The sequence below is a fragment of the Pinus tabuliformis genome, chromosome 1_1 (assembly GCF_031772625.1).
Source record: "Pinus tabuliformis cultivar Carrire ecotype Pingquan chromosome 1_1, CPIR1, whole genome shotgun sequence".
Lineage (NCBI taxonomy): Eukaryota > Viridiplantae > Streptophyta > Pinopsida > Pinales > Pinaceae > Pinus > Pinus tabuliformis.
The window spans coordinates 69,997,693-70,574,408 of record NC_142297.1 but is presented as its reverse complement, the minus strand read 5'-3'; the positions used below and the strand labels follow the sequence as shown (position 1 = coordinate 70,574,408).

The 576,716-nt window shown below is 38.6% G+C and overlaps 2 pseudogenes; one reads left to right on the top strand and one right to left on the bottom strand.

The window, feature by feature from the left end:
* Positions 1 to 231,582: 231,582 nt before the first annotated feature.
* LOC149211623 (putative 2' cyclic ADP-D-ribose synthase BdTIR pseudogene) lies at positions 231,583 to 231,948 on the bottom strand (annotated as a pseudogene).
* A 119,873-nt stretch (positions 231,949 to 351,821) lies between these two features.
* LOC149211622 (hydroxycinnamoyltransferase-like) lies at positions 351,822 to 370,753 on the top strand (annotated as a pseudogene).
* The last annotated feature ends 205,963 nt before the right edge of the window (positions 370,754 to 576,716 follow it).

Here is a 576,716-nt window from a genome sequence, read left to right as displayed (position 1 = left end):
ACAAGCATGTAGGAGAAACTAAAATAGTTTTATTGATATAACAAGAAGATCCAGGAGGAGTTACAACCGATGATTCCTGATCCAGCATCAACCTCCCAGCAAAGAAGCCCCTCTTCACCTCCAACAAAGCATAAATCACCCAATACTCTGATATCTATCTCAAAACCAACAACAACTCTTTGCAATGTACAAAATTCCAGCCTCTGGATCTCTGGGATGAGGGATCCATATATAGATGTATGCAAGGAGGATGAGTCAGCTTATGATTTGATTAGTGTCTTCTCTCTGTCAGTTCTTGGTTCCACTTGGAGACTGAAAGCCTCTTACTCATCCTTGGTCGAATTCTGTGAGGCAAGTGTCATAGGAAAAGATTCTGGAAGCTTCCATTGTCTTTCCACCTCGCGGAATGGCACTGCCATTTGTCATTTCCCGCTCAACGCACCCTGGTAGTGCATTTAGGTGCGTTGCAACGCACCTAGCTAGTGTATTTAGGTGCTATGCAACGCAGCTAGCCAGTGGAGCAGCTGAAATGATCCTGATTTGACTGATTCTGAGCAGTTTCTGGTGGAGAACTTCTGGGAGAAGCTGTAATTTGTTGACCTTGTTCCTTTAGGGGTTGGAACAACACTTTTAGGGACTTAGGAGCCCTTGGTTTATGGACATTTCATGCTTGGTGCTGCAAGGCACAAAAATGTCTATAATAGTTGCCCCCTAAAGTATGAGGCCGTTAATCGGGTGAAATGCTTTATTATGAGGATCCGAAGTTCTTTCAATGCTGGGAGGAGACCTGTAATAAGATACAATACAATACATTATCTTCATACTGTTTTTCATGATCTAGCTGAGGCGGGCATTCCCATGCTCAGCTTTATAAATTCATTTTCATGTACATAGGATAGACAATTGTCTAAGTGTAGACTGATGATTCTGATAGAGCCATCATCCTTTTGGTAGGATGATTATCTGTGCTGCAATGCTGTACATTGAATGCCTTTATTTTCCTGAATATATATCGTAGCCTGGATGGATGAAACTAGATCCAGGGTCTTCAATCTCGTCTGATCTTCACTCGAAGTACAAGTCGATCCATGTGAGAAATGTTCTGAAGTCGAACATGGAAAGACATCGCTTGATTACCAGTCAATGATGTAAACTGTTAACAAGCACGAGAGGAATCACCGATAATGATAATGACCCTCAAGGTACTACAGTGTAATTCACATGGTGTGAATAAAGGACTTGGCGTCGAACACCACGCAAAATCTTTCGGTCGAAGGCCATTGATGTAAACCTGTCACCGGAAGTGAGAAACTTGCCATTAAGGCATGCAAGCTTCAAAGTACTGAATGGGGTGTTCCTAGACCAACTTCTTGGATAATGAGCTGATGTCGACAAGAAGTGATCCGTCAAAGGAGGGCCTTAATGAATCCCACATCAATGACACTGAAGGGAGCAAATGATTTTGATGGAGGTGAAACGATCTGATGATATACGGTTCAGGATGGAGGTCATGAAAGTATGGAGCATAATGTATGGTAGTGGGTGGGACACAGGTGACTTCTCTGGATGACTTCTCTTGAACATGTCGGCGACACTTATGTGATGGATTGGTAGCATTAACCCCAAATGTGGATGGTATGGCGTGACCATGGTGATGTGACCGGTGAATGAAACAACCCAACCCGACTCGGACACGGAGTGGAAGTGTCATGTTCAAGAGCGACTTGCTACCAATAAAGATTCTTTGAGTTTTCTTCCCAATTTTTCCCCTGTCATTGCTGACCAGTACCTCTTTATTTTTGTCAAGCTTGAGGAGGATAACATATGCTTGTTCTATAATTTTCCCTTCGAGCAAACCCATCGCTATGTTTTAACGAGCCTAGCGATAGTGAAACTCGTTCTCGTCTAAAGACAAGTTTGTCGCTATTAATCTTTTTAACGAGTTTAACAGCAAAGATAACTCGGTCCTTTTCATTTTTAGAGAGTCTGGAAAGGTACGTAAAGGTAACTCCAAAATTCCTTTTTCGTCATCTAATCCCTTAAGTCCGAAAAACTATAAAACAATACAGAAGGGATGAATTTTTGATAGTTTTAACGAGCCGAACAAAACAAGCACTCGATCTTTTTGTGCAATAATCCCTCAGGTCCAAAAAGATTAAAATCTAGAGGAGGGATAGCACTTCCTGTCCCTTTAACGAGCTGGAAGGCCAAGGACTCGGCAATCTTTTCATATTTTACAAGTCAGTTGAAAAGAGCTTAAAGAAGACTCGTCTTTTGAGGAACGAGTGATAAAAAAGGGTAGCAGCTGATTCCAGGTAAGGTTTGGAATTTTCCAATCACGACAGTGTCACAAGGATGGCTAGTGAAATCACTCTTCGCAGCTGTTCCTCAAAATGGGTAAACAATCAAATGGAGCTGAATGATCGGCCAATGTAAAAGTGGAGGTGATGGTGCAAACATGACCAAGGCTTTAATGGCTGAAGTACTACATTCACGGTGGTTATTTACCGGGGAATAGTTCATTTTTTAACGAGCTTAAACGCGGGTGGAAACATTTGCTCGGTCCGGGTTTATTTTTTAACGAGCTTGAACCTCGCGGTAAACACTGCTCGATTGGATGGTCTTGTTCTGATTTTACCATAAATAGCTTTGTTCTTTCAAAGATCGTACTGTATTTTCAACTGCTTCATCAAACTAGTCAGAAATGAACAATATTTGCTTGAAAAATGAGTTAAAACGCTAATATTTTACTTTGAACTACGTAAAAGTAATTAAAAAGTGTTTTTTACCTCTCATTTTACCATTTCATTTGAACTTGGTTTGTTGGAGCTTTGGAGGTGCTTTTCCCCCTTGATTTTCACCAGTTGATTTCGGGATATTCTGTTGACGATTCTCGGCACCGTCTGGACCAGTTAGGAGCTAAACCTGAGCTCTTTCATTTCATGGTTTCCATTTTGCATTTTGAGCTTGATTCCTAGCTTTTTTGAGCCCCTGGGGTTTGAGGAACTCGTTCTGCCATCAACGCACCCTTAGTGTATCGAAACCTGCGCTAAATGTTGGGCTATCTAAAGGCTATCTGGCATTCAATGCACCTAGAACATTGCTGCAGCTGCGTTGGGCGCAGAAAGGGAATTTGATGCACAATTTTTGATAGAATTTTTGCCTGTTTCTCACCAAAATCAGGACCTAACTCCTCTCTTGTTTGTTTTTCAGAGGTCTTTGGAGTAAGATGACCCTTACATGGTGAGAACGTGAGCATGAAGAAGAGGACATGGTTGCCCTACATGATCCAGTTACAGTGAACGCGCTGCGGAATTGTGGCTTGTTGAAGTTCTTCCGCATTTCTAGCATGAGACAGCAGATCAACTTACTGCAGTATTTGCTCGATGCTTGGGATCCTACCAATCAGGTTTTTCAGATCAGGGGCAAATCTATCCCCTTGACTGCAGTAGACATTTACTTCTTGACCGGCTTGTCGAGGCGGGGTGCCCCCATCTCTTTGTCAGGTTCGGCCCGAGGAGGCGATTCTGTGAGAGATTATGTCTGCCCGTACTGTAGAGAAGGATCTCAGCCGAGTAAAGACGGCAAGATCATCATCTGTGATGTCACTGACAGGTCCCTTAGGACTATTCTGTTTACTTTTGGTAGGATGGCCGGTAGTGCGTCTCTTCATGTAGCCAATCTATCTTATATGCAGCATGCCTTGGAATGCCTCCAACCGAAGGTGTTCAACTAGTGTGACGCAGTACTTCTTGTGATGAAAGAATAGTTGACCAAGATAAAGAACGGGAGGCTGAAGAACTTTGGGTATGGTTCTAATTTGACCGCCTTTGCCTTGGAGAAGATACCACTGATGCAGCCGCAGTACATTGCACTCGACTTACCTTCTCCTACTGAACCACGTATGCAGAGATGGGTTGACCATATGTCTAGGCATGCTGGCCAGTCTCAGATTTCATTTTCTGATACCTTCTTCAGGTGGTTTGATCATCAGGAGATGGTTTATTCTGAGTATCCATATGCTGGCATGGACTTCCGTGGTGATCCAAATTTAGTACTGCCGGATGGCGAGCAGTGGGGCGCCATTGGTAAAATCTTTGACCATATTGTTGTTTATCGTTTTGTAATGTTCTTGTGCTATATTCTATCAAGACTTTAATCAAACTCATGTGTACATGCAGATGTTGGTCCTGTTCGTCCAGTAGTTCGCCTGAGAGTACCAGCTGCTGCCCCAGCAGGAGAGGCCGTCGGAAGAGCTGTTCTTCGTGACCTCGATGTGGCCGAGACTCTCACAGCTTTGCAGGAGCAGGTTGAGGGCCTCACTCTCGGTATTCCAGATGTGAGGACCGATGAGCTACCTTTGCGGTTACAGCGGCATACTACTGGTGTGCCCAGACGATGGACTCGTCTCTTATGCATGATCGCACAGGCTGTGACTTGCTATCACGAGCATCATTAGACTAGGGTGCCCCCTAGCATTTTGAGTTTTTGGGTCATTTGGCCGATTTTTTCTTAGTTACAGAACATTATGTGTAAACCATAAACAGTTATATATATTTTTGATTTTCGGAGTTTTATTTTGGTTGAGCTACATGATCCACATGCGAAACATTGATGACGCGTTTCTTTTTATAAATGTTGCAAATGTCTATCTAACACATAGTTTGCTAATGAGTCAGTTAATGTGTTTAAGTTTCTGGAAATATGTTTATATTGAATAAGATCAAATTGTCTTTCCAAAATCTTAACCCTTAGGAACATGCGATAAATAGCTGGGTTTCGGACGGAATATATATCATTGAGTTGTAGTATTACGAGTTGTGAGTCTAGCCTGACGATTAGTCAGCGTATACCATGAGTGATGGCATCAGAGAGAAGTTCTATCAACGCGCTATACTCAGCGATGTTAGTCGTTGATCGACCAATACATACACCTCTGAAACTTACTAACTCGCCGCTTGGATCAAAAATGGCCCAGGCTGCGGAGGACAGGTTCTGCGAACTACGACTCGCTCCGTCGGCATATCCAACACATGGCTCCAATAGGTTTGACATCTGCAATAAATGTAAAAAGTGGATTACTCGACCAAAACAAACACTTTAGCGAAAACAAAAACATAACAAAAGCATGCTGGTTACCATTACGCATAGTAACGCTTGAGATACAACCCATTACGGGGTTGTGCCAGTGGAATTCCGTCATAATCCATTAACTCGTAGGCTCCTTTCACTAACACTCGTTTAACAATATAGGGGCCCATCCATAAAGACTTAAATTTACCTGCTCCCAATTTATCGGATTCTTGGTCGTAAAGCAAGACCAAGTCACCTTCCGAGAAGACACGGGGTTTGACATTTTTGTCGAACTGCGCCTTGACTCATTTCTTATGGGCTTCGTTAGCCAAAGCGGCGTCACGATGGGTTTCATCCAATAGGATTAATTCCAAGAAATGAGCCTCTTCTTCTGAAGTTTCGGGGAGGAGATCAATTGCGAGTTTGAGAGACAAGATTTCACACTGGATTGGTAAGACTGCTTCCAGGCCATATACCAGTTGGAAGGGTGTGAACCCCGTTGCATTCCTTACCGATGTTCGGTAAGCCCACAAGGCTGAGTACAGGATTAGGTGCCATCTTCTTTTGTGAACTCCGATCATCCTTTGCAGCATGCGTTTCAGGACCTTGTTGGTCGCTTCAACTTGTCCGTTGGCTTGCGGATAATACGGAGTAGAGCTGTCGTGAGACAACCCTAGTTTGGCAGCTAATTCGACCATCCTGTGATTGCGAAAATGCGATCCATGATTTGTGACTATAGCCTGTGGTACGCCGAATCTGGCGACTACATGATTGAAAAAGAAGAGGGCAACTGTTTCACCAGTATTATCTAATGTAGGCATCGCCTCGGCCCATTTGGTAAAATAGTCAACTGCGACTATGATATACCCATGCCCCCCAGTCGAGGTGGGGTTACATGTCATGAAATCGATGCCCCATTTGGCGAATGGCCCAACAACAACTATTGGCTGTAGAGGTGCGGGTGGTCTTCTGGTTTTGCTATCAAAAATTTGACAAGCATGGCAACTTTTGACTGCGGTTATGCAATCTTTGAACATTGTTGGCCAAAAGTATCCTGCTCGTAAAATTCTTTGTGCCGTAGCATATCTAGATTGATGCCCCCCACACGCGCCTGAATGACACTCATTCAGGGTTTTTTCGGCCTCCTCATGGGTGAGGCACCTTCTCAGAACTGTATCGATACCACGACGGTAAAGTGTATCACCGACGATCATGTAGTCTTTTGCTTGGTATCGAATACGTTTTTGTTCAGAGTGGTAGGTGTTTGGCCTAAATTTTTGGGTTTGGAGATAAATGATTATATCTCCATACCACTCATTGCTTGTAGATATCAGAAATAAACTCTCATCCACGATTGATTCTTCGGATGTTTCATCATTGGACGATGATGGGAGATCGCATAATAATTCTGCGAAAACTAGAGCTTTCTTTGACTTGGATTTTACAAATTCCAGATCAAACTCTTGTAGGATTGCTATCCATTTTGAGTATTTGCCCCCCAGTAACTGTCGCGACAATATATAAGTCATGGGGTTGCAATCTGACAGAATGGTAGTTTTCCGAAAGAGGACATAGTGTCGAAATCTCTGTATCGCTTGAACAGCTGCAAGTGCTAGCTTTTCAACGTAAGAATATTTGCTTTCTGTATCATTTAAGTTTTTACCAACATAAATATTCTCTACAACATCTGTTTTGGTCGAGATATTTATGGCTATAGTCTCTTTAATGTTGGATAAGTTTCGCTCGGAATCCACCGTATTTACAGTATTTGACAAAAAATCAAAGACTGAAGGATGATAAAGGTCATTTTGAGTATCTTCTTCACAATCCGGAAGAAGGGAACGATGGTGGGAATCATTCCATGGTGCTCCTTCAATTACCATAGATTGGACAATTCCTTCGTTGGTGACATGCACTCGCGACCAAGGATCTAAAGGAGTACCATATTCTCTAGACCTATCTATCCAAACGCTTGATGAGCGTTGATTTGGGTTTGCCTCCCATGCTAGAAACATTGATTGCTATAATATTTCTGTTGGGCTTGGGGGCAAAACCACTGCATGATCCATGTCGATATCATTTTCTGAGATCTTTGTAGAAGATATCATGTTGCAGGTTCCTATCGATGCTACTTCCACCAGATCGATTGGAGGTGGAAGAGCGAAAGTTCCCATTAGTATAGGATCTTTCAGTAGGCCTACTCCGATATTTTGAAGTGAATGGGGGCTTCCATGGATCATGGGAATGCTTCCCGTAACTTGAGAACCATTGGGGAGGAAGTTTTGCTGATCGACGATTGTAATCCCTCCTTGAAAGGGAAATGCAATCTTTCCAAAATAGGTCGACACAACAGCTGCCATGGCGTAAACCCATGGTCTTCCTAGTAGAATGTTGTAATCAAGATTCCCATCGATGACTTCAACATCTATTTCTACCGTTTTTCCCCCTAGTTCAACTTTCAAGTTATTTAGGATACCATATGGGGTATATTTCCTTCCGTCGAATGCTTTTAATGTCGTCGAAGATCGCGACAAAGTTGGAGATCCTAAAGTTTTTCAGCAACTCATCGACATAATGCATGTAGATGCCCCCTCATCAATAATTGTTCGATGAACAATTTTGTTGAGGGCTTTCACTTGAATAAGGAAAGCTAGTTGAGCTGGTAACTGAGGATCGTATCCTTTATGATCGAAGGATACAAGATTGGAATCCTTTGGGTCAATCCCACCAATGGCTGATAATAAAGCCTGCCTTTGGGATGGACAATTTTGTAGTACTTCAAGAGTCGACATAGCGGATGGCGATTGGGCCAAATCTTCGACTATGTTATAATGCTGTGCCGCTTTAGTGCGGGGATTAAATGCCGATTTGTGTACTACTCCCTTTGGCGGTTTTATCGTTAATTCAGGAATGGTGGGTGGCACAACTTCTGTCGAAGTTGTTGTCGAACTACTTGGTTAATCTTTATCCTTGTTGTTCGACAGCTGTGGATTCCCATAATCTTTGTTCCTTGTCGATATCAAAGCATCATTTCGCTGTTTTGAAATCGACAACATTAGCACTTGAGATGGGGAAGCATTTCCACTTTCAACCAGATTTGTTCCTGGATTTGGAAACGGATAAGTTAACACTACGGAGGTTTTTGAATTCTTGAAGAATTTTTTAAGCTCTGCTCTGTGTGGACAATCTAAAGTCCGATGATCCTCATCGCATATCATGCATGGATATTTTTGTTTCCTATTTCCAGGAGGGTTTGAAGAAGATTTTTCAGGTGATGATTCCTCCTGTTTCTTCTTCTTCCCTTTGCCCTTCTTCTTGCTTCCTGGTTGTTTGGTTTCTTTGCCTTTATCTGTCGATACGACATTTACTTCCGAAGCAAGAAGTTCGTCTTTTGCATTTTGACCTGAAATCTTATGGGCCTTTTTGGATGTAGCCTTTGTCGATTTCGTGTCTGTTGCGCCAATCACGCCATCGCCGGCATGAGAGTCATTGTTTGATTTGGGAGGAGGAGGAATTGAGAATTCCAGTCTAGGGGCGTAAGGTATTTTGTCGTAGAGCATGCCAGACTGAGTGTAGATCAAGTCCAGATATTGTGCACGAGCGATAACTTGCTCTTCTGTTACGACTCCCCCCTTTGCCACATCTTCTGTGATGGAAGGTAGTAATGACTTGATAAACCATTCAGCTAATAGTTGATCGGGGACGTACGTTTTTACCATCCTACGACGACGTCGCCACTCATGTATATGATCAGATATGTGAGTGGCCGTTGTCTGTTTGAAGTTGGTAAGAAGTTCTGTTCCCGTTTCGTACCTTATTGGTAATTGAAAATGGGTTAAAAAGGTTGTGGCTAAGGTACTGAAGTTGTCGAACGAAGCTCTAGGCAATTCAATGTACCATTTTGCCGCTAGACCCGTTAACGTCCTCTAAAAGAGGCGAAGTCTTATCGAATCATCATTTAGGGTGTTTGATGAACACCATATATGAAAGGTCATCACGTGATTCGATGGATCTTCACCCGGATTTCCATTAAATTTAGGAATATCTGATGGAAGTTTATGTGGAATCGCTGGCCACCAAGGGGCATAAGCAATTGGATCGTTTGTTAACTGATTTAAATCAGGTAACTCTAAGGTTGCCACAAAGGGTAACTGCTGATTCAGGTTAGGTGAAGCATACCCAGGATAAGATGGGATTGCCTGAGCAGTTGGTCTTTGCATACCAGCATAATGCATTTGATGCTGGTATGACTAGTAAGGTTGGTGGACATGACCATTGTAAAATGGTTGATTTTGACCGTTTTGAATGTACGGCTATCCACTGTTCGCAAAGATTTGCTACTCAGAACCTTGGTATACTTGTTGGAATTGTGGTTGTTGGTATTGCACCAGCCATGGTTGTGAAGCCATGTGTTGTTGCGCTATACTAACCATTGGACCAAGGTGAGGGGTAATTGTACCCGTCTGGACCTGTGTCGCCCCACTAGTCGGCGATTGTGGTTGAGTCGCAGGGTCAAGGGGCTGTTGCATTACCACCTGAGAAATCTGAGGTTGGCATACAACAGGTAGCGTTTGAACTTGTGACACCGTCACAATAGCTGGTGTAGTCGGGATATTCGACATAGGTACACATTGTTGCATCGAATACACAACTCTTGGTTGTTGAGGTAGTATAGGTACCCAACCACTTGAGGTAATTCCGGTGTAACCTGAATGTTTTTGTGAATTCTCGTATGGATATCCTCTCGAAGGGGGTAATGAAAGGGCATACTGCCCCCCATACGGTGGTAATCCGGAACTCAAGGGGATTGTTTGCCCTTGGGGACTGGACTGCCCAAATTGACCTCCAAATGGATCAATTTGTTGAGACTCAACATAAGAGTTTCCGGATATTATTCCGGATGAACAAATAGGAACGGACCATACTGTCGTAATAGCCCCTGAGTGGGCTCCTTCTAGCGGCTAAGAGCTAGTTGGGACAGCTGGTATGCCGACGAACATTGTCGGAGTGATAGCAGGAAGTTCTGCTGTCGCTGTGTCGGATGACACAGTCCTAGATGTTGACGGTTGTTCAGACATTTGTAGTCTATCCAAAAGATTACCTAGAGATTCTACAGGAGCTTCCGCTGGTGGTAGACTAACTTCTGATGAAGAAGGATATAGAGTGATCCTGACTCCAAAGTGCGTTGGAGTACTTGTTTGAGGATCTTCTACAATTTCTTCAATAGCAATCAGACCAAGTGGAAGGGGAAGACCGTCAGGTCCGTAAAATATTTCTAGTGCCGAAGAAGGTATGGAATTGACAGCGACAGATGTTTGAAGAGCAAGACTCTCCGAACCGGTTGTAGATGGAACTAGTTCAGTAACACAAGTGTTTACTCACAGACTAGGATCAGTATCACTGTCCCTCTGTGGCTATTGAACTTATTCTGTAGAGGCAGGGATTCCAGAAATGTTTGGAGTAACCGGAGTCTCTGATGTCATTGGAACACTTGTTCTAACTTTAATAGGAGATTTGGAACCGGTTAAACGAGTTCGCTTTGTCCGTACTGGTTTCGATTCCGGAGACAAAGACGGTTGACTCGTAAGCCTCCGCGAATGACGGGGTTTCAATTGACTTTCTTCCACGATTGCGGATTACTTGATCAACTAAAATAAAAAGGGGAATTATGTTTCTGAATTAAATGAATTTTAGACGCTTTTGACACAACTTTTTTTTTCAGTTTTTAAGAGTCGAGAAAAAACAAAAGATGACTCTAGTCTCCTTCGATTTTTAATGAGCCTGAAGTGACAAGTGCTCAGATGGACCTTTTCCGTTAAAGAGTCTGAAAAGGAACGAAAGGGACTGCTCTGGAGATCTAGGTAGAGGGAGTACCAAACCAATCGCAAAACTGCAGAATACTTTTTATGGTATGGCAGTCAATCTTCCTGAATGCTGTGTTCAGTGCATTGCGATCGATATGGCGACAGACACGGCTTCCTATGGATAAAGGATTTAAGCCTATAGGGGTCTCCCAATATATACTCGACGGTACGTGGGAGCACAAGTCCGTACTGGCACTTATCGTCTCAAAGTGGAGGAATCACCCAACCATCAGTGAGGACAACAGTTACCAGGCTTTACGACGCCGGAATATGTCTCTAGCCTAGACCTCTAAATGTTGTGCGTTAAGTTCCAAAGCATTGTTAGATTCATTGAATTTATTTTAAGTTGATCTTTCTTATGAAGTTTTCCTTTTGGGTTCACCACGAGATGTAGATGTAATTCCTAAAATGCAATCTAAAGATGATAAGCAAACTTTTATCTCTTTTCAGCAATGAAAATCCTAGCTACTAGGGGAAAAGAAAGACACAATCTTTTCACAAAGAGCAAAGATCACACTGTAAATGCACTTTCCTAAATCAAGCCAAACAGACTGTCAATATGCAAATGCACATGTGCATGTATTTGTTTTCGACTTTCTTAATATTGATGCTAAAAAGAAATTTGATGTACAAATCTCAATTTGCTTTCAAGCGACAAACACAAACAAGCTTCTTTTTGAAATCAAAAGATAAAGACGATTACGACGCTTTATGATTTTGAAATAAATACTTGTTTTTGACACTAGAAAATCACAAATTCAGTCCAAAGGTAAAAGTAAAAGTATAGTCAACTATCAACAGCAATCAAATTTTCTCCTATGATCGAAATCGACACTTGCGACAGATCTAAATCAAAGGACGACAGTACGACTATTCTACTTTTGCAATGGAAAACTGTAAATGACGCAACAAACACACAAAAACATCTACAGTTCTTTTGTACAAAGGAGGCGGAATTACAGCAAGGAAAAGGGGTTTTTAAACAGACACATATACTGATCACAGGCTGCAAAAATCAGAGACAAAACTGGAAAGAATGAATCACAAGAACCTCAGCTGCACAGGGCTAGTCTGATCAACGCACCTGTAACACAGAGAAACTGGATTGCAGCGCAGGTTTCCCTCATGGGAACTGCGCTGAAATGCAGGAACTCTTCACAGTACCTGCGCTGGGGCAGAAACGAGAATTCTATCCGGGTTCTGGGTCACGGTTTATAGTTTAGTCTTTGGTTTTTGGCCGAGTAAAAGCAATCAGTAATGCACAATCAGAGGGTAGATCTAAGGAGGGTCTAAGAGCTATCACAAAGGGCAATCAGATCATTTGTGGATCAGCTGTTCAAATCATAAACAGATCCAATGAATGGATTGAAGTAGCAGATGTCTACTTTGCATTTGTTATGGCAAATGCAGTTCGAATACTACTTATAAGTTTATGAAACAAACAACAAAAAGATACACAAACAAACTAATTAGACAATCTTCCCTAGTGGAGTCGCCATTTTGTTACTGGGAAAAGTGTCTATTTAGAACGAATCTATCCCACTAAGGTGTGACAGTTACCTTAGAAACAAACAGAGAAAACTACTTTTGTATTTCCTTTATGAATTAAAGATAGAGGGGGATAGAAAGAACCGACATGTGTCTTGCGCTAATCCTTTGATCCAATCCCTCTCTTCTTTAACAGCTTCCAGCTACCTGCTTCCTTACTTGCCCAGCTTCACCAAGTTCCTGTAAGATCACAGAAGAAGAAAACTACACAAAGCCATGGATCTATATTCATAAAAAGCTTAGGATCAGATTTAAGCTAAACATACAAATGTAACAAGCATCAATGATACACAAGCATGTAGGAGAAACTCAAATAGTTTTATTGATATAACAAGAAGATCCAGGAGGAGTTACAACTGATGATTCCTGATCCAGCATCAACCTCCCAGCAAAGAAGCCCCTCTTCACCTCCAACAAAGCATAAATCACCCAATACTCTAATATCTATCTCAAAACCAACAACGATTCTTTGCAATGTACAAAATTCCAGCCTCTGGATCTCTGGGATGAGGGATCCATATATAGATGTATGCAAGGAGGATGAATCAGCTTATGATTTGATTAGTGTCTTCTCTCTGTCAGTTCTTGGTTCCACTTGGAGACTGAAAGCCTCTTACTCATCCTTGGTCGAACTCAGTGAGGCAAGTGTCATTGGAGAAGATTCTGGAAGCTTCCATTGTCTTTCCACCTCACGGAATGGCACTGCCATTTGTCATTTCCCGCTCAACGCACCCTGATAGTGCATTTAGGTGCGTTGCAACGCACCCAGCTAGTGTATTTAGGTGCTATGCAACGCAGCTAGCCAGTGGAGTAGCTGAAATGATCCTGATTTGACTGATTCTGAGCAATTTCTGGTGGAGAACTTCTGGGAGAAGCTGTAATTTGTTGACCTTGTTCCTTTAGGGGTTGGAACAACACTTTTAGGGACTTAGGAGCCCTTGGTTTATGGACATTTCATGCTTGGTTCTGCAAGGCACAAAAATGTCTATAACAAGGTCACCTCATGATGACTTCAATGCATCCTAGTCTTCAATATTCTTTCCAAGATTAGCTTCTCTATGCTACCCAAAGAATTCTCCAAGGGTTTCTTCAGATGGCTCCAAAACAACTTCTTCAAGGTGACTTCAACAAGTTTATAGATTTGCTCAAGATATATGGTGGAGTATGTTTCTTAAAAAGTATATAGCCCAAAACTTCCTCAAAGGCTGCTTCAAGTACAGCTCAAAAATATTCCCAAAGAAGATTCAAAATGTCTCTAATGGATGCTTCAAGGAACCCTTCAAAGTCAACTCCAAGGATTGTCTTCTCTCTAGCTTTGGTAGGTTATGCACAACAAAGCTACTCTAATAAGAACTTCAACAACTACTTCAAGGTCTGTCTTCAAGATGGTTGCTTCAAGATTGCCTTTGATGGTGTTTTAACACAACTGGTCTTCTTCTCCAAGTCTTGTACAAATATCAGTGTCTTTAACTTCTCCAATGTAATCTTCAGATCATAAATGCTTCAAGAGAAGTTTTCCAAACAACCTCTTAAAATGTCGATATTGTACTTTGTGTCTTTCAACAATGCTAATATTGTGCTTCTACAATACTTTTGCAGAGAAAGATTAGGATCACAACGTTGTTCCAAAAGTAATCATAAAGATTTGAAATGACTACAATGGGTCCTGATATTTAGTAACAAGTTCCAGCTTTGAGGCAAAGATTAAAACTCTGGGGCCATTGTTGATTGTCCACACGTTAAGCTACAGGTCTGAGGTAAAGTTTGTTCTTGAGGTCTGAAGCCTGAAGTAGGAGGAATCTATTGTTCCGAGCCTCTGCAATTGTGACTGTCCCAAGTAGAACCACGATCTGAAGTGGAAGAAAGACAGTTTGTGCTTCCTTCTGCTATGTCCGAGCTTCTGAGCATAAGTCTCCTCCACAGGTAGACTACTCACATACCACAGGTCAAAGTCTTGTCCACAGGTCCGAGATATTATAAGAGACTTGTCCTGGCTGTAATATTGTAGTTCTCTTGCTTAACTGAGCCCTCCAACAAATCTGAGCACTGGCCCTTCAAAGGTGTATTCGAGCTATATGTCTGTCCCACTAGTCCGAAGTATGATCTTCCACAAAACTGTAGGTCTGAGGTTCTTCAACACTGGTGTTGGAATTCTCTGTCATGGGTTACTATCAAATTCCTTGTTCGATCTCAGATATACCCCAAATATTTCTTCAAAAATACTTCTCAATGTTGGAATTCTTTGTCACGGGTTTGTTGTAGTACTGTTTAGCCCAACAAATCAACCATAGAAAATAAAATAAAAAATTGTCCAAACAATAATGTCTTCTTTGTCCTCCTCGGCCTTCTGTGCTTCTAATCCGAGTTCTGTTCTCCTTCTCTAAAATGATCATCGAAATTGATTATTATCACAGGTCGGCTCAATGACTAGATTAATATTCCTAACTTAGAAAATTAATAACTCCCAAATTATTTGGAGTTTTGGGCCAAGTAATAACTCATTGGAAAGCTAAAAATATTCTCTAAAGGATGGTGAAGGTCACATAGAGAAATTCTGCCTCTAAGGTAGTAAAAAATGTTTTTTAATGTCACTGGTCATTTATTGGTGCAGAATTGGAGGTAGGATCATTTGACTTCTTCAACATGTCCTTGCCTTCTTCATCACAGGGTCACCATATCATAAATGACATGTCTTCAAACATATGCTACATCATGTATCTTTCCATTATTAATCACTAGAGGTAAGGTCATCAAGGATTATGGCTTCACATTATCAGAGGTTTTTAATGTCATCATGTGTTTTTTAATCAAGATCATTGGAGGTAGGACATGTCATCATGTGTATGTCACATAAGTCATCAAGAGATTCTAGATCATCAAGGTGTCTTGACATATTTATCAAACATGAGTTATAGTCATCCTTTGGCATGTAAAGAATATTTTCCAATGCAAAATTGAGATCAATGACAACCTAGATTAACATAGCAACCATGTACTATACTTCTGGTGAACTAAGTGTAATTGATCTTTGCCTCCTGTTGTACCAAGAAATTTTTGTTGACCCAATACTGAAGATTCCCCCTGATGTGATCTTCATATTGGATAGAATCCTAGCCCAATTTTCATCTGTGAAGCCTTGAAGCTTCACTCCCTTTGTCCATCTGTACTAAAGAACAAACTAAGTGGTGCCTTTGAGGTATCTCAACACATGTTTGGTTGTCTTCCAATATAGTTTGGTAGGCTTTACCATAGCTTGACTAACCTGTTTAGCTGCATAACACATGTTTATTCATGTGTTCACCAAATACATAAGTGAACCCTTAAGTTGTCTATAAATAGTAGCCTCCACTACTTCACTTGAAGTAGCATCCTCCTTCCTCCAGTTACCAACTAAAGGATTCTCCATGGGTTTGCCACTCTCCCTGTGGAACTTTTTCAATATCTCATTGACATAATTTCCCTGAGAGACAAACAATCCCTCATCTCCTTACCATACTTCCATACCAAGAAAGTAATGCATGAGCCCCAAGTCCTCATTTCGAAATCTATTGCAAGATCCTCTTTGGAAGACTTTATTAGCTTCTCATAACCTGTCAGAATAAAATCATCGACATATAATACAATAATCAACAATTTACCTTCAACCATAATATGGTAAAGGTTCACATCTACTTCACTTTTGGTGAAGCCTATCTTAGTGAAATAACTATCAATCCTGGTGTACCAAGCACGAGGTTCTTGTTTTAGTCCATACAATGCTCGCCTGAGTCTACGCACATGTGAATCTCTGTTGAAGGTCTCAAATCCTTCCAGCTGCTCAATATACACCTCTTTCATCAATCATTTCATTGAGGAATGTTGTATTTACATCCATCTAATGTATCTTCCATCCCACCTGCGTTGACAGTGCTAGAATAGATCTGATTGATAAGTACCTTTCTACAGGAGGAAAAGTATCATCATAATCAATTCCCTCCACCTGAGAGAACCCTCTTGCCAAAAATATGGCCTTGTGTTTCTCCACACTACCATCTACTGCTTTCCTTACCTTGTAAATCCATCTAGAACTCACCATTGACTTGTTTATAGGTATTGGGACCACTTCCCAAACATTGTTTCTGATAATGGAGTCATACTCCTCAACCATGGCATCAACCCATACTAGTTGATGCACTTATTCCTCGAATGAGAATGGCTCAATATCTACACTCTCACTCATTAGAACTATGTAGTCAATGTACCTCTCTAGTGACCTCCTCTACCTGTGCTGTGATGTGGGTGCCCCCACATTCTATCTAACATCATGCAATAACCTGTCAACTTATCTGGTGTGATTTCTCCCATCTCTGGAAGTCTCCACATGAGTGGGTGTTTCCACTCTCTGCTCCTCTACATGTGGCTACTCCACATGATCATGAGGTTCCACCTTTGAAGCTAAAATCTCCTCAAATGCATGTAGTTTAAGTTGCATATCAAGGGAACATCTCACGGCCTTCTCTTCATCGAACTTCACTTATGTGCTAACCGCTGTCATCCTGTTGGTTGGAAGGTACACCTGATAGTTGTGAGTTGTGTCAGTGTACCCCAAAAATATGCCCAACTTAGTTCTTTGCTCTAGATTTTTCCATGCATCTTTGGTAACATGGAAGTAGACTGATGAACCAAAGATCCTGAAGTGTGCCACATCTGGTTTCTTTCCTAAAAAAGCCTCTTTTGGTGCATTGATCATCTCGAGAACTTGACGAGGGCTTCTATTCTACAAATAAAAATCTGTGTTTCATTCTTTAGCCCACAAGTGTAATGGCAGGCCTTGATCATGCAACATCGCCCGTGCTGCTCCCACAATACTTATGTTCTTCCTTTCAGCCACCCCGTTTTGTTGTGGTTTATGAGGTTCTATCGTCGAATGCCTTTTGTAGCACAAAAGTTCTTGAATTCATTCGACACATACTCTCAATCGTTATCACTTCTAAGATTCCCCACTATCTAGGTACTACACACTACCCATCACCGATGTTACCATGCAAGCAATGAGTGTGAAATCCAATTCGAAATGTGAAGCAAGAGCTTCACCTTCCTCTCCTCTCGAGGGCATCTTACTAGCCTTCTTTTGTGGACACTTTAAGGCATAGTGTCCCAACTCGTGGTAGTGAAATAATTTGACTTTCGACATGTCCTTCTTCCTTCCGCCCTGATAAGAATCAAATTTGGAATGGGATGAATTTCCTTTCCCTTTCTTTGCCTTACCATTTGAGGCACAATTCTCCTCATCATCATGCTTAGATGAGGAGCCATCTCTAGTGTTCACTGAATCTCTTCTTGTACCAAGTTGGACCATAATCATTCCCACTCTGGTAGCTTATTCCTCCCATTGAATGAGTCTTGGTAGTTGTGCCAACTCTTGGGGAGTCCTATAAGTGCTAGGATCACTAGATCATCTTATGCAATAGTAACCCTGAAACTTACAAGCTCATCCCAACATTGGGTGAACTTGGTCAAGTATTGCAGAATTGAGTCTCCCTTCTCCATCTTGATCTTTTTGAGCTTGTCTTTCAGTGCCATCTTCCTATGGTCACTGTTGTTTTGAAACAGGCCCATCAAGTCCTTCCACATAGCATATGGAGTTTCCTTGCCATGGAGATATGAGACAATATGATCTCGAACTTCTTCTAGGATAATTCTTCTCGCCTTTTCCACACACTTTCTCCATTCTTCCATATCATGTGCATCAATTGTTGGAGGCTTAGGAATATCATTATCTATGAATTCCATACGACTGTTGTCTTCCAACACTGGCTCCATCCTATCCTTCCAAGCTATGTAATTTTAGTTTCCCTCCAAGGCATACTCAAGTTTCAAACCATAGAATGACATCCTGCTGACTCTGAAGTATGAAACTACAAATTCGATTTCACCTGCACAACAAACTCGTATTCTCCTCTTCTAAAGTTAATTAAGCTCTAATACCATGTAGATTTTTTACTTGTAGATTCAAACTGCTTATGTAATATGCTATAACAAAAGACTTGAATCTACTCTACTCATTAATGGAAACAAAAATTGATCGATGAAAACACTAAGTAGAAAAGGAATAATTTCAATCGCACATAACACAATAATTTTTCTGGGTAAAGCAAATGCTCAAAACCCCGACCATCTATATTGCATTAACCAGAAGATCTAAGAAGAAAATACAATTCTTGTTCAACCCAAACAATCTCTGTACAAGTACAATCTATCTCGCTTCTTCACAAACCAACTCAAGCCAATACTTAGTCAAATTTGTTGCCTGCCAAGGCCCTACTTCCTTGCGCAATCCCTAAGCGAATTAGTCCATATTTAATTGGGAAAATCCCTCACCACAACTACGCAATCCATCATACGCCTTCTACTGATTAGATGCACCATCTGCACAACTCGGAAAATTATACAACTGATAGTACATTGCCCCTGAACTCTAATCTTAACTCGGTCTTTCTCAGAATTGACATGCATGAGTTATTTATGAGTGAATTGTCAGTTAATTCGCTGAGCACTGAAGTTGCCCCCCACTACTAGACCTCCTAATAGTTCCTCCAAAAGTTGGAACTAGTTTAATTGACTTTAACTTAGTTAGACTGAATTAATTAATTACAACTCAAAAGAACTCAATCTGGACTCCTAAAATTTAGGAATCACTGTGCATGACTCTGGATAGACTTCCAACTCAAAATTACTGAGCAAAATTAGTTAACTGTTACAAGTTGCTATGAGAATAGAATTTTAACTTAAATCCCAATTTAATTCAAGGACAAATTAAATTAGGATTTTCTTATTGCTATTTTTAACAGCTCGTACATATGGCTTGCAAAAGTTTTCATTATGTCCAGACCATGATGAATAATAAGCACATCATGGTTGGAATTAGTAGCAATGGAGGTGGAGCATTCAACCATTGCTGATTGGAAAATAGAAATGGAGGTGATGGGAAGGATGCTCGATGATACCGAATGAGGTTTAAAGGAGGAAATCAACTAGAAGTTTGGGACCAAAAAAAATTCTTGGGAATAATTGAAATGAAAAATGATATGCTTTACAGAGGATTTATAGATATTTAATTCTTGAGTGATCTGTTTTCCCAAATCTACGTGTGTCATGCTTAAGAGCGTTTTCAGAGGCATCAAGATGTAATATTCCTCCTTTTTCTTGATATGGTCAAAATGGACAGAATCTACCCATGGTATTTTCCATGCTATTTTCCCATGGTATTTGCCTTCATTTTTCAAGGGAAAGTAGTAAAATAAGGTTTCTAGAGAGTCCATAAAGCCTATAAAAGGGAATAGGAGCTAGGCATTTGGGGCATCTTGAGTTTATCTATCTTATTTTGTTTTTCTCAAGAACTTGGCATGGCCAGTTCCAGTTTGATCCTAGGCATGAAAACCTCGTGTGTGTGATTTGTCTAGTGAATCCATCTAGGGTCCACAATTGTGCTTCAGTGTCATTTTTTTATTTGATGAGTAGTCGTTCATGCGATTGCAGGGGCTTCGATGTAATTGTATGGGCATGTACTATTTTCTTCACTTAATATTGTAAATAAAAAATGCTGCATTTTCAGATCCCCTTGTGTTCAGTGATTTTTATTGCAAGAATTTTTAATTTGAACACTCAGGTGTGCCAAATCTATTGAAAATTTAACCATTTGAGATCTTACAGTGGTATCAAAGATGTCCATCCTGCCAGCCTGAGGGTTTTATGCAGGGAACTTCAGTGGGATTTATTCTCACCCTAGCCATTATTTCCATCTTCGGCGGTATTTGATATCACCCTAGTTGGTCTAGAAATTTTCTGTTCGAAGACCAGATCTATATCTGTAGAAGGTTTTAGTTAAAAAAATAAAATTAAAAACATTTTTTCCTTGGGTTTCGTATTTATGATTTTTTGGGTTTCTCTACAGATTTTCATAACAAGTACCTAGGTTAAGAATATTATAATCGCGTTGGGGAAGACCAAGGATTAAACTATTGGAAGGCCGAAAACCTGTGCAGAGGGATATCCAATGAGACTCAAGAATACCCTAGTATTGGTTAACATGTGGATGCAATCAAACTTTCCTACACTATGTCAATCCCAACCACAACAAGGGTATCAACATAACAACAATGAAGAGCACACTCCTTGAAGAGCTGCGTAGCTAGTACATAACACATAATCACTTAACAAAATCCATGGATGAGAGACTGTGTCGGTGCACTAAGATGATTTTTAAAAGCAACCTTAATACCTACATTAATTATCAAACCAGGGTAAGTCTGTTTATTTCAAGAGTGTTTAGCATTGTCTATGCAAGTGAATTTAGAGGCTAATTCAGAATGAAATGATTTCGAATCGTTGCAATAATTAATATCTAATTCTCAAAGTTCAATCCAAAACAAATATGAAGGCAAACCTTAAAGCATTTTCAAATCTATTTTAATCTATTGTGCGGAGAACTGAATCTGAATGCAAGTATGCTAAAGGAATCACTCTTAGCATATTTACTAACTAGCATTGATAATAATTCATTCAGCAAGAAGGAAAACTACAACAAATAAACAACAAGCAACTATTCAAGCTTTTAATTGAAAGCAATCAACTGTGAACTCAAGATCTCTGATAACACTACTTCAGAAGGAACACCAATCAAATACTTAAACTAATCTGATAAATTCATCAAATACTAATACACATATGTAAACATAGCGAGGTCTAGAATCTACTTTGAACGGTAAAGGTAAATCATAAAAATCAATACTCACAACAATCAGAATAATTCTAGTTTCATGAAATAACAGGAATAAACAATTGCAAGAGTAAAAATAAATAAGTATGGCACAAGAAAAGTAGTAAATCCCCTAGCGACTGGGCCCAGAGTCTCTAGAATTCACTGCCGAAAGACACTCAAAATGCGATTACAAGTAAAACACGATCTTTCTCATTAAATTCAATAATAAATATACAACATCACCATAGTGAGAATACTCTATGTCAAAAATGAAAGTTACAATCTCCAAATTCCTAGCTAGCCTGTTCTATTTTGCCTATCAACTTTATATAATCTATGAGAGACAAACAGATAGGAGCAAATCCTCGGGATCAGGAGATCCTGAGGATTTTGCAACCGACAATCAGATTTTATTACAAAATAAACTTGATTCCCCTATTCTTCTGCTAGCCTTCATGAGCGAGACATTGTCCTTTTTCTTTTCTTGGTCATTGTTGTTCCATTGTTTGAACATCAATCATCCAATTCATACTATTGCATATAAAAATAACGAAAGTTAGCTTTCATGCCCAAAATTACACAATTCGTTAATGATTGATTTTATCCATCTTCTACAATCGTTTCTTCTAAATTCTTTTCTAAAATGAATATAATCATATAAAAATGAATGATTAATTAAGCTAATATGAGGATAAAACATACCTTTTCTATGGCCCAACAGACTACACGTTGGGCACAATTATACTTGTGTCTCTCCCAACAGCTCCACAGGGTAGCGACTCTACTCAAGGAAATTTTAGATCGCATGTAACAATAGTATTTATACATGCCAACTCCATAGGTGGCTCAACACACACTTCTCACAACAAATGGTTTCCATGTTTGCAATTCGCATAGATCAGGAAGCATGATCGTCAACTAAAGATACCAAGTGCTCAACCATAGTAATCGACCACCATACACAATCCACACAATGCTCGATCACCTACATATGGTGTTTCAGAATGCTAGCTCCTCATGAAGAGGGTTCTAATGCTATCCGTTGTGGACAATTATTAATAATCTGGTGTAAATTACTCTGCAACTCTGATCTCTAAATAAATCTCTCCAGCGAAAATGAATTAGTTTCACACACATGTAGGAATACATAAAACAAGCACACATAAAATGGATACTACTGTCCATGTCCATTTCCCTCAGTCTGGGAGGGGATAAGGCCCAGGCCCATACGGGCTCTGATACCAATTTGAGAAACTAGTTTGCACACCAAAACTTACCCTATATTCTATTAAGCACCACATACATATACAATAAGTATTAATTTAAGATAGAAATTCTATCTTAACCATACAATCACTTAGTTGAGTAAATCTCTCAACCAAACACTAAACTAGGAATCATCTAAACAACTCCTAAAGAACAAGAACAAGCACCTTTACTTAGAAGCCAAGACAAGCAGGAATTATATTTTCCAAGTATTTTTCAGTCGACCATGAATCAATCAAAATCTAAAGAGTTCTTATCCTCCTTTTGATTTATAATAAATCAATATAAAATCAAATAGTTTTCACCGTCGTTTCAATTTTCAAAACCCACCATGATATAAAAATGCATTTTCTTTTCTTTGCATTCACAAAGTAGGCATGTAATGATGTAAATGGTAAATAACCAATTTTAAAAAATGTAAGTGTTCACTTTCTTATAAGACATTGTGAGAGAAGCAAGAAGTCACCATTGTCATAGAAAAATGGCATTATATTCATAGTCGAAATCTATTATCAAAAATAATTTGTGACTTTGCATGTATCATATTCATGTTCCTTATTAGTCGGTAGGCATATATATATCAACTCCCGGTGGATGGATGTTTTTTGAATTTTTAAACCGACGGCCATGATTTATGGTCTAGAGAATATGCTTAGTTTGAAAATCTCATCTGGGAGGAGTCTAACGAGTTGACATTTCACCCCTCGAGTTACGCGTCAACTTGTCACTGATGAGATGATATGGAAAACTCTCCACCCATAGACGGACTCATGGGCCCCATCTCGGTAACAAACATTTCTCTCTTCAATAGCTTCGTCTTTGTCCTCGCCGTTACCATTACCGTCCACAGTTTCGTCTCGCCTCTACAACAACTCCCTTGGACAGACGTTAAACCTACCACAAGCTGGTGAATTAATAGAGGAAGGATGGAATGGAGGGAGGAATTTGAAATTCAAATTGGAAACTTGGTGAGTTAAGGTGGCGTGATAGTAAGCATGCTGAATTTTTGACTCCTTATACGAGTCAACAATTTCACGTATCCTTCCCTTCTGGCGACATAGATGTGTTCAAACACCAAGAAGGGAGTATGTGCCTCGACTTCAAAAGTAAATATGCTCATTTCCATTCTACATTTGTCTTCTTTCGAAAGGGTTTCCTCATTTGTTGAGATGAGTGCATCATTTCTATTTGTAGGTATCCATACATTTGTTCCTGTGAGACATTTGTGGGAAGAAACCAAACACATGAGAGGCATGTCCAATTGTGGGACATTTTCAGAGGAAGAAATCAACTGTCCAATTACAAGACATTTGCAGGAACCTATAAGACGTAGCGAGAGGTGTGTCCAATTGTGAGACATTTGCGGGAACCTATCAGACATAGCGAGAGGCTTGTCGACTCACTGAAGGAATCTATTCAAAATGAACAAGGTGTGAATACAAGGGTGTTTGATATATGGAATTCAGAAAATAAAAGGCAAGAAAGACTCACCAGACAATTTCGAAATCCCCGATTAATTCATTTATGGGTTTGGATTCATGTAGTAGGCGAGACATCATGTCGTAGTTAATGAGGGTGCAAAAGGAACGTTGGAGACAGTGACAGTGATAGAGTTGTTGGAGACAGAATGGAGTTGGAGACAAATAGTTCAATGTTGACGGAGACAGAGAAAATTATGTTGAGGAGATGGGACCCATGGGTGTTGACAGGGGGCAAGAGCTATTTCCAACCCCATAACATATTTATGACGCCTGACATGTTCGGGAGATAGCCCTTTATAACGCGCAGCTTTTTCTTTTTTTCTATAATTATCCGGACCCGGCGTTGGAAATAGCTATCTCCGGCGCATGTCAGAGTGTCATAAATATGTTATAGGATTGGAAATAGGACTCGCCGTTGACAGGGTATATGTGTCTGCTGGAGGGGTCTCGCCAGCAATGAGTGGGTGCGAAACACGGAGGGTGTTTCATCGACCTATTAGACTACTCAATTGGAGGTGAACTAATTAAAAAAGTGTAGCACAAAGAAAGTTTGATGTGTTGGAGATTAGTTAAACTACCAAAATATTTTGGTAGCCTCTCCAAAACCTCATAGCGAGATAGGTCGATGTGCTAGAGAGTAGTTAAATTACCAAAAGATTCTGACACCCTCTTGAAAGCGGAGGAATGTGACAATTGAATGTGGTAGAGATTGGTTAAATTACCAAAAAATTCTAGATGTCTCTCTAAAGTTATGCAAGAAACATCGATGTGTTGGAGTTTGATTAAATTAGTAAAGCACTCCGGTAGTGCCTTTAATTTTTACCATCTCGCTAACACCAAAACCTTCAACGATTGCAGATGACAAAATTATTCTAGAAATTTTGTGATAGGAACCATTTCCTTTTCTGAACGAATTACAATCCATTCCATGTGCTTCAGTTACCTATATACTTTGGAATATCCAATAGGGGAGCTTCAATTTCCAACTCTCCCAACTGTAATGCTGGCTGCAAAATGTTCAGATAAGTATAAAAGTGTTATCCTTGTCTTCAAAAGGAACCTTTTGAACTTATTGGATACCCTATGATACAATATCCCTAGTAAATAATGATCTAGGTGGATATTGGTGGCCACCCACCTATCCCACTAAGACCACCAGTCAATTTCATTTGTTTCCTTGTTTATTTCAACATTTACTATTTTTAGTAGTTTTTTGGGTCCTGAACTTCTGGAGCATTTTTGACCCCCTAAACAATGTTTTTTGAGGTCCGCTGCAGGCCCATAGCCATAGGCAAGGTCTTGCTGAAAAACCTATAGTACTGAAAGAGACCTTTCCAACTAGGTATCGTAGGCGCCAAACTGACATAATATGACCAAGTTATCACCTCGGGAAGTTGGTTGCCCAACTAACGCCAACGAGGCCCACAAACTCTTGGCATTAAACCTCCTCGGGTTAGGGTTTTGGTTGTTTAGGGTTTTCTCATGTTTTTCAATAATAAATAGGCCCTTGAGCCTCATTGTAACATAGTTTAGATGCATGTAGCCGACACATCTCTTCTCAGAGATAAGCTACCATCACTCGATCTAGTCTTATTTCCATTCTGTTTGTAAGCATATTTCAGTATTTGATATTAAATGAAATTTTATTTCTGAAGCATCTCTGTATTGATCGTTATATCTGTAGTTTGTTTCATTCCTGTTTAAATTCGAATCAGTGGTATCAGAGCAGTCTTCTCTTTCTCTGTTTTTCTTTGCATGTCCCCAACGAGGTCGGAATATAATGAGTTAGGGCTTAAACTGGTCGAACCTTTGCAAGACCAACCTCGCAAATCTTGACGGCCTCCCATGGCGGAAGAAAAGAAAGACGAGGGGGAAGGAGATCCTTTCAAAATCTTGCTCGAAGAAACCCTCGAGCGACAGAGGAATGCGATGATGGACAACTTTTCCCAGATCCTTTAGCGACTACCCAAAGGCAATGTATATACTTCCAACAGCTACTTTGGAAGTGCCACACCCTTTAAGGTACAAGTTAACTTTGACATTCCCATATTTGAGGGTCACATAGATGCAGATGCTGTAGATAAATGGTTAAATTTGCTAGAAGAATATTTTTCTGTTCATGATTTTTCTAGCAAGGAAAATATTACTTTTACTCTTCTCAAAGCTACCCCACACGTCAAGGACTGATGGGAAACCTACTGTGAGAAGAAGGATGAAAGTACGCCCTCACTATTTTTGACTGCACCCACTTTGGATTCATTCTAGGATGCCATCAAGGAGAAGTACTACCCTGTTGGGATCTATGAGGATCAATACATAAAGTGGACCACGTTGCGACAGGGAAGGGACCAAGATGTGTTGGAGTTTACCAATGTTTTTCATACCTTTCACACAAAGTTAGTATCAAGGATTCTGAGAAACATTTGGTACTCAAATAAAATGACTGCCTACACAGATACATCTCGGATGAGATGGATTTCCTAGACATCTCCTCGCTCAGTACAACGTATTGTTATGCTGTCAAGATTGAGTAGAAGTTTAAACAGAAAAAAGTGAGACTTTGGATTTTCTAATCCGAAGTAAGGGAAATATTCCCCCAAACTGCAGAGCAAAGGGAAAATCCAAGGCAGGGCAACCCAAGATAACCTCTGAAGTCACAAGCAAAGAACAACACCACAAAGACAAAGAAGGACACAGGAAATTGGTGTGAGTTCCATAAGAGCTCCACTCACAACACAAGTGAGTGTCAGGCCAAGCAGTCATCGATGGCTGAGATGAAGGCTTCCAAGTCATACTCATGTTCCCACTCTGACTCAGAACCAGACAAGGGGAATGATAAGGTGAAGCATTTCATTGATGCGGATCCCAGTGTCACTGTGGCCACCACCAAAATCTAGAATATCAAGCTTGAAGATCCAGAAGAGGGGAACATCTATTCCACTCACAGATGTGGGTGAAGGGTTCTCTATTGCAGTTCCTTGTCGGTAGCAAGAGCCAAAAGAATCTCATTTCAACAAAGGTCGTGAAGTAGTTGGGCCTACCAACTAAAACACATCCACAACCGTACACCATCGACCGGCTTCACCAAGGATGAGATCTCTGTGTCAGCAAACAGTGTTGCCTTCCCTACAACATCAAACCCTTTACGGATGAGGTACTGTGTAATGTTGCTCCTCTTGAAGTTTGTGATGTATTATTAGGAAAACCATACTTATGGAAGCAACATGTTGTATATGAGTCTCAACCTATTTCTGTTATTATTTATTTGGGTAGTAAGTTATACAAGATATTGGAGGTAGCCAAACCTACCACCATCTCTTTTATCTCTGCTAAGCGATGCAATAAGGTTATCTCCCAGACGGGGAATTTTTGTTTTCTTTTTGATTTTCTCTCAAAGTAAGGGGAAGATCGTGGCCACATCCATGGACCCTGGGAAGGGATCCTCAAAGCAGCAGAATAAGGTGGATATGGTCATGGAAGAATATAAGGACATCTTCTCTTCACCCACAGGGGTACCCTTGCATTGTCAGGTTAAGCATTCGATCGATTTGACTCTTGGAGAACCTCTACCCAACAGACTGATATATCACCACTCCATTCTTGAAAATGAAGAGATCAAGTGGTAGAACCAGGAGTTGCTGTAAAATGGGCACATCCGATCAAATTCCTCGCCTTGTGGGAGCTCGATTGTGCTAGTACAGAAGAAGGAAAGAACCTAGAGGCTCTACATTGATTATCGGGAATTAAACAAAATCACTGTGAGGAATAGGTGTCTAATCCCATGGATTGATGACCTGATGAACTCAAGGGGGCCAAGTATTTCAGCAACATTGATCTAAAGTATGGTTATCACCATGTTCTAATAGATCCCACGAATGTATGGATGACCACCTTTAAATCCAAGGAATGCCTTTTCGAATGGTTGGTTATGCCCTCCGGGTTGACAAATGCCCCCATTATTTTTATGAGGGTAACGATGCCATCTTATGACCTTTCACCAACTCGTTCGTGGTGGTTTATCTAGACGACATCCTCATCTTCAACAAGAGTTAGGAAGAACACTTGCAACACATTCGATAGGTCCTTCAAACCCTTCGAAAGCACAAATTGTGTGCCAACTTAGAGAAATACACCTTTGGCATGAGTTAGGTCCAATACTTGGGTTACATCATAGATGAGCATGTGGACCCAACCAAGATCCAACTCATTTGGGATTGGCTAGCCCCGACCACTCTAATGGAGCTTCGCAATTTTTTGGGCCTTGCAAATTTTTATCAGAGGTTCATGTTGTGATTCTCCCATATCACTTGGCCTTTGAGTCAGATTACTAAGGGTGGGGCGAAAGCAAAGTTTTCCTAGTGTAAGTCCCAACAGATGGCATTTGTTGAGTTGAAGTGTCACCTTTCCTCTGCACCGGTACTCACACTTCTAGACTTGCAACATCCATTTGAAATCAAGACAAACACCTCAAATTATGTTATTGGTGCAGTCCTCACCCAACACGGGTATCCAGTGGCCTATCATAGTGAGACACTTTCTGATACAATTCAGAATTACCCCACCTATGATAAGGAAATGTATTCCATCATGCATTCTTGCTGATAGTGGAGGAAATACATTTTGGGGAAGGAGACGGTCATCCACACTGATCACCGACCTCTTCAGTTTATACAGACATAAGGGAAGTTGCCGAACAATCGCCATCAAAAGTGGTCTACATATCTGCAACAATTCCACTTGAACATTAATACAAAAAGGGCAAAACCAATCATGTTGCAAACTACCTCAGCCACCCCTTAGTTGCACCACTGACTACTATTCTCAACTCTTATGATCATGAGACCTTTGGATGGCTGCAACTATACAAAAATGATCTAGATTTCACCTCCACATACCAGATGCTAGTAGATGGAAAGAAATTTCCTGATTTCCACCTCCAGGATGCATTATTATGCTACCTGGGCCACATTTGTGTTCCTTCAAGCGAGCATGCCAAACTGACTTGGGAGGTGCACTACAGTCAGATCGCAGGAAACTTTTGGGTGGAGAAAACTATGGTTATACTACAAAAGTACTCATATTGGCCCAAACTCCAACTAGATGTTGGGAAATATATCATATCCTGCACTGCCTACGCCATCGCCAACCCATCCATCAAGAAGTAAGGCCTGTACGCTCCTCTACCTACTCCCAGCCAGCCGTGGGAATCCATTTCGATGGACTATATGTCTGGCCTCCCTTCTACCAAGCATGGTAATGACTATGTATTTGTGGTCATGGACAAATTTTCTAACATGGCTATATTGGCGATTTGCAAGAAGAATATCACAGCTGAGGACATTTCTAAACTCTTATTTGAATGAGTATGGGTACATTTTGGGATGCCATAGACCATTATATCAGATCGAACACCAAGCTCACCAAGTCGACTGCCTTCCATCCTGAGACTGATGGCTAGACAGAGGTTGTTAATAGGATGATAGTTCACATACTCCGCATGTACAACTCCAAGCATCCTCGAACCTAGGATGAGATTCTTCTATATGTGCAAGATAGTTATAATAGAGCTTTCCATAGCTTGACTCGTCGCAATCCCTTTCAAGTGGGTCTAAGATTTCAACCATTGTTTCTGATTGATGTTGCCATGCCTCAAGCGACTACACAAACAAAAGCCACACATGTATTGTCTGAGGCTGATAAAGTGACCAGATTTATTAAATGCATCCAACACAATCGCCAGTAGGTTCACGACATCTTGGAGAAGTCAAATGCCAAGTACAAGCAACGACATGATCAACATTGGGTGCCACACAAGTTTTAGGTGGGCGACAAATTTTGGTTGCATTTGCAAAAAGAACGTCTTACCGAAGCCCATCGAAAGCTCAGACCACTCCAATATGGTCCTTACACCATTACCAAGGATGTGGGAGACAATGATTTTGAGCTTAACATTCCCCCATTCCTTGGTCTTCACCTAGTGTTCAATGTGGACTGCCTTCGACCATACTCCCCACCATTGCTAGACACATCAGACATTGCAGAACAACTCACACCTACAGAGTTAAACCCAGGCTGCATGGAATAGGCCACAACTAATCAGATTATGGACACATAGGTCAAGAAAAATCACCAACAATAGATCCAACTATATCGGGTTGTCAAATCTCGCCAACTCCTGCACCAAGGCAAGTGGCTCACCAGGGACCAAGTTCAATAGAAATTTCCTCACCTCATGGAGGCTCTGCACGCAATGGGGACCTTTGCTTCCTAAGGGGGGGGGGAATGATCCAGGTGGATAATGGTGGCCACCCACCTATCCCACCTAGACCACTAGTCAGTTTCATTTGTTTCCTTGTTTATCTCAACATTTACTATTTTTAGCAGTTTTTTGGGTCCTGAACTTCTAGAGCAGTTTTGGCCCCCTAAACAAAGTTTTTTGAGGTCTGTTGCAGGGTTGTAGCCATAGGTAGGGGCTTGTTGCAAAATCTATAGTACTTGAAGATACCTTTCCAACAAGGTATCGTACATGCCAAATGGAGATAATATGACCAAGTTATGACCCCGGGAAGTTGGCTGCCTAATTAACCCCAACAGGGCCCACAAACTCTTGGCGTTACATCTCCTGAGGTTAAGATTTTCTCATGTTTTTCAATAATAAATACGCCCTTGAGCCTGATTGTAACACGGTTCAGAGGCATGTAGCCAACATATCTCTTCTCAGAGATAAGCTACCATCGCTTGAGCTAATCTTATTTCCATTCTGTTTGTAAGCATATTTTAGTATTTGATATTAATGAAATGAAGTGTTATTTCTATTGCATCTCTATATTTATGGTTATATTTGTAGTTTGTTGCATTCCTGCTTAAATTCAAATCAAATAAACACAAATTTTAATTCAAAAAATCTTAATTTACCTGCAATTCCTTTTCCCACAATGTTTCTAATTTATTCCCTTGAACTTGTAGAACTCTTAAATTTTTCATTGAAATTGAGGAACGTAAGGAAGAGCAGGGACTGTAGTTCTAGCGCAGCCATATGAGATTTGGAGAATGCACCTTTTTCAAAAAAATTTCCATGGAGGCTTTCTAAGAATCATGATCATTTTCTTTTATCATGGATGAGGTTATTCACTAGCTACATCCTTCCTACATGAATATCTTGAGCAATTTCTATATCATGCTCCTATATTCTAGAAGATGCTACTAACCATGCATTCTATCCTATTTCTATATGCTCTTATGATACTCAAAAATATGAAAGAAGACTTAAGTAAAGAAGTTGACTTAGTCATAGTAGAGATTTGGAGGATCTTCCTTTTTCTACTTCTTGTCCTCTACTTTCACTTCTTGAGTCATGTGAGCTTCTTCTATTTTTCACTTGTTGTTGTCCTTCTTAAGCTTGGGACAATCCCCTTTGTAGTCTCCATATTCTTGACAGCCAAAGCATTGGACTTTGGACATATCTCTGTTGCTTGTTCTTCGTGGACAAAATTTGCCAAATTTTCCCTTTCTTTTGGCCAAGGTAGCAAATGCTTGTTCCTTTGATCCCACATCATCCTTGGCTTTGAGTCTAGTCTCCTTTATTCTGCATAGAGACCAAAGTTCACTTAGTGGGGTAGCTTCCTTCTTGGCATATATACTTGATGTGAAGTTGCCCCAAACCTCAGGTAGTGCATTGAGTACTACCGTTGTTATTTCTTTTTCAGACATGAATTCTCCTAGTTCTTGAAGTTGATCTCTCATCTTAGAGATATTCATGTAGTAGGGAGCTATTCCTTCCTTTTATATATTCATCTTATACAAATCATTACGAAGTGATATCACTTCTCTAGCTATGCTTACTGAGAATAGATCTACTAATTTATCATAGATTTCTTTTGATGTTTCAAATTTGGAAACATAAGGAATGAGAGAGTCCTTGATGGATTCTATTAGAATCCTTTGAGATCTTGTCTCATCCTTATTGTATTTTGCTAAGGCTTGTGTTTGTTCCTTAGCAGGGATAGTAATATTCCCTTTGATGTGGTCTAGAAGTTCATTCTCCTTGAGAAGTAAATCAATCCTCTTTTTCCATGCAAGGAAGTTAGTAGTCCCAACCAATTTATTGCTTTCCTTGCAAAAAGACATTGAGATATGTTTAGAAGCGGGCATATACATACTTGCTTGATTTTGTTTGTGATGTAGTAGTCTTGTTTTCTTCTTGAAGACTTGATGGCTTGCCTTCTCGGATCTTGATGATCTTTAAATTCTCTTCTGCAAATAGACTTGCTAGATGATGAGATATGCTTGGAGAGTGGGGCTTGACTTGTAGTGTGTTTTCCTTTGTAGATGATGTAACTTGGTGTAGGCCCTTCTTTGGATGGATCTTCTTATAGGTGCCTTTATATGAAAGGGTTTTCTTCTTGCTTGTAGTCTTTCTTGATGGATAGAAGATGGTAGGCCTTCTTGTCCTTAATGTATTTGAGACTTCTTGAATTTGATGCTTCAACCTTCTGAGTATTCTTGAGATGTCCTTCCTTGATGTGTCACCTTATGAGTGTTCTTGAGATGCCCTTTCCTTGATGTGTCACCTTAGCTCTGATACCATGTTGAATAAGCTAGGGTAATTAGTTATGATAGGATTCTTCTAGCAATGATAACAATTTGTGAAGCACTTTTCCTTTTATTGTTAGCTTGATCTTCTTCTTATTATTAGTGTATGTTCTTTAACTTCATCAAAATGTTACCACAAACATAAGAAACAAGAACACAAGATATTGGCTCTCTACCAGGGTAAAAACTCTCTCTTAGAGAGGAAAACCCTTTCTCAAATTTCTCTTATTGAAGCTTCTCTTGATCAATGCCAAACCCTAGACCCTTAAAAAGATTATCCTCCAAGCATAAGTCAAGTCCTTCCTTATTCTGACACTTCGTTCTTCTTTCAACAACTGATGATAGACCTTGTTATGCTAGCTCTAGAAGAGATATTTTTCCTTGATCCTTAGTGGATTCTTTCACATATGAGGATACCTTTCTCTCTTGCCCAATCGAGATCTTTCTTGAGATATAGTTGCAAACTTGCTATGATAGTAGTGCAGCCCTATTTCTTCTTATGTGTGAGGGGATTCCTTGTGAGATTGACCTCTTCCTTCATCGCTTGAGTGAGAGGTCTTATAGGCCTAATTATCTAGCCCAAATATTGAAGTATGTATGGCTGTGATAGAGGGCTACTATGACAACAGAGAGACCCTCTCTTTCTCGCACGTGTGACTATAATAGGCCCTAGAAAAAACTTCCAAGGCTCGATGTTTCTTCCTCCTCCTTCATTGCACTAGAGGCTCATTTTCTTCGCTTCCCCTTCACCCTTATCTTGTCTTCCTTCTCGCTGATGTCAGAGGTGATTGTGTCTTGTCGTTGGAGTGGAAAACATCTATATATAGAGGTATGTCCCTCCTTTAGGCTGACTTGAGGCCGACTAGTGGACTTGAGGTTGACTTCATTTTTCTACTTCAAATTTGCTTCTTTGGTGATATCGTTACTAGGAGAGGACTCGTGAATTTGCTTGGAGGAGTATCTTTGACTCTAATACATAAATATACATGGTGTAACATGCCCTTAAGGGTCTTCAACATTTCTTTTGACTCTTTAACTTTCTTATAGCACTTTGACATGTGCTAGACCTATTCAATGAGCCAAAAACTCATTATAAATAACAAAAATAATATTGATTTTCTTTTATAAATACAAATATCAAAATTACATTTATGAAACACAACCTCGTTACACTTTCTTCCGCAAATCCCAACCACAACCCGGGCACCGTCATAACACCATTGAAGAGCACACTCTTTGAAGAGCTGCATAGTCATTACATAACGTAGAGACTGCACGTGGGGTCTGAAGTCTGAGGATTCTTATAGTTAATTGAAGTCCTCGGATGGGAGGAGTTGTCAAATCGAAGCACCAAGACTGCAACGATCACGTTGCAAGGTCAGGCGGCCATTTGCAGCGATGCATTGGGTCGCTCCACTTATTGTCTGCGCAAGGGAGCCATACAAAGAGGCCGTGGAATTTTGCTGAGAGCACATTACCTAGTCGGAAAAGCCATCATCGGTGGATGCTACTTCACAGGCTCATTGGATTGCATAAGGTAAAAGGAGCCGGTGGTAGAGGCCAAGAGGTCATTTAATTATTTCTGTTGCTACCCGGATATCTTTATTGTTGATTGTGTGTCCATTAAGTTATGAAAATGGATTGGGGCATCAAGCGAAGATCAGGCTTGGAGGACGACATGCCACACATCTGTGCATAAATTTGCAGATCGGTGACAAGGTCGACCTCACACTTATTTCGGGCCCAAAAGGGGATACGCCTGCGTGGATCAGCTACGCGGAAGTTGGGAAAGCCTATACAGTGTCACGTAGATTGAGAGGCCAAGGGAACAGAGCTGCAAGGCTATGGAACCTTGCCGAGGGCGCATCATTGATGACATTTGCAAAGTCCACGTAATTAAAATATAAATCAAGGGCTGACCATTATATTGTTGGTTGATTAGGTGATTAATGGATTTTACAGTGGAAGTGAAGGGTCATTGATGTGGAGCAGCGGAAAGTGGTTATTGGAGGTCGAGGAGGGATTTAGGTAGATCCCTGTCAAATTGTGTAATCTTTAAGGGGGAGCTAAATTGTATATGGAGGCCAAATTTTTATTCACCTGGCCGAATTATTTTCTTTGACGAGGACTGGTATATGGGCACAATTATTTGTGGCTTATTGCTGGGGCATGAGATTAAGAGATTGAAACAATTCAATAAGAGAATTGGTTCTCTTCCCGACTCTGAAAGTTGAATTTTGTTGACAACAAGGATCGATTTCTATGAGCATTGGTTCCTAGGATGAATTTTAAAAATTGGCAGGGGAAAAATGCGTAATCTTGAGGCAATTCTATTCTCTTAGAATACCCAAGCCGAGTACTTGAAATTGAGAAGGTTGAGAGCCTCAACATTTATGAGCATAGTCATGATTGTTTGTGCATGTTAAGAGCATAATTTTTAAAGGGGACCCAGAGTATTCTTTCCAAAAGACGAGTTTATCATGCATAAGGGCCAAATATCCCTTGTATCAGAAGGCCAAATTTTTGGAGGTTTATCAATTGTATTGGGTTATACAATTAGTCTACAAGGAAAAGTTTATGCAAATAATTTTCAATAAATTGCATAGGTGACTAGTCAAGGGTTTTTAGATCTTTGGCAGAACAAAGGTAGCAGAGGTTGTGGGAATTTCTATGTCCAAGATTGACAACATTTTTATCACTGGGTGACTGGCCAGATACTATAGGAGGATTGTGGGTTTTGAAGCTGGGTGTATTGGCAGTGATCTGGGTTGTATTTTGCTAGAAAGGTGTGTGTTGAACCTATATACATCATTTATGTTTTCTATGGAGTGGCTTGCATATTTCACTAGCTATCTATCTATCTATATATATATAAGAAGAAGAATAGAGGGGTGAATTTGGATTTTTTTTGAGAGATATAAGTGTTTTAAGTATTGATATAATTAAAGAAAAAAGAAAAAAAGAGAAGAAGAAAAGAAGAAGGGGCTTTAATTTCTTAATTAGATGTTTGAAGAATTCATATTCCTCTGCTTTGGTATGTGAGAAGATGGGTCGTCTTGAAGAGACCTTAGAAAACACCCAGAAACTTCTTGATGAACTAGTGAGAATATATGGTCATTTACGCAACAATACCTCCTTAGACCAAAATAATGGTCAAAAAAGCAAAAATTTCTTGAAAAGAGTCTATGCCATTCTGCAGCAGAAGCGCCCATGGGAATTGAAGGAAGGATAGGGAAGATAGTCTAAGCTCTTTACACTAAGATCAGATTTGCAACAAACCAAGTCAGTCATAGACCTTCATAAGTTAGAGGAATTAGACACGTGTTTATCCAAGGTGGGGCAACCAAAATGGAAGAAACTCAGTTGGGCTCTCAAGCCATCCATGCTTGTGCTAATACAACCCAAATTTTGGGAACATCCTTGTGAAGAGGTCAAGATCATAGTTGCTTCTTGTCTCAACAAGATCATAACTTTAACATCGCCACTATTCCCTTACAATAATGATATAATGAGGGAGATATTGCAGCTAGTAGAAGCCCTTCAAGGGTTGAACAACATCATGCTTCCTACCCTTCAGAAGCGGTGCAAAATCTTGGAACTCATGGTAGAGTTCAGCTTTGTCACATTCATGTTTAGTCTGGAATGTGATGAATTAATATTTTAGGTGTTCCAAAACTTCTGCACCAACATTACATCAGCTCATCTAGACTGTGTCAAAACAAGCATACAAAAGATTTTGTCTATGTTCTTAGAAGGAGATGCTCACATTTGCAAGATACTAAAATCTAAACTATTAACCATTTGGAGAAAGGAACTAGTTGTATCACCAACAACCTATGATCTAGTCAAAAGGTTGGTCATGCAAAACATAAATTTTCTTTAGAGGAGTGCTAACTAAGAAGGAGCTAATGAGGATTGATGAAGGGAGCAAGAACAAAGGAAATAAAACTTGTAGCAAGAATGACCTAAGAAAAATAGGACTATGCTTTATCTGCAAGGGACCTTGCATACTTAACCATTCATGTCCAGGTGATAGGAAGGAGGCAAAAACGAAAAAACAAGAGAAGTTTCCTTCAGATCATGGGGAGTTAGTAGGGTCTATTGATTTTCAATATGGTGAGCAACAATGTCATATTATTCAGGGAAACTTGCGGTATGACAAACATTCAGAAGTGCATGAGGAAATCCTACCTAAGGGAGTTGATGAGGTAGAATCCTATGCAACTAAGTCCATAGGTCTCTAGGAGGATGTCCATAAAGGATATGAGTAGTCAAGTATAGGTAGTAGTCCACCAATGCATCTATGTTCGACAACAGGAGAGGATGAACAACAAATTGTCGTCACAGGTGGGGGAGACCAGGTAGGCTTGGGTGAGGAGCTAGCAATAGTGAATCGACATGATGAGCGTGATCATGAGGGGGAGCATAACAAACATATTGTGCATGATGAACCATTCCTAGAGACTTGACCAAAGGCTCAATTTAGAGTTGTGATAGTTGGGAATCTAGTGAAAACAGATATAAAGACATTTAGTAGGGAACCATAATTTCCAGTAGAGGACTTTCGAGAAAAGATCAAGAATTTCAAGAAAAATCTTATGATGTCAAAGGAGAGAGTGTGGATAACTCGAGAGAATTTCTTACACAAGATCATAATAATTGAGGAGCTCATAGGGGTATGTGCCAATTCAACAAACAAACTATCTAGTGTAGAGGAATGTCTCAAGTCCCTCACAAGACAACAAGAGGAGGACAATTGGGAGTTCTAGAGTAGCCCTCTACAGGAGTACATAGATAGGGTTTGTGACACTACCAACCCACCTTTATACATTAGGGCGAGCAGGGAAGTGTTCTCGTTAGGATATTCCGACACATAGGAAATAGTTAAGTTCAACTTGGTCTGGTATAGAGTTAGGTAAAGTGTGTTTCTTTACCATTGTACATTTTGTAACTTACAATCCGACGGTCACGATATGTAGTGATCTGACGGTTCACTCTCTCCTCGGTATTACCGACACTTGATCCGTGGCTTGACACCCGATTGGTCCATGAGTTCTATTTAAAGCGCATGGAGGGTCATTGTTCGGGTAATCCGTCTATGAGAGAAAGCTTATGTAAATTTTCATTCTTTGATTAATAAATTGCCTGAAGTGGCCACGTTGGCTCAGGCCGTGGACTATTTCCCTCTTTGAGGGTTTTAACCATGTCAAAAATACTGGTGTATTGATTTGAGATCTGGTTGTGAGCGGTGTCCTTTTGGTGTTCTTTCTGAGGAACTTACTCTGTAAATTCCTACATGGTATCAGAGCTATTTGAGGGCCGCGTCCGTTGGTGATCCAAATCTGAAGCCGGTAGAACTGCATGCGGCTGTCGTTTCCTAGATCTACTATTTCTGACTGCTTTCGGGCCGAGAGGACTGCTCTGTTGTGTTCGGAGCATCTGTTCCAGTGAGGAACCCCTTTCGTTTCATGCGAAAAGGTTTCCGGTAGCCCTATCTGCGTCATTTTTAAGATCTGGAGGTATACAATGTTTATCTGCAGTTTACTGTTATTTTCTCTTTGGTTATTTCGGTTTCTGTTTATTTAGATTTTTTTTATTACCGGATCTATACCTTTCATTTCTGCGTATGCTCTTTGCCCTGCGACTCTGTGCGATCTGGGCAAATCAGAAACAGAAAGGAAGTTTTTTTCTCATGCGTATGCTCTTTTCCCTGCACCTTAGTGTGATCTTGGAAAATCAGAAACATTGAGAAAAATATTTAGTTTCCGGCTAAAGCTAACTTTGAGCCGTAAGGTTCATTTTTCTTTGCATATTCGTGTTGGGTTTTGTGTTTTTGTTTTGTAGGAAAAAAGAGCTTTCTCAAGGCAAGCACGCAACCCAAGGCCCCCCCTCTCTCTCTCTCTCTCTCTCAAATTTTTTGTATAGCTCAATTGGTTCAAAGCTATTTTAAGAGAGTAGAGGTCTTGGGTTCAAATCCCATTTTGTGGGGGCGTTTTTTTTCATTCCCGCACATTCGCGCACTTTGCCGGCAACTTCAACAAATTTTTTTTAAAAAGCCATAACTTCTTCATCCGGAAGCCTTTTTCAGAGCTGTTTTTTTAAAACAGCCTAATTTTTCGAGATCTATCCATTGGAACACTTACTTTCAGCATCTTCAGCTTCAGTTTTTTAAAAAAATGGAAAGTCCATGCCAAGTCATTCTTGACAGCACTAACTACTTCCAATGGATAGCCTACATGGAAGATTTACTTAGAAGTAAAGGTCTCTACAGAATAGCCACAGGCCAAGAGAAGAAACCAAAAGATGAAGACAAGGCTGCAAAATGGGAAAATAGACAAGATCAAGCACGTGGTTTGATAGGGATGTCTATTTCTCCTGATCTTAGATTCCATATTGCAGAACTTGATACTCCTCATGAAGCATTGGAACAAATCACTAAAGTTTTTGGGATTAAAAATGAAATTAGAGCCCATCAACTTGAAAATGAGTTGCTTACATTGGATCCTAATAATTTTTCTTGCATTGAAGATTTCTTGTCCAAATTCAAGACCCTTAGATATCTCTTGGAAGGTGTTAAGGTTAAGAAAGAAGATAGTAACCTTATTTATTCCATCCTTACTAAGTTGGGACCAGCCTACTCTGTATTTGTTTCCACCTTCCATTCTACAAGGGAAGCTTTCATTTGTCAAGGAAAAGACTACAAGCCCCCTTCCTTTGACTCTTTTTGTGATTCTTTAATAAGAGAACAAGAAAAACTCTTACACCTTGGTCTTCTTAATCTTGGAAACTCTTCCAAGAAAGCGTTAGCCGCCCAGCAGCAACCAAATTCAAAGAATCCTAAAAAGTCATATCCTAAAAGGAATGGTCCTAAACCAAACAAGGGTCCTAAGCAAACTCAGCCTCAAAATGAAAGATCATTTCAGTCAAATGATAAGACCAATAAAAACAAATGGAAGAAGACTGATAGACATTGTAACTTTTGTAATCGAGATGGGCACTTAGAATCTAAATGCTTTAAGAAGATGGAAGCCTTGGAAGCAGCAATGAAGAAGAATAACATCCATGTGGAGCATTCTTCAACTTCAACTTCAACTTCATCTTCAGGAATGGCACTTTCTGCATGTCGTTGTCAATCATCTCAGTCTGGTTATGCATTAAATGTATCTTCTTCTTCTCATTCTCATGAGTGGCTCATTGATTCTGGAGCCTCTTATCACATGGCCAAAAACAAAGCCATGTTTTCTTCTTTAAATGATTGTAACACCAAAAATATATATGTTGGTGATGATAGATCTCTTAATGTTGTAGGGACTGGAACTGTTCATCTAGACAATGGTCAGTTTAATGATGTATTATGTGTTCCAACCTTATCCTGCAACCTTCTATCTGTATATCAGATAACTCATTCAGGTGAAGGTAAAATTGTTGAATTTTCACCTCATGATGTTGTAATCAAGGATCTAAGAGATCCTAAACAGATTCTAGCTACTGGTATTGCTGATGATTCCACAAGGTTGTATAAGTTTCACAACTTTGGGTCATCAAATCTTCCCTCAGTATTTGTTGCTCATAATGATGAAGTGAGCAAACTTTGGCATGAGCGATTTGGTCACTTAAACTATCGCTCCCTTCAGCATCTATGTAAAGAAAATATGGTGACAGGTCTTCCTATGGTATCTTGCAGAGATGGTGTTTGTTCCGGATGTGTACTCGGAAAACATCATCGGGACAGTTTTGAAAAACGTGCCTCTTGGCACGCCTCAGCCCCTTTACAGCTTGTGCACAGTGATTTATGTGGTCCACTTCCTGTTGCTTCATTCTCTGGCTGCAAGTATTTCTTAACTTTCATTGATGATTTCTCCAGACGCACTTGGGTATACTTCTTAAAACTCAAGAGCGAAGTATTTAACACATTTTTGGCCTTCAAAGCCTTTGTTGAAAAACAATCTGGACATCAAATTCTTAAGCTAAGAACTGATAATGGTGGAGAATATGTTAAAAACACATTCATCAACTTTTGCACCGAAAATGGAATTCAAATGCAACATACTGTTCCATACACTCCACAACAAAATGGTGTAGCTGAAAGGAAAAATCGCACCTTAAAGGAAATGGCTAATTGTATGCTGCAATCTAAAGGACTCAGTCTTAGTTTTTGGGCCGAAGCAATTAATTGTGCAAATTATATAATCAATCGCACTCCTACTAAGGTTCTAAAGAATATCACTCCAGAAGAAGCTTGGAGTTCCATTAAACCAGATGTAAGTCACTTTCGTGTTTTTGGAAGTGAAGCATGGGCCCATATTCCAGATGAAAAGCATAAAGCTTTAGAACCTAAGAGTGAGAAATGTACTTTTGTTGGATATTCTGAAGATGTAAAAGGTTATAGACTTATTCCATTTAAGTCCAAAAATGTTATCATTAGAAGAGATGTAAAATTTGATGAAAATAAATCGGCCTGCGAGCCTAGTCCGGCGGATGTGCCACCTCTTCCTATCTCTTCTACTTTTGAAAACATTTCTTCTTCAGATGATGAAAGTGAGGATGACAATCCTCCCCCACCTTCTCAGGATCCTCAACTTCCAAGATGGGTCCGTGCTACTCGGGATGCAGCAGGTGATCTTGCCGGTGATCCTACAGATCAGCGACGTACACGTTCTCAGTTTGAAAGAGCCTCTTCTTTACTGGCTCAAGCTCCAGTAAATCATGATCCTGACACTTTTGCAGAAGCTTCAGGCCATCCACATTGGGAAGCAGCTATGAATGAAGAATATCATTCATTGTTGGAAATGATACATGGGATCTTGTTCCTCTACCAAAGGGACGCAAACTTGTTAGATGTAAATGGGTTTACAGAACCAAGTATGGACCAGATGGGAAAGTTGATAAACATAAAGCTCGTCTTGTTGCTAAGGGCTTTTCACAGGTTGAAGGCATTGACTACACTGAAACCTTCTCCCCTGTTGCCAAAATGAACTCTATCCGCCTTGTTCTTTCCCTTGCTGCCTCTTTAAAATGGGAAGTCCATCAGATGGATGTTAAATCTGCCTTCTTGCATGGGGACTTGCATGAAGAAATCTATATGGAACAACCCATTGGCTTCATACAAACAGACTCCAGCCTTGTATGTCGACTTAAGAAATCCCTTTATGGTCTCAAGCAAGCTCCTCGGGCTTGGTATGCCAAAATGGATAGCTTTCTTTTAGAATCTGGCTTTTCTAGGTGTTATTCTGACAATACTGTCTACACCAAGAAAGTGGGCAACTCTCTTATCATCCTTGTTCTTTATGTTGATGATCTTATTCTTACTGGTAGTGATCCCAACCTTATAAACCATGTGAAGTCCAGCCTTAAAAAGAAATTTGAAATGACAGACTTAGGACACTTACACTATTTTCTCGGTCTTCAAGTCTTGCAATCCAAGGAGGGTATTTCCCTTTCCCAGTCCAAGTATGCTTGTGATATTCTTCGTCATTTTCACATGGAAGACTGTAAGCCAGCCCCTTCTCCCTTTCAGTCTGGAGTCAAACTTTCAGTCTCTTGTACTTCTCCTGAAGTTGATGCTACCTTATACCGTCAACTTGTAGGAAAACTCTTGTATTTAACCCATACTCGTCCTGACCTTTCCTTTGCTGTTGGCCTTGTTGCTCGTTTTATGCAAAACCCCCGTGAAAGTCATTGGAAAGCAGCTAAAAGAATACTTCGTTATGTTCGAGGTACAGTACAGTTTGGGATTCATTACAGTGCCAAAGCAGCTCCTCTATTAGTTGGTTTCACTGATTCTGATTGGGCTGGTGACCCTGATGATCGGAAGTCTACTGCCGGTTATGTCTTCACTCTTGGTTCAGGACCTATTACATGGGCTTGTAAGAAACAGGCTGCCATTTCTCTTTCGTCAGCAGAAGCAGAGTATCGTGGTGCCGTGGAAGCTAGTAAGGAAGCCTTGTGGCTTCGTCAGATCCTATCAGAGTTTGGCTTTGAGCAGCAGCATCCAACCACACTTTGGTGTGATAATCAAAGTGCCATTCAGCTATGCAAAGATCCAGTCCAGCATCAGCGCAGCAAACACATTGAACTACACATGCACTTCATCAGAAAGCTCATTCATGACCATGTTCTTGAAGTGCAATATTGTTCAACAGATGATCAGGTTGCAGACATCTTCACAAAGGCTCTCACAGAGGCGAAGTTCACTAAACTTCGATATATGCTTGGAGTTCAGGAAGTTGTCACTAAGGGGGGATAGGCTCTAGTGCCTCCTTCCTTCTCCTATTGTGTCATATTTGTAAATCCTTCAATCCTATCCCAAGTTGTTCTTAAGGGGGGATGTTAGGATATTCCGACACATAGGAAATAGTTAAGTTCAACTTGGTCTAGTATAGAGTTAGGTAAAGTGTGTTTCTTTACCGTTGTACATTTTGTAACTTACAATCCGACGGTCACGATATGTAGTGATCCGACGGTTCACTCTCTCCTCGGTATTACCGACACTTGATCCGTGGCTTGACACCCGATTGGTCCATGAGTTCTATTTAAAGCGCATGGAGGGTCATTGTTCGGGTAATCCGTCTATGAGAGAAAGCTTATGTAAATTTTCATTCTTTGATTAATAAATTGCCTGAAGTGGCCACGTTGGCTCAGGCCGTGGACTATTTCCCTCTTTGAGGGTTTTAACCACGTCAAAAATACTGGTGTATTGATTTGAGATCTGGTTGTGAGCGGTGTCCTTTTGGTGTTCTTTCTGAGGAACTTACCCTGTAAATTCCTACAGTTCTCCTAATGGATCATGTTGGGTGACCAAGTGGAGCAACATGAGTTGGGCATTAAACAACATCAACAAAGTATATTTATTCCATATGCAGGTATTCATCTTTCCCATGTGATGGATTGGCGAGAGATTATGAGTTGGTACTCTATTGATGTGATGATTTTTAGGAGGATACTCATAGCCAAGGGTATATCACAACATGGGCCCTTAGCTATATACAATGATGGAGCGCTGAGGTGGTATCATAACCTACAGGTCCCAAGACTTGGGTAGCATTGGGATCCAGGTGGATCTATTAATGGCATGATTGGTCAGAGGATTGTTTGGGATCGAGGTATCGAAGGATCCATTCATGTCTACTTAACAGGGAAGCATAGGGTAGCACAATGGTTTGTATGAGATCTTCATATCAGTATACAAATGTGTTAGCTATGGATTGCTCGAGGGCAAGCAATCTTGGGGCAAGAGGATTTGTAATATTCCATTTTTTTATGTGGTCAAAATGGACAAAATCTACCAATGGTATTTAATGTGGTATTTTCCCATGATATCTGCCCATGGTATTTGTCTTCATTTTTTGAGTTAAAATTATAAAATAAGGTTTCTAGAGAGTCTATCAAGCCTATAAAAGAGAATAGAAGCTAGGCATTTAGGGCATCCTGAGTTTATCTATCTCATTGTATTTTTCTCGGGAACTTGGCGTGGCTAGTTCCAGTTTGATCCCAAGGAAAAAAATATTGTGGGTGTGATTTATCTGGTAGATCCATCCAAGGTCTAGGATTATGCTTCAGTGCTCGTAATTTTATTTAGTTGATGAACAATGATTCATGCCATTGTAGAAGCTCCAATGTTATTGTATGGGCATGCCTTTTTTTAGTTAATAATATCAATAAATAAAACTACGTTTTCAAATCCTTTGTGTTCAATATTTTTTATTCCAAGCATTTTTAATTCAAACAGTCAAGTGTGCGAGATATATTGAAAATTTAACCGTTTGGGATCTTACACAAAAAGACCGTGATACATGTGTGAATGAGCTGAATGAAATATGGTGTACAACTTTGACACCGTCGAGGGAAATGAGAAAATGTAAAGATGGAGCGTTTCAACGCATTTTTATGGGCATTAAGACGATCGTTATCTTTATTATTTATTAAAAACTATTCACCTTTTAAATCTACATTTATATTATATATTTAATAAATAATTTATTTATTAAAATAAAAAGTTTGAGCATTTCAATGCATTTTTAAGGGCATCAAGATGACCATCATCTCTTTAAATACTGTTTACTAAAAACTATTCACTTTTGAAATCTACATCTATATTATATATTTAATAAACAATTTATTTATCAAAATAAAAAGATTAAGCGTTTCAACGCATTTTTACGAGCATCAAGATGATCTTCATCTCTTTAAATATTATTTATTAAAAACTATTCACTTTTGGAATCTACATTTATATTATATATTTAATAAATATTTTTTTTGAGAAGATTCTTCGACGAAAATCACATTGGGATTCTTTTGTCGACGCGTTTCGAACTAACCAATGTGGTTCATCGTCAGGACAAGTTGAATGAATAGATCTCGCTAAACATATTAAATAGACAGAGCAGAACATCCAACGGCTATATTTCTTGACCAGGTAACGACTATATTGACAATAGCTAGATTTGACCAGGAGACGATTAGTTTGGACTAGATTAGGGGTATAAACTTTATTTAATTAAATAAGTTAATTCAGTTATTTATATTCTTATTAAAATAAAAGTAAATGGACCATTTTATAATTATAAGTATATATTAAAATAAGTAAATTATAAAATAAATAAATTAAAATTGTTAGTTATCAAAGTTATTATATATAAATATTAAAGTAATTAATAGTTAGTTAAAAAGTTATAAAAAATAGAGTAAAATATAAATAGTTAGTCATATTTTTTTTAAAACTTATATTTCCCTTTTAACTTATATTTTAAGAAAAATATAACTAACTATTTATATTTTGCTCTATTTTTTATAACTTTTTAACTAACTATTAATTACTTTAATATTTATATATAATAACTTTGATAACTAACAATTTTAATTAACTTGTTTATAATTTACTTATTTTAATATATATTTATAATTATAAAATGGTCCATTTACTTTTATTTTAATAAGAATATAAATAACTGAATTAACTTATTTAATTAAATAAAGTTTATACCCCTAATCTAGTCCAAACTAACCGTCTCCAGGTCAAATCTAGCCGTTGTCAATATAGCTGTTACCTGGTCAAAAAATATAGCCGTTGGATGTTCTGCTCTTTCTATTTAATATGCAAAGCGAGATCTGTTCATTCAACTTGTCCTGACGATGACCCACACTGGTTGATTCGAAACGCATCCATAAAAGCATCCGAATGTGATTTTCGCCGAAGAATCTTCTCAAACTTGATATGTATCACAGAAGCCTAGATTCAATAAATACTTTTTTTATCAATATAAAAAGATTGAGCATTTCAACGCATTTTTACAGGCATCAAGATGATCGTCATCTCTTTGTGAATGGGGTGAAGTGAATATGGTGTACAACTTGACACCATCCATGTAAATGAGAGAAGTTGTACACCAATCAGGCCCTACACCACTAGATGTTTATGTTGCCACAAAATATGAAGTGAGACTCGCACAGTCCCATTCTATCACATTTAAGGGATGTGATGCTCTCCTTTTTTCAAGGAAAGAAAAAGGACGTGATACTCTACCACATCGATAAAACGGAAGCCAACAAAATGTGGGGACATTTGAAAGCAATGGAAGAGTGTGGGATGCCCACCCACCACAAATCCTTGAAAAAGGACATGATACTCTACCACGTCGATAAAGTAGAAGCCAACAAAATGTGGGGACATTTGAAAGTCACAAAAGAGTTTGTGTGGTGCCCACCCACCACAAACTTTTCCATTGCCATTACGTTTTCAATATTGATTTTTCGGCGCCTTTCTACTTCAAGCCTTTACATGGTAATAATTTTACACAATTGTAAAAAAATAAAATGTTTTACTATGTACTTTATAACTGTGTTTCTAAGATGTGTTTATAATTTAAGTTTTTTTTTTTTTTAAATGAGATTTTGATATATTGTTATTTATTTAAAATGTGTTTTTGAATGGAAAAAAAATAGATTTATCTTCTTAATTTTTTTGACATAGTCTAATAGTGTAAACTATACAACTCAAACTTTTAATTTTAACAAATCCCTATTAAATTTCAAACAAAATTACCAGAAAATATACGAATAAAAATCCAAAACATAATCATTTAAAACATCACATAACAATATTGGAAAAATAGAACAATCCGCAAACTATTGATTAGGGTTTCTAACCTCATGACCTGCCCTGCAACTTTCTAAACACTATGAGCAACCTCCCCACTAGTTGTAGGTCTTAAGCTACCTCCTTTGGAACTGAACGATCATATGAGCACCCATGGAGGGAGGGGTGTGAACCCCTCATATAAGAATATAGTCATAGGGAAAGCCAACCAAGATTGATCAAATGGAAGTGTTATATGGGCCATGATGGATATCAAGACCCAACTAACAACACTCTGCGAGGAGTTCAATGGAAAGACGAATTCAAGAGTATAGGTGAGAATGTTCTCACTTCCTAAAGAATTTTAGGTCCTGAAATCCCTAAAGTCATTGGTAATGCGATAAGATCCTTTGTAAAAATATCGGAAGTCACTATAAAATGGTGATATATAGCTTACATCTATATTTATGTTTACATGAATATATCCCAGCCTTTGCCCAACTCCATTGAAATCTCATATTAGGATGAAGTGTGGAAGTATGAGTTGAATAAACTCCTTAAATACAAGATTATCTTTCTTGTTAGGCATTCAAAATGGTTTTCAAACTTAGTACCTTTCAGGAAGAAAAGTGGCGACATTTGCATCTGTATAGACTTTAGAAATCTCAACAAAGCTTGTCAGAAGGACAATTTCCCATTACCAACTATGGAACAAATACTGCAATTAGTAGCTGGTTCAGAACTAATGTCTTTTCTTGATGGATTTTCAGGATATAACCAAATCCTGGTTCATCCAGATGATAGATTAAATACTACATTCAGGACTAAATGGGGAACCTATGCCTACCAGAAAATTCCTTTTGGTTTAATTAATGCAGGGGAAACTTTCCAAAGAGCTATGGATATAGCCTTCAAAGGTATGATAAACAAAATTGTTGTCATTTATTTGGATGATATAATTGTTTATTCCAAGAAGAGAAATAACCATTTACATGACTTGAAGCAGATCTTTGAATTTTGAAAAAGTACAAAATTTCATTAAATCCAAAGAAGTCTTATTTTTCTCTAAATGAAGGTAAGCTTCTAGGGTTTATTGTATCCAAAAAGGGCATTTGTATTGATCCAGACAGAGTAAAATAAATTTCTGAAATTTCTTTACCCCATAATAAAAAATCTATGTAGTATTTTCTAGGTCAGATAAATTTTGTTAAGAGATTTGTCCCTGACTTTTCCCAAATTGTTTTTCCATTACAAACCATGATTAAAAAAAAAATCAATCTTTAAGTAGGGACATAACAAAAATCAATATTTTGATTTAATCAAGAAAGCCATTATGAATGCTCCCTCTTTAACAAAACCAAATTTTTCTAATCATTTCATCTTGTATACATTCGCTTCTAAAACATATTATGCTGATGTTTTAGAGCAAGTTAATGATCAACAAATCAAAGCACCCATCTCTTTATTTAGTTCTAATTTTTAAGGTGCTGAACTAAATTATTCAAAGGTGGAAAATCAAGCTTTTGTTGTTTTCAAGTCTATAAAGCACTTAAGGCCTTTTCTCCTAAAAACCCATACTAAAATCATTAGGGGATTTTTGAGGTTTAAAATGGGCCTCATAATAAAAATTTACAACCAAAATAAACTTTATAAGAACCAACAGGATTAAAGATGATGATGTCAACCATGGGGGATGATTCACCATTTTTGGAGTAAAAAAGTACAAAGATTAAAAAATAATAAAATAATAAAACTACTTTTTTCAACTCATATTTTCAACTTATCTCCCTAAGCTTTTACTCAAATTTCGAGTGGGAGTACTCATTGGATGCAAAATTTAATTCCTCATTCAATGAGTACCTGTTTTTCATACTTTTGATGGACCCTACTACATGAAAAAATGAGAAATACATGAAAAAATGTGATTACAATCACATTTTTAATGTATTTCTCATTTTTCGTGTAGCAAGTCCATCGAAAGTATCCAACATGGGTACTCCTTGGATGAGGAATCAAATTATGCATCAAACAAGTGTTTCCGCTCGAAATTTGAGTAAACCCATACAGAGATAAGTTGAAAATACGAGTTGAAAAAATAGTTTTATCTTTTTTCTCTCTAAAATTTAATGATGTAAACTAATCTTATTTTATTATTTTCACTATTATTTTATAATTGCTTAGGAGGCCCATTTTCAACTTCAAAAATACCCTAATGAATAGTCTCATTCTCAATAGTGAGACAATTACTTATGCAAAGGGAAGTAGGAGAAAAAAGGGAAAATTGGGTAACAACTCTGCAAGAATATGATATTGACATTAAACCAACAAAAATTCTCAAGGGACAAGTTTTTTACAGATTTCTTACAGGAGCTTCCAACCTACCAGCAGATGAGGACTTAGGTAGTATTGTACACATATTTGAGGTAAGCCTAAATCATTTAGAGTCCCAATATGTTGATCTCATTTTCTATTTGAAAAATGGATATGCTCCTCCTGAAATCAATCACAAAAGGAAAATGGATTTAAGATTAAAAGAAAATCAATATGAAATCATTGAGGATGTGTTATTCAGAGAAATTATGATTCTGTATTATTAAGATTCCTTGGAAAATTTGAAGCACAAAAGGTTTTGCAACAACTCCATGATGGACTAGCTAGTGGACATTTTAAAAGAGATACTATTGCACATAAGATCCTACATGTTGGGTACTATTGGCCAACCTTGTTCAAGTATACCCATGAATACGTGAGGAAATGCAAAATATGTCAAAGGCTACAGGAAGGCAATATAAACATGCCTTACCTTTGCAACCTTTTGAACAATGGGGATTGGATATCATAGGTGAGATTGTTCCTCATTCTTCAAAGCAACATAAGTATATCCTTACAACTACAGACTATTTTACTAAGTGGGTGGAAGCAATTCCACTAAAGGTAGCCAATTCTGATGCTATCATTGAATTCATTGATCAATTCATTATTACTAGATTTGGCTTACCAACTGCACTTATGTTTGATAATGCATCTTACTTTTTAGGAAATAATATGACTGAATTTTCTCTTAAGAGGGGTTTTAAACTTAAGTACTCTACTAACTACTACCCTCAAGGAAATGGTGTAGCATAATCAACCAACAAGAACCTCATAAGGACTATTAAATGAACTGTTGATCAGAGCCAAAATATGTTAAGAAACCAGCTCGCAAAAGATAGAAAAGATAGATCAACGCCTTAGAATTCAGCCTCTTCAAGGGGGCAACCTCCTTTACATTACATAAATGAACAATTCTTGGATGATACAAAGGAAAAGGCCTCCTTTCTATATATAGGAGTCTAAGGGGTCATAATATAATCAGAGCCGACATAACAATAATAATGTAAGGGCACAATAATAACAATAGTGGGCTTCTATGGGGCACAATAGTAACAATATGGGCACTACATGGATACATCAATATAATAAGGGGGTTGTACTAATAACAATAAGGGGTTACACTAGTAGTATGGGGGCCTAACAAAATAATTGGCATAAATCTTTGACATTTTCTCTATGGGCAGATCAAATAACCCAGAAGGCCTCAATAGGCACTTCTCCATTCAATCTAGTATATGGGAAAGAAGCTATCATCCCTTCAAATCTAGCCCTTTCCTCATTATCCCTAGTCCAATTTATTGAAGAAACACCTTCTTCTTCTGTTGGCTTGGTGGGTCCTGACCCAGGTTCAAAGTTAAGTTTTCCAAACAAATCCATACACCATTGCCCCTTTCGGCAACATTCCGCAGAGCACGGACTAAAGTCTCACCCGAAGTAATATGGGGGGATGTTGGAACCAAGTTTCCGCACCCAGAGATTAGTGTAATTGAGTTTTGTGCCATAACTCTACCTTTGCACAAATCAATAAGCCTTTTAGGGCTTATCGATGTACTTCACTTAATCTAACCCTAGACCTTCGCGAAGGTCTACGACTGTCCTTCATGGACCTTAAATAGGTCAATCAACCCTTTACTCGCCTCTGTGATTACTCCCAGTTATGTAATTGCCTAGATCGGCTTAAGTACTTGATAACTTTAACATGCAACAATAGATTCTTCGCGTAAACAATTAAATCATAAACCCATCATTCAACATAATATAATCGCACATATTCATAACAAAAGTGAATATGAAAAACACAGATATTTACAGAATAACTTCTTTATTGATACTTCAGTATTTCTTATAGACTCGATACTACCCTGCACACTCAGCTACAGGGGTCCGTGCCCTCAGCTGCAGACTCTACCTAGGCCTCTATGCACTTAGTTGCAAAGCCTCTCTTCTACTCTAAGACTATTTCTTCTTCACTCTTACAGACCCGTTACATTCATCTTTCCATGATTCTCTTATGTACTGAACTTGTCTTAAACTCTCTAAGACTCTTCTTTTCATACAATCTCGTGGTCTTCGGACCAAGGTAGATCTACTAAATATGACAAAACTTATATAAACAAAGGGTAAAACTCTTTACGACACTTTACCATCTACGTGCTCTATGACCACAAATTGTGGAGACTTTACATTTTTACATACAAAACTTCGGATTTCTGCCCCAAAACTTGGGCTTTTGTCCCAAAATTGACCCTAGCGGACCCTGTCCCAACAGGCCCCCAACACAAATATCGTGACTCGCCTTGAGTCACTTTGCGGGTGCAAAGATATTATTACGAATACCTCCCAAATCCACTTGGGCCACTGCTACCTCGACTACACTCTGAATAGCGGCCTGCTTGATCTGCTCAACCAACTTCTCAGTTGCTAGTCCTACGCTATCTGCCTAGATTTTTTGCTGTGTTTGTTATAGGCTAGCCAACTTTTCCTCAATGGTGGTGGAGATAACATAGGTCTCATCCAACCAAGGCCCCAATTTGGCCTTGAGGACTTCCTCTTTCCCCTGCGCTGCTTCCACCTGTTCCAGCAACTGTTTTGCCTCCTGCAGCTTAGCCAACCTTTGTGTTATAGCGACGGTGCACGTCGTCGCTCGTGCTTCATCATACCTCTTCTGCAATTCACTGGATTCTTTATTCAACATCTACAAGTTAGGATATTCCTATAGAGCCATGAAAACCTCCATGGATTGATCGATGAGCGCTATTGGGAACGAGTCCCCTAGGGTCAATTTTGGGGTTAAAAGCCCAAGTTTTGGGGCTAAAGGCCCAAGTTTTGTATAAAGAATGTAAAGTATCCACATTTTGTGGTTGTGGAGTGTGAAGATGTAAAGAGTCATCAAGGGTTTCTGCCCTTAGTTTATGTAACTTGTGTCGATGATATGATATCCACCCTTGGTCTGCGTACCATGGGATTATATAAAAAGGGAAGTCTTAGAAGAGTCTAAGGCATTTCTTGGTAGTTTTTAGTCATAGATGAATGTAATGGGTCTGTGAGAGCTAAGAGAGAAGATTCTTAGCGTAGGGAAGAGGCTCTACAACTGTGTTCGTAGAGGCCTAGGGTAAAAGTCCGTAGCTGAGTGCGCGGACCCCTGTAGCTGTGTGCGCAGGGTAGTCAGAGTATGTAAAGGATATTTGAACATCAATAAAGAGAAATATTTTGAAAATATATGTGTATGAGTTATTTTACTTCTGTTATGAATGTATGTGATTATGTTATGTTGAATATTGGGTTTATGATTTGATAATGTATTGATGCGCAAAGTTATGTGTTTTACCTTGTTATATGAATGCAAGTAAGAATATCCGTTTACGCGAAGGTAATCATAATTCATGTTGAATTCATCCAATACCTGAGTTAATCTGGGTAAATACAAAAGTAAGAGTAACTACAAGGGCACGTAAGTTTCTGAATCACCTATTTAGGGTACGCGAAGGACGATCACAGACCTTCGCGAGGGTCTCGAAGCCGAATAAGAGAAGTATATCGATAAGCCCTTTAGGGCTTATCGATCTGTGCGAAGGAAGTGTTAAGGTATAAAACGACATCACTACCATCTATGGGTGCAAAAACTTGGTTCTTGCATCCCCCCATACTGCTTCGGGTGAGAACTCAGTCCACACTCCCTAGATTGATGCCAACAGGGCCAGTAGTGTAGGGATTTTCTTGAATAATTAATGTTGAAACTGGGTCAGGGCCCATCAAACAAACAAGTGCGGTGGAATCTACCACTGCGACATCAACTACAGCAACCCCATCCTTTATAGAAACTTCGCGCTGTTCTAGAACCTCTGGTGGAGTTGAAGGTTGGGACTTCAACTCGAGCTCGGTGATCTTTCGGTTCAGTTCAAACTGAAACTTAACTACTTTTGATTTCGCCTTGCACACACCTGCAGCCAGCTTCCAAATCTTAGCCTCCAATGATGCTTCTTTTGAGATGTGCAGTTTTGAAATTTTTATACACGCTTCGGCGACTACAGCTGCAATACGCTCGTTCTGCTCCTGAACTGTTTTCCATGCATCCATCACCATTGTCTTCTGCACAAACATTTTTTCATTGTTGACCTTCTGCTCACTGATCAAGTTTAGTGTGCACTGCTCTCTAGCCTTAAGTTCTACAATCAAACCTTCTTTTAGAGTGTGAAGGAATTCGCCAGGGAGCATGGCCAAGTTTAACCCAACATTATTTAAAGCACTAACAGTGGCCTTGTCAGTGTCTTACTCAGTGCCCAGAGCTCCATTCGGCAGTGCGACTTCCCTGAGATCCAAATCGAACCAACTCGTCTCCTTGAGTGGTTCCCATAGTCCAACTTGTGGTTATCGCACTGCTTTTCCCTGTACCCACCTGCGTTCTTGATGTCTGGATCTACAGCTCACGTAGGTCCTTCTGTATGGTACCCAATAGCTGCTTCTATTGCTTCTCAAAACTCTGTAGTAGATTGATGGTGGTATCCCTGACCTTATCCCCTATGTCATCCAAATCACCTTTTGTCAAGGTGATGGGGTTGAGCGACGACTTAGAGGCTTTACTCTTTCTGTGTTGTCCCTCCTTTTCCTATTCCCTTAATCGCTTTACACGGAATGGAGTGCTCTCCTGCTCGCTGCTGCTCTACTCCGACTGCTCTTCTTCCTCCATTTGGGGTGAAGGAGATCGCTAACTTCTGTCAGACTTGCGCTCTTCTTACTCTGTGGCCTCACACTCTGGTTTTGCGCGTGCCTTGTCCTCTGCTTCCTTCTTATGCTTTTCATCCAACTGCTGAACTTTTAATCAAGTTGCCTCCTTTTTCTTCTTGTATGCAGACTTTCTAGTCCTGCCAGCCAAGTCTGATGGTACACACCAAGCTGCTGGCCAACGTTTGAAAACTTCTACGATGGTGCCATCCATCACCAAGTATGGTAAATCATACCATTTCTATTCTGGATCCTTTTGCACCCATATGTAAACATGGTGGAAATCTTCTTTAAACTTTGTGTATCCAGATAACTGCTCAAATACGGTTGGTGAAAACCGCGACTTCCTATTGATGGCTGCGCGGATGATCGACTCCATGAGCACCCAAAATATTTTACTTTCCTGGATCTGTGTAGCATCCTTGGTAGCCCATAAAGATGAAAATTTTACCGCTTCAGGCAAATCAGTCTCAATTGGAGGAAATTGGGTATCCTCCGAAAATTCCCATACGACCAACACAATCGAAGGCAACAACCATGCGTAGTGAAACATCTTGTTGTGATCCTGTGCCTCCCTCTAGTTTGCGAGGAACTTGCAGCACAGGTAGCATGCCCAGTTGAATTGCACACCCTCCACACACTAGGTCGTTAATGATACCATTGGTGTTGTCACCTCGTATGTGCGACACTTCCTCATAACTTTTCCAACCAAGATTTGGGTGGTCACCTTTACCACAGGGTCGGTAATGCTATAAATTGAATATCCACATGGGTTCTTGACAAGTTTGAACTTGTCCTTCATCCTCTCGGCAAGGTTGTGCTCGCCCGTCTTTCCGCCAAATGCCTTGGCCAGATTCATGCTTGAGTGAGGGAGCAATGTGATCCTATGGATAGCATGTCAGTGATAGGAATTGGATCACCTAGCCACAAACACCCATCGTGCACCGAGAACAACAATTTCTTGATGACTGTCAAGTTTATGGGGGCGTGGTGGTAATGCGGTACCCAGAGAAGATTCAACAATGCTGCCTTATTCACGCCGCGAATCCATTCCATCGGATCTAGCGCGGTGACACCATATTCCTTGTAGAACACCGTTGTCATGAAAGTATCGGTAGCCAGGTGGGGAAATCACTCAGTGTCCCCCAAGTCCCAATCTTGAACCAGCACCAAGAGCAGACCTTCAAATGTGATATTCTTTGGCAGTAGGGGTGTATTCAGGAGAAACTGTCCCTCATCAAGGTCCTTCGGGACCTTCACCTTTCCCTGGCGTGAGGGGATCTATTCTGGTAATTTAGAAATTGGGTCTAACCCCTCAATATCAATGTCCTTCGTGCCTCCTCGTTCTCCAGGTCGACGAATTTTCCCTTCTCCTTGGCACTCAACTTTTCTTTTCGCTGAGCCTGGGTGGCTGCATACTTCCACGGTGACTTGCGCACTGGGATTGGTTTCTTCTGTTTATCCTTTTTAGGTCTCGGGACCTCCCTCACCGGTGTAGGATTCGGCCTAGGCGACCTTGTGGTCGTAGGCACTGTTGTTGGGACCTCTACACTTACAACTGCAGGGGCCTCTCCCTTAAAGGCAATAGCTCCTTCGGACGCAACGGGCTCAACTGGTGCAAACATGATGTTGTTAAGGAGCTGCTGGGTTTCCTTGGCCAATCTTTCAAAAACAGAACTACCAAGTAAATCCTCAAAGACCTTAAGGTTCATGGGCAACAGACTACACAAGCCAAAAATTCTCAAAATGCAAAGTGTTTCTCGTTAGGTGGCTATGTGTAATTTATAGGCAAATTTGAATTCAAATTTGACCATTCCCCCCAAATCTTCTCATAAATGCTAGATTGGTTGCTGATTTTCAAAGATTTCACTCTTAAATTCAGCCTTAAATGCCCCCCCCACTCCTCTTAACTATTTTCTCACTATCAAATCATGAATAATGACACTTACAGTCACTTTTTGGCTACGCTACACGATATCTCCTTCCATAGTGCAGCTCCCTTCGCACTTATGTCGCTGTTGTGACATTCTTTCGTATCACGCAACTCTATAACCCGGGCAGTGTAGTTTATTGTCCCGAACCTCCTTGCAGCTGCGTGGAGCGCTAAGACTGTGGTACCGTCATATAGTCATTTGGCCGGATCTCCAGTGTATGGCTTCAATCAACTTCCATTTACCTTTCCCGGAAATGGATCTCCATTCAATTTCACACGCTGGACTGCGCCACCATCGGTGATCCAGGTGGATGTTGGTGGCCACCCACCTATCCCATTTGGACCCCCACAACTGTCTCTTTCAGCTTTTTCAGTTTCCTAAATTGTAGCACAGTTTACTATTTTTAGCAGTTTTTCGGGTCCTGAACTTCCGAAGCCATTTTAAGGCCCTAAACGACGTTTTTTTGGGAATCTGGGGCAACAAGGGTCCATGGGCCGATGTTGCCTCCCAAAGTGGTAGTACTCGGATAGATATTTCTAACGAGCTATCGTACGCGTCAAACGGAGATCGTTTTCCAAAGTTACGACTCCGGGAAATTGATGTACCAATTTACCCAAACGGGGCCCACAATTTGGCGTTTCATCTTCTAGGGCTAGGTTTCGGGATGTGAAGGGTTTTCCGTTGTTTCTCAACAATAAATAGGCCTTCGAGCCTCATTGTAACACAGTTTTTAGAACAGTTCAGAGGCATGTAGCCGCCACATCTCTTCTCAGAGATAAGCTACCATCGCCCTAGCTGATTTATTTCTATTTCTGTTTGTAAGCATATTTCAGTATTTTCCATTAATGAAGTATTATTTCCGCTGCATCTCTGTATTTATGGTTATCACATCTCTGTATTTATGGTTATCTCTGTAATCTATTGCGTTCCTGTTTAAATCCGGATCAGTGGTATCAGAGCGGTCTGCTTTTTCTCTGTTTTTCTTTGCATGTCCCCAACGAGGTCGGGCTATAAGGAGTTAGGGCTTGAACTGGTCGAACCTTTGCAAGACCAACCTTGAAAATCCTGACGGCCTCCCATGGCGGATGAGAAGAAAGGCGAGGGGGCAGGAGATCCTATCAAAATCTTGCTCGAAGAAGCGCTCGAGCGGCAAAGGAACGCGATGATGGATAGCTTTGCGCAGATCCTTCAGCGGCTACCCAGAGGCGACGCATCGGCTTCCAACAGCGACTCTGGAAGTGCCACACCCTTCAAGGTACAAGTTAATTTTGAAATCCCCATCTTCGAGGGTCAAATAGACGCAGATGCCGTAGATAAATGGTTAAATCTGCTAGATGGGTAATTTTCTGTTCACGAATTTTCAAGTTGGGAAAAGATTGTTTTCGCTCTTCTCAAAGCAGCCCCCCATGTCAAGGACTGGTGGGAAACCTACTGCGAGCACAAGGATGAAAGTATAGGCTCACTATTTTCAGCCGCACCCACTTGGAATGACTTCCGGGATGCCATCAAGGAGCAATACTACCCTGTCGGAAGCTATGAGGACAAATACATCAAATGGACCACAGTGCGGCAGGGACGAGACCAAAATGTGCTGGAGTTCACAAACATTTTTCATACCCTTCGCACACAGTTGGGTATCAAAGATTCTGAGCTGCATCTGGTACTCAAATACCGCGGCTGCCTACACAGATACATCCAGGAAGAGATGGGGTTCTTGAACATCCCCTCACTCGGCACAACATACCGATACGCTGTCAAAATCGAGCAAAAGTTCAAACAGAAGAAGCGAGACTTTGGATCTGCAAATCCAAAGCCCAAAGGACAAAGCCAAGGCGGGGTGACCCAAGACAACCCGTCGAAGCCGCAAGAAAAGAACAACACCACGAAGCCGAAGAAGGACACAGGAAAGTGGTGCGAGTTCCACAAGAGTCCCACTCATAACACAAGTGAGTGTCGGACCAAGCAGTCGCTGGTGGCCGAGTTGAAGGCTTCTGAATCAGATGCATGTTCCGATCCTGAGCCAGAACCCGACAAGGGGAATGGCAAAGGGAAGCAGATCATTGATGTGGATCCCAGCGCCATTGTTGCCACCACCAAGATCCAGAAAGATGAGACCGAAAATCCAGAGGAAGGGGAGTGTCTTTTCCACTCACAGATGTGGGTGAAGGGTTCGCCGCTACAATTCATTGTCGACAGTGGCAGCCAAAAGAACCTCATTTCAGCAGAGGTCGTGAAGCGGTTGGGCCTACCGACTACACCACACCCGCAACCGTTCAGTATCGGGTGGCTTCACGAAGGACGAGATCTAAAAGTTCGCCAGCAGTGCCGCCTTCCGTACAGCATCAAGCCCTTCACAGATGAGGTATTGTGTGATGTTACACCTCTGGATGTTTGTGATGTATTATTAGGCTAGCCATACTTGTGGAGGCGACATGCTGTGTATGAATCCAGGCCTCGTGCTGTCATTATTTCTTTAAATAATTCATTATACAGGATACCGGAGGTAGCCCCACCTACCGCCACATCTTTGATCACTACCAAGAAAGGCAGCAAGCTCATATCACAGACCAGGAAATTCATCTGTCTGGTTCACTCCCAAAGTAAGGGGAAGATCGTTGCTACATCCATGACCCCTGCAAAGGGTTCCTCTACGCAGCAGCAGCAGCAAAGGAATACGGTCATGACAGAACACAAGAACAACTTCTCCTCACCCACAGGGGTACCACACAAGCTTCAAGTGGGCAACAAAATCTGGTTGCATCTGTAGAGAGAACGCCTTACCAGAACCCATCAGAAACTCAGACCACTCCGACATGGTCCTTACAGCAGTACCAAGGCTATGGGGAACAATGCTTTGGAGCACATCATTCCTCCATTCCTTCGCTTGCACCAAATGTTCAATGTGGACCATCGTCGACCATGCTTCCCACCATCACTGGACACATCAGAGATTGCAGGACAAGTTCAGCAGATGGAGGAACTCAACGCAATGGGGACCATTGCTTCCTAAGGGGGGAGGAATGATCCAGGTGGATGTTGGTGGCCACCCACCTATCCCATTTGGACCCCCACAACTGTCTCTTTCAGTTTTTTCAGTTTCCTAAATTGTAGCACAGTTTACTATTTTTAGCATTTTTTCGGGTCTTGAACTTCCGGAGCCGTTTTGAGGCCCTAAACGACGTTTTTTTGGGAATCTGGGGCAACATGGGTCCAAGGACTGATGTTGCCTCCCAAAGTGGTAGTACTCGGATAGATCTTTCTAACGAGCTATCGTACGTGTCAAACGGAGATCGTTTGCCAAAGTTACGACCCCGGGAAATTGATGTACCAATTTACCCAAACGGGGCCCACAATTTGGCGTTTCATCTTCTAGGGCTAGGTTTCGGGATGTGAAGGGTTTTCCGTTGTTTCTCAACAATAAATAGGCCTTCGAGCCTCATTGTAACACAATTTTTAGAACAATTCAGAGGCATGTAGCCGCCACATCTCTTCTCAGAGATAAGCTACCATCGCCCTAGCTGATTTATTTCTATTTCTGTTTGTAAGCATATTTCAGTATTTTCCATTAATGAAGTATTATTTCCGCTGCATCTCTGTATTTATGGTTATCGCATCTCTGTATTTATGGTTATCTCTGTAATCTATTGCGTTCCTGTTTAAATCCGGATCAATCGATAATCTCCTCGATAACATATGGCCCAGCCAATTCAACTGAGATTTCCCTGGAAACTTATAAAAATTGTTTTCATATAATAAAACCAAATCGTTTAACTTGAAGGTGTGCATTTTGAAGTGCCGATCATGCCATGCCTTTTCACACTCCTTTTGGACTTGCTTATGGAATCCAGGAAAAAATCTATCCTACTCGAGCTCTGTTAGCTGCGCGAGCCTCTCTTCTAAGGCTCTGAGGTCTGCCATTCCTATGAACACCGCTATGCGTAGACTAGGAACAATATATTCCATAGGCATCACAACCTTTATGCCATAGACCAGCCTAAAAGGCATCTACCCAGTTAGCTTCTTACAAGTAGTTCTATAAGCCGATAACACCGCAGGTACACGCACGTCCCAATCATTCATCTGCGCATTAAAAGCTTTCGTTAGCACATTCTTAAGTCCGACAGGCATTACATTGTACTGAAAACTCCCCACCCCAACCTTGTTCAAAGATACCCATTAATACTTGAGGAAATGCAAAATATGTCAAACTGCTACTGGAAAACATCAAAAACATGCCTTACCTCTGCAACCAGTCAACATTGAACAACCTTTTGAACAATGGGGATTGGATATCATAGGTGAGATTGTTCCTCATTCTTCAAAGAAACATAAGTATATCCTTACAACTACATACTATTTTACTAAGTGGGTGGAAGCAATTCCACTAAAGGTAGCCAATTCTGATGCTATCATTGAATTCATTGATTAATTCATTATTACTAGATTTGGCTTACAAATTGCACTTATGTTTGATAATTCATCTTACTTTTCAGGAAATAATATGACTGAATTTGCTCTTAAGAGGGGTTTTAAACTTAAGTACTCTACTAACTACTACCCTCAAGGAAATGGTTTAGCAAAATCAACCAACAAGAACCTCATAAGGATTATTAAAAGAACTATTGATCAGAGCCAAAATAATTGGCATAAATCTTTGACATTTTCTCTATGGGAAGATCAAATAACCCAGAAGGCCTCAATAGGCACTTCTCCATTCAATCTAGTATATGGGAAAGAATCTATCATCCCTTCAAATATATCCCTTCCCTCATTAGCCCTAGTCTAATTTATTGAAGAAACACCTTCTTCTTTACAACTAAGGCAATCTCAAATTCTTAAACTAGAAGAAGAAAGGGAGAAAGTCAAATTTACACATACTCGCCATCAACATCTAGTCAAATATTCGTTTGATGCAAGTTTTGTTTCGACAAAATATTTTCAAATTAGAGATCTCGTTCTTAAATGGGACAAGGCACACGAGAAAAAAGGAAAGCATACTGGATTCCAAAAAATGTGGCTTGGACCATTTCACATTGCTAAACAAGTAGGTCCATCAACATTCATATTGCAAGATTTATCAGGAAAGAGAGAGTCTCTTCTTGTCAATGGGCTTATTTTGAAAAAAAATATTTTCTTAGAAGATTACATATTCTACTATAACATTAATGCATTTACTTTTTGTGTTTTCTTAGAAAAATAATGTTAAATAACATCACTTTTGGCTTCACAAATAAAATATCTTCAAATATTTTTGATCTTTCGCTTTGAAAGTAGGAATACTTAAGGAAATGATCACGACATTTGAAAATTAGCTAAGTATCATAAAAATCTAAAATTTTATTTTCCATTGAAGTTGTAAATTCTTTGAAAACCTCAACTTTATAAAATCCTTTTATTCTATTATCAGTCAAGAAAGGTTATCTTTAACAAAGTAAAGACTATTTACAACTAAGCATCTCCAACTCTAAAATTGTCATCCAAAACTCTTAAGGAGTCAATGATTCTCCCCATCCATTAACTTTACTATTTTTAGAGTGTAATTAAAAAATATATTAACCTTAAAAGGTAAGGGGTCTCATCACGAGCCTACTTACCATGTTCATAGGGAAATAATAGGCTGACATTACAAACACTGAATACCAAAACAGGGTAATGGATTATGATTATTTTAATCTTAAGACAAGGGATCTCATCACGAGCCGACTTGTTCAGTTCAGTTACAATAAGTGAATGGCATTGTCACTTTCTAGTGACCAAACCAAGAAAATGGCTTTAAGGTAATAAAAAAATTGTTAAAAGAAAATTAAAAAAAAGAAAAAGAAAAATAAAGTATATACACATACTTTTGAAATTATCTCTAAAGACTACACTCTTATATGGATGGGATTTTGAATCATTGATGGTTAAAAGGTAACCCTGTCAAGGCTATGAATGTCTGCTGGAAGTAGTGGCTCTACCTGTGATAAATGAGTATATTAAAAACACTAAGTTGTAAAAGCCCCCTACTTTATCTTTACAACTAATTAAGGACTGATATAGACAACAAGGATTTTCATCTATAAGAGGATATAAAAATAATTATAATTAAGTGAGTTTTTTTATGTTCAGAGTAATGTTACTTATCTAAATATTTCAAAATTAGTCCTCATTTCCTCAATTATTTTTACTTAGAAAAGTTTTATAAATTTCACTATTATCAGAGATAATTGGTTCTTCCAGTGAATCACCAATTGTTGTGTTGTGCAACAACCCCCCATTTATTTTACATAAATGACTTAGGAGATTATTGTATAAATAAATGAGGACCCTTAAAAAATTAAAAAACATAGGAATATAGTTTAATTTAGGGATTTTGTTAAAAATAAATTTGATTTTTAATAAACAAATCCTCATTAAGGCTTGAATGACTTGAATAAGGCTTACCTTAAAGAAAACCTGACAATATCACATGTCGCAAAGTTTCAAAGAAAAAAAGTTTTATTTACCCTTTCGAAACTTGTGATTGTGATAAAAGATAGCCCCCAGGAACCAAAACTATCTATTCCTTAAAAAGCTTAAGTATTGATGAAATTCCTTCACGATGGAAATTCCCCGCATCACAATATTATAACAAAAGTGATATATCATAAGATCGAGGAACTATTGCGAAATGTGATAAGCTACCGGACCCGACAAAACAATAAAACACACTCTTTAAAAATATTGCGTCCAGATAAATCGCAAGAGTATAAACATGCTCCCTGCTTGTATCATTCCTAATTCTTTGATTGCAATAAATATATTTCTTAAAGAATGCGCCTAAGGAAAATCATGAATCTAAAAACAAAATCCACACTTAATAATAAACCCATGGGCCCACTACAATGCCACGTCACTTCTCGCAATTTCGCAAATTTCTCAAAAATATTTCACCCATATCCATTCTCCGCTACCCTTGAAACCTCCAATTGCGATATTGCGATATTTCGACTATTGCAATCACACATCTCTCATATGTAATAAACTGATACAGCGATATCGCTTCGCATATTGGTGGTGTACTTGAAGATAAGTTTTAGTTACCATTTGAAAATATTTTGCGATGCGATAAATTAATGAATAATAAACAACCACGCGAAGCCATGATCTTAGTTACTAAAGGATTGTTGCGGGTGAGAACACCCTAGGGTAGTGGGTTGAAAACCCCAATAGAGCGGAGGGAAAACAACAACAAGAAATGTTTAGACAAACAATCTAAATTCTTATTCTACTAAATTGGGAAGAAGTGTCCATACCCGAAGGTCCTATGTTTGGGTAGATCCTGCAAGGTGCAAACCCTCTGCTTCTCTTGATGCCTTTGAAACCTATAAATTATTCAAACGAAGCATATACAACAGTAGAAACGTAAATTACAAGAAAGGTGGAAAACTACAACCTGAGTCTTCCTCTAGCTCCAAGTGGAACCATCCTCCGGATCCATCCTTAGCAATCTTTCTCCATCATCATACACAAGGATATCTCAATAAGGATGAAGGATATCTCAAAAGAGGAAACAAGGGTTTCCTAAAGCTTTGGGGAGTGCAGGAGGCACAAGGATTTTGTCAGACTCGATCAGGGATAAATCAACTATAATATCAATATCTCATTTCTTCTCTTCTAAGGTCTTCCCATGGAGGTTTATTTATACTTCTCCAAATTAGATTTTTTAGTGGGGAAACAGTTGGACCACAGCCTATAGGAGGTGAGTAATAGGTAAAACCCATGAACAATGCCTGAAATTAGGGAAATTTATTATTTTTAAGTGTTTTAACACATGTACGCGGGTTGGGTATATGCTTACCCGCGTGTACACGCTTTTATCACAGGGAAGAGTAGTGTATATGAAATAAAACACTATTTTTTAGATTTTGGAACAAGTCTTTACGGAAGGGTTGCCATAGGCCATAACCAGAGAATCAGATCTACCAAGAGTGGTAAATGGTGCTATAACAAATTCCCCCTAGTATATGAGGTCAGAAGGGGTACATGATGGACGAAATGTATTAAGTGTATAGAATGAATCATGCCGAGACCGAGGAGGAGTTCACCAGAATTCAATCTACCAAGCCAGTGAAAGAGATCAGAAAGAAACTCTTGTTTTAGGCGGGCATATCCATGCTCAAAGATAGTAAAGCATGTCTGCATGTCAAGTACAAAAGAGGATCCAATATGCATACAAGTATAAAGGAATTGAAGGTACATAATGGATCATTCGATCATAACCAAGAAAGTACATGTATGAATATCACATATAAAGAGTTGATCAATGATGTTGAAGTATTAAGCTGATCACTGAAGTCATAAAACTGATCCAAATAGTTCCAAGTCAAATGGTGGAATAAATGGTACTATGCTGCAAGTCGAGTGCCAACATATAGGATGTCGTTGTAAGGAACTGCAACATATAAGGTGGATGGTGTCAACTAGCATAAACAGGAGAAACTCACAAGTGAACCAAGAAATGCTGATGCGAACCCGAGGTCTTCATTGACTATTGTGGTACATTTCTACACAATGGGAATAAATGATCTGAAGTCGACCATGTGAGTGTTGAGATTTTCTGTTTTATTTAATTTGGCAAAAATCTCATGTAGGTGACAACAATAGGATTTGTTGTTATATTAGCTCCATTATTCTTGAGGAGGAGTTAATGCATCCTATATTTGTTGTGAGAGAATTTATGATTCAGTTTTATACTCCAGCTATAAGAAATGTAAGCCCGTAGAGGATAAGTGTGTAGAAAATAGGGTGAGCTGAGAGTATGTGTGAGGAATTAAATTGTTGTAATCTCCTGTTGAATAATAAGATTTTCCGATGCCTCTGTTTGGTGGATGTCGCCCAGATTGGTTGGGTGAACCACGTTAAATCTTTGTGTTATTTTTATGATTTTGTATGTGCTGTGTATGCCTTTTACATTTCCACTACGCATTGTTTGCTCCAACAATTGGTATCGGAGCAAACAATGCACAACGGAAATGTAAAAGGCATACACAGCACATACAAAATCATAAAAATAACACAAAGATTTAACGTGGTTCACCCAACCAATCTGGGCTACATCCACCAAACAGAGGCATCGGCAAATCTTATTATTCAACAGGAGATTACAACAATTTAATTCCTCACACATACTCTCAGCTCACCCTATTTTCTACACACTTATCCTCTACGGGCTTACATTTCTTATAGCTGGAGTATAAAACTGAATCATAAATTCTCTCACAACAAATATAGGATGCATTAACTCCTCCTCAAGAATAATGGAGCTAATATAGCAACAAATCCTATTGTTGTCACCTACATGAGATTTTTGCCAAATTAAATAGAACAGAAAATCTCAACAATCTCCACCTTGATAACAATTAGCCTGATACCCTGTTCATTTATTATTTTTATCTTTTCTGCAAGCCAAAAGAAGCTAGACACCAACGTAGCTTCTCTAACAAAACTGGTTTCGTGAACATGTCTGCACAGTTTTCCTTTGTATGCACTTTTTCAAGAGAGACACCCCTTTCAGTGATAACCTGTCTTACAAAATGGTACTTGATAGGTATATGCTTTGATTTACTATGATAGGCTGGATTCTTACCCAAATTCATTGCACTTTGACTATCACAAAATAACTTGATGTTGTCCTGTAACCTACCAAACTCACCAAACAAACCTTTCAACCAAACCGCTTCTTTGCAAGCATGTGAAGTAGCTGTGTATTCTGCTTCAGTAGTGGATAAAGCAACAATGTTCTGTAGCTTTGACATCCAACTAATAGCTCCACCTGCAAGAGTAAAGACATATCCTGAAGTTGACCTTCTCTTATCCAAATCACCTGCAAAATCGGAATCAACATATCTGCAAACAAATTCACTACTCCTGTTATAAGTGATACAATAATCACTTATGCCTCTCAAATACCAAAGCACCCATTTCACTGCTGACCAGTGTTCTTTTCCTGGATTTGCCATATACCTGCTGACAACCCCAACTGCATGTGGAATATCTGGTCGAGTACAAACCATCGCATACATTAAACAACCTACTATATTGGCATATGGAATTCGAGACATTCATTCCTTTTCTTCATTTGTATTAGGACATAAACTAGAAGAAAGCTTAAAATGGGAAGTTAAAGGGACTGAAACAGGCTTCACATTGTTCATACCAAACCTCAAGAGTATTTTCTCAATATACTTCTGTTGTGATAGCCACAACTTACCATTGCTCCTGTCTCTGAAAATCTCCATGCCCAAAATTTGTCTTGCTGCTCCTAGATCTTTCATATCAAATGTCCTAGCCATCTGAGCCTTTAACCTGTTGATCTCTATTATGCTTTTGCTTGCTAAAAGCATATCATCAACATACAACACTAAGATAATGAACATGCCATTACTTAATTTCTTAAAGTAAACACAATGATCATATTCACTTCTTATATAATTTTGACTCATCATGAAAGAATCAAATTTCTTGTACCATTGTCGAGGCGACTGCTTCAGACCATACAATGATTTCTTGAGCCTGCAGACAAATTTCTTGTTGCGATTTTGAACAAACCCTTCTGGTTGTTCCATGTAAATCTCCTCATCTAAATCTCCATGTAAAAATGTAGTTTTAACATCTAGTTGTTGTAATTCTAAATCAAGTAAAGCAACTAGTGCTAATACAATTCGAATTGAAACAATTTTTACAATTGGTGAAAATATCTCATGAAAATCAATGCCTACTTTATGAGAGAAACCTTTTGCGACCAGCCTTGCTTTTTACCTGTCCTCTGTATCATCAACACCCCTTTTCAATTTGTAAACCCATTTACATCCCACAGTTTTTCTGTCTTTAGGAAGTTATACCAGATCCCATGTGCCATTCTTGTCTAATGCCATCATCTCATCCTTCATAACTTCTTTCCACTTTCCACTTTTAGAACCTTCTACAGCTTCCTGATAGCGCAAAGGTTCATCATCGTTAGCGGTTAAAGCAACTGAAGTAACATAATCATCATACCTTTTAGGAGGACTGTTACACAATAATTTTTCACCATTTGTCACCGTCCCTGTTACCCCTCTCCCGCACTTTGGAGGACTCATTCCGGGACCTGTGAGAAGTGACATAACTTGAAAACACTTGCATTATGTTCCCCTAAGTATGGACTTCATATGCCCTGAAGACATCTCCTGCAGAATATCCTTAAAAAGTTCCCTTTTTCCATTAGCGCGGATCCACAGTGTATTACTCGCGCCAATGGGGGAAATCCTCCAAAGAGGGCGCGCCAGTTGGCGCTCTGTCTCAGAGCTATACCCGCGCCAACCGAGTTTGGGAAAGCTTTTTAACAAACGCACGCGCGAAGGTTTTTTCCTTTCAACTCATGAAGCTTTTTAAGGATAATGCCAATCCCATGGATGTCGTGATTAATCTTATCTCCCTTTCCTCTATCCATAATAGCTTTTTGAGGATAAACCCAATCCCATAGATGGTGTGATTGATCTTATCTCCTTCTCCTCCATCTATAAAAGCTTGTTCTGTTGCCTTTGACAAGCTAGTTCGAGCATAGGGAGAATTATACTTTCAGAAGTCTAAGAGATTGCTGTAAGAGTCTTCTTTGCATTCATAATCAAAGAGAGAGAGGCTTGTTCCCAATCCCGACAAGCTTTGCAAGGCATATGTAGCTGATCACCCAGCCAAAGGAGGATTTGACGTCAGAACTATGGTTGTATTCTTCTTTGTTGTTTATCAATAATAGATGACTATCATTATGGTTCCACTCTTGTTGTTCATTGTAATGATGTTTGAGTTATATCTTTTCTGACCGATATATAATTGCATCTATTGGATTTTATGCTTGTATTTGTGTCGTTCTTTGCATGTGCAGGTGTCCATTCATGGAGATCGTGAGGATCGTGACCGGCCGGAGCAAAGGAACGAGAGTGTCGACTCTTCTACAACACTAGCGTTGGAATCCAAGTAGGCTCTCATTATTTACCTTTAATTTGTAATTAGGAACCTGCGTGGTAGCATTGTTTGATTGTTGCTAGACCCATTCTGGGCTAGTGGGGATCACCTCTGTCCGCAGAGGGGATTTACCTCTCCAACAATTGGGCGACTCCGTTGGGGATACTATTTGTTGTTTGATTTGTAAACTTTGGACGGACCCTGAAGTACGGCCAGATAGCCTTCGAAACGCTATTGCTCTGCATTAGCGAAGTAGATCAACGCTACTTCAGTCAATCTCCAGTTTGGTTTATGAACTAAACAACTCGGAGTTTGTCTTGTCTCTTTGGTTTCTCTTGTTTTGATTGCTTAGATAGCTTTTTGGGTTGGATCCTCTGTTGTCTCTTGCTTCTTGGTCTGTCTGGGTACTGCTGGCTAGTCTTGGATTGCTTGTTTTTTATTTTAGCATAGAAAACTTGATTGGCGCTCTTTTTTGCATGATAGTCGTGCCAATTGGCACCACTTGTACAACCCGCGCCAATCCTCAATTGGCACTACTTTTAGCCTGAAAGTCGCACCAGCCCAGGGAAACTTTTAGAGTTTGCTTGTTTCGAGCCTTCCAAGCTTGGTTTTTGTGTCTGGATACTATCTTTCAATCACTTGAATGTGTTAGAGTCTTGTTTGATTGGTTTTTGGCCTTTACCCTTTGGGTGTTTGCTTTTTTCTATCGATTTCACATTTTAGCCCTAAGGCATCTAGTGGCTTTGTGCAATCGAGCCTTCCTTAGGAGTTTTGGTTTTCTTTTGGTCCAGTCAACTTTTTGGTTACTCTCTTGCACTTGTTCAGTGATTGTCAAAACTTTTTATTGTGTTCTTCGAGCAATTTACCTCTTTTTCGTTTGGATTTCGCTTGGCTTCGTTTGGGCTTAGATTACATAGCTCATTGAGGTCTTTGTGATTTTTCTTGGTTTGAAAGATTGTCTTGGTGTTTCAGGGACTTGATTGTGTTTTCATTGAGTGAAATTTGTTTCTTTTACTCTTTGTTATTATCTCTCAAAATTTGTTTAGTGCATTTTGCCATCGAAAAGAAAATGAATAATCTCTTTTGCGTTGCAGTAGTTAATGGAAATTAGAGCTTTTCATTGTTATTAGCGATTAGTGACTTTAAAGAAAAGTTTCGTTTATTGCCATTAGCTGCATTAGAGTCATTGTTGATTGTTTTATGATCATTTTGTTTGATTGAAAGATCTCAACTCTCTCGTAGCTAGCGTTCATCGATTGAAATGATATATTTTGGCATATAGCTTGCATTTAGGAAATTGTGAGAGATTACATATGGTAGGACCTGGAAACTGAAACCTAATCAAAGATCAACAGTAAAATGAACTGAATGAATCTAAAAACGCATTGGAACTTAACGCATACATCTAGAGGTCTAGGCTAGAGACGTGTTCCGACGTCGTTAAACCTAGTCATTGTTGTTTCACATTAAGGTTGGGTGATTCCTCCTTTTGTGACTCAATAGTGTTCTAGCATGGATTTGTGCTCCCACATACCGTCGAGTATATGAGGAGACCCCACTAGGTTATCATCCTTTATCCACAGGAAGCCATGTCTGCCGCCTTACAAGCCGTAACGCACTGAACACAACATTCGGGAAGATTGACTGTCGTACGGAAAGTCCTTGGTTTTCATAAGATTGCCAAGGTGTATATGTAGTTTTACAGATTTTTTTGGTAAACCCTTTGCCTAGTTCTCCAGAGTAGTCACTTTTGATCCTTTTCGGACTCCTTAAAAGAAAAGGCTCGGCTGAGCATTTTGTCACTTCGGGCTCATTAAACATTCGAAGGCGACTAGAGTCACCTTTTCGTCCTTTTCTCGACTCTTAAAACATGAAAAGGTCAAGTTCGGTTCCTTTGTATTAAAATTTATTCGGTCACAATTCACATTTACCTGGTTAGATCTTGTTTGCGTTAGCTTGAGTAGGCTTCTTTTTCGATGGCAACCTTTCCGGGGTTCACCAACCTGGGGATCCCCACTGACGGAAACCATGGTCATTTCGCTCCTTTTGGGAATTTTGGTGCTCCTTACATGGCAACGTTGTCCCTCCCAGGGTTAATAGTTGGGTTGCCTGTTTGGTTGTTCCCAACCTCTTTGGTCCCTGCCGTCTCAACTTCTGGTCAATCAGTCCCTCCACCTGAACAACATCATGTTGATTCTAAGGTGGACCTCTCCCCTTCTTCGCCTGTTTCTACGTCCTCATCTTCTACTTCGCCTGGTGAAAGTCTAGATTCGAGTAACCAGGTGGCTAAGAAGAAGAAGAAGAAGACGAAGAAGAAGAAGTCTCCTAAGGGAGAGGCTAAAAGTGCAACTACTCCCTCGAGTACACCTCCAACCAGGCCACCTTCTGCTCCTCCGCGGAAGGTCAAATTTCCTTGTAGATTATGCAAGGAGGACCATCTTCTTCGCGATTGTCCTAACATTCCCAAGGTCTTAGAAGTATGGTGTCATGATCCGGCCCGCCCCTCATCATCCTCTGGAGCTCACAGTGATGCTACCCTATCAGCTGGAAATGGTAAGGGAAAAGGGAAGATTTGAATCCCCTGTAGACTCTGTGAAGGCAATCATCCCCTTCACCTTTGTCCACTCATGGATAAGGCCTCTGTTGTCTTGGAAAGTCTCACAGCTCCTTCACCCCAACTACCCGTTGGCTATCAACGTCTCTCTGCAGCCGCAGATCGTTCCCCTGCTGACAAAGAGATCGACCAAGATTCCTCTCTTGTCCAGCCTCCTCTTCCTGAACCTGGCTCTGTCAAGCTTGTTCCAGACCAACCATTGATCAGAAAGAGTGTCGACTCGAGTTCACCACCCGTCGACCACTCTGTTTCGGAAGAGAATCATTCCCATGTTCTTCTCGTCTCCTCAGATTCTCCTGCGTCCGGAAATGATTCTCCTATCCCAGCTGCTCCCGAGAGTCTTGCTTCGGTCCCTTTAGAGCAGGGGGGCAATCATACGATTCCCCCACCAAGTAGTTCAGTCGTTTCCTTCGACTGGAGTCGTTTGATTACCTCCCGCCTTCCATCCCATGTGCCTTTCTGGGTCACGGTACACGCCTATAATAAGGCGATACCTGGCACTGTTTTGGATGAGGGTGCATCTGTTAGTCTTATGCCTGCCACTACTTGACAATCTTTGGGTTCCCCACAACTTGTGCCAGTCGCACCGAATTTGACGGCCTTTGATGGAGGAACTAGTCAACCATTAGGGATCCTTCCAAAGTTTTGTATTACTTTGGGAGGCAAAAATGTCTATATAGACGTATCGGTTACCCAAGGTGCTTTAGATTTCAGTCTTCTCCTTGGCCGTGACTATGTATATGCCATGGGGGCCCTGATCTCTTCACTTTTCCGTGTGGTTTGCTTTCCACACGATGGAAGAATCATGACTATAGATCAATTATCATTCGTTCGTCCCCGGGTGCCTCCTGCGCAGTTGTCGTCCCCTCCTGGTTTTCATCCACCAGTTGCATCTGCCCCATCACAGATCAACTACGTGGCCACTTATCCCGTGCCTGTATCCAGTGATGCCGCCGTCGTGCATAGTGTCCTGGGGGCATTGGGTCCTGACTTCTGAGATGTTACCCTTCCACCCGGAGTGGCACTCTTGGAAGCCCCGACTTCCTGTTCATTCTAATGAAGTTCGGGCCGAGCATAGTTCTTGATCTTGTGTCAAGCTCATTAAAAAATGAAATAAGGGTTATGAGGATAGTTCTTTTCCTAGGTCAACTTCATTAAAAAATGAAACATATCCTCCTTTCCAAATCGAGTCTTTGATTAAGATCTCGTAAAATGCAAGTCAAGTCTTTCATAGATCTCGAGAGTGAACCTTCATTCCATCCACTTTGTTGAATGCAATGAAGCTTGGGGGGCATGTACCTCGATTTGTGTTATTATGCTGGGGGCATGTGAACTTATAACAAGCAGAGTTCTCCATGGTTCAAGCTTGTGTAAAAATGAACCCATACCCGAATCCAAGCAGAGTTCTCCATGGTTCAAGCTTGTGTAAAAATGAACCCATACCCATTTTACATCTCGTGATTGCCGTTATTTCGCTAAATTCTGTTAGATGAGCCTTGGTTGTTTCATTCCATTGCTACCATCTCTTTGGCTGATCATATGCTTTCACTTGGTTGTTTATCCTTTCCTGAGGAACCGCAGCGATGAGTGGTTTTATTAGCCAGCCTCTTGACCATTATATGTTTTGAGCAATTCCACCATTTCCGGAACCAGTTGCTACCCTTTATACCACTCGTTCCTCCAGGATGAGTCTCCTTTTAAGCTCTTTTTTGACTCGTAAAAAATGAAAAGATTTCCGAGTATTTTTCCCTTTTTGACTCGTTAAAGAGAATAAAAATGGAGGTCTGCTTTCAGCTCTTTTCCGACCGTTTAAAGACGAAAAGATTACCGAGTTATTCCTCTTGACTCGCTAAACGTAAATAAGGGGTGGTCGTCTTTAAACTCTTTTCCGACCGTGTAAAAACGAAAAGATTGTCGGGTCCTTGTTGTTTCAGGCTCGTTAATGGTTATGAAACGACATGATTTCGGTCGCTTTTCTACTTTTTCAGGTCGAAGTCACTAAACATGAAAAGTACTCCTCGATCGTAATGGTCAGGCAGTTCTTTCGAGCATTGTTTTATACTTTTTCGGGCTCGAGAGACACAACTTTATGAAAAAGGACACCCTTGGAGTTTTCTTTTCTGCTGTCTTTTCAAACTCTCTAAACATGAAAAGACGCCGAGTTCTTCCTCTGTCAGACTCGTTAAAACCTGATGACATTGGATTCCGTCGAAATGACGCCTCACAAGCATATGCTATCCCCGTCAAGCTTGTTAATAAAAATAACTGGGGTACTCGCCAGAAATGGTGGGGGAAAATGGAACCATAATTATTGTCATGTCGGCAGTATGTCGCTCTTGAACATGGCACTTTATTTGCATTCGTGTCTGGGTGGGGACATCTCATCTCGTTTTTCACTTGCCTCCGTGGGTTTGGGTGATCCTGTTTGACCTCTCATCTGCTCATTGCCTCGTCACCATGACCTTTGATCCATTGCTGTCAAATACTGCCAAGTCCACTGTCATGCCGCCAATATGTTCAAGAGAAGTTGACCTCTGCAGAATAACAACCTCCCTCTGATAGCTCACATAATTTTGATTCACCACAACATTCTTCCTCTGTCTCGTGTCGATGATGTGGGAAACACTATGGCCCACCTTCGATCAAGGTCACTTCGTGTCGACTTCAGCTCATTATCCAGGAAGCTGATCTAGAGACTCCCTTCCGGTGCCTTGGAGCCTGCATGCCTCAATGGTATGTTCTTCATGTTCGACGTGAGGTTTTCATCATTGGCCTCCAATCGAATGATTCTACGGGTGTTCGATGCCAGCTCACTAATTCGCACGCCATAGATTGTACCTATAGTACCTTGAGGGCCATTGTCATTATTGGTGGTACCTCTCGTGTCTGTTAACAGTTTTCATTATTGACTAGTAATCAGACGATGTTCATGCATGTTCGACTTCAACTCATGTATTCGCATGCTTGAACTTGTACTTTTGTTCGGGTCGAGATGGAGTGCAAGACCCTGGATTTTGTCTGTTGGAATCTAGGCTGCGATTTTGTGGATTATTGTGATTATTACATGACTCATTCACTAGATGGCTGCGACCATGCCTGAGTCTATTCATCGATCCTCACCGGATGGCTGCGCCCATACCTTGGATCTAGATTATTATGTACTCTGTTATGGACGGCTGCGCCCATATCACATATATCATATACTTGAGATATCAGTTGTACCTCTCTATGCAGATTCTCTGGCGGCAGCATTTTCAGTTGCATGTGTTCTTGTAAAGCATTTCACCCCTCTCTCTCTCGGGCCTCATGCTTTAGGGGGCATCTGTTACACAGTAATTTGTCACCATTTGTCACTGTCCCTGTTACCCCTCTCCCGCACTTTGGAGGACTCATTCCGGGACCTGTGAGAAGTGACATAACTTGAAAACACTTGCATTATGTTCCCCTAAGTATGGACTTCATATGCCCTAAAGACATCTCCTGCAGAATATCCTTAAAAAGTTCCCTTTTTCCATTAGCGCAGATCCACAGTGTATTACTCGCGCCAATGGGAGAAATCCTCCAAAGAGGGCGCGCCAGTTGGCGCTCTGTCTCAGAGCTATACCCACGCCAACAAAGTTTGGGAAAGCTTTTTAACAAACGCACGTGCGAAGGTTTTTTCCTTTCGACTCATGAAGCTTTTTAAGGATAATGCCAATCCCATGGATGTCGTGATTAATCTTATCTCCCTTTCCTCTATCCATAATAGCTTTTTGAGGATAAACCCAATCCCATAGATGGTGTGATTGATCTTATCTCATTCTCCTCCATCTATAAAAGCTTGTTCTGTTGCCTTTGACAAGCTAGTTCGAGCATAGGGAGAATTATACTTTCAGAAGTCTAAGAGATTGCTGTAAGAGTCTTCTTTGCATTCATAATCAAAGAGAGAGAGGCTTGTTCCCAATCCCGACAAGCTTTGCAAGGCATATGTAGCTGATCACCTAGCCAAAGGAGGATTTGACGTCATAACTATGGTTGTATTCTTCTTTGTTGTTTATCAATAAGAGATGACTATCACTATGGTTCCACTCTTGTTGTTCATTGTAATGATGTTTGAGTTATATCTTTTCTGACCGATATATAATTGCATCTATTGGATTTTATGCTTGTATTTGGGTCGTTCTTTGCATGTGCAGGTGTCCATTCATGGAGATCGTGAGGATCGTGACCGGCCGGAGCAAAGGAACGGGAGTGTCGACTCTTCTACAACACTAGCGTTGGAATCCAAGTAGGCTCTCATCATTTACCTTTAATTTGTAATTAGGAACCTGCATGGTAGCATTGGTTGATTGTTGCTAGACCCATTCTGGGCTAGTGGGGATCGCCTCTATTCGCAGAGGGGATTTACCTCTCCAACAAGGACGTTTGATTCTCATGGACCTCCTTAAAGATGTTTCTGGTACTTCCACAATTCGTTGATTATTATCTGTAGGAACTTCTTCATGATCTGCATCTAAAACATGTTCATGATCTATATCTGAATCTTGTTCATGATCTGCATCTGAAACTTGTTCATGACTTACATCTGAACCACGTTCATCTTGAATATCATCAGTATTTGAACTGGTTTCAAACTGAATGTGTTGAAGCTTAGATACATTATCATGTTTCAATTTATCATCTACATCTGGATTTTCAAGTGAGGATTCATTAAATTTAACATCTCTGTTAATGATGATCTTGTGAGTAGTAGGATCCCACAATCTGTATCCCTTAGTCCCATCACCATATCCAACAAAGATATATCTTTTTGATTTAGGATCTAATTTAGAACGCTGATGTTTTGGAACTAGAGCATATGCATCACAACCAAAAACTTTTAGTTTAGAATAATCACAAGGATGACCTTTCCATACCTCTTGAGGAATTTTGCATCCTATTGTAGTTGATGGTGATCGATTTATCAAATAGCAAGCTGTAGAAACCGCTTCTGTCCACAATTCCTTCTGCAAATTGGCGTTACTAAGCATACTTCTTGCTCTCTCTAAAAGAGTCCTGTTCATGCGTTCAACAACTCCATTTTGCTGAGGAGTATATACAGTGGTTTTATGTCTTTTGATCCCAACGTCCTTGCAATAATTATCAAATTCCTTTGAATTAAACTCACCACCATTGTCAGTTCTTAAACACTTAATGGTTCTTCCAGTGATGTTTTCAACTAATGCTCTAAATTGTTTGAAAACTGTAAACACATCAGACTTCTTCTTTAACATGTAGACCCACACTTTTCTAGAGAAATCATCAATAAATGATACAAAATATGACGATCCTCCATATGAGGTTGTAGAAGATGGACCCCAAACATCAGAATGGATATAATCAAGGATTCCCTTACTAGTATGTTTTCACTAGAAGGAAGGCATTAAGGCATCCTTCATCAATCTAGTGCGAGTGTAACCCATTGGCCAATAATGTGGAAGGAATCAGATAAATAAAGATGTAGTAACCCAACTGAATCATGTTTCCAACATACACAAGATGTAGCTAGCACACGATAGAAACCCTCTAAACCAACCAATAATGAAAGCTGACACAAAGGCGAGGAATCCACCAATAGGTTCAAATGGAAACCAAGGTACTACATGAATCCCAATGTGTGATAATGGAAGTTGATGTCGAACACAAGGGAAACCACTGACTCATATCCCATGATACTGATCGATGCTAAGCACAAGGTGACCTATTAATAATGAAAATAGGGTCAGGGTGCGGCTCTAATCTTCCCTCAGAGTAATTTTTTGTAGCTGATAAGAGCAAGACCTGCCAGAAATAAGTCAATGGAGACCTTCTGAAACTAGCATAAGCAAAGGACCAACATAGCTGATGTGATAACAAACATGACTCTAACAACTGGGAATGGCTGATTGAAAAATAGGTCAAGAGGCACTGCAGAGAGGCCGACTCAGGTTTACTTCCCTTGAAAAGAATCATGACTCAACTATGACTACATGGCAGCATATGATAACTTTGTATAAGTTTGTCATGAAGGAGGCATAAGAAAACTCTCCATATGATTGGAAAAGATAACCAATTGGAGGAGTACTAACTCAAATAACAACACTAAAGCTCTCCTAAGTCAAACTAAAGCCTATCCCAATGGAGGAAAGACTTATTTTTTGAGTGCTTTGTTCAAGCATGACACAACTGACTCTAGTTGCCATCAAACATGGAAATAATGTCCCGTTCCCGCTCTTTTTTGGGATATATAATTTTTTTGTCTTTTTAATTTATATGAAGCCTGAAAAAGAATAAAATAATTCTATAGTACAGTGGAAAGAATGAGTGTCAAAAAAGTAGATGATCTAGTTCCTGGGAGGGGAACATTCCTATGCTTAATGCAAGGTGACAAAACTAGTCAATGACACTCAAAGGAATGTTCTTTCCACTAGTAAAAGGGTATGTCAAGTTGTAGAGGCGAAGTGATTACAAGTTTGATTTCACAGAAGACATGGTCAAAAGGTGGCTTAAACACGACTCCAAGTGAAGCCGGGTCAAGGCCAAAAGGTGCAAATGGTCAACATGCAATGCAGCAGTACAACTCAACACAAAGGAGCCTCTAGGGTAAGCCAAAAAATAGAAAAGAAGAAAGGGAACGAGTCTCCAATGCACAAGTCATGGCGGGACTAAAGAGGACTCCCGAGCCTAAGAAAAAAAGTTCAGCATGGGTGCCAAGTGACAACAAGGTACTATCTAGGGTGCCCATGATAAGGTAGGCTCTACCACACAAGTTATGACACTTCTAAGCAATGAGAAGGTTCCACATCATATCTTGGTGGGGTCAATCCTAAGGCCAAAATGGGAAAGGAAACTGATAAATGCACAATGTAGGTGAAAAACCTAACCTATATGCCAGTTTCGAGAACCAATACCTGTTAGAGCGGATCAACCATAAAAATGTCCAAAGGAGAAATCTTCCAAGTTCTGTAGACATAAATAGGAACACTAGACAAGAAGTTAATACATCCCATATATAAACTTCAGATAAAATCTTGTGTTATAGAATACAAAACTTGAAAATGTGTACCTTATATATATAATATGGTATAGGGAACTGTTGGAGCCTAGATTTGCCTCAGGCTGAAAAGACAAGGTTCTAGGTCCACATCAAACCATGCTCAGCCTCGTAGCTAGCCCTACGAGGACAGGAGAGGGCTCTCTCTGGGTCAGTCTCGGCAAAAGGTAATCGATGAGGCTCGAGACGACTAAATTTGCAACTGATCTTAGGCTAGGTATTAAGTGCAAGGATTTGATTTGGTTTTTGGTAATTTTTGTTGAAAAAATGGGAAAGGCAAATTGGGCTCGGGGATGAGGCATAGTTTCTACAGAGTTCCGATTGCGGCAAGGAAGGCAATTGCTTTGATTCTTTAAAGTGAGTGAATGGATAGATCAGACTGGTGAGGAGCTAAGGAGAGCAAGAGAGTCTCAAGAATTCTCCTTAAACAGATGAAAACATGAAAATTTAAACAAATTCAAAGGCAGAGCATAGCAGTTATGGATTCTACCTTAATCACTCATTTGTTCAAATTCAGAAGAAGAAGTAGGAAAATGATACACATAACACTAATGAACTTACAATTACTCAGAGAAGCACACCATCAAAACATAAAGCCACATGAATCCCAAACAGTGCTGCAAAACCCTGGTCTTTCCTTTGCCAAAAATGCAGAAATGAATGTACAATAGAGTGCCCAACTTTTCCCCAGAGTCCAACCCTGAAAATGACTTAGAAATTACATGATATAGCCAGCCCAACCCATTCCCTTGCCTCTAGGGGTCTAGCTCATCATTCTAGGAGCTGTTTCAACCAATTCTAAACAAAGCACTAAAATCTAGGCAATCAAAACAACTTGCCTCTATAAGGTAGGAAACTGATTCATTCATTAAATTTTCACTTTTAGTGAATGAATCTTCTAGAACAAGTAAATAAGTGCAAAAATTACATCATGTTTATCCAATTACATCAAGATAGATAAAAAATAACATCACAAAGCAAACTAGTCAAACTGGTCGAATTTCTGAGCTGGAAGGTGAAAAATTTGGCAAAAAACCTCTGTGCACCGCGCCAATTTCTCTGTGCATCGCGCCACTTTGAGACTGAGTTTGAGGCACTTTATGAAGTCCAAATTGAGCCCAAGTGTGTTTTTTGGAAATCCCTGCCTGTCTACTTTCCAACCCAAGTGGAATTTCTAAATTTGGTGCCCATTTGCCCCTCCAAAATCTCAATCTCCCAAGACTGCTTTCTATGTGTGAAATTAGGGGTAGAGAGGTCATTTTTAGGGTGTTTTTGACCTCCTGAGGACTCAAAACTTGCCCAAACTTCTTGTCCATGCACCATCAGTCATGATTTTTCATGAAAAATCCAAAAATATATATTTTTTTTCATTTGGAGATCCCTAGAAAAAGCGCGTGCCAGGTGGCGCGACGCACAGGGAGAAAAACCCTGTTTTTTGTACAAAAATTTGCAAAAATACCAAAAATGCCCCAAATTTCTTGAAATTTAAGCTGGAGCTTCTTCATCAAGTGTTATGCTGGGCTAAAGAGGCTTCGGCCAATATCTGAAGACGATCGAGCTCCCTTTTCCTCTTTTGCTTCTTTATTGCCTTTCTCAATTTTGCCTTTAAATTCCTTATTCAGGCCTTGCAGACCTTGTTTCGTGCCATGGTTCACCAATGTTTGGTATATCGGTTGCTAATGAGATAGATTCAGGTGTAAGTGTGAAGGTGACACTGGCTAAGATAGCTTGATCTCCATGTAAGTGCAGCACGAATAGACGAGCCAGCTCATGATGAAATTGAACACTAGCCACCTTTTGACAAAACTCAAAGCATGACTGATGTTGAAAAGACAACATGGCAAGAGGACAGGGCTGCAATTCTGTAAGGGTGGTCAGTTCTTCCTTAACATGTCTGCCACTTTATTGAGGCCTCCGGGGTGCCTGTTCTTCCAAGGGTGATTCACTCGAGGTTTCTACTTCATAGTTCGATGAATGCTCAAATGCCATGACTGCTGTTTTTCAAACTGCCTTGAAGATGAAGATGTTGCTGTATATGAACTGTGCTTGGACTGGTCTTTAATGATGTATGAAACTGCTATGTTGTAATGCAATATAGTTGGATTCTGCCACCAAGGGGAAAAAATGCAACAAGGGAATGTTAGGAAGGGGAAAACAGTAAGGGATTAGGGAATATTAGAATAAATTTAATTAGGGAAAGGAGGAGGGTTTGAGGGGTTTTATGTACAGGGTTGGGAGATTTTTATAAGGGCTAGGGTTTTGGGGTTTTGGGATTTGAATGTAGCAAAGAAAATGTAGGATTGATGAGCTTAGTGGGGGGGTAGGAAATGATGAAAGAAGGGAGAAATGGGGAAGGAAGAGAGTCCTTGGTGACAAATCAAAGATTTAAGAACCCACAGCAATCTTCCTTTGAAGGCACTTTAGAGGGAGGGTTTGGATTTTTGTTTCAACCATTATCACCCATAGACCACCATCACTTATCACAAAATTTGATGCAACATCAAGAAGAAGGCTCTACCTGGAAAATCCACGCAAGGAATGAGCAACATGGAGAAATTTCAAGCAAATTTGGGCCATGGACTATATGCACCACGCCAAGAACCCACTGCATGGTGTGCTCCTAGTGCGCCTCACCCGTTCAAAATAACACTGGACAATTTCTCCCAGTGCGCCGTGCCACCTGTTCTGTGCGCCGCGCCGGCTAGTTGCAAACAATTTCACCCCAAAACACGCACTTGCTCACCCAATTCACTTTGAAATGCTTCTCTTTGACCTTGGCATGCAGAATGACATTGATCTTCATGGCAAAACCTTTATAAAGACATTGATTTGATTTTTGGTTCTTCAAAACCCATTTTTGTAATGTTTTGAAATTGGCACTTTTTCACAATTAATACAACTCTGTCTTTTTGTTTCCCCCTTGTTTTTGGTTTGAATGATGAATTTCTTGGTAATTTTTTGCAGGGATAGTTGTCATGGAATTTGGCAAAGGAGACCAGGGCTGCGCCTGAAGAAATCAATAGCTGAAGAACATTTGAAAATATTACAAAAATGAAATGTCGACTTTTCTTCAAAACAGAGTTTTGAAGAAGAGTCATAATCCATCCATATGATGATAAAAATCTTTGAAATAACAACTTATTAAGAACCTCCCTCTGGCCTGTTGGCTTTATTAGACCTTGTTGAAGACCAAATTGACTAACCCTAGACCTAATGACTAAAATGACTGTTATGATCTAGAAACTGAAACAGGACTGCAAATAACTTTTAAAACTTGATTTTGATGGACAGACCTGAGCCAGCAGTGCAAAGCATGAGGGGTAGTGAATGACAAAGTCCTTCCGTCATATTTATGGCATGCTCCTAGCGGAATGCAACTGATCCAGCAAGATGGGACACCTAAAAATGAAATGCAAAAAAGAGTTTTGATCTCTAACGGAGGGATGACCAGACCGACTCTAACATCGGCTCCAATGGGGAGGGTAGCTCCTTGGGGGTGCCAAGAACTATAGATCTTTGGAAGAGCAGACAAGTGCCTTCATCCATTGGGTAATGGAGTCAAAAACTCAAGCTGAAATGCATGACTGGAAACTGATGACTTGACGATACAAACTGACTCTCACTCAACTAAAAACTGACTCGATACTTAAACACAATTGAAAAACTGGAAATGATGCTCAAAATAAAGCTTATTCATCAAAACCTACTCTAATTGTTCTTTTCATCAACCGATCAAGTGAAATGAAACAACCAATGCAACCAAGTAAGTATTCCGTTTGTTGTTTGAATTCTCCGCAAGTACTCACTTATGAACAACAAGAGAGAACTACTGAAAGGGAACTCCCATGACAACTTGGAAACAGATCCGTTGAATGCTATGAATTCTCTATCCGCCTCCAAAAACACTGCATAAGGATCTTGAAATTCATGGACACTGGGACTTAGCTCATCCAATGGATTATGTCTTTTCTCTTCATACCATGAATGCAAACTTTGATCTGAGCTTTGTGACGAAACTCCTGCTGAAAATGACAAAGAAACCAGTTGCCGGGTCAAGTTTATATCAGTACACGTTTTAGGCTCACATGTAGTCAATGGAGAAAGACTTTGACTGCAAACCTCATCCAAAACATTAGCTATTGGATCATGAAAAACTTGAAAAGACTGCTGCAACCCATTTTCTATTGGTTCCAATGTGATTACATGATTTCCTACATGCTGCTCATTCTTTACTGAAGATGTACTATGCAATTTTCCCTTCAAAAATTGAAATGATTCGAAACAAAATGGTATGGAATCATCTTGCATCATCTGAGCATATGTTCCAACTTCCAAGTCTTTATTTGCAACTTGAAAATCAAAGGCATTCGGGGGCTGCAAATCTAGATATGAAAAGTCTTGAACAAGGTTTTCATTGCCCTCATGATGGTCCAAATCAAGACTTGTTGATAGCTGATTTCTGATTACATGGAAGTTGTCTTTGATGAACTGACATGAATCAAAACAAAAGGGCAAAGATCCTTCACTTACTTCAAAATTTGCTGCACTTTCCTCGTCATTGTCATAGCTGATATGCATCGGTTGATCACTGTATTCGAGCTGCTGAAAGTGAACCTCTTCCTCCCACAAACTAGCTGCTGATTTGTCTGCAAGATTAGCTTCTGTTTGGAGAACATAATCATCGTCATACTAATCAAACTGAGGAAAATCATCACTATAAAAGACATCATCAAGCATACCTGTCATATCAACAGATCTCTCTTCTCCAAGATGATCTATAAGATAATCATTATTAGATCTATAACAATTGGGATAAGAAAGAAGATGTTTTGGATCAACAGCTTGTTCTTCTTCAATCAGCGAGCCATGGGCTTGAACATCATAATCATTCCTTGCAGTGATCCTTTGCATCATCTCTTCCACTACACTTTCCAACATGTCAAGCTTTACCTCTAGAGATGTCGATTCCTCCGGATCTATATTTTTCGTCTCTTCTTCTTTCAACCTTGCCCTTCGGATCAGTAGATGAGCCTCTACATTAACTGCACTGTTTTGTATCTCTTCAAGTGTTGCAATATTTCTTTCCCTCAGCTGAAACTCCATTTCCGGATCAAAGGCACCCGGATAGTGCAAGAGAGCAGATCTAGGAGGAGGTCTTATATCAACCGGCATTGAATAATAAACTTGATTAAATCTGGCAGAAAATTGTTGTACTGTCTCCCCTGGCAGTCTTTTCAGCTGGTTATACTCTTCTAAAATAAGGAAAAGGTTCTGTTCGATCATCCACCTGTCGAGAAAAACTTTTACGAATTTCCAGAAATCTGAGATGCTTGCGTCAGGCAGGGTTTTAAACCAACTCTTGACTTTGCCTTGCAAAGAAAGAGCAAAAAGCCTAATACTGAAATCTTCTTCATCAACTTCAAAAAGATCAAGAAAAGTCTCAACATTCTGCACATGTTGCTTAGCGTTGGCATTCTTACATTCATCATCAAACCTCGGCAAGTATAGATCATATTTTTTGGGGAAAGCATGAAGAACAGAAGGTAAAACAAAAGTTTTATACCTATCTGGGACTATAAAAGGTGTAGGAGTATATACAAGAGCTACAGGATCAATTTTGTTTTCTTTAGGTTCATCACTCTGAAGAGGGTCATCACAAGATTCAGAAGAAGGGTCTTGATCAAGCTCAAAGGCATGCAAATCTTTGGTATTTACCATCTTCAAAGGGAAAGAATCAACTACAGGCCGAGGATCTCTTCTCAAATACAGTATACTTTGCAAAGCATTCTTGACATTCTCGGGAAAAGAGAAGAAATAATTTATAACAAAGAACAAAATGTCTTGGATGAAATTCCAACTTGAATACCTGATCTGTCCATATTGTCCTTTCATGTTTCTGTTGGTCAGGATCATCCTCCAGTGGAGTCTTTGGATCTGATCTCGAAAATGATTTGGAATCGCCAGGTGAATGATTTCAGCCTTTCCAGTGTCTGATCGTTGTCCACCATCAACAATCAAATCTGAACTTGATACATGTACTAGGGCAATTAACAAGTTAGATGTCACGTTTACAAGCTAGACTGGAGATTGACTGAAGCAGCGTTTATCTACTTCCGCTAATGCAAATCAAAAGCGTTTCGAAGGCTACCTGGCATAACTTCAAGCTTCGTTTGTAGCTATAAAACAAATGACATCAACAAGCAAACCATTTTCGTCCCCAGTATGGTCACCACTATGTTAGAGCCTAGATTTGCCTCAGGCTGAAAAGACAAGGTTCTAGGTCCACATCAAACCACGCTTAGCCTCGTAGCTAGCCCTACGAGGACAGGAGAGGGCTCTCTCCGGGTCAGTCTCGGCAAAAGGTAATCGATGAGGCTCGAGATGACTAAATTTGCAACTGATCTTAGGCTAGGTATTAAGTGCAAGGATTTGATTTGGTTTTTGGTAATTTTTGTTGAAAAAATGGGAAAGGCAAATTGGGCTCGGGGATGAGGCACAGTTTCTGCAGAGTTCCGATTGGGGCAAGGAAGGCAATCACTTTGATGCTTTAAAGTGAGTGAATGGATAGATCAGACTGGTGAGGAGCTAAGGAGAGCAAGAGAGTCTCAAGAATTCTCCTTAAATAGATGAAAACATGAAAATTTAAACAAATTCAAAGGCAGAGCATAGCAGTTATGGATTCTACCTTAATCACTCATTTGTTCAAATTAAGAAGAAGAAGCAGGAAAATGATACACATAACACTAATGAACTTATAATTACTCAGAGAAGCACACCATCAAAACATAAAGCCACATGAATCCCAAACAGTGCTACAAAACCCTGGTCTTTCCTTTGCCAAAAATGCAGAAATGAATGTACAATAGAGTGCCCAACTTTTCCCCAGATTCCAACCTTGCAAATGACTTAGAAATTACGTGATATAGCTAGCCCAACCCATTCCCTTGCCTCTAGGGGTCGATCTCATCAGTATAGGAGCTGTTTCAACCAATTCTAAACAAAGAACTAAAATCTAGGCAATCAAAACAACTTGCCTCTATAAGGTAGGAAACTGATTCATTCATTAAATTTTCACTTTTTAGTGAATGAATCCTCTAGAACAAGTAAATAAGTGCCAAAATTACATCATGTTTATCCAATTAAATCAAGATAGATCAAAAATAACGTCACAAAGAAAACTAGTCAAACTGACCGAATTTCTGAGCTGGAAGGTGAAAAATTTGGCAAAAAACCTCTGTGCGCCGCGTCAATTTCTCTGTGCATCGCGCCACTTTGATACTACGTTTGAGCCACTTTCTAAAGTCCAAATTGAGCCCAAGTGTTCTTGTTGGAAAGCCCTACCTGTCTACTTTCCAACCCAAGTGGAATTTCTGAATTTGGTGCCCATTTGCCCCTCCAAAACCTCAATCTCCAAAGACTGCTTCCTGTGTGTGAAATTAGGGGCAGAGAGGTCATTTTTAGGGTGTTTTTGACCTCCTGAGGACTCAAAACTTGCCCAAACTTCTTGAACATGCACCAGAAGTCATTATTTTTCATGATAAATCCAAAAATATAACTTTTTTTTGCATTTGGAGCTCCCTAGAAAAAGCGTGCGCCAGGTGGCGCAGCGCACAGGGAGAAAAACCCTGTTTTTTTGTACAAAAATTTGCAAAAATAGAAAAAATGCCCCAAATTTCTTGAAATTTAAGCTAGAGCTTCTTCATCAAGTGTTATGCTAGGCTAAAGAGGCTTCGGCCAATATCTGAAGACAATCGAGCTCCCTTTGCCTCTTTTGCTTCTTTATTGCCTTTCTCAATTTTGCCTTTAAATTCCTTATTCGGGCCTTGCAGACCTTGTTTCGTGCCATGGTTCACCAATGTTCGGTATACCGGTTGCTAATGAGACAGATTCTGGTGTAAGTGTGAAGGTGACATCGGCTAAGATAGCTTGATCTCCATGTAAGTGCAGCACGAATAGACGAGCCAGCTCATGATGAAATTGAACACTAGCCACCTTTTGACAAAACTCAAAGCATGATTGATGCTGAAAACACAACATGGCAAGAGGACAGGCCTGCAATTCTGTAAGGGTGATCGGTTCTTCCCTAACATGTCTGCCACTTTTATGAGGCCTCCGGGGTGCCTGTTCTTCCAAGGGTGAGTCACTTTGGGTTTCTACTTCATAGTCCGATGAATGCTCAGATGCCATGACTGTTGTTTTTCAAACTGCCTTGAAGATGAAGATGCTGCTGTATATGAACTGTGCTTGGACTGGTCTTTAATGATGTATGAAACTACTGTGTTGTAATGCAATATAGTTGGATTCTGCCACCAAGGGGAAAAAAAAGAATGCAACAAGGGAATGTTAGGAAGGGGAAAACAGTAAGGGATTAGGGAATATTAGAATAAATTTTATTAGGGAAAGGAGGAGGGTTTGAGGGGTTTTATGTATAGGGTTGGGAGATTTTTATAAGGGCTAGGGTTTTGGGGTTTTGGGATTTGAATGTAGGAAAGAAAATGTAGGATTGATGAGCTTAGTGGGGGGGTAGGAAATGATGAAACAAGGGAGAAATGGGGAAGGAGGAGAGTCCTTGGTGACAAATCAAAGATTTAAGAACCCACAACAATCTTCCTTTGAAGGCACTTTAGAGGGAGGGTTTGGATTTTTGTTTCAACCGTTATCACCCATAAACCACCATCACTTATCACAAAATTTGATGCAACATCAAGAAGAAGGCTCTACCTGGAAAATCCACGCAAGGAATGAGCAACTTGGAGAAATTTCAAGCAAATTCGGGCTGTGGACTGTATGTGCCACGCCAAGAACCCAGTGCACCGCGTGCTCCCAGTGCGCCGCGCCCATTCAGAATAACACTGGACAATTTCTCCCAGTGCGCCGCGCCACCTGTTCTATGCGCCGCGCCGGCTAGTTGCAAGCAATTTCACCCCAAAACACGCACTTGCTCACCCAATTCACTTTGAAATGCTTCTCTTTGACCTTGGCATGTAGAATGACATTGATCTTCATGGAAAAACCTTTATAAAGACATTGATTTGATTTTTGGTTCTTCAAAACCCATTTTTGTAATGTTTTGAAATTGGCACTTTTTCACAATTAATACAACTCTGTCTTTTTGTTTCCCCCTTGTTTTTGGTTTGAATGATGAATTTCTTGGTAATTTTTTGCAGGGATAGTTGTCATGGAATTTGGCAAAGGAGACCAGGGCTGCGCCTGAAGAAATCAATAGCTGAAGAACATTTGAAAATATTACAAAAACGAAATGTCGACTTTTCTTCAAAACAGAGTTTTGAAGAAGAGTCATAATCCATCCATATGATGATAAAAATCTTTGAAATAACAACTTATTAAGAACCTCCCTCTGGCCTGCTGGCTTTATTAGACCTTGTTGAAGACCAAATTGACTAACCCTAGACCTAATGACTAAAATGACTGTTATGATCTAGAAACTGAAACAGGACTGCAAATAACTTTTAAAACTTGATTTTGATGGACAGACCTGAGCCAGCAGTGCAAAGCATGAGGGGTAGTGAATGACAAAGTCCTTCCGTCAGATTTATGGCATGCTCCTAGCGGAATGCAACTGATCCAGCAAGATGGGACACCTAAAAATGAAATGCAAAAAAGAGTTTTGATCTCTGACGGAGGGATGACCAGACCGACTCTAACAGGAACCACGCAACCTTGCGGCTTATGCATAATAGTTCTTCTGGACAAACCCCTCATGGGGCTTAGGCCAAGGACTCCTTTGGTAGTTAACACTCATGGATTCAAAAAGTTCCTCTTATGAAGGCAAATCAAACTCCAAGAAATCATGAGAAATAAAAGGATCAAAAGAGGGAATTAAGGGGTCCCATGTCCCCATAGGAGGAATCACTCAGTCAAATGCCGGGACCAAGTCCCAAGAAGGAAAATAATAGTTCAAAGGATCCTTCTCAGAAGCAATTGAACATTGAGGATTCAATGCCACATAATTCACCCATGGTGGGGTAGAGTCTACTTGAACACTTGGAACAAACCAAGGGGTATTCTGTAGTAAATTTGAATTAGGTTTGTGATGATCAGGTGCAAGCTGATCAATAGTGACAATATTTACGTTATGAGGAAAACACATCACTCAAAAGAGTGAAGACACCACAACATTCATAGCATAGACATAATCACGCCCAAGTAGCATATTAAAGTCTAAAGGGTGATCAACCACCATCATATCAATAAAAACAGTCTTCCCACCTAAAGTAATAGGCAATTGAGGAAGAACACCCATAGATTCACCAAGTCTTCTATCATAGGCTAACAATTGACTATCAGATGCCAACAACTTTGGAGAACCCAAATCTTTCCAAGTTAAGGAGGATATAATACTTTCCGAGGATCCTTCATCCACAATACATCGATAGATGTTCGTGGAATCAACTCTAACCTTTATTTGGAAAGGTGCAGTGGAAGGAAGACAAGACTCGACAAGATTATCCCAATCAAAGGAGATACTCCTAGAACTTGGAGGAGGTACATTCGAAGAAACCAGAATGCCTCCTATACCGGAAGACTCTGTACTAGAAATAAAAAAGACTTTGTTGTTAGGCACTTCACCCCCCAAAAGAGGAGTGGAATTGGCCAAAGATTGCACTGGCTTGACCACTTTATCAACCAATGGTTGATGAGACTGTTGAGAAGCCATAACAGATTCAGGAGTAGAATAATCTTCAAACTCGAACCATATCCTTTTTACCTTTGGAATACCAGAGCACAAATGAGTAATATTGTCTCCCTTGCATATCTTACAAGGGAACTTAGGTTTAAAACTTATACGCTTAGGTTTCTGATCAACATTCATTCCGCCAACATGACTAGCAGTGGTTTGCGGAGAGTCCCCAACATGACTTGCAGAGGTCAGTGACTCTTTCCCAAGAGAGATAGGACTTGTGCCCCCAACCCTACTCACAGAAGCAGGTGAGTCAACAAAAATATGACTCATAGAGGTAGGTGACCCATTGCTAGTATGACTCGTAGTGACTAGATTTATGCCCCTAGCATGACTTGTAACTGTTGGGCATGGAATCCCCCCCGCAACATGTTTTGGGGCTTAAAGCCCAAGTTTTGAATAATATTATTGTAAAAACTCCACGAATTGCAGGCGTAGAGCGTGAATTGTATGTTAGAGTCATAGGGTTGTCCGCCCTAAGTTTTGAATGTAGTTTCGGCCTACCCATGGTCCGCGGACCATGGGATTGTATAAATAGAGCGAGGCTCTAAGTTGTGAAGAAGTTAAGAAGTCAAGTAGAATTAACAAATGGATGGAGTAGAACATATAACGAGCATAGAGTAAGAGTCTAGTGTCTTGGGCCGTAGTAGTAGGAAGAGGCTCTGTAGCTGAGTGCGCAGAGGCCTAGTAGAGTCCGCAGCTAAGTGCGTGGATCCCTATAGCTGAGTGCGCAGGCCAGAGTCGAGTCTGTAACCAAGGAAGAAAGAATAATAAAGAGAAGTTTACCTGAATTATATGTATCTGTTCTTATGTTATTACATGTTTGATATCAATTGCACTTATATTGTTTATTTACTACGCGTTGTTGTATGAATGGTGAATATTGGTAAATATAAATGAAAGCATACAGATGAGCTAAGTTAATCAATTAATATTGGGATAATAGTAAAGGACTTGGGTAATAACACTATTCGGCCCCCGAATAGGGTTGCATGAAGGCAACATCACTGGCTGCGAAGTATTGATAAGGGCACGTAGCGACGTGCGCGTAGGGTCAAAACCGCAAAACACTAGAAAACATCAGACATCTCTAGGGTGCAGAAAACTTGTTCTAGCACCCTCCCATACTACTTCGGGTGACACCTCAATTCGCGCTTCGCTGACTGTTGCCAAAAGGGCCAATAATACCAGGATTTGTTTGGCTAAATCATCTCTGAACCTAAGTCAAGACCCAACAAGCCAACAAATGGTTCTGTTTCCAGGACCCGGATCTGCAAAAGGGATGTCTGATGTCATGTCGTTGGAATCCGACGAAGAAGGAAATTGAAGGGTGGTTCGACAGAAAGATTCACGAGTTCGCGGCGTAGGGAAATAGGAATCCACGAGTATCAAAGGAACAGTGGTTAGAGTGCTATTTATATACAGAAATCCATGAAATTTTCTTTACATCCTTTCCCTCTGAGTTGTATGAGTGGATCGTGAAGCTAGCAGACAGTCGAGGAAGGTGTAGGCTCGACAAACCGATTGTGTGGACTCCAGAATTAGTGTGCAGACTAGAAGCATCAAAATATAAGATTGCGTGCGTTGTGGACCATTGGCTCGATCAAATTATAGGGGGGTTTATCACCGAGTTCATGGTAGATACGACCATCAGCTATAGCGAGGCGGAACAATGCTTCCTCAAGGGACCGTGAGGTAAGTACATTAAATCGTTGAACACTTGGATTAAAATGTTATTGTGTGAAGAGCGGGTTATGGGAATAAATTAATGTTTGGGACTACGCGAAGTGGGAAGATCTATAGAAACAAAGATAGCAAAGAGATAGAAAACAATCCCTTGATTTTGCCATAGTGGGAAAGTGAAGAAGAGCTAGCGGAAGTTTCTCCGAGAAGCGCGATTAGTCTGATAAGATAGCGAATTCCGCACATACCACCCCCACCTACACCACCACCAGTCTCACCACCGTCACCTCCATGTCCGCCCACACAACCTCCGCCACCACTGTAGTTCAATATGGTGAGCGCGATGAAATTGTCGGTATTCAGAGGAGTAGGGAACGAAAATCCGGACCAATTTTGGTTCATGGTAAGGGCCGTATGTGAAGCACAAGGAGTTGTGGGTGATAATATAAAGAAGGCAACATTGGTAAGCACGTTGCAAGATCACACACTAACGTGGTACATTAAGCACTCTAATGACCACCCAAACACGAGGATCACAGATATCCAGGTTGCACTGAATAGAGAATTTAGCAGGCCAAAGTCAGAGACACAATCAATTATTGGGTTTAAGGAAATCATGATGCTTCCAGGCGAGACCCCATGAGATATGGATCAGAGACTAAAGAGTATGATTCGCGAAGCCAACGTGACCTTGATGGATGGACAACACCACGCATGGTTTGTCGCATCACTAACGTTGCATTTGAGGACGGCGCTGTCGTAGCAGAAGTTATCCACGCAGGCCGAGGCTTTGGAGAATACAATGAGACTGCATGAGACTCCAATACAAGATCCTGGCCTGGGAGTTCAACAAATCCATGCGCAACTGCAAAGTTTGTGTCTGGAAATGCAGAGTTTGAAACAAGATAGGATAACTCACCCGGAAGCGTGCGAGGAGGTATGGTGCATAAAATGCAAAGGCTAGGGGCATGAAAAGGACCATTGTCCAGTTTTCGCAAATTACTTGGCGGGAGGAGGGTGATGCCCTTAAGACCAGAGACGCAAGCAGGATCGAGTGGGGCACCCGCATTATGGTGTGCGATTTGTTAGATAGGAGGAAAACACACTACAGATAACTATCACCTAATACAGAAGTATATGCAAATGTCCCAAAAATTATTTTGTAATTTCTGCAAATCGGTAGGCCATGATGAGTGCACCTACAGAAGTTATGAGCTGAAGATGGATCGGACCCCTGCCTACAGAGTGCAGACCGAATCACGAGCCCTCGATCCAAATGCAAGGATGACGCGCACTAGATTTCAGGGGCGCGTAGGAGGTTGAGGAGGAATGGGACTAGGAAGGGGTCACGGATAGCTGATTTGTTACAACTGCAGAGGGCCAGGGCATTGTGCCCGTGATTGTACAAATACTACGAAAGCATCATGTTTATATTGTACTCAATTTGGTCATGAGACGGAGGACTGCCCTACACCGATAGTGAGGCTACGCGATAAAGGGACACTCCAGCCTCCCCGAACTTAGAATTTGCAAATGATGAGGTCTGAGATGTGCGAAGAGGACCCGAATGTAAACAAAGTGCTCCGAAGCGGTATCACGACAGGAGATGAAAAAGGTAAGAAACCTGAAGAAAGTGTGTGGGTTCGCAAGGCTCCTACAAAGGAACCTGAATTTGATTTGCAACATGCAAAAGAGATATTCATGGAAGCTAGGAAGAGCTTCACAGAGACCTCCACTTCAGGTAGTAAGAATCAACTAGAGCTAGAGATGGATCCTTCAATGCACACTACCTTTTTAGAGACATGTATGAAACTGTTGCGCGACAACAAAGCTATGAAAGGGCTGCAGGAGCATATCAATAGGTGCGCTAGGCCGGGCAAATTGCCCATAGTTTGGAAACTTGGAAAGCATGCATTGCGAACATGAAGGGAAATGAGATTGACTGCGCAAATTGGGGAATATGAAATGGATCAAGTAATTCGGGATCTAGGCTTGGACGCAAACGTTTTTCCAAAGAAAACATGGGAACATATGGGTAGGCCTGCGTTGCAATGGTCCCCTATTCAATTGTGAATGGCAAACCAATAGGACATCCTACCGCTAGAAAGACTGCAGGGAATCACTGTAGACATCGAAGGTGCAAGCGCGCTTGTAGATTTCGAAGTGATAGAGATTATAAAAGACATCAATCCCTATCCCACACTACTAGGAATAGATTGGGCCACTGATATCAACGGAGTCATAAATGTGAAGAAGCGCAAAATGATTTTTGAAAAAAAGTCACCATACGTAGTGGTACCATTAGACCCTGCGGAAGGAGCACGCTACATGGAGCCAGTGCACGACAATGAGAGCAACAACAAGCTAGACTGTATCTACAAGATAACCGCTCAGGAACGGGATTGGGTGAATCCTACAGTGGATGGCAGAATTTCGTGGGAGCACGAAAGCTCTTGCACATCAGATACGGATGAGGAAACAAAACGATGGCAGAACCAGTTACACGAGGTAACCACACTCAATTGCAACATGATGGTAATATCAATGCATTGCGTGACAACCGAGGCAAGAAATCTGCCTACGTATGATGGGCTAACAGCGGTGGATGAATTCCTGAACAAATTTGAAAGCATGGTGCTAGAATAGTAGTAGCTCGATGCTCTGAAATGGGCACTGCGTGTGATGCCCACAAGATGGTGGGGAACGCATCAAAGAAGCTTTGAGGAGTGGCCTGGATGCAGAGGGATGATGCGCCTACGATTTGGGAAACCACAGATGCAGCTAGAAAACAAGTATGATGGACGCGATGGTCCACGTACACACCTCGCGAAATGGACCAAGGTCTACGGGGAAGAGCCACAACCTGAATGGGTGCATTTGTTCTGTCATACTCCAGATGTTATCCCCATGAATTGGTATATTGAGACAAAGGTTCGCCATAGCACGAGCTAATGGGATATATTGCACGAAGGATTCCTTCTAACCTTCACATTTCAATATCGTTGGTCAGATACTGTTGATGATGCGCTACAAGCAGTAAAAGAAGTTATCTTCAAAATACCCCAAGAACCAATGGAAGTGCTTCAGCCAAAATGGGCGACACAGCTGAGCTGTGCGCTGGAGTGTTATAATGTAAATGTTGAGGAGGATGATGAAGACCCATGAAATATTAACATTCCAGAAATGGAAGGCTGTCGTGAGGTTCGAGGACCATCAATTGAGGATCCCGACATCACTGCGCTGCTGAAAACAAAGTAGGTAAACATTGGAACAGAGGCAAAGCCAAAGTACGCAATGATTGGAGACTATGGGGATGATGCCATAGTGGATAAGGTTGTTGAGTTACTTCACGAATACCAGGACTTGTTCCCGACCAAAAGAACGGACTTAAAAGGGATGATGAAGATCACCTTGAAACATGATGCAAAGCTGGTTAAGCAACGACCTTACCGCTTGAATCCAAAATATAAGGAAAAGGTCCGCGACGAATTAGACAAAATGCCTGCAGCCAGAATTATTGAACCAGCGGAAGAATCTGACAAGGTGAGTCCTATGGTGGTGCAGGAGAAAAAGCAGAGGGGCGAAATAAGAATATGAGTGGACCTCAGGAAACTGAACGACGCTTGTGTACACGATCCATTCTCGACATTGTTTACAGATGAAGTATTGGAAAATGTTGGCGGCCAGGAAGCATACTTGTTCATGGATGGGTTCTCAGCGTACCATCAAATCAAGATTGCGTCGGAAGATAGGAGCAAAATGACCTTCGCAATAGAATGGGGCTACTTTCAATACACTGTTATGCCGTTTGGATTAAAGAACGCGACAACCATTTTTTTGTGCATCGTTGTTGTTTCGTTCAAAGAATATATCCACAAGTTCTTAGAGGTCTATATGGATGATTGGACTATCTTTGGATTAGTTAAGCACCATGTAGCAAGCTTACACTTTATGCTGGATACTTGCCATTGACACCAGATTGCGCTGAACCTTAAGAAGTGCACATTCCTCGTTCCCTTTGGAAACCTGCTGGGACATGTGGTCTGCAAACAAGGATTGATGGTGGACCCTACGAAGATTGTCGTGATTCTAAATTTGGAAGCACCATGAAGTGTTAAACAACTACGCTCTACCTTGGGACACACAGAGTACTACAGAAAATTTATCAAAAGCTATGCCCAAATCACCGTGTCGATGGAAATGTTATTGAAAAAGGATGTTACATTTTACTGGAATGATGATTGCATGAAAAGTTTGGACGTCCTAAAGTGGAAATTGGCCTCCACTCCAATCCTGGTCTTCCCAAAATGGAATGTGGAGTTTCATGTCCATTTTGATGTGTCGTGTATCGCGTTGGGAGCAGTTCTCACACAAGAGGGTGGGGAAGGCTTGGATTACCCTATCGTGCTTGCAAGTCAGTGGTTTTCCAAAGCCGAGAACAACTAGTGCGAGGGGTTGGAGATGGTGTACGCACTCCAAAAATTCCGACACTATTTACTCGGAGGACATTTCAAAATGCATACCGACCATTCCGGGTTGAAATACCTAGTGAATAAGCCTGTGTTGGGGGGCGCATATGCAACTGGCTCTTATTGTTCTAGGAATATGATTTTGAGGTCATAGTAAATCCAGGACGCTTGAACGTGGGACTAGATCATTTGTCGCGCATTAAGACAAGCGAGGAACCCACTAATCTGGAAGAAGGATTACCAGACACACTTCACTTTACAGTGTGCGTTGCGGACAAGCACTTCGAAGATATAATCCATTTTTTGACAATAGGAACTGCACCAAAGGAATACTCCGTCCAACAGAAGAAGGAATTGGTGGTGCGCACGACGGATTTTTCAGTCATCACGAGGCACCTATACAAAATGGGAAATGATGAGATATTGCGAAGATACGTATATGAATTTGAAAAGAATCAGGTCCTCGCGGAAGCACATGGGGGCGCTGCAGGAGGACACTATGTAGGATGGGAAACTGCACAAAAGATTTTCTGCGCAGGGTTGTGGTGGCCAACTCTGCACTAGGATTCAAAAGCGCATTGTAAGGCATGCGATATATGTCAAAGGACTGGAAAACCATCGTGGAGGGATGAGATGCCATTAAATCCACAAATGACACTGTAGCCATTTGAGAAATGGGCAATCGAATTTGTGGGACCGATCAAACCTCAGGGAAGGACGGGTGCACACTACATCATCACTGTGATGGAGTACTTGACACAATGGGTGGAAGCGAAGCCTGTCAAAGATTGCACGACCGCTACGACTGTGAAGTTTTTGTTCGAAAACATGTTGACTCGGTTTGGCTGTCCAAAAATCTTAATGAGTGATCGTAGAACACATTTCCTGAATGAAACCATCAACACGCTCATCGAAGAGTTCTAGGTGTTTCATTAGAAGAGTACACCATATCATCCACAAGCCAATGGGACTGTAGAAGCTTTCAACAAAATATTGGAGACTGCGCTAACCAAAGTGTGTAATGCGCAACGAAACGCTTGGGATCTGCGCGTACCTATCGTGCTATGGGCTTATAGGAAAATGTGCAAGAAACTGACGGGAAAGACACCTTTCCAGTTAGTTTGTGGTGTAGAAGCTGTCATGCTGATTGAATATATCATACCTAGCCTATGAATAGCAGCGCTCACTGGGATGATGGATCGTGAAGCTTTGGAAGAAAGGCTCGTGCAATTAGAAGAACTTGAAGAAGAACGATTTTTGGTTGGATGTCATCAGCAGGTACAAAAGCAGCGTGAAAAAACTTGCCACGACCGCGATATCAAATTGTGGACCTTCAAAGTAAATGACTTAGTGTTGTTTTACGACAGTAAGTTTGAAAAATTTCCAGGAAAATTCAGAATCCACTGGCTGGGGCCATACATGGTTAAGGAAGTCACAGACGGAGGTGCAGTATAACTAGTCAAGCTGAATGGAGAACCCTTCCCAGGCAAAGTAAATAGCAGTCGCTTGAAACCCTACACGGGTGGGCCGGCTATCTAACTAGCTAGCCAAAGCATAGTATTCGTGAACCAAGAAGCTGGACAAGGGCACATGATTATAAACATACGCAGCAGATGCCGGTATACATGTACGAAAACAATTCGGCAACGAAGGGCTCAGAAGAGAGAATGCAACCGGTACAACGAGTAGCAACTCAATGCGTTGTAGACATCATGACCATTTGGGACCCGTTGAAGGGACTCCGTGCCAAGATCGCTGCGCTGACCGAGTGACTTGAGGGTGAGTCATGATGTTTTTCTTGGGGGCTTGTTGGGCATGGAATCCCCCCTACAGCATGTTTTGGGGCATTGTTGAAGGCTCGAAAAATCAGGACTCCAACAACGGGGACAGCCACCCGGTCCGGATCTTAGTGCAACTCCTTTTCCGATTGGAATAGTGGCTTTGACTGGGGATGATGGGACCAGTTTCCCAATCTACTTATGATGTTTGCACTAACGGGATGATGTTTGTCTTTTTGGGGTTTTATGGGGTGACTACTTCTTCTAAATCTAATCTATGTTCTAACTATCATATGCAATCTATCATAATCAAAGAAAACATCTAGCTTTAAACTATCCCGGGAGTAATGTTTACATATGTGATCTAAAATTATTTCTAAAAGCGATTGATAATAAAGTTAATTCAATTACAATAAGAAGAGAATCCATTTAAAAATGATTGTTTCATATAAAAAGTTAGCCAAAACAATATGAGAAATGTATCGCATAAAAAGTCATTCACATATTCAACATAAACAGTAAGTCATCACCATACAAAAGTGCAATAATGATAACTAAACATTTAAACTTTCATACATAAATAACTGAAAATGATTTATTGCTTGACACATAAGTAAAAAAGCATTAAGATATAAAAGTACCATTTGTAATACGTCCTACTCATGAGCTGCAACAATATCGATCTATCTTCAAATCACTTAACATCCACTAAGAGACTTACAAAAGTGCAATTTCAGTAGCAGATGTCAAAATAAATCTCGTTCCATTAATTTTATCAAAACCTCCTTAGTGGGGGGCAAGATGCATGTTTTGAAGAATGTTTTTGATAAAAATCTGGACCCCTCTCTAAATGCATGAGAGGGGTTTAAATACTACTCTATGAAATCTAAAAATAAATATTACAAAAATAGATGAGGAGGTTTAAACGACCTGCCTCATTTTAAGCAAAAATAAACTATATCTATGACTAATCCTGCATCTGATTCTTTAGATCACAAATATCCAACATCAGTTTTAAGAGTGTTAGTTGGCCGACTTCAACTTTCCACTGTCCTGCAAATATGACATTTGTGAGAGCTGGCACTATCTTCTTGACAGAAGTCATCAGGCACTTCAGGGTCATCCATTGGCTATGTCGTTTCACCAGGTACTACCAGTATGCTTCCCAGTTCAATCTCTTTACTTGTTTAATCGCCTTTGCCCTTTCCTTCGCTGCTTGTTTCCATACCAGTTGAAGCTGTTGTGCTTTTGGAAAAAATCCAGGGGTAGTTTCTGCTACCAAATTTGCCTTGTGTATATTTTCATTTACGCATTTGATGACACTGTTCGTTGCTGCCACTGCATCCTCCATCGCCTGCTCTGCCTCCCTTAGCCGAGAATCCCATTTCGCAAATAAAATATCTTTGTGCGATTCATCAATTTTGGGCATGTCTTCTCTTTTCCCTTCTTCAGATTTCTGCCAGTTCAAGAAGTCTGAGACTTTCTTGAAAATTGAATCATATTCAAGTCGTAATTCTATGACTTGATTTGTAATATTATCACTCATTTCACAATGGGAATTCCATTATGAAATCTTCTAGCATCGTAGTTCTTTCTGTTGCAAGAGATGGGAATTGAGACCAAGTGCCTCTATGACAAACTCCCCAATTTTGGGATCATCTTTATGTAGTTCTATTATTCCTTGTAACTGTTCTTCTTTACTAGCTAAACTTCTTTGATGTGCCAATTGCATGTTGGGTTGTGTTATATTCTTTCCACGACTAGCCCTCGTAGTTAACCAGGGGGTTAGAGGTGGGGCGGAGATCCCCCTTCGTTGCGCCGATTGTGTTCCAGGGGGGGTGGGTCACAAGGGATTTGAGGCATACCCATAACCACACTTTATGGGGTCCGGGGCAGCACACCAAAAATTTTTGGTTTTGGAACCTATGTTAGGTTGGGCGGACCCACCTATGGTTTTGTGCATGATTTCCGCACATGTTTTTTGGACGCGATGGTTTTCAGTCCATGGTTTTGGACGCGATGGTTTTTCGGTCCATGGTATTGGATGTTTCGAAATGTATAAATATGTATTATGACATTGAAAGGAATATAATGAAAAATCACGCTGGTAGTCCCGGTTTTGGGATCTAGGGGAAAAATCTCTTTGTATATGTGTTTTATGTGTTATGCTCTCGCATTGTTTATTTTCTGTGTTTTAGGATTCGTATGCAGGTAATTTCTATACAGGGTTAAAACCTACATTTGCTATCAGAGTTGTTTTGGCTTCAAGGGGACGCCTTTGTTGCTGAGGGGTTTCGCTCGGGCCTATGGTAAACCCTGTTCAGTGGGAGATCTGCGAGATCGATTCTGGTGGTGAAAGAAGATGGCAGGCAGTGGAAAGATAGAGATCGAGAAATTTAATGGTCAGAGTTTTGAGTTGTGGAAATTTAAGATGGAGGATCTGTTGGTGGATAAAGATCAATGGATCGTGGTAGATCCAGGTACTAAACCAACGGGAGTGTCTGATGAAGAATGGAAGAAGTTGGATCGGAAGGCAAAGAGTACAATACGATTGTGTGTCTCATATTCAATATTCTTGAATGTATCAGGGGAAGCTATGACGAAGGCTTTGTGGGATAAGTTAGGGACTTTGTACCGATCTAAGTCTCTAGTGAATAAATTATTCCTGCTGAAAAAGTTGTACATGAGGATGAAAGATGGAGACTCAACGACAGAGCATCTAAATGCATTTAATACTGTGTTAAGTCAGTTAGCATCTGTTGATATTAAAATTTCAGATGAAGATAAGTGCATCAGTTTGTTGTGTTCTCTACCAGATTCGTGGGATAGTGTGGTTATTGCAATAGGTAGCAAAGCAATTGCCTTAAATTTTGATGAAATAGTCTCATCCTTGCTGACATAAGAGATGAGATGGAAAATATGGAGAGCCAAAATGGTGATGCCTTGTCTGTACGAGGGCGGACCCAAAACAGAAACAAAAATATGTCATCAAGTGGGAGATCTAAATCTCCAGGAAAACTTGTAAAGGTGGTGTGATGGAAATGCGGAAAGGAAGGGCACTACAAAAGAGACTGTAAATCTAAATCTCCTGACAAAGGAAAGGGATCTGATGATGCTCCTTCTACAGAGGTGAAAACCACCTCAGATGAAGGTGGGGACGTGTACTTGGCTTCTTCAATTACACATGTAGATCATGAGGCATGGTTGATTGACTCATGTGCATCCTTTCACTTCACTCCTCATAGAGAGTGGTTCTGCGAGTATGAGAATTATGATGGTGGTGATGTCTTCTTGGGGGATGACAGGAAGGTTAGAATCATTGGTCGTGGAAAAGTAAAGTTGAAGCTACAAGGTGAAAGGGTTAGAACACTTCCAGATGTTTTGCATATTCTTTCATTAGCTAGAAATATGATTTCTGTTAGCAAGCTGGATGATGCAGGTGTAAAAACAGTGTTCGAGAAGGATACTTGCAAGATGGTTCGGGGAGCACTAGTATTGATGCAGGGAGTTCGGATTGGAAATCTGTACAAGCTACAAGGTAGCATTGTTATTGATGGGTGCAATAGTTCTGTGGTTCCTGAAAGTGGAGCAGAAAATCTAGTGGTCTCTGGAGAGAAGACCATTCTGTGGCATCAAAGGCTTGGACATATTGGAGAGAAGGGCCTTCAAATACTTCATGGTAAAGGTATGGTAGAAGGTATGAGTAATATCTCTCTGGATTTTGATTTTTGGGGTTTTGCCTTTGTTGGTCTCCTAATACAAACGGAAATTCTATCCCTAAGTTTTAAGAATACTTTTAGAGGGCAAGTATGGATGTAGATTTAAGACAAGGTTTTATGTCTCTTATGATAACTTCCAGAACTTAGCACTTCAAAAGATCTCAAAACATGCTAGTGATAAAATTAGTACTTGAATAGGAATGTAAATGTGCAGCTACTTAAATCAAACAAAAGATGAATTACTGATCATGAAATCACTATCTCTGTTGCTCATCTAAATACATAAATAAATCTAAACTATTACACTCAAACAAACCAAAAATTGAAAACTAATGAAAGCAAGATCAATTTACTTCACTTATAATCTGATAGCTTGCCAAGTAGCTTTTCGGGGTTAAGCCATGGCACCGGAGATAACGTCAAATAACATGAAGAATTGATATCTGAATTACCTACTTGCAGATTAATGAAAGTAAAGTCAAATCACTTCACTTATAATCCGATAGCTCACCAAGTAGCTTTTTGGGGTTAAGCCATGGCTCCGGAGATAATGTCAAATAACATGAAGAACTTGATATCTAAACTACTTACTTGCAGAATGAAAGTAAAATCAAACCACTTCACTTATAATCCGATAGCTCGCCAAGTAGCTTTTCGGGGTTAAGCCATGGCTCCGGAGATAACGTCAAATAACATGAAGAATTTGATATCTAAACTACCTACTTGTAGAATGAAAGTAAAATCAAATCACTTCACTTATAATTCGGTAGCTTGCCAAGTAGCTTTTCGAGGTTAAGCCATGGCTCCGGAGATAACGTCAAATAACATGAAGAATTTGATATCTAAATTAGCTAACAACAACAAATAAATAAGACTGAAATCAAAGCATAACTAAAATTGAAAAGCTTAAAAACAAAGTTCAGTAGAGAGGCCAATTTCATGTCACTATTTGATGCAAAAATTATATGAAAAAGCTCGAGCATGACCTATCCTGAAACACACTAATCAGTGTTAGCAAAAGTATGCAATGCTAGAAAATCATGTATAGGAATGAAAGATTAACACCATAAATGAATTATGAAACATATACAGTTATACAAGCTATGAAATATATACAATGGAAATAAGAAAACGATGCATGAAAACTTTACAGAAATGAAAAACAAAACCTCAGCCAGCAGGGGCCCTCTGCACAGCCTTGGTTAATATGCTGTCAACCCAAAATTATGCTTACACAGTCATAAAAATAGAGTTTTATATTGCAAAACAGAGGAAACATCTTCTTGTTACAACAACAGGGATAACTCTATAGCAACAGCATAAAGACTAACAACAAGATTAACTATTTGCGTTTATAAACGTGTTATTTATAGAGGAAATTGTATAACTGTTTCTCTGTGAGGAATCTTCAGTAGAGGACACGTAAAAAGACAAAACCCGTGAGCTCGGCGTCTTGGTTGCCATGATCATTCAATCTACAAAAGGTGGATGTTGGATTTGCGTTGTGGAGATGGTCTGCAGCTGTCAACAGGGATCCATGGATCTAGGAACGGTCTCGGACCTTTCATGTGATGAAAACAGAGACCTATTTGCTATAGGACTCCTTGTTTGACAGTCCTTTGACCAAGGCTTTCCTTTATGAATTCACCTGAATAGATAGGACCTTGTCCATGTCTAGATCATTCCTGAACTACCCATGTGCCTCGTTTTACTTGCCAACACCTGTAACCTCTAGAGCAATAAAAATAGTTGCGGAACCGTGAGTCAGCTGCAAAAAGTGGCTACATTATGTAGCTGATGAACAAAATCTAAGTCAAATAGAAAACACAAAAATATAGTTAGAAAACCACTTAAATGCACTCCTAGAATCAATATGCAATGATCTTTGATAGCTTATGAGGCACTGGTGTGGGAAAAAGGTCTAGGAAAGTATGTAGAAGAGAGGTAGTTTTAGGGCTCAACATACCCCCACTGTGAAGGTGTTGCATGTCCTCATGCAACCAAAACTGTGACCATCCTCCCTTATGTTCATTTGTTCTGAGACCTCTGCTAATACATCTAGCCTTCTTTTCTTCTTCCTTGGTATCACTGTCATCCTGGGCTTCCTCATTAGGCATGTGTATTTGAGGTTGATAAGGGCTCTACTAAACCTCTTGTTCTTTTCCTTCAATTTCCTATTTTTCTTGTGCCACAATCCAAGATGCAACATGGTGTTGTCATGGATAATTTTATCCAAACCGCTCTGTTCTTTCAATGTTTCATTTTCCCTTTTGATGTGTCTATTTAGGACTTCTAGTTCAAAAACTTCCTGTTTTAGTGATTGGATTAAAACTTCCTGGGCTGTATTAGGCTGAGTAGATGAAGTGCCTTGGTCTATTGTAGTTTTCTCCAATGATTCAATAAAATCATACATTTCTTGCTGAGTTGGATATATTTTAGGTGTAGCCTTTCTTGGACTGATCTCAAAATCTGGTTGAGAAAAAGGAGAATGTTGTGGGCTATGGTTAGGAGGGATTGCTGGTGATTGTTCTGGTGTTTCCCCTCCTAAGTCTATGAAGTGGGCCCCTTTAGTTTGCACTTTCTTCAATTTACCTTTAAGTCTGGAGCTCCTCCTTAGATTCTGTGAGCTGGTGTCTCCTTTTTCCACACTTTGTTTTTCTTTCCCTTTTTCCTTTGCTTTAGCTGATTGTTCTTTAAGGTGGATTAGTCTTTCAGAAAGTATCTGATCCTATCCTGAGGAATGTTCTAGGGTTTGATAGACATCTTCAACATTTCTTTTCCCCTTTAGTTTCACTTGCTTCCTAACCTCAGTCAAAGTTTCAGACAACTTTTCTTCCTTACTAGTTTCTTTAGCTATGCTAGTAGGAGTATCCTGAATGTTTACACTTGTTTTTCTTCTCCTACTTTTCCTTGCTGAGCTACCTTCAGGTGTTTCAGGTGGGTCTTGAAAGACGTTTCTAATCAAGCATTGTTCCCATGTGTCCTTTCTTTCCTTCAATTTTTTTCAATCAAAATTTTAACAAGGTCGTGATGGTAAAGGTGAGGCTCTACGTCATCCAGATTCTTTTGTACAGTTGTGGACATCTTTTTCAGGCTACTCAACAAGAAATAAGGCAAATTGATGGTTTGATTTTCCAGAAAATTCATTAGTAACCTGATGTGGTACATGTACATGGACCCAAACCTTCCTTCACATGTAATAAACTTCTGAATTATCAATAATAAACTAGTCCACTTTTCCTCTAGAGCAGAAACAGGGATTCCACGTTTGAAAACGGTTATATCCATACCTGGGTTACACAAAATAATCCTCCAGGCCCTCTCATCAAAGTCTTTGTTTTTGAACCACCGTTCTCCCTCCTGTGGGAGCTCCGTTGCTGCTGCAATGGATGCCTCTGTGACTGAAAATTTGAGATCTCCAACCTCAACTTCCATGCCGTTAAAAGACCTTGCAAATGTCTTCGTGACTTCTTTATTGTGACCTCTGAATTTCTGGATAAATTGCAACCACCGTGCTTTCCTTAATATGCTTTTTAACTGTGGATAACCCTCCATGAATTTAGGCCCATTCGGCTCTGTTCTTACCAGAAGGCCCATTCCTTCCTCCTGCTTTGAAAATACCTCTGTAAGTGATGGATTGACGGAGGTGGAACGGTTGTGTGAGCGGAAGATGGAGGAGGATCAGTAGTTACAAAAACGGAAAGAATACAGAGTATGTAATGAAAATGAGTTCACGGAGCGGAGGCTTGTATAAACAGACCAGTACTGCCAATCGTAAACTCAATGGGCGGGTATGGAAATAGAGTGAGTCTTGGCAGAATTTTGAATTAAAAGGCTGCAGAGTGGACGTTAGCGAATTCATAAATGACTGCGGAGTTGTGCGGCAGAGGAGAGCCATGGTCAAATAGGATTACGTCTTCATAATTAACCAATTCAACAGGTGGAATGCAGACGTACAATTAAGTACGAGTTAGATTCGGAAGTAGATCATGAGGCCATTGGAAATTGATGCGGAGTTCGTGGTGGAATTATGCAAAGGTCATGGAGGAGTTATGGAAGCTATCAATTCGAATCATTACACATAATGGAGCTGGTGGTTTCACAACTATACAGATTATGTGTTTTAAAATGCTATTTGAAATTAATTTTGCTCATACCTTAGAATCTTACCACTTCCGTTTGTTGACCTTTGATTGGCTGCTTCTTGTTGGTGCTTTAGGTGCTAACATCTTCAAAATATCTTCCTCTTCCATACTTGCATCTAGTTTTCATCATTATTTGGCTAACATCTGACTGTCACTACAGAGTAACAAAGTATTAGCTGCGGAATCAACAATCAGCTGCGGAATCAGTATTCAGCTGCGGAAACTGACATAGTGAACATATGACTTGGTGGAGTGAATGGAGATGGATGGAAATGAATGATGACTGAATGAATGATATATGAAAACTGGACATGAAAGGAATTTTATTGGCGAAATGTGATGGCGAAATGGAATGAAATGAAGTGAAGTGAAATGACATGAAATGGAACAACTATGAATGAAATGAGAGGGATTTTTTTTTTGGAAAATATAGGGCATCAGAAGTTTCTGATTTTCGCCCTGTATTTTCTGTATAAGATTGCCAATCAGCGATTAGTTTTCAGGCTTATACAATTTATTTTTTTCATAAGAAATAATGAAAAGAACAAAGAATAGGCTGGTGGAGAAGAAGGATTCTTCTTCACCAGCCTTATTGCAGAATTATCTTGAAAGATTTTGACAAATTCCTCCTTTGAGAGTGGCTTATGATAGATCTTCAATCTGTGACCATTCAAAATGAGAGGAGTTTGATATTCATCAATGGTTTTGATTCTTACCGCTCCATTGCTAAAAACTTTTTCAATCCCATATGGCCTAAGCCAATGAGTTTGAAATTTACCTTTGAGATCTTTGAACTTGGAATCAAATAGCAATTCCCAATCTCCTTCTTGAAACTTTTTCTCCTTCATGTACTTGTCATGCCACTTAGCTCTTTGATATTGAACTAGATCAGTTCTTAGGATTGCTTCTTGTCTAATCTCATCTAGTTCATTCAACTGCTCCATTCTATGCTTTTGAGCTTTTGATAGATCCATTCCCAATTGAACTGCCATCTTGAAGGTCCTAACTTGGAACTCAATAGGGAGCAAAACTTCTTTCACATAAACGAGTTCATAGGGAGAATGTTCTGTTGTGTTCCTCCATGTAGTTCTATAGGCCCATAAGGCTTCAAAAAGCCTTTCTGTCCAATCTCTTCTGTGTAGATGAACAGTCTTGGTAATGATTCCTTCAATTACTTTATTCATGGACTCTACTTGACCATTTTCTTGTGGATGGTAAGGAGTAGATTTTTTGTGTTTGACCTTGTATTTTTCCATCAGCTTCTCCACCACTTTGGATGTGAATTGACCTCCCTGATCTGTCACAATTTCTCTTGGAACACCAAAGTGAGTAAAAATATCCTCATAAAGAAAATTAACAACTGAATGCTCAGTGGCAGAAAATAATGCTTTGGCTTCTACCCATTTAGTGACATAATCAGTATATACTAATATATACTTTTTCTGTTTAGATGGTTGATTAATAGGTCCAATAAAGTCTAAAGCCCATTTTTCAAAGGGTTCAATGAGTACCTGTGGTCGTAATGGCATCTCATTTGAGAGAGTAGGTTTCCCTACTCTTTGGCAGTTGTCACACCTTTTGACATATTGTTTTGCACCTTTGAAGAGGGACAGCCAATAATATCCTAAAGAAAGGATTTTATAGGTTGTCCTTTTGTCAGCAAAGTGTCCACCGCACAGTTCATCATGAAATGTTTTGAGAATATTAGGCATTTCATCTTCCCTGACACATCTTCTGATCACAGGATCTGGCCCTGTTTTAAACAATTCATCATAAATCCATGAATATTTTGAACTCTCCTGAATAATCTTTCTTTTTTCACTAGGAAATAAATGCGGAGGTAGTTTCCCTGTAACCAAATAGTTAGCTATATCTGCATACTAAGGAGTCTTAGTAGTTACTGTAAATAAATATTCATCAAGAAACTTGTCCTCTACAGGAGAATCTTCTTTAGTATTCTGAATCCTAGACAAGAAATCAGCTATTGTGTTTTGTTTCCCTGGTCTATCTAACACAGTGATATTGAATTCCTGTAAAAGTAGGAGCCACCTTGTAACTCTACCATTAGTAATGGGTTTTTTCATTAGATATCTAATTACAGAATGATCAGTATGAATAAAGGTTTCATAGCTTGTTATATAATGTCTGAACTTATTTATTGCATGAACAACAACTAAGAACTCTTTTTCAGTCACAGTATAATTCAACTCAATGGGAGTTAAATTTTTACTGGTATAGTAAATGGCATAAGGAACTAAATATTTTTGTCCCAACACAGCCCCTAGAGTTGTATTTGAAGCATTTGTAGAAATATGGAAAGGAAGTTTCCAATTTGGTCCTTTCAACATAGGCGCTTCAGATATTCTTGTTTTCAAAGCTTCAAATGATGATTGGCAATCAGGACTTCATTTGAATTCACAATCTTTTGTAAGTAGTTTAAAGAGTGGAGATGTTATTTTGGTGAAGTTTTCTATAAATCTTAATATCCAGTAAATCCCAGAAAACTTTTGACATCTTTTTGACAATTTGGAATAGGTAACTTGGAGATGACTTCAACTTTTGATCTATCAACTTTAATCCCATCCCCTGAAATATGATGTCCTAAAACAATACCTTCAATAAACATCATAAAGAATTTTTGATGGCTTAATGAAAGGTTTGTTTCTTTACATCTTATAAGGATTTTTTCCAAATTTTCTAATGCCTCTTCAAATGAATTACCATAAATTGTAAAATCATCCATATATAGCTCTACACAATCATGGATTAGATCAGAAAAAATTCCTAGTACTACTCTTTGGAATGTTGCAGGTACATTACATAATCCAAAAGGAAGCACGCGATAAGCAAAAGTTCCCCATGGACAGGTAAATGTGGTCTTATCCTGATCCTCAGGTGCTACCTGAATTTGATTATAACCACTAAAACCATCCAGAAATGAAAAGTACTTTTTGCCTGCTAATGTATCTAATACTTGATCGATAAAGGTCAAAGGAAAGTGATCCTTCAAAGTTTCTTTATTCAATTCCCTGTAATCAATGCACACCATCCATTTACCATTCTTTTTGGGTACTATAACCAAGGGAGAAACCCATCGGCTATCTGAAATTGGGTAAATGAAGTTTACATTGAGTAGTTTTTGGAGCTCTTCTTTCACAATCTCCCTAAGATTTGGATTCATCCTTCTCTGAGGTTGTCTGATTGGTCTACTGTTTTCCTCGATATAGATATGATGGATGCAAGTCTTAGGGTCAATACCTTTCATATCAATATACTCCCATGCAAATGCAACAGAATGTTTTTGCAAGATTCTGGTTAGCTCTTCCTGTTGTAACTTTTCCAAATTTTTGTTGATATTCAATGTTTTACCTGGAAAAATTTCAACTGTAGAACTACCAAACTCTTCCATAGAGTAAAGAGACATTTGCCTTGATGACAAATATTCAATATCAGAATCTAACTGAAATTGTGTGTGGTCATATTCTGAGGATGCTTCAAAATTTTCTAATGTGTTGAAAATTTGACTATCTTCACTAACTTCAGAGATAGTAAAGACAGGTTGTATAATATCTTCATCATTGACCCATTCATTGTCTCCTACTTCTGTAATTGCTTTTAATGGAAGATACAAATTGAATTTCTTTGTTGAACTACCATAAAAAATGTACATATCCCCAGATCTACAACTAATGAAAGCATCAGCTGTGGCTAGCCAAGGTATTCCTAAGATGAGTGGGTTCCCTCCTAGATTACTCTTGGGAGTCAAAATCATGAAATCTACTGGATATTCCGAAGAATCTAAGGAGAATGAAATATCTTCTAATACACCATTTGGTTTGATTGTTGATCTATCTGCAAGTTGCAGTAAGGTGGGTGTAAAAAGAAGATTGGGAAGTTTAAGTTGTTCCATAGTCTGTCTACTCATAATGTTTATAGCAGCCCCTAAGTCAATCAAAGTATTTGGAATTTCTATCCCATTATGTGTGTCTTGACAATTGGACTACTTGGGTCCACATATTTCTGCATGGTAATCTTTCCCATCATGATATCTACAATTTTTCCTACCAGGTGGATTCTTTTTGTATCTCTTGGTTTCCTACCTGGTCTTTTGAAACTCAACTCCTTTATTGTTATTGCTAGAATAGGAAACTCTCTAATGGCTTGTAGCAAGGGAATCTTGATATAGACATTCTTTAATTCATCTAGGAAATCATAGTCAGGCAACAAGATTTTTTTTTCAACCCCTTTGTCAATCTGTAATCTTTCAGGGAAAGGAGGTGTGGATGAAGATGCAGGTTTCCCAACTATAGGAGTTGTGGGGCTTGACTCTTTTTGTTTTTATTTTTGAATGATTGGGTTTTGAATGGATGCTTCCTCAGAACCTTTATTGACTTTAAGAGAATCCTCCTCATAGGCATCTTTCTCTTGAACATCTATAGAAGGTTTTTCCTTTTCTAAAACTCTACCAGATCTGAGTTGAACATCATTAAGAGGAACAATCATACAGGTAGGAAATTGTTGTCCTTCTACCATGTAAGCATTCTGAGGATTTTTGTTGTTGGGATTTGATAATGGCTGGGCTGGTAGTTGATTTTGCTTTTGTTGAAATGGAAATAAGAGTTGAGAATTTGGATTTTGTTGAGAAGGTTGTTGTTGTGGAAATGGCAATGAAAGTTGTGGGTTTTGATTTGGAAGTTGTGGATTTTTTTATTTTGAAAAGATGGAGGATATTGATAAAATTGAGCAAATCTCCCATAAGGATTTTGTAACCCTTGTGCCCATGATTGGTACAGATTTTGAGGTTGGGGCCAAGGTTGTTGCCAAGAATTCCCATTTGGTGGGAGTTGAAATTTCATAGGATTGTTAAATCCTTGATTTTGTTGCCCTTGCCAAGGTCTTCGTGAAACAAAACAAAGGGATTCTACTGAATTTGGATCTTCCTGAAAGACAGCTTTGAGCCCAGGAATTGAAGGAAAATCCTTGGTCTCATGACTTTCTGAGCAAATCATAGATGTTTCTACAATTTTTGCATCCAAAGGGCATTCCCTTAGAGCATGTTTCTTTCTACATTTTGGGCAAAAGATGGCTAAGGCATCAGCTTCTGCTTTCTGCTTGTTTTGAATTTTAAGGGTGTCTAGCTGTTCACTAAGGCTCCCTAGAATATCAGTTTTGAACTCATCAAGAATATTGCCAATCTCTGCCCTACTTACTGATCCAGTTGTAGATTTGTTTGCTCTAATAAGAGAAGGATCTCTAGGCCCTTTTCCAGTTTTAGATTTTCCCCTTGAGAGATGGACACATAGTTCTGCTATGTCATGTAGTGGAAGTTGAGAAATGTCTCCCTTCCCCATCATGTTTAAAATATCTATCCATTCATCTCTAATGGATTTCAATAGAAGGGCTTTCAAGGTTTCCTCATCTAAATTACTCATTTTTTCTCTCTTTAAGTTGTATTGAAATCTTTCAAGTAAATCCTCCAAGTTCTCATCTTATTTTTGCATCATTTTGAATACCTCATCCTTATGATTAGTGGGCATAAAATAAACCAGATATCTATCCAAAAATGTCTGCCTCATTTCATTCCAAGTTCTAATAGATTGAGTGACTAATTCCATGAACCATATCAAAACAGCTCCTTTCAATGTTGAAGGAAACAGTTTGTGTTTTTGAGAGTCTTCCATATAGTCATAGGTTCGGCACAAGACTTCAAACTCAAATAGAAATGTTTCAGGGTCCTCACTTCACAACCCATAAAAGTTTGGGAGGATAGATGGTGAAATGTTTTTCATTGTTGTATGGGTTTCCTCATCGGCTATAGGGAATCCAAATGAGTTATCTCCTTCCCTATTTCCCCCATTATTACCTCTACCTCCTCCATTGTTTCCTCTACCACCACCTCCATTATTTCCTCTACCTCTACCACTACCCCCTCTTTCAAATAGAGAATATTCCCCATCTAGTACTTCTTCTGCCATGATAGTTTCCTCAGGGTCTTCTGGTTCTTCTATTAATGGCCGATGAGAGAGAGTCTCTTCCTTTCCTTCTTCTCCAGGCGATTCTACTTCTTCAACTGCAATATGTTCCCTTATAGAAGTGAAGAAAGGTTCTTCTCCTAAATCAGATTTAGTAGATAGTGTGGGAGAATCTTCTAATTCAGTTTCTGCCCCTTGAATTCCAGGAATTCTAAGACTGGGAGTATGAGTCAGGCATGGAGGTGTATCTTGTCCATGCCTTGAAGTAGCTGGAGTTGTGAAAATCGAACTTTTGACCCTAGCTATAAACCTTCCCCTAGAATCTCTTGCTCTATGCATGTCATTTTTATTTTTATTTTTTATTTTTAATGATTTTTTTTAGTCGAGCTAATAATTCTCTTTCTGATATTCCAGATCACACTAGGTGCAAGAAGAGAGCATACTCAAGAAATTATTGAACTAATAACTCTCTTTTCTGATCCTCCAGATCACACTAGGTGCAAGAGGAGAGCATAATTCAAGAAGTTATCAATTTTTCCCTCTTTTTTTTTATGTAAGAGATTGGCTACCTAGTTACACTTCCCTGGCAACGGCGCCAAATTTTTTAGTCAAATTAGTATGTCCTAAATTGCTACATTAATTATCAATCCGGGAGTCGTAAACTGATGAAGTTTGGCGCACTATATGTGCAAGACGACCTATTTCTTACTTTTTTATTATTTTCAATTTTATTTTGTTTTTGGGGTTTCGCCTTTGTTGGTCTCCTAATACAAACGGAAATTCTATCCCGAAGTTTTAAGAATACTTTTAGAGGGCAAGTATGGATGTAGATTTAAGACAAATTTTTATGCCTCTTATGATAACTTCCAGAACTTAGCACTTCAAAAGATCTCAAAACATGCTAGTGATAAAATCAGTACTTGAACAGGAATGTAAATGTGCAGCTACTTAAATCAAACAAAAGATGAAATTCTGATCATGAAATCACTATCTCTGCTGCTCATTTAAATACAGAAATAAAATCTAAACTATTGCACTCAAAAAAACCAAAAATTGCAGACTAATGAAAGCAAGATCAATTTACTTCACTTATAATTCGATAGCTCGCCAAGTAGCTTTTCGGGGTTAAGCCATGGCACCGAAGATAACGTCAAATAACATGAAGAATTGATATCTGAATTACCTACTTGCAGATTAATGAAAATAAAATCAGTCACTTCACTTATAATCCGATAGCTAGCCAAGTAGCTTTTTGGGGTTAAGCCATGGCTCCGGAGATAACGTTAAATAACATGAAGAACTTGATATCTAAACTACCTACTCGCATAATGAAAGTAAAATCAAACCACTTCACTTATAATCCGATAGCTCGCCAAGTAGCTTTTCGGGGTTAAGCCATGGCTCCGGAGATAACGTCAAATAACATGAAGAATTTGATATCTAAACTACCTACTTGTAGAATGAAAGTAAAATCAAATCACTTCACTTATAATCCGATATCTCACCAAGTAGCTTTTCAGGGTTAAGCCATGGCTTCAGAGATAACGTCAAATAACATGAAGAATTTGATATCTAAACTAGTTAACAAAAACAAATAAATAAAACTGAAATCAAAGCATAACTAAAATTGAAAAGCTTAAAAACAAGTTCAGCAGAGAAGCCAATCTCATGTCACTATTTGATGCAAAAATTATATGAAAAAGCCCGAGCATGACCTATCCTGAAACTCATTGATCAGTGTTAGAAAAAGTATGCAATGTTGGAAAATCATGTACATGAATGAAAGATTAACGCCATAAATGAATTATGAAACATATACAGTTAAACTAGCTATGAAATATATACAATGGAAATAAGAAAATGATGCATGAAAACTTTACAGAAATGAAAAACAAAACCTCAGCCAGCAGAGACCCTCTGCACAGCCTTGGTTAATATGTTGTCAACCCAAAATTACGCTTACACAGTCATAAAAACAGAATTTTATATTGCAAAACAGAGGAAATGTCTTCTTGTTACAACAGCAGGGCTATCGCTACAACAACAGCATAAAGACTAACAGCAAGACTAACTAATTGTGTTTGCAAACGCGTTATTTATAGAGGAAATTGTATAACTATTTCTCTGTGAGGAATCTTCAGCAGAGGACATGTAAAAAGACAAAACCCGTGCGCTCAGCATCTTGGTCTCCATGATCATTCAATCTACAAAAGGTGGATGTTGGATTTGCATCGTGGAGACGGTCTGCAACTATCAAGAGGGATCCACGGATCTAGGAACGGTCTCGGACCTTTCACGTGCTGAAAACAAAGACCTATTTGCTGTAGGACTCCTTGTTTGATTGTCCTTTGACAAAGGCTTTCTTTTACGAATTTGACTGAACAGATAGGACCTTGTCCATGTCTATATCACTCCCGAACTACCCACGTGCCTCGTCTTACTTGTCGAAACCTGTAACCTATATATCAATAAAAATAGCTGCGGAATCGCGAGTCAGCTGCGGAAAGTGGCTGCAATCCGCAACTAATGAACAAAATCTAAGTCAAATAGAAAACACAAAAATATAGTTAGAAAACCACTTAAATGGACTCCTAGAATCAATATGTAATGATATTTGATAGCTTATGAGGCGCTGGTGTGGGAAAAAGGTCTAGGAAATTATGTAGAAGACAGGTAGTTTTAGGGCTCAACACCCAATTACAAGGAAGGTTGTGTATCGCTGAGATGTGGTGTTCAGAGAGGTGAACTATGTTATTAAACATGAAGTCCAACCAAAGGAATCTGAGAAGATAGAGTTTGAGCTAAAGGAGGAAGAATCAGACTCTACAGCAGAGGAGTAATCAGAAGATGAAAAGCCACAAACTTTCGGTGTGAGAAGATCAGTTCGAGAAAGAAGGCAGCCGGAAAGGTATAGTCCATCTGCTTTTTGTTCAAATTTTGCTTTATTTATTACTGATGATGATCCCAGAACTGTGAAAGAAGTAGTAGATTTAGAGGATGGAAAACTCTAGAAAGAGGCCATGGTTTATGAAATGGCATCTTTGCACAAAAATGAGGCTTGGGATCTGGTGGAGTTGCTGGCTGGAAGGAAACCCATTGGCAGCAAATGGGTGTTCAAGAAGAAGACAAATGCAGAAGAAAGGTGGAGAAATACAAAGCTCGATTGGTAGAAAAAGGTTATTCCCAGGTGTCAGGAATTGATTTTGGTGATATTTTTTCTCCTGTTGCCAAGGTAACTTCTATTAGATTACTTTTATCTGTTGCTTCTGATTTTGATTTTGAGGTAGAACAAATGGATGTGAAGACAACATTTCTTCACGGGGATCTGGAAGAGGAGATCTACATGAAGCAACCTGAAGGCTTTGTAGTGAAGGCTAGGAAAGAACTGGTATGCAAGTTAAAGAAGTCTCTGTATGGGTTAAAACAATCATCAAGGATGTGGTATCAGGAATTTGATACATTTATACGGGGACTTGGCTTCACCAGAAGCAAAGCAGATCATTGTGTGTATTTTAAATTAATTGGTGATCATGTTATTTATCTGGTCTTGTATGTGGATGATATGTTTCTGGTTGGAAATAACAAAGAAATTATCCACGATTTGAAGACCCAATTGTCCTCCAAATTCGACTTGAATGATCTTGGTGCTGCAAACTATATTTTGGGCATGGAAATTAGAAGAGATCGAGAAAAGAGGAAGCTCTGGTTAAACCAGAGGAAGTATGTCGAGACAATACTACAGAGGTTTAATATGCAGAATAATAAATCGATGAAGGTTCCTATTCCTATAGGTGTGAGGTTATTGGCTGAACAGTGTCCCAAGACACAGGAAGAGGAAGAAGACATGTCCCGTGTTCCATATGCAAGTGTAGTCGGTAGCCTGATGTATGCAATGGTCTATACTAAACTAGACATTGCACATGCAGTGGGAGTATTGAGCAGGTTTATGTCAAAACCAGGGAAGGAGCACTAGACAACAGTGAAGCGATTTTTCAAGTATTTGCGTGGCACTAGTGATTATGGTTTGTGCTACCAAGGAAGACCAAGATTGGATAGAGTGTTGGATACTCGTGGCTTTGTTGATGCAGACTGGGCTGGAGATCTGGATTAGAGAAGATCTACAAGTGGGTATGTGTTTAACCTATTTGGAGGTGCAGTCAGTTGGATGAGTAAGAAACAATATACAGTCGCACTATCAACTACAGAGGCAGAATACATGGCAGCCACTCATGCAAGCGAGGAAGCAGTTTGGTTGTAGAGATTTTGTTCAAATATGGGGTTAATACAGGGAGCTATAAGGATAGACTGTGACAACCAAAGTGCAATTTTCTTGGCAAATAACCCTGCATATCATTCAAAGACAAAGCACATTAATGTTCAGTATCACTTTGTGAGGGATATGATAGAAGACAAAAAGGTGTTGTTGGTAAAGGTGGACACTTTGAAGAATACTGCAGATGCATTGACAAAATCTGTAAGCTCTGAGAAGTTCTCTTGGTGTAGAGAGGCAATGGGCATTTTAGGGCTGGAAAAATGACTAAACTCTTTTATGGCCCTCGGTGGAAAGAAAATAACAAGCGGGAGAATGTTGGGTTGTGTTATATTCTTTCCACGACTAGCCCACGTAGTTAACTGGGGGGTTAGAGGGGGGGCGGAGCCCCCCCTTCGTTGCATCGATTGTGTACTGGGGAGGTCATAGGGGGTTTGAGGCGTACCTATAACCCCAATTTATGGGATCCAAGGCAGCGCCCCTGAAAATTTTGGTTTTGGAACTTATGTTAGGTTGGGCAGACCCACCTATGGTTTTGTGCAAGATTTTTGCACATGTTTTTTGGACGTGATGGTTTTCAATCCATGGTTTTGGATGCGATGGTTTTTCGGTCCATGGTATTGGATGCTTCGGCATGTATAAATATGTATTATAACATTGAAAGGAATATAATGAAAAATCAAGCTGGTAGTCCCGGTTTTGGGATCCAGGGGAAAAATCTCTGTGTATATGTGTTTTATGTGTTATGCTCTCGCATTGTTTATTTTCCGTGTTTTAGAATTCGTATACAGGTAATTTCCATACAGGGTTAAAACCTACACTGCATCTGCTGAAAGTCTTGTTGAATTTTTTCCAACTGTGTTTCTGCTTGTTGATTGATGTTGACTTGCTGTAACTATTGTTCCAAAAACAAAATCCTATCTTATTTTTCTTTAAGTAGCAATTGAACCTTTGATGCCTTATCAATAGTTGCTGAAGCATATGCACTTACGACCTGTGAGAGCTTGGTGAGATTTGCCGATTGATCTGTAGAGGGGTCTTTCCAAATAACATCCAAAGGTTCATCCTCGAGAGCGAGCATAGAATCTAATTTTCTTTTCTTTCTTTTCCTTCTGATGGTAGCTTTATGTTGAGGGCTGAATACATCTAGAGGAAGAATTTCCTCTATTCTTAGTATAATCTCAGATGAGGGAGCAATGGGAATGTGCTCCATTTCCTGAGTGTTGACAGCGCTTTCTATTACCATTTCCTTGGTCATCACTTTTGGATTTGTTGGTGGCGCTGCGCTTTGTTCTTCTGTGTTAAGTATCTTATTAAAATTTTCCCATTCCCCTTCTAGATCAATTACTAGCAGCTTTGTTTGCTTTGTAAGGGGAGTTGAGGCCTCAACTTGTTTTACTAACGAAATCTGCTGATCAGACTCTCCTGTAGACTGAGTTGTGTCTTTTATTAACTCCTGATTCTTACTTTGTTCATTCTCAGATTGATTGTTAGGCTTTTCTGCTGATTCTTTTTCAGAACTTGTTTTGGACTTTTGTTCTGAATCGTCACTTATGCTAACGCTGGGAGTAGGATCTCTTATTGGTTCAATGAGTAATTGGTCCAATGGGACCTTAGATAACCTCTGTTTTCTGTAATTCTCAAAAGTTTGCAAACCTTCTTGGTCAAAAAGAATTTGTATTGTATGTTGAACCTCTTTGAAGGTGTTTTTCTGCAGGAAAACATCATCAAAGGGATCTTTTTTCATGAGTAAAAACTCTTATTTTAACCATTGTGCTAAAATCACTTACAACACCAAAGGGATCATATTTCCTTCCCGGGAACTTGGGTAGTTGTAAAGATAATATATTATTAACTTCTTTGAAAGCATGACCTAAGTCATGCAATGCAAATGCTCTGCATACTACAGGAAATTGGGGCCAAATGGCCTTCTTGGAATCTTTTAGTATTTTGCTCATTCCTCCCTCACTGCATGTCTGATAAGCTATTTCCCTAGCCATTAGTTTTTCTGGGATGTAAAAAGGTAGCACATGGGGTGAAGTAATGCTGCCGAACACTTTGATATGTGTGAAAAATTCTTGCCCAAACCATCTCGCCACGGGGAGAATATCTACCTCAGCTTCTTGGGAAAACCTTGGGGCATATTTGTTGTAGATCTTTTTATGGATCGAGAGTATAACTACGTGGAAAATTTTGAAGAAATGTGGCACAAAATTTGATTCCAACATGCCTTTGTGATAAATTTTAATGGGAAGTGGATTCTGAACCATCCACTTCCATCCCATGACGGGAAATTTGGAAACAACACAAATAGCGTGCATAACATAGGCGCTCATAAAAAATAGAGGGTAAACCCTCGAAGCAATGCTTCTTTTTCTTCTGTATTCGAAAATTGCAGTGGCTAAATTATCTCACAGAATTTGGGCCCAATTCATTATTGTGGCATTGATAGTCGCATCCACTAGTGGTAACCATTATGATGAAAATTTGTTGCTGTCTGGTTTACCAAACAGTCTACATAACATAGCAACAGCAAAACAGTAAGGGGAACAAAGAGAACCAATGGTGTACATACCATTTTTATCTTTTTTTAGTCTTTCCTCATTGTTTGACCAGTGCTTCATGCATTCTGCCAAGTCTCCATTCTCCTTGGTGAAATTCTCGACAAATTGCTTGTTGTAGATGGCTTGGGGTTCTATTAAGTGGTACATAAGCCTTAGACTATCTGGAGTAAATGACCCCATACCTCCTGGCTTGCCATCTTGAATTATCTATCAGATATGTCTGCGTCATCTATAATCCATTTCACCATGTCAGTGTAGGGGAGTATCTTTGGCCTTGCAGCAATGCGGTGTAGAAATGAGCATGCAAGTTCAGTTAGGGATGCATCAGAAGAGCCGCATCCATTCATTGTAACTGTTACTTCCATAATTCTCGGTTGCTCCTCTTCCAACAACTAATACATATTTTCCCATGTAGATGTCCCTGCATCCCGATTACAGGTAGTGTCTGTGAACAATGGGTTCATTTCCGACTTCTTAGACACGGGAGTCTTGCCTTTCTTCACCATTTCTTTGTGTGTTACGCTCCGTGTGTTCTTCCTGAAATTTGCAAGAAGAGAGAAAAATATGATAAAAATGATAGTGAATGCATAAATAATCAATATAAGGACGAAAATAAGGTGACGGAAAGTCTTTAATTCTAAATCACATCAAAAGATATCAACTTGCGTCAAATGGTCCTTTACACTGATCCTAGTCGTTCTTCTAATAAATGACCACTAATGAACCATTATGCTTAACTTTAATGTTCATAACTTTGCATTGAAAGTCAGAAAGTACTCTCCTAGAACCCTAAGCCCTTTGAGTTGCGATAAAATCGATTTTGCGATTTGCTTCGCAATATCACAAATCGCTATATCGCAAAATTTGTTTTTGTTAAAAGCCATCGCCACATGAGTTGTTGCGATATGTGATTTGCGAGATGCTATCGCATTTCGCGATATTTGCTTATGTTTCATCAAGTAGCGTTGCGATATTGAAACTGCAATGCGATAAGGTTATAAGATTTTATGATCTCACATTTTTGCAGATCGCAATTTCAAGGGGTAAGTTTTATAAGGGAGGTCCACCTTAATTGTTTTGCGACGCGAGAATAATCTTCTTTAAAGCGAATCTTTTAAAGGTTTACCTTAATGTTCATGACTTTCTGTTATAAAGTTATTCTAAATCTTTTTGATCATGTAGTGCTTTTTATAAGAAACTTATGGTTTGTGGAGTTTTATGCGCTTAAAGTGTGAAATGGTAAATTTCCATGTTTTAGCAAGTTCCACTTTGACATCTTATTTTATTCTAAAAACAAGAAAGGGATGATTAAATACTAAGATTTGATTTTTTGGAAGGGTCCCCATTTATTAATTTTATTACTAACACTAATAAATGGGGGGTTGTTGACAAGCACAACAATTGGCGATTCACTTGGAATAACCAGTTATCTCTGAGGGTTTTTTGAATTTTCTAAAACTTCCAAAATGGATATGGTTTTGAAAATGAAACTTCATTATATGAAATATAAGGTAAATAGTGCTATTTATTAATAACATCATCTTGTTCTAATTATCTTTATTCTGATTATCCTCTTCCCAGAGTTAGTCATTTTACTCACATCAGTCATTACATGGTTATAAAGATACAAATAAAGACATCTCTTTAGATCAGTTTTGGTGTACTTCTTTGTCGTAGGTAGAGCCTCTACTGCCAGCAGATGTTCATAGCCTTGACAGGGTTACATGTTACCCAGGAATGATCCAATGTCCCTCTTAAGAAGAATGCAATTTTCAAAGATAAATCCTCATATACACTTATTGCTTTTTCTTTTCTTATTTCTCTTTTAATTCTTAAAGAACAATGTCTTGGTTTGGTGGCTAAAATTGACAGTGCCATTCACTTGATTTATAACTTAATCTGAACAAGCTGGCTCTTGATGAGACCTCTTGTCTTTCAATTGAAACAATATCCAGCCATCACCCTTTTTTGATATGCAGTATGACAATGTCAGTTAGTTATAATCTTTATGATCATGATAAGCCGACTCTCAATGAGACCTCTTATTCTTTAAGTTTAAAGTGTATAATTGGATTACTCCTTGAATCTTGCAAATTCCTTGAGTGGGGGGGAAGTCATTGGTTCCTTAAGAATTCTCCTGGACAACAATTGTAGAGTTTAAAAATAGCTTTTCCACAAAGAATCTTTGTTTTGTTATTGATACCTTTTGTGACTGATGTAAGGAAAACTTCTTCCTAAGGTTGATTCTAACCAAAACTTAGATAGTTGAAACAAAAGAACAGGCAAAAATTTTCGAAATAATAACACTTACCCATCTGTTTCATAAATGGAGATTAATTTTCATAACCACTCCCACTTATACAAGCGAAAAACAAAATTAAAATGAGACACTATTCTTTTCGTGAAACCAAAAGTGAACATTCTCAACCCGTTTTATTATCAAAATAAAACTTAACTAAAAACTATAATCTATAGAAAATAGAAGATATCATCTTCTATGGAAAATATTTCTTTAGGATCTGTCCATTAACAGGTAAAGATTCCCTTTTCCCTGCTAAATCTTGTAACATGAACGTTGATGCACCAATGATTTCGACAATCTGGAATGGTCCAAGCCACATTAGTTGGAATTTAGTATTCTTGCCTTTCTCTTCATGGGCTTTATCAAATTTTAATACTAAGTCTCCAACTTGAAAATCTTTTCTAGACACTGAGTTTGAATCAAAAGAAGCTTTCACTAATTGTTGATGATGCAAGTGGGTAATTTTGGCCTTTTCTCGTTCCTCTTCAAGTTTAAGAATCTGTAATTGTCTTAACTGCAAGGATGAAGAATGGGTTTCTTCAATGAATTGAACTAAGGTTAGAGAAGGAATAGCTAGATTTTTTGGTAAGACCACTTCTTTCCCATAAACTAAATTAAAAGGAGAAGTGCCAATGGAGGTTTTCTTAGTTATTCGATCTACCCAGAGAGCATACACTAAAGACTTATGTCAGTTCCTTTGATTTTGACCAATAGTCTGTTTAATGATTCTAATAAGGTTTTTGTTTGTTGATTCTGTGAACCCATTTCCTTTTGGATAATAATTAGCAGAATATTTGAGTTTAAAACCTCTTTTGCATTACCTGAGAAATATGATGCATTATCAAACATTAAAGCAGAACGTAAGCCAAACCTGGTGATTATGAATTGATCTATAAATTCGATGATACTCTCAGAGTTGGCTGTCTTGAGTGAAACTACTTCTACCCATTTGGTAAAGTAGTCGGTAGTTGTAAGGATGTATTTATGATGTTTAGAAGATTGAGGAACGATCTCACCTGTTATAACTAATCCCCATTGTTCAAATGGTTGATAAATGTTCATGGCTGTAATGGCAACGATGGTTTCTTCTGTCTTCCAGCAGTAGTTTGATAAATCTGACATCTCCTTACATAGCCATCTGCATCTTTAAATAGAGTTGGCCAGTAGTAGCCAGCACGCAGGATTTTGTGTGCTATTGCATCTCTTGCATAGTGTCCGCCTGCTAGCCCATCATGAAGTTCCTGCAATACTTTTTCTGCGTCAAATTTCTCAAGGCATCTAAGGAGAACAGAATCATAATTCATTCTAAAAAGTACATCATCGACAATTTGATATTGTTTAGCTTTTAGCCTCAGGGCCCATTTCTTTGCGTGATTCAAACGTGGAAGGGCATATCCCTTTTTTAAGTAGAACATGATATCCGCATACCTTGATTCAGAGTTGTTTAGGCTTACCTCATACACTTGTACTTCACTATTTGGAGATTGCGTTTCTAATATGTGCGATTCTCCTGCCAACATCCTGCAAAAACCTTTACCTTTTACAATATTTGTTGGTTTAATTTCTGTTGGCATTATGATTCAAGTGTTGTCCTTGATGGCAACTCACTCAGTGGATGGTACAGGTGCTCAGAGGTTAGTACAGGTGATGGCAACTTAATCAGAAGACAGATCTCAGTACAGCATGCCAAGGAAGCTCATACACGTTGTTTCGTTAAGCCCAAGTCGCGTGTACACGCTAGTTCGATTCAGAAAAAGCGCGTGTATGTGGAAAGGTTCCTTTGGTTCATGGTGGTTAGTCCTTGGAAGTTGTGCCTATGATTTCGGACCATTATGTCTCGACGGGCGTGTCGATCCCTAGTTTTAAAGTTGATGGTATTGTGTTACTATGGTTTTGGCTCTTGGTATTGAGAAAGGCCTAAGGCTATATAAGGAGAAGAAGATCATTAGGCAAAATCATCTTTCGACAAGGCATGAATATCTAAGAAAGAAAGAGATCTGATATGCAGGTTCTGAGTTGCATGATCTAAGCCAAGGAGAGATCACATCGGTTAATGGAAGACTAGATCTAAGGATAGATCGGGATCTAATGGTTTGAAATGCACTATCATGATATGGTTGATTATGCGTATTTCTAGATCTGCATATTGTCGCAATGTTACGTTCTGAGTCTAACTAATGTCTGGTACAGCTGCAAATTGAGAAAGTTTATTTTTAGATCTGTACGCAGGTTGGCTTCGGTAAAAGAGCGTGTATACGCGGGTTCTGCTCATTAAAGTAGCGTATATCTTTTGAAGCTTGATTTGGGTTTACAGTGGGGTCTGACTGTTATTGCAGAGTTCTGTAGTCTGCTCTGTGTTCTGGTAACTGGTGATTGACAGGGTTCAGTGGTTCAGTGATTCAAAGTTTGGTTGTTTTATGCTTCAATGATCTGTTGTGGAAATTGAATGAATTGTGGTCTTCAGATTGTAATGTTGTGCTTCAGGAATATCCAAGTCTGAAAATGTATGAAAAGTGATACCTGGAAGAAGGAAGATTGTAGGTCAGCACCTACGTACTAGTATCTTGGCTAGTACAAGAGCAAAGGGGGTTGGAGCTCCCTTCCAAGGAAGTTTGGAGAACGAGAGAAGGTTGAAGCCTTCTGCAGGTTGTAGCCTGCGTACTGGTATAAGGCTGCACCAGTACAAAAGATTGTAAACTGAAGTTTCATATTAAGAAAGATAGAGACAACTTGCAGCAGGTGGTTTTCACCCACATTGGGTTTCCACCTTATATCTTGGTGTTCATGTGTGTGGCTTTTTATCTGTTCTGTTATACTGCACATGTTTACTGTTAATATGATGAATAATGTCCTGATGCACTTAATTGAAGAATAAGCTAACTAAATTGTGAGTTTTCTGCTTATACGTTGTTTTACTTCGTCACAGTAGCGTGTACACGCTGGTTCACTTAACTGAAGTAGCGTATATATTTCTGGGCATTTGAAAAGTTTGATTAATCTGATAATACTGATTCACCCCCCCTCTCAGTATTATTTCCAACAATTGGTATCAGAGCAGGTCCTTCAGAGAAGCTTGATCGCTTGAAGGAAGATCATTCATCATGAGCAACTACGAGAAAGAAGCATCAATCAGGCCACCGGTTTTTGATGGAACAAATTTCAATTATTGGAAGGTAAGAGTTACTGCATATCTTCAATCTCTTGGTACAGAAGTTTGGGACATTGTAGAAACAGGCTATGCTTTTCCTTCAGCTACTCCTACAGATCCAGCTGAGAAAAAGGCATATGAAACAAATGCAAAAGCAGTCAGTACTCTATTAGGAAGTATATCTCAAACAGAATTCATGAAGGTCATGCACTTCAAATCAGCAAAAGAAATATGGGACAAAATGATCACTAGCTATGAAGGAGATGAACAGGTAAAGCAAGCTAAACTTCAAACACTCAGGATTCAATATGAGACTCTCAAGATGTATAATGATGAAAGTGTGGCTAATTATTTTCTTCGGGTAGATGAGATTGTTAATTGTATGAAAAATTTGGGTGAAGAAATAAGAGAAACTATAGTAGTTCAAAAGATTCTAAGATCTTTATCCCCCAAGTTTGAATCTAAAGTATCTGCAATAGAAGAAAAAGAAAATCTCCGTGTTCTCACTATGTCTCAGCTACATGGAATTCTAACCGCTTATGAAATGAGAAAGGGAGGTCCATCTGACAGAAGGGAAGCTGCTTTTAAGGCATCAAGAAAAGAAGATTACTATGAAGCAAGCCATGTTCCAGAAGAAGAGGAAGAAGAATCAAATTTTGTCAGAAATCTTCAAAGGGGTTCTGGAAGGTTCAGAGGTAAGCTACCTTTCAAATGCTTTGCTTGTGGGAAAGTAGGTCATTATGCTGCAAAATGTCCTTATAAGGATAAAGGAAAAGAACCTGCTAGATGGAACAAGAAACAAAGTGCAAATAGGAAAAGCTACTACACCCATGAAGATAGTGATGGCTTATCAAACAGTGATGAAGATGAACAAGGTAATAAATATAAGCTGTTAATGGCATTTGAAGATGATGATTATGAGGATGCTATAGATGTGGATAATCTCTATAATGAAATCACTAGACTCAAGAGAGGCATAGAAGAAAAGAATGTGATCATTGATACTTTGCAATTTCAGATTGATGAAAAGGAAAAACATCTTGAAAAACTAGAAGGTGAAATTGTTGGTCTCAGAAAAGAAATTGAGAAAACAAAAGCTATTAATCTTAAATTTGTCAAAGGATCTGAAACTTTGGATGAGATTATCAGTGTGCAGCGGTCTCCTCTAAACAAGACAGGTTTGGGCTATAATGGAGAAACCTCTCAAGCATCCACCTCAAAAAGTTATCTTGATGCAGCAAGAGGAAATGAGCGGAAGAACAATGAAGATAATCAGGTAAAGCAGGGACGAGTTACAAACAGAAACTATCAGGGACAATCCTCCTTAAGGATGAACAAAAGCTACAACCAACCACAGGTAAAATCTTCTCAGTTTGGCTCAAGAATAGATGAAAATAGAAATTACAATCAGTTGGCTGGTAGATTCAATAACCGCAGAAGCTTCTTCAATGGACAATGCTTTTCTTGCCACAACTTTGGTCACAGAGCAGCTCAATGTGTTGCATATAAAACAATCATGACTAGGGAAGCTCAAAAACAAAGAAGTATGACAGGGATTACAAAAAGGACCTATAACAACTTTTCGGTGCTTGAAAATGAAGTTGAATGTTCTATTTGCAATAATTTTGGTCATAAAGACTCTGAATGCAGGAGCAGGTTTCAGGAGAAAAAGGAACAAGCCACAAGCACCAAAACATGGAGAATAAAGGAACCTCAAACAGAAAGATGTGGGATAGCATTTTATGCAGAAGGACAGGAAAATCTATGGTACATTGACAGTGGATGTTCGAAACATATGACAGGTGATAAAGAAAAACTTGAATCTTATTCTACTTTAGAAAAGGGAAAGAAAGTTTCTTTTGGAAATGATACTCCTGCAACTATAAAAGGAAAAGGTATTGCTCCTTTGAAAGAAAAGGTCAAGGCTGGAAATGTTTTGTATGTTGATGGATTGAAGCATAATCTTCTAAGTGTCAGCCAGATGTGTGATCAAAAAACAGAGGTTATTTTCAGATCGAATGGATGTCTTGTTCGTGATCTTGATACAGGTAAAACAGTTCTCAAAGGCAAAAGAACTCCAAATAATCTGTACATATTTGAAGAAGGACAACAACAATGCTATCTTAGCAAGGATGAAGAGCACTGGTTATGGCATCGAAGGTTGGGACATCTAAGCTTCTCACAAATAAGGAAAGCATGCAAATATCAGGCAGTTCGCGATCTTCCAGATATCAAAATTCCAGACAACACCATATGCAAATCTTGTCAGTTTGGAAAGCAGACCAGAACTAACTTTCCAGAGAAGGAAGGATCAGCTAGCTTGCCTCTTGAGCTAGTCCATACAGATGTATGTGGTCCATTTAGGAAAAGGACACCTCGAGGAGAAGAATATCTGATATTATTCATTGATGATTTCTCAAGGTTTGTTTGGTTAGGGCTTATGAAGCACAAAGATGAAGCATTCGAAAAATTCAAATCCTTCAAAGCATTGGCTGAAAATGAATCAGGACACAAAATCAAGTGCCTCAGATCTGACAGAGGTGGGGAGTTCACATCAAATGAATTTTTTGATTTCTGCGATGAACATGGGATAAGAAGAGAATTCTCTACAGCTAGAACTCCTCAGCAAAATGGGGTTGTGGAAAGAATGAACAGAACTATCCAACAAATGGCTCGTGCTATGCTCGATGAATCAGGTACTCCTGCAACCTTCTGGGGAGAAGCCGCACATGCTGCTGTTATCATTCTTAACAAAACAAATGTCCGAGTAAACAGCACTCAAACACCTCATGAGCTTTGGAGTGGTAAAACTCCTTCCGTGAAGCATTTCAAAATCTTTGGGAGCAAATGTTATATTAAGAATACTGATGAGCAACTTGGCAAACTTGAACCTAGAGCAGATGAGGGCATTCTTCTTGGTTATTCTCCACATAGCAAAGCATACAAGTGCTACAATAAAAGACTTGGCAGAATTGTTGACAGTATTGATATAGTGGTTGATGAGAAGGGATATATTCCTAGGCAAGTTCATCATGAAGAAGATGAAGGTTACTCTCAAAGGCGAAATGATGAAGAAGAAGAACCTCAAGAAGAAGAAGAATCTCAAGAAGAACCAGAGGAGCAGACAAGAATAGAAGAGAAGACTCCATCCAGATATGTCCAAAAGAATCATCCAGAAACTCAGATTGTGGGGCAGAAAGAAGCAGGAGTACAAACAAGAAGGACACTTGCAGAAGCTTCAAGCTACTTGGCTCTACTCTCCTCCATTGAACCACAAAATGTGAAAGAAGCATGCAAAGATGAATGTTGGGTCAAAGCAATGGATGAAGAACTTGAGCAAATCGAAAGGAACAACACTTGGGAATTAGTTCCTAGACCAAAAGATAAGAATGTAATAGGAACAAAATGGGTCTTCAAGAATAAGTTAAATGAAAATGGAGAAGTAATTAGAAACAAGGCCAGACTTGTTTGTAAAGGGTATGCACAGCAAGAAGGAATAGATTTTGAAGAGACCTTTGCTCCTGTGGCAAGACTAGAGGCCATCCGAATGTTCCTTGCTCTCTCAAGCTTTCAAAACTTCAAGGTATTTCAAATGGACGTGAAATCAGCCTTCCTGAATGGAGACTTAGAAGAAGAAGTATATATTGAGCAGCCAGATGGGTTCATTCTTGGGAATGATCCAAACCTTGTATGCAGATTGAAAAAGGCTCTCTATGGGCTCAAACAAGCTCCAAGGGCTTGGTACTATCGGTTGGACAAATATCTTCACCAACAAGGCTTTTCAAAAGGATCAGCAGATAGCAATCTCTATATAAAAGTTGAAAATAACAAATTGCTAATTCTTGTTGTTTATGTAGATGATATTATTTTTGGCAGCAATGAAGAGACTATGAGTCAAAACTTTGCCTTGGTTATGCAGAAAGAATTCGAAATGTCACTTCTTGGAGAATTGACATATTTTCTTGGATTGCAAATCCAACAAAATGAAGGAGGTATCTTCTTGTCTCAAACCAAATACCTCAAGCAGATCTTGAAGAAGTATGGCATGGAAGAGTCAAAACCAGTATGTACACCCATGGTTACAGGATGCAGCCTCAGTGCAAATGATGAATCAGCAGCAGTCCACCAACCCACTTATAGATCCATGATTGGGAGTTTGCTTTATTTGACAGGTACTCGACCAGATATTACACATGCAGTAGGAATGGTTGGAAGATTTCAAGCCAACCCAAAGGAAACTCATCTTCAGGCAGTCAAAAGAATCTTCAAATATCTTCAAGGGACCCAAAACTATGGCTTATGGTATCCTAGAAATACAGATCTCACTCTTCATGCTTACACAGATGCAGATTGGGCTGGAAGTGTGGATGATAGGAAAAGCACAAGTGGAGGTGCTTTCTTCATGGGTTCCAGATTAGTATCTTGGTTCAGCAAGAAACAAAGTTCGATTGCCTTATCTACAGCTGAAGCAGAATATGTGGCTGCAGCATCTTGTTGCACACAACTTCTTTGGATGATGCAGACCTTGCAGGACTTTCAAATCACTTGCACTCCACCTGTCTCTATCTTATGTGATAATACAAGTGCAATCAGCATTTCAAAGAATCCAGTCATGCACTCAAAGACCAAGCACATACCAATCAAGTACCATTTTCTTCGGGAACAAGTGCTTGAGCAGAAGGTCAAGTTGGAGTATGTTCCTTCTAAGGAGCAAGTTGCTGATATTCTCACAAAACCACTGCCCAGGGAAACTTTTGAATATCTCAGACAAAAGCTGGGAGTAGTTAATGCTTCATCCTGTTGTTGAAATTTGTTTGTTCTACAGAAAAGTTGGTATACGCAGGTTACGGAAGGGATATGAGCGTATACACGCGGATTCATGCTGGGTAAGTCGCGTGTATGCTGGACGCTTGTTGCAGACAGAATATCCGCGTACATACGCTGTTTTATACAGGATAAAACGCGTATATGAAGTTCTGAACAGCAAGGGAAAACTCTGAAGTTCTGAACAGCAATAGGAATGTCAGAATTATTCAGGCACAGTTTCAGGGAGTGCAACAGGCACAGGTTCAGGGGGAGCAGCTCAAAAGTCTCATAAAGCATTGTTGGCATTCAGATGTTTTTGGTTGTTGGTTTCAGGAGAAGGAGCTCAGAAAGAAATTCTAGTTGCTGATCTAACAAGATGTTTATCAGATGCTGCTGATGTCTTTCCTAAGTCTTGGTCTAGATCTGTTGTCTCTATGTCATGTATCTCTCTTGTCTCTTTTATGGTGTCAAGGTCATGTAACGGCCTTTGTTGGTTTCCCCACTATGCCTGGGATGAATGCTGTCATATAATTGGTTGTTTCTGATATGTTATGGTTGTATGTATTGAGTCCTTTGGTGATAGAAAGGTCCCATATGGTGGATAAGTCTTGGTTCTTGTTGAAGAACATCTTTTGCAGATCTGGCCTACTGTCAGGGGGAGCACGAGTCAGCACAGCCAAGCAGAGGTATCAGCATGTCCTCAGGGGGAGCATAGCCCTTTGCCCTTGATGTCAAAGGGGGAGAGTGACTTGGTGTGGTGGTTGCCATCAAGTTCAAAGGGGGAGATTGTTGGCATTATGATTCAAGTGTTGTCCTTGATGGCAACTCACTCAGTGGATGGTACAGGTGCTCAGAGGTTAGTACAGGTGATGGCAACTTAATCAGAAGACAGATCTCAGTACAGCATGCCAAGGAAGCTCATACACGCTGTTTCGTTAAGCCCAAGTCGCGTGTACACGCTAGTTCGATTCAGAAAAAGCGCGTGTATGTGGAAAGGTTCCTTTGGTTCATGGTGGTTAGTCCTTGGAAGTTGTGCCTATGATTTCGGACCATTATGTCTCGACGGGCGTGTCGATCCCTAGTTTTAAAGTTGATGGTATTGTGTTACTATGGTTTTGGCTCTTGGTATTGAGAAAGGCCTAAGGCTATATAAGGAGAAGAAGATCATTAGGCAAAATCATCTTTCGACAAGGCATGAATATCTAAGAAAGAAAGAGATCTGATATGCAGGTTCTGAGTTGCATGATCTAAGCCAAGGAGAGATCACATCGGTTAATGGAAGACTAGATCTAAGGATAGATCGGGATCTAATGGTTTGAAATGCACTATCATGATATGGTTGATTATGCGTATTTCTAGATCTGCATATTGTCGCAATGTTACGTTCTGAGTCTAACTAATGTCTGGTACAGCTGCAAATTGAGAAAGTTTATTTTTAGATCTGTACGCAGGTTGGCTTCGGTAAAAGAGCGTGTATACGCGGGTTCTGCTCATTAAAGTAGCGTATATCTTTTGAAGCTTGATTTGGGTTTACAGTGGGGTCTGACTGTTATTGCAGAGTTCTGTAGTCTGCTCTGTGTTCTGGTAACTGGTGATTGACAGGGTTCAGTGGTTCAGTGATTCAAAGTTTGGTTGTTTTATGCTTCAATGATCTGTTGTGGAAATTGAATGAATTGTGGTCTTCAGATTGTAATGTTGTGCTTCAGGAATATCCAAGTCTGAAAATGTATGAAAAGTGATACCTGGAAGAAGGAAGATTGTAGGTCAGCACCTACGTACTAGTATCTTGGCTAGTACAAGAGCAAAGGGGGTTGGAGCTCCCTTCCAAGGAAGTTTGGAGAACGAGAGAAGGTTGAAGCCTTCTGCAGGTTGTAGCCTGCGTACTGGTATAAGGCTGCACCAGTACAAAAGATTGTAAACTGAAGTTTCATATTAAGAAAGATAGAGACAACTTACAGCAGGTGGTTTTCACCCACATTGGGTTTCCACCTTATATCTTGGTGTTCATGTGTGTGGCTTTTTATCTGTTCTGTTATACTGCACATGTTTACTGTTAATATGATGAATAATGTCCTAATGCACTTAATTGAAGAATAAGCTAACTAAATTGTGAGTTTTCTGCTTATACGCTGTTTTACTTTGTCACAGTAGCGTGTACACGCTGGTTCACTTAACTGAAGTAGCGTATATATTTCTGGGCATTTGAAAAGTTTGATTAATCTGATAATACTGATTCACCCCCCCTCTCAGTATTATTTCCAACAATTTCAGCGTCATATTCTTGCAGGGCTGTGACCCAATTTTCCCTCTTTTCGCCCACATCTTTTTGTACCAAAATATTTCTTACCGCTGGAAATGGTACTATTATTTTGGTGTGAGTCTTGAGAAGGAAGGGTCTAAAGTGTTTGATTGCTTTGAAAACAACATAAGCCTGTTTCTCAACATCGGAGTAATTTAATTCAGCTCCTTGTAAGTTTGAACTGAAGAAGACAATTGGGACTTCAGCTTTATCTTGATTCGCTTGTGTGAGTATGACAGCATACGATTTTTCAGATGCAAATGTATATAGAGTGAAAGGATCATAAAAGTTTGGAGTCACTAGAGATGGGGCATTTATAATTGCTTGCTTTATCAAGTTAAATGCTTCATGTTCTGCATGACCCCATTTGAAGAGAGAGTTTCTTTTTTATCATGGCTTGGAGAGGTGACACAATTCTTGAGAAGTCAGGGACAAATCTTTTAATAAAATTGATCTGACTAAGAAAAGACTGCATTGCTTTTTTGTTATGAGGTAAAGATATCTCAAAAATTTCCTTAATCCTATCTGGGTCAATATGGATTCCGAATTTAGACACTATGAATCCAAGAAGTTTTCCTTCCCTTAACGCAAAAAAAGATTTTTTGGGATTAAGTGAGATTCCATATTTTTGACAACGTTGAAAGATTTGTTTTAAGTCTCTGAGATGATTACTGTGTTTTTTAGAATATATTGTTATGTCATATAAGTAAATCACCACTATCTTGTTTACTAATTCTTTAAACGCAATGTCCATGGCTCTTTGAAACATGGCACCAACATTGATTAGCCCAAATGGAATCTTTTGATAAGCATAAGTGCCCCATTTCATTCTAAATGTAGTTTTCAATTGATCATCTGAGTGGACCAAGATTTGATTATACCCTGAAAAGCCACCTAAAATGGACATTAATCTAGACCCTACAACTGATTGTAATATCTGTTCCATGGGAGGCAACGGAAAATTATCCTTTTGGCAAGCTTTATTGAGGTTGTGAAAGTCTATATAAGTCCGAATATCACTGTTTTTCTTTCTAACTGGGACGCGATTGGAGACCCATATGGAATGCCTAACAGGAAAAATAATCTTGGCTTTTAGTAACTTGTTCAATTCAGATTTAATCTGGCTTTCCAAATTAGGATGGATTTTCCTCAATTTCTGTTGAATAGGCTTTTCATTGGAAATCATAGGAATTGTATGCTGGATAATAGAAGTGTCATAGGTTTTAAGATCATCATAATTCCAAGCGAAGACACTCTTGTATTGCTTCAATAATCGATAAAAAGCTGATTTTTCCTCGAGTGATAGGCCAAGACCTAGGTTGATGTTCTGTGGTTTCATGTCCATCCCCAGATTTACTAATTCATATCTCAGAGTTGAACTCTGGAGTTTTGAATTGGTGGATCATTTAAATCTATCCTTTAAGTCATATAGGTCCTCTAATTTGACTATGCTTTTTGGTATAGCGTTATTATTGTTTTCTTGTTCCAGTTGTCTGTCATGTTGGTCTTCATCAATTATCTAATTATTCTAAGAGCCTTCTGAAGTTCGAAAACTCACAATATCAAGGTCATTGCTGAAAACTCTCCAATTGGTAATGTTATCAGGAATAGAGGGTCTAAAGATCAATTCAATCAAGAATCTATCTGGGTTGTAGTCCTCTGATAAAATGAGCTTGGAAGCTACATTAGTAAGGAGATCAACACTAGCGTCTTGGAGTCTTGGAATGGATGAAATATTAAATGTTGTAAAGTGTGAGGTCAGGTCTTGTACTAAAAATTGAGAGTGTTTCAAGTGTCCCGACAGACAATGTATAGTATTTCTTACCTGTTTAACAATCTCAGAATCTCCAAATACTTGCAAGTATTTGATATTAAGCCCAATTGCTTTGTATAACCCTTGAACTAATTATTCATATTCAGCAGTGTTGTTTGTGTAATCGAATTCGAGTCTACATGTTAACATGGTTTTTTTCTCCTTTTGGGCTAACTAATATACAACCTACTCTTGCTCCATCATTAGATTTAGAACCATCAAAAAATAATTTCTGAAACAAAGTTTTATTTACAAGTTTATCTACAAAATTGATTCATCTAGAAGTGTCTGTTTGAGAGAAATTTTCTATCTGAGATAAAATGGAATTTTCCAAAAAAGGTGAAGTATAAGCGTTGAAATTCCCTATGAACGAATCAATAGAATAGTTTTTGATTATGTTGTTACTATATCCTACAGGCTCGTTTTCTCCTTCTAACTCTGTCACTATATACTTTTGATGTCTTTCTCATTCAACCTTGATCTGATTAGGTTTGCCGTTGTAGGGGAGCCACATATGAGACTAGTCAGTGGCAAAGTAACTGTGAAGCTTTTCTAACCAATCCCTGCTAAGGATCAGTCCATAAAATTCAGGGATGTATGCAACAAGTATATTAATAACTTGACATAGCTTTGGGTTTGACGAAAGTCTTATGGTCACTTGATTAAGTTCATCGATGACCTCGATTTGAGACCGATCTAGCTGTACTATTCGTACTGCAGATTTATGAGGTTAGACATTTAACTTTGTGTAAACTGTCTTAGGCAAAATGTTAGATGAGGCACCAGAATCCACTAGACAGTTATGCAAATTTTTATTGAAAACTTCCAAAGTAAGGATAAATGGTGGAGTGTGGGATTTTGACCTTCCCCCAATCAGAGAAATGTCAGTTGGATCGACTTTATTTGAAATTCCAGTCGGAGGTCTTCCCATTTCATTAGTAGCTTGTGAAATTACAGCGGCAAGGAGAGGCGTAGTAGGTACTGCATTTAGCTCTTTCAAGAGCAATTTCTGTTGATGCTTTAACTTGCTGAGCTCATGAAGAGTAATGTTTTCTCTAGTTTTCTTCATATCTTCAACAATGTTATATTCCATTTCATCTGAGATGATAAGCGTTTTGGATGAAGGTGTTGAATCAGATTGGACTAGGTTTGTCTGAGTAGACTTTGGTGAGGATTTCTTACCTACGATTTTATCCTTGGGAGTCGGACTTGGGTTTTTTTGTTTAGCACTGGATTGTGGAGGATCAAGTTGATTTCTACTTCTAGTGGCAATAGGTAATGCATCTTGATCTTCCTCATCTAGAAGAATGAAGTCCCACATTCCTTGTAGTTCTACGACTTCATCATCATCAGTTTGTTCCTCATTTGAAATTTCTTCCTCTTCTCCTTCTGATTCTGTGTTTGTTATAGCACTTGGAGGTTTAGGATCAGTTGGAGGATTCCTTTTAAAGGGTTTAAAAGGTTTCTTGGAAGAGGTTTCTGCTACTTGTTTCTTTATATCAACCATTTCGTTAGACATGGTCTTTAAAACTTTCTGTAACCCTTCCAGGTCAAATGGGTCCTTCGGTTGTTTTTTCTTAGGATCATCTCTAAAAGACACTTTTTTAGACTTTCTTTCATCTACAACGTTTTTCTTTTCTACGACTAGGATACACTTTTCTACAACTATTGCCTCTTTCATGTTTTCTGCTAACGTCGGCTTGGCAGCTCTATCTACAAAGATAGCCGAATTTGAAGGTAAAGCAGAAATATACCATTCATTTTGGACTTCATCGCTAGGTTTAGACGTTGTTGGTATTTTGTTCAACAATTTACTGAAGCGACAGTCGAAGTCCTTAATTGTTTCCTTTGGTTTGGCTTTTAAATTGGAGATGTCATTTATTAAGGTTTTTGTTGACCTATCATCTCCAAATTTTGTTAAAAACTGATCTTGAAATGTATCCCAGTTATTAATGGAGCCTGCTGGTAAAGAAAAATACCAGGATCCTGTTGCTCCTTGTAAAGTATAGGGGAATAATTGTACAACTGCGTCATCTTCTGTTACTCCATTCAAGTTAATAGATAGCATAAAATTATTTATATGTTCCTCAGCTAGTTGGCCATTGTCAGGATTGAATTTGGGCAACCATTTCTTAGGATGAGCTGGTAATTGAGATAAAGGTGCAGGCATTCTTACAGCCCCTGGATTGGCCCATGGCCTTGGTGGTGGATTTCTTGCCATCGTTGGAGTATGAGTAGGAGGAGGTGTGGCAGTAGATGAAGACGATTGGGTAGAGGAAGATGTTACTCCTGTGCCTGTATGAACCACGATCTGGAGTTGAGGGATGGATGAATGACCTTATGATGATATAGATGGGATGGTAGATGAAAATGATGATAGAACCTCATTCTAAGATTCTGCTGGTGTTTTCCTATCTTTCTTACGACTCGGTAAAGGAAACTCAACTGGTGGGATTCCCAGCTTTTTGCTTTGTGCTCTAGTCAGTCGTTGAAATGGGGTAAGATGAGAAGTGACACTACCTTGGGATAAGTCAAAATCTTCTTGAGATATAGAAATCTCCTGTAACTTATGAATTAAAGATTGCAACTCAGGGGGATCTGAAGAAGTTGAGGGTGATGGTGAGGGAGTTTTACTCTTAGAATGGCATGAAGATGTAGATTTACTTGCCATTCACAGCCAGGGCCTCCTAGCGCCAAATATGTTGAAGGCTCGAAAAATCAGGGCTCCAACAAGGGGGATAACCACCCGGTCCAGACCTTAGTGTAGCTCCCTTTCCATTTGGAATAGTGGCTCTGACTGGGGATGATGGGACCAATTTCCCAATCTATTTATGATGTTTTCACTAACGGGATGATGTTTGTCTTTTTGGAGTTTTATGGGGTGAATGCTTATTCTAAATCTAATCTATATTCTAACTATCATATGCAATCTATCATAATCAAAGAAAACATCTATCTTTAAACTATCCCGGGAGTAATGTTTACATATGCGATCTAAAATGATTTCTAAAAGTGATTGATAATGAAGATCATTCAATCACAATAAGAAGAGAATCCATTTAAAAATGATTGTTTCGTATAAAAAGTTAGCCGAAACAATATGAGAAATATATCGCATAAAAATTCATTCACATATTCAACATAAAGAGTAAGTCGTCACCATACAAAAGTGAAATAATGATAACTAAACATTTAAACTTTCATACATAAATAACTGAAAATGATTTATTGCTTGACAGATAAGTAAAAAAGCATTAAGAGATAAAATTACCATTTGTAATACGTCCTACTCATGAGCTGCAACAATATCGATCTATCTTCAAATCACTTAACATCCACTAAGAGTACAAAAGTGCAATTTCAGTAGCAGATGTCATACTCAAATAGAAAATAAATCTCTTTCCATTAATTTTATCAAAACCTCCTCAGTGGGTGGCAAGATGCACGTTCTGAAGAATGTTTCTGATAAAACTTTGGACCCCTCTCTAAATGCATGAGAGGGGTTTAAATACTACTCTATGAAATATGAAAATAAATATTACAAAAATAGATGAGGAGGTTTAAACGACCTGCCTTATTTTAAGAAAAAAAATAAACAAAAACAAAAATAAACTATATCTATCACTAATCATGCATCTGATTCGTTAGATCGCAAATATCCAACATCGGTTTTAAGAGTGTCGGTTCGCCAACTTCAACTTTCAACTATCCTGCAAATACGACATTGGTGAGAGCTGGCACTATCTTCTCGGCAGAAGTCATCAGGCACTTCAGGGTCATCCATTGGCTATGTGGTTTCACCAGGTACTGCCAGTATGCTTCCCAGTTCAATCTGTTTACCTGTTTAATTGCCTTTGCCCTTTCCTTTGCTGCTTGTTTCCATGCCGCTTGAAGCTGTTGTGCTTTTGGAAGAAAGCCAGGGGTAATTTCTGCTACCAAATTTTCCTCGTGTAGATTTTCATTTATGCATTTGATGACACTGTTCGTTGCATCCTCTATTGCCTGCTCTGCCTCCCTTAGCCGAGAATCCCATTTCGCAAATAAAATCTTTTTGTGCGATTCATCAATTTTGGGCATGTCTTCTCTTTTCCCTTCTTCGGATTTCTGCCAATTCAAGAAGTTCGAGACTTTCTTAAAAATTGAATCATATTCAAGTCATAATTCTATGACTTGATTTATAATATTATCCCTCATTTCGCAATGGGAATTCCATTGCAAAATATTCTGGCATAGTAGTTCTTTCTGTTGCAAGAGTTGGGAATTGAGACCAAGTGCCTCTATGACAAACTCCCCAATTTTGGGATCATCTTTATGCAGTTCTATTATACCTTGTAACTGTTCTTCTTTACTAGCTAAACTACTTTGATGTGCCAATTGCATTTGCTGAAATTCTTCCTGAAGTTTTGCCAACTGTGTTTCCGCTTGTTGATTGATGCTGATTTACTATAACTTTTGTTCCAAAAACAAAATCCTATCTTATTTTTCTTTAAGTAGCAATTGAACCTCTGCTACCTTATCAATAATTGCTAAAGCGTATGCACCTACGACCTGTGAGAGCTTGGTGAGATTTGTCGATTGATCTGTAGAGGGGTCTTTCCAAAGAATATCTGGAGGTTCATCCTCGGGAGCGAGCACAAAATCTAATTTTCTTTTCTTTCTTTGCCTTTTGATGACAAATTTATGTTGAGGGCTATAAAATACATCTAGAGGAGGAATTTCCTCTATTCTTAGTACAATCTCAGATGAGGGAACAATGGGAATGTGCTCTGTTTCCTGAGTGTTGACAGCCATTTCTATTACCATTTCCATGGTCGTCTCTTTTGGATTTGTTGGTGGCTCTATGCTTTGTTCCTCTGTGTTAAGTATCTTATTAGAACTTTCCCATTCCCCTTCTAGACCAATTACTAGCGGCTTTGTTTGCTTTGTAAGGGGAGTTGAGGCCTCAACTTGTTTTACTAACAAAGTCTGTTGATCAGACGCTCCTGTAGACTGAGTTGTGTCTTTTATTGACTCCTCATTCTTACTGTGTTCATTCTCAGATTGATTGCCAGGATTTTCTGCCTATTCTTTTTCAGAACTTGTTTTGGACTTTTCTTTTGAATCGTCACTTATGCTAACACTGGGAGTAGGATCTCTTATTAGTTCGATGAGTAATTGGTCGAATGGGACCTTAGATAACCTCTATTTTCTGTAATTCTCAAAAGTTTGGAGACCTTCTTGGTAAAAAAGAATTCATGTTGTATGTCGAACCTCTTTGAAGGTGTTTTTCTGCAGGAAAACATCATCAAAGAGATCTTTTTCATGAGTAAAACCTCTTATTTTAACCAGTGTTAAAATCACTTACAACACCAAAGGGATCATATTGCCTTCCCGGGAACTTGGGTAATTGTAAAGATAATACATTATTAAATTCTTTGAAAGCATGACCTAAGTCATGCAATGCAAATGCTTCGCATATTACAGAAAATTGGGGCCAAATGGCCTTCTTGGAATCTTTCAGTATTTTTCTCATTCCTCCCTCACCGCACGTTTGATAGGCTATCTCCCTACCATCAGTTTGTCCGGGACATAAAAAGGTAGCACATGGGATGAAGCAATGTTGTCGAACACTCTGGTATACGTGAACAATTCTTTCCCAAACCATCTCGTCACAAGGTGAATATCTACCTTAGCTTCTTGGGAAAACCTTGGGGCATATTTGATGTAGATCTTTTTATGGATCGGGAGTATAACTCCATGACAAATTTTGAAGAAATGTGGCACAAAATTTGATTCCCACATGCCTTTGTGATAAATTTGAATGGGAAGTGGATTATGAACCATCCACTTCCATCCCATAATAGGAAATTTGGAAACAAAACAAATAGCATCCATAACATAGGCACTCATAAAAAATGGAGGGTAAACCATCAAAGCAATGATTTTTTTCTTCTGTATTCTAAAATTGCAATGGCTAAATTATCTGACAGGATTTGGGCCCAATTCATTATTGTGGCATTGATATCCGCATCCACCAGTGGTAAAAATTCTGATGAAAATTTGTTGCTGTCTGGTTTACCAAATAGTCTACATAACATAGCAGCGGAAAAACAGTAAGGGGAACAAAGAGAACCAGTGAAGTACATACCATTTTTATCTTTTTTGAGTCTTTCCTCATTGTTTGACTACTGCTTCGTGCATTCTGCCAAGTCTTCATTCTCCCTGGCAAAATTCTCGACAAATTTCTTGTTGTAGATGGCCTGGGGTTCTGGTAAGTGATACATAAGCCTCAGATTGTCTGGAGTAAATGACCCCATGACCTCCTGGCTTGGCATCTTGAATTCTAAGTCAGATATGTCTGCGTCATCTATAATCCATTTCACCATGTTGGTGTAGGGGAGTATCTTTGGCCTTGTAGAAATGAGCATGCAAGTTCAGTTAGGGATGCATCAGAAGAGCCACATCCATCCGCTGTAACTGTTACTTCCATAATTCTCGGTTGCTCCTCTTCCAACAACTGATACATATTTTCCCACGTAGATGTCCCTGCATCCCGATTACAGGTAGTGTCTATGAACAATGGGGTCATTTCTGACTTCTCAGACACGGGAGCCTTGCCTTTCTTCACCATTTCTTCGTGTGTTATGCTCTGTGTGTTCTTCCTGAAAGTTGCAAGCAGAGAGAAAAATATGATAAAAATGATAGTGAATGCAGAAATAATCAATAGAAGGACGAAAATAAGGTGACGGAAGGTCTTTAATTCTGAATCACATCAAAAGATATCAACTTGCGTCAAATGGTCCTTTACACTGATCCTAATCATTCTTCTAATAAATGACCACTAATGAACAATTATGCTTAACTTAAATGTTCATAACTTTTCATTGAAAGTCAGAAAGTACTCTCCTAGAACCATGAGCCCTTTGAGTTGCGATAAAAGCAATTTTGCGATTTGCTTTGCAATATCGCAAAATTTGTTTTTGTTAAAAACCACCGCCACATGAGTTATTGCGATATGCGATTTGCGAGATGTTATCGCATTTCATAATATTTGCTTATGTTTCATCAAGTAGCATCGTAATATTGAAACTGCGATGCGATAAGGTTATAAGATTTTATGATCTCGCATTTTCGTTGATCACAATTTCAAGGCGTATGTTTTATAAGGGAGGTCCGCCCTAATTGTTTTGTGATGCGAGAAGAGTCTTCTTTAAAGAAGATATTTTAAAGGTTTACCTTAATGTTCATGAATTTATGTTATAAAGTTATTCTAAGGATTTTGATCATGTAGTGCTTTTTATAAGAAACTTATGGTTTGTGGAGTTTTATGCACTTAAAGTGTGAAAAGGTAAATTTCCATGTTTTAGCAAGTTCCACTTTGACATCTTATTTTATTCTAAAAACAAGAAAGGGATGATTAAATGCTAAGATTTGATTTTTTTGGAAGGGTCCCCATTTATTAATGTTATTACTAACACTAATAAATGGGTGGTTGTTGACAAGCACAACAGGCTCAAAGCCCAAGTTTTGAATAATATTATTGTAAAAACTCCACGAATTGCGGGCACGGAGTGCGAATTGTATGTTAGAGTCATAGGGTTGTCTGCCCTAAGTTTTGAATGTAGTGTCGGCCTACCCATGGTCCATGGACCATGGGATTGTATAAATAGAGCGAGGCTATAAGTTGTAAAGAAGTTAAGAAGTCAAGTAGAATTAACAAATGGATGGAGTAGAACAGATAGCGAGCACACAGCAAGAGTCTAGTGTGTTGGGTCATAGTAGTAGGAAGAGGCTCTGTAGTTGAGTGTGCAGAGGCCCAATAGAGTCCATAGCTGAGTGCACGGACCCCTGTAGCTAAGTGCGCAGGGCGGACTCGAGTCAGTAACCAAGGAAGAAAGAATAATAAAGAGAAGTTTACCTGAATCCTATGTATCTGTTCTTATGTTATTACATGTTTGATATCAATTGCACTTATATTGTTTATTTACTGTGCGCTGTTGTATGAATGGTGAATATTGGTAAACATAAATGAAAGCATATAGATGAGCTAAGTTAATCAACTAATATTAGGATACTAGTAAAGGACTTGGGTAATAACACTATTCAGCCCCCAAGTAGGGTTGTGCGAAGGCAACATCACCGACTGCGAAGTGCGCATAGCGACGTGCACACAGGGTCAAAACCGTGGACCACTAGAAAACATCAAACATCTCTAGGGTGCAGAAACCTAGTTCTAGCACCCTCCCATACTACTTCCGGTGAGACCTCAGTCCGCGCTCCGCGGACTGTTGCCGAAAGGGCTAGTAGTACCAGGATTTTTTTGGATAAATCATCTATGAACCTGGGTCAGGCCCCAACAAGCCAACAACAGTGGCTGAAAGCTCATCTCCAACATAACCAGCAGAGGTTGATGATGATTCATTGCTAGTATGACTTGCAGTGACTAAACTTATACCCCCAACATGACTTGTAGCGACTGAAGGCTCATTTCCAACTTGACTTGTAGAGGTTGGTGATGAATTGCTAGTATGACTTGCAATGACTAGACGTATGCCCCCAACATGACTTGCAGTGACCGAAGGCTCATCTCCAACATGACTTGCAGAGGTTGGTGATGAATGCATAGAATTATTCTTCTTGTTCGTCTTCCTCTTTCTCTTCTTCTTAGATCTCATATTACAAGAGGGAGAAGAAAGAGGAATCCCAAATTTCTCTTTGAAAGAAGATGAACAATTAACACCCATTTGAAGCCCTTGAAATAAAGCATTCATCTGAGAAGCTTCAAGAACATTAGGAATATTTGGAGTGGACCACAGCCAAACTGGTAGCCAAACATTCAATCCAGGAATATTCAAAGTGGCGATCAAGGGGGTACCAATGTGTCCAAAGAAAGGAAAAACACAAGGATCCCCTTTTAGAAGGGTACCTTGGTTGGTCTCCATAGGAATATTGGCCATACCAAACTTATTCGCAGATCATTCCTTTGCAGGAATGTATTTACAAGGAAGAGAGATGCACAATCAAAACCTTTTCCCTCAAGGAGGCAAATCCTCAATTTTCAAAAGAAAGATCAAAAGGCCCTTCAAGATCGGTGGAGTGGTAGGTTAGTCACTCAAAATCTAAGGTCCAAAAGTGACAAAAAAAATCCACCTAAATCCAACTAAACCCAAAGAGAAAAGAGCACTCGACTATAAAGTCCCTAAAGATGCAACCAATCAAGAAACTTCCAAGTATTTCCACTCCGGGTGATGAGGAACGGACACCAAAATACAAGAAAGTGAAGTAAAGGACCTTCCAAAGATAGTTTGGGATAATAACGACCCAAGCCTACTAGCGAAGGTAATAGAAACAATTACGCTGACCTCTAGACAAAAGCCTTTGTCGGTGCAAGCACCCAAGCTTCGCAAGGGTACCCTTTAGAAGTACTAATGAATGTGATGCAGCGTCTGCCTCAGGTGCCACAGGATTCCCCTCTGTAGCCACCTATGTTATCCATAGGAAAGGCAACTACGGGTACCAATTCATATAAAAATCCGGGTGGAACAGATGTGAGGCGGGATCCAACAAGTAGGAGAGGGGGGATCTCTCTTCCTTGTCTTCACTCTCCCTCGTGCTTGACTCCGAGTCACGGAGCTTTCTTGATCTTTCTAATGACAATGGGTTTCACTCATTATTCAACTTCTATGTTTGATAATTTGAGAGATCTTGGAGAGTTAACTCTCCACTCACCTATTCCAAGGCCCTAAAGAACTTAAACTTGTTGGTGTTTGTTAATGACAAATTTAAAAAGTTCTCATTCTTTTTATTAAAGAGCTTGATTTTAGAGGGTTATTATTTAAGTCATGGGTAAAATGAAAGTAAAACTTATGATGTTTTGACGCAAAAGAATCCAATAGAAACTTAACTATATTAAAATGTAGTTATTTTCTTCAATGAAAAGGAATTTCTATAGAGTTGTACGAATAAAATTGTACAAGCAAATTTTTATTTTTCAAAAATCACACTCCACACACACAAAAGCTACAAAAAGACTAAAATGTCTCCAATGCAAACTATCTTAATGCAAACTATAATGATAGTGCATGGATTCTCATACAAAAAGCAAAAGTGTTTCTTTATAAGATCAATAAACCAACTTGACAATAAAGAGGGAAAAAAAATAAAAAACAAATTTCCCTCAAAACCAAGCAAAACAAATTGACAAAAAGATCACAATTGCTCAAAAACAAAACCAAAAGCCAAAAGCTTGGAAAAAAAGAAAAGAAAAAGAAATGTTTTTGTCTTTTTCTTTTAAGGAAACTAAAGCAACTCTTGAGGTCACAAAAAGAACTACCAAATTCCAAAGATCAAGAAGCAAGCATAAGGAGTCCTTATACCTTGCAAGTTATAAAATTCATTAATAAATGAAACTTGAAACAAGAAAGACTACAAACTCACACAAACTGATCCAAACAACAGTAAAATACTTCAGCAGACCGACAAAATGTCAAGAAAGAAAAACTTTCAAAATTGCCAAAGAGACACTAAAAAAGCACGAAATGCAACAAGCCAATCAAAAGGGAAAGAAAAGCAAGGAAACTTGAAATTTGGGTTACAAACGAAATCAAAATCAATTTCTTGTTATGGAAAACTAGAACATCCAAGAACTTCAAACGAAAGCCTTGAACCCAAGACACAAACCAAAATCTTCCTCAACAAGAAATTGTAGGACAACTAGGCTTTTCAGCGAGAAGGATATTTGAAAAAGAAAACTTGCAGGAGAACATAGTTCTTCAGATAGTGGATGACCATAAAACAACATAATTCACTAGGCAATGGACCTAATTGGGCAAAAATATTTGAAAAAACAATTCAAAAATTTGTATACGCGAATGTGTAAAGACACAGAGGCATGCACACGCGTTTCTAACACAAGAAACTCGCATATACGCGAGTCTGTTTGAGGAAAATTGCATGTATACATGATTGTAATCCAAGAAAAAATCATATACGGGGCTCAATTAAGAAAAAACAAAAATCAAGGCTTGATCCAAAAGATCAGACTTGATGCCTAGGAAGCTAATGAGTCAAACAACACTGTAAAAGCAAGCAATCAAGAAAACAAACCATGATAGAGAACAAACAACCCAAACTTGGAATAACAAGAATATTATCCCCAACAAAGTCGCCAATTTTGTTGCGGGTGGGAACACCCTGGGGTCTTGGGTTGAAAACCCCAACAAAGCAGAGGGCAAACAACAACAAGAAATGCTCAGACAAACAATCTAGATGCTTATTCTATTGAACTGGGAAGAAGTGTCCTTACCCAAAGGTCCTACATTTGGGTGGATCCCGCAAGGTGAAAACCCTCTGCTTCGCCTGATGCCATTGAAACCTGCAAATTATTCAAATGAAGCATATACAATAGTAGAAACGTAATGCATATTCATGATATATACGTTAGATCATATAAATGAATGAACATTACGAATCAATATAAGATTCATAAACAAATCACAATATAGATTAATGCATAAACACATTTAATATTAGGAACAAAACAACATTTCTTTATTGACGTAAGTTACAAGAAAGGTGGAAAACTACAACCTGAGTCTTCCTCTAGCTCCAAGCAGAACTGTCCTATGGATCCATCCTTTCCCGGCCTCAGCAATATTCCTCCATCATCATACACAAGGACATCTCAAGAAGGATGAAGGATATCTCAAAAGAGGAAACAAGGGTTTCCTAAAGCTTTGGGGAATGCAAGAGGCACGGGGATTTCGCTAGACTCGATCTGGGATAAATCAACTATAATATCAATATCTCATTTCTTCTCCTCTAAGGCCTTCCCATGGAGGTTTATTTATACTTCTCCAAATTAGCTTTTCCAGTTGGGAAACAATTGGGCCACAGGCTATAAGAGGTGAGTATCAGGTAAAACCCGTTAACTCCACCTGAAATTAAGGAAATTTATTATTTTTAAGTATTTTAACACATGTACACGGGTTGGGTATATGCTGACCCATGTGTACATGCTTTTTAGATTTTGGACCAAGCTTGGAAGGAAGGGTTTCCCTAGGCCATAACTAGAGCATCAGATCTACTAAGAGTGGTAAATGGTGTTATAACAAGGATTCTAATGATATTTATGATTTCAAAGCCCAACAAGAGTTTATGGCCTGTTTGGATTGATTCGTATTTAAAATTCCCTTTCCGTCATTTCAAAGCCTTATGTATTTGTATGCTTCCGTGTTTAACTCTTATTGCTCTTCATTCCTCTGTATTATCAATTGGTAGGTTTTGCCTGAGAAAAATTGCGTAACATGATGACTAAGTCAAAGAAAGGAAAGAAACCCATCGAAGCCACATAATATTCTACATCTGATGTAACATAAATGCCCCCACTATTCTCAGACATGACATGCACTATCGACAACGGTACTTCCTCATGGGAAACCATGTACTAGTTGTTGGAGAGCAAGGGTCCAAGGATAATTCAAAGTAAAGCAACAACAAACGCTACTACCTCTTCTGAAGCCTCCCACTTTGAAGCTGCAAGTTCTTTCCTCCATAGAATTGCTGCTAGACCCAAGATTTTACCTTACACCGATATGGTAAAATGGATAATAGACAATATTAACATTGCCGACAAGGCATTCCAGACTTCAAGGCAAATGGTTATTGGGTCCTTCACAGCAGAAGACTTGAAGAGCATGTATCATATACCAGATCCACAGAAGGTGTATGATAAATCCTTCCTCAAGCATTTCACAACCGAGAATGAGGAACCATCAGACCCAATTAAGTAATGGAGGTCCAATTCAAACAAGCACAAATATGAGAAATTGGGTATGTATTCTATATCATCTCTCGCTTCTCCCTACTCTTATATCGTAGCTATGATGTGTAGATTGTTTGGATATGCCAATACCACCAAGTTCTTTGTTGAGTGGGTTCCCCTAATTGATGCAGCAGTAAATTCTTTTATAATGGATTGGGGCACTATCTTGTCTAACAACCTTGCCTTACAAATTCGGGAATATAGACAACACTGATATGTCACCTCTAGAATAGTCCCACCATTTTTTATGAGTGCCTACATTATGGATGTAGTCTGTTTCACTACCAGTTTCCCAACTATGGGGTGGAAATGGACTATTCAAGATCCTACCCCCATTCATATATATCACAAAATCCTGTGGGAATCCAATTTCCAAACCCATTTCTACAAAATCTGCCAAGGAGTTATGCTACCCATCCACCAAGTTGTTTTTGACAAGAGGGCCCCAAGGTTATCTGATGAGGCCAAGATTGATTTGATACCAATAAGTAGGTGGTTTGAGGAAGAATTTTTTACTTATGTCTGAGTCTTTGGAGCATACCACCTCCCCATGTTCTGCCATGGTATTTACCAGATAAAATGATTGCTAGATAAATTGCTTACCAAACTATAGGGGATGGGATAACTGTTGTGTTGAGGGGCCCTGACCCAGTTTCAATGTTAGCCAGCCAAACAAATCCCTACACCACTGGCCCTTTTGGCGTCAGCTCACAGAGCGTGGACCGAAGTCTCACCCTAAGCAATATGGGGCGATGCAAGAACCAAATTTTCGCACCTCGAGATGGTCATGATGTCGATCTATACTTCCTGATCCTACCTCTGTGAAGTTCGATAAGCCTTTAGGGCCTATCAATGTTCCTTCTCTTATGTTCCTCAATACCTCTGCGAAGGTACATGACTGATCTTCGCGCAACCCTAACCAGAGGTCCAGGCACTTACGCACCTCTATGACTACATTATTATATGAGTTCCCAAGTTATGTTAAGTGTTTACCTACTCTACCATTCATTTACATTTATCTTCACGTAAACCTGTATTCTTTCTTGCGTTCAATTAATAGATACAATCAAATACATTCATGCATCAAATAATAATTATAATGCAAACCCAGATCATAACATAATATAATCAAATGCATTAAACAGAGACAAAATACATAGTGATTGCAGAATACTTCTCTTTATTGATATCTCAAGTTCAGTACAGACTTTATCCACCCTGCGCACACAACTGCAGGGGTCCACGCACTCGGTTGCAGAGTTCCACCTTAGGCCTCTGCACACTCAATTGCAGAGCCTCTACCTATGCTAAGACTCGAGAACACTTAGAACTTATTACCCAAAACTCTGACTCTATTCCTTCTTCTTCTTCTAACTTCCTAGAGCTTATTTACTTAGCTCCTTTTTATACAATCCCATGGTCTACGGACCATGGGTAGATCTTTACAGCTGACATGACACTTTACAAAACAAGGGTGGACAACCCTTTAATACTCTTGACATATTCACGTTTCGCAACCACAAAATGTGGAGAATTTGTTAGAAAATTATATATTACAGAGCAATGGAACACATAGAATATAATAGAAATATAAACACAGAAAACATATAAAACCAGAGAGACAAAGATATATGTGGTTCACCCAGTTTGAGCTATGTCCACCCCGAATAGCCAGTCCTTCCCTTTTATTATCCAGCAGAATGAAGAGACACAACCTACAGTAGATCTGCTATAATATCCTCTGTTTTCTCTCACAGTCTCGCCTCTCTGTTTCTCGCTCGGAGAATACACATCTACTACACAGCCTCAATACAATTCCCTCATACAAAAAGAGGGGTTGCCTTCTAGGCTAAAAAAACCCTAAACTAAACATAAGTTCTACCGTCAGATCATCGGCCTAATGAACGGCCTAGATTGACTAGAAATTACTATATTTTTACAAGACAAGTCCCCCCCGCACCCCCCGCGTGGAGGGGTGTACAAACTTCCTGGGGTATACATCCGGCTGAAACAAAGACCTCTAAATAATCATGCTCCACACCCAACAATCTCCCACTTGGAGAATGATTGTAGCAACTCCACCGCTACTTCATTTGCTAGACAATGACTCCTCTTTGGACTTGGTTGTTTCTCATCTTCATCGTCATCCTTGAAGAACAATTGAAACTGAGCATATTCTCAGTTTCTCCCTAGTTACAACTTTTGTTAGCATATTTGTAGGATTCTAGCTAGTGTATATCTTTTCCAGCTTCAACTCTCCATCTTCCAACATTGATCATATGAAATGGTACTTGAGCTGTATGTGTTTTGTCCTGGAATGAAATGCTGAGTTCTTTGCGAGATGAATGGCACTTTGGCTAATCACTTTATAATGTGCCCATATCATGCTTTTTACCCAATTCACCTATAAAACTTTGTAACCAAATCATTTCTTTACTAGCCTCTGTAGCAACAACATACTCTGCTTTTGTTGTTGAAAATGCAATAACACTTTGGATTTTTGAAACCCAACTGACAGTTGTTCCACCTATAGTAAATACATATCCTGTAGTGCTCCTCCTGTTATCTCTGTCACCTACCATATCTGCATCAACATATCCCTGTAGAGAAATGTTTGAACCACCAAAGCATAATGCTTGATTTGTGGTACCTTTCAAATATCTGAGAATCCATTTCACTACCATCCAATGTTCCTTTCCTGGATTGTTCATGTATGTGCTTACAACTCCCACTGCATGTGCAATATTAGGCCTTTTGCAGATCATTGCATACATTAAGCTTCCAATTGCTGATGCATATGGAACTTTAGACATATAATCCATGTCTTCTTGGGTCTTTGGGCACATTTCCTTACTAAGTTTGAAATGTCTAGCAAAAGGTGTACTAACTGGTTTTGCATTGTGCATATTAAATCTTTTCAACACCTTTTGTATGTACTCATTCTGAGACAATGTTAATTTGCGATTTTTCCTGTCTCTAGTTATTCTCATACCAAGGATTTGTTTTGCAGCTCCCAAATCCTTCATTGCAAATGAATTTGCCAATTTTCTTTTGAGAACATTTATTTCCTGCATGTTAAACCCTGCAACAAGCATGTCATCCACATACAATAACAATATAATATAGCTGCCATCATTTTGCTTTTTCAGATAAAAATAATGATGAGTGACATCTAGTATAAACTTGTTCAGACATAAAATTGTCAAATTTTAGATACCACTTCCTTGGAGCCTGTTTTAAGTCATACAATCTCTTCTTCAACCTGCACACTAGTTTCTCCTTCCCTTTCACCTCATATCCTTGTGGCTGCTGCATATATATCTCTTCCTACAGATCCCCATGGAGAAAGGTTGTCCTTACATCTAACTGCTTAAGATGCAAATCTTCAACTGCCAGTAGACTTAAAATAGTTCTGATTGAAGTCATTTTAACAACAGGAGAAAATATTTTTTCAAAATCAATACCTTTCTTCTATGCAAACCCTTTCACCACAAGTCTAGCTTTGTACCTTTTTTTTTCCTCCATCTTCTTCTTTCAGCTTGTAAACCCATTTATTCTGCAATTTAGTTTTACCTGCAGGCAACCTGACTAAGTCCCAAGTCTGGTTATGCATTAAGAAGTCCATCTCTTCTTCCATGGCTAGCTCCCACTTCTTCCCGCTTTCAACCTACATTGCTTCTTCATAACATTCGGGTTCACCAGAATCAGTCAACAATAAATAATATAATGAAGGAGAGTGTCGTTCAGGGGGTATACTTATCCTGGTAGATCTTCTAACACCACTCTCAGGTGTTTGGGATGCCTGTTGCTGTTGTGGTGGTTGTTGTTGTTGTGGTTGTTGATTATTATTATTTTTAGGCACCTTTACTTTTTCGGTGATCTCATCAAGAACTATGTATTCCTTGTTTTATTTTTCCTGTTTCTTTTCCTGCAACTGATTCTTATACAATACCTTTTCATTGAATATTACATCTATGCTCCTAATGATTTTGTGATTTTCATAATCATATAAGCGATAACCAAAATCATTAACACCATATCCAATAAAAGTACATTTCTTTGATTTTGCCTCAAGCTTTGCTCTATTTTCTTTATTAATATGGACAAAGGCCTCACAACCAAAAGGCTTTAAAAAAGAGTGGTTTAACTTTTTACCTGTCCATGCTTCCTCTGGAACACCACCATCCAAGGAACTTGAAGGCCCACTGTTTATTAGATAAATAGTAGTATCTACAGCATCTGCCCAAAATTGTAAAGGCAATCCTTCATGCAATCTCATGCACCTTGCATGCTCCATGATTATTCTGTTCATCCTTTCTGACACACCATTTTCTTGTGGTGTTCTTGGAACTGTCTTCTCTCTGCTAATTCCATGCTCTGAACAGTACCTATCAAACTCTGTGTTGCAATATTCACCTCCATTGTCTCAACCAAAGCTTTCCATTTCTTGAAAGTATCAAATACATTAGATTTATTTTTAATACAATAAATCCAAGTTTTTCTGGTTGCATCATAAATAAAAGTAACATAATAACGAGAGCCACCGAGAGATGATACCTGAGCAGGTCCCCATACATCTGTATGCACAAGCTCTAATTTTTCGCTCTTCTTTTCTTTCCCAACTCTAAAAAATCTGACTCTCTTCTGTTTTCCATAAATGCAATTCTCACAGAAGTCCAAATCAACATTCTTCAAACCTGGCAACAAATTCCTTAAGTGAAGAATCTTCATCCCCTTCTCACTCATGTGTCCGAGCCTATGATGCCATAACGCTGCATCTGCTCCTTTGGAAGTTAAAGCATTAATAGAGTTAGAAATACCATTACATAAATACAATGTACCAACCTTTTCACCTTTTCCTATTACCAAGGCTCCTTTGGTGACCTTCCAAGCTTTATTTGTGAAAGTTGTCACACAACCTTCACCATCTAGCTACCCTGTTGAAATCAGGTTTTTCTTCAGATCTGGAACATGCCTTACCTCCTTTAATAGCCATTGGTTTCCATTCTGCTGTTTTACAAGAACCTTACCCATTCCAACAATTTTACAGGGTTTATCATCACCCAAACGGACTTGTCCAAAATCTCCTTGAACATAGTCATGAAAATATTTCTTATCATGTGTGGCATGGAATGAGGCCCCTGAATCTACCACCCAGGAATCAATAATATTTTCGAAAGAAAGAATTAAAGCATCTTGTAACACCTCACCTGTCACATTTGCTTCATGATTGTTTTCTTGTTGTGCATCTCCTTCTTTTCCCTTCCGAGATATACAGTCTTTCTTTAGGTGTCCTTTCTTTCCGCATTTCTAGCACACTATCCCTAATCTGGACTTGGATCTGCCTTTCCTTGATTTACTGCGATATCCTGAGCTCTTTCCTCTTTCCATTTTTCTTCCCCTAGACTTTGCACTTAAACCATTACCTGATGTCTCACCAGAGCTTTTCCATCACATTTCCTCACTAAGGATAGCACCAACAACATCATCAAAATTTAAAGTACTAGATCCAGAAACAGAGTTACTAATGGCCATTACTAAACCATTCCAACTTTCTGGCAATGAGCATAAGAATTGCAGAGCTCTTACTTCATCTTCAAAGTTTACCCCTACAGAACTTAACTGACTTGTAACTGTATTAAAATCATTTAAATGGTCTGCAACAGATCCACCTTCCGACATCTTCATATTAAATAACCGTTTCATAAGAAATGCCTTGTTTGAGGCCGAGGGTTTTTCATGTAGTTTCGCCAACGCCTAAATCAAACCCTCTACCATTGTTTCCTTCGAAATGTTGAAGGCGACCGATGCTGCGAGGCACAACCGTATTGTTCCGAGTGCCTTTCTATCAAGAAGGTTCCATTCTTTATCTGTCATAGCCGTCAGCTTCTTTATTTTTCTGCTCAATGGTAGGTACAGATCTTTCTGATACTGATAATCTTCCATCTGCACCTTCCACAGCAAGAAGTTTTGGCCATTAAATTTCTCGACCCTAAACTTACCATCTTCTGCCATTGCTCCCACTCGAACTAAGAACCCTTCTCTCCTGCGAGTTTGTCAGCCAAATAGATCTTCGGCTCTGATACCAGTTGTTAGAAAATTATATATTACAGAGCAATGAAACACATAGAATATAGCAGAAATATAAACACAGAAAATGCATAAAACTAGAGAGACACAGATATACATGGTTCACCCAGTTTGGGCTACGTCCACCTCGAATAGCCAGTCATTCCCTTTTATTATCCATCAAAATGAAGAGACACAACCTACAGCAGATCTGCTGTAATATCCTCTATTTTCTCTCACAGTCTCGCCTCTCTGTTTCTCGCTCAGAGAATACACATCTACTACATAGCCTCAATACAATGCCCTTATACAAAGAGAGGGGTTGCCTTCTAGGGTAAAAAAAAAACCCTAAACTAAACATAAGTTCTACCGTCAGATCATCCGCCTAATGAACGGCCCTGCACCCCTCCCCCCCACCACACCCCGCACCCCCCCCCCCCGCGTGGAGGGGTGTACAAACTTCCTGGGGTATACATTCAACTGAAACAAAGACCTCTAAATAATCATGCTCCACACCCAACAAAATTTACATCTTTATTACAAAATTTGGGCTTTCTGCCCCAAAACACGGGCTTTTAGCCCCAAAACTGAATCTTGGGGGAACCCATTCCAAACAAGCCCCCAACACAAACATGGTGACTCGCCCTTGAGTCACTCTGTGGGCACGGAGATCTTGGCGCGAAGACCTCCTAGCTCAACCTGTATGACTGCTACCTCGGCGATGCACTGTGCAGCCGCCTGCTTTATCTCCTCGACCAATTGTTCTGTCGTTGGACCTGCACTGTCAGCCTAAAGCTTCTGCTGAGTCTCCTAAAGACTAGCCAACTTTCCTTCAATGGAGGTCGTGATCAAGTAGGCCTCGTCCAACCAAGGCTTCAAGCACACCTTCAACACTGCCTCTTTGTGCTGAGCTACATCTACCTGCTCCTTCAATGTGTTGGCCTCCTGCAACTTCATGAGTCTTTGTGTGATGGCGACAGTGCACGTTGTCCTTTTTACCTCGTCGTAGCGCTGCTATAGCTCTCTCACCTCTGTCTCCAACCTCGGCATGTGAGGGTCTTCTTATAGGCTGGTTAGTACTTTGAACCCTAAAAGAATCTAAAAATTATCTTTGGACTTCCTTTCCCCTCCAATGCAGTGTTGATGCATTACACAATTTCAAGCATTCTGCACTTGAAATCGATCACATTACATGTTTAAAACTTGCTACCATTCCTAGCAAACCATTTGACCCCAATAAGGTCACACTCAATGGGGAACCCACTCTGATCTGGATTTAAATAGGAATGAAACAAATTATAGAGATAAACATAAATACAGAGATGCAACAAAAAGAATACTTCATTTCATTAATGTAAAATACTGAAATATGCTTACAAACAGAAATGGAAATAAACTAGCTCAGGCGATGATAGCTTATCTCTGAGAAGAGATGTGGAAGCTACATGCCTCTGAACTGTGTTACAATGAGGCTCAAGGGTTTTTTTATTATTGAACAATAAGAGAAAACCCTAAACAACCAAAACCCTAACTTGAGGAGATGTAACACCAAGATTATATGGGCCCTGTTGGGGTTAGTTGGGCAACCAACTTCTCGGGGTCGTGACTTGGTCATATTATCTCCATTTGACGCACATGATACACTGTTGGAAATATATCTTCAAGGAATACGATAGAAAAAAAATGACTTTTGAAAAGTTGTTGGCCTCAAAACTTCTTTTAGGGCCTCAAAACGGCTCCACAAGTTTAGGACCCGAAAAACTGCTAAATATAGTAAACTATGCTACAATTAAGGAAACTGAAAAAATGAAAGAAAAAATAGTGGTGGTCCAAGTGGGGTTGGTGGGTGGCCACCAATATCCACCTGAATCATTCCTCCCCCCTTAGGAAGCAATGGTCCACATTGCTTTGAGTGCCTCCATGAGATGGGGAAAATTCTGTTGAACTTGGTCCCTGGTGAGTTATTCTACAATCTCTGATGTGTCCAGCAATGGTGGGAAGCATGGTCGAGGGTCATCCACATTGAACAATCGATGCAAGCCAAGGAATGGGGGAATTTTGTGCTCCAAAGCATTGTTTCCCACATCTTTGTTAATGGTGTAAGCACCATATTGGAGTGGTTTGAGCTTCAGATGGGCTTTAGTAAGGCATTCTTTCTGCAAATGCAACCAAACTTGTTCACCCACCTGAAACTTGTGTGACACCTAATGTTGATCATGTCACGTCTTATACTTGGCATTTTCCATAACAGAGCGATGATATATCGTCCCCTTGGGTAGAGGTGCTCTGGGAGTCAGATCAAACGAATGCTTGACCTGACAGTGTAACGTTGCCCCTATCAGTGAGGATAAGATTTTCCTATATCCTTTCATGATCATATCCCCCTGCTTCTGCTACGTGGAGGAACCCTTCCCGAGGGTCATGGATGTGGCTATGATATTCCCCTTACTTTGAGAGCGAACCAAAAAAAATTAAATTAAATTTCCTTGTCTAGGAAATAATCTTACTTCCTTTCTTAGCAGAGATCAAAGAACTGCCGGTAGGTGGGGCTACCTCTGGTATCCTGTATAATGTATTACACAAAGAAATAATAATAGCACAATGCCTTGACTCATACACAGCATGTCATTTCCACAAGTATGGTTGGTGTAACAATACATCACAAACATCAAGAGGTGCAACATCACAAAATACCTCATCTGTGAAGGGTTTGATGCTATAGGGAAGGCGACATTGCTGGTAGACTTGAAGATCTCGTCCTTGGTGAAGCCACCCAATGTTGTATGGTTGCAGGTGTGGTATGGTTGGTAGTCCCAACCGCTTCAAACCTCTTTTGAAATGAGGTTCTTTTGGCTCCCACTGTCAATAATGAATTGTAGCGATGAACCTTTCACCCACATTTGTGAGTGGAAAAGACGCTCCCCCTCCTTTGGATCTTTGGGCTCATTTTTCTGGATCTTAGTAGTGGAAATAGTAGCATTGGGCTTTGCATCAATGGTTTTCTTCCCTCTATCATTCCTCTTGTCGGGTTCGGACTCAAGGTCAGAAAATTCATCTGATTCTGAAGCCTTCAACTCAACCACCAGCGACTGCTTGGCCCGACACTCACTTGTGCTATGAGTGGGGATCTTGTGGAACTCACACCACTTTCCTATGTCCTTCTCTGACTTCATGGTGTTGTCCTTTTCTTGCGGCTTCGATGGGTTGTCTTGGGTCACCCCGCCTTAGCTTTGTCCTTTGTTCTTTGGATTTACAGATCCTAAGTCTCACTTCTTTTGTTTAAACTTCTACTCGATCTTGATAGTGTATCGGTATGTCGTGCTGAGCGAGGTGATGTCCAAGAACTCCATCTCGTCCTAGATGTACTTGTGTAGGAAACCGTAGTATTTGAGTACCAAATTCTGCTCAGAATCCTTGATACCCAACTTTGTGCGAAGGGTATGAAAAATATTGGTAAACTCTAGCACGTATTGGTCCCTTCCCTGCCGCAGCATGGTCCAATTTATGTATTTATCCTTATAGCTTCCGACAGGGTAGTACTACTCCTTGATGGCATCCCCGAATGGATTCCAAGTGGGTGCGGCTAAAAATAGTGAGGCTGTACTTTCATCTTTCTGCTCATAGTCGGTTTCCCACTAGTCCTTAACATGGGGGTCTGCTTTGAGAAGAGCGAAAGTAATCTTTTCCCAGCTAGAAAAATCATGAACAAAAAAAATACCCTTCTAGCAAATTTAACAATTTATCTACGACATCTTCATCTGTCTGACCCCTGAATATGGGGATTTCAAATTTAACTTGTACCTTAAAGGATGTGGCATTTCCAGAGTAGCTATTAGATGTGTCGCCCCTAGGTAGCCACTGAAGGATCTAAGAAAAGTTATCCATCATCGCGTTCCTTTGTCACTCGAGGGATTCTTCGAGTAAGATTTTGATAGGATCTCATGCCCCCTCATCTTTCTTTTCATCCGCCATGGGAGGCCGTCGAGATGTGTGAGGCTAATCTTGCAAAGGTTCGACCAGTTCAAGCCCTAACTCGTTATATCCCGACACGTTGGGGACATGCAAAGAAATAACAAAGAAAGAGCAGACCGCTCTAATAAATTGATCCAGATTTAAACAGGAACACAACAAAATACATATATAACCATAAATACAAAGATGCAGCAGAAATAATACTTCATTTCATTAATGTAAAATACTGAAATATGCTTACAAACAAAAATGGAAACAAACTAGCTCGGGCGTTGGTAGCTTATCTCTGAGAAGACATGTGGTGGCTACATGCCTCTGAACTGTGTTACAATGAGGCTCAAGGGCCTTTTTATTATTGAAAAATAAGAGCAACCTCTAAACAACCAAAAACCTAACCCGAGGAGATGTAACACCAAGAGTTTATGGGCCTCATTGGAGTTAGTTGGGTAGCCAACTTTTTGGGGTCGTGACTTGGTCATATTATCTCTGTTTGAAGTGCATGATACCCTGTTGGAAAGATATCTCTGAGGATTGCGACGAAAAAATAACTTATCAAAAGTCATTGGCATCAAAACGGCTCCACAATTTTAGGACTTGAAAAACTGTTAAAAATAGTAAATTGTGCTATAATTAAGGAAACTGGAAAACTGAAAGAAAAAATGGTGGTGGTCCAAGTGGAATTGGCGGGTGGTCACCAATATCCGCCTGGCTCACACTCAATAGAGAACTTGGTGGTATCGACATATCCAAATAATCTACACATCATAGTTGCGATATAAGAGTAGGGAGCAGCAAGAGATGATATAGAATACATACCCAATTTCTCATATTTGTGTTGTTTGAATTGGACCTCCATTGCTTAATTGGGTATGATGGTTCCTCATTCTCAATTGAAAAATTCTCGAGGAAGGGTTTATCATACACCTTTTTTGGATCTGGTATATGACACATGATCTTCAAGTCTTCTATTGTGAAGGACCCAATAACCGTTTTCCTTGAAGTCTGGAATGTCAGGTCGGCAATGTTAATATCGTCTATTATCCAGTTTACCATATCGGGGCAAGGTAAAATATTGAGTCTAGCAGCAAAATTGTGGAGGAAAGAACTTGCATCTTCAAATTGGGAGGCTTTGTAAGATGTAGTAGCATATGTTGTTGCTTTACTTTGAATTATCCTTGGACCCTCACTCTCCAACAACTGGTACATGGTTTCCCATGAGGAAGTACCGTTGTCGATAGTGCATGTCGTGTCTGAGAATAGTGGGGGCATTTTTGTTACATCAGATGTAGAATATTGTGTGGCTTCATTGGGTTTCTTTCCTTTCTTCGACTTAGTCATCCTGTTACACTTTTTTTTCTTGGACAAAACCTACAAATTCAAAATACAAAGGAATGAAGAGAAATAGGAGTTAAACACGGAAGTATACAAACACATAAGGCTTTGAAATGATGGAAATGGAATTTTAAATGTGAATCAATCCAAATTGTTGGCTTGTAGGGACCTGACCCAGGTTTGGAGTTAATTAACCAAACATATTCGGGGGCAACAGTTCATGGAGCACAAACTGAGATCTCACCCGAAGTAGTATGGGGGGGTGCTGGAACCAGGTATCCGCATCCTTGAGATGTCTAAGGGTTTGATTTGGTCCAATTGTTAGTTCCTGCACACAAATTACTTCGCGCACTTTCCTGGCCTTCGCGGCCCGATATATTCACCTTCGTGCAGCCCTAACCAGGGGTTGTGGGATTCCACACTGCTGGAGCAGCACTCTGCGCTATTTCGCTAAGTCACACCTAAGATATTACTTATCTTCTTACACTAGTCAATTATCTTTGCATAACTGGATGCCCTATGTTATAATTACTTATTCAACACATTCATATGACTTTGCACAGTAAATAAACAGTAAAAGTGCAATTCATACCCAATAACAAATAAACAGGAAAAGATACATAGAATTATGATTTAATTTCTCTTTTATTAATTCCTTCCACGGTTACAGACTCGACCTACCCTGCACACTTAGTTGCAGGGGTCCGCACACTCAATTGCAAACTACTAGGCCTCTGCGCACTCAACTACAGAGCCTTCTCCTACTCTACGACCCAAAACCATGATCTACACTTGACTCAATGCCTCCTATCTCTTAGACTCATCATTCCTCTATCTTTCTATCTATTTCTCCTCTTATAACTTAGAGCCTCACTCTATTTATACAATTCCATGGTCTGTGGACCATGGGTAGATCTTATAAACTGACATTACATTACAAAAACAAGGGCGGACAACCCTGTGACTCTATTATGACTTCGCTCTCCGCGCCCACAAATCGCAAATTCTTTACAATGGACTTGGTCAAAACTTTGGCTTTAAGCCCCAAAACATGCCTTGGGGGATCCTGCACCCAACAGGCCCCTAACACAAACATCGTGACTCGCCCTCGAGTCACTCAATCGATGCAGTGATCTTCACGCGAAGTCCCTATAACTCTGCTCAAATAACTGCAAGGTTGGCGACACACTGAGTGACTGCCTATTGAATCTCCTGTACACGTTGTTCTGAGACCACGGAGTCGAAACTACTTCCCTAGATCTGTGTCTGTGTCCCCTTTATTTGCATGAGCTTGCCTTCAATTGTTGTTGTAATGATGAAGGCCTCATCGATCTAAGGCTGAACACGCACCTTGAATACTACTTCTCTATGTCATGTTGCATCCTCTTGCTCTTTCAGTGCTTTGGCCTGTTGCATTTGCACGAGCCTCTGAGTAAGGACCACTGTCTACGCGGTCCCTTTGATGCTGTCATACTTTTGTTGGAGCTCACACGCCTATGTCTCTAAGCGCTGGATATTAGGGTCCTCCTGCAGAATGGTGAGGACCTTGGAGGACTCTTCCAACATTCTAGTGCAGTGCCTTACTGCACTTCTGATCTCTTCCATCCCTATTATAATAGCATTAGCGCGCTGTTCTCTGACTTCTGGAGGGGTGCACGGCTGCACCTTCAACCGCAGCTCTACTATCTGAAGGTTCAGCTCTAGCTAAACCTTAGTCATTTCCCCTCGCGCTTCATGCACCCCTACCGCTAATCGGTGGATGTGCGCCTCTACTAGTGCATTTGCTGGGATGGCCAGCTCGGGGACCATCTTATAGGCTTCTTCCAGTACCTGTACCATCTGTCAGTTTTGTGACACGACCTCGTCACGCTGCAAGATCAATTGTTCCATGTTGATCTTCTGCTCACTCATTACCTACAACGCGCGGCTCTCCCTAGCCTGTAGTTCTACAATAATCCCATCCTACAGAACATATAGTGTTTCCCACGGGAGTGCAACCATATTGATCCCTATCCCTTTGAGTGCACTAACTGTAGGCCTGTCGGTCTCATTTGTCGTAACCATTTCCCCTTCTAGAAGCACTATTGTGTTGGTTGTCCGAGCACATAGCATTTGCTCGGCAGCAACTATCCATACTGCGCGGTTGGTTGAAAGAGTACCAACCTGAGGAGTGCACACCTACAACTCCTAAATCTATGCTCAGAGGGCCCCCAACACAATATTATTCTCCTCCGCGAAGCTATGGAGGGCCTCAGTGGTGACATCGCGCACTGCTTCACTTATGTCGTGCAAATCACCCTCAATAAGAGTGATCAGTTATAATTTCTGAGTTTAGACTTCTGTGATCCATATTAATAATAACAAATTCTTTTGGAAACAATCACATAGGAGAAATTTTGTCGACACATTTCGAACCCTTTCTTGGCTCAGAAACTAGGTGTTCTCAACACCTTAGCCACCAGGGCTTTACGAGTTTCTGATGATAATCATATCGATGATGAAAAGACCCACCTCCTTAAGGTCTTTAAAAAGAATGGTTATAGCAAATCCCAGGGTCTGAGAGCTTTCCATAATGCGGAAAGAGGTCCTAAGAAGAGGATTAATCCCAAAGATGGAACTTATGGGGTTCATCTTTCTTTTATTCAGGGGACCACGGACAGAATCACAAAAATCCTGAAGAAACATAATATTCCTTCTTCCTTCATACCCCTTCGCACTATTCAAAGTTCTCTTCGATCAAGGATCTTGTTGACCCCAAAGATGTGAAGGGAGTTTATATTATTCCTTGTTCATGTGGGACTCCTTACATTGGAGAGACTGGTTGATCAATAAATCATAGGATTTGTGAACATGTTGCAGACATCAAGCATGGGAGGTTGTGCTCCTCAGCCTTGGCAAAACATGCTGAAAAGACCAATCATCACATTTGTATAGAAGAGGCTGAAGTCATAGCTAGGGTTGACCATTTTCATCATCATAAGTTCAGAGAGGCCTTGGAAATTGAAAAAAGGCCCATTAACCTTAACAGAGACGATGGTTGGATCATCAGCAAGTGTTGGATCTCTGCCCTGATCTCTTAAAAATATATATATAGATTTATTATTATTATTATTATTATTTTCTATCTATCTATCTATATATATATATATATATATATATATATATATATATATAGATATCTATATCTATATATATATATATATATATATATATATTAAATTAAATAATATCTTTATTATAATAATGAAATTAAATAATATCAATATTATAATTTTATTTAATAAAATCCCACAAAAATAATAATAATAATAATAATTAATTAATTTATTATTATTATTATTTACACAATTATTATTTGTTTTTTATTTATTTATTTATTTTATATTTTTTTAACTTAAATTGATTTATTCAAAAAATAAAATAAATAAATAATAACAATAATGATAAAATAATAATAATAATAATAATAATAATATTAATAATTATTATAATTCTTTTTAACTAAAAAATAGAAATTTAAAAATAAAATAGAAATTTAAATATATTTTCAAACTAGCCGTTTTTTCTAATGGCTAGTTAGTTGCCCTCTTCATCTATTTATTTCACTACCTAGATTTGATTCATCATCTTGTCCTGAAGATGAACCACACTGAATGGTTCGAAACGCGTTGACAAAATTTCTCCTATGTGATTGTTTTCGAAAGAATTTGTTATTAAGAGTGATGGGGTCGATCAACAACTTGGATGCTTTTACCTTTTTGCGTGGCCCCGTCCGCTCACACAGGCGTTGGTGTTTTAGTAGTGTTGACGCTATTTGTGGGTCCGCGCCACCCTGTTCTTCCTCTGTTTCCATTTCCTTCTCCTGCTCATGGGAAGTTGACTTCTGGCCCTTGCACGTCTGCTCTGTTGCCTTTTGTGCTACTGTTGTTGCAGCCTTTCTTTGTTCTACTGCTACCTACGCAGCATCCCGTGCCTCTTGTGCTTTTGTTGTTGCTGCTTCTTGTTTTCTCTTTTCTTGTAACTGTGCCATGCGCAGTTTGGCCTCCTCTTTCTTCTTCTGTGCGGTAGACTTCTCCACCGCAACGAGGATTGGGGCATGCCACTCCAGTGGCCATGTTTCCATTATATCAAAAATTGCATCATCTGTGTCTATGAAGGGTAGCTTGTTCCATTTCTTGGTCGGGTCCTTGCGCACTTTAATATATATGCTGTGGAAGTCTGCTTTAAATTCTGTAAAACTTTGCAAACTATTGTAAACAGTGGGTGATAATCACGGCTTGCGGTGAATCCCCATTCTGATTTTCATCTCCATGAACACCCAGAATATCTTGTTGTCGCAGATCTGGTTCACATTCTTCGTGGCCCAAAGTGAAGCATACTTCGCAGCCTCCAGAAGATCCCTGTCAATTGTGGGGAATTGGCTGTCCTCTGGAAATTCCCCTGCCACCAGCACTATGGACAGTAGAAGCCATGCATAGTGGAACGTTTTTCTTTTTTCCTGGGTCTCGCGTCAATTTTCCAGGAACTCCTTGCATAAGAATTCAGACCAATTAAGCTAGACCCCCTCCGCGCACTGTTCAGCCAGTTCCACCACCGGCGTGGGTACCTTGTCTGCGTGGAACTTCCGCATGACCTTCCCCACTAGTATATGGGTCACCACTTTAACTGCTTTGTTGTTGATGTTGGATATGGTGTAGTCCCTTTTCTTCTTCTCCAACTTGTATTTCTTCTTCATGACCTTTGCAATGGTCAAATCGCTACTCTTCCCCTCTGAGATGTCTGTGGTGTCCTCTCCTTCTCATAAGAGCAGGGCAATACAGTGGATTAAGTGGTCCATGATGGGGATGGGCTCCTCCAGCCACAAACACCCATCATGTACCAGGCAAAGCAGCTGCCTGATGATGAATATTTCTACTAGGGTGTGGTGGAATTGTGGCACCCAGAGCAAGATTAATAACCCTGCCTTTTCAACTCCACATATGTTGGGTAGCGGAGGTCCCGCGTAACGGTTTTGGGGCAGAAATCCCGAAAAGTAGGATTAAATTATTGTAAAAACTCCAAAGTATGCGGAGCGCGAATTATAATAGGATTGAGTCAAAGGGTAGTCCGCCCGAAAATAATGTAAAGAAATATAAATAGAGTCGGCCCGTGCAGGGATCACGGGCCAAGGAAGGGTATAAATAGAGCGCGGCTCTATGAGGGAAAAGCAGTTCTTTTTGGAATATGAAATGTAATGGGTTTTTGAAGAAGATAGTCTGAAAGCATCTGTAAGTCCAAGTCAAGGGTTAGGGTAGTAGATAGAGGCTTTGCAGCTGTGTGCACAGAGGCCTGGAAAGTCCGCAGCTGGGTGCGCAGACCCCTGCAGCTGAGTGCGCAGGGTAGATCTGGATGTATTGGTGGGAAATAATAATAAAGATAAGTTGCTTCTGTAATTCTGTGTTATCGTGCATCTGAATTTATGATTTATCTTTCTATATCTATTTAAATGCGAATGTGATGAATGTATGTGAATCTGGGTTCATTTTAAGTATGCGAATGATTAAACTTGTTAAATGTTTGTTTAAAGACCCCGCTAAAAAGATCTGATACATTAATTAGATTAGATCAGTAATCAACATAGTGGAAGTTACTCCGGGTCCGGATCTGTGCGACTGCAAAGCAGCGCGAAGCAGTAGAAAGGTGCACGAGTCCCCTAACCACATCTTAATAGCCCAAGGGTGCGGAAACCTGGTTCCAGCACCCTCCCCTGCTACCTCGGGTGAGACCTCAGTCCGCGCTCCGTGAGCTGTTGCCGAAAGGGCCGGTATCTACGGTATTCGTTTGGCTAAATAACTCTTTTGAACCTGGGTCAGGCCCATATAAGCCAACAAATGGTTCCGTTGCCGGGACTAGGATCTGCCTAAGGGGTGTCTGGTGTGGAACGCGGGGACTCTATAGAAAATAATGTTGAAAAATCAAAAGGATCAGGGACGGTAGTAGAGCAAGGGTAACTATGGCGAACACAATTCAGTTACCAGTGTTCAAAGGAGTAGGAGGCGAAGACCCAGAACAATTTTGGTTTGTGCTAACATTAGTATGGAACGTGCAGCAAGTTGCAGATGATAACATCAAGAAAGCCATCTTAGTCAGCGCACTGCAGGACCGAGCACTAACATGGTACATGAAGTATTCAAGCATCAACCCAACGACGGGGATAGTGGACATCCATACTGAATTAAAAAAGGAGTTTAGCCGGCCAAAGTCAGAAGCGTAGTCAGTTGTAGGATTCAAAGAGATCACGATGATGCCTGGTGAGACCCCGTGGGATTTGGATCAGAGGTTGAAAAGCACCATTCGCGAGGCCAACATGACCCTGACGGATGCACAACACCACGCTTGGTTCGTCGCATCATTAACGCCATATCTAAAGTCGGCTTTGTCACAACAGAAGATCTCAACCTAAGTGGAAGCGTTGGAGGCAGCAATGTGGCTGCATGAAACCTTGGTTCAGGACCCAGGGTTGGAAGTTCAGCAAATCCAAGCACAGGTCCAAAATTTGTGTTTTGAAATATAGAAGTTAAAACAATAGCAGACACCGCGTTCAGAAGTTCGGGAGGAAGTATGGTGTATAAAGTGCAGGAGCCAGGGACACGATAAAGATCATTGTCCAGTCTCAATGAATTTTGTGGTCATGGGGGGACCGACACCATTGTGACCAGAGGCACAGGCAGGGCAGAGTGCGATCACCCCGCTTTTAGTGTGCAACCAGACCCCCCAGCAGCTCTTTTGCAACTTTTGTAGATCAGTGGGTCACGAAGAAAGAGATTTTCGTAGCTATCAAATGTTGATGGATCAGGCACCTACCTATAGAATGCAAACTGAGGTGCGAGGTCAAGATCCAACCGCGGCGATTGTGCGCGGTGGGTTCCTAGGACGGGGTCGAGGACGGGGCGAAACGGGACAAGGAAAGGGTCACGGGAACCTAATCTGTTACAACTGTGGAGGACCAGGACATTACGTGCGAGATTGTACCAATCCAACCTGAATATCATGTCCTTATTGTGAGCAATTCGATCATGAGCTGCTAGATTGCCCCATGTTGATAGCACAGATTTGTGAAAAGAAGGCAGCGCCTCCTACAACAACGCAAAACGTGTAGATGATGAGATCCGAACCACACAACAATGAACCCACAGTAAACATGGTATTGCGAAGCGGCGTAGCCACAAGAGAGGTCAATGGGGAGACCAATATGGAAGCTAGGGAAAGCTTCACGGGCATCTCTACCTGAGGTAGTAGGGATCGATTTGAGCCAGCTAGGGATCCCTCGATGTTGACTACCTTTTTGGAGACATGCATAAAATTTCTTCATGACAATAGGGCAGTTAAAGGGTTATAGGAAGTGATTAATAGATGCGCACGGTGGGGTGAACCTCGTGCAGTCCAGAAATTAGGAAGACACGCATCGTGGACGGGTTGAGAGATGCGGTTAACGACGCAAATTGGCCACTATGAGATGGATCAGGTCATTCTGGACCTAGGTTCGGATGCAAACATCTTGCCTAAACAGAATTGGGAGTGCATGGGTAAGCCTACCAACAGAAAATCTTGCCCATGGGAAGGCTGCAAGGAATTACAGTAGATATTGATGGCGCAAGTACCCGAATGGACTTTGAAGTTATTGAAATCGTGGATGAAAATAGCCCGTACCTTGCGTTGCTAGGGATAGACTGGGCCACTGACATGAATGGGGTTATTAACCTCAAACAGAGGAAGATGATATTTGAGAAGAAGTCGCTCCACATAGTCGTTCCACTAGATCCCACAGAAGGACCACACTACATAGAACCTGTGCGCAACAAAGAAAGGGACGATGCATTGGATTGTATCTACAAAATTGCTACACATAGGCCAAAGGAGGAGCAAAGACTTTCGTGGGGCTACGCCGACTCATGCTCCAGTGATTCAGATGAAGAGGACGAGCGATGGCGAAAAAAGGTGAATGTGGTAACCACATTACACTGTAATGCGCGACGAAATGACTGGGACTTGCACATCCCTGCTGTGTTATGTGCATACCAAACTACGTGTAAGAAGTTGACAAGCCAAACACCATTTTGCTTAGTCTATCGCAAGGAGGCTGTTATGCCTATGGAATATATTGTGCCTAGTCGACGGATCGCAGCAATCACAGGTATGGCAGACCGCGGGGCATTGGAAGAAAGGCTCGCACAACTAGAAGAATTGGAGGAGGAACGGTTTCTGGCTGGATTCCATCAGCAAGTACAGGTGCACACCTTCAAGGAGAATGATCTAGTATTTCTTTATGACAGTAAATTCGAAAAATTCCCAGGTAAACTCCACATGCACTGGTTGGGACCCTATGTCGTCAAAGAAGTTACCGATGGGGGCGTGGTTCAGTTGGCTAAACTCAATGGAGACCGCTTCCCAAGAAGAGTAATTGGAAGTCGCCTAAAGCTCAACACGGGCAGGCCGACCTCCTAACTAGCCGAAAAGAACATAGTCTCACCACTCCACCCAGTTGAAAGAGAGTGTGACCCGATAAAGTAGCCTGGGGGATAGATGTGCGAGTACCACGGTGCGCGTACATTTTACCAAACACAAGGGTCGCGGTTGCATGAGAAGGCTCACGCGGATGCGCTGATAAAAGGAATGATGACCGTTGATATCACTATTCATGACAAGATGTCTACATTATGGCAAAAGGGAGCGGGCGGCGGGCAATTAAGAGAAATAGTACGAACTAGATATGGAATGAGCTGCCACGGGTTTACATGAGAAGTTTACACAAACTGGAACAGGTGGCAATCAGTGCATTTGAAATTCGCATGGCTTATAAATCATCGAGGGGAATCCACTGGGTGGCCTACACTTCGAAAACACAGATGGAACTATTCATTATTACTACACAAGGCATGCGCTCGAAGGTAGTAATCTGGCTGATGAAGAAGCAAGACTCTCTAAGGAGTATGGGGGTGACAGCTGTGGGCATCCTGCAAACTGCAACATCACCAGTAGGGGATATATCGAAAAGGGAGGAACATGAAGTAGAATTGGTCCGGATGTCGTCGCCTCGCCCAGGGACAGGCCAGTGCACTACAAAAAAACAATGGAAGGATGGACGGATGACAACCATGGGTAGATATGCAGTTAATAAGTCATCTCTGATGTCCCTCAAAGAATGGGATCTTGCAAACAGCAGCCAGGGTCTTGAAAAATGGCAACACAAGCTACAGCAGATGGTGCAAAGAGAAGATATGAAGGTCAGAAGTGGTTGCGGTGGTACCAGGAGGTCCCGTATGTGGCTCCCCCACTTGTGTTAAAATCCTATGAGGCGATGTTCTGTGTTAACCAAGTAGAGCAGAATGAGAATCATCGGTTGCAAGACATGGTAGAAACACTGAAGCAGGAGCCGGACGAAGTGTTGCAGGAGACAATGAAGGAGCAGTAGGACAACGAGTGCCACTCAAAGGGAGGCGAACCGCGAAGCCAAGGCAGAGCATCTAGCCATGCCGGCGAGTGACTCAGGATGAGTCACGATGATTGTGTTGGGGGACTGTTGGGTAGCGGAGGTCCCGCATAACGGTTTTGGGGTAGAAAGCCCAAAAAGTAGGATTAAATTATTGTAAAAACTTCGAAGTATGTGGAGTGCGGCTTATGATAGGATTGAGTCAAAGGGTAGTCCGTCCGAAAATAATGTAAAGAAATATAAATAGAGTCGGCCTGTGCAGGGATCGTGGGCCAACGAAGGGTCTAAATAAGAGTGCGTCTCTATGAGGGAAAAGCAGTTCTTTTTGGAATATGAAATGTAATGGGTTTTTGAAGAAGATAGTCTGAAAGCGTCTGTAAGTCCGAGTTGAGGGTTAGGGTAGTAGATAGAGGCTCTGTAGCTATGTGCGCAGAGGCCTGGAAAGTCCGCAGCTGGGTGCACGGACCCCTGTAGCTGAGTGCGCAGGGTAGATCTGGATGTATTGGTGGGAAATAATAATAAAGATAAGTTGCTTCTATAATTCTGTGTTATTGTGCATCTAACTTTATGATTTACCTTTCTATATCTGTTTAAATGCGAATGTGATGAATGTATGCGAATCTGGGTTCATTTTAAGTACGTGAATGATTAAACTTGTTAAATGTTTGCTTAAAGACCTTGCTAAAAAGATCTGATACATTAATTAGATTAGATTAGTAATCAACACAGTGGAAGTTACTCCGGGTCCGGATCTACGCGACTGTAGAGCAGCACGAAGCAGTAGAAAGGTGCGTGAGTCCCCTAAACCACATCTTGATAGCCCAAGGGTGCGGAATCCTGGTTCCAGCACCCTCCCCTACTACCTAGAGTGAGACCTCAATCCGCACTCCTCAAGCTGTTGCCGAAAGGGCCGGTAGCTGCGGGATTTGTTTGGCTAAATAACTCTTCCGAACCCAGGTCAGGCCCATATAAGCCAACAACGTAACCACTTTCGCGGCTCCAACTCGATAACCTCCGCTGCGATGTTTTGCTTGGGCTTCATGAGTTGCGCAGTCTCTAGATGAGGGAATTTCTCGTGGTCATCGATATCCCAATCTTCAAATTTCAAGTTTGGCACCCGTCCCAGGTGTGTGCCCTCAAAGATAATGTCGTTCGGGAGGAGCGGAGTCTGGAGAGAGCTCTTGCTGGCATCGAGGTCCTTAGGTACTTTTTCCTTCCCCTTTCGCGGAGGGATATACGCGGGCATCTTGGTTGGAGCATGCACAGCCTCGGTTTCTACTACCATACCCTCATCCTCGTCTTCTTCAATTATGAGGTCCTTCAGGTCTTCCTCCTCCTTTTCGGTTTCCAAGTTAATTGCTTACCCCTTCTCCTCTATTGTTAATCTAGTGTGCAGCAGGTTTCGCGGGGACATATGCACCAGAATCATCGTCTATTTGTCCTTCTTCGACCTCGGTGTGTGCAGGGATTTAGGGATTTCTGCCACAATCCCGACGCCTTCATGGGCATCTCCCACAGTCAGGGCCTGTGCGCCCTCTTCGACGGTCATCTCTGCAAGTTCTTCGGCTTATCTAGATGCTACCATCTTTCTCATCCAGAAGTCTCTCAATCGCTCAATCAAGGGCTCAATCCACGCTCTGTACAGGGCACATAGGTCTCAACTCAGGATACGCGGGGCATACGGCGGCTCAATTCGCAAATGACCAAGTGTTGTTTGTTGGGCAATCTTTTGTAATTTATAATGCCTTTTGAATTTGAATTTGACCGCTCCCCCCAAATCCAATTCATTAATGCTCTCTTGGCGGCAGATTTTCCCATATCTTTCCCATAAAGCACATCTTAAATGGTTGCCGCCCGCTCCATTTGGCCTCAAGTTGAGCATCACACCGTGAATAGTGACTCCAACAGTCACTTTCTGGCCAACCCGTGTGGCAGCGCAACCCCCTTGCGTAGTCACGGACCTTGTGACACTTTACTCTTGTGTGCGGCTCCATCATCGTGTAGCTTCCAGGCAGAGTAGTTTATAGTCGCACCTCTTTTCAACTGCCTAGGGTGCTAAGACTGTTCTTCCCACAGCTAGTCAGGTGCCATGCCTCCTGTATATGGCTCGCTCTGATCACCATCTGTTTTTTCTGGAAAAAATTCACCTTTGATCTATAATACCTGTATCGCACCTTTTTCCCTTTGCATTGCGCCATTGTTTGGGATCCCTTTAGTAATATGTGGTATAATCCAAGGCATTAAACTGATTAATTTTCGGCGATAATTTCCCAATTTATCAATGTGATTGCGCACCCTGTTTTATCACCCTAGTCCTATTATCGAGAAAATCGTCCTTTATATCGTCCTTAAGCTTCTTGACTTCTGCTTCCACTAGAGCACTTTTCTCCCTTAACCACACCCTTTCTTTCATGACTTCACAGAGCCTAATATCATTCTGCTGAATATATTTCTCAGGTTCCGAGCGTTCTTCTTCAAATTCTTCTAATTGCGTGGTCCCTCCTTTCAGGGTGTCGCGACCCTTCATATCCCATGGTGCTACTATGTGCGGACTAGGCCTGCGGTACTCCATTGGGAGTAGAGCGTTGATTCCACAGACCAACCTAGAAGGCGTCTTTCCTATCAGTTTCTTGCACATCACCCTATAAACCCATAGGACTACCGGTACGCACAGGTCCCAATCACTTTCCTGCATGCTACATACCTTGTTCAATGCTTCGCACACTTCACTAAATGCTTCCATATGGATAACCTTTTGTGCGATCATCTTCTGTTCAATCTAAGGCTTCAATTTGAGGAGCTTTTTACACTTCAGATTCTCCAACACTCGCTCATGGACCGTTTTCCTCAATGCTAAGTTCATGTGCGTTCATGTAGGTTGGTTTTCATATGCTTGTACCCCTCTGGACAGATGCGTGCGCGGACCATCCTACTCATTGTATTTATCTGTGAATTGCACTCAAGGCTTTCCAAACCGCGTGCACATCATCCATCTGCATGCACGTCAGTCTTCAAAACCTCCTTGGTGTGTACGCCACCATCTCGCGAGCATAGCACATAGTACCAATTTAAAAGCCTCGAAGCATTGCTGTTCCGGTAGCTCCCTTTTGAATCTGTTCAGGAAGTCATCTACTTCGCTTAACCTGTCATATGTAGGCAAATCCCTTACCTCTATTGATACGCAACGTAGCGATCTCGTCATCATGTTACAGTTCAGCGTGGTTACCTCGTGTAACCGGTTCTGCCATCATTTTATCTCCTCATCAAAACCCGAAGTATAGGAGATTTCATGCTCCCATGAAATTCGTCCATTCACGGTGGGATTTACTCTGTCTTGCTCTCACACAGTTACCTTGTAGTTGCAATCTAAATCGTCGCCACTTTCATAGTCATGCACTAGCTCAGTGTAGCGTGATCCTTCTATGGGGTCCAAAGGTACAACTACACATAGAGACTTTTTCTCAAAAATCATCTTGCACTTCTTCAAGTTTATCACGTCATTCATGTCAGTGGCCCAATCTATCCCTAATAGCACAAGGTAGGGATTTTTGTCATCAACAATCTCTATCACTTCAAAATCTGCTAGCACACTCGCTCCTTCGATATCTACAGTGATTCCCTGCAATCTTTCCATAGGTACGATCTTTTGCTGGTTCACCATTCGTAGTTGGATAGGAGACCATTGCAGCGTAGGCTTCCCCATGCGCTCCCATGTATGCTTTGGCAAAATGTTCGCGTCTGATCCCAGGTCAAAAATCACTTGGTCCATCTCGTATTCTCTAATCTGCATGGTCAATCTCATTTCTGCTCGTGTCCTCGTCGCATGCTTTCCAACCTTCCTGACTATGCACCATTTTGGTTCGGTCCCAACACATCAATTGATGAGTTCTTGCAGTCCTTTTACAGCCTTGTTGTCGTGCAGCAACGTCATGCATGTTTCTAGGAATGTTGTGAGCATCCAGGGGTCCATTTCTGGCTTTGGCTTGTCTTTGATTCCTGAAGTGGAGGCATCAGCGAAGCTCTCCCCGGCTTCCATGAAGGTTTCCTTAGCACGCTCCAAATCAAACTTTGGTTCTTTCATCAGAGCCTTGCGGACCCAAGTACTCTCTTCAGGTTGCTTGCCTTTGTCATCCCCTATCATAATTCCACTTTGGAGCACAATGTTCACATTAGGGTCCTCTTCACGTGGCTCAGACATCATCATTTGTAGGTTCTGAGTCGGGGGAGATTGGAGTGTTCCTTTATCGCGCAACCTTGCTACTAGTGTGGGACAATCCTCTGTTTCATGATCAAAAAATGTGCAATACAAGCATGATGGATGTTTTGGATTCATATAATCGTGGGCATAATGTCCTGGCCCCCCACAATTGTAACATATGAGCTGTCCGCGACCTCTTCCAGGTCCTCCTCCACCTCGGCCTCGTCCGTGCCCCTAAAATCCGATTCTCGCCATCCCTGCATTCTGGTCAAGGGGCCGAGTTTCGACTTGAACTTTGTAGGTAGGAGTCTTATCCATCATCAGCTCATAAATTCTACAGGTGTGCTCATCATGTCCCACTGACCTACAGAAATTACAAAACAACTGCTGTGAATGCTGCGTGTACTTTTGCAAAAAATGGCAGTTGTCTATGGCATGATTTCCCCCTATTTTACAAATCGCGCACCATAATGCAGGCATCGCGCTAGGCCTTGCTTGTTCCTCTAGTCTCAACAACATTGGTCCTCCTCTCGTGAGATAATTCGTGAACACCAAGCAGTGATCCTTGTTGTGACCCTGGCCCTTGCACTTTACGCACCACACTTCCTCACACACCTCCGGGCAAACTGTTCTGTCTTGTTTCAGACTCTGCATCTCAAGGCACAAGTTTTTCAACTGCGCATGGATCGGCTGAACTCCCAGGTTAGGATCCTATATTGGGGTTTCATGAAGTCTCATCACGGTCTCTAACACTTTGGCTTGAGTTGTTATCCTTTGCTGTGACAACGTGTTCCTCGGATGGGGTGCTAGTGATGCTACAAACCATGTGCGGTGTTGCCCATCTCTCAGAGTCATATTGGCTTCGCAAATCATGCATTTTAGCCTTTGATCCAACTTCCAAGGAGTCTCACCTGGTAGCTTCATGATTTCTTTAAACCCAATTATCGACTGCACTTATGTCTTTGGCCTACTAAATTCCTTAGTTAGCGCGGCTTGGACCTCCGCAATTCCTGCATTCGAGTGATCACTTGAGTGCTTAATGTACTAGGTCAGTACGCGATCCTGCAGAGCGCTAACCAATGTAGCTTTCTTGATAGCATCATCTATCACTCCCTGTGCTTCCCATACAGCTTTTGCTACGAATCAGAACTAGTACGGGTCTTCATTTCCGACTCCATTGAACACAGGTAACTTTATCAAGCTTGCCATATTAAAACACGGCGGTGGTGGAGGTGGTGTGGGTGAGGATGGAGGTGATGATGGAAAAGTTGGTGGTGGTGTGGGTGGAGTGGTATGCGGAGAACCCTTTGCCTTAATCAAGTTGATCGCACTATGCGGAGATACTTGCGCAAGCTCTTCCTCGTTACTGCGTAGGGGTGAGATCAAGGGGCTAGTTTCTAGTTCTGTACTACCTTCGTTTTTGTAAATTCTACTACTTCACGCAGCCCCAAACATCAATGTATTCACACAACCCGCTTTTCGCACAGTAGAATTTTAATCCAAGTGTTCAAAGACTTAATGTACTTACCTCACGGTCCCTTGAGGAAGTGTTGCTCCACCTCGCTGTAGTTGATTGAATAATCTACCGCGAATTCAGCAATGAATCCTCCTATAATTCGATCGAGCCAGTGATCAACAGTGTGCGCGATCTTATCCTCTGATGCTTCTAACCTGCGCACCAATTCTAGGGTCCACACAATAGGACTGTCAATCTTGCATAGCTCAATGGGGAATGACACGAAGAAAATTTGGCAGATTTCCGTATACAAGTAGCAGTCTAACCACTCCTCTTTTGTCAGTCGCAGATTCCTGTTCTCATGTGCTGCAGACTCATGAATTCTCCTGTCAATCCAATATTCGATTTCCTTCTTAGTTGGATTCCAGTGATGCGACATCATACATCTCTATGCAGATCTCGGTCCCAATAACGGAACCATTTGTTGGCTTGTAGGGGCTTGACCCAGGTTTGGAGTTAATTAGCCGAACAAATCCCGATACTACTAGCCCTTTCAGCAACAGTTCGCAGAGCACGAACTGAGGTCTCACCCGAAGTAGTATGGGGGGGTGCTGGAACTAGGTTTCTACACCCTTGAGATGTATGAGGTTTTGATTTGGTCCAACTATTAGTGCCTATGCACAGGTTACTTCGTGCACTTTCCTGGCCTTCGCGACCCGATATATTCACCTTCGTGCAACCCTAACCAGGGGTTGTGGGCTTCTGCGCTGCTCGAGCAGCGCTCTGTGCTATTTCCCTAAGTCACACCCAAGATCTTACTTATCTTCTTACACTAGTTAATTATCTTCATGTAACCAGATGCCTTATGTTATAATTACTTATTCAAAACATTCATATGAGTTCGCGTAGTAAATAAATAGTAAAAGTGCAATTCATACCCAGTAACACATAAACAGGAAAAGATACATAGAATTATGACATAACTTCGCTTTTATTAATTCCTTCCATGGTTACAGACTTGACCTGCCCCACGCACGCAACTGCAGGGGTCCACGCACTCAACTGTGGACTACTAGGCCCCTGCGCACTCAACTGCAGAGCTTTCTCCTGCTCTACGACCCAAAACCACGATCTATAATTGATTCAATGCCTCCTCAATCTCCTAGACTCATCATTCCTCTATCTTTCTAACTATTTCTCCTCTTACAACTTAGAGCCTCGCTCTATTTATACAATCCCATGGTCTGTGGACCATGGGTAGATCTTACAAACCGAAATTACATTATAAAAACAAGGGCAGACAACCCTATGACTCTATTATGACTTCACGCTCCACGCCCACAAATCGAGGAGTCTTTACAATGGACTTGGCCAAAACTTGGGCTTTAAGCCCCAAAACATGCCTTGGGGGATCCCGCGCCCAACACAAACCGGCCATGAAATATCCTTGGGATTTGAAATCATAAATACCCTTAGAATCCTTTAATAACCGAAATCATTGCTTCGCGTGGTTATTTATTATTCATTAATATATCACATCGCAAAATATTTTCAAATGGTAAATAAAACTTATCTTCAAGTACTTTGCAGATATGCGATAGTGATATCACTGTATCCGTTTATTAAGTATGAGAGATGTGTGATTGTGATAATCACAATATCACAATCAGAGGTTTTGGGAGTAGCGGAGAATGGATATGGGCGAAAGCTTTTTTAGCAATTTGCGAAATTACGAGAAGTGATGTGACATTGTAGTGGGCCCATGGGTTTATTATTAAGCGTGGCTTTTGTTTTTAGCTTTATGATTTTCCTTAGGCATGCTCTTTAAGAAATAGATTTATCACAATCGGGGGAATTGGGAATGATACAAGTGGGGAGCATGTTGATACTCTTGCGATTTATCTGAACGCGATATTTTTAAAGAGTGTGTTTTATTGTTTTGTCGGGTTTAGTAGCTTATCACATTTCACAATAGTTCCTCGGTCATATGATATATCACTTTTGTTATAAGGTTGCGATGCGAGGATTTTGGGTCGTGAAGGAATTTCATCAATACTTAAGATTTTTAAGGAATAGATAGTTTTGGTTCCCAAGGGATATCTTTTATTGCAATCACAAGTTTCGAAAGGGTAAATAAAACTTTGTTTCTTTGAAACTTTGTGACATGCAATATTGTCGGGTTTTATTTAAGGTAAGCCTTATTCAAGTCATTCAAGCTTTAATGAGGATATTTTTATTAATAATCAAATTTATTTTTAACAAAACCCTAAACTAAAATATATTCCTATGTTTTTTAATTTTTCAAGGGTCCCCATTTATTTATACAATAATCTCCTAATTCATTTATGTAAAATAAATGGGGGGTTGTTGCACAACACAACATGTTCTCATATTTTGGTTGAGATGGATTGTCGAATGGATTCGAATTTGAGTGAAGTGGATCTTCGAAAGAAAAAACACATGGCCTAGTGATCTCTCAACCAGACTTTATATTGTAGTAAAGCCATTGGCCTAGTAACCCCTGAACTAAACTGTGAGTTGCGGTAAAGCCAAGTATTGTGCGCCTCAGTGGGCCTAGGAATCCTCGACCAGTTAATGGCAGGATATACGGTAAACCCTAGAGGTGGTTTCCCTTGATTAGGCCTAAGAATCCTTTTTGGTAAATGGTGGGATATACGGTAAAGCGTAGAGGGTGGAGTCTAGATTTATGATCCCTGGATTAGACTATGGGTTGTGATAAAGCCTGGGAAACTAGGAGACAGGAAAATTCCTCACGGTGTAGGTGGAGAGATCCAGTGGCATCCATGCTTGTTTTGGCCTACTGGTTTGGTGGAGATCATGGTAAAGCATGTTATTACATTTTTAGTTTCTGGCCTAGTGATCTGGTGTGGATTGCAGTAAAGCCTGGTTTCTATGTATGAGGGTCAGGTGGTTTAACCTCGGGATGCCCTGGTCGGTTCTTTTAGTTTGAGTCCCACATTCATGCTTAGAATATGGAACAAGGGTGATTCGCTAAAGAGATATTTGGCTCAGCCAATCTATGCTTCGGTGGAACATGGTAGTCCCATACCTGGTTGGATTTTTCATTCATTAATAAGAGGTTCTTTCGTTGGTATCTTATGTGTAAATGTATTGGTTTATATGTGGATTCTATGGCTGATGTATTCTTGGCATTTCTGTTGTTATTATGCTAGTTATGAATATGTATTATGACAGTGATGATGTATGGCTCTCCTCATGTTTTGATTTGTGAATGAATGAAAAATGTATGTATGACCTAATGGATGATAATTCAGCTAATGATATAAGGGAACAATGATTCTTAGTGATTCACAGATAATTATGAGACCTGATCCAAAATGGATCTTAAAACCTCAAAAACAATCCAAAATGGATCCTAAATCATCAAAACCATTATGCCTTCAGCTATCGGAAAACACTATCGTAGAAGAAAAACACTGAGGATTGGCAAAAACGGAGCTAATCGAAGGTTCAAATGTCGTTGCACAAGAGTCGTCGGATCAGGCCGATCAATGGTCCAGATCAAATTGGTAGATCGCATCAGAGGAGTTCGGCAGATCACATTGGCTGAGGTCAGCGAGGCATATCGGCACAAACCCTAAGTGAGTTGCAACTGTGATCCAGCGATATAACATGGACAGTCGGATCGGCGCGCAGATCAATGGTGGAGACCACGTATATCGCATCGCAGGTTTAAAAGGGAAGGACTTACTGTGGACTCGGAGACACAATGATATGCGACTGTGACTACTGCATCGCAATATATCAAAGGGATGATGCCAAATGGACTGCGGGCCATGCGAAGTGCGATATGCCGATGGCGGCGATCGGTAATCAGCGAAGTGAGATCAAGACCACGTAAAAAGGGGCGAAGACCCATAGCCCATGTGACTTGTGATAGCGATACAGGCAGACTCGATAGGGTTATAGATATGGCACTATAAAATTTTAAATCCGATATGCGGCATTTTGTCGGGCTTTTCTGTGTTTTAGTGTATTTCCGTTATAAAACCAAAATACAAAGGAGACCATGGCATATAGGCACTACGACTTGCCACAGCGATGGAACGCAGACCGGAGAGGATTACAGGTCGGATTTAATACCATTTGAAGTCTGGCTTGGCGGAAATTTTCACTATTTTATTGAATTCTTGTGTATTTCTCTGTGTAAATAAAGAAGCGTATTCCCGGGGATTTCACCCGCACCAGTGGTCCTTTCCGTTGTAAAATAGGTAGAACAAGTGGCCTGATGCCTCGAGCATTATTATCATGATTGTTTAATGCTCGATGGGGAGATGAAGGGACAGCGTTGAGAGCTAGAGAGCCCTAGAAGGGGATTGAACCAACAATGCCAATTGGCTTAAAAGCCATCAAATGGAAGGACAGAGGACAGGAGAGGATAGAGGCGAGACAGAGAGAGGCAGTAAAAACGCATGAATGCGAATAGTCAGACAGAGGCACGAGAGGGAGAGATTGTTGCTCGTTAGACTCGAGGAATTAGAAGAATCCCTGTGTATTGTCACTATTGTTGTGTGCTAAAGCTCTGTTTGAGCTCATACACTCTAAAACTCTATTTTAAGGCAAAATATAGAGGCCGATACTAATATCTTGGACTAGGAGACGTAGCCAGGAAGTCTAGTGAACTCCATTATTAGTTTGACTGTGTTGATGTATGTGTTTTTAATAACTATTGATTGTCCATTTCATTACAATCTTATCGATCCATTGCACTAAGTGGAATAGGAATTTCCTGCACATAAGACTTCAATACCTTAATATAGACTTAAGAACCCATTTTCAAATCAAGTGGTATCAGAGTGTTTGGTTTTGCATTTGTTTTTGGTTTTGTTAAGGTTAGGCAAGCTTGTGCTGAGAGTTTGAATGCTAACTAGATCAAAGCTCAGACTAGGAGAAGGAGAACTTGTTGAGGCCAATATAGAGATTGGAAGATCACTTTCTAAAAGGATAATGGTAGAAGAAGCTCCACTGCGATCAGAATCTCAGTTTATAGAGAGTTTTAAGACACTTTGAACCATGGTGGAAGAAATGTATCCGGAATTTAGGAAGGGTTGAGGTGAAAGCACCACAATACCCAAACTAGACAAAGAGGACAAAGGAAAAGGAGGAATGACTCCTCCACCATCTCCTCCATCATCACCTTCATCATCCTCATCATCTTCTTCGCATAAAACTAGCTCTGATAAGAAAAAGAAGAAAACTTCTTTGATTAAATTAGATGTGAAGTTTGATTTGCCAATTTATGATGGAGAACTAAATGCAGAGAAGCTAAATAATTGGATAAGACAAATTGATGTATATTGCAGGGTTTGAACATTGATTCAGAAAGGAGGAAGATTCAGCTGGCTAGCCTTCGACTTGGAGGCACTGCACTAGTATGGTGGGAAGGCAAGACATAAGCCGATCTACAAAAATATGGTAAAATCATTTCTACCTGGAATGAATTTGTTTCTGCTATCAAAAAGTAGTTCTATCCTTTGGCTTACATATAGCAGGAAATGATGAGTTGGAAAACTCTTCGGCAATTGAAGGGTCAGAGTGTACAAAGTTATACTCATAAATTCATAAAAAGAGCTTTGACTCTAGGTATATCCTTGGACTCACCTGAGACTTTATTGAAGTATGCAGGTGGTTTGCATAGTTATTTAAAGCATATTATACTCATGTTTAATCCCACTAGCTTAGATGATGTATCAGTCCAAGCAACACATCTAAAGGCTAAAGCTAAGAATGTAAACCCAGAGGTTGGGTAGTCATCTAAACCTTTTGTAAACAAGAATAAGGAAAATAAGAAACTAAAATGGAAGGAGAGGAACGGAAACAATGTAAAGAAGGATAAACCTTCATGAACTCATTGTAAGAAAGAAGGACACGATGAGGCACACTGCTGGTCTTTGCATCTAGAGATGAAACCTAAGAAGTTCGATGGAAAGGAGGAAGAATGTTGTTGCTATTCAGAGAGACTTGGGGTCAGATTCGGCTGATGAAACAACAGTTACAACCACAAGTATTAAAGGTAAAGATTCTGAAGCATCCACAAGTAATTCTGCACAATCTGTTGATAATGAAAATAATGAGAGGGAAAGAAATGAGCTTTCTCGTATTAGAGTGATTTCTAAGCACAATAAGATTGATACTTTGTTTGATAGTGGATCACAAGTAAATCTGATTTCTGAAACAATTGTAAAGAAGTTGGGACTGAAAACAAAACCTCATGAGAAGTCACATCCATTGTGTTGGGTGTGTGATAAAACAAAGCTGCAAGTAACAATACAATGTAAACTTAGGTTTGCTATTGGGTCAACATTTGTAGATGAGGTTGAGTTAGATATAGTTCCATTAGATATATGTGGTATTGTTTTGGGAAGTCCATACTTGTATGATAGAAAAGATATTTTCTATAGAGCTAAGAATAAGTATCAACTCACTAAAAATGGAATAGAATACATTGTAAGAGCTCATAAACTCAAAGGGAACTATTCTCTCATAAACTCAGCACAGATGAAAAGAATTGTGAATTCAAGTAAACAATTTTTACGAATGGTTGTAAAGGAAAAGGACCCTGATAAAACCAATGCATTTGAAGGCTGTGATGCTAAACAAAAAGCTGATTTATTTAAAGTTGTTTCAAAATATGATATCCTATTTCAAGAACCTAAAGGTCTGCCACCTAAAAGGGAAATAGTACATGATATTTGTTTACAGCAAGATGCTCCATTACCTAACATTGGAATGTACAGGTTATCAGCTTTATAGAATGCAGAGATAAAGAAGCAGGTACATGAGTTGCTAGATAAAGGGTTCATACGACCAAGCACATCACCATGTGGATCCCGAATCGTGCTAGTGAGAAAGAAAGATGGTTCGTGGAGAATGTGCATTGATTATAGAGCACTAAATAAAATAACGATCAAGAATCGTTATCATCTTCCTTGTATAGATTATTTGTTAAATCAACTAAAAGAAGCAGTTTACTTTTCTAAGTTAGATTTACGAAGTGGCTATCATCAGGTTAGAGTTGCAGAACAAGATGCATGGAAGGCTGATTTCAAGACAAAGCAAGGACTGTATGAATGGTTGGTTATGTCTTTTGGCTTAACTAATGGCCCTGCTACAATTATGCGAGTTATGAATGATGTACTCAGACATTTTATTGATGACTTTGTAATTGTTTATCTAGATGAAATTCTTGTTTTTAGTAAGACATGGGAAGACCATATGAAGCATGTAAAGCAAACTTTAGATGTTTTAAAAAGAGAAAACCTATATATAAAACTGTCAAAATATGAATTTGGAAGAACATCTTTAAATTATTTGGGTTATATTGTAGGGGGTGGTGAATTGAAGGTAGATCCCTCTAAGGTTGAAGTCATTGTGAATTGGCCTAAACCCAAATCTGCTACAGAAGTTAGGAGTTTCCTAGGGGCAGCACAATACTAGAGAAAGTTTATTGCTAATTTTTCATTGATTACAACTCCATTACATGCTTTAACAAGTTTGAAACGGGTGTTTCAGTGGGGAGGCAAACAACAAAAAGCCGTTGACACCTTAAAAGAGAAAATTAGTACAACACCAGTACTAGCACTGCCAGATCTTCAACGTCCATTTGAGATTGAGACAGATGCCAGTGACTATGCCATGGGAGCAGTGTTCATGCAACACAGAAAACCCATATGCTATCATTATGAGACATTTACTTCTGCAGTAGTTAATTATCCTACATATGATAAAGAGTTGTATGCATTAGTACAAAGTGTGAAAAAGTGGAAATATTACCTAATGGGTAAAGAAACAATCATACATACACATCATCAACCACTTCAATATTTCCACACACAAACTAAATTGCAGCAATCAAGACATTATGGTGGATGGGTTTTCTACAACAATTTCATCTTGTCATGAGATATAAGAAGGGCATACACAATAAGGTTGCAGACATGTTATAAAGACCAATCATAAATGCATCTACTATACTTAAGCATAACTCAGTAATGCATGAAAGTTACATTGAACAATATGCTCAACATGTAGATTTTAAATATGTATATGCAACTTTAAGTCATGGCAAACAGGTAGAAGAATTGGATTATTATGTAAAGGACCAACTCTTATATCATTTGGAAAAGTTATGCATTCCACAAACTAAAAGATTTAACATAATTCGAGAAGCACATACTTCTCTCATATTAGGTCATTTTGGTGTAAGTAAAACAGTTGCACAATTGCAAAGATTTTGTTATTGACCAAGAATGCATGAGACATTTTCTAGATATATCAAAGGGTGTACTATGTGTGCTACAAGCAAGCCCAATAATAGGAAATTAGGCTTGTACACTCCACTTCCAATTCCTTCTCGTCCTTGGGAAAGTGTTTCCATGGATTCTGTTGGGGAATTTCCAAAGTCTAGGAAAGGTCGTGATTATTTGTATGTTGTTGTGGATAGGTTCAGTAAAATGTGTATCTTAATACCATGTAACAAGCAGGTTACAGCTGAAAAAACAAAAAAGTTGTTCTTTCAGAATGTATGGGTTCATTTTGGGCTACCCACTTCTATTATATTTGATCGAGATTCTCGATTTGTTGGGAAGTTTTGGTCAAGTTTATGGGAGTTGATGGACACCAAGTTGAAGAAGAGCACAACATTTCATCCACAAATAGATGGTCAGACAGAAATGGTCAACGAGATAGTGATCTAGTTGCTTAGAGGCTATTGCAGCAAGCATCCCAAGCTTTGGGATGAGCATTTGTGTTATGTGTAGCATGCTTGCAACCGCGCCAAGCACTCTTCTACTCAGAGATCTCCTTTTGAGACTTGTTTTGGTTTTATACCAAAGTCTCCCTTGGATTTTGTCTTTGGTAAAGAAATAACAATTGATGGACACAGTGATGTGGACAAAGCAACCAATTTCATTAAACAAATCCAAGAAATTCACCAGGCAGTACAGGAACAGCTGGAAAGAATTCAAACCAAGTACAAAACAAGACATGACAAGCATCGAGTTGAGCATAATTTTCAAGTTGGTGATCAAGTCTGGTTGTACATCAGCAAAGACAGAATGCAAGGTGAAGGTAAGAAGCTAAAACCAATAAGGTATGGACCTTTCAAGATACTTGAAAAAATTGGTGAAAATGATTTTCGCCTTGATTTACTAGCCTATATGCAAATCTATTCAGTCATAAATGCAAAAAGCCTGAGATTGTCTGAACCTTCACTAATTTAAGACCCTAAAGAGCAAAGTCAGTTGCCTTCTAGTGAGGATTTGTTGCCTGAATATCTTGATGAGCTATAGGAAGGCACAGTTCTGGACAGGAAGGTAAGAACTACGCGTCAAGGGGATGTTGAGTACCTGAGAATAGGACTCAAAGGTTGAAAACCAAGCAGAGCTCGATGGATGGAGATTGGACAAGTGAGAGCGCAGTATCCTCACTTGCTCGAATGCTAAAAACCAACATTTGGTGGTCCAAAAGCTTTTTAGTGGGAAGGCGTGATCCAAAATGGATCTTGAAACCGCAAAAAAATCCAAAATGGATCCTAAATCCTCAAAACCATTATGCCTTTAGTTATCGGAAAACACTATCGCAGACGAAAAACACTAAGGATTGGCAAAAACAGAGCTAATCGGAGGTTCAAATGCCATTGCATAGGAGCCGTCGGATCAGGCTAATCAACGGTTTAGATCAAATTGGCAGATCACATCGGAGGAGGTCGACAGATTGCATCAGTGGAGGTGAGTGAGGCATATCGACGCTAACCCTGAGTGAGTTGTGACTGCGATCCAGTGATATAACGTATACCGTCGGATCGGCGCGCAGATCAACCACGTATATCGCATCGCAGGTTTAAAAGGGAAGGACTTACTACGGGCCTGGAGACACAACAATATGCGACTGCGACTATCGCATCGCAATATATCAAAGGGGTGATGCCAAATGGACCGCGGGTCGTGCGAAGTGAGATATTCTGATAGTGTTGATTGGTAATCGGCGAATGCAGTCGGCGAAGTGGGATCGGGACCACGTATAAAGGGGTGAAGACCCATAGCCCGTGCGACTTGCGATAGCGATACAGGCGGACCCGACAGGGTTATAGATGCGGCACTATAAAATTTGAAATCCGATATGCAGTGTTTTGTCGGGCTTTTCTGTGTTTTGGTGTATTTCCGTTATAAAACCGAAATACAAAGGAGACCATGGCATATGGGCACTGCGACTTGCTCTAACGATGGAATGCGGACTTGAGAGGATTACAGGTCAGATTTAATACCTTTTGAAGTTCAGATTGGCAAAAGTTTTCACTGTTTTGTTGTATTTCTTGTGTATTTCTCTGTGTAAATAGAGAAGCGTATTCCCGAGGATTTCACCCGCACCAGTGGTCCTTTCCGTTGTAAAACAGGTAGAACAGGTGGCCTGATGCCTCGAGTGTTATTATCATGATTGTTTGACGCTCGATGGGGAGATGAAGGGACAATGCTGGGATCCACAGAGCCTGAGAAGGGGATTGAACCGCAGTGCCAATTGGCTTAAAAGCCATCAATTGGTAGGACAGATGACAGGGGAGGACAGAGATGAGACAGAGAAAGACAGTAAAAATGCATGGATGTGAATAGTCTGACAAAGGCACGAGAGGGAGAGATTGTTGCTCATTAAACTCGAGGAATTCGAGGAATCCCTGTACATTGTCACTATTGTTGTGTGCTAAAGCTCTGTTTGAGCTCATACACTCTAAAACTCTATTTTAAGGCAAAATATAGAGGCCGACACTGATGGATTGGACCAGGAGACGTAGCCAAGAAGTTTGGTGAACTCCATTATTATTTTGACTGTGTTGATGTATGTGTTTTGTTGTGTTTTTAATAATTGTTGATTGTCCATTTCATTGCAATCTTATCGATCCATTGCACTAAGTGGAATAGGAATTTCCTACAGATAAGACTTCAATACCTTAATATAGACTTAAGAACCCATTTTCAAATCAAGACCCCTATGCTTAAATATGTTGTTTAAACCTGTACATTACATACTTTTGACATGTTTAACGAAATGCATGTCATGGCTAGTAGGGTTCTAGTCAAGTCCTTGTTCAATAAATTGCATTTGTATCCTTATTTTGTTGTTATCTTTCAGTTCTAAAAGTGTGATTGAGTTTTGGGCAATGAATTGGGCTCTGGGCCTGAAAAACTGGCACAAATCTCGGAGTCGTAGGCATAGGTATGAGGAGAAAATTCCCCAGATACATGCATAACTATGTTGTGGGAGCATATGGAGCATCCTAGATGCATGATTGTCCACATCAAGCGAGCGTCTAGGGGTTTAATGGTCTAAAAATTTAGTTGATCTCAGGGGTTGGTTCCGTAAGTGGTTGGGATGGCTCGTGGGAGTTTTATTGTTGATGTGGAAGGACTGTTTGGTTTGTTTCCATCGGTTCCACTTCCTTAAGGTTACCTAGGAGGCTGAATCCCATTATAGTAGCTTCTCGTTGCATATTTACCCCAATTGGTCAGTTACTTAGGTAGATGTGGGATGAAGGTGTTACAATGAACTAAATTTGTCTACATATTTTGAACCAACTTCCTTCAAGGAAGTCACTTCGCATGATGAATGGAAAGAATAAATGCAAGAATAATATGATGCTTTGATAAAGAATGGCACCTAGAAGCTAGTTGATCCTCCATTGGAAACCTAACCAATTGGATGCAAGTGGGACTTCAAGAACAAGTATAAAGAAGATGGCTCACTTGACAAGCACAAATACAGGCTTGTGGAAAACGTTTTTGCATAGAAGGAAGGGGTCAAATATGAGTATACTTTTCCCCCCACAACAAAATGGGATGCCATCCAGACACTCTTTGTCTTGGTGTTGTGGGGAAAAGTATCCGACTCGGATGACCCTATCCCTACTCTAAAGGTGACAGTCTTTAGCAACAACTGAAAGTAAAGCTTTGATATTTTCCTTTATGAAAGTACAGAGAGAAGGAAGAAAAGATTAACCAACCTGGTGTCTTTCGCTTTGTCGATCCTTATCCTCTCTCTTTGTCTCTTGTTCCCAGCTCCTTGCTCTCTTTGCCGGTCCAGCTACACACAGATCCTACACAAACGAGAGAAGAAAACTACAAGATACATGTACTCATAACTGATGCATGGATTAGAGTGAATCAAATATACAAGTAAATACAATACATCAATGCAATACAAGTATATAGGAGAACATTCAAAGCTTTATTGATAAAAGTAACAGGGTTCTGAGAAGGTTACAACCATCAATGGCTCCAATCCAGCAGCACCTCCCCAGCAGCAAGAAGTCTCCTCTTCACCTCTATAAAAGCAATCACCCAATAGCTCTAACTGTAAACCAACAGCACCTCCTTGCTTTGCACAAAATTCCAGCCTCCTTAGACCTCATAGAAGAGCTCTATATATAGGAGATTTGGAGAAAGGATGAGTCAGCTTGAGACTGACATAAAGCTGCCTTGTGTCCTCTCCCTCTTCAGTTAAACTTCAGTTCTTGAGTCCACTTGGAGATCCTTGCTTACACATGGAGATCAAGTACCTCTTACTCATCACAGGGCGAATCCCTTGAACCAAGTGTCAGTTTGGAAGCTTCCTGGGCAATTGACACCTTGCAGAATGACTGTGCCACTTGGCCAATCTCGCCCAGCGCAGGTAGCCTTCATTAGATTTGACTTTCAGCGCAGGTACAAGGAGGAGCAGTTGCATTCCAGCGCAGATGCTCAGTGGAGCAGCTGACATGATCCAAAATAAGCCTGTTTTTTATTGTTTTCAGGTGGAGAATTGATGGGAAGTGCTGTGGTTTGCTGACCTTGTTCTTCTAGGGGTAAGAACAACATGTTTAGGGACTGAGGATCCCTGTAATTATTGACATTTCATGCTCCATGCTGCGAGGCACAAAAATGTCTATAACAGTTGCCCCCTAAAGTATGAGGCCGTTTATCGGGTGAAATGCTTTATCTAGAGGGTCCGAAGTTCATTCCAGTGCTGAGGAGGCGCCCTGTAATACAATACAATACAATACATTATTTTTCATTCTATTTTCATGATCTAGCTGAGGCGGGCATTCCCATGCTCAGCTTTATAAATACATTTTGGTACATAGAACAGACGATCGTCTGATGGTAGACTGATAATTCTCTGCTGAAATTATCATCCTTTGAGTAGGATGATCATCTGCTGCAATGATGTACATGACAAATGCTTTTATATTTCCTGAATATGTATCGCAGCCCGAATGGATGAAACTAGATCCGGGGTCTTCAAACTCGTTCGATCTTCACTCTAAGTACAAGTCGATCCATGTGAGAATTTCGCTGAAGTCGAACATGGAAAGACATCGCTTGATTACCGGTCAATGATGAAAACCGTTAACAAGCGCGAGAGGAATCATCGATAATGATAATGACCCTCAAGGTACTGCAGTACAATTCACGTGGCGTGAATAAAGGACTTGGCGTCGAACGCCACGCAAAATCTTCTGGTCGAAGGTCATTGATGTATACCTGTCGCCGGAAGTGAGAAACTTGCCATTGAGGCATGCAAGCTTCAAAGTACTGATGGGGTTGTTCCTAGATCAACTTCTTGGATAATGAGCTGAAGTCGACAAGAAGCGATCCGTCAAAGGAGGGCCTTAATGAATCCCACATCAATGACACGGAACGGAGCTAATGATTTTAGTGGAGATGAAAACAAACTGTGACATATGATTCAGGGTGGCGATCATGAATGGATGAAGGATAATGTATGGCAGTGGATGGGACACGGTTGACAATTTCAGAATGACCTCTCTTGAACATATAACGACACTGATGCGATGGATCGGTAGCATTACCCCAAAATGTGGATGGTTTGGCGAAGACCATGGTGATGAGACCGGTGAATGAAACAACCCCACCCGATGTGGTACGGAAGAAAAGTGTCATGTTCAAGAGCGACTTGCTACCATTAAGCTTTGATGTTCTCCCAATTTTTCCCCAGTCATTTCTGACCAGTACCTCTTTATTTTTGTCAAGCTTGAGGAGGATAACATATGCTTGTTCTATAACCTGCCCTTCGGGCAAGCCCATCGCTATGATTTAACGAGCTTAGCGATAGGGAAACTCGTTCTCGTCTAAAGACAAGTTTGTCGCTATTTAATCATTTTAACGAGTCTAACGACAAAGAAAACTCGGTCCTTTTCATCTTTAGAGAGTCTGAAAAGGTACAGAAAGTTAACTCCATGATTCCTTTTTCGTCATCTAATCCCTTAAGTCCGAAAAAGTATAAAACAATACAGAAGGGATGAATTTTCGATTGCTTTAACGAGCCGAACAAAACAAGCGCTCGATCTTTTTGTGCAATAATCCCTCAGGTCCAAAAAAGATTAAAATCTAGAAGAGGGATAGCTTTCCGGTCGTTTAACGAGCTGGAAGGCCAAAACTCGGCAAACTTTTCATATTTTACGAGTCAGTGAAAAGAGCTCAAAGAAGACTCGTCTTTTGAGGAACGAGTGATAAACAGGGATAGCAGCAGATTCCAGGTACAGGTTGGAATTTTCCAATCACGGCAGTGTCACAAGGATGGCTAGGTGAAATCACTCTTCGCAGATGTTTCTCAAAAGAGGTAAACACACAAATGGAGGTGAATGATCGGCCAAATGAACAGTGGAGGTGACGGTGCACAAACACGACCAAGGCTTTTATGGCTGATGAATTTACGATCTCAAAAGGGTATTTACCGGTTCATTTTTTCTGAATGAGCTTGAACTCTAAAGGAAAGCCTGCTCATAAACTTATGTTTATTTTTTAACGAGCATGAACTATGCGCTAAAACTGCTCGGATCTTGCGTTTATTTTTTAACGAGCATGAACTATGTGCTAAAACTGCTCGATATACCAGTCATAATAAGAACGCCTCCTGTGAGATAGCTATTTTTTAAGGAGCTTTATCTCACGAAGCTATGCTCCAATTTTGGCAAGTTTTTACCTTTGCCCCACAGGCTTTCTTCATGTAAGGTCGGAAACGGCTAATCCTACGAGTTTAAAGGGTTAGACCTACGGGTTTAAAGGGAGGACCTAAAAATTTAAAAAAATAAATAGTCGTCCCTTGCTTACATTCCAAAAGTTTGCATGCCCCCAGGCGTAGGACAGAATTTCGAGGCTGCCCCTCCTCTCCCCTACTTCTGCTTTTCTTTGGGTGTTCACAGTTACTTGTCATCTTGCCAATCTAATGTTAACGATACTAGTCTTCTCGTTATTTTAGGGGGTCTTATGCGGTACTCAGGCTTCCCGTCGGCCCAACTTTTAACGAACAGCTATTTGTGACAAGAGAAGAACACTAATCAAAGACAAAACATTGGTATTATTGAGGGAGGCTTGCCTCTTTCTTATTATCCGAAGAGGGTTCTATTTGCTGCCGCAAATCAATCTCTTTCTCCGGCGATGTCTATCATTGGGTTACTCAAAGATGGTTACCCTCTGTCACAACAATATAGTATCCTTCTTTGGAGGCTGCCCCTACTTATCCTTCAAAACATTTGTTTTAATGGGTGAGGCTTGCTTTTCCCCAAAGATGGTCACTACTTGTTACAATAAAGGGAATTCCTACTTGGGCAGTGCCCACCTATTTAGACAAAGGTGAATGACTCTTTTGTCAAACACATAACTTTAACAAAAGAATACTATTCCAGAACAACCCCTCTTCCATCCACGGACGGGGTACGGACTAGTCATATTCTTCTGCGGAAATTCTACCTTACACCCAGGGTTTCTTCTGCCCGAAGCAGACCAGGGTGCATGCCCCCTGGGTTCCAGTCTTTCTTTCCGAATCACTCGCACTCATCGGGAAGGAGGACTGGGGGTGGAGGCGAATCTTGAGTGAACAGACCATTTAGGAATGGTATTTGACTATTTGCGATGCGAGATCCCGGAAACGAAAGTTGGTCTACGAGCTTGACCACCCTTCCTTCGTGTGGAAAACACATTACTCTAAAGAGTGAGGAGACTATCACTCCCATGCAATAAATATAGTCACGTCCAAGGAGTAGGTTATAATCCAAGGGTCCTTGGACGACCATCACGTTCAAATTAACGGTCTTCCCTTTCAATGTAACAGGCACATTGGGGAGGATTCCTAATGGTCGACTGGTTCCTTTATCAAAACCTGAGAGATTTCTTAACTCAGGTAAAAGCGCCGGGGAACCCAGTGCTTTCCAAGCAACAGAGGAAAGGATACTCACAGACGCCCCTTCATCAATGATAGTACCAGCCATGATCATTCTATAGATCTGGACAATGATTCTGAATGGTACACTGGCTGGTAACCGGGGTCTGCCTAGTTGATTCCAATCAAAGGATACAACCAGGTTGCTTGGTGGTGGGACCGAATATACGGCCGGATATGACCCTGATGATGTTCCTTCCTGCGATAAAGGAATGGGCGCATTGCCCTGACGCTCATCAGAGTCGATGCTGATGAAAAGAACCTGGATGGTGTCATCCTTATTCTCTTCAGTGAGGGTGTCGCATGAAGATGACTCTTCGGCGACGGTGTCATTTGAAGATGAAACTTCTTAAGGTACAACCGGGTCAACTGCCGTATCGACCTTTGGACTTTCGTCCGGTCTGGATTCAGTAGGTTCATTTTCAGTGACTGACGCTTCAGCTGACCACTTGAGCGGGCCAGCTGGATTTTCAACTATCGAGGGATTAGGCACGAGTTTTTGGTATCCAGGAGGAAGTCGTAACGGTGATACCGGACGATCTTCCAAAACTCTCTTCGCCTCATCTAAGAATGGACATCGGTGAATGGCGTGATCGCCTTCACACAACATACAGGGTGATCTTGGTCTCCCTTTTCGTCCTTCACTCTCGCTAGTTGATGGACTACAATCAACATGACTACCAGAGGTTGATGCTACCGGATTGTGCAACCTGGGGGACCAGTCCCTTAGTATCCGGGGAATACAAGGACAATCACGATGGAAGTGGGTCCCTTTGCAAATGACACATGGCGATTTAGGCTCGGTCGGTGCAGTGTGTGGGTTTTTGTCAGCTGTCTTTTGCTTGCCCCCAGTCGCCTTCGCCATAGGCCCCTTCTGCTTCTTTTCTCTCTTCTTCTTTTCCTTCTTCTCCTTGGGAGGCTGACTTTTGCCGGCTCTACCTTGTGAAGATGAAGGATCAGAGGAAGAATTGTAAGAAGTGGAAGGCTGGTGGGTAGCTCTAGACTGATCTGACTGTTGATTCGACTGCTCAGGATTAGTGGCGATCTGGACTACATTAGTTGAAAAGAGCCATACAGGGAAGCCGATTGTCAATCCTGGAAGTGACAATGTTGCCATATGAGGCGCACCAACATCTCCCCAAGAGGAGAAGGGATTTGGACTTCCGCCAAGGTTGCCTCCTTGGTTGGTGGGCTCCATACTTTTCAACTGAAAGATCAACGTGGGAATAACAGGTGATTATGTTCCGCTTAAAATAAATTTTATTAACGACGCTTTTAGACACAAACTTGCTTTTTCATGTTTTAAGAGTCGAGAAAAAGCTAAATATGACTCTAGTCGCCTTTGATGTATTAACGAGCCCGAAGTGACAAATGCTCGGTTGGACTTTTTCAGTTATAGAGTTTGAAAAAGGCCAAAAGAAACTGCTCTGGAGATCTAGGCAGAGGGTGTGCCAAACCTTTCGCGAAACCACAGAATACGTTTTACGGTACGGGTGGTCGATCTTCGTGAATGCTGTGTTCACTGCATCGCGATCAGTAGGGCGGTCGACACGGCTTCCTATGGATAAAGGATAAATGCCTATAGGGGTCTCCCAATATACGCGACGGTACGCGGGAGCACAAGTCCGTATTAGTGCCACCGACTCTCAGGAGGAATCACCCACCTTCGTAGAGATCGACAGTCACTATGTTTAACGACGCCGGAACACGTCTCTACCTAGACCTCTAGATGTTTGCGTTATGTTACAAAGCGTTGTTATGTAAATTGGATTTATTTTAATGTTGATCTTGCTTAGCAGTTTGCCTTTAAGGATCACCACGAGATGTATATATACAACTTCCTAAATGCAATCTAAGATGAGAAGCAAAACTTTTCAAACTTTCAACTTTGAAAACCTTAATCTACTGAGGGAAAAGAAAGACACAACTTTTTGCACAGATCATAGAACACACACTAAAATGCAAATTTTTCCTAAATCGTCAAGCACACAGTCAAATGCAAAATGCACAATGCAGATATTTCTTTTCGTTATCCTTAATGTTGATGTAAGACAAAAAGGAAACTGTTGTATAACTTTGAATCTAATTTCGAGCGAAAATAAACAAGCTTGTCCAAAATCAAAAGACACCTTAAGATCGACTTGTTTAGACACTGGAAATGTATAGATTCAAACCACAAGATGAAAAACAAACAAACTCAAACAGCCATGAACAGTAATAAAACTAGCTCTTAAGATCGCAACGACACTTATACAGTTCAGGATCTAAGAGGTCACAGCTATACTGGTTTGCTTTTCACAATGGGAAACTGTAACTGAAGTAAGAAATACTGAAAGAACAATCACAGTTTCATCACACAACTGAGGCGGAATAATGTCAAGGAAAGTTGGTTTACAGCAAGTACAATGACAAGCAATCAGCAGCAAGACAACAGTGAAAACAGGGCTAAGACACAGTGGGAAACCTCAGGAAGACATAGCCTAACTGGATCAGCGCAGGCTCTGGTCTGTCAAATTGACTCTCAGCGCAGTTCCCGAAGGGAGTATCTGCGCTGGAATGCAGACTGCCTGTGGACAGCCTGCACTGAGACACGAGAGTTGCGTTTACAAGGATTTCCGGGTCATAAAAAGCTCAAAAATGCACTGTTTTTGCTGAAATAAAAAGCTATAGGTCAAGTACAAGCTAAGGGATGATCAAGAGGATGAAAAGCTATCACAAAGAGTACAAGAGTCTTTTGTAGATCAGCTCTTCAAATCATGAATCTGCTCAATAAATGAGCAAGAGTAGCAGCCCCTCTACTTCGCTTTTGATATAGTCAAAAGCTTTTCGATTTGGTACTCTTTGGTTCAGGAAATGAATAGCAAAGATACTACAAACACCAACAAGATACTAGGTTCCCCAGCGGAGTCGCCAGTTTGTTGTGGGGAAAAGTATCCGACTCGGATGACCCTATCCCTACTCTAAAGGTGACAGTCTTTAGCAACAACTGAAAGTAAAGCTTTGATATTTTCCTTTATGAAAGTACAGAGAGAAGGAAGAAAAGATTAACCAACCTGGTGTCTTTCGCTTTGTCGATCCTTATCCTCTCTCTTTGTCTCTTGTTCCCAGCTCCTTGCTCTCTTTGCCGGTCCAGCTACACACAGATCCTGCACAAACGAGAGAAGAAAACTACAAGATACATGTACTCATAACTGATGCATGGATTAGAGTGAATCAAATATACAAGTAAATACAATACATCAATGCAATACAAGTATATAGGAGAACATTCAAAGCTTTATTGATAAAAGTAACAGGGTTCTGAGAAGGTTACAACCATCAATGGCTCCAATCCAGCAGCACCTCCCCAGCAGCAAGAAGTCTCCTCTTCACCTCTATAAAATCAATCACCCAATAGCTCTAACTGTAAACCAACAGCACCTCCTTGCTTTGCACAAAATTCCAGCCTCCTTAGACCTCATAGAAGAGCTCTATATATAGGAGATTTGGAGAAAGGATGAGTCAGCTTGAGACTGACATAAAGCTGCCTTGTGTCCTCTCCCTCTTCAGTTAAACTTCAGTTCTTGAGTCCACTTGGAGATCCTTGCTTACACATGGAGATCAAGTACCTCTTACTCATCACAGGGCGAATCCCTTGAACCAAGTGTCAGTTTGGAAGCTTCCTGGGCAATTGACACCTTGCAGAATGACTGTGCCACTTGGCCAATCTCGCCCAGCGCAGGTAGCCTTCATTAGATTTGACTTTCAGCGCAGGTACAAGGAGGAGCAGTTGCATTCCAGCGCAGATGCTCAGTGGAGCAGCTGACATGATCCAAAATAAGCCTGTTTTTGAGTGTTTTCAGGTGGAGAACTGATGGGAAGTGCTGTGGTTTGCTGACCTTGTTCTTCTAGGGGTAAGAACAACATGTTTAGGGACTGAGGATCCCTGTAATTATTGACATTTCATGCTCCATGCTGCGAGGCACAAAAATGTCTATAACACTTGGAAACTCGGAATGGTTGGAAACTCCATCAAATGGATGTAAAATTTGCTTTCTTGAATGGAGATTTGAAAGAGAATGGTTTTATGTCCCAACCAGAAGGATTTGTTGTGAAGGGCTAGGAACACAAAGTATGCAAGATTTTCCAATCTTGGTATGGCCTCAAGCAAGCAACACGAGCCTGGTATGAGAAATTAACTAAGCATCTTCTAAAACTCAATTTCAAGCATTATGATCTTGATGATGCAACTTTGTTTTTCAAGAAAGTTGGAAAAATAGTTGTATATCTTGTGGTGTATGTAGATTATCTTTTGATGATAAGGAACAATGAGGACTACATTGCATCCATAAACAAGGAATTCATGAAAGGTTTTGAAATGACAATTTTTTTCTATGTTCACTACTATCTTGGTATTGAAGTAACCCAACATTTGAATTTTATATTCCTCTCTCATAAGAAGTAAACTAGAGATATGTTGAACATGTTTGGCATGGATGAGTGAAATCCTTTGACTACTCCAATGTAATAGGACTTAAATCTCACATCCATTGAAGGAAAATAATTTGAGGGTGCAACAAAGTACAGACGGCTCGTAGGATGTCTCAAATACCTTACTACTACCAGACTAGACATTTCATTTTTGTTGGAATCCTCTCTAGGTTTATGCAAAAGCCTTTTGAAGGTCATTGGTTTGCTTCAAAAAGAGTTCTAAAGTACTTGAAGGGAACTCAAGACCTGGGCCTCAAGTATACACAGGTGGGTGACTTCACCTTGATTGGATACTATGATTCAGATTTTGATGGAGATAAATAAACTAGGGTATCTACTTCAGGTTATGTTATGAGTTTTGGATTAGGGGTTGTCTCTTGGAGGTCACACAAACAGTCAGTTCCAACAGATTCCAAAACTCAAGTAAAATATTTTGCAGCAAATGAAGCAATGAAGGAAATTGTGTGGCTCAAGAAAATTTTGAAATATTTGCAGGAGAAACAAGTGAATTCAACTCCTCTTTTGATTAACAACACTTCTGCAATAAAGTTGGCCAAGAACCCAAAGTTCTATGATCGAACAAAGCTCATCAATAAAAAATACCATCTGATTCAACATCATGTTGAGGCAAAAACAATCCACCTATGACATTGTTCCACAAATGAGAAGATTGCAGACATTTTCACCAAAGCGCCTGGAAGGGAAAAGTTTGAAAGATTCAAAATGATGTTTGGACTTACCAACATCCCTTCAAATGAAAGGGGGGAATGTTGAAACCTAATCTTTGGGATTAGGTAAATCCACGTAAATATGGTAAATAGAAAAATAAAGGGAATTGGAATATGAAGAGACATTGGAAGATGAATGATCCAGGTGAATATTAGTGGCCACCCGAATTTCCACTTGGACCCCCACCGTTGTTTCTTTTTAGTTTCCTTAATTGTATCACAACATACTATTTTTGGTAGTTTTTCAGGTCCTAAGCTTCCGGAGTTGTTTTGAGGGACTAAAAGGTGTTTCTAGGGAAAATGTAGTGACTGAAAAAGTCCCAAACTAGTCTTCCTATTTTTTTCATCTTCCTCTTTGAGATCTTCGAAACGACGTATTATGATAGCCAAACGAAAACCGGATGGCAAAGTTACGACCCCGGGAAGTTGATGTACCAATTTACCCAAACAAGGCTCATAGTTTTGGCACTTCATCTACTACGTTAGGCTTTTGTTTGTTTAAGGCTTTCCATTATTTATCAATAACAAATAGGCCTTTGAGCTTCATTGTAACACAGTTAAGAGGCATGTAGCCGCCACATCTCTTCTCAGATATTAGCTACCATCGCCCGAGCTAGTTTCTTTCCATTTTTGTATGTAAGCATATTTCAATTCTTTGATATTAATGAAATGAAGTTTTATTTTTGTTGCATCTTTGTGTTTATGTGTATATTTGTAATTTTTTGTGTTCCTTCATTAGCCTGGATCAGTGGTATTAGATCAGTCTGCTCTTTCTCTCCTTTTCTTTGCATGTCCCCAACGAGGTCAGGGTATACGGAGTTAGGGCTTGAACTGGTTGAACCTTTGCAAGACCAGCCTCACAAACCCTAACAGCCTCCCTTAGTGGAAGAAACTAAATACGAGGAGCCAGGAGATCCTTTCAAAATATTGCTCGAAGAAGCCCTCAAGTGACAAAGGAATGCGATGATGGATAACTTTTCCCAGATCCTTCGGTGGCTACCCACATGCAACGCATCTTCATCCAGTAGCCACTCTGGTATAAGTTAACTTTTACATTCCCATATTCGAATGACAGATAGATGCAGATGTCATAGATAGATGGTTAAATCTATTGGAAGGACATTTTTCAGTTCATGACTTTTTTTAATCGACAAAATATTAATTTTTCACCCCTCAAAGCCACCCCACATGTCAAGGACTGGTGGGAAACCTACACTGAACAAAAGGACGAGAGGGAATCCTCACTGTTTTCAGCCACACCCACTTGGAATTATTTTCAAGATGCCATCAAGGAACAATATTACCCTGTTAGGAGCTATGAAGATAAATACATAATGTGGACCATGCTGCGACAGGGAAGGGACCAAGATGCGCCAAAGTTCACAAATGTTTTCCATACCCTTCGCATGAAGCTAGGTATTAAACATTTTTGAGTGGCATTTGGTACTCAAGTACCGTGATTGTCTACACAAGTACATCTAAGATGATATGGAATTCTTGCAAATCTCCTCGCTTGGCGCTGCCTATCGATACATTATCAAGATCAATTAGGAATTCAAATAGAAGCAAGGGAAAGGTGCCCCAAAACCAAATGACAAGGTACAAAGCGAAGGCAGGGCAATCTAGGACAACCCACCGAAGCCATAAGAAAATAACAATGCCACGAAGACAAACAAGGACACAAGGAAATGGTGTGAGTTCCATAAGAGCCCCACTCACAACACAAGTGAGTGCTAAGCCAAGAAGTCACTGGTGGCCGAGTTTAAGGCTTCTGAATCAGATGCATGTTCTGACTCTGAGTTAGGAACCAACAAGGGGAATCAAAAAGGGAATTATATTATCAATGCATAGCCTAGTGCCACTGTTTCCACCACCAAGATCCAGAAGGATGAGCCTAGATATCCAGAGGAAGGGGAGTGACTCTTCCACTCATAGATGTGGGTGAAGGGTTCTTCCTTGCAGTTCATTGTTGACAGCGGGAGACAAAAGAACCTCACTTCAGCAGAGGTCATGAAGCGGTTGGGCCTACCAACCATACCACACTCACAGTAGTACACCATTGGGTGGCTTCATCAAGGATGATATCTCTGCATCAGCCAATAACAATGCATTCCCTACAGCATCAAGTCCTTCACAGATGATGTATTGTATGATGTTGCTTCTCTTGAAGTTTGTGACATTTTATTAGGCCAAAAATAATTGTGGAAGTGACATGTTGTGTATAATTCTAATCCTCACACTTTTATTATTACTTTGGGCAATAAGTTGTACAGGATACTAGAGCTAGCACTGCCTACTATCGTTTCTCTGATCACTGTGAAGCAATGCAGTAAGATCATTTCCCAGACTGGGAAATTTGTTTTCCTTATGATTCACCCTTATGGAAAGAATAATATTATGGCCACAACCTCCATAAAAGGCTCCTCCACACGGCAACAACCGATTGACAAGGTTGTAGAGGAGTATCGGGACATCTTCACCTCACCCACATCGGTACCTATACATTGTTAGGTCAAGAATTCCATCGATCTGACCTCAGGTGTGCCGCTACCCAATGGACAGAACTATCGACGCTTTGTTATGGAGAACGATGAAATCAAGAGGCAGATTCAGGAGTTGTTGCATAAAGGGCACATCAGGCCAAGTTCATCACCTTGTGGGAGCTCAATCGTGTTGCTATAGAAGGAAAACGGGACCTAGATAATATGTATTGACTATCAGACGCTAAACAAGATCATTGTCTGAAATAGGTATCCATTCCCATGGATTGATGACCTTTTGGACTAGCTCAAGGGGGCCAAATATTTCAACAAGATTGACTTGAAGTCTAGTTATCACCAAATATCGATTGAACCCTCTGATGTGTGGAAAAATACCTCTAAATCTAAGGAGGGCTTTTCGAATGGTGGGTCATGCCTTTTGGGTTGACGAATGCCCCCGCAACTTTCATGACGCTAATGGATAACATTTTGCGACCCTTCACCAACTCATTTGTGGTGGTGAATTTGGATAACATTATGATCTTCAGCTAAATTTGGGAAGAACACCTCCACCATATTCGAAAGGTCCTCCAAACCTTGTGGCAGCACAAGTTGTGTGCCAATTTGGAGAAATGCGCCTTTGGTATGACCCAGGTTCAATATCTTGGGTACTGTAGGTTTTAACCCGGTATAGAAATTACCTGCATACGAATTCTAAAAACAAAAAAAATAATGGCGAGAGCATAAAACATAAAACAGTAATACACAAAGATTTTTTCCCTAGATCCAAAAATCGGGACTACCAGATTGATTTTTAATTCTATTCCTTTCAATGTTACAATACATATATATACATGTTTAAGTATCCATAAACTCCAATCCATTAACCCTGGATTAGAACATAATAGTAGTTCCCTTGACCAGATCTACAAAATACCATGGGCAGAAAACCATCATCCCCAAAACCATGTGTGAAAACCACACACAAAACCATAGGTAGGTCCGCCCACCTAATAAAGAGTCCAAAATAATTACACATACTAGATGCTCCTAGAAGGCAAGTAAATTCCAAATTTTCACCTCCAGGATGCAATGTTATGCCACCTGGGACACCTCTATGTTCCTTCAGGCGAGTGTTCCAAGATGATTTGGGATGCACACTACAGCCGAGTCCCTGGACATTTCAGGGTAGAGAAAATAGTTGCAGTGTTATAGAATTATTTTTATTGGTCGAACCTCCTATAGGATGTTGGGAAGTACATCAGATCATGCACTACCTGTGTCATTTCCAAACCAACCATAAAGAAGAAAGGCCTGTAAACTCCTCTACCTACTCCTAGTCGACCTTGGGAATCCATATCCATGGATTACATGTCAAACCTTGCTTCTACTAAGCATGGAAATGACTGCGTTTTCGTGGTTGTCGACAGATTCTCTAAGATAGCTATTCTGGAAACCTTCAAGAAGAGTTTCACAACAGAAGCCACTACTAAGCTCTTCTTTGAACAAGTGTGGGTACATTTTGGGATCCCACATTCCATTATCTCAGATCAGGACCATGGGTTCCTAAGTACATTTTGTTCAAATATCTGGTCGATGTTGGATACCAAGCTCACTAAGTCCACAAACTTCAACCCCCAAATTGATGACCAAACAGAGGTCGTCAACATGATGATCATACACATTCTGTGTATGTAAAACTTGAATCATCCACACACATGGAATGAAATCCTCCCCTATGTATTGCACAACTAAAATAGAGCTCACCATAGCTCAACTGGCCACCACCCCTTTTAGGTGGGGTTGGGATTCCATCCAATATGTCCCATTGCTGTGGCCATACCATTTGTAGATACTCAGGCATATTCAACTCATTTCCAGTCTGACACTGACAGGGCTAACAACTTCTCTAAGCACATTCAGCACATCTGCCGATAGGTCCATGACATATTGGACAGAGCCAATGCTAAGTTCAAGTAGCGCCATGATTAGCATCGTGTGACACACAAGTTCCAAGTGGGCGACAAAGTTTGATTACATTTGTAGAAGGAGCACCTCGTTGGGCCTCACAGCAAGCTACGCCCACTCCAATATGGGTCATACACCATCACTTAGGTTGTAGGGGATAATGCTTTTGAGCTCATCATTCCACCATTCCTTGGCCTGCACCCAGTGTTCAATGTGGACCGCCTTTGACCATACTTTCCACCATTACTCGACACATTAGACAATGCATAACAACTCACACCAACAAAGTTAAACCCAGACTACATGGAACATACCAAAATTGATCGGATCATGGACATGCAAATCAAGAACACTCACTAGCAGAAGATACAACTGTATTGGGTTGTCAAAGTTGGCCAACTCTTGCACCAAGGAAAGTGGCTCACCAGGGACCAAGTTTCGTAGAAGTTCCCCCATCTCATGGAGGCACTCAATGCAATGGGGAACATTGCTTCCTAAGGGGGAGGACTAATCGAGGTGGTCATTGGTGTCCACCTGCCTATTCCACTTGGAACCCCACCAATGTTTCTTTTTAGTTTCCTTAATTGTAGCACAACTTACTATTTTTGGTTGTTTTTCAAGTCTTAAATTTCTAGAGCTATTTTGAGGTACTAAAAGACATTTCAAGGGAAAACGGTGAAACTAGAAAAGTCTCAAAGTGGCCTTCTTCTTTTTTTCAGCCTCCTATTTGAGATCTTTGAAACGAGGTATTATGATAGCCAAACGGAGATCGTATGCCAAAGTTACGACCCCGAGAAGTTGATGTACCAAATTACCCAAATGGGACCCACAAGTTTGGCAATTCATCTCCTAGGGTTAGGTTTTTGGATGTTTAGGGTTTTCCATTGTTACTAAATAATAAATATGCCTTTGAGCCTCATTGTAACATAGTTTATAGGCATGTAGCCGCCACATATCTTCTCAGAGATAAGCTACCATCGCTCGAGCTAGTTTATTTCCATTTATGTATGTAAGCATATTTTAGTTCTTTCATATTAATTAAATGAAGATTTATTTTTGATGCATCTCTGTGTTTATGTGTATATCTGTGTTTTGTTGGATTCCCGCATAAGTCTGGATCAATGAAACCCAATAGTCTCCCTCTCCATGTATATATCTATGTTTATCTTAATGCAATGCAACAATTACATTCAGAGTTACTCCTAGCCTAACAAAGATAAATAACTACCAACTTACCAAAGAATGAATTCAACACTTCATTCATTAACCACAGGAATGTGGTAGGCGCATTTGTCTACCCAAATGGCATCACAAGCCATTCAAACAATCCATCCTTTGTCTTAAACACTATCTTCCATTCATCACCTGCTCTGATATGAATTTGATGATAGCCACTTTTCAAGTCAATCTTTGTGAAATACTCTGCAACACTCAAACATTGCATAAGGTCATCCATTCTTGGAAATGCAAATCTATACTTGATGGTGATCTTGTTTATGGTGTGTGAATCAACACATGTTCGCCATTTCCCTATCTTCTTCGGTGTCAGTACTGTTGGTATTGCACAAGGGCTTAAACTTTCACGAATCAATCCATGGTCAAGAAATTCCTGCACTTTCCAATTCAAGTCTTCATTCTCTACTAGAGTCATTCTATGTGGTGCTTTGTTTGGAAAACTTGATCCTAGGATAAGATCGATTTGGTGCAAAATGTTGCACAAGGAGGAAATATGTTGGGTATTTCCTCTGCCACAATCTCTTTAAACTCTTTCAACATACTTTGAACACTTTCGAGTGGAACATCATTCCCTATTTCAGATTTTTGGAATTATCTTGCCAAGAGAGCCAAATAGTACCCATTATGTTTCTATACTTTTAAAAATTCTTTGGTTGAGCACAGTAATATGCTATTGTTACAACTCTTCACTTACTCGCTGCAAGTCCCATTTTATTCACACATGGGTGTTATATATAATGTTCCCCATTTTGCACAAACTTAGAACTGTTTGCTCTGCCATCATAAGACACTTTCCAATCAAATAACCAAGGTCTCCCAAGCAGAATATGATATGCATCCATGTCTACAACGTCACACATCACTTGCTCTCTAAACTCTCCAATTTGAAAATTCAAGGGATATTTCTCTATCACAGTTACTTGCTGACCATTTTGCAACCAAAATCCTTTGTAGGGATTAGGATATGGTTCAAATTTTAGATTTAGTTTATTTTTAACCTCGGTGGAGACCAAATTTTTGGTACTTCCTCTTTCAATGATCAAGTTACAACACTTACCTTGCACTTTACACTTGGGTTTGAAAACCTTCTTCCATTGTTTAGTCTTTGTTGCAAGCTTTTGTTCCGGCCTCAACAAGGCTCTTCAAAACATCATATTTTCACCTTCCTCTTGTGGAAGCACAACCACATTTTCTCTAACCATTGATGCCTCATTTGTCACTGTCATTTGTGTCCTAGCATCACCTCTTTTGCTTCCTTATTTGTCAAGGCATTCTGATGCTTTATGACCTTCAACACCACACTTATAACAAGTGATTACAAACTTGCCTCTACCTCTACTGAATCCTCGACCTCTACTAGCACCACTTCCTCTTGGGATTTGGCTACTTGAAGCCTCTTCTTCCTTCTCATTTAATTTGGTATTATTTACTCTTACTCTTCCTCTTATACCTTTTACTCTAAGCTTCTATTGAGTTTTCCTTTTAACTTTTTCCTCAACCTTCAAGGCAATTTGGTAAGCCTCATCCAGAGTTCGAAAATATTGTGTGCTCATCTCAGCTTCGATCAAATACTTCAATCCATTAACATATCTAGACATACACTGATACTCTAGCTCTTTAATACTAGACCTAAGTGATAATTTGAAGAATTCTTTCGTGTACTCACGCACAGACACATATTTCTATGTCAAAATATGAACTTGTTTGCGTAAGTTTTGCTGACAATCTGCAAAAACAAAATTCTTCTTTACCTTGCTCACCATATTCTTCCAAGTTCTAATTCTTTCCAGTCCAAGGTCATTCCTATCTCTCTACAACATGTCCCACCAAAGGGTTGTATTTCTTTTCATCTTCGTGACTGCAAAACAAATTCTGTTAAGGTCTCGAACTTTTTCATATTCAAAATACCTCTCAAGCTTTCCAAGCTAGTATATGAGATTTTCAGCATTTAGGCTTCCATTGTAGCACGAGACTTCCACCTTCGCACTACCTCTGTTTCTCAAGTACGATATCGAACACATTGTCGTGTCTGTATTTTCATCTTTTTATTCAGCTTCAACTTCATCTTCGGGTCCTGAATCTATCTCAACATTCCCATATCCTTTGTGTTCCAACTACTCTATTATTCTCTATAGATCTTCCAGATCTAGGTTTCTGACACCTCCACGCACTGCTCCTCTCCTTCTTGGCGACACCTTCACAAGTATCTTGGTAATTTTAAACCTAACTACCATCCACAACCCATTCTAGAAGTTGATACACACTTGCACTACAACACTTCGAAATGTTGTTACACCACCAAAGTTTTAGGGTATTCTTCCAACACACTATAGGAACACACGTAACACCCAAAGTGAAACAAGCTTTGGTACCACTTGATGAAGTCACTACATGCTACAACACTTTTAATTGTTACAACACTGAACTACACCCTCAGAGTACATAACGAATCCATATGGAAACAATGTAAATGTTTGTAACAGTATTTTCGGTAAAAATCACATAAAATAAAATCTCGTCGCATTTCGAACCAACAAGTGTGGTTCATCTTGTCGTAAAGATGAACCACACTGGTTGGTTCAAAACGTGACGGGATTTTATTTTATGTGATTTTTACCGAAAATACTGTTACAATTAATATGGATCACAAAAGTCTAAATTCTACAATGTAAATGTTTGTTAACATAGGCAATATATTCATATTACATAACAAAGTATTCAATATTTGTTTATTAAATGTTCAACCAGATTACAAACTCTTTCTGTTATAGCAATGAACAATTAAAATATGAAACTTGTGATTAGAGTGATGGATTACAGAGTAAGCTAATATAATTATTAACAAAGGTGCAAAGGCCCTTTGAATCTCAACTTACACGTCTTGCAATTTTCTAGCCTTCCCAACTCCAAATGTCACCTCCACGATATACTAACCAACCAATATTCCATTGCAATCTCCCCCCTTTAACCCTCCTTTGATCCATTGAATCGATTAAACTCTTGGAAAGTTACAATCTATTTCCCCCGAAATTCGATTGCCAAAACCACTCCCTTTTCCTTCACAATCGCTTCACCTCCTCCTCATGGGCTTGGTTGATGCGATTTCACACTCAGATGTTTGTTCTTCCACTTGCGCACACTATTGTGACACGAATTCATCACATGTGACATATGGATGACATTAGATGTTCTTGATGATAGTGTTGAAGTGGAGTTTCAACATGTGTTTCAGCGTATGTGATAGTGTTGTCAAATGATGGGAACACAACAATAGAAACGCCCACGATATACAGCCATGATCCAACACAAATAAGAGTTCAAAAGGTGTTACAATAAGTGTTTCAGCCTATTATAAATGAACTACATATCACAAGAAAAACAAAGTTTCAACCCTCCTTTATTAACACCTAACTAATGTTGCAAGAAATCAAATTTTTTTGTGGTGATGAGTATTATTCGAGCCTAGAGATGCTCCTGCATCATCGATGTGTTGGAGTTCGGTTAAATTACCAATGCACCTTGGTAGTGCCTTCATTCTTGACCATCTTACCAATACTAGTACCTTTAATGATTGTAGAATACATAATTCTTCTAGCAATTTTGTGATATTGACCCCTTCTCCGTATAGATAACCAATTACATTTTGTTCCAGACAGTTTATATCCCCTATAGACATTGGAATGTCCAAGAGGGGAGCCTTATCTCAAACTCTCACAACTATAGAGGTGGTTGTAAAATGTTCAGAAATCATTCTTCTCACCAGAAGAAACCCTGAGAACATATACCATGTGTTACAGTATCAATAGCTAGTAAAAACAAATTTTAATTCTAAAAATGTTAACTTTAATTCAAAAAATCCTAATTTACCTACAATTCCTCTTCCCATAATGTTTTTAATCCCTTCCCTTCAACTTGTAGAACCCATAAATTTTTCATAGGAACCAAGGAAGGTAGGGAAGGAGAGAAGTAACCCTTGGTCGAGCACAACCATTTGAGATTTGGAGAATACACCTTTGTCAAAATGTGTTCCATGAGATGACTTGAATCAAATGGAAATTTTTGTGGTCAAAGGTTTTTTAACTTTATCCCAAACCATTTGAAATTATTTTACACATATATATTTCCAACAATGCTAAAATCACATTAATCGAAGCTCATATACAAAATTTATGCCTCCCACAAGTTGACCTACCATGTTCACTACCATGGTACAAGAGGATGCCATGTCAACCCCGTTACTCTTGCATATGGAGCTAGCCATGCATGAACTTTCCAAAAGAATTATAATATTGCAATTCCAATTATTAAAGAAAAATTGATGTCTAAAATGGGCCTCCTAAGAAATATTATAAAATAATAGTCATGAAATAATAAAATAAGACTTGATTACATCATCAAATTTTAGAGGGGAAAAAGAAAAAACTACTTTTTCAACTCATATTTTTAACTTGTCTCCTATGGTTTTACTCAATTTTTGAGTGCAAGCACTCGTTGGATGTCGAGTTTAATTCTTTATCCAAGGAGTACCCATGTTACATACTTTCGATGGACCCTACTACATGAAAAATAAGAAATACATGAAAAAACATGATTATAATCACATTTTTCATATAATTCTCAATTTTCATGTAGCAGAGTCCAATGAAAGTATGCAATGTGGGCTCTCTTTAGATGAGAAAATTTTTTCACATCCAATAAGTGTTTCTGCTCGAAATTTGAGTAAAACCTTAAGGAGAAAAGTTGAAAATACGAGTTGAAAAAGTAATATATATAAACATTAATCTCACTAAACAGGTTCCTAAATTACTTTAAACATTAAAAAAAAAAACATAATGGAGAAAAATGTTGCAAGTGATTTTTTAATTTATATAAACGGAAAAACATGAGCGTGTTTTTAATGTCTATTTTATGGTGTAAATATAAGTCACATGGATTTAACATGTCAAAAGGAAATTGATTACATGGAGCTTTGAAAAAAATTGAGGCTATTTAAATAAGAATGACTATTGAACTTCACAAGAAGAAGAGTGCAATACCTAGTGTAATTTCATTGTAATGAATTTCGGAATTAATTTTATACACTTCTTAATTTATTTTTGGTGTAACCTAAGGTTTTAACTTTATTTCATGTTTAATTATAAGATTAGAAGATTTATCAATTTTCAAAATATTAAATATAACCAAAAAAAAATAATTATAATAAAATATTTTCATTAGATTTTTGGTAGCTTTGTTTTAAAGTTATAAAAACATGAAACTGTTATGCGTGAAGAATAAATGGAGTGGAATTTTATATTTCAATTCTTTTCATAATTATTATTTTTCTAAAATGGAAAGAAAAATTATGTAAATTTTGATTTTATTTTGAAATTTTAAAATATAATAAAAAAATCTAACCATTTAATTGTAAAATATTTTGTTTTTTCAAATATATTAAAAAATTATAGAACAATGAAAAAAACAATGAATATATTTAATTAAATTTATTAGTTAAATAAAACAATGAAAAAAACAATTACTTACAGCTATTAAAATACTAATTATCAATACATTGATACAACTCAAATAAAAATAAAAAACACATAATAGTACCTCCAACACCCATGAAAATGTTGTCCAAGGACCGAGCCCCTCGGTTCATTAATTAATTAACCGTTTCACTCAAATAACGCCATCCGAACAATGTTACACAGTTGCTCCTTTACTCCCGCATCCAACTGCAGTTTGGGACATCTTGGAGCATAAAACATCTCCAACGACGTACAATATTGGATGCCTTCCACCTCATCTAAGTCGGAACACCCTTCAATGTCTAGTAGTTGAAGCTTTTTCAGCTGCTTCAATCCCCTTATGTTCTTCAACTTCACACATCCACTTGCATTCAACGTCCTCAGACATATACAGTGTTGGATGCCTTCCAGCTCTTCCAACTCCGAACAACTTGCAACCATTAGGGATTCCAGCTTTGTCAACTACCCCAATCCCCTTATGTTCTTCAACTTCACACATCCTCTTGCATTCAACGTCCTCAGACATATACAGTGTTGGATGCCTTCCAGCTCCTCCAACTCCGAACAACTTGCAACCCTTAGGGATTCCAGCTTTGTCAACTGCCCCAATCCCCGAATGCACTTCAACTTCACACATCCACTTACCTCCAACAGCATCAGACATATACAGTGTTGGATGCCTTCCACCTCTTCTAAGTCGGAACACCCTGTAATGAATAGATCTTCAAGCTCTTTCAGCTGCCCCAATCCCCTTATGTTCTTCAACTTCACACATCTACTTGCAGTCAACTTGGTAAGACATATACAGTGTTGGATGCCTTCCAGCTCCTCAGACTCTGAACAACTTTCAATGTATATTTTTTCAATATTTGTCAACTGCCCCAATCCTCGAATGTGCTTCAACTTCACACATCCATTAAATGATAGATGTATGAGTGTATTTGGGAATTTTCCAACCTCCACCACATTATTGCAGCTCTCTATTAAAAGACGTCGGAGGTTGCAGCAAACCCTTTCAGCAAATGATACCTCTAATATCCCTGTCTCTGAAACATCTAACACTTGGAGCCACGGAAGTATCTGAAAATCATTCAAAGTTTCACTTTTTCCTCTGAAGACCTCCTCCTTTAACGGCAGTTTGCATATCAACGAACATTGAGATACCTTCAAATAAGTCAACTGAGTCAACCGTCCAATAGAAGTCGGCAACCGGTTCAATTCATGGCAACCTACTATATATAATATATCCAAGTTACTCAAGTCACCTATCAAACGCGGCAAACATTTCAATTTTTTGCAGTCCCATATACCCAATTTCTTTAAGTTCTTCAAGTCACATAGCGCATCTGGCAAAACTTTCAATTCCTGCCACCCATATATACTCAATTCCTTCAATTTCTTTAAGTCATATAGTTGAAACGATAGCTTGTCCAGCAAAGGGCCTTCTCCTAATTGCAAAACTTCAATACAGCTGAGCTCTCCAATTGCACTGGGCAATTCTTTTAAATTTGTACTGAACTTCGCTTAACCTGTCATATGTAGGTAAATCCCTTACCTCTATTGATACGCAACGTAGCGATCTCGTCATCATGTTACAGTTCAGCGTGGTTACCTCGTGTAACCGGTTCTGCCATCATTTTATCTCCTCATCAAAACCCGAAGTACAGGAGATTTCATGCTCCCATGAAGTTCGTCCATCCGCGGTGGGATTTACTCTGTCTTGCTCTCACACAATTACCTTGTAGATGCAATCTAAATCGTCGCCACTTTCATAGTCGCGCATTGGCTCAGTGTAGTGTGATCCTTCTGCAGGGTCCAAAGGTACAACTACGTGTAGAGACTTTTTCTCAAAAATCATCTTGCGCTTCTTCAGGTTTATCACCTCATTCATGTCAGTGGCCCAATCTATCCCTAATAGCGCAAGGTAGGGATTTTTGTCATCAACAATCTCTATCACTTCAAAATCTTCTAGCACACTCGCTCCTTCGATATCTACGGTGATTCCCTGCAATCTTTCCATAGGTAGGATCTTTTGCTGGTTCACCATTCGTAGTTGGATAGGAGACCATTGCAGTGTAGGCCTCCCCATGCGCTCCCATGTATGCTTCGGAAAAACTTTCGCGTCTGATCCCAGGTCCAAAATCACTTGGTCCATCTCGTATTCTCCAATCTGCGTGGTCAATCTCATTTCTCCTCATGTCCTCGTCGCATTCTTTCCAACCTTCCTGACTATGTACTGTTCTGGTGCGGTCCCAACACATCAATTGATGAGTTCCTGCAGTCCTTTTACAGCATTGTTGTCATGCAGCAGCTTCATGCATGTTTCTAGGAATGTTGTGAGCATCGAGGGGTCCATTTCTGGATCCGGCTTGTCTTTGATTCCTGAAGTGGAGGCATCAGCGAAGCTCTCCCCAGCTTCCATGAAGGTTTCCTTAGCACGCTCCAAATCAAACTTTGGTTCTTTCATCGGAACCTTGTGGACCCAAGTACTCTCTTCAGGTTGCTTTCCTTTGTCATCCCCTATTGTAATTCCACTTTGGAGCACAATGTTCACATTAGGGTCCTCTTCATGCGGCTCAAACCTCATCATTTGCAGGTACTGAGTCGGGGAAGATTGGAGCGTTCCTTTATCGCGCAACCTTGCTATTAGTGTGGGACAATCCTCCATTTCATGATCAAAAAATGTGCAATACAAGCATGATGGACATTTCGGATTCATACAATCGTGGGCATAATGTCCTGCCCCCCCACAATTGTAACATATGAGCTGTCCGCGACCTCTTCCAGGTCCTCCTCCACCTCGGCCTCGTCCGTGCCACTAAAATCCGATTCTCACCATCCCTGTATTTTGGTCAAGGGGCCGAGTTTCGACATGAACTTTGTAGGTAGGAGTCCTATCCATCATCAACTCATAACTTCTACAGGTGCGCTCATCATGTCCCACTGACCTACAGAAATTACAAAACAACTGCTATGAATTATGCGTGTACTTTTGCAATAAATGGCAGTTGTTTGTGGCATGCTTTCCCCCTATTTTACAAATCGTGCACCATAATGCAGGCACCGCGCTAGGCACTGCTTGTTCCTCTAGTCTCAACGGCATTGGTCCTCCTCCCGTGAAATAATTCGCGAACACCAAGCAATGATCTTTGTTGTGTCCCTGGCCCTTGCACTTTATGCACCACACTTCCTCACACACCTCTGGGCAAACTATTCTGTCTTGTTTCAGACTCTGCATCTCAAGGCACAAGTTTTTCAACTACGCGTGGATCTGTTGAACTCCCAGGTTAGGATCCTATATTGGGGTTTCATGTAGTCTCATCACGGTCTCTAACGCTTTGGCTTGAGTTGTTATTCTTTGCTGTGACAACGCGTTCCTCAGATGCGGTGCTAGTGATGCTACAAACCATGCGCGGTGTTGTCCATCTGTCAGAGTCATGTTGGCTTCGCGAATCATACATTTCAGCCTTTGATCCAACTCCCAAGGAGTCTCACTTGGTAGCATCGTGATTTCTTTGAACCCAATTATTGACTGCACTTATGACTTTGGCCTGCTAAATTCCTTAATTAAATTTATTAGTTAAATAAAACAATGAAAAAAACAATTACTTACAGCTATTAAAATACTAATTATCAATACATTGATACAACTCAAATAAAAATAAAAAACACATAATAGTGCCTCCAACACCCATGAAAATGTTGTCCAAGGACCGAGCCCCTCGGTTCATTAATTAATTAACCGTGTTACTCAAATAATGCCATCCGAACAGTGTTACAGAGTTGCTCCTTTACTCCCGCATCCAACTGCAGTTTGGGACATCTTGGAGCATAAAACATCTCCAACGACGTACAATATTGGATGCCTTCCACCTCTTCTAAGTCGGAACACCCTTCAATGTCTAGTAGTTGAAGCTTTTTCAGCTGCTCCAATCCCCTTATGTTCTTCAACTTCACACATCCACTTGCATTCAACGTCCTCAGACATATACAGTGTTGGATGCCTTCCAGCTCTTCCAACTTCGAACAACTTGCAACCATTAGGGATTCCAGCTTTGTCAACTGCCCCAATCCCCTTATGTTCTTCAACTTCACACATCCTCTTGCATTCAACGTCCTCAGACATATACAGTGTTGGATGCCTTCCAGCTCGTCCAACTCCGAACAACTTGCAACCCTTAGGGATTCCAGCTTTGTCTACTGCCCGAATCCCCGAATGCGCTTCAACTTCACACATCCACTTACCTCCAACAACGTCAGACATATACAGTGTTGGATGCCTTCCACCTCTTCTAAGTCGGAACACCCTATAATGAATAGATCTTCAAGCTCTTTCAGCTGCCCCAATCCCCTTATGTTCTTCAACTTCACACATCTACTTGCAGTCAACTTGGTCAGACATATACAGTGTTGGATGCCTTCCAGCTCCTCCAACTCCGAACAACTTTCAATGTATATTTTTTCAATCTTTGTCAACTGCCCCAATCCCCGAATGCGCTTCAACTTCACACATCCACTAAATGATAGATGTATGAGTGTATTTGGGAATTTTCCAACCTCCACCACATTATTGCAGCTCTCTATTAAAAGACGTCGGAGGTTGCAACAAACCCTTTCAGCAAATGATACCTCTGATATCCCTGTCTCTCAAACATCTAACACTTGGAGCCGCGGAAGTATCTGAAAATCATTCAAAGTTTCACTTTTTCCTCTGAAGACCTCCTCCTTTAACAACAGTTCGCATATCAACGGACATTGAGATACCTTCAAATAAGTCAACTGAGTCAACCGTCCAATAGAAGTCGACAACCGGTTCAATTCATGGCAGCCTACTATATATAATATATCTAAGTTACTCAAGTCACCTATCAAACGCGGCAAACATTTCAATTTTTTGCAGTCCCATACACCCAATTTCTTCAAGTTCTTCAAGTCACATAGCGCATCTGGCAAAACTTTCAATTCCTGCCACCCATATATACTCAATTCCTTCAATTTCTTTAAGTCATATAGTTGAAACGACAGCTTGTCCAGCAAAGGGCCTTCTTCTAATTGCAAAACTTCAATACAGCTGAGCTCTCCAATTGCACTGGGCAATTCTTTTAAATTTGTACCGAACTTCGCTTAACTTGTCATATGTAGGCAAATCCCTTACCTCTATTGATATGCAACGTAGCGATCTCGTCATCATGTTACAGTTCAGCGTGGTTACCTCGTGTAACCGGTTCTGCCATCATTTTATCTCCTCGTCAAAACCCGAAGTACAGGAGATTTCATGCTCCCATGAAATTCGTCCATCCGCGGTGGGATTTACTCTATCTTGCTCTCACACAATTACCTTGTAGATGCAATCTAAATCGTCGCCACTTTCATAGTCGCGCACTCGCTCAGTGTAGCGTGATCCTTCTGCGGGGTCCAAAGGTACAACTACGCGTAGAGACTTTTTCTAAAAAATCATCTTGCGCTTCTTCAAGTTTATCACCTCATTCATGTCAGTGGCCCAATCTATCCCTAATAGTGCAAGGTAGGGATTTTTGTCATCAACGATCTCTATCACTTCAAAATCTGCTAGCACACTCGCTCCTTCGATATCTACGGTGATTCCCTGCAATCTTTCCATAGGTAGGATCTTTTGCTGGTTCACCATTCGTAGTTGGATAGGAGACCATTGCAGTGTAGGCCTCCCCATGCGCTCCCATGTATGCTTCGGCAAAACGTTCGCGTCTGATCCCAGGTCCAAAATCACTTGGTCCATCTCGTATTCTCCAATTTGCGTGGTCAATCTCATTTCTCCTCGTGTCCTCGTTGCATTCTTTCCAACCTTCGTGACTATGTACCGTTCTGGTGCGGTCCCAACACATCAATTGATGAGTTCCTGCAGTCCTTTTACAACATTGTTGTCATGCAGTAGCTTCATGCATGTTTCTAGGAATGTTGTGAGCATCGAGGGGTCCATTTCTGGATCCGGCTTGTCTTTGATTCCTGAAGTGGAGGCATCAGCGAAGCTCTCCCTAGCTTCCATGAAGGTTTCCTTAGCACGCTCCAAATCAAACTTTGGTTCTTTCATCGGAGCCTTGCGGACCCAAGTACTCTCTTCAAGTTCCCTGCCTTTGTCATCCCCTATTGTAATTCCACTTTGGAGCACAATGTTCACATTAGGGTCCTCTTCATGCAGCTCAGACCTCATCATTTGCAGGTACTGAGTCGGGGAAGATTGGAGCGTTCCTTTATCGCGCAACCTTGCTATTAGTGTGGGACAATCCTCCATTTCATGATAAAAAAATGTGCAATACAAGCATGATGGACATTTCGGATTCATACAATCGTGGGCATAATGTCCTGCCCCCCCACAATTGTAACATATGAGCTGTCCGCGACCTCTTCCAGGTCCTCCTCCACCTCGGCCTCGTCCGTGCCCCTAAAATCCGATTCTCACCATCCTTGTATTCTGGTCAAGGGGCCGAGTTTCGACCTGAACTTTGTAGGTAGGAGTCCTATCCATCATCAACTCATAACTTCTACAGGTGTGCTCATCATGTCCCACTGACCTATAGAAATTACAAAACAACTGCTGTGAATTCTGCGTGTACTTTTGCAATAAATGGCAGTTGTTTGTGGCATGCTTTCCCCCTATTTTACAAATCGTGCACCATAATGCAGGCACCGCGCTAGGCACTGCTTGTTCCTCTAGTCTCAATGGCATTGGTCCTCCTCCCGCGAGATAATTCGCGAACACCAAGCAATGATCTTTGTTGTGTCCCTCGCCCTTGCACTTTATGCACCACACTTCCTCACACACCTCTGGGCAAACTGTTCTGTCTTGTTTCAGACTCTGCACCTCAAGGCACAAGTTTTTCAACTACGCGTGGATCTGCTGAACTCCCAGGTTAGGATCCTATATTGGGGTTTCATGTAGTCTCATCACAATCTCTAACGCTTCGGCTTGAGTTGTTATCCTTTGCTGTGACAACGTGTTCCTCGGATGCGGTGCTAGTGATGCTACAAACCATGTGCGGTGTTGCCCATCTCTCAGAGTCATATTGGCTTCGCGAATCATGCATTTCAGCCTTTGATCCAACTCCCAAGGAGTCTCACCTGGTAGCATCGTGATTTCTTTGAACCCAATTATTGACTGCACTTATGACTTTGGCCTGCTAAATTCCTTAGTTAGCACGGCTTGAACCTCCGCAATTCCTGCATTCGGATGATTGCTTGAGTGCTTAATGTACTAGGTCAGTATGCGATCCTGCAGAGCGCTAACCAATGTAGCTTTCTTGATAGCATCATCTGTCACTCCCTGTGCTTCCCATACAGCTTTTTCTAGGAATCAGAACTAGTACGGATCTTCATTTCCGACTCCTTTGAACACAGGTAACTTTATCAAGCTCGCCATATTAAAACGCATTGGTGGTGGAGGTGGTGTGGGTGAGGATGGAGATGATGATGGCAAAACTGGTGGTGGTGTGGGTGGGGTGGTATGTGCGTAATCCTTTGCCTTATCAAGTTGATCGCACCACGCAGAGATACCTGCGCTCTTCTTCGTTATTGCGCAGGGGTGAGATCAAGGGGCTAGTTTCTAGTTTTGTACTACCTTCGTTTCTGTAAATTCTACTACTTCACGCAACCCCAAACATCAATGTAATCACACAACCCACTTTTCGCACAGTAGAATTTTAATCCAAGTGTTCATAGACTTAACATACTTACCTCACGGTCCCTTGAGGAAGTGTCGCTCCACCTCGCTGTAGCTGATTGAATAATCTACCGCGAATTCAGCAATGAATCCTCCTATAATTCGATCGAGGCAGTGATCAACAGTGTGCACGATCTTATCCTCTGATGCTTCTAACCTACGCACCAATTCTAGGGTCCACACAATAGGACTATCAATCTTTCACCTTCCTTGGCTATTTGCTAGCTTCGCGATCCACTTGTACAGCTCAATGGGGAATGACACGAAGAAAATTTCGCGGATTTCTGTATACAGGTAGCAGTCTAACCACTCCTCTTTTCTCAGTTGCGGATTCATGTTCTCATGCGCCGCAGACTCATGAATTCTCCTGTCAATCCAATATTCTATTTCCTTCTTAGTTGGATTCCAGTGATGTGACATCATACATCTCTATGCAGATCTCGGTCCCAATAACGGAACCATTTGTTGGCTTGTAGGGGCTTGAACCAGGTTCGGAGTTAATTAGCCGAAAAAATCCCGATACTACTAGCCCTTTCAGCAACAGTTCGCAGAGCACGAACTGAGGTCTCACCCGAAGTAGTATGGGGGGGTGTTGGAACTATGTTTCTGCACCCTTGAGATGTATGAGGGTTTGATTTGGTCCAACTATTAGTTCCTATGCACAGGTTACTTCGCGCACTTTCCTGGCCTTCACGACCCGATATATTCACCTTCGTACAACCCTAACGAGGGGTTGTGGGCTTCCGCGCTGCTCTTTGTGTTATTCCCTAAGTCACTCCCAAGATCTTACTTATCTTCTTACACTAGTTAATTATCTTCATGTAACCGGATGCCTTATGTTATAATTACTTATTCAAAACATTCATATGAGTTTGCGTAGTAAATAAATAGTAAAAGTGCAATTCATACCCAATAACACATAAACAGGGAAAGATACATAGAATTATGATATAACTTCTCTTTTATTAATTCCTTCCATGGTTACAGACTCTATCTGCCCCATGCACGCAACTGCAGGGGTCCACGCACTCAACTGCGGACTACTAGGCCTCTGCGCACTCAATTGCAGAGCTTTTTCCTACTCTACGACCCAAAACCATGATCTATACTTGACTCAATGCCTCCTCAATCTCTTAGACTCATCATTCCTCTATCTTTCTAACTATTTCTCCTCTTACAACTTAGAGTCTCGCTCTATTTATACAATCCCATGGTTTTTGGACCATGGGTAGATCTTACAAACCGAAATTACATTATAAAAACAAGGGCAGACAACCCTATGACTCTATTATGACTTCATGCTCCGCGCCCACAAATCGAGGAGTCTTTACAATGGACTTGGCCAAAACTTGGGCTTTAAGCCCCAAAACATACCTTGGGCGATCCTGCGCCCAACACAAACTGGCTATCAAATCTCCTTGGGATTTGAAATCATAAATACCATTAGAATCCTTTAATAACCAAAATCATGGCTTCGCGTGGTTATTTATTATTCATTAACATATCACATCGCAAAATATTTTCAAATGGTAAATAAAACTTATCTTCAATTACTTTGCAGATATCCAATAGTGATATCACTGTATCCATTTATTAAGTATGAGAGATGTGTGATTGTGATAATCACAATATCACAATCATAGGTTTTGGGAGTAGCAGAGAATGGATATGGGCGAAAGCTTTTTTAGCAATTTTCGAAATTGCGAGAAGTGATGTGACATTGTAGTGAGCCCATGGGTTTATTATTAATCGTGGATTTTTTTTTTAGCTTTATGATTTTCCTTAGGCATGCTCTTTAAGAAATAGATTTATCACAATCGGGGGAATTGGGAATGATACAAGTGGGGAGCATGTTGATACTCTTGCGATTTATCTGAACGCGATATTTTTAAAGAGTGTGTTTTATTGTTTTGTCGGGTTCAGTAGCTTATCACATTTCACAATAGTTCCTCGGTCATATGATATATCACTTTTGTTATAAGGTTGCGATGCGGGGAATTTCTGTCGTGAAGGAATTTCATCAATACTTAAGATTTTTAAGGAATAGATAGTTTTGGTTCCCAAGGGATATCTTTTATTGCAATCACAAGTTTCGAAAGGGTAAATAAAACTTTGTTTCTTTGAAACTTTGTGACATGCGATATTGTCGGGTTTTATTTAAGGTAAGCCTTATTCAAGTCATTCAAGCTTTAATGAGGATTTTTTTATTAATAATCATATTTATTTTTAACAGAACCCTAAACTAAAATATATTCCTATGTTTTTTAATTTTTCAAGGGTCCCCATTTATTTATACAATAATCTCCTAACTCATTTATGTAAAATAAATGGGGGGTTGTTGCACAACACAACATGTTCTCATATTTTGGTTGAGATGGATTGTCGAATGGATTCGAAGTTGAGTGAAGTGGATCTTCGAAAGAAAAAACACATGGCCTAGTGATCTCTCAACCAGACTTTATATTGTAGTAAAGCCATTGGCCTAGTGACCCCTGAACTAAACTGTGAGTTGCAGTAAAGCCAAGTATTGTGCGCCTCAGTGGGCCTAGGAATCCTCGACCAGTTAATGGCAGGATATACGGTAAACCCTAGAGGTGGTTTCCCTTGATTAGGCCTAAGAATCCTTTTTGGCAAATGGTGGGATATACGGTAAAGCGTAGAGGGTGGAGTCTAGGTTTAGGGCCTAGTGATCCCTGGATTAGACTATGGATTGTGGTAAAGCCTGGGAGACTAGGAGACAGGAAAATTCCTCACGGTGTAGGTGGAGAGATCCAGTGGCATCCATGCTTGTTTTGGCCTAGTGGTCTGGTGGAGATCATGGTAAAGCATGTTATTAAATTTTTAGTTTTTGGCCTAGTGATCTGGTGTGGATTGTAGTAAAGCCTGGTTTCTACGTATGAGGGTCAGGTGGTTTAACCTCGGGATGCCCTAGTTGGTTCGTTTAGTTTGAGTCCCACATTCATGCTTAGAATATGGCACAAGGGTGATTCACTAAAGAGATATTTGGCTCAGCCAATCTATGGTTCGGTGGAACATGGTAGTCCCATACCTGGTTGGATTTTTCATTCATTAATAAGAGGTTCTTTCGTTGGTATCTTATGTGTAAATGTATTGATTTATATGTGGATTCTATGGCTGATGTATTCTTGGCATTTCTGTTGTTATTATGCTAGTTATGAATATGTATTATGACAGTGATGATGTATGGCTCTCCTCATGTTTTGATTTGTGAATGAATGAAAAATGTATGTATGACCTAATGGATGATAATGTAGTTAATGATATAAGGGAACAATGATTCTTAGTGATTCATAGATAATTATGAGACCTGATCCAAAATGGATCTTAAAACCTCAAAAACAATCCAAAATGGATCCTAAATCCTCAAAACCATTATGCCTTCAACTATCAGAAAACACTATTGCAGAAGAAAAACACTAAGGATTGGCAAAAACAGAGCTAATCGGAGGTTCAAATGCCGTTGCACAGGAGTCGTCGGATCGGGCCGATCAACGGTCCAGATCAAATTGGTAGATTGCATCAGAGGAGTTCGGCAGATCACATCGGCAGAGGTCAGCGAGGCATATCGGCACTAACCCTAAGTGAGTTGCAATTGTGATCCATCAATATAACGTGGACAGTCGGATCGACGCGTAGATCAATGGCAGAGACCATGTATATCGCATCACAGGTTTAAAAGGGAAGGACTTACTGTGGGCTCGGAGACACAATGATATGTGACTGCGACTACCACATCGCAATATATCAAAGGGATGATGCCAAATAGACGTGGGACATGCGAAGTGCGATATGCCGATGGCGGCAATCGGCAATCAACGAATGCAATCAGCGAAGTGGGATCGAGACCATGTACAATGGGGCAAAGACCCATAGCCCATGTGACTTGCGATAGCGATACAGGCGGACCCGACAGGGTTATAGATACGACACTATAAAATTTGAAATCCGATATGTGGCATTTTGTCGGGCTTTTCTGTGTTTTGGTGTATTTCCGTTATAAAACCGAAATAAAAAGGAGACCATGGCATATGGGCACTATGACTTGCGACGACGATGGAACGCAGACCTGAGAGGATTACAGGTCGGATTTAATACCATTTGAAGTCTGGCTTGGCGGAAATTTTCACTATTTTGTTGTATTCTTGTGTATTTCTTTGTGTAAATAGAGAAGTGTATTCCCGGGGATTTCACCTGCACCAGTGGTCCTTTCCATTATAAAACAGGTAGAACAGGTGGCTTGATGCCTCGAGTGTTATTATCATGATTGTTTAATGCTCGATGGGGAGATGAAGGGACAGTGCCGAGAGCCAAAGAGCCCTAGAAGGGGATTGAACTGATAGCGCCAATTGGCTTAAAAGCCATCAAATGGCAGGACAGAGGACAAGAGAGGACAGAGACGAGACAGAGAGAGGCAGTAAAAACGCATGAATGTGAATAGTCTAACAGAGGCACAAGAGGGAGAGATTGTTGCTCGTTAGACTCGAGGAATTCGAGGAATCCCTGTGTATTGTCACTATTGTTGTGTGCTAAAGCTCTGTTTGAGCTCATACACTGTAAAACTCTATTTTAAGGAAAAATATAGAGGTTGATACTGATAGCTTGGACTAGGAGACGTAGCCAGGAAGTCTAGTGAACTCCATTATTAGTTTGACTGTGTTGATGTATGTGTTTTGCTATGTTTTTAATAACTATTGATTGTCCATTTCATTGCAATCTTATCGATCCATTGCACTAAGTGGAATAGGCATTTCTTGCACTTAAGACTTCAATACCTTAATATAGACTTAAGAACCCATTTTCAAATCAAGTGGTATCAGAGCGTTTGGTTTTGCATTTGTTTTTGGTTTTGTTAAGGTTAGGCAAGCTTGTGCTGGGAGTTTGAATGCTAACTAGATCAAAGCTCAGACTAGGAGAAGGAGAACTTGTTGAGGCCAATCTAGAGATTGGAAGATCACTTTCTAAAAGGATAATGGCAGAAGAAGCTCCACCGAGATCAGAATTTCAGTTTATAGAGAGTTTTAAGACACTTTGAACCATGGTGGAAGAAATGTATCTAGAATTTAAGAAAAGTCGAGGTGAAAGCACCACAATACCCAAACCAGACAAAGAGGACAAAGGAAAAGGAGGAATGAATCCTCCACCATCTCCTCCATCATCGCCTTCATCATCCTCATCATCTTCTTCGCATAAAACTAGCTTTGATAAGAAAAAGAAGAAAACGTCTTTGATTAAATTAGATGTGAAGTTTGATTTGCCAATTTATGATGGAGAACTAAATGCAGAGAAGCTAGATAATTGCATAAGATAGATTGATGTATATTGCAGGGTTTGAACATTGATTCAGAAATGAGGAAGTTTCAGCTGGCTAGCTTTCGACTTGGAGGAACTGCACTAGTATGGTGGGAAGGCAAGACACAAGCTGATCTGCAAAAATATTGTAAAATCATTTCTACCTAGAATGAATTTGTTTCTGCTATCAAAAAGTAGTTCTATCCTTTGGCTTACATGTAGCAGGCAATGATGAGTTGGAAAACTCTTCGGCAATTGAAGGGTCAGAGTGTACAAAGTTATACTCATAAATTCAGAAAAAGAGCTTTGACTCTAGGTATATCCTTGGACTCACCTGATACTTTATTGAAGTATGCAGGTGGTTTGCATAGTTATTTAAAGCATACTATACTCATGTTTAATCCCACTAGCTTAGATGATGTATCAATCCAAGAAACACATCTAAAGGCTAAAGATAAGAATGTAAACCCAGAGGTTGGGAAGTCATCTAAACCTTTTGTAAACAAGAATAAGGAAAAGAAGAAACTAAAATGGAAGGAGAGGAACGAAAACACTGTAAAGAAGGATAAACCTTCATGCACTCATTGTAAGAAAGAAGGACACGATGAGGCACACTGCAGGTCTTTGCATCTAGAGCTGAAACCTAAGAAGTTCGGTGGAAAGGAGGAAGAATGCTGCTGCTATTCAGAAAGACTTGGGGTCAGGTTCGGCTGATGAAACAACAGTTACAACCACAAGTATTAAAGGTAAATATTCTAAAGCATCCACAAGTAATTCTGCACAATCTGTTGATAATGAAAATAATGAGAGGGAAAGAAATGAGCTTTTTCATATTAGAGTGATTTCTAAGCACAATAAGATTGATACTTTGTTTGATAATGGATCACAAGTAAATCTGATTTCTGAAACAATTGTAAAGAAGTTGGGACTGAAAACAAAACCTCATGAGAAGCCATATATATTGGGTTGGGTGTGTGGTAAAACAAAGTTGCAAGTAACAATACAATATAAACTTAGGTTTGCTATTGGGTCAACATTTGTAGATGAGGTTGAGTTAGATATAGTTCCATTAGATATATGTGGTATTGTTTTGGGAAGTCCATACTTGTATGATAGAAATCTATTTTCTATAGAGCTAAGAATAAGTATCAACTCACTAAAAATGGAATAGAATACATTGTAAGAGCTCATAAACTCAAAGGAAACTATTCTCTCATAAACTCGGGACAGATGAAAAGAATTGTGAATTCAAGTAAGAAATTTTTACGAATAGTTGTAAATGAAAAGGACCCTGATAAAACCAATGCATTTGAAGGCTGCAATGCTAAAAAAAAAGCTGATTTATTTAAAGTTGTTTCAAAATATGATATCCTATTTCAAGAACCTAAAGGTCTGCCACCTAAAAGGGAAATAGTACATGATATTTGTTTGCAGCAAGATGCTCCATTACCTAACATTGGAATGTACAGGTTATCAGCTTTATAGAATGCAGAGATAAAGAAGCAGGTACAGGAGTTGCTAGATAAAGGGTTCATACGACCAAGCACATCACCATGTGCACCCCAATCGTGCTGGTGAGAAAGAAAGATGGTTCGTAGAGAATGTGCATTGATTATAGAGCACTAAATAAAATAACGATCACGAATCGTTATCATCTTCCTTGTATAGATGATTTGTTAAATCAACTAAAAGAAGCAGTTTACTTTTCTAAGTTAGATTTACGAAGTGGCTATCATTAGGTTAGAGTTGCAGAACAAGATGCATGGAAGACTGATTTCAAGACAAAGCAAGGACTATATGAATGGTTGGTTATGCCTTTTGGCTTAACTAATGCCCCTGCTACATTTATGCGAGTTATGAATGATGTACTCAGACATTTTATTGATGAATTTGTAAGTGTTTATCTAGATGACATTCTTGTTTTTAGTAAGACATGGGAAGACCATGTGAAGCATGTAAAGAAAACTTTAGATGTTTTAAAAAGAGAAAACCTATATATAAAACTATCAAAATATGAATTTGGAAGAACATCTTTAAATTATTTGGGTTATATTGTAGGGGGTGGTGAATTGAAGGTAGATCCCTCTAAGGTTGAAGTCATTGTAAATTGGCCTAAACCCAAATCTGCTACAGAAGTTAGGAGTTTCCTAGGGGCAGCACAATACTGGAGAAAGTTTATTGCTAATTTTTCATTGATTACAACTCCATTACATGATTTAACAAGTTTGAAACAGGTGTTTCAGTGGGGAGGCAAACAACAGAAATCCGTTGACACCTTAAAAGAGAAAATTAGTACAACACCAGTACTAGCACTGCCAGATCTTCAACGTCCATTTGAGATTGAGACAGATGCCAGTGACTATGCCATGGGAGCAGTGTTCATGCAACACAGAAAACCCATACGCTATCATTACGAGACATTTACTTCTGAAGTAGTTAATTATCCTACATATGATAAAGAGTTGTATGCATTAGTACAAAGTGTAAAAAAGTGGAAACATTACCTAATGGGTAAAGAAACAATCATACATACACATCATCAACCACTTCAATATTTTCACTCACAAACTAAATTGCAGCAATCAAGACATTATGGTGGATGAGCTTTCTAGAGCAATTTCATCTTGTCATCAGATATAAGAAGGGCACACACAATAAGGTTGCAGACATGTTATAAATACCAATCATAAATGCATCTACTATACTTAAGCATAACTCAGTAATGCATGAAAGTTACATTGAAAAATATGCTCAACATGTAGATTTTAAATATGTATATGCAACTTTAAGTCATGGCAAACAGGTAGAAGAATTGGATTATTATGTAAAGGACCAACTCTTATATCATTTGGGAAAGTTATGCATTCCACAAACTAAAAGATTTAACATAATTCGAGAAGCACATACTTCTCTCATATTAGGTCATTTTGGTGTAAGTAAAATAGTTGCACAATTGCAAAGATTTTGTTACTAACCAAGAATGCATGAGACATTTTCTAGATATATCAAAGGGTGTACTATGTGTGCTACAAGAAAGCCCAATAATAGGAAATTAGGCTTGTACTCTCCACTTCTAATTCCTTCTCGTCCTTGGGAAAGTGTTTCCATGGATTCTGTTGGGGAATTTCCAAAGTCTAGAAAAGGTCGTGATTATTTGTATGTTGTTGTTGATAGGTTCAGTAAAATGTGTATCTTAATACCATGTAACAAGCAGGTTACAGCTGACCAAACAACAAAGTTGTTCTTTCAAAATGTATGGGTTCATTTTGGGTTACCCACTTCTATTATATTTGATCGAGATTCTCGATTTGTTGGGAAGTTTTGGTCAAGTTTATGGGAGTTGATGGACACCAAGTTGAAGAAGAGCACAACATTTCATCCACAAACAGATGGTCAGACAGAAGTGGTCAACGGGATAGTGATCTAGTTGCTTAGAGGCTATTGCAGCAAGCATCCCAAGCTTTGGGATGAGCATTTGTGTTATGTGTAGCATGCTTGCAACCGCGCCAAGCACTCTTCTACTCAGAGATCTCCTTTTGAGACTTGTTTTGGTTTTATACCAAAGTCTCCCTTGGATTTTGTCCTTGGTAAAGACATAACAATTGATGGACACAGTGATGTGGACAAAGCAACCAAGTTCATTAAACAAATCCAAGAAATTCACCAGGCAGTACAGGAACAGCTGGAAAGAAGTCAGACCAAGTACAAGGCATGACATGACAAGCATCGAGTTGAGCATAATTTTCAAGTTGGTGATCAAGTCTGGTTGTACATCAACAAAGACATAATGCAAGGTGAAGGTAAGAAGCTAAAACCAATAAGGTATGGACCTTTCAAGATACTTGAAAAAATTGGTGAAAATGCTTTTCGCCTTGATTTACCAGCCTATATGCAAATATATTCAGTCATAAATGCAAAAAACCTAAGATTGTATGAACCTTCACTAATTGAAGACCCTGAAGAGCAAAGTCAGTTGCCTTCTATTGAGGATTTGTTCCCTGAATATCTTGATGAGCTACAGGAAGGCACAATTTTGGACAGGACGGTAAGAACTACGCGTCAAGGGGATTTCGAGTACCTGAGAATAGGACTCAAAGGCTCAAAACCAAGCAGAGCTCGATGGATGGAGATTGGACAAGTGAGGGCACAGTATCCTCACTTGCTCGAATGCTAAAAACCAACTTTTGGTGGTCCAAAAGCTTTTTAGTGGGAAGGCGTGATCCAAAATGGATCTTAAAACCGAAAAAACAATCCAAAATGGATCTTAAATCCTCAAAACCATTATGCCTTCAGCTATCAGAAAACACTATCGCAGAAGAAAAACACTAAGGATTGGCAAAAACAGAGCTAATCGGAGGTTCAAATGCCGTTGCACAGGAGCCGTCGGATCAGGCTGATCAATGGTTTAGATCAAATCGGCAGATCACATCGGAGGAGGTCGGCAGATCGCATCGGTGGAGGTCAGTGAGGCATATCGACGCTAACCCTGAGTGAGTTGCGACTGTGATCCAACGATATAACGTGGACCGTCAGATCGGCACGCAGATCAACCACGTATATCGCATCGCAAGTTTAAAAGGGAAGGACTTACTATGGGCCTAGAGACACAACGATATGCGACTGCGACTATCGCATTGCAATATATCAAAGGGGTGATGGCAAATGGACCGCGGGTCATGCGAAGTGAGATATTCTGATAGTGTTGATTGGTAATCAGCGAATGCAATCGGCGAAGTGGGATCGGGACCACATATAAAGGGGTGAAGACCCATAGCCCGTGCGACTTGCGATAGTGATACAGGCGGACCCGACAAGGTTATAGATGCGGCACTATAAAATTTGAAATCCGATATGAGGAGTTTTGTCAAGCTTTTCTGTGTTTTGGTGTATTTCCGTTATAAAACTGAAATACAAAGGAGACCATGGCATATGGGCACTGCGACTTGCGATGATGATGGAATGGAGACCCAAGAGGATTACAGGTCAGATTTAATACCTTTTGAAGTTTGGATTGGCAAAAATTTTCACTGTTTTGTTGTATTTCCTGTGTATTTCTCTGTGTAAACAGAGAAGCGTATTCCCGGGGATTTCACCCACACCAGTGGTCCTTTCCGTTGTAAAACAGGTAGAACAGGTGGCCTGATGCCTCGAGCGTTATTATCATGATTATTTAACGCTCGATGGGGAGATGAAGGGACAGCACCGGGATCCAAAGAGCCTAAGAACGGGATTGAACCGACACCGCCAATTGGCTTAAAAGCCATCAATTGGCAGGACAAAGGACAAGGGAGGACAGAGGCGAGACATAGAGAGACAGTAAAAATGCATGAATGCGAATAGTCTGACAGAGGCACGAGAGGGAGAGATTGTTGCTTGTTAAACTCGAGGAATTCGAGGAATCCCTGTGTATTGTCACTATTGTTGTATGCTAAAGCTCTGTTTGAGCTCATACACTCTAAAACTCTATTTTAAGGCAAAATATAGAGGCTGACACTAATAGATTGGACCAGGAGATGTAGCCAAGAAGTTTGGTGAACTCCATTATTATTTTGACTATGTTGATGTATGTGTTTTGTTGTGTTTTTAATAACTGTTGATTGTCCATTTCATTGCAATCTTATCGATCCATTGCACTAAGTGGAATAGGCATTTCCTACAGATAAGACTTCAATACCTTAATATAGACTTAAGAACCCATTTTCATATCAAGACCCCTATGCTCAGATATGTTGTTTAAACCTGTAGATTACATACTTTTGACATGTTTAACGAAATGCATGCCATGGCTAGTAGTGGTCTAGTTAAGTCCTTGTTCAAGTAATTGCATTTGTATCTTTATTTTGTTGTTATCTTTCAGTTCTGAAAGTGTCATTGAGTTTTGGTCAATGAATTGGGCTCTGGGTCTGAAAAAGTGGCACAAATCTCGGAGTCGTAGGCACAGGTATGAGGAGAAAATTCCCCAGATACATGCATAACCATGTTGTGGGAGCATATGGAGCATCCTAGATGCATGATTGTCCACATCAAGCGAGCGTCTAGGGGTTTAATGGTCTAAAAATTCAGTTGATCTCAGGGGTTGGTTCCGTAAGTGGTTGGGATGGCTCGTGGGAGTTTTGTTGTTGATGTGGAAGGACTATTTGGTTTGTTTCCGTCGGTTCCACTTCCTTAAGGTTACCTAGGAGGCTGAATCCCATTATAGTAGCTTCTCGTTGCATATTTACCCCAATTGATCAGTTACTTAGGTAGATGTGGGATGAAGGTGTTACAATGAACTAAATTTGTCTACATATTTTGAACCAACTTCCTTCAAGGAAGTCACTTCTCATGATGAATGGAAAGAATAAATGCAAGAATAATATGATGCTTTGATAAAGAATGGCACCTAGAAGCTAGTTGATCCTCCATTGGAAACCTAACCAATTGGATGCAAGTGGGCCTTCAAGAACAAGTATAAAGAAGATGGTTCATTTGACAAGCACAAATCCAGGCTTGTGGAAAACGTTTTTGCATAGAAGGAAGGGGTCGAATATGAGTATACTTTTCCCCCCACAACAAAATGGGATGCCATCCAGACACTCTTTTTCTTGGAAACTCGGAATGGTTGGAAACTCCATCAAATGGATGTAAAATTTGCTTTCTTGAATGGAGATTTGAAAGAGAATGTTTTTATGTCCCAACCAGAAGGATTTGTTGTGAAGGGCTAAGAACACAAAGTATGCAAGATTTTCAAATCCTTGTAGGGCCTCAAGCAAGCAACACGAGCCTGGTACGAGAAATTAACTAAGCATCTTCTAAAACTCAATTTCAAGCATTATGATCTTGATGATGCAACTTTGTTTTTCAAGAAAGTTGGAAAAATAGTCGTATATATTGTGGAGTGAAGGGTTCTTCCTTGCAGTTCATTGTTGACAGCGGGAGACAAAAGAACCTCACTTCAGTAGAGGTCGTGAATTGGTTGGGCCTATCGACCATACCACACCCACAGTAGTACACCATTGGGTGTCTTCATCAAGGACGATATCTCTGCATCAGCCAATAATGAGGCATTCCCTACAGCATCAAGTCCTTCACAGATGAGGTACTGTATGATGTTGCTCCTCTTGAAGTTTGTGACATTTTATTAGGCCAAAAATAATTGTGGAAGTGACATGTTGTGTATAATTATAAGCCTCACACTTTTATTATTACTTTGGGCAATAAGTTGTACAGGATACTGGAGCTAGCACCGCCTACTGTCGTTTCTCTGATCACTGTGAAGCAATGTAGTAAGATCATTTCCCAGACTGGGAAATTTGTTTTCCTTATGATTCACCCTTATGGAAAGAATAATATTATGGCCACAGCCTCCATAAAAGGCTCCTCCACACGGCAGCAACCGATTGACAAGGTTGTAGAGGAGTATCGGGACATCTTCACCTCACCCACATCGGTACCTATACATTGTTAGGTCAAGAATTCCATCGATCTGACCTCGGGTGTGCCTCTACCCAATGGACCAAACTATCAATGCTTTGTTATGGAGAACGATGAAATCAAGAGGCATATTCAGGAGTTGTTGCATAAAGGGCACATCAGGCCGAGTTGATCACCTTGTGGGAGCTCGATTGTGTTGCTATAGAAGGACGCTGGGACCTGGATAATATGTATTGACTATCAGATGCTGAACAAGATCATTGTCTGAAATAGGTATCCATTCCCATGAATTGATGGCCTTTTGGACTAGCTCAAGGGGGCCAAATATTTCAGCAAGATTGACTTGAAGTCCAGTTATCACCAAATATCGATTGAACCCTCTGATGTGTGGAAAAATACCTTTAAATCTAAGGAGGGCCTTTTCGAATGGTGGGTCATGCCTTTTGGGTTGACGAATGCCCCCGCAACTTTCATGACGCTAATGGATAACATTTTGCGACCCTTCACCAACTCATTTGTGGTGGTGAATTTGGATAACATTATGATTTTTAGCTAAATTTGGGAAGAACACCTCCACCATATTTGAAAGGTTCTCCAAACCTTGCGACAGCACAAGTTGTGTGCCAGTTTGGAGAAATGCGCTTTTGGTATGACCCAGGTTCAATATCTGGGGTACTGTAGGTTTTAACCCCGTACAGAAATTACCTGCATACGAATTCTAAAAACAAAAAAAATAATGGCGAGAGCATAAAACATAAAACAGTAATACACAAAGATTTTTCCCCTAGATCCCAAAATCGGGACTACCAGATTGATTTTTCATTCTATTCCTTTCAATGTTACAATACATATATATACATGTTTAAGCATCCATAAACTCCAATCCATTAACCCTGGATTAGAACATAATAGTAGTTCCCTTGACCGGATCTACAAAATATCATGGGTAGAAAACCATCATCCCCAAAACCATGTGTGAAAACCACACACAAAACCATAAGTAGGTCCGCCCACCTAATACAGAGTCCAAAAAAATTACACATACTAGACGCTCTTGGAAGGCAAGAAAATTCCAAATTTTCACCTCCTGTATGCAATGTTATGCCATCTGGGACACCTCTATGAGCGTTCCAAGATGATTTGGGATGCACACTACAGCCGAGTCGCTGGACATTTCAGGGTAGAGAAAATAGTTGCAGTGTTACAGAATTATTTTTATTGGTCGAACCTCCTATAGGATGTTGGGAAGTACATCAGATCATGCACTGCCTGTGTCATTTCCAAACCAACCATAAAGAAGAAAGGCCTATATACTCCTCTACCTACTCCTAGTCGACCTTGAGAATCCATCTCCATGGATTACATGTCAGACCTTGCTTCTACTAAGCATGGAAACGACTGCGTTTTCGTGGTCGTCGAAAAATTCTCTAAGATAGCTATTATGGCAACCTTCAAAAAGAGTATCACAACAGAAGCCACTGCTAAGCTCTTCTTTGAACAAGTGTGGGTACATTTTGGGCTCCCACATTCCATTATCTCAGATCAGGACCATAGGTTCCTAAGTACATTTTGTTCAAATATCTGGTCGATGTTGGATACCAAGCTCACTAAGTCCACAAACTTCAACCCCCAAATTGGTGACCAAACATAGGTCGTCAACATGATGATCATACACATTCTATGTATGTAAAACTTGAATCATCCACACACATAGAATGAAATCCTCCCCTATGTATTGCACAGCTAAAATAGAGCTCACCATAGCTCAAGTAGCCACCGCCCCTTTTAGGTGGGGTTGGGATTCCATCCAATATGTCCCATTGCTGTGGCCATACCATTTGCAGATACTCAAGCATATTCAACTCATTTCCAGTCTGACGCTGACAGGGCTAACAACTTCATTGAGCACATTCAGCACATCTTCCAGTAGGTCCATGACATATTGGACAGAGCCAATGCTAAGTTCAAGTAGCGCCATGATTAGCATCGTGTGCCACACAAGTTCCAAGTGGGCGACAAAGTTTGGTTACATTTGAAAAAGGAGGACCTCGTTGGGCCTCACCGCAAGCTACACCCACTCCAATATGGGTCGTACACCATCACTTAGGTTGTAGGGGATAATGCTTTTGAGCTTATCATTCCACCATTCCTTGGCCCGCACCCAATGTTCAATGTGGATCGCCTTTGACCATACTTTCCACCATTACTCGACACATCAGACAATGCATAACAACTCACACCAACAGAGTTAAACCCAGACTACATGGAACATACCAAAATTGATCGGATCATGGACATGCAAATCAAGAACACTCACCAGCAGAAGATACAACTGTATTGGGTTGTCAAAGTTGGCCAACTCCTGCACCAAGGAAAGTGGCTCATCAGGGACCAAGTTTAGTAGAAGTTCGCCCATCTCATGGAGGCACTCAATGCAATGTAGAACATTGCTTCCTAAGGGGGAGAACTAATCCAGGTGGTTATTGGTGGCCACCTGCCTATTCCACTTGGAACCCCACCATTGTTTCTTTTTGGTTTCCTTAATTGTAGCACAACTTACTATTTTTGGTTGTTTTTCAGGTCTTAAATTTCTAGAGCTATTTTGAGGGACTAAAAGACGTTTCAAGGGAAAACGGTGAGACCAGAAAAGTCTCAAATTGGCCTTCTTATTTTTTTCAGCCTCCTATTTGAGATCTTTGAAATGAGGTATTATGATAGCCAAACAGAGATCGTATGCCAAAGTTACGACCTCGAGAAGTTGATGTACCAAATTACCCAAACGGGACCGACAAGTTTGGCACTTCATCTCCTAGGGTTAGGTTTTTGGATGTTTAGGGTTTTCCATTGTTACTAAATAATAAATATGCCTTTGAGCCTCATTGTAACATAGTTTATAGGCATGTAGCTGCCACATATCTTCTCAAAGATAAGCTACCATCGCTCGAGCTAGTTTATTTCCATTTATGTATGTAAGCATATTTTAGTTCTTTCATATTAATTAAATGAAGATTTCTTTTTGATGCATCTTTGTGTTTATGTGTATATCTGTGTTTTTTTGCATTCCCGCATAAGTCTGGATCAATGAAACCCAATAGTCTCCCTCTCCATGTATATATCTATGTTTTATCTTAATGCAATGCAACAATTACATTCAGAGTTACTCCTAGCCTAACAAAGATAAATAACTACCAACTTACCAAAGAATGACTTCAACACTTCATTCATCAACCACAGGAATGTGCTAGGCGCATTTGTCTACCCAAATGGCATCACAAGCCATTCAAACAATCCATCCTTTGTCTTAAACACTATCTTCCATTCATCACCTGCTCTAATATGAATTTGATGATAGCCACTTTTCAAGTCAATCTTTGTGAAATACTCTGCACCACTCAAACATTGCATAAGGTCATCCATTCTTGGAAATACAAATCTATACTTGATGGTGATCTTGTTTATGGTGTGTGAATCAACACACGTTCGCCATTCCCCTATCTTCTTCGGTGTTAGTACTGTTGGTATTGCACAAGGGCTTAAACTTTCACGAATCAATCCATGGTCAAGCAATTCCTGCACTTTCCAATTCAAGTCTTCATTCTCTACTAGAGTCATTCTATGTGGTGCTTTGTTTGGAAAACTTGATCCTGGGATAAGATCGATTTGGTGCAAAATGTTGCACAAGGAGGAAATATGTTGGGTATTTCCTCTGCCACAATCTCTTTAAACTCTTTCAACATACTTTGAACACTTCCAAGGAGTGGAACATCACTCCCTATTTCAGCTTTTTGGAATTATCTTGCCAAGAGAGCCAGATAGTACCCATTATGTTTCTATACTTTTAAAAACTCTTTGGTTGAGCACAATAATATGCTATTGTTATAACTCTTCACTTACTCATTGCAACTCCCATTTTATTCGCACATGGGTGTTATATGTAATGTTTCCCATTTTGCACAAACTTAGAAGTGTTTGCTCTGCCATCATAAGACACTTTCCAATCAAATAACCAAGGTCTCCCAAGCAGAATACGATATGCATCCATGTCTACAACGTCACACATCACTTGCTCTCTAAACTCTCCAATCTGAAAATTCAAGGGATATTTCTCTATCACGGTTACTTGCTGACCCTTTTGCAACCAAAAAACTCTGTAGGGATTAGGATATGGTTCAAATTTTAGATTTAGTTTATTTTTAACCTCGGTGGAGACCAAATTTTTGGTACTTCCTCTTTCAATGATCAAGTTACAACACTTACCTTGCACTTTACACTTGGCTTTGAAAACCTTCTTCCATTGTTTAGTCTTTGTTGCAAGCTTTTGTTCCAGCCTCAACAAGGCTCTTCAAAACATCATATTTTCACCTTCCTCTTGTGGAAGCACAACCACATTTTCTCTAACTACTGATGCCTCATTTTTCACTGTCATTTGTGTCCTAGCATCACCTCTTTTGCTTCCTTATTTGTCAAGGCATTCTGATGCTTTATGACCTTCAACACCACACCTATAACAAGTGATTACAAACTTGCCTCTACCTCTACTGAATCCTCGACCTCTACCAACACCACTTCCTCTTGGGATTTGGCTACTTGAAGCCTCTTCTTCCTTCTCATTTAATTTGGTATTATTTAATCTTCCTCTTCCTCTTATACCTTTTACTCTAAGCTTCTATTGAGTTTTCCTTTCAACCTTTTCCTCAACCTTCAAGGCAATTTGGTAAGCCTCATCCAGAATTTGAAAATATTGTGTGCTCATCTCAACATCGATCGAATACTTCAATCCATTAACATATCTAGACACACACTGATACTCTGGCTCTTTAATACTAGACCTAAGTGATAATTTTAAGAATTCTTCCATGTACTCACGCACAGACACATATTTCTACGTCAAAATATGAACTTGTTTGCATAAGTTTTGCTGACAATCTGCAAAAACAAAATTCTTCTTTACCTTGCTCACCATATTCTTCCAAGTTCTAATTCTTTCCAGTCCAAGGTCATTCCTATCTCTCTACAACATGTCCCACCAAAGGGTTGTATTTCTTTTCATCTTTGTGACTGCAAAACAAATTTTGTTAACGTCTTGAACATTTTCATATTCAAAATACCTCTCAAGCTTTCCAAGCTAGTATATGAGATTTTCAGCCTTTAGGCTTCCATTGTAGCACGAGACTTCCACCTTCGCACTACCTCTGTTGCTCAAGTACAATATCAAACGCATTGTCGTGTCTGCATTTTCATCTTTTTATTCAGCTTCAACTTCATCTTCAGGTCTTGAATCTATCTCAACATTCCCATATCCTTTGTGTTCCAACTACTCTATTATTCTCTATAGCTCTTCCAGATCTAGGTTTTCGACACCTCCACGCGCTGCTCCTCTCCTTCTTGGAAACACCTTCACAAGTATCTTGGTAATTTTAAACCTAACTACCATCCACAACCCATTCTAGGAGTTGATACAAACTTGCACTACAACACTTCGAAATGTTGTTACACCACCAAAGTTTTAGGGTATTCTTCCAACACACTATAGGAACACACGTAACACCTAAAGTGAAACAAGCTTTGATACCACCCGATGAATTCACTACAGGCTGCAACACTTTTAATTGTTACAACACTGAACTACACCCTCAGAGTACATAACGAATCCATATGGAAACAATGTAAACGTTTGTAACAGTATTTTCGATAAAAATCACATAAAATAATTTAATCTTGTCGCATTTCGAACCAACGAGTGTAGTTCATCTTGTCCTAAAGATGAACCACGCTAGTTGATTCAAAACGTGACGAGATTTTATTTTATGTGATTTTTACCGAAAATATTGTTGCAATTAATATGGATCACAAAAGTCTAAATTCTACAATGTAAATGTTGTTAACATAGGCAATATATTCATATTACATAACAAAGTATTCAATATTTGTTTATTAAATGTTCAACTAGATTACAATGAACAATTAAAATATCAAACTTATGATTAGAGTGATGGATTACAGAGTAAGCTAATATAATTATTGACAAAGGTGCAAAGATCCTTTGAATCTCGACTTGCACGTCTTGCAATTTTCTAGCCTTCCCAACTCCAAATGTCGCCTCCACGATATACTAACCAACCAATATTCCATTGCAATCTCCCCCCTTTAACCCTCCTTTGATCCATTGAATCGATTAAACTCTTGGAAAGTTACAATCTATTTCCCCCGAAATTCAATTGCCAAAACCACTTCCTTTTCCTTCACAATCGCTTCACCTCCTCCTCATGGGCATGGTTGATGCGATTTCACACTCAGATGTTTGTTCTTCCACTTGCGCACACTATTGTGACACGAATTCATCACATGTGACATATGGATGACATTAGATGTGCTTGATGATAGTGTTGAAGTGGAGTTTCAACATGTGTTTCAACGTATGTGATAGTGTTGTCAAATGATGGGAACACAACAATAGAAACGCCCACGATATACAGCCATGATCCAACACAAATAAGAGTTCAAAAGGTGTTACAACAAGTGTTTCAGCCTATTATAAATGAACTACATATCACAAGAAAAACAAAGTTTCAACCCTCCTTTATTAACACCTAACTAATGTTGCGAGAAATCAATTTTTTTTTTTGTGGTGATGAGTATTATTCGAGCCTAGAGATGCTCCTGCATCATCGATGTGTTTGAGTTCAGTTAAATTACCAATGCACCTTGGCAGTGCCTTCATTCTTGACCATCTTACCAATACTAGTACCTTTAATGATTGCAGAAGACATAATTCTTCTAGCAATTTTGTGATATTGACCCCTTCTCCATATAGATAACAAATTACATTTTGTTCCAGACAGTGTAGATCCCCTATAGACTTTGGAATGTCCAAGAGGGGAGCCTTTATCTCAAACTCTCTCAACTATAGAGGTGGTTGTAAAATGTTCAGAAATCATTCTTCTCACCAGAAGAAACCTTGAGAACATATACCATGTGTTACAATATCAATAGCTAGTAAAAACAAACTTTAATTCTAAAAATGTTAACTTTAATTCAAAAAATCCTAATTTACCTACAATTCCTCTTCCGATAATGTTTTTAATCCCTTCCCTTCAACTTGTAAAACCCCTAAATTTTTCATAGGAACCAAGGAAGGTAGGGAAAAAGGTAGGGAAGGAGAGAAGTAACCCTTGGTCGAGCACAACCATTTGAGATTTGGAGAATACACCTTTGTCAAAATGTGATCAAATGGAAATTTTTGTGGTCAAAGGTTTTTTAACTTTATCCCAAACCATTTGAAATTATTTTACGCATATATATTTCCAACAATGTTAAAATCACATTAATCGAAGCTCATATACAAAATTTTTGCCTCCCACAAGTTGACCTACCATGTTCACTACCATGGTACAAGAGGATGCCATGTCAACCCCGTTACTCTTGCATATGGAGCTAGCCATGCATAGACTTTCCAAAAGAATTATAATATTGCAATTCCAATTATTAAAGAAAAATTGACGTCTAAAATGGGCCTCCTAAGAAATATTATAAAATAATAGTCATGAAATAATAAAATAAGACTTGATTACATCATCAAATTTTAGAGGGGAAAAAGAAAAAACTACTTTTTCAACTCATATTTTTAACTTGTCTCCTATGGTTTTACTCAATTTTTGAGTGCAAGCACTCGTTGGATGTCGAGTTTAATTCTTCATCCAAGGAGTACTCATGTTACATACTTTCGATGGACCCTGCTACACGAAAAATAAGAAATACATGAAAAAACATGATTGTAATCACATTTTTCATATAATTCGCAATTTTCATGTAGCAGAGTCCAATGAAAGCATGCAATATGGGCTCTCTTTAAATGAGAAATTTCTTTCACATCCAATAAGTGTTTCTGCTAGAAATTTGAGTAAAACCTTAAGGAGAAAAGTTGAAAATACGAGTTGAAAAAGTAATATACATAAACATTAACCTCACTAAACAGGTTCCTAAATTACTTTAAACATTAAAAAAAAAAAAAATGGAGTGGAATTTTATATTTCAATTCTTTTCATAATTATTATTTAAAAAAAGGAAAAAAAATTATATAAATTTTGATTTTATTTTGAATAGTTCACTTAGCACTCATTGCATCGGGTGATGCTCACAGGGGTGAAGAAGTGGGATTGAAACTAGTGAAATGTGGAGAACGAATCACATAGCATCAATCATCACTTCCGCGGAGTCTGACCATCATAGTCAGTTTTGCTTGCGAGATCATCTAGCGCTTCAGCATAAGTTCTCTTTTTGCCCCGGTCCCCGAAGCTCATCAGGCTTCACGTGGTAGAACACTGGAATTATAGGGGCATTCGTGTCCAACATTTGCAGAAGTTCATCTAGACACCAACTTGAATCGGCATATCCTTGGGAGAATATGGCCACGTGAACCGAGGCCGATCGAATGGCGTGTCCAATCTGAACACTGAAATCATCTCCCCGTTGCAATTCAGGCTGATCCAGGAAGACTCTCAGTCCATGTAAAGAAAGACGGTTGTAGAGATGGCTGGCAAAAGTTTTCTTTGCATCCGAACCACGATGATTGATAAACACATCGTGGTCTGAATTAGCAGCAGCGGAGCTGGAGGGTTGAGCCATTGCCGATTGGAAAATAGAAATGGAGGTGATCGGAGGGATGTTCGATGCTACCAAATCAGTTTGCAAGGAAGGATATTAGCAACGAGTCTCAAAGCGCAGAAATTCTGGAAAATTTGCAATGAAAATTTTGGTACGCAGAGAAATTTACAGACATTAAACCGCTGAGAGATCTATAATCCCACCGATCAATAGAATAAACCGAGCGCATTTTCCAAGGTCATGTTTACACGCGTTTGCCATGGGTCGATAGAATAAATCGCGCGCTATGTCAACGCTCATGTTTCCACGCGTTTTGGCCCGGCCATAACTTCAGAAATAAAATATTTTATTATACACATAAATATTGTAATTTATAAATACTTTAATACTATATTTATATACATAAAAAGTAATAATAGTATGCATATTGTTTTAAAAGCTTTCACATGATCACGACTATATAATGTATATCGTAATATGAATATTGTAATAAAAGTTAAAATGTTTACTTATAAAATTATAATGGGTAATTGAAAAGTAAATATGTTTCTCATATTCTTATCCATTTTATTTATCAATTATCATATTTTTTAATAAATATTTTATTAAAAGTGAATAGAATATATATTTTTAATTTAAATTATTTTATTTTTATTTTATATTTTAATAAACAAACATTTTATAAGTATAAAAAATATTTAATTTTTAAATCTGTGAAATCACAAATATAATATATGATGTAATATGTTCTCAATTATTTATATTTGAAATATAATATATTATGTAATATGTTCTTAATTATTTATATTTGTGTTAAAAAAGATTAAAAAGTTATTTTTTTATTTGTGTAAGAAGTTGTTTACAAGGTTGGAATCTAGTTATTGTTTCTCTTAAAAAAATTGTGACGATAGGAGTGATTGAATCTTGTTTTTGATGGTGGAAATGGATTCAGTGCCATCAAAAAAACTTTGGGCACCCAAAATCTTGAAGCTTGACTCTGTAACCAGGATTTTCAAAAAATTTAAGATTTTATAAAAATCATGCAGAAATTTCCATTACTTTCCAGGGAAGTTTGCAGCTTATGTTTGTGCAAACTTCTAAGAGTAATTGTCTCTTTGGTATGGATATGTGTGATGATTAGAATTTTGAGTTGGTTTGCTCTAATCATGAGTAAAATTGTCCCTCTTAACTTCCTCACTTCATTTAAAATTGACACAAGTTTTCAATAGCAAATGTTGGGCTACATGCACTTGGGGAAATAATTAAAATTTTGGGATGGTGTGCTTTGAGACACAAGAAAGAGTTCTATCTTTACTCTTTAATTACCCATTGTGTTTAGTGTCATCAATTTCAAAAATGATTTTGATAATAAGTTGGTCACGTTGTGGGATTATAGCTCATCATGTGATTTTTCCTTTTCAGAATGACCAATTTCCTCATCAAATGATTTTATTATTTTTGAGACTTAAAAACCACCAAACCCAAGTGTGACTACTATGGAAGCTCGTTAGTGTTAAACTCGAAAAATGTTTGTATTATTTTTAGTGTTAACTTATACTTACAACACCATCCACCCACTATCACTCTTCATGGAAGTTGAGAATATAATAGATACTCAACCCAAATTAATACTTGTTTGAATTTTGTAAGTAATTAGAACCACAACATATGTAGAAACTAGCTACCCTTGAATCCATACATTGTTTCTTTGGACTTCTCATCTACCTTCATTATTTTCCCTACAAATATGATAACTTTTTATATTTTGAAAACAATATTCAAGATCCTTTACTTTAGGAATCATTGATCTCAATAAAATATTTCTAGAAGAAAATGTTCCTTTCAATCATGACACCAACAACTTGGAATCGACATACAACATAAAATTACTAATATTATATTGAAATGCCAAAATCATAAATATATGTGTTACATGGATGTTATCTAGTTATTTGATTCTTTGACATGTCCACCTCTAAATGAGGAAGCCTTATTTTTACCTAGAACTATATCTCTCCCAACTTCACACTCATCTAAGTTACCAAATGAAGCCCCATACAAAAAGTCAAAATATTTGAAATAATGAGAATTAATAGGAGAAATGGATTAATGTGGCTTGGATTTTACTAAAATTATATAAGGATACAAATATGTTGAATCTTGAAAGATAATAGCATCATAAAGAAAATACTCTCTTTTATTATAGAATGATTCTTATTAATCAAATCTCACATAACAATTCTCAATGGGAAATGAAATTTAACCCTAACAACCTAATTTTATAGTCATAAATCAATGTTGTTAGGATCACTGAGCACTAAGTGAAGTGAGAGTGTTTAAAGATACCATTGCTTGATCCCACTAGCTAGTAAGATGAATTAACATTAATTTTTCCAAACTATAAGTACGCTACATTGGAGGATAATATCATGGGAAAAACCATGGGTTGTCATATACCTAGAACTCAAAAACCATTGATAACTTGAACCAGTATAGTTTACCTAAACCACCCTAACAATTCCCCCTTTAAACTTGACTTAGGGAGATTGACCTAGTCCCATTCATCAACCATCTCACACATTAGATCTCATATCACCCCCCCCCCCCCCCCACCCCAAGCCAAGATACTAGTACACCTCCCACCCTGGTACCTTTCTAAGTGGTTCATTCCACAACTTGATGACTCCATGCACCACTTCACTACATGTATGCTTGAGCAAAATCTTAAGGCCTTACAACAATGCTTACTCCCATGCAACATGTACGTCTGAACATCAGATATCACAACTTCCTAGAGAAATACACTTTCCTATGTCAGGATTTCATATTTTAGACCAAAACCATTCGGGTGTTCATATGTCACATGATGGCTCCCTCACTCTATGCCACTCCATCTTCATCCTTTCTCATCCACGTTAACACTCCCTTGGCTTACATATCTTGCACAATTCCATACCTTGACTTGAGATATTCTCACTTCTCTCAAAATTTATACACACTTTCCTCCTTACATCGCTAACATGTTGCTTCGATTCACAACCTCTTATTCATTATTGTCGCAATTTTATAGTTAGCTACAATAACACTCCGCTCCTCTCCCATTCTTGTCCAATTTTCCATTCATATCGATATCCAAATGCAAAATCTTAGTTGACTTTCGGCATGCAGTTCCCTTGCCAACTACTTGGAACATCCGAGACATAGTCTACTTGCTTTTCTCTTTAGCAAGTGCACCTTCTAACTCTGTTTCTCTCAAGTTCCGACATTTTCAGAGTATCTTCAGCGTTTATATCAACTACGCATTCTCTTGAAACTTTCGCTTCTTTGCAAAGACCTCCATTTTTAACTAGGTTGCTTGCCTCCTCTATGTCGCATTACCAAGGCTTACAAAACATCCATTACATCTCCCATATGCTCTACTATTGATCGTGGAAGATCTAGAAAGGCTAAAAAAAATCAAAGTCTTCAAAATGTAGTGAAACCAAGACCAAGTTATAGTGCTTGTCATTACGAGTCTAGTCTGTTAAACAATTGTCACCTCCTCAGAACACCACCAAAAGATTAAAAATACCTGTTTCATGATAAAATCGAGTCATATATAGGTCAAAACATTAAAATAGTAATAAAATAATTATGAAAATGACCATAAATAAAAAAAAATTAATTCGCTTTTACCATTTCACATTTTACCTCTTGGTGAGTGACCTCTGAGTGCTTCTTTCCCTCAATACTCTGTAGATGATTGCGATCAATCCAATGGACCATTTTGAGCATCGTCACTTCTAGGTCGGAGCTATTACCTCCCTCTTTCCTTTCATGGTTCCATTTCTCATTTCATGCAATTTTTTTCAAATTTTTAGGGCCCTAGGGCTCTAATTTTTTTCCCTAGTCCCAATGCACCTGAAAAAAGTTGAGAGGAGTGCTGAGCAGGCAAGAAATGCACTGAGGAGGGTGTTGCAATGCATTGTCTCCTCATAGGGGGGTGTGTTGGCCACAATTCTGAATTTGTTTTTCTTGTTTATCTCAAAATTTCTCTAGTTTTTGCATGATATTTGTCCTCATGATCCTTCTTGTGATGTTTCAGGTTTCTACTAGAACAAAATGGCTTTAATATGGAAGGAAAGAGAACATGAGAAATAAGATATGAAGGTAGCAAACGATCTAGCCACCATCCAGATATTAAGGAATTGTGGGCTACTGAAATTCTTTTGGCTTCCTAGTATGAGGCAACAAATGGAGTTGTTAGAGTATCTTGTGCAAGCATGGGATGTTCAGGCACAAGAATTCAGACTTGGAGCACATATGCTCGAGATACAGGTGGAAGATATATATTTCTTGACTATTTTATTGAGTAGAGGTACCCCCATCTCATTTTCTGGTTTGAGGAGGGGTGGAGAGATAGTCAAAGATTACATTAGTACACACTATAGACCTCGATCCCAACCAACCAAGGATGGGAAAATCAAGATAAAACATGTGGTCCAATTGTCTTTGAGAATGATCCTATTCATCGTTGCTAGATTGGCCAACAGTTCTACTCTACATTTAGCTAATAGGTCATATATGTAGTGCTCTCTAGAGTGTATAGAGTCAAGAACATTCAAATGGAGTGAGGGAGTACTGGTAAACATGAAATAACAACTATCCAAGGCAAAGGATGGACAGTTGAAGAACTTTGTCTATTGTTCGATATTGATCTAGGTTTCCTTAGAGAGGATTCCATTGCTTCAGCCACAACATATCTCACTCGAGCCTACAGATCCGAGATTCCCACACATGAGGAGGTGGGTGGATCTCATGTCCAGACATCCAAATCTGTCCTCGTTGAGCTTCACACTAGTCTTCTTCAGATGGCTATGCATGCATCTCATTATGATTGAAAATTATCCATATTCTGGGATGGATTTGTGCATAGATCTAGAGGGTGTGATTCTTGATGGTGAGCGATTTGGTGCCATAGGTAAAACAATAAATATTCTGATCATTTTTTATTTAAGTTTTACAATTTTTTGTGATTTTTAAAGTATTTGAGACTAAACTATTGATTTGTACATGTAGATATTGGACCCATTCGACCTATGTGTTTCTCCTATCTCCAACATGCAAGAGACCCACCTCAGGCACCAATGGAGGGGTTGAACCACGACATAGCTCAGACTAGGGTTGACCAACTTCCTATGAGACTGTAACATTATACTATTGGTGTGCCTGGCCGTATCATTTGGCAACTATGCAAGATGGGTCACATAGTGAAGTGTTATCATGAGCACTATGATTAGTCTACTAGGAAGCTTATAACTATATTTTGACTGCATGTATATTTTTTGACGTGATAGGTCTTGTGGCCATATGTGTCTCAGGCACAATTTTTTGTAAAACCAAACTTTGATATATATAAAACTATCTTGAGTGTTTCCTATGATCCTATTATCGCTTTCAATGTACGTGATGTGTATTGAATTTTATTTTCATGTTTTGCAAATGTATATCTAAAACATGATTAGCCAATGCATCTATCAATGTATTTATATTTCTAGAAAGGTGTTGATATTGGATGAAATCAAAATGACTTTCCAAAAGGAAAACCTTTAAGAATATACGAAACATAGTTGGACTTCTAACCAAATATAAATTAGTTAACTATAATACTACAAGCTGTGAGTCGAGTTTGATAACTATATGATAGATATGATGAGAAATAGCATCAGTCAATAGCTTGATCACTGCGCTATACTCAACGATGTTATTCGTAGAGAAACCGATACAAATCCCTTGTAAACTCACTAACTCGTCATTTAGAGCATATATAGCCCATGCTTCAGAAGAAAGGTTTCGAGTACTACGACTAGAACCATTAGTATAACCAACATATGGTTCAAGGGATGCTGACATCTGCAAACCAAATATTAACAATATTAACAAAAATAGTAGGAAAAAATCAAGCATATCATTTCTTAAGGTGCAACCCATTTATAGGTTGCGCCAGTGGAACTCCATCGAAATCAACAAGTTCATAGGCCCCTATAGCAAGAACATTTTTAAAAATATATGGACCTAGCCACATTGGCTCAAACTTCCCCGATCCTAATTTATTAGACTCTTGATCATATAGCAGGACAAGGTCTCCTTCCGAGAAGACACGAGGCTTGACACTCTTTTCATATTGCACCTTGATACATTTCTTATGGGCTTCATTAGTCATCGTAGCATCACGTAGGGATTCATCTAAGTGCGTTAAATGTAAGAGACGTTCCTCTTCCGCGGAAGTGGCAGGGAGGAGTTTGACAACAAGTTTGAGAGATGGAATTTCACATTCAATTGGAAGGATTTCTTCTAGACCATAAACCAATTGGAATGGTGTGAACTTGGTAGCAATCCTAATGAAGGTTTAATATGCCCATAAGGTTGCATAAAGGATCAGATTCCAGTTTGATTTGTGGACCCCTATCATATGCTTAAGCATCCTTTTGAGAACTTTATTAATTGCCTCAACTTGCCCATTTTCCTGAAGGTAATAAGTGGTTGAGCTCTCATGGGAGAGGCCCAACTTAGTAGTTCGTTCAAACATCACGTGATTACAAAAAAAATTCCATGGTCTATAACTATAGCCTGTGGAACAACAAACTATGAAATGACATGGTTGAAGAAAAATAAGGGAATTGTTTCATTGGTGTTATTGTATGTTGTCATTGCCTCGATCCACTTGGTAAAGTAGTCTACTGCTACAATGATATAGCCATTCCTCCTGCCCAAGTGCGGGTTGCATGTCATGAAATCAATGCCACATTTCTCAAAAGGACCAACAACGATAACATTATGAAAATGAGCGAACGGAGCATGGGTTTTACGACCCTGTATCTAGCATGTATAACACTTTTGGATGGCGAGGATGTAGTCGCAAAACATGGCAAACCAAAATAAACCAGCACACAACATCTTCTGTGTGGTGGCATAACCAGACATACGACCACCACATGCCTGAGCATGGAATTCATTCAAGACTTTCTCAACCTCCTCATGAGTGAGGCTTGATATTGGATACGTAGTTGGTCAGAGTGAGAGGTATCAGACTGAAAAGTATGGGTCTGGAGATTTATAATAATGTCTCCATACCACAGGCCAGATGACGAGATCAGGAACAATGACTTGTCTAGATTTTGAGTTTGAGTAGTGGGAAGATCACAAATCAACTCAAGAAAACTAAGGATTTGTTTTACTTGGCTTTGATGAACTCCAAATCAAACTCTTGTAGGATGACAATCGATTTGAAGTACATTCCACCTAGAAATTGGCATGAAAAAAATCTATGTCATGGGGTTGCAATCAGAAACAACCATAGTTTTGCAGAGCAGGATATAGTGGTGGAACCTTTAGACAGCTTAGACAACCACCAAAGCTAAATTTTTGACATGATTATACTTGATCTTGATATCATTGAGGTTCTGACTCAAGTAATAAATATGATGATTATTCCATACATCATCCCCCTGGACCAATACCATAGTGATGGTAGTAATTATAGTGGAATGGTACAATAAATATTCGCGTTAGTAATTTGTGGGATACAACAATGATGCCTGAATCAGAACATCTTTCAAGGCATCAAACACCTTTTGGGAAGTGTTGTCCCAATGGAAGGGAACCCCTTTCTTTAACATGTGAGTAAATCCTTTGGTCAATTATGTGAAGTTGGGCATGAATCTTCATATAAAGTTAGCCTTCCCTTGGAGTAATTGCAACTAAATGAGGGAGGAAGGAGTAGGAAAATATAGGATCACCTTTCAAAGGATCAATACAAATTCCATGTTTCAATACAACGAAATCGAGAAGTTGACTATAGCTAACACAAAACACACACTTGTGCAGATTGAGTCAAATTTTATAGTGTCTACAATGTAAAAGGATGGCCTTGAGATGTATTGGGTGATCAACCCAATGTTTGAGTGAGCAAGTAGATCGTCCAAACATGGCTATACAATATGTTTGATGTCATGGAAGGCATAGTTTATTTCCCTCTGAAATGTTGCCCCAACATTTTTCAATCTAAAAGGGAGTTTTTAATATGCAAATGTGCCCCAGGGACAAATGAATGTTGTCTTACATTGGTTGGTTGGGACAATGTTGATTTGGTTGTAGCCTGAAAAACCATCCATGAAAGAGAATATTTCACAACTAGCACAACCATCAAGAATCTGGTCGATAAATGGAGTAGGATAATTTTCCTTTGGATAAACATGATTAATGTCCTGGTAATCAACACACACACAAATTGTTCCATGTTTCTTCATGACAGGAACAATATTGGATACCCAATTGGTTAGAGGTACTGGGTATATGAAACTAGCACGTAGAAGTTTTTCAACTTCGTCTTTAATAGTGGAAACCTTCTTGGGATGGCTCAGATGAAGGCATTGCCAAACTAGTTTAGCATTAGGATATGTCCTTATTTCATGCACAATGATGTTTTAATCGATACCTAGCATCTCTTCATAGGACCAGGTGAAAATGTCTCTAAATTCATTGAATGGGGTTTTATAGGTCTTGATCTCATTGGGAGAGCAAGACAATACGATATGTAGATTCTTGATAATGTTAGGTTTGATCGAAATATCGAGAGGAATAAACTCTTCAATATTCAAAATATTATTCTTAGAATCGACATCATGGATGGATACAAAATTCACAAATATCTCAATGATATTGGGTTGATAATGTTCACTAAGATTATTCTCGAAGGAATACGGCAAGGTGGAACGATAGTGATGTCGTCGATGCATCGTTTGACATCATGATCTCCATGATGCTCTCATTAGTAGAAAATGTACGGGATAAAAGATCAGATCATGTGATGTAATATTAGGAATGGTCAACCCAATTGATTGAAGAGGAGAGAGAAAAATGTGTTGCATAGGCTAGATATATGTGTTGGGTGTGGAGCCTAATTATCTTCTTTATTCAGAGGTATCACCACATTGGACCCTAGTTCGTAATGTGGTGGCAAAGCCGCCCGTAATATGTGTGCTTCAAGGGGGCTCTAGGGGTGGTAGCAATCATCTTTAGGAAGCCCCCCCCCCCCCCCCCCTAGTGGGGGATCAGGGGAAACGCCCCCAAATCTAAAAATAGATGTAAAATTGCCTTGTAAAATGTTGTAATTTCGTATTCAATCTAGGTCACTCATTAGGTAGAGATCTGATGGTAGAAGTTATGTTTAATTTAGGTTTTTTTTCCCTAGAAGGCAACCCCTTGCTATATATGAGAGAATTGTATTGTGTCTATGTAGATCTGTCTTCTGAGCGAGAAAGAGAGAGGAGATTGAGTGACAGAGAAGAGGGAATTACAATGGATCTATTGTAGGTTGTATCTCTTCAGTTTCCTGGATAATATAAAAGGAAGGACCGGCTGTTTCTCCGTAATTGGGTGAACCACGTATATCTGTGTCTCTCTTGTTTTATGTGTTTATATTTATGCAATAATTTATGTCTTCCATTTCTCTATAATATATAATTTTCTAACAACTGGTATCAGAGCCGAAGGTCTATTTGGCTGATACTCTTGTAGGAGAGAAGGGTTCCTGGTTCGAGTGGGAGCAATGGCAGAATATGGTAGGTTTAGGGTTGAAAAATTTAACGGCGAAAACTACCAGCTATAGAAGATGTAGATGAGTATTATCTGTATCAGAAATATCTGTACCTACTATTGAGTAGAAAGACAAAGAAGCCGACGAATATGACATACACAAAATGGGATATTCTCGATAGAAAGGAACTTTGAACAATATGGTTGTGCCTAGCGGCATCGGTAGCCTTTAATATTTCAAAGGAAACAACAAAAGAGGGTTCAATTTCGAAATTATCCAAACTATATGAAAATCCCTCGGCCTCAAATAAGGTATTTCTTATGAAGCTCTTATTTAACATGAAGATGTCAGAAGGTGGATCTGTTGCTAAACATTTAAATGAATTTAATAAAGTTACTAGTCAGTTAAGTTCTATAGAGGTAACTTTTGATGATGAAGTTAGGGCTCCGTTATTTCTATGCTCATTGCCAGAAATTTGGAATGGTTTAGTTATGGCCATTAGTAACTCTATCTCTGGATCTAGTACTTTAAAGTTTGACGATGTTGTCGGTGCAATCCTTAGTGATGAAATGCGATGGAAAATCTCCGATGAGACATCAGGTAATGCTTTGACTACAGAGACTAGGGGAAGAAAAATGAAAAGAGGAAAGAGCCCAAGATATCACAGTAAGTCAAGGAAAGGCAGATCCAAGTCCATATTGGGGATAGTGTGCTAGAAATGCGGGAAGAAAGGACACCTGAATAAATACTGCAAGTCTCAGAAGGGAAAGAAGGAGATGCACAGCAAGAAAACAAGCATGAAGAAAATGTGACAGGTGATGTGTTACAAGATGCTTCGATTCTTTCATTAGAAAATATTATTGATGTCTAGGTGGTAGATTCAGAGGCCTCATTCCATGCCACACCTGATAGGAAACATTTTCATGATTATGTTCAAGGAGATTTTGGATAGGTTCGATTGGGTGATGATAAACCCTGTAAAATCATTGGAATGGGTATAGTTTTCACAAAACAATAGAATGGAAATAAATGGGTATTGAAGGAGGTAAGGCATGTTCTAGATTTGAAGAAAAATCTGATTTCAACAGGGTAGTTGGGAGGTGAAGGTTGTGTAACAACTTTTATAGATAAAACCTGGAAGGTCACTAAAGGAGCCCTAGTAATAACAAAAGGAGAAAAGGTTGGTACATTGTATTTATGCAGTGGTATTTCTAATTTTGTTAATGATGTAACCTCTACAGGAGAAGATATGACATTGTGGCATCATAAGCTTGGGCACATGAGTGAGAAGGGGTTTTCACAGAAAAAGGGTATAGACTTTGATGAGATAGTTTCTCTTGTTGTTAAAATGAATTCAATCAGAACTATTTTAAGTCTAGTAGCAGCTGAAGATTTGCATCTTGAGCAGTTAGATGTAAACACAACCTTTCTGCATGGGGATTTTGTTGGGTTGTGTTATATTCTTTCACATAGTTAATAAGGGGTTTGAAGGGCACCCGTAACCCAACTTTATGGGGTCCGGGGCAGCGCCCCGGAAAATTTTGGTTTTGGACCCTATGTTAGGTTGGGCGGACCCACCTATGGTTCTGTGCATGATTTTCGCACATGATTTTTGGACGCGATGGTTTTCGGTCCATGGTATTGGACGCGATGGATTTCGGTCCATGGTATTGGATGCTTCGGCATGTATAAATATGTATTGTAACATTGAAAGGAACATAATGAAAAATCAAGCTGGTAGTCTCGGTTTTGGGATCCAGGGGAAAATCTTTGTGCATATGTGTTTTATGTGTTATGCTCTCGCATTATTTATTTTCTTTGTTTAAGAATTTGTATGCAGGTAATTTCTGTACAGGGTTAAAACCTACATTTGGTATCAGAGCTGTTTTGGCTTCAAGGGGATGCCTTTGTTGTTGAGGGGTTTTTTGCTCGGGCCTGTGGCAGACCCTGTTCAGTGGGAGATTTGCGAGATCGATTCTGGTGGTGAAAGAAGATGGCGAGCAGTGGAAAGATAGAGATTGAGAAGTTCAATGGTCAGAGTTTTGAGTTGTGGAAACTCAAGATGGAGGATCTGTTGGTGGATAACGATCAGTGGATCGTGGTAGATCCAGGTACTAAACCAACGGGAGTGACCGATAAAGAATGGAAGAAGTTGGATTGGAAGGCAAAGAGCATAATACGATTGTTTGTCTCAGATTCAGTATTGCTGAATGTATCAGGGGAAGCTATGGCGAAGGCTTTGTGGGACAAGTTAGGGACTTTGTACCAATCTAAGTCTCTGGTGAATAAACTGTTCCTGTGGAAAAAGCTATATAACCTGAGGATGAAAGATGGAGACTCGGTGATAGAGCATCTGAATGCGTTTAATACTGTGGCAAGTCAGTTATCATCTGTTGAGATTAAAATTTCAGATGAAGATAAGTGCATCAATTTGTTGTGTTCTCTACCAGATTCGTGGGATAGTCTGGTTATTGCAATAGGTAGCAATGCAACTGCTTTGCAATTTGATGAAATAGTCTCAGGCTTGCTGACGGAGGAGATGAGACAAAAAAATATGGAGAGCCAGAATGGTGATGCCTTGTCTGTACAAGGACGGTCCCTGAACAGAAACAAAAATAAGTCATCAAGTGGGAGATCTAAATCTAGAGGGAGATCTAAATCTCCAGGAAAACCTACAAAGGTGGTGTGCTGGAAATGCGGAAAGGAAGGGCACTTCAGAAGGGATTGTAAATCTAAAGCTCCTGATAAAGGAAAGGGATCTGATGATGCTCCTTCTGCAGAGGCAAAAACCACCTCAGATGAAGGTGGGGATGTGTACTTGGCTTCTTCAAGTACACATGTAGATCATGAGGCATGGTTGATTGACTCAGGTGCATCCTTTCACTTCACTCCCCATAGAGAGTGGTTCTGCGAGTATGAGAAATACGATGGTGGTGATGTCTTCTTAGGAGATGATAGGAAGGCTAGAATCATTGGTCGTGGAAAAGTAAAGTTGAAGTTGCAAGGTGGAAGGGTTAGAACACTTCCGGGTGTTCTGCATATTCCTGCATTGGCCAGAAATCTGATTTCTGTAAGCAAGTTGGATGATGCAGGTGTAAAGACAGTGTTCGAGAAAGATACCTACAAGATGGTTCGAGGAGCACTGATATTGATGCAGGGAGTTTGGATTGGAACTCTGTACAAGCTGCAAGGTAGCACTGTTGTTGATGGGTGCAATAGTTCTATGGTTCTTGAAAATGGACTAGAAAATCTAGTGGTCTTTGGAGAGAAGACCATGTTGTGGCATCAAAGGCTTGGACATATTGGAGAGAAGGGCCTTCGAATACTTCATGGTAAAGGTATGGTAGAAGGTATGAATAATAGCTCTCTGGATTTTGATTTCTGTGAAAATTGTGTATATGGGAAGCAGAATCGGGTGAGTTTCCCCTCTGGTGGTAAGAGGACGAAACAGATATTAGAGCTTGTGCACAGTGATGTGTTTGGACCTGTGAAGGTTCCATCACTGGGTAAGTCTGTGTACTATGTATCATTTATAGATTACTTCTCAAGGAATACATGTATATAATTCCTTAAGAAGAAATCTGAAGTCTTTGACAGGTTTAAAAAATTTAAGGCTTTGGTGGAAAATCAGACAGAGAAGAAGATAAAGGTGCTAAGGACAGATAATGGTGGAGAGTTTTGTAGCAAGGAATTTGAAGAATTCTGTAAGAAGTGTGGTATAGCACGGCAGAAGACTACTCCATATACACCTCAGCAAAATGGAGTCGCAAAAAGAATGAACAAGACGTTGATGGAAAGGGCAAGAAGCATGCTCAGTGGTGCCGGGTTAGGACAGGAATTCTGGGCAGAGGCGGTGGATACTGCATGTTACCTGGTCAACAGGTCACCTTCATCAGCGTTGGAGGATAAGACTCCACAAGAAGTATGGACTGGTAAGAAACCCTCTCTTTCACATCCGAGGGTCTTTCAATGTGATTCATATGTACATGTTCCAAAGGAGAAACAAACCAAGTTGGATATTAAATCTGAAAAGTGCATCTTTATTGGGTATAAAGATGGTTTAAAGGGTTATAAGCTTTGGAACCCAGTCACACGGAAGGTTGTGTACATTCGAGATGTGGTGTTCGGAGAGGTGAAAGATGTTATTAAACATGAAGTCCAACCAAAGGAACCTGTGAAGATAGAGTTTGAACTAAAGGAGGAAGAATCAGACTCTATAGCAGAGGAGGAATCAGAAGATGAAGAGCCACAAACTCCGGCTGTGAGAAGATCAGTTCGAGAAAGAAGGTAGCCAGAAAGGTATAGTCCATCTACTTTCTATTCAAATTTTTCTTTGTCTGTTACTGATGATGATCCCAGAACTGTGAAGGAAGCAGTGGATTCAGAGGATGGAAAACTCTGGAAAGAGGCCATGGTTGATGAAATGGCATCTTTGCACAAAAATGAAGCTTGGGATCTGGTGGAGTTGCCGGCTGGAAGGAAACCCATTGGCAGCAAATGGGTGTTCAAGAAGGAGACAAATGCAGAAGGAAAGGTGGAGAAATACAAAGCTCGGTTGGTAGAAAAAGGTTATTCCCAGGTGCCAGGAATTGATTTTGGTGATATTTTTTCTCTTGTTGCCAAGGTAACTTCTATTAGATTACTTTTATTTGTTACTGCTGCTTTTGATTTTGAGGTAGAACAGATGGATGTGAAGACAACATTTCTTCACGAGGATTTGGAAGAGGAAATCTACATGAAGCAACCTGAAGGCTTTGTGGTGAAGGGTAAGAAAGAACTGGTATGCAAGTTAAAGAAGTCTCTGTATGGGTTAAAACAGTCACCAAGGATGTGGTATCAAAAATTTGATACATTTATACGGGGACTTGGCTTCACCAGAAGCAAAGCAGATCATTGTGTGTATTTTAAATTAATTGGTGACCGTGTTATTTATCTAGTCTTGTATGTGGATGATATGTTGCTAGTTGGAAATGACAAAGAAATTATCCAAGATTTGAAGACCCAATTGTCCTCCAAATTCGATACGAAAGATCTTGGTGCTGCAAACTATATTTTGGGCATGGAAATTAAAAGAGATCGGGCAAAGAGGAAGCTCTGGTTAAACCAGAGGAAGTATGTCGAGACAATACTGCAGAGGTTTAATATGCAGGATAGTAAACCGGTGAAGGTTCCTAATCCTGTAGGTGTGAGGTTATCTGTTGAACAATGTCCCAAGACACAAGAAGAGGAAGAGGACATGTCCCGTGTTCCATATGCAAGTGCAATGGGTAGCCTGATGTATGCAATGGTCTGTACTAGACCAGACATTGCACATGCAGTGGGAGTATTGAGCAGGTTTATGTCAAAACCTGGGAAGGAGCACTGGATAGCAGTGAAGCGGGTTTTCAGGTATTTGCGTGGCACTAGTGATTATGGTTTGTGCTACCAAGGAAGACCAGGATTGGACAGAGTGTTGGATATTCATGGCTTTGTTGATGCAGACTGGGCTGGAGATCTGGATCAGAGAAGATCTACAAGTGGGTATGTGTTTAACCTATTTGGAGGTGCAGTCAGTTGGATGAGTAAAAAAAAATCTGTAGTGGCACTATCAACTACAGAGGCAGAATACATGGTAGCCACTCATGCAAGCAAGGAAGCAGTTTGGTTGCAGAGATTGTGTTCAAGTATGGGGTTAGTACAGGGAGAGAATAGACTGTGACAGCCAAAGTGCAATTTTCTTGGCAAAGAACCCTGCTTATCATTCAAAGACAAAGCACATTGATGTTCAGTATCACTTTGTGAGGGATATGATAGAAGACAGAAAGGTGTTGCTGGTAAAGGTGGAAACTTTGAAGAATACTGCAGATGCATTGACAAAATCTGTGAGCTCTGAGAAGTTCTCTTGGCGTAGAGAAGCAATGGGCATCTCAGGGCTGGAAAAATGACTAAGCTCTCCTGTGGCCCCCTGTGGAAAGAAAACAAGTGGGAGATTGTTGGGTTGTGTTATATTCTTTCCACATAGTTAATAGGGGGTTTGAAGGGCACCCGTAACCCCACTTTATGGGGTCCGGGGCAGTGCCCCAGAAAATTTTGGTTTTGGACCCTATGTTAGGTTGGGCGGACCCACCTATGGTTCTATGCATGATTTTCGCACATGATTTTTGGACGCGATGGTTTTCGGTCCATGGTATTGGACGCGATGGATTTCGGTCCATGGTATTGGATGCTTCGGCATGTATAAATATGTATTGTAACATTGAAAGGAACATAATGAAAAATCAAGCTGGTAGTCCCGATTTTGGGATCCAGGGGAAAATCTCTGTGCATATGTGTTTTATGTGTTATGCTCTCGCATTGTTTATTTTCTTTGTTTAAGAATTTGTATGCAGGTAATTTTCGTACAGGGTTAAAACCTACAGATTTGGAGGAAGAGATATATATGCAACAGCCACAAGGATATGAGGTAAAATGGAAGGATAAATTAGTGTGCAGGTTCAAGAAGAGCTTGTATGGCTTAAAATAGGCTCCAAGGTAGTGGTATCTAAAATTTGATAGGTTTATGTGTGAACAAGGTTATACTATATGTTACTCTGATCATTGTGTTTATCTCAAAAGGAAAAATGATGGAAGCTATATTATATTGTTATTGTATGTAGATGACATGCTTGTTGCAAGTTCTAACATGCAAGAAATAAATATGCTTGAAATAAAATTGGCGAACTCATTTTCAATGAAGGATTTGGGTGTTGCAAAGCAAATCCTTAGTATGAGAATAACTAGAGACAGGAAGAATTGAAAATTAACATTGTTTGAAAGTGATTACATAGAAAAGGTGTTGAAAAGATTTAATATGTAGAATGAAAAACCAGTTAGTATACCTTTGGCTAGCCACTTCAAACTAATTAAGGAGATGAGTCCCAAGGCTCAGGAAGAAATGGCTTATATGTCTAAAGTTCCATATGCATTAGCAGTTGGAAGCTTAATGTATGCAATGGTCTGCACAAGCCCTGATATTGCACATGCAATGGGAGTTGTAAGCAGGTACATTAAAAATCCAGGAAAAGGCAATTGATGGTGATGAAGTGGATTCTCAGGTATTTGAGAGCTACCACAAATAAAGCATTATGCTTTGGTGGTTCAAACATTTCTCTACAGGGATATGTTGATGCAAATATGGCGGGTGATAGAGATAACAGGAGGAGCACCACATGGTATGTATTTACTGTAGGTGGAACAACTGTCAGTTGGGTTTCAAAACTGCAAAGTGTTGTTGCAGTCTCAACGATGGAAGAAGAGTATGTTGCTGCTACAGGGGCTAGTAAAGAAATGATTTGTTTAAAAATGTTTCTGGATGAATTGGGTAAGAAGTAGGATTTTGGCAGGTTATATAGTGATAGCCAAAGTGCCATACATCTTGGAAAGAACTTTGCATTTCATTCCAAGACTAAACATATACAACTCAAGTACCATTTCATAGGGTCAGTGTTGGAAGATGGACAGTTGAAGCTGGAAAAGATACACACTAGCCAAAATCCTGTAGATATGTTAACAAAATTTGTAACCAGGGAAAAACTGATATTTTGCTCGGTTTCAACTAGTCTTCAAGTATGATGATGAAGATGAGAAACATATAGGTACAAAGTGGAATCATTGTCCAGCAAATGAAGCAGTGGTGGAGTTTCTATAATCAGTCTCCAAGTGGGAGATTGTTGGGTGTGGAGCCTAATTATCTTCTTTATTCATAAGTTGTTAGGATATTCCGACACATAGGAAATAGTTAAGTTCAACTTGGTCTAGTATAGAGTTAGGTATAGAATTAGGTAAAGTGTGTTTCTTTACCGTTGTACATTTTGTAACTTACAATCTGGCGGTCACGATATGTAGTGATCCGACGGTTCACTCTCTCCTCGGTATTACCGACACTTGATCCGTGGCTTGACACCCGATTGGTCCATGAGTTCTATTTAAAGCGCATGGAGGGTCATTGTTCGGGTAATCCGTCTATGAGAGAAAGCTTATGTAAATTTTCATTCTTTGATTAATAAATTGCCTGAAGTGGCCACGTTGGCTCAGGCCGTGGACTGTTTCCCTCTTTGAGGGTTTTAACCACGTCAAAAATACTGGTGTATTGATTTGAGATCTGGTTGTGAGCGGTGTACTTTTGGTGTTCTTTCTGGGGAACTTACCCTGTAAATTCCTACATGGTATCAGAGCTATTTGAGGGCCGCGTCCGTTGGTGATCCAAATCTGAAGCCGGTAGAACTGCATGCGGTTGTCGTTTCCTAGATCTACTGTTTCTGACTGCTTTCGGGCCGAGAGGACTGCTCTGTTGTGTTCGGAGCATCTGTTCCAGTGAGGAACCCCTTTCGTTTCACGCGAAAAGGTTTCCGGTAGCCCTTTCTGCGTCATTTTTAAGATCTGGAGGTATACAGTGTTTATCTGCAGTTTACTGTTATTTTCTCTCTGGTTATTTCCGTTTCTGTTTATTTAGCTTTTTTTTATTACCGGATCTATACCTTTCATTTCTGCGTATGCTCTTTTCCCCGCGACTCTGTGCCATCTGGGCAAATCAGAAACAGAAAGGAAGTTTTTTTCTCATGCGTATGCTCTTTTCCCTACACCTTAGTGTGATCTTGGAAAATCAGAAACATTGAGAAAAATATTTAGTTTCCGGCTAAAGCTAACTTCGAGCCGTAAGGTTCGTTTTTCTTTGCATATTCATGTTGGGTTTTGTGTTTTTGTTTTGTAGGAAAAAAGAGCTTTCTCAAGGCAAGCACGCAACCCAAGGCCCCCCCCCCCTCTCTCTCTCTCTCTCTCTCAAATTTTTTGTATAGCTCAATTGGTTCAAAGCTATTTTAAGAGAGTAGAGGTCTTGGGTTCAAATCTCCATTTTGTGGGGGCGTTTTTTTTTTCATTCCCGCACATTCGCGCACTTTGCCAGCAACTTCAACAAATTTTTTTCAAAAAGCCATAACTTTTTCATCCGGAAGCCTTTTTCAGAGCCGTTTTTTTTAAAACAGCCTAATTTTTCGAGATCTATCCATTGGAACACTTACTTTCAGCATCTTCAGCTTCATTTTTTTTTTAAATGGAAAGTCCATGCCAAGTCATTCTTGACAGCACTAACTACTTCCAATGGATATCCTACATGGAAGATTTACTTAGAAGTAAAGGTCTCTACAGAATAGCCACAGGCCAAGAGAAGAAACCAAAAGATGAAGACAAGGCTGCAAAATGGGAAAATAGACAAGATCAAGCACGTGGTTTGATAGGGATGTCTATTTCTCCTGATCTTAGATTCCATGTTGCAGAACTTGATACTCCTCATGAAGCATTGGAACAAATCACTAAAGTTTTTGGGATTAAAAATGAAATTAGAGCCCATCAACTTGAAAATGAGTTGCTTACATTGGATCCTAATAATTTTTCTTGCATTGAAGATTTCTTGTCCAAATTCAAGACCCTTAGATATCTCTTGGAAGGTGTTAAGGTTAAGAAAGAAGATAGTAACCTTATTTATTCCATCCTTACTAAGTTGGGACCAGCCTACTCTGTATTTGTTTCCACCTTCCATTCTACAAGGGAAGCTTTCATTTGTCAAGGAAAAGACTACAAGGCCCCTTCCTTTGACTCTTTTTGTGATTCTTTAATAAGAGAACAAGAAAAACTCTTACACCTTGGTCTTCTTAATCTTGGAAACTCTTCCAAGAAAGCGTTAGCCGCCCAGCAGCAACCAAATTCAAAGAATCCTAAGAAGTCATATCCTAAAAAGAATGGTCCTAAACCAAACAAGGGTCCTAAGCAAACTCAGCCTCAAAATGAAAGATCATTTCAGCAAAATGATAAGACCAATAAAAACAAATGGAAGAAGACTGATAGACATTGTAACTTTTGTAATCGAGATGGCCACTTAGAATCTAAATGCTTTAAGAAGATGGAAGCCTTGGAAGCCGCAATGAAGAAACATAACATCCATGTGGAGCATTCTTCTACTTCAACTTCAACTTCATCTTCAGGAATGGCACTTTCTGCATGTCGTTGTCAATCATCTCAGTCTGGTTATGCATTAAATGTATCTTCTTCTTCTCATTCTCATGAGTGGCTCATTGATTCTGGAGCCTCTTATCACATGGCCAAAAACAAAGCCATGTTTTCTTCTTTAAATGATTGTAACACCAAAAATATATATGTTGGTGATGATAGATCTCTTAATGTTGTAGGGACTGGAACTGTTCATCTAGACAATGGTCAGTTTAATGATGTATTATGTGTTCCAACCTTATCCTGCAACCTTCTATCTGTATATCAGATAACTCATTCAGGTGAAGGTAAAATTGTTGAATTTTCACCTCATGATGTTGTAATCAAGGATCTAAGAGATCCTAAACAGATTCTAGCTACTGGTATTGCTGATGATTCCACAAGGTTGTATAAGTTTCACAACTTTGGGTCATCAAATCTTCCCTCAGTATTTGTTGCTCATAATGATGAAGTGAGCAAACTTTGGCATGAGCGATTTGGTCACTTAAACTATCGCTCCCTTCAGCATCTATGTAAAGAAAATATGGTGACAGGTCTTCCTATGGTATCTTGCAGAGATGGTGTTTGTTCCGGATGTGTACTCGGAAAACATCATCGGGACAGTTTTGAAAAACGTGCCTCTTGGCACGCCTCAGCCCCTTTACAGCTTGTGCACAGTGATTTATGTGGTCCACTTCCTGTTGCTTCATTCTCTGGCTGCAAGTATTTCTTAACTTTCATTGATGATTTCTCCAGACGCACTTGGGTATACTTCTTAAAACTCAAGAGCGAAGTATTTAACACATTTTTGGCCTTCAAAGCCTTTGTTGAAAAACAATCTGGACATCAAATTCTTAAGCTAAGAACTGATAATGGTGGAGAATATGTTAAAAACACATTCATCAACTTTTGCACCGAAAATGGAATTCAAATGCAACATACTGTTCCATACACTCCACAACAAAATGGTGTAGCTGAAAGGAAAAATCGCACCTTAAAGGAAATGGCTAATTGTATGCTGCAATCTAAAGGACTCAGTCTTAGTTTTTGGGCCGAAGCAATTAATTGTGCAAATTATATAATAAATCGCACTCCTACTAAGGTTCTAAAGAATATCACTCCAGAAGAAGCTTGGAGTTCCATTAAACCAGATGTAAGTCACTTTCGTGTTTTTGGAAGTGAAGCATGGGCCCATATTCCAGATGAAAAGCATAAAGCTTTAGAACCTAAGAGTGAGAAATGTACTTTTGTTGGATATTCTGAAGATGTAAAAGGTTATAGACTTATTCCATTTAAGTCCAAAAATGTTATCATTAGAAGAGATGTAAAATTTGATGAAAATAAATCGGCCTGCGAGCCTAGTCCGGCGGATGTGCCACCTCTTCCTATCTCTTCTACTTTTGAAAACATTTCTTCTTCAGATGATGAAAGTGAGGATGACAATCCTCCCCCACCTTCTCAGGATCCTCAACTTCCAAGATGGTTCCGTGCTACTCGGGATGCAGCAGGTGATCTTGCCGGTGATCCTACAGATCAGCGACGTACACGTTCTCAGTTTGAAAGAGCCTCTTCTTTACTGGCTCAAGCTCCAGTAAATCATGATCCTGACACTTTTGCAGAAGCTTCAGGCCATCCACATTGGGAAGCAGCTATGAATGAAGAATATCATTCATTGTTGGCAAATGATACATGGGATCTTGTTCCTCTACCAAAGGGACGAAAACTTGTAAGATGTAAATGGGTTTACAGAACCAAGTATGGACCAGATGGCAAAGTTGATAAACATAAAGCTTGTCTTGTTGCTAAGGGCTTTTCACAGGTTGAAGGCATTGACTACACTGAAACCTTCTCCCCTGTTGCCAAAATGAACTCTATCTGCCTTGTTCTTTCCCTTGCTGCCTCTTTAAAATGGGAAGTCCATCAGATGGATGTTAAATCTGCCTTCTTGCATGGGGACTTGCATGAAGAAATCTATATGGAACAACCCATTGGCTTCATCCAAACAGACTCCAGCCTTGTATGTCGACTTAAGAAATCTCTTTATGGTCTCAAGCAAGCTCCTCGGGCTTGGTATGCCAAAATGGATAGCTTTCTTTTAGAATCTGGCTTTTCTAGGTGTTATTCTGACAATACTGTCTACACCAAGAAAGTGGGCAACTCTCTTATCATCCTTGTTCTTTATGTTGATGATCTTATTCTTACTGGTAGTGATCCCAACCTTATAAACCATGTGAAGTCCAGCCTTAAAAAGAAATTTGAAATGACAGACTTAGGACACTTACACTATTTTCTCGGTCTTCAAGTCTTGCAATCCAAGGAGGGTATTTCCCTTTCCCAGTCCAAGTATGCTTGTGATATTCTTCGTCATTTTCACATGGAAGACTGTAAGCCTGCCACTTCTCCCTTTCAGTCTGGAGTCAAACTTTCAGTCTCTTGTACTTCTCCTGAAGTTGATGCTACCTTATACCGTCAACTTGTAGGAAAACTTTTGTATCTAACCCATACTCGTCCTGACCTTTCCTTTGTTGTTGGCCTTGTTGCTCGGTTTATGCAAAACCCCCGTGAAAGTCATTGGAAAGCAGCTAAAAGAATACTTCGTTATGTTCGAGGTACAGTACAATTTGGGATTCATTACAGTGCCAAAGCAGCTCCTCTATTAGTTGGTTTCACTGATTCTGATTGGGTTGGTGACCCTGATGATCAGAAGTCTACTGCCGGTTATGTCTTCACTCTTGGTTCAGGACCTATTACATGGGCTTGTAAGAAACAGGCTGCCATTTCTCTTTCGTCAGCAGAAGCAGAGTATCGTGGTGCCGTGGAAGCTAGTAAGGAAGCCTTGTGGCTTCGTCAGATCCTATCAGAGTTTGGCTTTGAGCAGCAACATCCAACCACACTTTGGTGTGATAATCAAAGTGCCATTCAGCTATGCAAAGATCCAGTCCAGCATCAGCGCAGCAAACACATTGAACTACACATGCACTTCATCAGAAAGCTCATTCATGACCATGTTCTTGAAGTGCAATATTGTTCAACAGATGATCAGGTTGCAGACATCTTCACAAAGGCTCTCACAGAGGCGAAGTTCACTAAACTTCGATATATGCTTGGAGTTCAGGAAGTTGTCACTAAGGGGGGATAGGCTCTAGTGCCTCCTTCCTTCTCCTATTGTGTCATATTTGTAAATCCTTCAATCCTATCCCAAGTTGTTCTTAAGGGGGGATGTTAGGATATTCCGACACATAGGAAATAGTTAAGTTCAACTTGGTCTAGTATAGAGTTAGGTATAGAATTAGGTAAAGTGTGTTTCTTTACCGTTGTACATTTTGTAACTTACAATCCGACGATCAAGATATGTAGTGATCCGACGGTTCACTCTCTCCTCGGTATTACTGACACTTGATCCGTGGCTTGACACCCGATTGGTCCATGAGTTCTATTTAAAGCGCATGGAGGGTCATTGTTCGGGTAATCCGTCTATGAGAGAAAGCTTATGTAAATTTTCATTCTTTGATTAATAAATTGCCTGAAGTGGCCACGTTGGCTCAGGCCGTGGACTGTTTCCCTCTTTGAGGGTTTTAACCACATCAAAAATACTGGTGTATTGATTTGAGATCTGGTTGTGAGCGGTGTACTTTTGGTGTTCTTTCTGGGGAACTTACCCTGTAAATTCCTACATAAGTATCACTGCATTGGACCCCAGTTCGTAATGTGGTGGAAACGCCACCCGTAATATGTGTGTTGCAAGGGGGAATTTTGTGAAATTGCCTTGTAAAATGTTGTAATTTCGTAGTCAATCTGGGGCGTTCATTAGGTAGATATCTCACGGTAGAAGTTATGTTTAATTTAGGGTTTTTTCCTTAGAAGGAAACCCCTCACTATATATGATGGAATTGTATTGCATCTATCTATATCTGTATTCTGAGCAAAAAAGAGATAGGAGATTGAGCGAGAGAGAAGAGGTAATTACAACGGATCTGTTGTAGGTTGTATCTCTTCAGTTTGTTGGATAATATAAAAGGAAGGACTGGCTATTTCTCCGTGGACGTAACCCAAATTGGGTGAACCACATATATTTGTGTTCTCTTGTTTTATGTGTTTTTTGTGTTTATATTTATGAAATATTTATGTGTTTCATTACTCTGTAATATATAATTTTCTAACAAGATGGCTTCATAACCACCCTCAATGGGGCTGAGCAGCATACGGTGACCAAAGGTGCCAATATTAGCTTGACCAAGCACTATCTAAGGATCAGATGGAGTAGTATAGGAAGATATCATATTCGCCTAGGCAACCAAAGTAGAGCTTTCAGGAAGGAATTGAGGAAAATGAGGAGGAAGGAAAAAGGTTCCCATGAGGGAAGAATCCTTAAGCAGTCCCACCGCAACATGCTGATAGGGATGTGGGATTTCACCCACTATTGCATTGTGTTATATTCTTTCCATGACTACCCCATGGGTGCAGGGGTCATAGGAGGGGTGGAAGGCCCCCGTGTATGTTGCACTGGGGGATCACAGGGGGGGGTATGCAAGGGGGCAGTAGCACCCTAGGAATTTTCTTTTGGACCCTATATTATGTGGGCGGACCTACCTATGGTTTTGTGCATGGATTTTGCACATGGTTCTGGGCATGATTGTTTACTATCCATTGTATTTTGTAGATCCAGTCAAGGGAACTATGGTTATGTTATAATCGAGGGTTAATGGATTGGGGTTTATGGATGCTTCAAAATGTATATATATGTATTGTAACATTGAAAGGAACATAATGAAAAATCAATCTGGTAGTTTCGGTTTTTGGATCTAGGGGAAAATCTTTGTGTATATATGTTTTATCTTTTATGCTCTTGCCATTGTTTATTTTTTGTTTTTAGAATTTGTATGTAGGTAATTTTTGTACGGGGTTAAAACCTACACCCACAAGAGGTATGGTTCTAATAACTTGAGAATTGGTGGCAAAGAAATTGATTTGATTAATGGCTATTATACTCCCCTTATGAGGGAAAGCAAAAATTCCAAAATATGTCGAAATAATAGAATCCATGGCATACACCCACATATGACCCATTAGAATGCTTTAATCTAACAGTTTTTTGATAACTTCAACTTCAATGGATGCAGTCTTGCTATCTAATTCTACTTGTAAGGAATTCAAAATACCATAAGGTTTATAGCTTCTTCCACAAAAAGCCTTCAGAGTGATCGGTGACTGCCTTAATTGGGGAGAACTAATGGCCATCTAGCAGGAAAGAGACATAACACAGGTTGAGGTTCCCTCATCCATAATGTAACGATGGATATTCTTACCATTAACGACAACCTGGATCATGAAAGATAATTGAGCTAGAAGTTGAGGTGTATAGTTCTCATGGTTAAAAACTACTAGGTTGGAATTTGAGGGATCGATACATCCAATTGTAGAAAGCAAAGCCTTCTTCTGGGCGAGACAGTTTTGCAACATCTCGAGAGTGGACATAGTTGGAGATTGAGCCAAATCCTCAAATATGTTATAATTTTGAGCGGCTCTTACACGAGGGTTGAAAGAAGATTAAATATGGATAATTCCTTTGAGGGGCTTAATTGTCAATTTGGTAGGAATCGCATTTGGAGTAGGATCTAATGGAGATGCAGTTGAACTAGCAAGTTGATCAATAGCCTAACCATTCGAGGGATTCACATTACCATAGTATTTATTTTGGGTGGCCACCTTAACTTCATATTTCAGCTTAGTGGAGGAAAGCATTAGAATCGAGTTAGAGTAAGCAGGACCTTGAGGAACCATATTGGTCTCCTGATTCAGAAATGGATCTGTCAACTAAACGGGTGTAACAGAGGATTTAAGGAATTGATTTACTTCTGCCTAGTGTGGACAGTCACAAGTGAAATTCTCCTCATTACAAATCAAACATGGATAACGAGGTTTTATCTTTTCTTCAGAATACTGATTATTGTGTTTATCCTATGGAGGAGAATCTTTCTTCTTTTTACCTTTGCCTTTCTTCTCCATTCCTAGTTGTTGATGAGATTGCCTTTATTAGATTTAAAAACGTTGATCTTAGAATTAGAAGCCAGAGGAGGAGTGGAAGGAGGGTTTTGGGTAGTCACAATAAGAGTCAAACCATATGGTTTACTCACCTACTACGATCTGGCAGAACCAATCATGCCATCAGTGACATGCGATTCTTTACCAGGAGGTTGAGGAACAATATTGGAAGGTCACAGAGAATTTGGTATTTTATCATAAAGCATTCCAAATTGGGTATAAACAAGATCAAAATATTGGGCATGAGAAATTACTTTCTCTTTAGTCACAACTCCACCCTTAGCGATGTCTTTTGTTATGGATGGTAACAAAGACTTGGTAAACCATTTGGCTAACAACTAATCAGGAACACAAGTTTGAACCAAATGACGACAACATCACCACTCATGAATGTGATAAAAAATGTGAGTGGAATCAGTTTGTTTGAAATTAGTTAAAAGTTCCATTCCAGTCTCATATCAGATGGGTAACTAGAAATGTGTTAGGAATGTGGTCGCTAAGGTGCCGAAGTTATTGAATGAAGCTTGTGGCAATTCAATATACCATTTTTATGTTGTACCAGTAAGTGTCTGCTTGAAAATACATAAACGAATATATTCATAATTGAGAGAGTTTGAAGAACACCACAAATGATAAGTCATAACGTGTGTAGATGGGTCTTCTCCAGGATTTCCATTGAACTTAGGGATATCACTAGGAAATTTAATTAGAATAATTGGCCATTAAGGAGAATGGGAAATAGGATCATTGGTAAGCCGAGTCAAGTCTAACAATTCAATAGTTTCTATGAATGGAAAATTCTTGTTGAAGTCTGGTGGAGGATACCCCAGATATCAAGGGATGGCCTAAGCAATAAGTATATTGATGCAGGAGCATTCAACAAAAGAGAAAATCATTGTTATTAAGTAGACATAGGGGGTCATGTATTTTAAGGAAGTTGGATTCCTAAGTGATGAATTAATGTAATATTTAGGCTTTTGAGTGCATAGAATAGGAATTAATAAGATAAGTGAGATGTTTTGTAAATGCTCTCAAATAAATGAGAACATGAGTGGTTAATAAAGACAAAAGAGTTAAAAGTCAATTAGGACTCTTAAAACAGTTCCATGATTCAAGGAACGAGAGAGAGCTCTTAGGAATTAAATGGAGATTAGAAGTGGACATAGAGGATAGAGGACATCTAGGAGTCAGTTCAGTAGATTTAGGAATCGAACCAGAATTAGTTCAAAGAACCTTTCTGATATAAATGTAAGCCTATGGGCAAAGAAGTAGGAGGAGGCCATTGATAGTTGAAGATTAGGCCTGTGAGAGACAGAAAGTCTTGAATGTACTCAATTGTTCATATTTATATATAGAGGTTCATTTTAGTATTGTGTAAATGTGTGAAATAAGTGTGTAATGATTAACTATGCTTGAATTCGTAGGTTCTGTAACAGAGGTTGCAGGAAATGTTATGAAGAAATACGCAGAGGAGAAGAATGATTCAGAGAAATCCTAAGGGATCATTGAATCCACTTGGATGATCAGAGTGAAGCTATGAAGAGAAGGCGATGTGAAGAATTCACAAAGATCAAGCCTAGGAGGAGTTGAGCAGTGAAAGAGTGGAAAGTTGAGCCCTTGAAGGACAAGCCCGTAACCACAACAAACATTGATAAATAGCGTAAAAACCAAGTAAAAAGGGACGAACGAAGAAGTGAAGTGTTAATACACAACAACTATTGGATCTTATAGATCAATGGTCCAGATCATTTCACATGAAGTAGTGTTGAAATATTGTATTGGCGAACTTTAATGAAGGAAGGTAGGTTTATAACCATAAGTGGATTTCGGGCGGAAGGAAAGTCGTAAGCAGTTTTTACCATTTAGCTCTGATTCCACTAATCGAAGGACATGTAGCAGCGAAGGAGTGAGGGGAAACCGCTTTATCGAGCGGTTAAACCATGTGCCTGTTGTCTATCAGAATTCATGGTAGACCATTGAATCTACTAAGTGTGGATCAACGGTGAAGGACTGTTAGACAACTTTTTATTGGGAAAGGATATTGACCATTGGATCAAGAATCGACCAATGGTCGCGATCTAATCGCAAATTGGTAATCGGAGGAGTTAAGGACTGGCGGGTGATGGATAGGCCGATGAGCAATATAGCGATACTCTTATCGTTGATAAGAGGAGATTAGAGATCGGAGGTATCAGAGATTGGAATGATCGGCGCAACACTGTGGAGAGGTTTGAAGGAGCGGACCTGATGATATTTATATATGCGGGTTTATAAGATTTGAGATCTGGCCCAAGGGCAAAGCGGGGTTTTCCTTTGTTTTTCGGTGTTTTCCTGTGTATTCTGGAAAAGTTATATGTTCGCATATCGGGGAAGCAGAAGGAGTATGTATTAATGTGACCTATGGAGGAGCTGATACCTGATTGCGATAAAGGTGAAACCTCGAAAAATGTGCAGAGACTGTATCAAGGTGGAAAAAGGTAAGTTTATTAATGTTTTGTGGTTATTTCCTTTGTAAAGGGTTATAAAGGGAAATAGCGCCGATGAGAAGGTTTATATGTTAAAACATATTTAACCAATGTTAAGAGAGGGAAAAGGTTGCATATGTGTGGTATAAGGGTATTTGAAGGTTATGAAGGGTTTTAGAGTTCCAATAGGAAGGATTTGAATGAAAGGTCGGAAATAAAGGTTAATGAGGGTTTAAGCAGGGTGATTAATTTCTGATAGAAAGGAAAACGTGGGTTAATGTTTAGACTTTGTTAAGCCTATGAGTCATTCTGCATAAGACTAAAGGAGGGCCTTAACCATGTATGGTTGAAGATTTGACTCCTTTGAGAGTTAAATACCTAGGACAAATGTGTGGATGCATTTTACATGCATACTGTTGGTATAAATGGGGGTAACCCTGCATCATTTGGTATCAAAGTAGAATTGTAATTAGAGTAGGGAAAGGTTTCCTACGAAAAGGAGTTTGCACACAGAAGAAGGTAATGTGCATAAGTTAATTGATGAATGATAGAGGCTACAATAGAAGATTGTAGGGGAACTTTTGGAGTTCTTGGGAGATTGTAGCAGTTCCAACAAAGGCTTGGAGTAGACAGGAATAGAGGATTCCTTGAATAAAAGTGAGAGCATGATTCCTTAGTACAATTTTTGAAGGAAAGAGGACTTGGAGACCACACAGAGGACAATCCATTCAAAGTTTATAAGAATGGGAGAATAAGATCATACATAGATCTTGGAGGTAAGATAATGTGTTTTGTTTCAAATTGAAATTGAAGATTGTGGTTGTAGATGAAGCATCTCAGAAAAGGATAGGAAAAGAAGCTATGAGAGGAGAACCAGATGTGTTCTTGAAGACAGAGTAAGGAAAACACTCTGAAGAAAAAGTGGCAGTGAACCTGAAAAATCCAACAAGAGGTTGGACAGGGAGAGAGGACAACTGAAGTGTTCTCAAGAGAGAGTGAAATATTGCAGAAGCCTAGAAGGAGCAAAGGTGTTGCTCAAGAGGAGGTTCCAGATAGAGGACCCATGCTTACCAAAAGACTGAGTGAGGAGAGCTTAGTGAGGTAAGATTGCAGCGAGGAGGACTAGCTGTTGCAAAGGCTTATTGCAGATGAGTGAGGAGCTCATGAAGAAAGAGGAGAAGAAGATGACTACTGATAGTCATAGCAGAGGTTCAGAGAGAAGCCACAACAAAAGAAAGATGAAGAAAGAGGATGCTAAGGCAAATGGAAAGAGGATGAGTCAAGAAGAAATTGACAAGGAAATTGCAGAGTTAAAAGAACAACTCAATGCATTAAGGAGAATACTTGAGGAAAACTAGAGACAAGGTTGGGTATTAAGGAAGAAGCCAGTGGAGTGGCATGAGATGCAAAGAAGGCTACAACAAAAGCAAGTAAAGTGGCTGAGGGAAAAACTCAAGGAATTTGAGTTAGAAATGGAAGAGTCCATTTGTGAACTAGAATAGGGAGAAATTTTGGGAGAAAGTAAAGATGAAGACTTGAAGACTAAAACTTCATGTGAGGCCGAAGGGTCACATGGTTTTAAATCTGACAATTTGTGTATGTTTGCAGGTGAAACATGTAAAGAAGGAAAATTTGTTGATATTGTCATAAAGGAGAAAGAAGACAAACAGAATCTAAATTCTGTTATGGAAGAAGATGGGATAGATAGGTATCATATATAGTTGGGGAAAGATATCAAGAAACCAAGTGAAGGGCTTGAAGAGATTGAAGAGGAGACCATCAAAGAAATTTTGAGTCATAAAGAGAACTTGGAACAGTAAGGAGATATGATGGCTGAAGCAGTACAAATGGAAGAAAATGGTAGTAGCAGGAAGCATGATCAATCAGAGTTTGAACCTGATTGACAAGAAGAAGCAAATGGAGCAGAAGACAACAGACATAAAATAGCAACAAAGGTACAAGGCATTTGAGCAGTTACAAAACAAAGTATGGGTTCTAGGAAGACAAAGACCAGAATTCACATGATCAGGAGATCATAAATATTTCCTACTTTGGGAGTCTGATGCAGGAGCATTCAAACCAAGAGAAAATCCTTGTAACTAAGTAGAAATAGGGGGTCATTTATTTTAAGGAAGTTGGATTGCTAAGTGATGAATTAATGTAATATTTAGGCTTTTGAGTGCATAGAATAGGAATCAATAAGATAAGTGAGATGTTTTGTAAATGCTCTCAAATAAATGAGAACATGAGTGGTTAATAAAGACAAAAGAGTTAAAAGTCAATTAGGACTCTTAAAATAGTTCCATGATTCGAGGAACGAGAAAGAGCTCTTGGGAATTAAATGGAGATTAGAAGTGGACATAGAAGATAGAGGACATCTAGGAGTCAGTTTAGTAGATTTAGGAATCGAACTAGAATTAGTTCGAAGAACCTTTATGATATAAATGTAAGCCTACGAGCAGAGAAGTAGGAGGAGGCCACTGATAGTTGAAGATTAGGCCTGTGAGAGTCTTGATACTGTGTAAATTTGTGAAATAAGTGTGTAATGATTGATTATGCTTGAATTCGTAGGTTCTGTAACAAAGGTTGCAGGCAGAGTTCTGAAGAAATACACAGAGGAGAAGAACAATTCAGAGAAACCGTAAGGGATCATTGAATCCACTTGGATGATTAGAGTGAAGCTCTGAAGAGAAGGCGATGTGAAGAATTCACAAAGATAAAGTCCAGGAGGAGTTGAGCAACGGAAGAGTGGAAAGTCGAGCCCTTGAAGGAGAAGCCCGTAACCACAGCAAACACTGAGAAACAGCGTAAAAGCCAAGTAAAAAGGGACGAACGGAGAAGTGAATTGTTAGTACAAAGCAACCGTTGGATCTTATAGATCAACAGTCCAGATCATTTCGCATGAAGTAATGTTGAAATATCGCATTGACAAACTTTAATGAAGGAAGGCGGGTTTATAACATTAAGTGGATTTCAGGTGGAAGGAAAGTCGTAAGTGATTTTTACCATTTCACTCTGATTCCACTAATTGGAGGACCCGTAGCAGCAAAGGAGTGAGGGGAAATCACTTTATCAGGTGGTTAAACCCCATGCCTATTGTCTATCCGAATTCATGGTAGACCATTGGATCTACTAAGTGTAGATCAACGGTGGACAACTGCCGGACAAATTTTTATTGGGAAAGGATATCGACCGTTGGATCGAGAACCGATCAATGGTCATGATCTAATCGCAAATCGGTAATCGGAGGAGTTAAGGACTGGCAGGTGATGGATAGGCCAATGAGCGATATAGCGATACTTCGATAGCCGATAAGCGAAGATCGGAGATCGGAGGTATCAGAGATTTGAATGATCGGCACAGCGCTGTGGAGAGGTCTGAAGGAGTGGACCTGACGATATTTATATATGTGGGTTTATAAGATTTGAGATTCGACCCAAGGGCAAAGCGGGGTTTTCCTTTGTTTTTCATTGTTTTCCTATGTATTTTGGAAAAGTTATATGTTCACATATCGGGGAGGCAGAAGGAGTATGTATTAATGTGACTTGCGGAAGAGCTGATACCTGATTGCAATAAAGGTGAAACCTCGAAAAATGTGCAGAGACCGTATCTAGGCAGCAAAAGGTAAGTTTATTAATGTTTTGTGGTTATTTCCTTTGTAAAGGGTTATAAATGGAAATAGCACCGATGAGAAGGTTTATACGTTAAAACATATTTAACCAACGTTAAGAGATGGAAAAGGTTGCATATGTGTGGTATACGGGTATTTGAAGGTTATGAAGGGTTTTAGAGTTCCGATAGGAAGGATTTGAATGAAAGGTTGGAAATAAATGTTAATGAGGGTTTAAGTGAGGTGATTAATTTCTGATAGAAAGGAAAAGGTTGGTTAATGTTTAGACTTTGTCAAGTCTATGAGTCATTCCGCATAAGACTAAAGGAGGGCCTTAACCATTTATGGTTGAACATTTGACTCCTTTGAGAGTTAAATACCTGGGAAAAATGTATGGATGCATTTTACATGCATACTGTGGGTATAAGTAGAGGTAACCCTGCATCATATATGCACTCCATGATGAGGATGGTTTTCATAAATAGGTATCTATGTTCCAAAATAAGGAGGATTTTGATAACCAAAATACGCATAACCTTGCTTCCCAACTCCAAGATAACTTTGTAAATGTTGGAATGGCTAAGTTTCGACTTGCTGGCCTTGATAAGGCACTTGAAGGACACCTTGATAAGGTTGGTATTGTTTCCCTATGGGATTTTTCATCATCCTAACATAAGGTGGATTCGGTTGTGTATGTGTCATACCATACACATCCTAACCTATTTGAATTTGAGGAATTCCCTATCCAAGTGGTTGAAATTGTAATATATTTTGAAGAGGTTGGGTAAGTGGGACCTAGAGGGAACTAGATAAAGGATGAATAGGTTGAGTTAAAGGAGCATCCTGCAAAGTTTGACTTACATTCACTTGGGCTTGAATAGGTTAGGGTACAAATTGATAAATAGGAATTTGATGTAGATGGAAAAGATTGAAAAATTATAAATGGATCCAAAACCAAACCAGATTGTACGACAAATGTAGGTTTCCAAACATTAACTACCATTCATGGATGTGGAATACTTGAATAAATTTGATCACTAGCTTGTGGTATACTAACAATGGGTTTCCCCTTATCGAAAGAGGAAGGGAAAATGGAGGAAATTTCTCCCCAAGAGGAGGGTTCCCAACATGATGTGGATTGGGTTGTTGTAGGTGTCCATACCCACAAACATAAGGGCTAATCTACTGCTCGATCATAAGTGTAGGTGGAGGAGAAAGAGAAGAATGTGTAGTGCTCATCAAAGAATTACCAGATGGAATTCTAGAAGAGGATGACATGGTAGAGGTTCATGTACTGGATGTTGCACCAGAAAAGCTACTATATAATGATTGGTAACCAGGCGGGACGGACGAGACACCCTATAAATGTGTCTCTAGCGATGTTAGAAACTTGGATGAGGTTCCAACATGGGTTGTCTCAACCATAGTGGTAGATATCGGATGGGATACCATAGTTGATTCAGTCATGGTTAACTTTTCTAAAGAGGATTGTTGAGGGAAACTCAAATTTGAGTTAAAAGGAAATGAACCAGACAAAGGAGCTTGTGATGGAAAATGAGGAGGAGGAAGAGGATAAGTCTGATAAATATGAAGCCCTATCAAATGGATGGGATATAGGGGTCGAGTTTCTTCCTAAGGAATCTCTTCAATACTGTAGAAATTCTCACTGTAGATCACCTGATAATGCAATATACTAAAGCAAAATACTTGATCTACTTCTACAAACAAACTTTGTGGAAGCTTAATCAATTTGAGCAAGATCAATCGGAACACATATAATAGAAGAAGAAATCATACACATGAAACACAGAAGAATACTCTAGGGAAAGCCTCAGCTAAAAACCCCGTTATATGTATTATCATACAAGTGGAAATATCTCAGGATTACACACAGCTTTGGCTCTCACAGCTATTGTTATGAAACTAGCTCACAAAAAGATAGAAAAGATAGATAAACTCTTTAGAATTCAGCCTCTTCGAGGGGGAAACCTCCTTTACATTACACAAATGAACAATTCTTGGATGATACAAATGACCAGACCTCCTTTTTATATATAGGAGTCTAAGGGGTCATAATATAATCAGAGCTGACATAACAATAATAATGTAAGGGCACAATAATAACAATGGTGGGCTTCTATGGGGCACAATAGTAACAATATGGGGACTACATGGGTACAACAATATAATAAGGGGGTTTTACTAATAACAATAAGGGGTTACACTAGTAGTACAGGGGCCTAACATGCCCCTCTCCTTAAAAAAGTGTTGTCCTCAACACTTGAGTAGTTCTTGATGCTTCTGTATAAAATTCTTGTCCTCCCATGTGGAATCTTCAGCATGTAAGTTCTTCCACTTGATGAGATACTCTGAAATTGATCAATTTCGTAGCTATTGGGTTCTTGTTTTTGTGGCTGCTCCTTGTTACAATATGATTTTTCCTTCCTTTTCAAGTTCTGGAAATATTATTTGAATTGGGATCTTCTGCAACTTTTGAATGAGTGGCCACACTTCTTCATCCTTCTTCCATTCATCCCTTACCTCATTTATCCAATCTAGTTGGATAATAGAAATAGCACAAAACAATGCTTCCACATCCTCATCCTCTCTTGAGAGTGCATATGCAACAAAATTTTGCGTCCCTTTTCTATAGATGATGTCAAAATCATAGCCTAACATATTTGTGACCCATTTTTTTTGTTCTTCTAAAGATAATATTTGTTCTAAAAATTATTTAAGACTATCATGATGCATTTTTACCTTGAAGTGTCTTCCCATTGGATAAGGTCACCATTTCTTAAGTGCATGTAGTATTTCCAACATTTCCTTCTCATAAATAGCTTGCTTGAGATGTAACCATAAAAATACCCAATGACCTACATCAAATGTTTTTTCATTGCGATGTTGATCTACTTGTTGTTTCATTCGATTCTGCACCAAAGTGGTGTTATCCTTTAAAAGTTGGAGAACTTTTTGTTGATGCTCAATGTGATATTTCACTGCTTGAACCTTTTTCTTCTTGATATGTCCTTCTATCTTGAGAGTTTTAGGACTAGTAATTTCTTCCAATGCTTTACAAGATATGGTCAGATTCATTTCTTGGTTCTCGATGTGATCTTTCACTTCTTGAACATTTTTCTTGTTGATATGTCCTTTTATCTTGATAGTTTGAGGAGTGGTAATTCCGGCCAATGCATTACAAGATATGGTTGGATTCATTTCTTCTTTCTCGATGTGATCTTTCACTTCTTGAACCTTTTCCTTCTTGATATGTCCTTCTATCTTGAGAGTTTGAGGAGTGGTAATTCTTGCCAATGCTTTACAAGATATGGTCGGATTCATTTCTTCTTTCTGTGGGGTTGGATCCTCGTGTATATCCTCTTCTTTTGATGTTTATTGGTCCTTTTATTGATCCTCTTCATACTCTATGTAAAATAATTTGTTCTCAGCACACTTATGACCTTTAGTGCATTTGCTATCACAATTGCAACAAAGCCCTTTTTCTCTTTTTTCTTCCAATTTTTGTGGCGTTTCTCTGAATAAGGTGTTGCTCTTTGTATTCTCTTAATGTGCTATAATTTCCTCCTTGAAAATTGACCACGTAACAAGTTGTTTGTGAGAAAAAAGCCATTTATACCATAAAAATTGATCTAGTTCTAAATATGAAGATGCAATGCATACCTTTTGTAATAGTGGCACACCATGTAGATCAAAATATTTCTCCATCTATCGTATCCAATTTACCGGATCCTTCCCATGAAACTTCCTCATCTTGCTTTTTATTGATTTTAGGAGCTTGATCTTGCAATGTTGTAACTCTGTACTTTCGGATCTATAAGTGTTGAAATTGCGACCTGCAGTAGCCCTCCATGTCCTCTTTCCAAAGCCACTAGTCTGATTGAATTTAGATTCTCCAAGAAAGAGTTATGCACAATCTCCCAAGATGACCTGATTATATACCTTTTCAGAAGAGTGAAATTGTATCAAGTGCAACGTGTCACTGTTTTGACCTTAGGATCTCAAACACATTCACAGGAAACTACATTCCGTCCTCTTTCTGTAACTTCTTACGAAATTTCAATCTGATGCTCAAAACAAAAGTTATGACTATTTTCCCCAGGTCACCTGTTTGGAATGAAATTCAGGAGTCTGCAAAAAGGCCAACTTCCTCAGATCCTATCTCCACAAATGTAGCGCAAAAAGCTCTGAAATTTGGACCCAAGGTTCATAACGATTTTGGCCCAAATGGGTTTTTTTTTTAGCATCTGAAATGTCGCAGAAAAAAGTTATAGCGAAAATGCCACAATGACCTGTTTGGAGTAGTGAAACCCTAGAATCCAAAGCTTTGATACCAAATGTTATGAAACCAACTCACAAAAAGATAGAAAAGATAGATAAATGCCTTAAAAGTCAGCCTCTTTGAGGGGGAAACCTCCTTTACATTACACAAATGAACAATTCTTGGATGATACAAATGACAAGACCTCCTTTCTATATATAGGAGTCTAAGGGGTCATAATATAATCAAAGCCAACATAACAATAATAATGTAAGGGCACAATAATAACAATGATGGGCTTCTATGGGGCATAATAGTAACAATATGGGGACTACATGGGTACAACAATATAATAAGGGGGTTGTACTAATAACAATAAGGGGTTACACTAGTAGTATAGGGGCCTAACAGCTATCTAGATCTCAGTACAATCCCTCTCTCTGCTCATAGCCAAAATAGACAACTCATATGCCTTCTCCTCTATCCTCCAAGTCTCCTATTTCCTTGCACAGTTTTCCCTGTGTGCTCCAGCTATAACCTTGTGTGACATTGATCTCACACACGGCTCCATCACACTGTAAAACTGCGCAAATCTCAAGGAATGAATTCCTTCTGCATGCAAGAGATTTTCTTATAGGAAAATTCTTGCAATTGATAGTACATTGTCCCTGCCTTGAATCTCAACTAGGACTTTGTCTGTACTGACATGCATGAGTTATTTATGAGAGAATATTTAGTTATCTAAAGTACACTAGTTTCATGCATGCATGCATTGACTAACTGAACTCACAATCAGTTCCACAACCTGTTTGGAACTAATCTAACTGGACTTAACTCAATTAACTAACCTAAATAATTACAAATCAAATACAACTCATCCTTATCTCCTTAATTAAGGGATAACTTCCTCAATCAAAGGAATAATTGTTGCATGACTTCACAAAGACTTCATGTTTGATTTTCTCCAACTAATTAATCCAAGATGAATTGATTAATTATTTTTCAAATAGCTGGTGAGACTAAAATCGAATTTTAATTCAAGGACAAATTAAAATTGGAATATCCTGAAATTCTCTCTTTAGCAATGCTATTTTTATCATTTCTATTTTTAGCATTTCTTGTTGCTATTTTCAACACTCCCTCTCAACAAGAAAGAGATTATCTACCACCCCGATCCTGTCTCTATGGAACTCGAATTTACACTTTGACAATGCCTTAGTCAAAATGTCAACATCTTGCTCCTCGGTCGAAATATACTGCAACAACATGATCCTCCTAGCCACACAGTCTTTGAGATGATGATACCGAATATCGATATGCTTGGACCTGTCATGAAATACTAGATTCTCAGAGAGTTCGATACAACTCTGATTTCACAATAGATCATAGTTGGATCCATCCTTTGATCAGACAAACAACCTAGAATTTTCCGCTTCTAAATGACCTCACATGCTACCTGACTTGCATCCATGTATTCAACCTCTGCCGAGCTGAGTGCAACTAACCTTTATTTCCTGTTGTACCAAGAAATTGCAGCTGAACCAAGCTTGAAAATTCCTCCTGATGTGCTCTTCCGATCTGATGGACTCCTTACTCAATCTGCATCTATGAAGCCCTGTAGCTTCACTCCCTCTGACCGTCTATACAATATACTAAAATGTGCCTCTAAGGTATCTCAAAACATGCTTAGTCGCCTTCCAAAACAGCTTGGTAAGTTGAACCATAGCTTGACTCAGCTAGTTCACCGCATAGCACAAATTTGCTCATGTGTTCACTAAGTACATGAGTGAACCCACAAGTTGTCGATACACAAGTAGCTTCTACTACTTCTCCTGAAGTAGCATCCTCCTTCCTCCAGTTACCTGCTAGAGGAGTCTGCATGGGCTTGCACTTCTCTATGTGGAATCTCCTGAGTATCTCATTGGTATCCTTGCCTTGAGACACAAACACTTCCCCATCTTTCTACCACACTTCCATGCCTAGAAAGTAGTGCATAAGACCCATGTCTTTCATCTCGAACTCTCTTGCAAGGTCCTCCTTGTAAGATATGATCAACTGATCATCACCTATCAATATCAGATCATCAACATAAAGAACAATGATTAACTGATCATCTCCTATCAATATCAGATCGTCAACATAAAGAAAAATGATCTACTTCTTACCTTCTACCATGATGTGGTATAGGTTTGCATCCACTTCACTCTTTGTGAAGCCCAACTCGGTGAAGTAGTTGTCAATCCTAGTGTACCAAGCACGAGGTGCTTGCTTCAGCTTGTACAGAGCTCTCTTGAGTCGGCACGCATGTGACTCATGATCGAAGGTCTCAAAACCTTTTGGCTGCTCTATGTACACCTCTTCCTCAATCTTGCCATTGAGGAATGTAGTCTTCACATCCATCTCATGGATCTTCCAACCCATCTGTGCTAATAATGCCAACATCGATCTGATAGATGAGTACCTTGCTACAGGAGCAAAAGTCTCATCATAGTCAATCCCCTCAACTCGTGAAAAGCCATGAGCAACAAACCTTGCCTTATGCTTTTCCACACTACCATCAGTAGCTTGCTTTACCTTGTAAAGCCAATGGGAACTAACAGCTGACTTGTTCTCCGGTCTTGGAACCACATCCCAAACATTGTTCTGAACTATGGAGTCATACTCCTCCAACATAACATCAACCCAAATCAGCTGCTGCACTACTTTCTTAAAGGAAGATGGCTCGGTCTCAACACATTCCCCAACAAGGGCCATGTATCTAGTGTGCATATCAGGTTACCTCCTTTGTCTACGTTGAGAAGATGGTTCTCCCACATTCTCTCTCGCATCTGACAAAAATATGTTAGCTTCTCTTGTGCACTTCTACCCATCTCTGGAAGACTTGGCTTGAGTGGATGCCTCCACTCCTGGAACCTCTGCATGCGGCTGCTCCACATCAGTCTGAGGCTCCACCTCCTTAGGAACCAAAAGTTCCTCCACAGCCTATAGTTGGAGCTCCCTCTCAAGGTAAACTCGCATGGCCTTCTAGTCATCAACCTTTAGATCTCTACGTACCACTGTCCTCCAACTGGTAGGAAAATACACCCGATAGTTGTGAGGTGCATCAGTGTACCCCACAAGTATCTCCAACTCTGCTATCGGCTTAAGCTTCTTCCAGGCATCCTTGGTCACATGGAAAAATATTGATGACCCAAAGATCCTGAAGTGACCCACATCTGGTCTTTTCCCGAAGAAATCTTCCTCTACTGTCTTCATCCCAAGTATGCGATGTGGGCTTCTATTCTACAAATATACCATTGTGTTACATGCCTCATCACACAAATGAAGTGGTAGGCCTTGGTCATGCAACATCACTCGATTTTCCCCCACAATTGTTCTGTTCTTCCTCTCGACCACCCCATTCTGTAGTGGGTTATGGGTTGCTGTCAACTCCCATTTAATTCCTTCTACTGCACAGAAGTCCTTAAACTCTTGAGAGACATACTCGCCACCATTTTCGCTCCTCAAGGCCTTGATCTTCTTCCCTGATTCTTTCTCAACCAAAGCTTTGAAGTCACAAAACTTTGAGAAGGTTTGATCCTTCTTCTGCATGAAATAGATCTAGCATTTACGAGAAAAATCATCATTGAAAATCACATAATAGCTTTGTTTCACGGTGGATGTTGTCGAGAATGGTCCACACACATCAGTATTAACTCACTCTAAGATCGCCTCAGCTCGACTGTCTCGATCATGAAAGGAAGAATTCACATAATTTCCCAAGGTACAACCTTTGCATGTGTCCACTTGCTCAAGTTTACCTATGGGAAGTCCAATAGAAATAAGATGCATTATCTTCAAGACCCCATGATGCAATTGGTCCAACCTCCTATGACAAAACTCACCAATGTCTTGGCTTTGCACCAATTCTTCTTTTGAACTCGTCATCTACCTCTAGATTGTAGTGATTCTTCACTCAAATCCCAATCCTCTTGGTCTAACCCATGGCTATGTGTCTCAGGAACACCTTTCCTTTACTGAAGACTATATCATAACCTTTGTCTTCCAACATCACGACCAATACTAGGTTCTTCTTTAGTCCAAGCACATACTTTACATCAGTCAGGGTGAGAGGAGATCCATGCTTCCTTTGAAAAAAAATCGTGCCTTCACCTGAAACATGGTACTTTCCATCATCACCCATCTCTATGAGCATCTTGAGGTCTTTCTCCTCCAATGAGCCAGGTGGATGTTGGTGGCCACCCACCTATCCCATTTGGACCCCCACAACTGTCTCTTTTAGTTTTTCAGTTTCCTTAATTATAGCGCAGTTTACTATTTTTAGCAGTTTTTCGGGTCCTAAACTTCTGGAGCTGTTTTGAGGCCCTAAACGACGTTTTTTTGGAAATCTACCGCCAACGATGTTTTTGATAAAAATCATCTTTTCCGTCGTAGTCCTTGGAGAGATCTTTCCAATGGGCTATCATGCTCGTCAAACAGAGATAATACAACCAATTCGCGACCCCGGGAAGTTGGCTGTCCAACTCACCCCAAAACGGGGCCCACAATTTGGCGTTTCATCTTCTAGGGTTAGGTTTTGGAATGTGAAGGGTTTTCCATTATTTCTCAATAATAAATAGGCCTTCGAGCCTCATTGTAAACATAGTTCAGAACAGTTCAGAGGCATGTAGCTGACACATCTCTTCTCAGAGATAAGCTACCATCGCCATAGCTGGGTTATTTCTGTTTCTATTTGTAAGCATATTTTAGTATTTCCCATTAATGAAATGAAGTATTATTTCCGTTGCATATCTGTCTTTATGGTTATCATATTTTATTGCGTTCCTGTTTAAATCTGGATCAGTGGTATCAGAGTGGTCTGCTTTTTCTCTATTTCTCTTTGCATGTCCCCAACGAGGTCGGGATATAAGGAGTTAGGGCTTGAATTGGTCGAACCTTTGCAAGACCAGCCTCGCAAATCTCGACGACCTCCCATCCCATGGCGGATGAGAAGAAAGACGAGGGGGCAGGAGATCCTATCAGAATCTTGCTCGAAGAAGCCCTTGAGCAGCAAAGGAACGCGATGATGGATAGCTTTGTGCAGATCCTTCAACGGCTACCCAGAGGCGACGCATAGGCTTCCAACAGCTACTCTGGAAACGCCACACCGTTTAAGGTAAAAGTTAATTTTGAAATCGCCATCTTCGAGGGTCAAATAGACGCAAATGCCGTAGATAAATGGTTAAATCTGCTAGATGGGTATTTTTCTGTTCATGAATTTTCAAGTCAGGAAAAGATTGTTTTCGCTCTTCTCAAAGCAGCCCCCCACGTCAAGGACTGGTGGGAAACATACTGTGAGTAGAAGGATGAAAGTACAGGCTCACTGTTTTCAGCCGCCCCCACTTGGAATGACTTTCGGGATGCCATCAAGGAGCAGTACTACCCTGTCAAAAGCAATGAGGACAAATACATCAAATGGACCACACTGCGGCAGGGATGAGACCAAGATGTGCTAGAGTTCACAAATATTTTCCATACCCTTCGCACACAGTTGGGTATCAAAGATTCTGAGCTGCATCTGGTACTCAAATACCGCGGCTGCCTACATAGATACATCCAGGAAGAGATGGAGTTCTTGAACATATCCTCACTCGGCACAGCATACCGATACGCTGTCAAAATCGAGCAAAAGTTCACACAGAAGAAGCGAGACTTTGGATCTGCAAATCTGAAGCCCTAAGAACAAAGCCAAGGCGGGGTGACCCAAGACAACCCCTCGAAGCTGCAAGATAAGAACAACACGACGAAGCCGAAGAAAGACACAGGAAAGTGGTGTGAGTTCCACAAGAGTCCCACTCATAACACAAGTGAGTGTCGGACCAAGCAGTCACTGGTGGCCGAGTTGAAGGCTTTTGAATCAGATGCATGTTCCGACTCTCAGCCAGAACCCGACAAGGGGTATGGCAAAGGGAAGAAAATCATTGATGCGGATCCTAGTGCCACTGTTGCCACTGCCAAGATCTAGAAGAATGAGCCCGAAGAGCCAGAGGAGGGGGAATGTCTTTTCCACTCACAGATGTGGGTGAAGGGTTCACCACTGCAATTCATTGTTGACAGTGGCAGCCAAAAGAACCTCATTTCAACAAAGGTCGTGAAGTGGTTGGGCCTACCAACTATGCCATACCCACAACCGTACAGTATCGGTCGGCTTCACGAAGGACGAGATCTCAAATTCCAGCAGTGTCGCCTTCCCTACAGCATCAAGCCCTTCACAGATGAGGTATTGTGTGATGTTACACCTCTGGATGTTTGTGATGTACTATTAGGCCAGCCATACTTGTGGAGGTGACATGCTGTGTATGAGTCAAGGCCTCGTGCTGTCATTATTTCTTTGAATAATTCATTATACAGGATACCAGAGGTAGCTCCACCTACCGCCACCTCTTTGATCACTGCTAAGAAAGGCAGCAAGCTCATCTCACAGACTAGGAAATTTATTTTCTGTCTGGTTCGCTCCCAAAGTAAGGGGAAGATCGTTGCTACATCCATGACCCCCGCAAAGGGTTCCTCCACGCAGCAACAGCAACATAGGGATACAGTCATGACAGAACACAGGAACAACTTCTCCTTACCCAGAGGGGTACCACACAAGTTTCAGGTGGGCGACAAAGTTTGGTTACATCTGCAGAGAGAACGCCTTACCAGAACCCATCAGAAACTCAGACCACTTCGACATGGTCCTTACACCAGTAACAAGGCTGTGGGCAACAATGCTTTGAAGCACAGCATTCCTCCATTCCTTCGCTTGCACCGATTGTTCAATGTGGACCATCGCCGACCATGCTTCCCACCATTTCTGGACACATCAGAGATTGCAGAACAGCTCACCAGAGACCCAGCTCAGTAGAAGCTTCCTCATCTCAAGGAGGAACTCAACGCAATGGGGACCATTGCTTCTTAAGGGGGGAGGAATGATCCAGGTGGATGTTGGTGGCCACCCACCTATCCCATTTGGACCCCCACAACTATCTCTTTCAGTTTTTCAGTTTCCTTAATTATAGTGTAGTTTACTATTTTTAGCAGTTTTTCGGGTCCTAAACTTTTGGAGCCGTTTTGAGGCCCTAAATGACGTTTTTTGGGAAATCTACCGCCAACGATTTTTTTGATAAAAATCTTCTTTTTTTCGTAGTCCTGGGAGAGATATTTCCAACGGGCTATCATGCTCGTCAAACGGAGATAATACAACCAATTCGCAACCCCGGGAAGTTGGCTTTCCAACTCACCCCAAAACGGGGCCCACAATTTGGCATTTCATCTTCTAGGGTTAGGTTTTGGAATGTGAAGGGTTTTCCATTGTTTCTCAATAATAAATAAGCCTTCAGGCCTCATTGTAAACACAGTTCAGAGGCATGTAGCCGACACATCTCTTCTCAGAGATAAGCTACCATCGCCCTAGCTGGGTTATTTCTATTTCTATTTGTAAGCATATTTCAGTATTTCCCATTAATGAAATGAATTATTATTTCCACTGCATATCTGTCTTTATGGTTATCTCTATATTTTATTGCGTTCCTGTTTAAATCCGGATCATCCAAGGTATTGAATAAACTCTTATCGTCAGTCATGTGGAATGAGGCTCCACTGTCTAGGTACCAAACACAACCCACCATCGATGAAACCATACACGCAATGAGGGTAAAATCCAATTCGAAGTGAGAGGCTAGTACCTCACCTTATGATCCTTTCAAGGATCCTTTCTTCGATTTCTTCAATGGACAATTAGTTGCATAATGGCCCACCTCATGACACTTAAAGCATCTCACTTTAGATTTGTCAATCTTCTTCCCACCATGAGAAGAACTCGATTTGGAATGGGAAGCCTTTCCTTTCCCTTTCCTTGCCTTACTAGCTAAGGCTATATTTTCTTCATCATCATGCTTAGATGAAGAACCATCTCTGGTGCTCCTCCTAGTCTCCTCCTGCATTAGATCCGACCACAGTCGTTCCCAATCCTGAAGTTTCTCTCTTCCATTAACCAAGTCCTGGTAGCTATACCAGCTCTTAGGAAGACCTAGGAGAGCAAGACTCACCATGTCATCATCAGCATTCGTTATTCCTACACTTCCAAGCTCATCTCTGTAGGTGGTGAGCTTGTTTAGATATGTAGAAATAGTGTCATCCTTTTCACACTTGATTTTCCAAAGCTTGTCCTTGAGCGCCAGCTTCCTCTGGTTGTTGTTGTTCTGATATAGGTCCTTCAATGTCTTCCACATTGAAAATGGAGTCTACTTGCCATGGAGACTCGAGACAATATGGTCTCGAACTCCCTCCAGAAGAATCCTTCTCACCTTCGCCACACACTTCTTCCGTTCAACCATTTCTTGGGCATTAGCTACTGCTGGCTTGGGGATTTCTTGATCAATGAAATCCTTCAAACCATTATCTTCTAATATCGCTCCCATGCTATGTAATTCGAGCTGCCATCTAGTGCATACTCGAGTCTCAAGCCATTGAATACCATTGGTGAACTTTGAGGTGTGATAAGAATTCGATTTTGTACCTGCAATCAAGAACTTCAAAACTTCAAATTTCCTTTCTCTGTATATTGTTCTCCACTTTGATCACCTTTGCTCTAATACCATGTAGAAATTCTCATTGTAGGTCACCTGATAATGCAATATACTAAAGCAAAATACTTGATCTACTTCTACAAGCAAACTTTGCAGAAGCTTAATCAATTTGGGCAAGATCAATCGGAACACATATAAAAGAAGAAGAAATCATACACATGAAACACAAAAGAATACTCTGGGGAAAACCTCAACTAAAAACCCTGTTATCTATATTATCATACAAGTGGAAATATCTCAGGATTACACACAACTTTAGCTCTTAGAGCTATCCAGCTCTCAGTACAATCCCTCTCTCTGCTCATAGACAAAATAAACAACTCATATGCCTTCTCCTCTGTCCTCCAAGCCTCCTATTTCCTTGCACAGTTTTCCCTGGGTGCTCCGACTGTAACCTTGTGTGACATTGATCTCACACATTGCTCCAAAACACTGTAAAACTGCGGAAATCTCAAGGAATGAATTCCTTTTGCATGCAAGAGATTTTCTTATAGGAAAATTCTTGCAACTGTTAGTACACTATCCCTGCCTTTAATCTCAATTGGGTCTTTTTCTATACTGACATGCACGAGTTATTTATGAGGGAATATTCAGTTATCTAGAGTACACTAGTTCCTTGCATGCATGCATTGACTAACTGAACTCACAATCAGTTCCACAACCTATTTGGAACTAATCTAACTGGACTTAACTCAGTTAACCGAGCTAACTAATTACAACTCAAATACAACTCATCCTTATCTCCTTAATTAAGGGATAACTTCCTCAATCAAAGGGATAATTGTGGCATGACTTCAAAAAGGCTTCATGTTTGATTTTCTCCAACTAATTAATCCAAGATGAATTAATTAATTACTTTTCAAACAACTGGTGAGACTAAATTCGAATTTTACTTCTCAATTTTAATTCAAGGACAAATTAAAATTGGAATATCTTGAAATTCTATCTTTAGCAATGTTATTTTTATCATTTCTATTTTTAGCATTTCTTGTTGCTATTTTCAACAAATACTCACAAGACAAGGTGGAAGTGGTTCACTACTAGGTCCAAGATAAATAGGTTGTGGTTGAGTCTGAGACAAAGGAAGAGAAGAAGAAGGTCCTAAAGTAATAGGTACAGGTGACTGAGGTGCCTTAGGTTGTAAAAACTCAATCTCTACTATTTTTTATTCAATATTATTAGGTTCAATAACCTTAGGTAATCAAATCTCAAATGCTTATGTTTCAACTATGTCAGATTCACTAAAAAAAGTATAAGTAACCTCGGGCTCAGTACTCACAGGGAAGGATGATCCTAGTAGCTCAATTTCAGGTGGAGGACCAGAAACAGTTCCCGAAGTACCAGATTTGGTAGTCTCCATGTTCTTGTTCTTATGACCATGGCTAGGAGTTGCCTGAGGCGGAAGCGTAGGCTTATTATTCATTCTACGTAATGACAGAGTGGTGTATATTGTTCTTCCACGTTGACATAATAAATTTAAAACATTAACAACAAAAATAAATTTAAAAAAATGGGTAATCTAGGCAAAGGGTTCACCAAACAACCATGAACTACAATATACCACCTTAGCAAACCAAGGATTTACGTATGGGCAGGAAATCTCCCTGAATGTTGTGTTCAGTGTATCACAATATTGTTGTAGTGGCTACAACCGCCCTCCAAAATTTTGGCCTACACCCAATTTCAGAACCTCCCTTGAGAGTTTCACTTGATGACTACACACACTCGGGTTCACTCTGTGATCCCGTTTGAGTCTTCGCATCCACCTTGCTTGTTCATTTCACCCAAGTTTTTTCATGTTGATGTCAAATTCATGCTTGCGACCATATTCTAGTCATGCTCAAAGTCTTCGCTTCGTGTGTACTTGTTGTGTTCACTATGAAAACATATGTCGCACTCACACATGGAATCACATTCATTGTTGTGCAAGCATCGTCACAATCGATCAATGATCAAGCACAAATGTAGTGCTTGTCGCTCACACCGTCGGTGAGTCATGTTGAGGATGTGTGTTTGGATGGTTTGGGTCGTCTTGTCATCAACTCATGTGGGTGTGAGTTTGCAAGATCACATATGCATCTTTCACTTGTTCACACACTTAGTCATTTTGTTGAAGTTCTAATGACCGGACTCCCCTCCGACAGCCGGGCCATCACCCCACTATCGACTCGATCGACTGTCACCCAGAACAATGCGAAAGCACCAAGCAAGTCATTTCAAGCTACACTGCCCACAAGCAAATCAATCATCCTTCATGTTGGTCAACCAGAGAGCTTGACCCAGTAGCCACCCTAGGACTGACTCCCTTCAAAAATTGCACAGAGGTTGCAGACCTTGCCCGCTCCACTGATTGGGAAAATTGCACCGATAGGCTGCACAAAGACCCAATGACCATCCCTGCCTCCCTCAAAAAATTACACAGTTTTTCCAGCCAGGCCTCCTAACAATCGACCAATTGCTCACCAAGAAAATTGCGGAATTTTCATGAGAAATCCCTCTACTACCCAACAATCCGCTTAGCTCAGAAACTATGCAAAGGTGATCAACATGCCAGCCTCCTAGCATCAACGTAGCTTTTCAAGGAAACAGACTATCAGTTCCCTCTAGGAATTACACAATTTTTGCTGCCAAGCTCCAACAACTAACTACTAGTTCCCCTCAGGAATTACAGAGTTTTTGCTGCCAATGACCCAACAACAGACTGCCAATACTCCAGGAATTATGCAGTTTTTGCTACCAATGTCATAGCAACTAGCTACCAGTTCCCTCTAGGAATTGCGCAATTTTTGCTACCAAGCTCCCACTTCCCGCTCATTCCGGAAACTGTGAAGATTTTTCCTACCTAGCTTTCCTGCAACCAAGACTGTTCCTCCCAAAAAATGCATAGTTTTGTACTCCATACGAGCCAGGTCCCATGGATAGTCACTGTTGATCTGGATTTCCCATCTTCATCATCTAGTGACTCTTGCATAGTTTTCATCAGCAATTCCCAAAGCCTCCATCCCACCTCGCAACCTTGTTATCTCTCCTATTCACCTACATCCAAAATGATCATGTATCATGGTAGAGTAGGAGGTTTTTGGATTTGATGTCGTCTTGTCATGAGTGACTACAGGTACAGGTACATGAGCAAACATGGTGCGATGATGGATGGGATGAATGAAGGGAACACATGTAGAAATACAGGTTCACCAATGGATGAACAAACGATGCATGTGAAGAGATGTGCTCGGAACAAATGATCATGTAAATATGTGTTCATGGACGGACGGACGAGAAACATGAAATATGTGCTCACAGACGTACCAACAGACAAACATGCACCTTTCATGAACAGACGAACCTGTCAAGCCTTCCAACATACAAGGAAGAAGCAACGTGTAAAAGCAACATCAAGTGAACCAACGACCATCGAAGACTCCGTGCACTTTACTATGCAGAGGTGAAGTTGTTAACACACCATGAGAACATCCATCACCTAGCAACACTGCAGCTCGACATGCGCACCAGCAACAACACAAATGTACCAGCACTGTCATGTTGAGTCATGCCGTCCACATCTCTACTGTGGGCCATACTGTCAATCAATGTATTATGGAAGTCCAAGAGACCCACTTGTTATACAAAGAGTCATGTAAAGTCAAAAAGTCATGGAAGTCAAATAGTCATGAGGGTAGTCGAACAACCACAAGGGTTAGTTTCACCCTTGGCTATAAACACCCCGTCATTTGTACATGAAAAGGACTTTTCACCTCAGCTCCTTCACATAGCCTTGAGAGTTTGTAATATTTTCTTTGAGGAGTAAGCAGTGGCTCCAACGCCCCACCCATAGGGTTAGTGATGTATGGTGTAACGATGTGTCTTGGAACTTTTGCTTAATTCAAAAGCCTACTAATAGGCCTGTACGTTTTCACAAATGTATTGTAGCTGTTGTAAGACTAATATTCAACACATGGAATGCATGTTGCTTTAACCTGTGTCGAACACTTGAACTCATTCACTTGTTGTAATACATATCTATTAATGAAAATGTGTTGTATATGTTTTTAATGTTGTCCTTCCCATGCTGGCTACCTCTTCGGACTTCAAACAGACCTTTCACATAAAACTTGCTATAACAACCATTGCACTCGCGTGGACTCATCCACTAAGTATTGTACATATTATCTTCCCTTGTTTGTTATGACTTCTGCATCCGTGTGGACTGCTCCTCTAGAAGCTTTTGTTGGGCATGGAATCCCCACAAGGCATGTTTTTGAGCCCAAGTTTTGAACAATTCTTTTGTAAAAGCTCTACGAATTGTGGGTGCGGAGTGCGAAGTCATAATAGAGTCACATGGTTGTTCACCCTAGTTTTGTAATGTAATGTCGGCTGGATAGACCTACCCATGGTCTGCGGACCATGGGATTGTATAAATAGAGTGAGGCTCTAAGTGTAGAAAATAACTAATGAATGAGGAGAGATGGGATGAGGAGGAGTCTAAGTGATTGAGTCGAAGCGTAAAGTGTATCTGTGGGTCGTAGAGTAGGAGAAGGCTCTACAAATGTGTTCACAGAGATCTAGTAGTCTGCATCTGAGTGCGCGGATCCCTGCAACTAAGTGCGTAGGGTAGGTCGAGTCTGTAATCATTGGGGAAATCAATAAAGAGAAGTTTTACTACATTTCTTTGTATCTTTTCCGGGTTTAATGCACGATTAAATATAAACTGCAAGTATACTGTTTATTTACTGCGCGGACCTATAGGAATGTTTTGTATACCTAATTATTACTTAAAGCATTCAAGTAGGTGAAGATAATTAACTAATAGTGGAATATAAGCAAGATCTTGGGTAATAGTGTAGAGCGTGGCGCACAACTCCTGGATAGGGTTGCGCAAAGGTAGTGTATCAAGCCACAAGGAACGGGAAAGTGCATGAAGCAACCTGTGCACAGGAGGAAACAATGGACTAGTCGAACTCATCAGACATCTCAAGGGTGCGGAAACCTAGTTCCAGCACCCTCCCATACTAGTTCGGGTGAGACCTTAGTTCGCGCTCCGCAGACTGTTGATGAAAGGGCTAGTAGTACCAGGATTTGTTTGGCTAATTAACTCTGAACTTGGGTCAAGCCCCATTAAGCCAACAACTTTGCATGTCCTGTTGTGTTGTGTGTTCCTAACAGAGTTGGGGCTTCCTCCCAAACGACTTAGGACTCACTCCCACCCTCTCCCTCTATAGTGAAAGAAACATTGACACAAGTAATACTAGCAATCACTAGGCACATGAATTTCACTTCTCGAAGACAAAGAAGACCACTGTCCTATGCTGACAAGCAAGAGTTGAGGAAAATCCTTAAGATAATGGCAACTGGACCATCATACTGAATGGGATTCCCACACCAAACGGTGTGAGGTATAGTTGGGACTTCATAGTGGGGTGATCCCCTGAATGTTGGCAGGTCCAACACCGTCAACAGGTATATAAGGCGACCAACTCAGTTATATATGGTGATTATAACAACCTATGGTGGGATTCAAAAATATACTCGATGGTATGTGGAAGTACAATTTGGGTTAGTGTTGTCTTATGCATAACCGTACGATGAGAGCATTCCCATATAGTTTTCATGCATGGAGCGCCATCCAATATACCCAAACGTACATGGAGAACGGTCTTATACACTTACGTACGTGGAACCATACATCACCCCCAGGATGCAACAATGGAAAAAAATGATAGCTCCTATGTTTATAAAAACCAGAACATGTCTCTAGCCCAGAACTTTAGATGTTTGCATTAATGTTACAAATTCTCCTTAGGTTGATTCAGTGAATTTTAAAGTTTATCTTGAATTAAGTTTTAGTTTTCAAGGTTCACCATGAATTTCACCTAAATATCCTTAAAAAAGCAATCTAGCATGATGAAATGAAACTTTCTTTTCAATGAAAATCTATGTACGGGAGGGAAGAGAACAAAGATTATGAAACAAACAAAGTTTATTAAATGCAATTCCAATAATGCAACTATTCCATATCCAATTCACATACAAAACCCTACATGCAATGGAAATAGATTTTTCTTTTCAATGCACTTAATTTTCAAATGAAATGAAAACTAAGATGCTTACTAAATCACTGATAAAAGAAACTATTCAGAACAATGACTAGAACACCAATTCTTTCAAGTACACAATGATCAAGCAATCAGTTTGCAAATGACCTAATTGAAAATAACAAAGAAAAATCCAAACAAATTCTCATCAAAGGGAATCAATTTAAACTAAAAGAAAACAATATGAAGGCTTTTGAGAGACCAAGACACACTCAGGGACATAAGGAGAACCAGTTGGAACAAAACTAGTTAGAGAGAAAATCACAAAAAGGAAATTATTTGCATCAAACAAGGGGCATAGGTGCTAAAAGGGCACCAGTGCTATACAATGCAGGTGCAGAGAAGGATAGGGAGCACTGCAATGCTTTTCCTATAGACCAAGGGGTGCGTTGATCAATATTGGGCCAAGTTCCGACACAACAAATCAAATGAATCTTAATGAAAGGCCTTCCTAGGGTCAATTCAGATCTGAGTGAGGCAATCAAGGTTGATTTAAGAGTTGAAACAAGTACTAGGTACAAGGAAAACACCAAGGGAATGAAACATTCCCCAGTGGAGTTGCCAAATTGTTATGCAAAATCTACAATTATGGACATAAGTTTCTTCCCTATACCTAGTGGATTGGTCTAGAACAACAAAAAGTAAAGAATATAAAGTTTATTGAACAATGGAAAGAGGCTTACTTGGAATCTGCCCCCAAGCTTTACTCTCATCTCAGCTTGTAAACTTCAATTTTAGCTGTGATTGTTATGATTAGAACCTACACATACAATCAAAACAAGCCAAAGATCTATGACATCTATGTAGCATAATCAAATCACTTTATTCAATGGATCAATAAGGCATTGAAATATATGAATGTAAACATAACATAGCACATATAGGAAAACAATGTACTCTTTGTATTAATATAAATGGATAGAGTTTACATCCAAGAACAAAAATTGATCTTGTAAAGATCTCCCCAAGTTGACTTGTTCTTCCTTGTCACAAACCACACCTTTATGACACCCTAGTGCACGAAGATGATGACTCTCTTAGATTCAAGACAGCAACATGAGGGCATGAGCATTCTGCAAAATCCAACCCTAATGTTATGTATGGAATTAAATTTATAGGAGAGGGAGGTAGTTTATGAATTCTTATCCATTTACCAATCTAGGCTTGATATTCACTTAAGAGGGGAATATGAGCTCAAGGTATAAGAGGTGAAATCTCCCAAGGTAGGATCAAATAGGAGTGGAAGTTCTTATCCAAGGTAAATGGTTAAACAACCTTTGGAAGCTTATGTAAGAGGAAGGTTTGGGATTATTTTTCATTTTCCTAAATTTCTAGAATCAGCGCACCCCCAATAAGGGACAACTTGTTAATAATCAATGCTGGTGAAAAATGGAGCAACTTGTTGTTGAACGCAAGTCCCTAAAGGGGCAGGGTGCGTTGGGCATTAAAAGCACTGAAATGAAGCATTCAAACCCAGAAACTAAGGGATTTGGAAGAGTCATTCTTAGGGATTTGTTTGGGGATTATGACAATGTGTTCATGGATGTGGATTGATCTGGTTTGATAGCCTATTGCCCAAATGCGACAAAATTTCCCATAACATCAATGCCCGAATGCTACAATTTATAGAGGAATTTACATTATCATGGATCAATTTTGATCCATGATTTTCTCCATAAAGCACTCAACATATTCCCTAAGATACCTCATCAATTGGATCCTCAATTTTTTTTAATTTTTTACACAAATAGTACTACCCTACGTTTTTTACAGTTGTACCTTCCAAAATTCGTTCTTGCTAATTTTTCTTGGAGATGGATTGATGCTCCTACATCAGAAAGAATTATATCTCATCACCTTCTTCGCTCCCAAATTGATTAATATCCTCATCTAAATTTTATCATCTTCCTCTTCCAAAGTGTCCAATTTCATCATCTATATTTTATTCTCTTTAAGACTGGAAAACCACCAAACCCAACTGTACCCATAATGGGAGTTTATTGTTACTAAAACTGAAAAATGTTTGTATTATTTTTAGGGTTGACTTACTATGGGAGCCCATTATCACTAGGATTGAAAAATGTTTGTATCATTTCCAATGATGATTGATAACTAGCGCAACAATATAAATTAAATGACTACTAAATACCAATAGCCATCAATTCATAATAAGCGTGAAAATACTTACTTCATTGTACATCTCAAGTTTCAAAATTCAAAAATTCATAAGAATTAACTAAATTATAACTTCTTTAAATTAATATATATATATATATATATATATATATATATATATATATATATATATATATATATATATATATATATATATATATATATATATATATATATATATATATATATATATATATATTCATTCTTAACCATAAAATAAAGATTCACTCACAGTTTATCTTGGAGATTCTTAATTTATAGATAGGCATTGTTACAGTACCATTGTCCAATACCATAACTTATCAATACCACATGCCCAAAAAAACTATAACTCATTTCATATGAAACTTGTTTATATGATTTTTTTTAATTAATGAATTTAATTAAAAGGACAAAAAAGGCATAACTACTTTGGAAAAAATATTAGCATTTGATTTGTGTACAATACTAAGAATATTCTAGACTATTATATGCAGATTAAATCCTTACCATTCACCAAATAATTTTTTATATCTAAATTAAAATTCTAGAAACCCTATTCCAAAATATTCCAAAATATACATACCTATCGACACAATTACAACACCATCCATTCATTATTATTTATAATGAATATGAAGAACATAATAGATAATCCCAATTTAATACTTATTTGAAACTAATCAACGGATTTGAAAATAATCAACATATTCAAACCACAAAACATGTAAATATGTAGAAATTGAGTGCCTTTACATCCAATTGCACCATTTTTTTGGTCATCTTATAAAAGCCATACTTATTTTCCCTATGAATATGATATTTTTCTTTTATATTTTAAAGGCTCTATGCAAGATCCTTTTCTCTAAGGATTATTGATCTCAATGAAATTTCTCTAGAAGAAAAGACACCACCAACTTGAAATCACCATGAATCATGAAATCCCTAACATTATATTGCAATTCCAAAGACAATATTATATATGTTGCATGGATTTTAGCATAGTTATTTGATGCTTTAACAAGCCCACCTTTGAATGAGGAAGCTTTATTTTTATGTAAAACTATAATTCCCCTGAATCGACACTCACCTAAGTTACGAAGTGAAACTACATCATAAAAACCAAAATGTTTGGGAAAATGAGATTTGATTGGAGAAATCAATTAATGTACCTTGGATTTTAATAAATCCTTGCAATGATACAAGTATGTTCAATCTTAAACTATAATTGAATCATAAATAAAATATTGTCTTTTATTACAACATGATCCTTATAAATCAAATCCCAAATAACAATCACTAATGGAGAATGAAATTTGATCCTAACAACTTAATTTTATAGCCACAAATCAATTGCATCCTATATGAATTTATCTCTCTCTCTCTCTCTCTCTCTCTCTCTCTCTCACACACACACACACACGCACACATAATTAATTAATTGTAAAAAAAATGTTTTAAAAGCTTTAGGGAAAAATAAAATTACTATTTTAATGATTTATATAAGAATAATAAGTACTCTCAGATCCCGGTGACCTCTTGATTGTTGACCCCTATTAGATTTGGCAAGACTGTTATCAACTCTAACATGGTTGAAACCTCCAAATGGTGACCATGCACCACAATCATTCTCCACGTGATTAAAGCTTTGGTTAAAGAGTTTCTGAATCATTCCTCTAGCATCCACCTCGTGATCTTCCTTAGGATCACTTTGATGCACCAATTATTACACATGCCTAAGCTTCGTGGTTCCCCCCTTCATTATTCATGCAGAGGATAGAAGTTGAGAATCACAACAACTCCATTATTATTTTTTTGATACTTTTCAAAAGTCGTTGCACTAGGTTTCTTGATTCTCATTCTTCTACCATGGTCAGAGAAAGAGGCAGAGGGAGACAAGGAGGTAGAGGGTGTGGGTGTCCAACCCACACTCCTAACACGATGAACATGAGATATTGTTCAACCTTGACATCCATGTTTACATTCAATGTAGAGTTTCCTCAATGAAGATCAAGGAACAAAGATGCATTGGAAATGGACATTGGGTGGTATGTAACCTGATAGTGTGCCACCTCTAGACAATGGAGTTAGCCAGAGAAGGTGTTGAACGAAGCATGGTTGAGGCAACTCAACAAAACCCGTCTATTGTTGTGCCATTTATCTAAAACCATTTGTATTGACTTCCTTCGTACTCCTCTATCCCTAACGTCCTCCAATTCATTGGAAAGCTCTAAGGAAATAAATTCCTCCCACCAGGATGACTCCCCTCCTCTCCCTACTCCACCTATTACATATATGCAAGGAAAGAACCCTATAGTTCAAGGCTCTTCTAGCAAGAAACATGGAGCAAAAGAGGGAAATTCAAGGCAAGCCCCCACCAGCGCTACCTAGATTTTTATTGGTACACCTTTACAACAAGACACAAGCTCCTATAGTTGCTTAATAGTTGAAGAACAAGTGGAAGAAGGGTCTCCATACAATGTGGGAACTCACGAAAAAGGCAATAATAAAGTGCAACAAGCAACATTCGGTTGCAAAGGGAAAGTAGGTGGCTTGATCAAGTCCTCCAATATGTTTAGTTTTCTTTTGTCTCTCTATAGTTCACTATGTGGTTTCAATTTTGATCGAAAATCCGGTAGGAATACCTTCTATAAGTGTTCTGAATCTTGGGGGGAGGCCCCCAAGATCTAAAAATTTGAAATGGATCTTGTGAGGTGGGGGGGCCAAGATCTGAAAAATTGCTAGAAGAAAAAGTGTAGAATGTCCATTAAACAAAACCACAAAGAATTTCTATTAAAATGGAGAATAACTGTAAGAGCTACATCTTGGTGGACAAACTGTCCTTTTACAAAATGTGACTTGTTACTTATAGTATTTTTCAGTTACAATTCCACGGGTCAATTCCATGGGTGGATGTCACAATACCACGGGTCAATTCCATGGGTGGATGTCACAATACCATGGGTCATTTCCATGGGTGAATGTATACCATGAGTGGATGTCACAATACCATGGATCAATTCCATGGGTGAATGAATACCATGGGTGGATGTCACAATACCATGGGCAAATACCATCGGTGAACGAATACCATGGGTGGATGTCACTTACAATACCATGGGTGGATGCCACTTATAATACCATGGATAAATTCCATGGATGGATGAATAATATGGGTGGATGAATACCATGGGTTGATGCCATTTTCCATTCAGATCATTCCTCCCTTCTTAAGAAGCAATGGTCCCCATTGTGTAAAGTTCCCTCCTATGAAGCCTTTGTCAAATATGAAGAGCCACTGAAGATAAGGGTTTTATGTGGTTAACCCATAGCCATGATGAACGAAGATCCGAGGATAGAGATACCCTATAATGCTTATGACCAACTGTGATTCTGACAGTGTGTGGCCTATTAAATGGACATCGATGAAGTGTGAGTTTGTGGATGACCCATAACCATGATGAATGAAGATCCGAGGATAGAGATACCCTGTAATGCTTGTGACCAACTGTGATACTAATAGTGTGCGGCCTAGCAAATGGACTTCGATGAAGTGTGGGTTTGTACATGACCCAAAACCATGAAAAATGAAGATCCAAGGATAGAGATACCCTATAATGCTTGTGACCAACTGTGATATTAACAGTGTGCGGCCTAGCAAATGGACTTCGATGACAAGGATTTTGTGCGGTTGAACCATAACCGTGATGTTGGTTGTTGATGAAGTAGCAGGTGCCTACATAACCTGGGGTGGGAGGGCACGTCTCCAAATAACCCAAGACAAATGTTGTTATGCTGAAATTGATGAATGTGAAGCAAGTGCCTACTAAAGTGGTGTGAGAGGGCATGTCTCCAACGGAAACCCGCTCCTAATGCTGCTCCAGAATTAAATTGGGCATAACTCAATCAATATAACTCAAAATATTTATTATAGCCTATTTTTGGAAGCAGAAGGACCATTTTGCATCTTCCCATGTGTTGGAAATCCTTATTTGGACACTCTAGAATCTCAAATTCGTGCTACAACTCATCCGCCATCACAAAAGTTCTGAAAAAAATAGCTAATTTTAAATCAATGATATCTCCCACATATGAACTCCGATTCGACTCATTTTTTTTTTAAATTGGGCGATTTTTCGAGAGGAATGAGATTTGCAATCAACGTTTTGAAATTCTACACAAAAGTTGCAAAAGATTATAGGAGAGTTGTCATCCACCAGTTGTCGTTAGAAATAAATCTACAACATAGCTAATTTTAAATCAGCTTTATCTCCCTCATCCAGACTCCAATTCGGCCGATTTTTTTTTTGAATTTTGGTATTTTTTTCACAAAGAATCCAAATCTAGTATTTTTTTTGTAAATATTGCACCAAATGTTTCAGGTCCGATCTGAAAACTTGTTGTCGAAAAAAAAATTTGGTGCAAAAAAAGAAAAAGAAAAAAAGAAAAATTCTTCCTGCTTGGCCCAAGAAAGTGCTCTGTGGAGGTCGCAGCACGTGCCTGAATTTTGTTGAATATTGTTGCAAAAATTTGAAACTAAAATATGCGTGAAACATTTATTCCCATGGAATCATAACCTTCTCTGATACCATTGATCCAAATCTTGGGGGGAGGCCCCCAAGATCTAGAACATTGAAATGGATCTTGGGGGGGAGGACCCCAAGATCTGAAAAATTGCTAGAAGAAAAATAGTAGAATGTCTAATAAACAAAACCATAAAGAATTTCTATTAAAATGGAGAATAACTGTAAGAGCTACATCTTGGCGGACAAACTGTCCTTTTACAAAATGTGACTTGTTACTTATAGTATTTTTCAGTTACAATACCACAGGTCAATTCCATGGGTGGATGTCACAATACCACGGGTCAATTCCATGGGTGCATGAGGGTGGATGTCACAATACCATGGGTCATTTCCATGGGTGAATGAATACCATGCATGGATGTCACAATACCACGGATCAATTCCATGGGTGAATGAATACCATGGGTGGATGTCACTTGCAATACCATGGGTGGATGCCACTTATAATACCATGGGTAAATTCCATGGATGGATGAAAAATATGGGTGGATGAACACCATGTGTTGATGCCATTTTCCATTCGGATCAATAAGCTAGATGTTATTTTTGTAAGCCTTCTTAATATTTTTATATGACACAAGTTCCACAATTCGAACTCTGATCACTCTAAAGGACCATCTAGTTTTCCCTTGAGGGGTAGATAGTCCACTTCTAGTTCTCTTCATATTGGCCTTGAATGTACTCTATGTAACATAATTTTAATAATATTATATCTTTCACTTTCTTAAAAAAAGAGAGAATAATAATAAATATCAATATCATTATAAATTTTTATTAAAATTAATAGTTTATATTCTATACATATTAAATATTAACGTTAATGTAACTTTTCAATTAAAATTAATAAAATAAAATATTAAGCAAAGCCTTTCGGTAGAAATCACATAAGAGAAATTTTTGACCAATGCATTTCAAACCAACAAGTGTGGTTCATCATCAAGACCAGATGAAGAGGCGGACCATGGAAAACGCTTAAAATAGAGAGCAATGTAGAGACATAATTTCAAATAATGGCTATATTTGAACAATAATATTTAAATTATGATATTAATATATTAAAAACAAATATTATTGAGTAACAGATATATTAAACAACTAATTTTTGAAAAATAATATTTAAATAATGATATTAGTTTATTAATTTATTAAAAAATATTAATAGGTAACGACTATATTAAACGACTAATTTTTGAAAAATAATATTTAAATTAATTTATTAAAACCAAATATTACTAGTTTTTGAAAAAAAATTATTTAAATAGTGATATTATTGAATTGAGGCTTTTGTGATCCATAAGTTTATGAGAGATTTTTCGGCGTAAATCACATGATATTTCATTTGTCGATGCATTTCGAACCAACCAGTGTGGTTCATCGTCAGGACAAGTTGAAGAATCAGATCCAGCTTTGCATATTAAATAGTCAGAGCAGAACCTCCAACGGCTATAATTCTTCAACTTGTCCTGACGATGAACCACACTGGTTGGTTCGAAACGCGTCAACAAATGAAATATCATATGATCTATGCCGAAAAATCTCTCATAGTGATATTAGTTTATTAATTTAGTAAAAATATTAATAAGTAACGGCCATATTAAACGACTAATTTTAAAAAAATAATATTTAAAATAATTTATTAAAAAAAAAATCAAAGTCAAACTCTAAACAAGGAGGGAAGTCAAAAATTATAAAAATGAGTCAAGACCCTAATCGAGACAAGATCATTTAATAAATAAAATAATTAATGGAAATAAAATAAACTAATTTAAAAATAATTAATGGAAAAATAAATAAAATAAAACAAAAATATACACAAGTCAAAAGAAATATATATATATATAAAGAAAAGTAATCAATAAATAAAACGGGGTAAACAATAAAATATGGGGTTGAGGCCCATTAAACAAATAACAAAAATACTAAAAGGAGTTAAAACTCACAAGATTGCAAGGATCCTAAGGAAGCATAAGGTGGCTTCAATCTTTAAGCCTTTAAATACCATCTGGAGCTCCCTTAGATCTATAAAAGACCCAATGGACATCAAGAATATGAAGGGTGTTTACGCTATCCCATGCTCTTGTGGGACTCCCTACATTGGTGAGACTGGTCGCTCGATTAATCAAAGGACTCGTGAGCATGTCGTTGATATCAAGCATGGTAGGACCCACTCCTCTGCTTTGGCAGAGCATGCAGATAAATCTAAGCATCACATATGCATTGAGGAGGCTTAAATCATTCCTAGGGTTTGTCATTTCCATCATCAGAAATTGAAGGAGACCCTAGAAATTGAAAAAAGTCCCAATACTTTGAATAAAGATGATGGTTGGAATATTAGTAGAAGTTGGGTCTCTGTCCTGTCTTCCTAGTTTTTTAGGCTTCTTTTTGGGATTTATTTTGTTTGTTTGTTTATCTATGTAGGTATTGACATCTTTTTTTATAGTATTTTTTATTGATTTATTCTTCATTAGAATTTATTTTCTTGATCCTTCGTGTTTTTTATGTATTTTATCCTCCTATTCGTTCTTAACTCCTTTTAGTAATTTTGTTATTTGTTTAATGGGCCTCAACCCCATATTTTATTGTTGACCTTGTTTTATTTATTGATTACTTTCCTTTAGATATATATATATATATATATATATCTTTTAACTTGTGTATATTTTTGTTTTATTTTATTTATTTTTCTATTAATATATTCTTCCCATATATTCTTCGGTGAAAGAGTTATGAGGCTCAGTGAAAGAGTTAAACACGTATTTTATATATTCTTCGCATATATTCTTCGGTGAAAGAGTTCTGAGGCTTGGTGAAAGAGTTCTGAGGCTTGGTGAAAGAGTTAAAAATATACTCTATATATTCTTCACATATATTCTTCGGTGAAAGAGTTCTGAGGCTCGGTGAAAGAGTTAAACACGTACTCTATATATACTTCGGTGAAAGAGTTATGAGGCTCGTGAAAGAGTTAAACACATACTTTATATATTATTCGCATTTATTCTTCAATGAAAGAGTTCTGAGGCTCGGTGAAAGAGTTAAAAACGTACTCTATATATTCTTTGCATATATTCTTCAGTCTGCAGGCTGCGGTGGGCACGGGCGATCTGTAGTCAGGTTTGCTGATATCAGGTGCACACATTCTTTATATTTTTCTTTTTCTAATACATATTTGCTCATATAATTTCAAGTATGAATATTTCACCACAGTTACCAAAGATTACCAAGGGCAGACCTAGCACAGTTACTCTACAAAGCCTTTATGAGTATATAGAGTCTTTAGAGAAACATAGAGAAGAAAGAGATGCCAAGCTACAAAAAGAGTTAGAAGCCATGCTAGAAAATAAATTTGCATCTCTTGAAGACACGATCCAAAAACAAATAGACAATAAAATAGAACTACTGGAGAATAAAATGGAGGCAGTGGAGACTAGATTGCAGGTTATAGAAAAACAAAACCAAGATACTAACCAACCATCCCAGCAAGGAGATGTTGATACTTTAGAGAGTCTTAAAATGAAAGACATGATTAAAGAACTAGAAGAAAAAGTTAATAGCCGCCTCACTCTAAATAATGTGGTAGATAAGTTAGATATCAAACCAATTAAAGATGAAATGAAAAAATTAATAGAATTAGACCACGAACGTAACAAAAGGGCCTTGAACCTTATAATGTTCGGTCTAAAAGAGGAAGTAGATGAGGATACTTTAGCCTTAGCCCAAACAGAATTACATAATAGATTACAAATTGAAACAATGTGTCTCACAAAAGCAACAAGGTTGGGGAAACTAACCGATAATAAAGGAAGACTAATCCACATAAAGGTGAGCTCCATTGATCATAAGTATGACATACTTAGTAAAACCTCAAGTCTAAAAGGAACGAGAATATTCATAAATGAAGATCTCATTCCAGAAGATCAAGCAGAATTAAGAAAGGAGGCTCAAAAGGTAAAAGAAGCTAGAAAGGAAGGAAAATGGGCAATAATTAGAAATAGAAAAGCCTTTATTCGAGATAGAAACCAAAAAGATAGTAATCAATAGCAATTAAACATGCTCTAGATCCTTTCTTGGGGCTTCCCATGGAACAAAGGCCCTAAGCTAAGTTGGATTTCAAATGATGTTGATATTATTTTTCTTGTTGAAACTTGGGAGCACGAAGAATCTAAGGTCCCTAACATAGATGGCTTTACGCTATGGTCTACCTGGAACAAGCGATCCTCCCGTAGAGGCATTGGGGGAATAGCTTGTTACATTAAGAAGAACATCTCCCCCCATGCTAGGATTTATAAAAACAACCCTCACAACCAATATAGTTGGATAGAGATTAGAGACATTAATAATAAAAGATCCTACATAGCAATATGTTATTTACCCCCATCAATTCTAACTTCTATAAGAAGAAGAATCTAGATAAAACTAACCCTTACAATGGTTTAGAGAATGATATTTCTAGCCTAAGGAATGACGGTAATATCCTTTTAATAGGTGACCTGAATGCTCGAACTTCAAACAACCAAGCTATTATTCTAAGCAATCATTTCAACCCTAATCCTCTTTGGTTAGATGAAGACCCTACTCTAGCTAGTAGGTACAATAGGAGCTTTGAAGACCTCGAGGAAAATTTGTTTGGGTCAGAGCTAATCAAGCTCTGTAGTGCTCAGGATCTCATAATTTGCAATGGTCTACAGAAGTGGCCCAATTCCAGCAAGATGACCTGCATCCATGGACTTGGTAGCAGCGTGGTAGACTATGTTATTTCCGATCTCCCATTATACAACGAAATAATAAATTTTGACATCTTAAATGACCACGAACTTGACTCTGATCATAGGCCTTTGCTTATAACTCTCAATTTTTTCATGCATAGAGTTCCCACAGAAAATAATACTTACAGCCAAAAGAACTTAATATTTGATAGAAACAAAAAATGATCTCTTTCTAAATGAATTAAAAACTAATTTTCTTCCTTTATCTAGTATAGACAACATAGAAGACCTCTATCATAATTTTACTACAACCCTCTCATATTCTATTAACAAGTTCTCAATTGAAGTTTCAAATAATAAAAGAAATAGCAAAAACAATCCATGGTATGACAAAGATTGTAAAAGTGCGAGGAGAGAAATTAAGGAAGCTATTGATGAATCTCTTAAAATGGACCAGATAAAAATATACAAAGCCCTAACTAAAGGGAAAAAGAGGTAGTACATTCATCAAAGACAGGAGAATCTCTTACATCTCTCTAAGGTAGCTCCTAAGAAATTTTGGAGGCAAATTCTGACTAGGAAGACTAAAGATAATAATAAAATTTCTCTTCGCGATTGGAATTCCTATCTTAAAAAGCTTTATGAATCTCCAAATGTCATGGATAATTTGGAAACCCTGCTCACAATGAAAGAAGTTTTCTCTTTAGAAGATATTAAGTTTGGGGTTAATCGCCTCACTAATGGGAAAACTAAGGACATTGAAGGTTACCAGGTGGAAATCTTAAAAATTGGAGGTCCTGTCCTCATCCCCCACATCCGCAAGCTTTTCAATCAAGCAGTCAAGCAAGGGTTCCCTAAACCTTGGACTGAGAGCCTCATTATCCCTATTTTTAAAAGTGGGGATACAAATAACCCCTCTAATTATCAGACAATTATGATCAGCCCTCTCTTAGCCAAGTTATATGGTAGTATTTTGGAAAAGAAGTTAAGCATATGGCTTGAAAGTGAAGGTAAGCGGGCTAAAGGCCAAGCAGGTTTTAGAAGGCATCACTCAACAACAGACCACCTCGTTACGCTTAGGATCATTGCAGAGGAATGTCGTAATGATAAATCCAATTTATTTTGTTGCTTTGTGGACTTTAGAAAGGCTTTCGATACAGTTCCTAGATACAACCTTTGGAATAGATTAGAAGAGCTAAAGGTTCCTCTCGAGTTGAGAGCTGCCGCTATAAGATTATACTAGAATGTAACTGCCAAGCTAAAGAGCAATGAGGGGTGGTTGAAAGATATTAAGTGTAACATCGGAGTTAAACAAGGTTGCCCCCTCTCCCCTACCCTATTTGGCATTTACATCGATAAGCTCGAAGGCTATTTAGAGGAAGTAGGATGTGATGGCACGGTCTTAGCTGGGATAGTTGTCATCCTTCTTCTCTATGCTGACGATATTGTTCTTTTGGCAAGGTGCCCATCTGATCTTGATAAGCAACTCAGGCTTCTTAAGGATTTCTGCTCTACCATGGGTATGACTGTTAACACTGACAAAACAAAAGTTATGATTATCAAATCCAAGAAGGACACTTACGCTAATTTTACGTATGACAATAATAACTTGGAGGAAGTGTATTCTTACAAGTACCTAGGAATTGATATTCATCACAAGCTCAATTGGAACCATAGCATTGAGAAAAGGATTAATGGGGGGTGGAAAGCTTATTTTGGTCTTGAAAATAATTGTAAAACAACAAACCTCGTAATGTGGGATAAAAAGAAGTTCCTCTTTGAAACTTTAGTCACTACTGTTATCTTATATGGCTGTGAGGTTTGGGGTTGCAACATCTCCAGAGAATCATGGAGAAAGATTGAGAAAATCCAGAAGCGTTTTATAAATTATAACCTAAAAATTAAAAGTAATACACCCTATCCTATTCTCCTTATAGAAACATGTATTTCCCCTATTGAGAGCCTAGCTATGATTAGGTTTTTGATGTACAAGCACAAACTCAATAACATAGACGATCACAGACTTCCTAAGGTAGCTTTAAATTCCAGCCAAAACCACCTAAGGCTCAATCGAGGGTGGCATAAAGACACAAGGGCCTGGTTAAACTATTGGGAGATCAACGAGAATGATGCATTGCAAAACATAAATAACATTAAAGATATTGGTACTTCTAAGTTCAAAGAAAAAATGTGGTGTGAGGAAGATTTAGCAGCTAAAAGAAAATTAAGTTATTATAAGAAGGTCATCAACCCCACCCTAGAAGATCAAAAGTATCTCTCTATTTTAACTAGCTCAAAGAAGAAAATTAATATAGCAAATATTAGAACGAATTCTCATGAGCTCCATAGTGAAACAGGTCGTTGGGCAGTTCCTAAAACGCCATGGATGGAAAGGATCTGCCATATATGTGAGAATAGGAACATTGAGGATGAAAACCACTTCCTCTTAGAGTGCCCCGCGTACAACCACATTAGATCTCAGTTTCACAATTTGTGTTACAATACTGACCTTCCTAGCCTTTTACAATGTCAAAATTATAGTGAGCTTGGGAGGCTTCTCTCCAAGCTTTTTGAGCATAGGAATAAAATCTTAATTCAAAATAAATAATTTGTTTCTTTAGGTCCAATAGACCAATGTTTGGTCTCAACGGACGTTAACCATCTTCATCATCATCATCATCATCATCAATTTATTTTATTTTATTTCCATTAACTATTTTATTTATTAAATGATTTTGTCTCGATTAGGGTCTTGACTCATTTTTATAATTTTTTACTTCTGTCTATGTTTAGAGTTTGACTTTGATTTTTTTATTTTTATTTTTTTTAATAAATTATTTTAATATTATTTTTCAAAAACTAGCTATTTAATATAGCACGCACTTATTAATATTTGTTTTTAATAAATTAATAAAGTAATATCATAATTTAAATATTAATTTTCAAAAACTAGCATTTTTAATAAATTAATATCATTATTTAAATATTATTTTTCAAAAACTAGCCGTTTAATATATCCATTAATTAATAATATTTATTTTTAATAAATTAATATCATAATTTAAATATTATTGTTCAAATATAGTTGTTACTTGAAATTATGTCTCTACATTGCTCTCTATTTAAGCCTTTGCCATGGTCTACCTCTTCATCTGGTCCTAATGATGAACCAGACTTGTTGGTCTGATGCCCTCTTCATCTGGTCCTAATGATGAACCAGACTTGTTGGTCTGAAATGCATCAGCAAGAAATTTCTCTTATGTGATTTCTACCGAAAGGCTTTGTTTAATTCATTATGGATCACAAAAACTTGAATACAAAGAATAAAATATTAATTATATTAAATTAAAAATCAATGAAAACGAAAAATATATATAAATTTATATTAATAATTTATATTCTATATATGTTAAATATTAATGTTAATGTAACTTTTTAATTAAAATTAATAAAATAAAATATTAACTATATTAAATTAAAAATCAATGAAAAATAAAAAAATATATAAAATTGATAGATTTGTACTCTATAAAAATAAAGATTACTTCCATTATAACTTTGAACTTCCTATTGAAATTTTAATCACACTAAGGGTGGTTTATGAGGGGAGGTTGCTCTCGAGCTCTTGGTCGTTTGTCCGCAACCCATGGACGAGTGACACCTGTGTTTTCTTTTGACTTGTTAACAAATGCCATCTGCATCATATTTTTAATGAAAATCTTGCGTCAGAATATGGTGGGAGAAATGGGGTTGGAGCTTCGTCGGACTCTGACATCCCGACAACTTGTGACCGCCAGTGGCCGGTGGGGCTACCGGATAACCTTGCGTTGTTGTCATGATGAGATGGTTGACCGGAGAAACTAGATCGACAGACTTTCTGATGCTTTTTCATGACACGTATCAGTGTGTTAGTGCGTGTAGATCATTTTCAATTTACGGTAAAAGGGTGCTGATTAATAAGAATTGGAATTCCAATAGATAAATAATAAAATTATTTATTCCAAGATAAATAATAAAAATAATAAATAACTAAATTAATAATTAATAATAATATCAATAAGGAAAGAATAAAAAAATAACAAGAAAATACTAAAAATTTTTAGGGAAAAGCAGCATAGATCCAACCCTTATTAATAATCTAACCATCTCTATTCAAATTGCATTTTTTCAAACCCTAATGATAAATTAGCAAAGCTTTATCAAACTGATTTTGATGTATTAATTCGACAACCAAACTGTCAAATTTGTGAATTCTTCAAATTGATTCGGCCAAACTTGATAACTATGTTTTTTACACGGCAAATCACCTGATGACTCAATGACGTCCTCGTGATCTCAGCGACACTCAAGAATATCTGCATGACTTCAATGAAGAATGACAAACGAATGAGAAAGATACTGAACTTAATTCAATGCGAAAGCGAGAAGGCACGATGTAACAACTCAATTCAATTCCAATGTGGGAAGGAAGAGAGTCGAAAATGACATGACATATAACAGTAGTATTTACAGAAATCGTGAGTAGATTTCAGGCCTATAGAGTCTTGTCTAAGATTGGATCACAAAATTGAATATTTGCATGACTTTAATGAAGAATGACAAAAGAATGAGAAACTTAATTTAATGCGAAAGCAAGAGTTCAGGATGTAACAATTCAATTCAATTCCAATGTGGAAAGTAAGCAAATTTCAGGCATACAGAGTCTTGTCCAACATTGGTAACAATTCAATTCAATTCCAATGTGGAAAGTAAGCAAATTTCAGGCATACAGAGTCTTGTCCAACATTGGACCATAAAACAGACCACAAAATCTGTGAGAATGGAATTTCTCCACCTAACTATTAAACCAGATCCTCAAAACTGCTCTACATTACACCTATCCCTTGTTGACATGAAAAAGAAAGCACCTGTACATAATTTAATACGAAATAATTGACAATTTTTTTTTTTACTATAATCCCAATTGACCATCCATCACCTATCAATCCCAACCAATAGTTCATCACCTACCAATTGTTGGAAAACCTGAGATAAATAACATTTGAAGCATATTATGTAGAGTCTTGCCCAGGACAGACCACAAAACCTGTGAAAATCAAATTTCCCCACCTAAATGCTCAAAACTTAATTGCACATTACACCTATCCCTTAAAAAGAGCACGAAATAATTGACAATTTTTTTTACTGTAATCCCAACGAACCATCCATCACCTACCAATCCCAACCAACCGTTCATCACCTTCCAAGTGTTGGAAAACCTGAGATAAATAACATTCGAGGCATATTATGTTTCTTTTTAATTACTGGTTCTCTGGGACGCTGGGAATATCTTAGAATTCCAAAGACAGTAGCTAAATTAAACAATTAACCTGGTTGTTGTCCTGTTGGATTTTCATAAACAATTAACCTAGCTGCTGTCTCGTCGGATTTCCATATATTTCCAATTTCCTGCTATCCTGTCAGATTTTCATAAACAAATGACCTAGGATACTCGTTATATTGTTAGAATTATGTTAGAAATTTGAGTTTGGATACACTTGGAATTATGAATTATGTTAGGAGTTTAAGTTCGGATGTTATTGGATTTGGATTTGTATTGGATTGTTTTGAATAATTTTAAAGTAATTTAAATTATTATTTAAAAAAAAAAAATTATTATAAATAAGATAATTATAAGGTTTGAAAACTAGGTTATTATGATTTTTTTTTATAATTAAAAACATTTCTTTACAAATATAATTTTACAAATTTCAAAATTTCAATGTAGTACTTTAACTATTTACCACATCCTAAACTAATGTTTTTAACATCTATCTCTTCCCCACACTAAAAAGGAACAAAGCCATAATCTAAATAATATAAAGGTAGAGGAACCATAGAAATTAAATTGCTAATAAACACACATAAGCATCAAAACGCTCATCTCATGATACATTTCACATTGGCCAGATTTAAAAAATCATAAAAATTGACTTAATTATAATTTTATTTTAAATGATTTTATTATTGTTATTAATTATAATGAGATTTAAAATATGAGTTGAACATATATATTTAAATATGTAGTAAGAGTTTTAACTATGGAGATTTAACTTTATTTTATTATGAAGATTCTTATATTGTAAATAGGATTGGTTACAATGTCATTTACTAATATTACATGTCTAAAAAACTATAACTCAAATTCTTACGACATTTTTTCAATTAATTAATTTAATTAAAAAGTTTAAAACAACACTTATAATGTAAATTAGTTGATTTGAGTGAATATTAAACTAATGAAATTAAAGATGAAAACCACTTTTGAAAAAGTTAAAGTACTAACATCCCTATAATAGAAAAAAAAAATACACCAAATAAAATGTTTTCATACATTTAAACTCATTAAAAAATGTCTTTATACATTATTATATTATATTTTCAAAAATTATCATCATGACCATAAAATATCTTTATACCTTGCATTTCATTAATAATATAAAATTTTGCTCATATATGATTATCTATGTGATTTTTATCCATTTTTTTATTGGGTATTGTATTTTGATGTAGGAGATCAAATGAGATAAATTACTTTTGACCTAACCAATCAAAATTATTTACTAAAGAGGGTTGGACCTCCTAAATGATCTTATTTATTATGTGTTTGTAAAAGTTATTGGAGTGCCTAAATTAGGAGTGAAGTGATAGAATTTGTTAGCTTAGGTGTGTGTTAGGCCAAGTAAATAGGGATTAGGTTGTTTGAGAAATTCGAATTTAGAGAGGAGCATTCAAAAAGAGAAAACTAATTTTTCAGGGAAAAGATGAATGTAGATCAGGTCAGTAAGGGCTAGAACAATTTTCTAGGTAGTGGTTTTCCTTTTCATAATTGATTCACTAGAGTTTCATGGTGTATCTGATATCATCTTATGTCAAGAAATTGTTTACTTCAATTGATGAAAAATCATTCTACTATAGTGTAATGGTGGAGTCCTGTAGATTGATATCCAGTAAATTGTATATTTTTTGGAATTTTGCTTCCAAATGAGATTGATCTATGGATCTACTCAGTGCTATGAGTATTTTATCCTAATTGCATGTTTTCTCAATGATAGATCCAAAGAATCGTCAAATTTATATGTTTTTTCTTACTTGAAATCGCTCCGAGAAATCAAAACCCTTGGTCACAAAAAGGTCGTGCCTTGGATTGCGCTTGAACAGAAGGTTGGGCTAGGAGAAAAAGGTCACGCATCAAACAGAAAGGTCACACCATGGGTCACGCCTTGAGCAAAAGGGCCATGCATCAGACAGAAAGGTCGCGCCGTGGGTCACGCCTGCAGTAGAAGGGTCGCGCCTAAGACAGAAAGGTCGCACCAACCTATAGAAGGGTTGCTCTAGTTCATGATTGTGTTTTTAATCAACTTTTAGGAGCCCATTTCAAACTTTGATTGCTGGGTCAACTAGCCCCGTGTGTCTACTTTTTGTTGAGTCATCAAATCCAACAAAATACCCAAGGAAAGGCCTCCAAAAATTGAATTTTCCAACCTCACTCAGAAGCATTATGTCTTTTAAGAAGTTTTTGGAGACAAAAGTTTTGGGAACAAAGCATTGGTGGTTCAGCCTACCATAATTTGGTATCAGAGCAAGGTTTAGAGTATTTTTCTCGGAACTTCAACAAATATGCCACCGAGGAGAGGAGGAGCTGGCATAGGTTAGGGAAGACCTGTAGCCAATACAATACTTCTTGAATAAATTAGATATATTCACACACAAATGAATGCGATGGAAACTGCCCAGAGAAGAGTTCCTGATGAGGGAGATGCCAGTGCTGAAGAAGAATCTTCTGAGGAAGAAGAAGGGGAAGAAAGTGAAACAGCCAAAGTTCTCAAGATGTTGGCAAAAGCAAGTGGAAGACCGAAGGTAGAAATACCTTTGTATGAAGGAAACCTTAATGTGGAAGAGCTAATGGATTGGATTAGTGCATTAGATAAAGAGGTCGAAGATAAAAAGAAGGTGAAATTTGTAGCTACCAGATTGAAGGGCAATGCAGCCATCTGGTGGGATGAGCTACAAATATTCAGAGAAAGGAAGGGAAACCTCAAGATTAAGCAGTGGGATAAAATGGTGAGAAAATTGAAAGGTAAATTTATGCCCAAAGATTACCAATTAAACCTTTTCAGACAGTTACAAAACTTAAGATAGAAAGGGATGATTGTTGGAGAGTACACAGAGGAGTTTTATAAGCTGAGCATTAGATCAGGACATGCTGAAGATGATATGGAAAAAGTAGCCAGATATATCAACGGATTGAGATACGATATACAAGATGAAATCAGTCTGCTAAGTCTGAAGACAATTGAAGGTGCCTATCAAGCAGCTTTGAAGGCAGAGGAGAAATTGTTGAGGAAGCAAAGTCAGAAGAACAGAGGTAAAAATCCAGCAAGAGGAAGAGGAGCTTTCAAACCAAGAGTCTAGTACTCTCTGAATGAAACAGGAAGGACCATTAATCGACCACCACAAAGAGAAGACTTTGGTAGAGGAAGATTTGGACCTAGACATACAATCCGAGGAAGGTAAATTCGATGTTATACATGTGGAGAATTAGGACATGGGTCATGGGACTACCCTCAAAACAAACCAACAAATCCAAGGAATGTAAATATAGTTGAGACAAAAAAAGAAAGCCCTCAGGTCACGGGGAAAGAAGAACCACCTGAGGTGGGAGAGTCTTTATTGTTAAAAAGAGTATTGCTAAAGGAAAAAAAAGAAGCCAATGAACCATCTCAAAGGAAAAGTATATTCAGGACTGTGTGCAAGTCTAAAGAGAAATGTTGCAAGGTTGTGATTGACAGTGGGAGCACTGACAATCTTGTTTCTACAGAGATGGTGGAAAAATTGGGTTTGGTTAAGATGGTACACCCTACCCCCTACAAAGTGTCCTAGTTGCAAAAAGGACATCATATCTTGGTGACATAATAGTGTTAGGTAGATATACAGATTCGTACATATAAAGATGTGATATTGTGTGATGTAATGCCAATGGATGTGTGCCATATATTGCTGGGGAGACCTTGGAAGTTTGATAGGAAAGTTGTTCATGATGGTAGGAGGAACACATATACCTTAGAGAAGGATGGGAAGAAGCATACATTGTTACCTTTGAACGATGGAGCAGACAAAGGAACGACACGAGAAAATGTTTTGATGATTAGTGGAAAAGAATTGTTGCGAGAATTCAAGAAGGAGAAAGAAATGCATTTTGTTGTTGTGGGTAAACCCAAGGTAATTTTGACTTCTACTAATTTAGATTATTTTCCTGTGGAAATTAAAAATCTATTAAATGATTATGTCGACATTATTGTTGATGAATTGCCAAGTGCATTTCCACCAATTAGAAGTATCAGCCATCACAAAGATTTAATACCTAGTGCAGGTTTACCAAACAAAGCAGCATATAGGCTAACTCCTCAGGTAAATGAAGAAGTTAGGAGACATGTGCAGGATTTGTTGGATAAAGGATTGATAAAGGAGAGCCTAAGTCCATGTGCAATACCAGCAATGCTTAGCCCCAAGAAGGATGGTGAATGGCGCATGTGCATCGATTCCAGAGCAATACATAAGATTACTTTCAATTTCATGAAGAAAGATCCCATTTACTTGGGATTTGTAGTCTCAGAAGAAGGTTTGAAGATGGACCCAGAAAAGATACAAGCAATTTTGAATTGGCCAACTCCAAGGAGGGTAATTGACGTAAGAATTTTTCATGGTCTTGCAAGTTTTTATAGAAAGTTTATAAGAATCTTTATTTAGATCTGTGCGCCGATAGTTGAAACAATAAAAGAAAACAAACAACCATTTAAGTTGACAGAGGTAGAAGACCGGAAATTCAAACTGTTAAAAAAGAAGATTACTGAAAAACCTGTTTTAGCCCTACGAAACTTTGATAAAACTTTCCAAGTTGAGACTGATGCTAGTGGGGTAGAAATTGGAGTTGTACTGATTTAGGAGCAGAGACCTATAGATTATTTCAGTGAAAATTTGAATGAGGCCAAGCGAAAGTACTCATATTATGATAAAGAGTTCTATGTTGTTATTCAAGATTTAAAGAAATGGAGGCATTACTTGTTGCCCAAAGAATTTATTTTGTATTCTGATAATCATGCACTACAGTTCATAAACAATGAACCAAAGTTGAGCCAAAAGCATGCTAAGTGGGTGGAGTACTTATAGAGTTTCACCTTTGTAATTAAGCACACAAGCGGTAAGTCAAATAAAGTTGTTGATGCTTTGAGCTAAGTAAATTTGGCTATGGAGGAGCTGAAGATTGGTGTTTTGGGATTTGAAGAAATGATTAACATGTACAAGGAAGATACAAATTTTAAATAAATATATGCAGTTGTTCAGAATCTCGTGATTCATAATAGAAGCCAATGGTTAGACTACCTGATTCAAGGAGGTTTGTTGTTCAAAAACAATAAACTGTGTATTCCTAAATGCTCCATGAGGGAAAATTTGATTAAAGAAAATCATAGTGGAGGATTGTATGGACACTTTGGGCACGATAAGGCATTCACTCAGGTGAATGCTTTTTATTATTGGCAAAAAATGCAAACTAATGTCAAAAAGTTTGTTGAGAAATGCAGGATTTGTCAACATGCCAAGGGAAGGAGCCAAAACACTGGGTTATATCAGCCATTGCCAATACGAAACAAGCCTTAGGGTGTAGTCAGCATGGATTTTATTTTGGGTTTGCCAAAGACTCAAAGAGGATACGACTCTATCTATGTTGTTGTGGTAGATTCTAAAAAATGGCTCATTTCATTGCTTGTAAGAAAACTAGTGATGCAACTCATATTGGTAATTTGTTTTTCTCAGAAATTCTAAGGTTACATGGGCTGCTTGTAAGTATTGTTTCAAGCAGAGATACTAAGTTCGTGGGACACTTTTGGAGGACTCTATGGAGGAAGTTAGGTACAAACCTCGGTTTTAGTTCATTCTATCCCCCTCGAACGGATGGGCAAATTGAAGTGGTGAATAGGAGCTTGGGAAAAATACTAAGATGCTTGGTTTACAAACATCCAAAATAGTGGGATTTAGCGATTGCTCAAGCTGAATTTGCTTACAATGATACTCCTAATAGGAGTACAGGGATGAGCCCATTTCAAATTGTTTTTGGAATGCAACCTAGAGGAGTATACGAGCTTAGATATCTGGGAAAACAATAGATAATGAGTGAAAATGTTGAAGAATTTGTAGAAAAGATGCATAAACTGCAGGAGGATGTCAAGAACAGGTTGAAGGAAAGTAACATGAAGTATAAACAAAAGGCTGATGTGAAGAGAAGAGAAAAGGAATTCCAAGTGGGTGATTTAGTTATGGTTTACCTGAGGAAAGAAATATTTCCTATAAGGACTTATAACAAATTAATAATTAAAAAGATAGGACCTGTAGAATTTTAAGGAAGTTTTCCTCAAATGCTTATGAGATTGAACTACTGGAAGGAATTGGAATATCTCCTATCTTTAATGTTGCAAATTTGTATCCATACAAGGAAACATAGGTAGAATCACAAGATGAACCTGTAGATGAGGAAGTTCAGACTCTAAATTGGGAGGAATAGATGCCAAGGACAACAAAGAGAGAAGTGGAAGCAATCTTGGAGAAGCGAGTAACAAAGAAAACTAGAGGACAAACATATTATCAGTATCTAATCAAATGGAAGGGATGGCCAATTGAAGATGCTAGTTGGATGATAACAGTAGAGTTAAATAAATATCAAGTGAATCCTGAAGACTTGATGGAACCTTCTTTTCTTCCCCAGGAGTCTGATGCAGGAGCATCAAATGAGATAAATTACCTTTGACCTAACTAGTCAAAATTATTTACTAAAGAGGGTTGGACCTCTTAAATGTTCTTATTTACTATTTGTTTGTAAAAGTTATTGGAGTGCCTAGATTAGGAGTGAAGTGATAAAGTTTATTATCTTAGGTGTGTGTTAGGCCAATTAAATAGGGATTAGGTTGTTTTAGAAATTTTAATTTAGAGAGGAGCATTAAAAACGAGAAAAACTCATTTTTCAGGGAAACACTGAATGTAGATTAGGTTAGTAAGGCCTAAAGCAATTTTTTGGGTAGTGGTTTTTCTTTTCATAATTGATTCAGTGGAGTTTCATGGTGTATCTGATATCATCTTATCTCAAGAAATTGTTTGCTTCAAATGATGAAAAATAATTTTGTTGTAGTTTAATTGTGGAATCCTGTAGATTGATATCTAGTAAATTGTGTATTTTTTCGAATTTTGCATCCAAATGAGATTGATATATAAATTTTCTCAGTGCTATGAGTATTTTATCCTAATTTCATGTTTTCTCAACGATAGATCTAAAGAATCCTCAAATTTCTATGTTTTTTCTTGCCTGATATCGCTCCAAGAAATCAAAACCCTCAATCACAGAAGGGTCACGCTTGAAACAGAAAGGTTGCACCAAAAGAAAAAGGGTCGCACATCAGACAGAAAGACCGCGACATGGGTCGTGCATCAGATAGAAAGGTTGCGCCATGGATCGCGCCTACAGCAGAAGGGTTGTGCTTGAGACAGGAAGGTCACGCTAGCCTATAGAAGTGTCGCACCAGTTCATGATTGTGTTTTTAATCAACTTTTAGGAGCCCATTTTGAACTTTGATTGCTGGGTCAAGTAGCCCCGTGTGTCTACTTTCTATTGAGTTCAGTCTACGATTGAGGCGAAACTAGTAGTTTAGATGAGGGAATCTATTTGGAATTACATTTCAAGTAGTCATAACATTGTTTCCATTGTGAGTGAAGCTAAATATGTTGTTTGAGTTTATTTCCCATTTCATGGGTATCTTTAACTCTTTGAACCAAATTCTTGACGATTTGAGGGGGTTTCGTTTCTTGATTTTTGGATAGATTTCTCACATCGTCTAAGAGTTTATCCAATCACTTGAGATTATTTTCCAGAAGCTCTCAGGTTTGTTGGAAGTGCTGGTGTATACAAAGAAAGGCTACTCAAAAGTTCTACTTTACTCTGTTTAAAATGATTTATAATTTCCAAAGGTGTTCTTGAAAACATATGCATGGGTGAGATGGATATCTAGAAATTATCCAACCGTCTAATGGATGAGAAAGACTGATAGAGATAAGTGAAGATATCTCTTAGGAACACTATGACGTCCATGTTGTCGCTCAAGTTTTCTGAGAAAGTGTTGTCACCATTGTTTTGACCGAGATGTTCTGTTAAAATGCATCCTAGAGATGAAAGGTATATGTTATATGAAAATGCGTTGTTTCTGAGCTACAACTTATAAATCTTGTAAGTTCTAATGCCACATCAAAAATTAATAAATAATTAGTGGAGAATGCTTGCAATGCTAAAATCAAATTCATGTCTTAAAACAAAAGAAAAATTAACACGCAAATACATTAAAATGAATATGTTCCACATATAACTTTACAATGTTAATGCCAAAGATGAAAATGGTCATTGGTGATGTGAACATTGTTATATATACTCCAAAATTTCATTGGATTCATTGACAATCCAGTTGAAAGTTGTGATCGGATTCAAGAAGGAACATTAGAAAGATTTTTGTTTTGAAGAGGCACAAAGAAGTGGGAGATGCATATTTAAGAGATCAATTCTGAGCCTGCTAAGTCTCCACTGAAGCAATTTGATATGCAATTCTTTTCATTATAAAAGAAAGAAATGGTTGTTGAACTGTCCATGACAAAGAACTAGTGCTAGAGATGAGTGCATTTGAGTGAAACGATCAGACTTGAATCTGAACTAGAAGATACACTTGTTTTTTGTCATGCAAAGTCAAGTCTATGTCATGCAGTTTGAAAGACAACGCACCACTATTCTTTCATTCCAACAACAATTTTAATGGAAGGTGTTATATGCAATACTTAAGTTATCTAATGGATCTACTTTTCATGTTTGTTGTTTGATGAACAATGTCATTTCATGAGCACGAGTCATATTGAATCTAGAAAACTACTCTATGTTTCATACATTTGACTTGAAGTTTCCTTGTAAGTGGGTGCATTTTCGGTTGAATCTGACACCCTTAAATTTATGAAATTAAGTTGTTGTAAAATGGCTCAAATTAATAATGTTTTAGAGTTACTGAATAATCTCATGTTTTATATTATTGAGGAAACAATGAATATCAACAAGGTCACTCTTGTTGATATCAGAATCTATCTACATCATGCATAGGAGATGGTTGAGTTTCTCCAACATGAGTTTTATCTACAACGAGACGAACTACAAAAGAAGAGTTATAATTCTAAACTAGTTTTTATTTAGAACAACTCCTTGTTTGAGCTTGACTCCCATCAAGAGACAAATATTGATCATAATAATGGAGCCATTCCAGGAGTGGATGTTATGAAACCAACTCACAAAATAGAAGAAATGATAGATCAATGACTTAAAAATTAGCCTCTTTGAGGGGGAAATCTCATTTACATTACATAAATGAACAATTCTTATATGATACAAATTACAAGGCCTCCTTTCTATATTTAGGATTCGAAGGGGTCACAATATAATCAAAACCTGTATAACAATAATAATGTAAGGGCACAACAATAACAATAGTGGGCTTCTATGGGGCACAATAATAACAATATGGGGACTACATGGGAACAACAATAACAATAAGGGGGCTACACTAACACTAACAATAATGGGATACACTAGTAGTATAGGGACCTAACATTCCCCTCTCCTTCAAAAACTTTGTTTTCCTCAATGCTTGAGTAGTTCTAGATGATTTTGTATAAAATTTTCATCCTCCCATGTGGAATATTCAACGAGTAAGTTCTTCCACTTAATGAGATACTCTGAAATTGATCAATTCTATAGTTGTTGAGTTATTTTTTCCGTGACTTCCTTAGGTTCCAATATGATTTTTCCTTCCTCGTCAAGTTATGGAAATATTGTTTGAACTAGGATCTTGTCACCTATAACCTTCTTTAAGCATGAAACATGGAAAACTAGGTGCACTCAGGAAGATGTAGGAAGCTCCAATTTGTATTCCATAGTATCAATCTTTTGCAACACCTTGTAAGTACCATAGTAATTTGGTGATAATTTATTATCCTTCTTAGCTTGCTTGAGGGAGATTTGTTTGTATGGTTGTATCCGTAAAAATACCTAGTTGCTTACATCAAAAATTATTTCATTGCAATGCTGATCTTCCTATTGTTTCATTCGATTCTGTGCCAAAGTGAGGTTATCCTTTAAGAGTTGAACTTGTTGTTGATGCTCGATGTTATCTTCCACTACTTGAACCTTAGAATTTTCTCTTAAAGATGATGTGATGGACGGTGGATGATAGCCATGAAGTGCCATAAATGTGGTCATTTTTGTTGCAGTATGGAAGGAAATGTTATACCACCATTCAACGAGAGGTAACCACTTGAACCATTGTGTTTTTTTATAATATACAAAGCAATAAGGATATCCTTCCAAACATTTTCTCACTATCTCAGTTTTACCATTAGATTGAGGATGATAATATGAGCTATGAGCTAATTGAGTACCAAGACAAGAAAATGTTTCCATCCAAAATTTCCAGTGAAAATGGGATATCTGTCTCTTACAATAATCTTTGGGTTTCCATGTAACTTTTGAATTGGTTCCATAAACACAGGAGCAAGTGTATTAGCTTTAAATGGATGAGATAATGCACAAAAATGTGCATAATTGGTAAGTCTATCAACTACCAGCATGATGAAACTCCTTACTTCGGACTTGGGTAAACCTGTGATAAAATCCATTGAAACCTCCTACCAACATTGACTTGGAATGGCTAAAGGTTGTAACAGACTTGAGGTCTTAATTGTATCAACTTTATTTTGTTGGAAAACTAAATATTCTGCCACAAGCTTTTGAATAACATATTTAAGGCCCTCCCAAAAAAATTCCTTCTTGACCATGTGATAAGTTTTTAAAAATATTGAGTGCCCTCCTAAGGGAGAGGTGTGCAATTCCAAAAGAATATTTTCCTTGAGTTGGGAATTCTTACAAAGATATAAGTGATCTTTGTACCATAATGAATCATATTTCCATCTAAATGTATCATATGTACTGGGATCTTGCTGCAAATTTTGAATGAGCGTCCACAATTCTTCGTCATTCTTCCATTCATCCCTTGCTTCGGTTATCCAATTTGGTTGGATAATAGAAATGGAACAAAGCAATTATTCCACATATTCATCATTTCCTGAGAGTACATCTACAACAATATTTTGCTTCCCTTTTTTGTAGATGATTTCAAAGTCATAACCCAACATCTTTGTTGCCCATTTTTACTGATTTTCTGAAGACGATATTTGTTCCAAAATGTATTTAAGACTATCATGATCTGTTTTTACCTTGAAGTGTCTTCCCATTAGGTAAGGTCTCCATTTCTTTAGTGCATGTAGTATTTCCAACATTTCCTTCTCATAAATAGGTTTGTGTAAATACTTTCCTTTGATTGGATGACTTTCAAAAGCAATAGGTCTTCCTTATTGCATTAAAAAACCGCCAATTTCATTTCATAACGCATCACATTCCACAATAAAGGTTTTTGTGAAGTCTGATGTAGCTAAGACTGGTGCTTGGCACATTTCCTCTTTAAGATGTTCAAAGGCCTTAGTTGCTTCTTGAGTCCAATAAAATTCATCTTTCTTCAGTAATTTTGTTAGAGGTGTTGTTATTCTCCCATAATTCTTAACAAACTTGCGATAATACCCTGTCAACCCGAGAAATCCTCGATAATGCTTTATGGTTGTGGGGATTTTCCATTCAATGGCTTTAGTTTTGTTAGGGTCTACCTTAACACCCTGATGAGATACAATATAACCCATATATTCGACTTCCTATACTCCAAAGAAACATTTGGAGGTTTTTGCATATAATTATTTCTCCTCCAATAGTTTGAGCACCCTGTCAACATGTTGAACATGATCCTTCCAAGACTTGTTGTAGACTAGTATATCGTCAAAAAATTCTAAGAAAAATTTCCTAAGGAAGGGTTTGAAAATGGAAATCATTAAACCTTGAAATGTAGAAGGTGCATTGGTAAGGCCAAAAGGCATGAACAAAAATTCATAATGGCCCTCATGGGTTCTAAATGTTGTTTTTAGAATGTCTTTAGTATTCATTCTAATTTGATGATATCATAAACGAATATCCAACTTGGTGAGGTATATTTCTCCATGTAATTCATCGAAAAATTCATCAATGACAAGAATGGGAAATTTATCTTTAATATTGAGCTTGTTTAGCTCCCTAATCTAAACACATGCGCCATGATCCATCCTTCTTATGCACAATACTACTGGAGCAGAGAAAGAACTTTGACTAGGTTGAATTATATCAACCTTTAGCATTTCTGCAACCACACGTTCAATTTCACTCTTTTGGGCATTAGGGATATCTATAAGGCCTGATGTTTGGAGGAACACTTCCTGGAATCAAATGAATATCATGATCATGATCACGAATAGGTGGGAGGATTTTGGGAGTCTCAAATACCTTGGAATGATTGTCCAAGACTTTTTGGAGATCTAGAGAAATAGATTATTTTGATGTTTGAATCCCTAGTGAGCATAATTGTGCAATTATACCCCTTTGTTCTTTCTTTAGAAGCGTTTTCATGCCATTAGAGCTGATTATCTTTCCTGGTTTCCCTATGATACCCCTTAGTTCAACTTCCTTTCCTTCCCAAACAAATTTCAAGAAACATTCTTGAAAATTAAAATTTATCGTACCCAAAGATTGTAACCATTGGACTCCTAGTACAACATAGCACCACCAATTTGAATGGAAAGCTTTGGACTATTCAATACATATTCCCCCATGGTTAGATTGATATTATGGAACTTTCCAGAGAAATTTATAGTTCCTCCATTTGCAACCATCACTTGACACTCTGGTGCTGGATATAGGAATAAATTCATTTCCTTGGCTATCTTAAAATGAAAAAAAAAAATTATTCATCGCCCCCAAAAATCACAATTTTCCAGGCAAAAAGGGTGATGGTGTGTTTTTTATGGTTTTGAGATTGAGATTTAGCTAGCTTGGCGGCGGATTTGAGTTGCAGACACACATATTATGGTAGATTGGTCATAGATCGACCAGATCGGAGGCAAATTGAGTGGATTGGTGGCAGATCACATATATCTGTGATCGATTCAAAGGTTCTAGTATGTTTTGAGATTATTTTTTTTACTGTAACTTGTAATTTTTCACTTGGTTAGAATCGACTGAAGATTAAGGGATTTGGAATCCGATCAGTTGAAAATGAACAATTTCATAGAATCTTATCTCAATGAGACTAACAAACTTGATGGGATCAATTATACTAATTGGAAATTCAAGCTACATACATTTATTGAGGGATCGAGCCCTTGGTCAATCGTCAAGGGTGATGAGAAAAAGACAACCATTTCAGAAGGAGGTACGGTAGCACTAATACAGGATTGGGATAAAAGGGAGAATAAGGCACAAGTCTTATTGAAGATGTACGTTAAAGACAAAATTATCCCACATATTAGAGACTGTAAATTGTCTAGTGAGATATGGACTACACTCAAGAACCTTTACCAGATGCAGAACACCAATTGTGTCTTGTCACTCAAAGGTAAGTTGTTTTCCATGAGGATGGAGAAGAATGAATCTATCATTGGATTCATTGCACGGTTCAAGGACCTGAAGGACAGATTGGGTGACATCTGGGAGAAGGTGTCTAATTCTGATCTTGTCACAATTACATTGAACATGATGACGAATGAATACCAGACGTTCATCACAGGCTTGTCTGTAGGGAAGAAAACCCGTGCATTTGAAGAACTAATTGGAATCTTAATACAGGAAGAAGAGCAACGGCAGAATTTGAGACCACAGAGTGTCAATCTTGCTCTGATGGTGAAGAAGGCCATACAAAGGGAAACAACCATAGGGACAGAAATACAATGGTGATTTTTAGAAGAGACCATTTAGAGGTATGATTCCAAGTAACAATGGTAATAAATCAGACATTAAATGCTTTTACTGTGGGAAAATCAATCATTTAGCTAAGTTTTTCTTTAAGAAACAGGAAGATGAGGCTAGAAATAAACAGAGAATGCACATAAAGAACTTTGCCAATGAAGGTCACAATCATGATCTTCGATTATTCATAGCTGATTATTCTCTTTCAACTCTTGAGGAGGATGAGGTTGAAATATGGTACATAGATTCAAGCACATCATCACATATGACAGGTAATATGCATTAGTTCGAAAAGTTTGAAGAAACTACTTGTGGAGCTAACATATATCTAGGTGTTGGTAGAGGTTATCAGATCAAGGGGTACAGTGATATTCCAGTGATGTTTCTTGATGGTAATATCAGTTATATTAAAAATTTGATTTATTTACTTGGGATCAAGAAGAACTTGATCTATGTTTCAATGGTGGCAGATCAGGACCTGCAAGTAAAATTCTTCTGAACATACTGTGTCATAAAGTACAGCAAGAAGGAACCAGTTTCATTATGAGTGTGTGTGGGAGGCCTATATAGGTTGAACGTCAAGAGAATGCCACACCAAGATCTGGCTTCAACATGACTAATAGCTGAGAATCTTTGGCATCAAAGATTCAGTCATCTTAACCTACAAGATGTCATGATGCTACAAAGAAAGGGTATGGTTGATGGACTACCTGCTTTTCAAAATGTTCATTTAGATTGTGATGGATTTGCATTAGGGAAAATGCATAAGGAAGAGTTTCCTTTGAATGCTGATAGGAAGAAAAGAGATATTCTAGAGCTTGTGCATACAAATATATGCAAACCTCTACAGACTAGGTTGCTATGTGGTGCATATTATTTTCTACTCTTTACTGATGATGGCACTAGATTCTCTTGGGTATATTTTATTAGAAAAAAGAGTCATACATTTCAATACTTTAAAGAATTTAAGAATATGGTGGAGAAGCAGACAAGGAAATTCATTAATATTCTCCACTCTAATCAAGGGGGAGAATACAAGTTGGGAGAGTTCATGAAATTTTGCAAGAATCATGGGATTATTCAACAGTTCACAACACATCACACTCTGCAACAGCTTGAGTTGTTCAATGAAAGAACAAAACCCTTATGGAGTGCGCACGAAGTATGCTTCAAGGTAAGGGTTTATATAATGGTTTTTGCGCTCAAACCATTAACACTGCAATATACTTGAAGAATAGTAATCCAACTAAATGTTTCAGTTTTAAAACTCATTTTGAAGAATTTTATGGACATAAGCCTGTAGTGAATCATTTAAGGGTTTTTGGGTCAAAATCCTTTGCCCATATTCCCAAGGATGATAGGAAGAAGTTAGATCCTAAAGCCACAAAATGCATCTTTGTAGCAAATTGCACAGAGTTTAAAGCTTATAAGTTGTTTAATCCTTTGACTCATAAAGTTTTTGCGAGTCGAGATGTGCTATTTCATGAGTAGATTGAGGAAGGAAATAAGGAGAACAACCTTGAAGAGTGGCACATTCCATTGTTGATGGAAGAAAGCAGTGAGGACAATCAGCAGCAATAGCAGCAACAACAACAACAACAGAAAGAGGAAGAGGCAGGTGATGTAATTAGTAAGTCAAGCCTGCTAAGGTCTAAAGCAGACAGATTTGAGGTGAGTCCCTTACTGAGAAGATCAAGTAGGCAGACTCAACTACTAGCCATATTGAAATACTATGCTTTAATGTCAAACATTTTAAATGTTGATGATGATGATGATGATGATGATGATGGTTAATGTCCACTGAGACCAAATTGGTCTATCGGACCTATAATTTTCTTAGTTTTTAATTATCTGGCTCCTCGTCTTTCTTGGCGATATTGGTGCTGTAACTTTCTTTTTTTCTGTACAGTCTTCCAACTTCCTTTATCTTGCATCTCCTTCATCTCTTCTGGTTCTTGGGACATTGGTGTCTTAGCTTCGCGATCCATTGTGTTCATCCTTTTGAAGGTAGTCGGAGAAGAACTTTGGTCTAGGAGATCTGCTTTGCTATTAAATGAAGATTTATTTTTTGCGGTATTCGAATCCTCATCACTGTTGATGCTTGAGGGGTTGTTGAGTTCACTTTTTTGTTGTTGGGCGGGGCTTTCTCCCTGCTTGTCTTGAGAGTTGTTTCTTTCTTGCCCGATTTCTTGTGATTCAGAGTTTTCTCTAGAGTATTCTTCTTTGATGACAGTGTAGTGCTCTTTTTGTGTTCCTTCTCACCATGTAGATCTGTGGTGGTTTTTTCTAACAGAATTTTTCTCGGAAGCTTTTGGGCATTTTTTGGCTAGATGGCCTGTCTCAAAGCAAGATCGACATCTGAAGAGGACACTTTCATAATCGAGTTTCTGGTTCCACACATATTCTTTACTTGTTAGGTGTATTTCAGCTGGGAATCCGGCGCTGAAGTCCATTTCCATACAGATGCGTGCATAGGTGGTTTTGGCATATTCCTCTATTTCTGGGCACCTGTAGTAAAATTCCCCAATTTCATTTCCAATGGCTTTTAGCGAGGAGAGGTTCCAGAGATGCAAGGGTAGACTTGGCAATCTCACCCAAATTGATGTTGAGGTTATGACTGCTGTTGACGGATCGAATGATGGATTCCATGGCTTCATGAATAGGCTTGATTTTTCCCAAAACCAAGTGCCGGAATCTAGAATACATTACCTGCTTTCAGGATTTTCAAAATCTACTATAAAGAAACCCCTAACACAGGGGTAGATATTAATTTCATCAGAAATGACAGGCTTCCATACCTCCGAGATCTAATTGTGGAGAGCTGTCAGCTGCGGCCAAAAACCATTGAACCAATAGATTAGGGCACTTTTGGAAAACTTCAAAGCCTCATCGAGTGAGGCCTGGACCACCTGGACAGTGGGAGTTGGGGCTTCACTGACGATATGGGCAGGAGCTTGCCCTCTAGAAGCGGACAGAAATGAGCCAGCAGCTATTTTCGCGAAGTTGGGAGACATATTTTCCTTGCCCGTAGAAGTCAGCCACAGAGAAAAAAGAAGAAGCAAAAGATAAGATTAGATCTAGATCTAGCCACGGAAGATTAGATGTAGAACCTAGCCGCAAAGAAAATTATATCTAGATCTAGATATAGCCACACAAGATTAGATCTAAAGTTACCCAGCGGCAGAATCTCGATGAGCTTTTTAATCTGCAAGAAACCCTTAGCATATTTTGATTGTATGGCCCATAAATAGATCTATGAATCTCAACCAGTGCTTGTTTCCAGTCCTGTTGAAGAGGTTATAGAGCCCACAAATTATAAAGAAGCTACTCAGTCTCATGAGTGGAGGGCTGCAATGAATGAAGAATTTGAATCTATAATCAGAAATAATACTTGGGAACTAGTTGAATTGCCTGAAGGAAAAACACACAAAGGTTGCAAGTGGCTTTACAAACATAAATTTAATGGAGATGAGAGTATAGAAAATTTTAAAGCTAGACTAGTAGAAAAGGTTTATTCACAGAAAGAGGGAATTGACTATGAAGACACATTTGCTCCGCTAGCCAAACTTAATACTATTAGAATGTTAATTATTGCAGCCACAAAACATCAATGGAAGCTACACCAGTTAGATGTTAAGTCTTCATTTCTAATGGTGATTTAAAAGAAGAGGTTTATTTAATGCAGCTTGAAGGGTTTGTTAAACAAGGGTAGGAGCATTTAGTTTGTAGATTGAAAAAGGCCCTTTATGGTTTGAAACAGACACCCAATTCTTGGTACGAGAATATTGATTCATTTTTATTACAACATGGGTTTCATAGGAGTAATAATGATCCAAATCTATATACCATATATGATTAACAGGGAAAGATAATTTTGATTTCCTTGTATGTGGATGACATGATTATAACAGGTAATGCATATGCATTAATTAAATAAATCAAATTGCAGAATTATTTTTAGATGTTAAGTCTTCATTTCTAATGGTGATTTAAAAGAAGAGGTTTATTTAATGCAGCTTGAAGGGTTTGTTAAACAAGGGTAGGAGCATTTAGTTTGTAGATTGAAAAAGGCCCTTTATGGTTTGAAACAGACACCCAATTCTTGGTATGAGAATATTGATTCATTTTTATTACAACATGGGTTTCATAGGAGTAATAATGATCCAAATCTATATACCATATATGATTAGCAGGGAAAGATAATTTTGATTTCCTTGTATGTGGATGACATGATTATAACAGGTAATGCATATGCATTAATTAAAGAAATCAAATTGCAGATGTCACAGGTTTTTGAGATGAAAGACCTCAGAAGTTTACATTACTGTCTAGGTCTGGAAGTGTAGAGAGACTCTGGGCAAAATTTCCTAACTCAAGGGAAGCATGTCAGAGCACAGCTCAAAAATTTCAGAATGGAACAATGTAAGACGACATTAGTACCTTTGCAACAGAACCTGAAATTGTGCAGTGATTATGGCTCTAAGGAGGTGGATGCCACTTTGTACATGCAATTAGTTGGTAGTTTGATATATCTGATTACAACTAAACCAGACTTAGCAGACTCTGTTAGCGTGTTAAGCTAGTTTATGTCTAAACCTCTTGAATGTCATTGGGTTGCAGCAAAAAGTGTACTGAGGTATCTTCATGGTACTAGTGATTATGGCATTTTATACACTGATACATCTGATGTTACTTTAGTAGGTTTTTCAGACTCTGATTGGGCAGATAATCTGGATGATCAAAAATCCATCATGGGTTATGCATTCAGTATTGGATCTGGGGTCATAACATGGAGCAATAAAAATAAGAGAATTATGTCTTTATCTTCAGCTGAAGTCAAGTACTAAGCATTATGCACAACAACATGTGAAGCTATCTAGTTAAGGAGGCTTCTCCATGATGCAGGAGAAGATACGAAAGAAGAAACCGTCATCAATTGTGACAACCAGAGCTCCATTAAGCTGGCGAACAATCCAGTGTTTCATAAGAACACGAAACGCATAGATACTTAGTTTCATTTTGTAAGAGAAAAGGTCCAGTCAAAAGAAATATATATTGAATATTGTAAAACATGTGACAATATGGCTGATATTTTTACAAAACCTCTTGGGAAATTGAACTTTGAATTATTTTAGGGGATGTTAGGACTTTAGGATAATCCTTTATCCATTAAGGGGGAGAGTTGAAAATAATTAATATTATATTGTTGTATTAATGGAGAAATGGTTACATGGTTGTAACATAACTCCTTAAGTTAGGATTAGTTCCTAGGTTGTAGGAGTTTGTTCTCACCTCCCTATTCTTTTGAGATGTATTTATTATCTCATCTTTGATTAATTGAATATGAAAGTGTATGCTCCAATTTGTGTAGTCTCCAAGTGTAGCTTGCTCACATGTGAGTTGCTGGTTAATTCAATTCTTTCTTTTCTTTCTAGTTTTTCTAACAAACCTCATTTTGGATGTTATCATTTAAAGTCCCCATGAAGATATCAATCCTATGTTCCTCTAGAATATCATTGACCCTTATATTCAATTTTTGAAGTCCTCAATGTTCTCCACCATTGAACCATTTTATTTGATATTTATCAATTAGCTAAAGGAGGTGTTTCTCTTTGTATCCTCATAATGTGCTATCCTTTCCTCCGTAAAAATTGACCAAGTGAAAAGTGGTTTACAAGAACAAAGCCATCGATACCATACAAGCTAATTGGGTTCTAAATATAAAGTTGCAATGCGTACCTTTTGTGTGTGTTGTACATTATGGAGGTAAAAATATTTCTCCAACTATAGTATCCATGTTACCAGATCCTTGCCATCAAACTTCCTCATATCGATCTTTGGAATATGGTAATCTTTAATCCAATGTTAGAGTCTATGAAATCATGATTAACATTTATTTTTTTGTCATCATGAGTTTCATCTAATATCTTTTTTCCATTAGGAAGAACTTCTTGAAGCAACTTTTTCAAACCTTCTTTCAAACCTTCCATGTCTATTTTTAAACCATTCTTAAAACCTTCCATGTCTGATTTTAATCCATCCTTTAAACCCTCCATGTCTGATTTTAAACCATTCTTCAAACCATCCATCTTAGCTTCCATTTCATTTTTGGTTACTATTTGCAAGAGCGAAATTTGTTGCACTTGGTCCTATAATTTTGATATATCATGTTTCATTTCTTCCTCTTCTTCATGCGTCATAGTAGATTTATTGGTTGCTTACTAGGTGTTGCCATTTTCTTGCTTCAAGCCATTTTGGAATCAAAAAATGACATTTATGCTTCATTATGCCCCTCAAATCACTTCAAACTGGTTTTTCAAATAGAACTGATGCTAATTTAAAAAAACATCACACACCTTTTTGTTGCTTTGTAGGAGCTCGATATTGAATATATTGTAACTCTATAAATTTGTATCTCCAAGGTTTAAAATTCGGTCCTTTGGTATCCCTCCGAGTCTTCTTTCTAATGCCACAAATCATACCAAGTTTGGATTTTTTAAGATAAAGTTATGTCCAATATCCCAGGATGGCCTGATTATGGAGTAGTTCAGTAGAGAAAACTTGTACGGAGTTCCGTGTGTCACTATTTTAGTCTTCGGCCCTGAAAACAATACAGCAGATATTAAAGTCCGTGAAAATTCAACCACGTTTTACGAAATTTAAATCTGATGCTCGTAGAGGAAGATATGACGATTTTCCCAAGGTCACCTATTTGAGACAAAATTCTGGAGCATGCAAAAACCCTAACTTGTACCATATCTCCAAAAATATATCGAACCAAGATCTAAATTTTTTACATGAATTTCATCAGTATTTTGGCTACTCGTGGCAATAATTTCAGCTTTTGAACCTTCATAGAAAAATGTTATATCAAAAATTCCATAATGAACTGTTTGCAACAACAAAACCCTAAAATCTAAAGCTCTGATACCAAATTTTATTCATCCAACTCACAAAATAGAACAACAGATAGAACAACGACTTAAAAATTAGCCTCTTGGAGGGGGAAAACTCCTTTACATTACATCAATGAATAATTATTGGATGATACAAATGACAAGGCCTCCTCTCTATATTTAGAAGTCTAAGGGGTCATAATATAATCAGAGCCTACATAACAATAATAATGTAAGGGCACAACAATAACAATAGTGAGCTTCTATGGGGAAAAATAATAACAATTTGGGGACTACATGGCACAACAATAACAATAAGGGGGCTACACTAACAATAACAATAAGGGGCTACACTAGTAGTATAAGGACCTAAAAACAGATTTTCATGTAGATGTGAAGGTTCAACCTTTACTTCCCAAGACCTTCATCAGAACTTGGGAAGAAGTTATGAGCAAAAATAATAGAATTGGTCTCGAATATGACAATGATGTATCCCTTCATATTCCAAAATATTCCAAGACTATCTAATTTCACAGCGCTGGATTCCTTCAAGATGATCCAACTTCACTTGCTCCTGTTTCACAACAACCACTAATTGTCAAATGTTAACATTGTGATCGGGTTGGACATATGAAAGATCAATGTTTTTATCTTCACCCTTGCGAACTTTGTGGTAAGCACACTCATCATTCAAACATATGTTCTAGAATTATAACTCCTGCAAGAATTAAGATTCACCTTGGATGGATCGCTTCTTGGCAATGGCCTTCAACAACCAAGAAGATATATTAGTCATACCACATAACTTGTTCTTGAGTATTGAGAAGTCCTCCAACAAAGGTTTCTTCATCTTCTCACCTTGTATCTGACAGAGGGAAATCGATGGTCAATTACCAACTTCGAAGATTCATCATTCAAAGATTTATCAAGCAAGCTTGAGCCACAACTTGAATCATAGCCAACTGCCAGATCCTGGTGCCAAAGTCAGCCATAGTCAGATTCAGAGTTGTATCTAGAGATAGATTCATGCTCCATGAGCATGCTTTTTGGTTGATGGTCTACCTTAAACCACCAACTGCAAAAGATTTTGGTTTCTGCTATAGTTTTTGGTCATCTTCAAATCATTATTAGGGAGCACTTCCATTAGAATAAGACTTCAACTTCTAGCCAAATTTGGAATTGTTCTAGGAACTGCTTCGAGCTTTAGTTCCAGAGATGGTGATGAACCTTAAACCACCACTGGTCGAGATCTCGAGTTCTCCCACCTTTTTGTTTGTGGTTTTTTTTAAATCACCATTTGAGAGAGCACATTCAACCATTGGATGTCATGCATTTTTGCATTTTAGCTCTCTTCTTGGACTCTCATATACACCCTCATGAATTTGGGGGTGGGGGCAGATGTTGGACACATAATCCGTTAGGGTTATGGTGTGTTATGTAATTAGTTACTAAAGTCCAAGAAACCTTGGAAACTGAATCCAAATGTTTTAACACTATATTTATATGTACAATATTCTTAATATGAATTGAATTCATTTTCCAGTTGTGATTCCAACATTTTTAAATTAAATTGTGTGTAAATAAAAATATGTCTTAACATATCAAATATAAAAAATTTAGACTTCTTATTTTAATGCTTAAGTTTGTAAAATGGTTGAATAGCAAATACTTATAATTTTTCATGAAATTAAAGCTAAGTAGGGTTAATGGTACTTTGATCATATAGATTATACTTTAAAACATATTATTTTTCTAATGGGACTTTGTAGATTACTAGAGAAAATTTTCTACTATGACATATATTTAAATATGGTAGCAAAAATCAAAGGTCTGACATTTTGGAATAGCTAAATATTAAAACTCTTTTTTATCATGTTGAGTTTGAGACTATTACAGAACCCTTAATTACCTTAAATTTTAAGGATGAAAATTTATTTTAAAGTTTAAAAACTTTAGTAGGTCTTACTAGTATTTAATATGCAAGTTATGAATTATATTTTTTATAAATTTATTCAAACTTATTTTGATTCTACATAGTTTTATAAACTTTTGAAAATTTTTAAAGTAAAATAATTTTATCATGTGCAATTTGAGTGAGTACATTTTTTTAGAGAAAAAAGAAATTGGTAAATATTAAAACAAAAAAACATGAAAAATAAGTTTATTGAAAAAACATTAGCCCTAGTATTTTTCTTCAGATTAATCTTAATTTATTTATTTTTTTATCAATAATTAAAATAATATATACTTTACCATATATCTAAATTTTAAATTAATAATTAAAAATATAATATCATAAAATAACAAGATATTTCATTTATTTTCATTAATTATTAATACTATAAATCAAACTTTTAAAAATTATATTCCAATATTATATACTTATTCCAAAGATGATGATGATGATGATGATGATGATGATGATGATGATGATGATGATGATGATGATGATGATGATGATGATGATGATGATGATGATGATGATGATGATGATGATTCATTTATTTTCATTAATTATTAATACTATAAATCAAACTTTTAAAAATTATATTCCAATATTATATACTTATTCCAAATATGATGATGATGATGATGATGATGATGATGATGATGATGATGATGATGATGATGATGATGATGATGATGATGATGATGATGATGATGATGATGATGTTTAACGTCCACTGAGACCAAACAATGGTCTATCGGACCTAAAGAAACAAATTATTTCTTTTGCTTTAAGATTTTATTCCTATGCTCAAAAAGCTTGGAGAGAAGCCTCCCGAGCTCACTATAAATTGTAAAAGGCTAAGAAGGTCAGTATTGTAACAAAGATTGTGAAACTGAGATCTAATGTATGCGGGGCACTCTAAGAGGAAGTGGTTTTCATCCTCGATGTTCCTATTCTCACATATGGCAGATCCTTTCCATCCATGGCGTTTTAGGAATTGCCCAACGACCTGTTTCATTATGGAGCTCATGAGAATTCGTTCTAATCTTTGCTATATTAATTTTCTTCTTTGAGCTAGTTAAAATAGAGAGATACTTTTGATCTTCTAAGGTGGGGTTGATGACCTTCTTATAATAACTTAATTTTCTTTTAGCCGCTAAATCTTTCTCACACTACATTTTTCTTTGAACTTCGAAGTAACAATATCTTTAATGGTATTTATGTTTTGCAATGCATCATTTTCGTTGATCTCCCAATAGTTTAACCAGGCCCTTGTGTCTTTATGCCACCCTCGATTGAGCCTTACAAATCCCACTTAATCTAAATCTGTTCCAAATATACTCCTACAGTTAATACAAATCCCACTTAATCTAAATCTACTCTTACAAATGGTAAAAATATCTTAAAACACATACATTTTTAATTATCAAAATTTAAAAATTATAATCATGAAATTCTTAATGCCCAAACTTAAAAAAACAAATTTTCGTTATGTACGCTATGCAAACCAATTGCAAAGCCCAAATTTTTTATTTATTTATTAAGAAAGTGATGAAATCTGTATAAATACGGTTGAAAAAACAAAAAATATTCTATTTAAATCATCTCAAATGCAGGCCCCCTTGCCGAAAGAAAGTGATAAAATTGACATAGATAATATTCAAGAATATGGAAAATTTTCATTAAAATATGTGCTTCATATCAACCAAATGCATGGCCCCACTCAAGAAAGCGAGGGAGGGGAAATTTTGCATCGATAATTTTAACAGACACATGTTTCACTAATTAATGCCCTCTGTGTCAATTAAAAGCAAGGGCCTCCTCAGGAGAGTCGTAGAAAGTGACAACCTTTTAACGGATAATCTTAAAAATATAATAATCCATAAAGACACCTTATGATCATACGTTCTTAAAGGTTAGTGGATCATGAGCGAGTACAATGTTGGGTTCTAAATGAAAATAATGCTCTAGTTTTATTAATTTTTTATAATTATTATTATTAAAAATTTACTTTCTAAAAACATATCATTGAATTAAATTACTCTAAATAAAACATTAACTATTTAATATTTTTAAAATTAAAAAATTACCTTCCAAAATTCCATACATCTCCTCTATTTTCTTATATTATTTGGATTTTGGTTATATTTTTTTTTTTTTTTAAATTAGTGTTACCTTCTAAAATCCCATGCGTCTCCTCTATTTTCCTATATCATTTGGATTATGGTCACGCTCTATTTTTTAACGTGGAAAAGGGAGGATCTTAAATAAATTAAGTTTTGATCAAGGCTATGTTTCTTTTTAATGTGAAAAAGAGATGGATTTAAAATGCTCTATTTTCCTATATAGTTTTGATTAGTGCTATGTTTCTTTTTAATGTGAAAAAGAGATGGATTTAAAATATTTTATTTTCTTATATCATTTAGATTATGGTTATGCTCTTTTTTTATTTTCGTTTGTTTTAATTATGAAAAGATATAAAATTAAAAAAACAATTTTGAAATGAGTAAGTAATTAATCAAATTTAATATTTTATTAATTACCTTTAAAATATATGATAAAATGTTTTATTCATTAAAAATTAATATTTAATATGAAATAATTAATTTTTATTATTTTGATGAATTCATTTCCATATATCTTTGGTGTTGAGAATGACTGATTTAGATATTTTAACAAAAAATAGAACTCAAACTTTACAAAGAAGTTCAAACTTTGCAAAGAAGTCCAAGTGACTAACAGAATTTAATGTCAAAATTATTAAAAGGTTTGGTTGTTGTTTAAGTCATGCTTTGGAACTCAGGGTGGTATAAATCGAGCCAGGATTATGGTCAATTAATTTACATTGGAAGAGATTGGTATTGCATAAGCTTTTTCATTTTATTTGGGGTTTAATGTTAGTTTTTGGTTTTGTATTTAATTTGACAATAAGAATGTTTGAATCTTGTTTTTATAGTAGAAATAGATTCAGCACCATCAAAACCATCAAAATTGATTAGGAAATCCAAATCTTCAAAATTGTTTAGAAAACCAAAATCTTAAAACTTAATAAATTTAACAACTTAATAACTGTAACTCAAATTTCCAAATATTTCTACCAAATTTTATTGAAATTCTACCTAAATTTCCAAGCCAAATTTACTTAGATTACGCTATTGAAAAGTAGGGGTGTGTTGTGAAGTCAAGCTGTCATTATTAATGTGGCCAATTTTCCATGTTATGCTGTCTTCCTTTCCACAATGAATTGAGTTGAGTTGTTACATCGTGCCTTCTCTCTTTCGCATTGAATTGAGTTCAGTATCTTTCCTATTCGTGTCCCATCCTTCATTGAATTCATGCTGATAAAGTTTGGTGTCACTGAATCATGGGCAATTCCTATTTCCACCCCCATAGCAAAGTTAATGCTATGGGGGGTACCTCTGTCAGAGCCCGGCGACAGCCTCGACGGCATCGACCATACCTTTCCGGCTGCCCAGCAAAAAGCCCTCTCCGACCTGCCCGCCGCCAACCTTGCAGTTCATTCATGGCATTGTATTGATGAAGTAAATCTGCCGAAGTATGGATCCGCCGCCAACGTCTCACAGAGCACGACGACGGCATCCCTCTCCGGCAAAAAGCCCCCGGCGACAGTTCGACATCGTATTTCCTACCGCTTCTGCCTCTACCACCGTGAGACGTCGGAACGCTACGGTATACGATACAAGTTATATAATGTACGCATTTAATGGGACACTTTTTTGAATTTGAATTTGAAACCCCGCCCAAATGAAATTTAAATTTCAATGAGCGATTAGCCTTAACCAATGTGTGATCGGAAGATACGCCATCCTTCAATTGCTACGCCGATGCCCGGAGGGTGCAGCGAAAGGGCTAGACCTTCTGCTGTTAGGAGGCAACCAATATTTCCCATGAGAAACTGATGAATGGAAGGATGCTCTCTCTGCAATCTCTCATCTCTCTGGTTGGGCGCTCCTAGAAGACACTAATGGGTGGGTGACCTATCATTGTTCCCTCTTCTGCTCTATTTTTATTCTTTTTTATGCTCATAGGTCAGTAATATTTATTTGTTTGCTTTTGTATCAGGTCCAAATATTCTTCAACTCTCTGCAGATATGAAACATCCATGGTAAAACTCGTGGTTGAATACGTGGCCAAGACAACATTAATGTAAGAGATAGAGTTGAAGACTTTGGCGTTGTCTACCGACGCCGGTTGAAATTTCGTAAACTTCAAAAAAAAATTGATGAAATTTGATGGCTGGAGTGTTTAATTTAATAGTGAAATAGATTTATCATTATCAAAAACACCTAAAATTTTAAAAACTTTAACTACTGCAACTTAGATTTTCAAATTTATTATAGTCTTGCAGAAATTTTATTATTTTAAACTACCAGTCTATACTAGGAACTGTCGTGGGGAAGATTGTGAAAGTCGACTTGGAGTGGCGCTTCCACGGCCCCCCCTCCTGTCAACATCTCATGTGAATACTCACTGGCCACATTGAGTGTTACTTCACGTTTAGCCCGCTCTCCATCACTGCGCTCGGCCATAACCTGGTAGTCGCGGAGGGTCGCGGGGACGAATCCGGGTACTGGGTTCACGTCTGGACTGTGGAGGAAGTGAGTTGATTGGATTTTATCAGATCTCATCAGTACTGTCATGCACCAGTAAAATATAAAGGTTAATAAAAATAAAAGCTGTTTTGGTTTTTTTCTCATCAGTAATGTCGATGAGATGTCATGCACGAGTAAAATATAAAGGGTAATCATATTAATAGCTGTTTTGGTTTTTCTTTTAAGTTTAAATTATATAATACTTAAATATTTTAAGGAGTTGAATTTATAAAATATATTTTAAATTTCACAATATTAAGCTATATCACTAAATTATAATGAAAAAATATTTTTTTTTTAACGAAAAAATATTTTTCCCCTCTTAGAATTATATTTTTTTAATGAAAAATAATTTTCCCCTCTTGAAATTATTATTTTTTTTAATGAAAACAAATTGCACACTTTAAATTCATAAATTGTATAATAATAACTAAGAGTTTTTGGTTGAGTGTTCGAAGATCTTGCATATTTAGATTATTACCTACAATAACTATTTTTATGCCTTGATGTTTCAAGTCTATAACAAGATTCATTATAGAAAATAGGTTAATGACATAAAATGAAGAGATATTTGGCAAGAATGAAAGCCTATCTCAAATGTAACATGTTTTTCTTTAAACAATAATAATAAATCAACCTACATTCACAAATAACAACAAATAATAACTATCTCCCTACGGATTTAACCATTAAAATTTCACATCTTTAAAAAAAAATTATATAATAAACTTATACCCTTCACATTAATAAACTAATCCTTTTCTGATACAATTTCTCAAATCTAATGATTGTACCATCTCTATCCAGTAAAGATAAAGAGGATTTTCCTTATAACTTTTTAATGAACACTTCAATTCATTGATTGTGTAATAAACTTGTACACTTCATATTGATAAATGATATAATTCGTATCCAATACAACTTCTCAAGTCTAATGACCGACCTTATAAAGATAATACAACTTCTCAAGTCTAATGACCGACCTTATAAAGATAATACAACTTCTCAAGTCTAATGACTGACTTTATAATAAAGATGCGTTGGTCAACTTAAATAAATTTTAATAAAGATGGTACATAGCAAGAAAAGGAGCAAATTGTCCAGCCTTATCCATCTTGTATATATATATTTTAATTATTTTATTTAATATCCCTGTGTCATTGTTTTTGAGTTATTTATGATTTGAGCTTATGAGTCATTTTAATATTAATTATATTTATATAAATTTATCTCATTTAAATTTATATATATATATATAAATTTATTAATTATATATATATATATATATATATAAAATTAAAAATTATTTTTTTTTTATTTTTTATTTATTTGAAATTAAGATGTAATATATACATGTATTTAGTAATAAAAGAACTATATATTTTATACAATTTCATTTTTTGTTTGTTTTTTTTTTTATGATTTAGTTTAAGTGGTTGGTATATTATTAATTGAATATAATTTAGATGATGGTAGAGATGTTGTTACTTTATTCATTTAAAAAAAAATCTAGATGATATGTTGAATTAATAAGCTTTAACAATCCCATATATATTCTTATTATTTAATATAACAAATATTTCTTATATACACACACACACACACACACATATATATATATATATATATTGAATAATATTTGTTACGGTACAAAGTAGTGCAAGTTAATTAATTATGGATTGGTTCAAAATGCCAAATAAGTCCTGCAAAGATGCAGTAGTATGGAAAGCAATGGTAAGAGCATTCTCCCTGATTGGAAAATGGGTTGCATGGCATGTAGGGGATGACCATTAAATAAGAATAGAACACACCCCTTAATATGGTGCAGGTAATGATTAGAGTTCCTTTATTATCCTATCTTTATTGTCTAAATATTACTACCCTAGCATATGTCAATGCCCATCCCTTTGGTTGTAGGGGTCGGATTGGATGGAAGTCGGCTATGGACCCGGATCTAGCAAGAGAAATGGAGGAAAAATGGGACGGGTACATTGACTTGTTAGTGAAGAATCATGTGTATATCAAAGACAGTTATCTAAACCTACTTGTTTGGTCAAAAAATCCCCACAGAGGAGATTTCACTTCCAAGTTGGTTATAAGGGGAGGTTAGAAGAAAAATTCACTGGGGAAAGAAGTTGTTGGAGGTATAAATGTGGAGTCAACGCCTCTCTGAAGGCCAAACTCTCCATGTAGTTAGCTCTTAGTGACAGGTTACTTACCTGGGACAATCTTAGAAGGCATTGTTGGTCTGGTCCCAATCAGTGTCCACTGTGCAAAGCTCTAGAAGAGTCTCATTCTCACCTTTTGTTGAGATGCAATTATCTATCTCAGGTCTATGACCATTTGAGGAGAGCTTTGAATCCCAATTCAAGGTGGATGGGCCCGACTCTTGTTGATGATTTTAGATTGTGGTGGTCCAATAAACAAGTTTCTTCCTTCAAAGGTCTACCTTGATTGCTTATTTCTTTTGCTTGGCAGTGATGGGATCATGTTATCTTTTAGGACAATTTCATTACCTCGTTTGTGTTTGCTACAAAGGTCACTACCCTGACTCAGGAATTCAAGGCAGACCCTCCACTCCCCAAGAAGAGGGACCCATGTATGTCTGAAATCTATTTTGATTCTCCCTAGGGATTCTTTGATGGCACCAATCAACCATTAGGGGAATTTTGAAGTCAAAAGTGAGCCCCAAAACAAAAAATGTACTAACAAAATTAACTTCAAAAGAACTGATAGGATTCAAGATGATGATATCATCCCCAGGGGGGGAATATTTTGGAGGGAAAAGAAGAAAACTACTTTTTTAAAATCTATTTATGGGTTTTCTCCTTGTAGGTTTATGCAAATGTCAATTGTATACATCCATTGGGTGCAAAATTAAATTCCACATCCAACAAATAGCCACTCTGCATACTTGTGAGGAGACCTACATCGAAAAAAATTGAAAATACATGAAAAACCATGTTCAATTCCACATCCAACGGTTGTCTACACTTGAAATTTGAGTAACCTACAAGCCTACACTTGAAATTTGAGTAACTTACAAGGATACAAGTTGAAAATATGATAAAAGAACTAGTTTCCTTTTTTTAAATTCATAATTCTTGTTTTATTATTTTAAATACTATTTTATTATTTTCTTCAGGAGGCCTTTTAGACCTCAAAATTCCTCTAATGGGCAATCCTCCACGGTGTGGTGTTGAGGTACTTGTAGAAATTTCAACTATAGAACAAACCGATATATGCAATGTCCTAAAGCATAATACTTGTTCTACTTCTACAAAACATTAAGCTGAAGCATAATCGAATTCATGAGCAAGAATTCATTTTCTTTCCTTCATGTCATGGAATTAGGGAAATGTGGACACTTCCTCTTGTCCAATCACATCTTTCCAATGGCTAGGTGGTGGTGCCAATATTTTACATCACTAAATACCATTTTCCAAATTTCCATTCCCCCTTAGACTTGGATATGTCTGTCCTTGATCCGGATTTTTACAGGAACACAACAAATCATAGATATAACCATAAATCCAAAGATGCAATGGAAAACACTTCATTTCATTAATATAAAATACATAAATATGCTTACAAACATAATGGAAATAAGACTAGCTCGGGCGATGGTAGCTTATCTTTGAGAAGAGATGTGGCAACTACATGCCTCCAAACTGTGTTACAATGAAGCTCAAAGGCCTATTTATTCTTTAGAAACAATGGAAAACCCTAAACATCCAAAAACCTAACCCTAGGAGATCTCTAAAATGGCCTCCAGTGGTTTGGAAGCCCTAAAATGGCCTCTTGGATTGAAAGATAGAGCGAGCCAAAGCTATATGAACCCAAAGTAAAATAACATGGTTAAAGGTGAATGGAGGATCCTTTAGCGCATAGCCAAAGTTGGTAGAATAACCAAACACGACAATTGACATATACGGAGGGAGACAACCAATCACATATCACCAAGCGGTCTCCATTGGACACATCGACCCACAGATCGACCCCAAGGGAGGTATGGAGGTCATGAAAATGAAAGTGTCAAGAGAAAGGGCATTGGGATACGTCAGCACCAACAGGCAACAATGATGGCCAATGGGGAGCGTTTCGGGCGGTCCCCATGGGACATGTCAACTCGGAAGGCAAACCCCGTTGAGTTTGTTAACATGCACAAGAGGGAAGTGCGTGGATAAGGGAGTTTCGAGCTTAGCACCTGGACACTACCCTCGACTTGTTTCACATAGAAATAATATCTTGGGCATAGAGAAAAGAGTCGCAGAGGCTCTAGGAGCATCTAAGCACTAGCTCCTTAGATTGTTTCGCGTAGGAAGGGAAGGAGTGAAACACATAATAAACAAAGGGGCTATCAAATAGGGAGCTCCATCCTTTAGGTTGATGGGTGGTCATTCGCCTAAAAACGTGACCAATGACGTGGAGCCATTAACAAAGGAAAAAGGCCTCCTATAGGACTTAAAAGGGCTTAGTGCCTAGGGCCTAAGCCAATGGTCGCCATGACTCGGTCTTATGGTGGATAACAGGAAAGGTGCCAACAAAAGGGACCTAACACAAAGAGGTCTTATTCCTAACACAAAGAGGGAGCATGACCACAAGGGGAGTATACTCAAGTCAATATTTGAGTATGAGATTATGCATTGAGAATTGGTATCATTAACTAGTATAAGTTATGCTTTGCATGATAGAGGCTAATGGTGTTTGTTGCATATGAATCAATTGACTATTATGATATCATTCTAATTGGTAATTAGTATCATACATCGGATTTATGGTGAAAGGAACATGGTGCATATACAGAAGATGTGCGCATATACGGAACCTGGGCATATACGAAAGATGTGTGCATATACGGAAGATGTGCGCATATACGAAAACTGGGCATATACGGAAGATGTGCGCATATACGGAAACTGGGCATATACGGAAGATGTGAGCATATACGGAAACTAGGCATATACAGAAACTGGGCATATACGGAAGATGTGCGCATATACAGAAACTGGGCATATACGGAAGATGTGCGCATATACGGAAACTGGGCATATACGGAAGATGTGCGCATATACGGAAACTGGGCATATACGGAAGATGTGTGCATATACGGAAACTGGGCATATACGGAAGATGCGCGCATATACGGAAACTGGGCATATACGGAAGATGCGCGCATATACGGAAACTGGGCATATACGGAAGATGTGCGCATATACGGAAACTGGGCATATACGGAAGATGTGCGCACATACGGAAACTGGGCATATACGGAAGATGTGCGCAAATACGGAAACTGGGCATATACGGAAGATGTGTGCATATACGGAAGATGTGTGCATATACGGAAACTGGGCATATACGGAAGGTGTGTGCATATACGGAAACTGGGCATATACAGAAACTAGGCATATACAGAAGATGTGTGCATATACGGAAACTGGACATATACGGAATATGTGTGCATATACGGAAACTGGGCATATACGGAAGATGTGTGCATATATGGAAACTGGGCATATACGGAAGATGTGTGCATATACGGAAACTGGGCATATACAGAAAATGTGCGCATATACGGAAACTGGGCATATACGGAAGATGTCCGCATATACGGAAACTGGGCATATACGGAAGATGTGTGCATATACGGAAACTAGGCATATACGGAAACTGGGCATATACGGTAGATGTGCGCATATACAGAAACTAGGCATATACAGAAGATGTGGGCATATACGGAAACTGGGCATATACGGAAGATGTGGGCATATACGAAAACTGGGCATATACGAAAGATGTGGGCATATACGGAAACTGGGCATATACGGAAGATGTATGCATATACAGAAACTGGGCATATACGGAAGATGTGCGCATATATGGAAACTGGGCATATACGGAAGATGTGCGCATATACGGAAACTGGGCATATACGGAAGATGTGCGCATATACGGAAACTGGGCATATACAGAAGATGTGTGCATATACGGAAGATGTGCGCATATACGGAAACTGGGCATATACGGAAGATGTGCGCATATACGGAAACTTGGCATATACGGAAGATGTGCGCATATACAGAAACTGAGCATATACGGAAGATGTGCGCATATACAGAAACTAGGCATATACGGAAGATGTGCGCATATACGGAAACTGGGCATATACGGAAGATGTGCGCATATACGGAAACTTGGCATATACGGAAGATGTGCGCATATACAGAAACTGAGCATATACGGAAGATGTGTGCATATACAGAAACTAGGCATATACGGAAGATGTGTGCATATACGGAAATTGGGCATATACGGAAGATGTGCGCATATACGAAAACTGGGCATATACGGAAGATGTGCGCATATACGGAAACTGGGCATATACGGAAGATGTGCACATATACAGAAACTGGGCATATACGGAAGATGTGTGCATATACGGAAACTGGGCGTATACGGAAGATGTGTGCATATACGAAAACTGGGCGTATACGGAAACTGGGCATATACGGAAGATGTGCGCATATACGGAAACTGGGCATATACGAAAGATGTGCGCATATACGGAAACTGCGCATATACGGAAGATGTGGGCATATACGGAAGATGTGCGCATATACGGAAACTGGACATATACGGAAGATGTGTGCATATACAGAAACTGGGCATATACGGAAGATGTGCGCATATACGAAAACTGGGCATATACGGAAGATGTGCGCATATACGGAAACTGGGCATATACGGAAGATGTGTGCATATACGGAAACTGGCCATATACGGAAGGTGTGTGCATATACGGAAACTGGGCATATACGGAAGATGTGCGCAGATACGGAAACTGGGCATATACGGAAGATGTGTGCATATACGGAAACTGGGCATATACGGAAGATGTGTGCATATATGGAAACTGGGCATATACGGAAGATGTGTGCATATACGGAAACTGGGCATATACAGAAGATGTGTGCATATACGGAAACTGGGCATATACGGAAGATGTGCGCATATACGGAAACTGGGCATATACGGAAGATGTGCGCATATATGGAAACTGGGCATATACGGAAACTGGGCATATACGGAAGATGTGCGCATATATGGAAACTGGGCATATACGGAAGATGTGTGCATATACGGAAACTGGGCATATACGGAAGATGTGCGCATATACGGAAACTGGGCATATACGGAAGATGTGTGCATATACGGAAAATGGGCATATACGGAAACTGGGCATATACGGAAGATGTGTGCATATATGGAAACTAGGCATATATGGAAACTATATTTTATTATTTTAACAACTTCTTAAAATAATCTCACTGGACTTGACTAGTTAGAACTAAGTCAAATGATTCTCTCATTATAGAACTCATACTTATTCCCTCAATCAGTGGAGGAAATTAAGGATAAATTCCTCAATCAGTGGGACAACTCATGTGCATGCTCACAAAGGCTTCAAATTCGAATTTCCTTAGCTAATTAACTCAATTGAATTAATTAATTAATATTTCCAATTGTTGTTAAGACCAAAATTAATTTTACTTCCTATAGATAGACTAGGGATTGCTATAAATAGGAAGGGACCCAGAGATGTTATTTTTAGAACCTTCTATTTTTAGAAATTTCACCTCTCACCCAATGTGGCCAATGACCTCACTAGCCAAACTACTATTTTTAGACAAGCTATTTTTAGCAGGTCTATTTTTAGCACATTTTAAATTTAGCATTTCTTGTTGCACATTTTTCAACAATAGTCTTGTACTTAAGTCACTCCCATTTCTTATATGTACGATATGGACTTAGTAGGGGGTCTAATAACATATCTGAGTTTGTAGCCATATGGTTTCTATTGCAAGAGGCCTAGAGAAAAGGTATTTCAAGACTCCAGGTGATGGGGGAATCCAAGTTGGTAATCGATTGGGAAAACAATAGGGTAGGAATGAACATAATTGGCATGAACACTTTATTTTCAAACATCAGGGTTGTTCAGAATTATCATCAGCAAAGTAGTGTCTAGTATAATTTTTGTGAGCTCAACATCGAAGTAGATGGTATATCCAAGGAACCTCTCCAACTTCAAGTAAGATTGGTTGGACTCCATGAATTTTTGGATTATGAGGAAATTGATTTGATGGCAACCAATCTCCCCTTTTAGCCTTTTTAAATCTCTATGTACTTTCTTTCTTTGTTATAATTTAGGGAAAATATGTGGACATATGGTTTTACTTAAGTTTTTTGTATCTAGGCAATAGGGAAACAATCAGTCATTTTCTAGTATAGTAGGAAAAGTATGGAAAAAACGTAGATGATAGTCAGAGAACGTATATATTTTTCTTTGGAAAAATATACGTTAAATAATAATACTTAAAGAAAAAATGATAACAAAACAAGAATAAGTATAAATCACTTTGTTGATTTTATATAATCATAAAATTATTTTGTAAAGGAAATGAGCTCCATGGCCCTGCGGTATGTCGATTTCTAAATAAGAACCCACATAGCTTAGCATCACCCCTCCTCTTCTCTCCACATGGATGATTGAGGGGATGACGAGGTTGACTACTCATCTGGCCCCTTCACTTAGCTAGCTTTCATCAACCAACATGAGGTCAACACACATCTAGCCTCATGCTCCTTTTTTTTAGCTCCCATCACCATGCGTCACCCTACTTTCCCCTCTTGGACCATTTGTTCTCACCCATATCTCCCCTTCCTCCTTGATTTAGTCTACCCATTCTCTTTCACCATCCCCGTCACTCTACTACTTTCTCTCAACACCTCCATCGGGCTTTTTTAAATGTGACCCCATGCCACCCTCTGACAGTGATGACCTCTCTATATCATAATCTACTTTTTCCTCTCCTCATGGTCCAAGAAAACATAAACATAGGACCACTCTCTAGAAGCAAGATACGATTTGTTTTGAAGTGGGTCACAGAATTCAACTTTTACAAGTTTTGGATCTCTCTAGAAAAACCCTAATTAGTCATTTCAATGGCAATCCCATCAATATGGGTGATTTAGGAGGTTTGATTAAGTGCTCCTAGCCTCCTCTACTTGGTTACTCTTCTACACACCGTCTACTTCCACAAGGGTGGATGGATTAATTCATCTTTCACACTGCATCCAACTACACACCCATCTAAGAGGGTTTTTGATATTGGAGAAAAGTATGTATCTATCTACAACCATGTTTGATCAACTTTGATCCTCTTAGAGATCCAATGGAAAACATAAAAGCATAGTTTGTTCTCTTAAGGCTTCCTCCCCCCTCTAGACAGAGGAATCCCTTAAGTAATAGGAAACAAAATTGGGAATTTCATTAATCTAGAACCAGGATGGGAGCTTAAGCTTGAACATAGATGGGATTGGATCCAAGTCAAGTTCAATGTTGAGGAGGGTATTCTCCCCAATTTGGTAATCAAAGGAGCTACCTATAATTGGTTCCAAAAAATTGAATACTGAAATCTCTCATTTAGATATCACTCATGCCATGATGTTTACATATTTGCACAAAATTCGCTAAGGTTACCATCCTTGTTGGAAGGAAGTAGTGGATAAAATTGGACTTCCCCTCAGCCTCATTCCCTTTGATCATTAGCACCACTCAGAAGCATAATATGACAGAAAAATGGGATGTGCCTCTTGCATGCACCCCTCCCACTAAGGGTTTTATGTAGACTCCTTCTCCAGGTACTTCTCTCCCCACTCATCTTTCCTTTTTCTTTCTACCTCACACCCCCTCCTCCCCCTCTCTCCCATCCTTTCTTGTTTCCACTCCTCCCTTGGTCTCCTTTGTCCCCCCTCCTCTCCCTTGGTCTCCTCTCCCCCCTCTCCTCTTCTCCTCCCCCTTTTCCCACTATCCACGTCCCCTCTATCTCCCTTCCCCCCACCTCTTGCTCCTCTCCCTTCTTCATCCTCCCTTCCCTCTCCCCCCCCGCCCCTTCGTTCTAACCCTTATTCCCTTCAGTCCAGTTCCAAGAAGCAAGACCTCCCCCCTTCTTATGGTGGTATTTCCATATATCCCCCTCCCCTCCCTTCTCATGCCACCTATAACTTCAAACTCTCCAAAGGCTAGGAAAGGCCCTTAATCAAGATCAAAAAAGGAAGATAGGTACCCATCTTTAGGGTCCTTATAGTAGAGAGAAGGCCCCTAGCTTTCTGCGCTTATGAAAATTCTCTCTTTCAATGCAAGGCGGTTAGGGGGGCCAAAAAAATGCTTTCCCTAGAAATCCTTATTAGCATATTCCATTTAGACATCATCCTAATTAAAGAAACTATGTGCTCATGAGATAGAGTTAGAAAAACCCTAGTTGGATTTATCAAACAATAGTCTTTCATCCACTTGGATGCGGAAGATCTCATCTAATGGATCTAGTGGATGAAAGAATTCTTTCCACTTTCATTTCCATCTACCACCACTTCCCTATTACAGAACTGTGAAACACTGCAATCGTCGATTAGCAATAGGCGATTTCATCGGTTAAAAAATGTGGAAGTAATGAGAGTAGAAATCAATAATTTATTTGAAAATTTTATAACTTATATAATTATCTCTTTGTCTTCACAATTAGATGTTTTGGAAACTAAAAAAATCATGTTTAATCTAAAAATGCATTGGTAATATTCATCTCCAATTGTAGGAAGAAACATCCCCTACATGAGTTCCCACTTAATAATGTGAAAGTCTATGCTATCTATGAGTAGGGCCATTAGACAAAGGATTTCTCATCATTGTCAAGACTAAAAGAAGTATTCAAAGAATGAAGTGAGGAGATGAAGTCATCCTATTTTATTGGCTCCAAAAATCCATGGAAATCCTAACCAATAAGTATAATTCCACACCCATCATCATCTTTCAGTGATTGGACTAACATGTATAACTCTTTCAAAGTCTTGTACCAACTACAAAATCCCACAATCTTGTGGCAGTTTCCTAGCCCTCCTCCAATATAATACGCCACACCATGTCTATAATGGTCCTCTTCTCAGATTCAAACATTCTCATGGCCCCAAGGATGGTGTTGAGCCTTTCTTCCAAGACAATTCCTTGTGCAAATGTGTAGAAATTTCTCCATGGATCAACTACCTCTGATACCATGTAGAAATTCTCATTGTAGATCACCTGATAATGCAATGTACTAAAGAAAAATACTTGATCTACTTCTGCTATCAAACTTTGTAGAAGCTTAATCAATTTTGAGCAAGATCAATCGGAACACATATAACAAAGAAGAAGAAATCATACACATGAAACACAGAAGAATACTCTGGGAAAGCCTTAGCTAAAAAACCCGCTATGCACACATCTTCCGTATATGCCCAGTTTTCGTATATGCGCATATCTTCCGTATATGCCTAGTTTCCGTATACGCCCAGTTTCCGTATATGCCCAGATCTTCCGTATATGCTCAGTTTCCGTATATGCCCAGATCTTCCGTATATGCCCAGTTTCCGTATATGCCCAGATCTTCCGTATATGCCCAGTTTCCGTATATGCGCACATATTCCGTATATGCCCAGTTTCCGTATATGCGCACATCTTCCGTATATGCCCAGTTTCCGTATATGCACACATCTTCTGTATATGCCCAGATTCCGTATATGCACACATCTCCCGTATATGCCCACATCTTCCGTATATGCCCAGTTTACGTATATGCGCACATCTTCCGTATATGCCCAGTTTCCGTATATGCGCACATCTTCCATATATGCCCAGTTTCCGTATATGCCCAGTTTCCGTATATGCGCACATCTTCCGTATATGCCCAGTTTCCGTATATGCACACATCTTCCGTATATGCCCAGTTTCCGTATATGCACACATCTTCCGTATATGCCCAGTTTCCGTATATGCGCACATCTTCCGTATATGCTCAGTTTCCGTATATGCACACATCTTCCGTATATACCCAGTTTCCGTATATGCGCACATCTTTCGTATATGGCCACATCTTCCGTATATGCCCAGTTTCCGTATATGCACACATCTTCCGTATATGCCCAGTTTCCGTATATGCGCACATCTTCCGTATATGCCCACATCTTCCGTATATGCCCAGTTTCCGTATATGCGCACATCTTCCGTATATGCCCAGTTTCCGTATATGCTCACATCTTTCGTATATGCCCAGTTTCTGTATATGCACACATCTTCCGTATATGCCCAGTTTCCGTATGTACGCACATCTTCCGTATATGCCCAGTTTCCGTATACGCCCAGTTTCCGTATATGCACACATCTTACGTATATGCCCAGTTTCTGTATATGTGCACATCTTCCGTATATGCCCAGTTTCCGTATATGCGCACATCTTCCGTATATGCCCAGTTTCCGTATATGCGCACATCTTCCGTATATGCCCAGTTTCCGTATATGCACACATCTTCCGTATATGCACACATCTTCCGTATATGCCCAGTTTCCGTATATGCGCACATCTTCCGTATATGCCTAGTTTCCGTATATGCCCAGTTTCCGTATATGCCCAGATCTTCCGTATATAACCAGTTTCCGTATATGCGCACATTTTCCGTATATGCCCAGTTTCCGTATATGCGCACACCTTCCGTATATGCCCAGTTTCCGTATATGCGCACACCTTCCGTATATGCTCAGTTTCCGTATATGCACACATCTTCCGTATATGCCCAGTTTCCATATATGCACACATCTTCCGTATATGCCCAGTTTCCGTATATGCACACATCTTCCGTATATGCGCACATCTTCCGTATATGCCCAGTTTCCGTATATGCGCACATTTCCGTATATGCCCAGTTTCCGTATATGCCCACATCTTCCGTATATGTCCAGTTTCCGTATATGCCCATATCTTCCATATATGCCTAGTTTCCATATATGCACACATCTTCCGTATATGCCCAGTTTCCGTATATGCCCAGTTTCCGTATATGCACACATCTTCCGTATATGCCCAGTTTCCGTATATGCGCACATCTTCCGTATATGCCCAGTTTCCGTATATGCGCACATCTTCCGTATATGCCCAGTTTCCGTATATGCCCAGTTTCCATATATGCGCACATCTTCCGTATATGCCCAGTTTTCGTATATGCGCACATCTTCCGTATATGCCCAGTTTCTGTATATGCGCACATCTTCCGTATATGCCCAGTTTCCGTATATGCACACATCTTCCGTATATGCCCAGTTTCCATATATGCACACATCTTCCGTATATGCCCAGTTTCCGTATATGCACACATCTTCCGTATATGCCCAGTTTCCGTATCTGCGCACATCTTCCGTATATGCCCAGTTTCCGTATATGCACACACCTTCCGTATATGGCCAGTTTCCGTATATGCACACACCTTCCGTATATGCCCAGTTTCCGTATATGCACACATCTTCCGTATATGCCCAGTTTCCGTATATGCGCACATCTTCCGTATATGCCCAGTTTCCGTATATGCGCACATCTTCCGTATATGCCCAGTTTTCGTATATGCGCACATCTTCCGTATATGTCCAGTTTCCGTATATGCGCACATCTTCCGTATATGTCCACATCTTCCGTATATGCGCAGTTTCCGTATATGCGCACATCTTTCGTATATGCCCAGTTTCCGTATATGCGCACATCTTCCGTATATGCCCAGTTTCCGTATACGCCCAGTTTTCGTATATGCACACATCTTCCGTATACGCCCAGTTTCCGTATATGCACACATCTTCCGTATATGCCCAGTTTCTGTATATGTGCACATCTTTCGTATATGCCCAGTTTCCGTATATGCGCACATCTTCCGTATATGCCCAGTTTTCGTATATGCGCACATCTTCCGTATATGCCCAATTTCCGTATATGCACACATCTTCCGTATATGCCTAGTTTCTGTATATGCACACATCTTCCGTATATGCTCAGTTTCTGTATATGCGCACATCTTCCGTATATGCCAAGTTTCCGTATATGCGCACATCTTCCGTATATGCCCAGTTTCCGTATATGCGCACATCTTCCGTATATGCCTAGTTTCTGTATATGCGCACATCTTCCGTATATGCTCAGTTTCTGTATATGCGCACATCTTCCGTATATGCCAAGTTTCCGTATATGCGCACATCTTCTGTATATGCCCAGTTTCCGTATATGCGCACATCTTCCGTATATGCACACATCTTCTGTATATGCCCAGTTTCCGTATATGCGCACATCTTCCGTATATGCCCAGTTTCCGTATATGCGCACATCTTCCGTATATGCCCAGTTTCCATATATGCGCACATCTTCCGTATATGCCCAGTTTCTGTATATGCATACATCTTCCGTATATGCCCAGTTTCCGTATATGCCCACATCTTTCGTATATGCCCAGTTTTCGTATATGCCCACATCTTCCGTATATGCCCAGTTTCCGTATATGCCCACATCTTCCGTATATGCCTAGTTTCTGTATATGCGCACATCTACCGTATATGCCCAGTTTCCGTATATGCCTAGTTTCCGTATATGCACACATCTTCCGTATATGCCCAGTTTCCGTATATGCGGACATCTTCCGTATATGCCCAGTTTCCGTATATGCGCACATTTTCTGTATATGCCCAGTTTCCGTATATGCACACATCTTCCGTATATGCCCAGTTTCCATATATGCACACATCTTCCGTATATGCCCAGTTTCCGTATATGCACACATATTCCGTATATGTCCAGTTTCCGTATATGCACACATCTTCTGTATATGCCTAGTTTCTGTATATGCCCAGTTTCCGTATATGCACACACCTTCCGTATATGCCCAGTTTCCGTATATGCACACATCTTCCGTATATGCACACATCTTCCATATATGCCCAGTTTACGTATATGCGCACATCTTCCGTATATGCCCAGTTTCCGTATATGCGCACATCTTCCATATATGCCCAGTTTCCGTATATGCACACATCTTTCGTATATGCCCAGTTTCCGTATATGCGCACATCTTCCGTATATGCCCAGTTTCCGTATATGCACACATCTTCCGTATATGCCCAGTTTCCGTATATGCACACATCTTCCGTATATGCCCAGTTTCCGTATATGCGTACATCTTCCGTATATGCTCAGTTTCCGTATATGCACACATCTTCCGTATATACCCAGTTTCCGTATATGCGCACATCTTTCGTATATGGCCACATCTTCCGTATATGCCCAGTTTCCGTATATGCACACATCTTCCGTATATGCCCAGTTTCCGTATATGCGCACATCTTCCGTATATGCCCACATCTTCCGTATATGCCCAGTTTCCGTATATGCGCACATCTTCCGTATATGCCCAGTTTCCGTATATGCTCACATCTTTCGTATATGCCCAGTTTCCGTATATGCACACATCTTCCGTATATGCCCAGTTTCCGTATATGCACACATCTTCCGTATATGCCCAGTTTCCGTATACGCCCAGTTTCCGTATATGCACACATCTTCCGTATATGCCCAGTTTCTGTATATGTGCACATCTTCCGTATATGCCCAGTTTCCGTATATGCGCACATCTTCCGTATATGCCCAGTTTCCGTATATGCGCACATCTTCCGTATATGCCCAGTTTCCGTATATGCACACATCTTCCGTATATGCACACATCTTCCGTATATGCCCAGTTTCCGTATATGCGCACATCTTCCGTATATGCCTAGTTTCCGTATATGCCCAGTTTCCGTATATGCCCAGATCTTCCGTATATAACCAGTTTCCGTATATGCGCACATTTTCCGTATATGCCCAGTTTCCGTATATGCGCACACCTTCCGTATATGCCCATTTTCCGTATATGCGCACATCTTCCGTATATGCTCAGTTTCCGTATATGCACACATCTTCCGTATATGCCCAGTTTCCGTATATGCACACATCTTCCGTATATGCCCAGTTTCCGTATATGCACACATCTTCCGTATATGCCCAGTTTCCGTATATGCACACATCTTCCGTATATGCGCACATCTTCCGTATATGCCCAGTTTCCGTATATGCGCACATTTCCGTATATGCCCAGTTTCCGTATATGCCCACATCTTCCGTATATGTCCAGTTTCCGTATATGCCCATATCTTCCATATATGCCTAGTTTCCATATATGCACACATCTTCCGTATATGCCCAGTTTCCGTATATGCCCAGTTTCCGTATATGCACACATCTTCCGTATATGCCCAGTTTCCGTATATGCGCACATCTTCCGTATATGCCCAGTTTCCGTATATGCGCACATCTTCCGTATATGCCCAGTTTCCGTATATGCCCAGTTTCCATATATGCGCACATCTTCCGTATATGCCCAGTTTTCGTATATGCGCACATCTTCCGTATATGCCCAGTTTCTGTATATGCGCACATCTTCCGTATATGCCCAGTTTCCGTATATGCACACATCTTCCGTATATGCCCAGTTTCCATATATGCACACATCTTCCGTATATGCCCAGTTTCCGTATATGCACACATCTTCCGTATATGCCCAGTTTCCGTATCTGCGCACATCTTCCGTATATGCCCAGTTTCCGTATATGCACACACCTTCCGTATATGCCCAGTTTCCGTATATGCACACATCTTCCGTATATGCCCAGTTTCCGTATATGCGCACATCTTCCGTATATGCCCAGTTTTCGTATATGCGCACATCTTCCGTATATGCCTAGTTTCTGTATATGCACACATCTTCCGTATATGTCCAGTTTCCGTATATGCGCACATCTTCCGTATATGCCCACATCTTCCGTATATGCGCAGTTTCCGTATATGCGCACATCTTTCGTATATGCCCAGTTTCCGTATATGCGCACATCTTCCGTATATGCCCAGTTTCCGTATACGCCCAGTTTTCGTATATGCACACATCTTCCGTATACGCCCAGTTTCCGTATATGCACACATCTTCCGTATATGCCCAGTTTCTGTATATGTGCACATCTTTCGTATATGCCCAGTTTCCGTATATGCGCACATCTTCCGTATATGCCCAGTTTTCGTATATGCGCACATCTTCCGTATATGCCCAATTTCCGTATATGCACACATCTTCCGTATATGCCTAGTTTCTGTATATGCACACATCTTCCGTATATGCTCAGTTTCTGTATATGCGCACATCTTCCGTATATGCCAAGTTTCCGTATATGCGCACATCTTCCGTATATGCCCAGTTTCCGTATATGCGCACATCTTCCGTATATGCCTAGTTTCTGTATATGCGCACATCTTCCGTATATGCTCAGTTTCTGTATATGCGCACATCTTCCGTATATGCCAAGTTTCCGTATATGCGCACATCTTCTGTATATGCCCAGTTTCCGTATATGCGCACATCTTCCGTATATGCACACATCTTTTGTATATGCCCAGTTTCCGTATATGCGCACATCTTCCGTATATGCCCAGTTTCCGTATATGCGCACATCTTCCGTATATGCCCAGTTTCCATATATGCGCACATCTTCCGTATATGCCTAGTTTCTGTATATGCATACATCTTCCGTATATGCCCAGTTTCCGTATATGCCCACATCTTTCGTATATGCCCAGTTTTCGTATATGCCCACATCTTCCGTATATGCCCAGTTTCCGTATATGCCCACATCTTCCGTATATGCCTAGTTTCTGTATATGCGCACATCTACCGTATATGCCCAGTTTCCGTATATGCCTAGTTTCCGTATATGCACACATCTTCCGTATATGCCCAGTTTCCGTATATGCGGACATCTTCCGTATATGCCCAGTTTCCGTATATGCGCACATTTTCTGTATATGCCCAGTTTCCGTATATGCACACATCTTCCGTATATGCCCAGTTTCCATATATGCACACATCTTCCGTATATGCCCAGTTTCCGTATATGCACACATATTCCGTATATGTCCAGTTTCCGTATATGCACACATCTTCTGTATATGCCTAGTTTCTGTATATGCCCAGTTTCCGTATATGCACACACCTTCCGTATATGCCCAGTTTCCGTATATGCACACATCTTCCGTATATGCACACATCTTCCATATATGCCCAGTTTCCGTATTTGCGCACATCTTCCGTATATGCCCAGTTTCCGTATGTGCGCACATCTTCCGTATATGCCCAGTTTCCGTATATGCGCACATCTTCCGTATATGCCCAGTTTCCGTATATGCGCGCATCTTCCGTATATGTCCAGTTTCCGTATATGCGCGCATCTTCCGTATATGCCCAGTTTCCGTATATGCACACATCTTCCGTATATGCCCAGTTTCCGTATATGCGCACATCTTCCGTATATGCCCAGTTTCCGTATATGCGCACATCTTCCGTATATGCCCAGTTTCTGTATATGCCTAGTTTCCGTATATGCTCACATCTTCCGTATATGCCCAGTTTCCGTATATGCGCACATCTTCCGTATATGCCCAGTTTTCGTATATGCGCACATCTTCCGTATATGCACACATCTTTCGTATATGCCCAGGTTCCGTATATGCGCACATCTTCTGTATATGCACCATGTTCCTTTCACCATAAATCCGATGTATGATACTAATTACCAATTAGAATGATATCATAATAGTCAATTGATTCATATGCAACAAACACCATTAGCCTCTATCATGCAAAGCATAACTTATACTAGTTAATGATACCAATTCTCAATGCATAATCTCATACTCAAATATTGACTTGAGTATACTCCCCTTGTGGTCATGCTCCCTCTTTGTGTTAGGAATAAGACCTCTTTGTGTTAGGTCCCTTTTGTTGGCACCTTTCCTGTTATCCACCATAAGACCGAGTCATGGCGACCATTGGCTTAGGCCCTAGGCACTAAGCCCTTTTAAGTCCTATAGGAGGCCTTTTTCCTTTGTTAATGGCTCCACGTCATTGGTCACGTTTTTAGGCGAATGACCACCCATCAACCTAAAGGATGGAGCTCCCTATTTGATAGCCCCTTTGTTTATTATGTGTTTCACTCCTTCCCTTCCTACGCGAAACAATCTAAGGAGCTAGTGCTTAGATGCTCCTAGAGCCTCTGCGACTCTTTTCTCTATGCCCAAGATATTATTTCTATGTGAAACAAGTCGAGGGTAGTGTCCAGGTGCTAAGCTCGAAACTCCCTTATCCACGCACTTCCCTCTTGTGCATGTTAACAAACTCAACGGGGTTTGCCTTCCGAGTTGACATGTCCCATAGGGACCGCCCGAAACGCTCCCCATTGGCCATCATTGTTGCCTGTTGGTGCTGACGTATCCCAATGCCCTTTCTCTTGACACTTTCATTTTCATGACCTCCATACCTCCCTTGGGGTCGATCTGTGGGTCGATGTGTCCAATGGAGACCGCTTGGTGATATGTGATTGGTTGTCTCCCTCCGTATATGTCAATTGTCGTGTTTGGTTATTCTACCAACTTTGGCTATGCGCTAAAGGATCCTCCATTCACCTTTAACCATGTTATTTTACTTTGGGTTCATATAGCTTTGGCTCGCTCTATCTTTCAATCGAAGAGGCCATTTTAGGGCTTCCAAACCACTGGAGGCCATTTTAGAGATCTCCTAGGGTTAGGTTTTTGGATGTTTAGGGTTTTCCATTGTTTCTAAAGAATAAATAGGCCTTTGAGCTTCATTGTAACACAGTTTGGAAGCATGTAGTTGCCACATCTCTTCTCAAAGATAAGCTACCATCGCCCGAGCTAGTCTTATTTCCATTATGTTTGTAAGCATATTTATGTATTTTATATTAATGAAATGAAGTGTTTTCCATTGCATCTTTGGATTTATGGTTATATCTATGATTTGTTGTGTTCCTGTAAAAATCCGGATCAAGGACAGACATATCCAAGTCTAAGGGGGAATGGAAATTTGGAAATTGGTATTTAGTGATGTAAAATATTGGCACCACCACCTAGCCATTGGAAAGATGTGATTGGACAAGAGGAAGTGTCCACATTTCCCTAATTCCATGACATGAAGGAAAGAAAATGAATTCTTGCTCATGAATTCGATTATGCTTCAGCTTAATGTTTTGTAGAAGTAGAACAAGTATTATGCTTTAGGACATTGCATATATCGGTTTGTTCTATAGTTGAAATTTCTACAAGTACCTCAACACCACACCGTGGAGGATTGCCCATTAGAGGAATTTTGAGGTCTAAAAGGCCTCCTGAAGAAAATAATAAAATAGTATTTAAAATAATAAAACAAGAATTATGAATTTAAAAAAAGGAAACTAGTTCTTTTATCATATTTTCAACTTGTATCCTTGTAAGTTACTCAAATTTCAAGTGTAGGCTTGTAGGTTACTCAAATTTCAAGTGTAGACAACCGTTGGATGTGGAATTGAACATGGTTTTTCATGTATTTTCAATTTTTTTCGATGTAGGTCTTCTCACAAGTATGCAGAGTGGCTATTTGTTGGATGTGGAATTTAATTTTGCACCCAATGGATGTATACAATTGACATTTGCATAAACCTACAAGGAGAAAACCCATAAATAGATTTTAAAAAAGTAGTTTTCTTCTTTTCCCTCCAAAATATTCCCCCCCTGGGGATGATATCATCATCTTGAATCCTATCAGTTCTTTTGAAGTTAATTTTGTTAGTACATTTTTTGTTTTGGGGCTCACTTTTGACTTCAAAATTCCCCTAATGGTTGATTGGTGCCATCAAAGAATCCCTAGGGAGAATCAAAATAGATTTCAGACATACATGGGTCCCTCTTCTTGGGGAGTGGAGGGTCTGCCTTGAATTCCTGAGTCAGGGTAGTGACCTTTGTAGCAAACACAAACGAGGTAATGAAATTGTCCTAAAAGATAACATGATCCCATCACTGCCAAGCAAAAGAAATAAGCAATCAAGGTAGACCTTTGAAGGAAGAAACTTGTTTATTGGACCACCACAATCTAAAATCATCAACAAGAGTCGGGCCCATCCACCTTGAATTGGGATTCAAAGCTCTCCTCAAATGGTCATAGACCTGAGATAGATAATTGCATCTCAACAAAAGGTGAGAATGAGACTCTTCTAGAGCTTTGCACAGTGGACACTGATTGGGACCAGACCAACAATGCCTTCTAAGATTGTCCCAGGTAAGTAACCTGTCACTAAGAGCTAACTACATGGAGAGTTTGGCCTTCAGAGAGGCGTTGACTCCACATTTATACCTCCAACAACTTCTTTCCCCAGTGAATTTTTCTTCTAACCTCCCCTTATAACCAACTTGGAAGTGAAATCTCCTCTGTGGGGATTTTTTGACCAAACAAGTAGGTTTAGATAACTGTCTTTGATATACACATGATTCTTCACTAACAAGTCAATGTACCCGTCCCATTTTTCCTCCATTTCTCTTGCTAGATCCGGGTCCATAGCCGACTTCCATCCAATCCGACCCCTACAACCAAAGGGATGGGCATTGACATATGCTAGGGTAGTAATATTTAGACAATAAAGATAGGATAATAAAGGAACTCTAATCATTACCTGCACCATATTAAGGGGTGTGTTCTATTCTTATTTAATGGTCATCCCCTACATGCCATGCAACCCATTTTCCAATCAGGGAGAATGCTCTTACCATTGCTTTCCATACTACTGCATCTTTGCAGGACTTATTTGGCATTTTGAACCAATCCATAATTAATTAACTTGCACTACTTTGTACCGTAACAAATATTATTCAATATATATATATATATATATGTGTGTGTGTGTATATAAGAAATATTTGTTATATTAAATAATAAGAATATATATGGGATTGTTAAAGCTTATTAATTCAACATATCATCTAGATTTTTTTTTAAATGAATAAAGTAACAACATCTCTACCGTCATCTAAATTATATTCAATTAATAATATACCAACCACTTAAACTAAATCATAAAAAAAAAAACAAACAAAAAATGAAATTGTATAAAATATATAGTTCTTTTATTACTAAATACATGTATATATTACATCTTAATTTCAAATTAAAAAAAAATAAAAAAAAAATAATTTTTAATTATATATATATATATATATATATATATATATATATATATATTCATAATTAATAAATTTATATATATATATATATAAATTTAAATGAGATAAATTTATATAAATATAATTAATATTAAAATGACTCATAAGCTCAAATCATAAATAACTCAAAAACAATGACACAGGGATATTAAATAAAATAATTAAAATATATATATACAAGATGGATAAGGCTGGACAATTTGCTCCTTTTCTTGCTATGTACCATCTTTATTAAAATTTATTTAAGTTGACCAACGCATCTTTATTATAAAGTCAGTCATTAGACTTGAGAAGTTGTATTATCTTTATAAGGTCGGTCATTAGACTTGAGAAGTTGTATTATCTTTATAAGGTCGGTCATTAGACTTGAGAAGTTGTATTATCTTTATAAGGTCGGTCATTAGACTTGAGAAGTTGTATTGGATACGAATTATATCATTTATCAATATGAAGTGTACAAGTTTATTACACAATCAATGAATTGAAGTGTTCATTAAAAAGTTATAAGGAAAATCCTCTTTATCTTTACTGGATAGAGATGGTACAATCATTAGATTTGAGAAATTGTATCAGAAAAGGATTAGTTTATTAATGTGAAGGGTATAAGTTTATTATATAATTTTTTTTTAAAGATGTGAAATTTTAATGGTTAAATCCGTAGGGAGATAGTTATTATTTGTTGTTATTTGTGAATGTAGGTTGATTTATTATTATTGTTTAAAGAAAATCATGTTACATTTGAGATAGGCTTTCATTCTTGCCAAATATCTCTTCATTTTATGTCATTAACCTATTTTCTATAATGAATCTTGTTATAGACTTGAAACATCAAGGCATAAAAATAGTTATTGTAGGTAATAATCTAAATATGCAAGATCTTCGAACACTCAACCAAAAACTCTTAGTTATTATTATACAATTTATGAATTTAAGGTGTGCAATTTGTTTTCATTAAAAAAATAATAATTTCAAGAGGGGAAAATTTTTTTTCATTAAAAAAATATAATTCTAAGAGGGGAAAAATATTTTTTCATTAAAAAAAATATATTTTTTCATTATAATTTAGTGATATAGCTTAATATTGTAAAATTTAAAATATATTTTATAAATTCAACTCCTTAAAATATTTAAGTATTATATAATTTAAACTTAAAAGAAAAACCAAAACAGCTATTAATTTGATTACCCTTTATATTTTACTCGTGCATGACATCTCATCGACATCACTGATGAGAAAAAAACCAAAACAGCTTTTATTTTTATTAACCTTTATATTTTACTGGTGCATGACAGTACTGATGAGATCTGATAAAATCCAATCAACTCGCTTCCTCCACAGTCCAGACGTGAACCCAGTACCCGGATTCGTCCCCGCGACCCTCCGCGACTACCAGGTTATGGCCGAGCGCAGTGATGGAGAGCGGGCTAAACGTGAAGTAACACTCAATGTGGCCAGTGAGTATTCGCATGAGATGTTGACAGGAGGGGGGGCCGTGGAAGCGCCACTCCAAGTCGACTTTCACAATCTTCCCCACGACAGTTCCTAGTATAGACTGGTAGTTTAAAATAATAAAATTTCTGCAAGACTATAATAAATTTGAAAATCTAAGTTGCAGTAGTTAAAGTTTTTAAAATTTTAGGTGTTTTTGATAATGATAAATCTATTTCACTATTAAATTAAACACTCCAGCCATCAAATTTCATCAATTTTTTTTTGAAGTTTACGAAATTTCAACCGGCGTCGGTAGACAACGCCAAAGTCTTCAACTCTATCTCTTACATTAATGTTGTCTTGGCCACGTATTCAACCACGAGTTTTACCATGGATGTTTCATATCTGCAGAGAGTTGAAGAATATTTGGACCTGATACAGAAGCAAACAAATAAATATTACTGGCCTATGAGCATAAAAAAGAATAAAAATAGAGCAGAAGAGGGAACAATGATAGGTCACCCACCCATTAGTGTCTTCTAGGAGCGCCCAACCAGAGAGATGAGAGATTGCAGAGAGAGCATCCTTCCATTCATCAGTTTCTCGTGGGAAATATTGGTTGCCTCCTAACAGCAGAAGGTCTAGCCCTTTCGCTGCACCCTCCGGGCATCGGCGTAGCAATTGAAGGATGGCGTATCTTCCGATCACACATTGGTTAAGGCTAATCGCTCATTGAAATTTAAATTTCATTTGGGCGGGGTTTCAAATTCAAATTCAAACAAGTGTCCCATTAAATGCGTACATTATATAACTTGTATCGTATACCGTAGCGTTCCGACGTCTCACGGTGGTAGAGGCAGAAGCGGTAGGAAATACGATGTCGAACTGTCGCCGGGGGCTTTTTGCCAGAGAGGGATGCCGTCGCCGTGCTCTGTGAGACGTTGGCGGCGGATCCATACTTCGGCAGATTTACTTCATCAATACAATGCCATGAATGAACTGCAAGGTTGGCAGCGGGCAGGTCGGAGAGGGCTTTTTGCTGGGCAGCCGGAAAGGTATGGTCGATGCCGTCGAGGCTGTCGCCGGGCTCTGACAGAGGTACCCCCATAGCATTAACTTTGCTATGGGGGTGGAAATAGGAATTGCCCTGAATCATGAGGACTTCATTGAGTTTATCAGGTGATTTACCGTGTAAAGAATATGCTACTAAATTGGCTTTGAGCCACTGCCCTGACATCACAAGGACGTCATTGAGATTATCAGGTGACTCGTGGAAAACTTGTGATGCTAAATTAGCTGAAGAGGTGGGTTAAGATTAATGGCAACATTTTATGAGTTATCTTATTGAAATATTTTGGAACCATTCATTATTTAACTTTTTCTGTATTCTTCATATTTCCAAAATTCTGAAATCTAATAAAATTAGACTCTAATTTAAAAGAAAATACATATTATTTTTATCAGAGAGTTGAGACTCTAACTCAGCACTCAACAACTTGTTTTTATTTGTTGATTAAATAAGTATTTATATATGACAGAGAAAGTTTTAGAGTTCGATGGGGCGGTGGCTTCTTCAGGAAGCTTGCCCATTTGTCAATAGATTCTAGAACCTGCATTTAAAACTTCTGTTAAATTCTAGCGGCTATAATAATGTGGGTAGTTGGAATTAGTTCCTTCCAACTATTTTATCTAAAATCCTTAGAACAACGTCAACTTATCAAATTTTCAAATACGGATTTAAATCTTCCTGACAAATCTGAAACATTGTCCCACAAATGTTCATGTGAATTATTGTTATTGTGCGTGGCTTTTTTATGCCCACAAATGCATGTGGATTATCCCAAATTGGCAATTATTATAAAGATAAACGCAATGGCTTCGTGTGTGTGCAGATTTATATCTATTATTCTGTGAACGTTTTCTCAGCAATAGGCACATCTGTAAGCTGCCCACGACCATGGCCGAAGAGCCAATAAAGGTAAAGATCTTGAATGTTTCAACAGTGGCACCGGCCATCTCCACTGTGAAGCATAGCATGTTCCTCTCCAACCTCGATTTGATTTTTATTCCCGTCATTAATGCTCATTCCCTTCTGTTTTATAAAATAAATCCAGAGATGGAATTTACTAGGGTCACAGATATGCTAAAGAGGAGCCTGTCGTTAGTTCTGGTTGATTTCTATCCAGTTGCAGGTCGGTTGAGCACCAAAGGGTCAGGAGAGACGCGTCGGCCTGAAATTGACTGCAACGATGGCGGCGTGGAATTCGTTGAAGCATGGATTGATGTAGCTTTTGAGAAGCTGGAAGAAGATGATTTTCGTCACAAAAACTTTTTCAAGGAACTTGTTCCCACCCGTGATGGTTCAAAGCATGAAAACTACGAGGGACCGCTCCTCTCAGTACAGGTATGCAAATAGATTCTACCACAATGAAACAAATTATGATTTTATTGTTATAATCATAATTACCCAGTTTGAATTTGGATTGAAAATAATTTGATTCAAACTTTATAAAAATGACGATAATTGAATTATGGGTAACATACCCAACATGGAATTAAGAGAGTAAGCAATCCTATACATTGTAACAAATATAGGATTCATGCCGATTGCATCATATTGGAAGTGAAACTTGGTAATTGAATTGTGGGTAACATAGGCAACCATGTTGCATATAGGAATGAGTCCTTTCTATTTTTACTGATATGAAACTAATAAGATCTAACATAAATGAATTTATAATATTTAATATATAAATAATATATTCTAAAATGGGTCTTTTCTATTTTTTATTGATATTGTTCACACCTAATCTTTAGTGGTTGGGTAAACTGGAACGTGAACAGTCATCAAGAAGATGAACTGATCCGTCTCATTTATGTATATAAACAATAGTTATCTAATGAAATAATCAATCAGTTTTCTTCTGCCCATTCTGGAGTTACCCTGGCCTGACATGGTATCAAAGCTCAGGTCCCATGTTCCTTTTTCTGGCGTGCCTTGTAACTCCTTTGTCCCATATTCTGCCTTCCTGTTTTAGTGTAATTGCATCCGTTGGTTAACGCCTCTGCCTCTGCCAGCGCTCTGTCCTCAAACGGCTCTGTCATTCTGCCACACCTGCGCTGCCCTGAATTCACCCAGAATCCAAAATCGTTCCAGCGTCTCTGGGCTCTGTCCACTAACGCATCTGCCTGGCCTGAACGTTTGTCTGGCCTGACACGGCTTCTTCTGCCTAAACGGCTTTAATGCCCTCTGCGTGACAACGCTTGTCTCTGACCTGCATAGATCTGACATTTGAAATTGAACCGTCAAGATACCTGAAGCGCTCCACATCAAGCCTCGAACACATCCGGCTAAAGACTGGTATGATCTGACAATAGAAATCTCTGGTTAACCGAAAGAAAATTTAGTGGGGATTTGCCGTCTTGGGTTGTGTTTCCAACATTACGCTTGTTACAGTCATCATGTCGTCTTCGGTTTTGATAAGGATTTGAATTTTTCAAATAATAGGGCTTCAATGCGTTTGTGAGGTGCTGGGTATTAGATGTGTTTGTGAGGGTCTGGATGTAAATTCCCGGTTCATTGAAAGCCGCTCGAGCAAGTTCTTGTTGCTGATAAGTGTGTCTTCATTTTCATAAAGTTGAAAGAAATATAATAAATTGACATGGCGCCGTCTGTGGGAAACAAGTAGAGCTCTGAGGCCGGACTGTATTTTTCGGCATTTGTAGCTCCGCTTACATTGCTGGAGAGCCGGCGTTTGTAGCAGATTGATTATCTGGTTATACAAATACTTTGTTGGATATTGGTTATACAAATACTTTGTTTTCCAATATAATATATATATATTCTGAAATGAGGTCGTCTCTGATGGATTTTGTTTATATATATGTATAAACCTTCGTCTTTATACTACTTAAGTGCGTATAACATCAGAGAAGCAGTCAACGCTGGTGGATGCGTGGATTTGTGGACACAACTGAAGTGTGGTGGTGTTTATTCATGGTGGTGCCTTGGTGCCTGTTCGTGGTTTTTGCGAATCTGCGGGACAATCATAGCCATAGAATCTGTGATATATATGTGTCGTTGCTCGACATCCCACGCAGAACCTGGGTTATATATGCCCCGTTGCTTCACATGTAGACACAGAAATCTGTGAAGAGGAGATTTGTTGATAAGCTGCGGAATTGAGGTGGAAGGGTTGTTCTACTCGGCGCAAGAGGAGGAAATTTTCTTTTCTGAGCATACTGTCTCTGCGCTTGCAAGAGACTCAATCTGCTAAAACAGTGAAGATTGAGAGTTTAAAACGCGCAGTATCATTCAAAATTTTTACATATTGCGCTGCTTTCATAATAGTATTGCATTGATATATATTGAAGTGATATATCCCTTATGCGTTTTGCATTGATATATATTGAAGTAATATATTGAAGATATCCCTTATGCGTTTTTTCAACATAGTAGTATTGCATGATATATTGAAGTGATGCTGATGCTTCTATCAAACGTTAGAGGAAAATAAAGTGCATAAGGCTGTGACATAAGGTTTTTATCAGCAGAGACATTTTTTTTTACAGAATGCATTCAATCATCTCTATGGTAGGGATAGTTCTCACTGGCAAGGAGAACTATCCTGAATGGTCCCGGATGGTAAAACACACCCTCATCTACAATGAGTTGTGGAAGGGAGTGTGTGTCGGAGAAGGAGACAATGACCCAGTACAGCCTACATCAGACAAAGAGCTCGTCATTTGGGATAACAAGAACAGCAAAGCATATGCATTAATCGCAGCATCTGTAAATGAAGAAGTAAGTCGCCATATTTCATCATATTCAACTGCCTTTGAAGCTTTACAAAAACTCAAAGAACTCTATGACTCACATTCTGCACTTGAAGTTGTTCAGCTCATGATTAAACTCTTCACTCTTGAACTGAAAAATAATGATCCTCTTGCTCTTGCATCTAAAGTTAAATCCATAATGCATGATATCAAATCCACTAAAGTTGAGCTGGATATCCCTCTTATTGCTTTTCTTAAGGCACTCTATCCTACTTACTCCAATTATCTTGAGTCTTTACAAGCAAATGGAAATCTTAAAGATATAACCTTTGACTCTCTTGTGAAAAAGTTTGCTGAAAGAGAGAAAGCCTTTGGAAAGAAGACAGTCTCTGAATCTTCTGAAGAGACTGTCTGCCTTGCTCATAAAGAAAAGCATCCTTCTCATGATTCTACAAGAGGAAGAGGTGGACGAAGAGGAAGAGGAAGATACTTCAGAGGCACGGGGGGCAGACACTCTCAAGCAGAAAAAGCAGATCTGCATTGCATTCGCTGCAAACGAAATGGATCACATGATGCTTCTACATGCAAGCTTCCATGGGACAAAATTGAGCAGAGAAGAAATCAGCAGAAAGGTAAAACTGATGATACAGACAAAGGTAAAGCACCTGAATCCACTCACTATATTGAGGCACAATGTAACATTGGAGTAAATGAAGATTTGTTTAATGCTTCACTTACTTCTTCGAAAAATGATTGGCTGCTTGATTCAGGAGCAACCTGTCATATGACTCATAGGAAAGATTTTTTTGAAGATTTCATTGACAATGTTGATGGAGCAGTATACTTTGCAGATCAGTCAAAAATCAAGCCATCAGGGCTTGGCACAATCAGGCTTAAACTGCCTGGTCTTCCAGACTTTCTTCTGGATCATGTTCTATATCTCCCACAGCTCAAGAGAAACTTGTTGTCCTTGGTCCACATCCGCCAGCAAGGTCACTCCATTCATATGTTTGATGGAAAGCTTGAGGTAAGAAAGGCATCTGACCACTCACTTGTCATGAGGGGAATAGAAGAAGAAAGACTTCTTAAACTGCAAGGAACCTCTGCTCATGCACAACATTTCTCATATATTTCTCATCATGAAGAAGGTACACTTCCATCAAGTTTATTATGGCATGCTAGATTTGGACATTTAAACTATGACAGTGTCCGCTTATTAAAGAAAAATGGTGTTGCTGGTTTGCCTACAATTCCTAGAAAACATAAGCAATGTGATGCTTGCATTCTAGGAAAGCATAGCAAACAGTCTTTTCATGATTCACATTCAAGAGCACATGGGAAGCTTGAACTCATTCATTCAGATTTATGTGGTCCAATGCCTGTTCCTTCTGCAAATGGAAATAAATATATCATGACATTTATTGATGATTACACCAGAATGTGTTGGGTTTATTTATTGAAGAACAAATCTGATGCTTTTCAAACATTCAAGGATTTTCATAAGTGGATTGAAAATGATGCACAATCTCATATTGGGTCTATTCGCACTGATAATGGAAAAGAATATACATCAAATGAATTTGAAAACTATCTTCGCCAACATGGGATCAAACATCAAACAACTGTACCTTATAATCCCCAACAGAATGGTGTAGCAGAAAGAATGAATAGAACAATCTTGAATATGGTACGATCCATGCTTTTCTTCAAAAATGTAAAGATAATGTTTTGGGCTGATGCTGTTCTATGTGCTGCATATATAAAGAATAGATGTCCATCTAGTACTATAAGAAACAAGACTCCTTTTGAATTGTGGTATGGACATGTTCCTTCGGTAAAACACCTCAGGATTTTTGGTTCCACCTGTTATGCTTTAATACCAAAGGTACATAGAAACAAACTTGGTGCTAGAAGTCGTAAGTGTATCTTCCTGGGGTATTCAAACACCTCTAAAGCATACCGTCTCTATGATGAAGTAAATAAAAAGTTTGTTGTATCTAGAGATGTCATTTTTCTTGAATCATCCAAATCTGACAGTGTTGTTGAGCGGAAACTTGATCGCTTGGATAGATTCATAAAAACTAAATCATTTCAAGAGTTTGATAATCAGATTCCACATCTTGAAGGGGGGATTCCTATACTAGATCAACATGTGGAATCTTCTTCTGCAGAACAATCTCCCTTGCATGAAACTCCAACACCGGATGATCCTTTAAGTGATGTAATTGATAGAATTTGGAGACTCAATCTTGATTCAGTCCTAACTCAATCAACAGAGCAGCCTGGACCATCTCAGAAAGGTCCCCCAAAGTGGCTGACAAAGACACTTGAAAGTGTTCATCCTGATGAAATCGGAAAAACAGGAACCAAAAATACAAACCGACAAGATGGAGGTGATGTAGATAACTCTAATTCACCTGTTGATATGGATGTTACTTATGATTGTGAATTGAACTTGTCTACAGATTTTGAACCAACTTCCTTCAAAGAAGCTGCTTCTCATGATGAATGGAAAGAAGCGATGCAGAAGGAGTATGATGCCCTCATAAAGAATGGCACTTGGAAGCTGGTTGATCCTCCATTTGGAACCAAACCAATTGGCTGCAAGTGGGTCTACAAGAACAAATACAAAGCTGATGACTCACTTGACAAGCACAAAGCTAGGCTTGTGGCAAAAGGTTTTGCACAGAAGGAAGGGGTCGATTATGAGGAAACTTTTGCCCCCATAGCAAAATGGGCCACCATCCGGACACTCTTTGCACTAGCTGCTCAGAACGGTTGGAAAGTCCATCAAATGGATGTAAAAACTGCATTCCTGAATGGAGATCTAAAAGAGAATGTTTTTATGTCCCAGCCTGAAGGATTTGCTGTGAAAGGACATGAACATAAAGTATGCAAACTTGTGAAGTCCTTGTATGGCCTCAAACAAGCACCACGAGCCTGGTATGAAAAACTAACTGAGCATCTTCTGAAACTCAACTTCAATCATTTTGATCTTGATGATGCAACTTTATTTGTCAAGAAAGTTGGCAAAAAAGTTGTATATCTTGTGGTATATGTAGATGATCTTTTAATGACAGGGAACAATGAAAGCTATATTGCATCCATAAAGAAAGAATTAGGAAAAAGTTTTGAAATGACTGATTTGGGCTATGTTCATTACTATCTTGGCATTGAAGTAACCCAACATCCAAAATCCATATTTCTTTCTCAAAAGAAATACATTGAAGATTTGTTAAACAGATTTGGCATGACAGAGTGCAATCCTTTTTCTACTCCAATGGAACAAAACTTTAAGCTCACATCTATTGAAGGAAAGGAATTTGAGGATGCAACAAAGTATAGACAGCTTGTAGGAAGTCTCATCTACCTCACTACTACCAGACCAGACATTTCATTTGCTGTTGGAATCCTCTCCAGGTTTATGCAAAAGCCTTGTGAGGGACATTGGTCTGCTGCAAAAAGAGTTCTAAGGTACTTGAAGGGAACTCAAGACCTTGGAATCAAGTATACACAGGTGGACGACTTCAGCTTGATTGGATACTCTGATTCAGACTTCGATGGAGACAAAGAAACTGGGGTATCTACTTCAGGATATGCTATGAGTCTTGGATCAGGAGCTGTCTCCTGGAGATCACGCAAACAATCAGTTCCAGCAGATTCCACAACAAAAGCAGAATACGTGGCAGCAGCTGAAGCAACGAAAGAAATTGTGTGGCTCAGGAAAATTCTTGAAGATTTGCAGGTAAAACAAGTACAATCAACTCCACTCATGATTGATAACACCTCTGCAATAAAGTTGGCCAAGAACCCAAAGTTCCATGATCATACTAAGCACATCAATACTAAATATCATCTGATCCGACATCATGTTGAGGCCAAAACAATCCATCTCCGTCATTGTTCCACAAATGAGCAAATTGCAGACATCTTCACCAAAGCGCTTGGAAGAGAAAAGCTTGAAAGATTCAGAACGATGCTTGGACTCACCAACATCCCTTCAGATTAAGGGGGGGAATGTTCACACCTAATCCTCAGCGGTTGGGTAAACTGGAACGTGAACAGTCATCAAGAAGATGAACTGATCCGTCTCATTTATGTATATAAACAATAGTTATCTAATGAAATAATCAATCAGTTTTCTTCTGCCCATTCTGGAGTTACCCTGGCCTGACAGATATGAAACTAATAAGATCAATATAAATGAATTTATAATAATTAATATATAAATAATATATTCTAAACCCAGGCAAAAAAAGTTTTTATGTAAAATTGGACAACTTATCTTAAAGTCTTCCTTTAATGATCCTTCTCACACAGTTATCAAAAATACATCTAACACAACCAATGCTTTTAAGGTTTACGGATAACTACAACCCTATTGAAAATCTTTTCTACAGTAACTAATAATATTTTAGGTTTCTAGTGATTTATTTAAATTGATTTATATATTCTATATTCTATGATACTCTTACACACTGAGTTAAGGGATTAGAAATATAATTCCACTACTTAAATTTTTATTGGGAATTATAATTATAGAATACAAACATTTTTCGGAATTATAAATATTTTATTAAAAATTATAATTATAATGGAGTAAGCAATATAATTATAAAATAAATAAAAAACAATCGAAAAAAGCTTTTGGTAAGAAATTTTTTATTTATAAGAATATTAAACAAGAAAATAAAATTGTTTGAATGTATTGATTTTAGTAGCAGTATTCATGCGAACCATGACATTTAATTCAATAAATACTCTAAGTCTTCTACAAATAAGAATAATTTGACCATCGAAGATGTATTTATGAAAGCATTATTATGTGGTTTTAAGAATCATTAATAAAAGTAAAAAATAAAACTATTCTATGCATTGTGTTGAAACAAGACTGCGATTCATTGGCTATGGCCACCCATTAAAAATAAAACCTAATAAAAAGAATGTCTCCAAAATTTTAGATGACATAACCAAAACCAAAATAAAACCATGAACACGTAGCATATCACATCATCAGAAACACATCCAAAACCACTTCTTTATTAACATAATGTGCCTCACTAAAAAAATACATTCCACAAAAGATATATATATATATATATATATATATATATATATATATATATATATATCTATATATATATATTTCTTTAATTCAATCAAATCTATTAAAAAAAGTTTACTTAATACAATATATCATTGATTTCTATTCATCTATAATTCAATTATATTATTCTATATTTCATAGTGACTTATTTTTAATAGATTGACACACTCTGTACTTTTCTTATAAAAAAGTTAACTATAAATATAATCTTACACTCGGATTTATAGTTTTACAAATATTTGAACATTGATAATTATACTTTTGAAATATAAACATTTTTAAAAATTATGATCTTACACTAGGATTTATAGTTTTACAAATATTTGAACATTGATAATTATACTTTTGAAATATAAACATTTTTAAAAATTATGATTATTTTATTGGAAACTGTAATTAAAATTTAATTATATAATTAATTGCATAAAATTAAGAAAACAAACAAAAGATTATTTTTTTTGTTAATGGTGTTTCTATATATATAATTTTGAAATATAAATAACTTTGAGAATGATGATTATTTTATTGAAATTTGTAATTAAAAAAAAATGTAATTAAAATGTTATAAAAATAACAAAAGGAAAAAAGAAAAAATATTGTTTTTTACTAGTAATGTTTCTATTTACAAAAATATACAGATAAGTAGATAGATATACAACTTGGAATTGTTATAATGCATTAATTTTAATGATAGTATGACATATTCAGTTTAATACTTATGTAATAAATGCTATATATTAAATATGTCTATGTGTATTTATGTAATTATGTAATTAAGTTGATTTCAATAATGCTAGATTGCATTGATTTCAATGATTATATGATTATATGGGTTGATTTTAGAAATGATACTAAGAAAATATAAGTACATTGATTTTAATTTCAAAATAGTATGAAATACCGTTATGTAATTTAACATATAATACTAATTTTCTTATAGAAACAGTTCAATAAAGCGTATTATGAAATATTATTGGACTAAAAATTTAAATCTACCCTAAGTCAAATTAACAAAAAAACATATAACACCAATTTTAAATAATATGAAATGTATTACATATAAAATATTTCTTTAAAAAATCAAATAATTGTATTTATTTTAACATATAAAACATAAATTAAAGTTTATTGATTTCAGTAATAATATATTACAAAATAATTTAATTTATTTATTTAAAAAATAATACAATATACTTTACCACTGTTAAAAAAGTCCCATTATTTTTATTGTTTTATATGTGAGTCATTAAAATATAACCAAAAAAAAGGTAACATAAAAAGTAACATATTATTTTATAGTTGAGTGATTATAACATATTATGTGATAACCATTTAAATTACATTGTTTTTAAACTTGCATTTCTGAATTAAAGAAACGGAGTGTAGATCATATACATCACTTAGATTTTCATATTTATAGCCTTATTTCTTTAATTAACTTTTAGTTACTTTTACCCATTTTGAACATCAAATTATTAATATTTAATTATTTTTAATTTTAAAATATAAAATGGTAAATTAAAAAAAAAACTATTATCAATAAAATATCCAGATATGCCATAAAATTGTTTCTGCTTGGCTAAGAGCTCGTTTTCCTCGGATTTAAGGAAACAGGTTAACGGCCCAAGACCTAAAAGCATTTGGTAGGAGTGAAAGCCTGCTCCCTTACGGACCACCAACGGGTTATTACAGTGATGAATCAAACCAACATTAGCGGATAGCAACCAGAGATGACTGTCCTCAACCAGAGATGACTGTCCTCACTGTTGGTTTGACACCTAAATTTGATAAGTTTTGCCACATTCAGAAAACTATATATATATATATATATATGGACAAGAAATTTTAAACATGAAACTAAATTACAATAAAAAAACAGGTTTTCAAACACTAACACGGAAGCCTGAAACGTGACAAACCTCACCTCGCCACTAGAAGTATCGTTCAGAACATCGCAGTTTTGCCTGCGGCAAGGTGATCTAAAGCCGACGTTGCTGACAAAGGAGGACAATTCAACCTATCTATTGTCAATGGCTCTATAGTCGCAGTTACACTCAGACACAGTTAGCTTGAACTAATAATGTGTATCTAAAATTTTGAACTAAAAAATTTAGCTTTTTATTGAGGTGAGAAATTTATTTTACAACGCATTATAATGTGTAAAGTTATTTGTTTATTATCAAAATTAAATTGAAATTTTGTTCATGTCCACTAAAATAAAAATTATGAAAAATTTAAAAGTAAAAAAAATTAAATAACTATACAAAATATTTAAATAATATCAATTTATAAAAAAATCATATATATAAAAATTAAATTTCTTTTAACTCATATACCCATATTAGATTTATATTTAAACTAAATCTATACTAATTTTAACCACCTAAATAAATAAATACCAACCATACATGAACCTGGCCAATACAAAAAGACACATAACAAAGAGTTTCTATATGTTAAAGATAGCCTATTGCACCACAACCATATTTGATAATATTCTCAACAATTTTTACAAGAATATAATCATCCACTAAAAATCATATATATAACGTCTATGCCTTTGTTTACAGAGCATTGATACCACAGTTTTGTCAGATTTTCCCTTCCAACCAAGTGAAACGTTAAACATGGATACAAGTAACTAGTCATTTATTAATATATTTTCTATTGCAGGAATTAATTAATTAATTGATATAGCTATATTAATAATTTAAAATTTCAGATATTTAATCTGAAATATTTAATAAGGATAAACCGATATATATATTTTTATATTATTTATTTATATTTATTAATTATTTAATTTATATAATTATATCTATATTATTAAATTTAAAGTTATTGAGTAGTTTAATTAGTAATTGAAATAATGTGAAATTTATCTTGTTTTTTCCGAGGAAAAAATACCGCGCTTTTCTATTAATAGAGCACTAAAAAAGCTACAAAAAAAGAATGCGTGAGCATTCAGCAGTGTTTTCAAGATCCACAGAGAAAATTTTCTCTACTGAGTTACCAGAGTTAGCCATGTCTTTTTAGACCAAAAGACATTTTGTGCTCTCCTGTTTGCCAGCCTGAAGCGGCCGTTTCAAAATAATATGGTTTATAACTGTCCCCATAAAGTCCTGGGCCTCCTTTTTAAACAGGAAAACAGCCCAAAAAACAAAAAACATTTAAGATTTTACATAAAGAAAGTATTTAAAACACAGTCATTGCTATCTCAGGAGCATGCTTATCAGAACTGCACGATGAAGAAAGAAAGACAAAAGACTAAGAAAAAGGAGGGAGATCCGACACACGGATCAGGTCCTGAGACTGCTCCGTTATCCTCCAAACTCCCAAAGCTTGCTGCAGACCTGTTTTAGAATACCGGTCGGCCTCTTCATTATTTTCCCTGTAAATATGAGCAATGGTGAAGCTATTAAAATGAGTCTTTAAACTTTTTACTTCTTCCAGCAGGGGCAACAACATATAATTCCTGCAAATAAATTTCTCATTGACCCAATGAACCACATTTGCCGAGTCACCAAAAATCTGAACAGTGAGGATGTTTCTATGGATAAGCCAGCAAAGGAGTAATTTTAAGGCAGATAATTCTGCAAAGTTGTTTGTACCCGACCCAAGTCCTACAGAGGCTTTTAGGGAATGCGAAGGAGTGAGATGGATTATGATTCCAGCTCCCGTGACATTATTCTGGGCGGCTCCGTCAAAAAAAGCGTAGGGGATGCCCTCTCTGATAGTAAAATCCGCCCGCCTGTTTGAAGAAAGAGGACCCTCAGGTTCAAGAAGACTAGCAAAAATAGCTGAGGCTTGAAGGGCAATGACAGGAGGAGGGGTGACCTTCCCCTTGAAGATGCAGCCATTTCGGGAGATCCAAATACCCCAACAGACAATTGGCGGGAGATTTCTCAAATTTTTTTCAGGGTAGTGAGACCACCAGTATTCCCATGCAGCAGATAAGGTTGCCCCATCCCACTTCCCTGAAAATTTCAGGAGTTTATAAGTTTCCTCCCAAACTGTCAAGGAGAAAGGACAACTTACAAAGAGGTGATGGATCGATTCAGAGGCTTCTTTACAAAGAGGACATCTACTCGGCCCCAATTGGAAACGAGCTTGAAGAATATCCCAAGTGGGGATTTTATTTTTTAACGCACACCAGAGAAAAATTCTGGCTTTTTTGGGACATTTTAATTTGAAGAGGGGCTTTGCCCACCAAACCGGGGCCTCCCACCCTTTTCTGCTCATCAAAAAGTCGTATCCAGCCTTTGGGGAGTAACGACCTGTTTCTGCATGAGCCCAGACCAGAGAATCATGAGAGTCCTTTAATCTGACATTCGAACGTTTAAGTTCTTGAATGAAATCATTCCATTCTTCTCGCCAACGAAGATCCAAATCCAAATCTTCAGCTGACTTCCATCCCTGCCCCCAAATGGAAGACAGACCCGGGTTTGCAATCTGATGAAGCTGTTTGATTCCTTTTGCGTCAAGTTGCTCAAGCAAACCAGGAGAAAGAGCAAAATGTTCATTACACCCAACCCAAGGGTCCTTACCAATTCGCACACATTCACCATTCCCCACCTGCCAAGCTAGTCCTTGTTCTATGATTTTAAAAGCATCCAAGGTTGCCTTCCAAATGACCGAGCAGTTTCTCCCTTTTTTGTTAGGGCTTCTTATCCAATCTTCCAATGGGGTTGGATCAATATATTTCCTTTTGACAACCCTGGTCCAGAGATTTTCTGCCACTACTATTCGCCAACCTGATTTTGCCGCCAAGGATTGGCAGAAATCCACTAGCTGTTTGACTCCCCAACCTCCCCACTCCTTCGGTCTAGCGATCTTGTCCCAAGCGACCCAGGGAAGCACAGCATTTTCCTTTGTTCCTGACCACAAGAATCTGCTGCAAATCTGCCTGATTTTATGAATAATCCCTCTGGGAATCCAAGTCAGTGCTGCCCAAAAAACAGGAATGGCTTGAAGGACTGAATTGACCAAAGTCAGTCTGCCAGCTCTTGAGAGCCACTTGTAACTCCAGTGCGAAATCCTCTGCTCAATCTTTGCCACTAACCAGTACCAATCTTGTTTGCGATAAGAGGACGGTTTTAGCCAAAACCCTAGGTATTTGAAAGGTTCATCCATCGGACAGGTTTCAAAAGGCATGATGGATGTAATTGCATTTGCCTCTTGCCTAGTGAAACCCTCCAAAATGTAATGAGATTTCCTGTGATTCACTTGAAGTCCTGTGGCTTTCAAAAACAGGTCAATGATATCTTTAAGAACTTTGACTTCATCTAGATTCCTATTTAAGAATAACAAAATATCATCAACAAAAAATAGATGAGAAATGAACAAATTTACAGCAACCTCCAAACCTGTAAACAAGCCTGACTGTTTTGCTTTTAAGATCAGTCTGCTCAGCCCCTCTGCTGCCAGGAGGAAGAGAAGTGGAGACAGCGGACACCCTTGTCTCAGACCTCGCTGGCTTTTGAAAAATTGAGAGGCCGCCCCATTAATCAGCACCGCAAAATTGACATTTGTAATACACCCCATAATCCAATTTATGAACTCTACTTTGAACCCCAGGTGCGTCAGTAATAATCTTAGGTAGGACCAGTCAATCCTATCATAGGCCTTGGACAGATCAATTTTTAAAACAGCCCCTTTCTTCTTTGCTTGTCTGATACTGTGGATGGTTTCCTGTGCTACTCCGATTGCCTCGTGAATTTGCCGACCATCCAGGAACCCGAACTGCTCACTTGAGATACACTCAGATAGAAAGGGCTTCAGGCGCACCGCAATAATCTTCGCAATTATCTTATAAATTGTATTGCAAAGGGAGATAGGCCTGAAATCTTCAAAAGAAGCCGGATTCTCATTTTTTGGAATAAGTGCTATGAAAGTAGCATTGAAAGAACTGAAAATTTCACCTTTCTTTCTGGACTCCTCCACCACCTCAGTAAGCTCATCACCAATAATATCAAAAAAATAAGTGAAAAGTTCTATCGTCCAGCCATCCGGGCCCGGGCTTTTATCCTTAGGCATTGCCTTAATAACACGTTCAACTTCCTCCTTGTCCACTTCTCTAAAGAGGAACTCTGCATCTTCTTCATCCACAAATCTTGGAAAGGCTTGAGCTGTTCTAATAATTTCAGCCAAAGAGATCCCCCCAGGATTAGAAAAGAGGGCTTGAAAATGATTCTTCCCCAAAGAAGAGATTGCTTCAAAAGAGGACACCTCCCTGCCTTCGGGGTCTCTCATCTTCCAGATGGTGTTTGCAATTTTCCGTCCTTTTGCATAATTGTGAAAAAACTTAGTATTTTCATCCCCTGCTTTTAACCAAATGGCCCTACTTTTCAATCTCCACTCCTCTTCTTTCTCCAACAAAATCTTTGCTCTGCCCCTCTCTAAAGACAATATTTTCTCTTTTGAATCCTGAGACGCATAGGCATCTGAGTCAGGGTCTTCAAGAATCCCAAGAGCCTCCTCAATCTTTACCAACTCCTCATCCTGTTTCCTCCTTCTCTCAGAAGCCCAATCAATGGTAGCTCTCTTAAGCCTTTTCAGATTCTCCATAAAATGACCTCCTTTGTTGACCTGAGAATTTGGACCCAAATGTCTCCAGGTGCTTTTGAAAAGTTGTTGATAGGACTCCTCCTGTAGCCAAGAAGCATTAAATTTGAAAGGAGTAGCCGGCTTTGCAGGGGGCTTAGAGAGTTCAAGGAAAATTGGGAAATGATTCGAGTTTCCCCCATCCCCCACCCATTGTCGGAACAAAGGTATAAAAGTCGCCAGCGTTTCATTTATGAGGAAACGATCCAATCTCTTAGCTACCCTATCTTCGCCCGTTCTTCTGTTCCTCCAGGTCGGCTTTGCCTTTATAATATTAACATCAATCAACTTTGCATTCTGGAGGGCCTTTGAGAAGAAATCAGATAAAGGATCTTCCCTCGCGGAGGGTCCCCAAGCTTCCGCCATCCCCAAGGAGAAATTTAAATCACCCCCAATAATCAAATTCTTATTCCATAGGATCTCTTTTGATAGAAAAATATTCCAAAAAGAAACTCTGCCCTGGCAAGGACCATATATGTTAATAAGCATCAGAGGCTGGTCAAACTCAGTCGAGAGAGCCTCCACACCCAAAACATGATCCGAACCCCAACTGTTTTGAATCTTTAATCTCCCGACCCTGAAACCTATAGCAAGGCCTCCAGAGTGACCAGCAGCGTCGAGTGCAGTAAAAGACCACCCCGGTAAAAGAGAACGCAATGAGGATTCGACATCGGTTCCCTTGCCCAAGGTTTCCTGAAGAAAAACAAAATCCGGATGATGTCGAGTAATGAGATCTTTTAGCGCTAGTTTTTTGGGCTTACTAGCTAAACCCCTACAGTTCCAGGACAGACAGATCATTTAAAAACCGCCTCAGGGGTTTTCGCTGCTCTAAGCGCCCCAGGAATCGTCATTTGCTTCCCATCAGCCACATCAAACTTTGCCTTAACTTGAGTCTTTGATAATAAAGATTTCCTACCTCTACCTTTCTTAGAAGGACCCCTAGAAGACTCAGGACTTAGACCGCCCACCGATTCCTGAAAATCATTGTTTAGTGCAGAGGGCTTATGGAGGGACCTTAAGTTATAGTGACGGGTGGCAGAGGGACAACCCTTTCCCAGGTTGTTCTTTGGAAACACCTCACTGTTCAGATTTAAAGACGGGATGGCTTCCGACAAAGACTCTATGTTATGAGAGAGTTCTTCTGAATTTTGCAACTTGGAAGAGATTGCCACCTTATCATCATTACACGAAACAGAATTTACAGGGAACATAAAAGAAGAGAACTGCATACCGGGAGCTGGATCCTCCAAAGGTCCAGCCGACTCTGCCGCAGGGGTCGCTCGACCTGACTGATCATCCGATCGGTGATCGGGGCTCTCCTCCTTCTGCTGCTCATCCTCGACTGCTTGGGAGGAAGGGGTTCCGTCCTGGTGGTCCTCCTCAGGGACTTCCTCTTTCTTTTGAGATTTGGGTGATCCCGACAAGTCCTCCCAATCCTCCACCTTCTGCTGAAACCCCCTTCTTCTTTTCCCCAAAGGGCAGTCCCTCGCTAAATGCCCGCATTCATGGCAAACATGACATCTGAAGGGGAAGAGTTCATAGTCTAGCATTTGTTCATAGACAAATTCCTTGTATTGCAGAGGAAACGATTCCACAAGTCCTTCAGATGGATTGAGCCTCACCAGAATCCTTGCAACCCCCCTTTCAAAGGTATGCAGATAAGATCTATCCACATCCAGAAAAGTACCTAAATGGTTTCCTATCGATTTGAAGACTGAGTCCACCCATAGGTACGGCGGAAGATTTGGGGCCCGAACCCAAACAGGAAATTCATCAACTTTCTCCTTCGCTGCATCAAACATGGGGGTCCATCGTTTGAAGAAAACCGGTCTGTTTCCAAAAGCCCAATTCCGAGCTTCAACCCATTCCATGGCTTCCTTTGAGTCGAATTTCACCCTGAACCATCCTTTAAGCAGCGTATCAGTTCTAAAGGACTTTGCTGGTGTCTCCCGCCATTGACTCTCCGCCCACTGCCTTAAAAATTTACCAGATACGTACCTCCCTCTTGCTCTGCCAACAAGAGTGCATTCAGCAACCTCCAATGCTTCTTCGACCTGGACATCCATGCCCAGAACCAGATTTGAAACCCGCTTCTTTTTCCACTCTTTTGCCTTCTTTCTTTTTTCCTCTACTTTCTCTATTGCCGGCTCCGGAGCCTTTCCCTCATCAGACGAAAGTAGGCCGTCCTCCTCCCGCACAAGGGTTTTCCCAACGCCCTTGGGGTTTTGGTTTTCATTGGCCAGTGATGGATCAACCAGACCCTCCACAGGGCTGCCCGCCTCTCCTAGAGCTGAATGTCCATCATGCAAAGATTTTTCGAGCTGCGGAGGGTTTGAGAGGACCCCCGCAGGCGAAGGATTGTAGAGACCCGCATTACCCTCTTCCCTATCAAATATACCCGGCAGCCGATCGTTCGAAAGCAACTTTCTTTTTACCTTCTCCTGAGAAAACTGTTCTCCCGAAACTTTCCCCACCCCCTGTACGCCACCCACCGTTCTCCATACTCCATGAATTTGGGGAAAATTGATTATGTCCTCGAGACCGCCCGATGAAACAATGTTTTTTGCAGGAGAGAAAGCCTTACCAACCGGAGGAGGGCCAAACTTGTCCTTCGGCGGGCCGAGATGATGGTGAGGGCTTAAAGGCTCCGAAAGCCTTCCTCCTCCCCCACAGCTGCTCGAGAGTTCCAAACTCTCTTCCAAGAGCCCCTTGACCGGATTGTGACGCCACGAGACTCCTCCCGGAAAAAACGCACCAGAGAAACTGTTCGAATGCTCAACAATTTCACTAATATTCTTCTCCGTGACTTCCTTGCCCCAAACAGTAAGTATATCTTCAGGGGCCGGGTCCAGGTCAACCGAATCACTAGTAATTACCATGGTTAAAAGCGCCCCGTAAAAAACTGTAACCGACTTGCGCTCAAAGCCCGAAAGGGAAACTGCACAAAACCGCCTCCGAGTGCCGTTTCAGGGTAAAACCACAGGTTGAAAACCTTCCCGAGAGAATGAAACCGTAACCAAACCGCCGTGTTCAGAAACCCGAAAAAGCTCCTGCAGGGAAAAGGAAACCTCCGTTTGTCGCTGTCGATTAACCCGCTTTCCACCCGATCCCAGCTGTCACTAGCTACCGAAACCTGCCATGTCCGTCCTTGATGGATCTGCCAGCTAGCCCATAGCCTGTACCCTCGCTGACTTCTCTGCGCCATCTGCTTCAGCTAGGCCCTAGGCCTAGGGTTCCTAGATCAAACCCTAGCGGAGCCATCTCTACTCCTCTCATCGAATAATATGAACACTTATTGCGTTGAGAGGCACTCTCCCCTGTGAAATTTATCTTGTTGCAGATGTAATTTAAAAAATAAATAATAATAAATCTAGAAATAAAAATTCTTAATAATTAAATTTATTAAATAATTTTACAAACCGGAGAACCTGAGATAAATCCCAGAGGTGAAGTTTCTTAATAATTAGATGTCAAGTAAGTGGTTGGAGTCCTCTGAATTAAATAATAATAATAATATTGTTATTAAATTTGAAATAATAACATTGTATAAAACCGATACATTCATCTCCAACTACTTAGTTAAATGCCTCACTTAGTCTCGTCTCGTGGGATTTTTACTCTACCCTAAATAAAATTCAATACATAGACACCATGATCTCCTTGAATATTCCGTTAATTGCTACTATCGGCGATATCAAGGGAGCGTAGATTTTGAAGTTCATGCGCGATGATTTACAGCCCGAGAGTGCGGAAATTAACGTAAGCAAAAGCGATGCGGACGTTATTACTAAGAACAATGTCCAGGGATCCGTGAATGACCAAACAGAGGACTTCGAGATTTCACGTTTTCATTTTAATGCAGAAATGATAGGGAAGCTGAAGGAACGAGCCGGGGCTCTGAGTTCGTTTGTTGCAGTCAGCGCGCATTTTTGGAGATGCGTAACGACAGCTCGAGAAGTTCCAGAGAATGAGCCCGTTGATTTTGGAATGATGACTAATAGCAGAGGCCGAGTAAAACCGCCGTTACCCCCATCTTTTTTTGGGAACTGCGTATCCATGGGCATTGCCCGAACCAGAGCGAAACAGCTTCTGGGGCAAGATATCCGCTTCGCTGCCGCTCTCATCCAGGAACTCATCAAGTCCTGCATAGCGGAGGAGCAGCTCAATATTATGATAGATTGGGTTGACTGCCGCCTTCGAAGCGGGAGCCCTCTCTCAAGTTTATTACCAGAAACCTCAGGAGGCCGTTACTTTGTTGGGACGAGGATTCTCCCAAATTTCCTGTTTATGAAATAGACTATGGATGGGGAAGCCATTGAATGCCCACACATCAGCGATATAGATAAAATGTGAACAGAATTGAAAAGAAAGAGATGTAGCTCTCAGGTGTGGCCTGTACCTGGGGACTACACTCACAAAATTTGAGAGATCACTCTCGTCCACTCTATTCCTCAATCAATCAAAGATTACATCATTAAATACAATACTAGGAAATAGGTAGTTGCACCCAAACCCCATAACTATAGGAACTAATCCTAAACTAGGGAGAAAGTTACAACAATGTACCTATTTTCTCCATTAATATCAAAATAATATTAATTATTCTCAACTCCCCCCCTTAATGGAGAAAGGGTTCTCCTTGACTCCTAGCATCTTTCTAAACAATTCAAATTTCACTCGTGCAAAAGGCTTTGTAAAAATATCAGCCACATTGTCACAAGTTTTACAATATTCAACAACAATTTCTTTTGATTGTATTTTCTCTCTAACAAAATGGAACTAAGTGTCTATATGTTTGGTGTTTTTGTGAAACATTGGATTGTATGCTAATTTGATGGTGCTTTGGTTGTCGCTTTTGATAGAAGTGGGTTGCTTCTGTTCTTTTCCTGCATCTTTGAGAAGTCTCCTCAACCAGATCGCTTCACATGTTGCTGCACACAATGCTTGATACTCAGCTTCACATGACGACAAAGCTACAGTACTCTGTTTCTTGCTGCTTGATACTCAGCTTCACATGACGACAAAGCTACAGTACTCTGTTTCTTGCTGCTCCATGCTATGACCCCGGAACCTATGTTGAATGCATAACCTGTGATGGACCTCCGATCATCCAGGTTACCTGCCCAGTCTGAGTCTGAAAAACCTGCTAGAGTAACATCAGATACATCAGTGTATAAAATACCAAAATGAACAGTACCACAAAGATACCTCAACACGCTTTTTGCTGCTGTCCAGTGACTTTCACGCGGTTTCGACATGAATTGGCTCAACACACTAACTGAGTATGCCAAGTCAGGTCTGGTTGTTGTAAGATATATCAGGTTGCCAACCAGTTGTCTGTACATTGTGGCATCTACCTCCTTAGTGCCATCGTCACTGCTCAATTTCAGATTTTGCTGCAAAGGTGTCGCTGCTGATCTACACCGATCCATCCCAAACTTTTCCAACAGATTTCTAGCATACTTCCCTTGGGTAAGAAAAGTTTGCCCAGTATCTCTGAATACTTCTAATCCCAGACAATAGTTAAGGCTTCCGAGATTTTTCATCTCAAAGACTTGTGCCATGAGCCTTTTGATTCCTCTGATTAAGTCATCTGCATTTCCTGTTAGAATCATATCATCCACATATAGAGAAATCAAAATAATCTGCCCCTGATTATTGTACTTGGTATACAAATTTGGGTCATTTAAGCTTCTATGGAAACCATGCTCTATAAAGAAAGAATCAACCTTTTCATACCAAGACCTGGGAGCTTGCTTTAAACCATATAAAGCCTTTTTCAACCTACAAACAAGTTGTTCCTGCCCCTGCTTTACAAATCCTTCTGGCTGTACTAAGTAAATTTCTTCTTTTAAATCACCATTTAAAAATGCAGATTTAACATCTAGTTGGTGTAATTCCCAATTACATTTAGTAGCTAAAGCAATAAGTAATATGATTGTATTTAGCTTTGCTACAGGTGCAAAAGTATCATCAAAATCAATACCTTCCTGCTGTGAGTATCCTTTTGCAACCAACCTAGCTTTTAACTTATCTATACTTCCATCTGCATTAATTTTGGGTTTAAACAACCATTTACTTCCTATAGGTGTTTTGTTTTTAGGCAGCTCTACTAATTCCCAAGTATTATTTCTAAGAATTGATTCCATCTCCTCATTCATTGCAGCTTTCCATTCCTCAAATTGACTAGCTTCTTTATAATTAGAGGGCTCTATAATGTTCAAAAACTTTGACATCAACGCATAGTTTCTCAACTTCAATGGTAATTGAGTCTTCCTACCTGACCTCCTTGGTAGGGGACTTACCTCAAATTTGTTTTCCTCTGCAATAACTGGGCCTGCTTTTTCACCTTCTCGCTGTTCTTCTTCATTCTCTTCTTTCTGCTCCTGTTTCTGCTCCCTTTCATGCTCGCTGCTTTCCTCCAACAGCAATGGAATGTGCCAATCATCTCCAACATCAGCGTTCCTTTCTTGTACCTGTTCATGAAAGACTACATCTCTACTTGCAAATGTCTTACGAGACTTAGGATTGAACAGTTTGTATGCTTTAAACTCTGTGCCATAACCATCAAGGATGCATTTCACTGCCTTAGGGTCTAATTTCTTTCTATCAGCTTTGGGTACATGTGCAAATTCCTTTGACCCAAAGACTCTTAAATGGTTTACTGCTGGTTTAAATCCATATAAGGCTTCAAAAGGGGTTTTGAAGCCAAGAAACCTGGTAGGACTTCTATTTTTCAAATATACAACAGTATTTATCACTTCTGCCCAAAAAATATTAGATAGACCTTTACCTTGCAGCATGCTCCTTGCGCACTCCACCAAGGTTCTGTTTTTACGCTCTGCAACTCCGTTTTGTTGTGGTGTGTGCGGTACTGTATACTGCTGAACAATCCCGTGAGATTTGCAGTATTTCATGAATTCCTTTAATTTGTATTCTCCTCCTTGATCAGATCGGAGAATTTTAATACTTTTTCCAAACTGTTTTTCCACCAGGGTTTTGAAATCTATAAAACATTGGAAAGTCTGACTTTTCTTGTTTAAAAAATAAACCCATGAATACCTAGTGCAGTCATCAGTGAACAACAAAAAATAGTATGCTCCCCCTAGCGACCTTGTCTGCATGGGACCTTTGCCTTCTCCTATCATGCACAGGGAACTGTTCTCTGTGCATCTTTCCTAAGGCACAACCATCACAGTTTAACTGAATGTTACAAAAGATGGGGAGACCTTCGACCATGCCTTTCTTTTGTAACAACATGAGATCCTGCAGATTCAGATGACCAAACCTCTGATGCCAGAGTTGTTCAGCTGTCGACTCTCCTGCAACCATGGCTTGCTTTGATATACTTTTTGCATCCAGTCTGTATAGGCTTCCAACTCGCATGCCTGTTGCAACAATTTCATTCCTGCAATCCTTTATCACACAGTGAGTCTTGAAGAATTCGACATGCATATCTTGATCAGCCATCATGGATACAGATATCAGGTTTTTCTTTATTCCAGGTACATATAAAACATTTGAAAGGTGACTAATCTTTCCATTTGGTAACTTAACTGAAATCACCCCATGACCTTTAATCTGATATCCATTATCATCCCCTAGATATATCTTTGATCCATTTATAATTTCTTCAAGACTATCAAAAAATTCCTTATTACCTGTCATGTGAGAGGATGCTCCGGAATCGACATACCAGATGTCATCTTCATTCGATGTTGAAAGGGCACAGTCGACTGTGAACAGTCGAAATTCATCATTGAAGTCTTCTTCTTCAACAAAATATCCTCTGTGTTTTGGATTTACTTATCTCCTCCTTGCCTCATCAGCCTGCTTCTTATAATAACAATCTCTCTGTATATGACCCTTTTTTCCACAATAAAAGCATTTCTTTTCAGAATGATTTGCAAGCATACCTTTATGACAGTGATGTTTATGTGTTGTTCCTCCTTTCTGGACTGATTGCTGCTGTGACTGCTTCCCTTTAGATAGTCGTCGTTTTGCCACCAGCGCGAGATCGTCACTTTGGGGGTTCAGATTTAGGTTCTGCCGTCGCTCTTCCTCTTCCTGCAAGATTGCAGTGAGATCATCAAACGTGGGTGTTTTCTCCCTTGCCGGGACTCCAGTGATGAAGGTTTGGAAATCATCACGCATCCCATTCATTGTAATTGCAACAAGATCTTCATCAGCCACCGCCACTCCAATGGCCCCCAATCCGTCTTTAACATCCTTAATTCTCGTGACAAATGCAGTAGCAGACTCCCTTTCGTCCATCTTCATTGAAAATAGCTTGCTTTTCAGAGCCAAAACTCTGTTTGCATTCTGGGTCTCATACAGACTTTTGATTTTCGTCCAAATCTCTGCGGACGTTTTACAGTCTCTGATGTGTGCAATGACATTGTCTTTCACAGACATCTTCAACAGGACTTTGGCCTTGTTTTCTCGTTTTTCCCAGTCTTCCTTCTGTGTGGTTGCAGTCGGCTTCTGCTCATCGCCTGTCACTATAGTCCAAGCATTCGCACCTTCGAGTAGGGTCTGGATCTTAAACTTCCAATTCGTGAAGTTAGACCCGTTGAGTTTACCAGATTCGTTAAGGTAAGATTCCATCGTATTACTCATTGTGAATCTACTTAACAACAACAAAAACAATACCTGTCAGATGGATCTGTCACCTCTGCCACCGATCTACAGTGTCTGGCACTCCCGCTCCAATGAGAAAATTCGGCGTTTTCAACACAGCCAAAACAATGATCTGATTACAATTGATCTAATCCACCTCTCCCGGATTGATCTGCCACTTCGTCGATCCTGCTCTCCCTGCAGATCGCCAAACGAAGTCGAGGTTTCCCGCAGATCTCCTCTGGCGCTTTCCCGATCTGTCTCTCCCGGACGGATCTGTAACTCCACCAATCTGCACCATTTGCAAACCGCCAAACGAAGTTCACACTATTCACAGATCCCCTTGGCACTACCCCGAGCGAAAAATCCGCACTAATTGAAAATCGGTGCGAGTATTTTAATTGGCGCGACTTTCCCGGTAAAATCCCGCGCTAATCGGGCTTTCTGGCGCTTTAGCGCGATTTATCCCTTAAAATCCGCGCTAATTCCTCTTCTGGCGCGACTGTCAGTGCAAAATCCGCGCTAATCGGCCTTTCCACTCAGGAAAAAAAAGTTTCCGAGTCTGAGCCAGGTGTTCTGCAGTCCACCTGCTCAATTGAGCACAGAGCTCTCGTGTACACACAGCCACAAAGGCACTTCAAGCCACACAGGCTATTCCAGCCACACAGGCAATTCCGCCACACAGGTGACAAAAGATCAGGCTCACTCAATCTGAGCTCTGATACCAAGATAAAATGTGAACAGAATTGAAAAGAAAGAGATGTAGCTCTCAGGTGTGGCCTGCACCTGGGGACTACACTCACAAAACTTGAGAGATCACTCTCGTCCACTCTATTCCTCAATCAATCAAAGATTACATCATTAAATACAATACTAGGAAATAGGAAGTTGCACCCAAACCCCATAACTATAGGAACTAATCCTAAACTATGGAGAAAGTTACAACAATGTACCTATTTTCTCAATTAATATCAAAATAATATTAATTATTCTCAACTGATATTTGGTATAGGAAGGATGATGTTCTTCCCAGGAAGAGACCAGGCAGGAAGGAGTATGGATGTCTACACTCGCCTTCCTCGCCAACAGATGGAAACCTTGAAACGGATCCTCATGATCATCCCCGATTGAATATAACCACTTCACTGTGACTGTCCATGTGCCTCCCACTCCGTCCATTGTGGTCTCATATTCATTTCAATCAATAATAATAAGATCCGAGGATAAGATGCATGGTTCTCAGCATACAACATTTAGAGAGTGAGGGCATAACACGCGCTAGGATTTCATGACACGTTCTGTAACGCGATTATCTCTTGAGTAGCAGTAGCAGGTAGATATTATTCGCGGAGATAGTTAGTACCAGATTGGTGCAGTAAACCACTTAGAAAATTTCATGTTATGTAGAGGTAGTACCAGATTAAGTACATATTGTTTCGTGGAGGTAGTTGATTCCAGATTAGTCCAGTAAACCACCCAAAAGTTTCCTATTCTACTATGTTCCTGATATATTCCACTCTGTATATTCTAATATACATGTGTATGGCATTTATTAGTTTGCTATTTGGTGCAGTCATAAAAAATTATGGTTGTTTTAACTTCTGTAGCATCTCGTCTCAGCAACAATTCGATTGATTAGGCTATTACCAGATATTAATATCCATTGCATTTGCAGATTCATTGGCTCTCAGCGTCCTTCGTGTTGTAATAATTTCCTTGCTTTACTTAATTGAATTGCAATCCATCAACCATTTAATCATCAAATGCCATTTAAGCCAGAGCCTTCGATCGACAATAACATTAGCATAAATTAAGAGAAATTGATTTTCATCAATCCTTTTAGTGTCACACAGGAGATTGTGATGTTTTACTCAGAGTTCATAAAAATTTTTTTCCTTAATAAATGTTTATTTTCTTTTTAACTTTAATAAAGACAAAGGAGAGAAAGATGCAAAAATGGATTTTATTTTGTCAAAATTGACGAAGGTACTATACATCTGAATAGAAAAAATGATAAATTTCGGACAAAGCCTTTAGAAGCGTTTTTATGTTAATCTTGGCTAGACAACGTAGTCTATGCAGGCGAAGGCAGAAAATTGAAGGAGCCAAAAGATTGATAAAGAAATGCTAGTAAGAGCTTTTTAGCGCCATTCTTTATTTTATGTGATAATTTGCAGGACTAGGGTTTTGTATACTTATCTTTTTTTACGAAGGAGAGCCAATGAACTCTCATTGCAAGAATTCACTCAAGAAGTGTAATCATAGTAGTATGGTGATGGCAGTAGAGACTTATTAATGGCAACAACGTTTGAAGCATAAGCTAGAAGGTGATTTCGAACAGAGAGAAGCTTCGACTCCCGTAGAGGCGGAGATGGACATCAAGAATGAGTTAAATGCATTGAGAGAGGCCCTTTGGGGCTAGCATTAGACGATAAAAAAACTACAGAGTGAGCTAGAGAAAGAGAGAACTGCTTTGGCATCTGCAACAAATGAAACCTTAGCCACGATTTTGCATCTCTAGAAAGAAAAGGCTAAGGTGATCCCTTGTCTTTTCCATCAATATGATCCAAGTAAAATACACTATCCTTGGCCAAATCACTAACATGGTAGTATGGAGCATCAAACCCACAATTTCAACCTCTTGTAAAACAAAGGATATATCTTTTATCTGAAATGTCAACAATTAGCCAACAGTGCATTTTATGTCGACTTCATCGTGCATGTCTCTTTCATTGTTCTAAATTTTTTAAAGAGCATTATAACGAATCGTGAAAGGACATTGTGCCAATCCAAAAATCCTTTAGGGTGGTTTGCTATGGCTTTTTGGAGTTTAGGACAGACGCAATTCTTAAGAGTTTAGGAATGATAATAGAGAGTGGGCTTGTTGGCTACTACTCCCTCCATGCAAGGATGTATAACAAGTCCGGGAGGTCTTAGGAGCTGATGACTTATTAGGATGGACTGTCCATGAGGTCACGAAGGTTAATGCTTAGGAGTTGGGGTTTTTGCAGGTTGAAACTTGGACATATTATCATACATGCTCCCCTTTATTTAGGAACTTTGAGGGAATTGAAGGAGATTTTGATAATGGGATCATTTTGATTTTGGTTTGAGTAATGATGTGATGGGTTGAGCTTTTTGGTAGTTGAAGTAGGTATTGGGATAATTCATACAATGAATTGTTTGGCAATGCATTTGGATACCAATCTAGCTCTACAAGACTTTATGAATTATTGGGTGAGGCTACTCACACATAGATGTGATGTTGAGGCTAAGACTTCAAAAATATTTTAGGTGCTTCATCAATAAATCACCCCAAAGTAGTGGTAATTCATTGTAACTTTGGCCAAACTTGATGGGAAGGCCAAGGAAATCTACCCAAATCAGGTATGGAAGTTGTGATATTTTGTTAGCCAAGATCTCATAGGTCTAGTAGTTAAGGACCACTAAGGTATTCATACATCTAGGGGCCTCAAATCATGATCTGTTTCACTTGGGAAGGGTTGTGAGTGTGAGTCCATAATAATCATCTCAAAGAGCACCCTTCCAACAAAATAACCAAGAATGACATTATGAATGGAGACCCCTAAATGTAAGAATACTTTGGAATTCCTTCACATGGGAAGGGTTGTGTGTGCGTCTAGAATGATTCTTTCTAGGAGTACCCTTCCAGTAAAATAACCAATAGTGAAAAGGTCTCAAAACTTATGGAAAAAACTAGCATGCTCAAGATTAGACAAGTTGATGTCAGGTGGAGACTCATTACCTCCTTATGCACCTTCAGAACTAATCTCTGTGGAGCCATGGGTGTCGTCACCAATGGTTTCTATAAACTTTTCTACTATGAATGATCCTGGAAATCTTAGGTGATACCATTATGCCTCACCTTATGACAAAAGGTTGTTGACCTAGTAATTTGTTGACTTGGTACAATTCTAGTATCCATCCTATTTTTTATTTTCCATTGCCATTCCCCCATATAATAGCAGTGAGCCAGTGTGCTAGTATATATACATTTTGATTTTGATGACTTAATGAGAAAACTGAACTTCATCATTATCATTTCTTGTGTGTTTGTCAATTTATCATCATTGATATCCTTATTCCTGAAAGTATCCAGTACATGCTTTAGTTACTTGTGAATATCACTAACTTGTGCTATGTAATCTGGTGGACGTCCGTTTTATAATAGGAGATATGTTTATTAGGAATAAGGATATACTTGAGACCTATTTCTCTGAGGAAGGATTTTTTTGTTATAGCGAACGAGCTTCATGAACATGTTGGCTACCTATTATGCTAATCATGGGAGTCAAGAGATGTGATATGTTTATGTTGTTTGCATGTGGGAATGGGGAGTTGTAATTTGTAATATATGGGATGTTTCTTTTGAAAAAGGATGCACATTTATTGCATTAATCATTGGAGATAGGGGAGTGTTGTTGTTGGAACAAGAGGGGATTAATCTTTTTCCTGCATATAATGTTGTTTATATGGTTCCAAAACTAAAATCCATGGAAGAATATAGTTTTACCCACTAAAATTATATACTATATAGTTCATGGAAAAAGAGAGGAAATTAGAAATTACTAATTTTAGACATGAACCAAACAATTTTATATAATAAAAGCATATTGGATTTCCTTTTGCTTGTAATTTCCTATGTACTAATGTGAAAATTTGTAGTTTATAGTCATTTTATTTTTTACATTTCATGGAATTGTAAGACCTAGCTTAATTTTTTTTCTTTTTTTTTCTTTCTAGATTAGTGTCATGGTAATGAATCATGGGGATAACAAAGGTATGGTGTTTCCTCCTCGAGTAGCACCATTGCAAATTATTTTAGTTCTAATTCCCTTCAAAAATGTATACACATGCAATTTATATTATATAATATTAGAATTAATGGAGATTAGGTGATTATTGTTATGTAGTTATGATTGTGCTTTTTTTGGTAATTTAGCTCCCATCATTCAGGGATTTGATTTACTATCCCTAACAAAGTGTATCTATTTATTATTGGAGTTTAATGTGAAGCCCAAGGGGCATATTTGCGTGTAGGAGCTCCTGGTGATCTGCACCTGTGAGCTCCTCTTGTGTTGTTTACCAATTCGTGTCTTCCATGTGCAACTGTTGACATGGTATCAGAGCTGCAGGAAGGAGAGGTCTGTACGCTGAGTTGAGGATTAAGAAAAAGTAACATCTTCGTGTGGATACTGAAGAGTAATTGCGTCGATACTCTTGGAGACTATGTGAATTTTTTATTTCCTGCATCGTTGCAGGATTTTGGTGTACATCTATGACTAGTCGCGAACTCAAGGTGAACAGTCGTGATAATCATTTTGTTGGCTGCGTTTTTTGGCTGCGTGTGCCTAGAATCTGCGTGGAAAATCATGGCTGCGTTTTCTTTTGAGGAGGCTGCATGTAGACGGGGGAGTTCATCCCAACCTTGCCACGTGAAGGAGCGAGCCGAGGAGCCCAGTCTTGCCGCGTGAAGGAGCCGGTGGGCGTGGTGGACGGCTTGTGTTTGATTGCCGAAGAGGAGTGCGATTAAAAACCTGTGTGTTTTTTATATTAAGGAGTCTGCCAGGGTGAAAGAGAACGGTGGCCGTCTCACGCGTTAACAACAATTGACGGGAAAAGCCCCCAGTTTTTTACTTGCCCCGCCATTTTTTTTTCTCCTCATCATAACCGTGTTCGTGACCCACATAAAGAGTAGGTGTGCGCACATTCCCATGAATTTACTTTGAAATAGGTTAAATTCTAACGTTGAATTCGGTTGAAACAAGGAATAGTGGGCCTACATATATTGTCATGAAATAGGATGTGGGTGCCATTAATTGAAGTTTTTTTTAATTAAAGAATTAAAAAACTTTAATTAAAAAAGGAGGGGCTCTTTATTTAAAAAAAAGGGGTGAATATTTTTTAAGAGAATTTGGAGTGATCAGTTATTTTTTTTAAAGATCTAGAGTTCATTTAATTGCAATTTGAGGAATTATTATCATTTAGGGTAATTTTTTTTTTTGTGAAGGAAATTCTCAGTGATGAGGGTATTTTTTTTAACATTTAAGGGTTGCTTAAATTGTTGAAGATTTTATTCATTCAAGATGAATAATCAAATCGTTGAAGCTTATCTCAATGACAGCAATAAGATTGATGGTTCCAATTAGACTAATTGGAAGTTTAAGCTCTAGACTCTGCTTGAGGGACAGAATGCCTATGGCATTGCCACCAGTGATGAGGTCAAGCCGACTACTGCAACTGGTGGATCAAATACAACAATTCAAGACTGGGAGAAAAGGGAGATGAAGGCGAAGGTTCTTCTCAAGTTATCAGTCAAAGATTGCATCATCCCTCACATTCGGGATTGGAAGACAGCGAATGACATCTGGATGATTCTTAAAGAGATGTACGAGATCAAGAACATGAGTTGAACTTTGTACCTCAGGAAGAAGATTATCTCAATCAAGATGGAGGAAAATGAGTTTGTTTCTTCATTCATATCTCGGATAAAGGAGGTTAAAGATAAACTAACTGATATCAGTCAGACCATGGCAAATGATGATCTGGTGACAATTACCATGAACGACATGATGGATGATTATCAGATGTTTATAACGAGATTGAATGCAAGAGAAAAGCCTCCAGGCTTTGAAGAGTTCACTGGATTTTTCTACAAGAAGAGGAAAGGAGGTTGTCTCTCAAACCTCAAAATTCAGATCTTGCATTGATGACCAAGTTCAAGCTGAAGGGGAAAGCAGTGGCTAATCACAGGAAAGGCAACACATCAAGAAAAATGACACCACAAGGTATGACCTCGCATAAACATGACTCTGCTCCTAAATGCTTTTATTGTGGTAATATAGGCCATATTGCTAAATTTTGCCATAAGAAAAAGGCAAATGGGGAGAGGTACAAGGAGAGAAGACATGCAGGTCATTTGGTTGATTCAGATGTAGATCAGGATCAGGATGTCAGATTGTTTATGGATGAGGTTGAGGCTGAGACTGCTTTAGCTACTGAGGATGATGAATCAGATATTTGGTTCGTAGATTCTTGAGCCTCCTCACATATGACAGGTAAAAAGAAATGGTTCAGAAATTTTAGAGAATCCAACACTGGAGTAAAAGTATACCTTGGAGATAATAGAGGGTATGAGATCAAGGGACATGGAGATGTCCTTGTTACTCTGCCTGATGGAAAAATCATGAATATATAAGATGTGTGGTATGTTCCTGGTATTAAGAAGAACCTGATTTCTATATCAAAGATTACAAATCAGGATCTCAAGGTAGAATTCTTTAAATTTCATGGTATTATTAAAGACTTGTTGGACCAGATGAAGCCTATTGCTACAGGTATTTGTATAGGAGGACTCTACAAACTGGATGTGAAGAGTACACCATAGCAAGCATTGATGTCATCAGATAAGTCTGCTGAAAATTTGTGGCATCAGCAACTTGGGCACATCAATTTCAGTGACCTTCTTCTGTTGCAGAACAAAGGTATGGTAGATGGTCTTCCTGTTTTGAAAAAGTTGCATATTGATTGTGAAGCATGTGCATTCGGTAAACATCATAGAGATGAATTTCCTACTGTTAAAGATAGGAAACAGAGGGATATACTCGAACTTGTACACACTAATTTATGTGGCCCTATGCAGACAAGATCGTTAGGTGGGGCCTACTACTTTTTAATCTTTGTTGATGATTGTACAAGATTCACATGGGTGTATTTTCTTAGACAGAAGAGTCATGCCTTTGAGTATTTCAAGCAGTTCAGGAACATGATCGAGAAGCAGACAGGAAAGTTCATCAGGATTCTTCGATCAGATCAAGGCAGAGAATTCAAGAAAGGGGATTTCAACAAATACTGTAAAGAGCATGGGATATAGTAGCAGTTTACAACACCTTACACTCCTCAGTAGAATGGAGTAGCTGAGAGGAAAAATAGAACATTGGTGGAGTGTGCTCGCAGTATGTTGAAAGGTAAGAATCTAACTAATGGTTTTTGGGCAAAAGCTGTCAATACTGCAGTATATTTGAAGAATAGGAGTCCCACTAAAAGTCTTGATTATAAAACTCCTTTTGAAGCATTGTTTGGCTTCAAGCCTATAGTAAGTCATCTTAGAGTATTTGGTTGTAAAGCTTTTGTGCATGTTCCCAAAGAAAACAGGAAGAAGTTAGATTCAAAGGCCATTAAATGTACCTTCATTGGATACTACAGTGAGTATAAGGCTTATAAAATGTTTGATCCTTCTACTCACAAGGTGTTTGTTAGTAGAGACATAGTATTCCATGAACAGGTTGATGATGGAAATCCTGTTCAAGATAATGAAGAATGGCATGTACCCTTACTTTCAGATGAGGATATTGAAACAGGGATCAGTCAGCAACAACAACAGCAGGATAAAGAGGAGGAAATTGAGTTCAGTCCACAAAGAGAAGAACATAGCATAATAGTTGAACCCCCGCCGCTAAGGAGATCTAGCAGGTCGAAACAATTACCAACTCAATATAGGGATTGTGCGCTCATGACTGGTATGTTAAACATTGCAGAACCTTCTAATTTTTATGAAGCTAGTAAGAGTTCTGAATGGAAGGAAGCAATGAAGGAGGAATATGAATCTATTATTAAGAACAATACTTGGGATCTAGTAAAGCTTCCTCATGGTAAACAACCCATAGGTTGCAGATGGTTATTTAAGTTGAAATTTAAAGCAGATGGGTCTATTGATAAGCATAAAGCAAGGTTGGTTGCAAAGGGGTATTCCCAGAAAGAAGGTATTGATTTTGAGGAAACATTTGCCCCTGTTGCAAAATTAAATACCATTAGATTGATTATTGCTTTAGCCACTAAGCATCATTGGAAAATACATCAATTAGATGTTAAATCTGCTTTCTTAAATGGTGATTTAAAAGAAGAAGTATACTTAGTGCAGCCTGAGGGGTTTGTTAAGAAGGGAGAAGAGCACTTAGTATGTAGATTAAAGAAAGCTTTATATGGTTTAAAGCAGGCTCCTAGATCCTGGTACGAAAAAATTGATTCATTTTTCCTCATGCATGGTTATAAACGGAGCAAAAATGATCCTAATTTGTATATTGTGTTTAATGATGAGGGGCAGATAGTGTTGATTTATTTATATGTAGATGATCTGATCATGATAGGGAGTGCAAACAATCTCATTGAAGAAATCAAGCAGCAGTTATCACAGAAATTTGAGATGAAGGACCTTGGAGAAATGCATTATTGTTTGGGTCTAGAAGTTTGGAGAGATTCAAGCCAAACTTTCTTGTCCCAGGGTAAGTATGCTAAGAGTTTGTTGACTAAATTCAAAATGGATGAGTGCAAGGTTGCATTTGTGCCTTCACAGTAGAACAACAAACTTCAGGTAGATGATGGTTCAAAATATGCAGATGCAACATTGTAAAAACAGTTGGTTGGTAGTCTTATCTATTTGACTACAACAAGACTAGATCTAGCTTATGCAGTGAGTGTTTTGAGTCATTTCATGACTCGACCTCATGAGAACCATTGGATTGCAGCAAAAGGAGTACTAAGGTATCTGCAAGGAACTTCAGACTTTGGTATTTTGTATTCTGACTCATTTGATGTTAGTTTGACAGGTTATACAGACTCTGATTGGGCGGGAAATTTAGATGATAGAAGATCAATTACAGGTTACGCCTTCAGCATTGGGTCCGGGGTCATCTCTTGGTGCAACAAGAAGCAGCATACTGTAGCCTTATCCTCAGCAGAAGCAGAATATCAAGCTATGTGTGCAACAACATGTGAGGTAGTTTGGTTGCACAAACTTCTCCAAGATGCAGGAGAAGAACAGATAGAAGCTACGATTATCAATTGCGATAATCAAAGTTCCATCAAACTAGCCTACAATCCTATGTTTCATAAAAACACTAAGCACATAGACACTCAATTTCATTTTGTCAGGGAAAAGGTGCAGTCCAAAGAGATTTGTGTTGAATATTGTAATTCTTGTGATAATATGGCTGATATATTTACTAAGCCTCTGGGAAGACTGAAGTTTGAGTTGTTTAGGGACACATTAGGTGTGTTTAATAACCCATTCTCCATTAAGGGGGAGTGTTAGAATTAATGGAGATTAGGTGATTATTGTTATGTAGTTATGATTGTGCTTTTGTTGGTCATTTAGTTCCTATCATTCAGGGATTTGATTTACTATCCCTAACAAAGTGTATCTATTTATTATTGGAGTTTAATGTGAAGCCCAAGCGGCGTATTTGTTTATAGGAGCTCCTGGTGATCCGCACCTATGAGCTCCTCTTGTGTTGTTTTCCAATTCATGTCTTCCATGTGCAACTGTTGACATATAATGCATGCATTGAGGTAGTGCATACATTGTGGGAAATATGCATTTGTATAGAAGAATATATATGAGACAATTATTCCCCTCGCCGGAAATATTCTCATTGGGAGCTTAAGGGTGTTCCTCTTCACATTGAAATTGGCCCAGGGATAGCCAATAATCAAGTACTTCCCTTTATTTTCATCTCTTGGTCATTTTCTTGGAGCTTATTTAATGTATTTTAATAAAGACAAAGACACACTACTACTACACAAGAGAGCAATGTAAGACATTTTTTTTGGACAAAATTAATATTTCCTATAAACCTTTTTGCAAAAAAAATGACCTCATACTATTTAATATTAAATTATATGCCATTTTCTTCAAACCCTCTAGAGAAAACTGAAACTCTCTATCATTCATTTATGCTCTACCCTACAAAATGTTTCATCTTCAAAGCCTCTTGTAACAACAATGATGAAGGGAAATCAATGGCCATGGAGTTTGTGCTTAGTCACTGCTGCCATTGCTATCTTGGTGTGTTCCTACACAAATTTACCACTTTCTTCCATGATGATACACAAGTTCTGGGATGAGGCCAAGGTCATATGGAGAGAGAGGCATGAGGGAGCCTAGATCGTGCACTAGCCGAGGAGGGGCAACATCGAGTACTACAAGATGTTGTGGAGCCATAACATTAGTGGAGTTTGCAGAGACGGGAGCTTCTTGTTGAGTACGAACCCCTCTATTTTTTATAGGGAAACGAGACTTTTCAGTTTTGCAAGAGCTTAGGATGGTTAGTTCGATGAATCTCAAACCCTATAACAGACCATGTATGTTGTTTAGAAATAATGGATCTGTGAACGCAAAGGATGTGTTAGGTCGTTTGGCTTCCTCGATGCCAAAATTTATAATTGGAATTTAGGTGATGAAATGGGCAAACTTAGTTAATCATATTATTCTTGTTTTAAAGAATGATGTAGAGTGTGTGAATATTTTGGATGCATTTGTCTGAATTGAAACATGAGAGGAGTTTTGTTCAATTTGAGACTGCATTTTTGTCGAAATTGATTTAAAACTTGGGACTGAAGAGTCTAAACTTGTCAAAAGATGCAAAAATGGATTTTATTTTTCCAAAATTGACAAAGGTACTATACATCTGAATAGAAAAAACATCTATAGAAAAAAATGATAAATTTGGGACAAAGCCTTTAGAAGCACTTTTATGTTAATCTTGCCTAGACAACGCAACCTATGCAGGTGAAGGTAGGAAAATTGGAGCCAAAAGATTGGTAAAGAAATGCTAGTAAGATAATTTTAGCATCATTCTTTATTTTATGTCATAATTTGCAAGACTAGGGTTTTGTAACTTATCTTTGTTTACGAAGGAGAGCCAATGAACTCTCGTTGCAAGAATTCACTCAAGCAGTGTAATCACTGTAGCATGGTGATGGCCGTAGAGACTTATCAATGGCAACAATGTTTGAAGCAAAAGCTAGAAGGTTATTTCGAACAGAGAGAAGCTTCGACTTCCATAGAGGCAGAGATGGACATCAAGAATGAGTTAAATGCATTAAGAGAGGCCCTTTGGTGCTAGCATTAGATGATAAAACAACTACAGATTGAGCTAGAGGAAGAGAGAAATGTTTTGGAATATATAACAAATGAAAAGTTAGTTATGATTTTGCATCTCCAGAAAGAAAAGGATAAGGTGAACACTCGTATTTTCCGCCAATATGATCCAAGTAAAATACACTATCCTTGGGCTGACTAACATTGTAGTATGGAGTATCAAACCCACAATTTCAATCTCTTGTAAAACAAAGGATATATGTTTTATATGAAAAAGTAAACAATTAGCAAACAATGCATTTTATGTCGAGGTTGTTTAGTCCCTAGACATTTTTGGAAGTCACATTCATCATAAACAGACTTCATCATGCATGTCTCCCTCATTGTTCTAAATTTCTTAAAGAGCGTTAGAACGAATCATGAAAGGAGATTATGTCAATCGAAAAATCCTTTAGCGTGGTTTGCTACCGCTTTTTGGAGTTTAGGACAGATGTAATTCTTAAGAGTTTAGGAATGATAATAGAGAGTGGACTTGTTGGATATTACTCCCTCCATGCAAGGATGTATAACAATTCTTGGAGGTCTTAGGAGTTGATGACTTATTAGGATGGAATTTCCATGAGGTCATGAAGGTTGAATGCTTAGGAGTTGGGGTTTTTGCAGGTTGAAACTTGGACATATTATCACTTTTCCTCCTACATAAAACTTAGTTCATACATCCTCCCCTATATTTAGGAACTTCCAGAGCACTTGGAATTGAAGGAGCTTTTGGTATTGGGATCATTTTGATTTTGGCTTGAGCAATGATGTGATGCGTTGAGCTTTTTGGTAGATGAAGTAGGTATTGGGAAAATTCCTACAATGAATTGGTTGGTAATGCATTTGGATACCAATCCATCTCTACATGAATTTCTAAACTATTGGGAGAGGCTACCCACACATAGATGTGATGTTGAGGCTAAGACTTGAAAAATATTTTAGGTACTTTTCAAATAAATCAGCCCAAAGTAGTGGTAATTCATTGTAACTTTGGCCAAAATCGATGGGAAGGCCAAGTAAATCTACTCGAATCAGGTATGGAAGTTATGATATTTTGTTTGCCAAGATTTGATAGGTATAGTGGTAAAGGACCACTAAGGTATTCATATATCTATGGGCCTAAAATCATGATCTACTTCACTTGGGAAGGGCTGTGAGTGTGATTCCATAATAATCATATCAAAGTGCACCTTTCCAACAAAAATAACCAAGAATGAGATTATGAATCGAGGCCCCTAGATGTAAGAATAATTTTCTTCTTCTTCACATGAGAAGGGTTGTGCATGTGTATATAGAATGATTCTATCTAGGAGTACCCTTCTAGTAAAATAAACAATAGTGAAAAGGTCTCAAAACTTATGGAAAAGACTATCATGCTCAAGATTAGAGAAGTTGTTTTCAGGTGGAGACTCATTACCTCTTTATGCACCTTTAGAACTAACTTCTGTGGAGACATGGGTGTCTTCCCCAATGGTTGATATAAACTTTTCTACTATGAATGATCCTGGAAAGGTTAGGTGATACCATTATGCGTCACTTTATGATAAAAGGTTATTGATCTGGTAGTCTTGATAAGTTGTTGACTTGGTACAGTTCGAGTATCCACCCTATTTTTTTATTTTCCATTGTCATTCCCCCATATAATAGTAGTGAGCCAGTGAGCTAGTATATATACATTTTGACTTTGATGACTTAATGATAAAACTGAACTTCATCATTATCATTTCTTGTGTGTTTGTGAATTTATCATCATTGATATCCTTATTCCTTAAAGTATCTAGTACATGCTTGAGTTACTTTTGAATATCACTAGCTTGTGCTATGTAATCTGGTTGATGTGAGTTTTATAATAGGATATATGTTTATTAGGAATAAGGATATACTTGAGAGCTATTTTTCCTGTGATGGATTTCTTTATTATAGTGAATGCGCTTCATGAACATGTTGGTTATCTATTATGCTAACCATGGGAGTCAAGAGATGTGATATGTTTATGTTGTTTGTATGTGGGAATGGGGGGTTGTAATTTGTAATATATGGGATGTTTATTTTGTAAAAGGATGCACATTTATTGCACTAATCATCGGAGGTAAGGGAGTGTTGTTGTTGGAACAGGAGGGGACAAATCATTTTCCTGCATATAATGTTCTTTATATGGTTCCAAAAATAAAATCCAAGGAAGAATATAGTTTTGCAAACTAATATTATATACTATATAGTTCATGGAAAAATAGAGGAAATTAGAAATTACTAATTTTGAGACATGAACCAAACAATTTTATATAAATAACAGAATATTGGATTTCCTTTTTCTTGTAATTTCCTATGTAATAAAGTGCAAATTTGTAGTTTATGGACATCGTATTTTCTTCATTTCTAGGAATTGGAAGACCTAACTCACAACTTTATTTTTTTGTTTTCTAGATTGGTGTCATGGTAATGATTCATGGGGATAAAAAGGTATGGTGTTTCCTCCTCGAGTAGCACCACTGCAAATTATTTTGGTTCTAGTTCCCTTCAAAAATGTAGATACACATGCAATTTATATTAGATAATGCATGCATTGAGATAGTGCATACATTGCAGGAAATATGAATTTTTATAGAAGAATATATGTGATACAATTATTCACCTAGCTGAAAATATTCTCATTAGGAGCTTAAGGGTGTTCCTCTTCACATTGAAATTGGCCCCATGGATAGCCAATAATCAGGTACTGATTAAACTCAACTACCACTGGATGTTTTAAATATATACTATATTTTATCCTACATTTAAAATAAATGTGAGTGGGATATAATATGTAGTGGAAAAAATTATGTGTACTAAATTTTATATTAAATATAAAAGCATGGAACTACTATTATGTATAAAAAAAACTAAATCTACCTGAAGGCCCAATTCCAAACATTGAAATTCTATATGCATTTTTAGGCTAGCATTTAAATTGCATTCCATTGGTTCAGGGGCCCGAGTTTTTGATCCCATACAATGTCTCGACTATTGAGATTTAAATGCGTTCTCTTTTATTTGATGGACATAAATTTCCCTTTATTTTCATCTCTTGGTCATTTTCTTAGAGCATGTTTAATTTCACTCCAGCATGCAATGAGATTGTTCATAAATTTTACTAGATTGCAAACCATCAATAGTTTCTTGCCAATGCTTTCTTTTTGTGACGATTTCTTCTTTGTTTCACTAAGGATAAAAATATTTAGATTTTTACGCCATTCTAACCATTTCCTCGTTAGTTTTTATCTTCTAAAATCCTTCATAATCTAGTTTGTGACAAGAATAATGTAAACTTTGAAACATGAACTATAAAATGAAAACGGGAACTCTAGCAAAAAAAAACCCAAAAAAAACATGAAAAACAATGCTAAAAATGAAAAGTGTGGATACTGGAACAATTTTTTTTAGGGTTAATTTCAACATATTTAAAAAATGGTAGTAAAACCATTTTTTTGTGCAAAAAACAATTGTTTTTTAGGAAAAAGCACACTATCGTTTTTGGTAGAATAAAATTTTTCTTTCCTAGGTATAATTTCAACCTTTTTTAGTAATGACGATAAAGATAAAACAATGGGATCTGAAACACACTAAAATTCTATCAGTTTTCATCCATGTTGTTAAACATATAATAACATGACAATAAAGATCGCTAAAATTCTAATTGTTTTCAACCATAACATTAAAGATACAAAAACAAATTGGAAAAATTTCAACAATAAAATTGAAAAACCATGACATTATGAACAAATTACATGACTAAATTAATCAAAATGTCATTACTTTTAGATTGAATGAAACATAAATTATATCTCTAAGTTATTCTTGCATTGCAGATATTCTAAATAATAAAAATCATCACAATTAAAACATATAATCCAACCAACATAAAAATTATTCATAACTTCATTTAACACCATATGGAAATCAAAATTTTATTTCAAGATACGATGCAAACATCAGTTATATAAACTGTCTTAGACAATTATTGAAAATCACTCATATTTTCTTACACACCATCAGAATTCACATCTTCAGATGAATGACTGGATGTAGATGATGATGTTCCATATTCTTCTCTTTCATCAACTAGTGCCCCATATGAGTCCACATGCATGGCCACCATTTCAGGTTTCAAAATTCTTCTGGATCTATGATTGGTTTCAGAAGACTCCCATCTCAACATTGTTCCTTTTGGTAACAACCTCTTCAGAATCTTTATCGTCTTAAAGTGAAGAGTTCCTCTCTTTGTTAAATTGAAGTCATAAACAAGTATGTCAACATCCTCCAATGTTAAGAGATATGTGTGGCGACGATTTATATTTGTACCCTTTCTTTTTCTCTTTCCGCCAATTTTTTTATCAACTACCATCTCTGGCTTTTACACACCATTGAATGGGTGTGTATTTGTGGCATACCAATGTACTTCAACAGCTACAACATCTTCATTTTCTGTAATGACCTTAGCAACCCAGAATGGATAGCCATTGGGATCTCCATCTGCTAGCACTGCGATCATGCAACCCTCCTTAATATCTTGTACTGAACCCCTATAAAGGTCTTGCATGGCTTCATGTTGTGCATGTGATATTCTGGAACCAATATACATTTCTCTTTCCTCTACCTGTGAAGAATTAATAATACCTTGAAATTGTTGTTGTTCAACAATGTTTCTTTCCTCATGCTCATTTGACACATTTTGTGGCCAAATAAATGGATTTTTCAAAGGTATATCTTCATTTGTTGTTCTTGAAATGATATCAATTTGATTATTGAAAAAGGACTCCCACCAAACTGAATCAGTAATATCAAAGTACTCATATGTATATCTAATACATTTTTTAATTTATTCTAGGCAATCAGAATAATTTATATATCTATTCTGCCTGTGTGCATTATGGACTTTAGCAACTGATTGTAATAACAATATATTTGGCGCAAATATTGGATGATCTGGAATGAACTTCAAAAATGCCAAACCTGATGACGATGCCCATTCTACAATAGTTGAATACTTCTTGCCCCATATTAGTGTTTTCCCATCAATTGTTTTGATACGAAATTGATGTTGAAAGATAATGTCATTAAGTTGTTCAATGCATTTCTCCTCACCATGCTATCCCAGAATAAACCTTCGCATGTCAACAATTTCTTCTAACACATCAAAAATAGGCTCTGACATGTATGAATTCTTAATACACTCAATTAATGATGGCAAGCTCCCAACTTCCTTCCTCCTCAATGTGACTGAAAAACGATTGAACATATGATCAATATGGTCATGAGTGTGCCCAAAAAGAAGGAAACCAACCTTTACCTTCTGAAAAAATCTCAATTCAACAAGCATGTTTAGATATCCAAAAGCAATCTGATTTGTTTCTTCACGACAAGTGTTGTCCAATTGTAGATACAAAACTTCAGGAAGATTACCAGACCAATGAATATTTGCATCATTATGAATATTTGGAGCTGTGAAGTATAGCCTTGGCAACATTTTCCCATTGAAGACCATACAACCGACCAAGTGATACTGAATAAAATTTTCCTCTTGTAAATTTTTGGGCGTGCGAACAAAATGTGGCAGAAGTATTTTCTTCTGGTCCATACCATCAATTATCAAACCCAATTATTTATTTGGATTATCATAACACTTCTTTCGATGCTTGTACAACATTTTCCTTTCACTTGTTTGTTGTTCATGTTGCTCTTGAAGTGCTTTGACAATGGAATCTACACAACATCAAAGAAAGTCATTAAGAAATACATTTTCATAGTTGATGACTATACATTTTTAAAAGTTAAAGTTATGAATGCTTACCTCTTTCTAACCCTTCACATTTATCCCTTTTTTATTTAAGAGAAGCACATGTACTGCAAATCCCCATCCTTTTCTTCTTAGGAATACGGACATTGTTGAATTCTTTCTTCCATATCTTCACAAAATATTGATATGTAATAAATCGACCATGTCCTTCAGTGCCTTCCACATATTCTTTGTATAAGTTGTAGATATCTCGTCTTGAGAAATTATCTGAAATATGTATTGTCTCTCTATTTAGCATACACTCTCCATGCTTTGAAAATAAATCTTTCATCCATGACATTGCAATATTTGATAATGGCCCAAACTGTTGTTTATGATGTACTTCTGAATAAAATGTGGGATCCTTTTCCAAATTTTCTTGGATTCTTGACAGAAGAAAATTACCCATTGAATGAAACATTTTGAAAGCCTTTCTACAGATAAATAAAGACCCAATATGATAATCATAACCTGATAATGTAGATTGCATGTACCCCGCTAAATATGAATTTTGCATGCTTTTATTCATTGACAAATATCTCTTCCTTTTCTCTAATGAAAACTTGAAATCCATATGTTTCAAGCAATTGTTTTGACAACATTCACTTGAAATGAGAGTACTAATAGAACTTCTTCTCGTCATATATTCTTCTCTACCCCTTGTATAACTAGAACATCTTGGATTGATACGAAAAGGTCTGCTCCTACTCCTCAATACAATATTTCCTGGCAACATCTCCATCATTGGATCATCATCTGTATAAGCATTTTCATCATCATTATGAGGAATGTTATCCTCACTATGATCATATGTGCTTTTGAAATACTAACTTGGAGGATATTCTTCATCTTTCTCTTCTTCAGTGCTACCCTCATAGTCCTTAGAATTAGGACTAAATGGAAAATTTGACTCGATGTTTATTGGATATTCTTCATCATGTGAATTTCCAGTGCTGCTCTCATAGTCCATAGGATTAGGACTACATCCAAAATGTGACTCTTTACTTAAAATTCTTCGTCTTGCCCTTCGTCACTGCTTCTCTCATATTCCTAAGGATTAGGACTAAGTGCTTCATCCTGTCCTTCATTACTACTTCTCTCATAGTCCTTAGGATTAGGACTAGGTGGAAAATGTGACTCTCGATTTATTGGAAACTCTTCATCCCGTCCTTCATTACTGCTGTTGTCATAGTCCATGGGATTATGACTAAGTGGAAACTTTGACTCTCTATTCATTTGAAATTCTCCATCATTCTCTTCATCACTGCTGCTCTCATAGTCCATAGGATTAGGACTATGTGGACACCATGACACTTTATTCATTTGAAATTCATGGAAAATTTTAGGGGCTAATATTCGCAGATGGGCTAATTTTTCATGCTTTTTCCAAAAAAAATATTTGCCAATTTCCATTTTTCCTAAAATCGATTCACCCAAATTTTATAGGATAAAATTAGTTTATATTAAAAATCGCCAAAATTTTGCAGAGACTATCACCAAAACTTTATAAAGGTATATAAAATCATTAGAAGTTTCAATTCTTTTATAAAAATATCACCAAACATTTTACAATTTTCATATTAGAGATTAATAAGATTCTCCAAGGTTTCTAAACTTTAAAATAAATTTCCATTATTAAAATTTTCCCTGTTGAAATTCTTTATCATGCTCTTCATCATTGTTTCTCTCATAGTCCATAGGATTAGGACTAAGTGGACACTATGACACTCTACTCATTTGAAATTATTCATCATGCTCTTCATCACTGTTACTCTCATAGTCCATAGGATTAAGAATAAGTGGACATCATGGCACTCTATTCATTTGAAATCCTTCATCATGCTCTTCGTCAGTGCTCCTCTCATATTCCATAAGATTAGGACTAAGTGGAAATCATGACTCTTTATTTATTTGAAAATCTTCATCATGCTCTTCATCACTGTTGCTCTCATAGTCCATAGGATTAGGACTAAGTGGAAATCGTGACTCTTTATTTATTTGAAATTATTCATCCTAAATTTCATCAGTGCTGCTCTCATAGTCCTTAGGATTATGACTAAGTGGAAGATTTGACTCTATATTCATAGTGGAAGAATTTCTGTTATATTCATCAATATGAATATAGTTGTTATGCGACGAAGATTTTGATGCTTCACAAAGAGAAACTTCACTATCAGAAGAATCCATGCCTTTCAAATAGAAAAGTTTGAATGATACAAATTCACTCTCTCCTAATGATAATATATAGCTTAAAGAATGAAAATTTCCCTCCAAAGTTTCCCTCTAAAAATTTTCGCCGAAATTTTTCCCTCCAAAGATTTCGTTTCATGTATTTTCCTCCATAATTTTCTTCTAGAATTTATTGAAAAATTTTAACTAAAATTTTCTTATGAAATTAATATTTTAAACTAAATACTTAAATTAAAATTGTAAAATAAATCTTTTACCTAAATTAATTTTTTACTTAAACTATATAGCATTTACTAGACAATTGTTAGGAAACGTGCTCACAAAAAGATAAAAAAGATAGATCAACGCCTTATAAATAAGCCTCTTCGAGGGGGAAACCTCCTTTACATTACACAAATGAATAATTCTTAGATGATACAAATGACAAGACCTCCTTTCTATATATAGGAGTCTAAGGGGTCATAATATAATCAGAGCCGACATAACAATAATAATGTAAGGGAACAATAATAACAATAGTGGGCTTCTATGGGGCACAATAATAACAATATGGGGACTACATGGGCACAAAAATATAATAAGGGAGCTGTACTAATAACAATAAGGGGTTACACTAGTAGTATAGGGACCTAACATGCCCCTCTCCTTCAAAAAGTGGTGTCCTCAACACTTGAGTAGTTTTGATGCTTCTGTATAAAATTCTTGTCCTCCCATCTAGAATCTTCAGCAGGTAAGTTCTTCCACTTGATGAGATACTATGAAATTGATCAATTTTGTAGCTGTCGGGTTCTTGTTTCTATGACTGCTCCAGGTTCCAATATGATTTTTCCTTCCTCGTCAAGTTCTGGAAATACTGTTTGAACTGGGATCTTCTGCAACTTTTGAATGAGTGGCCATACTTCTTTGTCCTTCTTCCATTCATCCCTTGCTTCATTTATCCAATCTGGTTGGATAATATAAATAGCACAAAACAATGCTTCCACATCCTCATGCTTTCTTGAGAGTGCATATACAACAACATTTTTCTTCCCTTTTTTGTAGATGATTTCAAAGTCATAGCCCAACATAGTTTTGACCCATTTTTTCTATTTTTCTAAAAATAACCTTTGTTCTAAAACGTATTTAAGACTATCATGATCAATTTTTACCTTGAAGTGTCTTCCCATTAGGTAAGGTTGCCATTTCTTAAGTGCATGTAATATTGCCAACATTTCCTTCTCATGAATAGCTTGCTTGAGATGTAGCCATAAAAATACCCAATCACCTACATCAAAACTTCTTTCACTGTGATGTTGATCTCCCTATTGTTTCATTCTATTCTGCACAATAAAGGGTTACACTGGTTGTTTTATTGAAAATCTTTCAATTATGTTGGGAGGCATTCATTTCATAGAGCATGATATTGTGAATGTTGTCAGTAGTTTCTACTCAGGGTCAGAAGAAGATATGGCAAACAAGCTAATGGTAGTAATTAATTATGCCACAAAACTACATCCAAGGGATTAGAAAAAAAATTGTCTTTAGTGGATAAATCTAGCAAAGATAGACAAGTTACTTTTGAAGATGAGGAAGTTGAAACTGGCGTTGAAGAATATGTCGCCATTACTGAGGATGACATTAGAACTGATGTTAGAAAGGAGAAGATCCATAAAAGACCAAACGTAACAATTCCCAGGAATGTCTCTATTCTAGTTAACGATGAGAATGTTAGGAAGAAGAAAATGAAAGTTGAACATTCTCAAGTAGTCATTTTCAGCAGTGAAGATCCTAGTGAAAATTCAAAAGAAATGATGGAAATCATTACACCAGGAGCTGATTTAGAGGATGGCATTATTAAAACAAAACAAAATGCCATTCAACATAACTTGACAAAGACCAACTTAATTGAGTGTGATCGTACATTTCAGCTTAATGTGAGACAAATTTATATGCCAAGTGAAGGACAATTTAAATATAAAATAAGAAATCCACACCACCTGCATGTTCAAAACTTGAAGACATTGATGAGGTACAATCCATATGCTCATGTGGTTAATTATGTGCTTCTTGTTGGTCCAGTTCAAGTTCCAACAAAGAAGCATTTGATAAGTCAAAATGTTTTGAATACAATTATTATGTGCTTGGGGGGAACCATTCTGTAGAAGCTCAAAGGCAATTGATGGAGGAATATCCCAACAACCCATGTTTTGAAACAATGAAATTTATCATTTATGTTGGTTTATCGGATACAAAAGCAAATTTATTGGCATGGGATCATAATTCAGATAATGAATATAGGATGTCTATAACTTTCATCCAAAAACTTAGATTTATTCATAATGAATTTGAAGAAAAATGTGGTGGGGATAAGATAAATGTTACTATAAAATTCCGAAAGGAATGTTGTATGGAAATACGCTATCAAATTGAGGAGAAAATCAGTTCAAAAGGCAGCAGAGTAAATACTAATATATTCAGAAGTATTGGTAACATTTTCCAGTTGGCAATTAGAACTTGAGAGATATGGAAATTGATTAATGAGATTTTTAGCATGTGGGAGAAAATTTGCATTAAAAACCAGAAGTTCAAAAGGTCTAAACCATTGATATGTAGCAACAGTAAATCAAGTCATAAAATGAACTAGCTTCTAGAAGATATCACTATCACACCTTGGATAGCATTGCAAGGAGTGAAGAAGGAAAAATTTGTCAAAGAAATATTATCTCGTGTGAAGTCAGGGGAATTATCATTCGAGGAAATGTCTAAGGAATTTCAAAAGTAAGTTTGTTGAATTATTTTTACTTATTTGTAGATTATAATTTTCTTTTAAATATAACATATTTCTCTTGGTAGTATTTGTTATACATGTCATTATATTAACCTTTTTTTACTTTATCTATTCAGTCACAAAGTTTACATGAAAATACAAGAACAAATGGATAAATTTTTGAATAAAGATAGTTGGGATGATGTTGTACGCAATTATCCAAATTCAAGTTCTATAACAACACTAAAATATTTTTATCTTGCATTTAAAAAAGTATGTTGATTTATACATTCATTTTTATTCATCTGTATACTTTTTTTATTTTATAACTTATACATATATTTGTTTATTTTATTTGTATTTTATAACTTATACATATATTTGTTTATTTAATTTTTATTTTATAACTTATCCATATATTAGTTTATTTTATTAAAGATAAGGAAGGATGCAAATGGAGCGTTAGATAGTTTCAAAACCTTTATTGAAAAAATTAAGATCGAAAGATAGAAAAAGCAGCATCTTAGGAATGTTGAAATTGATCCAACTCTTACTCATTTCATTTGGAATGGGCTTAAAACTATTCAATATCAAGTAAGACAAGGTGACTGTGAATACATTGCTAAACTCATACCTAAAAGGGATTATTCCCTAGTTATCATAGATATTCCCCATGGTTTCAATATCCCAAACATTGACTATGATAGTGACCCTTATACTTATCAAGATCTTAGTAAAGTGGTTGCGGAATTTGTAGAAGTCACATCATCACCATTATGGAGATTTGTGACATTTCATTCAGACACACAATTGGAAATGTTATTGTCAAGCTTCAAGGGGAAAAAAAAACTCAAGGATGCCGCTTACATGGTAAGAATGTATGTTTGATTAATATTAAAAAAAATTCATTTATGTACAAGTTAATTGAAATTTTACTATTTCATGTTACAGGCAAAAGTCAAATCTTCTTAACCGTGAAGATCAACCAATTATAAATGATTGTGAGTTCATCCATATTGATAGTTGGACAAATTATGATAACTATATGTCTATGCTTTTTAATCAGGTAGATGGAAAGAGTCATAGCCAAGTATTGGTTTATGATGATGTTGTGAAAAACCATAGTCATTGATTAAAAACCACAGTCATTGATTAACTATCTTATAGACTTATGTTTAAATGAAGGAGATTGGGTTCTAGATTTATTTTCTAGCTGAGGTAAGTTTTATTATATAGAATTGAATTTCAATATCTTCTTTCTTAATTTATATGTCATTATGCTAATTTACTTCATTATTTCTTTTGTGCTTGATAATTAGGTACAACACTAGCATGTTGCCTACAAAAAGGAAGAAATTGCATTGCCATTGAAAAAGATTCATTACAATGCAAATTTATTCAGCAAATAATTAATGCTCTACAATTTCTTCTAGATGCGATGCAAGAAATTGGATTGAAGAAAGCGGATTTTAGTGAATCACGTGTGGCAAACAAGACAAAGGAACCTCAACCACCATTACATGGAATGATTAGAAAGGCATACATTGGGAGATTCACAGACATCAAAGATCCATTAGAAGAGGAAAATGAGCAAAATGAAGCAGAAAATATTGTGGAAGAAGACAATGATGAAACTCTAGAGGATGAAGAGTTTGGATTACGTGATATTGTTGATTAAATTTAAGTTATGCTTGGAAATCAAGCTCATTTTTTTAACTATTAATTAGTTATATTTATAATGTTTTGACTTTGACATTTTATGAGAAGAATAAGCATTCAATTAATGTTGTTATGTGTTCAATATTTGTATTATGTGATTTTCGCTTTAATTTTTATGTGAATCATTATTTTTTGAAAAAAACAGTGATTATTATTATTTTTTGACATGAAATTCATAAAAAAAACTATTATTTAACCATTTTTTGTTAAATTTTTCCTATAAAAATTGTGATTTTGACATGTCATTTCTAGCAAAAAATTATCAAAATGTGTAATTTTTTAATTATATTTATGTTCAAAATGGGAATAATAAACATTCAATTAATGTTGTTATGTGTTCAATATTTGTATTATGTGATTTTCGCTTTAATTTTTATGTGAATCATTATTTTTTGAAAAAAAAACATTGGTTATTATTATTTTTGGACATGAAATTCATAGAAAAAACTATTATTTAACCATTTTTTGTTAAATTTTTCCTATAAAAATTGTATTTTTACATGTCATTTCTAACAAATATTTATCAAAGTGTATAATCTTTTAATTATATTTATGTTCAAAATGGTTACTTTTACAGCAATTGTTAAAAATTATTATTTTTTTAGAGACAATTATTTGATGTGCATTGAAAAATTAATTAACGATATATAAATATGTAGAATATCAAAACTTTAAAATATCGACCTTCTTCTTTAACTATGCAAAAAAATAAAAACCTCACTACAAAAAAAAAAAAAAAAAAAAATATGAAGAAGAAGACCACTTCAAAAATTGTTAAATTTAGAAAATAATTATTCACATTTAATACATTAGAAAATTTAAAATAAAAAAATAGGTCTTTTAAAAAAAGGGCCTGATGCAGAATCAACACTTTTTAAAATCAGCATGCAAATCACTAACATTCTAAAAACTAATGTACATAAAAAATTTAAAGTGTCAAAAACTATGCTAAAAAAAAATATGTGTATTCTACATCACCACTTTTCAAAATCGGTTGATGTTTTTGCTACCTCAACGAAACGGGTAATCGTATCAGTTCTTGTTTCAAAGTTTACATTGTTCAAGAGTTTTTCCTTGTTTCGAGCCTTTTTTTGGAAAGACTTCTTTTGACTAGATACAATAAGAAAGCAATACTCATTAGAGTATGTACATTTGAATAATTTTAAGTCTACTTCCAACAATTGCCTAGCAATTCAACATTTATCTTTTGGTAATATTTTTCATAAATCTAGGTCCACTCAATAGATTTTCATATATATGGCTCATTTAGCAAAATTACTAACATTTGAACTATTTAGGAGATGGAAGAATGTATTAAGAATTATGATGGAAAATATATTTCCAAGGGTCATGGAAGAAACTTGTCAGAAACATTGGTGAAAACATTGGCAATGTTCAAAAATATAAAGATTTACATTTTTTTCAATTATTTAAACACCTAAAGCAACCCCCTCTTCCCTGGCCTTTTTATCAACAAATGTAACACCCCTTTGTTCTCAATCCTCTTCTTTCCCTCTTCAAACTAAGCAAAATAATCCAAAAAATTCTCTATATCTACTTACTGAACTGATATTTTCTAAATTTTGATGATATGTTGCCAATATGTCACGATATTTTTAAAATACTATGACACATTCCAAATTTGAAAGAATTGTGATTTTTCAACAGTAATACCACGAAGTTGATATGATCATGATATATTGCTATTTTGGTGCTATATAGCTTATATTTCCAACATTGGAGTAAAGTCTCCAAATGCATTGCCATTATGCTCAAAAGCATCTTATGACGACAAATATAGTTTCAAGTTTTGTATCCTTATCATTGAAGTTGGGTTAAAATCATGATAAAAAAGTTTTATAAATATGTTCCACCTTTCCAACATCAAGGAAAACCATTCATCACTCTTAACATTTAAACTATCTACAAGAGTAAAGTCGAAAAACATTCATTGATATTAACATTAAAACCATCTAGGATAGTAAAGTCTCGAAATGCATTTCCATTATGTTTAAAAGCCTCATATGACTACAAATTTAATTTCAGGTTTGGTAGCCTTACCATTGAAGTTGGGTAAAAATCATTATTTAAATGTTTGATAAAAAATGTGCCACATTTCCAATATCAACGACTACCATTCATCACTCTATTGTTGTTAAAGAAATCATTAAGCCTTACACCAAAACATACACTAAGCACAAATAAATATTGACATCAGCTACCTTGTGTTAAATTTAGCTTATCATATAGGCCAAAAACCATTTAGAATATTAAATCAATATTGAATGAAGCACCAAAAGTTTCAAGAAGCGAAATTTATATTGCATTAAGTTTTTGATGTTGTTATTTTACCCATGCAAAGATCCTGTCAAACTCTTTCTTTAGTAGAGGGATACAGACTTCACATCAAATTTTCTAGTATGCCTATTAGCACACTACTATTTTGCTTATTTGAATGAAAATTTCACACAATTGTATTTGTGTCACTCTGTCCAGTTCACTCTTCTCACACACAAGGCTCTTTTCAAGCTGTGAGACTACAAGTTCAAGGCATCTTACTAAAATCCATGCATCTTTAATGACTTTGGAATATCATTACCATCTCAAAACAAGTCCTTCTAGTTAGAGACTAGGTCAATATCCATGGTTGATGTCATTCATGTAGGAATACATTGTAGCTAGATGAGCATTTTGCACTAGGGATGATACCTTCTCCTTTGTTTTGGTAGAACTAAAAGAATTTCCTTCTAGCTACATGGAAACTCCATTATTAGCCTAATTCTTACAAATTAAAATAACATGATAAACTTGCATACACACAATGTACACATAATATACTGTATAGATGTGGAACACAACTCTAAAATTTATAATGATGATGAGTCAATAATGTCCAACTCATGGTTCCACATGTTATTAATGAATCTTTTGACCAAAATATATACATATCCTCACTCATTCACTCCACTACCAGGATGACCCACTATTACATATTCAATTGACCCCAATATGCCCCATTAGGGTCATAACATATTCCTCCCTTTGAAAATATTTGCTCAGGTCTTTCTAATTAAGGGCATTGAATGTGATGAAACTAAGTAATAATATTTCCTTGTATTTTGGATTGGTTACTACCATTGATGATATCCATCCATTCTAATCAATTCCTTTTGGTTTTAGTCCTTGATTAGTTGATTTTACAACGCTTCTTTTCCTTTGATTCTATGAATGATTGATTTGTAGTAGTAATAGAAAGCGTAATGGTTCCTAGATGAAGCCTTCCTTGAATGTTGTTGATTCTACCCTCTTCTTCCTTGGTAGTGCTAATGTTAATAATCATGTATTTCTTGCCAATATTGGCATGGAGAATAACTCCCAAAGTGATATTAGTGATGAGTTATACAATGAATCCTTATACATTAGATGTGTGACATAATAACTCTTAAAGAACTCAAGTACATCCATATATCCAAATCATAAGCCACTATGTACAATAATGAATCTAGATTCCTTGATGCAACACTCCATGAATATTGTTATTTCTACTATCCTCTTCTATGTTAGTGCTAATGTTAATCTTCATATTTTTCTTACCAAAGTTGTACATTAAGGACAACTCTTAAAGTGATGTTAATCATGAGCTACACAATAACTCATTATACATTAGATCAATTACAAAATAAATATTTATACATTAGGATAAGTTGAAATTATTCCTGAATAACTCAATTGTATCGACATATCCAAATCGTTAATTCAATGTGTATAATAATGACCTCTAGTAACCTCAACATATGCATATTATTTCCTATGTGGGCCCACTTTAACTCTAAAATAACTCAAGTGCATCCATATATCCAAATATGCATTCCTTGATGCCAAGTTCCATGAATGTTGTTGATTCTTCCAACTTCTTCCTTGGTAGTGCTAATTTCAATATTCAAGTATTTTTTTCTAATGTAGGGCATCAAGATAAATTCTCAAAGTGATATTAGCTATGAACTACACAATAACTCCTTGTACATTAGATGACTTACACAATAACTCTTTATACATTAAGAAAAGTTAAAATGACTTTGAAATAAATCAATTACATCCTTATCTCCAAATCATAAGCCAGTGTGCACCATAATGACCTATCTTGACATTTACATATACACACTCTGACTCATTTCCTATGTGCGCCTACAAATAGGATGACTGACTGTGACACTTTCATTGATACTTGTTCTCACTTCTAGTGGAACTATGTAAGGTCCCTTTGTAATTACTTACCCTAAGGAGGACGAAGTATCCTATCCAACCCCATAAACTATAATTGTTGATAAAGGGGGAACCCATTATCTAGTGTTTTAGGGAAACATTGGGCAAATTTGGGGTAGCTTGGGAAAAAATCCCAAATTAGGGGCTACACTTGCAACCCCTCACATTTGATTAAGGAAGAATCCCCCATGAGAAATCTCTAAATAAAGGAGAGAAGAAATCATTTTATCATCATCAATTTGGATTGAATATATCTATTTCATTGAACTAAGGCTTTGAGGGTTTTAAGACCCCTTTTCCTCTGTCTAGTCCCAATGGAGGTGATCCCACCTTAGCCAGTCTCTACTGATTTCGTTGGTGAAAGATTCCATCCTAGTAAGCCATCTTGTCTCAAAATTATTCTCGTACATTACTCTAAGGAATTCTCATGTGGTTGGATATTCAAGAAAGGGATTCTGGGCTATTGGTTGAAGCTATTCTCTATTTTCTATGGCTATTGTCTAAGACAACAAGCAAATTGGAGTATTGTGGGAGCAATGGATAGTAGTAACAACCCTATTTTGGAACCCACCTATGATATTTTGGAACCCACCTATGATAGTTTAAGGCCACAACCACTGGACTGGAGGAGGTGCATTGATATCAAAAATAACGTGAAATAATGAGGAAATATGGTCTGAAGATCGAATAATAGAACCAACACAAGAGGCTACTCCATTATAGGTGGAAAATCAGAGTAAGTTCGTAGCAAAGAAGATAAGTAGAAGTTAGACACAGGGAAGTTAATTAGTTTAGTAACAAACTTGAACAATGCTAGTTGCAGTTAGAATGTTGATCTATTATTGATAGTACAATCATAATTATACTAGTGAACCATTGGTTGAATAAGTTTAATGTTCATTGGGCAGACACCCCTAATTTAGTATGGTTTGTTGAAGAACTATATTGTTATTGAAATTCTTTATATTCATGCATTACATAGAATAATACCTAAATCCATTTTTGATTTATTAGAAAACTTGGTAAAAAAAAAACACTAAGGGAGAAAATTCCCTTGGGACACTACAAATCATTCCTTCAGTTCTTACATATTAGGCAAATTTAGAATTGATAAGGATCATTTTTGTTTTCCATGGGATGACATTGGGCATGTTTCCAAAGTTTACGGTTAGTTTTCCACCTAGAATGTGAGTATTCTAGGAATACCCTAGAAGCCCCTAAACTCTTTTTATATTATTGGGTACTACTACTCCTATGGCCTGTTTGCACCCAGCAAGCACCAAAACCAACCAAAAGTGGTCCTTCATGGGGTCATCTTGGCTAATAAAGCCAAAAACCATTAAAATTAGCACAAAATGATTAAACATAATTCTAATCCATACCAAAAATCGTGCCCACCTGTTTTGGAAACTCGTGCAACATGGAGTTCCTTAACACATCTTTCAATTTTTGTATGAGGGAATAGTCAATTATATAAGAACAAGTGTTGTGTTGTGTTGTATGAATCACCTTTAATTGACTAAGATTGCAACCATTTAATGGTCAACCCAAAGGTGGTCTATTTATATCAAAGGATTTTGCACTATCTGTGTCGATACACCACAACCAAGGATGAAAATGGAAAACAGTAAAGAATGTCGTTGAATCAATTGCATAAATTAACATTCATGCAGAAATCAAAAACACTCTACAAGAATGGAATCACACTTTGCATCTACCAGAACAAAGGTGTGCCACACACTATATTGATAACTACACTAGTTGGTCAACTACCATACTTCTAACCAAATTTGTGTAACAACATATCATAAATATGGAATTGAAGCAAATCTATTCTACAAATTATACAACGACAACAAAATCTGTGCATATACTGAAAGAAAGGAATAATAATATACAACTACTCTACCATTGCAGTCCTTGCTAAAGAGGAGGGCCCTTCCTCCCTAGCAGGGTGCAGGAATGAACACGAACTTAGTTAAGAATTCAACTCAGAACAATAACAACATCACCACAATGTCTTGATATTAAAAATAATTAAGAATTACAGGATCAGAGTAGCAGTGCTCTTCGTGCCATCCCCTGTGCCCGAGGGATTGAGTTTCTCTTATAGAAATTACATACCCAAAAATTAGGGACAGATCAATCATGAGAATATCATGATTCTCATGCTGAATAAAATAGAAATTGTTATAACAAGTTTCTAAATACAAGTTATGTTCAAATACATCAGTTGGAATCATAATCGCTTAAATGGATAATTTGTAACTCTCCAACAGTTGTCACGTGGAATAGTACCCACGGCTTGATAGCTACGGTGTAAGAGCATCCTACGGTATAATAAAAATTTGGGATGTAACAACAACATTTGGTAACAGCAACGACTTGTAACGATACCCGAAATATAATTACAGCAATCTGTAACAACAACGCGGTGTAACAACAAAGTCTGTGATAGCAACACGGTGTAACAACAAATTCTATGACAGCACACAGAGTGTAACAACAATTTGTTTCATCATGCTCATAGATCAATCGACGCGGTTTTTCATTTCATAACCTTATTCTCATGGGTAGCACCTAAAAAAGAGGAAAGGAACCAAAAGACTTCTTCGACGTTTGCCCCAGTTAGCCATAAAAAGGAATATTGCATCATTATATCTAGCAAAAATGGAAAAATAACATGATGGAAAAATATGTTGTTCATAATAAAGAAAGAGGTGGTTAATATGCAAAGTTCTGTAGGTTCGAAGGGAAAAAGGTCAAAAACGGGGAAAGAAAGTATAGAAGATAGGTACAAAAGCTACACCCAACATCTCCCCCCAACTGAAGAAATTTCATGTCCTCATGCAAAACCTCAGTTGCCACTGCTATATCTCTGATGCAGATCTGTAAAGTTATAAGCACCGACAGTGTCTTCATTAGCAGACCTGTATCCCTAAGTAGCCATCAATTGTCATGGCCAAGACTCCTCTTCATAATCACACAAGTGGTAATGAGACTGGTACTCCTCAACCAAATCAGAGGGTATCTGAACCTAAGCCTGATCCAAAAGGCTCCCAGTGTTTTCACCACCCAGGCATATTTTGGTACTCGTGTAACATCAGTCACAAAATTCTGGAACCCGAAAGGATCCCCTTCTTGTAATCCGGCACTGTTGGCTTCTGTGTGCTTGAGGCACCCTGTTAGTGCTCGGCTTTTCATTTGTGCATAAAGATTAAGGCAAAACCCCACAATCCTCTTTCTGTAGGTGGCTGCCTGCTCCCTAACATTCGGAGTACTTAAGAATAATTTGAACTCATGTCTCAATTCAGTGGCCATTCCCGGTTCTTCCCTAATCCACAATGCTTCTTTTTCCTCATTAGTTTCAGCCGACTTCATGGCCAAGTGCCATTCAATTTGATTTCTCATAAAATAAATAAAGGCGCGCAACTGCAAATCCCCCATATAAGAGAAAATAGTTGCCACCATATTTATACTAGCATATTCACAAATCATATTATGTAAAAACAACTCACAAAGTAATATTTGTTCATCAAAGTTACAGGCACGAAAAACTTCTAGGAAAGCGCGGGTAGAAGTACCCAAATATGGTCTATTTTCAAGAACTGCTCTTAATTGAAACAAATAATATTGTTCCCATAGGAAAACTAGATATGATGGGGAAGGCCTCCTGCAGCCTAACAGGTTCAGGGCAAGCTCATTGATCTAGGTGGATCTTCAGATACAATGGCATGGAAATCAAAGTGATCGGAAGGAAACTCAGGATTAGGGTGTAGATCTTTTCATACTAATTCCAACGGCATAGACGGCACTGCAATCCGAGTCGGATGATGAAGTTATTGCTAAAAGAAGGATGCTTTAATCCTTAAGAAAATGAGGATTTTCCTTTGAAAATGGGTCTTAAGCCTTTAAGGCCAAATCGCAATCGAAGGATGCATAAGGGTAGAATTAGGAAAGGTGTTGAGGAAACCCCGATCGCCGATCTCTGATTAAATCATATCAGTAGATCGGCAGGCAAATGGTTTGGAGGTCTTACATATGTACATATCGGCGAGCGGGCAAAGTGATTAGCGATACACCGATTGGCGAAACCGTTATCGGGACACCGGAGCATTATATAAGCGGGACACTGATGCGATCGACAGACGTCGATATCAGCGATCGGCAATCGGCAGTCGGCAGTTCCCCTGTTACAGGACCTTAGGGTCACCGATATGCAGATTTGCGACCACAGGTCGGACCCGATAGTCATATAAGCTCGATTTAATGATTTTTTAAATCCGGGTAAATGGTTTTTGGGGCGGATTTTTAATGTTTTTCAGGATTTTTAAGTCTTATCGCCTCAACGATAAGAAGGCCATTTTGAGAGGCAGTTACACCCACCGATCCTTCCACTCTACCAACCTCTATTATGAACCAGGCAAGCACCAATGTACATGGGATTCTACCCGAAACCCATTATAAAACCCGATCGACGGAAAGAACGGAGAAGGCTTTTTGTTGCAGCACGATGTTTTGTTGGCAGGAGGCCGAGAGCGCTATTTGTCTGTGTTTAGACAGTTTTATATGACTCCAGCCCCTTTTATTTCTACGAACACTTTGGTGTTGTTTACCTCTCCATCTCAGGCATCCATTTCATAGGCCATCTTGCAGATTGGAGGTATAAGCCTCTTGTGGATAGTTGATGATTGTAATTCTCTTTTCTTTCATGCCATTTTAATAAGAAAGGCCTCCCCATTGTTGAGTTGGGCCTGGAGACGTAGTCCGAATTGGACGAACTCCATTATCAAGCCTTGGTGTCTTCTTTTTGTGTTTTTTATGTGTTTACTTCTTCTTTTCTTATGTGCACATTTCTCTGTTAAGCTGCAATTTTTCATGTGATTCTTTTCCATACATCTATAAGCAAAAACATCATGGATCAATTGGTATCAGAGTAGGGATTTTAGATGTGAATTGCATGTTTGCATGCTAACAAGAGGTAGGCTTCAAAGAGGTGAAAGGAATCTAGAACCTTTCGATCCAGAAGCAAGGCGTGCACCTCGAAAGAGAAACATGGTAGAAGATGAAGCTCATATTGAAGAGGAGCGTAATTTCAGAAAGTCTTTCTATTCGATGGAAGAGAACATCAGTCAGCTAGTTTTAAGACTGGAGAAAGCAAAGGAGAGAAATCCAGAAGGACAAGGTTTGGCACATGGGAATGGTGGAGAAGAGCCCCCTCCTTCTCCTTCTGGTACTGAAAGCTCTCCTTCCTCTCACCACCATAATTAGAGAAATCCAAAGGATGCATCTAAGAAACCTTTTTTTAAATTAGATGTTAATTTTGATCTTCCTGTGTTTAATGGGTAAAGTAACATAGAGAAGCGTAATAATTGGATCAGGCAAATTGAGGTTTATTGCAGGATTCAACAAATCATAGAGGATGAGGTGAAAATCCAGTTGGCCTCTCTACGGCTGGCAGCACAGCTCTCGTTTGGTGGGAGAGCAAATTGCAAAGCAGTAAAAATGTCGGTAAGCTCTATTCCTCATGGTCTGATTTCACTTCTGCGTTAAAGGAACAGTTTTATCCCTTATGATACAAACAGAAAGCTTTAATGAATTAACAATATTTAAGGCAAGGCAAAGGGAAGGATGTTTAGATTTTTACAGAAGAGTTTCGGAAGCAAGCAGTGAATTAGGGTATTGCACTTGATGCACCTGAAGTTGTAGCTAAGTATATTGGCTCACTGCATAGTTATATTAGGCATTCATTGTTATTTTTTGAACCAACCACTATTGATTCAGCTAGCGTGAAAGCAATTCATATTGAGAACAGGGGCAAGAATGAAAGAGAGGATCAGTCCAGAAAGCCACCATTCAAACCTCCCAATGGCAAATCCAAAGCGAAATGGAAAGGGAAGGAGAAGAAAACAACAACAGCCAAAGAGGGAGAGCGGCCTTATTGCAATCACTGCAAGAAGGAAGGCCACGATGATGATCACTGTTGGAAGCAGCACCCAAAAAAGTGTCCAAAGAAGTATGGAGGAAAAGGGAAGCAGAAAACAGTAGTAGCAGCATAACAAGACCTTGGATCAAATTCGGGAGATGAAGCGCTGGTCACAGCAACGGGAACAAAAGGTACCCTTACACCTCCTATTAATTCTAAATCACATGAAAGCACCAGTTCTGTAGATGAGTCCCTTTCGAATGATAGAAAAAGAATTGAATTATTTCATATCAGAGTTGTAGTAAATCATACCAAGGTTGAAACTTTGTTTGATACTGGGTCCCAAACAAACTTAATTGTAGAATCCCTGGTAAAGAAGCTTGGCTTAGAGACAAAACTACACCCAAAGACTTACCCGTTGGGATGGATACATGATAAAGCGAAATTCAATGTAACTCAGCAGTGCAAGGTCAAATTTGTGATTGTGTTTAAGCTAGTAGATGAAGTAGAGTTGGATGTAATACCACTGGATATCTGTGGCATGGTATTAGGGAGCCCATCCCTGTATGACAGAAAAGCAGTCTTTTTCTGCCATGACAATAAATATCACATCACCAAGGATGGGGTAGAATATGTAGTGCGGGCTCAACAAAATAAAATTAATTCCAGCCTCATAAGTGCTGGGCAAATGAAAAGACTAGTGAATTCTAGTAAAACATGCATGCTTATGGTTATAAGGGAAAAAGAGGCCAAATTCGCTGATGCGTTCCAGGGCTACGATGGGAAGCATAAACAGGAATTAATGGAATTAATTTCTGATTATAATGAACTGTTTCAGGAGCCGAAGGGACTACCTTCGAAGAGGGAAATCCAACATGAAATCCATCCATTGCATGACACCCCTTTGCCAAATATCAGCATGTACAAGATGTTGGCGATTGAGATGGAGGAGATCAAGAGGCAAGTGCAGGAATTGTTGGACCAAGGCATCATCAGGCCGAGCTCCTCTCCATGCGGTTCACCGATTGTTCTAGTGCCAAAGAAAGATGACAGCTGGAGGATGTGCGTGGACTACCGCGTGCTCAACAAGATATCGGTGAAAAATCGCTATCCCCTCCCACGCATAGATGATTTATTAGATCAATTAAAAAGTGTTGTTTATTTCACAAAGTTGGATTTGCGCAATGGTTATCACCAGTTCATAATTGTGGACCAGGACATGTGAAAAACTGCTTTCAAGAGCAAGTAGGGGCTGTTCAAATGGATGGTGATGCCATTCGAGCTTTGCAACACTCCAACCACCTTTATGCGGGTTATGAATGACATATTTCGGCCTTTCATCGATGAGTTTGTTCTCATGTATTTAGATGATATATTAGTTTTTAGCAAGAGTTGGTTTGAACATGTGAGTCATGTAAAGAAAGTGCTTGATGTGTTGAAGAAGGAAAAACTAATCGTAAAATTTTCAAAGCGTGAATTCGGGAAACCCTCTTTGGGTTACCTAGGTCATATTGTTGGTCATGGTCAGTTAAAAATTGATCCCTCTAAAGTTGAAGAAATTGTAAATTGGCCTAAGCCTACTAGTGTAACCGAGGTTCGTAGCTTTTTAGGTGCAGTCCAATATTGGAGGAGATTTATTGCTAATTTCTCTATTATTGTAGCACCTTTGCACACATTGACAAGTGTGAAACAGGTCTTCCAATGGGGAGGAAGACAGCAGAAGTCCTTCGAAACATTGAAGGAGAAAATTAGCACCGCGCCAGTCTTAGCCTTACCCGATCTCCAACAGCCATTTGAGATCGAAACCGATGCCAGCGGTTATGCCATGGGAGCTGTACTGATGCAGCAAAAGAAGCCAATTTGTTACCATTCTGAGAAGTTTTCTCAAGTTGTGATAAACTATCCCACCTATGACAAGGAGCTTTATGCCTTTGTGCAAAGTGTGAAAAAGTGGAAACACTACTTGATTGGCAAGGAGACCATCATCCATACAGATCATCAGCGCTTGCAGTACCTTCAGTCACAAACCAAGTTGCAGCAATCTCTTCATTTCAAGTGGATGGGCTTTCTTCAATAGTTTCATCTGGTAATAAAGTATAAGAAGGGCACTAGCAATAAAGTGGCCGATATGCTATCTCGCCCTCCTATTTCTGCTTCTATTATTTTGCATAATGCTTCATTATCTTTTGAAAGTTATGTTGAACAATATGCTAATGATGATGACTTTAAGGAGGTTTATGCAAAAATAACCCATGGTTCACAGGTGGACAACTATCACTTGCAGGGGAAATTTTTGTATCACCTTGGTAAATTATGTATTCCCATAGGAGAAAGAGTACATGTAATTCGAGAGGCCCACACCTCTCTTGTGTCTGTACACTTTGGTGTCGAAAAGACTTTATTTCATGTACAAATTTTTTGTTTTTGGCCTCATATGAAAAGCATTGTGACTCGCTATGTAAAGGGTTGTGTGATGTGTTTTGTTTCAAAGCCCTTTAATAGAAAACTTGGGCTCTACACACCACTCCCTATTCCGAGTCGTCCATGGGAAAGTGTGTCAATGGACTTTGTAGGAGGTTTACCTTTGTCTAGGAAGAGTCACGACTATTTGTATGTTGTCATTGACCGTTTCAACAAAATGTGTATTCTTATGCCTTGTAAAAAGCAGATTACTGCAGAGCAGACTGCTTCTCTTTTCTTTCAGCATGTTTGGGTCCACTTTGGATTACCCACATCAATTATGTCAGATTGGGACTCTCGCTTCCTTGGAGAGTTTTGGACCAGCTTATGGAGGATGATGGACACCAAATTGAAAAGAAGCACGACATTTCACCCGTAGACCGACAGACAAACAAAGTTTGTTAACTGTACCATGGTACACTTATTACGAGGCTATTGTGGGAAACATCCCAAGTTGTGGGATGAACATCTCCCCTATATACAACATTCCTACAATTGAGCAATACATTCATCTATGCAACGTTCACCATTCGAGACATGTTTTGGTTACCTGCCAAAGGACCCTTTTGATATGGCCTTTGGAAGGGAAGATGGCTCCAGTGCATGTAATGATAGGTACAAAGCTCAGCAATTCATTCAGCAAATCCAATTGATTCACCAAGCAGTGCAAGAGAAGTTGGAGAGAATTCAAGCCCATTACAAGGCTCGACATGATAAACACCGAGTCGACCATCAATTCCAAGTGGGCGACAAAGTGTGGTTCCACATCAGCAAAGACAAGATGAAGGGAGAAGGAAAGAAGTTGTGGCCAATCCGGTATGGACCATTCACCATATTGGAGAAGATTGGGAACAATGCCTTTCGTCTTGACTTGCCGGTATATATGTAGATGTATTTAGTAGTGAATGTGAAGAACCTAAAGTTGTATGAAGCACCTTTGATCATGGACATTGACAAGGTGGGCACAGTTCCTACAGTCGATGATTTTGCACTAGAATATCTCGATGAGTTGCCCGAAGACATTGTCCTTGATAGAAGAACCAAGACTTTATGGCGAGGAGATGTAGAATAACTTCGATTTGGATTCAAGGGAATGCACCCTAGCAAGCCCATATGGCTGGAGAAAGAGAAAGTGAGGGAACAGTTCCCTCACTTTCCAATTGACTAATGAAAATATTTTGACGGTCCAAAAGCTCCTCAATGGGGAGGATTGATCCAGGTGGATCTTCAGATACAATGGCAGGGAAATCAAAGGGATCAAAAGGAAGTCAATTCATCATCAAAGTGTAGATCTCATCATCCTGATTCCAACGACGCAGACGGCACTGCAATTCGAGTCCGGATGATGAAGTTATTGCTAAAAGAAGGATGCTTTAATCCTTAAGAAAATGAGGATTTTCATTTGAAAATGGGTCTTAAGCCTTTAAGGCCAAATCGCAATTGAAGAATGCATAAGGGAGGAATTAGGAAAGGCACCGAGGAAACCCCGATCGTCGATCTCCGATTAAATCGGATTGGTGGATCGACAGGCAAATGGTTTGGAGGTCTTAAATATGTACATGTCGGCGAGCAAGCAGAGCGATCAGCGATACACCGATCTGCGGAACCGTTATCGAGACACCGGAGCATTATATAAGTGGGACACCAATGCGATCGGCCGACGCCGATATAGATAATCGGTGGTCGATAATTCCCCGGTTACAGGACCTTAGGGTCACCGATATGCCAATTTGCGACCGCAGGTCAGACCTGATAGTCATATAAGCCCGATTTAATGATTTTTTAAATCTGGGTAAATGGTTTTTGGGGTGGATTTTTAGTGTTTTTCAGGATTTTGAAGTCTTATCGCCTCAACGATAAGAAGGCCATTTTGAGAGGCAGTTACACCCACTGATCCTTCCACTCTACCAACCTCTGTTATGAACAAGGAAAGCCCCGATGTACATGGGATTCTGTCTGAAACCCATTATAAAACCCGATCGATGGAAAGAATAGGGAAGGCTTTTTGTCGTAGCATGTTGTTTCGTTGGCAGGAGGTCTAGAGCGCTTTTTGTCGTAGCATGTTGTTTCGTTGGCAGGAGGTCTAGAGCGCTTTTTGTCTGTGTTTAGATAGTTTTATATGACTCCAGCCCCTTTTATTTCTACGGATGCTTTGGTGTTGTTTACCTCTCCATCTCAGGCATCCATTTCACAAGCCATCTTGCAGATTGGAGGTATAAGCCTCTTGTGGACTGTTGATGGTTGTAATTCTCTTTTCTTTCATTCCATTTTAATAAGAAAGGCCTCCCCATTGTTGAGCTGGGCCTAGAGATGTAGTCCGAATTGGACGAACTCCGTTATCAAGCCTTGGTGTCTTCTTTTTGTGCTTTTTATGTGTTTACTTCTTCTTTTCTTATGTGCACATTTCTGTTTTAAGCTGCAATTTTTCATGTGATTCTTTTCCATAAATCTATAAGCAAAAACATCCTGGATCACTCATAAAGCTTTTTTTTATCTTCCATTAGGTCCAGAATCTACCACTGTAGGAGCTGAAGTTGTTCTTCTTTCTTCTTCATAGCTTCTTTACTCCTCTGTTCTTCCCATACTTTTGCAATCTCCTTCTCTTCCCACTTCTCCCGAAGTGAATTCATCATTTTCTGATGTTGAGATCACTCCCTCTTGTAGAGTGAGTGCCTGTTGTTTCCATTTTTGTAATTTCGATATCAACAAAACTCTTTCCGAACACCATCCTTCATCAGGACCCTATGTTCTCTCGCATGCAATATCAACTAAAGGTGTAACAACCTCCCGAGGGTAGAGCTGCTCCATTTCGACTGTTGGTTCTTATGTAACAACAGCGTCATCAATGGGTTCTTATGTAACAACTTCTTCTTTTTCTCCTTGGTTAGCTTCTGCTTCCACTGTTGGTTCTTGTGTAACAACAGTGTCATCCACAGGTTCTTGTGTATCATCTTCCAAGTTACTCTCTGTGGGATGCTTTGTTTCAGATGTTGGCTCTTGTGCATCAACAACATCTTCAATAGATTCTTGTGTGTCATCTTCCTAGGACTCAATTTGTGTTTCCCTCAAAAAGGTGCTCACCGCACAGACTATGTGCCCTGCTACTACTAATTGTTTAGCACAGGCCATGCACACAGAACCCGGGACATTTTCCTCCCTGACCCTATTTACGACCTCAGCCAAGGTATATAACCCCGAGACCCTTGCTTCCACCTTACTCTCTGCTAATTGTTGTCTTAACTTTTCATTTTCTCTCTCTAAATTTTCAATTTTAAGAAGCAAGGATTGGGTCTCATCCTTACCTGGTGAGGGGGATCCCTCCGGCTGAGCCTCCTCTTCTTCTTTTTGTTTTTTCACTTCCTCACTCTTCTCAAATGTGGATGGGGGTTCTGGATGTCCGCTAATCTTCACTCTCTGCTTTGGTCGCTTATTACCTAGTTAGAGTTTATTTATAAGTTTTTAATTTGAAATTGGGTCATGATTAAATTTCACACGAATCAACTTATTTACACTTGTGTAAGTTTCACATAGTCTTAATAAGCTATTTTAACTTTATATAATCTATATATACATCCTTGGATTATATACATATGTACATTTAAAACTAGTTTTAGATGAGTTGTCCATAGTCAAATTTCCCCTGCATCTTTTAAATTATAGATTACTGGAAAAGTGAGGTTATTGATTATGCTATTTGTGCCAAACGTATTTTTTCAAATCAATGTCTATATATGCAATTTCAAGGATGGTTGTAACTTAGATAATTCTTTAAAGGGTGCTATCTCAATGGAAGAGCACCTGCCTTATAAGCAGGAGGATGGTGGTTCAATTCCACTGTGCCCTAACATGAATTAATCAATGATATTGCAGTTTATTTTTAATTAAATACTTTTTATATTGATTTATTTCAATGGCGAGATATTTTTCTCAATTCATTGTTTTATAGTTTCTAAAGAGACAAAAGTGATATTGTATTGTCTTTAGAGAGACAATAGACAAGATTAATGACACATTGTGTCTATAAACACAATATGCCTTTAATCCCAATTATTGTCTTTCGAGATACATAAATGAAATTGTATCCTAAGAGACAATAATGCTTGTATTATATATTGTCTTTATAGTGACATTTTTTTAAGACAAAAATGAAATTGTCTCCTAAGAGACAATAATGTTTGTATTATATATTGTCTTTGTAGACACAATTTTTTAAAACAATAATTTGAGAAACTTGCTTAAAGTCAATACACAACTTTTTTTTTTGTGTCAATCTAAGACAATTTACCCAAAAATTGTCTCAAATACTGCCTTAAATACCCCTCTATGTTGTAGTGTCTCCAACATGTACTAGTTATTGATACAAGGAACATCACACTAAATTTCTCTAAAAATGTGTCCCAATGACTTTACGTTCATAATTTTATACTTTTTTCATATGATAATCAGAGATGCCATTCAGACACTGTTGAAACCAAAAATGTGATTTTATGCAACCTCAGCTTCAGAGATAATAGTTTATGTAAGGAAACAAAATCTCAAACAATGCTCCTAGCTTTTAAATGTAATCTGCAAAGATAAAACATTATACGCTCCACTATTCAAAATATGTAATCAATTAGTAAAATCTCAATCGATATGAGAAAAAATATTTTTTCCTTTCTCCACCAATGATTTCAAATGTTCGTTGACTTGTTTCCCTAGAAGTCACCCCCTGTGACTTTTTTGCGTCTCACACATGTAACAAAATATTTGTCTTAGAGATCAATCTAGCATCCACATATTTTTTATCATCCAAATGTCTGTCCTCTAATTAATAGAAAACACCGATATCGGTAGATATCAGTCCTCCTTAGCATGTATTATGTTATTGCTATGCCGAATGATACTAGAACTTACAAATTGCATTACGATCTGTTCAATTACGGAAATGTTCCTCACATGCACTAAAAAGACAACTTAATTGAATATTTGATAATTAGAATTTAATACACAAATGTAAGAAGCAAGAACGGGTATACGAAAGAAATTTTCCAATGGGAAATTTATGTGAAAGACTACAACATTGTGGATGTAAGCTTCTGTTACACTATGAATTAAAGCTTTTGTTCCTTGCTCCACACAACTATTATCCCACACAACACTAATTGTTCACATGGATTAAAAATATGCTTATCACAAATGCACATAGTATATGGAAATATTCTACAAAGAGCAAGCGTTATATATTACACTATTCGATAAATGTAATTGATAAGCCAGAGTTCCTATAGATATGAGCAAATGGGTTATTTGTATCATTGAAAATAACAAATTTTCCTCACTATACTAGCCATTTCAAATGCTTGCTAACTCATTTCCCTAGAAATAACCACTTGTTTCCATTTTGCATCTGAAACATGTTACAAAGATAAAGCTACTATCTAGATAAAGCTTCCATCCAAATTTTTCTATCATCTTGATATATGTCCTCTGATTAATAGAAAACATGTCCATTGTGGGTAAATATTAGTCCCTTCAACATTCAATTCGTCACATACACACATGCGCACGTCTTCTTTCAATGTACCGGCACATAGACAAAATGAGATAACCGCACAATGTATCAACGTTTCTCGTATTTGTTCCACACATTTGTTCTCTCGCACAACACTACTTGTTCACACACATTAAAGAGGCACTTAATCTAATATTGCATAATAATAATAAGTATTTAATCCACAAAATATTTGTTATTTCTAGTTTATAAATTGTTCTTTCTAGTTATGCCTATTACATTATGAATTAAAGTTTATGTTCCTAGTTATTAAATTAATTTCGCAACTACGGAGTAAATTTCCCTCTGTACCCTTGTTCTCCCACACACACCCCATCTTCTGCACATCCTTCATTTCGTACATATTCACAACTCTATGCAACTTCTCTTTCGCACAACTAAATCTATAGAAGTTTTAAAAGGGAAAGAGTTAAAAATTGATTCCATCTCTCTAGAATAAAGTTCTCTTTGCACCCCCACTCTCCCGCACAGACCCCATCCTCCACACATCCTTCATTCCACTTAGATTCACAGCTCCATGCAACTGGTCTCCCATACAACTAAATTTGTAACAACTTTAAATGGAAAAGGGCTTAAAATGAAATAATAAAAACTAAATGCATTAGATATACATATCTGAGCACTGACCAAAGAAACCCCCCACCCCATAAATGACCTTCACAAAGAATTATGTTAATGTCAGTGTCAAAGCACTCACCAAAGGAATGGCCACTGACATTATGCCTATTACATTTCGAATAAAGTCCCCTCCTCCGCACATACCCTGTCCTCTGCTCATTCTTCATTCCACATAGATTCATAGCTCTATATAACTTCTCTCTTGCACAACTAAATATGTAAACATTTTAAATGGAAAAGAATAAATTCTCCTCTGCACATGCCATTCTCCCACACATACCCCGTCCTCCATACATCCTTCGCAACCCCTGCTATCAGTGTCAAAGCACTAACTGGATAGATGTTCCCCCTACTCATGTAAAGGGCCTTCTCAGAGCATTCATTCAATGTTAATGTTAGAGCACTGACCGGTAGAATGACCACTCACAAAATTACCCTTTTTGTATTTTAAAATGATTTGTGAGGCATTGACAAATACCAAAAAAAAATCGACCTCCACCAGGGGAATAATGTTCAATAAAGCTCGCTCAGCCAATGGAAAATTAGAAATAATATTTCTAGAAATTAGACAATTCTTTTTGAATGTACAGCGAAATAGAAATATTCAGTATTTTCCAAAAAATTTGGTTAAAATTGCAAAAAACTTAGCAAAATAATGCAGATTCAACGCACTTTGACTGCGAGGCGAATGCTATAGTCTCTGGCAAAGCAGTGACTAATAAGGATGTAATGAAATAAGATAATGTAAATGTCTAAACTTTAAAATAATATATGAATATATAAAATTATAACTAATTCAATTTATAAATCTAAATAAATAATAAATGAACATGTTTTAAATAGAGAAGTTGTATTTATTAATGAGGATTTTTAATAAACAAATAATTTTTATTAATGAATTATTGAAATAAAAACTTAGTGAGGGTGTCTTTTATATGGAAACTATTGTAAATAAATTTTAAATTATCTCTTCCAAATTGCAATAAAATTTAGATCCTAAATTGTCGTAGATAATAAAACCTTTAAAATTAATATTTGAGGCTTTAGAAGTACAAATTAATTATATCATCTTATTTTCTTATGTCACAACGACTACAGGGGTAGATTTTCTTGTGCCACAATGACTATAGGGTAGATGTGTAGGCGTAAATATTTAATATTTAATATTTATATGACAACTCAATTTAAAAAAAAAAAAATTTAAAGTAATATAGGGTCAAGTATGGGAGAAATGTTCTAGTGTGAACATTTAAATTTTGGCTCAATTAATAATAAAAAGTTAAATGTATTAAAAATAATAATATTCAATTTGTTATATTATAATTTTGTTTTGTAGGACAACTTAGCCCCTCCAACTCAAATTAGAAATTATGCTTTGGGAAAAATTGCATAAATAATTATAAGTTACATTTGTCAATGCTAAATTAATAATGGTTGATAGACAAATCATCTTATGGTCTTGTTTTCGAGGTAACTAATAAATTAAGATGTGAAGTAGATAAGTAAATTGTTTTCTCAAGAAAAAGAACTTGCATAAATTATGGTGGGTAGTAATCACTAATAATTCTACACAATTACAATATTTCTACTACATAAGTGTTGAAGAAACATCGTATTCATGTCCTTTTTTATGCAAAAACTTGCTTAAATTATGGTGAAAAGTAATTGATGATAGATATGTTATTTACCTGAGTATATATTATTTTCAAGTATTTTATTTTTGGATGTTTTTCCTACAAAATTTAAGAATAAAAAATCACTACATAAATATGAAAATCATGCATGAATATTGCAACCATATCCATAAATTATGGCATAAAATATGTAAGGCAGTTATCCACATGGCATTATATTGTGCAAAGGTGACAATAAGATCTTCATGTTATGGTCCAATCAAATGTTTGAATTTTTTTTTATAATATTGGAAAATAAATATTTATTTTTGAAAGTTAAATAGTATAATTTCCATTGGTCAATGCTAAACTAATTGTGATCAACAAACAAATCGATTGTTAGAGTCTTGTCTTGACACAGACTAATAATGATTCCATAACCATATTTAAATTTAATTAATAAGCACATAAAAACTTAATACTTACAATAAACTTATAATATAACAAGTTTTTAAACCATGATATGTAAAATATATTGGATATTACATTGATTGCATATAGTGAAAAATCTCCCTCACATGGAGAGGGAGAGAGAGAGAGAGAGGGGAGAGATAAGGAGAGAGGGATGGAGATAGTGGCACATATGGAGGGTAGAGAAAGAGAGAGAGATCGAAGGGGAAGAGAGAGAGAGAGGTGTAAGAGAGAGGGAGAGAGACGAGAGAGGGAGAGAGAGGAGGGGAGGTACAGGAGAGAGGGAATAACAAGGAAGAGATATAGACAGAGGGAGAGAGGAGAGGATGGAAGACAGAGAGAAGGATAGGAGGGAGAGAGGGAAAGAAAGGGAAGAGAGAGAGGGAGATATAGAAATGGCGGGGGAGAGAGAAGGAGAGAGGAAGTGAGATATTGATAGAGTTGGAGAGTGGAGAGAGAGGTGGGGGGGAGACACTAAGAGGAGTGGGAGAGAAAGGGAGAGAGAGGAAATAAGAGAGAGAGGACTTGAGAGATAGAAGGAGAGAGAGAGGGAGAGAGAGATGGAGTTGAAGATGGAGAGGGAGAGAGAGTGAAAAATAAATACATAGAGAAATAGAGGTGGGGAGAGAGTGAGTGGGAGACAAGAGGAGGGAAGGGAAGAGAGAGAGGGAGAGAAGGGAAAGAGATATAAAGAGGGAGACACACAGATGGAGGGGGGAGAGAAGTGGAAGAGAGAGAGAGAGAGGGAGACACACAAATGGGGGGGCGAGAGAAGGGGAAGAGAGAGAGAGAGGAAGACACATAAGTGGTGGGGGAAAAGAAGGGGAGAGAGAGAAGGAGATAGGGAGGAAGACAATGACAAAATGCATAGAGAGAGATAGTGATGGGGAGGGGAGAGTGAGGGAGGTGGGAGAGAAAGGAAGAGGGAGGAATGAAAATAGAAAGGACTTGAGAGAGGGGAGGAGAGATAGAGGGGGAGAGAGATGGAGTTAAAGGGGGAGAGAAAAGGAGAGAAGAAGAAGTGTATAAAGAGAGAAAGGTGGAGAGAGAGAGGGGGGGTGACAAGGGAGAGATGGATAGAGAGTATTGGAGAGAGTAGAGAGGGAGGGGAGAGAAAAAGAGAGGAGAGAGGGAGGGAGAGATAGATCCAACCTAGATATGGTATCTGTGTATATAAAAACCAGCCTAGATCCATTTAACCCCGGATCTATCAACAGACTAGAGGGATTAAATCTCTTGAGATACAACCTTTCCTCAAATTTTGGACTCAAAACTAAGATTTACACCTCAAAAGATTTGATCCCTCTAAATACTAGATAAATCCAAGATTAAAATGAATCTAAATCAATTTAAAAAAATATATAAAATACATGATAAAAATAGTTCAAAAACTTCACCTAAAATTATGAAATGTTATAACTTATATCATAAAAACATGGAAGTAATTTCAAAAAATATAATGATATTTTAAACTACAAAACAAGATAGATGAAGTTTCATAAAAATAGGTAATGAAAGAAAATGTAAACAAACTGAAAACGCATTAATGTTTTCTCCTTAACTGAACAAGAGCACGATAAATGAAGTTAGTTTAGCTTTTGCTTCCCATTTTATATTGCTCGGGTCTGGTCTGGGCCTTTGTTTTTAAACCCGGAAAAATATATGGGTTTTAAATAAATTCTATTTGAAATGGTTTCGAATGTGGAATTAAATAAGTTAATTAAATTATTATAATTATATTAATAATTAGGGTGGATATAAATTGATTAGTAATTTTTTAATTAATGATTCTAATTTAATTATTCATTTTATAACTATTAATTTTATAAATCATGTATCTATAAAATGTCATTAGTTATTTTATAATGTGTATAGTAATTTTATAAATATATTGGGTAAATGTGTATTGACATGATATTATTTATTATTTTATAATTTGTATAATAATTTTTTAATTATATTAAGTAAATATAAAAAAGAAATTATAAATTTAAAAATACAAATTATAATATTTAAAATTTTATTTATTAATATAAAAAAATAAAACAAATATAACAATTTTTTATTGTTTGATTTTAGATTTATGTGGTATTCATTTGTACAAGAAGAATTTTCTTGACATTTCGAATTTCAAAGTGGATCCATCATCAAAACTATGCTTAAAAAAAAAAAACTAACAAAAATAAAATAGGAATAAAACACAAATTATCAACTCAAAACCTAAAATACTTATATTACTTTATTAATATTATTATTAAAAATAATAATAATATATTATAATCTTTAATAATATAAAACTAAAAACTAAATACACCAACCAAAATAATAAAATCAATAATATTATTATAATCAATTTAATAATATTATTAAATTATTAACTCTACTATTTAATTATTAGATTTATTAAATTACTAGAAATATTACTAAGACCCTGAGAAATTAATGTAAATAATAATAAAAGTAAAAACTAAAACCTAAATAAATCTAATTAGATAATATAATATAATCAATAATATTATTAGATTTAATTTAATAATATTATTAAATTATTCACTTTATTATTAATTATTAGATTTATTTAGTTATTTTTAATATTATTAAACCATAAGAAATTAAAATTAATTTAAAATAATATGATGATTAATTAAACTTAAAGATGAATTTAATGATGAATATATTTAATGATATAGCATGCTTTCTATTGAATGTTATTTTAGTGAATAATTAAATGAGAAAAATAAGGGTTAGAGAATTATACAGAACCTAAAAGCATAATTACTAAATTTGACTATATCTGTCATGCGCCTACACTGGTGATACTCTTCCAATCGCACTATAGGAGGTGCGGCACCACCGACCACTTTCCTTTCACCAATACTTGCGATCGTGGACTACACCAACTTTCTATACTTACTTTATTTTTTGATAGCTAAGCATATCTTTCATTATATCATTTATCATATTAATTTCATTACCATGAATCTGCATTAACATGAAATACACAACAGTATAAATGAGAGGGGCAACTTCCTGTAATGAGTCTACCCGTAATAATAATGTTAATCTTCAGAATTACATATATGTTTACATCCAAGGGAAACCCCAAATTTCACCTTTACACTTATACAAATTCACTTCCTGCACCTGTCGTGCAGCTTTCCCCAACCTTGGGCAAAGTTGCCTGAACTGTTGTTTAGCTCATTTGCCTCGTGCACGACTCGCCCATTCACCAACGCCTTCAACCGTCGCACGATTCTTCGTTTCGTTTGACCCAGGCACGTTTCACCAACTCACCCTTCGACCCGAGCTCGTTTACCAACTCGCTCTTCGTTCATTGTTCACCGTTCACTATCGCACGTTTCTACCCGAACGTGTCGTTCACCTGAACACCCATCGCACATTTCGTTCGACCGGAGGCCCTACCACGCCCTCGAACGATCTCTTGAACGAACGCCCTCGAACGTTTCCTACACGAACGCCCTCAAACGATTCTGCACGAACGCCCTCAAACGATTCTGCCCGAATGCCCTCGAACAGTTCTGCACGAATCGCCGAACGCTATCCTGAACAACCTCCTGCACGACTGTTCGTTCAGTCTGCTAAACGAGTTCCTGTGTCTCCCTTTGCCCTCATTCAGACCTTCACCGAATCATGCCCTGAACGACCATCGTTCAGCTTCCACAAGGCAAGAGGGTGTTGCGGCCCACACGTTGTCTACACGCCTTGCCTTTCTGTTTCAGACTGCTCTCCTACGCACTTCACCCACGTTATGATTGTGCATTTGAAGCTTGATCTCTTGATGGCCTTAGCCCAATGCCAAGCCACTCCATATATATGGTTCGCCTCCTCCATGAAACGTTGCATCTACATGTTCAGCCGACCACCATACATCTCCGTTTTAACTTCTTGAACGGGTCGGCTCACCCACCAACCGACCCAACCGCCGTGTCTTCACCGTTTGGCCTCACCCGCTCGTCGGTCTGCCGGGACCGCCCTTGGCCTATATACCCAAACGACTCCAAACACTTCACATTTCGCACATTTTCTCCCGTCACACCTCGCGCATTCCACCTGCAGCTCGTGGACAGTACATTCTCCCCCACTTGAAGTCATTGTCGTCCTCGACAATCTCTCATCCCAGCAAACATCTGTGACCAAGATATCCATACCAAGGAATATAACCCATCGGTATGTCATACATCGGAAAGTCTCCTCAATCCATGATCATCAACCACATCCGTCGCAATCTCATGCTGCTCCCCTTGTGGAAGGTTGGCCCCTCTAGCTTAAGCTACATGCTTACTGCAACATATCGTGCCGACCTCATCATGTATCATCATTTCGTGAACTGCTGCCATGATACTCCAACATAATGCTAACACATCTCTGTACACTGCTCGAGCCCCATGATTTGGACTAGTCGGGTAGCTAATCCAACTGTCACGCTCAAACCATGAGAATGCACATTCTCATGCCATCATCAATCTTTTCTCAGAACATCCTATCACATCATCAACTCGATCAAGAATCCATTTCCTATATAAGCCATGTCCAAGTCCATGAATTAGTCTTCATCTTCATCTGTAACATGCTACCCATGATGTTTGGTATCAATGTGCTGCATGAAATCAGCCACATTTATCCAACATCATCATCCATATGTGTAAAATCCATCTCCTCAATATGAAGAGATCCTCTCATCAAACTTGACTCTCGATGTGCCACATCCAGTTTCATGAAGCAACCTTCATCATATCTGCAATGTGCCATCCCTCAAGTCTGCCAAGGAAACAAGTATACACCTGTCTCATCACCCATGTATCCTAAGTGGTTAAGTCTTGGCTCAACCCATGCCCAAGTGTTGCCACCAAGGCATCATCATCGTTGTAACTCCATCACTCCAAAGTGTCTCATATCGATCCTCCACATCAAGTCACTCTTTCAAGCACACCCATACATGTACTCAAAAGTATGCACCCCATCTTACATCAAAGTCCCTAACCTCAGCTTCTCAATGCATCAGATCCTCTAAGTCCACCATAATATGAAGTCCACAAAAGTCACAACCTCATGTCATCATGAGCTCCATGAGTCATTTCCAACCAACACCCTAGCAAGCATACATGTCTTGGCCCAAAGGTCTCTACAAGATGCCTCAGCTCTCCATGTAGTAGGAATTCTCCATAGTCTACTCACAAATCCAACCAGTCCATGGCCTTTTTGTACAAGAGTGCACAACATCTCCATCGGCTCATAAGTAAAACATCTCCATGTCACATCAGCAAATCCACCTGCACGACACCCCTGCCTTAGCACTCCTCATTGGATGCCCATAAGTGACACCTGTACAAGTGCTCTTGCATAATGTCCTTGCATAAGACTGCCATGCTCCATGTCTCCAACCTGATGTCCATGACTCAAGTTGCCCATGTTTCCCAACTAAGTAGACCCATCACAATAATCGGTCATCCTCATCCAAGCCTGCAAATCGGTCTAGTGAACTTGGTCACCCAACCATATCATCATCACATGAGTCTCTTCCACCATGGCTTCCCCATTGAAGGTTCCACCAAGACTTTCTCTTGGTCTCGACCATGAGAAGTCCACCCAAGTATCACCATACCCAAGTGTGTGCCCTTCTCCAATCTGTCCATGAGTCATGTCGGGCACTTAGTCAATCCTCCATATGGCTAAAGCATGACCCATTCCTCCGCAATGATCATCATGTTCCTCCCTTGTCACGGGCCCTCGTACCTTCTATCATAAGGTCACAAACAACCCCAACAAGACTTGCAATAGTCAATGATCCTTGTTTCTCGATACAAGGTCCCATTGTAGACATCCATGCTAAGATCCTCTCTTGCATTGCCAAACTGATTTTTCTCTTCTCTGCATACGGTTCATCTTCCAAAAGTCTCAATGAAACACAAGTATAGGTAGTACTTACTTCATCATGAGGCTCCTGCATGTGAGTATCCTCATCCACCGATGTCTGTAAACTACACGATCCTGGTTCAACTTGAACAATTTCAAATTCATTCTCCGTCGTTGTCACATCTGCAACATGCTCAACCATCACGGCTTCCTCTTTCTTATCATCGCAATCTGCAGCTTCCTTCTGAACATGAATGAAAGCTATGAACTGCTTTTTCTCAGGAGTTAGCCATTCCAGCTTCTTTCGAATCAAGTCTTGCCTCATCTTCAATTCCTTGAGTTTTGCATCAAACAAGTCCACTTTTCCTGCAAGTCGATAGGCTTCATCCCTATTCAAGTCGATAGGCTTCATCCCTATTTTATGTGATGGAGTTAATTATTAGGAATCTTTATATTTATGTGGTGGAGTTAATTACTAGGAAGCAAGCACATTCACTACTATATATTAATTAAGTAACCGTTCTAAGAATTTGCACCTCTCGTTCTATGGAGTCACCTTCTATTCTTGCACCTCTCATTCTATGGAGTCACTTTCTTTGAAAAGTAGTTCTTTCTATTAATCTTGATATCTAATTTTATTTGTAGCTTTCTTGACAACTTTCTTGACATGATTGAAAACAATTTTTATGAAATCTTTAAAGTTTTGAATATCAAAGTTACTAATTTCAATATTTTGAATTTTTGAAAAAAATCATTTTTTTCATATTGATGAGATGTATACTCCCGAATTTTTCCAGTATTGAATTTTAACTAGTCGAAAATTCGTATTCGAATTCGAATTCGAATTTGGTAACTATGCCTAAAAGGAGTTGGTAGAATTAGTTTGCTTGATTAGAGGTGACTTGCTGATCTGAATGCCACCATCCCTGTTGAGATTTTGTGAAATCTTCATTATTTCAAGCGCCTCCTTGATCTTCTTTCTCTGATAGTGGTCTTCCCTTGCGATGACCCTGACATCTTCTAAATAAATATGGTGCTTAGTTTTCAGGGAGTGTTCAGCAAGGGCGGAAGTGTGAGATATTTCATTCTTAATGTAAGCTCGGCTGCGTGTTCTTTTAGTGTTTTTTGCAAGGAACGTCATGTGTCTCCAATATAAAATTTTCCACAAGAACAATCAATCTTGTCGACTCCTCATTCATTATCTAATAGTTCATGCTGTTGTAAAATGAGTGAATAAATTCTTCTTACCCAAAATCCTTGCAATCTTATCAGTAACCCTATAAATCTAAAGAAAATAAACCTTACCATTATGAATAAGAGAGTGAGAACCTTGAAAAATAGTCTTTCCCTCTGCTCTATCCTAATATCTTGATACTTATATTCTATATTTCTAAACCCAGAAGTCAAATGTTTTTTTTCTTCGTCGTGATGCTCAGAAGAGCTCAACAACAAGAGTATTTAGGACACCCATCTTGTGTGAGGGATGGTGATATTGATATCACAAAGATAAGAAAATATCCCAACGTTTTTATTCATAATCATAAAAAAATGCCAGTATTGAAATTTACAAATCCGGGATCGTTGGTTTGAATCGAAGTAAGTGATGAATGGGTAGTTGGACACGTGCCATGAGTTAAGTGATGAATGGCTAGTTGGACACGTGCCATGAGTTAAGTGATGAATGGCTAGTTGGACTCGTGCCATTGGTTAATTAAAATTACTGAGTCAGTACACTGACATTGAATTGAAGTCATTACGATATTTTTTTGTTGTCAGTGAAATAATGTGGACATTATTCCAGTTAAGAGGCGATTTGCTGTGTTAAAAAACGGTGGTAAAATGAAATTGGATTTAAAACTAAAGTTGTCATAAAAAGTTTGTACGTGGTCTTGAAATGCAGGCCACCAATGTGCATATGAATTATCCTTATCGTGCGTGGGTTGGAAATGCTGACATAGGTATCTGGATTATTGCGATTGGTAATGATAAATAAAGATGAATGGAATGGCCTCGTAAGCGTTCAGGTGACTTTTTGCTCAGCAGCAGGCAGAACTGTAAGCATAACACGACCATGGCTGAAGAGCAAGTAAAGGTAAAGATGTTAAGTGTTTCAAGCGTGGCACCGGCCATCCCTTGATTTGGATTCCCGTCGCTAATTTTCAGACCCTTCTGTTTTATAAATTAAGTCCAGAGATGGAATTTACTGCAGTCACGCATATGCTAAAGGGGAGCCTGTTCAGACCCTTCTGTTTTATAGGTTAAGTCCAGAGATGGAATTTACTGCAGTCACGGATATGCTTAAGAGGAGCCTGTCGTTAGTTCTGGTGGACTTCTATCCAGTTGCAGGTCGGTTGAGCACCAAGGGTTCAGCAGAAACGGTCGACCTGAGATTGATTGCAACGATGGCGGTGTGGAATTCGTGGAAGCATCCATTGATGTAGATTTTGCGGACGTCGAAAAAGACGGGTTTCGCCACAAACGTTTTTTTTCCGGAACTTCTTCGGGCCGGAGATGGTTCAAAGTTCGAAAACTACGAGGGGCTGCTTTTCTCAGTACAGGTTTGCAAAATTAGTAATTAAATTTTCTCTTTATGGAATGACAATGTCTTATCTTTATCTTTCTCTATTATTATAAAATTCAGTTTCATCGTTAAATGAGTTTTGAAAATTTATAAATCTTAATAGGTTAATGAAAAGAGTTATAAAAATGTCCTCTCAAATTTTATATACTTTGAAGTTAGATGATTCTCCTGGTTTTTTTTTAATTGACTTTCGAGTTAGATTATTTATTGTGTCTGGATCACATAACTTTTTATCATCAAACACTTTTGTATAACTGGGATGTCAGCTCCTATTGACACTGTTATAGGCCATATGGATGATATATTCCTATGTTATAAATATATAACTGGGAATAACTTTCCTATACCCATATGAGACCCTATTTAAGGTTACAGGAAGGGCAATTGATATGTGATGTTGTTTAAATGCTCTTAGCATAGATGCTAAAAGCAAGACAATTACTAACCTTAAACCATTTATTTTCTATTGAGAATTCTTCAAGATGGACCAAATTTTCCAGAACCGCCAGAGAAGGCGCTTGTCTATTGAGCCCATGAAGGGAAACTTTCTTCACATATTTTGCATTAGAAAATCCTTTAAGTAAATTAAGCTCCGTCGTGGACAAATGCAGATACTCAGACAGTTTGACATTGACATCCTGGGATAATCGTGCACTACTAAATTCACCAGATTTGGGCACAGCTCATGGTTACCGAGATTTTATCATGAACTCTAATTAATGTTCCATGGAGTTGTTATGAAGGGAGCCCGGATACCTACAAAGGGATGTCTATAAGTAACTTCAAAATTTTGGGGAAACACGGAAGGTCAGAGTCATAAAAATTAAAAAATTATTAAAATATAATATACAAAAATAAAAGAATAAAATTCCAATAATTAAATTAGTAGATAGTAAATTTTATTAGTTATGAAATGTACTGATCATCATTTTGTATTAGTTTATTAGACTATTATGAATTAAAATTATCATTTGACATTATGCGATGTTCCGTTTAAATTTATCATTTGACAATGGGCATTAATATTATGCAAGATATATCTAAATGAAATTCATCATTTGACAATTGAAATTAAGCAATGCGTACCAAAAAATAAATTCATCATTATGTTGAAATTTAAAACAACCATAAAATAATACTGAACTAAAAATAAGCATAAAAAATAGTGAAACACAAAATTGTCCTTTTTTTTCATAACTATTTTTAGCGAAAATATTTGAGGGACCCATCCCCTTGCATCCCTGGGTCCCCTCGTCCCATTTTGTCATCAGGAAAATGCCCCCTAGAATTTACCCAATTTTTTTTTCAAAAAATGACGTGAGTAAAAGTTTCCCAAAAATTTCCTAATTTCGGAAGAGTGAGGAACAAAAAAGCCGTCACCACACTGGGGATGTAATGTCCACAAGCTGCAAGCGACACGGCGAGGGCGCACGACAGCGACGAGCCACGGGAGCAACAATGCGGTGAAGAAAACGCGAGGCCAAAATGTTGAAATGTTGCTAAGTGTTGGAAGGCGGTTGGTTTATAGTGTGAGGCGGTCCCAGGCGAGGGCACCCAACCAACCGGCTGACGTATGAAGAGTTGAAATGAAAGACCGAAGGGTGGGTCGGCTGGGCGAAGCCGACGGACAAACATGATGGTGGACAGCGTATAGAAACGTGGTGATGGTGGATGGAGTTCATCATTCAATCAACACACAAGTCTCCAACATAGAGCGAAGGGAGTGCGAAGACTGAGGTCTGAAGCTTAAGGTGTGGTGCAGGCGGACAAGGACCGAAGCACCTACGCCTGAACGAAGAAGTGTGGACCGAGTGCAGGTCGAGGGCATGGCTAGGCGAGCCAGGGCGCGGGTCGAACGACACAGGCATGAAGACACACGAGTTTTGCTGAACGGGTGAGTTTTGCTAAATGAGTCGAGGGCGCGGCAGCGCGTCCAGTCGAACGTCAGGCAAGGGCGCGGTCGGGTGTCCGGTCAAACGTCGGGCGAGGGCATGGTAGGGCGTTCGGGTGAACGATGGGTCGAACGGAGGGCGCGACAAGGCTTTTGGTCGAACGGGTAGTTGAACGTCGGGCGAGGGCGCGGTAGGGCGTCCCTATGAATGGCGGGTTGGCTGCCCGACCAACATGCGAGCAAGTAAAGGTGAACGAAGGCACGGGTGGTCGTTCGGGCGATGAGATGAACGACTCGTGCACGAGTTCGTGCGAACGGTCGTGCGATGGTGGGTGATAGCATTTGGGAAGAAACAAGCGATGGGTGAAACGGTAGGGCGTGCAAGGGCACACGGTGGAGGTGAATGTGCGAAGGAGTCGAGCAAAGAGACGAGCCAGTGTGAACGTTGGGCGTTTGGGAATTCGGGCAGCGAGTTGGGCAAGGCGTTCGGGTGAAACGTCGACATGCGGACAGTCGTGTACGAAGGCACGAGTCGGTCCAAGAATCGTTCGGGCGGCCGGGTGGGCACGCTCGACACGACGAGTTGGTCGGCACGGTGTGACGATGACGACCTGGTGGCACTAGTGGAAAAAGTATGTGTCAAGGAAATCTAGGGTTTCCTCCATGATTGTAACTTATATGTAAATTGTTATTATCATTATTAAGGGCAGACTCATTGTAGAGAGTTGCTCCTCCTAGTTATACTGTTGTGCATTTCATGTTAATACTGATTCATGGTAATGAAGTTAATATGATAAATGGTATAAAGATATGCTTAGCTGTTGAAAAATAAACTAAGTATCGAAAGTAGGCATAGTCCATAACTACAAGTATTGGTGAAAAGAAAGTGGTCGGTGGTGCCTCACCTCCTATAGTGTGGTTGGAAGAGTACCGCTAGTGTAGGAGCGTGACAGGTGGTATCAGAGCTGATAATCAGATTTGCAGAAGCGCTGATCCCATTGCACTTCGTGACAGGTGGTATTAGAGTTGATTCAGATAATCGTGACGAGGAGCTGATCCCACTGCACTAACGTGATAGGTGGTATCAAAGGTGATTCAGAAATCTGAAGGGTGATTCAGGTTTGCAAAGAAAGCGGATGGTAGGAATGGCAGAAGAACCTCAGGTTATGACAGGTGAATCAAGCCACAATGCTGGAGAAGCTTTCCAGAACAAGGTATTGGAACAAATGAGGGAATGGAGTTCTGAATGGGCTTCGATGAAAGCCGAGAACATGCAGATTTGTAAAGGCTATGCGAAGATAAAGGAAGAACTTGAAGAACTCAAGGACCAATACGAGTATACAAAATGGAAGTATACACAAATGGAGGATGTTGCAGATATGACAACGATGGAGGATGAACTTGAAATTGATCAAGTTGGACCAGGATTGTGCAGTTTGCAGACATTGGTGGATGAGGATACTCACATGGAGGAGCCTCATGATGAAGTAAGTACTTATACTTGTGTTTCATTTGAGCTTTTGGTAGATGGACCATATGCAGGGAAGTGCAAAATCAGTTTGCCAATGCAATGGAGGATTGTACCATGGATGTCTACGATGAGACCTTGTATGGAGAAGCAAGGACCATTGACTGTTGTAGGACTTGTTGGGGTTGTTTGTGACCTTATAGAAAAAGGTGCAAATGCCCGTGAGAAGGGAGGAACGTGATGATCATTGTGGAAGAATGGGTCATGCTTTAGCCACATGGAGAATTGGCTAAGTGCCCGGCATGACTCATGTACAAATTGGGGAAGGGCACACACGTAAGTATGGTGATACTTGGGTGGACTTCTCATGGCTGGGATCAAGAGGACGTCTTGGTGGAACCTTCAGTGGGGGAGCCATGGGGGAAGAGACTCATGTGATGATGATATGTATGGTTTGGGTGACCGAGTTCACTAGGTCGAATTACAGACTTGGACGAGGATCACCAATTGTTGTGATGGGTCTACTTAGTTGGACAACATGTGCAACTTGAGTCATGGGCATCGAATTGGAGACAGGGAGCATGGCAGCCTTATGCAGAGACATTATGCAGGAGCACTTGTAGAGGTGTCACTTATGGGCATCCAATGAGGAGTGCCAAGGTAGGGATGTTTTGCAGGTGGATTTGTTGATGTGACATGGAGATGTCTTATTTATGATCCGATGGGGATGTTGTGCACTCTTGTACAACAAGGCCATGGATTGGTTGAATTTGCGAGTAGACTATGGAGCATTCCCACTACATGGAGAGCTGAGGCATCTTACAGAGACCGTTGGGTCGAGACATGTATGCTTGATAGGATGTTGATTGGAGATGATTCATGAAGCTCATGATGACATGAGGTTGTGACTTTTGGGGACTTCATATTATGGTGGACTTAGAGGATCTGATGCATTAAGGAGCTGAGGTCAAAGACTTTGACGCAGGATGGGGTGCATACTTTTGAGTACATGTATGGGTGTGCTTGAAAGAGTGACTTGATGAGGAGGACTGATATGAGACACTTTGGAGTGATGGAGTTGCAACGATGATGATGCCTTGGTGGCAACACTTGGGCATGGGTTGAGCCGAGACTTAACCACTTTTGATACATGGGAGATGAGACAAGTGTATACTTGTTTCCTTGGCAGACTTGAGGGATGGCACATTGCAGAGATGATGGAGGTGGCTTCATGGACCTGGATGTGGCACATCGAGAGTAGGTTTGATGAGAGGATCCCTTCATTTTGAGGAGATGGATTTTATACATATGGATGATGATGTTGGGATAGATGCGACTAATTTCATGCAGCACATTGATACCAAACATCATGGACAGCATGTTGCAGATGAGATGAAGACTACTTCATGGGTCCGAACATGGCTTATATGGAGATGGATTCTTGATCGAGTTAGTGTTGTGGCAGGAATCTGAGAAACCACTGATGATGGCATGAGAATGTGCATTCTCATGGTTTAAGCGTGATAGTTGGATTAGCTACCCGACTAGCTCAAATCATGGGGCTCGAGCAGTGTACAGAGATGTGTTAGCATTATGTTGGAGTATCATGGCAGCAGTTCACACGACGACGACACATGATGGAATCAACACTGTGGTTGATGATCATGGATTGAGGAGACTTTCTGATTTATGGAGGACATACCGGTGGTTTATATGGCATTGGTATGGATATCTTGGTGACAGATGGTTGCTGGGATGAGAGATTGTCGAGGACGACAATGATTTCAAGTGGGGGAGAATGTAACGTCCACGAGCTGCAGGTGACACAGCGAGGGTGCACGAGGGCAACAAGCCACGAGAGCAGCAATGCGATGGAGAAAACGCGAGGCTGAAATGTTGAAATGTGGCTAAGTGTTGGAAGGTGGTTGGTTTATAGTGTGAGGCGGTCCCGGGCGGGGGCGCCGAACCAACCAGCCGACGTATGAAGAGTTGAAACGAAAGACCTAAGGGTGGGTCGGCTAGGCAAAGCCGATGGACAAACATGACGGTGGACAGCGTATAAAAACGTGGTGATGGTGGATGGAGTTCATCATTCAATCAATGCATAAGTCTTCAACGTAGAGCGAAGGGAGTGCAAAGATTAAGGTTTGAAGCTTAAGGCGTGGTATAAGCGGACAAGGGCCGAAGAACCTACGCCTGAACGGAGAAGTGTGGACCGAGTGCAGGTTGAGGGCGTCGTTGGGCGAGCCAGGGCACGGGTCGAACGACACAAGCGGGAAAACACACGAGTTTTGATGAACGGGCGAGTTTCGCTGAATGAGCCGAGGGTGCGGTAGGGCGTCCAGTCGAACGTCAGGCGAGGGCACGGTAGGGCATCCGGGTGAACAATGGGTCGAACGGAGGGCGCGATAGGGCATTCGATTGAATGGGTAGTTGAACGTCGGGCAAGGATGTGGTAGGGCATTCGGGTGAACGGTGGGGTGGCTGCCCGACCGATGTGCGAGCGGGTGAAGGTGAACAAAGGCACATGTGGTTGTTCAGGCGGTGAGCTGAACAACCCATGCACGAGTTCGTGCGAATGGTCATGCGACGGTGGGTGATAGCGTTCGGGCAGAAACGTGCGATGGGTGAAACGGTAGGGCGTGCAAGGGCGCCCGGTGAAGGCGAACATGCGAAGGTGTCGGGCAAACAGACGAGCCGGTGTGAACAGTGGGCATTCGGGAGTTTGGTCAGCGAGTTGGGCAAGGTGTTCAAGTGAACTGCTGACGTGTGGATAGTCGTGCACGAAGGCATGAGTCGGTCCAAGAATCGTTCGGGCGGCTGAGTGGGTGCACCCGACACGACGAGTTGGTCAGCACGGTGCGACGATGATGAACTGGTGGCACTGGTGGAAAAAGTATAAGTGTCAAGGAAATCTGGGGTTTCCTCTAGGATTGTAACTTATATGTAAATTGTTATTATTATTATTAAGGGCAGACTCATTGCAGGGAGTTGCCCCTCCCAGTTATACTATTGTGCATTTCATGTTAATGTTGATTCATGGTAATGAAGTTAATATGATAAATGGTATAACGAAAGATATGCTTAGCTGTTGAAAAATAAACTAAGTATCGAAAGTAGGCATAGTCCATAACTACAAGTATTGGTGAAAAGAAAGTGGTCGGTGGTGTCGGACCTCCTATAGTGTAGTTGGAAGAGTACCGCCAGTGTAGGGGCCTGACAGGGGACGTTGTGGGGACGCGTCCCTCTGGAACACTGAGTTATATCGAGACAGTTGAGATTGCTTACAAAAATTTTCACATTGCTCAGTCCTTCACAATGTTCAACAGTCAAATTTTCAAGAAGGCGACATTTTCTTCAGTGACATGTTATTTTAAATTTTAATGTTGGATGCCTACTTGTGGAGAGCCCATCATAGTTGGATTAATTGGACTCAAACGATACAAATTTTGGGTATTTTAAGTTTTTTCGTGAGTTAAGATTTGATATGTAGATTTTTCCACACCCAAAAAGCTTCTACACTACCCAAAAAGAGTTCGTTCGAGAAGGAATGTTATTTTTCCACACCCAGAAGGTTCTACACTATCCAAAATGAATTTGTTCAACAAAGGAGAATTAGACTTATTCTTTAAAGAGTCCACATCGCATCACATATCAAATATTTCACATCTCTAGATAGTGTTAAGATTCTAGAAGGTTGCAAGTTATGTGATCTAGACACTATAAATAAAACCTGCCACAAATTATAGCCAATTCAGTGGCTTTTTTCTCTGACCCTCAGGGTTTTAGGCTTTAGTAATTTACAAAACAGAGCATTCTCATAAGTCAACAAACCATGAATTAGATCTTGCTACAGTGATCCATTTTGCAAAATGTAATTAATAGCTTCATACATGGTAAATTATGTTATTTTAAAATTTGTAATATTATTGTAATACTTATTTGAGCTGAGAAGCTTATTTTACAGCTTAGTATGAGGGGATGTGTAAGTCGGTTTGTTTCTTTGTCTTTTTATCGAGTTGACACTTCATATTTAAAATAAAAATAAATTATGATCTAAATAGAGAAATAATGTTTTCTATAATAAAAATATTATGTATATATCATGAAAAAATAATTTTTTTTAGGATTAAAATGTTTATTTGGTCTTATATATATTCTATATAATAGTCAAAAATACAATTTATACAATAAAAATTTATATATTATATTTACATTCTAAAAAAATTGCATAGGAAAAGATTTAATCTTTCAACTCATATTAGATCCATATTTAAAATAGATCTATTCTAATTATAAACCATAACTACCCTTTTATGAACCAATAAAAATAAATAAATCACAATCATGGATGTCTCTTGAGCAGTGGAACCAATCAATCGCTGTTGATAGGAGTTTCAACTGTTGTTATCAGGAGAGAAAATGTAGAGTTTAATGCATTTTATTGGTTTTCATTCATATTCAATAATTATACTTAACAATGACAAAAACATGCCAACACGTCTCTCTGGCCCAACTAGATTTTTCAAAGTGTATGTGTTCTAGGAGACTGGTTGTAACCTTCCCAGCTCATCCATTATTGAAATAATGCACTCCCTTTTTGGGTTGAACGAACTAGTTCATGAATCTTAAAAAACATATATAGTAAGATTTACTATAAATTTAATTATATTGATTTGAGAGGTATGTTTTTTTTGTAATTATTGATTGATTAGGTATTAAGATATTATTTTAAATGTATTTAGTTATGAGAAATTAAATTGCAGTGGATTGTTTATTTTAAATATTGTAATATGTTTTTATTATATTTATAAATATAAATTGAATGTTGTTTTCACATGATCTAAATCATTATAAGAATAATTTATTTTTTAAAGTGTTTGACAACATGTAATTGGCCTTGTGCTCTTCACTCATTCCTCCATCGGCAAATCCAAAACAATAACGGAATGCAATGTCATTAGAGAGAACTTCACAAAAGTGGAAAGCTACTAGATGTTGATACAGCTTATCCTTTTTGATACAGATGTAATTCTTTTGATCTACCAAATTTTCCAATTTAACAATCTTATAGGCGTACTTTGCACCTTTTTAAGGCCATTGCTAATATTTTTTAATTAACATAATTTGATAGGAGAAGTTTTGGCATTATTGGATTTCAACCATAACTCTGATTGTAGTCTCTACCCACTTAGTTAAATGGGTCTCTCACCATCAATGCGGTCTTTAAACTATTCCGACTGAGTTAAAGCATCATTTAAGTTCCAAATAAAATTCAACTTGTAGATGCTGTTTCCTCTTTGAACATTCTATTAGTTGTAGCCCCCGTAACCTTCCCGGAAATTAATTGATCTTTTTCGTGGAATGCAGGTGACTGGATTTCATGGAGGCGGAATCTGCATCGGAGCCACTCTTCATCTCATTGTTGCAGATGGAAGTTCCTTTTGGCATTTCCTGACTTGCTGGGCGGAATGTAGCAGGGGATCTCCTATTTCCAACTGACCTGAGCACATGAGAACAATCTTCAAGCGCAAATAGAAGACCAATTGCAAATTCTCTACTTGTTTGAATATATCCCAAACTATATATATTCGGTAGCGACATTATGCTTCCTTGTTTTAAAAGTAAGGTAGAAATAAAACCTAAATCATGTAACATGATTTATCCTAAAATTCCTAATTGGAAAATGAGTTTAATAACAAATTTATTGTTGGTTGGATTTAGTTTTATAGGTAAGGTAGAAATAAAACCTAAATCATGTAACATGATTTATCCTAAAATTTCTAATTGGAAAATGAGTTTAATAACAAATTTATTGTCATTTGGCTTAAATTTAGTGAATCCAACCAACACCATTGTGAATGAGTTTTTTTTGCTAGTTCAACTTTAACACATTACAATGAAGAATTAAAGGTTTTACTTACTTAATTTTGGCACATTATAATGGAGAATTTCCAAGCTTTTCAAAGGTTTTAACTACATGTAATACTACTGGCTTAGTATCAAAGGTTACAAATACCAGGTTCTTGTGACTTAACAACCTTGACTCTTCTGCCCAATTAAGTTTATTTGAAAAATACCTGCTTAAACTTGAATTAGGGATATTAACTTGGTTCTAATATTAAAATTTTACCATCCATCTAAATGCATGGGTAACCAAAGTTACAATACATGAGAATACATGGGTAATCAACCACTATATCCCCTAATTTTCTAGGTCACTTTTTCTTATACATGGTTCATCAACAATCTCACATCGTAAGATTTCATATTCCTCTGTCAAACTAGAATATGACTACACCTACTACCCTCGTACCTATTCAGCTAGTCCATTTCACAACTTGACCATACATACTCCATGCACCACCACATGACAAAATGTGTGCCTAAATAACAAGTTGAAACAAAGGTGTGAATGCAAACAGTTGAGTAAGGACTTGAGCAGACCCCTACTAGACATCACAGGCATTTCGTCAAACATGTCACAAATATGCAATCTATAGGTCATAACAATAGATCTAAGCATAGGGGTCTCATACTGATATGAGATTCGTAAAGAAGCATTGTTGCCTTATCATCTATTAAGTCATGCATTCATTGTACATTCATTTGCGAATCAAAATATGATGAGATCCATACATCAACTCTGTCATAAAACATACTCATAACAAACATATAACCAATAGAAATAACAAGGATATAACAGTGATAAGAATCACATATGAACCAGAATATTTACACATGAAATACCAAGGAGAAAGAGTGCTTATTAATGAATACATAAGCTAACCAAGTCTGAGACTTCCATGAACCACCCAACCATAGATTGACTGAACCAAATCTTTCTTTTAGCTAGTCACCCCCATGCCATATTCCAAGCATAATGTGAGAATTACAACAAAGCCAACCAAGGCTTCCCAATGCCAAACCACCTCAACCCTCATCAATAGAACCAGGCTTCACCGCAATCCCCACTGGATCACTAGACCCTAAAAAAGTACAGATGCCTCCGAATCTCTCCACCTGAACCATGAGGAATTTGTCTGTCTCAACTTCTCAACTTTATTATGTATCCCTCCATTAATAGTCAAGGGATTCATAGGCCTACGAGGTCTCCACCCTCTGGGCTTTACCATGTATCCCACCATTACCATTCAAGGGATTCCTAGGCTCAATCCATGGTATTCACTATTGAGATTTAACATGTATCTCGCCATTCATCAGTCAAGGGATTCCTAAGCTCAATCGAAATGTTCACATCCAAACTTTACCGTGTTTCCCATCCCGAGATTTCTATACCTTATGAATAATCCTAAGACCACTCTACTCAACTTTGAATCCATCCAACAGTCCATTGCAATCAAATACAAGAGAAACCACCACACCATGGCTATCTGAAAATGGAAAAGAAAGGTTGAAGAACACTGTCACACCTAGCAAAACCCATGTCAATGACAACAAGAGAACCAAGAACAGACATATATGTACCATGCATGCCGCATATAGCAAGGAATCACAGATGAAAATTGATACCTACAAGTAATCTCATTGTAGCTGCTTGATTTTTCTCATCCTTGATCGATCTTTGCTTCCCTTTGCATTCTTTGTCCTTCATTTTCTTTCCTTGGTCCAATGCTAGAGTGCTCCAAGAATGCTCAAGTGTCCAAGAGTGAGAGAGAGAGAGAGAAGAGAAAGAGAGCTTCAAAACTGAATTGACAAAAAAGATACGAACCGATCCTCAAAAACCTTTTTATTAATGATGAGTCTATTTTCTTCAATTTTCCTCCTCACATGCAACCTGTGACCTTTCACCTTTCTTTTCTCCTAATTTCCATTATTTTCATAAATAAAATGCCAATTAATGCGACTTTTCCTTTCCAAATCTTTTTCCATTGCCTTTTCCAATTTCCGTAGCCATAATAAACCAAATTAACACCCATACTAAGATGTTTTTCCCAACACTCAACTTGGAATACATGTCCCATGACCTTGGTTATTTATCTTGCATTTATTAACTTTATTACATGTAATTTTGACCAGGGATTTTACATAACCCTCCCGCCTAGGAGAATACCATCGTTGGTGTTCAATGACACCTACAACAAACAAGACTGCCAAAGGAAAAAACATGCTACCCATGGAGCTTTATAACTTAGCTCGATGCAATATTTACAATGACCAACTTGTAGGAATTTATAGGGTAAGTTCTTTGGTTTGAACACGAAAGGACACCGCTCACAAATAGATCACAAATTAGTACACCAATATTATTGACTTGGTTAAAACCCTCAAAGAGGGAAATAGTCCATGGCCTGAGCCAACACGACCACTTCAGGCAATATTATTAATAAAAATAAAGAAAATTTAGATAAGCTTCTCTCATAAACGGTCGCTAGACAAATGACCCTCCATGCTCTTTAATTATAGATCACGGACCAATCGAGTGTTAAGCCACGAATCAAGTATCGGTAATACCAAGGAGAGAATGAATTGTTGGATCACTTCATGTCTAGAACATATCGTGACCATCGGATTGTAAATTACAAAACGTACATACTAAAGAAACACACTATACCTAACTATACACTAGACCAAGTTATACTTAATTATTTCCTGTGTGTCGGAATATCCTAACATCCCCCCTTAAGAACAACTTGAGATAGGATTGAAGGATGTATAAAGATGACACAATAGGAGAAGGAAGGAGGCATTAGATCATATCCCCCCTTAGTGACAACTTCCTGAACTCGAGCCATAAATCGAAGTTTAGTAAACTTCACCTCTATGAGAGCCTTTGTAAAGATGTCTGGAACTTGATCATCAATTGAACAATATTGCACTTCAATAACATGATCATGAATGAACTTTTTGATGAAGTGCGTGTGTATTTCAATGTGTTTTTTGTGCTTATGTTGGACTATATCTTTACATAGTTGAATAACACTTTGATTATCACACCAAAGTGTAGTCGGATGTTGCTTCCGAAAACCAAACTCTAATAGGATCAGGCAAATCCTGTTATGGAACCAGCTCAAGAAAATATAGAAAAGATAGATCAACGCCTTAGAATTTAGCCTCTTCGAGGGGGGAACCTCCTTTACATTACATAAATGAACAATTCTTGGATGATTCAAATGACAAAACCTCCTTTTTATATATAGGAGTCTAAGGAGTCACAATATAACCTAGCCGACCTAACAATAATAATATAAAGCCACAAAAATAACAATAGAGGGATTCTATGGGGCATAGTAATAAAAATATGGGATAATAGGGGCACAAAAATATTAATAAGGGATGAAACTACAATATTAATGGGGTAATTATTAGTATTATAGGGACCCAACATGCCCCTCTCCTTCAAAAAAAGTGTTGTCCTCAACACTTGAGTAGTTCTGGATGCTTCTATATAAAATTCTCATCCTCCCATGTGGAATCTTCAACGGATAAGTTCTTCCACTTGATAAGATACTTTGAAATTTATCGTTTTCGTAGCTGTCGAGTTCTTATTTCTGTGACTGCTTCCGGTTCCAATATAATTTTTCCTTCCTCGTAAAGTTCTGGCAATATTGTTTGAACTGGGAATAAAAGAAATGTTAATCATGATTTCTTAGACTCTAATGTGGGATCTTCAAATTTGTGTTCAAATCTATCTTCAAGTTTTCCATCTTAGCTTCCATGCCATTCATCTTAGCTTCCACGCTATTTATCTTAGCTTATGTTAGCTTTTGTGACAGTGACATTTGTTGCACTTGTTCTTGTAATTTTGATATATCATGTAGCATTTCTTCCTCTTCTTCATGAGTCATGCTAGAGATTTCAGGTTGCTTACTAGGTGTTTTCATTTTCTTTCCTCGGGGCATCAATTATCGATAATAATGCTCTACTATGCCCTTTGAATTCCTTCAAAATAAATTTTCAAACCAAGCTTAAGCAAAAATTTAAGAAAATCTACACACCTTTTTTTACTTTGTAGGAGCTCGATATGGCCTCTGATGTATCTCTGTACTTTCCGATCATCTAGTGCTAAATTTGTGATTTGCCGTAGCCCTCTGTGTCCTCTTTCCAATGCCACAAGTCTGACCCAAATTGGATTCTTCAAGGAAGAGTTATGCGAAATCTCCCATAGTGACTTGATTATAGACTAGTTCAGTAGAGCGAACTTGTACGACGTGCCACGAGTCACTATTTCGACCTTTGGATATGGAAAATTCATACAAGAAACTACAGTCCGTCCTCTTTTTGTAACTTCTTACAAAATTTCAATCCGATCCCCAGAGAGAAAGTTATGATGAGTTTCCCCAGGTCACCTGTTTGGAATGTAATTCCGGAGTCTACAAAAAGACCAACTTCCTCAGATCATATCTCCGCAAATATAGCGCGAAAATCTTTGAAATTTGGACCCGAGGTTCGGTGTGATTTCTTCTCAAATGGGTTTTTTTGCAACTTTTGAAACGTCGCAGAAAAAAGTTATAGCGAAAATGCCACAATGACCTGTTTGGAGCAGTGAAACCCTAGAATCCAAAGCTCTGATACCAAATGTTATGAAACCAGCTCAAGAAAAGATAGAAAAGATAGATCAACGCCTTAGAATTTAGCCTCTTCGAGGGGGCAACCTCCTTTACATTACATAAATGAACAATTTTTGGATGATTCAAATGAAAAAACCTCCTTTCTATATATAGGAGTCTAAGGAGTCACAATATAACCCAGCCGACCTAAAATAATAATATAAAGCCACAAAAATAACAATAGAGGGATTCTATGGGGCACAGTAATAACAATATGGGGATAATAGGGGCACAACAATATTAATAAGGGATGCAACTACAATAGTAATGGGGTAATTACTAGTATTATAGGGACCCAACAAAGCCACGGGGCTTCCTTACTAGCTTCAACGGTGCGACAATACTCTGCTTCCGCTAAAGAAAGAAAAATGGTACTTTGTTTCTTGCAAGCCCATGTAATAGGTCAATAACCAAGAGTGAATATATATCCTGCAGTAGACTTCCGATCATCAGGGTCACCATCCCAATGAGAATCAGTGAAACCAACCAATAGAGGAGATGCTTCTGCACTGTAATGAATTCCAAACTAAACTATACCTTAAACATAATGAAGTATTCGTTTAGTTACTTTCCAATGACTTTCATGTGGTTTGTGCATAAACTGAGCAACAAGGCCAACAAAAAAGGAAAAGTCAGGATGGGTATGGGTCATATACAAAAGTTTTCCAACAAGATGATAGTATAAGGTAGCACCAACTTTAGGGGCAGTAAAAGTGACTGAAAGTTGAATCCAGACTAAAAGGGAGAAGGAGTTGGTTTAAAGTCTTCCATGTGAAAGTGGCGTAGAAGATCACATACATACTTGGACTAGGAAAGGGAAATACCTTCTTTTGATTGCAAGACTTGAAGACCAAGAAAATAATGCAGGTGTCCTAAGTCTATCATTTCAAACTGCTTTTTAAGAATAGACTTCAAATGGTTTATAAGGTTGGGATCATTACCAGTAAGGATAAGATCATCAACATAAAGAACAAGAATGATAAGGGACTTACCCACTTTCTTGGTGTAGACAATATTGTCCGAATGACACCTAGAAATGCCAATATATAAAAGAAAGCTATCCATTTTGGCATACCAAGCCCAAGGGGCTTGCTTGAGACCATAAAGGGATTTCTTAAGCCAACATACAAGGCTAGAGTATTTTTGTATAAAGCTAGGAGGTTGTTCCATATAGATTTATTCATGCAAGTCCCCATGCAAGAAGGCAGATTTAACATCCATCTTATGGACTTCCCATTTGAAAGAGGAAGCAAGGGAAAGAACAAGGCAGATAGAGTTCATTTTAGCAATAGGGGAGATGGTTTCAATATATTCAATGCCTTCAACTTGTGAAAAACCCTTAGCAACAAGACGAGCTTTATGTTTATCAACTTTTTTATCTGGTCCAAACTAGGTTCTGTAAACCCATTTGAATCTAACAAGATTTTGTCCCTTTGGAAGAGGAACAAGGTCCTATGTATCATTTTCCAATAATGAATGATATTCTTCATTCATAGTTGCATCCCAATCTGGATGGCCTAAAGCTTCTGCAAAGGTGCTAGGATCATAATTCGTTGAAACTTGAGCTAGTATAGAAGAGGATTTATCGAACTGAGAACGTGTATGATGTTGATATGTAGGATCACCTACAAGAGCACCTTCTGCATCCCGAGTAGTGCAAACCCATTTTAGAAGTTGAGGAGCAGAAGGAAGATCTGAAGAAGGTGGGGGAGGTTTGTCATCCTTGCTGTCATCATCTGATGTTCAGAAGTAGAAGAGATAGAGATAGGTGGCACATACGTCGAACTAGGCTCATAGGCCGATATATTTTCATCAAAATTTACATCTATTCTAATGATTATATTTTTGGATTTAGGTTGAAGAAGTCTATATCCTTGACATCTTCAAAATATCCAACAAAAATAATTTTTTCACTCTTAGGTTCTAAGGATTTATGCTTCTCATCTGGAATATAGGCCCATGCTTCACTTCCAAAAATACGAAAGTAACTTACATTTGATTTAATTGAGCTCCATGCTTCTTCTAGAGTGATATTCTTTAAAACCTTAGTAGGAGTGCGATTTACCATGTAATTTGCACAAGTAATTTCTTCTTCCCAAAAATTAAGACTAAGTCCTTTAGATTGAAGCATACAATTAGCCATTTCCTTTAAGGTGTGCTTTTTCCTTTAAGCTACACCATTTTGCTATGGAGTATATGGAACAATATGTTGCAATTGAATTCCATGCTCAGTGCAAAAGTTGATGAATTTGTTGTTAACATATTCTCTGCCATTATCAAATCTTAGCTTAAGAAATTGATGTCCAGATTGTTTCTCAAGAAAGGCCTTAAAGACCAAGAACATGTTAAATACTTCACTCTTGATTTTTAAGAAGCACACCCAAGTGCGTCTAGAGAAATCATCAATGAAAGTTAAGAAATACTTGTAACCAGAGAATGAAACAGCTAGAAGTGGACCACATAAATCACTATGCACAAGCTGTAAGGGGGCTGAGGCATGCGAAGAATCACGTCTTTCAAAACTATCCCAATGATGTTTTCTGAGTACACATCTAGAACAAACACCATTTCTGCAAGATACCATAGGAAGACCTATCACCTTATTTTCTTTACATATATTTTGAAGGGAGCGATAGTTTAAGTGACCAAATTGCTCATGCCAAAGTTTGCTCACTTCATCATTATGAGCAACAAATACCGAGGGAAGAGTTGATGACCCAAAGTTGTTAAACTTATACAACTTTGTAGAATCAGAAGAAATGCTAGTAGCTAAAATCTATCTAGGATCTCTTAGGTCCTTAATTACAACATCATGAGGTGAAAATTCAACGGTTTTACCTTCACCTGAATGAGTTATCTGATATACAGATAGAAGGTTGCAGGATAAGGTAGGAACACATAATACATCATTAAATTGACCATTTTCTAGATGAATAGTTCCAGTCCCTACAACACTAAGAGATATATCATCACCAACATATATATTTTTGGTGTTGCAATCATTTAAAGAAGAAAATATGGCTTTGTTTTTGGCCATGTGATAAGAAGCTCTAGAATCAACGAGCCACTTATGAGAATGAGTAGAAGAAGATACATTTAGTGCATAACCAGACCGAGATGCTTGATAATGACATGCAGAAAGTGTTATTCCTGAAGATGAAGTTGAAGAGTTCTCCAAATGGATTTTATGCTTATTCATTGTTGCTTCCATCTTCTTAAAACATTTACATTCTAAGTGGTCATCACGATTACAAAAGTTGCAATGCCTATCGGTCTTATTCCCTTTGTTTTTATTTTCCTTATCATTTTTTTGAGTTGATTTTTCATTTTGAGACTAAAATTTTGTTTGGTTTAGGACCATTCTTTTTAGGATGTTGCTTCTTAGGATTTTTTGAACTTGGTTGTTGTTGCGCTACTAAGACTTTCTTAGAAGAGTTTTCAGTATTAAGAAGACCAAGATGTAAGAGTTTTTCTTGATATTCTAGACCTCTGATATGCGATTACCGATATTCTTTCCTTCCATAGCCTTTAATCCTTGAAACTTCAGCAGACAATATCTTTTGATCTAAGAGTCCATTTTTGGACTTCCACATGTCGTTGGAAAGCTTGCTCATAACACTTTCTGATAGAGAGGGTCTAATGTAGGCATTGAGTCCTTCTATGGCTTGGAATATGGCTGCAATATTCTCTGCTATTTTGCATTATTTTGACATCATTTGGCACCATTCGAACAATTTTGCAGTAAGTGATAACATTGGCTCCAATTGGGGATAGTGCCTTGCTAGAAAGGTGTTGAGAACCTGTATACTAGTAGCCTTCACCATTGGGCATGGAGTAAAAAATATAATGAACTTGTAAAACCAGAAAACCTATGTGGAACCTTATTTTCTAGGAGTCCTTTCCTCATAATACTGAAATGCAGAACTACAAACTCTAAAAATTGGAAATTAAACATTCACAAAGTGAGCTTATTTATATACAACTCCTACTTATACATATGGCTCAATTCACCCAAGTGAGGTCAACCTTCCAATGATACCAACCCAGCATCTGAGTACTAGACCTTATGCCAATGTTCTCTTGAAAGTCAACAACTAAAACAGGGATGCACCACTACCCCCAAACTGACATTTGATACTCAGTTCTTTTAATCTCTTCCATAAAACCCAAAATTGAGATTTACTGCTAAAAAAATAAAGATGCCACATAGTCAGCTATTGGATCATGGAACTAATGAGAAAAATTTATGGTTTTCTCCCTTTCTTGAACAGTTTCCAAGGAGGAATATTTTTGTAACAAACAGCCACCAACATTGCTTGGCTCTTCAACTATGGGCTCGCTGATGTTGGCAATATTCTCCCCACTTACTTGTAATTAGATCTCTTTGAAAGTATCCAAAATTCCCATCCTCCTCATCCTCCTCTGAACCATCTGAATCATAGATCGAAGCATCTTTATCGACTTTAATATTAGCGTCTTGAACTTGTTCTCCATTTGAAGGATGTGGATTGTAAAGTAGAGCCCCTTTATTAACCTCTTGGTGGGCCTCCTCTTTTTGTGCATCTTCCCATGATTGTATTCCTGCATTTCGCAATGTCCCATTGAAGTCATATGAATCATAATAAAGAGAATCATCAAATTTGACAGAATAAGATATCTGAGGGTCTATTTATAGCTTGACAATGTCTCCTCCTTCCCTTTCTTGATCATTGGGTGATGCTTCTTGATGAAAGTATATGTTTTATTGGATTTGAGCCCACAAAAATTTTCAGCAGGATCATTAACTTGAGAAATATTTTCAACATTAAAATGTGAACAAAAATCTTCAAACAGACCAGCCGGTGGATATAATCTTTTGAAAAAGAGATTAAATGATATGTGAAAGCTATTTAAGGAATATATGTTGCCATGAGGTATTTTTCTGTACCAAACTCTAGCATATTCATCTAAAGAGTACATGAACAATTTAATTTTCACATCTTCAAAAAAAATACCCAGTTGTTCCATGCATTCATGAAAATCCTTGATGTGCTGGTCCGACCTTCTATCTGTGTTTCCACTAAATCTAGGCAAATCGGTATACCATTCATGAAATGAAGGGACATGATGGGGATAACTAGCAACATAAGAAAAATCCAGTGGAGAAAATATGTTAGTCAAGGATGTAGGAATGACCATTTTGAAAACCCCTTTAGGTGAGTGATCTCAAGTTCAGATGCAGGAGAATTTTTCTACTATTTAGCATCAAAGTTAGTATGAGGCCTCATGAAATCTAGGATGACCAAATAAGGATATAGATAGTGGAGTCATCAGGGTGTTTAAAATAAGATTCAAACACTAGAGTCACCAAGGAGAGAGATCTTCAACCCACACATACCTTACTCACTCGACAGAGGGAATGTAAAAATTGTCGTTCCCAGGGACAAATATTATGATTCATTCCCCGAAAACGACGCGAGAAAGATGTTGTAGCTTTTTCTATCTCTTGTCACACAATTGCTTTTCTAAAGATATAGACTCCTCCTAGAGACAAGCTCTGGGTTGATAGGAGACCATTTCATAGGGCATCCGAGAGGAGTGATTATGTAGATTATCTAAAGGCTTTATGTTGCACTCCATATGTCACATAATTGGTTCAATAGCCCTTCGCCAAGGTAAACTCAAGAAAACAGATAGATTGAGACAAACACTAGTAGATATGGAAAATATCAAAGAGAAATGAGTTGGTTTTGGTGGTCAACACACAACAATACATAGTTTAACATTGTTATTGTAGTATAGATGAATAGGAGGATGGAAAGGAGGGAAATTGATGCAGAGGGCTGAAAATAACAAAAAATCCTAAGCAACAATATCCAACAAAAATATGGAAGAGTGAGGAGGTGAAAATGTAGAAAACGTGGAGCACAAATTAAAGTCTCAAGCTCTATGCCTCATGAATACATTTGTCACCAATTTTCATAAGTAAATATGTGTTTACATACAGGTACTATAGGCTATCAAATAACAAAAGTAAATATGTGATTACACATGTATTGTAAGCTATCAAATAACACAAGTAAATATGTGTTTACACAGGGACTTCTCGCTACTTAGCAGCATACATACAACCATGAGAGACTGAAACTGACAACTTCATAACATAATTTCAGAAGAGGAAAGACATACATGAAATGATATACAAAGGGGAAACATAATGTTCATTGCTCCAATTGGAATCAACCAAACTACTTCATTAATCTTTTGAACATGGAGTCCAAATCACCAGTCCATTACATTTAACAATTGTATATTCCCTAGCACCTTATGAGTAAGCAAATTGAACCAAAGTGGAACCACACTCTTTGCAAATAGAGCTCAAAACTTGCAAAAGCATAATTTGGGCCTCTACAATGCAGAAATTGGGAACCTATCTTAAGTGTTTCTTCCCTCTATTTATAAGGACAGGGGGAGCTTTGAACCACAGTTACAAAGCATCTCAGCCGAGCTCCGACTATCTAATCGACTAGCTATCTCGGCGTGTGAAGGTTTTGCTGGGCCCAAAATGATTACAATCGGATTTGATTCCGTTCTTGAAAATGCAAAAATTACAGAATAGTAGATATAAAGAAAACTTAATGATGGTTGAGGAAAATATATCCTTGCCATTTTTGTGATGGCCTCCAATCAGGCCATGTATTTTCCATGATGTTCCTCTTTAGTTTTTCGATCAGTTCACGTATCTCTTTCATCTTAACTGCTTGATTTCCATACTCTCTAGAGCTAGGAGAGATCGACTGTTGATTTCTTGTCATAGATCAGAAATAAATATCTACCTGGAAGTCTTTCATTGCCTGACCTCGTGGAGCTCCATGCTGAGAAATTAATTCTCAGGTGACCTACGCACTACTTCCTAAGTCTTGTTGTCCCTTAAGAAACTAATTTCTTGGCTGTGTAGAAATTGTGCTTAAGGCATTAATGTTTATAATTATTGTCACTTGTTTGTCACTTAATTGTATGTTGTATTCTCAAATGAAGGACCTGAAAGACACGGTTTTAAACCCTCAATACTCAGGTGACATGAAAATCTCAGAATTCCATTTGATTGCTGAATATAAATGATGAATGAAGGAATCTTGAAGAATTCATAGACAATATGATGTTTTACACAGAATATACTATCTGTGACACTTGGAGAAGTTGAAGATAACATGATGTCTTACACAGAAACTACTATCTGTAACTTAGAAGGATTGCAAAGGTGGGAACTTCAAGTATAAGAGTGCTCTTTTAAGGGATTTTAAGATCATTTACATAAGAAAATAAAGACCCACAACTTCATTACCATACTTCAAGGAAGAAAACATTTAATGACACATAATAGAGAAGTCACAAAATCATACCCAACAATGTGTGGAGAACTTTTGATTCTTTCATTAATCAACAGTTTTATCAATAATACAGTGGCCTAGTCTCCAGGTTATCCAATGTTCGAACCCCTTTTTTCCTATAATCTTTCCTTTTTATACATCATAGGATAGTTAATAACCACCCAAAACTGTCAAACTACCTAACTATCCTCTAACTTCTTTGAAGTAAAGATTGTTACAAAATATTAGTTTGAGGGTAAAAGCACCTCATTCATTTCAAGAAAACAAGATAATAAGAAGTAATAGAAATCAGAGAATGATGGGAGATTGTTTCTCGTTGTTAGAATCTATAGCTTGAGCCTTAATGGAGTAGTGGATGAAGTGGTGGGGTATGGTGAGTGACATGGGAAATTAACAGATGAAAGCGGTGGAAGATGTGGAATGAGCGACGTGGGGCAGAAAGCTTTGGGAGCTCACCGCGGGGGTAAAGAATGTACGAGAGCTTCAACGAGGTTGAACCCCCGCAGTAATTTCAGGCCACACATTGCGGTCAACCATGCTAACGTCACGGTCAACTGCAGGGGTTGAACTTTAATTAATCTTCGTGCTCATTGCTTCCCCGCAGCACACCTCAACGTACTTATCAAGCTATCACTTGATCGCGCCTCTTGAACCTGCATGACCTTTAGAAAATGGGTCGGGCCCATTGTCTTTTGATTTTTTTTTTAAATAATTACATACATAATATTTGATTTTGTGTTTTTTATTATTATTTTTTTTCTTTTTAAATATTATCAAGTAACCTCAAATGACAATGAATGCTACAACATCTGGCTCCACCTGGGGATAGTGCTTCTACCTCAGGAGCACTAAGAACCGCAGATTAGTGCCTTCTCCTCGGGCATGGAGTCATATATTGCTTTGCCAAACTTAACTGTGTGGAAATTTGTACAGTGAATCCACTCCAGTATCTACAGTGATAGGACACTTATGCTTCAGAACTAGAAGTAATGCTTGAGGTATTGCCAATTGACAAGCAGCTGTAGAGTTTCACCATCAAGATTCTTTGAACCAAACACTTGAGCATTGTCTGTTATGACTTTGACATGGCATTCAAGTCTGTTGAACATGCTTTCCTCATATGTCTTGAGATCCTCATAGGACCAAGCGAAAACATCAGTGTATTGCTTGAAAAGCTTAATATATCTCTCCTTATAATTAAGTGAAACTTCCTTGAACAATTTGACCAACTTGGGCTCCTTCTGGGTTCCAATATTGTGATCTTGAATCTGTTCATGCCGTGAAAGGAAACTATTTGGTCAATTTAGTGTGTCCTAAATTGCTATATAAATTGTCAATCCGGGAGTCGTAAACTGCTGAAGTGAGGTGCACTATATATGCAAGATAACCTATTTCTTACTTCTTTGTCGTTTTTTTATTTTTGGTTTGTTTTTGGGTTTATCTTTTGTTGATTCCCTAATGTGAGATGGCAATTCTAAAAGTCAAGTATGGATATAAGTGTTTAAGGCAATGGTGACCTTTAAAATGATTTCCAAACTTCAAAGTTTTCAAAAAGGTTTTAAAACTTGCGATGATGAAATCAATTCCTAAGAGAAAATAAAAATGTACCTAAATTCTAATTAAACCAAACAGTGAGCTAGTGACTATGAAACCCAGTATCATTGCTGCTGTATAAAAAGAAACTGAACTCAAAGAAATTCAAAAATTGCAAGCAAAATAAACTAAATCATATTACATCAACTCATATTCTGACCCCTCACCATTCGACTCGCTCTGGCTATAGGAGATAATCATAAACAAATTGAGCAATCTGATATCTAATTTGCATAAAATGAAACTAAGATCAAACTACGCATTCATACTTCAATCCCTCACCATTTGACTCACTCTGGCTATAGGAGGTAACTGAAAATGACATGAGAAATTCAATAACTAACTTGCAGAAAAATAAACTAATATCAAACTACGCATTCATACTTCAATCCCTCACCATTTGACTCGCTCTGGCTATAGGAGGTAATTGAAAATGACATGAGTAGTCTAATATCTATCTTGCAGAAAAGTAAATGAACAAAACAAAACTGAAAGAAATAAATAGTGAATTAAAAAAATAAATCAGCAGAAGGATAAGATAATTCCATGTCATTAGTCATTAAAAAGCTATGTGCAATTGCCCGGGCTGCCTATTAGAACCTAAAATAAAGACACTGATCAGTTAACAGTCATTAGAAAGCATTAAAAACTATGGAAAGCAACCAACATGAATACCATAAACAGTGTAATATATACAAGCAAACAATTATGGCATCAGGAACGTGAAGGAATAAAGCATGAAACTATACAGCAATTACAGAACCTTGGTGTGTACAGGGGCCCTCTGCACAACCTCGGCCAATCAGCAATCAACCACGAATTGAGCTTAAAAACAGTGTCTTCTCATGTATTAAAATGTAGTCATAACATAAGGATTAAGTCTCGGCACAGTGGGCTCGTAAACAGTCAAAAATTACATTCAAAAAGCTAGCTAATATGCGTACGAGAATGCTTTATTTATAACAGAGGATGACACAACTACTTTCCTAAAATCTGCGCTGATAAACATACACGTGAATAACCACATCCAGAAATCTAGCATGATGGTCGCTGTGAAAATTAAATCCAAGGAGGGTGGTTGTTAGATTCGGTTCATGGAGCAGTCCACAGGTGTTATCACGTCTCTTGAGATTTAGGAATTTTCCACGCAAGTCTTCACGTGGTGAAAAACAGAGTTATGGCACCATAAAACTCTTAGGTTGACCACTGCTTGACTGTCTTTGACCATGGCCTTCTGTGAGGGATTCGGCTGAACCAAGAGGACACGGTCCATGTCCACATCATTTGTAACTTTCCCATGTGGCTGGATTCTCCTGTAGACACCTGTAACATAGACTTCAACAAAAAGGCTACGGAAAGTTGAGCTGGCTGCGGAAAGTGACAAGATTCTGCAGCTGACTGAGCAAAAATCTAGATCAAACAGCAGTCACAAGACATAGTTAGGAAACCATTTTATATGCTCTTTTTAAACTAATATGCAATGATTTGACAACTTAGGAGGTCTAGGTAAATGGAAAAAGGCTAAAAAGGTGTATAGGGAAGATGCAAGTTTGGGACTCAACATACCCCCACTGTGAAGGTGTTGCATGTCCTCATGCAACCAAAATTTTGGTCATCCCCCTTTAGTCCATATATTCTGAAGCCTCTGCTAGTACATCCAATCCTCTTCTCTTTTTTCTTGGTGCTACTACCATCCTGGGCTTCCTTATCAAACATTTGAATTTGAGATTGATTAATTCCCTACTCAACTTCCTGCACTTTTTCTTTAATTTCTTGTTCTTTTTCTGCCACAGTCCCAAATGTAACATAGTATTATCATGAATGATTTTGTCCACTTTGCTTTGCTCCTTTAATGCTTCATTTTCTTGTTTAATGTGCCTATTTAAAACCTCCAATTCAAACACTTCTTGTTTCAATGATTGGATTTGTGCTTCTTGTGCTATGTGAGGCAGAGTGGATGATGTGCTCGGGCCTGCAGCTGTCTTCTCTAAGGATTCGAGATAATCATACACCTCTTGCTGATTTGGATCTATTTTGGGTGTTTTCCTTGGGCTGACCTCAAAGTCTTGTTGAGGAGGAGGACTGATTTCTAATTCTGGCCGAGAAGGACTTACATCAACATCTGGAGCACTGGTTTCAATACTTGGCTGAGGATGAGGTGGGCTACGACCAACTGGAGGTTTCTCAGGTGTTTCCCCACCCAAGTCAATGAAGTGGGGTCCTTTTACTTGTGTTTTCCTCCACTTTCCTCTAAGCCTGCTGCTTCTTCTCAAATATTGTGGGCTAGTACTCTCTTCTTCCATGCTTTGTTTTCCTTTTTCTTTCTTCATGGCTGTAGCAGCTTGTTTTTGAAGATGCACTAGTCTCTCAGACAACACTTGATAGTCTTCCTCTACAGATGGTTCTAGTGATTGGTAGACATCTTCTATGTTCCTTTTTCCTTTCAATTTCCTCTGTTTTCTGTCCTTAGTTCTTTCCTCCTTCTCTTTTTGACCAACTTCTTTACTTTTGCTAATATGAGAGTCTTGGATTATTGCACTTTTTATTTTCTCCTACTGCTTCTTGGTGTTTTTGGTGTACTGCTTTCAGGTGCCTCAGATGGCTCTTGAAAGTAGTTTCTTACTAAAAACCGTTCCCATGTATCTTTGTTTTTCTTCAATTGGTCTTCAATTAGAATCCTCGCAAGCCCATGATGATATAGATGAGGTTCTATGTCTTCTATGTTCTTTTGGACTGTTGTGCTCATCTTTTTCAAGCTCAGCAATAAGAAATAGGGCAGATTAAGGGTTTGGTTCTCTAAGAAGTTCATCAATAACCTAGTATGATACATGTACATTGCTCCAAAACGGCCTTCACAAGTGATGAACTTTTGAATGATTAACAGTAAGCTGGCCCACTCTTCTTTTAATGCATGAACAAGAATTCCTTTTGTGAATACAGTAACGTCCATACCTGGGTTACGTAATATGACTCTCCATGCCTGCTCGTCCAAACTTTTGTTTTTAAACCAACGTTCACCTTCCTGGGGCAGGTCTGTGGCAGCTGCTATGGATGCTTCAGTGACCGTGAACTTAAGGTCTCCAATTTCCACCACCTGGCCATTGAAAGACCTTGCAAAAGCTTTTGTTATCTCCTTATTGTGGCCCTTAAATTTTTGAATGAAACGTAGCCATTTTGCCTTCTTCAGCAAGTCTTTTACTTGAGGGTATCCTTCTAAGAACTTAGGCCCTTCCGGTTCTGCCCTCAATAACTGTCCCATCCTTTCCTCTGTTTGAAATTCAACTGAAATTCAACTGCGTGTGAGGGTTTAGCAGAGGTAAGACGGCTAGGTTGCAGGGTTTATGGAGAAAAAAAAACAGTGGCTGAAAATGGAAGATGGATAACAGGTAGCGGGAGTGTTCAGGAACTGTAAGCGGAAACATAGGATAGGTAGTCGAGGTGAGTTCACGAAATGGAGTGGAGACGTATATGGACGAGGTGGTAATGTAGCCGTGGCTTTAACAAATTGGCAGGGTAGTGAAGTGAAGTCAGAATTTTTGAACTGAACGGCTGCGTAGGAGATGTTACATATTTATGAATTGGCTGCGGAAAGTGCGGTGGAGAGGAGTCGTAATTAAATGGGTCACATCTCATGATTACAAGTGGAGTGTGAAAGTGCAGTCAACTACGAGTTAAACCCGAAAATTAATCATGAGACCGTTTAGGGAATAAATGCATGGTTCATGGAGGAATGTCATGGAATGGTAATGGAGCTATCGTGGTAATCATTGCATATAGTGGAGCTTTAAGGTTTAATAACTATGCAAAATTGTGCCTTTGATTGCTATTTGAAAGAAATTTTTACTCATACCTTGGAATCCTTGTCATTTGTTGTCCATTAGCCCTTAATCAACTGCTCCTTGTTGATGTCTGTAGATACTCCATGTCTTCATAGCATATGCTCAGTCATACCTGCATTTTCATGATTATTGAACTAACATCTTGACTGTTAATTTGAAAAACAGAGTGGTGGCTGCAGAAACTGCTTCTGGCTGTGAAAACTGACACAACAACCAATTGGCTGAATAAAAATAGTTAGATAATAACTAGCTGAATGGAAATGGTCATGAAAGAGACTTTTATTGATGAAATGTAATGAAATGGATGAAATGGAGTGAGATGAAATGGAGTGGAGTGAAATGAAAATGAAATGGAGTGGGATGGAAATGAAGTGAAATGAAAATGGGAAAGAAAGAGAGATTTTTTTTGGAAAATATAGAGTGTCAGGTGTTCTTGATTTTCACTCTACATTTTCTGTATAAGACTACCAATCATTGATTGGTTTTCAGGCTTTTTACAATTTTTATTTATTTTTTTATTTTTTTAACAGAAATGAATAAAGGCTAGGCTAGTGGAGAAGAAGGATTCTTCTTCACCAGCCTTATTGCAGAATTCTCTTGAAACATTTTGACAAATTCCTCTTTTGAGAGTGGCTTATGATAAATCTTTAATCTGTGGCCATTCACAATAAGAGGAGTTTGAAATTCATCAATGGTCTTGATTCTTACCGCTCCATTGCTAAAGACTTTGTCAATCTCATATGGCTCAAGCCAATGGATATGAAATTTACCTTTGAAGTCTTTAAACTTGGAATCAAATAGTAATGTCCAATCTCCCTCTTGAAACTTTTTCTCTTTGATGTATCTATCATGCCACTTAGCTCTTTGATGTTGAACGAGATCAGTTCTTAGGATTGCTTCTTGTCTGATCTCATCCAGCTCATTCAACTGCTCCATTTTGTGCTTTTGGGCTTCTGATAGATCCATCCCCAATTGAACTGCCGTCTTGAAAGTTTTGACTTGAAACTCAATGGGGAGCAGGACTTCTTTCCCATAAATAAGTTCATAGGGAGAATGTCCTGTTGTATTCCTCCATGTAGTTCTGTAGGCCCATAAGGCTTCAGGTACCCTTTCTGCCCAATCTCTTTTGTGTAGATGAACAGTTTTGGTGATGATGCTTTCAATAACTTTGTTTGTAGACTCCACTTGGCCATTTGCTTGCGGATGGTAAGGAGTAGATTTTCTATGCTTGATTTTGTATTCTTCCATCAGCTTCTCCATCATGTTGGATGTAATTTGACTTCCTTGATCTGTCACAATTTCTCTTGGGACACCAAAGCAAGTAAAAATATCCTCATAAAGAGAACTAACAACTGAATTTTCAGTAGCAGAAAGTAATGCTTTGGCTTCTACCCATTTAGCGACATAATCAGTGCATACCAATATGTACTTCTTTTGTTTAGATGGTGGATTAATTGGTCCAAAGAAATCTACAGCCCATTTTTCAAAGGGTTCGATGAGTACCTGTGGTTGTAATGGCATTTCATTTGAAAGAGTCGGTTTCCCTACTCTTTGGTAGCTGTCACACCTTTTGACATATTCTTTTGTATCTTTGAAGAGGGAAGGCCAATAATATCCTAAAGAAAGAATTTTATAGGCCGTCCTTTTTTCAGCAAAATGTCCACCGCATGGTTCATCATGACATGCCTTGAGGATGTCAGGCATTTCATCTTCCCTAACACATCTTCTGATCACACAATCTGGCCCTGTTTTAAACAATTCGTTAGAAATCCATGAATATTTTGAACTCTCCTGAATAATTCTTCTTCTTTCACTAGGAAATAGATGTGGAGGTAGTTTTCCTGTAACCAAATAGTTAGCAATATCTGCATACCAAGGAGTATTAGTAGTTACTTCAAATAAATATTCATCTGGAAACTTATCCTCTACAGGAGAATCTTCTTTAGTATTTTGGATCTTAGACAAGAAATCAGCTACTGTATTTTGTTTCCCTGGTCTATCCAACACAGTAATATTGAATTCCTGTAAAAGTAAGAGCCATCTTGTAACTCTACCATTAGTAACAGGTTTGTTCATTAGATATCTAATCACAGAATGATCAGTATGGACAAAAGTTTCATAGCCTGTTATATAATGTCTAAACTTATTGATTGCATGAACAACAACTAAGAACTCTTTTTCAATCACAGTATAGTTCAACTCAGTGGGAGTCAAATTTTTACTGGTATAGTAAATGGCATAAGGAACTAAATCCTTTTGACCCAACACAGCTCCTAGAGCTGTATCTGAAGCATTTGTAGAAATATGGAAAGGAAGTTTCCAATTTGGCCCTCTCAAGATGGGTGCTTCAGATATTCTTGTTTTCAAAGTTTCAAATGCTGATTGACAATCAGGATCCCATTTGAATTCATAGTCTTTTGTAAGCAATTTGAAGAGTGGAGATGCTATTTTGGTGAAGTTTTCTATAAATCTTCTATAGTACCCAATAAATCCCAGAAAACTTCTAACATCTTCTTGACAATTTGGAATAGGCAACTTGGAGATGACTTCAACTTTTGATCTATCAAATTTAATCCCATCCCCTGAAATGTGATGTCCCAAAACAATACCTTCAGTAAACATCATAAAGCATTTTTCATGACTCAATGAAAGGTTTGTTTCTTTACATCTTATAAGGACTTTTTCCAAATTCTCTAATTCTTCTTCAAATGAATCACCATAAACTGTAAAATCATCCATATAGACCTATACACAATCATGGATCAGATCAGAAAATATTCCTAGTACTGCCCTTTGAAATGTTGCGGGTGCATTACATAATCCAAAAGGAAGCACTCGGTAAGCAAAAGTTCCCCATGGATAGGTAAAGGTGGTCTTATCTTGATCTTCAGATGCTACCTAAATTTGGTTATAGCCACTAAAACCATCCAAAAATGAAAAGTACTTTTTGCCTGCTAGAGTATCTAATACCTTATCGATAAAGGGTAAAGGAAAATGATCCTTCAAAGTTGATTTATTAAATTCACTGTAATCAATGCATACCATCCATTTACCATTCTTTTTAGGTACTATAACCAAAGGAGAAACCCATCGGCAATCTAAAATTGGATAAATGAAGTTTACATTAAGTAGTTTTTGGAGCTCTTCTTTCACTATCTCCCTAAGGTTTGGATTCATCCTTCTCTGAGGTTGTCTGATTGGTCTACTGTTTTCCTCGATGTAGATGTGATGAATGCAAGTCTTAGGGTCAATACCTTTCATATCAGTATACTCCCATGCAAATGCAGTAGAATGTTTTTGCAATATTTGGTTAGCTCTTCCTATTGTGATTTTTCCAAGTTTTTGTTGATATTCAATGTTTTACCTGGAAAAATCTCAATGGCGAAACTACCAAACTCTTCCATAGAGTAAAGAGACATTTGTCTAGATGATAGATACTCAATGTCAGAATCTAACTGAAATTGTGTGTGGTCATATTCTGAAGATGTTTCAAAGTTTTCTAATGTGTTTAGAATTTGACTATCTTCACTGATTTCAGAAATGGTAAAGACAGGTTGTATAGTGTCCTCATCATCGACCCATTCATTATCTCCTACTTCTGTAATTGCTTTTGCTGGAGGATACAGATTGAATTTCTTTGTCGAATTACCATCAGAAATATACATATCCCCAGATCTACAACTGATAAAAGCATCAGCTGTGGCTAGCCAAGGTCTTCCTAAGATGAGTGGGTGCCCTCCTAGATTACTCTTGGGAGTTAAAATCATGAAATCTACTGGATATTCCCAAGAATCTAAGGAGACCGAAATGTCTTCTAATACACCATCTGGTTTGATAATTGATCGATCTGCAAGTTGCAGTAGAGTAGGTGTAAAAAGAAGATTAGGAAGTTTTAGCTGTTCCATAGTCTGTCTACTCATAATGTTGATAGCAACCCCTAAATCAATCAAGGTATTTGGAATTTCTACCCCATTGATATGTGTTTTGACAATTGGACTACCGGGATCTACATACTTCTGCATGGTAATTTTTCCCATCATGATATCTGCAATTTTTCCTACCAGGTGGATTCTTCGTGTATCTCTTGGTTTCCTTCCTGGTCTTTCGAGACTCAACTCCTTTATTGTTTTTGCTAGAATAAGAATCTCTCTAATGGCTTGTAGCAAGGGAATCTTGATACAAACATTATTTAATTCATCTAGAAAATCATAGTTAGGCAACAAGATTTGTTTTTCCACTCCTTTGTCAATTTGTAATCTTTCAGGAAAAGGAGGTGTGGATGAAGATGTAGGTTGCTCAACTATAGGAGTTATGGGGGTTGACTCTTTTTCTTTTTCTTTTTGGGTGCTTGGGTTTTGAAGAGATGCTTCAGAACCTTTATTGGCTTCAAGAGAATCTTCCTCAGAAATGCTTTGCTTTTGAGCATCTATAGAAGGCTTTTCTAAAACTCTACCAGATCTGAGTTGTACATCATTGAGCGGAACAATCATATAGGTAGGAAATTGTTGTCCTTCTACCATGTAAGCATTTTGAGGGTTTTTATTATTGGGATTTGGCAATGGCTGGGAAGGTAGTTGATTTGTCTTTTGTTGGAATGGAAGCAAGAGTTGGGAATTTGGGTTTTGTTGAGAAGGTTGTTGTTGTTGTGGAAATGGCAATGAAAATTGTGGATTTTGATTTGGAAATTGTGGAGCTTGTTGATTTTGAAAAGATGGAGGATATTGATAAAATTGAGAAAATATCCCATAAGGATTTTGCATACCTCGTACCCATGATTGAAATGGATTTTGAGGTTGGGACCAAGGTTGTTGCCAAGGATTCCAATTTGGTGGGGGTTGAAAGTTCGTGGGGTTGTTAAACCCTTGATTTTGTTGTCCCTGCCAAGGCCTCCTTGAAACAAAACAGAAAGACTCAATTGAATTTGGGTCTTCTTGAAAGACAACTTTGAGCCCAGGAATTGAAGGACAATCCTTGGTCTCATGGCTTTCTGAACAAATCATACATGTTTCTACAACTTTTGCATCCAAGGGGCATTCCCTTAGAGCATGTTTCTTCCTACATTTTGGACAAAAGATGGCCAAAGCTTCAGCTTTTGCTTTCTGCTTGTTTTGTATCTTAAGGGTGTCTAGTTGCTCACTAAGGCTCCCTAAAATATCAGTTTTGAACTCATCAAGCATGTTGCCAATCTCAGCCCTACTTACTGATCCAGTTGCAGATTTGTTTGCTCTAATAAGAGAAGGATCTCTAGGCCCTTTTCCAGTTTTAGATTTTCCCCTTGAGAGATGGACACATAGCTCTGCTATATCATGTCATTTTTTTATTTTTCTTCAAGTCGGGCTAATAATTCTCTTTCTGATCTTCCAGATCACTCTAGGTGCAAGAAGAGAGCATACTCAAGAAATTATTGAACCAATAACTCTTTTTTCTGATCCTCCATGTCACACTAGGTGCAAGAGGAGAGCATACTTTGAGAAGTTATCAATTTTTACCTTCCTTGAAATTTTCTTGTTTTTTTTTTTTTAAGAAATTGGCTACCTAGTTTCACTTCCCCGGCAATGGCGCCAAAATGTTTGGTCAATTTAGTGTGTCCTAAATTGCTATATAAATTTTCAATCCGGGAGTCGTAAACTGTTGAAGTGAGGTGCACTATATATGCAAGATAACCTATTTCTTACTTCTTTGTCGTTTTTGATTTTTGGTTTGTTTTTGGGTTTATCTTTTGTTGATTCCCTAATGTGAGATGGCAATTCTAAAAGTCAAGTATGGATATAAGTGTTTAAGGAAATGGTGACCTTTAAAATGATTTCCAAACTTCAAAGTTTTCAAAAAGGTTTTAAAACTTGTGATGATGAAATCAATTCCTAAGAGAAAATAAAAATGTACCTAAATTCTAATTAAACCAAACAGTGAGCTAGTGACTATGAAACCCAGTATCCTTGCTGCTGTATAAAAAGAAACTGAACTCAAAGAAATTCAAAAACTGCAAGCAAAGTAAACTAAATCATATTACATCAACTCATATTCTGACCCCTCACCATTCGACTCGCTCTGGCTATAGGAGGTAATCATAAACAAATTGAGCAATCTGATATCTAATTTGCATAAAATGAAACTAAGATCAAACTACGCATTCATACTTCAATCCTTCACCATTTGACTCGCTCTGGCTATAGGAGGTAACTGAAAATGACATGAGCAATTCAATAACTAACTTGCAGAAAAATAAACTAATATCAAACTACGCATTCATACTTCAATCCCTCACCATTTGACTCGCTCTGGCTATAGGAGGTAACTAAAAATGACATGAGCAGTCTAATATCTATCTTGCAGAAAAGTAAATGAACAAAACAAAACTGAAAGAAATAAACAGTGCTGGAATTAGAACTAAGAAAATAAATCAGCAGAAGGACAAGATAATTCCATGTCATTAGTCATTAAAAAGCTATGTGCAATTGCCCGGGCTGCCTATTAGAACCTGAAATAAAGACACTGATCAGTTAACAGTCATTAGAAAGCATAAAAAACTATGGACAGCAACCAACATGAATACCATAAACAGTGTAATATATACAAGCAAACAATTATGGCATCAGGAACGTGAAGGAATAAAGCATGAAACTATACAGCAATTACAGAACCTTGGTGTGTACAGGGGCCCTCTGCACAACCTCGGCCAATCAGCAATCAACCATGAATTGAGCTTAAAAACAGTGTCTTCTCATGTATTAAAATGCAGTCATAACATAAGGATTAAGTCACGGCACAGTGGGCTCGTAAATAGTCAAAATTACATTCAAAAAGCTAGCTAATATGCGTATGAGAACGCTTTATTTATAACAGAGGATGACACAACTACTTTCCTAAAATCTGCGCTGATAAACAGACACGTGAATAACCACGTCCAGAAATCTAGCATGATGGTAGCCGTGAAAATTAAATCCAAGGAGGGTGGCTGTTAGATTCGGTTCATGGAGCAGTCCATAGGTGTTAGCATGTCTCCTGAGATTTAGGAATTTGCCACGCAAGTCTTCACGTGGTGAAAAACAGAGTTCTGCCACCGTAAAACTCTTAGGTTGACCACCGCTTGACTGTCTTTGACCACGGCCTTCTGTGAGGGATTCGGCTGAACCAAGAGGACACGGTCCATGTCCACATCATTTGAAACTTGCCCATGTGGCCGGATTCTCCTGTAGACACCTGTAACATAGACTTCAACAAAAAGGCTGTGGAAAGTTGAGCTGGCTGCGGAAAGTGACAAGATTCCGCAACTGACTGAGCAAAAATCTAGATCAAATAGCAGTCACAAGACATAGTTAGGAAACCATTTTATATGGTCTTTTTAAACTAATATGCAATGATTTGACAACTTAGGAGGTCCAGGTAAATGGAAAAAGGCTAAAAAGGTGTATAGGGAAGATGCAAGTTTGGGACTCAACAGAAACCATCACATGTTCCTTCTTTAGAATAGGCTCCATCAAAGAAGCATTTCCACACCCCTTCTGTTTGCAACTCTTTATTTACATAGGTTGAAGTAAGCTGCCTCTGGTTATCTTCAGCCAATTCTACATTGTCATGTAGCATGAAGCAAGAAAAGTCGTCTTTTTCCTGGCTATATACAGGTGAATTACTTGCTTCTTTATTTGCGATTGTTCTAATAAATCCTTTTTCTGTGTACAACCCCCTTTCTTCCCCACCAAAAATTGGTATGACAGCATAAGAAAATTCTAGTTTCAAAACACCAGCCGGTTTAGCCCCCCATGACCTAGACAGTAACATTCCAAACCTAGCAAGGATATCTGCTACCACTACATCCATTACCAAACTTTTGGCTAGAATCTAGGGTAGTGACACCACCATATCTTTAATGCCCCCCTAGACACTTGACTTTATGTGAATCAAAAGAATACAAGTCTCTGTAAGGTTTAGTAACTTGTAGGTTTAGCTGTTTCATCACTGATAATGGCATAAGGTTATGTGAGGCTCTTGAATCAAACATACAATTGTGCAAGAGTAAATAATGAACCAATAAAGAAATGTAGAAAGGAGGTGTTGAAGAATCTACCTCCTCCACACGTGAACCAAAAACCATTACTGGTTTATCTTCTTGCAAATTCACTATGTCATTTATATTCGCATTTTGAGATAGATTGATAAACTCTGTAATTTCTCTTTGATAAGCTAGTGTTTTAACGAACTCTTTGAGGGGTACCTGAATTCTAGTCTTTTCTAACTCTTTGGTGAAACTAAACACATGGCTCTGTTTAGTATTCCTTTCATTCTCATCTTCACTTTTCTTCATGACTGAAATCTCTTGTGGAATGGAAACAAGTTTCTCTAAAGGAATTTTTTCACTTTTGTCTTGAGAGGACTCACCTTGAAGCATTTAAATCTTGCTACTTGTATTTTGTTGTTGCTTTCCTTTATTCAATTGTTTTGCAGGCTGTGGTTCTTGTTCTTGTGGAGTCACCTTTTGTAAGGGAGCTGGAACTTGCTACTCACCTTCATCTTCTTGACTTCTAGATCTTTTCCTTGATCTCAAGTCATATTTCTTATGTATTTCTTCCTACATAAAATCAGAAAACCGCTTCCAACATTCATCAATTTCATTATCATAATAGATGACATCTATTTCACTATATTCTACTCCCCCAACACCTAGTTCATCTTCATCTATTGCATTACAATGTGAAAATATGGTCATCATGATCCTTGGAATGCTCTGGTACTCCATTAGGATCTGCCTCTATATACAGTGGTGCTTGAATCTGATCTTGATCTTTTCTCTCCCTCTGTAAAATTTGCAGAGGTTGTCTTCTATATTGAGGATTAAAATTTCTATTTTGTTGTACTTGTCTTTGAGAATTCTTACTCTCTAATTCCAATTTAATCAATTTATTAGAAAAATTTCTAATTACATTATTCATATCCTCTAATGTTTGATATTGAGAGGATTCTACTTTAGCCTTTCCCTTATATTGGATAGGTTGTGCATCTGGTGTTTTACCTGCAACCATCAGATTTGATTCTATCTCTAATGCATCTATTTGGATCTGATCAAGGGTTGGGGATCTCCTCTCCCTCAATGTGAATCCAAAATTTGACTCAAAAGCCCTTGAAAAAGTTATTTTTGCACTAGTAGGAGGGGGCTTAATCTCCATTGGAAGACTATTGTACAATTTATTGAACCTTCTGATGAATTCAACAACACCTTCATCAGATTTCTTCTTAATAGCATTAAACTCTGTGAGTGAATACCCATGGTCTCTTTTTTCTCCCCATCTCTGGGTGAACAGGCGCTCCATCTCTTCCCATGTTGTAATAGAATTATTAGGAAGCCCTTTAAACCACTTTCTTGCTTCTCCATCCAAGGATTGGAGAAAAAGTCTTATAACAACATCCAGGTGTTCAACATTTAGGTTTTCTACGAAATTACAAGATACTGATATATGATTCTTCGTTGTTTTCTCATCCTCCCTTGTGAAACGAGGAAGAATCTTCAAGTATTCTTGTGGAATTTGATTAAACTGCTGTGGAAATTGAATAGGTGCATACCTATTTATCAAAAATGTAGGTGTTGCCATATTTTCTCATGAATTTACTGAACCTTGATTACCAGCAAATGTGGAACCTGACTGAGGAGTAAATGGAGTGTGCAAAGGTGGTAATGTAGTTATAGGTTCAGGCTGAATAACTATAGCAGATACTGAAAAATAAACAGACTCTAAAGACTGTTCCTGATAGTTGGGTTCTTGGAATGAATTGTATGTAGAAGGTGACTCTTGGTCAATAAAAGATGAATGTGAAAGATGTGATGAACTGTTGCCTGGTGCAGATAGTGTAGGACTTGGCGTAAGTGGAGTTTTAGGCCTTCCAACCCTCTTGGAAACTATCCTCTTAGGATTTGAAAGGGCTTGAACTTTCTGCTATGAGGTATCTAACCTTGTATGGGGTCTCTTTGGAGCTAGATTTATTGCTTTTGTTCAAAACAACCAAATATTTCCTCCTCACTAAACAACTAGAGGAAATTATTAAAAACCTAGGGAAAAGTGTTCTTGTCTTCTCTCCCCGGAAATGGCACCAATTAATGTTGTCCCTTAAGAAACCAAATTCTTGGCTGTGTAGAAATTGTGCTTAAGACATTAATGTTTATAATTATTGTCACTTGTTTGTCACTTAATTGTATGTTGTATTCCCAAATGAAGGACCTGAAAGACTTGGTTTTAGACCCTCAATACTCAGGTGACATGAAAATCTTAGAATTCCATTCGATTGCTGAATGTAAATGATGAATGAAGGAAGCTTGAAGAAGTCATAGACAATATGTTGTTTTACACATAATCTACTAACTATGACACTTGGAGAATTTAAAGATAATATGATGTCTTACACAGAAACTACTATCTGTAACTTAGAAGAATTGCAGAGGTTGGAACTTCAAGTATAGAAGTGCTCTTTTAAGGGATTTTAACTTCATTTACATAAGAAAATAAAGACCTGCAACTTCATTACCATACTTAAAGGAAGAAAATATTTAATGACACATAACAGAGAAGTCACAAAATCATACCCAACAATGTGTGGAAAACTTCTGATTCTTTCATTAATCAACAGTTTTATCAAGAATGAAGTGGCCTAGTATCCAGGTTCTCCAAAGTTCGAACCCCTTTTTTCCTATAATCTTGAATCTTTATACATCATAGGATATATAATAACCACCCAAAACTAGCAAACTACCTAACTATCCTCGAACTGCTTTGAAGTAAAGATCATTACAAAATATTACATTTGAGGGTAAAAAAACCTCATTCATTTCAAGAAAACAAGATAATAAGAAGTAATAGAAATTAGAGAATGATGGGAGATTGTTGCTCTGTAAGAGAATCTATAGCTTGAGCCTTAATGGAGTAGTGGATGAAGTGGCGAGGTATGGTGAGTGATGTGGGCAATTAACAGATGAAAGCGGTGGAAGATGTGGAATGAGTGATGTGGGGCGGAAAGCTTTGGGAGTTCACCGTGGGGATAATGAATGTACGGGAGCTTCAACGAGGTTGAACCCTTGAAGTAATTTCAGGCCACACATTGCGGTCAACCATGCTAACGTCACGGTCAACTGCGGGGGTTGAACTTTAATTAATCTTCATGCTCATTTCTTCCCCACAGCACACCTCAATGTACTTATCAAGCTATCGCTTGATCACGCCTCTTGAACCTGCATGACTTTTAGACAATGGGTTGGGCCCATTGTCTTTTGATTTTTTTTTAAATAATTACATACATAATATTTGATTTTGTGTTTTTTATTTATTTATTTTTATTTTTCTTTTTAAATATTATCAAGTAACCTCAAATGACAATGAATGCTACAACAATTCCCATACCTCGATTTACTCACTGAAGACATGCGTCAAAGCACAAAGATGGCTTGTATCACCTCAAGGCAGACCCAACACTCCTTCCTGCGGATCGTGGTCCTTGCTACCTTGACCCATCGATCTTTGAAAATCACCATTTCACTTGAGACTGACTCCTCTGTTCCCACATTCAATCTTGCAGTTGTTGACCCATACCCCTTTAACTCTCTGTACCATGCTTATCAAAGAAATTCCATATTGCAATTTTCACAGTGGTGCAATATTCTAATATTCCGATTTCCAACCTCTGATATGACAAGCTGCTTTCGCTTAACCCTTCCCGCATTTCTCACCATAGGACCGAGGGTCGTGACTTGTCGCTTAGCCTTGAGTTGCTAGAGCATTGTTTTTCCTTCTGGGGGGCTATTTTTCCTTTGTTAAGTGCTTAGCACCCTTGGTTCTTTGAGTCTTTGCGACCGTGGTGCCAACCCAATATCGAAACCCCTTTATCAGAACTTTTTCAAGTATCAATTGTTACAAAGTGCCAACATCCTCGACCTCCAATACGCCGACCTCCGATATGATGTCATCGCTCCATATGGCACCTCATGAGTGGTGACACATGTCACCCAGATTTGTCCCCTTAGGCACCCTCAAAATGACAGAAATCCATGCCATGTGTCCTTTTGTACTACCACGTCACACTAGCGTTAGATGCCACTATAGCTTATCGGGAACAATCATATGCCACCACCTATCCTGCTAGAGGAGAGATAAAAGGGACCACCCACCTTTGGTTTTGCGATGAAATCCTTTGTTAATCCTTTATCGACATTCCTAACAGTTTTTAACACTATCAACACTTCACCCATATCACAAATTTTTAAAAGGTTTTCATATTCAGAATTTCAGATTTTCCGATCGTCAATATGCCTGACTGTGATGTTGTGATGCACCGATATCTCTGGACCTCCGATATGTGATCTTCAATATCTCTGGACCTCTGATATGCGATGCGTTGATATGCCTGATGCTCCGTTGTTACGATCATCGATATTATATACCTTCGATATGTGAGCATCGATACTTTTTCCTTCTTAAGGCTTTAATCCTTGAAAGTTCATTAGACCAAATCTTTTGATCCAGGAGTCCATTTTTTCACTTCCACATGTCATTGGAAAGCTTGTTCATAGAGCTTTCTATGAGAGAGGGTCTAATGTAAGCATAGATTCCTTCTACGACTTGGAAGATGACTCGAATCTTCTCTGCTATTTTGCATTCTTTGGACATCATTTGGCCAAACAATTTTGCAATAACTGATAACATGCTCAATAACATAAGGCATCTAGGGGCAACTTAGCTTCTCCAGTTTTAGATGCGCCATTAGCCGAACAACAATACCACTCCACAGAGGGGAACCTTTCACCAAAGGTAGATGAAATAGCATCAACTATGATTGTGTCAACAAGTAGAAGTCATAAGTGCTCCCATGAGTCAGATCGCTCAGACAGTGAGAAAGGGTTAATGAATAGGACACAACTGGTGGATATTGAGCTCTCTCAAAGAGATGGGGATTCAGTCCAAATTTCAGTTTTTTCAAATAACTCTATAGGTTGGACTGATGTAAGAAAGAGAAAGAGGAAAAAAGAGAAACCTATGAATCATTCTAGTATTTTCAATACTAGAAATGCAAACTTGTATGATCCAGATGTAACAATTTTTTTTGGGAAATAATAGAATTTAATTTTAAAAAAACAAAATTAATTAAGAACATTAGTTATTACTATGTGTTAATTGACTTTAAAAAGTTAAGTATTAATTAATTTATCAAAATTCATTTAGATAAATATTAATATAATAATAGAGGGTTAAGCTTTCTAGGGTCTCCACGGCTGTGCCCTGACAACCCTACTAAAGTACTACCAAAAGAAAGCCTGCAAATGGACCTGCGATATGTGGCTGAGGAAACAATGAATGGTATGGCAGGGGGGGAGAGATCCCCTCCTATAGGAACATCGCATCAGGAGAATCGAGCCAGCATGGAGCAGTTGGAGGAAATGGGGGAAGAGGTAAAGGAATACGTGTTTTGGGGGCCAAATGGAAAGCAGGCTTGGGAGGAAAATGCTTGCCAAGAGCTGCTGAAAAACCAAGATTCATTATCCTGAACAACAAACTGGAGGAGTATCAAAAATACATGAAGGACCATGCCCTCATTTGCAAGTTCATTGGGGCATGGAAGACAAAGGAAGAGCTCATTAAATGGATGCAGAAAAGATGGCAACCAAAAGGCCACATTGATCTCAAGCTTGGGATGAAGGGTTTTTTCACAGTGATCTTCTCAAATCTAGAAGACAAAGAAAGGGTTTTTGAAGATGGCCCGTACTTTTTCAACAATGCTAGTCTCTTCATTAAGCATTGGGAAGAATGCTACAACCTAGATCAGGCGAAACTTTTGGATGCCCTAATATGGGTGCGACTATTTGGTCTACTAATGGACTTCTGGGATCCAGAGATCTTCGAAGGAATCGGGAACTCTATCGGCACCTTTGTTAAAGTGGCAGACTCGATAAGAAAAGGAAGATATACCTCCTATGCCAGGATCTGTGTTTACATGAATATTACGAAGCCACTCCCCGATTACATAGAGCTGGAATACCACGATGAGGTATGGCCACAACCTCTAGACTACGAACACATACCATTATGGTGTCACCGATGCCATGAATATGGCCACTTGTTCTGGGCATGCCCCCTCAATCAAAAAGAGAACTCCTCTGCAAAAGAAGATGGAGAAGGGTTCCAAGAGGTGTAATGGAGAAAACGAACCCAGAGGCAGCCAGGGAACCAAAAAGTAAATCAAATAGAGAAATAACAAAAACCCCCAAAACCGATTCTCAGTATTACTGGAAGACGACATGGGAGAGGACATGAGGGACACCTCATTGGAAACGGGAGGCCAAAAATATAAAGAACGAGAAGGAATAAAAAAGAAGAAGATGGTTACTGAGACAGATCAAGGAGTGGAGGACACCATGCAAATGGTGGAACAAACCCTAATGGAGATTGATAACCAAAAAGAAGACCTAAGTGCAAAAAAGCAAGTTATGAAGAGGCTATTACAGGAATGGAGACATCTAGATGAAAGATTCATCCTGGAAGGCCATAAGCAACTCTATAAGGACACTTTTCAACAATATATAGACAAGCAAGGCTCAACGATAATAAGCCAACCTAACCATTTAGGGGCCCAAGCCAGCCAAGGGCAAGAGGTGGGAACACAAGGAAAAGGAGGCAAAAAATGAGGTAGGAGAATGATGAATGAATCCATACAGATGGTTGGGGAGCTGCTCATGAATTCAGGAAGATTAGTACCATTGTTAGAAGTCTTCCACCGACCTCTAAAATTGTTGAAATGATTATTATAACCTGGAACATTATAGGCCTCAATAGCAGAGGCAAACGAAGGTACCTTAAAGAGAGACTGAAAAAAAGATAATCCAAACCTTATGATAATACAGGAAACCAAAATCACTGAAAGAAAACTGAAAGAAATTATGGAGCACTTTAAGCTAGAGTATCAAGTCATGGCTTAGGACACTAATGGCAGTGCAGGGGAATTGATGATTCTTTGGAATCCAGAAGAAGTATGGTTTTAAGACTGGGTCAGCCTACCAAGAATTCTTACAGGCAATTTTCAAAATATTGGATCCAATGAATGGGTTATGTTTACAGGCGTATATGGGTCCCATATTCCTGGAGAAAGAGGAGCCTTATTACAAAAGTTTGTAAACCTGAGAAGCATATACCCAGAAGACCTGTGGGTAGTGGGGGGGGCTTTAACATGATCACAACCCCAGGGGAAAAAAAGGGTGGAATGAGAAGACCGGATGCAGATATGGAAGCCTTCAGTGAAACCATCAGAAATTTATACCTAGATGGTATGCCCACAATCAATGGGATTCATACTTGGAACAATAGATGAGGTGGGATTCATCAAGTAGCATTTCGGCTGGATATATTCCAACTCTTGGAACAACTAATAAGAAGAGATATCTTAATAGAACCTTCGATCCTTCCATGCATGGGGTCAGACCATTGGCCAGTACGCCTGGAGGTGGACCTAAAAGCAAGACCCACGAACCGCCCCTTCAACTTTGAATCTTTCTAGCTCAAACACCCGGAAATCCTCAAAAAAATCGAAGAATGGTGGACACGAAGCGAACAGCAAGGCAGGAACAGGATGCACACCTTCCGATTGAAACTAAAAGAGCTAAAGAAGAACCTCAGGAAGTGGAATAAAGAAGAATTCAAACATATTATCAAGGATCAGAATGAGCTAAGAAAGCGCATGGTAGAAGTCCAACATAAAATTATTGAGGAAGGGAGGTCAAAATATCTGGTTCACGAAGAAGGACTATTGATAAATAAGATGGAGGAAAGAAGAAAGCATGAAGAGATCCTCTAGAAACAGAAATCTTGGGTCCAGTGGTTGAGGGAGGGAGAACGAATACAAGATTCTTCCACAAAGCCATGGTGCACCATCGTCAACACAATGGAATTTACTCCCTAAAAGATGAGGAAGGACAACGCAAAGTTCAACATGAAGATATGGGAGAACTTCTCGTCAACCACTTCAAATATCTTCTCATGGAAAACCCAGAAATAGAATGGGATCCACTCAAAACATCATGTAGCATATCCCCAAATTAATAAATATTTATCAGAACATGGCCCTGATGCGAGCCACCACCCTAGAAGAAGTAGAAGATATAGTCAAGGGAATGCCAAAGAATAAAGCCCCTAGACTAGATGGGTTCATTACAAAGTTCTATCAAGCCACCTAGCCATTCATGGGGCAAGACATCCTTGAGGTTGTGGAGAAATCAAGATGTATCCAAAAGGTATGTCCAAGTCTGAATTCTACTTTTATTGCTCTGATCTCTAAAACTGTTAAGTCTAATGATCCACAAGGATTTTCGCCCATTTCCCTATGTAATGTTATGTACAAGATTATAGCTACTCTCATTGTTAAACCTCTGAAGCCCCTTCTCCCCAACCTCATTTTTCCCGAACAAACAGGATTTGTCGAGGGTAGACAAATCCTTGATGATTTCATTACATCCCAATAAGTATCCACTCTCTTAAGTCCCATAAGATTTTGTGCATGATGATAAAGTTGGATTTATCCAAGGCGTATGATAGACTCAGTTGGGGGTACCTAACGAGTGTTCTCAAAGCCTATGGCTTCACCCAAAGATGGATCAATTGGATCCTTGCCATGATATCCTCCCCAGTCTTCTCTATCCTACTGAATGGAACTCCCACCTTGACGTTCAACCCAACCTGGGGCCTTAGACAGGGGGACCCTATATCACCCTTCTTGTTCATAATAGCAACGGAAGGTCTAGGCCGATACACAAAACATGAGGTTCGTGAATCCCATCTCCAAGGCCTAAGGCTATGGGGCAATGACATCACCATCACCCATCAGCAATTTGTCGACGACATTATGCTCTTCTGTCAAGCCACCCTAAGGGAAGCCCAGAGCATTAGAGATATTTTAAATACATTTATGGTTGCCTCGGGACTATGATAAATAATGAAAAATCCTGCATTTTTTTCTACAATACCCAAGGGAATGTCAAGAACTATCTAGCCAAAGTCCTAGGGTTCAGTAATGGAAATTTGTCGTCCAAATACTTAGGCATGCCCCTCTCTGATAATCCTTTAAGAAATTCTTGTTGGCAGAACATCCTCCAAAAACTTCAAGGTAAGCTCAATTGATGGACCTTCAGATCTCTAAACATAGTCGGCAGAACAGTGCTACTCAAAGAAGTGCTATAGTCGATACCAATATACCAACTCTCTAGAATGGCTACCCCAAAAGAAGCGTGTTCCAAAATGGTGGATATCTTCAAAAAAATCCTGTGGGGTGGAGCCCAACAGATTAGGAAATGGGCATTGGTATCGTGGCAAGGCCTGATCAAAAGAAAGTAGATGGCGGGTTAGGTCTCAAAGATCCCTACATTCTGAACCAAACCATGGGAGAAAAACTCTAGTGGCAATGGTTGGGTGGGGGTTTAGATCTATGGAAACAAATCTGGACATGGAAGTACAACATGTTGGTGAGAATTGAGGATATCCTAAGATATCAAGATCCCCCTAAAGGACCGACAGTGTGCAATTTGGCAGCCCGCAATAGGTACCTTATTCATCAACATGCCTTCTAGGAGATTCGCAATGGAAAAACATTAAGATTCTGGACAGAATATTGGCAACAAAGAGGAAAAATGATAGAGAGACAGGAGCTCAGGGATATATATCATTACACCAGGGATAGGAATAAGCATGAGGTGGAACAATACTGGAAGGAAGAGTAAGGAATGGAAAGCTGGAGGAGATGGAAGACAAAGGAAGACTGGGACCAGGCAATTGAAACAGAACAATGGGAAAATCTAGATAAAGAACTAAGGACAAGGTAGATAACGATCCGCCAGGACCCTGACATTTTGAGATGGGGTCACACCACCAAAGGCACCTTTACTATAAACGAAGCCTATGACATACAAGTAAGACAAGATCAGGAAGGGAAAGATATCATATGGAAAAAGATCTGGAAGGGAGGTTGGTGGCCCAAGGTAACTCACTTCCTCTGGATGGTTTGTAAAGGACGCATCTTGACCTGGGACCAATTGCAGAAAAGAGGCTTTTAGGGGCCCTCCTTTTGCTGGCTATGTCATCAACATAGGGAAGATATGGAGCATATCCTCAACACATGCCAGTTTGTGGAGTAGAAGTGGAGGCAAATGCAAGGAGTTTTCGAAAGAATGGACAGAGACCAAAATAACATTAAAGGAACAATACTCCTATGGTGGAACCATATATATTCAAGCCCTGTAGTAAATTGGGCATGGGGTCTAGCCCTAGGATTCACCCTCTAGGTGATCTGGAAGGAGCGAAACCATAGAATTTTCAAGAATAAAGCAACAACACAGGAGAAAGTATGGGATGGCATAGTCCAGAATATAAGGGAAACAATCCTTGTAGAGACATGGCACAAAGAGGACTGGCAAGTGCTGCCCCAAGAAGCCCGTATCCTACAAAAACTCAATTTAGCCTCGGGGATGATTGCTACTAAAGCATGGAAGACAAGTAGAGCAGGTATGACCTATGAATCCCATTTCACCCACACTAGAAGAAGGATTCATGAAACTTAACTTTGATGGGGCTTCCAAAGGAAACCCTAGCGAGGCAGGGCTAGGTGGCCTTTTCTGAGATCCCTAGGCTAACACCTAGCTTATTTATGCAGAAAGTTGCAAGATAGCCAGTGACAATGAGGCGTAGTTTGTTGAGTGTGAGAGGGTCTTCTAATAGTTGTCAAAATGGGATATCGAAACCTAGAGGTGGAAGGAGATTCATGCTTGGTCATAAATACGGTGGCAAAACTAAACAATGGCACTAAGTGGGATAAACTTAGCTAGAGTTGGAGGAGTGCAAGACTCATCCAAGAGATAGGTGAATTCATCCCCAAATTTTATTATATACAGGTCAGACACATCAAGAGAGATGGAAACAAAGGGGTCAACTTCCTGGCTAATTGGGGTGTAATCATCAACAGGGTAGGCTAGAAAAGCAATGGCCAGTCCGACCCTGGGATACAACCTTCGAAGCCCTAGAGGTAATACTAGGCCAGGACTCTAGACAAAGCCATGAAAGAAAAATCCAAGCAATTCATGCTCCCGATCGGGATGCGGGTCATTAGTCAGGACAACCTAGCTACAGCCATGCATAGCACCCGGGCACTTATTGCCTTCATCTCCCACATGCTAAAGGCAGGGGATGCAGTGTCCTTCGGCATAAATTCCTGTTGGGGAAGTGGACAAGGTGGCGGGATAGGAAATAAGGCAGGGTGGTAGAGTAGGTGAGGTCATTCAATGTGTAATGCAGGAGTGAAATGTTGTGGAGAAGGGTGGCGATACAAAGCAGTGGAATGTCGATGGAACGGGAGGTACCTTGGTTTCGGACGGACGCCTGTAGAAGCTAGGTATGTAATTCGACTTTGCCTCAGAATTAAATCTATGTTCTAGTTGGGGTTATGCTGGGGGGAAAGGAGGGGAAAGAGTCCAAAAATATGGGGAATAGAATGTTGCTGGTGGCAATGGGGGAGGCAATTTCTTGCCATGGCCTGGTTCTGTGTCTATACTTTCTCCTAAATGGGTAAAAACCATGACTGCAGGGGGGGAAGCTTGTTGCGGGGCTGTGAGGTTTTGCGCTCTATAACTAATGCAAGGGGAATACTGGATAGAGGCACTACAATTCAAGAAGGGTTAAGGTTTGTAGAGAGTGGCAGGGGGAAGCTGATGGCAGGGGGTTGGTGTCGCAACCAAGACTGTAGTCTGCAAAGAAACCATTAGGGTGGCTAGAAACTGCTCGGGATTGATGGCAAGGCCAGGAATCCTGAGTGGAAAGCTAGCTGGAGGGATCTAAGAGGTAAAGAAAATTCTCTCTGGGTTGAGGGAGCAAGGATATGGAACCACCCCAGGCATATTGCTAGAATCAAGGAGGGCCTATGGGCTCGTTTTGAGATGGGGTGGGATGACCTACACACAATCCATAGTAAGGGGGAAGGGAGCAATGGAGGGCCACAGGGTAAGGGTCAGAGACCTCCCCTCTGGGATCTGCAGGCTTCGGCCCATCCCTGCATGTATGCAATGAGAACTAGAGGAGAGGAAAACTAGGAACATGCAAGGTGGTGTATTATGAAAATTCTAAAATTGAATATAACTTTTTCTGGGTGTCAACAATGTTCTGCCAAACAGGTCATGCCTCGTACTACGGGAGGATGTGGACACAGTAGGAGAGGTCCGACCCCCCAGATAGATAAAGGGTCAAGCACGTCTGAAACTTGCAAGGTTCAGAAATCAGTAGAGTACCTCATCACTAAAGCAACAGAGGCTTACTGTGAGGGGACAGATGCTGGCATTCGAAAATTGTTGGAAGAATGGGAAGAGCAGGTAAAGCAAGGAAGCAAGACGAAGGAAGAGATGGATAACTGGAGGACTCTTGTTACAGATCCAGGGAACACCTAAGGGAGAATCACATAGTTCAAGAAAACATTGTACTTGTACTAGTTAATGAAGAGTCTACTCGGCAAGGCGATGGAGCAGATATCTATGGGTATGGTGGTGACAATTCAGGGAATGTCGAATTATAAGAAGGACATGGAGAAAATTCTCTTCCAGCTGCACAAAAAGGATATCAAGATGGGCATAATTGACCACCACATCCCTTGAATTCTGGAGTTGTATGGCATGCCAGGGGCATCAACTGAAGATCCATCTCCCATCGCATCTTCCTCGAAGGAATAGAAGGATTAGACTCATCCCCATGCATAACTTTGGTCTATGGGGTTAGCTTTTAATTTTTATGTTGTAAATGTCAGTTTTTGTTAGACTCTCTCATAAAACAATAATAAATCCAAACATAAATTAATTAATTAAATATTCCAAGTTAGGAATTTGTGCCTAACTCTTGGGTTGTTCCTCTAAGATAGGAGTTAGTTTAGGCAACTCCTATATTGGTGTGTCTGGTGAGAAATTATCTCAACCAAAGGAGAAATTATCTCAACCAAAGGTGTCCAAGATAGCACGCACTATCTTGAGACCAATATCTCTCATCTATTTATTTGTAACACTATTTCAATTATTTTGGATGTAAGAATGAGAGTGAGAGAAGCATGAGGCTTCAGCCTTTTTCCGTCAATATTTTGTGTCTCTGGTTTTTATATGTGTTTTTCTGTATTTTGTGTCTGAGTTAATCTCATTTTTATCATGTGGTATCAGAGCACACAGTTCACTCTTTGGCATTAAGAAAGTGAGAGCCACATAAATGGCATTGTTATTAAGAACCACGGCTTTTCCTGTGTGTACACATACGAGTTTTCTGTTGCCATTCTGAAACGAACTTCTGTGCGGTTTGAGTGATTGTTGGTAGGATCTACAGAAACAACTACAGTGCGCAGAGTGGAGTGTTGACTTGCGTGGCTGGAAAATACAGAGCTGGAACAATAGCTTGAACTCTACAGTTAAGGTATGTCTTGCACGTCTTTGCACATTATAGGGATATGCAGTTGATTTATAAAAGAATTGAGGTCTTGCGCTTACTTAAATCCAGAAGGCAGTTACATCACATCTCAGAAAATTATAAAATATCACCCGCTACAGATAGCGTAAAACCTTCTGCCAAATCTCACGTTTCTGGATTGTGAGAGAGAATCTCAGTAATGTGTTAGGATTCTCCTGGGATTTGAAGGCTCGTGAAGTTGAATTGAAGTCATAGTTAGACATCCCATAAATCGGTAACCTTACAAAATGTGTTGATTTTTTCCATGCTTTTATGCGTGATTTTGATGTACGCCATTGCACTCTTGATGTTGGATGATTTGTACTTTGATACATTTGAGATCAAAGATGTGAAAACTCTCAAAGGAAAGTATCTTTCTCGAGTTATCCGCAGGCTGAGTGGGAAAGGTGGAGTGGCGGTAGTAAATGATTGTTGTTTGGATCCAATCTAGACGTTACCTTTGCATTTGCAGAAATTCCATTTGACAGGAGGCCGAGTCAAAAGATTGAACCTGTGCGTTGGAGCGTAGAGCATTGTTGGGATAATCTTGCGGTGAAAATTTCCCTTCTGTTGATTAATTCAACAAACAAACAAAAATTCTTGTTGAATCTTCAAATTGCTAATAAATGTGCAGTTTCTTCGCTTTCGAAAGGCTTGTTACATGAGACATCTTAGCAAGCCTTGTTGGAGGGAGCATCAGAAGGTATTTCCAGTTACACTGACTCACAACCCGTATGGAAAGAAATTAGATGATTATCACATTTTTCTATACAGACATCTGGAATTGGATTTGATGTGGCAGTCAGAAATACAGAAGCGAAGTCAAGTAGCCCAAGGTCTTCTTTTATCTTCTCCAGTGCTTCAGAGTGAAGCTTCCATTTAGTTGGTTTTATAAAACCAAAGTTTCAAAATTGTTGTGTAATCAAAACTTCTGTGCAGGAAAAGATCCAGTATTTAGTTGTTTCCAATCGTCGAGCCATTTTCCTTTGCTGCAAATTGTTGTGTGCAGATGTTGAACATCGGAAACTGAATTTTTTGGAGAGAATACTAAATGTTGGAGTTGTCAACATGCCAAAGAAATGACTCAAAAAAAAGGCGTGGAGGAACCTGCATAAAACACTGTGCAGGATTACGGTGAACAAGATTTGAAAAAATAAGTATGATTATGGTACGTATAGTTTTTATGAAGGGAATGGTGCATGTGTTTCAAATTAAAATCCAAAATTGGTTCACCTTTTTTTAAAAGTAACTTTATATCACTTTTCCCGTGATTTCATAAAGAGTTTCTTTTGTTTGAAAAGTTACTTAATGAGTTATTTTGAGATTTTGAGCATTCTCTATGTAATGGAGTGATAAGGTGTTGACATTTATGTGAATGGCACGTGTGTGGAGTTGGGTGAATGGAAACAACTCTTTTTGAAGATTGAGTTTTTTTAAGAATTGTAGCAAATGTATGTTTGATGGAGATCGGATTTTGAATCCGAAAGATGATCGTACATGATTACCATGGAACTATGTTTTTGAGATTGGAGATGACTTTATGAAATGGATATAAATGTACGTGTCCAAAACTTTTGTAATTTGGAGTAATAAGTGATTTTGTGGAGTGATAAGGATTGATTTTTCTTTCTCTAAGTTTGAAGTGATCGATTTTCCAAAAAGAAAGCTCATTGTTATAGGAGGTTGAGTCAGTTTTTTGAACGCATTTCCTTCCAAATTTGTGAGTGTCAAATTCTCATTGTTTGCGAAAGCTTTCATGGCAATGTTGTAAAAGATGAAAGGTTGATGATATCAATACTCAATAAAGACATATTATTTGTGGTGATTGTGTCCTAGATCCGCCCGAAATTGAATAAGGGGATCTTAGGTACACGAAGAGTGAGTTGATGATGGTGCATGCTTCATGTTTTTTGCTTATGATTTGTGTCTAGTTTTGACACATAAATGATTTCATTTCATGCACACATAAAATGCAATGCCAGCAAGCACAACACATGTAACGAAGTAGCTTCAAGGAAGGTTAATTAAGCTCAACACGTGCATTTGCAACAAATAATTAAAGATTGTCAACATCAACATTCTACTTCAACAAGCAAATTCAATCAAGTTAATGAATTTGTAAACTTCACTATTTCAAAGTAAAGTCTACATCAACATTCTTGCAAACAAATTTAAGAACTTGTGAATCAAATTCCAATTGAATTGTCCGGGTGCATTCTCGGTTGAAACCGACACCCACGTTTTGATTTGATCAGAAGTCAAGCACGTCCATTCTCTTCAACTTAGTCAAATTAAGACAAGTGAATTCCTTGTTTTATGTGAGTCATTACAATCATTGTAAGCTTTTTTGGGTGCATTTTCGACAGTGTTCGACACCCTTTCTTTAAGCAGACTCTATTGAATGTACGAATTTTAAAGCAAATAAGAAACAAGTTCACAATCGTCATCAAGCGAGCGTGCCAGTCAAGTCCCATAGCAAGCGAGCCTGTCATTTAAGTAAAGTGAAACAAACTCAAGTGCACGACATCTCCAACAAGAGAACCTGATTTCAAGTGAGCAAGATGGCACAGCATATTCAGTTGTTAAACATTCTTCACAGTTTGATCATCTCCAGTGATGAAGACATGGTGCACGTCAGCAGAGAAACTCTTGCTGATATTTCACGGCATCTACAACAAACGCATGAAACCATTGAGTTTCTTCAGCTTGAGTCGCAACTACAAAGAGATGAGCTGCAACAAAAGAGTTCTTCTTCCCAGTCATTCAACCATACAGATGACGATAAAAATGTTGATTCCAAGTCATTCATCCCAACAACTTCAAGTGTCGAAGTTGTTCATGAGCAAATTTCTTCCAAACCCATCATCAAGCCCTGGGAAGAAATTCAAAATAACAAGAATAGACGTGGCTTAGGATATGTCCCTGATGACACCAACTTAAAAATCCCAGATTATTCCAAGCCAGTTAAGTTTGTGAGTGCAGGATTTCTTGAACCACTCACCTCAGCAGGATCTGAGAAAGTTGCCAACAAACAGAATTTCACGCAACCTGAAGTTGAAGTTCAACCAAAGTGTTCTCATTGTCAAAGAACTGGTCATATGGAAGATCAATGTTTTGATCTTCATCCTTGTTGCCATTGTGGCAAGCCCAATCATTCCTCAGCCAAATGTCGCAATCAACAAAAATCAGGCAGATTGAAGATAAATTATGAATGGATTGATCCTTGGGAATGGTCATCCACCGTCAAACGGTTGTCTCAGTTCTACAACCGACTACAATCTTACATAGTGCAGCCAACAGTGAACAAATGATGGTACTCTCATGCAGTTGAATGAGGGAGAACAACAGTGAAACTCTCCTACACCTGAAGGGGGGGAGTTCAAATATATTTTGGAGCAGATTGTCTCTCCTTTCAGCTGACAAAGGGGGGAAAATGTCAATGAAATTGACAAGTGGTTGTCAGACTGAAAGTCTCGACAACATTAGTGAAGCAGCCAGTGGGCATCTTCATCCGCCAGTGGGCATCTTCATCAGCCAGTGGGCATTTGTCATCAGCAGTGAGCATCAGCAAATTCGCCAGTGGGCGATCGTCAGCCAAAGCAGCAGTGAGCAGCTTTCATCATCGCAAAAGCAACATTGAGTTGTTTTTCGACATCTTCAGCCAGTGGGCAATCATCATCAAATTGTGTCAGTGGACACCGGATGCTGTTTTCAAGCAAAGGACAGTTGGCTTGGCACATGATGGAGTTGTCAAGCGTCCTTCAGAGATGAATCAAGCATGCAGCTGATTCATGTTCTCTTCAGATTTGAGTTTTTTCCAGCATCCAGTTTTGGCGGTTTTTTCAGGCAATGTTTTTGAGGATCAACATGAGAACTTGGAAGATGGTTCTCGTTTTTGGATTTATCATTGAGGGGGGGAATGTTAGACTCTCTCATAAAACAATAATAAATCCAAACATAAATTAATTAATTAAATATTCCAAGTTAGGAATTTGTGCCTAACTCTTGGGTTGTTCCTCTAAGATAGGAGTTAGTTTAGGCAACTCCTATATTGGTGTGTCTGGTGAGAAATTATCTCAACCAAAGGAGAAATTATCTCAACCAAAGGTGTCCAAGATAGCACGCACTATCTTGAGACCAATATCTCTCATCTATTTATTTGTAACACTATTTCAATTATTTTGGATGTAAGAATGAGAGTGAGAGAAGCATGAGGCTTCAGCCTTTTTCCGTCAATATTTTGTGTCTCTGGTTTTTATATGTGTTTTTCTGTATTTTGTGTCTGAGTTAATCTCATTTTTATCAGTTTTTATAGTTATGTAGTGTCTGGACATGAGAAAGAGACGTATCTAGCTTGGCTAGAAAGATTGAAACAATACTTCTTTTGGATAGCTTACAATGCTGACCGGTGGCCAACGGACTTGGTTTCCCCTTGGTGAAAGTTGAGGCCACCTCGTTAATATGTGTGGTGTAAACTTTCTTATTATATAATAGAAAATGGAATGGACTTGCCAAGCTTAAAAAAATAAAATATATTAATATAATAATAATATTATAAATTATTTAATTGATTAATTATAATAAATTATTAATTAATTAATTAATGATAATTAATTAATTATAATTAATTATTAATTAATTAATTATTAATTAATTAATTATAATTAATTAATTAATAATATTGCAGACTCCAAAAATAAGTTTTTCACCAAGGATTTGATGGCATATGATAGATCAGATATTAAATGGATCTAGGTTGGTAGTTAAAGCATAACTAATGTCACTATTGTACATTTTCGTCCCTTTTCAAGTACATTTTTTGTCAATTTTGTCCAAAACCAAGCAAAGATAAGTGTCCAGGGGGATTACACATGGGATATATATATATATATATATATATATATATATATATATATATATATATATATATATATATATATATATATATCTATATTCCATTTTTAAGGTCACATCCAAGTCAGACACCAAATTGGTGTATAATATCTTAAATATTGATCTAACAAACATTTAGAGGGATCAAATCGTTAGAGGTGTAATTTGTTTTTTCAAGTCTAACATCCTAAAAAGATTTGCACATCAAAAAATTTGATAAACTTATATTGATGGAAAATTCCCGGAATATTTCAGATTCTATCAATGAGTAAGCATAAAAAAATTGACCTCTCCTCATAGTCAGATTCTAATACATTCCCTAGATCTTCAATGGAAATAAAATAATCCAAAAATCCAATTCTCGAGGCACTTGCTAAACCTATAAACCTATTGTAAAATAGAAGGGAATTAACATTAACGAAAAAAAATGAAATCGAGGTTGTAGAGAAAAATGCAATACTTCACAATGAAGATGTTCAGTTCCACTATTGAAACATTCAAGATCTTTATCATTACTTGCTCTTGGGCCATGGCCGTGGGTTGGTTACAGACCTTGCTTAATGCTGAGAAAAGTTCACAGGATAGACATAAATCCGCACACACACAAAACCATTGTGTTTATCTCTATTTATAATAATTTCCATTTGTGATAATCCACATGCATTTGTGGGCATCAAAAAGCTGTGCATAATAACAATATTTCGTATGTCGATTTGTGGGGGCAATGCTTTCGATTGGTATGAAAACTTTACGTTTAAATGTGGATTCGAGAAATTGATAAGTTGAAGTTGTTTCAAGAATTTAGTGAGGTTTATTTTCAGTTAAATTCTAATGTAACTTAGTTGTAGATTTTAAAGTTATAAAAATTTAACTAAAGAAACAATCTTAAATGTTAAATAAATTTGAGTGGAGATTTCACAAAGCTTAAGTGCTTTTGTTGGTCGGTGTTGTACAACAAAATTCTCACTTGGGAGAACCTATTGCATAGGGATTTTTTGGGTCCATGAAGATGTATTCTATGCCAAAATGGAGTGGAAGACATAGGACATTTGTTTCTCAACTTGGAAAATATAATTCCTACTTGTCTTGGTTTCTAAGTAAAGGAGCTTGTTCCTATTCTTTAGGAGTTGTTTAGATGATTCCTAGTTTAGTGTTTGGTTGAGATATTTGCTCAACTAAGTGATTGTGTGGTTAAGATAGAATTTATATCTTTAACCAATGATAGATGTATTTATATGTGTGATTAATCTAATGTAAATATAGTTTTTGGTGTGTAAATTAGTTCTCCTATTTGGTATTGTTATCACCCCAGGAAACTCTCCTAGGTTGTAGCTCGGAGATGCCTGGTAACATATAATCTTCAATATTGTTCTCGAAACTATTGGAATAGATGAATGTCTGGATCGAGTTAGATAACCGTTTCAACTATGTTTTCACTCAAGACATGCATGAACACCCTCAACTTTACAAGGCTTTAGACCACTAATGCTCAATAGTTTATAGATTTGATGGATAATGGAGAATACTGACTGTACCAGCAGATTCATACATAAGCACATATGAATGGCTAGCTATGGGAAGTAAATGAAGCTTGCAAATCTAATTTATCAACACAGAGATAAGATGATAGTTATCTGGCATTAGACACAGAAGAAAACATGAATAAACTATTCAAGTGCAAGCTTAGAATAGAGGAGAAAATGGGAATTGAACATATAACAACAAAAGAAGCTTATATTGCTAGAATGAAGATGAGAAGCTAAAGGAGTAGAGTCTCCACAGTCTCCAAAAGTTGAACCCTTCATACATTTAACTTTCAACCTTTTATAGGCTTTTTTATAATGCTCCTGAGCTCTCAAAGGCTCATAGTGTCTTAATCTATCCTCTCCGTCTTTAATGACTTGATGCCCTAACTATGGACACATGGGCTCGGAGGTTTCTTCTCTAATAGTAGAGTAACCTCATTCTGGTAATTTTCTGTGCTGGAAGGAAGCTCACTCGTGCCAGAGATGCCCCACGATCACTTGTGTTGGTTTTGACTGTGTTGCGTTGTTGATGCTCCATCATCACTTCTGTTTCGGGTTGCATCATGTTGTGGCCCTTTTGTTTCCCTTTTCAGCCTCTGTTTCTTGGAAATCTGTATCTCGGCCTTTGTTATGTGATGGAATGGGTCATCGGGCCTTTGTAATCCCTTTAAATGTTTCCAATGATTGTTTTCTATTTTTACACAGAAAACACTGCAACACTGTGAAATCCCGCCCATCTCTGTTTATTTCAGACTTCAAAAGTCCTTAAACACTGTCTATTCCTCTATTGGGTCCACCCTCAATCGCTTATCGCAAGTCGCAAATGGTCTGTTCCCAATCTTCCCTTTGTATTTTAGAAATACGTTAAAACACTAGAAATACATTAAAAAATGGCTTTGGCGGACCTGAAAATATTATATATTTTCATTCCCAAACCCTTTCGGGTTCGGATCTAATTGCATCGACACTGCTCCAAGGTTCACTTTGTATTTCTTTAAATAATTAAAAACTGCAAAAATGCATTAAAAATGGCCTTCTGCAGATCTCAAATTTTACATATTTTCATTCCTGAACCCTTTCGGGTCTAGGTCTTATCGCATCAGTGCTGCTCCAAGGTTCCCTTTGTATTTCATTAAATAACTAAAATATGCGAACTATATTAAAAAATGGCTTTCTGCGGATCTCAAAATCTATGAAATCCTATTTATATAATCATTGGGTCCGATTAATTGCGCCTCTGTGAAACTCCAATGCGATATCATGATGCGATTAGTCGCATTCGCATATCTCTCATGCCTCGGGCCAATAAGCACTCCTTGTATTTTCCGATAGCGAAAATTTGATGTAACGTGGGCCATCGATCTGCGCGCTCGATCGACAGTCCACGTTGAATCGTCAATCACCATCGCAAGTTCCACATGGTCTGCGCCTATTGCCACTCTCTTCCCGTGCCGATTGCAATTGCCGATCATATCTGGATTATTGATCGCCCAGATCGGACGGCTGTTGTGCTTTACACTGTTTATGCCTCCGATACTTGGTTTTTCACTGATTTTATGTGTTTTTTCCTCCCGATAGTGCTTTTTGGCTGCTCTAAGGGTTCTTCTCCTGCGCTGGTTTTGATCTTTGGCATGATTTTGTTGGCTTTTGAAGACTTAAAGAGCCTATTTGGACCTATTTGGATCAGGACCCGCTGCAATTATAGATGTGAGAGTAATATTTTGAAGTCTGGCTTATGGCCAAAGCGGAGCAAGAGGAGATGTGGTCATCAGAGCTGAAACAGGGGACATTTCCACTAAAAATAGCAGCACTGCACCTCAGAGACTAACAATGGCTCCTTCTGGGGATGAAAGCCTCCCTGTGAGGTTTCAAGAACCACAGACCGATGCCTTTCCTGTAAAACCACAGTCAAATCTATCTCCTATTATTCCATTGGGCATGGAGTTTATTTTGCATAGAAAAATAAAAATTGGAAAACATATTTACAATATCAAGGCTTTAAAGCCTTAAAGGAAATAAAGTTTCAAGAACCACCCATTGATTGGGCTACCAAAAACATCTTCTCCTTCAATACTGTGCAGAATAAAGGTATTGTTCTGCTGAATTTGAGTGATGACAAATGGACCTGTCCATAAGGAGTCAAACTTACCATGATTACCTTTCTTTTCCTTCAATGCATCCCATTTGAGAACCCAGTCACCAACTTGGAAACTGTCCACTTTTGCCTTCCTGTCAAAGGTTTCTTTGATCCTTTCTGATGAATTCTTGACTTCTCAATCAACTGTTCTCTGATCTGCTGTAATTCAACTAGGTTATTGATTCTCCTTACCATGTCATTCTCTTCATCCTGTTCTTCTTGCAAGAATTTAGCCACGGGGATAATTAGCTGGATAGGAAAAATAGCATCAGCACCATAAACCAGCTTAAAAGGAGAATTTCCTATGGACTTCTTGTTGGTAACTCTGTCAGCCCATAGTGCAAACTTCAACTTGGAATCCCAACTATTTTTGTTGTCCTCCAACAATTTTTTGATTATCCTTACAAGACTCTTATTAGATGATTCTGCCAGGCCATTTCCTTGAGGATAATATGAGGTAGAATGCACCAATTGAATGCTCATGGATTCAATCATGCCCACCAATTCTTTTGCCTTGAAAGTTGTTGCATTATCAGTGACTAGTTTGGTTGGGCACCCAAATCTAGTGAAAATGTTCTCATTTAAGAACTTTATGACAACTTGATGGTTAGCATTCTTAGTGGGTATAGCCTCAATCCACGTGAAATAATCAGTGACTACCAAGATCCATTTGTTCTAGCCACTGGAATGTGGGTTGATCTCACCTATAAAGTCCAAGCCCCACAGCTAGAAGGGACCATTGATGTGTACTGGCTTCAAAGGTAGAGATTTTAGCTGTTGTCTTCCTGCAAACCTCTGACATTTGTCACAAGACCTCACAAAAGAACACACATCAGAGAACAGAGTAGGCCGATAATACCCAACTCTCATGATCTTTTGGGCTGTGGTTTTCCAATAATGATGCCCTCCATAGATGCTAGAATGGAACTGGTGCATGACTTCCACAGATTGTCCTTTATCTAGACATCTCAAGAGGATTCCTGATGGGTCTTTCCAGTAGAGTAGGTTTTCATTAATGCAGAATTTGGCTGATCTTAGATTAATGGTTTGGGCTTGACTTGAGCTAAGTCCTGGAGGGACTTCTAGCTTTTACAAAAAATGAACTATGTTGGAATATCATTCACAGGTGGCTAGATTTTCATCCAAAGATTGATTCTGCTTTTGCTCTTCTGCTGCTTCCTCTGTTTTCTCATCACCTGAATTTGAACCCATGCAATTGATGTCTAACAAGCTGCAATTTTCCTCAGCCATAATTTTAGCCAAGCCCTGACCTTTGACAAGCTTGGTGGGCTTCACCTCTATGAATTTTGCAATCCATTTAGCTCTCTTTCCATCGATACTGGCTGAGTTAGAACATCTTTTACTGATGCCGAAGGTACATATGCAATCACTTTGGAATGTAGGATATAAATTTTGAATGCCTTTAAAGATTTTATGAGAGCATAAGCTTGTTTTTCAATAAGGTCATACCTTAGTTCAGCATCCCTCAGAGTTTTGTTGAAAAAGGCCACAGGGTGTTCTATGCCTTCATCATTTTTCTGCAATAGAACTGCTGCAAGTGTATCGTAAGAGGTAAAATAGAAGATATAGAACTCCTTAGTGTAATCTGGGCTGATTAGAGTGGGAGCTTCCATGATAGCTTGTTTGATGGCTTCAAAAGAGCTTCTTGCAGCATCTGTCCATTTTATTTCTGATCCTTTCTTCAGCATGGAAATGATGTGCTTCACTAGCTCTGCAAAGTTTGGAATGAACCTCCTTACAAAGTTAATTTTACGCAGGAAGGATTGAATGTCCCTTTTTGACCTTGGGATGGACAATGTCTGAATTGCTTGAACTCTTGCTTGATCAATCCTACACCTTCAGTAGAAACCATATGTCCCAGAAGTTTGCCTTCTTCTAGAGCAAACTGTGACTTCTTTGGGTTCATAGAAATTCCAAACTATTTGCACTTTAGAAACACCTTATTTAAATGCTGCAAATGATCCTTGTGAGTGCTGGAAAAGACTGTTATGTCATCAAGGTAAATAAGGACAAATTTGTCCTTCTCTCCCACAAAGGCTATGTCCATGGCCCTCTGAAAAGTAGCCCCAGCATTCATGAGTCCAAAAGGCATATTGGAGTACATGAAAGTGCCCCAGGGAGCAGTGAAGACGGTCTTTTCCTAATCTTCTGGATGTACAACAATTTGATTGTAACCTGAAAATCCATCTAGGAAAGACATGACTCTAGCCCCTGAAACTTTTTGCAGCAAGTGTTCCATCTTAGGCAGGGGGTAGTTTTATTTTATAGAGCATTTGTTCATATTCCTGAAGTCCCTGAAGTCCTTGATTTCTCCATTCTTCTTTCTTACTACCACAAGGTTAGCTATCCACTTTGAATGCCTTAGGGGAACTATGATCTTGGCATCCAACAACTTCTTGATTTCTTTCTCAAACAAAGGCAATAAGAGAGGGTTGAAAGGTCTTAATTTATGCTTAAAAGGGATGGTGTCCTTCTCTAGCAGAATCTTATGTTGAATGATGTTTGTGTCATAGGTCTTGAGATCACTGTATTCCCAAGCAAAAATATCAGCAAATTGCTTCATCAGGGTGCAATACTTGGAATTCTGGGCAACAGACAAGTGAGTGGACAAATTTATGTATTTTGAATGGGCTGGAGTCCCTATATTATGTTTATGAACAACAAACTCAATTTCTATTTTGGCAGGCTTATAAGGCACATCATTATGATCAAACAGCTTCTCTAGGGGCACCAATCCTTTGGGTATATGGTTACTAGGCAGCTGAACAATGTTGTCCTGACCAATCTCATCCTTTAGCTTGGACTGGTTGCATTCTTCATTGGTTTCGTTTTCTTGGTCAATGTGCATTTCAGAAAATTCATCAATGACTTGTAAAAACCTATTTATTTCATCATCATCTTCAAAAACTTTCCAGTATTTGACATTGTCAGGCAAAGATGGTCTATATTTCACCTGAACTTCATAAGTCAATTTAGGAGGCAAAGGAGGAATAAACATGCTAGCAGACACAGTAAGGGAATCAGCGAGTTGGTTCTTCATTCTTGGGATGTAAGAAATGCTGAAAATATTAAAAGAATCCTTAAGCTTCCATACCTCATCTCTATATGCTTTCAGCCTTGGATGCTTTGCTAGGAAGGTTTTATTGACCTGCTAAATGATCAGGTCTGCATCTCCAAACACTTTCAGACCTTTGATGCCCATTTCTTTAGCAGCGTTTAAGCCCAATATCAAGGCTTCGTACTCTGCTATGTTATTTATGACCTAAAAATTTAATTTGAAAGATAAATGAATGCATTCCCGTGTGGGGGACACAAGGACTACACCTGCCCCTGCAGCTTCCTTAGAGCAAGCTCCATCAAAGAACATGTCCCAAATTTGTGGGCCTTCTTCCTCTATGATCTGGCAAACTAGTTTCTTAAGCTACATGGAGGCCAACTGGGATTCTTCAATCTGAAGAATACAACCTCCAAAATCAGTGTCAATAGCATATATGGGATTATTAGTGCGATTCTTTTCATCACTAATTATTTAAGCCAACTGAGATTCCCTGTATAATCTCTTACTCTCACCTCCAAAAACTGGGATAGTAGCATAGGACAGATCATTTTGCAATGTTCCACCTAATCTCTTGATCCAACCTCTGGAAAGCAGCATGCCAAACTTGGGGGGTACATCTGCTACCACAATATCCATCATGATGCTTTTCATGGGCAGCTGAGACAAAGTGATGGCTAGCTCCTTGATTAATCCCAAACATTTCAGTTTTCTAGAGTCAAAAGAAAACAGGTCATGATAAGGCTTGCTAATGTCAAGACCCAATTCATCCATGACAGCCTTGGGCATTAGATTATGGCTGGCTCCTATGTCCAGAAGGCAGTTATGAAGGATTTTGTCATGAATGGTCAGTGAGACATAGAATGATGGGGAGATGTCTTCACAATTTTTAATCATTGGGCTGAGAATAACAGCTGGTTTGTCATCTTGCAGATTTACATAGTCGGTGGAGGCTTGGATGGCTTTAGGCTCAAGGGCCTCAAGGATGGATCTTTTGAAGGACTCATTCTTCACTATTTCAATCAGAGGTATAGGTATTCTTAGCTTCTGAATTTCTGATTAAAAAATGAAAGGAGAAGGAGACTTGTCAAGGCCTCTTATCTCGTGGGTTGGAGCTTTGAGGATGATGGGATCAACTGCTAGTCACTTCTGCTTATTAGCTTGTTGTACTGCAGGGACAACAACTCTTTGAACAGGAGTTTTCTTGGCATTATTCATCTTTGACCTAAGATTATATCTATGATGATCTTCAATTTGTAGAACAGCTTCACCGTCCCACTCTTAGTTGATCTGGTCATTGAATAATGAATTTTCATAGGCAGCGAAGGTCAAAAAGGAGGCACTGCCTTTGTCTTCCATACAATGGATCTCATCATCTTCTTCAAACTACTCTTCTTCCATGACTACGTTCTGGAAAGGGGTCTTCACCCTTTGGTCTTCATTGGCATCTTTGCTTCTTTGCAATATCTGCAACTGCTCATTAGCTCTTCTATATGGATTTGGATTTCTAGGAGAAAAGGTATTAGGAACTCTTCCTTTCCCAGGGTGCTGCTCAACCTTTAATTTAGAGATTTCAAAGGCTAATGACTCTATCATCTTGGTCATTTTATCTATCTTGGGATCTGAGGATGATGAAGACTCACCCCTCTGTCTCCTTCTATCAACATTCCCCTTGAGCTTCTCTGCAGCCATGATGTTTTATTCTACTTCCAAGTCTGCATCCTGCATATCAGCCAAAGTAGAACATCGCCTCTCCCTCAATAGTAGACAGAAGTAAGAACCAAAGGCACTGGCATAGATTAGTTTAGCAGAGGTAGTGGTGGGTTTTACTTCAGCTGGTATCTTGCTATACATGCGGTTAAATCTCTTATTGAAATCAGACCACAACTCACTATTTTCCCTCTTTAAGTTCCCAAACTCGGTGTGGTAGTAAAGTAGATCCTTCTTATCCCCCCAATTCTTTAATAATGCATCATCTAAAGCCTCAATATCAACTATAGATCTTGGGGTCAGTTCCCTGAACCATTTTCTAGCCTCCCTATCTAGGATTTGGACAAGGACTCTCATCTAGACATCATCTTCACTAATGTCCAGGTTATCAGCATAGCTATATAATGATTCAAGGTGTTCCTCAGCTATAACACCTTCAATCCCAGTGAACTTAGGCCTATACTTCTGATATTCTCCAATAGGCATGGCATTCAAAGGAGTGGGCAGTACTAGAGGTCCATACCTAGCAGCTATGATTCTTTCCATTTTGGTAGGTGCTTGTGGGCCTGCCATAGCTGTGGTGGATATAAGGGTACTGGAAGTCTGAATGACAAAGGGTCGGGGAGTGATTGATAGGACTAAAGGAGTATGATAGATAGGAGGTGAGGTTTCCTTTGGGCTTAATACAAAAGGAGAACCTAAAGAATAAGAAGCTTTATGAATTTTTTAGATTTTTTCTTCACTGCTAGTATTAGAAGCTATACTCTCAACATGTATTTGTTCTATTACAGGATTTTCTTGAAGAGATATAGAATATTGTTTAGATTTACTTGAACCTAATAACACATATTTCATTAAATTTGGAATTTTTTAAATACAATGACATCAATAGAATTGAGGTTTTTGGTTATTTTGAAATTCTAGATTCATCATTTAATTCCAAATTTAATGAAATATGTGTTTAATGCTCCTTTCTACAATACCTTTCTTTCTTTGATGACTTTTTCAGGATCATATACTAGGTCAGCTTGTGGCTTCTGAGGATTTCTCCGAGTATGCCTCACAAACTGAGCTAGAACTATGAAGTGGAGTCGCCAAGAGGTTCGTCCTTCAGTAGAGTCGCCAGATAGATGATTACAACCGAAAAAGTGCCCAGAATTTGTCTATCATCAAAGCTGGATCTGTGTCGTCTCCCAGGGAAGTTGAGCTTCAGTCTCCTCTCCCTAGCAACGATGCCAATTATGTTATCACTCCAGGAAACTCTCCTAGGTTGTAGCTCGGAGATGCCTAGTAACATATAATCTTCAATATTGTTCTCGAAACTATTGGAATAAATGAAGGTTTGGATCAAGTCAGATAACCGTTTCAACTCTGTTTTCACTCAAGACATGCATGAACACCCTCAGCTTTACAAGGCTTTAGACCACTAATGCTCAATAGTTTATAGATTCAATGGATAATGGAGAATACTGACTGTACTAGCAGATGCATACATACGCACATATGAATGGCTAGCTACATGAAGTAAATGAAGCTTGCAAATCTAATTTATCAACGCAAAGATAAGATGATAGTTATCTGGCATTTTATACAGAAGAAAACATGAATAACCTATTCAAGTGCAAGCTTAGAATAGAGAAGAAAATGGGAATTGAACATATAGCAGCAAAAGAATCTTATATTGCTAGAATGAAGATGAGAAGCTAAAGGAGCAGAGTCTCCACAATCTCCAAAAGTTGAACCCTTCATACATTTAACTTTCAGCCATTTATAGGATTTTTTACAATGCTCTTGAGCTCTCAAAGGCTCGGAGTGTCTTAATCTATCCTCTCTGTCTTTAACGACTTGATGCCCTGACTAGGCATGCATGGGCTTGGAGGTTTCTTCTCTAACAACAGAGTAACCTCATTCTGGTAATTTGCTGCACTGGCAGGGAGCTCGCTCATGCCAGAGATGCCCCACGATCACTTCTGTTGGTTTTGACTGTGTTGCGCTGTTGATGCTCCATGATCGCTTCTGTTTCGGGCTGCATCATGTTGTGGCCCTTTTTTTCCCTTTTCGGTCTCTGTTTCTCGGCAATCTATCTCCCGGCCTCTGTTATGTGGTGGAATGGGTCTTCAGGCCTTTGTAATCCCTTTAAATGTTTCCAATGACTGTTTTATGTTTTTACACAGAAAACGCTGCAACACTGTGAAATCCCGCCCATCTCTATTTATTTTGGACTTCAAAAGTCCTTAAACACTGTCTATTCCTCTATTGGGTCTACACTCAATCACTTATCGCAAGTCGCAAATGGTTTGTTCCCAGTCTTCCCTTTGTATTTTAGAAATACGTTAAAACACTAGAAATACATTAAAAAATGGCTTTGGCGGACCTTAAAATATTATATATTTTCATTCCCGAACCCTTTCGGGTCTGGGTCTTATCGCATCGACGCTACTCCAAGGTTCCCTTTGTATTTTGTTAAATAACGAAAAACTATGAAAATGCATTAAAAATGGCCTTCTGCGGATCTCAAATTTTATATATTTTCATTCCCGAACCCTTTCGGGTCCGGGTCTTATCGCATCGGCACTGCTCCAAGGTTCCCTTTGTATTTCGTTAAATAATGAAAATATGTGAACTACTTCAAAAAATGGCTTTCTGTGGATCTCAAAATCTATGAAATCCTATTTATATAACCGTCGGGTCCAGTTAATCGCACCTCTGTGAAACTCTGATGCGATTAGTCGCAATCACATATCACTCATGCCTCAGGCCAATAAGTGCTCCTTGTATTTTCCGATAGCGAAACTCCAATGTAATGTGGGTTGTCGACCTGCACACTTGATCGACAATCCACATTGAATCGTCGATCACCATCGCAAGTTCCACATGGTCTGCGTCGATTGCCACTGTCTGCCTGTGCCGATTGCGATTGCCAATCAGATATGGACCGTTGATCAGCCAGATTGGATGGTTGCTATGCTTTACACTATTTATGCATCTGATACCTGGTTTTTCACTGATTTTATGTGTTTTTGCCTCCCAATAGTGCTTTCCAGTTGCTCTAAGGTTTCTTCTCCTGTGCTGGTTTTGATCTTTGGCATGATTTTGTTGGATTTTGAAGACTTAGAGAGCATATTTGGACCTATTTGGATTAGGACCCGCTACAATTATATATGCGAGAGTAATATCTTGAATTCTGGCTTATGGCCAAAGCAGAGCAAGAGGAGATGTGTCCGTCAGAGCTGAGACGGGGAACATTTCCGCTAAAAATAGTAGCACTGCACCTCAGGGGCTAACATGTATCAAAGCCCATATGGGTCTGGGATTTGGTCCCTCATTGGCTGGGGGAAATAGAAAGTGTTGTTTGTGAGTAATTTTTCCATCATCCTTGCTGACATGATTTCTGGAGTCAACTAGTGGATAGAAAGAGGAGGCGTGAAGATAGATATTTTGAGATGCCCGGAATCAGCTTGAAAAAAAGGTCAAATTTTTATGTCAGAGATACCATCAATAATAGATACGTATTGGTGCATGCTTTTCTTCACATGCTTTTCTTATCTGTTGGAGAGACCTAGAATCAAATCCCACTTCCATTTAACATTTTCAATATAATCTATAGAGTAATTTATGTGGAGAAAATAACAGAAGCAAGGTGCAACTATGAAAGGGAGCCGGAAAAAATGGCGAAGGATTTGGAGGAAGCGGTTGGTCCATATGTTGGCATCTTTGATGATATTAATAAGACAACTGGCATTCATTGTAACAAGATTTATAGGAATGCAATACTTTGTGTTTTCCTGATTGTAATTGCCCTCTGCGGGAATGTGATATTTAGGAAGCCAAACGATGGCGAAAGGGAAGAATAGCCCATGGTTAAGTATGTGATTTCAAGGGGATTATGTTTCAGAGAATAGCATGGGAGTTTCAATTTAGACTTATCCATGGACGATCATGGAGCTCTCGTGGCAAAGAATGAAGTTTCATTGCCAGACCTTTCGTTTATGGGATGCAGATAAATGGGCTCGACAGGGTGTGCACGTCATGATTTCTCTCACATTCACATCAATAGAAAGTTCAACATTGATCCCCAACATACCTTGATCAGACTTTGGTCACCCACGATGTTAAACCACTTCATTTTATGTGTTGGATGTGTTGACTTTAAGCCGAAGAGTTATTGTTGAAAATGCAACAAGAAAATCCTAATTTAATTTTGTCCTTGAATTAAATTAGGAATTAAATTGTAATTCCAATTCTCATAGTAACTTGTAATAGTTAACTAAGTTAATTTGACTTAGTTGGCTCAGTTAATTCGATTTGGGAGTCTAACTAGAGTCATGTAGAGTGTCCCCTACTTTTTAGGAGCCTTGGTTGAGTTTATTTTGAGTTGTAATTATTTAATTCAGTTTAACTGAGTTAAATTCAGTTAAACTAGTTCCAACGGATGTATGAATTAGTGGGTGATCCAATAGTGGGGTGTAACCTATGGTAGTTGGGTGTAAACATGACTAATCAACCAATAAACTAAATTTCCACTCATAAATAACTCATGCATGTCAGATCAGAGAAAGACCAAGGGTAGATTGGAGTTCGAGGACAGTGTACTATCAGTTGTATAATCATTCGAATTGTATGGTGGTGCATGAAATCAGAGGAAGGCCTATGAGGATTGCACAATTCATATTTGTGGAATTTCCCAATTAAATATGGGCTAATTCCCAAGGAAAATGTGCAAGAAAATAGGAGCTTAGCAGACAACATAATTGGCTAAGTATTGGCTTGAGCTTGTTTATGAAGCAATGATATAGATAGAGATAATGCAAAGGTTACTCGGGCTTGATAAAATCATTGAAATCTTCTCATATTTTCTTATTAATGCAATATACAGATAGCAGGGGTTTTTAGCTATGGCTTTCCCCAAAAAAATATTGTGTTATGTGTGATTGAATTCTTTCTCTTTTATGCTTCGTGATTTCATAGATCGTTTATTTTTTCCACTTATTAGTAGAGTAGATTGAAGTTAATTGTTTTAGCATATTACAATATGAGGTTTGAATCTACAAGGAATTTCTACATGGTATCGGAGCTGAAATCAATATAAAAGAGGAGAATATTTGAATATTCCCTTGAGGTTAGTTCGAACTATATTGCTGGGAAGGACAGAATGGAGGCAGTGTTGGAAGACAACGAGCTTAAGGAATTCATAGACAAAGATATTCCTAAGCGAGATGATGCTAAGGATCTGGTAGAGTGGAGAAAGTGTGTGGCAAAGGCAAGAAGGATTATCCTAGAAGGAGTTCGAGATCATATTGTCTTGAACCTCCGTGGTAAGGCAAATCCATTTGCAATGTGGAAGATCTTGACAGACCTATTTCAAAATAGTAGTGACCACAAGAAGCTGGCACTGAAGGACAAGATTGGAAAAATCAAGATGGAGAAGGGAAACACAATACCAAAGTACTTGACCATGTTCACCCAATGTCAGGATGAGCTTGGAAGTGTTGGTATAATAGTTGTTGAAGACAATATCATGAGTCTAACACTTCTAGGCATTCCCAAGAGCTGGCACATCTACTAGGACTCAGTTAATGGGAGGGAGAAGCTACCAGAGTGGGACCGATTATGGTCAGGCTTGGTACAAGAAGAGATTTGGCAGAAGACCAGAGATGTATCCTCATCCAAGAATGATGATGAGAAGAATTTTTCCTTATATGGAAAGGTGAATAAATGGAAGGAGAAGTCATCCCATTCCAAATTAGATTCCAGTCAGGGAGGCAAGAAGAAGGACATGTCGAATATTAAATTTTTTCACTGTCACAAGATGGGACACTATTACAAAAAGTGTCTACACAATAAGGTCGATAAGAAGCCCTCAGGAGGATCAATAGGTGAAGCTCTTGCTTCACAATTCAAGCTAGATTTAACCCTCATCAATTGCATGGTGACATCGGTGATGGGTAGTGTGTGGTACTTGGATAGTAGAGCCTCATTCCATATGACCGACAACAAAGAGTTCTTCGGTGACTTGGAGGAGAAGGAACTCAAGATGCACATTGAGATGGGAGTTGATGGGAGGTATAGCACGAATGACATTGGTATTGCTACCTTTCAGAGGGAGTCGGGTACTCCTCTCACATTAAAGGATGTCATGTATTTTCTAGGTTTGAAGAATAACTTGGTTTCAATTGCCATGTTGGAGGACCATGGCTATGATATGGTATTTATCAAGGGAAAGGATTTCCTTCATCACATGACCTCAGGACAATTGAATTGGATCGGGTTTTGGGTGAAGAACCTCTACAAATTGGATGTAGAAGACTGCGTTGATTTAAGCACAAAAGCAGAGAAGGTGAAAATTCGATACATTAGTGAGTTGTGGCATATAATATTGGGTCACATACAACACAGAGCATTGAAGATCATACAAAAAATTTCTACATGACTTCTAAAGGGTACACTAGAGGAGAGAGACACATGCAAAGAGTGTACGTTTGAGAAGTACACCAAAGCTTCCTTTCATGATAAAGATAGTTGAGCACAAGCAACCCTTGATTGAGTTCACTCATATGTGTGTGGACCGTTCTCGAAAACATACATGGCTAAGAACAGGTATTATGTATTAATATTTGTTGATTTTTCTCATAAGTGTTGGACTTTCTTCATGCAGAAGAAAGATCATACGTTCGTTAAATTTTGTGACTTTAAATCTCTTGTCAAGAAAGATACTGGAAGGAAAGTTAAAGCTCTCAGAAGGGATAATGGTGGAGAATATATGTTGAATGAATTCAAGAACTTCTATGCATAATAATGAATTCAATGGGATTTAATAGCACATCATAACCCACAACATAATGGGGTGGCTAAAAGGAAGAACAAAATTATTGTGGGAGTGGCACAAGCGATGTTACATGATCAGGGCCTACCATTGCACTTGTGGGCAGAAGCATGCAACACAATTGTTTATTTGCAGAACAGAAGCCCTCATCGAATTCTCGGGATGAGTACACCAGAAGAAGTTTTTTCAAGTAAGAAACCAGATGTGGCACACTTTAAAAAAATTGGTTCATTAGTTTACTGTCATGTTAGCAAGGATGCACGGAAAAAGCTAGAGCCAACAACTGAGTTGGGCATATTTTTGGGGTACATTGATACACCTCACAACTATCGGGTTACCTACCATCCAACACGACGATAGTGGTTCATAAAGATGTGAAGTTCGATGAAGAGAAGGCCATGAGATGCTCCCTTCAATCACATGCATATGAGGATATTTTAGCTCCAAAGGAGGAACCTTAGGATGATGTGGAGCAGCCACATGCAGAGGAGAAGAGAGTGGAATCACCCACTCATGTAGAGACTTCCAGAGATGGAAGGAAGCACACTAGAGAGGCTGATAGATTGATGCATGGTGCTAGAGAGAATGTGGGAGCACCCACATCAGAACGCAGATAGAGGAGGTCACCAGATCGGTACATGGGCTACATGGCTCTAATGAGCAAGAGTGTAGAGGTTGAGCCATCCTCATTCGAGGAAGCAGTGTAGCAACCAGTATGGGTTGATTCCATGGTTGAGGAGTATGACTCTATTATTAGAAACAATGTTTGGGAAGTGGTCTGAAGACCAACAGACAAGTCAGTGGTGAGTTCTAGATGGCTTTACAAGGTAAAGCAAGAAACAGATGGGAGTGTGGAGAAAATATAAGGCCAAGTTTGTGGCTAGAGGGTTCTCTCGAGTAGAGGGAATTTATTACGAGGAGACCTTTGCTCCAGTAGCAAGGTAGTCTTCAATCAAATCTATTCTAGCATTGTTAGCGCAGATGGGATGGAAGATACATCAAATGGATGTGAAGACAACATTCCTTAATGGTATGATTGAGGAAGAGGTGTATATTGAGCATCCGGAAGGATTTTAGACCTTCAATAGAGAGTCGCATGTGTGCAGACTCAAGCGAGCATTGTATGGACTAAAACAAGCACCCCGTGCTTGGTACACTAGGATTGACAACTATTTCATCGGGTTGGGCTTCACTAAAAGTGAAGCAGATGCGAAACTTTACCATATTGTGGTTGAAGGTAAATTGATGATTGTAGTATTATATGTCGATGATTTGATTCTAACGGGTGATGAGAAGTTGATAAAATCTTGCAAACATGATCTTGCAAGAGAATTCAAGATGAATGACCTAGGGCTCATTCATTAGTTTCTTGGTATGGAAGTATGTCAAGGAGATAGGGAACTTTTTGTCTTTGAGGGCAGGTATGCCAATGAGATACTGAAGAAGTTCCACATGGAGAGAAACAAACCCATGGAGACTCCTCTAGTAGGTAAATGGAGGAAGGAAGATGTTACTTAAGGTGAAGTAATGGAGACTACTATTTATAGGCAGCTTATGGGTTCACGTATGCATTTGGTGAACACATGACCATACATGTGTTTTGCAGTTAACCAGCTTCGCCAAGTCATGGTTAAGCCAACTAGACTTTATTGGAATGAAGCTAAACATGTGTTGAGATACCTAAGAGGCACCACTCAGTTTGGTCTTTGGTACAAATGGACAGAGGGAGTGAATCTTCAAGGCTTCACAGATGTAGATTGGGTAGGGAGTCCATCCAAAAGAAAGAGCACATCAAGGGGAATATTCAGTATTGGGTCAACAATTGTTTCTTGGTACAGAGGGAAGCACTCATTTCAGCAAAAGCAGAGTGCATGACTGCTAGTCAAGCAACTTGTGAGGCTATATGAATGAGGAAGGTCGTTGTTGGGTTGTTTGGTCAGTAGATGGATCCTACTATGATTTAGTGTGACAATTAGAGTTATACCAAACTATCTGAGAATCCAGTTTTTCATGATCGGTCCAAGCATATCGACATCCGATATCGCCATCTACAAGATTGTGTGTAGAGGAGAATCATGTTGCTGGAGTACATCCCTACAGAGGAACAAGATGAAAATATTTTCATGAAGGCATTGTCAAGATGAAAATTTGAGTTTCACAGAGGCAGGATCGGGGTAGCAAATAATCCCTTTCTTGTTGAGAGGGAGTGTTGAAAATGAAACAAGGAGATCCTAATTTAATTTTGTCCTTGCATTAAATTAGGAATTAAATTCTAATTCCAATTATCATAGAAACTTGTAATAGTTAACTAAGTTAATTTGACTTAGTTGTCTCACTTAATTAGAGTTGGGAATCTAAATAGAGTCATGCAGAGTGTCTCCTACTTTTTAGGAGCCCTGGTTGAGTTTATTTTGAGTTTTAATTATTTAGTTCAGTTAAACTAGTTACAATGATGGAGGAATTAGTGGGAGACCCAGTAGTGGGGTATAAAAAGCACTAGTGGGGTGTAACCAACACTAATTGACCAGTAAACTGAAGATTCACTCATAATTAACTCATGCATGTAAGATCAGAGAAAGACTCAGTTGAGACTGGAGTTTAGGGATAGTGTACTCACTTGTATAATCATCTGAATTGTACAAGTGGTGGATGCAATCAGAGGAGGGCCTATGAGGATTGTGCAATTCATATTTGTGGAATTTCCCAATTAAATATGGACTAATTCCCAAGGAAACTACGCAAGGAAATAGGAGCTTGGCAAGCAACAGAATTGGCTAAGTATTGGCTTGAGCTTGTTTGTGAAGCAGTGAGATAGATAGAGTTAGTGCAGAGGTTGCTCAGGCTTGAGCAAAGCATTGTAATCTTCTCATATTTTTGTATTAATGCAATATACAGATAGCCAAGGTTTTTAGCTGTGGCTTCCCTAGAAAATTATAGTGTTATGTGTGGTTGAATTGTTTCTCTTTTATGCTTCATTATTTCATCGATCGTTTATTGTTTCCACTGATGAGTAGAGTGGATTCAAGTCAATTGTTTTAGCATATTACAATCTGCAGTTTGAATCTACAAGGAATTTCTACAGTTATCATAAATCCCATCATGTCATGATTTCATGATTGATTTATATACAATATTTAAGGTTAGCAGCATAGATGGCGTGCTCACATTGGTGGTTTCAAATTGTCTCTTTATATTAAGTTCTCTTTGAGATTTTGTATGACGTTTGTATTTTATGTAATATTAAATGATTATAAAATTTCCAAAAATCAAAAGAAGGAGATCAACAAATTGGTGTGAAGAAACTTATAAATGAGATCAAGTGCAGGTAAAATCTTGGTATGGATGGTTGTCTAGATAGTTTGGCAGTTGTGGATCTAGGGAAGGATCCATCATTTGTTGAAGATGTGAGAGTGGTCTTCAGATGAGGTTATGCAATAACTTGGGATGCTTTTCAGAAATTGAATTCAGGAGATATGTGATTCGGGAGTTCCAGAGTGGAACTTAGGAATCCAACTTGCCGACTACACCTTTCTAAGGGTTATGAGACAACTTGATGGAGTTACTAGCCTATAAGATTGATGGATAGGTATGAAGTTATAATTATTGACAAAACCATGTATGCGAAGGAAATCCTGGTAGACTAGCAGTTGCAGTGGTTGGGCACCCATGCATTCTTGTGGATGGTTGTTCCTTTATATGGATGTCGACATATTCTTTTGTCATGTTTGTAAACATCAGGACCACAACTAGAATTTGTTGATTGAGGTTGTGACAAGTAGTCATTAAGTGAGGACTTGGAAAATATGATTCCTACTTGTCTTGGTTTATAAGTAAAGGAGCTTGTTCCTATTATTTAGGAGTTGTTTAGATGATTCCTAGTTTAGTGTTTGGTTGAGAGATTTTCTCAACTAAGTGATTGTGTGGTTAAGATAAAATTTCTATCTTTAAACAATGATTGATGTTTTTATATGTGTGACTAATCTAATGTAAATATAGTTTGTAGTGTGCAAATTGGTTTTCCTATTCTCAACAACGCATTCACCTCTGCCATATGGGATGGGGTCATTCAATATTTGAACATTGATGTGATTTGGATAAATAGTTAGATTGATGATTGTCTTTCCCACTGCCTTAAGACATAAATATCATTGTTCATTTCCTTTTTATTTTTTGGGGTATATGGAAGAACCATAACTCCAAGCTTTTTGAACAAAAATGGACAGTTGTGAGAGATATGGTGATTAATGTTGTTGCATATTACTCAGATATTGGTCCTAGAAGGAGGCAATAGGCACAAAGAACAATCCAACTAAAGGATATATGAAAGTACTACCTTGTTGGTTTCTTTGAGGGTGCTAGCTCACAAAGGAGGTGTGGATGTGGTTCCTATATAGTATTTTGGCCTAGTAGATATTACCATTTTTGGTGGGCGGGTGGTATAGGTACCAATAATCGTGCTAAAACTATTGTTTTGTGGGGTGTTATTTTATGTGCCAAGTGGTTGAGCAATGATACTTTACATGTATACAAATATTCTAAAGGAATTATTGATTGGGTCCTAGGAAATTCACTTTTTAATACGCCATCTCTCACAAACTGAATGTGGTGCATTCATACGTTGAAAATGACTTTTATGCACATTTATAGGGAACAAAATCAGGTAGCAAATTCTCTGTCAAAGAAGGGAGTTTGTATGGATTCTTGTGTGATCAAATTATCAGTTTTTTACCATGGCTGCATATAAATTCAGGGAGCATTAGTATCATATAAATACACTTGACTTGGGCATAGGAACATTGGAGTTTTTTTTTTTTTTTTGAAGAATCACAAAATAGATATTTGTGACAGTCTGTTTTTATACTCTTAATGATAGGCATGACTGAATTTCATGATATACAATATGTGTAGAAAGAATAAACTTGAGACAAAACATTGATGTTTTTCAAGGCTAAGAGGTTTCTCATAGTGAATATGAAGATATAATACTTTTTTTTTTTATATACTAGTGAAAATGGTGAAACACAATTACAAGTCCATGATGATGATGTAACTACTTTTTATAATGAAAAGATAGTACTTTTTTTTCTACTAAAAAAACATAATTAAAGAAAAACAACATCAATTCTCCTAAATATTCCAAAGCTAAAATAAAATTAAAGATGATCAAATTCTTATTTAAACAACTAAAACGTTTTTACCATTCATCTTAACCCACATCTTAAACCAATTTAGTATCATAATTTTTAAACATCAAATCACTTGATAACCTGAATAATGTCATCATGATTTCAGTGACACCAAAGCCAATCTAGTTTCATATTTTTCTTTTTCATAGTTAACTAGGTTGAGTTAGAATTTGATAGCATAGGAGAAAACATTGACTACTTAAAATTAAAGGTATACATCTTTCTTTTTGTCATGATTTCAGTGACACCAAAGCCAATCTAGTTTCATATTTTTCTTTTTCATAGTTAACTAGGTTGAGATAGAATTTGATAGCATAGGAGAAAAGATTGACTACTTAAAATTAAAGGTATACATCTTTTTTCTTGTCAAGTGATCTATGTTTATCGAGACATGACCTATGGCTTGAGAAACCATGACCCAGGGGCATCTAAGCTGTCAAAATCACCTGGGAATTGCACCCGGCCTAAGCCACACCAACCTCCATGAGGTTTGATCCTAGGTCGCCTTACTTACAAGGCCCATCCTCAACTGATTGTGCTAGTAAGACTTAACATTAAAGATATACATTTTACTAATATAAAAAAAAATTCTAAATTTAAAAAAATTAAATTAATAATTATTATTTTCAGAACATTAAAAACTTTTCAAAAATTATGAAATTAGATATTACAATGAGTAGAAAGAAGGAAGATGGTGAATGACAAGGGTGGAAATAAACAAAATATAGCATAAATGAAAAAGAAAAGGAAATTCCCATATCTTTAATGTTGTCGGGCTCTTTCCTAATGATATATTATCAAGCAGTTTCATAAAGGCTAACCGAACAAAGAATAGATCATGGATCGTTTTTCCTAATGATGTATTATCACGCAATTTCATAAAATCTAACCGAACAAAGAATAGATCATGGATCGTTTTTGGTGTTTTACTAATTGACCGAGAGACCTAGAAATCATGTGATGTATTACTGCAACAAAATTCTTAAAAATAAGAATTTAGATTCCAAAAATATTGTTACAAACAAATAGTTGAATATTATTCACTATGTTTATTATTGGAGAATGAGGTTTAAGGAAAGGAGTTGTCTCTAGTGCGATTTTTTGGGGTTTTCGGTGTCGGTGCGTGAAAGTTTTGATGTCAAATCTTGATTTGCGTTATTTAAACTTGTTTTTTTATTGTATATATGGATTTAGCACCATGAAAAACCCCTAGGAAACTTCTATTGTGTAGGGTTTACCCATCAATCTTGTGATTTCAATGAATTCCTTCCAGATTTTAGATAAATTAGACCGGAAAAATCCACCAAAAAAGCTTCCAAAAAATCGCACTAAAAACAACTCCTTAAAGAAAAAAGCATGAATGTCTGAAAAATGCATATTCCAACTCATTAAAAAATGGCTACAAAATCTCCTAAAAAATAAAACATAACTCTTTTAACTATTTACTTATGAAAATAGTAGAAAATTAATGCAAAATTAATACATTGATATATTGACTATGATAACGTTTTTAAATAATCAAATTACTTTATCTTATAATTTGCTATATAATATTTAAGTTTCTTTTACTTATGATTTGTTTTTAATTTTTTTATTAAAAAAAACATCCCACATAGTCTTTTATAAAGATATCTCATCTCTTGTTTTCAAATTATCCAATTTCCAATGAAATTGATGTAAGAAAAATGAAAAACGGCTTTCTAAATTAATTGAAAAATACTTTTTATTATTCAAATTGATGTAAAGAAAATGAAAAAACTGCTTTCTAAATTAAAGGAAAAATATCTTTTATTATTCAAAAATACTAGTTAGTTATTGGATGGGTTTGATAGCCATTGAGTTTGGAAACATTGACAGGAGGGTTTTCTCAATTCATATACTTCGTATATTCTGCTAGAAAATGGTGAAGTTGCGAAGTCTGAACGCCTGAGGACTTTACCATTATGAAGCTCTTCGGACAGTGGAAGACGCACCCTTTGCCGCTTTCTCTAATGCTCTTGGATTAATTATTCATAGAAAATCTTAACCTTTTTTCAAACCCTGGCAAAGCTTTATCAAACTGATTTTGATGTATTAATTCGATAATCAAACTGCCAAATTTGTGAATTCGTCAAATCGATTCGGCCAATCACCTGATGACTCAATGACGTCCTCGTGATCTCAGTGACACTAAAGAATATCTGCATGACTTCAATGAAGAATGACAAACCAATGAGAAAGATAAATTAACATCGAAAAAATGCAATTTGAATAGAGAGGATGGTTAGATTATTAATAAAAATTAGATTTATGCTCTTTTTTCTTAGGATTTTTAGTGTTTTTTTTGTTATTTTTTAATTCTTTCCTTATTGATATTATTATTATTATTATTTATTTATTTATTTAGTTATTTAATATTTTTATTATTTATCTATTGGAATAAATAATTTTATTATTTATCTATTGGAATTCTAATTCTTATTAAGCATCACCTTTTTACCGTAAATTGAAAATGATTCCTCATCTGCACTAACACACTGATACATGTCATGAAAAAGCATCAAAAAGTCTGTCGATCCAGTTTCTCCGGTCAACCATCTCATCATGACAACAACGCAAGGTTATCCGGTAGCCCCACCGACCACTGGGGGTCACAAGTTGTCGGGATGTCAGAGTCCGACGAAGCTCCAATCCCATTTCTCCCACCATATTCTGACGCAAGATTTTCATTAAAAATAAGATGCAGATGGCATTTGTTAATAAGTCAAAAGAAAACACAGGTGTCACTCGTGTTGAGATTTTCGGTTTTATTAAATTGGGCAAAAATCTCATGTATGTGACAACAATAGGATTAGTTGCTATATTAGCTCCAGTATTTTTTGAGGAGTTAATGCATCCTATATTTGTTGTGAGGGAATTTATGATTCAGTTTTATGCTCCAGCTATATAGAAATGTAATCCCGTAGAGGATTGTGAGAGAGTGTGTGTAAAGTGTGTAGAGAAAATAGGGAGAGCTGAGAGTATGTGTGAAGAATTAGAATTGTTGTAATCTCCTTTGAATAATAAGATTGCCGATGCCTCTGTTCTGGTGGACGTAGCCCAGATTGGTTGGGTGAACCACGTTAAATCTCTGTGTTATGGTTTTGTCTGATTTTTTGTATGTGCTGTGTATGTTTATTTTATTTCCGTTGCGCTTTGTTTAGTCTAACAAGTGGTATCAGAGCGGCGCAGCGGAGCGTGGAGGGCCCATAACCTACAAGTCTCTGGTTGTGGAGCTGGTGCGTGTGACAGAGCGGCTGAAGGTGGAGTTTCAGCGATTGGCGCGGTTTCAGCAGAGACAGTCGCGCCAATTTCTGGCAGTGAACGGGTTGGCGCGTTTTATTTTGGAACAGACGCGCCAATTGGCGCGGATCCGAGTTTGATACTCGCGCCAGAGCTCCAATATCCCGATTGGTGCGGAATCGACGGGATTAAGAGCGCCAATTTTTCGTCACTTATACGGATTTTGCTCTGGCGCGGAGCATCTGCTGTCAAAGGAGCGCCAAGCAGTGGATTGTGTTTTAGGCGCGAGTTTTCCGCTGTCAAGGAGCACCTGACAGTTTTTTCCTCTCTGGTAAAGCTGCAATTTTTTGTTTTTCTTTTCAAATTGCGTTTACACGGTACGATAGAGGCATTTTTTATTTGGAATTGGAGATTTTTTGTTTGATACAACATGGCAAAAACTCAAAGTGCTCGTTTTGAGATCGAGAAGTTCAATGGCAAAAATAACTTCGAGATCTGGAAAGTGAAGATGCATGATTTGCTTGTGCAACAAGGCGTGGCGAAGGCGCTGTTGGGAAAATCCAAACAGCCTTACACCATGATAGATGATGAATGGAATGAATTGGATGGAAGAGCTCTGAACGGTATTCGACTATGTTTGGCGGATGATGTTTTGTTTAACATCGTGTCAGAGAAAATTGCTGTTGGTTTGTGGACAAAGCTTGAGAAGCTGTACATGACAAAATCCTTGACCAATAGGATTCTTCTGAAGCGACAATTGTACAGTCTGCGCATGAAGGAAGGTACAGCTATTACTGATCATTTGAATGTCTTTAATACTCTCATGGTGCAATTAGAAAGTATAGAAGTAAAATTTGAATCAAAAGATAATGCTATAACTTTATTGTGCTCGTTGCCCGACTCATGGGATCATTTTGTTACTTCTATAAGTCTAAGTATATCAGAAACCCTTGAATTTGATGATGTTGTTGGAGCTTTGTTGTCCGAAGAGACAAGGAAGAGGTCGAATTCTGAAACCTCTACATCAGAAGCAATGATGGCTAGAGGTCGTTCTAGAGAAAGACGCTCCAGTAAGCACAGCGACTCGCGTTCAAAATCAAAAGGGAAGAAGAGTAAGGTAAAGTGCTGGTTTTGTGGCAAATCAGGACATTTGAAGAAGGACTGTTGGAAGAGACAGCAAGCATCCAAAGAAGACTCTTCAACAGCGAAGCAAGAAGCAAACACGACAAATACAGGTTCGGCATCCAAGACAGGTATGAGTGATGAAGTGTTATCAGTTGATTTGTCTAGTCATGATCAACATTGGCTGTTAGATTCTGGTGCATCAAATCACATGTGTATTCATAGGGAATGGTTTAAAACATATAAACCAATCAATGATGGAGTAGTTTACATGGGAAATGATGTCACATGCAACATTGTGGGAATTGGAACTATTCAGCTTAAAATGTTTGATGGGACAAATAAAATTTTAACTGATGTAAGACATGTACCTGAATTAAGGAAAAACCTCATTTCATTAGGAGTACTAGACACAAATGGATATAAAACCTTTGTTCAAGGTGGAGTAATGAAAATTTATAAAGGAATTTTACTAGTAATGAAAGCAAAGAAAGTTGGAAATCTTTTTCAGTTAGAAGGAAGAACAGAGTCAGATCATGTTTCTATAGTGTCTGAAAATGACAGTAGTTCTATTCGTTTATGGCATCAAAGGTTGGGTCATATGAGCGAAAGAGGTTTAAAGATTTTATCTGATCGCAAGTTACTTCCTAGTCTAAAGTCTGTTAAGTTAGATTTCTGCAAACATTGTCTGTTTGGGAAACAAAGCAAGCAAAAGTTTCAAACTGGAAAACATACTAGTAAGGGAATCCTTGATTATATTCATTCTGATGTTTGGGGTCCGTCTCCTACAACTTCATATGGAGGTTCATCATATTTTGTATCTTTTATTGATGGTTTCTCTAGAAAAGTGTGGGTCTACATGTTAAAAAAGAAGTCTGATGTGTTTTCAGTTTTCAAACAGTTTAGAGCATTAGTTGAAAACATCACTGGAAGAACTATTAAATGTTTAAGAACTGACAATGGTGGTGAGTTTACTTCAAAGGAATTTGATAATTATTGCAAGGAAGCTGGGATCGAAAGACATAAAACCACTGTGTATACTCCTCAGCAAAATGGAGTTGTTGAACGCATGAACATGACTCTTTTAGAGAGAGCAAGAAGTATGCTGAGTAACGCCAATTTGCAGAAGGAATTGTGGACAGAAGCGGTTGCTACAGCTCGCTATTTGATAAATCGATCACCATCAACTGCAATAGCATGCAAAATTCCTCAAGAGGTATGGAAAGGCCATCCTTGTGATTATTCTAAACTGAAAGTTTTTGGTTGTGATGCATATGCTCTAGTTCCAAAACATCAGCGTTCTAAATTAGATCCTAAATCAAAAAGGTATATCTTTGTTGGATATGGTGATGGAACTAAGGGATATAGATTGTGGGATCCTACTACTCACAAGATCATCATTAACAGAGATGCTAAATTTAATGAATCCTCACTTGAAAGTTCAGATGTAGATGATAAAGTGAAACAGGATAATGTATCTAAGCTTCAACACATTCAGTTTGAAACCAGTCCAAACATTGATGATGATCAAAATGAACATGGTTCAGATATAAGTCATGAACAGGTTTCAGATGTAGGTCATGAACAGGTTTCAGATGTAGATCATGAACATGATTCAGATGTTGATCATGAAGAAGTTCCTACAGATAATAATCAGCCAATTGTGGAAGTACCAGAAACATCTTTAAGGAGGTCCACGAGAATTAAACGTCCTCCTAGAAGGTATGATGATTATGTTACTTCAGTTGCTTTAACCGCTAACGATGATGAACCTTTGTGTTATCAGGAAGCTGTAGAAGGTTCAAAAAGTGAAAAGTGGAAAGAAGCTATGAAGGACGAGATGATGGCATTACACAAGAATGACACATGGGATCTGGTAGAACTTCCTAAAGACAGAAAAACTGTGGGATGTAAATGGGTGTACAAATTGAAAAGGGGTGTTGATGGTTCAAAGGATAGGTACAAAGCAAGGCTGGTCGCGAAAGGTTTTTCTCAGAAAGCAGGCATTGATTTTCATGAGATATTTTCACCAGTTGTAAAAATTGTTTCAATTCGAATGGTATTAGCATTAGTGGCTTTGCTTGATTTAGAATTACAACAACTAGATGTTAAAACTGCATTTTTACATGGAGATTTAGATGAGGAAATTTACATGGAACAACCGGAAGGGTTTGTTCAAGATCGCAACAAGAAATTTGTTTGCAGGCTCAAGAAATCATTGTATGGTCTGAAGCAATCGCCTCGACAATGGTACAAGAAGTTTGATTCTTTCATGTTGAGTCAAAATTATATAAGAAGTGAATATGATCATTGTGTTTACTTTAAGAAATTAAGTAATGGCATGTTCATTATCTTAGTGTTGTATGTTGACGATATGCTTTTAGCAAGCAAAAGCATAACAGAGATCAATAGGTTAAAGTCTCAGGTGGCTAGGACATTTGATATGAAAGATCTAGGAGCAGCAAGACAAATTTTGGGCATGGATATTTTCAGAGACAGGAGCAATGGTAAGTTGTGGCTATCACAACAGAAGTATATTGAGAAAATACTCTTGAGGTTTGGTATGAAAAATGTGAAGCCTATTTCAGTCCCTTTAGCTTCCCATTTTAAGCTTTCTTCAAGTTTATGTCCTAGTACAAATGAAGAAAATGAATATATGTCTCGAATTCCATATGCCAATGTAGTAGGCTATTTAATGTATGCAATGGTTTTTACTCGACCAAATATTTTACATGCAGTTGGGGTTGTCAGCAGGTATATGGAAAATCCAGGAAAAGAACATTGGTCAGCAATGAAATGGGTGCTTCGATATTTGAGAGGCACAAGTGATTATTGTATCACTTATAACAGAAGTAGTGAATTTGTTTGCGGTTATGTTGATTCCGATTTTGCAGGTGCTTTGGATAAGGGAAGGTCAACTTCAGGGTATGTCTTTACTCTTGCAGGTGGAGCTATTAGCTGGATGTCAAAGCTACAAAATATTGTTGCTTTATCCACTACTGAAGCAGAATACATAGCTGCTTCGCATGCTTGCAAAGAAGCGGTTTGGTTGAAAGGTTTGATTGGTGAGTTTGGTAGGTTACAGGACAACATCAAGTTATTTTGTGATAGTCAAAGTGCAATTCATTTGGCTAAGAATCCGGCCTATCATAGTAAATCAAAGCATATACCTATCAAGTACCATTTTGTAAGACAGGTTATCACTGAAAGGGGAGTTTCTCTTGAAAAGGTGCATACGAAGGAAAACTGTGCAGACATGTTCACAAAACCAGTTTTCTTAGAGAAGCTACGTTGGTGTCTGGCTTCTCTTGGCTTGCAGAAAAGATAAAAATAATAAATGAACAGGGTATCAGGCTAATTGTTGTCAAGGTGGAGATTGTTGAGATTTTCGGTTTTATTAAATTGGGCAAAAATCTCATGTATGTGACAACAATAGGATTAGTTGCTATATTAGCTCCAGTATTTTTTGAGGAGGAGTTCATGCATCCTATATTTGTTGTGAGGGAATTTATGATTCAGTTTTATGCTCTAGCTATATAGAAATGTAATCCCGTAGAGGATTGTGAGAGAGAGTGTGTAAAGTGTGTAGAGAAAATAGGGAGAGCTGAGAGTACGTGTGAAGAATTAGAATTGTTGTAATCTCCTTTGAATAATAAGATTGTCGATGCCTCTGTTCTGGTGGACGTAGCCCAGATTGGTTGGGTGAACCACGTTAAATCTTTGTGTTATGGTTTTGTCTGATTTTTTGTATGTGCTATGTATGTTTATTTTATTTCCGTTATGCTTTGTTTAGTCTAACAACTCGTTCATGGGTTGCAGACAATCGACGAAGAGCTTGAGAGCAACCTCCCCTCATAAACCACCTTTAGTGTAATTAAAAAATTCAATAGGAAGTTCAAAGTTATAATGGTAAGGAATCTTTATTTTTATATATTAGAAATCTATCAATTTTATATATTTTTTATTTTTCATTGATTTTTAATTTAATATAATTAATATTTTATTTTATTAATTTTAATTAAAAAGTTACATTAACATTAATATTATTTAATATATATAGAATATAAATTATTAATATATATATATATATATATATATATATATATATATATAGTTTTCATTGATTTTTAATTTAATATAATTAATATTTTATTTTCTGTATTCAAGTTTTTGTGATCCATAATGAATTAAACAAAGCCTTTCGGTAGAAATCACATAAGAGAAATTTCATGTTGATGCATTTCAAACAGTTGAAAATAATTATATTATTTTGTATTAATAGAGAAAATGGTTACATAGTTGTAACGTATCTCCCTAGTTTAGGATTAGTTCCTAGAGTTTAGGGGTTTGGTTGCAACTTCCTAATTCCTGGTATTGTATTTAATGATGTAATCTTTCATTCATGAATAATAGAGTGTACGAGAGTGATCTCTCTGTTCTGAGTGTAGTCTCCAGGTGCAGGCCTCACCTGTGAGCTACATCTCCTTCATTTTCAATTTTGTTCACATTTTATCTTGGTATCAGAGCTCAGATTGGGTGAGCCTGATCTTTTATCACCTTGGTGGCTGAAGTGCTTTTGTGGCTAGCTTGCCTTGTGGCAGAATTGCCTGTGTGGTTTGAGCTGCCTCTGTGGCCGCGTGTACACAAAGAGATTTGTGCTCAATTGAGCAGGTGGACTGCAGAACACCTGGCTCGGATTCGGATGTTTCTTTATTTTTCTGAATAGAAGGGGATTGACGCACTTTTCGCGCTCACAGTAGCGCCAGGAAGCGGAATTGGCGCGACTATTTGGGGATTAATCGCGCCAGAGCGCCAAAATACTAGATTGGCGTGGAATTTCACAGATTAATCGCGCCAGCATACCTTACTTGCACGGATTTTATCTTGGCGCGGATTTTTTACTCGAGAACGCGCCAACCTACCTTCAAGGAGATCTGCAGGAAGCCTCATCTTTGTTTGGCGATTTGCGAAGGAGCAGATCAGAGAAGTTGCAGATCTATCCGGGAGAGGCAGATCAGATCAGTTTTGATCAGATCGATTTTCCGCTGTGTTGAAAAACGACGAATTTTCTCATCGGAGCGGGATTGATCTAGCTGAGTTGTCAGATATTGGCGGATCTGAATCAGTGAATAAATCACGAGATCAGCAGATCGGTGACAGATCGATTTGACAGGTATCGATTTTTTGTTACTGTTGGGTAGATTCATTTTTAAATCTGATCACAATGAGTAATACGATGGAATCTTACCTCCACGAGTCTGGAGAACTCGATGGATCTAACTTCACGAACTGGAAGTTTAAGATCCAGACCTTGCTTGAGGGAGCGAATGCTTGGTCCATAGTTATAGGTGATGAGCAGAGGGTGAATGTGGGGACGTAGGAGCAAGACTGGGATAAACGAGAGAACAAGGCGAAATTTTTGCTGAAAATGTCCGTGAAGCACAACGTTATCCCACACATCAGAGACTGTAAAACGTCCGCAGAGATCTGGACGACCATTAAAAATCTGTATCAGACCCAGAACACAAGCCGAGTCATGGCACTTAAAAGCAAGCTATTTTCGATGAGGATGAACGAAAATGAGACTGCTGCTGCATTTGTTGCGCGAATCAAAGATGTAAAAGACGGATTGGGGAACATCGGAGAGACGGTGTCTGACTCTGATCTGGTCTCAATCACACTGAACGGAATGCGAGATGAATTTCAAATGTTCATCATTGGCTTGGCGGCAAGGGAGAAAGCGCCCACATTTGATGATCTGACAGGGATATTGTTGCAAGAGGAGGAGCGGCGGCAGAACTTGAACCCCCAGAGTGATGATCTTGCGCTGATGGCGAAACGACGATCATTCAGAGGGAAGTAGCGACAGCAGTAATCACAGCAGAAAGGAGGAACATCGCAGAAGTGTCCACATAAAGGTATGATTGCAAATGATTCCGTAAAGAAATGTTATTATTGTGGAAAGAAGGGCCATATACAGAGTGTATGCTTTAAGAAGCAGGCTGATGATGCAAAGAGGAAGCAGGCAAAGCACAGAGGATACTTTGTTGAAGAAAATGTTGAAGAAGATAAAGATTTCAGTCATGAATTTCGATTGTTCATAGTCGACCATGCCCTTTCAGCATCTGATGAGGACGATATATGGTATGTTGATTCCGGAGCATCCTCTCACATGACAGGTAAAAAGGAATTTTTTGATAGTCTTGAGGAAAGTACATATGGATCAAAAATCTATTTAGGTGATGATAGTGGATACGAGATTAAAGGTTATGGGGTTATTCCAGTCAAGTTACCAAATGGAAAAATTAGTCATCTTCAAAATGTTTTATATGTACTTGGAATTAAGAAAAATCTGATATCTGTATCCATGATAACTGATCAAGATATGCAAGTCGAGTTCTTCAAGACTCATTGTGTGATAAAGGATTGCAGGGAAGAAATAGTTGCAACAGGCGTGCGTGTTGGAAGCCTATACAGACTAGATGTAAAGAGTATATCAAAGCGAGCCATGGTTGCAAGAGGATCGACAGCCGAACAACTCTGGCATCAGAGATTCGGTCACTTGAATTTGCAGGACCTCATGCTATTGCAGAGAAAAGGTATGGTTGAGGGGCTCCCTATCTTTCGTAATATTCAGTTAAATTGTGATGGATGTGCCTTAGGTAAAATGCATAGAGAACAGTTTCCTGTGCATGATAGGAGGAAGGAAACAGATATTTTAGAGCTAGTGCACACTGATATATGCGGACCTATGCAGACAAGGTCGCTAGGTGGAGCATATTATTTTTTACTGTTTACTGATGACTGCACTAGATACTCATGGGTTTATTTTCTGAGTAAGAAAAGTGAGACTTTCCAGTGCTTTAGAGAATTTAAAACCTTGGTGGAAAAATAGTTTGGTAAGAATATAAAAATTCTCTGTTCTGATCAAGGGCGAGAATACAAGCTAGGGGAATTCATGAAATTCTGCAAATCTCACGGGATTGTTCAGCAGTTTACAATGCCACACACACCACAGCAGAATGGAGTCGCAGAACGCAAAAACAGAACCTTAGTGGAGTGCGCAAGGAGCATGTTACAAGGTAAGGATCTATCTAATAGTTTTTGGGCAGAGGCTATTAACACTGCTGTATATTTGAAGAACAAAAGTCCTACCAGGTATCTTAGCTTCAAAACTCCTTTTGAAGCTCTATATCGATTTAAACTAGCAGTAAATCATCTAAGAGTATTTGGGTCAAAAGCATTTTCCCATATACCCAAAGTTGATAGGAAGAAATTAGATCCTAAAGCAGTTAAATGCATCTTTGTTGGTTATGGCACATAATTTAAAGTATATAAATTGTTCAATCCTGAGACTCATAAGATATTTGCAAGCAAGGATGTAGTGTTTCATGAACAGGTATAGGAAGGGCAAGATGACATTGGTGATGATTGGCACATTCCATTGTTGATTGATGAAAACAACGAGGATGAAAGAGAGCAAGAGCAAAAAGAAGAGCAGAAAGAAGAACAGGAAAAAGGTGATAAAGCAAGCCCATTTAGAGCTGACAAATTTGAGGTAAGTCCCCTACCAAGGAGATCTGGTAGAAAGACTCAATTACCATTAAAATTGAGAGACTATGCTTTGATGTCAAATGTTTTGAACATTGTAGAGCCCACTAATTACAAAGAAGCTAGTTAATTTAAGGAGTGGAGGGATGCAATGAATGAAGAGATGGAATCTATTCTTAGAAATGACACTTGGGACTTAGTTGAACTGCCTAAGAATAAAACACCCATAGGATGTAAATGGTTGTTTAAACCAAAAATGAATGCAGATAGAAGTATAGAGAAATTAAAAGCTAGGCTGGTTGCAAAAGGATATTCACAGCAGGAAGGTATAGATTTTGATGATACTTTTGCACCTGTAGCAAAGTTAAATACAATCAAAATGTTTATTGCTTTAGCCACTAAATTTAATTGGGAGCTACACTAGCTTGATGTTAAATCTGCATTTTTAAATGGTGAGTTAAAAGAGGAAATTTACTTAGTACAACCAGAAGGGTTTGTAAAGCAGGGGCAGGAACATCTTGTTTGCAGATTGAAAAGGGCTTTATATGGTTTAAAACAAGCACCCAGGTCTTGGTATGAAAAGGTTGATTCTTTTTTTAGAGTATGGCTTTCATAGAAGTTTAAATGACCCAAATGTGTATACCAAGTACAATAAGCAGGGGTAGATTATTCTGATTTCTTTGTATGTAGATGACATGATTATAACAGGAGATGCAAATGATTTAATCAGAGGAATCAAAAGGTTTATGGCACAAGTCTTTGAGATGAAAGATCTCGGAAGCCTTCATTACTATCTAGGATTAGAAGTATGCACAGATACTGGGAAAACTTTTCTTACCCAAGGGAAGTATGCCAGAAATCTGTTAGAAAACTTTGGTATGGATTAGTGTAGATCAACAGCGACACCTTTGCAGCAGAATCTGAAGTTGAGAAGTGACGATGGCACTAAAGAGGTTGATGCTACAATGTATAGAGAGCTGGTTGGCAACTTGATATATCTTACAACAACCAGACCTGACTTAGCATACTCTGTTAGTGTGTTGAGCCAATTCATGTCAAAACCGCTTGAAAGTCACTGGGTAGCAGCAAAAAGTGTGTTGAGGTATCTTTGTGGTACTGTTAATTATGGCATTTTATACACTGACGCATCTGATGTTATTCTAGCAGGTTTTTCAGATTCAGATTGGGCAGGTAACTTGGATGATCGAAGATCCATCACAGGTTACGCATTCAGCATAGGATCCGGGGTCATAGCATGGAGCAGCAAGAAGCAGAGTACTGTAGCCTTGTCTTCATGTGAAGCTGAGTATCAAGCATTGTGTGCAGCGACATGTGAAGCGATCTGGTTGAGAAGGCTTCTCAAGGATACAGGAAAAGAACAGAAGAATTCTACTTCCATCAAAAGCGGCAACCAGAGCACCATTAAATTGGCATACAATCCAGTGTTTCACAAAAACACCAAGCATATAGACACTCAGTTCCATTTTTTTAGAGAGAAAATACAGTGAAAAGAAATCACTGTTGAATATTGTAAAACTTGTGACAATATGGCTGATATTTTTACAAAGCCACTTGCACGTGTGAAGTTTGAATTGTTTAGAAGGATGTTAGGAGTCCAAGACAACCCTTTCTCCATTAAGGGGGGGGAGTTGAAAATAATTATATTATTTTGTATTAATGGAGAAAATGGTTACATAGTTGTAACGTATCTCCTTAATTTAGGATTAGTTCCTAGAGTTTAGGGGTTTGGTTGCAACTTCCTAATTCCTGGTATTGTATTTAATGATGTAATATTTCATTCATGAATAATAGAGTGTACGAGAGTGATCTTTCTATTCTGAGTGTAGTCTCCAGGTGCAAGCCTCACCTGTGAGCTACATCTCCTTCATTTTCAATTCTGTTCACATTTTATCTCAAACTGACAAGTCTGATTCATTATTAAAACCAGATGAAGAGGCAGACCATGGCAAAGGCTTAAATAGAGAGCAATGTAGAGACATAATTTCAAGTAACGACTATATTTGAACAATAATATTTAAATTATGATATTAATTTATTAATATATTAAAAACAAATATTATTAATTAACGGATATATTAAACGACTAGTTTTTGAAAAATAATATTTAAATAATGATATTAATTTATTAAAAATATAACAGCTAGTTTTTGAAAATTAATATTTAAATTATGATATTAGTTTACTAATTTATTAAAAACAAATATTAATAAGTGCGTGCTATATTAAATAGCTAGTTTTTGAAAAAAATTATTAAAATAATTTATTAAAAAAATAAAAAATAAAAATCAAAGTCAAACTCTAAACATAGAGGGAAGTCAAAAGTTATAAAAATGAGTCAAGACTCTAATTGAAACAAAATAATTTAATAAATAAAATAATTAATGGAAATAAAATAAAATAAATTGAAAATAAATAAAATAAAACAAAAATATACACAAGTTAAAAGATATATATATATATAAAGGAAAGTAATCAATAAATAAAACAGGGTCAACAATAAAATATGGGGTTGAGGCCCATTAAACAAATAACAAAATTACTAAAAGGAATTAAGAACGAATAGGAGGATAAAATACATAAAAAAACACGAAAGATCTAGAAAATAAACTCTTAATGAAAAATAAATCAATAACAAATACTATAAAAAAAGATGTCAATACCTACATAGATAAACAAACAAACAAAATAAATCCCCAAAAAAACCCTAAAAAATGCAATCTGAATAGACACAATGGTTAGATTATTAATAAGGGTTGGATCTCCAAGGCCTTTCCATTATAACTTTGAACTTCCTATTGAATTTTTTAATTACACTGAAGGTTGCTCTCGAGCTCTTCGTCGTTTGTCCGCAACCCATGAACGAGTGACACCTGTGTTTTCTTTCGACTTATTAACAAACGCCATGTGCATCTTATTTTTAATGAAAATCTTGCGTCAGAGTATGGTGGGAGAAATGGGGTTGGAGCTTCGTCGGACTCTGACATCCCGACAACTTGTGACCGCCAGTGGCCGGTGGGGCTACCGGATAACCTTGCGTTGTTGTCATGATGAGATGGTTGACCGGAGAAACTGGATCGACAGGCTTTTTGATGCTTTTTCAGGACACGTATCAGTGTGTTAGTGCAGATCATTTTCAATTTATGGTAAAAGGGTAATGCTTAGTGTGATTATGGCTCTTTATAGAACATTTACGTAGCCCATAGTAAAGGACTTTATTGCATTATAGTAAAGTTAGATTTGAATGGAATCTACCAGAACTAATGAGGAAATTTCAAATATATTCTAATTTATTGTTTTTTTTCAAGGCTTCTCTCCACTGGGCCCGTCCTATGGACATTTTTGCTTTCAGTAAATTTCCTTGGTAAGGTTTTAATTTCTGGTGGATTTTATGTTATTATATCTTTTTGGGTTTAGTATCTCTTTTTTCTATGTGTATTTATTATTATTATTATTCAGAATGAATTGATTTTCTCATTATAATATCTATACAACATTTATTGATCAGATTTGCGAATTAGTTGTTGCTTGCCCATTAAAGGAAAAAAGATCAGAAAGTATTTTCACCATTGTGAATACAAGAGTTGTCCATTCTAATAGTGAGCATGTTTTGAAGGTGAGCATAGACCAAAGACGTTAAAGATAAAAAGTTAACTATCTTTCTTAATCATCAACTGGGCAAACATGAATACATTACTCCCCCTTCTCCATTTTTAACGGTTAAGAGTAGAATTAATACTAAATAAAGACAGACCTAACTGATTTCTTCTCCTCAACCATCGACTCCATGCAAAAAATTACACATTGTTACTTTTCTCCCATTTTAAGGGCTAAAAGCAACATCAATAGTAAATAAATTATTTCATATAAGAGGTTTTCACTTTAACCTCAAATCATAGGCCAGAGGTTTAAACTTGAAATTTTCTTGACAATATCACAATGTGATTATGCTTCCCATAGTTATAATGGTTTTTATGGTTTTTATTTGCTTTGATTTTCTCTTTTTACATGAAAAACAATCAGAGCTATGCGATATATGTTGGTGGGGTAAAGAATCAAGATGGATTTCAACCTTTTCCAGAAGACGATGTGAGCAGTTAATGAATGTGTGAGTGGAATGTGGTGGTAGATGTGTATGCATTTTCCTGAAATGCATGACTCGTTTGTTTTTGTGAACTGATGCAAGAGATTTCCATTAATATAAAAGATTCTGCATTGATATCCTGTATACAAGCCTTGAAAGAGATAGCGGCATCAAACCCACAAAGATCATTAACATGCAAAGCTTAGAGCATTGGCTCTTCCACAAACTAAAACATAAAAACTAGAGTGCCAAACAGAACATATGGTAGACATGTGTGTGAGAACCAAAAAGACCATCACCACAAGTGGGTAATGCCAAATCCCAAACAACCTATTTGTAGGCGAGAGCATCGTGGATCGATCCACCAACAAAATAAGGAATGAAACAATTTGTCCAAGTCATTACATGTAACCAGCAAGTGTCGTGCAATATTCACAAAGAAAAATCTAGAAGCAAGCCCTTATAAGGTGATGAGAACCAAACAGCAAGGTGATGAGAACCAACCAACAAAAAAACATGAGTAAGCCTTTATGACCAGAGAGACATTGAAGACTGACATTTAAGAGAGGCCATGAGAAACAACCAGCAAAAACCACTAGCGAGCCCTTATGGCTAGAGAGACATTGAAGACTGACCAAGTATTTTCCCATAGAACCATCACTGGATTTATTAACTAGAAACATGAGGAGAAACTAATATTCATACTTTTGGAAAAGGAAAAAAAATTCAAAAGAATTCATCATCGTTAATCTGAAGAGATAACTGTAAAATTTTGAGGATTATCAATAGGAGGAAGAGTAGTGCCTCCAAGAGGGTCTAAGAGGTCCCCTGAAGCCAAGTCTAACACCACATAACCTTCCACCATACTCAGATGGGCATTACTATCATCAAGGCAATAACGAATATTCTTTGGAAGTAGTTTAATATCTTCCTTCCTGGCAAGGAGTTTATAATTGTCCACCTGTTTATATCTTAAAACAATGCGAAGAAGAGTATCCAATTGCTAGTGAACCGAGAGAATGTATAAAATACAATCTCCTCTTCCTTAACCTTCCTGAGTCTAGTAGCCATTGTAAGCCCTTGTCTCCAATTTCTGAATCATAAAAGTAAGGGCGTTCTCCAAACTCCTGCAATTCTAGCTGACAAATTTCCTTTCATATTTCTAGAGGGACAAAGTCAAAATATGAGGGAGAAGAAAGACATGGATCATTAAAAAGGTAGTAGTTTATCTATTATAAGTTTTGGAAAGTTTTCCACTATATTTTTAGGTTTAATTTGTTCAAAATTCGTTGATGATTTATTGGAATCACAAATTTGAATGTGAACTTAGAATTTGGGACAACCCCTTTATCTTTCATTATTAATGCCTCATCCTTCACGAATTTCCCCTTATCTTAGTTGACATTAACTCTTTCATTTTCCTCTTCATACATTACAATAAGTGGTGTTTCTCAAATTCCTTGCCTAGTTGGAAACTCGATTCAATACCTTTTTGGTGAGTTTTTTAGTTTTAGTTATTACCGACTCTGAATATAGGTTTACGGGAAACTATGATATATTGTTGTATATATGTGGGAGTTGAGGAGCTTACTTTTTAATGAACATATTTTCAAAATTCTTAGGTCTTTGCAATTTTCATTTTTTCTGAACAATGCGAACATGATAATATATAACCAGCATATATGGCAAATGAAGCTTATACCACAACTTGAATGATTGCTTACTTAGCCAATTACTATCACTACAACAAAAAAATAAATCAATAAAAAAATAATAATACTCCAAAAAAAGCTTAAATAAGTGATTCACTCTCTTCAATACCCTTTTCTTGCTTATTACCCAATTACTATCACTATAATAAAAATTACACCAGATAAAAAAATATAAAATATTTGGTTTTCTAAAAGAAATTTAAATGAGTAAGTACTCTCTTCTTCCAGCAAGCTTTAAAGTCCAAAAATAACAATTAACAAATAAAAAATAAATAATGTGTCATCTCAATAAAAGAAAGAGAATGTTAATTATTTGCTTGTCTAAAGGAAAATTAAACAAATCAATGAGTTTACTATAGAAATATAATAACAAATTAATTAATTAAAATTAAAATTAAAAAAAATTAGAGAGATAAGAATCAAATAAATGTTGAAAAGTGATTTAGTAATTGTTAAAAAAGTTAGAAAATATATAACAAATAATTAAATTCATTATAACTAAATAAAAATAAAAAGTATTTTTTTTGTTAAATAATAGTTAAAATATTATTTATTCATAAAATTCATAAAGTAATTTAAAACTAAAAACATATATAAACAAAAAGGTATTTCAAAAATAAAAAAATATATATAAACCTATCATTATTTACAATTCCACCTTTTTTTTATATGTGATAAAAAATAATTAAAATAAAAGCTAATAGAAAGAATTATAAAATATTCACAATAAAAATATTAAATTAAATTTAATTAAAGTTACTTTCATTATTACTAAAAAATATATCTGATTTGGGCCTGGAGTATGCCCTAAAACTGCTTCTGCTTGGCTAAGAGCTCGTCTTCCTCGGACGTAAGGAAACAGGTTAACAGCCCAAGACCCAGAGGCATCTGGCAGGAGTGAAAGCCTGCTCCCTTACGGACCACCAGCGGGTTATTTCAGGTGGCGTGGTTTTCCTTGATAACAGTGATGTGTCAACTGACATTCGCGGATAGCAGCCAGAGATGGCTGTCCTCACTGTTGGTTTGACAAACTGAGTTTGACAGGTTTTTCCACCTTTTGAAAAAGAAAAAAAAGAAAAAAAAAAAAAAAGAAAAGATATATCTGATTTGCAGTCTAAAAATGTCTTCCATGCAATTTTAACATTCAAATTCGTTTAATAGGTACTGCGTGTAGCATCAAGCAATCCCATGTTAGAAGAAATAAAAAATTATGTTAATGTTATTATAAGAAGCAAAATAGCTAAAAGCTAGAAAAAGTAAATAGTTAGAAACTCAATAAAAATAAAATTAACTTAAGTCAAATGTTATTATAAGAAGCAAAATAGCTAAAAGCTAGAAAAAGTAAATAGTTAGAAACTCAATAAAAATAAAATTAACTTAAGTCAAAATGTCACCTTATGAAATCAAAATGTCATCTAATGATGGTATTGTTTCACTTTTTAAAAGTATGGTATATATTGAAATTTTTCCCAAAAATTGGTGAAACACTTAAATATAAAATATTATGAAATATGGATGTTTTTTTGTTAACATTTTAAATTTTAAAAATAATTATTATTAGATTTGATATAAGTTTAAAAATGCAAATTAAATTAGAAATAACATTGATCACTGTTAGTTTAACATTGACCAACCCATTTTATAATGTTTAATTTTGAAAAATATTGTTTCTCTTTACATTTCGACGACAAAAGCCCTATCAATAATGTTGATCCCACTATTAACCTATGTTGATCCCACCATTAACCTATGCCACGCTATTTTGTACAATAGAGTTTTCTCGCCCATAGTTGGGCACTCTGAATCAAAATTACGATTTTTGCATCCTCCTTGTTAGTAGTCATGGCAGATTCTCTGTTGCACGAAACGTCGGGTCAACCCTTGCGGGTCGGGTAATTCTCGTAAATCATGAAGCATGATCGTCGATTTACCATACACAACTCTCACCCACAACGATCGACTACGATACATAGTCCACACAGTGCTCGATCACCCACAAACATTGTTGCGGAATGTTCGGCTCCTCACATAGATGGTTCTAATGCAATGAGTTGCAGACTATTATTAATTATTTGGTGTAAATTACTCTACGACTCTAATCTTCAAGATCTTTAGCTAAAATGCATTCATTTCACACACACGTAGCAATACATAATAAAACCACACGTAAAACATATACCACTGTCCATGTCCATTTCCCTCAGCCCTCAACCCAGGAGGGGCCAAGGCCGAAGCCCATACGGGTTTTGATACCAATTTGAAAAACCAGTTTGCACACCAAAACTTACCCTCTATTTCATCACATATATATACAATAAGTATTGGTTTAAGATAGAAATTCTACCTTAACCATACAGTCACTTAGTTGAGTAAATCTCTCAAAAAAACACTAAACTACGAATAATCTAACAACTCCTAAAGAACATGAACAACCTACTTTACATAGAAACCAAGACAAGTAGGAATTATATTTTCCAAGTATTGTTTTAGTCGACCATGAATCAATCGAAATCTAAAGAGTTCTTATCATCCTTTTGATATATAATAATTCAATATAAAATCAAACACTTTTCATCATCATTTCAATTTTTAAGTGACGTATAAATGAATGTTAAATTTGAAAACCCACCATGATATAAAAATGCATTTTCTTTTATTTGCATTCACAAAGTGGGCATGTAATGATGAAAATGGTAAATAACCAATTTTCAAAAATGTATGTGTTCACTTTGTTATAAGACATTGTGAGAGAGGAAAGAAGTCACCATTGCCATAGAAAAGTGGCGTTATATTCATAGTCGAAATCTATTTTCAAAAATATTTTGTGAATTTGCATGTATCATATTCATATTCCTTATTAGCTGATAGGTGTATATATATATATATCAACTTTCGGTGGATGTAGGTTTATTGATTTTTTAAACCAATGGCCACAATTTATTGTCGAGAGAATATTCTTTGTTTAAACATCTCATCTAGGAGTAGTCTGATGAGTCGATGTTTCACCCCTCGAGTTACACGTCAAATCATTGCCGGCGAGTTGCTTTGACACACTCTCCACCCATATACGAACCTATGGGCCCCATCTTGTTAACAAACATTTATCCCGTCAACAACTTCGTCTCTATCCTCGTTGTTACCATTACCGTTTGTAGTTCGGTCTCTCGTCCACAACATCTTCCTTGGACACGACGTTAAACCTACCACAAGCTGGTGAATTAATGGAGCAAGGATGGAATGGAGGGAGGATTTTGAAACCTCGTGAGTTAAGGAAACACGGCAGTAAACCCGCTAAATTTTCAACTCCTTATATGAGTCGTCGATTTCACGTATCTTTCCCTCATGGTGACATAGATACATTCAAACATCAACAAGGGAGTACGCGCCTCTACTTCAAACGTAAGTGCACTTTTGAACCCTTCATTTCGATTCTACATTTGTCTTCTTTTGAAAGGGGTTCCTCCTCTACTGAGATGGGTGCCACATTTCTATTTGTAGGTATCCATACATTTTTTCCTGCGAGACATTTGCAGGAAGAAATAAGACGCAGCGAGAGGCATGTCCAATGGTGATACATTTGCAGAGGAAGAAATCAACTTTCCAATTGCGAGACAATTGCAGGAACCTATCAAACATAGCGAGAGGCATGTCCAATTGCGATACATTTGCATGACCCTATCATACAAAGTGAGAGGCATGTCCAATTGCGAGACATTTGCAAAGGAATAAATAAGTTGTCCAATTGCCACACATTTGCTGGAACCTATCAGATGCAGCAAGAGGCTTGTCGAATCATCGATGGAATTTATTCAAAATGAATAGGGAATGAATACAAGGGTGTTTTATATATTGAATTCAAAAAATAAAATGCAGGAAAGACTCGCCAAACGATTCCAAAATCCCCCATTAATTTGTTTCTGGGTTTGGCTTTGTGCAGTAGGTGAGACGTCATGTCGTAGTCGGGGAGGGTGCAAACAGAACGCTAGAGACAATGACGTCAATATAGTTGTTGGAGACAGAATGGAGTCAGATACAAAGAGTGCATACATCAATGGAGACAAAGAAAACTCTGTCGAGGAGATGGTGCCCATGGGCGTTAACGGGGTATATGAGTCTGTCGGAGTGGTCTCGCCAGCGATGAGCAGGTGTGAAGCACGAAGGGTGTTTCATCGACCTATTAGAATACTCCATTGAAGTTGAACTAATTCACAAAATGAATCTAGAAACCTTTCCAAAGTGTAGTCACTATAAACCAGTCTACATCCTTGGATGGTTTTCGATTCTGGAAACATGACATATATTACCCATTCTTTTTGCAAAATGATGGAAGAATTTTAAAAACAACAATTAATTGAAGAATTAACCAAATCGAATTATTTAGCACTTTCCAATGATTGTTGTAATAAATCATTATGGTCCTCTTCTATCCAATGCCATAGATGACACGACAATTCTGAATATTTGGCAAGCTCTCTTCCCAAGTCTCTAAGGTGATCATGCATTATCATATTTTTTTTAGGATCCACCTCTATTAAACATTTATCTTGTAGATTTTTAAAGCTACAAATATCACCCTGCCCCATATTCTTATCACCATATCCTTGTCTTCCTCATTGAAAAAACATGCAATATCTAAGAATAAATATTTTTCGTCCTTATCCAGAGCATCATAACTGATTTGAAGTCTTTGTATTATTTCATGGGTTAGAATGCATCCAAGTTTACTCAACTGGTCTTCCCAGTAAGGTGCCTTTTTCCAATGAATAAGTTCCCCAAACACCTTTAAAGATAAAGGCAACCCATCATAGATTTTACAAACTTCATTTCCAAAGATTCAAATTCTAGGGGTGGATATGGCTGTTTGAATGAATGAAAATAGAAAATATCAAGTGAACGTTGTGGAGTAAGGCAAAGCAAGTTATATATTGACAAATATTCAACTCCTGACCTGATGAGAACATCTCTGTCCCGCGATGGAATTAATATTAAGCTAACAGAGTGGAGTAAAGTTTGATCTAGATTTGGCAGAAGTGTATAAACCTACTCCGTTATCTCCATCATTTAAAATTACTAGGATGTAAGGAGACGAAATAAGCTTCTTAAGAATCCCTATTCCTACATCGACACTAACTATTCGTTCATTATGTCTAGTCAAGATATTAATCAGTTCTTCTTGCAACAATTTAAGAGTCTTTTACCTGCTTTGTCTTTGACATCAAGAAAAAGGCAACATCTATTATAATATGAACTCTTCCTATTGAATATTTCTTTTACCAACGTGCTCTTTCATACACCACCTAACCCTACAATCCCGAAGATCTGAAGTTTTATACTATGTTGTTGGGGCAATAAAATTGTGTTTTCAAAATCGCTAACCTTATCATCCAAACCTCTTGGATGTTTAGCAATGTCTAAGGCTAGTTTTTTCACCCTTTTTAACACCTGTTCAACTACCTTCTCTACTAGCTCCCCCTGATTGTTGGTTATTCACAAGAAAATTAAAAATAAAGAAATAAGATTAATAAGAAAAATAATCCTATGTTTATAACATGTAATATAAAATCATCCAATAGCGAGAGAGGAGTTTGAGTTCTCACCCATTATAAGCTTCCAGCTCAAAACCGCTTATATATATGATCCAGGTGGATATTGGTGGCCACTCACCAATTCCACTTGGACCCCCACCATTGTTTCTTTCAGTTTTTCAGTTTCCTTATTTGTAGCACAATTTACTATTTTTGGCAGTTTTTCGGGTCCTGAACTTCCGGAGCCGTTTTGAGGCCCTAAACGACGTTTTTTGGGAAAACTGGGAGCGCCATGACTTAAATTATGTTGCTCATCCCAAAGTTGTAGTCCTCGGATAGATATTTCTAACGAGGTATTGTGCGCATCAAACGAAGATCGTATGCCAAAGTTATGACCCCAAGAAGTTGATGTACCAATTTACCCAAAACAAGGCCCATAGTTTGGCAACTCATCTCCTATGGTTAGGGTTTTGGATGTTTAGTGTTTTCCATTGTTTCTCAACAATAAATAGGCCTTCGAGCATCATTGTAAGACCATTCAGAGGAATGTAGCCACCACATTTCTCCTCAGAGATAAGCTACCATTGCCCGAGCTAGTTTATTTCCATTTCTATTTGTAAGCATATTTCAGTATTTTACATTAATGAAATGAAGTATTATTTCTATTGTATCTCTGTATTTATGGTTATATCTGTAATTTGTTGCGTTCCTATTTAAATATGGATCAATGGTATCAAAGGAAGGATGGGAAGAGCACCTCCACCACATCCGACAGGTTCTCCAAACACTGCGACAACACAAGTTATGTGCCAATTTGGAGAAATTCACTTTTGGCATGACCCAAGTTTAGTATTTTGGATACATTATTGATTAATAGGGAGTGCATGTGGATCCATCCAAGATCCAAGTCATTTGGGATTGGCCATCTCCAACCACTTTGATAGAGCTCCGCAACTTTCTGGGTCTTGCCAACTTCTACCGCAGGTTCGTGTTGGGATTTTCTCATATCACTTGGCCCTTGAGTCAAGTCACCAAGGGAGGAACGAAAGAAAAATTCTTTTGATCTAAATCTCAATAGAAGGCATTCACAGAGTTGAAACATTCCCTCTGCTCGACACGAGTGCTCGCATTACCAGACTTGCAACAACCATTTAAGATCAAGACAGATGCCTCTGACTATGCTATTGGGGAAGTCCTTACTCAACATGGGCATCCAGTGGCATATCATAGTGAGACACTTTCAAACATAGTTCGGAAGTATCCCACTTATGACAAAGAGATGTATTCCATTGTGCAGGCCTGCCGACAATAGAAGCATTACATTTTGGGGAAGGAAATGGTCATCCACACAGACCACCAGCCCTTGCAGTTCATACAGATGCAAGGGAAGTTGCAGAATGATCACCATCAGAAGTGGTCCACATACCTACAACAGTTCCATTTGAATATCAAGTATAAAAAGGGCAGCACCAATAATGTTGCAGATTGCCTCAGTTGGCCACCGATCATGGTGTTAACCACCATGCTCAACTCTTGTGGGCACGAGACTTCTGATTGGCCACTTCTCTACAAAAGCGACCCAGAATTCGGCCACACATACCAGACTCTCTTGGAGGGTCAGAATGTTCCAGATTTTCACCTCCAGGATGCCCTATTATGCCACCTGGGTCACCTTTGTGTTCCTTCAAGCGAGCGTGCCAATATGATTTGGGAAGCACACTACAATCGGGTTGTTGGGCATTTCAGGGACAAGAAAATGGTGGCAGTACTACATAAGTATTTCTATTGGCCGAATCTTCGACAGGAAGTCGGGAAGTACATCAGATCCTACACTTCCTTCGCCATTGCTAAACTGACCATCAAGAAGCAAGGCCTCTATACTTTGCTGCCTACCCCTAGTCAACCTTGGGAATCCATCTCCATGGATTACATTTCGGGCCTTCCTTCTACTAAGCATGGAAACGAATTTGTTTTTGTGGTCGTCAACAGGTTCTCAAAGATGGCCATTATGGCGGCCTGCAAGAAAAATATCACTGCAGAAGCCACTGCTAAACTCTTCTTTGAACAAGTGTGGGTACACTTTGGGATCCCACAGTCTATCATCTCAGATCAGACAACAAGTTCCTCAGTACATTTTGGTCCAGTCTTTGGTCGATGTTGGACACCAAACTCACTAAGTCCACAACCTTCCATCCCCAAACTGATGGCCAAACAGAGGTTGTCAACAGGATGATCATACACATTCTGCGCATGTACAACTCAAAGCATCCATGCACATGGGATGAGAGCCTCCCCTATGTTCAACACAGCTATAACTGGGCTCTCTACAACTTGATTGGCCACAGTCCTTTTCAGGTGGGCTTAAGATTCCGGCCACTATGTCCCATTGATTTGGCCATGCCATTTGCAGCTACTCAGGTAGATTCGGTTCATGTCCAGTCCGAAACAGATAAGGAAAATAGCTTCATTGAGCACATCCAACATAACTTCCAACAGGTCCATGACATTTTGGAGAAATCAAATGCCAAGTACAAGCAGTGACATGATCAACATCGGGTGCCACATAAGTTTCAGGTGGGCGACAAAGTCTGGTTGCATTTGCAAAAGGAAAGCCTTACCGGAGCCTATCGAAAACTCAGACCACTCCGCTATGGTCCTTACACCATTACCAAGGATTTGGGAGACAAAGCATTTGAGCTCAGCATTCCCCCATTCCTTGGCCTTCACCCAGTGTTCAATGTGGACCGCCTTCGGCCATACTTTCCACCATTACTAGACACATCCGACATTGCAAAACAACTCACACTAATAGAGTTAAATCCAGATTACATGGAACAAGCTGCAACTGATCGGATCATGGACACATAGATCAAGCACACTTGCTAGCAGAAGATCCAACTGTATCAAGTTGTCAAAGCAGGCCAACTCCTTCACAAGGGTAAGTGGCTCACCAAGGACCAAGTTTAGCAGAAGTTTCCTCATCTCATGGAGGAACTCAACACTATGGGGACCATTGCTTCCTAAGGGGGGAGGAATGATCTAGGTGGATATTGGTGGCCACCCACCAATTCCACTTGGACCCCCACCATTGTTTCTTTCAGTTTTTAAGTTTCCTTATTTGTAGCACAATTTACTATTTTTGGCATTTTTTCCGGTCATGAACTTCCGAAGCCATTTTGAGGCCCTAAACAACATTTTTTGGGAAACTTGGGAGCAACATGGGTCCATGGACTGATGTTGCTCATCCGGAAGTTGTAGTCCTCAGATATATCTTTCTAATGAGGTATTTTGCGCGTCAAATGGAGATTGTATGCCAAAGTTACGACCCCTTGGAAGTTGATGTACCAATTTACCCAAAACGGGGCCCATATTTTGGCGCTTCATCTCCTAGGGTTAGGGTTTTGGATGTTTAGGGATTTCCATTGTTTCGCAACAATAAATAGGCCTTCGAGCCTCATTGTAAGATAGTTCAGAGGCATGTAGACGATACATCTCTCCTCATATATAAGCTACCATTGCCCAAGCTAGTTTATTTCCATTTCTATTTGTAAGTATATTTCAGTATTTTACATTAATGAAATGAAGTATTATTTTTGATGTATCTTTGTATTTATGGTTATCTCTGTAATTTTTTGCATTCCTGTTATGCGACTTCACGAAGAACATTTCTCCACTCTTCAATCTTGTTGGAATCTTGCCACAGAGTTTGAAGATCATAGACAATTTTCCTTGCTTGTTCTTCTAGCACTTCAACATAACTTCTCTTTTTGCACTAGGTCCCTCGAAGCTCGGCAGGCTTCACATGGTAGAAAATTGGAATTATGGGCTTCTTTGAGTGCAACATATGAATGAGCTCATTTAGACACCAACTTGAATCAAAATATCTCTAAATATCTCGGGGAGAAAATGGCCACATGAATAGAGGATGATCTAATAGATTCTTCAATCTGAGGAGCAAAATAGTCTCCCCGTTGTAATTCATGTTGATCTAAATAGACTCTCAGTCCATGTGGAAGAAGGCGCTGGTGTAGATTTTTTACTTGTAGATTCAAACTACTTATGTAATATGCTAGAACAAAAGACTTGAATATATACTCTACTCATCAAAGGAAACAAAAATTGATCGATGAAAACACTAAGTAGGAAAAGGAAGAATTTCAATCACACAACACAATAATTTTTCTAGGAAAAGCAACTGCTCAAAACCCCGACTATCTATATTGCATTAACCAGAAGATCTGAGAAGAAAATACAATGATTGTTCAACCCGAACAATATTTGCACAAGTACAATCTATCTCACTGCTTCCCAAACCATCTCAAGCCAATACTTAGCCAAATCTGTTGCCTGCCAAGCCCCTACTTCCTTGTGCAATCTCTAAGGGAATTAGTCCATATTTAATTGGGAAATCCCTCACCACAACTGCACAATCCATCATAGGCCTTCTACTAATTGCATGCACCATCTGTACAACACAGAAAATTATACAACTGATAGTACACTTTCCCTGAACTCTAATCTCAACTGGGTCTTTCTCAAAAAGAACATGCATGAGTTATTTATGAGTGAATTATCAGTTAACTAATTGAGCACTGAAGCTGCTCCCCACTGCAAGACCTCCTACTAGTTCTTCCAACAGTTGGAACTAGTTTAACTGAATTTAACTCAGTTAGACTGAATTAATTAATTACAACTCAAAAAAACTCAACCTGGACCCCTAAAAATTAGGAATCACTCTACATGACTTTAGATAGACTTCCAACTCGAATTTACTGAGACAACTAAGTCAACTTTACTTAGTTAACTGTTATAAGTTTCTATGGGAATAGAAATTAAATTTAATTCCCAATTTAATTCAAGGACAAATTAAATTAGGATTTTCTTGTTTCTATTTTTAACACTCCCTCTCAACAAGAAAGGGATTATTTGTCACCCGATCCTACCTCCGTGAAACTCGAATTTGTATCTTGACAATGCCTTTGTCAAAATATTTGCATCTTGCTTCTTTGTAGGAATGTACTCCAGCAACATGATTCTCCTCTGCACACAATCTCGTAGATGGTGATACCGGATGTCAATATGCTTGGACCGATCATGAAAAACTGATTTCTCAGAGAGTTTGATACAACTATTATTGTCATAGTAAATCATTGTTGGATCCATCTGCTTACCAAACTAACCAACAAGAATTTTTCTCATCTAGATAGCCTCACAAGTTGCTTGACTAGCATGTTGGAAATACTGAGAGGGGGGTGAATCAATATTTCTTTTCAATTGTTACTTTTACCAATTATATCATTTATATTTAGAACACAAAATGAACAATAAGAATAATTCCTTTTATTAATTTCTTTTTCACAATAAATCAAGTACAATGTATATAAGGCTCCAACCCTAGATGAAGAAACCGATATTTAATCTCCCAGGCTCCAACCTGTTGCCAAGCACCAACTTGGACTTTTGTGAGGCTCTGACCTCTGGGGAACTGACCCTATCTTCTCAAGGCACTAACCTTGTGTTTAGAGGCTCCAAGCCCTAGGGCACCAACCCTTCTCTGGTACAGACTCTGATCTAGTTTTTCGAGGATTGCGATCCTCTAGGGCTCCAACCCTTATCTTCCAAGGAACCAACCTTGTCTCTATGAGGCTCCAAACTCTAGGGCTCCAACCCTCAGCTTCAATTCATCAATATGTGTTTGATTATTCTTCAAAGCTCCCAATATCTTCTTTAATGAGCCCTATCAATTTCTTTAGCAATGCCTCCTCCAAATCACTTCATCAATGACAACCTTGTCTTCTAAGAAGGAGTCACCACTGCTCTTCATGTTACCCAAACAACGTCTCCAAGGTCACCTCATGATGACTTCAATGCATCATGGTCTTCAATAATCTTTCCAAGATCAGCTTCTCTATGTTGCCCCAAGAATTCTCCAAGGGTGTCTTCAGATGGCTCCAAGAACAACTGCTTCAAGGTGACTTCAACAAGTTTCTAGATCTGCTCAAGATATATGGTGGAGTATGTTTCTCAACAAAAGTATATAGCCCAAAATTTCCTCAAAGGCTGCTCCAAGTACAGCTCAAAAATATTCCCAAGGAAGCTTCAAAATGTCTCTAATGGATGCTTCATGGAACCCTTCAAAGTCAGCTCCAAGGATTGTCTTCTCTCTAGATTTGGTAGGTTATGCACAACAAAGCTGCTCTAATAAGAACTTCAACAACTACTTCAAGGTTTGTCTTCAATATGGTTGTTTCAAGATTTCCTTTGATAGTGTTTTAACACAGCTGGTCTTCTTCTCCAAGTCTTGTACAAATATCAGTGTCTTTAACTTCTCCAATGTAATCTTCAGATCATAAATACTTCAAGAGAAGTTTTCCAAACAACCTCTTAAAATGTCGATATTGTACTTTATGTCTTCAACAATTCTAATATTGTGCTTCTACAATACTTTTACAGAGAATGTTAATTTTAGGTATGTTTTATGCTAGAGAAATTTATCTCAATTTTCACAGTTAGCTCAATATCTTTTCCAGATTAGCAATCACATCAGCATTAAAGTAAACTGCAGATAGAACATAAATATAAATCGCAGAAGACAAGCCAAGACAAGAGGACACAAGATGTGGAGCTATCCAGGGACAAACCCCAATGTGGGGAAACGCTTGATCAATTCTTCTTATATGTTCCTCAATAGTTCAGCAGAGAGAGAGAGAGAAAGTATGTTTACAACAAAAGTCAACACTTTGACTCATCTAGATAATAGCATAGATCATCTCTAAGAAGATGATACATGAGATCAGTTGAAGACATGATGCTTCAACTGATTCTCCAAGGTGACTCCTTCACCTATCGTTGTGTTGCATTTCGTCATCATGCTGCACCTCACCACGATGCACCATGTTGTACCCGTCATCACTATGCCGCATCTTATCACGCTTCATTAATCATGACTGTACCCATCACTGTACTACATTATGTGCCATTGCTGCACTATGTTGCCATCCTGACCTATGTGTTGGTTGCACTTTTCTTGCTTGTTGTTACATGCTAGTTGTCCATTGCATGCTAGCTATAACATTGCATGCTTGTGTTGAAAATGGAAACAAGAAATTGCTAAAAATAGAAGTGCTAAAAATAGCAGTTTGGGTACCAGTGCTGGATTGGGCAACAGGGAATGAAAAATGGAAGTGCTAAAAATAGAAGTTCTATTTTTAGCAGTTCAGTGTGGATTCCTATTTTAGTCAGTCCCTAGACTAGAAATAGGAAGTAAAATTCGAATTTGATATTAACAACAGTTTGTAAATTAATTAATTAATTCAGTTTGAGTTAATTAGTTAAGGAATTATGAACTTGAAGTCTATGTGAGGACATGCAACAATTTCTCCTTTGACTGAGGGATTTGACCATCATTTAAAGGATGAGGATGAGTTGTAATTATGAGTTGTAATTAGTTGGCTCAGTTAACTGAGTCAAGTCTAGTTAGATTAATTTAACAAGTTGTTAAATTAATGAGATTCAGTTTGTTAATGCTTGCATGCATGTGACAACTGGTATTTTCAGATAACTGAGTATCAACTCATGGATAACTGATGCATGTCGGTTCAGATAGAGACCCAGTTGAGATCAAATGAGGGACAGTGTACTATCAGTTGCTAGGATATTTCCTAGTGAATATTCCTTGCTTGAGGAAGGAATATTATTCCTTCTAGTACTACGTAGTTGGACCTGAGGTGACAACATGTATGATTTGGGCCAATTCACACATGTTATGTAATTGGACCCCAATCAAAACTGCGCAAGGAAATAAGGTCTTGGAGGACTTATGGAGCCTATATATAGAGGCCTAGATAGTCCATGAGCTATTATCATCAGAGTACAGAGAGAGCAGGATAGCTTTTGAGCTAATTCTTTTTGTATGTTGAGGATTTCCACTTGATTGATAATACAGAGATGGGGTTTTAGGCTCGTGCTTTCCCCAGGTTATATCTTCTATGTTATCGTTGATTACTTCTCATTCTTACTTATATCTATTCATGCTTGATGTTTCTCATGTTCAATAAAGCTTCCGCAAAGTTTATGGTAGATGTAGGTCTAGTATTATGCTTTAGTACATTGCATATATCAGTTTGATCTGCAGGTGAAATTTCTACATGATATTAGTGAGCTAGCTAATTTGTAGAGAAAATTCTACATGGTATCAGAGCACAGGTGATCAAGGAAGAACAATGTACAAGAAGGGAGAAGTTGAAGTTTGTGGTTTCTGAATATTGAATTGAGTTCTTATCACATCTATTTCACCGATGGCATTCTATGGTTTGAGACTCGAATATGCCCTTGATGGTAGTTCGAATTATATAGCCTAGAAGGATCACATGGAGGAAGTATTAGAAGATAATGGCCTTAAGGACTTCATTGATCAAGAAGTCTCGAAGCTGACTGATGCTACTCAACTGGCGGAATGGAAGAAGTATGTGGCTAGAGCAAGGAGAATCCTTCTGGATGGAGTTCGAGATCACATTGTCTTGAGCCTCCATGGGAAGGAGACTCCGTTTTCAATGTGGAAAACATTGAAATATCTTTATCAGAATAGTAGTGATCAAAGGAATCTGGCACTTTAGGATAAACTTCAAAAGATCAAGTGTGAAAAGAATGACACGATCTCAATGTATTTGAACAAGCTCACCTCATGCAGGGATGAGCTTGGAAGTGTAGGGTTCGTGACAGCTGATGATGAAATGGTGAGTCTTGCACTCCTCGATCTTCCTGAGAGCTGGCATAGCTACCAGGACTCAGTTAATGGAAGAGAGAAATTGCCAGATTGGGAACGAATTTGGTCGGATTTGATGCAGGAGGAGATAAGAAGAAGCACCAAAGATGGTTCTTCATCCATGGACAATGAAGAAAATTATGCCTTAGCGAGTAAGGCGAAGAAGGGGAAGGAGAAGGTTTCTCTTTCCGAGTCCAGTTCTTCCCATGGTGGGAAGAAGTTTGAAAAATTGAAAGTGTTATGCTTTCGTTGTCACGAGGTGTGCCATTTTGTTACAAATTGTCGACTGAGGAAATCCAAGAAGGGATCCAGGGAAGGATCTGAAGGTGAGGCACTTGCTTCACAGTTCGAGTTGGATTTCACACTCTTTGCATGCATGGTTTCATCCATGGTGGGAAGTGGTTGGTTTCTTGACAGTGGAGCTTCTTTCCACTGAATCGGCAACAAGAGTTTGTTCAGTACTTTGGAGGAGAAAAATCTCCAGATACTCATAGCGATGGGTAATGATGAAAAGTATAGTGTCTCAGGTGTAGGCATGGTTATTTTTCAGAGGGAGCATGGAGCTCGCCTTACCTTGACCAATGTCAAGTATGTACTAGGACTGAAGAGAAACTTAGTGTCAATCGTGATGCTAGAAGACAAAGGCTATGATGTAGTCTTCAGTAAGGAAAAGGTTTTCCTTAGACACATCATCACTAGACAGGTGACGCACATCGGTTCATGGGTCAAGAACCTGTATGCTTTTGAGGTTCAAGATGCATGTAAAGCCTTGAGCAACAAGGCAACTGATGGAGACTTGGTGGTTGAGAGGAAGGTTATATTACCTCTCAACATGCAGCACCAAAAGAAGTCTCACACGATTGTGGAGGAGCCACGATTGGTGCAGCAACTCTAGGAGGTTGTGGAGCAACTACAAAAGGGGAAGCTGAGTGGAGATCGAGTAGAGACATCTACTCATGCAGAGACCTCCAGTAGGTGGAAACTTCGAGCCAGGTGGGCAGAGGGATCACATGTAGCCATATCTCCAGGTAGGAGGTGGGGTGATGTAGAGTGATTGTCCTAAGGAGGAGGGGTAGGATCCTTGAGGTACCCAACCTCTTTGATTCGACTTTGCTATGAGAATCCCGATGAGGAGTAGCAGAACTGATTGATTGGCTAGAGACAGATGAAGATGGAGTGATAGAGAGAGCTACAATGCAGGGAATCCTAGGATAGTGCAGAGCTAGCAGGCTGCAACAATGCGAGAGGCACAAGTGTATTGCACCAGTGCAGGGTAGCACAGAGAGGTGTGCAACGGTGCGAGATGCATGGAGATGTTGCAGTAGCACAGAGGTCAGAGAGGGAGCACTTGTCAGCAGCAGGTAGAGCTTCAGCATCAGAGTATGTTTCTAACCCAACAGAGAGGTCAGTTGGGAGTTTTTTTGTTCCGAGAGTCACTGGAGCAACCACACTTGGTAGAAGTGTTGCATGCAGAAAATTTCGAAGGTACATGATCAGCTTTGAGAGGAAGCCTTTCTTGTTGAGAGGGAGTGTTGAAAATGGCAACAAGAAATTGCTAAAAATAGAAGTGCTAAAAATAGCAGTTTGGGTACCAGTGCTAGATTGGGCAATAGGGAATGAAAAATGGAAGTGCTAAAAATAGAAGTTCTATTTTTAGCAGTTCAGTGTGGATTCCTATTTTAGTCAGTCCCTGGACTAGAAATAGGAAGTAAAATTCGAATTTGATATTAACAACAGTTTGTAAATTAATTAATTAATTCAGTTTGAGTTAATTAGTTAAGGAATTATGAACTTGAAGTCTATGTGAGGACATGCAACAATTTCTCCTTTGATTGAGGGATTTAACCATCAGTTAAAGGATGAGGATGAGTTATAAATATGAGTTGTAATTAGTTGGCTCAGTTAATTGAGTCATGTCTAGTTAGATTAATTTAACAAGCTGTTAAATTAATGAGATTCAGTTTGTTAATGCTTGCATGCATGTGACAACTGGTATTTTCAGATAATTGAGTATTCACTTATGGATAACTGATGCATGTCAGTTCAGACAGAGACCCAGTTGAGATTAGATGAGGGACAATGTACTATCAGTTGCTAGGATATTCCTAGTGAATATTCCTTGCTTGAGGAAGGAATATTATTCCTTTTAATACTGTGTAGTTGGACCTGAGGTGACAACATGTATGATTTGGGCCAATTCACACATGTTATGTAATTGGACCCCAATCAAAACTACACAATGAAATAGGGGCTTGGACGACTTGTGGAGCCTATATATACAGGCCTAGATAGTCCGTGAGCTATTATCATCAGAGTACAGAGAGAGTAGGATAACTTTTGAGTCGATTCCTTTTGTATCTTGAGGATTTCCACTTGATTGATAATACAGAGATGGGGTTTTAGGCTGGTGCTTTCCCCAGGTTATATCTTCTGTGTTATGGTTGATTACTTCTCATTCTCAGTTATATCTATTCATGCTTGATGTTGCTCATGTTAAACTAAGCTTCCGCAAAGTATATGGTAGATGTAGATCTAGTATTATGCTTTAGTACATTTCATATATCAGTTTGATCTGCAGATGAAATTTATACATGATATCAGTGAGCTAGCTGATTTGTAAAAAAAATCTACAGCTTGGTGTAGTTGTTGCTAAGTACCATACAGTTGTCCCAATGTTATTTAGTTGTCCCTTGCATGCTACTGTCCTTCGGAGATAGATGCTCCAACTGTTCCGGCAGTTCCCAACAGTTCCGGTAGTTCCAGATTTTCCGGCTTTTCCAGTAGTTCCGAAAATTCCGGCCTTTCCGGATTTTCCGGATTTTCCGACAGTTTCAGCTTTTTTGTCTTTTCTGGCAATTCCAAAATTTTCGGATTTTCTGGCAATTTCGGCTTTTTCAACAGTTCCAACTTTTTTGTCTCTTCAGGCAGTTCCAGTTCTTCCGGCAGTTCCAACTTTTTCGACAGTTCCGTCTTTTTCAGATTTTCTGGCTCTTCCAGCAGTTTCGGCTTTTACGGATTTTCCAGCAATTCCGATAGTTCTAGCTTTTTAGGTAGTTTCAGCTTTTCCAGCAGTTCCGGCTTTTCTGACTTTTCCAACAATTCCAGCTTTTCCGGTAATTCCGGCTTTTCCGACAGTTCCGACTTTCTGCCCTCTGGATCAGGGCAGCGTTATCCCTTAGGATCTCTCCTCCTACTAAAACCCAAAGACAAGTAGAGAGAGGAAGAGATCCCAAGTGTGTGATGATGAAGTGTCCAAATGAGGAGAATTCTCCTTGTATTTATATGCAAAACATTGAGGTTGAATAGACATGACTGTTGGGCTTCTGAGCCTACATAAGTTGCTGGCCGACTTTGACAATTTTTCCATAATCAAAATAAATTCATATCTCCATAAATACTTATCGGAATTGGATGATCTTTAGATCAATCCTACACCTTTCGATGAGAGGAATTGAGGAAAAATATAAGTAGTCACAAATAAAGTGATCCACATGGAGTTTGGCCCTAGTTGCCAATTTTAACACTCCCTCTCAACTAGGGAGAACTCCATCAACAATTCATCTGATCGTCACTACTATTCATCCATCAAATGCACTGCCCTGTACAGCTTGACCCCTACTCTGCTCTGTTTTTCTTTGCTCTGCTTTGCTTTTGCTCGAACTATGAAGAAGAAGAAATGACTGAGGATGTATCATACCATCCTCCATTAACCCAAAGTCAGTCTCAGAGTGTGTACCACGCTCACTGATCCCAGATCAGTATCATTGATCCCAGATCAATGGAGGTCATCCTAGCATAGGGAGTATGGTAGATATAGCGATGCATCCATTGATAGTACTACTATGGTCCCTATCCTCATTTCCTAGCTCATTGATTAGATGAGAGGTACTTCCCATGAGCCCCAGACTACATGGGTAGGATGCCTCGACAAGAGAACGAATCATCCTCTCAGTGGATGCCACGGAGAACGAATCATCCTGGCCCACAAGAGAACGAATCATCCTGTTCCATAGTCGCCATGGAGAACGAATCATCCTGGCCCATAGGAGAACGAATCATCCTGTCCACAGTCGCTACAGAGAACGAATCATCCTATTCCACGGTCGCCATGAAGAACGAATCATCCTGGCCCACAGGAGAATGAATCATTGTGTCCATAGTCGCCACGGAGAACAAATCATCCTAGCTCACACGAGAACGAATCATTCTGTTCCACAGTCACCACGGAGAACGAATCATCCTAGCCCACAGGAGAACAAATCATCCTATCCACAGTCACCACGGAGAACAAATCATCCTGGCCCACAAGAGAACAAATCATCCTGTTCCACAGTCGCCACAGAGAACGAATCATCTTGGCCCATAGGAGGATGAATCATCCTGTCCAGAGTCACCACAGGAGAACTAATCATCTCGACCCACAAGAGAACTAATAATCCTGTCCATAGCGCACCACCAGGGGAGGGTGAGTTTCCCTGTGGTCGTATGTTGCTCCAGTAAGTACCCCAAGCTCCCCAGAGCTCCCAGAGCTCAATGCATGCAACATGCAGGACCCTTATAAGAAGGTCTCTCAATGGCTCCAAGTCGTTCGGGAAAGTCACAGATTTGACCTTTCCCGGGGCTTTGACAAAAATGTTTGCGACCTGTACATTAGTCTTAATGCAATGGAGCCTCCTCACACATTGAATTACCATATCACAGATAAGGTGGTATCTGATGTCTATCTGTTGGAGAAATCATCGAATACGGGATTCCTCAATAATCGAATCCCCCCTCTGGTTGTCACAGAGAATCACAATAGTATTCATCATGTGTACAAATAGCTCACTTAAGAGCTTCTGCAACCATGCAGCTTCACACGAGATCATACTCGTAGCTATGTATTCGGTCTCGGTAGTGAATATAGCAACCGACTTCTGCTTCCTGCTCATCCATGATATCGAAGCAGAATCCAAAGAGAACCAGCACTGAGAAGTTCCCTAGTGATCCTCAACACTACCTGCCCAGTCAGCATTCAAATAATCATGTAGTTTCATATTTCCGGCAATGTATCTAAATCCATGAGAGATTGTGCCCCAAAGATATCTCAGAAGATTCTTGGCACCAATCTAGTGAGGCTCAACCAAATATGAGCTCACCATGCTAACTGCAAAACATATGTCTGAATGGAAGTTCACCAAGAAGATCAACGCGAATGAGTTTATGAAACTCAAAGGCATTTCCCAAATCTGGTCCGACATCACTACCATATAACTTCTGAAAGTTAAGATCCTCAAGGTAGTCACAGGCTTGCAGTTTATCATTCCACATCTAGAATCCAACTCCCTCTTACTTTTGCAAATGAGAGGGTCTGCACCTATCAAAAATAGGTCGTCCTCATAAGGTGCCGGTATGAGAGGTCTATCATCCACAACCTTCGGGTAATGGTTTGGATCGGTTTCACTCCTAGTGAATCTTAGCTTCATCAGACAGCTATCAATCCTCTCATACTACACCCGGGGTGTTTTTCTTCAAGCCATAGAGGGCTTTCTTCCACCTGTATACATGAGATTCTCGATCATGAATCTCAAACCCCTCAGGTTGTTCCAAACTTGTGGACATGCTACATGAGTGTAATGGTCCCCTTGTAAGATTTTCCTTCGGTACATCTCAGACATGTACTTTCATGCTCTTTTTGAATTTAGGCATCCCTATCACCATATGACTCACAGACCTTCGGTGCTATGTGTCAATGGACATGGTCCCCAGTGGACTTCCTGCAACTTGATACAACCCTGAACATAAAAACATCTGTGAAAATTCTTTTTTTTAACACGTACCTTTCCATCAATGAATGCCACCCTGAAACCTTTGACTTCCATTTCCGAGATGGACACCGCATTCTTCTTACAATTAGGTACATAAAAGAGATTCTTGTAAATGAATAGAGTTACCCTCATTCAATTGAGGGGTAACATTCCCTACACCCTTTCTGGGATAGGTGGCATCAGCTCCAAGTATAATCCCATGATTGTTTCCATCTCTACCAAATTAGAGAGTGCACCCTTCTATCCAATGAAGTGCCTTGAAGCACTATAATCAATAAGCCAGATTCCCAAAGAATCTGAAGGAGAGGGCCAATACAAGATAACGCTTCTTTATCTTATCAAAAACAACATTTGATTCTTCATAGCTAGGGTTCCTTTCTTTCTTTGAAGAGTCATCCATTTCCTTGATGACCTGCATTAGCTGTCATTCCTTTGATCATTAAAGATGTCCCTGGAATGATTGTTATCATCATCAAGTGATGTGTCCCTGCCATTTAGACACTCCTTCACATAATGGCCGAACTAGTTATCTGCCTTTCCTTCCACCCTGAGATCCGGTCTTCCAATGAAGTGATCTTTAGGTAGCCCATATTTCGCTGCTCCATTATGATAATATTCTCTTCTTCGACTTCACTCTTGGTGGATTTGAAGAGGGATGAGGAATCCACTGATCCTTTTGTCCTTTCCCAACTGTCTTCAGTGATTTCTCTTTCACTCTTGCTTGGGCATTGTCTTCACATCAGCTCCAATACAATGTTAATTTTAAGTATGTTCTATGCTAGAGCAATATATTTCAATTTTCAATGTTAGCTCAATATCCTTTCCAAATTAGCAATCACATCATCATTAAAGTAAACTACAGATAGAAAATAAATATAAATCGCAGAAGACAAGCCAAGACAAGAGGACACAAGATGTGGCACTAGCCAGGGACAAACCCCAATGTGGGGAAACCTTTGATCAATTATTCTTATATGTTCTTTAATAGTTCAACAGAGAGAGAGAGAGAGATAGTACGTTTACAACAGAAGTCAACACTTTGACTTATCTAGATAAGAGCATAGATCATCTCTAAGAAGATGATACATGAGATCATTTGAAGACATGCTGCTTCAATTGAATCTCCAAGGTGACTCCTTCACCTATCGTTGTGTTGCATTTCGTCATCATGCTACACCTCGCTGTGCTGCACCATGCTGCACCCATCATCACTATGCTGCATCTCATCACGCTTCATTAATCATGACTATACCCATCACTGTACTGCATTATGTGCCATTGCTGCACCATGTTGCCATCCAGACCTATGTGTTCGTTGCACCTTGCTTGATTGTTGTCCCTTGCTTGCTTGTTGTCCCTAGCATGCTTGTTGTCCTTAGCATGCATGTTGTTGCATGCTAGTTGTCCCTTGCATGCTAGTTGTAACATTGCATGCTTGGTGTATTTACTGCTAAGTACCATACAGTTGTCCCAATTTTAGTTAGTTGTCCCTTGCATGCTGCGCTCCTTCGAAGATAGATGCTCTGGCTGTTCCGGTAGTCCCCGGCAGTTTCGGCAGTTCCGGCTTTTCCGGCTTTTCCAGCAGTTCCGACAGTTCTGGCTTTTCTGGCAGTTCTGGCTTTTCCAACTTTTCCTATAGTTCTGGATTTTCCAGCTTTTCCGGCTTTTTCGATAGTTCCGACTTTTTCGGCTCTTCCATTTCTTCCGGCAATTCCGGATTTTCCGACAGTTCCAGCAGTTCCGTATTTTTCGGCTTTTCCGTATTTTTCGGCTCTTCCAATAGTTCTGGATTTTCCAGCTTTTCTAGAAATTTCGACAGTTTCGACTTTTCTGGTAGTTCCAGATTTTCCGACAGTTCCAGCTTTTCCGGCTTTTCTGGCTTTTCCAGCTTTTCCGGTAATTCCGACTTTTCTGGCTTTTTCGGCTTTTCCGAAAGTTCTGACTTTCTGCCCTCTGGATCAGGGCAGCATTATCCCTTAGGATCCCTCCTCCTACTAAAACCCAAAGACAAGTAGAGAGAGGAAGAGATCCTAAGTGTGTGATGATGAAGTGTCCAAATGAGGAGAATGATCCTTGTATTTATATGCAAAACGTTGAGGTTGAATAGACATGACTGTTGGGCTTCTGAGCCTACATAAGTTGTTAGCCGACTTTGATAATTTTTCCATAATCAAAATAAATTCATATCTCCATAAATATTATTGGAATCAAATGATCTTTAGATCAATCCTACACCTCTCGATGAGAGGAATCTAGGAAAAATATCAGTAGTCACAAATAAAGTGATCCACATGGAGTTTTTCCCTAGTTGCCAATTTTAACAGAGAAGTATTAGGATCACAACGTTGTTCCAAAAGTAATCATAAAGATTTGAAATGACTACAATGGGTCCTAATATTTAGTAACAAGTTCCAACTTTGAGGCAAAGATAAAAACTCTGGGGCCATTTTTGATTGTCCATGCGTTAAGCTACAGGTCTGAGGTAAAGTCTGTTCTTGAGGTATGAAGCCTGAAGTAGGAGTATTCTATTGTTCCAAGCCTCTGCAATTATGACTGTCCCAAGTAGAACCATGATCTGAAGTGGAAGTAATATAGTTCATGCTTCCTTCTGCTATGTCCGAGCTTCTGAGCATAAGTTTCCTCCATAGGTAGACTACTCACATACCACAGGTCAAAGTCTTGTCCATAGGTCCAAGATATTATAAGAGATTTGTCCTGGCTGTAATATTGTAGTTCTCTTACTTAATTGAGCCCTCCAGCAAATCTGAGCACTGGCCCTTCAAAGGTGTATTCGAGCTATATATATGTCCCACTAGTCCGAAGTATGATCTTCCACAGAACTATAGGTATGAGGTTCTTCAACATTGGTGTTCGAATTCTCTGTCACAGGTTACTATCAAATTCCTTGTTCGATCTCATATATACCCCAAATATTTCTTCAAAAATACTTCTCGATGTTGGAATTCTTTGTCATGGGTTTGTTGTAGTATTGTTTAGCCCAACAATCAACCACAAAAAAAAAAAATTGTCCAAACAATAATGTCTTCTTTGTCCTCCTCGGCGTTCTGTGCTTCTAATCCGAGTTCTGTGCTCCTTCTCTGAAATGATCATTGAAATTGATGATTAGAAATGTAGTCTGAACTGTATATATATAATGATTTCACTTAAAATCTGAATGGACATGTCTATTTGATGGAGGCCAACAAGAGAGACCTAGCACAGGTCAGCTCAAGGGCCAAATTAATATTCCTAAATTAGAAAATTAATATCTCCCAAATTATTTGGAGTTTCAAGCCAAGTAATAACTCATTGGAAATCTAAAAATATTATCTAAAGGCTGTGAAGGTCACATAGAGAAATTCTGCCTCTAAGGTAGTAAAAAATGTTTTTTAATGTGACTGGTCATTTATTGGTGCAGAATTGGAGGTAGGATCATTTGACTTCTTCAACATGTCCTTGCCTTCTTCATCATAGGGTCACCATATCATAAATGACATGTCTTCAAACATATGCTACATCATGTATCCTTCCATTATTAATCACTAGAGGTAAGGTCATCAAGGATTATGGCTTCACATTATCAGAGGTTTTTCATGTCATCATGTGTTTTTTTTATCAAGATCATTCCATGTAGCTTTTGAATTGTTTCCATAAATGCCGCAGAAACTGTACTGGCTTTAAATGGATGTGATAATGCACAAAAGTGTGCATACTTGGTAAGTCTGTCAACTACCACCATGATGACACTCTTTCCCTCAGACTTGGGTAAACCTGTGATAAAATCCATTGAAACCTCCTCCCAACATTGGCTTGGAATGGATAAAGGTTGTAATAGACCTGGTGTCTTAATTGTTTCAGTGTTATTTGTTGGCATACCAAACATTCCGCCACAAACTTTTGAATATCCGATTTAAGGCCATCCCAAAAAAAATCTTTCTTAACCCTATGGTAAGTTTTTAAAAATCCTGAGTGCCCTCCTAATGGAGAAGCATGCAATTCTAGAAGAATCTTTTGCTTGAGTTGGGAATTCTTACAGAGGTATAAGCGATCTTTGTACCATAACGAATCATTTTTCTAGCTAAATGTATCAGATGTACTGGAATCTTGTTGTAACTTTTGAATAATTTCCCACACTTCTTCGTCATTCTTCCATTCCTCCCTTGCTTCATTTATCCAATCTGGTTGGATAATAAAAATGGCACACAACAATGCTTCCACATCCTCATCCTTTCTTGAGAGTGCATCTGCTACAACATTTTGCTTTCCTTTTTTGTATATGATTTCAAAGTCATAACCCAACATCTTTGTGACCCAGTTTTGTTGTTCTTTAGAGGATAATCTTTGTTCTAAAAAGTATTTAAGGCTATCATGATCCTTTTACACCTTGAAGTGTCTTCCCATTAGGTAGGGTCACCATTTCTTAAGTGCATGTAGTATTGCCAACATTTCCTTCTCATAAATAGCTTTGTGTAAATACTTTCTTTTGATTGGATGGCTTTCGAAAGAAATGGGTCTTTCATCTTGCATTAAAACATCACCAATTCCATTTTCGGAAGCATCACATTCCACAATAAAGGTTTTTGTGAAGTGTGGTGTAGCTAAGACCGGTGCTTGGCACATTGCCTGTTTAAGATATTCGAAGGCCTTTGTTGCTTCTGGAGTCCATGAAAATGCATCTTTCTTCAACAATGTTGTTAGAGGTGCTACTATTTTCGCATAATTCTTAACAAACTTGCGATAATACCCTGTCAACCCGAGAAATCCTCGCAAATGCTTTATGGATGTGGGGATTTCCCATTCCTTAATGGCTTTAATTTTGCTAGGGTCTACCTTAACTCCTTCATGAGATACAATATGACCTAGATATTCCACCTCTTGTACTCCTAAGAAACATCTGGATCTTTTTGCATATAATTGTTTCTCCTCCAATAGTTGTAGCACCCTGCCAACATGTTCAACATGATCCTTCCAAGACTTGCTGTAGATTAGTATATCATCAAAAAATACTAACACAAATTTTCTAATGAAGGGTTTGAAAATGGAATCCATCAAACCTTGAAATGTAGAAGGTGCATTGGTAAGGCCAAAAGGCATGACCAAAAACTCATAGTGACCCTCATGAGTTCTAAATGTTGTTTTCGGAATGTCTTCAGTCTTCATTCTGATTTGATGATATCTTGAACGAAGATCTAACTTGGTGAAGTAAATTGATCCATGCAATTCATCCAATAATTCATCAATGATAGGAATGGGAAACTTATCTTTAATAGTGAGCTTGTTGAGCTCCATATAATCCAGACACATGCGCCATGATCCATCCTTCTTGTACACCAATACTACTAGAGCAGAGAAAGAACTTTGGATAGGTTGAATTATACCAGCCTCAAGCATTTTTGCAACCATACGTTCAATTTCACTCTTTTGGGCATAGGGATATCTGTACGGCTTGATGTTTGGAGGAACACTTCCTGGAATCAAATGAGTAGTATGATCATGATCACGAATAGGTGGGATACCTTTGTTGGAAATAATACTGAGAGGGGGGGTGAATCAGTATTATCATATCAGATAAAACTTTTTCAATTTCATACTCAGATTCATACACGCAGCTTCAGTTAAGGATATCAGCGTATATACACGACTTTGTTAAGGGAAACTAGCGTACATGCAGTAATCTTATGATTCAGTTAGCTTATCTTCAGTAAATGCATCAGAACATTATTAACCATATTAACAGTAAACAGGTGCAGTATAACAGAATAGATCATCACACATAAGGCACACACATGAACACCATGATATAAGGTGGAAACCCAATGTGGGTGAAAACCACCTACTGCAATTTGTTTCTATCTTCCTTTAATAAGAAACTTCTTTTACAATGTACTGGTGTAGTCCTTTACCAGCATGCAGGCTACAACCTGCAGAGGGCTACAACCCTCATAGCTCTTGTACTAGCCGATCCATTTACTAGTACGTAGGTGCCAACCCTACAGAAGGCTACAACTTTCACTCATTTTCCAGCTGCTCCTGGAAGGGAGCTACAACCCCCTGGCTGTTGTACTAGCTGATATGTTTACCAGTACGTAGGTGTCGGCCTACGATCTTCCCGGGACCACGTTTCATACATTTTCATACTGGATCCATAAGACAATCACCATTGTAGTACAACCTGCATCATCAATCACTGAAACACCCAATACTGAATCACTGAAACCCTGTCAACAACATCATAACAACAACCAGATCCAATTCCATCTTCAAATATCATAGTTCACATTGTATACGCTACTTGGATGAACCCAACCTGCGTGTATACGCCCTTTTACCAAAACCAACCTGCGTACAGATCTGCAAATTCAAGCTTAAAACTCCGCAGCTATATCAGACATCAAAACATACCCAGATCATAATAATAAACATGCGTCAGTAGATCTAGTCTATCCACAGTCAAACCATATGAAGATAATCATTCCAAGCCTTGAGATCTCGTTCCATCATTCATCATCCTCCACATGAGTGAAACCTTGGTTCAGATCACCAACCCATAACCAGCACTTGGATCTCACACTTCCTCAGATCTTCATCACTCACCCACTCACTCTTTGGCCTAATGATCTTTCTCCTTATATAGCTTTAGGCCCTTCACAATACCACGGTCCAAAACCATAGTAACTCAATACTAGGGATCAACACGTCTGTCGAGACTCCATGGTCCAAAACCATAGGCACAAATTCCAAGGACTAACTACCACGGACCAAAAGTAAGCTTTCCGACATGTACGCTCTTTGTCGTTCATGAAACTCCGTGTATACCCTACTTGGTATATAGCGAACCTGCGTACACGCGACTTGGTATATAGTGAACCTGCGTGTATACGAGACTTGAGCTTAATGAACCTGAGTGTATGAACTTTCTTGACTTGCTGTACTAGGATCTGTCCTCTAATTAAGATGCCATCACCTGTACCAACCTCTGAGTGAGTTGCCATCAAGGAAAACACTTGAATCATAATGCCAACAACCTTTGGGTGTCTCAAATACCTTGGAATGATTATCCAAGACTTTTTGGAGATCTGGAGAAATAGATGATTTCGATGTGGAAACATCTAGCGAACATAATTGTGCAATTACACCTCGTTGTTCATTTTTTAGAAGCTTTGTCATACCGTTAGAGCTTATTATCTTTCCCGGTTTCCCTGCAATACCCCTTAATTCAACTTCCTTTCCTTCCGCATAAAATTCCATGAAAAGTTCTTAAAAGTTAAAAGCTATTGTACCCAAGGATTGTAGCCACTGGACTCCTAGTACAACACCAGCACCTCCCATTGGAATGGAAAGCATTGGGCTTTTCAATGCATATTCTCCCATGGATAGCTTGATATTATGGCACTTTCCAGAGCAATTTATCATTCCTCCATTTGCAACCATTACTTGACACTCTGGTGTTGGATATAGGAAGCAAATCAATTCTTTTGCTATCTTACAATGAATAAAATTGTGGGTACTTCTTGAATCAATCAACACTGTTACCTTTTTTTTCTTGATTTGTCCTTCTATCTTGATGGTTTGAGGAGTGGTAATTCCAGCCAATGCATTACAAGATATGGTCGGATTCATTTCTTCTTTATCTAGGCTTTGTTCTGGAGTATATCCTCTTCTTTTGACCTTTCTTGCTCCTTTTCTTCTTCCTCTTCACAATCTATGTAGAATAATTTCTTCTCCGCACACTTATGACCTTTAGTGTATTTGCTATCAGAACTGTAACAAAGCCCTTTTGCTCTTTTTTCTTCCAATTGTTGTGGTGTCAACCTTATAGGTTGTGGAAGACTAGGGGCAACAACACTTCCATCTTTATAGTTGTGAGTGGTATGCTTCCTAGTTGCCATAATTTTGCTTTCCATTTTTCTTGCTAACCTGAATGCCTTCTCTAATGAATCAGGTTCCCAAAGGCAAACACCATGTTGGATATTATCCTTTAAAGTCCCTATGAACACATCAATCCTATGCTCCTCTAGAATATTTTTTACCCTTATGTTCAATTTTTGGAACTCCTCAAGGTGCTCCATTAATGAACCCTTTTGTTTGAGACTTATCAATTGGCTAAAAAAAGTGTTGCTTTTTGTATCCTCATAATGTGTTATCAATTCTTCCGTAAAAATTGCCCAAGTGATAATTTGTTTACGAGAGCAAAGCCATTGATACCATACAAACTGATTTGGTTCCAAATATAAAGTTGCAATACATACCTTTTTTGTGTTTTTCACATTATTGAGATCGAAAAATTGCTCCATTTGTAATATCCATGTTGTGGGATCCTTGCCATCAAACTTCCTCATATCAATTTTTGGAATATGGTGGGTCTTCGATCCAACATTAGAGTTTATGGCATCATGATTAACATTTCTTTTGTTCTCCTCATGAGTTTCCTTTACTACCCTTTCACCATTAGTGACCATTTCTTGTAGCAACTTATTCATATTTATCCTTAATTCTTCCATCTTATCATCCATGCCATCCATTTTAGCATCCATGCCATTCATCTTAGCCTCCATGCCTTTATTTAAACAATCCATCTTAACTTCTACACCTTTCTTTAAACCATCCATCTTAGCTTCTACATCTTTCTTTAAACCATCTATATTAGATTCTGTTACTTTTTGTGCAAGTGACACTTGTTGCACTTGGTCTCGTAATTTTGATATATCATGTTGCATTTCTTCCTCTTCTTCATGAGTCATGCTAGAGCTTTCAGGTTGCTTACTAGGTGTTTGCATTTTCTTTCCTCTGGGCATCAATTATCGATAATAATGCTTTACTATGCCCTTTGAATTCCTTCAAACTAATTTTTCAAACCAAGCTTATGCAAAGATTTAAAAAAAAACTACACACCTTTTTTCACTTTGTAGGATCTTGATATTGAATCTGATGAATCTCTGTAATTTTGAATCACCCAATTCTAAAATTACGACTTATAGTAGCCCTCTCTGTCCTCTTTCCAATGCCACCAGTCTAATCCAAATTGGATTCTCCAAGGAAGAGTTATGCACAATCTCCCAAGATGACCTGATTATAGACCTTTCCAGAAGAGCGAACTTGTATGAAGTGCCACGTGTCACTGTTTTTACCTTTGGCTCTAAAAAATATATACAAGAAACTACAGTCTGTCCTCTTTCTATACCTTATTACAAAATTTCAATCTGATGCTCAGAGAGAAAGTTATGATGATTTTCCCCAGGTCACCTGGTTGGAATGTAATTCAGGAGTCTACAAAAAGACCAACTTCCTCAGATCATATCTCCGCAAATATAGCGCGAAAAGCTCTGAAATTCGGACGCAAGGTTCAGTGTGATTTTGTCTCAAATGGGTTTTTGTTTTCGCTTCTGAAACATCGCAGAAAAAAAGTTATTGCGAAAATTCCACAATGACCTATTTGGAGTAGCGAAACCCTAGAATCCAAAGCTCTGATACCAAATGTTATGAAACCAGCTCACAAAAAGATAGAAAAGATAGATCAACGCCTTAGAATTCAGCCTCTTCGAGGGGGAAACCTCCTTTACATTACATAAATGAACAATTCTTGGATGATTCAAATGACAAAACCTCCTTTCTATATATAGGAGTCTAAGGGGTTCCAATATAACCAAGTTGACCTAACAATAATAATATAAAGGTAGAAAAATAACAATATAGGGATTCTATTGGGCACAGTAATAACAATATGGGGACAATAGGGGCACAACAATATTAATAAGGGATACAACTACAATATTAATGGGGTCATCACTAGTATTATAGGGACCTAACAAATACACCCCTGCTGCCAGAGAATATCACATTCGAAGGTCCACTCTTGGTGCTTGTCCCACATCTGAAACTTGAAGATTAGGACTTGGGGGACACTGAGTGATTTCCCCACCTGGCTACTGATACTTTCATGACAATGGTGTTCTACAAGGAATATGGTGTCACCACGCTAAAGCCAATGGAATGGTTTCATGGCGTGAATAAGGCAGGATTGTTGAATCTTCTCTAGGTGCCGCATTACCACCGCGCCCCCATAAACTTGACAATCATCAAGAAATTGTTGTGCTTAGTGCACGACAGGTGTTTGTGGCTGGGTGAGCCAATTCCTATCACCGATATGTTGATCCATAGGATCACATTGCTCCCTCACTCAAGCTTGAATATGGCCAAGGCATTTGGCGGAAATACGGGCGAGCACAACCTCGTTGAGATGATGAAGGAAAAGTTCAAACTTGTCAAGAACCCATGCAGATATTCAATTTCTAGCATTACCGACCCTGCGGTAAAGGTGGCCACCCAAATCTTGGTTGGCAAAGTGATGAGGAAGTGTCGCGTGGACAAGGTGCCGGCACCAAGGGTATCATTAGCGGCCTAGTGTGCGGAGGGTTTGCAATTCAACTGGGCATGCTACCTGTGCAGCGAGTTCCTCGCGAACTGGAGGGAGACACATGATCACAACAAGATGTTTCACTACGCATGGTTGTTGCTTTCGATTGTTCTGGTCGTATGGGAATTGTCGGAGGATAGCCAATTTCCTCCAATTGAGACTGATTTGCCTGAAGCGGTAAAATTTGCATCTTTATGGGCTACCAATGACGCTACACAAGTCCAGGAAAGTAAAATATTTTGGGTGCTTAAGGAGTCGATCATCCACGCAGCCATCAACAGGAAGTCACGGTTGTCACCAACCATATTTGAGCAGTTGTCTGGATACACAAGGTTTAAAGAAGATTTCCACCATGTTTACATACGGGTGCAAAAGGATCCAGTACAGAAATGGTATGATTTACCATACTTGGCAATGGACGACGCCATCGTAGAAGTTTTCAAGCATTAGCCAGAAAATTGGTTTGTACCATCGGACTTGGCTAGCGAGACTAGAAAGTCCACATACAAGAAGAAAAAGGAGGAAACGTGATTAAAAGTTCAGCAGTTGGATGAAAAGCATAAGAAGGAAGTAGAGGATAAGTCATGCACAGAACCAAAGTGTGAGGCCACAGAGTAAGAAGAGCGTGACTCTGACAGAAGTCAGAGATCTCCTTTGCCCCAAATGGAGGAAGAAGAGCAGTCGGAGCAGAGCAGGGGTGACCAGGAGGGCACTCCATTCCATGTAAAGCGATTAAGGGAATAGGAAAAGGAGGGATAACACAAAAAGAGTAAAGCCTCTAAGTCATCGCTCAACCCCATCACCTTGACAAAAGGTGATTTAGATGACATAGGGGATAAGGTCAGGGATACCACCGTCAATCTGCTGTAACAATTTGAGAAACAACAGAAGCAGCTATTGGGTACCATACAGAAGGATCTACGTGATCTGTAGATCCAGACTTCAAGAATGCAGGTGGGTACAGAGAAAAGCAGCGCGATAACCACAAGTTGGACTATGGGAACCACTCAAGCAGGCGAGTTGGTTCGATATTTGGATCTCAGGGAAGTCACACTGCTGGATGGAGCTCTAAGCGTGGAGTAAGACACTGACAAGGCCAATGTCAGTGCTTTAAATAATGTTGGGTTGAACTTGGCCATGCTCCCTGGCGAATTCCTTCACACTCTAAAAGAAGGTGTGATTGTAGAACTTAAGGCCAGAGAGCAGCGTGCACTAAACTTGATCAGTGAGTAGAAGGTCAAAAATGAACAAATGTTTGTGTAGAAGACAACAGCAATGGATGCATGGAAAAAGGTTCAAGAGCAGAACGAGCGCACTGTAACTCTAGTCACCAAAGTGTGTAGAATAGTTTCAAAACTGCACATCCCAAAAGAAGCATCGTTGGAGGCTAAGATTTGGAAGCTGGCTGCAGGTGTACGTAAGGTGAAATCAAAAGTAGCTAAGGTTTAGTTTAAACTGAACCGAAAGATCACCGAGCTCGAGTTGAAGTCCCAACCTTCAACTCCACCAGAGGTTCAAGAACAACGCGAAGTTTCTATAAAGGATGGGGTTGTTGCAGTTGATGTCGCAGTGGCAGATTCCAACGCACTTGTTGGTTTGATGGGCCCTGACCCAGTTTCAACATTAATTATCCAAGAAAATCCTTACACTACTGGCCCTTTCGGCATCAATCCATGGAGCGTGGACTGACTTGTCACCCGAAGCAGTATGGGGGCATGCAGGAACCAAGTTTCTGCACCCATAGATGGTAGTGATGTTGTTTTATACCTTAACACTTCCTTCGCGCAGACCGATAAACCCTTTATGGCTTATCGATATACTTCTCTTATTCGGCTTCGAGACCCTCGCGAAGGTCTGCGATCATCCTTCGCATACCCTAAATAGGTGATTCAGACACTTACGTGCCCTTGTACTTACTCTTACTTCTATATTTACCCAGATTAACTCAAGTATTGGATGACTTCAACATGAATTACGATTACCTTCGCGTAAACAAATATTCTTACTTGCATTCATATAATAGGGTAAAACACATAACTTCGCGCATCAATACATTATCAAATCATAACAAACTCATATTCTCTTCTTCTAAAGTTAATTCAGCTCTGATACCATGTAGATTTTTTACTTGTAGATTCAAACTACTTATGTAATATGCTATAACAAAAGACTTGAATCTACTCTACTCATGAATGGAAACAAAAGTTGATAGATGAAAACACTAAGTAGAAAAGGAATAATTTCAATTGCACATAACACAATAATTTTTCTAGGAAAAGCAAATGCTCAAAACCCCGACCATCTATACTGCATTAACCAGAAGATTTGAGAAGAAAATACAATTCTTGTTCAACCCAAACAATCTCTGCACAAGTACAATCTATCTCGCTTCTTCACAAACCAACTCACGCCAATACTTAGCCAAATTTGTTGCTTGCCAAGGCCCTACTTCCTTGCGCAATCCCTAAGCGAATTAGCCCATATTTAATTAGGAAAATCCCTCACCACAACTACACAATCCATCATACACCTTCTATTGATTAGACGCACCATCTATACAACTCGGAAAATTATACAACTGATAGTACATTGCACCTAAACTCTAATCTCAACTCGGTCTTTCTCAGAATTGACATGCATGAGTTATTTATGAGTGAATTGTCAGTTAATTCACTGAGCACTAAAGTTGCTCCCCAATACTAGACCTCCTACTAGTTCCTCCAATAGTTGGAACTAGTTTAACTGACTTTAACTTAGTTATACTGAATTAATTAATTACAACTCAAAAGAACTCAACCTGGACCCCTAAAATTTAGGAATCACTCTGCATGACTCTAGATAAACTTCCAACTCAAAATTACTGAGCCTGCTTAGTTAACTGTTACAAGTTGCTATGAAAATAGAATGTTGACTTAATTCCCAATTTAATTCAAGGACAAATTAAATTAGGATTTTCTTATTGTTATTTTTAACAGCTGGTACATATGGCTTGCAAACGTTTTCATTATGTTCGGACCATGATGAATAATAAGCACATCGTGGTTGGAATTAGCAGCAGTGGAGGTGGAGCATTCAACCATTGCCGATTCGAAAATAGAAATGGAGGTGATGGGAAGGATGCTCGATGATACCAAATGAGGTTTAAAGGAGGAAATCAACTATAAGTTTGGGACCAAAAAAAATTCTTGGGAATAATTGAAACGAAAAATGATATTCTCTACAGAGGATTTATAGATATTAAATTCTTGAGCGATCTGTTTTCCCAAATCTACGTGTGTCATGCTTAAGAGTGTTTTCAAGGACATAAAGATGTAATATTCCTCCTTTTTCTTGATATGGTGAAAAAGGACAGATTTACCATGGTATTTTCCTAGTAATTGCCTTCATTTTTCGAGGGAAAGTAGTAAAATAAGGTTTCTAGAGAGTCCATAAAGCCTATAAAAGGGACTAGGAGCTAGGAATTTGGGGCATCTTGAGTTTATATATCTTATTTTGTTTTTCTCAAGAACTTGGCGTGGCCAGCTCCAGTTTGTTCCTAGGCATGAAAACCTCGTGTGTGTGATTTGTCTAGTGGATCCATCTAGGGTCCACAATTGTGCTGCAGTGTCATTTTTTATTTCATGAGTAGTCGTTCATGCCCTTGCAGGGGCTCCGATGTAATTGTATGGGCATGTACTATTTTCTTCGCTTAATATTGTAAATAAAAAATGCTTCATTTTCAAATCCCCTTTAGAGCCCCTTGTGTTCAGTGATTTTTATTGCAAGAATTTTTAATTCGAACACTCAACTGTGCCAAATCTATTGAAAATTTATTCGTTTGGGATCTTACAATGGTATCAAAGATGTCCATCCTGCCAGCCTGAGGGTTTTATGTAGGGAACTTCGATGGGATTTATTCTCACACTATCCATTATTTCCATCTTTGGCGGTATTTGATATCACCCTAGTTGGTGTCGAGCAGTAAAAAGGGTCTTTTTCACCTCTATTTACCCTACATTAATTATCAATCCAGATATGATTTGTTATCTCAAAGAGTGTACTCAGTTTGAGGTGGTCATTTGTCAGAGTAATGCTAGTAGTATAGTGCTTCTGCAAAAGTAACTAAATACTGAAAACAAACTTCTAAATGTAATTGCAAGAATTGGAAATGTTTGTAACTAAATCATTCAATGAAGAAACTGTAGTACTTCATCAGTCAAGGGTACAGTAATAATAACTCTTCCCTTTGTAAACTGATGTAATTGAAAGGCAATCAAAGAAAAGATCATCAACCTGGGAACTGGACAACATATGCCAATGTTCACTACAGTTTCAGATCGTTCTGCACACCAAAGCAGTGATAATTCGAATAACAGAAAAAGGAACAGCAACTAATCCATTTAACAAGCTTGAGCAACAAAGCTTTAACCTATGAAGCAGTAATCGTAATCTACAGGAATTAAGCAACAATCCTCACTTCGGAAATAATTTAAACAGTAAATGGAAACGGGACAGCAAACTAAAGGAAATGAAATATTGAACAACAACCTGAATCAAATGTAAATGCACAACAAACCAGATCAAATATTACACACGGCACTTCTATATTGAAAGGAACAGTAATCTGAGTTTCGATACAATAGTATAAATCACGGTTATGAAGAAACAACAATTGTGATCATGGTGGAACAACAATCCCAAATGAACAGCAATCACGTTTAGAAGTAAACCGTAGATAAATACACAGTAATACCGATTTATAGATACACAGCACTGTACTCTGTAATCAACAGTAATGGTAATTTGTAAGGAACAACAATGTTATATGATAATATCAGTTTGTTAAAGGAACAACAATGCGATATAAATTTAGAATGAATAGCATAACATTCCTGTTGCAGAGAATAACATTACTTGTTCAAATAGAAACGAAATATAACAGAACCAATATGTGAAATAATAAGGAACAGCAGATTACTGAACCAAGCAAATAAGAGAAATCAAACCACACACGAATCAGAAAATATTGGTACAGGAGCAAGTGATCCACCAGGGTCGGGCCCTTAGCCTCTAGGGACGCACTTCTTAAGATTACTCTAGAATCAAAGACGGAACATCAACAAAGTTTATATATTAAGCATCAAAACAGAGTTACAGTAATCGCTCTTTTAGAGAGAGTCGATGATCAAAGTTTCAATTACAATAGTGAATTTTATAAAAATAACAATAGTTCGTCCTTTGGGCTAGCAATGCTGCCCCTTCTTATCGCAGCCGAACGGAGATATCAACGATACAAAGAATCATTAAGGTAGCGATCCCTCATGATCAAAGGATCCCGAGGGATTCGCCATATTGTTATTTCTCTGTTATCTTCTTGTTCTCTTACGCTGAATTATTATCTCCTCTTCCTTATCCTGGCTTATATGCTCCAATTTGGATTGCCTCGTTTGGATGCAGTTCCCTGTCAAAGGGACAGTAGTTAACTTTGTCTTGTCTTTTCCTTTGGAATGGCGATCTTCCGTTTTCTCCTTTTTCTGCATAGGAAAAGGGTAATTATTAGTCATTTTACGTTGCACACAAATCTTCTAGACTTTATCATAATATTTCACCATATACTTATTTCATAATGTAAAGAAGTTATGAATTTAAGGAAAAGATGACAAAATAAGTGGTAATTACATACCTTCTCTAGTGCTCAACACACCCCCCTGCTTACCCTTTTTCATGCCCTCATGAAAACATTGTAATTGACATGCAAGGCAGTTAGGGAATAGGCTGGAGAAGGGATCTCATGAGGTGGTCTACAACCATGATTGCTAGCTAGGAATTCAAAGAAATGTCCTGTCTGACCTTCAGGCATTTCATATAAGGCTTGATATCCTGGTGCAAGGTGCCAAATAATTGGACTTCTGAACCTACAGCCTAACCAAGACGGGCCTTCTCTCAAAACGAGGTCACCGTAGATACCCAAGCGGTCAGCAGCTAGCTTAAAGTTCTCATAATTGAATGGTTCTCAGTTTTGGATGTTCAGATTAGAAGTCTGGTATCGAAATTTGGTTGCTGCTATGGCAAGGTCTTTGATAGTAAAGAAGTATTCTACCCCTTGCCGTATGACTGTTGTGTGGATAGGTCCCAATGCCTCGATCACTCCTCGAGTTCTCATTAGGCTCCTATGTTTATTCCATAATTGTTGTGGGTCTCTAGGTTCACCTCTCACCCATAAGTCTAATCCATTCTCCTGTCTTTGAAAGACATTGTAAGCTTTAAGCCAGTTTATTTGATTAACACCAAAAGAAATGAATGCCTGCAGTTAGACATCACCCACAAAAGGGCTAGGGTTCTGATCTATTTCTCCATCTAATACAAGATTGTGCAAAAAGAATTCACATAACAGTCACTGAACTTTCACTCGGTAATGCTTACAACAATTTATGAAGTCATCAATGGTGTTTATCTCTATAGGTACCCCTGCTTTGACAGCTTTAACTTTTAATTGTAAATATCGTTCCATTAAAAATAAAGCATAGTTCCTAGCAAGTGCCCTACACACTAGAACGTCAGTATACAGAGAGCATAAGGTATCCATTTGTTTGATGACTATGTCTAGTCTATGAGTTACCTTTTTGAATCTTTCTTCTGCCTTTCTCCATCCTTCAAAGGCCTGGCTTTCGGATATGTTAACGTTCCTCAGTTGCTGTTGTAATTTCTCATATTTTTCTCGAGGGACAAGCTGCTTTGTAAGTTCCTCTATTGTTTGTTGGGCTTGTGCCAAATCTTTCTGCAGAGTTACTGTCCTCGGGTCGTTATCCAACATAATAGTTGTAGGCGAGAGATCTACTTGGATCTTCTTATCACAGCGTCTCATTTTTATGGTCCGAGTTTCCTTAGAGGATGGTGCCTCTGTCTAAATTTCCTTGTCACAGGCCGATACGTTATCTGTTTGTACTTCGACATGGGCAATAGCCAGATGCTGTTCCTTTCGATTTTGAATAGCAGGTTGGACTTGAGTCCTCTTGATCTTTTTCTTAAGGGGTTTTTTCTGAGCGGTTGCATGCTTTACCACAGAGGTTCCTTTTGACTTCTTCCCCATTTTCAAAACCCTTATCTGTTGTCGAAGTTGCTTAATCACGTTAAGCAGTCTCTGCTGTTCCTTTCACAATATTTTAATTTCCTCTATTTTCTTGGAAGGAACAGCCGTTCATTTACTAGGGCCTGGACTTTGTACCTCAAGTGTTGTGCCTTCGTCTTGGCCAATTTCCTTATTTTCTTCTCGGGGTGCTTCTTCAATGCTATGCTGACTAGGTTGTTCAGGGGTAGAAACCCTAGCTTGCTCTGTTGCTTCCTAGGTAACCTCTTCTTCTACCCTTTCTTCATCGAGAAATTATTCTGGTGTATTCTGACTAGGAATAGATTGTTCCTCTTCTTCATTCTCGTCACTCTTTGTTCCAGATACATTCTCATCATGAGTAGAGTGATCCTCTTCTCCTTCCTCTTCATCACACAGTTCTTCGGGTGCACTTTTGTCATGAACAGAGTGCTCCTGCGGTCCTTCTTCAGTGTGGGGGTTAAGTGGGCTATGAGCTTGGACATATTCGCCCATATTGGCAAGAATTTGGGCCAATTCACTTTCTTGTAGCGGGTTTTGCAGTGGACTTTCACTGCGTTGCTCTGCTTCCTCTTCCTCCTAACCGGATTGCTCAGTCTCTTCCTCCGGTTCTCCTTCATCATTTTCCTCCAATTGTTTTTCATTCTCCCCACCTTCCAATTGTGGGGGTTCTTCGTCTCCTGAATCGTGTATCTCCACAGGCTGACTACCATATTCCTGGCAATTTCGCATCATTCCCCTGATCCTTGCCAGTCTGACAGATTTCCTTCGTTTCAAAGGTCTGCTCGATGTACAGGCAACATGTTTTCGTTTTGGGGTTGGCAAAGCCAGTCCTCTGTCTATCGTGAAAATCAATTCTTCCCAACTGTTTTGTTGTTGGGCAAGGTTGTGGCTGAATATCAGTCGTATTAACCCATGGTGGCTTACTACTGACTCTAAATGGTGAGATTTCTTCATGCTTCGGGCAACATCATGTAATAAAGAATTTAAAAACATAGGCAAATTCACAATGCACTTTTGCTTTAACACAGCTAGATGTTTAAGATGTCATGGTCTTACCATGTCTTTCCTGCGGTCACTGTTAGGACTCCACTATGTACCATTTTTGCTATATATTTTGACATCACTTTACTCTTAAAACCATGAACCTCAATGTCTTTTTCATTCACTTTATCCCAAGGTATATAGAAACCTCTTCTTTATTATATGGTTAATCTGTCTTACATTTAATTCCACAATACTCTTATATTTTATCATTTATTGAAGTGCATTGTTGCTAACACAAGTCAAAGATCGCAGATAAGTTATATGCCTTGTTGGGAACAAGCGGCCGTTGCTGAAACAGCTGACTCCGTTGCTGAAATAGCTGGCCCCGTTGCTGAAACAGCTAACTCAGTTGCTGAAACAACCGTCAAGCACGCAAATCCCGTTATGCGTAATTTGCGATTCTGGAAGAACTTTTTGTGGATAATAGCAGCAGCCCGAAGATACGGTTACCTAGATTATCTTGAAGATAGCACTTCTGTTGTCTCGGTTGTAACAGTATCTCTTTTTAAAGAACAGAATAGTCCTGTTTTGAACAGAATCGAGATATTCGCTCTCATGTAAATTGTAAATGATGTCTCCTCTTTAAAAAGAGGAGACATCATCATTAGAGGGGGATTGAATTGTAAGTCACAGAACAGTATTGTGTGAGAACAGGAGCTAGTCTCCTTCTGTAATGTATTAGTTCCTTGACAGATGAATAAAAACTTCTTTTGAGCGTTTCAATTTAATTCTTTCTCTTGGGGAATCTTGTGAGAAGGAAAGGGCCCGCCTTCCTCACAAGATTCACCCCTTTGGTTCCTGTAGTTTGTTTATTTCTTTATGTGTTTGCACTTTCCTTAATTCTGTTGTTGAACACTAGTTACATGGTTTGCAATACTCTGTATCTTAGCGCTACACGTATTGAATGCACGAGTGGATGATGTTGAGAGCATGTGCTGAAGATCCCTGCATAAAGGGATAGGGTCTTGCTCCCATTGATTGCTTTCCTTTGCCTGCAGTGTGATTAGAAACAAGAGGACAAGTGCTGAAGGTTCCTGTTCCTGGGAATAGGGTCTTGATCTCTTGAAGCTACTTTTCTTACAGTGTGATTAGTGCCAGGCAGCAGGTGCTGAAGTTCCTCACCAGGGAATAGGGTCCTGTTCCTGCTATGGTTAATGATTTCTTTTCTTGTAGATTGATTTTCCTTTGCTGTAACAGAGAAATCGTTTCTGCTATAATTTAATTAACTTCAGCTTTAATTAAGTAGAGTGTGAATTGATAGATTGATGAATTTAACAGATGTGTGTCTTTCTTTCACTACAACATTGATCCCGCTTTTGAATTTGAGCACATCCAGTGCGCCATTACCTTTGAAATAAAAAGACCTTCTCGGGTTGACAATTTATGTGGAGCTCGAATTGTGAAAAAAATTAGAGCGACCAACATTTTGGCGCCGTTGCTGGGGAAGGTAATTATAGATTTCAAAAGCATTCATTTTTTTTTCTTTTAATGTGCAGATTGTATGAGAGGACGAGGAAACCAGAAGAAAAATAGCCGCACAGGTGGCAAAGGCTGGGGAGGACGAAAAACGTTTATTGACGAGATTGTGTCGAAGGCTGAATCATCACAAAGATTAAGTTCTCGGAAATCAAAATTTCAGTGTTCTCCTCAGTCTAATTACAGAACAGAGGAAGTTGTGGGTCCTGAAAATACAGAAGAACCAGCAGTCAGCGCTGAAGAGTCAGAAGGAAGTATTAGCAGATCAGTAGAACACATCGAGGAGATAGTAGAGAGCGTTGGACGACCGGTAGAAAACATTGAAGAACCAATAGAGGATTCTGACGATCGAGAAAGTGCAGTAGGAGGGCCAACAATGGAAGATAACAATGATGCATTCATCTTTGGAGGAGGACGTGCAGGTCCTGAAGAAGAAAGAAGGGATGAAAATTCCCTTTCTACCTTGGGATTTCCCATCAGTGATCTTCCGACAGGAACAATGAAAAATATCCCATTGTCTGCCCTACCTAACTTTCATGGTTTATCTACTGAGGATCCTGACGAATTTCTTTTTGAATTTGATATTTTATGCAGAAGTTATGATTATGTTACTAATGCTCAAAAGTTGAAACTGTTCCCAGCCACCTTAAAAGGGAATGCCTTGAGATGGTTCATGAGCCTTGGAAGTCAGGTAATCACAACATGGGAGCAAATGAAACAAAAATTTCTGCTTAAATATCAAGACTACTGCCGGACGAGAGAGAAGAAGGATGAACTATTCAATATGGCACAAAAATCGGATGAAAGTCTGGAGGACTACATCGAAAGATTGCAATACAACATACAAAGATCCGATCATCCAGATATAAGTAAGGAAATTCGTAAAACAATATTACTTAGAGGTTTAAGGGATGATTGTTTAAATATGTTAAATATGCTTGCTAAGGGAGATATATCTAAGGAATCATATGATGAGATTTGTGAACTTGCTAAAAGGTGCTCTAGGGGAGCTGCAAGAAACAGAATAAGAGATTCCACCTATTCAAGGGTGCAGAAATCAGCCAATGGAGGAGCAACAAGAGCAGAAATAGGTAATTTACTTGAAGAATTTAAAACCGAAATGCTAAGTTCTTTTGCTTCGCAGATTGACACTTTGCAGGTTAAGAAGAAGCAGGCTGAAGCAGAAGCAACTCTGGCTGTCTATTGCCCGAAATGTAGAGACAAACATCCACTAAGGGAATGTCCAAGAGATAAAGTACCAGTTTGCACCCTTTGTGAGAAAGATCATGAGACAGAACAGTGTCCATCTCTACCAGGAATAAAAGCAGCGTTGCAGCCAACGGAGGAAGAAGCTGAAGCAGTCTACCTGCTAACTCAAAGAAGACAATGGCAACCTAAAGGGCAAGGTACGAACTCTGGTATGCCATTTAATCGTTGGAACAATTATTCTGCTTTTGGCCAAACAAGTTACCCCCCTTTCAACCAAATGCAATACCCACTTTTCAATCAAATGAATTTCCCACCCATGCAAATGCAAAACCCTCCCTTTGTTGACCCTTCAATGTGGACTCCTTGGCCTCCACAGCAACCACCTCCTTTCAATCCTTAGAACCCAAATTGGAATAGTCAATCACTCCGGTACCCAAATCAAATGCCTCAATTCCAACAATCACTCTCTCTACCATCAAATGCTCCACCAAACAACCAAATGAGACCCCAACTACCTGCGCAGCCAAATCCTAACCCCAATAATAAAGTTGTGCAAGTCATTGATATTCAGAATCAATCTATATTTCCTACTATGCAATGTAATGATATTCATCTGAGATCTGGAAGAGTAGTAGAGCCTATTATAGATGACATAACTGATTCAGATAAAAATGAAACTGAGAAACAAAAAGAAGCTCAACTACCTCCTAACAAAAATGTTGAATTAACAGAACCACCATTCCCCGAGCATTTGGTTTTAACCAAAACAACTGAAACACCTGCTTTCAATTTTATGGGGGAATTGCAAAATTTGTATATTAAAATTCCACTTTTACAAGCATTAAGAGATGTACCAATTTATGCCAAAACATTAAGGGATGTTTGTGTTAAGAAACCTGGTAGGAAAACCAAGGATCCCCTTACAGTACATGTGATGGGAGACTTGTCTGCATTAATGTCCGGAAAAGCCCCTCCTGTAAAATATGGTGATCCTGGCCATCCTACTGTCACAGTTCAGATTGGTAAAGCAATGATTCCCCGAGTTTTGGTAGACTTAGGTGCAGCAATTAATATAATGACTCTGGAAACTTCACAATTGTTACAGCTGAATAACACAATCAGAGATACACCCACCATCTTAGAGTTAGCTGACCGTTCCACAATTAAGCCAGAAGGGATTGTTGAAGACCTGCTCATTTCAGTTGAATCCTGGAAATATCCAGCTGATTTTGTTGTATTGCAAACTAAAACAAAGCTGGGGGGACATCCCTTAATTCTAGGAAGGCCATGGTTGGCCACAGCTGATGCATTTATTAGTTGCAGATCTGGTTCAATGACAATTTCTAATGGTTATGAAACAAAACAATTAACTCTTTATCCTCACGCTACGCCAGTAGTCAATAATGAAGATTCTATATGGATGGATTATGATGATAATGCTGTTCAGCCGATTCTAACTATAGGACAAACTTTAACTCTTAAAGACAATACAGAGGATGAGATAATCAATAATTTTATTTGTGAACCTTCTTCTGTCATTGCTGAAACACACAATCAATTAACTGCAATTTTTGAAACTGATGTACAAGAAAAGATTGAACCTGAAGATTCATCTCAAACTTTAACCACAATCTCATCTAAAAGCATAACAGTTGAAATTGAACCCGGTAAGACATTAAACATAAATCCTGATCTAACAGATGCTGAAACACAGCAGCTAATGAAGTTATTACACGAATATAAGGAGGCATTTGCCTGGGATTACACGGACATGAAAGGTATTTCTTCTGAATTATGTACTCACAGAATTTACATTAAAGAGGGATGCCGACCTGTTTGTCAACCCCAAAGACGAATGAATCCTAATTTACGAGAAATTGTTAAAGAAGAACTTCAAAAACTGCTTAACGCAGGATTTATATACCCCATATCTGACAGTGAATGGGTTTCCCCGTTAGTAATTGTTCCTAAGAAAAACGGGAAATGGAGGGTATGTGTCGACTATAGAGCTTTAAACAAAGCTACTCAAAAGGATCACTTTCCCTTACCTTTCATTGATCAGGTGTTGGACAGTCTTGCAGGAAAGAAATTCTTTTCTTTTCTAGATGGATTCAGTGGGTATAATCAGATAAAAATTGCACCCCAAGATCAAGACAAGACCACTTTCACCAGCCCTTGGGGAACTTTCGCCTATAGAGTTCTTCCATTTGGGTTGTGCAATGCACCAGCAACCTTTCAAAGAGCTGTTATAGGAATTTTTTCCGATATGCTGAATGATTGTATGGAAATATTTATGGATGATTTTACCCCCTATGGTGTGTCTTTTGAAGAGGCATTACAAAACCTTGAGAAAGTACTTAAAAGATGTATTCAAGCTCACCTCTCCTTAAGTACCGAAAAATGCCATATGATGATGAGTGAGGGAATAGTGCTTGGACATTTTATTTCATCTCAAGGTATTCAGGTAGATCCATCTAAAATATTAGTCATTCAGAATCTTTCTGTTCCTAAAACTCAAACTGATGTGAGAAGTTTTCTAGGACATGCTGGTTATTATAGGAGATTTATTAAAGATTTCTCTAAAATAGCTTCTCCATTATTTGTATTGCTTATGAAAAATGCTGAATTCAAGTGGACTAATTCTTGTCAGAAAGCTTTTGAAGAGCTGAAGCATCAGCTGTCTACTGCTCCTATTTTGAGAGGGCCTGACTGGAATCTTCCGTTTCACATATCTTCTGATGCTTCAGACATTGCTATTGGAGCGGTTTTGGGACAAGAGGAAAATCATCTTCCTTATGCTATATACTTTATCAGTAAGAATATGACCTCTGCTGAGCTTAACTATACAGTTACCGAGAAAGAGTTCCTTGCAGTAATCTATGCCATTAATAAATTCAGACACTATATTACTGGTTATCCTACTTTTGTGCACACTGATCATTCAACTATTAAATACTTAATGAACAAATCTGTCACAAATGCTAGAGTTACCAAATGGCTATTACTATTGCAGGAATTTGATATTACAATTGTAGATCGGCTTGGTAAAGAAAATGTGGTGGCTGATTTTCTTTCACGGTTAAAAACTGACAATGATATTCCAGTAGATGATAGTTTTCCTGACGAATATTTGTTTGCAGTTTCTGCTCATTCTCCATGGTATGCAGATATTGCTAATTACTTGGTTGCAGGAAAACTACCAGCACACCTGTCATATAGAGAAAAGAGAAGAATTGTTCAACAAAGTGCCAGGTACAGCTGGATAAGCGGGTGTCTCTTCTATACTGGGCTTGATCAGGAGATCCGAAGATGCATTAGAGAAGATGAAGTGTATGACATATTGAAAGCTTGTCATGATGGCCCTTGTGGAGGCCATTTTGCTGATAAAAGAACAGCACATAAAATTCTGAGGATGGGTTACTATTGGCCCTCATTATTTAAGGATGCAAAGAAGTATGTAAGGGCTTGTGACAGCTGCCAGAGAATGGGTCAACCCAATCATAGAGACCAAATGCCATTAAACCCCCAGGTAGTTTCTGAACCATTTGAAAGATGGGCCTTGGACTTCATAGGACCCATTAACCCTCCATCCAATCAAAGAACCTATATATTAGTCTGCACAGACTATATGACTAAGTGGGTGGAGGCCAAAGCACTTATTAGAGCCAATGAAGAGGTTGTTCTGGCCTTCTTGTTTGAAGACATTTTCACTAGATTTGGAATTCCCAGAGAGCTAGTTACTGATGGAGGACCTCCATTCAATTCTCATGGTTTTAAATCTACCCTTCACAAATATCATATTCAACATAGAATGACTACACCATACCACCCCCAGGCCAATGGGCAGGTGGAAAGCACAAACAAAGTTTTAGAGGCCATTCTAACTAAAACAGTGAAGGACAACCGAAAGGATTGGTCCCAAAGGCTCCCTGAGGCATTATGGGTTTACAGGACTACTTGGAGAAACACTACAGGTTTTTCTCCCTATGAATTGGTTTATGGTAAAAATGCTATTTTTCCTGTGGAATTTGAAATTAAAACTTTAAGGACTGCTTTAGCTGTTAATCTTGATTTGAATGATGTGCAGACAGCTAGATTGCAGCAGCTTTTGGAGTTGGATGAAAAGAGATTGGATGCCATTCACCAAACAAACATGATTCAGCAACAAAGGATGAAGTGGCATGACAAAATTATCAAACACAAGCAGTTCCAAAAAGGTAATTGGGCCTTGCTGTATGACTCTCGGTTTGAAAATTTTCAGGGAAAGCTACGTACACGTTGGCTTGGACCATATGAAGTAGATGATGTCTTTCCAAACGGAACGGTAAGGCTTGTAACAATTGATGATGCTAAAACACCTCTACTAGTCAATGGCCATAGGCTCCATTTATATAAGCGCCCTGTTTCTAAAGAGGATTTCAAGACTGCTTGCATGACTGATATTCATTATCTTTTTCTAGGGGAGTCTTCTGCTCCTCACAGCACTTAATTTTCTGCACTATATTTTTAGTACTAGATTAGATTTAGCACTAATAATCCCTGTCAAGGATTGGCATATTACAATTGAATTTTGCAGATTTTGGAAAAGCAATAAGGAGGACAGATTCATCGTGAGAAGATCTGAAGCTTTAAATCAAGAAGCTTCTTCCCATCATTTTACCCTCTTTCCTAAACCAATATCCCTCCATACCCACATTACTTCTATCATTCCCACCACTCCTGAAATATCCTCCTTCAGTCAGTATTTCCCACCCCTTACTGCTGAAATAATCCCTTACCATTCACAGACCTAAGTCAGTTATCCCAGTTCTCTGATTTTTCCCGTTGCTGAAACACCTGTTTTAGCAACGTAACGCCAGCTTTTTCCGTTGCTGAAACACCTGTTTCAGCAACATATCATTGATCTCCCCCGTTGCTAAAACACCTGCTTCAGCAATGTATCGTTCATTTTTCAGTTGCTCAAACACCAGTCTCAGCAACTTGTTATCAAAGCAGTATCTCTCTTTGCTATCATATAAGCTTTCTGGTTCTTCACGATTATACTTCAGATCCTTTTGGTGAAAACTATTCGGCATATACCAGATTCAATTGCACCTTCGTTCTAAAAATCCACAGACCCTTCTATGATCATTAAAGCTATTGCAACCGACACTTCGAATTATTAAATCAAAGGTAAAGTATAAGGTATAAGGTTTTAATGTAATTCGGTTAAATCATATTAAAGAGAGGATTTCATTTCATAATGATTGCATATCTTTACACGTCCAATCATTATTACACCATACGTAGGGGGGGGATTTCCGAAAATGGAATAATTATTTCGCATGAACCAAGCTGCCACCTGTTATCATATCCATTTCTGCCGTCATTTAGACTATGCAGCCTCTGTTGCAACAACTAGTGCGATCAGGGTCTGAGAGTACTGTATTGGTGCCTCTGCGGAAAACTCAAAGCTACAGCCATGGGAGGGTCGGCCATTAGAAATGAGCCCGGCTCCATAAGTCTTCTTCAGTTCTTTCCTGAAGTGTATCAGATCTTCCAACAAGCGGGATGGACAGTATATTTTGAAAGGTTGGGGGAATTTAACCCGGAGCAAGTATTAGAGTTTGCACAAAACCTTGAAGACAATTTCTCGGTGGTCCAAGGGGTTCACATTTTAGTGACAGAGGATGACATAGTTCAGGTATCAGGGTTGCCAGCTGAGGGCATTCGCTGGTTTAGCAGGAAGCAGGTCGTTCTTAACGCACAGCAAGAATTTCTGCGCCCAGACGAGCAAGTGGAACCCAGAGGCCGCGGGGTTAGTCTGCACTCACTTCCTCAACCATGGCCATCAGTGGCAGAGTTCATCAAACATTACTTAACCTGTGAGGGGCGTTATCAGGTAGTGTACAATCATGATTTTGTTTTGATGAATCACTTGAGGAATGGACGACTGATTAATATCCCTTATTATCTGCTTGGTTGTATTAAAAACATGTCTTATTATTGTAAACGAGCCAAATCTCCAATGTCATCCCTTACCCATCACTGTTTATGCCAGCTGCTAATACAGAGGGGTTTTGCTCAGCAAAATCCCCCTCTGCAAGCCCCACCTGAAGTTCCCCAACCACCCGAAATTCCTCTGCAATCACCCGAAAATCCCCAGAATATTCCGGAAATCCCTCAGTAGGACCAAACGCCCCAACCATCTGAAAGTCCTCATGACATTCCAGAGATTCCTCATGAAGAGCAACAGGAGGAAATCCCGCATTCCCCAGTCAACCCAACCCCGAGCTCGCCTCATTTAGCAGAGCCAACTGCCTCTACTATTCCTGTCCCTAGTGACGATTCTCTAACACCCCCTTCTTCACCCGTTAAGAAAAAGAGGAAAACCTCAGCAGTCGCAGGCTCCAGACCACGGACAAGGTCCACATCCCAAATTCTTACCCCTCCGGAAAACCCTGTCCCTAGGAAAAAGCCCTCCCTTTCAAAGAAAAGGAAGGGCAGCGATTTTGCTGCCTTCCTATCAAAAAGAAAGAGGAAAACGACTGTTGAGACAAAATCCACTTCCATTTTCCCTGACCCTGCCACTATTCTACTAATACCTTTATCCCCATCCCAAACTTCCCAACCTGTCTCGTCCGAAGGCACTGCTCCACAAGAACCAGTGCCTCGGGATAATATGACATTGTTTATGGGTCAAGAAGTGACTGCTCCACAAGAACCAGTCACTTGCCCAGTGACTGAAACACAAGAACCAGTCACTGAGGCACAAGAATACACCAAGCAGGATGATAGTGGGAAATGCCCAGTGACTGAAACACAAGAACCAGTCACTGAGGCACAGGAATCCATTTCTAGCCCGGTGGATGAAACACAAGAACCACCCACTGTGGCACAAGAATCCATTCCTAGCCCGGTGGATGAAACACAAGAACCACCCACTGTGGTACCAAAACCAGAGACTGGAGCACAAGAATCCATTCCTAGCCCGGTGGATGAAACACAAGAACCACCCACTGTGGTACCAGAACCAGAGACTGGAGCACAAGAATCCATTCCTAGCCCGGTGGATGAAACACAAGAACCACCCACTGTGGTACCAGAACCAGAGACTGGAGCACAAGAATCCATTCCTAGCACGGTGGATGAAACACAAGAACCACCCACTGTGGTGCAACAACCAGCTACCACTGTGCATCAACAAAATATTCCAACAGAAACAATCAGCATACAAGGTCCACATACTATGACATCTCTACTGGAGGAAAATGAGTTCCTGAAGTCTGAATTAGAAGCTTACAAAGCTGAATTAGCCATGGCTCGAGAGGCTTTTGAAAAAGAACTCAATCTCCATACATTAGCACACGTAGCCTCAATGCAAAACAGGGAGCCATGCATGGAATATATGTGTAAGGAGTGTGGCACCATTTATCAGAATGCAGGCTATGAAGTAGTTGAAATTCCACTCCCTGAAACATTTATGACAGGTGGAATACAAGAGGAATGCCCTACTGCTCCACAAGAACCAGTAGGACCCCCTATGATGCAAGAAGAAGAAGAAATCAAACCAGAGATATCTCATCCTTTGTGGACTGATGCAGCCATCCCGACAGAAGAAACACTGCCCCAGCACACTACTTCTGATGTAGCTATTCCGACAGAAGAAACACTACCCCAACACACTACTTCTGATGTAGCCGTACAGACAGAGGAAATAGTGTCCCAACCCACTACTTCTGTCAAAAAGACACAGACTCTGCCATGGGACCCATTGGAACAACTGAACAGATGGAAGAAGCAATATGCTGAAGAACAAGATATAATATTACGACAGCATAAGTTGCAATGGCAAAGCTATGTATATACTAACTGGGATAGCTGGGAACAAATACTGCAAGAGCACAGGGAATATAAGAAGGAAGCCAGACAGTCTAAGGCACGGATAGCCTTGATGTTTTCATTAGTGCGGAAATTGATGGTTACACGTAAACCCTCTGTAAATTACTCTCTCTTTCTTACTGAACGATTAGTTTATTTTCAATTAAAAGCAATAGCAAATGGCAGACCACATGAATTAATGACTTCAGAGAAATTTGTTGAAACCTTTAAGGAGGCCCCTGAAAGTGACCAACATCTGCTGTGCGAACTCTACCTTCATAATGAGGCCATTCCTGAAGATAGGAGAGTTAATCTTATTCCAATTGCGGGCGATATACAAATTAGGGCATTTGCTTCATTTTTGTCTAATCAGCTCACTTGGCAGACTGCGTTCACTGCAAGCAGTCATAATGAGGAGAATAAACTCCTGTGGATTAGACCAGAGCCTGTAGGCCCAGCCATGTTTATAGCACAGTATTATGAATTCTTGCAGAAGCCAGGAATGAACGAGCACATACAGCAATTACAGGCTTCAATCCTTTTTAAGTGTCAAGAGCACATTAGAATGAAGGGTCCTGCTGCATTGAAGGCCAATGATATCTTTTGGCAGCAGTCATGTAAGGAAAGACAGGATTATCATCCTTTTAACCCTCTCAATCTTCAAGCTGCATTATCCAGGGTCCCTAAGTATATTGATTGCATTCAACATTGTGGAGTAAACTGGATTGGGTATCATTTCCGTTTTCCAATCTTATGGCTGCCTTCAGACAAATATCAATGTCATTATCAGTTGACTGACAGAGAGGAAGCCTCGGCATGGCAACAGTTGCAGACCAACAGCGGATTCCGAGCTCCTACAGATGCCACCTTCTCCAGCTACTGCTTGAGTAATTTGCATTGTCAGTCCCAGTACTCAGACTCTGATTCAGACGAGGGGTTGCCTGAGGACATGCAACATTTTTAGCTGGGGGGGATGTTAGGACTCCACTATGTACCATTTTTGCTATATATTTTGACATCACTTTACTCTTAAAACCATGAACCTCAATGTCTTTTTCATTCACTTTATCCCAAGGTATATAGAAACCTCTTCTTTATTATATGGTTAATCTGTCTTACATTTAATTCCACAATACTCTTATATTTTATCATTTATTGAAGTGCATTGTTGCTAACACAAGTCAAAGATCGCAGATAAGTTATATGCCTTGTTGGGAACAAGCGGTCGTTGCTGAAACAGCTGACTCCGTTGCTGAAACAGCTGACTCCGTTGCTGAAACAGCTGGCCCCGTTGCTGAAACAGCTAACTCAGTTGCTGAAACAGCCGTCAAGCACGCAAATCCCGTTATGCGTAATTTGCGATTCTGGAAGAACTTTTTGTGGATAATAGCAGCAGCCCGAAGATACGGTTACCTGGATTATCTTGAAGATAGCACTTCTGTTGTCTCGGTTGTAACAGTATCTCTTTTTAAAGAACAGAATAGTCCTGTTTTGAACAGAATCGAGATATTCGCTCTCATGTAAATTGTAAATGATGTCTCCTCTTTAAAAAGAGGAGACATCATCATTAGAGGGGGATTGAATTGTAAGTCACAGAACAGTATTGTGTGAGAACAGGAGCTAGTCTCCTTCTGTAATGTATCAGTTCCTTGACAGATGAATAAAAACTTCTTTTGAGCGTTTCAATTTAATTCTTTCTCTTGGGGAATCTTGTGAGAAGGAAAGGGCCCGCCTTCCTCACAAGATTCACCCCTTTGGTTCCTGTAGTTTGTTTATTTCTTTATGTGTTTGCACTTTCCTTAATTCTGTTGTTGAAACACTAGTTACATGGTTTGCAATACTCTGTTTCTTAGCGCTACACATATTGAATGCACGAGTGGATGATGTTGAGAGCATGTGCTGAAGATCCCTGCATAAAGGGATAGGGTCTTGCTCCCATTGATTGCTTTCCTTTGCCTGCAGTGTGATTAGAAACAAGAGGACAAGTGCTGAAGGTTCCTGTTCCTGGGAATAGGGTCTTGATCTCTTGAAGCTACTTTTCTTACAGTGTGATTAGTGCCAGGCAGCAGGTGCTGAAGTTCCTCACCAGGGAATAGGGTCCTGTTCCTGCTATGGTTAATGATTTCTTTTCTTGTAGATTGATTTTCCTTTGCTGTAACAGAGAAATCGTTTCTGCTATAATTTAATTAACTTCAGCTTTAATTAAGTAGAGTGTGAATTGATAGATTGATGAATTTAACAGATGTGTGTCTTTCTTTCACTACAACATTGATCCCGCTTTTGAATTTGAGCACATCCAGTGCGCCATTACCTTTGAAATAAAAAGACCTTCTCGGGTTGACAATTTATGTGGAGCTCGAATTGTGAAAACAATTAGAGCGACCAACAGTCACAAGTGATGTAGCTCTGGATAATTCTCACCAATTCCGCCCACGGCTCTCCCAAGGTTGCCGGTAAAACTCCCTTTCCTTTTACAGTCAGGTTCTGCCCTTCATCCTGGAAGATTTTCATGGTGTCTCGCAGTCTCACCTTTTTTAGAGTCCACACAGGTCCAGTGGCTGGCAGTCCCAAAACCTCTGCAATTATATCATCAGTGACTACTATCTGTCTCCCTCTCACCATGGAATGATGTTCTTACAAGTTCTGTAAAAACTCAATTGCCACCGTCTCATTGGATTGTCGTAGACGGTTAAGATAAACTATCCATCCTGCCCTTGCTAGGATCTCTCGTGAAGCATCGGAGACCATCAACACCTGTGGTTCACTGCGAATTGATCTTCCCCCCCATGCTTAACACACCTTAAAAAACACAGAGACGATAATGGAACAGCAAGTTGTTCAAATTTTTAGCTCACTGTTAGCAAACACAGAGAAGATGACGGAATAGCAAGCTGTTCGAATTTCGAACTTACTGCTAATTTTTGCAGAGCAAAACATGGAAATAGCTTCGGAATAGCAAGCCATGCATATTGGGAAACAAAATGCCATTAAGCTTTGCTATTCCTAAGTCATTAATTCTCTGAATGATAAACTGACACGTATGCCAGCGAATTATGGGGATCACCTGGTCACCTTTGCTCCCCCTACAATGTGATAGGCCGACCTCAGCTGTCAAATGAAGAAGCAACTTGCTGAACTACCATAGTACAGAGTCATAAAGGAACAATGTATGTAGAAATGACATGTTTACAACGACGAGCGGATTGCCGAAATTGGGGCGTATAATAGAATCACTTAATAAATAAGGAAATGTCGTGATATGATGCGATAATTGGAGGATAGTATAGCTGACGTGCATAAAAGATCCTATGCGATCATTATCAACTTTTACTGTCATAATTGATTTGTAATTGATTTTCATGTATCAAAGGTTTGTAAGGGTTATATACATAGTCTCATTTGAATAATTTATAAAGATATAAGAAGAAGGGGTTTATAATTGCTATTGGTGTATAAGAAATAGGACTTCAATACCATCAACAGAGCTCTGTTGCCCACATGTGTCCATAACCTTGACAAAGTTATTTATTTCACCCTTGTAACCATAATCCTTTGTGTATGCCTAGGAAAGTGTTGTGCAATGTTAGAATGGAGGCCATTATGCTGGCTTAGTAACTAGATGAATCATAATGTCATTCACCAGGAAGGAGTGAAAGGTGGGCAGGCCAGCTCGTGATGAGACCTCTTGTTCTAAGGACTCTATTTTTTTTGATGTGCCTCTTGGATCATATCCCTGGTTTGGTGGCCATAGTGGGAATGCCACTTCACTTTCTTCCTTATGACCATGGTAGGCTGGCTCTTGATGAGACCCCCTATCCTCCCATGTGGAACCTTCAGCGGATAAGTTCTTCCACTTGATAAGATACTCTGAAATTGATCGATTTCGTAGCTGTCGAGTTCTTGTTTCTGTGACTGCTTCTGGTTCCAATATAATTTTTCCTTCCTCGTCAAGTTCTGGTAATATTTTTTGAATTGGGAGCTTGTCGCCTATAACCTTCTTTAAACATGAAACATGGAAAACTGGGTGCAATCGAGAAGCTGCAGGAAGTTCCAATTTGTATGCCATAGTACCAATCTTTTGCAACACCTTGTACGGACCTTAATAGTTTGGTGATAATTTATTATCCTTCTTAGCTTGCTTGAGGTACATTTTCTTATATGGTTGTAGCCGTAGGAATACCCAATCACCTACATCAAAACTTCTTTCACTGCGATGTTGATCTGCCTGTTGTTTCATTCTATTCTATGCCAACACAAGGTTATCCTTTAAGAGTTGGAGGACTTGTTGTCGATGTTCGATGTGATGTTCCACTACTTGAACCTTAGAATTTTCTCTTAAATATGATGTGATGGATGGTGGCTGATATCCATAAAGTGCCATAAATGGGGTCATTTTTGTTGCTGCTGGGTCATTTCAGCTAGAGGCAACCATTTGACCCATTGTGTCTGTTTATCAGATACAAAGCAACGAAGATATCCTTCCAAACATTTGTTTACTATCTCAGTTTTCCCATCAGATTGATGATGATAAGATGAGCTATGAGCTAACTGAGTACCAAGACAAGAAAATAATTTTGTCCAAAAATTTCCAGTGAAAATGGGATCTCTGTCACTTACAATAATCTTTGGGTTTCCATGTAGCTTTTGAATTGTTTCCATAAATGCTGTAGAAACTGTACTGGCTTTAAATGGATATGATAATGCACAAAAGTGTGCATACTTGGTAAGTTTGTCAACTACCACCATGATGACACTCTTTCCCTCAGACTTGGGTAAACCTGTGATAAAATCCATTGAAACCTCCTCCCAATGTTGGCTTGGAATGGATAAAGGTTGTAATAGACCCGGTGTCTTAATTGTTTCAACTTTATTTTGTTGGCAAACCAAACATTCCACCACAAATTTTTGAATATCCAATTTAAGGCCATCCCAAAAAAATTCCTTCTTAACCCTGTGGTAAGTTTTTAAAAATCCTGAGTGCCCTCCTAAGGGAGAAGTGTGCAATTCCATAAGAATCTTTTGTTTTAGTTGGGAATTCTTACAGAGGTATAAGCGATCTTTGTACCATAAAGAATCATTTTTCCAGCTAAATGTATCAGACATATTGGAATCTTGTTGTAACTTTCGAATAAGTGCCCACACTTCTTTGTCATTCTTCCATTCCTCCCTTGCTTCATTTATCCAATCTAGTTGGATAATAGAAATGGCGCACAACAATGCTTCCACATCCTCATCCTTTCTTGAGAGTGCATCTGCCACCACATTTTGCTTCCCTTTTTTGTAGATGATTTCAAAGTCATAACCCAACATCTTTGTGACCCATTTTTGTTGCTCTTCAGAGGATAATCTTTGTTCTAAAAAGTATTTAAGGCTATCATGATCCGTTTTTACCTTGAAGTGTCTTCCCATTAGGTAGGGTCGCCATTTCTTAAGTGCATGGAGTATTGCCAACATTTCCTTCTCATAAATAGCTTTGTGTAAAAACTTTCCCTTGATTGGACGACTTTCAAAAGCAATGGGTCTTTCATCTTGCATTAAAACAGCACCAATTCCATTTCCTGAAGCATCACATTCCACAATAAAGGTTTTTGTGAAGTCCGGTGTAGCTAAGACCAGTGCTTGGCACATTGCCTCTTTAAGATGTTCGAAGGCCTTTGTTGCTTCTGGAGTCCATGAAAATGCATCTTTCTTCAATAATGTTGTTAGAGGTGCTGCTATTCTCCCATAATTCTTAACAAACTTGCGATAATACCCTGTCAACCCGAGAAATCCTTGCAGATGCTTTATGGATGTGGGGATTTTCCATTCCTTAATGGCTTTAATTTTGCTAGGGTCTACCTTAACTCCTTCATGAGATACAATATGACCAAGATATTCCACCTCTTGTACTCCAAAGAAACATTTGGATCTTTTTGCATATAATTTTTTCTCCTCCAATAGTTGTAGCACCCTGTCAACATGTTCAACATGATCCTTCCAAGACTTGTTGTAAATTAGTATATCATCAAAAAATACTAACACAAATTTTCTAAGGAATGGTTTGAAAATGGAATTCATCAAACCTTGAAATGTTGAAGGTGCATTGGTAAGGCCAAAGGCATGACCAAAAATTCATAATGACCCTCATGAGTTCTAAATGCTATTTTCGGAATGTCTTCAGTCTTCATTCTGATTTGATGATATCCTGAACGAAGATCCAACTTGGTGAAGTAAATTGATCCATGCAATTCATACAGTAATTCATCAATGACAGGAATGGGAAACTTATCTTTAATAGTGAGCTTGTTGAGCTCCCTATAATCCGGACACATGCGCCATGATCCATCCTTCTTGTGCACTAATACTACTGGAGAAGAGGAAGAACTTTGACTCGGTTGAATTATACCAGTGTCTAGCATTTCTGCAACCATACGTTCAATTTCACTCTTTTGGGCATATGGATATCTGTACAGCCTGATGTTTGGAGGAACACTTCCTGGAATCAGATGAATGCATGATCATGATCAAGAATAGGTGGGAGACTTTTGGGAGTCTCAAATACCTTGGAATGATTGTCCAAGACTTTTTGGAGATCTGGAGAAATAGATGATTCCAATGTGGAAACATCTAGCGAACATAATTGTGCAATTACACCCCTTTGTTCCTTTTTTAGAAGCTTTGTCATACCGTTAGAGTTGATTATCTTTCCCAGTTTCCTTGCAATACCCCATAATTCAATTTCCTTTCCTTCCACAGAAAATTTCATGAAAAGTTCTTGAAAATTAAAAGCTATTGTACCCAAGGATTGTAGCCATTGGACTCCTAGTACAACATCAGCACCTCCCATTGGAATGGAAAGCATTGGACTAGTCAATACATATTCTCCCATCGATAGCTTGATATTATGGCACTTTCCAGAGAAATTTATTGTTCCTCCATTTGCAACCATCACTTGACACTCTGGTGCTGGATATAAGAAGCAATTCAATTCTTTTGCTACCTTACAATGAATAAAATTGTGGGTACTTCCTAAATCAATCAACACTATTACCTTTTTCTTCTTGATTTGTCCTTCTATCTTGATGGTTTGAGGAGTGTTAATTCCCGCCAATGCATTACAAGATATAGTCGGATTCATTTCTTCTTTATCTAGGCTTTGTTCCTGTAGTATATCCTCTTCTTTTGACCTTTCTTGCTCCTTTTCTTCTTCCTCTTCGCAATCTATGTAGAATAATTTCTTCTTAGCACACTTATGACCTTTAGTGTATTTGTTATCACAACTGTAACAAAGCCCTTTTGCTCTTTTTTCTTCCAATTGTTGTGGTGTCAACCTTATAGGTTGTGGAAGACTAGGGGCAACAACACTTCCATATTTATAGTTGTGAGTGGTATGCTTCCTGGTTGCCATAATTTTGCTTTCCATTTT